Source organism: Leptidea sinapis, chromosome 43, assembly GCF_905404315.1.
Source record: "Leptidea sinapis chromosome 43, ilLepSina1.1, whole genome shotgun sequence".
NCBI lineage: Eukaryota > Metazoa > Arthropoda > Insecta > Lepidoptera > Pieridae > Leptidea > Leptidea sinapis.
In genome coordinates, this window is record NC_066307.1 from 6,501,335 (window position 1) to 7,057,781 (window position 556,447).

General features: G+C 35.8%; 9 protein-coding genes and 1 long non-coding RNA gene across 14 annotated transcripts; 4 read left to right on the forward strand and 6 right to left on the reverse strand.

The window, feature by feature from the left end:
* Positions 1 to 21,646: 21,646 nt before the first annotated feature.
* LOC126977032 (uncharacterized) lies at positions 21,647 to 23,128 on the reverse strand. The gene is made up of 2 exons (XR_007732075.1): positions 22,677 to 23,128; positions 21,647 to 21,930 (listed from the first exon to the last, which is right to left on the reverse strand). It is a non-coding gene; the product is annotated as an uncharacterized LOC126977032 (long non-coding RNA).
* Positions 23,129 to 48,622: 25,494 nt separating this feature from the next.
* LOC126976998 (SH3 and multiple ankyrin repeat domains protein 2) lies at positions 48,623 to 330,474 on the forward strand. 3 transcript variants are annotated; one of them, XM_050825630.1, is made up of 25 exons: positions 48,623 to 48,741; positions 111,545 to 111,580; positions 156,087 to 156,243; positions 168,842 to 168,859; positions 269,754 to 269,879; positions 290,719 to 290,899; positions 300,651 to 300,970; positions 301,390 to 301,584; positions 302,112 to 302,178; positions 303,441 to 303,692; positions 304,191 to 304,367; positions 306,600 to 306,721; positions 307,346 to 307,446; positions 308,824 to 309,028; positions 309,483 to 309,579; positions 310,450 to 310,557; positions 311,904 to 311,996; positions 313,214 to 313,309; positions 314,563 to 314,692; positions 315,794 to 315,926; positions 316,725 to 316,881; positions 318,135 to 318,277; positions 319,546 to 319,656; positions 324,271 to 324,395; positions 327,547 to 330,474. In XM_050825630.1, the coding sequence occupies exons 3-25, from the start codon at positions 156,100 to 156,102 to the stop codon at positions 328,112 to 328,114; spliced, it is 3,669 nt and encodes a 1,222-aa protein (XP_050681587.1). In that variant the 5' UTR covers positions 48,623 to 48,741; positions 111,545 to 111,580; positions 156,087 to 156,099; the 3' UTR covers positions 328,115 to 330,474. The 3 variants fall into 3 exon arrangements, with proteins under 3 accessions (XP_050681587.1, XP_050681588.1, XP_050681589.1); XM_050825631.1 differs by lacking the exon at positions 304,191 to 304,367; XM_050825632.1 differs by lacking the exon at positions 303,441 to 303,692.
* On the reverse strand, positions 330,464 to 348,493 carry LOC126977005 (WD repeat-containing protein 19). The gene is made up of 9 exons (XM_050825645.1): positions 348,437 to 348,493; positions 343,719 to 344,603; positions 343,008 to 343,116; positions 341,133 to 341,282; positions 339,518 to 339,611; positions 335,898 to 336,007; positions 333,761 to 333,928; positions 332,868 to 332,944; positions 330,464 to 331,946 (listed from the first exon to the last, which is right to left on the reverse strand). The coding sequence occupies exons 2-9, from the start codon at positions 344,489 to 344,491 to the stop codon at positions 331,835 to 331,837; spliced, it is 1,593 nt and encodes a 530-aa protein (XP_050681602.1). The 5' UTR covers positions 344,492 to 344,603; positions 348,437 to 348,493; the 3' UTR covers positions 330,464 to 331,834.
* A 31,131-nt stretch (positions 348,494 to 379,624) lies between these two features.
* Positions 379,625 to 393,024, forward strand: LOC126976975 (membrane-associated progesterone receptor component 1). Its single transcript, XM_050825610.1, has 3 exons — positions 379,625 to 380,131; positions 381,485 to 381,634; positions 389,535 to 393,024. The coding sequence occupies exons 1-3, from the start codon at positions 379,810 to 379,812 to the stop codon at positions 389,648 to 389,650; spliced, it is 588 nt and encodes a 195-aa protein (XP_050681567.1). The 5' UTR covers positions 379,625 to 379,809; the 3' UTR covers positions 389,651 to 393,024.
* A 9,168-nt stretch (positions 393,025 to 402,192) lies between these two features.
* LOC126977146 (histone acetyltransferase p300-like) lies at positions 402,193 to 433,969 on the reverse strand (the record flags this gene model as incomplete). Its single annotated transcript, XM_050825848.1, has 21 exons — positions 402,193 to 402,824; positions 406,491 to 406,658; positions 410,629 to 410,847; positions 413,267 to 413,530; positions 413,778 to 414,566; positions 415,354 to 415,587; positions 416,579 to 417,052; positions 417,217 to 417,360; positions 417,616 to 417,934; positions 418,201 to 418,311; positions 422,269 to 422,426; positions 422,790 to 423,221; positions 423,971 to 424,354; positions 425,219 to 425,440; positions 425,667 to 425,916; positions 426,828 to 426,946; positions 427,628 to 427,905; positions 429,184 to 429,333; positions 429,698 to 429,836; positions 431,881 to 432,108; positions 433,892 to 433,969. Coding segments are annotated over 21 exons (5,523 nt in total), but the record flags the coding sequence as incomplete, so codon positions are not given.
* Positions 433,970 to 447,951: 13,982 nt separating this feature from the next.
* On the reverse strand, positions 447,952 to 450,459 carry LOC126976960 (probable arginine--tRNA ligase, mitochondrial). Its single transcript, XM_050825575.1, has 3 exons — positions 450,317 to 450,459; positions 449,143 to 450,238; positions 447,952 to 448,966 (listed from the first exon to the last, which is right to left on the reverse strand). Exons 1-3 carry the CDS (start codon positions 450,350 to 450,352, stop codon positions 448,467 to 448,469), a joined length of 1,632 nt encoding a protein of 543 aa, XP_050681532.1. The 5' UTR covers positions 450,353 to 450,459; the 3' UTR covers positions 447,952 to 448,466.
* Positions 450,460 to 452,026: 1,567 nt separating this feature from the next.
* Positions 452,027 to 459,221, forward strand: LOC126976966 (GDP-fucose transporter 1). Its single transcript, XM_050825598.1, has 5 exons — positions 452,027 to 452,309; positions 452,556 to 452,757; positions 454,380 to 454,605; positions 454,956 to 455,248; positions 456,900 to 459,221. The coding sequence occupies exons 1-5, from the start codon at positions 452,227 to 452,229 to the stop codon at positions 457,116 to 457,118; spliced, it is 1,023 nt and encodes a 340-aa protein (XP_050681555.1). The 5' UTR covers positions 452,027 to 452,226; the 3' UTR covers positions 457,119 to 459,221.
* LOC126976972 (iduronate 2-sulfatase) lies at positions 458,727 to 461,963 on the reverse strand. Its single transcript, XM_050825606.1, has 4 exons — positions 461,891 to 461,963; positions 461,346 to 461,399; positions 460,763 to 461,038; positions 458,727 to 459,623 (listed from the first exon to the last, which is right to left on the reverse strand). Exons 3-4 carry the CDS (start codon positions 461,034 to 461,036, stop codon positions 459,052 to 459,054), a joined length of 846 nt encoding a protein of 281 aa, XP_050681563.1. The 5' UTR covers positions 461,037 to 461,038; positions 461,346 to 461,399; positions 461,891 to 461,963; the 3' UTR covers positions 458,727 to 459,051.
* Positions 461,964 to 466,637: 4,674 nt separating this feature from the next.
* On the forward strand, positions 466,638 to 502,251 carry LOC126976952 (breast carcinoma-amplified sequence 3 homolog). 2 transcript variants are annotated; one of them, XM_050825556.1, is made up of 14 exons: positions 466,638 to 466,910; positions 470,697 to 470,874; positions 471,720 to 472,020; positions 475,155 to 475,413; positions 476,898 to 477,082; positions 477,751 to 477,999; positions 479,762 to 479,956; positions 481,758 to 481,896; positions 482,586 to 482,762; positions 484,165 to 484,316; positions 485,887 to 486,017; positions 486,658 to 486,815; positions 488,088 to 488,213; positions 496,583 to 502,251. In XM_050825556.1, the coding sequence occupies exons 2-14, from the start codon at positions 470,708 to 470,710 to the stop codon at positions 496,732 to 496,734; spliced, it is 2,391 nt and encodes a 796-aa protein (XP_050681513.1). In that variant the 5' UTR covers positions 466,638 to 466,910; positions 470,697 to 470,707; the 3' UTR covers positions 496,735 to 502,251. The 2 variants fall into 2 exon arrangements, with proteins under 2 accessions (XP_050681513.1, XP_050681512.1); XM_050825555.1 differs by lacking the exon at positions 496,583 to 502,251 and adding an exon at positions 489,078 to 495,175.
* A 4,705-nt stretch (positions 502,252 to 506,956) lies between these two features.
* Positions 506,957 to 529,795, reverse strand: LOC126976964 (TNF receptor-associated factor 6-A-like). 2 transcript variants are annotated; one of them, XM_050825593.1, is made up of 7 exons: positions 529,462 to 529,787; positions 529,114 to 529,265; positions 528,480 to 528,601; positions 527,202 to 527,395; positions 526,052 to 526,212; positions 516,383 to 516,637; positions 506,957 to 515,138 (listed from the first exon to the last, which is right to left on the reverse strand). In XM_050825593.1, the coding sequence occupies exons 1-7, from the start codon at positions 529,498 to 529,500 to the stop codon at positions 514,811 to 514,813; spliced, it is 1,251 nt and encodes a 416-aa protein (XP_050681550.1). In that variant the 5' UTR covers positions 529,501 to 529,787; the 3' UTR covers positions 506,957 to 514,810. The 2 variants fall into 2 exon arrangements, with proteins under 2 accessions (XP_050681550.1, XP_050681551.1); XM_050825594.1 differs by lacking the exons at positions 506,957 to 515,138; positions 516,383 to 516,637 and adding an exon at positions 517,319 to 521,652 and having other exon boundaries at positions 529,462 to 529,795.
* Between the last annotated feature and the right edge of the window lie 26,652 nt (positions 529,796 to 556,447).

Below are 556,447 nucleotides of genomic sequence, written 5' to 3' on the forward strand. Positions count from 1 at the left end.
ATTTCAATTATTAAAAATTATTATTAAAAATATTTAAAAATTAATTTTTCCACAAGTTATACATGGGCTGCACTAAAAGTATCGGGAATGGAATGTTTCCACTGTTCCTATCATATTAAAATCTTTTTAATTGAAAACTCCTTGGTTATCAAAATCGAATACCATTTTTTATTTAAAAAAAGATTCTCGGTCTTGTCACAAGGTCTTGTCAAATTTGTTTAGTCGTTGAGAAAATGGAATTGACTCGAGAAAATTCTAAAGCGATGATTTATTATGACTTTCGAAGTGGTTTAACACAATAATAGTGTGTTGACCGGATGATTTCTGCATTTTGTGATGAAGCCCCATCCAAAACCACAATTTATCGCTGGTTTGCTGAATTTCAACGTGGACGTGTCAAGCTCAGTGATGATCTCCGCCAAGGTCGTCCAAAAACTGCAGTCACCAAAGAAAACGTTGATGCTGTGCGTAAGCTGATTGAGGAAGATCGACATGTGACATACCGCGAAATTCAGGCAACTTTAGACATTGGCATGAATCAAATACAAATAATCTTGCATGAACAATTAGGTGTAAAAAAGTTGTTTTCCCGATGGATACCGCATTTGCTCTGTGGAGAGCAAAAAGCTGCTCGCGTTACTTGGTGCGTCAGAACTCTCGAAAGATTCCACGCAGGATCCTCAAATGCTGTATACAACATCGTATCAGGTGACGAATCCTGGATATACGCGTACGAACCCGAAACAAAAAACCAGTCACGATTTTGGGTGTTCGAAAATGTGTTAAAGCCAACAAAAAGCCTCCAAAAAGCAATAAAATAATTTTGTCATAATCTAGAAATTTTACACCTTAGAGAAAGATAAGTTATCCTTCCTCCATGTACCTAACTGTTGTTTCAAATTGAAATATTTTTATTCAAAATAGGATTCAAAATCACTTATTGAACGTCAAGAGCATTCAAAAAAGACTGACTCAGACCTGAGAAGAATGGGCGCAAGAAACTCGGCGGGCTTTTTTATATACAAATATGGATTACAATGTGATATCGTACAATAAACATGTTGTGTAAGCCTGAGGGTGTTCGCTTCATTCCCAGTCTGTGGTGTCATTTAGAAAATCGTTTATGGTATAGTAACCTTTCCCACACAAACGTTTTTTAACAATTCTTTTAAATTTCGTAACACATTTGCTTTTTACATTTTCTGGGATCATATTGTAGAAGCATATACATCGCCCACCGAGTCGTAGGCATAACAACTTTGTTTGTTCCTCGTGTTAACATTAATAATGTCACAGTTTCTAGAAAATTCCGAATGTGCTTATGAACATACAGAACGTTATCAAAAATGTATTGAGAATGTTTATTTCTTTAAATTTTTATCTCTTAATAATTCTTTACTGTATTTTCTATACTGTCCCCTACCCGTTATGCAGTATCTAGCAGACAGGACAGACTCTAAACTTACCATAAACCGGAGTATTATCTAGTTAGATTATTGTAATTTATAACTTAATCAATTATGTATCGCAGGAAAGCGATAATCTTTCGCTACGTAATGCGATGTATCGTGTATCGTTAGTGCTGATGGTCGCTTCAAATACTTGAGTGTCAAGTTACCAACTCGCAGCGGCCTTGGCTAGACTTGCACTGTTTTATGCACTTTGTAATGCAACTTAATAACATACATACATATATTATTATGTAATAGAAGTCTGATCAAAGAAACCGGTGTGCATGTTCACTACTATAACTATTGAATATAATAATGATGTATTCAAATTCAAATACTTTTCTTTACAATAGGATTTTAAATCACTTATTAAACGTCAATTTTGAATATATTCCGGGATGATGTAATAAAAGCTTAAACAGCGAAAGACTTACCGCGTAGGCATGACAAGTTTATGTTTGTTCCTGGTGTTAACATTATGGTATCGTTTCTATAAAATACGCTTATATGCCTTTGTACATACATAACATTATCAAGAATATAATTAGAGGCAACGATTACAAACTTCTTTTCTTTTAAGCTTGCTTTCAATGATTCTTTGGACCTAAGATCGGGTACGACTCACCTGGTGTTAAGTGATCACCGCCGCCCACATCCTCTTACAACATCAGGGGAATCGCAGGATCGTTGCAGGCTTTTAAGGTAGATGTACCATGTTGTATTGTCCCGGAAACACTGCACAAGGAAGCTCATTCAAAGCTTTCTTGGGAGACTCCTTTGCACAGGATGCCGGCTAGATTATGGGTACCACAACGACGCCTATTTCTGCCGTGAAGCAGTTATGTGTAAGCATTTTGGGTTTCGGTGTGAAGAGCGCCGTATCTAATGAAATTACTGGGCAAATGACACTTAACATCTTATGTCTCAAAGTGACGAGCACAATTATTGTAGTGCCGCTCAGAGTTGGGAGTTAGGTTTTTCAAGAATCCTGAGCAGCACTGCATTGTAATGGATACCGCGTATCAACTACAAACAAACTTCGGAACACTTCCTGTTATAAATGCAGTATAAGACACACAATGAAGAGATATCTGTACGCAACGCCGTGTGAACGGTCACAGAGCACTGTGTCGCCGACAATTCGAGCTGCTCTGCGTTGCACGAGGTCAAATGGATTGAGCTGATACTGGGGTGCGCCAGACCAGAGATAACAGCAATACTCCATGTGTGGCCGGACCTGCGCTTTGTAGAGCGCTAGTATGTGGGCCGGCTTGAGGTATTGACGTGCTGTATTTATGATGCCACGTAACTACATAGCTGTTTGAGGAATGCGTTTCGATGATACTTTAAAAGTAACGAAATAAAATAATAATAATATTCTCTTTATTGAAGTGCTCTTAAAGCACAATATTTTTGGTTTTCCCTTTAGTGTGTACACGAATAAGTACGAGGGATTTCAGACGAGTGAGCTATCTGCATAGAGAATGTCATGTGAGAATTTTACAAATTCAATTCAGTCCCCGCTGCTTGTCTATAGTCATCCTCATCGCAGCGGAAACTGCAAGCGCTCTTAAATTTATGTTAAATTATTATTTATTAAATTAATTATGTAGGTATATGCAATGGGGTGCAGGTCCGCTTAAAATAGAGTCATTAAATTTATTCTTTGTAGAACCTAGAGCCATTGCAGACATTTTGTATGATTACTCCTTGCCAGTTGCAGTACGTACAGTTTGGACAGAACCCTGACACTCTAGTCAGGTTCGGTCTTTCCAGGCTTTATGTAATTTAAGTATCAATTTGCCATTGTGGCGTACTGACTACTTTGTATCCTTGGCGCGAGAGTGAAACTACAGCTAGAACATGTTTAGATATACAAAATGAACAAGATTGGATTGTTTGATTTTCAATTGCTTCTTTATTTGGTTTTAAAAGTAAAGATATATTTTAAAATTAGAGTATTGGTTAGATGTTCTGGTGTGGAACTATCGCATCAGAATCAACTCGCAGTAAAAACTTGTATTACTAATACTAATACTGTACAGCCAACATCAAAACTATTTCCTAAGACGGTGTTTGCAGCTGATAATATTATAACACGGGTGTACTTTGTAAAAATACGGGCAACACGTGAATTCCTTTCGGCGTTGCAAAGAAACTTGGGTGATCACTTACGTAAGCTCCTCTGTCATAAATAATAAGAAAATAATATTATTACTTGTGTAATAATTGTTTTGATATGAACATTCAATACCGATAGAGTTGTCAGAAGGGCGGCACGACGAGAACCCAGCTCGCTACCAACTCACAGGAAACATGACACTTACAGGTGTTAACAACCACATTATTGCACCAATCAATAATTTAATTAGATTTATTTAATAACAAATACTAATTTTAACGCAATTGAAAAAATTTGTTACACGAGGTCATCTGATGGTAGTCTGGCGATCATATGCTCCTTTTCAACTCTTAGATATACAGGCTGTCCCAAAGTTATGGGACATGAAGGGAAAGTACCTTAAATATCGAAGATAGGCTATTTTACTGAAAGAAGACTTTATGTTATTTTTAAAAGTTAGTACTTCTGCATTCAAAGATTTTCTAAAAATTACTTGCCTCGTCAGGGAATCGAACCGACTGAAATGTAAAAAAAAAACACCCCTACTTTTATAATGCCAATCGAAAGAATGGCCATAAACTAATAACTCTTCTTAAGTAACATCGTATTTTAAAAGAAAGTAGTCAATTAAGTGGGTATTTTTTGTAAATTAATTAATTAAATGCTCAAATGCCACAATCACCTTTGGGACATCCTATATATGTAGGCCATGTCATAAATATTATATATATCCTGCAAGTGTTGTTACTAAATATATAACGATCAGGATAACTTATCTGAGCACTCCTCGTGATAAATGAGGTGGAAGATGCGGAGAGATCGTCGAGGATTCGAGCCGCTCTTGTATGCGGTCAAATGGAAGAAGCTGGTGTTGTGGAGCGCCCAGAGGTGAGAAAAGTACAGTAGGATGAAAGTCCTTATGCTTAAGTGTTACAGGTGATACGACATGGGTTCCCTAAAAAAAATCACTGTCCTAAAAACCTATTATCAGGTGTGTGTTTGTTTGTTTCCCTTCTTCTTCAATAAAAATATCGACCAATCCTTATTTTCTCCTGAATAACCACTTACCTATTTGACTGGCAGGTCAAGATAATCTGCCGCATCTGTGGCGGTTTTTCAATTTAAACTTTAATTAAACATGTTCACTGTGAGTTACCGAGCTTAATGTCGTCAGCTGCTCCCTCAAAAAACCTTAAAATTTAATGCATGTAAAAACATTAAAACAATCATGTACATTGAATATACAATATTAATGATGATACTTGTTAAGAATTTATTCGATAAACATACCATTTGGAACCGCTCACCATTTCCAGATTAGTTTGGAAAGGACATACCTTGAGATAGAACTAAGAAGGGTCTGTTGGTCTATCTTGCCATATTACTTATATTAATAGAAGCCTCAAGACGAACCCCATAGTCAAGTTTGGTGACTGACTTAATAAAATTGGCACTCATTTCTGACCACAATACGGAGTTCAGCTAGGGTACCCGTGTTACATCGACTTGGATGTATATGCTGCTAGGAAGGTCATTCAACAGTGTTGCTGTCAACGTGCTAGAAAATTTGTTGAAAACCAGACCAGGTGGTGAGGTGACATGTGGCTTATATTTTTTTATGGAATAGCAGGAAAAAAGAGCGTACGGGTCACCTGGTGTTAAGTGATCACCGCCGCCCACATTCTCTTGCAACACCAGAGGAATCACAAAAGCGAAGCTCATTCCACAGCTTTGTAGTACGAGGAAGAAAACTCCTTGAAAACTGCACTGTGGAGGACCGCCACACATCCAGATGGTGAGGATGATATCCTAACTTGTGGCGTGTCGTGCGAAGGTGGAATTCCGCGGCAGGAATCAGGTTAAACAGCTCTTCGGAACACTCTCCGTGATAAATGCGGTAGAACACACACAATGAAGCGACGTCTGGAGCACTGGGTCCCTGACAATTTGAGCTGCTCATGGTGCGAGGCTGCTTATGGTGCGAGGGTGGATTCCGGCGGCAAGAATCACGCCAAATAGCTGCTCTTCGAGATAATTGTGGCGCGTCGTTATAATAGTATGACATTTGATTTTTTATTATTATTTAATAACTACACAGACATTTGTTTGTAAGTTTAATACTGTAACATTAGGTTTTGTTTAATGTAAGTAGCATTATTGTTATTTGAGAACTGCTGCCGACAAGCTGATTGGGCGAATACGCGAGCGCCGTTACACATTGGCCCAACGTCGCGTTGTAAAGACTTAGTTAGCAGACTAACTTATGAATAAGGGGGTTAGAACTTAAGAATAAGAAATATTAATATGAAATTACTGAATAATTATATAGATTTAAATATATTGATTGTATTTGATGCGAAAACACAATTGATTTTTACTTATTTTTTATTTATTTGTCTAAATGAATTAATAAATAATTTCATAATTAAGTTGAAACAAATATCGTCGGCTTCGGTCACAGACTGCTTGCCACGCTGTCGGACTGCTCTTCACGTTCGGCGAGCGTATTGGGCCACAGCGCTTGGCCAATTTAAAGAGAGGCTATTGCAGTTACCAAACCGCATGCTTCGCTCAACATATTTCAACCTTATTATGCAGTAGTATCACTTTTAGGCTCCTTTGTACAGGATGCCGACTAGATTATGGGTACCACAACGGTGCCTATTTCTGCCGTAAAGCAGTTATGTGTAAGCATTATTGTGTTTCGGTCTGAACGGCGCCGTAGCTAGTGAAATTACTAGGCAAATGAAAAACACCTTATGTCTGAAGGTGACGAGCGCACAGAATTTTTGGGTTATTTAAGAATCCTGAGCGGCGCTGCATTGTAATGGGCAGGACGTACTATCAGCTGTATGTCCTGTTCCATCCCTCTATATGTGTTTTCATCCCTCATTGCCATAAAAAAACACTTTAACTATTATACATTATTTCCCTGTACACCGTCTCTTAAGAAGAAAAAGAATAAAGAGTTACTTGGTTCAAAAACCTCTGCTTCTTTCTTTGCAGGAACCGCAAAATTACTTCATATGAGTCAAACCTTACACATACATATTAATATACTAATGAAGCTGGAGCCAAGAACCTCTCGTCATCCAATCACTTAATATGAAATTACTGAAATATTGATATAAAAGAGTGGCAATGAGTTTCTTGCTAATTCTTCTCATTAGCTCAACCCTTTACAGAGTAGCGGTAGATTCAATAAGAAAAATATGTTTTGACATTCATGTCATTTCCGTGACCTACGTGAATAAAGTTATTTTGATTTGATTGATTTGATTTAATAATGATCCAATGATTTTTATTGCGGAATTTTTGACTCACTAAAATAGTCAAAGATATTTGATCGGTTAAATATAACTTAACAATAAATAAATCAACGTAGCATTGTAGTTCTTCTCGTCTATTCTCGACAGCTCTACAGAGGAATCCTTAAACCTGACGCCTTTTCTTTAACTCCTGTATTAATAAATATACATGACAATAGAACTTCTCAATCTCCCTTTATATCTAATATATACAATTCTCGTGTCATGGTGTTAAAAATTCAACTCCTCCGAAACGGCTTGACGATTCTCATGAAATTTTGAGTGCATATTGGGTAGGTCTGAGAATCGGACAACATCTTTTTCATCCCCCTAAATGTTAAGGGTGGTCCACACGAATTTTTTTTTTAATATTTTTGAATTTTTTTTTGAAATTTGTTTGATTATGAGTCAGCATTACAAAATACATACAACTTTAAATTTTCACCCATCTACGATCAACAGTTACTTTTGTATCGCGATTTTAATATCGGCAATACAACGTTTGCTGGGTCAGCTAATATATATATATGTCTGTAACTAAAGCATCAGGTATAAAGTAAATGATTTCAAAAGGAATAATCCTTCCTAACAACAACTTTTCAATGGCATTCTTATTAATTATTCTGGATGGGACTTTTAGTATAATTAGTAAAATATTGCTTATATCCTGTGCAATATTGTTTATAGTAGTAACGTAAGTAAATGTATCTTCACTCAAAGAGAAAAATTAAACTTGAAATAAAATAATTTTTAAGCATGTGCTTTCCAAGTGCTTTTATTAAATAAATTGTTCTACATTCCGTAGATTTACTATATACGATAGTAAAATAAACTGGTGTTTAATATTTTTTTAAATTACATAGAAAAATCATCATTTATAAAATTCTGCAAGAACAAAACGGTGATTTGAAATATTTAGACAATCATGTAATTTTTGTCTTCTTTGATGAAATTCAGGCTCGAATGATAGTTAGGGAATGGTTTGAGGCTTTCACTCCGCTATAGCTTTGCTTCTACAATGATCAGCTTTCGTCACTAGAACTAGTAGGCTTCTAATGAGGCTATATTATGTATAACAATTTGCTTACACTTCTGCTATTAACAAAATACTTCCTGTGCACGCAAAACTATCAGGTAAAGTGAGGTTTCTGGCCCAATACAATCAGTAAAACTCCTGTCTCCAGATTCCACCATCGCAGAGAAGGATATCAGATTCTGTCGTACCTCCACATTACTGATTTCAAGAAACTTTCTCCCAATGTCGACCCGACTATGGAATAGTTTCCTTTCGCGGTGTTTCCTTGACGATATGATACCGACCTTCAATAAAGCGTGTACTCCTTCTTAAAAGACCGGCAACGTCTCTATGATTGGTGATCTCGTCCTTTGGTGTTGCGCGAGAATGTTGGCGGTGGTGATCCCTTAACATCAGGCGATCCGTACACTCGTTTAAATAATAATAAACCATAAAAAATTGAATAAATTACTGCGTTTCAGACATTACAGATTTTTATACTACGTACAAAAAACATATTCAGATGTTATTTATTTAAGTCGTTTATTTACATAGCTTAAATCGTCTTGTTTCTTACTTATTTACTTACCAGATGCCACAATGTCTTGTCAGACTCACGATTAGGATGTGTCTTATTCTCTCTTGCTACTTGCACTTTAGTGTGCGTGACAACCTACGTATTACAGTCGTGATTTATATGTCACTTTGTGTTAGTGTGCATTGCTCAAAATAGAGTTTTTTAAAGAGAATTTTTTATCTAGACGTATAAATGATTGAAGGTCTTATGCCTCAAGATTGCGGTTTTCAATAAGTACTGTACTTCTCTCTTCCTTGCAGCGGCAAAGCACTTGTAGCTTCTAAAGTTCGCTTCTTTCATAGAATAATATTTGTACAGTTAAATTAGGATGTAATCAGTAATTGATTTCAAACCCCTGACTGCTTAGGATGCAAGATCAGCATTCTGGTAGGCTACCGACGCTTGAGCCATCGCGTCATTCCCTCAAGCTGCGTCGACTCGAGCGCCTGCCAGGTGAGCTATCCATTACATTACATTGTTGCAGGGATCCCTGAACTAATCATTAAATAGTCTACAGTTTAATTTATGCAGCAATTATTAATTATAATTTATTAATTAATTAATGTCTGTGATTGCAGAAGCGATATATTAAGTTGTAATATTGTATGCTTAGATAATTTATACGTCTAGATAGTCTCTTGCTGTTACACAACCGATAAAAACAGGCCAGGAATATTAGTTTAGTGTGCGTGACAAGCTACGTCTTACATTCGCGATTTGTATAACACTTTGTGTTAGTGTGAGTGCATTGCTTAAAATAGAGGTTAACTGTTAACCTCAATTTTTTTTAACGTTTTCACACACAGAGACTATCTAGACGTATAAATGGTCTAAGTCTGTATGCTTAAGTTTGTCGTCTATTAAGTTAGAATTAAGTATTTGTGATGTTTGTGATTATAAGCGAATGAGAATCTTTTCGTGCGAATTAATATTATGTAACTTATAGTGTCAGATATTTTTTAAGTTAAGTGCACGTTATCATCGAAATTGATTATTTTCATTTATACTACTTTATACATTTTAAACTAGTGTTAATACATGGAAAATTTTAATTCAATAATCATGTTTTACTAGAAATGTACAGTGAGAGGCTCCTTTGCACAGGATACCGGCTAGATTATTGGTACCACAACGGCGAGAAACGTGAAAGTACTGGGCAAATGAGACAGCTTGTCTCAAGGTGACGAGCGCAGTTGTAGTGCCGCTCAGAATTTTTGGGGTTTTTCAAGAATCCTGAGCGGCACTGAATTGTAATGGGCAGGGCGTATCAATTACCATCAGCTGAACGTCCTGCTCGCCTCGCCCCTTATTTTCATTAAAAATATTAATAAATGTCAGATAGCAATTGTAATTTAGTGAATTAGAAGAAGAAAGAATTGGAAGAAAGAAGATCGTTCAGGATTGAAATCGCCATTACCTCACAGTCACGTAGTCTATGAGTACAACGTGTGATGTGACGTAGTGGAAGTTTCGGTTTGAACCTCAACCAGCGCCCGACATCACCTACTGGAGACACAAAATCTTCAAGGAATAAGGTGATTGGGTAGGGAAGAACCGGGAATAATTATGATCAAATCTATCACCATCTAATCATAAAATTATTGAGTGAATATGCATTGAAGTGTTCAATTGGAGTTAAAGTTAAGGGCATGACATAAATTATTAAAGTCAAATAGGCGTGGCTTAACCACATGGCTTTTAAACGTAAGGTAGCACGTCCGTAGCATCACACAAAAGCAACCTACTTAGGTGCTATTTAATATTGTATCAGTTGTTATACATAATAATTACATACAAGATTCTTTTAGAAAAATAGGAAATATATCTACAAAATTAAGTTTATCATCAAACAATGCGTAGTTTAGTCGTATAAATTACAATCTTATTTTGGGTGCTGTAATATTTTGAATAATATTTTAAAAGACCTGGAAGAGTACCTCTGCCACTCTGGAATGATGGAGGGATTATACAGGTCTAAGATTATCAACATTACTAATAATATTAATGTAATCAAGTTAGATTGTAATATTCTTATATCATGTTTTGGGGATACACAGAATATGCCTAGAAAACATAGAGAGTATGTTATGTAATGTTTTTGTATTTTTCAAAGCATTAGTCAACATTTACATGAGAACTTGTCTGTTAAAACGATTACAATATGTGATAAGAATAAATTTATGTGTTTTTGTTTCCTTTTGGTTCTAATAAATATTTTTCATATCTGATTTTCATTTATTCTATGACCCGATCAGAATTATTAGAATGATATAATCACATCAGCTGGTAGATGTCTACAGCTGGACAAAGGACTCCCCCAAAGATCTACACGACCATCGGTCCTGCGCTGCCCTCATCCAACGTATTCCGGCGATCTTGACCAGATCGTCACTCCATCTTGTGGAGGGCCTACCAACACTGCGTCTTCCGGTACGTGGTCGCCATTCGAGAACTTTCTGCCTCATCTGTCCGTCCAAAAACATGACAGATAATAGAATTATATAATTCTCATCAAAGATCGTATGGACGAGTTGGATTTGAGAGAGTTTTATTTAACTGGTGGTGGTGGGCTGGTGACCCTAGCTCATAACTTAAATGATAGCCCCAGCAAATTTCACCAAACAGTATTTTAACTGTTGAAAACGGGAGTTTCTCAATTTCATACATTTTCTTGGCTTAAATACAAGCTGTTATAGCTTAAATTTGATACATTGGTTTTGTGTTGTCAATGTCTAACGAGCAACGATCTACGGTTTTGAAGCCCACTGGGGGAAACTTTACTGATTTGAGCAGGAAGCAGACCTAGAGAGTTATTAACGTTCAATCTTAACTATATATACAGTATATATGTAGTTGTGATTGACGTTAGTTGGGTGAGGATAATAACCATTCACCTACCATCAAGTATTACCATTGTCATCTGTATGATGACATAATTTTATAAGATTGGACTTAGGAGCACAAATGAGTGTGCGGCAAGTGATCACCTCCGCCATGTTCAGGGTAACGCCAGAGAATAATGTATACCACTCTGTGAAGTCTCTAGGGCGGTATATTGGATCCGCATATATAGCATCCGCTATACGTCAAATCTAAAAATCAATTAAAATAAAAAAGTGCCCGTACCAAGTCAAAAACAGTACGGTCAACAACATAAAAGTATACTTGATAAACTTTAGATATGAATGATAGATAGATTGAATGTTGTCTCTACAACACCAGACTGGATTCTCTGTTTTGGATTGCGTCACATTTGGATTGCCTTTTACTATTGAAACACAGTGACGTCATTATCTAGACAGACACACCCCTCGACAATGCAAACAGTTTAAATTAAATTATAAATTATTTTCATAACTTAAAATATAAACAAGTGCTGACCTGGCAAACGATTTTTTTTTTGCCATATAAATTAAGTACCCCGCGCCCGCTCATTGTAGGAATCGTCATAACTAATGAAATTTCATTAACTGAATTATTTTTAATTGTGATTATACACGTATTTGTACGTCAAAAAACATAGCTTTCGTTTAAGTAGTTACTAACAAAGATATATACTAAAACATTTTCCGAATCACGTTGCATCTTACGGTATAAGAGTTATTCTGATCGGTTCAGTAGTTTTCGAACGAAAAACCGGCTCGGAAAGTAAACTTCATAGTCTTACAAACCACAGTTTAAATAAATATTAAGTATTATTTATAATTCAAATCTTTTTTTTGTAACCGAATGGACACATAAGACCCACTGGGTCATTCACATTCATCTTAATTTGGAAAGTTTATTTAGTTTTAATATCAGATGGAGGCTTCATAGCACAAGGTACCCGCTATGATGTAAAGCAGTAATGTGTAAGCATTATTGTGCTTCGGTTTGAAGGGCACCGTAGCTAGTGAAATTACTGGGCAAATGAGACTTAACATCATATGTCCCATAGTGACGAACATAGTTGATGCCACTCAAAATTTTGTGGTTTTCAAGAATTCTGACCTGAACTGCATTGTAAAGGTCAGGGCGTGACACTTACCAACAGGTCAAGTCTAAAAATAAAAACCGCATTGAAATCGGTTCAGCAATTTCTCAGATTCAAATGCAAAGATAGACGGACAACAATTCTAAAAAAAATTTTATCTCGATAGCATAATATGTGTGTGGTGTTCGAGTATATAAATATATTAGAGTATAGATTTCTAGAACTCAAAAAGTCTGAGGGGCTCTACAATTGCAATCATCACCTTGAGATGTAAGATGTCGTCTTATTTGCCCAGTAATTTCACTAGTTACGGCGCCCTTCAGACTGAAACACAGTATTAACATTAATAATATTAACAGACAAAACTTAATTAAATATTTATATTATATTACTAGCTGACCCAGCAAACGTTGTATTGCCTATATTAAAATCGCGATACAAAAGTAACTGTTGATCGAAGATGGGTGAATTTCAAGTTGTATGTATTTTCAATGCTGACTCATAATCAAACAAATTTAAAAAAAATGCCAAAAAAATTAAAAAAAAAAATCGTGTGGACCACCCTTAACATTTAGAGGGATGAAAAATAGATGTTGTCCGATTCTCAGACCTACCCAATATGCACTCAAAATTTCATGAGAATCGGTCAAGCTGCTTCGAAAGAGTTCAAAGTTTAACACAATGACACGAGAATTTTATATATTAGATGATGAAGTTATTTCATATTTTAGTTGTTTCATACTTTGGACTTTTCCAGCAACGATACAATAATCGCAAGTATTGTAATATGATATCATCGTAACATAACACCAATTGTGTTTGCAAAACGGATATTGTGAACTAATTTACATTAACACTTGCTGATACAAAAATAACAGCGAAAATTCGAAGAAGTTTTTTTATCGGATCGGGAGGATAAATGAACGAATGCGTCAACTGATAATAAGTGATCACCGGTGCTTATACTCTTCTACAATATCAGAGGAGTCACAGGAGCGTTGCCAGCCTATTTGATATTTGTACAAGCTTATTTGAACGTAAGCCGTCGTATATTGTTGTTAACACTGCGTTAGTAAGTTCATTACATAGTTTTCAAGTGTGGGTTGCGCAAGAGTTCACCAGTGGGAGGTTCCTTTGCACATGATGATGGCTATATTATGGGTACCACAACTATTTCTGCCGTGAAGCAGTAATGTGTAAACATTATTGTGTTTTGGTCTGAAGGGCGATGTTGACGAGCGCAATTGTAGTGCCGCTCAGAATTATTGGATTTTTCAAGAATCCTGAGCGGCACTGCATTAATTATAATGGGCAGAGCGTATCAATCACCATCAGCTGAACGTCCTGCTCGTCTCGTCCCCTAATTTTCATAGAAAAAAGACTCCATTTATAGACTAAAGCATTATTTTATAAGACTTTCAAACATTCAACCAAATTGCTGACATAGAGGGGTGCGTAGCTTGTCTGTTGAGTGGGAGATGTTTCCTTCGGGACCTTCAACATTATCTGCCATCAACTGCTATGTCTCTAAACGAGGGGAAGCTTTTGTTTTACATTCCTACAACACGATGATAATGTAAGAGGACCATAGATTTGTTTTATAGTTTCCGGTTCCGATGCCTAAATCGTAAATATTATATTCACCCTTATTATTTCCATGGCTTGAGATTTTTCGAACAATGAATGAATGAAAATACTTTATTGCACTAAAAATACATAGAGTTACAATTTATATATGTCGTAAGCAAAAATAATAAGATAAAGTATAGTATATAAACATATATATTAAAGTTATACTGTACATTTCCACAAGACAACTTCTTCAAAGTTATTATTTCAACAAAATTCGTAAGGTGTCACAAATGACTGGCCTTGCAATACATGATAGTTGAAATATGATATGAAATGAATTATTTTCAATATAAACAGACGAAAATAATTTAAAGCAAGAATAAATAAAATTAGAATATGCGGATTAGATCGTCATTTGATACATTTTCCGGTGAGGTGAACATACAAGAACCTTTATGGCGACTCGTAATAACCAGCAATTAATATCTCATACACATTAATAATTATTGTAATTTAGCATTCAAAATTGAAAATACACATGAAAATGCACAGAAACCACACCAACCTGTACAGATTGAATTCACTGTTTGTGCCTCGTAAGGATCATTGTATTGATAAATGTTAAGATTTAATATCTATGTTCAAATTCAAATATTTTTATTCAAAATACGATTTAATATCACTTATTGAACGTCAAAAGCTATATAGAAACTTTGAAAAATTCTATATATATACAATGAAAATGGCCTTTGTTTGAGGCTCACTCATGCCTAAACCACTGATCGTATTGACATAAAACTACTACCATTCGATGCAAAATGTATCCTAGATGGTTTATTTTTCGAATTTCAACGTTCCTTCATTAATTTATTTCCTTTTAAAATTCGCCAAGCGAAGCGGGAGGGAACGGCTAGTATATATAGTTACTTGCCATCCTCCTCCGAAACGGCTTGATCGATCTTTATATTTGGTAGGTCCGAGAATCGGTAGAAATATTTTTTTATATCATACTTTTTATTGCAAGAATTCTAAAAGACATGCTGTAGTGGAAGACCTCTCTACACAGGATGTACGCTAGGTGTGAACCACAGCGTTACCCTTTTCTTCCGTCACGCAGTAATGTGCAAGTATTCCTGTCTTTTGGTCTTAACAGCGCCGTAATTAGTGAAATTACCAGGTTTATGAGACTGGCTGATATCTATAGAGCGTTAACTTAACCTTTACTCAAACTAAGTTTATCTTATTATAATTTTTCATTTAGTTTTTCTAGTGAAATGGTAGCTCAAATTATGCTAAGCTTAAAATAAGACAGCTTAATGCAAAGTCAAGTTTGCGTTAGAAAAAACAAGATGGCGGATTTTTGGCGGCAAATTCTATTACTTGGCACGTTCTGAGCCTGAACGGTTCAATGGATTTTAGCTTCAAAGGTAATAAGTCAGCCGTCTAGTTAGTAAATCGTTGTAATCTGCAATGTAATAAAGGTATGTGTTCTCAACTCACAAAGCCTACGTTTTTAAAATATTGTTAATAAGAATACAATGAGATCCTATTATAAAATTTACCTACCTCTATTAGTCGAGTGCCCTTTTGTACTAAACTTCTTAAAGCGCCTAAAAACTATAGTGTAAGGTGTAAACTGATACTTTTTGCATGGATTTAACGCTTACAAGCATCGCCTTAGCAACTTTGAAGCAACTTTCAAAAAAATTGTTAAAAAAAGTTTGTGTGGTAAAGGTTACTAAAACATAAATGACTTTCTTAATGATACCACAGATTGGGAATGGAGTGACCACCCTCAGGCTATTAAATAATAAGTTTAATTGTAAAATATTACTTTGTAAACATATTTTTCGATAAAAAAAAAGCCCGCTGAGTTTGTTGCTCCAGTTCTTCTCAGGTCTGAGGCATTAATTTTGGAATGGGTGGTAGTTTTTGACTTTCAATAAGTGATGTCACATCCTATTTTGAATAAAAATATTTGAATTTGAATTTGGCGATTTTTAAGTTAAATGTAATTCCGTATGACGACTTTCTTTTTTTAGGGTTTTTATTTATTTGAGTTTTTGTGCTGCTTGGAGAGTATTTTACTGTTTGTAACATATCTATATTACTCGTATAATTATATCACTGGTTGGGTCCGTCTTATTTGGGGGTCATGACGCCTCCGTGGTTGCTAGGCAACCTTGTAGCCAATCGATACTCCGCCGCTCGCGCCCTGCTTCCCTTTCACTGCAGGGCTGATAAGTTTGTTTTGACTAGCTTTACTGATTATATAAACATAACATAATTAATTACAGGTACGTATAACACATTTAAAATCTCACGTCATTGGAGTCTTTTTTTTTATGAAAATAAGGGACAAGACGAGCAGGACGTTCAGCTGATGGTAATTGATGCGCCCTGCCCATTACAATTTAATGCCGCTCAAGATTCTTGAAAAACCCCAAAAATTCTGAGCGGCACTACAACTGCGCTCGTCACCTTGAGATATAAGATGTTAAGTCTCATTTGCCCAGTAATTTTACTAGCAACGTCGCCCTTCAGACCGAAACACAGTACCGCTTACACATTACAGCTTCACGGCAGAAATAGGCGCCGTTGTGGTACCCATAATCTAGCCGGCATCCTGTGCAGAGGAGCCTCCCCCTGGTCTTATTTGTTCTAATAATTATAAGCATTATTCAAGGATTTAATAATACTTAGGACTTAGATTAAGGATTGGTCTCCGCTGCGCTCCAACTAGATACCGCAGGCGTAGTCACAACGGCGTGTGCGGCAACTATAACTACGCCCAAAAGCGGGCATACTCGAGCCAGTCTCCAACAATGTGTAACGTTAACGTGCCACATGTTCTGTTAAACTTTGCTAATAATTGAAACTAAAATGCCGGGTGTGTAAAACTTTGTAAAAATAATGCTACAAGAAATAAGAGAGACACTATCATCAGTAAGTATTCTGTATTTTAATAATTTCAATATAAAATCACACAAAGCGTATGTTACAAAATTTTAAGCACAATCATCTAAGAGTTACTGTAATAAAAAAGCTATTGTTATTAGGTAGTGCGGTAATTAGTTAGAGCGCAGCGGAGATCAATCCATAATCTAACACTAAGAACGAAATTTCTAGAATGGTCATAGTAGAGAGCACTCCACAACTTTCTAGAATCTTCTGACGAATGCTGTTCAACAAAAAAACAAAGTATTGTAAGTCAATAGAATAGGTTTGTATATACATCCTTCCTAGATAGAGCCTAGACAACCGATGAAAACAAGCCAGGTTTATTACTTAAGTGTGCGTGACAAGCTACGTCTCACACTCGCGACTTGTATGCCAATTTGTGTAAGTGTGCGTGCATTGCTCAAAATAGAGGTTAACAGTCATCCTCAATTTTTTTCGACGTTTTAACAGCTGTCACAGTCTATCTAGACGTATAAATGATCTAAGTCTACATCATAAGGTTAAACTCTATCAATAAAAATATCAAAATAAAAGATAAAATCTAAAATTAACTTTTGCAATTAAATTGCGCTCTTTTAGTTAAATCACTTTAATACACGAGTAGAAATAACACTTGTCCAATTTTTAATTTAAACTTTACTTTGCCACCAATTTTATCTTTGGTTGAAAAAGATAAAACGTTACTCAAATCAGTAGACTTGTTCTGCAATGTTTGCAAAATAATGCAAAATTTTATTTAAATCATATTACATCATTATGCATTAATGTTTACCTTGACCTTTCATTCTAACTATAGCTTTGATGTAAATTGATTTAACGTTTCCAAGATATGTTTATTTACGAGGGCGCACAACTTTTTAATACTCTACCTTCATTTCTCAAAAAGATTAACCCCCTTATTCATAATGGTCCGCTAACTTTAAACAGCCGCTTAGGAGTGTTTTTTCCTTTTCTGACTTAGGTCAATAGAAGAAGACAGAGAGGGGATTAAGAAATGCTTAAAGTTAGCAGACTTTTATGAATAAGGGAGTAAGTCGTTTAAAACATTTAAATGTGAGTTATCAGGGTACATTATTTCAAAGTTTTTATAAAAAAACTGTCTGAAATAGTTTGATATACGACAGTGACCTGTAAAAGTGAATTATTATAAATTTTGTTAAGAAGAATAAATATTGCATACATAAGAACATACATATGTATGAACTGAAACATGTTAAGAATGGCGAATAAATTTTAACATCATAGTATTATGTTCTTATGTAATTGACAATATTGTGTTTTTATGAGAAAAAATATCTTAAAGTCTTATATAACATAGATTTATAATATTTGTACAATGTTCTCAATATATATATATATATATATATATATATATATAAAAGAGAATTTATGTTTGTATGTTCCCTAATAACTCCTAAACTATTCGACAGATCTCAATGAAATCTTTTGTAATAGATTCGTTGAAGCTCAAGGAAGGTTTGCATATATAGTTTGTCGTGTCACGATTCCACCCACGCACTCACCCACGCATTTACCATATCTCTCGAACCGTTAATTGACAGAACAACGTCTGTCGGGTCAGCTAGTGTAGAATACAAAGACCCATAAATAATATGGAATAATATAGTTTTTAACTCGTCAACATTCAACACCGCGGAACATAATTATGTAGTAATAGTTGTGTTCGGCTCTTAGGAAATTTTTTGAAGTAGGCGTTACTTTGCGAAAATCCATAATTATCCAAATGTTCTGAGTTTTATTTAGTGTTAATTCCGCCAATATTTATCTTTTAAACAATTCGACACGCGTTTCGCCTCTACACGAGGCATTCACAGAACATGTTGATTCGCCAAAATCTCTGGCAAAAAAATCTGGCACGAAACTCTCGAGGAGTTTTTAAATTGTGTCGAATTGTTTAAAAGACAAATTTTGGCGGAATTAACACTAAAGAAAACTCAAAATATTTGGATAATTTCGGCTATTAAGTTTTTTCATCTTCTATTTAATTATACTCTGAAATCCATGTGAGGTATGTAGTAGGCAGTAGTGATGTATTTATGTGATGTATTTTTTCTTTTAATTATTAAATATTGAGTGATTGGCAACCCTAACGAATGTCAGGATTCGATTTAACAATTTGTCACCTTCAAAGAGCCGCAGATTTCGCTAGCTTTACCATCTACACGAACCACAATCCTCTGTTTATCTGTAGATGCATATTACTTTTTTTTAAATATTATAAGTCTATTGTGTTGGTGATATGCCAATAGCACGTGATCTTTGTACCTACTTATATTATATTTGAAAAAAGTCTACCATCTAGTCACCCGTATAACACAAACAAATCCGTACACTAAATAAAACAGAACTTTTACAGATAATTGGATTTTTTTTAAACTTTCAAAACCAAATTAATATTTTTCCCGTAATTATAACATAAATAAAACTCAAATATCTGACTGTTTTAATGGTTGATTTCAGCAGACCAAAACACGATTAGTTTGACCAAGTTCTGTTACATATGATACATAAGGGTAAATGTTATACACTTTTATAATAAAGTTCCAGCCAATCTATATATATAAAAATGAATTGCTGTTCGTTAGTCTCGCTAAAACTCGAGAACGGCTGGACCGATTTGGCTAATTTTGGTCTTGAATTATTTGTGGAAGTCCAGAGAAGGTTTAAAAGGTAAATAAATAAGAAAATGCTGCTAAATTAAATAAAAACAACAAATTTGTTTTTCCTTTGATATGTCCATACATAATTTCTATGAGAGAAAATATTGACGCACGGTTTGACAGTTCTGCTGAAAAACAATTTCATTACGACAGCAGGGTCATATTTTACGAAGTAATTTTTGATGTTATGATATATTATTGACAAATTCATATAAAAACATTATTTTATTTATTATATACAGAACAACGTCTGTCGGGTCAACAAGTGTTATATAAATAAATTTAAATGTTATGTTAAAAAATGGCTCTGTCGTAAATCCTACTACTCTACACCTGAATATCTAAGTGATCCGACAGACTGGAACTATGTAGATTATTTTATAGCAATAGCAATGACAGTAGGTACAATATTGTTTATTTGATTAAAAATAATTCTGGCAGAGGTTCTTGCGCCGTTTCTTTTCTCTCAGAGCGCTCATAGAGAAGCTCGTTCACTTCCAGCGGGAGGCTCCTTTGCACAGGATGCTGGCTAGATTATCGGTACCAGAACGGCGCCTATTTCTGTCGTGAAGCAGTAATGTGTAAGCATTACTGTGTTTCGGACTGAAGGGCGCCGTAGACAGTGAGATTACTGGGCAAATGAGACTTAACATCTTATGTCTCAAGGTGACGAGCGCAGTTGTATAGAATTTTGAGGTTTTTCAAGAATCCTGAGCGAAACTTCATTGTAATGGGCAGGGCGTAGCAATTACCATCAGCTGAACGTCCTGCTCGCCTCGTCCTTTTTTCATAAAAAAAAACTTCCCTAAACAACAGCGATGGCTGGTCCAAGCGTCATGCACGTGAACGTACGCTATTTGGATGATCCTGTCATCGAGAACCCAGCTTTTGTAGTTAAATTTAAGCAATATTTAAATGAATACCACAAACAATCGCATAATTCATGTATTTGTTTAAAGTATGTGTAAATGGATGCATCCACTATACTCACTTTTTTAAGATAGAAATGAGTATCTTGCCTCTTCTTATCATTAAAGCTATTAAAGTATTTATTATTTCCTGTTTACTTCTTCGAAAATGAAAATAATATCTGGTAATTTGTAGCCTTATAACCTTAAAAAATACTTTAGTCTATCTCATAACCATTATCTATAAATAAATTTAAATGTTTTATAAAAAGATGATCGGACAGCCTGGGACTAGATTATGATTATTTTAATGCGATAGAAATGACTGTACAATATTGTATATTATTATTGAAAAGAGCGCAAAAGAAGAATGCTGGGAGAGTTTCTTGCGCCGCTCCTTCTCTCTCAGAGCACCATTTGTTTCCGAAGCGGTAGTAGTATCTAGTATATTAGAAATGACATCAAAAAGAATTCTAAAGGAATCAATTTTGAGAAAATAAATGTCTTTTATGCCTTTTATTATTGTTATTTAGTTATATTGGATTTAAATTTTACTATTCAATAAATAAAGCTAAACGACTCCGAAGTGGTGGTAAATAGTAAAATATACAGGCTGTCCTAAAATTCAAGTCAAGCTAAAACCAGACGATAGGCTTTATGGTAAACATCATCAGAAAAATCAAAAAAGATCCATCCCATGTTCTTTAGAAATTATGGGTATTAAACAAAAAAGCAGATTTTCTCAATTTTTGGTTATTGTGGTTAATGTTTTTATTATTTTGCCAATTTCAAACGTGGCACCATAACCTTCAATAACATATTATAATAAAACATATAAAATAGTAAAATATAATTATAACATTGACATTCGTGTGTGATGATTGAGTTTGTATAAAAAATTGTTGTATGATTTATTTATGAATAGAGGTCCCGGAGATTTCTGACTCTGACGATGAATCTTCGCGTCCGTACCTTCACGAGAACTGGAAAGCGTTGGTAGGAAACATTATATTCAAAATGAACATCGTTATTATCATTATTAATTAAATAGTATATTTTTGTAATAAGCGAAAACATGACGTCATTGTATTTTATTGTAAAAGTATTTCACAAAAATAATCGTACTGAATGTGTTATTTAACGAAACTGTAGGCGCAAGGAACGACATAAAATTTAATACAATAATTATAGTACAGTATCTAAATAAAATGAGTATCATTAAAGTAAAAATAATTTAGTTGGTTGGTATGACCACAATCATTAATTAAAATGTGTTAGAATATAACAATTTGACGAGATGAGAAGATATTGTATATTCTTCAGTTGCAACCTTTCCCTCTTTTTTTCAATTTCGCGAAATACCTGGAAAATCGAAATATATCGTTTTGAACGTGTCCAACCATTACACATATATAAAATAATAACACTACACATATATACATACATAAAATGCGATTATAGAATTGGCAAAATATTATCATAGTCTAATAATATTTAAAAAGTCGTTGATCAATTGCTGTTTTCCTTCTTTGGCTTGAATGATTGAGAGATTTTATGATCCAAAGATACATTTATTGCACCGCAAGGCTATTTAATGTTAAGTCAAGGTTATTAAAATGTCAATAAACATGCAAATTAATGTATTTCTAAAAGGCCGGGGCAACTTTTAATAAGTAAACGGAACAATATTGGCGAACAAGCAATTGGAACGTGGTCCACATCTTCACGCTTGAGACTCACCATTAAATTTAAAAAATAAATCTTAAGATTCTGTGGGTCATTCATTACTTTAATTCCGTCTCCACAGAGTTGCTTCTACGTGATGATTCTTCTTCAAACATACAAACAAACAGACAGAATTTCAAAATTGTTTTCGCAGTTCTGTTACTTATCTCTTTCTTGCTCCAGTAATTATTTTGTAAAATTTTTATTCGATATACTACGATTTTATAAAATGTACCACAATGATTAAATTTTATACTTGCACACTGAAGAATACTGGTATATTGTGATCGTTTATAAGCAAGGCCACGTACACCTGACTACTTTTTATGTGGAATGATTTTAACTGAATGAGGAATGAATAAACTTTAAGCATGTAAACTTACTCAGTGCAGGTAATACACTTCCCCCATGGTGCTCTAGTGTTGTTTGCCGAGCATTTTTGTACGTTTGCTATGAAATCGTCATCATTCTTTTTGTTTGCACTGGTAAAACCACCTTCATCGGGATAGTCATCATCAGAACTTCTTTCTTTCCGATACTTCACAACATCTTCAGCTATATCCGGGCTATCAACAACGTCTCCTAAAACACCACTAAAATGTTCAATTACTTTCGCCATCTTCACATTTTCTTCACCAGCTATCGCGTTTCTTTCACCAGTCTTATTAGTATCTGTTATTCTATTAAGTTTAGTCGGAAGTGAATTAACTTCTACAAATATCACCAGTGCTAAACATACGTGATACGCCGCCATTTTTAATACAGCGAATGGCGTGTTTAATATATATTTACCTAAAAGGAGCCGGTCTTTGCAACACCGGTTTAATTTAATATCTCGGCGAGCCGCACTTCGCATAATGAGACAGGTATTAATAATTATTGTTCTTTAAGCATGTAAGTTTCCAACGTAGTAGTAATTTTATAAATATAATTTTCAATTTGCATTGAAATTTTTTTTACTAGCTACCACTACTTCGGAAAAGGTTGAGCTTTAATGGGAAGAATTTAAAGGAAGAAGAAAGCTTTAATGGCAAGAAGCTCATTGCCACATTAACATCTTCATCGTTTTTAAAAATTGCTAATAAAGTTGATTCTCATGAATCTCAGTTCGTACAGATCCCGGAATATCACACCTCGTCTTCTATTTATTGCCGACCGTAGATTTTTTTGGACCATTTACCATTTTTTTTTCTCTTGTGTGCACATTTATGAAGACAGTCATAAAATACATTTGATCAGGGGACATCAGTAGCTATCTTTAAATGTATTTTAATTTTAATTTTTAATTTTTAATTTAAAGAAATAAACATTTTGACTGTTGCTTCTCAATACATTTTTGATAATGTTTTGTATGTTCATAAGCACATTGAGGAATTTTCTAGAAACTGTGACATTCATAATGTTAACACGAGGAACAAACATAAACTTGTTATGCCTATTACTCGGTTGGGTCGAGTTAGTAAGTCTTTTGTTGGGCGATGTATATGCTTCTACAATATGATCCCAGAAAATGTACAAAACAAATGTGTTACGAAATTTAAAAGAATTGTTAAAAAACGTTTGTGTGGGAAAGGTTATTATAGCATAAACGATTTTCTTAATGACACCACGGACTGGGATTAAAGCGAACACCCTCAGGCTCTTTAATTATTAATGTTTATTGTACGATATTACATTGTTATCCATATTTTATGTAAAAAATAAGCCCGCTGAGTTTCTTGTGCCCATTCTTCTCAGGTCTGAGGCAGTCTCTTTTCAATGGGTGGTAGATTTTGACGTTCAATAAGTGATTATAAATCCTATTTTGAATAAAAATATTTAAATTTGAATTTGAATTTTGAATATAGATAGTATAATTTAAACAGACGACTTCGCACTGGTAAAAATGCATTCTTGCTGCATGGAATACAATATGTTCCCTACGGAGATCCTTCTATCCTGGCGTGTACTCCGATAGATGCTTTTGCGGATTTGCCGGTATTGCTGCCTGAGATCTTCTTGTACACACGTGACACGTGATTTCAACGGGCACAATGCCGAATGGCTGGGATCACGTACCACAGGCTACGCAGGGCGATCTGTGCATAATTTTGCATTGGCGTATGGTCTGTCCCAATTGGTTGAGTTGCTAACGCGGCTCCCGGATGTGGATAGCCACATGCCGTCCTTATTAGATCTTCTGCTGAGTACACATCTCGATGAATACCAGGTCTCTGTCGACGCCCCTCTCGGAACGTATGAACCATTGCTTGGTGGCGACCAGGGCATGGATATTTTTATACCAAGCTGTGTAGCACCGATCGGTGGCAGATCACAGCCCTGGTTCGATGCTTCAGTTAAAGCAGCATCTGGCTGCAAAAAACAGGCGTACTTCGAACTTGGGTTGCGGCGCTGGGCTCAAAGGATCTGAATTGCAAAGTTCTGAAGAGGAAATATAACCGTGCCTCCAGATTTTTTAAGCAGCAAATCGCCCGTGTGAAATTGAAACACGTCGTCAAAATTGGCGAGCAGCTTTCCAGTTACCCGACCTGAACACGCAAGTTCTGATCGTTGTCGAAAGCTGCTCTTGGTAACTTCAACCAGCCGTCCATGCCGCCATTGTACATGAGGAATGACACCCTGGCCCATACGGCAAAAGAGAAAGCCGATCTCCTGTGCACTCTTTTTGCCTCCAACTCGACTCTTGACGACAACGGAAAAACACCGCCGATCCACGCCATCCCGCGGTGTCAGAGCTCCATGCCTGAAGTACAGTTCAGATAGAAAACTGTTCGGCGAGTGTTTAGAACGTGTGCCCCTGAGTTGAGGCAGGTGCTAACGCGTTTATTCCGGCACTCTTATTCAAAAGGCGTAGTCCCTGACTCATGGAAGTCAGCCTCTGTCCATCCGATCCAAAAAAAAGGAGACAGTTTGGATCCGGCTAACTACAGGCCTATTGCTATTACCTCCCTGCTCTCCAAGATCATGGAGAGCATAAATAACCGCCAGCTCTTGGTATACCTTGAGGGTCACCAGTTGATCAATGACTGGCAGTACGGCTTTCGACATGGTCGGTCGACTGGCGATCTTCTGGTATACCTAACACATAGATGGGCGGCGGCTATTGAAAGCAAGGGGGAAGGCCTGGCAGTTAGCCTGGATATAGCGAAGGTCTTTGATCGTGTATGGCACAAGGCGCTCCTCTCAAAACTTCCATCATTTGGGCTTCCCGAGAGCTTATGCAAGTGGACCTCCAGCTTCCTCACTGGGCGCAGCATACAGGTCGTTGTCGACGGTTATTGCTCGAATCCCAAGCCCGTGAACGCTGGAGTGACCCAAGGCTGTGTGCTATCTCCCACGCTGTTTCTTTTGCATATCAATGATATGTTGGACACCTCCAACATACATTGCTATGCAGACGACAGCACTGGTGATGCCGTATACACGGGCCATGCAGGTCTCTCTCGGGAAAACGCCGACCAGTGCCGGGAGAAACTTGTGTCTTCTATCGAGTCCTCTCTCGAGAAGGTCGCGGAATGGGGTAAATTGAACCTTGTCCAATTTAACCCCCAGAAGACTCAAGTTTGCGCATTTATACTAAAAAAACCCCATTTGTCGTATAACCGCTCTTCGATAACACTTCCCTTAAAGCCTCGCCTAGTATCGAATACTGGGTCTCGAAATCTCGAGCGATTGCCAATTCCGTGGCCATCTGGAGGGCAAAGCCAAATTGGCTTCGAAAAAGCTGGGCGTCATCAATAGAGCACGGCAATACTTCAAGCCGGCCCACATTCTAGCGCTCTACAAAGCGCAGGTCCGGCCACACATGTAGTATTGTTGTCATCTCTGGTCTGGCGCACCCCAGTATCAGCTCGATCCATTTGACCGCGTGCAACGCAGAGCAGCTCGAATTGTCGGGGACCCAGTGCTCTGTGAACGGCTGGATCACTTGGCGTTGCGTAGAGACGTCGCTTCATTGTGTGTCTTCTACCGCATTTATCACGGGGAGTGTTCCGAAGAGCTGTTTAACCTGATTCCTGCCGCCGAATTCCACCTTCGCACGACACGCCACAAATTAGGATATCATCCCTACCATCTGGATGTGTGGCGGTCCTCCACAGTGCGGTTTTCAAGGAGCTTTCTTCCACGTACTACAAAGTTGTGGAATGAGCTTCCTTGTGCGGCGTTTCCGGGACGATACGACATGGGTACCTTCAAGGAAAGCGCGTACACCTTCCTTAAGGGCCGGCAACGCTCTTGTGATTCCTCTGGTGTTGCAAGAGGATGTGGGCGGCGGTGATCACTTAACACCAGGTGACCCGTACGCTCGTTTGTCCTGCTATTCCATAAAAAAAACACACTGTACGTTATTTGGGGCAATAAGTTGCAGGTGACTAACGTAACTATCGTTGACTTTTCTGTCCCAATAAACTTATCGACAGTAACTCAAGGTGAGTCCTTACACGCTGTCTGTCAATGGGACGACGTATAGCTTACCAGCGATAGAAGTTAATAAGCTAAGGTCGTCTTTTGGTTAATAGAAAAGAGTGGTAATTAGTTTAAGCCACTTCCTCTCAATAATGATCAACCTTTTCCGAAATGGTGGTAAGTGGTAAAAAGTGTAACTTTTGACATTCTCAAGAGGTATTTCATTGTCCAAAATAAAGAAAGTGATATTGATTTGATCTGATTTGATTGATTTGATATATTTGAAAATTCATGCGGAATTGAGTACGATTCGTATACAGCACCTAGTACCTACTACAATTATTGTAGTTATTGACTTTATTTATTGAAACGCCGCCTAACTCTTCTTAACCTGGAAAGGCCGTTGAACGAAGTGTCTTCCACAGACTGGTGGTGAAAGGGTAAAAAGCTCCCCGAGACCCGCATGAGAGACCAGTCTACTCATTTTATCCTGCCTCGAACTGAGTCTGTTCATTAATTTCTGATAGCGTTTCGCGCCAATTTCCGTCGGCGAGCAGTCGGGAACGGGTACTTACGAAATTATTCCCATTTCCTTCGAGCGGATCTAGCAGCAATCGGGAGTTATTGCTTGTAATTCGCTCGTATATGTGGAAATTGAATTCAAGATTTGTTAATCTAATGTTCAAACATTTTTATTTTACAATTTTATCATAGTAAGAAACTCTCATTCTCAAAGGTGGAGGCCTCCTCTACAGATTTCCAAGTATATCTATTATTTGCAGTTTCCATCCACTGTTCACCGGCCACTTGTATGATAGCATCAGAACACAACTGGTTGATGATCGACCTCTGCTCTTAGTTCTTTCTGGCCCTTGCCAACGTGATACCTTGTGAGTTCATCTATTATCTGTAAGTGACCAGGCCATCGCCACTTATTTTTGAAGTTATACTTCTTTACTTCTAAGACAGTCAAATCAGGTGGTCTCCTGTCATTTAATGACTGGGCAACAGCTGGCATTCATAGGAGCAGACAAAGGCTATATGAACTGTATAGTGAGAGATCATTGTATAATCATGATGCATATTTTCTCGAGTATGTTAAAAAATACTCTAAAATATTTAAAAGTGTTTGTTCTATTGCAAAGTCTATGCATATCAGGCAAATAATTAAAAATGCACCAAATAAAATAAAGATGACTTGGAATATTATTAACTGGGAATCTGGAAGATTGAAAGACCGCAACATTGAATAATCTATCAATAAACAATACAATAATTCAATCTCAGCAGGAAGTTGCTACTGCTTTTGAGATTCCAGTTTCTATCACAAACACTCTTGTCTCCTCCACCAGTGTTGCTGAGTCACTTCTTCTGGAAAATGTTATAGGATGTCAACAAAGTTTCAATTTTAGTTTTGTTAGCCCTGTAGAAATAATTAAAACTTTTAAATCTCTAGACTGCAAAAAAACTGCTGATAATTGCCCCATAGGGCATTTCTGTTAAAATAATAAGTTCAATAATTGATGTCATAGCACCATATCTTGCAATAGTATTTAATAATTGTATTAATCGTGGTGTGTTTCCTGACCTTCTGAAACATTGTAAAATTACACCAATATTTAAGTCGGGATGCTCTTCTGACCCGAACAACTATCGTCCTGTGTCGGTTTTGCCGACCCTTAGTAAAATTTTTGAAAAAATAATTTTAAGCCAAATGCTTACTTACTTTAACTCTCATAAGTTACTTCATTTGAAACAATTTGGCTTTACTAGGGGACGTTCAACAACGGATGCAGGTGTTAAGCTGATCAAGAATATTTTTGATGCCTGGGAGGAATCGCAGAATACACTTGGCATCTTCTGTGATTTATCTAAGGCTTTTGATTGTGTTCAACATTCAACGCTGGTCAGGAAGCTATACCACTATGGCATAAAAGGAACTGCGGTCGATCTTCTGACTTCATATCTAAACAATAGAATTCAGAGGGTTGACGTGAATGGCAAGAGATCTCCTGTGACTCCTCTCAGTATGGGGGTACCACAAGGGTCTATTCTTGGACCGTTCCTCTTCCTTATCTATATAAATGATCTACCTAATCTTATAGAGAAAAAACATAAGGTAGTATTCTTTGCGGACGACACTTCACTGATTTTCAAAGTGAAAAGAAACCAAGCTATGTATGACGAAGTGAACGATATTTTATCTGACATCGTGTACTGGTTTAGCGCTAATAACCTATTGTTAAATAGCAAGAAAACTAAATTCATTAAATTTACCGTACCAAATGTCAAAAATGTAAATGCAAATGTTTTGTTAAATGGAGAGGTGATAGAACCGGTGGAATCTGCTATATTTCTTGGCATAACTCTAGATTCCAAATTATAATGGGGCCCCCATATTGAAGGATTGGCGAACAGACTTCTGCAGCATACGCGGTTAAAAAAATTAGACAATTAACTGACATAGATACGGCGCGACTAGTATACTTTAGTTATTTCCATAGTATTATGTCCTATGGTATATTGCTATGGGGCAACGCTGCCGATATTAATACAATATTTGTGCTGCAGAAGAGGGCTATTCGCTCTATTTATAACCTAGGTCCTAGGGAATCATTGAGAGCAAAATTCAAAGAAATTAACATCTTGACTGTTGCTTCTCAATATATTCTTGATAATGTAATGTATGTTCATAGGCACATAAGTTAATTTGCCAGAAACTGTCATAACCATAATGTTAACACCAGGAACAGACATACACAGTCTTTTGTGGGGCGATGTATATGCTTTCACAACAAGATCCCAGAAAATGTTCAAAACAAAGGTGTTACGTTATTCAAAAGAATTGTTAGAAAACGTTTGTGTGGTAAAGGTTACTATAACATAAATGACTTTCTTAATGATACCACAGATTGGGAATGGAGCGACCGCCCTCAGGCTATTAAATAATAAGTTTAATTGTACAATGTTACTTTGTAAATGTTACTTTAATTGTAAAACATATTTTTGATGAAAAAAAAGCCCGCTGAGTTTGTTGCGCCCATTCTTCTCAGGCCTGAGGCATTCACTTTGGAATGGGTGGTAGTTTTTTTGACTTTCAATAAGTGATTTCACATCCTATTTTGAATAAAAATATTTGAATTTGAATTTGAAAAAAATTAGGCGCGTTATGAAAAAATTATGAGGGTGAAATATTAAGATGCGCGTGCATCACTGTAACACAAAAAAAAAAAACAGTTCGAAGTTGGTTCCTAAAATTTTCTGACGTTTGCGTCATTTGTTATTTTTTTTGTTTCTTCGTCCATTATTAGGTTAGGCAAAGGGTTCAAGCCCATACAGCCGTATTAATTGTTTAATAATTAATTGTCAAAGCCATCTTTGCAAGATTTTTACAAAATTGTTCTATCTACAAACGTAAAATAGCACGAGGAATATGCTTCGTTAGGCCAAAGAAGTATAACTTCTTGCATGCATACATAAGTAGACACACACTTTTTTTACAGTATTACAGAACATCACTAATGTGTATCTTGCTTTTAATAAGATCCAGAAATACAAGAAAATTTATTTATGCTAAGAAAAATAAATTTCATTGTTTTTTTAGTGAACACTTCTTTAGATACGTCGAGCATTATTTTGTGAGTACTGAATGAAATTGAGTCATCACGGTCGGATTTATAACGCTCGTACGGGCATTGACGTGCATTGGTTTTCTAGGAAGGTAGCCTCTGTAGATCTAACTGGTCGTAGTTGCGCTTAGTCCAACAGTACGACATAAGTTGTATGAAATGCTGCTTGCTTCGTATATGCAATCTGTAGACTGCCTGCCGTAGGTAGTAAATTAACACTATATTTATTTAGGTTCATAACGAGGTTGGCACTGCCTAATTGCCTATATGATATGCACACCTGCCCACGGGTTATTTCCTATTCGACGTAACATTAGCTGAGGCCTTTTGTAGATGTAAGAATTCTATCGATAATTCCATCGTGCTACTTACTCGCCCGCGAGTTAAATATTAGTGCGATAAGGACAACTACATCTGCAGCTGTAACCAAAAATCAATTAATAAATAACCTCTAAATAAAAAAAAGTCTTTTGAAAAAACTAAAAAACAGGCTTTGTTTGAAAAGATAATGGTTGAAGTAGTAGATGAAAAAATTAAGTAGTTGTATAAATTAACAAGAATCTTATTTTGCAAATTGAAAAATGAAATAATACTATCAAATTAATTAATCAAATTTTAAATTAAATCAAACTAATAATTGGCAACTGTCCTCGATAAATCTACGAAGTTTGAACGAAATCTGGCCATTTACAGTGGTTTACGGTCGAAAACTCGCCCAAAAAGCAAAACCAGTGGGACAACGGCGCCTATTTCTGCAGTGAAGCAGTAATGTGTAAGCATTATTGTGTTTTCGTCTGAAGGGCGCCGTAGCTAGTGAAATTACTGGGCAAATGAGACTTAACATTATTATGTCTCAAAATGACGAGCAAAATTGTAGTGGCGCTTAGAATTTTTGAGGTTTTCAAGAATCCTGATCGGCACTGCATTGTAATGGGCAGGGTGTATCAATTACCATCAGTTGAACGAGACTGCTGACTGATATATATATAAATATCATAAATATCTATAGACATAGAAACATCTTATTTTGATCAAGTGATAAAAACTGAGGAGAAAACAGAAAATACTATATTGTAAGTCCATGTCTATTACCATAGTTTTATTTCTGAAGCAAGCTTAATATTAGGGCTATCTTTGAATTATTCTTCTTCAAGGTGAGTTTTCATATTATTCAAAAAAAAAGTTGTATGATACACAAATAAAATATGAAAAACAAAATTTTATGAACGTTTTGGGACTCAAACCCACGACCTCCGGCGTTCCGTGCCGGTGCTCTAACCAACTGAGCCAACCATTCGAGTGACGTATCGTTATAAAATCTTATACTTTAACTCTCAGGGTGTTGGCTTCATCTACAGTATCTACTTAACAGTTGATAACCTGCTCAACCCCAATATTTGTATATTAGGAAATTGACTTGAGATGTTACTCTTGTAAATCTAAACAATTTGTTATGATTTTTTTTAAAGTGAGGGACTTCTAGGATTAATACAAAAAAATAAAATTTGTAAAACAAAATTTTATGAACGATGCGGGACTCGAACCCACGACCTCCGACAAAAAATCAAATTTTATTTGTGTATTAATCCTAGATGTGAGGGTTATCACTTTAAAAAAAAACATAACAAGTTGTATGATTTAAAAAATAAGATATTGTATAACTTATTATATTACATAAATGAGCAACAGTTAAGTGAGATTGGGCTCAATTAAGTAGAGTACGATGACAAGAACTTCATAGAATTACAGTCAAAATAATTAAAAAAAGCAATGTCTATAATAGTTATTTATGCAACTGTTGTGTAATAAGGGGTATTAAAACATGAATGTGGATTTATCATATCTCGAATATAATGTTCTTTTGCAGCGTTTAAAATGAATCGCTCATTTTTTGTAAGCAAAACAATAGAAATGGTGGGGATTAGAATAACCTACTTTTTTTACGGCGCGCGACTTCTGGTAGTGTGGAACGCGCGTAAACGAAAACGTTCTTTTTTAGAAAATCATACAGATACCAGACGTCGAGCACTAAGAATGTGACTGTCTGTCGAAACTCTTTGCGCATGAGGGGATCGAAAAAAACATAGGAGTGTTGTTATGAAATTCAGTACAACATTACAACACTCGTTTGGATTCAGAATCTTTAATCTATAAAATCCTCTAGGATTTAAATTTTAAAGCATGGGTGTAGATAAAATATATAAGAAACCTGAAAGAGAGTTCATAAACGTTTATGCACATTTAATTCTTCATAAAAAGCGTATCATGGAACCCTTACTATAGTTGCTAAGAAATGATATAAATTTTCCTCTCATTAAAAAAACGAAATGCTGACCTTAAATAAATGTTCAATTATCTAGTAAAGATACCGGCTCACTTTGTTAAATTTGCTTAACGAGTCGAATTAACTGTCCAGTTAGGTTGAATCTAGAATGTTCTCTGGAAGTTCGCTATTGTTTCATGTAAATTAACCGAGATTCGGTTTGATATTACATTTAGGTTAATTCTGTACTGACTATAGAAGGTACTATTTGAGTTTACTTTCTTATCTTGGTATGCGGATTTCCGCGGGTATGGAAATGATATACAAAATGAATGGCATTAAATCCAATTATTTGCTACACATCCAATTTATTGAGGATGAACACTCTTTGCAATAAATTCGGAAGAAGACAACGAACGACATCTCTACAAAGCGCGAAAGTAAGTGAATTAATACTGCGTGCACCAGACGAGAGATAAGAAAAATATTCCATATGGTGTCAGAGCTGCGATATACAGCTCCCTAAAGAGTTTGGATATTATCCCCACCATCTGGATTCTGGATGCGTTAGTCGGTTTTCAAGGATTTTTTTTCCACGTCCAACCAAGCTAGTGAATGAGCTTCCTTGTGCCGTGTTTCCGGGACGATACGATATCTATCAGATTTATCTTCAAAGAAGTACACCTTTTTAAAAAAGCCGGCAACGCTCTTGTGATTCCTCTGGTGTTTTAAGAGAATGTAAGTGGCGGTGATCACTTAGTATCCATGAGCTAGAATGTGGTCTCCATGCTCTATTGATAATCGTTATTTTCCTCGAGATAATTTTTTTTTTCCTTCAAGATGATCACGTAATTGACAATATTTCAGAGTCTCATCTCATCGGGAGCCATGTCAACATAATTTTTATATAGATGTGAGGTAATCTTATCTTTCTGTTGGTGTTTCACGCCTAACATGGCCCATTTTTCAATTTCATTATAACCAGAATATAAATTTTCTATCATTTGATCTGATAATAAGCACAATTCTACAAATATTTTTGATCTGATAAATAAATTGAAACCATAAGTAAATAATCTATATATATAAAAAATAATTGCTGTTTGTTAGTCTCGCTAAAACTCGAGAACGACTGGACTGATTTGGCTAATTTTGGTCTTGAATTATTTGTGGAAGTACAGAGAAGGTTTAAAAGGTAAATAAATAGAAAAATGCTCGGAATTAAATAAAAACAACAAATTTGTTTTCCTTTGATGCGTACTCCGTCGAATTTATTGACGCAACAGTTTGACAGTTATGCTGTGAAACAAATTCATTACAACAACAGGGTGCATTTTTACGAAGCAATTCTTGATTTTATGAAATATTATTGACAAATACATAAAAAAACATTATTTTATTTATTATATACAGAACAACGTCTGTCGGGTCAGCTAGTAAATAAATAAATATTGACACACTTACTCAAATTATTTTGCTCAAAAACTAGGCATAGCCTGTACTATGGGTATACGACAACGATATATTTAATACAATATACTTACTTAAATACACAAATACATATAAACATCCATGACTCGGAAACAATCATCCATATTCATCAAATAAACGTTTGCTGCTACAGGGATGCCCCGGAACCTCTATAGCTCAGTAGGCAGGGTCACTAACCACTGGGCTATACGAGTCGTCAATAATTGTCTAATCTTTATAATAAAAAAATAAAATGATTTATTGTATATTTTCGTTTTGTCACCTATAAATAAAAAGCAAATAATAAATCTGATAACTAACTAAAAAGAATATAACCACAGTAATATCATTCCTTCCTTTCTCTACTTAAATATTGAATTTCAAAGCGAGGTATATTTGTACGTCGTTCTCTTGTGTATCACTGTCTTCATCTCCTCCTTATCGGTAATCCAGACCGAGTGAATACCATTTGAATAATGATCTTGTGCTCCCGCAACAGAAATAATTCCAGTTATTCTTCAAACTAAATTGGCGCTACCCGATATGGATACGATAGAAGATAAATGACGGTACACATTTGTATTGGTCTTTAGAACCTTTACTTTATATACCTATCTAGTCGTTTCGTAAATATTGTTACACGGAAAAGATCTTTCTTTTCAAGTTATACTTCTTTTGGCGCGTTAGGGAAAAATTACCACAGTGAATTTAGACGATGCCCGCACGTAGACGCCGAATTATGACATCATGACGTTAGTTGGTCAACTAGACCAATTGTATCATATTTGAGACTAAACTAAATTGACGACCCATATAGGCGAATGGTTAGTAACCCTGACTACTTTTAAGTTTTTTATATTTTTGGGTAGGTAACTAATTTATAAAGTAATTTAGATAGTAAGTAAACGAGGAAATTTTCATATGTTAATAATGTTTTTAAGCACTTGTAATTTAATTAAGTAATTAATTGCATGTCGAGATAGCCCGTAAATGGGGTATACGATGTTAAATAATATGAGTAATTAATGTGTAAATATACCATAATGTAATACATTGTATACAACGTAGGCTTCCTATTAAATAAATAAATAAAATACTAGGCTAGAGGTCCCGGGTTCGAATCCCGGTAGGTGCAATCGTTTATATGATGAATATGGATGTTTGTTTTCGAGTCATGGACGTTTATATGTATTTATGTATGTTTAAGTAAGTATATATGTTGGATAATTTGTGTGTGTCAATATAAAAAAAAATTACGCGGTATATTTTCATTGCAAACGTAAAATATTTTTTAAGGATTTTTTTTTGTTATGCCAAAGAAGTACCTACCTAAAAATTCTTGCGATATTTTATTTATAGATAAGTACACACACACTTTGTTTTTCATGAAAAATTTATTACAGTAATTTTGTTAATTAATAAATTAACATAAAAGCATAAAAATATGTATATGCTCTGAATTAAAAATGATCTCCAAAATGGGCTTAATACGATCGTTAAATCGTTGGGGCTAGTTATCAATTAAAATACGCACTTCCTTCCTCAGAAAATACTTTACTGCGAATCGTAACGATTTTTTTAGGCTCCACATTATGATGGTGATTAGAGCTTGCCATAATGTTTAAAACTGACCATTAATTAATCTATCGGGTTGAGAACAGAACAGAGAGAACAGCGTTGATGATGTCGGAAAAGGTAGCTTCCAACAACAGCAACAGGTTCAAGCTTAAGGCGAAGAGTAAGCAGAAAACACGCAAACATGGTATTTTTAGACAAGTTTTGTGGTGAAAGTATAGCATTTCGAGCTATGAACACTACTTAATCCAACAGGATATGTGTAACAACACATATCCTTAAGTCTTATTTGTAGGTTGCTAAGTCTTGCTGTTGGTTATAGTTAACACTGCCGAACCTTTTTGAACTATCACATTTCTTTGAAGTTAAACAAGATTTTTGGCATGGTGTGACGCATTTTTTTGGTACTTCTCTCAGAAAAGTTATTCTTATAGCTTGTTCTTTTTTGTGTAGGTTGATTTATTCAGATTAGTAGTGAATAACGAGGATTGTAAGCATATAAACTGTTTTCCACGCAAGAATTTTGAAAATATTGGCTTTGTTACATAGATGGCGGGCCGGCAACCGTGAACTCATATCGCTCAAGGTCGTTGGCATTTACTGTCGCCTTAAGGCGACCCAGTGCTGAGTTGCTCAATGAACCATTCTTAGATATAGAACATGGTGTTGTTAAGAGGCTTACCAATCTTCCCAGGAATCTTATATTGATACACCTTTGACGGTTTTTGACAGCAATTTTACAAAAATATTACTCAGTACTAGGTAATGACGCCATCAGACCATCAATGTAGTGTGACAGTGCCCACGACCGTAATGTGTTGATTATATTTGTGTCTCCGCTGAGCTCCAACTAGATACCGCACTGCCTAAGAACAATCGCTTTTTTATTACGGCAACTGTTAGATGCTTGTGTGCGTGCCATCTTTCGAATTTCGTAACTATACAAATTATTTAAGTTTTCTTTAGTGTTAATTCCGCCAATATTTGTCTTTAAAACAATTCGACACGTGTTTCGCCTCTACACGAGGCATCCTCAGGACGTGTTGTCTCGCCAAAATCTGGCACGAGACTGAATCAAATGAGCCGGAAGCCGCTCTTTTATACCCTCGTCCCATGAAATGACGCGTTGTGATTGGTCGGCTGTTGTGACGTATTACCCCCGGAAGAGACACGTAACAAAGGTGATGGGACTAAATTTGTTTGTTCATTCAACAATGTAAACATAATGTTATTTTTGTGTTTTATTATTTCTAATTGCTCTAACACATTTAAGCGAAATCCTTTTTCACATGTATGCAAAATATTAAAATTATTATTGTTTCCGAGTGAGTGACCTGTATCAATTAAATGTTTCGCGAAGTTTGATTTTTCGGGATGATTATTCGTAAATGCGGCAATATGTTCCTTTAATCTAATTTCGAAATTTCGACCTGTTTGACCTATATATACCCCGTTACAAGTGTCACAACTTAGTTTATAAACGCCGGATTTTTCTGAATTATTTAATCGATCTTTGCCATTACATATTCGACTGACATTGTGATTCGTTCGGAAGGACACATTAATATTGTTCTTCCTAAATATTTTAGCTATTTTATCCGATATTGGACCAATATATGTCAAACTACCCACATATTTAGTATTCGATTGTGGTGGGACGGGATAAAGTTCTGAATTAATTAAACGTTTTTGTTTATTTTTAATTAATTTGTTCACTAACTGTTTTGTATAGCCGTTGGAAACCGCGATTTGGTATATTGTATTAAGTTCTTTCGCGAAGCTGTCACGGGACAGTGGGACTGACATTAATCTGTGAACATAGCAGCGGAAGGCCGCTAGTTTATGTTGTACGGGTTGGCAAGATGACGCGGGAATAGCAATATCTGTATATGACGGCTTTCTATAGATTTTGAATTCTAATTTATTATTTACTCTTGTTAATGTTAAATCCAAAAAAAAGAGCGGCTTCCGGCTCATTTGATTCAGTCTCGTGCCAGATTTTGGCGAGACAACACGTCCTGAGGATGCCTCGTGTAGAGGCGAAACACGTGTCGAATTGTTTTAAAGACAAATATTGGCGGAATTAACACTAAAGAAAACTTAAATAATTTGTATAGTTATGGATTTCCGCAAAGTAACGCCTTATTCAATGAATTTCGTAACATAAGCTTTGTGTTATTTTACATTGAAATTAATAAAATACAAAATACTTACTGATGATGTGATCCCAGTCTTTCTTATTTCTTGTAGTATTATTTTTACAAAGTTTTACTACGCAACCTGGCATTTAAGTTTCAATTATTAGCAAAGTTTAACAGAACATGTGGCACGTCAACATTGACAACAAGACAGGCTCAAGTACGCCCACTTGGGCGAAGTATTATTATTGTTGGAGCGCAGCGGAGACCAATCCTTAAACTGAACTTTATGCATTACTATCACAGCAATTCACTCTTTATCACTCCATTCCATTTTAATATCCCAAGAATAAATGTAATACCACAGATTAGCGCGAAATAGAGAAAACACATTCAATGTTCGTATACAAAAACATATTATTTTATTTTTATTTTAACAGTATTTACAGATCAAGAACTTTTCGTAAGGATTGTGCGAAATGTGTAATGTATTTTTTGTTGCGTATCACGTTTGTCGATAAGAAGTCTAAATCAAAGCTAAAACTCACAAATAAATACTCTCTTTCCGTGGACAACGATACAATATTGTTTCTATAATATTTTGTTTATACACAAAATATCTAGTTAAAAAGTACATCGCTTGATCCATGGCACATGTTGAATCAAAAGGCACTAAGGCTGTTTCGTATCAGAGTTCTTGTGTTTAGAGAAGTTAATATTTTACGATCTGTAAAGTGGCGAGAGTTTGTTACACAACTATTATAAAATTCTCATAAAGATTCCATGAAAACTCTTCTAGATAATAATCTGAACCGGTCGCTTTTGTTTTGATGTGAAGCACGTCTATAAAAATTGCTTCAATAGTTGGAGGCATTCCAAAAAAGTGATGATAAGAAAAGCGGCGAAAGAGTTTGGTGTGGCAGCTCTATCTACCATCCATATTGAAAGTTAACATAACTTTCGATAGTTAATCAGAACAAAATCGTTTCGTTGATTGAGAATTGTGAATTATTGCATCCGATGGAGAGGTAAGCACCGCCATTTAAAGGTAATTTCACTGCGTCACAATTTTTTTAAGACAACTCAGAGGTATTCTAAGCGGCTGATTATTTGAATTGATGATCGTTTATTTGACTGTTCTAATCGAGGTCTATAGGTAAGGGATAAACACCGGAAAAAAATTTAAACTTTGTCGGCCTATTTTCGACAAATAAGTAAATCGAAATATAGTCGAATATATACATAACGATAATTTCTTGACTGAATATTCATTTACAATATAGTGATAAAAAGTTTCATAGTTCGAAAATAAGAAAATCCGACCATTTTGTGTCGTTATTTTGTGGTTACTACATTTAATCTAGTACATATTTGATCGATAGATCGCACGAACGAAGGCGTCAGTACAACTGCGGCTATTTCAGTCACCTGCGCCCTTGAAGATACCAAGGAAAAACACATAGCAAGGTAACTGCTAAGAAATACTATCCTAGATGAGGCAATGCCATTTCAGGCATAATTTCTGACACAACAGGCGAAGAAATACCAAAAAAATTACCAAACTGTATGGTTGATTATAAAAAAGTATTGACTATTATTCAGCTGCACGATACTTTTGCCATTAGAATTATTGCAGGCGTTATAATTTAGATTGCACATTAAACTTTGAGACAAACTATTTAACATTCCATGAATTCACTATGGAAAAAATACTAGTTATTTGTAGTGTCATGTAAATAATAATAAATCGACGTACCTCATTGAACGCATCTTCTCCAGTTTGGCTCATCTTATAATAAACACAACTATAGCCATAGTGTGTATCCTCAAATAGACTCGATCGTTCGATATTCTCTTACAAAGGCTCTGCTCTTCAATTATTCATGTGTGCCACCTCCGAGTGCCAACGAGATGACGTAAATGAGATAAGGACAAAGAGTAAATAACATAGATATGACACATTAATAATAATTGTTACGACCTAGCCGACTATAACAATATTATTTTTTACCTTATGTTATGAGTACTATCATTTATTATTATATACTTATTGTAATTAATAGTCAAAGCACTTTTGGCTGTAATCGCGACGGCAGCCTTCTAACTATTATGCTAAGTAACAAGCCTTTTTGGGACAAAACACGACAAACACCAGCTTATTATGTTGATATAGATTAAGCCTTACTTTAGTTTATTTTTTCTATTTCTTCTTTGGTTCTTGATATATGTAAGTATTAATTAGATTAGGCATGTATATTATATTCGTAATTATATAGATAAGTTTTCCATATTATTTGTTATAACATTTTGTAAATGTTTACCTATATGTTCCAAATAAAGATATATGTACAGTTTACTTACCTTAACGGATAACATACCAACGGTATACTGGGTAAGTGTTGTTTGTATTGTTCAAATTAAGAATTGGATCAGCGATGATTTTTGTTGCCATATGGGGTAATACACATGTTTTATATGTTTATATAATTAGATAAATAAGAGTTATTAGGTGTTCAATAATTATTATCAACGTAATTATTCTATCAGCTTTCAAATGAAGCGATCAGTTTCATGTTTCTAAATTAATAAGGTTTGATAGATAGATAATTTAAAGAATTTGTAATTTTTTAAAGTGATAATCCTTACTTCTAGGATTAATTACACATTAAATTAAAAAAAAAATATGGCGTTCCGTGCGAGTGCTCTTCCATTAAGCCAACCGTTCGAGTAACGTAAGGGTCATAAATCTTGATATCTCTTGTTCAACTATCAGGTTGTGGCTTCATCTAAAGAATCTACTTTACAGTTTATAAGTATATGCATATTATTCACGGTTGGTTTTCAAATTTAATTTGTTTAGATAGATAATTTATATTTATATATTTTATCTTAAAATATAAGTAGACTTAGTTATAAGTTGTTTTATTTTACATTCCTGTAAAATGTATAGAAATGTTGTATATCCGTTTTGAGCTCATCATTTATTTACTTGTAATTCGTCAAATAAATAAGACTATAAATTAATACAAGCTGAAATCTGATCAAAATAGATTATATAAAAATATGAATTGGGTTCCCTTAAATGAGTTCTTGTAGAACTGTGAGTTCTAAAGACCTACCCCCTTATTCATAATAGTCTGCCAACTTAAAGCATTGCTAATTCTCACTCTGTCTTCTTCTATTGACCTAAGTCAGAATGAGAAAAAACACTCCTAAGCGGCTGTTTAAAGTTAGCGGACCATTATGAATAAGGGGGTTAATGAAACTTGAAAATACGTCATCTTAGTGCGCCAATATATCTTGCCCGTTGTTTAATTATAATAGTAAGTACATTTTTATTTCACATATTTAATTACATTTGATTATTTTGGAGGTAGTAACATGATCCCGTTGCTTTACAAATTTTGGAATTTCTGATCAAAAAGTGCGACAAAGAGTTTTGGCAGCGCTCTCTTGATATTAACCTGACATTGCCTAAGGATTTCTGAAATTGTAAGGTCAGGGTTATATGGCAGATACATTTACTCCTTCCAGCAAAACCTTCTTATTTTTTGCTGAGTGGCTAAAGATGTGTGTGGTGTCGCGTTACTGTGATGATAGACATAACCTTTCTATTGAATAATTCCGTTTTCAACTCGGTGCTTTAATCTAATCAGTTATTGGCGGAATCAATGGTTCTGCCTGACGGTAAAAGCTCACAGCATCACCCTATTGCGAGTTAGCCCATGTTTTGCCACTGTCTGTGAAGCCTGGTAATCACCAGTTATCAATCTCTTCAAAAACCTTAGTCTCGTGCCTGAATTTGTCGAGTCATCATCTCCCGAGGATTCCTCGTGGTGAGGTGCAACACGTATCGAATTGATTGAAGACGAATCTTAGCGTTATTTACACTCAAGAAGGTTCACAACATTTTGATAAGAACAAGGCCCCAAACATCGACCTTTATTATTATTTATTTATGACGTATATGTGACCTGTATAGCCGAGTGGTTAGCGATCCTTTCTACTAAGCTAGAGGTCCCGGGTTCGAATCCCGGTAGGTGCAAGCATTTATATGATGAATATGGATGTTTGTTTCCGAGTCATGGATGTTTAAATGTATTTATGTATGTGTATATGAATTTATGTATGTTTAAGTAAGTACATTGTATTAAATATATCATTGTCTTGTAACCCATAACACAGGCTATGCCTAGTTTGGGGCAAGAAAATTTGTGTAAAAAGTGTGTCAATAAGTAGCAGCAGCAGTAAGTATAACTACATATATAAATTTGGGTGTAATCTCATGAATGAACACGAAATAAATGATTATTATCATTATTAAATTATATAAAAGTCACAAACGTTTCATGGTTGCATTTTTTCTTTTCTGTAATAAAATTTTATAATTTAACGAATTTTTTCGTTAGTTCGCGACGGAAAGAAAAACAAATAAAAAATAGCTGGAAAGAACATTTTACATTATTTTTCTTTATTTTTGAAAAGAAACATTTTTAATGTTATCAAATTGAGCCTGAAACAAATAGGGCGGCCACATACTATATCCGAAAAGACTTTTTCTTCGAGTAGAGTTCTTTACGTAAGATAAACTATATTATGAGGTATATCTGCGTAATATTACTTAAGCTTTGGTCACATAAAGTTGAGGTTAAAATTAAAGATGTTTTCGTGCTATAAAGGAGTACATATATCGCCTACAAATCGTATTGCATTTTTAATTAAGCAAAAAGACAATATAAAAGATACTGCTTGCGAATACTAATCATTAAAGAATCGACTCTCCCGTCTTACTCATACATCTCACTATTAAAACATTCAGTTCAAGACAAAACATCACGAAACGGAATTTTATTGTTAACTGTTGCTTTTAAAAAATGATTTTATTGTGGAAGGGAAAAGGAAATGAAAGTATTTTAAAACTATATAATAAAGTCTTGAATTGGTTTTCAAAGTGTGATTTAATTTTGTTGATAATCTCATTAGAATAGATATCTTCGGCGCTTATCTTTTCTCAGGTCCTCGTTTATGAATTACTCATAAAACTAAGCTCTTCCAATACTTAGATTAACGATTGGTCTCCGCTGCGCTAAAACTAGATACCGCACTACCTGAGAACAATAGCTTTTTTATTACGGCAACTATTAGATGCCTGTGTGCGTGGCATCTTGACACTCAATGGCTACATTGAAATTAATAATATACAAAATACTTATGTGATCCAAGTGTCTTTCTTATTTATTGTAGTATTATTTTTTACAAAGTTTTACTACTCCGGGCATTTTAGTTTCAATTATTAGCAAAGTTTAACAGAACATGTGGCACGTCAACGTCACTCATTGTTCGAGACTGGCTCAAGTACGCACGCACTTTGCGACTACGCCTGCGGTATCTAGTAAGCTTTATTCATTAATTTAGTAAATAGTCTAAGCTTTATTCATTATTTTAGTAAATATTCTCATTTCAAATCTTCTGTTCTAGATTCAAGTAAGTTTTAAGGTTCCATTCTTTGAAATGAGAAAACAGATGCCACATGGATAATTGCGTTGCCGTCTGTCTGCCTGTATGCGATTAGATTTTCCTTAGAACTTGTGGGCATGTGAGATGAATTTAACATTGAATATCAAATCAATTTATTTTAATCATTTAAGATTTTTATGCTTAAGCCTCCTTAGATTATGAAATTTCGCAAACATAAATTTGCAATTAAGGTACTAAGCTAGTTTGTATTTCACATATAAAGAATTGGTTAGTTACATGGGTACTATGCTTAGTTTTAAGTTCAACTTAACTTTTTTAAATGAATATTTCAAGCTTACACCTCACTAGATTATATGGTAGTTATCAAAGGATGAAAAGGTAATCACAAAACGACGCCAACGCGTGCTTGCGTACCTACTTCTAAATTACGCGTGAGCTGTGTGAGTGAGTGCACGATATTGGCAATTATACTCACGCATTTAATCTCCGATCCTAAAGATGAAAAATGTTTAATTGTTCTTCTCAATTTTATGATTTTGTCCTTATCCTGTTTATAAAGACAGCTAATCTCGCTATATATTCAACGGCATTATATGGTGATGCTTTTTTTATGACATTAAGGGGCGAGTTGAGCAGGACGTACAGCTGATGGTAATTAATACGCTCTGCCCATTACAAAACAGTGCCGCTCAGGATTCTTGCAAAACCCAAAAATTTTAGCGGCACTATAATTGCGCTCATCACCTTGAGACGGCGGCTACGGCGCCCTTCAGACCGAATCACAATATAGCTTACACATGACTACTTCACGGCAAAAATAGGCGCCTTTACCCATAACCTAGCCGGCATCCTGTGCAAAGGAGCCTCACACTGGTAAATACTTATATGCAGTACTAATATTGTCTGAAGAATTATACTCAACTCTAAATTATAATATAAGTACCTCATAAATTTCCGTTGGAGCCGTTTGATTCTGTCTACTTACGGCAAATACCTCCACACTTGTGATGTGAATTATTACAAGACCAGTAAAAGTAAAACATGGCGTCCTATTTCTCGTAAAAACAAAAGAGTTAGCCCTCACTAAGTCAGCTAGAAATATTTCAAGTATCATTACGTGTTATTAAGCTATAATGACGCATATAAGGCAGGACAAGTATCAAGTTTGTCTAGAATAATAAGATTTTCTTTTCTTCTTACACCGTATTGAACTGTATGCGAGAAAATGAGACGGAAGATAATATTCATTGGTAATTTGATATGGGTTTCTAGAATCAGATAAAAATCTAGACAAGATATCTTGATCATGGCTTGCGACAAGAATTTGCAAAAGGATTAAATTGAAACGGTCCGCCATTTTCAACCTTATTTCTTCACATATAAAGGCTATTTTTAGGACATTTAAAGTTTATTATTGGACAAACTGCGCAGCTTTACCAATCAGCAGTAGGTAGTGACAATTATCATCATCATCATCAGCTGGAATACGTCCACTACTGCACAAAAGCCTCCCTCAAAGATTTCCACGACGATCGGTCCTGCGCCGCCCTCACCAACGTATTCCGGCGATCTTGACCAGATCGTTCGTCCATCTTATGGGGAGCCTACCACCACTGCGTGTTCCGGTACGTGGTCGCCATTCGAGGACTTTACTGCCCCAACGGCCATCTGTCCGTGGAACTATGTGCCCTGCCCACTGCCACTTCAGTTTCGTAATCATTTGGGCTAGTTCGGTGACAATAATAAAACTTTTTGACAAAAAAAAAACGACTCCAACATGCGGACACCTTTTGCAAGCATTGCACCTTCGCACGACACGCCACAAATAAGGATATAATCCCCATCATTTTGTACGTTAGCGTTCCTCCACAGTGCGGTTTTCAAGAAATTTTCTTCTACTTACAACCAAACTGCGATACGACTAAAAAAAAACGCATACACCTTTCTACTACGGTCGGCAACGCTCCTATGATTCCTCTGGTGTTGCAAGAGAATGTGGGCGGCGGTGATCACTTAACATCAGTTTTCCCGAACTACAGCGCGCCTATTTTGCTTTTGCCTCCTCTTCCATAAAAAATGACAATTTAAATTATTGATAATCTCAATGCACTTACAAATAGATATTTTACTTTAAGGCCATACATTAAGTAGTCATGTTTTGCGACAAGTATTCATTATTTAAAGTGCTCTTGACATCTAGAAAAGGCACTCTTGTTGCGATTTACCTCTCAATTATATTATATATATTTATTTTTCTAGTATAATGAATAGATTTAAAAAAAAATCTTAAAATCATTGTCCTTAACAGATGTTTAAATGAATACAAGTAAAGATACCTATTTACATTTGTTTAAGATTTTTATGTCATTTGAAAGATTGTGGTGTCAAAACCGAAAAAGACAGAATGAAAGCAAGAAATAAATTCACAACAATACATATATATATATATATATATATATATATAAACTTGTTCAACAAAAACGATAAACAAATATATCCCAAGATACTCAAAACGACAATACAATCAAGAAGAATGTTACATATTTCCTTACAATTCGTACTTTCGCAGATATTGGCAACATTTTCTCACAGTCCCACTATTGCAGCATACTATTTGGCACACAGTCAACTTGCATATACCTACAAATATATAGAAGGAGAAAGGTAAGAAAAAATAATTTTCATTGGACGTGAATGTTCTCTATTTGACATGTTTTACCGGCACATTAGTATAGTGTGAAGTGATATTATATTTATTTAGCAAGTGACACTGTCTATATAAAACACTATGAAAAGGATTGTGTGGTTCTATGAAACCATGGTAAAAATGAAACTTTTTTTCTCATTACAGACATTTAACCAAAAATTCTTTTAAAAATATTCCATTAAGGGTATAAAAATCGCTTTATCAATCTTAATTTTATGAATGATAATGGGAAATAGTAAAAGTACACTAAGTCTCCAACTAATATTTTTATTGAACTCTGTGTCTTAGCCTAATACTAATAAACAACATTTACATTAAACACTGACAAAAATAAACAAAATAGCATGAAGCACTGGCACAAATGAGTAATAGTCCATACACTACACGGTCAGCTGCTGCGAACTATATGCGCCGCCCGACCGTCACGCGACATGCAACACACAGACGAAAAAGTTTGAGTCGATGTAATAAAAGTTTCACTTTAATAAGTAAACAAAACAACAGAGTTTTGTAGGTATTCCAAAAGGGTCTTATACTGTGGCCACATTGTCGGGAAGACGCGAAGATTTTGACTGTCGTAACATAGACCAGCATTTCATCATATTATCATTAACATATATATTAAATTTTGGAAGCAATTTTTGTTTTGCTACGGTGAAGAAATATAAATCCTTACGTAGGTATATGTAACATACATTTTTTTTAAATATTTCCCTTATTAAATCATTATTTGGTAACTAAACAATTATTTAACGAAATAATATGATATTCTTAATTTCAACCTCTTAGTCGGAAAGTTACAGTACAAATGTACCGCTATTATTCAGCAGAACTAAGTCTGATTGAACTATTGCGATGAGAGAATATTTCTCATACAGTAAGATACACCTTTAGTGTCATAATCGTCTTTATTATTCCTCATAGATGAGCAATGAACAGATATTATGCAGTTCTATAACAAAAGCAATTGTGTGGTTTTAAGAAACCACGATGCAAGTGAAACTTTGTTTTACAAAATAACATATTATTAATACTAGTCTGAAAGAATAGAAACCGAATGCTTTACTTCTTTATAAAAAATAAATGAAATGTGATAAAAAAAACGCGGTCAAACACGGCCAAACTGACTTAAAAGCAGTAGTTTGAAATTAAAGATACAACTTCACCCCTACTACAATCGGTTGTAATACGAGATGTGTGATACAATTTGAGGAGATATAAGAAAAGTTTCTCTTTAATAACAGTGTGTGTTAAAACGAAATACACCTGTGAGCATAGTTCGAGTGAGTCTCACGACAATACCCGAACGATAGTTATATTACCGAGTGTGACAGTTCAGTCAACGCCAACAATACCAACAAAATAAAATGTCTAGCGCGCCAAAAGAAATTTATTCTTGTATTCTCTATTCAAATGTTAATAAGTCTATGATCATTTCAAATAATCCAACTTGCTTACCATTCAAATTTATTTACGTGCCCATTTTTGCTAGTCGCAAGTTTGTATTTTTTTCTACGGGTAATAAATTTACTTAAATCTAAACTAAAACTTGCAACAAAAAATTTGCCATCATCATCCACATGTTTCTTATATTTTATCAATCGAATTCTATTCTGGTGTAGTTAGTACATACTAGTAATATTTAATAATTTGATTATTTCTATTGAAATTGATTATATTATATTTTTATTAAGTCACTGACTGTAAATTGATCGAAAGGCAGGTGACAAAATATATTGTTAACATCATATTTTACAACATTTCATTGCTTTCGAAGTGTGTAGACTTAGTAGTCAAACGGTAGGGCTTACGCAGGTTCTCAGGATAGCCCGGCTAACTAAACAAAATGTTAAGGCTAACTAAACAAGAAAACTCGTACAAAGCTATAAAATTCTTTGCTCAGTGTTTCCATGACGATACGAAACCTCCGAAGAATGAAATATTTACACAAAAACTCTCTATTTTTCAAAATTGAAAGCTTTTCTGAAGCGCCAACTAGATCGCAAATTTGTCAAAACATTATTATCTACTTTAATTGCAGATTATGTACGGGATAAGGCTAGCTGTTATAAAATCATATTTTATTAAAGAGCGCAGAATATTATAACGGTTGCCCATAATAGTTTATTATTCTTCGATTCCTTCTCTCTCAGAGATTAATTAATTAATTAATAAAAGTTGATTTTCATTTGGACCTTTGACTATTTCAACATGGTTTGAATATAACGTGACAAAGTTAGATTTTCAATGCAGGTGAATCAAATGTTTACTGTCTATGCTTTTCATTTGAAATGAAAGACACTCCGGTCTACGTAAGATAAACATATACTCTCGTTAAGATCGATCAGCTCCCCAAATCAATGAGCACTCAAACCAAATATGGCACAATAAATATTCAATCAGAACGCTTCTTTTGCATTCAACGTTGATTTCAATTATAAGCGACGGAAGCCGGCGAAAATACACAATTCGCACCCTTACGATCCGGCAAAAACTAGCGCCGGTTTGTCCTCTGCGTCATTCGCTCCAACAAACCATTGTGAACTTTATACCAACTAGACAGAGCTTGGTTTTCCGTAGATTGACGCAGTAGGGATGCTGCGACTCAGTATGTATTATAAATTGGTTTAGAGCGGCGCGGGGGAAACGAGTTCGCTCGATACGCCAGTAAAGTTACGACGGCGCGCGGGTTCGTTCGTCCTGTTTTGTAAAAACAAGTACGAAGTGCAGTGATGTGTTTGTAAATGTGTCATATTGCCCGGATTGACATTGGATTTTAGGGTAAGTGTAAGGATAGCATAACTGAGATAGTATACATTGATGCGTGCAAAACCGGCTTTAATAATGCGCGAAATGTCCACCTAGGGAAAACAATAATAAGACAGCGATCCAATCAAATTATTTTCTTTTAGTATTTAGGAATATTTAAAATGTAATAAGTTCATTTGGTACGAAACGTTGTAGGTAGCTATAGTGACTTTTATTTTAACCATGAGTTATGTATTGTGGAGTCATAATTTATGATTTATTACAACATATTAATTGATATACCCAATTAACATTAAACGTAAACTTTATAAAAAAGCTTACTATAAAATAACGGATTACAACAATATTAATAGTTATATTCTTTACTAAATGTAATTTTAAATTAAGCCTTGTTTGCGTGTGTAAAAAGGATAATACAATTATTGCTAATAAGCTAAGAAGACATTTACTATTAAACGAGTCGTCTCGGGCATAAACGGAATAATTATAATATTAAATATTTATTTATGGAAGAGGAGGACAAATGAGCTGGTCTGGTCACCTGTTGGGAAGTGATCACCGCCACCCTTGTGCAGCACAAGAGGTATCATTTGACGACCTGTATAGCCGAGTGGTTAGCGATCCTACCTACTAAGCTAGAGGTCGCGGGTTCGAATTATATGATGAATGTGGATGTTTGTTTCCGAGTCATGGAGGTTTAAATGTAATTATGTATGTTTATATGAATTTATGTATGTTTAAGTAAGTATATTGTATTAAATATATCATTGTCTTGTAACCCATAACACAGGCTATATATGCTTAACTTGGGGCAAGATAATTTGTGTAAAAAGTGTGTCAATATTATCAAAAAAAAAAAAAGACTTTTGTCGGCCTTATAATACTGACGTGTACCTACTAAGGTGTTGTCCACCTTATTTTCAGATTTATTTTATGTTGTCCATAAGATATACGCAGAGAAGATTAATGACTAAAATATTGTTAGAATAATGTGAATACGTATGATATATTTAATTTAAAAAAAAACAGCTACTTAAATGCTATTTGACATCGCTGTAATATTATTCATTTCATTTATAGTTAATATATACCAATTAGAATTTGTTTTGTATATCTAACTAATAGTGGTGCGGAATAAAAGAAAACTTTTTCTAAATAAAAATTATTGGAGGAAAACTAAAACTGGTCTTTTTTCAAAGCATTGTAAACATCATCCAAGACTGATTCACGTCTTTTAATCTTAAATAAAAGGGATGTGTCATCAGCGAATAGAACCATTTCATGATTGTCCTTAACAACATATGGCAAATCATTTATATAGATCAAGAATAGAAATGGACCAAGAATTGAACCCTGTGGGACACCCATTTTTATGGTTGATCCAGGGGCCATCAGAAGTTAAGTCTCATTTGCCCAGTAATTTCACTAGCTACGGCGCCCTTCATACCGAAACACGGTAATGTCTGACACATTACTGCTTCACGGCAGAAGGCTTCTTTCTTCAAGGCGCAGTTTAAAAAAAAAAAAAAAAATTTAAAGTAAAATCTTCTTCGAGAAAAGGAAATAGATTTCAAACAGCTACCTGTAGGAAACGGAAACAGGAACTCTTGTGAAGTTACTCTTGGCATAAAATATTTATGGATGTTTTACTTATAAAAAATTGTGACAAGGCGAAGGAAATACGAGCTTTCGCCATCTGATAAGAAGTGATTACTTGTACCTCCAGGTTCTTCCAACCTGGTTCCTTGGCGGCTCCATTTTAAAACTAGAGGAGGTGCTAAGCTGTTAAATTGTTGTTGGCGGAAAAACAGGCTTTTGTTTCAGGGAAAACTTTCTTCGTTTTTTCGTTTACGTTGTTCTAGGCGATTTGGAACAAATTTACTTTTTCTGGCAAAATTGCATGCAAGCACCTAATACATTATTTATCAATCAATAACAGTTACTTAAATGCTATTTGACATCGCTGTAATATTATTCATTTCATTTATAATTAATATATACCAATTAGAATTTGTTTTGTATATCTAACTAATTGGGTGCGGAATAAAAGGAAACTTTTTCTAAATAAAAATTATTGAAGGAAAACTAAAACTGATCTTTTTTTCAGTGAAAATATTAGAAGGTTTGCAATACCTGCATTGCTTGAAAGTTCAATGAACTTTCCTACCCCGAAATATAGTCAGGGGCATCGAAATTCTGTCTAACTACGTTGTTAGGGATGATATTATTAAGCCAATTAATTAAAGTTGTTGGCATTTAGTAAATAATTTTAATAAAATTGAACATTCAAATCACATTTTAAATAATACACGGAAATATTTTACGAAAACAGATTTTTACTTTATATTAATTTATTATTATTATTATGTCCATTTATGGATACAGCGTCATTTGGATGATTGTTCAAGTGGTCAACGCGTGGAGTCCGGAGAGGTGCGAGTTCAAATCGTCCATAATATATAGATGTACCTAAATTTATATGTTTGATCCTAGATGTGAGAGTGATCACATAAAAATAAATAAGAAATTATAAAAGAACAATTAAAACATTTTAAAGGTATGTGAAACAAGGAGTTACGTTGAAATATCATTTTTTTCTTGCTATTCTACATAATATTCGATGAAAAGCTACTCATGAGTTCACAATTACTACTGGAGAAATCGAGTAGCAAACACAAAAGCAGAAACACATTGAAATCCAATTCTATTTATAATGTAGATTTGAAGTAATAACATTTTAAAACATATTTAAAGTAATTTTTTTATGAAAATAAGGACGAGACAAGCAGGACGTTCAGCTGATGGTAATTGATACGCCCAACCCATTGCCGCTCAGGATTCTTGAAAAACCAGACATCAGATGTTAAGTCTCATTTGCCCAGTAATTTCACTAGCTACGGCAGTAATGTTGACACATTACCGCTTCACGGCAGAAAGGTGCAGTTTAAAAATAATTTAAAATTTAAAGTAATATCTTCCTCGAGAAAAGGAAATAGATTTCAAACAGCTACCTGTGGGAAACAGGAACTCTTGTGAAGTTACTCTTGACATAAAATATTTATGGATGTTTTACTTATAAAAAATTGCGACAAGGCGAAGGAAATACGAGCCTTCACCACCTGATAATAAGTGATTACTGGTTCCTCCATATTCCCCCATCCTGGTTCCTTCGTGGCTCCATTTTAAAACTAGAGGAGGTACTAAACTGTTAAATTGTTGTTGGCGGAAAAATAGACTTTTGTTTCAGGGAAAACTGTCTTCGTTTTTTCGTATACGTTGTTCTAGGCGATTTGGAACAAATTTACTTTTTCTGGCAAAATTGCATGCAAGCACCTAATACATTATTTATCAATGTACAGGTGTACCGAATATATTCCAATATCAATTTACATTTGAGATGAGATCGCACCCCAAGAGGGTTTTATGAAATTCTTATCTTACGTAAAAGATATTCTTGATATTCCAACTAACGTACAAGATATAAGACTGTTATTTTTAAATCTTTTATAGAGAAAACGCTATAACCATATTTTAAAATTTGTAAATTTTGATTTTGGCATTACTAATTACGACAGTAATCACGACCACCATGTCACGAAGCTTGTTATGTACACGTTATGTTTTGTATAAAACAGCCAATGTAAAATACTCATTGATTTTAAAGTATTTATTTATTGGTTTGTGTGCAAATGGTGTAAAATGGTGTTGTGTTACACTTAATATTGATCGCGTGTCATTGAATTTGAGAGCGAAAGATTATCATATTTAGTTTCGAAGTCAGGTTTTAGGTTCTCAGGTCACGTTGCGTGGTGACACCTTACCAGTACCAGGTTTATTTACACTGTATGTCAGCTACACAGTACAACAACGGCCGCGACTCTTTTATCTGCCTGTCAAGGAGTAAACTTAACATCTTATCTGTCAAAGTGACGAGCGCAGTTGTGATGCAGCTTTTTGGAATTAATTAAGAATGCTACGAAATAAACTAAAATACAGTTTTAAAATACATCGAGTAATCACAATTTTTAATGTGTTCTAAGATATTTTAACATTTTTATATACTATATTTTAACTAAGTTTACCAGCATTTACTTTTATATATATGTTATAAAATTGTTTACTTTAGTTTATGATTATGTCTATTAGTACTTTTATACTGATAAATAATTCGTGCGAAATTATTCCCTAACCGTTCCAAAATATGCAAAGATGCACAACGTTAATGTACAAGTTTTAACTTCTGCCGGCACTCCTGGAGTGCAAACCATTTTTTTTTCTCTTCAGAAAGGCCTACGCTAATATGCGAACTTCTTACTGGATGTCAAAAAGACACAGAATCCATTTCAAGTTGTAGTCACTCCGAGGTCACTGACCTCAAACTATCCCGTATGTCTCGCGCCACAACATCTTTCCTTTTTCTTTATTTTCGCAGCGTCCTAGAATTATATTGTTTTCCCTCGGGAGACAGATATTTTACGCTTTATGTTATACATTACGTTTATGGTTCAAGATCATGAAAATCGTAACATACTTACGGAGTAATATTTCTGTAAATACAAATTATCGCGTTTTGTAAAATATTATAATTTTGACTTGTTGCATTTTTAGTAGAGGTTCTCAACAAGGATATTGCCGACGTAGATTTCAGCCTAGATAATCAACTGATGTATCTTTTACAAAAATAGCCGATGGAAAAAAAATAAATATTACGGGGGGCTACTAAACACATCAGTGAAAACTGAATTCAAATCGCTTTAGCTGTTCTAACTATCAGTTGCTTCATGTCATCTGAGATTAACGTGCATCAAACAAAAAGTTTAAAAAAATTTTTAATTCTAGCTAGCTAAGTACTTACGAATAAAATATAAATTGTCTTATTGAAAAATATTTAATGAACAGCACGGCACATTGACAGACTCTTCACTATGTCGTACGTACTGTCACTGAACCGGCGTAGGGACTTTGAAAGGTAGGAAGGAATATCTCTTTCGCCGAGTAGCTGTCAGCTAAGTACGGATTAATTTCGTAAAATCCCGCAAGAGTTTTTTTTATTATGAAATGAACAACGTCTGTCGGGTCAGCTACTTTTATTATACGTATAGATTTACTGCCTTATTCATAATAAAGCGCTTTTCGAATTTATAAAGCAATATTAGTTAAAACGTGTTTTAAGCCGTTAAACGTTCGATAAAATTCCTCAGTCATATTTGTTAGATAAATCTCCCATAACTGAAACGTCTCTATAGTACGCAATGTTGCCATTACGTACAAAAAAAACATGATTTTTAACTAATTTATGAGGAACTGTCAATGGAAACATGACATCTTTTCAAAGTCAATGGTTTGTCAGTTGTCAAAAGTCGATGTCAAAATAATTTCAAACTTCAAAAATCAAAATTTTGAAGTCTGTCGGTTGTCAATCTATGACGGAAGCTATTTATCACATTATTTAACGGACAGCTGATCGATGTCGGCCATGTTTTTAATAGCTGTTTGTTAAATCATTGCTTATAATAGGTTTATAGAAGGGTCCTAGCTACTATAAGTCACGTCAGCTTTATCGAATTGATAATGAGCGTTTTAGCTCTAATATGCGAATATGAATATCATTTTTTAACAAACGTATATTATCGATGTTTTAAATCTCCGCTAAGTCATTATGAATAAGACAGTTAATTTTTAACAGTCTTTTAAATAGCACGATAAGCGAAATGAAGTCACTGAGGCAAGAGATATGGTGCCTATGAGACCATGAAATACCAGAGAAATTAAAAAAATGGCCAGTTTAAGATTTAGTTCACATCGATGTGAAAACGTGTATTTAAACTGAAACTTAAAACTGATTGTCCATTCCTCCTTCGAGACCGGAGGCAAGATATTGAATAGTTTTTATTAACCTTTCTCTGTAAGTAATGCTTAATAAGTGTTTGAGGTAAGTATTGCACAAGTTTAAAGTTTATTTTGAAAACAGAGGAGCAAATCTATTCGACCTTGCTGCGCGAGGTGACGCGAGGGGTGGCTTCGCGCATGCGCGGTCACTTGTTTTGTAACCTGACTCCGGCCACGTTTCCCTGTGATCTGCGAGGTAATACATTACATAAGGGATCCATGTCCTCACTCCTGCTGTTACTATCCGAGCTCCTAGGCAACATGTTTTCTAATAGAAAATGATTCTATGATTAGCGGGCGTATCACAAATTTTGAGGATATGCTTTTTTTAAGACCTCTATTCTAATATCAGTCGAGATAACATTTAGTTCGAAATGAAATGTCAATTTGCAAACAAATAAGCAGGGAGCGTACATTTCATGCCCGTTTCGTCAATATGACGTATTAAAATAAACACACAGGATGTTTCAAAAAACGTAGTGACAGAAAGTTATCAACGTTTGATTCTAACATAATAGTTTCTGAAATATAAAAAATAAGTATTTAATGGGATGGAAACAAGTTGGAAATATAAAACGCAATATCGGTGCAATTCAAAGCACACTATGCATAAAATTTAAATAAAGGTAACATCCATTGATATAAGTAATTCGTACCCATTTTATGTATACATTGTATATTTTGTATATATTTCAGAAACGTTACTACTGTGTGTAGCTTGGCGTCATACGTCTGTCATCGGCACGACATGTACGCTCCCTGCAAATTTGACAAATGGTGCACGTAAGTAAGATATCGAACGATATGATAGTTGGGTCTCACTGTTGTTTGTCTCGGATATTAAGAAAACTATGACGGTTGCCAGAAAACTTTTCAGTACTGCCATTACCGGCTATAATTTATGATAGTCATAATATGCGGCTCCTGAAAGCATCATGAAGGCTTATGATATGTGTATAGTTATAGAAGTATATGTTACTATACATAATTAGGCATTAATGCCCTTCATTATGTACAGTCATATAAACTACTATAGTATAATCTTCTATATTTATATAATGAAAATGGTCTTTGTTTGAGGCTCTTTCACGCCAAAACCACTGACCGTATCGACATCTAACTACCACCATTCGATGCGAAATTTATCCTAAAAATTCCAACTTCCTTTTAAAATTCATAAAGGCAACGGCTAGAATAATATAAAACGACACCTGTACATTCGGCAGGAGCACGCGATAGGATAGAGAAAAATTAGTAAAGTATATTGATGAGTTCAACCGGAACACTGGTTCTATTCCAATATTTTCCTTAGATACAAACTCACCTTTTATTAATCAGTAGTAGGGCTTCATCCGCGTAGAACCTATTGTTAATGCATTTGCCACCATTTCGCTAGTCTGGATAATATAATCAATAATAATTTTCTTCAAGGGTAACTTGTCACGGAAAAAGTGATATCTATATCTATCTATTTTTGGGGCCTGGGAGGAATCACAGAATGTACTTGGTATCTTTTGTGATTTATCTAAGGCTTTTGATTGTGTTCAACATTCAACGCTGGTCAGGAAGCTATGCCACTATGGTATAAGAGGATCTGCACTCGATCTTCTGATCTCATATTTAAATAATAGGATTCAGAGGGTCGAGGTGAATGGCAGGAGATCTCCTGGGACTCCTCTTGGTATGGGGGTACCACAAGGGTCTATTCTTGGACCCTTCCTCTTCCTAATTTATATAAATGATCTACCTAGCCTTGTAGAAAAAAAACACAAGGTGGTATTGTTTGCGGATGACACTTCACTTATATTCAAAGTGAAACGAAGCCAAGTTTTATATGACGAAGTAAACAATGCTCTATCTGACATCGTGTACTGGTTTAGCGCCAATAACTTATTGTTAAATAATCATAAAACCAAATATATTAAATTCACCGCGCCAAATGTCAAAAATGTAGATGCGAATATTTTATTAAATGGAGAGGTGGTAAAACCAGTGGAATCTACTATATTTCTTGGCATTACTCTAGATTCCAAATTGCAGTGGGGCCCCCATATTGAAGGATTGGCGAATAGGCTTAGTTCTGCAGCATATGCGGTTAAGAAAATCAGACGGTTAACTGACATAGATACGGCGAGATTAGTATACTTTAGTTATTTTCATAGTATTATGTCCTATGGTATATTGTTATGGGGCAGTGCGGCCGATATTAATACTAACTTTGTGCTGCACAAGAGGGCTATTCGCGCGATTTATAAGCTAGGTCCTAAAGAATCATTAAGAGAAGAATTTAAAGAATTAAACATTTTGACTGTTGCTTCTCAATACATTTTTGATCATGTTCTGTATGTTCATAAGCACATTGAGGAATTTTCTAGAAACTGTGACATTCATAATGTTAACACGAGGAACAAACATAAACTTGTTATGCCTACTACTCGGTTGGGTCGAGTTAGTAAGTCTTTTGTTGGGCGATGTATATGCTTCTACAATATGATCCCAGAAAATGTACAAAACAAATGTGTTACGAAATTTAAAAGAATTGTTAAAAAACGTTTGTGTGGGAAAGGTTATTATAGCATAAACGATTTTCTTAATGACACCACGGACTGGGATTAAAGCGAACACCCTCAGGCTCTTTAATTATAAATGTTTATTGTACGATATTACATTGTAATCCATATTTTATATATAAAAAAAAGCCCGCTGAGTTTCTTGCGCCCATTCTTCTCAGGTCTGAGGCAGTCCCTTTTAAATGGGTGGTAGATTTTGACGTTCAATAAGTGATTATAAATCCTATTTTGAATAAAAATATTTGAATTTGAATTTGAATATCTAGTTTGGCCATAGATACATAGGCTGCACTAAAAGTATCGGGAATGGAATATTTCCTCTGTTCCTGTCATATTAAAATCTTTTTAATTGAAAACTCCTTGGTTTTAAAAATCGAATACCATTTATTTATTTAAAAAAAGATTCTCGGTCTTGTCACAAGGTCTTGCCAAACTTGTTTAGTCGTTTTGAAAATGGAATTGACTCGAGAAAATTCTAGAGCGATGATTTATTATGACTTTCGAAGTGGTTTAACACAAAAACAGTGTGTTGACCGGATGATTTCTGCATTTGGTGAGGAAGCCCCATCCATAACCACAATTTATCGCTAGTTATCTGAATTTCAACGTGGACTTGTCAAGCTTAGTGATGATCCCCGTCAAGGTCGTCCAAAAACTGCATTCACCAAAGAAAACGTTGATGCTGTGTGTAAGTGTGATTGAGGAAGATCGACATGTGGCATACCGCAAAATTCAGGCAACTTTAGACATTGGCATGAGTCAAATACAAATAATCTGTCATGAACAATTAGGTGTAAAAAAGTTGTTTTCCAGATAGATACCGCATTTGCTCTGTGAAGTGCAAAAAGCGGCTCGCGTTACTTGGTGCGTCAGAACTCTCGAAAGATTCCACGCAGGATCCTCAAATGCTGTATACAACATCGTATCAGGTGACGAATCTTGGATATACGCGTACGAACCCGAAATAAAAAACCAGTCACGAGTTTGGGTGTTCGAAAATGAGTTAAAGCCAACAAAAATTGTTCGTTCACGGAGTGTTGCAAAAAAATGGTGGCCACGTTTGTCTCCAAAAGAGGCCATGTTGCGACTATTCCTCTTGAGGGACAAAGAACGGTTAATGCAGAATGGTATGCTAGGATTTGTTTGCCACAGGTCGTTTCTGAACTCAAAGAGAACTGCAACCGCCGCATCATCTTCCATCACGACAATGCGAGTTCTCACACCGCGCACAGAATAAAAGAGTTTTTAGAGCAAGAAATTATAGAATTATTAGACTATCCGCCGTACAGCCCCGACCTAAGCCCTAATGATTTCTATACTTTCCCTGAAATAAAGAATAAATTGCGTGGTCAGAGATTTTCATCACCTGAAGAAGCTGTGGACGCCTACAAAACGGCCATTTTGGAGACCCCAACTTCCGAATGGAATGGTTGCTTCAATGATTGGTTCCATCGTATGGAAAAATGTGTCAAATTTCGCAGAGAATACTTCGAAAAGCAATAATTACATTATAAATAGTAACCTTCCTCGTAAGTCTTCCTTGATTCCCGAAATTTTCAGTGCTGCCCACAATAACGATATTGTAACAAGTTTAAAACTTATATATATTTTTTTTAATTCACATTCAAATATTTTTATTCAAAATAGGGTATAATATCACTTACTGACAGTCAAAAACTACCACCGACCTGAGAAGAAAGAAAACACAGCGGACTTTTTATTTTTTTTTTTCATCGTAAATGGTTAAAATGTAATATCGTACAATAAAATTTATTATTAAAATAGCCTGAAGACGACTGCACTATTCCCTGTCTGTGCTATCATTATGAAAGTCATTTATGAGTAATCTTTACGACATAAAAGTTTTTTTAACAATTGTTTTGAATTTCGTAAAAGTATATACATCGCCCAAAATAAACTAAACCCGACTTTACCGAGTAGTAGGTAGAACAAGTTTATATTAGCTCCTGGTGTTAACATTATGTTTAACACAGTTTCTAGCAAATTTGCTAATGTGATTATGTACATACATTACTTAGCGCGACTAAATATTTCACTTCAAAAATATAACCCCGGGCGCGGTTTATCGTTGTGTGTGCCAGAGGTCTTTAAATATATAAATTTAACATTTCAAAGAAAAGGATCTGTTAGTCGTGTACCACATCGCGATCTAAATCTCTTAATTCACATCTTGAAGGCATTATTTCGCCATTATCTTCGAAGGTAAGGGTCCGACCGCAGCCTGTTATTTGGGCGGCCCGTCATTACCATAATAAGTTATAGTAACGGCGATCGAAACTAGCTTAAAGTTTCACGGGTAAACTTACACTAAATAATTTATGAGTTCGTTAATGGTCTTTAAATTTATCAGAAGATCCGGGCGAAAAGCAATTGTAATTAATCACTTTAGTAAGTTTAGATTTCATAAAACAATATTATCAAACGATATATTACGTATTAAAGGATAATTTTGGAAGTTATCTAAATAGGTAGAAAGTTCAAAGGTTTTTTTGAGTCACATAATTTTTAAAATTGGTGTCCTTAAATAATTTATACGTTTAGATAGACTATGGCAGCTGTGAAATCGTCGAAAAAAATTGAGGTTGACTGTTAACCTCTATTTTAAGCCCGTTCATCCCACGTCTGAGGCATATTTTTTCGAATGGGTAGTTTTTGACTTACAATAAGTGATATTATGTCCAATTTTGAATAAAATATTTGATTTTGAATTTGATATATATGTAACTGAATATATTTACTCAGAAAATATTATTTTTTAATAATAATAAGGGACGAGACGAGCAGGACGTTCAGTTGTTGGTAATTGATACGCCCTACCCATTATAATGCAGTGCCGCTTAGGATTATTAAAACCCAAAAATTCTGAGCGCTACAACTGCGCTCGTCACCTTGACAATTCAATTTCAATTCAATTCTCTCATGTAAATTCAAACCGCACTGTAATTTTCAGCTCATGAGTTCTGAGAGCGTAGGTCATATGTCGGCGTCTTTAATGTCCTTGATAGGACATTCCATCACGTGACGGGCCACCAGTGATCCACGATCACCCTCGCCGGGATATGCATCTAGCATGCAACTATTGTTCGAAGCATGCATAATGCTGTTATGAGAAACACTACGATGTTGAATATAAATGATTATTGGTACGCTACGTGAATAGAAGATGAGGTAAATATAGCTTTATCTCGTATCACATTTGTAATTCACAATGACAGCAAACTTCCACGTTTCCTTCAGGACTACGCATAAATATCGGACTTTTATCTGCTACTGTGGCTTTGAGGAGGCTGATACAAACTGTATTCCTTAATGCTGCACTTACTACAGTGGTGCTCAAGCTTGAACTGCTGGCGATCTACATCAAAATTGTTAGACTACGATCGAGCGACTCTGAGAGGCTTCAAGTATGTGTGATGAAGGATTGTCGTCTAGGTAGAGTGTCACGATGACATACATATCAGTTTTGCGCACAATAATATGCATTTTTTTTAGTCAAGGTAAGTGTTGGTCTGCTCTAAAATGTCAATGAAAAAACTCATAATTATTCAAAATTGAGAGTTTATTGGTTCTAAGAAAACAAACGCGTTCTGGTGTCTAAAGTTCTGAACTTAAATAAAGAGTGACTTTGGATGTTGAAGCGTGACACTGCATGTCCTGAGCATACTTTCCATAAGATGGTACGTAATTACCGATTTTAGTTACCCAAAACCAAATCTGTAAATAGTTCTATTTCGGATTTTTGTCTTGAGATCGACTCAAAAAGCACTCGCGATCCACAGGTCGATCGACCGTTTGAGCACCCCTGACTTACTACTTACCACGGTTATACTGCTTCAGTTGTACGATATTGGTTAATACTATTGGGCAATTCTACTAATATTTCAAATGTTTTTCTGGCACAAAAGAGTGTATAAGAGCAATATGCAATGTAAGTCTTCTAGAATCATGTAAACCACTATTCAAAAAGTACTTTATGTTAATGCTTACTAGTCTTTATATATTAGAAATTACTATGTTCATTAAAAAACATGGTGAACTTTTTAAGCCAGCAAAGGACTATTCTCTATTAGGATTAAGAGATCCAACTCGCCTTGTGATGCACTACTTTAGAACAGAGCTTCATCAAAATGACGCAAATATTATTAGGGTCTTTTACCATCTTCCAAAAATGTTAGAGATGCCTAAAACTATAAATGCACAAAAAATTTAAATTATTGCTTAAATATAAATGCTTCTATAGTTTAAAACAATTCCTTAGCCAAAAATACTATTATTTAAACGTTGTTTGAGAGTAGTACCTACAAACTTATATTTTTTATGATATTATTGAATTATAGCTATTTGTATTGTGTCAAATATGTGTATCCCGGTTTATTGGCGAATTATGCAGTGCGTCTACCAATACGGTCTTAGCATGCATTCCAGGGTTTTCGCACTGGTATCAACCTCTTCATGCTCATGTTTACGTGGTCACTTTATCTTTAATCTGAACGTGTAAATTACGGGTAGGGCGACCTCTCCCAGAAATTCTACCCATCTGTATATTGATAACCTCATTGCTTAGTCGTTGACCCTGACATATATGCTAGGGGTTGGAATCTCAGTGGGGCATATACACTGGCCCAGTCTCATTCAAAACCCTAGAATAATAAAAAAGATACTAATCGCGCCTAAAGGAATTCTCACTTCAAAAACTGTGCAGTTAATTTTGATCTTTACAAAGACTACATGCCTAGAACTCGGCACGTTGTTTACATGAAGTATCATTCGATGAAACCTTAAATTGACACCCGCATACTTTGGAAATAGGAGACGCGTATACATTGGTAACTGCAGTATTCTATACGCGTTATGACAATACAACGTAGGTGGTCAGTTTAAGAATATGATGGGGCAATTTAAATTCTAAATAAGACGATACATAACTTTTTTTATGGAAAAAGTAGGACAGACGAGCGTACGGGTCACCTGGTGTTAAGTGATCACCGCCGCCTTCAGTGAAACACACCAGAGGAATCACAGTAGCATTGCCGGCCTTTAAGGAAGGTGTACGCGCATTTTTTGAAGGTACCCATGTCGTATCGTCCTGGAAACACCGCACAAGGCAGTTCGTTTCAAAACTTTGTAGTACGTGGAAGAGAGCTCCTTGAAAACCGCACTGTGGAGGACCGCCACACATCTAGATGGTGGGGATGAACTCCTTACTTGTGGCGTGTCGTGTGAAGGTGGTATTAACTAACTGGTTGTTAGAATCCACCAAATTCTAAATAAAATGCCTCATAAATGAGAATAATTGCTTCTTTTGTTATCAAACGAAACTTATTTATTAATATTTTGGAAGGCTCGTGCTTAGATTTAACTACCAAACCAAATTCATTATGGTGTTTTATACCTTTACTATTCGATTCGAATTAAAGTATTTTTTGAAGTAAAAATTTCTCAGCAAACGATGTCGGAATTCGATCGGCTTAAACGAAAATACAAAAATATTGTCGAATGCATAAAAGTTGTCATTTGAATAGTACCCTTATTTGTTCCTATGGTGATAAGTCACATACATTACATCAACCCCCGTTAAGATAACGTACTATGAGGGATTGTATGCACGTGCCATGAAGTTCAAATCACATTCAAGTTGCTGTTGCTTGTGTAGCTGTAGGGCTCACTTGATGGCGATTGCTACCTACTGCCCATTTTTTTTATGAAAATATGGGACGAGACGAGCAGGACGTTCAACTGATGGTAATTGATATGCCCTGCTCATTAAAATGCAGTGCCGCTCAGGATTCTTTAAAAAGCCCAAAAATTCTGAGTGGCACTACAATGTGCGCTCGTCACCTTGAGACATAAGATGTCAAATCTCATTTGCGCAGTAAATTCACTAGCTACGGCACCCTTCAGACCGAAACACAGTTAAGTTTACACATTTCGGCTTCACGGCAGAAATAGCCACCGTTGTTGTACCCATAATCTAGCTGGCATCCTGTGCATGTATACATGTTTAGATTTCATAACACAAATTTCACTATAAATACAAAAACAAAATATAAATCTATTATCTAACCATAAATAATAAAGGAATTAGGTCGCTATTAGCAGGTAAGCCCAAGAAGCTCTCAAACTTAATCTGTGACTGAGTAATTTACATTTACGAATCACCTGTCAAATCTTCAAGGTGTCTGGAGAACTTAAATGAGTTTTCAGGCCAATGCTTCACCTCGATACCAAAGGAAAGAAAAATGTATACGTCACCAAGGACGAATATGTTATTTTTTTAAATTCCCCTTTTCTCTTCAATACGAAGTGGTCTTATGCTTCATCAGAACATAAACAAATTCACTGCAACTAATTGAATACCAGTCGTCGACGCGTGCCTGGTCATATCTCAGACCGGCTCAGCTAAGTGCCGCTCGGAATGCTGGTAGTTCTTTGTTTAATCAGTTGCTTTGAGAAGGCGGTCGTTTTGACGGTTTATTTGGGCTTAACGCTTCTAAAGCATTCACTATTCTATTAAGATGACAAACAGAATTAGTGTGAACCGTTGTTTAAAAACGAGGGCTTCATCAAAATATATATTGATTATTAATAGAGTAGAATAGAAATTAGTATATTTATTTACCATCATCATCATCATTTCAGCCGGAAGACGTTCATAGCTGGACAAAGGCCTCCCCAAAGATCGCCATGATGATCGGTTCTGCGCTGATCTTGACCTGATTGTCGGCCTTACCTTATTTGACAATTACATAAAATATTACAACAACACTTGGTACAGGTCATGAAGAAATTTACATCAGTTTGCAAAAGAGCTTTGACATGGGGTGAGGAACTGATAAGAAGCTCGTCTTTTAAATCATATAATATCTAATAACATAATTACATACATCCATAAAATCACGCCTCTTTCCCGTAGGGGTAGGCAGAGACCACTTCTTTCCACTGGCTACGATCCTTACATACTTCTTTCGCTTCGTCCACTTTCATTATTCCTTTCATACATGCTCTCCGGCTTAGGGTACTCTTGACCTGGCCTGTTTTCAAGATATCCCTTGAAACGTCCGCCTAGGTCTACCCCTTCCAACACTTTCATCCACACTGGCCTTATACACTTTGTTCGTCAATCGTTCTTCATTCATTCTCTCGACATGTCCAAACCATCTCAGCATACCTTTCTCAATTTTTGTCACAACATCTTCTTTCAGACCACAGAATCAGAATAACATAATTACTAAGCTTAAATACTAAACAATATTACGTGGCCTGCACAGAACCAAACAAGAACCATGCATTTAAGTAAGCCTTCCTTGTCGTAGAGTCTTTCATATAATATTTCTTAAATATGTGGTCAGTATACTGTCTGGTATTTTATTCGAAAATTGAATACCAAGACAGAGCCTTAAACCCTAACTAAACTTTTATTAGACGGCAAGTACAGTTTCTTTCTTTTTTAATTTAATCACAATATGTGTGGAAATATTTAAATTATGTAAGAATATAATTTTATTTATTTATAATTAATCGTATTTATTAGTTTACTCAAACATTTCAGTTATTTTATTCTTGTTGTAGCCGTTCTGTGACGAACAACGAAGTCAATTGCGTAGATCTGCAATCAATCATTTTCGTTTATAACATTTAGATTCCCAACATTCGAATGTTATTCAAAAAATATTTTATTATGTTATATGATAGCCTAACAGTAAATGACTATATAATATCTTTTCAGAAGTCGGTACGTATCTACAGTATATTAGATATATCTATATATACCTTTATGAATTCCATCATATTTTATACTTGTATCTACTACGGAATGTGAAATAAAATAATGAAATGTATGAATATGAGTATATTCGCAAAATTTTGTTCATAAATCAATCTTAAGATTTATTGAACATTGAGCGACGTTTCAACGCAATCATATTGGGGACTGTTTACATCAAATCGTTGTCTCTTAACGGCTGTTTTCAATAACCGTTTCACCGTTTAATGACAATATCTTATCTATCCATAGTCATGTCCAATATCCATAGTCGGCTGGACCGATTTTTCAAATTTAAGACGTGTGTACAGGACAACGTCTGTCGGGTCCACTAGTAAATTATATATGTATTTGCAAAAAATTTAGATAAACAAAAACCATGTGGTGTCGTGGGACACCGCATAGGAACGAAGTTCCTTATTATAAAAATATTAATTTTACTGATTTTCTAAAAAAAATGGGCAGTTTTCACTAAATTTCACTGACTAAAATAAAAAAAATGTGTGTATACTTATGTACGCACGCAAGAAGTAATACATCTTTGGCGTAACAAAACAAATTCTTAAAATTATTTATTCCTCGTGCTATTCTACGTTTGTAGATAGAACGATATTGTAAAAATTGTGAAAAAAAAATATTGAATATTAAGGAATACGGCTGTATTAGCTTGAACCCTTTGCCTATCCTAATAATGGACGAAGAAACCAAAAAAATAATTAATATCGCAAACGTCAGAAAAATTCGGAAAACTTTTATGTTTAGATGTCGTTGTGCGCACGCAACGTACCTATAATAGTCAAAGAAGTTTATCTTTCGCTTTTATGTCAATGTAATTTTGCAGGTTATAAACCTATTTAAATATGATTTAAGTATTCGTTTATTGTATTTTGGTTTGATTTGGCCTTGTTACTCTATCTAATACTCTAAATAAATAAAATAAACAATCAATGTAATTTGTCAGAAATGTGTCAAATGTCAATAATTGTTACTTCTCAATTATTTGTATATAAAAAAGTCTCGTTACAACTTCTGGTCTTAATTTTTTCCGTTTAGCCCCCTTTTGCAACGCGCGATAAGGAATTTCGCTCCAAAAGAAACCTAAGTATATAAGCAGATGTGTAAGACCAGACATGTTAATACTAAGTATAGTTACAGTTTTAATTTTATGAGAGTATCACTGGTACTCATACAATCCTATTTAAATTGAATTGTAGTATAAACAAAACAACAACAAAAACATCAGGCATACTAGGGAAAGGAAACTGGGGAGTTGGTAGCCCTTTAGATAAAAAAATTGCCCATTCACGGCCGTTCCCAATATTCCGTCTATCTCCGTTGTGGCATACTTGAGATAAAAATCGTAACTATCGTTGACTTTTCTGTCCCAATAAACTTATCGACGTTATCTCATTTTATCCGTACACGCTGTCAGTCAATGGGACGACGTATAGCTTACCAGCGATAAAAGTTTGTATGGAAATTTCAATTCACGCGTCCCAATATAAGGCGATAAGAATGACTTATCGGGTATATTGGGACAGCTTCAGATTATTTACAGTTAATTACTGATAGTAGAAGGTAGTAATTTATTTCTATCTGTAGATAGTATGTTGGGAACGGCCGTAAGTTATATTCCAATGCTCTCTGTCGATAGGTTATTGAAATATAAGTAAGCGTAAAAGGATAGATTTGTGTATCGCTAGTAAGTTGAACTAAGGAGACATAGGTTATTGAAAACGGCCGTAAGGCACTGAAGCCTGACATAATGCTTACAAAATTATTTTAATTTTATAGGTGAACATATCGATTTAAACTAGTTTGTAATTATAAGAGGTAAGGCGAGGGCAACAAAATAAATATTGTCATTATATTAAAAAAATATGTACTTATTAACACAAATATGTACTTAGTAAAACCACACTCGCACAGAATACAGGCGTGAAGTAACGGCCTAGTGCACTGTGTTTCGCGAAGCTTAGTATCAACCGAAGCCCATTTTATTTGCATAAAGCACAAACAATTAATTACTTCTTTTATACTTTGTAAACAAAACCAAACTAATTACTACATTTGCGATTAGATATAAAGAGTCCCTTAGAATTTAATAAGCCAGTCACATTCGATAGAGCGTGTACAACAATGGGATTCTCGAAAGCAATCGCCGGCAGACAATAGTACCAAGTTCCCGTGGGACACTATTGATCCTGTCGCTAAAGGAATCGGATCTACGTATAATGTAACTCCCACCAATGCGAATTGTAAAAAACAGAATTAATATGGCAAGATTACTCCCACGTTTAAAGTAAAAAGTACAACAAAGGAATTCTTCGCAAGGCTTTTTAATTTACCTTTTTATATTGTAAGAAGGCTGACATCCTTGCCTACTTTTTGTACAATAAGATACCCTATAATTTAGAAGATAGACAATTTAACCATTCCTGTACTGAAAAAACAAACGACTACCGTGACCATGTCTCTAAATAAATTCTGGGATATTTTCTTTTAATATTGACGCAAATATATACCCCTAAAATATAATAGCTAAATCCCCTGAGTCTGTAGAATGAAAAAAAAATGTCCTAGATAACCAAGAGGTTACCATAGTTCTGTTGATATATATAAAAGGACTATAAAAAATTCGAAAATGTAAAAGACCATGTTAATGATTGATAATGAACATGACCAAATTAAAACAAAGTTAAATTCGTTATAATACAAAATTTCGTATATTCGTCTCATTCCACTTTTATAAATATTGTAAAGAAGTTGTGAAAGTGGAGTGCTCTGGTCGGAAGAAAAATTTGCGCACCATATGCCAGTCGCAACCACAGCCAGAGCTTCCCAAAGCCAACGCATCCAAAATACTCACATAGTGTTTGCTCAATACTTAGTTCAGCACAGTATCTGCTCCGAAAAACACCAACGACCTTCAGACGTAGCTCCTCTCGGCACGCCGGTCGGCAGCAGACTAACTCCCGCAGCCAACAACTAACTACCACGTGACACGTATTTGTAGTGTGACAAACGTCATAAAATAGGTGGAGATGAATCACAATGTCAGTACTTACAGAGAGGACATTCGGTAAAACGAACTCACGACAAGAATGTATTATATATATATATGAAGTGATATATATATCACTTCACACTATACTTAACACCTGGTGCAGGTTACGCTCGTTTGTCCTCCTTTTCCATAAAAAAATCATAGATGGAAGTATATCGATTAACTTCACATTGTCGTAAAATTATGTCGGCATGCGTATCGAAAACATTTCACATCTCATTTGACATCACATGCTCTTACCACTGAGCTAGCAGTTCGAGTTTTTTTTAATGAAAATAAGGAACGAGACGAGCAGGACGCTGATGGTAATTGATGCGCCCCGACTCTTGAAAAACCCCAAAAATTCTGAGTGGCACTACAACTACGCTAGTCACCTTGAGAGATAGGATGTTAAGTCTCATTTGCCCAGTAATTACACTAGCTACGGCACCCTTCAGACCGAAACACATGCTTACACATTACTGCTTCACGGCAGAAATAGGCGCCGTTGTGCCAAGTACCACAAGAATTATAATTTCAGAATTGAATTCTCTTTTTCAATACAATTATTGAACATTACAACGTGTGTCTCAATTTGTGCTTGTAATTGTACCGATGGATATCAGAGGCGGATGTGGTCGAGGAGTCCCGGTGACAGTTCCGATTGAAATAGACACCAATAAATACGTCATGACAACTGATCCGACTATTGTCGTATACAATTTTGTTCACAATAATTTTGGTAGCTAAAGCATGAAATTTAACAATTTAGTAATCTAAAATAGTTGTTACCTTTATTAGGAGGACAAACGAGCATAAGTGTCATCTGAATTCTGCTTATAATTTCATACAATACCAGAGATAAATTTCACGAGCTAATCTTTGAGGTTAGGAGTGACAACGTCTAATCATAGCTATAAAACGGAAAAAGGAAAGGAGTATGTTTAGGCTTTGTTTAGATGTGTAAAGGCGACTGATAGAAAAACAAACTTTTATGCTTTTATGTAAAAAAAATATTGCAATTGTCAATCGAGTTACTTTGCTGAAATCTATAATTAACTTTATTCAGCTTTTGGTCGTAGTCGTATAAGTGAACTGAGAGCCTACCATCAACTTTTAATAAGCGATGCGAATCCGATGCAGTTCAGTTTAGGTACCCAAACTGAATCACTAAAATCGCACCATGAAGTGCCTTTACTGAATGGCGTTTGGATCGCTTAAGAAGAATGAACGAAATAAAATTGCGTTTCGAAACCTAAAATGATATGATTTTAGCCGGGTTTTTGCGTACTAAAAATACATTTTAAAATTGCGCAATTGCGTCAAATTATAAACCATTAAGACATTTTTTATACTTATTAAATTATAGCAATATAAATAAATATAGTTCTTTAAATTACAAATTAATGTGTTTTCGTAAAAATAACGAGATAATGAACGCACCTACATTGATGTTTGATTTGACAGGACCACAGAGTACATTTTTTTTATTCGTTCTTGCGAACAGGCTATAGCCCGGGCCCTTACTGCCTCGTCTTTAGTATTTTCATTTTTGGTATTTATTTTCAGTATTTTGTTTTAAAAAAAAGTCCAATAAAGTATTCTCATCTCATCTTTAATCAATAAAATTTTTCTTTTCTATGTTTTCACTATTTTTTAAAAGTTATTAACAACACGATTCACTTTCCTGTCAGGAAGTAGCAACTTTTTTCGAATCGGTCACTTTGACAAATAAGCTATCCAGTTTGGGTTGAAATAACACCTCATGGTACGAATGAATGAACGAACTAAATCAGTTTGCGATTCAGTTGAAATCATTTATGACATTCAATTGACATCATTGCGATTTAATCACTTGATTTGACGTCAATCTAAATTAGATAGCTCTAATCACGTCGTGGTACGAAATAGCAAAGCAGTTCATTTTAGGTTGTCAATTGAATCGCAATAAGAGTTCATGGTACTACAACTTACATAATGTTAGTTTGAAATATAAAAACTCAGTAGAATAACGTGAAAGGGGTTTTTTCCCGGTTTGGAAGCGTTTTCTGTTTGTATGTTCCACAAGAGCAATTTTGAGTTGAAGGCATAATGGTTGAAGAGATAATTACAGTTTTTGCAAAGAAGTTCTAGGGGTACGTATATATAATAATAAAATGTTAAAATTACAAGTACATATTTCATTGTCACATTAAATTAATATCTACACAAAATATACAATAGGTAGACAAAGTCAAACACAAGATTATAAAAATTCACAAATTTAAAAAGTCAGATACCGCATAGAAATTGTATTTATTTAGCCATTCATTTTGTTTTGTCCAGTAACAATTGGGCACTGTACTCTCGAAATTGTTGAGTACGTCTACCGTCCACAAACAATCCAGTTAGGCAGGTCCAATTTCGTGAAAGAGGTCATTTGTTGAATCCAACTCGGATCAAAAAGTCCTCGTCCCAAATACCACAGTGTCTGAAGACGAAGGTTTTTAACCAGTGTGTGTTGCCAGTGATGGTTTACGATACGCAAACGGTGTCGCTAACTATGAGCCTGATGAGAAAGCTCATAGTTGCTCAGAGGGCAATGGAGAGGGCTATACTCGGAGTTTCTCTGCGAGATCGAATCAGAAATGAGGAGATCCGTACGAGAATAAAAGTCACAGACAAAGCCCAAATGATTAGAAAACTGAAGTTGCAGTGGGTAGAGCAGTGGACGTCGTCCGGCTAATGATAATTTGTCAAGGACAGGATATTTAACATTTCTATAGTCTTGGGAAGTTTATTAAATTTTTGAATACACATGGCATGAAAATTTTTGGTAGGTATACAAAGTAATCCTGGGTGTTTTCCTAATGTGAGTGGTGAAAATATATTTATATGGAATGAGAGGTCGACCAAACCGGCATCGTGTGCAAAGAAGTCTCCCACTTGTAAGCAATTACTTCATAAAAAAATTGTACCTAAACCAAATTGAATATCTACAACTGTGCCTTTAAACTGAAACAAACTGAACTAAAGTTAAGAAATCTTTTGAACAACACAAACATAGCGCAAAAAGCTATTTATTCTCCTCATAATGTTTCAATACCAAAAAATAATACAAGAATCAAGAACTGTCTCATCGCTAAAGTAATTTCGCCTTTGAACTGTCAACCTTAAGGCTTATTGTTTGTCGTCGGGATTATCGAAGAGAAATTTTATTATTGCGTTATTGTTGTATGATCTATTTTAGGTCGATGGAGTGAAGTATATCGCGTCGTTCTCCATTATGTCACTTTATTTCTGCCCGAGAGGAGATTAAGTAAATATTTGCAATTAAAATATTGTGCGTTGATCCGTAAACTTAGTATGTAAATTTAAGCTGGCGCGGTGAGTCGCAAAGTTTGACAAAATTAATAATTGATGTGCGCCCGTGGAATATTATATTATTATTTATACAATTAAACTTTATTCATATAAGACTAAACTAAATGCTTTTTAATTAATCATCATTATATTGTATATGTTTTAAATAACTAAATCTGAATGTTCGGAAAAAGTAGAGCTCGTGAGAAGGACATACAAGAAACTGAAATGGCTTTTAAACAATGATCTTGTAAAACCTATATTATTAATATAAGACCTTAATTAAATACCGTCTTTAAACATTGCTTATGCTTTGAACATGGTAAATTGGTAGAAAGTAAAAAATATTTTTTTCTGTATATTATTTCTTGTAAGGTAAGATATATTTGTTTAGTTGGAGTAGAAGTTTTTATTATCTGTATATTTCTGCCATCTTAGAAGGTTATTGACTGCTATGAAGAAATGTTATGCCATAGCGATAGAACCTGGAGACCTGAGGGGCTCAATGTTGTAAAATAATCGCGGAAATCATGGTATACGTTTGGGGCCAGGTCTGGTACGAAGGATGTTTTCACACGGCTCGAGACCGTTATCTTCGTGCGATTCCTTTATTTCTATGGCGGTTCAACATGGTAAGGCAAACTTTGACGCGTTCTACTCAATGGGCAGTATAAACATGGGACACATTTTTCAAGCTTTTGTGTTTTACTGTTTTAAAACAAATAGTCACATGTCAATATTGTTGGTACACTAAGATCGAATCATGCCGCAAATTTCTTGATAGTTTGATACGAATCAGCTTTTACCATCGCATTCATTCATCATTATTTACCCCAGTTGCTCTTCCTCGAGGTTCATTCTTCAAGTCAAAGTGTCCTTTAGCCATATCATCCCCAAACACAACATTGATATCGCGAGCTATTTTTGCTGCATTAGTTTCACCAACCTGTTTTATTAACTCATGTGTTTTCACGCTATAAGTCGTAATCAACCTTGCTTTAACAATAAAAATACAATTGAAAGAAATTTTAAGCATTTTTTAAATCTAGAATGTTCTATCATGTGAAAAAGTTTGAATTTGTAATCTCCAAACAAGATTTTATTAGCAATAATTACAGGTTCAAAGAATCTGCTATATATATTCATAGAGACATAAAGTCGAAACTAAAGGCTTAAAAGGAATTTATACATTTTTTACTTTTGTTAAAAAATTATTGGTTTTTTGCCGGTTTGTCTGTTTGTCTGCGTGTTTGAGCAAGCTAATCTCGCAAGCACTTAAATCAATTTGCATGTCGTTTACTCTGATGCATTGTGTCAAAATTCCCGCAATACCCAGCGTTCATTTCAATGAATTCCTAAAAAAGTAAAGTTTACTGAAATAATACGCACTATTGTACCGACAAACTTTCGAAATACGAATCTTTGTATGTGTATTTGGTAAAGTCATGATTCGTAGTTTACTTTAAATATTTTTGTATTTTTCTTCCTTACCTACTAAACTGCACCGCTTTAAAAAGATTTTTATGAGAATAATAACAAAGACGAAGTAGGGTTCCGTGCAAAAATTAAAACCATTAAATCAAAATCGATGGCCTCAATACAGCTTCCCAAGGAGTAGGTCTCAAAATGAACATGGGCAAGACAAAGATCATGTCTAATGCCCATGTCACACCTACTCCCGTAACAGTTGGGAACTGTACTCTCGAAATTGTTGACGAGTACGTCTATCTTGGACAAATAATCCAGTTGGGCAGGTCCAATTTCGGGAAAGAGGTCGTCGAATCCAACTCGGGTGGGCAGCGTTCGGGAAGCTCCGTAAAATCTTCTCGTCCAAAATACTACAGTCTCTGAAGACGAAGGTTTTTAACCAATGTGTGTTGACAGTGATGACATACGGAACACAGACGTGCAATGGAGGGGGCTATGCTCGGAGTTTCCCTGTGAGATCGAATTAGAAATGAGGAGATCCGTAGGAGAACCAAGGTCGCCGACATAGCCCAAATGATTGCGAAACCGAAGTGGCAGTGGGCAGGGCACATAGCTCGGCGGGCAATGGAGGGGGCTATGCTCGGAGTTTCCCTGTGAGATCGAATTAGAAATGAGGAGATCCGTAGGAGAACCAAGGTCGCCGACATAGCCCAAATGATTGCGAAACCGAAGTGGCAGTGGGCAGGGCACATAGCTCGGCGGACAGATGGCCGTTGGGGCAGTAAGGTCCTCCAACGGCGACCACGTACCGGAAGGCGTAGTGTTGGTAGGCCGACACAAGATGGACCGACGATCTGGTCAAGATTGCCGGAGTAGGATGGATGAGGGCAGCGCAGGACCGATCGTCATGGCTATATTTGGGGGAGGCCTTTGTCCAGCAGTGGACGTCTTCCGGCTGAAATGATGATGAGGATGATGATGAATCAAAATCTAATTCAACTGTCAGTATGCCACGTAAATGGAATCTACGCGGCCATAGTCGAGGGTCCGCGATTATGTCGCTCATATAATGTAATGCTCAAATGAAACACACCAGTTTTATGGCTATATTTTACTAGGAAACTATGGTGGGTATGAATATGGGTTTTTTTATGAAAGTAAGGGACGAGACCAGCAGGACGTTCATCTGATGGTAATTTATAAAACCTACCCATTACAATGCTGTGCCGCTCAGGGTTCTTGAAAAACCCAAAAATTCCACCTTTGCCCAGTAATTTCACTAGCTACGGCGCCCTTCAGACCGAAACACAGCAATGCTTACACATTACTGCTTCATGGCAGAAATAGGCGCCGTTGTGGTACCCATAATCTAGCTGGCTTCCTGTGCAAAGGAGCCTTCCACTGGTCGGTAAGCTACCAAACTAGACACCATACAGACACAAGAGTTATGATGCGTTCCAGTTGGTCGCCCCACCAAATTGGTTGCGCAACCAAACGGACACCAGGTGAGTAACTCCCTATAGAGCTGTATATATTTCTTAGTAGTGGCGACTGGTTGCGCCATCGTAGTGTCCCGTTGAAATATATCCCTTAGGTTGTAAAGGATCTTAATCCAGCGGTTCATAGTCGGAAGGTGGAAATGCTTGTATGGGAAATATTTATATTTCTTTCCGTGTTGTGTGTATAAGTATCTTAAAGCAACCATATAGCTTGGAATTTAGATATATTGTGAGAAATGCGTCTACTATTTAGTTGTCCTTTATTTCTGTGACAATGAAAAGTTTTTATTTAAGTATTGTTTAGTATATTTTTCTGTAAAGATTCTAACTTTGTGCTATCTCATAAATAGATACTAAAATATAGTCATGTGGCTTCTTATAATTAAGTTTAACATAGCAAACAAAACAATCATCTGAAACGTTGTAAAACTACGGTTATAATCGTAAACAAAGTTAAATATTTATTAGCTTAACCCTCACGTGAAGCCGTACTGAAGGTTCGCTTTATTATAGTTTACTTAACATTGATACGAAAGGTTTCATCTGTAACCTAATCAAAACTAATTATAAACAGGTAATTGTATTTTAATTACAAAAACCGTGAATATTGATCTGATGCGGTTCATATACCGAGCCAATGAAGCGTTAATATTGAGGTGCTTTTTGTGGCTAAGGTAGGAAGATGAGTAAGTTGTAAGATTGTCTTTAGGCAAGTCTCTAGTAGAGGGATTGTGTATTATCGCGTGCGTAGGAAAATGTATGTTATATTATTAAAATTGCAAAATCTGTTATGGCTGAAGGTTAAAACTTAGTATCCCGTAGCACGAATTATGAGGTAAAAAATAATGTAGTTGATAGAGCTTTAGTACACGATTATAATGATACCACTCTTATTACAAGATAATGCACCGTTTTCAAGAAAAAAACGAAAAAAATTCTAACCTAATACAGGTAAATCACGTAAATAAACACTAACGACATCGCGGCGGGAGGCTAAAAACTGTCATGAAATGATTTTGGTTTCTTCGTAAAATATTAGGGCAGGCACAGCGTTTAAGCCCATACGGCCATAAATTGTATGAAAAACAGTGAAATGAAATGTAAAATGATGTACCTGAGATTCCGAGGCGCGATAGTCTGCATCTGAGGCCCCCGCTTATCCTCTAGGAACTCCTGGTGCTAAGGTGCGTGTTACTTCCTCTCGGCGTGTGTATGATAAGGGTTTTTGCGTTGAGTTTGATTAGATCGTTGATCACAGATGAAGTCTGATTTTACTTATTTTATTAAGCATAATATATTATGCGTATATTGCGAATTGCGTGTGAACTATGGTACTCGGTGACAATTTTTTTTTAATTTCACTCTTTTTTGGAGACTTTGCCTCGCATCCGCCAGCTTCAAGTTTTCTTTCATCGATTCACATTGGAAGTTTTCTTGTATGTTCTACTTCAAAGTGTTTTTATTTATTTTAAGGTAGGGAAACAAATCACGTTACAAAAATGTACAACACGAGAATTTTGATATTTGATATGGTTAAGATAAATGTAGGTTAATAAATATATACAACAAAAAAATTGATGAAAACTATTATTTTCAGATAAAATATATTAGGTACTATAAATTATTTACAATTTAATATTATTGCTATAAATAACGGTGACAATTTCGGTTATATTATACGGCGCAAGAGACAACTGTCATTAGATTTGCCACTCAGATGACAATGCGTCTGTTGTCTACGGTAGGTCTTTATGATTTTTTTCTTTCTACAGGAAATCGTCTGCACTATAATATGCTATAACCAAATTACAAGAAAAGAGAATCGATAATCGCGGCGCATCCAGAAAAAAATCATAAGTTTATGTTGACGGGGATCGCACTGATAGCATGAAAATTGCAAAAATATTAGAATTTCAAAGAAATTGTAAAAAAATTCGTCAATTATAGTGTGACGTTCATTCAACTGAGAGATGTTATGGTTACTAACTTTGATAGTTCCAGCTCACATATAAATTATTTTTTTTTAAATATGTGTTAAAGAAAAAGATCTATGTACTTAAATATCACTGATATATAGATATATTTTAAACTCACAGCATATATTATGATAATATAATTACAAAATCTCATATATTTCAGACATTTATTAATAAAGATTTCGTTATAGAAAGAGTTACCTTAATCTTACTAGTTATATAACGTTTCGCCCTCCCTTAATTCAGTAGAAAGACAAATCATGCCTTTTTTAAACATGATTTCAAGCCGATTTCATTTACCAACGTAAAATGTATAAATGTTACATTAAGTTTTAAAATATAAACATCGTTTCATAGTTCTAAACTTGGATATCTCCAATATGCTTCTACAACAAGATCCCATATAATGTTCAAAACAAAATATGGAGGTTTTATTGTTACTTAGCATATTTTTATGAAAAAAAAAAGAACCCCGCTGAGTTTCTTGCGCCTGTTCTACTCAGGTGTGAGGCATACTTTTTCGAATGTTTGGTAGTTTTTGACTTTCAGTAAGTGTTTTTATATCAAATTTTTAATAAAAATATTTGAATTTGAATTTGAATATGATCATTAGATAATGTGATCACAGATTAAATTAGAAAACTTCAATATTTTTTTTTACAATTTGGCCGAGGATATTTGGTCAGCTCTAGCACAGGCTTCGGTCTAATTGGGCTGCCAGTTGCAATCACCAGCCTTAAGTTTTAGTCTAATGCTTTGGTCTATAAATTATAGTGTAAATAGTGTACCATTTTTTTAAAGTCTCTAAAAATTAAAAATTAAGAAAAAATAAGATGTCGTAAGCATGGTCAACTTATTTGATCCTAAAACTTCCATTCAGTTAAATCGATATAGTTAGTTCACTTACAGTGGCTTCTCAATCAGTCTGCTCTAGAAGTTCAATCAAGTTAGAATCGTAAATCTTTGACATATTACAGTTGAAGCGAGATGATGCGAGGGAAACGATTTATGAGACTTGTACTTTTTGTAAATTGTACTTTTTATTTGGAGTCTAGTGCATCATTTATAAAATACTTCTTCTTTTTACGATATAGGGAATAGGCGAATGGGAGTCTATATTATTAATATTTATACTAGCTGACCCAGCAATCGTTGTATTGCCGATATTAAAATCGCGATACAAAAGTAACTGTTGATCGTAGATGGGTGAAAATTTGAAGTTGTATGTATTTTTAATGCTGACTCATAATCAAACAAATTTAAAAAAAATGTCAAAAAAAATTAAAAAAAAATCGTGTGGACCACACTTAACATTTAGGGGGATGAAAAATAGATGTTGTACGATTCTCAGACCTACCCAATATGCACTCAAAATTTCATGAGAATCGGTCAAGCCGTTTCGGAGGAGTTTAAAGTTTAACACCATGACACGAGAATTTTATATATTAGATATTTGCTTTAAAACGTCAATGGGGCAATACCACTAATCCATCTTGTTCCGCTAGTGCATTAAAATCGCCTGGAAACAGAACGGTAATCATCTGGTTGAGTATAAAGAACCACTCAAACAGCTCTGTGCTCGTACGCCATCACAACATATTGTAAAACAAAGTCCTCCACCGCGTCTGTCTGTCTGTCTGTTCGCGATAAACTCCTGCATCGTGGAAAAAATGAATAGCGTGATTCTCGAGGAAGGTTTAAGTATATGACTTGTTTTTGTATACATTTTTGCATTCTTCTTCTTCGTCGGATTACTCTTGACAGAGCAGTCGTGGTCACGTCGAACGACGAACGATTCTACGCCAGTTATCCCTGGCTGTTGCTTCTCTGGCACATGTGTTGAGGGGAGTATTGGTTAGGGCTTTGATCTGGTCTGTCCAGCGCATAGGGGAGCGTCCTCTTGACCTACTGCCGTTGACCTATATAACAAATACCTATATAACAAGTCTCTCTATGGCATGCTCTCCACGTCGCGTGATATGTCCGAAGTATCTGAGGATACGGGCTCTGACTATAGATGAAAGCCTTTCTTTCACCTTGAACTCTTCAAGTATCGAGACATTTGTGCGGCGTTGTGTACAAGATACTCGTAGCATTCGTCTCCAACACCACATTTCTAGTGCGTCAATCCTTTGTCTCTCTCGTTCTTTGACTGTCCATGTTTCGGCACCATATAGTAGTATGGGAAACACTAGAGATCTTACTAACTGAACTTTAGTAGCTTTGGTGATATTCCTGTCCCGCCATATCCTCGTCAACTTCTCCATTGCAGATCTGGTAATAGCCATTCGCCTTCTAATTTCGTCTTCCGAGCCACCAGTATTAGCGACCAGTGATCCTAAGTATATGTATGACTGTACAACCTCGCAATTAGCAATCTCGACTATATCTGGTGCAGTGTTTTGACTTCGATCGACAATCAATTTTTGCATACATTAATGATATTTGTTGGAGGTGTCGGAAAAAATAAGCCGTCCGGGAGCTTTCAACGAAAACGCTGTCTAAGCCCTTTGAGATATAACAAAATAATGTATAATGAAATTGTGTATCTTAAATTCTTCGTTCTAAAGATGTCACATGGCTGAGATCTCTTTGTAGTACTATATCCATTTTAGTTCTCAAAAAATTGGCAATTATAAAGCGGTAATGTAAAAATTTATAAAATCATTCCTTTCCGATGGCTTTAGACTACAGTATTTCTGAATACATGTGTACATCATTTTTTTCTATTGACAGAACATCTAGTTTATTATGAAAGGTTCCGCAATCGACACTATCTTATAAGATTTAACTGTACTACTGCATAAATCTGCAGGTAATATAACCCTCTGGCCAGATCTAAGGATACTCGCCGTTAGCTGAATATTTTTGTTTATGGAAAAGGAGGACAGGAGGACACCGCCGCCCTCATTCTCTTGCAACAGCAGAGGAATCACAGGAGCGTTGCCGGCCTTTAAGGAAGATGTACTCGCTATTTTGAAGGTACCCATATCGTATCGGCCCGCAAACACCGCAAGGAAGCTCATTTCACAGCTTTGTAGTACGTGGAAGAAAGCTTCTTAAGAATCACACAGTGGAGGATCGCCACATATCCAGATGGTGGGTATTCTATCCTAATATGTGACGAATAATATATTTAATATCAATATATTTTTTTTATAAAGTGATCACACAACAGTGATCAGCAGAACAAACAAGAGATCTACTTCGTTTTCACATTATATTTTTAATTTCCTACCTAATACTATTATAATAATTGTACGGTTTAGATTTTGAAATTTAAATTGTCAAAACTGTCTTAAACCGTAGTTTTAAATTATGAATGCAAGTGGTTAATTGTAATTGAATTAACTTCTATTCATGTTCTTACTATTTACACAAATTTGCATATAAAGAGCATAATTTGTTAGTTGCCCAAATAAATAAATAAATACTTTCATAAAAATAATATGTTTTTGAAGTAATCATTTTTTTAGGCACGTTGGGCACTGAACTTGCGGGACATTGTAATGTCATGTTATTGTATTAGTAAAATTATTTGTACAATATTATATATTTGTAGATAATAATCAAGTGCAATACCTAAAATTTTAATTACTTAATAAATGCTAAAATATTTTTCTAATAAAAATTCCTTCTCAAATAGTATAGTATTTTCTACTAACCCTAAAATTATATTTATAAGTACTACAATGTTTTTAATTTTAAAGGCAGCCATTTGGCTTTTCCGTGTCGTTTTCCATCACTTTGATGTTTTTAGCGGGTAGCCAACTGTTTTATGATGTACAGATAAACTGATAGACAAACAGACGAATGGACTCAGTTATAATGGACCCAAAACCAGATTGAATGAATGCGTGATGAAATCGCCAGTCTCTCAATTGCTCGAAGGTACAATGAAATTCAATTTCAGATTTAAACATTGAGCGTTTGTGTTGTACTTAATTACACAAACAAGATACAGTTTTTTTAAATAAAATTCATATTATATAAATTAAAATTCAATATATATATAGACTTGCACTTAAGAAATAAAATGCCTTTAATTTATTTACAATCAGAAAAAAATAATTTATGAAGCCAACAGATAGAATAGAAGGCATAAAAGGCATTTATTTTCTCATAATTGATTCCTTTAGAATTCTTTTTGATATCATTTCTAATATACTAGATACTACTACCGCTTCGGAAACAAATGCCGCTCTGAAAGAGAGGAAGCGTCGCAAGAAGCTGTCCTAGCATTCTTTTTTTGCGCTCTTTTTAATAAAATATACAATAAAAAGAATAATTAAAAACTATAGTTACTATAATTTTGTGGACAAATGCTTAATGAATCTTCAAAACCACATTACGTCTATGTTGAGGAATCAAACAATAACACATTATAAATTATTAATTAGTTATAAATTATTAACTGCCATAAAAATATCATCAAAAGCCGCTATTTTGTCACACCAAGCCATCGTTATACTAGATATTTAGCAATAAAGGCGATAATGGCAGGAAATTAATCCGGACAAGATTGGAGGAAAGTGTGACAAAAACATTTTATGAAGTCATGATTTATTGAGATCATTATATCGAAGTATAAGAGAATTCAATGTTCAAGGTTGTTTGGATGGTGGAAAGAAATTGCCTTAAGAAAATTTATTGAAGTAGGCGTTACTTTGCGAAAATCCATACTTATCAGACTCAGTGAGTCTCGTGCCAGAGTTTGGCGAGTCAACATCTCTTGAGGATGCCTCGTGTTGAGGCGAAACACGTGTCTAATTGTTAAAGGACAAATATTGGCGGAATTAACACTAAAGGTAACTTTTTGGTAACACAAATTGATAACACAAAACATTTGGAAAATAGTTTTTACATATACTACTAGCTGTTTCCCGCGGCTTCATCCGTATTTACCAGTGTTACTATATTTGTTGGTGTTTCAATGCTGCCACATGAATATACATATACAAAACAATCATATATTTATTAAAGTAGGCGTTACTTTGCGAAAATCCATAATTATATCCTCAGGACATGTTAACTCGCCAAAATCTGGCACGAGACTCAAGACACTGTGTCTCGGCAAACACGTGTCGAATTGTTTATAAGACAAATATTGGCGGAATTAACACTAAAGAAAACTCAAAACATTTGGATAATCATATATCTGTCATCGCTCGTAAGAAAGTGTTTTCTACGCCTGATCTAGCAAATCTGACTATCAAAATGTCTTTTCATTTTGCAGATTAATATATGGCCCCTGACACAAATAATGTGGCTTTCCATTGGTAACAGAAGTGTCAAAATTGGTTCAGTAAATTCAAATTCAAATAATTTATTTCTCAAAATAGGATAACTGGATCACTTTTTGAAGTCGTAAGAAAATACACAAATAATAGAATAATACATACCTATTATAAATTAAAATATGCAGACCTTAAAATTATTTACATTGCTTTAATCCCATGACCTTTTACCTGTTATATAATCTTTAATTGTATAATAAGATTTTTTTTAAAGTTTCTTTTCTATTTATCAAATATTTTAAACTTTTTTAATTGTTGTTGGCAAATTACTTCAGGGATTTTTTTTATAAAAACGGATACGTTGACCCCTAAATGATTTGTCTATTTTCGTAAGCCTTGTGTGAATCAGAGCGAGATTATGTTTATTTCTAGTGTTATAGTTATGAATGTCACTGTTTTTATAAAAGTAGATCCAGAGATTACCCCTACAACCACACAAGAAACCTGACCTTTATAATTAGTATTAGTACAGATTGAACGACAAAAATTGGGCGACATTATGTACTTAGAATGTTCACTATATTTCGTAGAACTAAATGTATTATGTTAGCAACCAACTTCATAAGCAAGAGGACAATTCAGTTTTTTTTTTGTATATCTGCTAACTCTATCTCTGTGATTTACGGACCGTTAAGAGAGTGAGTTTTTTTAGGGTCGTATCCCACTACAGTTTAGATTACAAGTACTAAAATCAATAAGTATAGTGCTGATTACAATTACCTTGTTGACAAGTGATGACAGGAACTCGGAATGTTCAACCAAGATCCTTCGATATGCGGGGACTTGTTGGTGATAATCTCCAAAACTCCATTTGCAGAGAACTAAGTCGTACCTAACTAACTAACCAGTGGGAGCCTCCTTTGCACAGGATTATGGGTACCACAACGGCGCCTATTTTGCGACGAGCGCAATTGTAGTGCCCCTGAGAATTTTTGGGCTTTTCAAGAATCCTGAGCGGCACTGCAATGTAATCGACAGGGCGTATCAAATACCATCAGCTCAACGTTCTGCTCATTTCATCACGTATTTTCATAAAAAAATATATTTCTGCCATGAATCAGTAATGTGTAAATATTACTGTGTTTCGGTCTGAAGGGCGCCGTAGTTAGTGAAATTACTAGGCAAATAAGGCTTAACATTTTATGTCTCAAGGTGGCGAGCGCAATTGTAGTGCCGTTCAGAATTTTTGGTTTTTCAATAATCCTGAGTGGTTCTGCATTGAAATGGGTAGGGCGTATCAATTACCATCAGTTGAACGTTCTGCTCGTCTCGTCCCGTATTTTTATAAAAAAAAACTATAACCACAAATAACAACTCTGTGTTGTACGTGTTTATAAAAGTCCAGATGGCAACTCTAGATTGGTTTAGAACTTGACACAAATTCTACCTCTGCGGTTGCGGTTTTCATAACTACTCGTAGTTTATTACTTTATGTTTTACTTACGCTCCAGTGAAACAGGCCATAACTTCTAAAGTTTTCTTCGTGCTGCAATGTTTTCTATTTATCCGCTATTTGCGGTTACAGAAAATGTTAAAAGACGCCATAAGTTTTAAACATATATCTTGGATATAAAATCACTTCCGAACGAATATAGAAGTATTTTAGCTGATAATTCGTGGAATACTTACAAAGACAGTCGTAACTGTTGTTATACAAAAGTTTCACAAATTGAGACCTAAAAGTCCAACATGCAGGTTCCACCATTTTCATATTTTCGGTTTTCTTAGATGTCAAAATAAGCATCGAGGCATCCAACCCTCAAATAATACCTAACTTGAATATATCTGCTAAGAGATAGTTTTCCTCTTCAGGGTGATTTTCAAGGAACTTTGTTCCACGCATAAACTATCCCGCATATCAGGATCTACCTTTAGGTATATGTACGCTTTTTAAAGGTCCAATGTCGTATAGTCCTCAAAACACCGCGAAATAAAGATGATTCCATAGTTTGTTGGCGGTGTTTTCAAGAGGATAATCTGTTCTGCTATTCAATTAAAATAATTAGTTCAAATTCCCGTACTTTTATCCTAATCGATTTAATTATTTTGAGGGGAGGCCTTTGTCCAGCATTGATCGTCTTTCAGCTGTTAAGTAATCGTAATATATTCATTCTCTTTTTTTCTATTTCATCATAAACAAACTTTTGTCTGAAAACGTTTGAGATCCTTAGTATACTCCGTTACAAATCTACAGAAACAGACAACCTTCTACATAGTAATGTCTAATGCCGACATCGGGAGCAGGAAGCGAGATTACTGTCGACTGAAGTCCCGTAATGAGACGTTGCAACATTTGATGACAGTATACCAGCAGTGGACCTATTACCATTGGGATCTTATCGTGCTGTATCAATGTTTAGTCAATTAGAACATTGTTACTAACGCATATAATCCTTTTGTTTGATGGGTTCGATTCGGTGGTGTTCGATTTTCATATCATTATCATCATCGCTATGATTTCGTTCTTCATCATATTTACCATCTTCATAGTTATCGATGGTTCTAATGCTACATCATTCAGTCGCTTAAAACGGTTTCAAACGCTTCAAAATATTTTTTACCACGTTCTCCAAATAATTCTACTGGTTTAATTCCTCACAACATCAATTTCCCTTTTTAGACTCTCATAACAGCGACGTTTTGGATTTTCTCTGATTGTTACAACACAGGTTGGCATACGTGGCCAACGCATTGTGGGATTTGCTCTTGTTGCCTTCCGCATTTTGGAGACCTTATTTTTAAGCACAATTCAAACCATGACATTTCCAAATACCTTTAAATTGAAGAGTTTATTTCATAATTTATGGAAATAAAACGACTAAAGAATCTGTTTGACTATGACATTAACCTAATCAAATGAATTTGAAATGGTAAAAGTTAAATTACGGTTAGATGGAGGCTTTGTAAATTGTAATGAGGTACGGTCATGGGATGATTATAATGCTATGTTTTGATGATGCAGAGTTCAAAGAGATGCTTGGCATACTTTATTCAAGTTTCTATACATCGTTTATAGAAATAGAATTCACTGACTATTTTAAAATAATTGTGCTTAAATAATCGCTTCATAAATAAGATACGCATACGATAAGCTTAGAAGATGAAGATGCACTGACAAATGATTACTTTTACATATAGATATAATAATAGTAATATTGACACACTTTTTAAACAAATTATCTTGCCCCAAGTTAAGTATATATAGCCTGTGTTATGGGTTACAAGACAATGATATATTTAATACAATATACTTACTTAAACATACATAAATTCATATAAACATACATAAATACATTTAAACATCCATGACTCGGAAACTAAACATCCATATTCATCATATAAATGCTTGCACCTACCGGGATTCGAACCCGGGACCTCAAGCTTAGTAGGTAGGATCGCTAACCACTCGGCTATACAGGTCGTCTATACAGATATAGAGCAGTTGTAGGGATGGTAGACAGTGATATTGATTTAAAATAATTTTTTTATGAAAATATAGGACGAGACGAGCAGGACATACAGCTGATGGTAATTGATACGCCCTGCCCATTACAATGCAGTGCCGTTCGGGATTATTGAAAAACCCCAAAAATTCTGAGCGGCATTACAACTGCGCTCATCACCTTGAGACATAAGATGTCAAGTCTCATTTTCCCAGTAATTTCAGACCGAGACACAGTAATGCTTACACATTACTGCTTTACGGCAGAAATAGGCACCGTTGTGGTACCCATAATCTGGCCGGCATCCAGTGCAAAGGAGCCTCCCACTGCTAAAATATGAACGTAAAATAAAGATATGGGACGGACAGTCATCATTGCTTGGTCAATCAGTAATTTTAAATGAAAACTTTTGGCGCTATCACTCTCCGCTATTTAACTATTGCTCGGGTAAAATCAGCCCGAACAGTTTTTGCATACATTTTTATTTAATTGTGTAAATATTATTCTGGTAAATTTTGATCTGACTGATCATGCTCCGTTTCAAACCGATTTTACCCTAACAAGTGTAACATAATTCAAATTGGCGCAATGGGCGCAACAAACTCAGCGGGCTTTTTTTTTTCATGGAAAAAATTTGTTTACAATGTAATATTGGCGTTCACTACATTCCCAATCTGTGGTATCATTATGAAAGTACTATATGTTATAGTAACCTTTACCACACAAACGTTTTCTTAACAATTTTTTTGAATAACGTAATACTTTTTTTTGTACATTTTCTGGGATCTTGTTGTAAAAGCATATAAATCGCCCCACACCGAGCGTAACAGTTCAGTTTCATTATAATAAGTTTTCACTTCAAGAATTTGTTTTTGTACATCACGACATGTACGTACTAGTAAACAAGGAATTTTGATTTGATTGTATTAGAGCAGGCCTTTATCCTGAGACAAGTAGATACAACCGTCAGCTGTTAAGGATATAAAACTATAAACATTATTAGGAACAAAAATAGACTTATTTAAAGTTTATGAACCCAACATGAAAGATGCGTACGAACTGAAAACACATTCTGCGAAACCACAGTACAAAAATTACAACAGTTATCAATTGATAAAAAAATACCGCCTCGTTGTTAATACCGTTAACATACTTGATACAATCTTAACTGGTTTGGATGTAATTGTTTATAAGGAATTGGAAAAAGTTCACAATGGGACTATTAAGCAATTAAAATGGTCGTTGACTTCTGTTTGGGAACTTCAAGATGCTACTGCTGGCGCCCACAACCACTTATATAATTAAATCATATTAATTTTACGTTCATATAAAGTTAATTAAGCTTAAAAAAGTCTTGCAAGGACCTATTGGACTATAATTCGTGATTTTCTTGAATATATTTTAAATCAAATCAAAACCACTGTATTCATTAATTAAATTACACTTATGAACGTCAAAAGTTTGTTTTTCTTTTTATATTTACCGCTGCTTAGGAAAAGGTTGAGCTTTATATAGAAGAAGCTTGCCACTCTTTTAAATCAACTTTTACAGCTTCATCCTTTCACAAAAGATTTTTCTATAAGTTTTTACCTAAATATAGACTTTGAGCTAGTTGAGAAACATTTCCTTTATGTTTTCAGGCAGCTTATTATACAATCTAACGCAATGGCCGATAAATGAATTATCGAGTTTACTTAGCCTTAGAAGTGGGCATTAATAGTTAATTTTTGTTTCTAGTATTGTTATTTGTAATATCTTTTGAAATGTATTGCCATTTTTATAAACATATACTAAATAATAATATATTGGTTGGAAACAGTCATAATTTAAAAAAAAATAAATGTAGAATTCTATCAGTTCTTTCAACATAAAAAAATATGTGCTTCACTGTAGCGTGGCTCTTGTCTGGTCGGTAAGCAACCAAAATCCGGAAATTCGATCCCATATTTATCTATATTATAGTACAATACTCGTGACTCTTAGTGACTCTCTTGGTCCCATACCATAAATTGCGCGGACATCTCTTTAACCCACGATTATTTTTTCCGTATATGGAATTTATTCGAAAATAATTGTATAGTAGGTACCAGTTTTTTTTTAATTTAACATAAAAATATGCATGGAAGAGAAAGAATTTATAAACATTTTTTCCGGAAATAAAATACACATTTCGGTTATCTGTTATAATACCATTCAACGCCAAATAACAATTTATTCTTTACACCCGCACTATATTACCATATTCGTATCTCATAGGTACCACATTCTAATGCGTACTTTGTCCTGACAGACAAGTATTATACAGCTAAAAGTACTTAACGAACGTTAGGAATTACTTTCCACTTTAAGAGGGGAAATTAGAGGGCGAAATTGTACTTTCGTATCAAAAAATCGGCAAGACATTTTCTCTTTTAAATGAAACACTTTTAAAAGATTAAAACGCGTGTAATTGTAACGGTTTTACATTAGTTTAATGCGTAAAAGTTACATTTTTATTTTAGTTAACCCGACGTTTCAAGACATTTCCAAATCTCGTTTTCTGGAGGACTGCAAATGAAATGAGTCAAAGATAGTATTTGTCATAGTTGTCATTATAAAGTTTAGCGCCATTTATTGCCTCAGAGGTGGTATTTGCGTTTTAATCCTTTAAAAGTGTTTTATTTAAATGTGTAACATCTCAGTCATCTCATCAGTTTCTCTTAAATCGAGTATTACGGAATTTTTCATCAGTTCTTTGAACATAAAAAATGTGTGCTTCACTATAGCGTGGAAAGTGGATGTAAATACTACGTAATAAGAGGCCGCACTACCTAAGTAAAAATTGAAATTTAGTTAAGTATGAAACGTGCAGTGATTTGACATATTGTAGTAATTAAAGTATGGCAATTGGCGACGAAGTATAATTCGGCTAAGTTTGAAAGCGAATAGTTGCTTATAACGTAGTGGATTTTGGCTATCTCCGTTTCTTACAAGATTATAGCCGTCATTTGTCAATGTATCAATGACTGAACGTCTCATACAATCGATGGAATCGCTTTTTTCTTAGAGAGTTTCGCCTAGCTGGTAGCGTGGCTGGTTATCATCTTACAAAGCAATCAAAATCCCTTTGCATAATTCTCTATATTATAATACAACACTCGTGACTCTTCATGCCATTATCCTAACGAGCGCCCCAACTAAACACTAACTAAACAATAAATAAGTGTTTAGCTGCGGGCTTGCGTGCCGCTGTACTGTCGCCGAGAGCTGACCAATCACACAGCGAGTTCCCGCGTAATTGCGGCGACTGCATCTGAAACGGTTCTGAATGATAGCGCATAATTTTTTATCATTAAAAAACCATTTATTTATATAATCAATCGAATAATAAATACTTAAAATATTAAACAATTCTTTTAAGTTACATATTATAAAAAATGGGTTTCCTGTTTAGTATAATATGCTTATATTATTAATTTCGTTTAACCTTCTTTTGCGATATTGATAAAAGAACTTTTAGTGCGTAAATTTAAAGGTTATGTTTTTTTTTACTTTATTAATTCGTTATAATTTAAAATTCATCTCTTTACATATTATATTGTGATTAAAATCATTTGTAAAACGATGAAAATTTAAATCTTGATTTAAAAGAGTGGCTATGAGTTTCTTGCTACTTCTTCTCATTAGTTCAACCCTTAACGAAGTAGCGGTCGATTCAATAAGAAAAAAAATTTTTTTTTGGACATTCATAAGTGTCATTTCCGTGACCCTACATGAATATAGAAATTTTGATTTGATTTGAAATTCTAGTCGAAATTATTAGGGTTTGGAAGAAGTTTCAAATATTACTGCTTGAGAAGAATAAATTGAGCAGATGAAGTCACATGGATAGCAGTAGTCATTTAAGTACTATAGTAATTTGAATGTATTTTATTCTCTCCTCCATAACTCAAGCGTTACAGCAACTACTTAGAGTACAGGGAACAAGTCATTAAGTACATTCCAGTGTAAGTTTAAAAGCCACATAGGTCCTTACGCGCGAATACTTTCAACTTTGGAGGGTAGTTTGAGTGCAATGCCTACTGAGACGGCGGGGTGCGGTGCGGCGGCATATCCAAACGAACCCGAATAGATTGCCACCTAGCGCGCACATTGGCTGCTTAGTGTGACCATGATTTATGGTGTATAAATTTTGAATTAAAATCATAAAGTTCATTTTGTTTTCCGTTTGTTTAATTTTATTATTTTATTATTGATTTATTAACAGACTCGCAACTTTTTTCCGAAGTACTCACTTATCATATACTAGCTTTAACCCACGACTTCATCTGCGTTGAATAGTTACCATGGGCAATTTTTTTTATCTTTTAGGATACTTTTCAAAAAGTACACATACAAACTGCTCTTTTCGCTGCTGGCAGCGCTCTTCTATGATACAGCGCATATCCCTTGTCATTGTGGAAAGTCTCTTTAATAGAATTCCCTGTGAACTATAATCTCCTATTTCATCCCCATGTAGGTCAAATTTTCAAAAATGCTCGAATTAATGTTTATAAGTTATTTCTTATCAAGTGCCTAAATACAAAGTTTCATGACTTTATATTCGTTAATTACGAATTTCCATACGAACTGCCATGTTCTATTTCAACTCCTCTATTTATTTATTTTGCAATAAAAGGTAGCCTATGTCCTTGTTTAAGCTTTAGTCTATCTCTGTAATAAATTTTATCAAATCGGTGGTTTTGGTGTGAAAGCGTAACAAACAAACTTACATTCACATTTATGATATTAGTAGGGATATATCATCTTGGTCCCTAAGCCTTATGGTAAGCATACAGTTGGGATAAAATTTGCTCCAATGTAGATAGTAAAAATAAAAAAAGATTAAATATAAAAAAATTGATTATATAATAGAATATAATTAAATAAAAATCATTGAAAGAAACAAGACTGGGCCGTTGTAGCTTCTAGTGATTTCTGGTTTGAAGAATCGATGTCAAAGGGTCAAAATGGTTTTATAAGGGCCGTTCCCAATATTAAGTCTGTCTCTTACTTGAGATAAAAATCGTAACTATCGTTGAGTTTTCTGTCCCAATAAACTTATCGACGGTAACTTAACTTATCCGTTGTGTGTTAATGGGACGACGTATAGCTTACCAGCGATAGAAGTTTGTATGGAAATTGCAATTCACGCGTCCCAATATAAGGTGATAAGAATGACTTATCGGGTATATTGGGACAGATTCAGATTATTGACAGCTAATTACTGACAGTAGAAGGTAGTAATTTATCTCTATATGTAGATAGTATATTGGGAACGGCCATAAATGGATAGATAAATATATTCAAGGAATGGTATGTTTTAATTTTTTTGTGTTTGTATTTTAAATATGGAAGTATTTTTAATTTCCGCAATGGTTTCTAACAAACCCACATGAAATGGGTTTAGAAAATACATGTATTGCTTACAAGACATTAAATTCAATTTAAATATTTTTATTCAAAATCACTTATTGAACGTCAAAAACTACCACCCATTCAGAATAGACTGCCTCAGCCTGAGAAGAACGGGCGTAAGAAACTCAGCTGGTTTTTTTTTATAAAAATATGGATTACAATGTAATATCGTACAATAAACATTTATAATGAAAAAGCCTGAGAGTGTTCGCTTCATTCCCAGTCTGTGGTATCATTAAGAAAATCGTTTATGTTGTAGTAACCTTTCCCACAAAAACGTTTTTCTTAAAAAAAATCTTTTAAATTTTGTAACACATTTGTTTTGTACATTTTCTGGGATCAAATTGTAGACGCATATACTTTGCCCAATAAAAGACTTACTAACTCGACTTAACCGAGTAGTAGGCATAACAAGAAAAACTCCAAAATACTTTTTTAACACTTCACTTCTTAATTTATGGACACCGTTATGGGGAGACTCGGGAGCTTAGAGGGGATGTCGGAGTTACTCTATTGTCTGCACGTCATTACTTTGTCAAAGGTCCTTATAAGGGCGCGATGAGTATAACAGCTAAGTACTGGATATGTTATTGTGTGCACAAAATAGGGCTGCGGAAGTTTGACTCAATGTGAAATAATCCTGGGATAACCTTACTTTTAACCGACATAAACTGTTTTTTTATTATTACAATAAGGTACGAGACGAACAGAACGTTTAATTTATGGTAATTGATACGCCCTGCCCATTACAATGCAGTGCTGCTCAAGATTCTTGAAAAACCCAAAAAGTTCTGAGCGGCACTACATTAGGGCTCGTCTCCTTGAGACATAAGATGTTAGGTCTTATTTGCTAGCTACAGCGCCCTTCAGACCGAAACACATTAATTCTTACACATTACTGCTTTACGGCAGAAAAAGGCACCGTTATGGTACCCATAATTTAGCCACTGGTCTCCCACTGGTAAACTGTGTGTTTTGTTTGAAATAAGATTTAATTGCAAAAATATTATATCGAAAACTCTTAGGAGTAACTTACAGACGTCAAAATCTTGCTTTCAAATGTAACTTGTTTACTAAAGTTAAAGTACTCCCTTGTCCTAACCATTGATGCTCAAGAACAGTAGTTTAATTTAAAACATGTGCTTATCAACTTCTTGTTTATTACTTAACTCTCAAAAACATAACGATTGCAATTATTACGAAATACCGCGAAACTTACTACGCAATAAGCGCTTATAAGAAAGAATATTACCTTTAAGTTCCACTGACCCAAACCTTACTGCGGCAGTAGATGTATTTCGTGCAGAAATCAAAGCATGTGGGCGCACGGGATTGATGATTCTAACAACTAATTTGGGGGAGGCCTTTCTCCAGCAGTAAGCGACTTTTGGCTGATATGATGAAGAATCATTGAGAGCAAAATTTAAAGAACTTAACATCTTGACTGTTGCTTCTCAATATATTCTTGATAAGGTAATGTATGTTCATGGGCACATAAGTGAATTTGCTAGAAACTGTCATAACCATAATGTTAACATCAGGAACAGACATAAACTTATAATGCCTACTACTCAGCTAAATCGAGTTAATAAGTATTTTGTGGGGCGATGTATATGATTTTACAACAAGATCCCATTAAATGTTCAAAACAAAAGAATTGATAAGAAACGTTTGTGTGGTAAAGGTTACTATAACATAAATTACTTTCTCAATGATACCACAGATTAGGAATGGAGCGACCGCCTTTAGGCTATTAAATAATAAGTCTAATTGTACAATATTACTTTGTAAACATATTTTTTTGATGATAAAAAAGCCCGCTGAGTTTGTGGCGCTCATTTTTCTCTGATCTGAGACATTCATTTTGGAATGGGTGGTAGTTTTTAACTTTCAACAAGTGACGTCACATCCTATTTTGACTAAAAATTTTTGAATTTGAATTACAAGGTAACCGAAGTTTGTTTGTTTGGTCCCTATACGTTACGTAACCATTGATCAGATTGTAATGAAACATGTACTAGGGGACGGTAACGACGGCTCCTGGGTCAATAAATCAGTAATATCTTCTAATATAATTATTGTTTTTTCCCTATGCGTTCCAAAACCATTGATCAGGTTGATATGAAACTTTGAAAGAGTGTTCTGGGGACACCCCTTTTATTCGTGATGTGGATTGCAACTAATGCCGGGTACAGCTAGTAATCAAATCAAAATCAAATCAAATCAAATCAAAATCAAATTAAAATCAAATTAAAATCAAATTAAAATCAAATTAAAATCAAATCAAATCAAAACAAAATCACTTTATTCATGCAGATCACGGAAATGACACCTGACAAATAAAAATGTTTTTCTTATTGAATCTACCGCTACTTCGTAAAGGGTTGAGCTAATGAGAAGAAGTAGCAAGAAACTCATTGCCACTCTTTTATATCAAGATTAGATTTCAAGATTAGATTTACAAATCATTTCAATAACGATATTATATGTAAAGTGATGCAACAAACATACTCAAACGTCAAATAGTCAATGCCTTACACGAGTAAGAAATACTCGTATGTGTAGGGAATTCTTTGAATTTTCCAGGAAAATAGTTTATTGGCGATGTATGTAAAAGTGTGTCAGTGTAACTTAAGTAGTGAGAGACTGGAATCATTGAGGTGAACGTTAAAGCGTCAACAGTCGACCAGTGACCACAGAGAGCAACACTAATGACTCGCTTCAAGTTGTAAGCTTACAGAGGTCTATTTAGTAATTAGATTTTAAGAAAAAAGAATAATTTGCTAAGAAGATTACACTAGGGTTAAGAATTTTTCAAAGAGCGAGATTATTAGTGCAGAATAAACAAACAACTAACCAGTATTCCAGATACCAAAATCTAAGTGAATTTATTAAAGTAGGCGTTACTTTGCGGAAATCCATAATTATCCAAATGTTTTAAGTTTTTCCGCCAATATTTGTCGCGCCAAAGACTCGGATATCCATAATTATGCAAATGTTTTGAGTTTTCTTTAGTGTTAATTCCGCCAATACTTGTCTTTAAACAATTCGACACGTGTTTCGCCTCCACACGAGGCATCCTCAGGACATGTTGACTCGACATGAGTCTCGGAGTCTCGTGCCAGAGATTTTTGGAAACTCTAAGTGTTTTGTTTTTTGATAGAATTCCAGAATACTTGTGTTAATACGACATGTAAAAATACGACGTCAGAAAATATTATTTATTAATGAAGTGATTAACAGATGAGCGAATTTACAATTAATATTAAGAGAGAATTATATACAGTATGTACAACTATATACCTATGAAAAACATTTTTAAAGGATTAAATCGCGTGTATTTGTAAATGTTCTTACATTCGATTTTGCGTAATAGTTACATTTTTATTATAGTTAACCCGACGTTTCAAGACCTTTCCACATCTCGTTTTCAGGGGGACATCAAATGAAATGAGTAACGCAGAAATCTAATGTAAAAACAATTAGAATTACACGCGTTGTAATCGTTTAAAAGTGTTTTATTTAAATGTGTAACACTCGCGTTAATCAAAGAAAGGTTAGTATTTACCTTGCAGAATTTATAAATAATATAAATCCTTATGTTATTGCTGAAATAAACAATTTACAAGAACCATAATCAATTCATGGTTTTTAAGATATTATTTCAAGCAAACTGAAACTCTCTAGAAACACGAGAACGATAAATATTCTAGACATAATATTATAATCGTTAAATCAAATCAAAATCACTTTATTCATATAGGTCAAGGAAATCACACTTATGAATGTCAAAAAAATATTATTTCTTATTGAATCTACCGCTACTTCGTAAAGGGCTTCGTAAAGTTGAGCTAATGAGAAGACGTAGCAAGAAACTCATTGCCATTCTTTTAAATTCCGATTTACATTTTCATTTTTTTACAGATCATTCCAATTACAATATAATATGTAAACTGATGCAACAAACATACTCAAACGTCAAATAGTCAATGCTTTACACGAGTAAGTCAAAAAAGTAAATGTAAATTAATACAAAACAAAAGTTATTGAGTACAGTAGCTGCATCATCCACACACACCCTAAATAAACAAAGGTATTCTGTGAGCATTTTATAAGAGATTATATATAAAAAAATATAAATTGTAGAATACTTTTTAGGAATCTGAAGCAGAGCCCTCGGCAACATGATCATCCTGCCACCACAAGCAGCGCCCGTTCACGATCATGACGAATAAGCCAGTCATCGCCTCCCTCAACCATTATTAAAAAACCCACCATAAAAAACAGAAACATAGACTTGATTCAATCTTTTTAATAACAACTTATATTAATTAAAAATAACGTCAGCAAAAGGAACAACAATTGAAAAATCTTAAAAATGATTAAAGGCGTAAATTAATTGAAAGTGCGATCCACTAATAGGCTTAAGTTTATTACTTGTAGCACAAAAGAAATTCTTGCAACGCCTCTGTATTATCGGTCAAGAGGTCAGGACAGTTAGCAGCTAAGCTTTATGAGCTAGGAACATTCCCCGCTGTGTAAACTGCCTTATAGTTCATAACAAGCACTTTATTAGGATTTAGGTAAAGGTACACACACACATACGATCATATTTCAAATTTTTAGGTTTCCGGTGAACTTATTCGCTTCCAGTATTGGACGCGTTTTATGTTGTTGAACTGTAAGTTTGTTTGTTTAAAAAAAGTGTAAGATGCTGTGAACTATTTACTAGATATAGTTAATGGTATAATTTAGTCAATTTTAATTTTAACAAAATTTGTGTATTTTTTAAGCTATTGCATAGCTTCTATCGCGGGCCTTGAGCGTGGACACCGAATCCAGAAATTCCGAAACGAAAATAACCTAATACCCCACTTACTAGATGTATATAGATATTTCGCCACTGTACTTACAGTTACCGTGGAACAGCGGTTATCACGTACGCTTTTTGTGGGACGTCTTTTTTTTAATTTCTTTATTTTTTTATAACGTTTATTTTATTTTTATTATTATTTACATTCTCCGAATCCAAAATTGGACGAGGTGGAGCATTTTACACATAGCACTTTACTGGAGAACACTGAAGAACGGTCGAAAATACTTGGTAATAAATCTCCACTTATTTTGACTGGCGATTTCAACATCAACTTCGCTGATAAAAATTCAGAGTGGTTGACTACTTTTCTTTCGAAAATATTGAATTTAAAAATGAATAATGATCCAAAAGAATGCACAACAAAATATGGGACCACCATTGACGCGGTATTTTCCAGATATTTAGAAGATATCAAGTCTGAAACTTATGTTTCTTATTTCAGTTACCATAAACCTATAGTTTGAAACTATAACTAAACTTGATAAATATTCTATTATATTATATTATATAATAAAAATATTTTGAACAATATTAACTTCTCATTTATTTAATAAAATCGCACAGAATACCGGCGTGAAGTAGTGGCCTAGTGCCGCTATGTTTCGCATAGGTTAGTCGAGGACCGGAGGCCATTCACCCGCCCCCAACCCCCCCCCCTATCACCGTAGTAGGTAGGTAGTTTTCAAGGAGCTTTCTTCCTCGTACCACGAAGCTGTGGAATGAGCTTCCTTGTGCGGTGTTTCCGGGACGATATGACATGGGTACCTTCAAGAAAAGCGCGTACACCTTCCTTAAAGGCCGGCAACGCTCTTGTGATTCCTCTGGTGTTGCAGGAGAGTGTGGGCGGCGGTGATCACTTAACACCAGGTGACCCGTACGCTCGTTTGTCCTACTATTCCATAAAAAAAAAAGAACAAAAATTGTTTGTTTATCGGTCACCACTCTCAAAAAGTGTAACTTGAATTAATATCAAAGAAAAAAAACAAAGGAAAAAAATACTGCATAATAAAATAAATAAATAATTATAATTGCATAAGTTGATAAAAAATGCTATGCAATAGCTTTACCGCGGCAGTCTCCGAGTGCCACACGTCTTTTTTAACATTTTTTGTATCTTGCTTTATCTATTTCTCAATCATCAATGCACTTTCAAATATTATATTTACATTTATTAGGGTAGATTGATTCCTCGTATTCCTCCATTTCGATCTTGAAAAGGCATATAATTACATATATTCAGTAAGAAGTGGTTGATTTATTCGAGAAGCGGATGGAAAGACTCATGGGTAATTGTTTCCCCGTAAAGGGCGAGAAAAAATTATAAAAATAGGACTTAATTTGGTTAGGTAGTGTCGGCTATGAAATTAGTTTGTTTAATTAAGAGAAATAATTTGTTTGCTTAATTAAGAAAAATATCGAATGTAATATTTTTTTTTAATAAACTGATGATTTTATAAACAGTCCAGTGTTATTAAGCGCGATATTAAGTTAGATGATCCGCAGAAGTGATGTTGTGTCTTAAATGATTAAAGTTTAAAAAAAAAACTATATAATTTGGAGGGACACTAATTCAGTAAGCTGTACCGAAATTCAAATCTTGGTTTTGGAGAAAAATATACAATAAAAAATTTGCTCAAACGATACTGAAATGTTTTTCACTGCTAGTTTTGCTGATATCCATAGGCGGCCTTTTTATGTAAGAAGAGGCAAACAGGCAAAAGCCTCACGTGATTTGAAGTGGTGAGGCAACCGGCCATGGACATCCGCAATCTCGGGTTTAGAGGTGCGTTTATTTTTACAATTGTTCACAGATTATGTATGTGAAATAAGTCAACTAAAATAAGGTAGTAAACAATTTCTTCAAATTCCTATACTCCCAGCAGTACTATCGTAGCCCCGGACTTATAACCGATAACAGAGATATTTATTTCATCAAAATTTATGAACGATGCGGGACTCGAACCCGCGACCTCTCGGGTTCCCTCCGAGCGCTCTTACCAACTAAGCAACCTTCGAGTGACAAATGGTTCATAAATCTTGGTATGACTTGTTCAACTCACAGGTTGTGGCTTCATCTACAGGATCTACTTTACAGTTGATAGCCTGCTAAACCCCAATAACTACATATTAGGAAATTGACTTGAGATGTCGGTCTTTCAAATCTAAACAATTTGTAATGCTAAAGTGATATCTCTCACTTCTGGGATTAATTACACAAATTCAATTTGTAATCATAGCTTAAAAATAACAATTTTTTTAAGTGTATATTGTGTTATCAAACTGGAACCTCCGTCTAAGGAAGTCTGCTACGTAAATTTGGAGCCGATTTAGGATGTATAAATGATTATATTTTTATCTATAGGTTAATAGTATGTCATAAAGCAACTCTTTAAAATGCTATATAGATTGTGGGGAGATCGTTCATATCAATTTCATAGGAAAAATAAAGATTATATAGGTTAAATAAAGGATCAGAACTATTTAAAATTTGTATAATTTGCTATAAATAAACGTTGCAAACTATATAATTCGTGAACTTCTAAAAAGCATTTTAAAGGCACAAAAGGCATTTATTTTCTCAAAATTGATTCCTTTAGAATTCTTTTTGATGTCATTTCTTATACTACTAGATACTACTAACGCTTCGGAAACAAATGGCGCTCTGAGAGAGAAGAAGCGGCGCAAGAAACTCTCCCAGCATTCTTTTTTTGCGCTCTTTTCAATAAAAATATACAATATTGTACAATCATTTCTATCGCTATAAAATAATCACAATCTAGTCCGAGGCTGTCCGATCATTTAGATATTCAGCAGTGGATTTACGACAGAGCCATTTTTTTTATAAAACATTTAAATTTATTTATAGATAATGCCTGAACAGTGGCTGGGACTTTGTTATAGAAGTGTATACATTTACCCTTAAAGCTATTATGTATCTTATGAAGCCTACTAGAATTAGTTACAAGCAATCCCTTATTTGTAGTGTTATAATAATGAAAATCACTATTAAGAGCAAAAAGGTGACGATTTTTGTGAACGTATATTAAATTTTCATAAATGTACTGACAATTAACAGTCATAATATTATTATTTATGATCGGCACGTCTACTTTAATAATGGATACTGGTAAATTCAATAAAAAGTCTGCATACATTGTTTCAAAAAAAACATTTTGTATTTCTATCGTGTATATTGATACGTTCAAGCTTTTATATAAATACTAGCTGATGCCCACGACTTCGTCCGCGTAGATAAAGGGTTTTTAAAAATAATAAGTAATTTTGGAATTGAAGACTATCTCATGTCCTATTCCAGTTCCGGTTCACGTTTTTGCTCCTGTTCCCAGCATTATATGAAGTTCATTTCGAGGAAGATTGCTATGGCAAACTAAACCTACTATTGAAATAGTTATAGATCATCGACGTGAATTTCAATATTTCTAAAATCCCGCGGGAACCACGGATTTTTCCGGAATAAAATGTAGCCTATGTCCAATCCCAGTCTATCGCTGTACCAAATTTCATCAAAATTGGTTCAGTAGCACCGCGTTAAAAGCGTAACAAACAAACTTACATTCACATTTCTAATATTAGTAGGGATATATTTTTTAATATAAATAACATTTCCTTAATAGCTTTCTACACTTTCAGTATTCTCTGTAAATTTTCCAAGTTTACTTTGCACATTTTCATTTTAGTATTTATGTTGTACAACTCGTTTGACCACAAATAAAATGATAAAACATATTAAAACCAGTTGTACGTCTCAATTATACACTGGATTATTATGTATCACACTGTACTATGTTTTTATATTACATTTACTAAATCATGACTGTACAAGTTTAAAAGTATTTCAAAAACTCACCTCTGTGTAGTGTAATACTTACATAATTATACTTCCACGAAAAACTTCTACACTGAGTAGATGTCTAATGTGTTACGAAATTTAAAAGAATTGTTAAAAAACGTTTGTGTGGGAAAGGTTATTATAGCATAAACGATTTTTTTCTTAATGACACCACGGACTGGGAATAAAGCGAACACCCTCAGGCTCTTTAATTATAAATGTTTATTGTACGATATCACATTGTAATCCATATTTTATATAAAAAAAAGCCCGCTGAGTTTCTTGCGCCCATTCTTCTCAGGTCTGAGACAGTCTCTTTTGAATGGGTGGTAGTAGTTTTTGACGTTCAATAAGTGATTTTAAATTCTTATTTAAAAAAAAAGAATTTGAATTTGATAAAACCTAGAATTCTTCGTGCAGCTAACTAATAGTGTTAAATTATAAACAGCTGTACGTATATATAACATACTTAGTATTTGTTATTTGGTTTGTGCCATATGTAGAGTTCTACATACAAACCAAATAAAATCAAAATCACTTTATTCATGTAGGTCAAGGAGATGACAGTTATGAATGTCAAAAGCTTTCTTTTCTTATTATATTTACCACCACTTCAGAAAAGGTTGATCTTTAATGAATAAAAAAAAAAAAAAAAAACTTTTATTAAATGTTTTGTATTTACCCATGTATATAATATATACAGTATAGTAGAACGTTAATACTTCTTAATTAATTAAATAAAAGTGTTATTATTGGTGTTTTCTAACTGTGTTGTGTTAAATTTTAATATTTAAATATATTGCACTTTGAATTATTTTAAAGTACCCACAACATTTGTTTTGAAAGTGTTACACGTTCTGATATTATAATTATTATATTTAGTAGTTTCTAAAACAAATAATGCCTAACAAGTGTCCTGATTGTGGGAAATTCTTCGCAGTGGCTGACAGTTCTAAGTGCAGTAAGTGTTCTATTCTATATCACCGACAGTGCAACAATATCAGTCCTGATTCGAGAATCAGTAATAAATGGGTATGTAAGTCATGTAAAGGAAGATCAAACAATAAAAGGGTAGACTGTAACCGGTCTCAGGATGGCGAAGATGTCACCATCGATTCTGAACCTAGCGAGACCCCGTGTCTAATTCGAGAAATTCAACTGTTGCGCTCAGAGTTGTCGGGCTTTAGAGTTGAGATGACAAAACTGTCATCATTGGTATCTGAATTTAATACAAGGCTCGATACAATAGAACAACGGGTGTCAAATCTTGAGGACGCCTCAAATTTAATTAAATTCGAAGACGTCCAAGAACAAAATGCTCAGCTGAACAGTTCACTTGATGCGTTACGGAAGCGACTCAATAATAGCGAACAAGAGCGACTACTGAACGACGTAGAAATTACCGGAGTAGAGGAAAGTGGAGGCGAGAATCTCCTCCATGTCGTCATCACCGTAGCGCAGAAGATAGGTCTAGCCATCGACGAGCGTGACATCGTCAACGTGCACCGGCGCGGGGCCCTGCGAGCCGCGCGGGGTGAGGCGACGTCGAGCGGGCCGGCGGGAGGTGAGGGCACGCGCCCGCGAGCTTTAGTGTGTAGGCTCGCTCGCCGACACCTGCGTGACGAGCTGCTGCACGCGGCCCGGGTACGGCGCCACGCTGATACGTCGGGGACCGGCATAGGTCACAAACCGCAAAGGTTCTACGTTAACGAACATTTAACATTCGATAATCGTAACCTGTTCTATAAGTCGCGTGAACTAGGCCGAAAACTAAATTGGCGTTTTATCTGGACTCGTGATGGTCAGATATATGCTAGACGAGACAGTTCGTCTAAAAAATTTATAATTCGATCAGAGTCTGATTTAAAAAAGGTTTTTTGTGTTTAATATTTATTTGTTATTGTCAGTTAGATTTCAGATTTGTTAGTTTTTTTAATATTTATTTTAATTTCTATATGTTTCATTTTAATTTTATATTATATATTTTTTCCATAGGTTTCTTAGGAGTGTTTAATTTTATGAATGATATAGTAGTATCGAATTTATACAAAAGAGTACTGTGCGGCAAATCTAAATATTATTTAAATTTTAAATTTTCAAATGGGGTGATGAGTCACGTTTTGCGTATTAGAAATTTATTATATTATATTCTCAATTTTATTAAGATAAATTACATCAAAAATAAAATGCGGTCTAAAATCAGCTATATTATGCAGTTTAAATGTTATATATCAAACGAGCTTTATTCTTTTATAATATTATATAATTATCTTATAAATTTAAAAGTTTCGTTATTGTATGGTTGCTTTAATGCTATAGTTTTTGATCGTTATTTATTAGTATTTTATCACTTTATTACACATATTCAATATACTACTTTAAATATATTTATATATTATTTAATTATTATATATAATATTATATTTAAAAATTATGCCAAATAGGAAGGACAAATTAAAAATTGGGCTACTTAATCCGGGATCCCTTGGCACAAATCACGACGAGTTTCTCGTAGCAATGGATCGGCACAACGTGGATCTGATATGTATCAATGAGACGTGGCTGCGCGCTGGGCATGAGGGCCTCGCTCCAGCCCCGGCTGGCTACAGACTGCACCACGTGCCGCGCCCTCCCAGCGTGCGCTCGCGCGGGGGTGGTGTTGGCTTCTACGTGAAGAAAGATATTTCGATGCGGATTCTGTCGCACCCTATTGCTCCTACGGTTGAACAAATGTGGCTCAAGGTCGAGGTAAGTGGTAATAAGCTTGTAGTCGGTACAGCATATCGCCCTCCGTGGATGGACCCTGAGACATTTTTTGATGCGTTAACGGAATCTTTGGGATCGTTTGTCTGGTGTGACAATGTCGTTATATTGGGTGATTTCAATATTAATGGGTTGTGTAACAATCATCCGAACTTTAAAAAAATGGAACTTTTTTTAAATTCGTTTAATCTAATACAGCACGTCTCGACACCTACGCATTTCACTGCTCACTCAGAAACACAACTAGATTGTGTGTGTGCTAACAGAACACTTTCTGTCACACGTGTTGTTGTGGATCATATAGAGGCATTAACTTCTCATGCGTATATCACATGTATCTTGGATTTTCCCAAGCATCAAATGAAACCAAAATTTATTACCTACAGACCCTTCAAAAATATTGATAGAATTAGTTTTCAACAATCACTGGACAGCATTACATGGGACAAATTATTATTAATGAATAACGTAAGTGATATAGTTCTCAATTTTACTAGTATTATTATATCTTTGTTTGATTTTTATGCACCTAATACAACACGATTTACTCGAGATACTCAATACCCTTGGATTACGTATAATATAAAATTGATCATGAAAAGGCGGGATGAAGCATTTAAAAGAGCTCGTAAAACTAATAATGTAGCACATGTACAGTTTTATAAGGACTTGAAACGTTATGTTCCTCAAGCACTGCGTCGTGAAAAACAAGTATACTTTAACACATATATAAACTCCAATATTAAAAAACCGAAAATATTGTGGAAGCATATTAAGGACCACATTAGGCTAAAAAATAAAATTTGTAATTTACCTCATCATCTTAATGATCCAAATAAAATCAATTCCCACTTCCTTCAAATTCCAGGCACTGGCCATGTGACATTATCAACTCTGACTTACTATGAATTTCACAGACACAGTAATACAACATTTGAATTTAAAACGATTGATGATATTATAGTACGTAAAGCTCTTTTTGAACTTAAATCGCAAGCGATTGGTATTGACGATATTTCACTTGACATGTTACTACTGACAATGCCTAAAATACTATCCGTACTAACACATATAATAAATGTCTCCTTCCAAACTAACTCATTTCCAAACTTATGGCGTCATGCTATTATCCGTCCTGTGCCAAAAAAAGACAACCCCGATGACTTTAAAGACCTCCGACCCGTTAGTGTTCTTCCTTGTCCTTCTAAAATAATTGAAAAAATTGTCTATAAGCAATTAATAAATTATTTAGAAACCTATAAAATTTTACCAGAACATCAATCCGGGTTCAGAAAGAAAAGAGGTACCATGACTGCACTCTTAGACGTAGTTGACAACATTCTAGCAGCTCAGGATAATGGGTAAAGTAACCATTTTAGTATTGCTTGATTATTCTCGTGCTTTTGACACCTTAAATTTAACTCTATTACTATCAAAATTAGCCTACTATGGACTCAGTGAAAATGCTATACAATGGTTTCATAGTTACCTCAGTCATAGAACTCAGAAAGTTGTAACCACAGAAGAAGATGGTAAAGTTCGCTATTCAGACTGTAGTAACATGAAAAGAGGAGTTCCACAGGGTTCTATATTAGGCCCTCTTTTATTTATTTTGTATAGTGCGGACATATTGCAAAATATAAAGCACTGTAAGTATCAAATGTATGCAGATGACATTCAACTATATTTATCTTTCAATCCTCACGACATAGTTGATGCAATCAATTTAATTAATTCAGATTTAAACGAAATTTACAAATGGTCAGAGAAAAACTCATTAATTCTCAACCCAGCTAAAACAAAATATATGATTTTCGGTACACAGAATGGTTTAAATACAATTGAGCGATACAATCTTGATATAAAAATTAATAATTATAAAATTGAACGTGTGCATGAAGCAAAAAATTTAGGACTGATAATGGATGAAAGTCTGCGATTCGAGAAATATATAAACTTGACAATTTCAAATTGTTTTTATCGTCTTAAAGTCTTATATAAATTAAGACAATACTTAAATTTAGAAACACGCATCCGTCTGTGTGATGCTCTCGTCCTTTCTAAATTTAATTATATGGACACCGTTTATGGCCCACGACTACTTAGTAAAACTAAAAATGCCATACAGCGAGTGCAAAATGCGTGCGCTAGATTTTGCTGGAATATTCCTCCCCGTAGTCACGTTACACCATATCTCAAAGAGGCAAAAGTACTCAAGATGGACGGAAGAAGGCATTTACATCTTGCTGTGTTACTCTTTGGCATAATTGCTTGGAAAACACCAGCATACTTATATCAAAAGCTAGAATGGCTTGGACAGCATAAAGCTTTGAATATGGATACGAGGTCAGCTTTTCGTATATTAGCTATTCCAAGCCACCGAACTGCTGCGTTTCGGGGAAGTTTTAGATATCAAGCCACCAAGTGCTGGAATGATTTGCCACCTCCACTTCAACTTAGTAATACCATTCAAAATTTCAAAATAAAAACTAAAAATTACCTACTTAATGATATTTATAAACCTGTTTAACTGATTGTACCTCTTTTAAATTTAATATTATAATATTAACATTTATACTAACCATAATATATATTAAAACTTATTTATTATGAATAACCTCATTTTTTATGATTTTTCCGTCGTTAGAAGATCTACATGATCTTCTTTTAACGTTAAAAAATTTTTTTTTTTTAATTTATATATATTTTTTTTAAGAGTTAAATTAAAAAATTAGATCTATACTGCATTTATATATTTATATTCATAATTATAATTTAAAAATTACTAGTCGCTGCTACTCCCAGACTCAATAATGTTGGGGCTACTGAAAACCAGTGCTACATTGGCACCACGCTATTGCAGCTTTTTACTGAGTTAGCTCCATTTGGTGACATTCACTGCCGCACAGTACCTTTTTAGTTTTAAGCTATAAATTGTATTATTTAATTTGTTTTATTTGTTAGTTCTAAGAAATTATTACTTATTTTGGTTTGTATCATTTTAATAATTGTGTGGTGGTGGTTTTTGTTATCAATAAATTTTTATTCTATTCTATTCTATTCTATTCTATTCTAATGAAAAGAAGTGGCTAGAAATTGGTTTTCTTTAAAATCTATATTTTTCTTCATCGTTTTACAATTATAATATACTAGCTGCTCCGACAGACGTTGTTCTGTAGATAATTAAAAAAAATACTGTTTTATAGGAATTTGCCAATAATATTTCAAAATATCCAGAATTATTTCGTAAAAATGCTCCATGTTGTTATAATGAGAGTGTTTCACAGCGGACCTGTCAAACCGTGCGTCATTAAATTTTCTCATTGAAAATATGTCCATACAAAACAAATATTGAAATAAACATAGTTATGGGTCCCAAATCGAAATAAAAACTTATCTCCCAAGTTGGACCAAACTGCACTCCATGAAGTAATCCCCATTAAAATCCGTTCATTAGTTTATATATATTAAGATTATGCAAAGTGGTGCGACAAAAATATTCAAACGTCAAGTATTACTCAATGTTTTACAACAGCAAATATTACAGTTACAATTATTATTATTAACTATGATAGAGTAACAAGTTTTTTTAATGAAAAACTGTGACAAGATAAGTTAGAAGTTCTCTTGATGGCAAGGGAAGTATCAAAAATCTTTTTATATGGATGAACATGACAAATAAACGTAAGTTATTACCTGATGGTGATCACACCGCCGCCCTATCTCACATGTAAAACCAAAGGAATCATTAGAGACCTTATAAGGCGTTGAAATAAATCTACACATGAAATGCAAAACCGAAAATATATTGGCGTGTGAGCTTCGAACCGGAGATATAGTGGTGATAGACAACTGTTTTTACTGGTACGGTATCGCGTGACTTTTTTTATTAAATTGCATTATTGAAAACTTATTCTTAGTAAGTTAATTCATATGTAAAGCAGCAATTACTATAATGTAATAAGCCGTTACATGTGAGACGCAGGGTGCCACCTGAGTTCAAGTCAGTGCATGACAACCACAGAACGTGCTCAAGTTGTGAACGGAGGTATTGTTCACAAACAAAGGACGCGGGCCGCACAACACTCTAAACAAAGCTCCATTGAGATGCTGCTCTCCTAGTCTCTTAGGCTTTTGGGTTATTACAAACTTTTGATATGCGGTGATTACGGTGACATTTTAGAGACCCCGCAAACTGCAGACTTTTGATCGGCCGATAGTTTGGTTGGTTTCTTAATCAGTATGAAGATGTATGAGAGTGCGCACGTTATAACGATTCAGTATTGGCCGACAAAAAAGTTTGATGGGCTACACGATTGCCTTCAAACTGAACCGTCAGCAAACTATCGGCCGACTGTTGAATCAGTACAGCGCTCTTATATTGTTTAGTCGGCCAGACTCATCAATAGCCGATTTAAAGCTAATAGCGAATCATCCCTAAAATTGTCGGCCGATAGTTGTCTAGTGTGCGCACTCATCACAGACCCAACTGTTTAGTCGGGCCAGTGTGCGCACTTAACAGCCGAACTCAACCAAACTATCGGCCGATCGAAAGTCTGCAGTTTGCGGGGTCTCTTACGGTCTTGTAATTAAAAAAAAGTACACGTGTCAGAAGCGAAACCTGCATTGCGCATGAACCTCTAAACTGCATATGAGGTCCTAGTACATGTTGCAAGGATGACACATGATTTCAACCGCTTTGAAAGACATTACTATCACCGCTACCATATTTATGTTCTCCTGGTGTCTATGTATAAGTCGTGCGCATCTCTTCTTCAACTATGATCACCTGGTACCAAAACACTGTAAAATGATACTCAATGGTTCTCACCAGCTGAATCCTGAATACATTCGCCTGTTTGTGTCTCTATCGTCTCGATTTTTCATTTCATCGAGTTGCAAATCACTTCAAAAAAGACTGCTTATGAAAAAAGGACGTGAGACTTCATCTAGCCGAGGTTACCAATACGAAATACAAATCCAAGCGAGGCTCCGTTAGTCAATTCGACCCGAATGAGTCTTACATTTATTTACACACGTTACATTTGATCACTCGCTAAAGTTTTTAATGAAGCACTTAAGCATTAAGCATTTACAGTCAATCTATATCGATACTGATACATGGAGAGCCAGACGGCTCTACCACAACTGATCCGATCGAAATAACACTTATACCATCAGATGAATCGTGTTTTGGAGAAGATTTTAGTGTATGTTTGTTGGAGATTACCTATATTTTTTAAAATTCAAATTCGCAATACAAAAAATTCAGTCAATGTTCTTTCATTACATCTGTCAATTCATATTAGGATATCATCGCCACCATCTAGATGGAGCTTTCTTCCACCTACTACAAAGCTGTGGAATGAGCTTCCTTGTACGGTGTTTCCGGGACGATACGACATGGGTACCTTCAAAAAAAGTGCGTACACCTTCCTTAAGGCCCGGCAACGCTCCAGTGATTCCTCCAGTGTTGCAAGAGAAAGTTGGCGGCGGTGATCATTTAACACCGGGTGACCCGTACGCTCGCCTGTCCTCCTTTTCCATAAAAAAATGTAATAAGCGGGCGCGGGGTATGTTATCTATATGGCAAAAAAAACGTTTTCCGGGTTAGCACTTGTGTGCTACCACACAACTCCTGACTCATCTAAAAGACCGGGAACGGTCGCGCGATTCCACTGGTGTTGGAAAACAGTATAGGGAATATTTTATCACTTTTTTTATGAAAATAAGGGACGAGACGAGCAGAACGTTCAGCTGATGATAATTGATACGCCATTCCCATTACAATGCAGTGCCTCTCAGGATTCTTGAAAAACCCAAAAATTCTGAGCGGCACTACAATTGCGCTTGTCACCTTGAGATATATGTATATATGTGAAGATGTGATGTTAAGTCTCATTTTCTCAGTAATTTCACTAGCTATGGCGCCCTTCAGACCGAAACACAGTAATGTTTACACATTACTGCTTCATGGCAAAAATAGCCGCCGTTGTGGTACACTTATAAAACACAATAATAAAGTTGATTTAGTTAAATTTGGTTCCGTTATTCTATAACCAAACTTCTATTGAACACCGACTCATTCAATATTTCCTTACGCTAGATACATACTACATTCGTACGGTAGGCAGTCCCTAAAATGATGATGATCTTATTTAGAGAAGTATTGGTTACAGTTAAACGATATTCAGCAATGTATGGATGTTTGCCTAGTAGGTAGGCATGCCTACCGTTGTGGTGCACATAATCTAGCCCGGGTTCTTTGCAAAGTAGCCAAAAAAAAGTAGTAAACCACTAACCATATTATTCTCCTTTTTCATTAAAATCACATAACAAAAGTATTTTACGTCAATTTGAATTTGGACGCGTTCCTTAGAAGAAGATCAAACAGAGATATTGGTATTGCAGTGATTCTATAGACTATAGCGGTTACTTTTTTAGTTTTTATACATTTTGCTGTATGACTCAACGGAAAAAGACAATTAGATAGAATGGCGATATAAGTATGGAAGTTTTTATAAATATTACATGTCCATTAGAGATAGATGCGTGTTGGACTAGCCACCGGATGTTGGTCACTACCGATACGGGTCACCTTACGGTTGTCGAGTTTTTATACTACAGGTACTCTAGTATCAAGTACTACGCTATTGCGTATTTGCCTAGTATGTTGAATACGACCGAAAACAGCTCTTATTAACATCGAAATAAAATCACCGTGAAGTTTTCTTCTAACTTATTAAATTTTAGCTCGTTATTCAGTGGTATTGAATGAACTTGAACGTGAACGCAGAACATTGATTTATTCATTCCGCTTGCTCAATATAAAAATAAAATACTTAACTTACACACGTGACTTAGGAACCTTGTTTTCATTTTTAATTTTTATTTTTCGATTATATATATGAATATTTATAGATTTTAGTTTTTAAATTGTTAAAATTACTGACTTATAAACGTAGTAAATATTATGAATGCTGTGGTAGCTTAACTGAATTAACTCCTATCCATATTATTATTATATTTTAAGTTTAAGCATGTAAAGAGTGTAAGTAATTTGTTTGTTGCCCAAATCAATATATAAACTTAAACAGTCCCTATTAAAAAATGGAATTTATCGTTATTATCTTAGTAATACGTTTAAGGGTATAATGTCACTTTCATATTAATACTTGTGTAAGTTTTCAAGTAATTCGGACGCCTTTCTGATGAAAGGACGTCTTCTGGAAGACGTCCACTGTCCAGCACCTGTCCTGTTTTACCAGTGGGAGGCTCCTTTGCACAGGATGCCGGTTAGAGTATGGGTACCACAACAGCGTCTATTTCTGCCGTGAAGCAGTTATTTGTAAGCATTACTGTGTTTCGGTCTGAAGGGCGCCGTAGCTAGTGAAATTACTGGGCAAATGAGACTTAACATCTTATGTCTCAAGGTGACGAGCGCAATTGTATATAGTAATTGTCGCTCAGAATTTTTGGGGTTTTTCAAGTATCCTGAGCGGCACTGCATTGTAATGGGCAGGGCGTATCAATTACCATCAGCTGAACGTCCTGCTCGTCTCGTCCCTTATTTTCATAAAACAAAAGCAAGACCTCTTTCAAAGATGAGATAATAGACCCCCACAAGGCGTCTTTATGGTGGTGATTATAACATGAGAGATTAGGTTATATGATAGATTCGTATCAGCTCGATCTTTAAAGAGTCTTAAAGTGTTGGTTGTCATATTAAATTTTTATTACTATCGTAAGAAATATCAAGACAGTCCATGACCTAAACAGTGCCATAAAACAGCCACATTACCCTCTTTTTCATGGCGCAGTCGGGTAAACAGCCGTATTTACCACGAAACTTATCCCCTTATTCTAGTGTTTCCTACTTCAGATGATTGAATTATCTGTTCAACACGTTTGTTTTTTGTACATTTTAGTTCGCCTGGTTTTGCTTTAATTGGGTATTAATTATTTTGTATTCGATACCAAATTAATATAATGCCGTAGTAAAACGTAAAGTATTATAATCGAGAAGAGTATTGTTTATTATAATGTTATGTGTTTCCAAATCATAGGTTGACAACGCTCTTGTGAAGTCTCTAATATTGGACACCCCATATGGCGTCGCATAAGGGACACGCTTTCTCACCAACAACCTACACAAAACCCGATGCACAAATGTCTCAGGCTGTAGACAGTCGAAAGAAGCGATTCCCCCACTATCGCCCAAACTGACACGTCGACTTATTAGCCTAAATAGACATGACAACAACTCAACATTACAATCGGCCTAACGGACAGTCCTAGGTGCAGGGGCTGTACAGCCGAGGATGAAACGGTCACTCATGTATTGCTCGAATGTGCTGGGGTGGTCAACTAACGGGTGAAAACCTTGGTAAAGGCAAGGTCGCTCAAGGTAGTCTGTGAACACCCCACGAGTGTTCTGAACTCCTGGAAGGAGCTGGGCTGGTTGGAATGACTGGCCAACACTGCACGCAAAATTGACCCAACTGAGCAGTCTAATTGCGTAAACTTAGCATTGGCGTCGTGTATTTTAAATTTTAAAAGTTATTCGCTTATTTTTGAATGAGACAGATGTATTAAATAAAGTGGTATTTGTTGGATCATTATCTCTACCTACCACAACATACAATAAAGGCCCACTTTCCCCATTAGGATAATGATTAGGCACTCAAACACAGATGTAATTCAACGGTAAATCATTGCGTACAATTTCTCAGCGTATTCAAGCAGCAGTTATTCTAAGTAGCGATGTATTGTGCGTTTATTGAATAGTATGTGTTTGGCCATTAAATATGAGTGCAATCCGGTGATGTACATCTATAACGACTTTATTAGACAGTTTCTTCAAAAACTTGTGATAATATTGTATATTATTAAATCATTAAAATAATTTAAATATAATGTTGTATATTAAAATTATAAAATGAACAGCCTGCAAACTAAAAAGTGTACTAATAGAAACGAAAATAGAATAAAGATACACTAATGCTATTGCATTTAATGATAAAAATTCTAAAAAAAAATCAATAATTAGAGATTGAGATTAGCACTACCAATTATAATATTATTTTGAGTTACATTACAACAAGGAAACCTGCTATGTATACAGTTACTATCTTGGCGTTATATAACTGAATAAAACCCTTAAATTTAGATTGGTACTCTGTACAGACTGTCATTCCATAACATCGTACAAATTTCATACAATATTTGAAAAAATACTTGGATTAGGCGTTATTTTGCGAAAATCCTTACAATCCCTAACTCTATGCCGTGCGGTCGAGTGGTTGGTGCATTTTGCATGTTGACTAACAAAACTAAGCATAATTAGCACTACAGATTTTATCATAATATTATAATATATAAAATTTTAATAGGAATTTAATTTACCTTAACTACTTTTTTTTTTATCAATTTCATCTGTACTTAGTGTTTACTTTCTTTTTATGAGTTGTTTTATTGTTACTTCTCATCATAAGCGTGTAATCGTATTTTTAGTGGACGTACACAAAGCTCTTATTATTTATTAGCGACGGGCAAACCCGCGCGCACGGTCGCTTGCGCGAGGCAGTATCTAATTCATGCAATATATTTTGTTACAGGTTACCGCTTCCGGGATGCGCTTGCGACGGACAGACGTAAGATTATTTCTTTACAACATCTCATACATGTTTCCTTGGACATAGAACTGGTGTTTTATGTTTAATCTTGTTGATATGTTAGAGATTTTTATTTGGCTTTATAAAATTGACGAAAACAGTGTTGTTCATCTAATGAATAATAATATGTACTTTTTTATTTATACGACTTTAGATTTACATAACTTGACACGTTTTAGTGCCAACTGCACCTCGCTAAATATGTTTCCTGCCTTTTAGACTCATAAAATCCAAGACTTAGAAATTCCGGGTTTCTATCAACTTAACAGATTAGATATAACATCAATGATACGAATGGAATTTATATTTATATCTGGGGCTGGTAGTTAAAGGAAGCGTCCAAAAATGGCGTTCTGCTACTGATGAAGCATCCCTACCACTTCACTTACAATGATTACCATTTATCAAGAACAATTAGCGGTAGTTTTTTTTTACCGGATTACAACACGCTATATACCAGTGGGAGGCTCCTTTGCACAGGACGCTGGCTAGATTATTATTCAATAACGGCTCCTATTTCTGCCATGAAGCAGTAATGTGTAAGCATTACTGTATTTCGGTCTTATGTCTCAAGGTGACGAGTGCAATTGTATATTGTAATTGCCGCTCAGAATTTTTGGGTTTTTGGAGAATTCTGAGCGGCACCGCATTGTAATGGGCAGCGCGTATCAATTACCATCAGCTGAACGTCCTGCTCGTCTTGAGACATAAGATGTTAAGTCTCATTTGCCCAGTAATTTCACTAGCTACGGCGTATTTCAGACCGAAACACAATACTACTTCACGGCAGAAATAGGCGCTTATTGAAGTTAAAGAACATTTTATTTATCAAAGAAGTATTCTGAAATTATATTTAGGATTAATTTTCAAATTAAATTCAAATGTATAAGTTTATTTGAATGCTTGAACATAGATCATGCTTTAATGTAATGCAGGATATTAATTTACATGAATCCACAATTTTTTTTAATATGGTAATTGAAATGAAACCATTACAAACAAAGCCCATCTACTTGGTAGATTTTCGCTCTAAAAAGCTCCGTACAGTAATTTTATCCAAAACATTAAAACCGATTCCAAGTTATAGGGACTCATTAAGTAAGTTAAGTAAAGGTTGACAATCGACATTGAGATGATTATCTCAAAAAATAAGTAATACATACGAAATTAAAATAATAAAATATTTTAATAACCAAGTAAGTATTAAGTAACTTTATTGACTTGGAAACCTCAATACATACTCATAAGTTGTAACATTAAGATAACTATTTTATTATTAAATTATAAGTTACAATTTTAACAGGTTACTTAAAGACCTAAACTTTAACCAATTGTGGCTAACACACATTATTTTAGTATATGTATTTTATCATTTGTATATACTACACAAATAAAATATTTAAGTATTTGTTTGTGTAGTATACAGGATGTCCCAAAGTTATGGGACATGAAGGGAAAGTACCTTAAATATCGTAGATACGGTAATTTACTGAAAGAAGACTTTATGTTATATTTAAAAGTTAGTAGTTCTGCATTCAAAGATTTTCTAAAACTAACTTGCCTCGTCTGGGACTCAAACCGACTTAAATGTAAAAAAAACACCCCTACTTTTATGATGCCAATCAAAAGAATGGCCAAAAACTAATAACTCTTCTTAAGTAACATAATATTTTAAAAGAAAGGAGCAACGTAAAATGCTTGAGTCAAATTTCAAGAATGTTATTTATTGCCGACGACGACGTTCGAAAAGTAGAGATATTATCATGCCATAGATAGCATTGATTATTCGTAAATAAGTACCCACTTCATAATTAAAATACTTTAGAGCATAGTTTTTTTTAGTTTCAAAGCGATACGAGAATGTGGGAGAGTTACAAACAGAATTGTGCCACATTATATCGAGTATTCACCATCTTCACCATAAAATGATGAGAAAATCAAAAGGCAGCGGACTCATTTATTGGCGATTTGCGTAAGACACATTTAGAGCACTTAATTAATTAATATACAAAAAAATACCCACTTAATTGACTACTTTCTCATATCTACATATCATAAAAGTAGGGGTGTCTTTTTTACATTTAAGTCAGTTCGATTCCCAGACGAGGCAAGTAATTTTTTGAAAAATCTTTGAATGCAGAATTACTAACTTTTAAAAATAACATAAAGTCTTCTTTCAGTAAAATCTACGATATTTAAGGTACATACCCTTCATGTCCCATAACTTTGGGACAGCCTGTATACATATGATAAAAGACATAATATACTAAAATATTGTGTGTTAGCCACACAATAATAACTTCACCTCACGAACAACCTAAGAAGAACAACGTAAGTAGAACAACTTAGGCTGAAAAATGTTAATCCTGTTACATACATAGTTGCATATTATGCAACAAAATGTTAATTGAATGTTATACAAAAGAATTTTACGTTAATACGACCGCAGCAAACTTATAAAACAAACATCGCCTCTTACCATCTTGTAAATACCCAGACAAAGGAAAAGTCTAATACAACGTAAGTTAGAGAGAGTGCACAATATTGGTGATACTACTCACACTTAATATAGCCCATGATAAAGTCACCATAGCCTTGTTACATTTGGTAAATGTTGCCTTTTTTGTGTGATATTGCAAGAGTTGTCCTCAATGGACAAATAACTTAATTTAAAGTACTTGAAGAAAAATCTTCATTGTTATATCTTTGTACATTAGTACTAATACATTCCCTAATAGAGGCTTGTATGTCAGTTATTTTACAATTTTGCCCAAAAGAGGCATGTTTATTAAATATCACTACAGAGGAAGTAGTGTGTTGACTAAAGGTTGACTAAGGTTCTATACCTTAATAATAAAAAATAAGATTTGGAGGCCATTCATCTTTAAGCTTAGAGATGTACGTCGGATTATCAATGTAATCTTGGTGAGAATGAACATACTTATAAATTTCATGATATAGTAGCTAATGACATCCAAAAGTTGTTACTATTTTATATAACTAAAACCTTCTGAATTACGCTAACCATTTAACTACTTTGAAGTTGTTTTCAATGGAATGTGTAAAATATTTTCAATTTATTGTCAAGCCTACTTAAATTTTCCTTTAACTTTGTTATAATATTACAAACCCTTATCTCTTTCTCTCTCCTTTAATAAGTAAGTTTAATATTTTCCGAACGGAGGCCTCGTTCAAAAATAGTTTTCTTGCACCAATAACCTTTTTATATATAACTAGCTGACCCAGCAAACGTTGTATTGGCGATATTAAAATCGCGATACAAAAGTAACTGTTGATCGTAGATGGGTGAAAATTTGAAGTTGTATGTATTTTTTTATGCTGACTCATAATCAAACAAATTTAAAAAAAATGTCAAAAAAATTAAAAAAAAATCGTGTGGACCACCCTTAACATTTAGGGGTATGAAAAATAGATGTTGGCCGATTCTCAGACCTACTCAATATGCTCACAAAATTTCATGAGAATCGGTCAAGCCGTTTCGGAGGAGTACGTGAACGAACATTGTGACACGAGAATTTTATATATAAGATTAATAATTATAATGGTTTCTTGTTCACTACGGAGCCTTATAATGAAATGGCAACTAAATAAAAATTTCGAAGCCTTAAAATCATGCAATTATGTAACAGCAAATTCTTTTGAGATATCAAATTTACCAACATTTTCACTTGGTCGTCTAACTGCGACATACTGGTTTATTGATTCATTAAAGATTATTTTCTGCACTATTAAGATACCCTTTTATTTATTATTTGTTTTTTTTTATGGAATAGGAGGACAAACGAGCGTACGGGTCACCTGTTGTTAAGTGATCACCGCCGCCCACAATCTCTTGCAACACCAGAGGAATCACAGGAGCGTTGACGACCTTTAAGGAAGGTGTACGCGCTTTTTTTGAAGGTACCCATGTCGTATCGTCCCAGAAACACCGCACAAGGAAGTTCATTCCACAGCTTTGTAGTACGTGGAAGAAAGCTCCTTGAAAACCGCACTGTGGAGGACCGCCACACATCCAGATGGTGAGGATGATATCCTAACTTGTGGCGTGTCGTGCGAAGGTGGAATTCAGCGGCAGGAATCAGGTTAAACAGCTCTTCGGAATACTCCCCGTGATAAATGCGGTAGACGACACACAATGAAGCGACGTCTCTACGCAACGCCAAGTGATCCAGCCGTTCACAGAGCACTGGGTCCCCGACAATTCGAGCTGCTTTTTGTGTAGCTCGTCCAGTGCAGTGATTTATATACTACATATATACTACAAATATTGGACTTATGCTGACTTTTGGGTGTCCTTGATCTTGAACAGCCCTTTTGTGTTCCTTGAACTCTCAAAATTACAATTACTTTTATACACTGCTGGTTCTTTAGGTGCGAGTGTGTCTTTAGGTCAGCGCATTATTTGTGAAGTTTGTAAAAGGATTACTTATATATATAGTCTGCGTCGCCCAAGACAAATAGTAGTTTTGGTAATTTTTTTTCACTTACAAATACTGGCTATCTTATTTTAGGAGTGACGTTTTCTATAGGTGCGTTAAGTAGTTTTGTGGGTATTAAACGAGATTGGGCCGTTACGCTCGGGCTTTGTAACGATCATTCAGGTAAAATCGGCTTGATCCGAAGAAATTTTATTAAAAAAAGAAACCCACTGAGTTTCTTCTCAAATCTGATTCATATATTTTCGAATAGAATGATTTGAATTCCTATTTTTATCAAAATATGTGAATATAATCTATAAAATACAACTTAACAATAACATCGTTTAGATCTACTTTTAAAGTATGTCTATCTAAATTGGTACCGCATACATCATAATTAGTACAACTGTACTGATGAACTGGCACCATTAGAAAAACTTTACCACAGAATAAGAAGTAACTGACCGTCCCTAGACGATAAAAACAATAAACATAGCACACGACTCAAGACTGTAACTCAATGCGATTAAGAACTGTTTTCGTATATTTGTCTTACTTTGTTGACCTCGCACGGAGGCTTCGATAATTTTCCAATGGTACGATTGCGGTTCGGAGATCGAATGTAACGGGAGTGGAACCATTATAAATAATACACAGTCACTTTTGTTGGTTTATCTGTTGCTTTGTGCCTATGTTAATGAGTCTCGCTGAGGCAAATGGTCCAGTTGTGAGGATTTTAAACAGTTGAACACAATATGACATGTGCTTTTAAAATTCATTGTTATATTATTTTTATTACACAATTAGCTTACTTAGCTAGCGCTTTTAACTTCAACTCATTTGTAGACAAAACAATACAATAACAAAAATAAATGGATCAGGTGGCATTCTGAGCATTTATCACGGGAAGTGTTCCGAAGAGCTATTTAGCCTGATTTCTGCCACCAAATTCCACCTTTGCACGACGCGCCACAAATTAGGATATGATCCCCACCATCTTGATGTGTGGCGGTCCTGTACAGTGCGGTTCTCGAGAAGCTTTCTTCCACTACTACAAAGCTGTGGAATGAGCATCCTTGTGCAGTGTTTCCGGGACGTGGGTACCCTCAAAAAAAAGCTCCTGTGATTCCTCTGGTTTTGCAAGAGAATGTGGAAGGCGGTGATCACTTAACACCAGGTGACCCGTACGCTCGTTTGTCCTCCTTTTCCATAATTTTATTTAACTATTAAATGAAAATCCTTGCGCGATGTTTTCAGGTCGATGCAACATTCAATAAACGCGTAAATATATCTAAAAGACCGGAAACGCTACTGTGGTTATTTGCAAGAGAGATTTGGTGGCGTTACCATCAGATACGCTTCCCTGTTAATATTCCATAAAAAGAGTTGATTCGTTTTGAAAATTATCGACGCTTGATTCAAATATGGAACAGTAATGTTACCGTTTCTACGTTATAAGTTATTCTTTGACTGGTCAATGTATAACAGTATCAAGGGCCGTGTCTTGGCCGCCAGTGATAAGCCCAGATGTATATCCAAGTCGAAGCACGATTAACGGCTGTCCAGATAACACGCAGATTCGATCCTGTACTTTCTGTCTACATTCTGCATAGCCGCGAGGCTGTTGAACGACCTTCTTAAGGTGAGCGGACACACATAGAACTGCTTTTATATTCAACAAGACTGTGGTTAAAAGGATGCGCAGTACTTTTCTTGAGTGTTTTTCTCATGGGTGCTCGTTTTTCAAAATTTAAGGATTTTACGGAAGATTAAATGAAAAAATAATGACGATTGAAAACCACTTACTTCAAACTTATTTGAATAAATATTTTGAGAATTTGCCTAGGTAGGCGATTTGTGTTGAATTTTTCACCACTCATTTGCTTAATTGAACAGAATGTACATTTTTGTAACAATTATTACGTATAATTTATATATTTACAAAATCTTTAGAAAAACAAGAAACCTATATATACTTAGCAGTTTTAATTTTTTGACAGTATCACTGGTACTCATTAATATACAGTCCTATTTAAATTCAAGTTTGTCTTGTTACAATAGCAGATTTTTATGGAATAGGAAGACAAACGAGCATACGCATCACCTGATGTCAAAAGATCCGAGGATCATAGATAAACTAGGGAGTTGCTTGCCCGTTAGATAAAGAAATAGCCCTTTAAGTTTTCATTTTTTTTACTTTGACAAGAAAATAAGTCAGCTCATCAATAATTAGTCAGGTCATCATGACACATGGGTCAACCATCGCTTTTATAGGCCATATTTTAGGGAAGGGAACGACACTACCCATAATGTACAAACAATGATATTTGCAATTTTTTTTAATTCTTAATAAATAAGAAACAGAGTCTACATCATTTACACTTTAATGCTTTAATATGCTCCCACCTTTATAATATTATGTGGTAATGATTACACAGTTAATTTTTGTTATTTTAACGCCAGAGGCTGTTGCATGACCCTCTTAAGATCAATGGACACTTATATTGAAATTAATTATAATGAGTGTTAAATTCATAATTTACAAATATTTTACATTCGATAACTCAAAAATGTTAAATATTTTGATAGTTATATTTATTTTTATAAACTATGGTTAACTGCAGACTCAAACATATTACATAATATATTATTTCTAGCTGACCCAGCAAACGTTGTATTGCCGATATTAAAATCGCGATACAAAAGTACCTGTTGATCGTAGATGGGTGAAAATTTGAAGTTATATGTATTTTTAAGGCTGACTCATAATCCAACAAATTTAAAAAAAAATGTCAAAAAGATTAAAAAAAAAAATTCGTGTGGACCACCCTTAACATTTAGGGGTATGAAAAATAGATGTTGGCCGATTCTCAGACCTACTCAATATGCTCACAAAATTTCATGAGAATCGGTCAAACCGTTTCGGAGGAGTACGGGAACGAACATTGTGACACGAGAATTTTATATATAAGATTATATTCACGAAATATATACACGAGTTATTTAAATGGATATCTTGTCTTTTAGTATAATTTTATTAAAATAAAGTAGGTATTATGTCAGTAGTCAGATGTCAATAAATTGTTAAGATTTGAAAGAGCGACATCTCAGGTCAATTTCCTAACATGCAAATATTGGGGTTGAGCAGGTTATAAACTGTAAAGTAGATCCTGTAGATGAAACCACAGCCTGTGAGTTGAACAAGACATATCAAGATTTATGAACTTTACGTCACTCGAACGGTTGAGGTCACGGGTTCGAGTAACACATCGTTCATAAATTGTTTCAAATTTAATTTGCGTATGCTTTCTTTTGACAGTGCAAATATTTTTTCAGAAGGTCTGTCAGAAGGGAGAATAGTAGAATAATTTTAGTAGATCGTTCAAATTGTTTGTGTTACAACATCTCTTAAATATCTACTCGTTGTCTCATCGAAGGCCCAGCCGCCATTTTTCCTCAACATTTTAAACATGAATAGGCTATTATTAAAAACGTACACTTGTTATGTTTGCTAAGACAATGAAACTTGCGCATGCGTGAACGAATCTAGGAAATACGACATAAAAACTGTTGAAAAGCAACCTTAAACGCTAAACCATAAGGCGTAATGTAAAAGTTCCGAAAGTTTATAATTCTCATGGGTATGTTAATCATTTTATTAAACAAAGTATGAAAGTAGGTGACTTGCATCGATTGCGCCTTTTGTAATGTAGCTGCCAATAGTAACTTTTACTCATTTCATTATGTAACTACATTATTGATTTTAATTAAGTAATTGCGTGTTCATATTTAGACTTTTTTGAGGGTGGCTCCACGTTCTTAATAACATATAATAACTAGCTGACCCAGCAAACGTTGTATTGCCTATATTATAATCGCGATACAAAAGTAACTGTTGATCGTAGATGGGTGAAAATTTAAAGTAGTATGTTTTTTTTATGCTGACTCATAATCAAACAAATTTAAAAAAAAATGTCAAAAAAATAAAAAATAAATAATTGGCGTGGACCACCCTTAACATTTAGGGGGATGAAAAATTAATTTTGTCCCATTCTCAGGCCTACCCAATATGCACTCAAAATTTCATGAGAATCGGTCAAGCCGTTTCGAAGCAGTTTAACCACAAACACCCCGACATGGGAATTTTAAATATTAGAAGAGATTAAGCTGTCATTTTAGTCAATTAAATTTGGAGGCTCCTTTGCACAGAATGCCGGCTAGTTTATAGGTACCACAACGGAGCCTATTTCTGCTGTGAAGCAGTAATGTGTAAGCATTACTGTGTTTCGGTGTGAAGGGTGCCGTAGTTAGTGAAATTACTCAGCAAATGAGACTAACATCTTATGTCTCAAGGTGGCGAGCGCAATTGTATTGCCGCTCAGAATTTTTGTGTTTTTCAAGAATCCTGAGCAATGAGAGCGGCACTACATTGTAGTGCCGCATATTGGGCAGGGCGTATCAATTACCATCAACTGAACGTCCTGCTCGTCTCGTCCATTATTTTCATAAAAAAATTGTAGATCTAGGGAATTAAGGACTTACACACGACATGGACGTTATATTGGATCCCGAGCATTGTTAAGGACTTACCTTAAAGCTCATGCTTATCAGAAATATATATGAATTTTAGACGATTCATTTTATTTTTCTGAGATTATTTATAACATATTCATTAATTTATTTCCCGTGTTTCTGAAAATATTATATTTGCTTTCCTCACGTAATTTTTAAGAGATAAAATTATGTAAGTAGTAGCAGAAAACTGATCCTGAATGAAGCCCCATTTCGTCAATTTTGTGTGAAGAGGTAACGGATAATCGTTTTTACGACATAAAATATCAAAATTTCAAAGCAAAAATTTCCCGCTTATTGGAGATAAAGAAGTAATCTATTTGTGGCAATTTTTAGTTTTGTTAGATTTAGTTTCATTTCATCACAAACTCTAACGAAAAATATCTTATTTTTGTCGGATTCGTAAACGCGTCCTTAAGGTAACTAACGCTGACTAGGACAGGATTTATTCCAGAGATGAATACTCCAGTTTTCACAGTGTGCAATAAAAGAAAGTGCTAAAAAATTTTGTATTTACTAAGTTAAATCATATAAATATCATTTAATTATTGAAGGCATTTACTTTTTTTAATGTTCTCCTTGATCAAAATTATCATAAGCTTTATTAGATCTGTGTTTATATTTTTTTAATAAATAATTAATGAATTTATAGACTGTGGAACCAAATGACTTTCACGACTTTTTATATTTAGTCTATAGAATAACGCAAGAAGCTGTAACTTAAATAAACTGATTTTGTTCGGTGTTTACCTAGACATGAAAGCCGTATCGGTTTTTCCCTCCTAAAAACCGCCTTATAGTAAATTTAATCAAAATTGTTAGAGCCGTTTTCGAGATCTCCAAATATTCAAATATTTATCGTTTAGTAGTATTTAACTGCTGCTACTAGCTATTGCCTGCGACGTCGTCCGTGGTAACGCTATGAACAACAAAAATACTAGGCAATTCGTGCTTGTGAACTTGTTAAGTCGTTTTTGCCCGGACATACATACAGACAAAAATTCTGTAAAGTACTTATTTAGCTTCCGTATTTTGTATTAGTATTCCATATTAGTATTCTTGTGATAATATCAATGTATGTCGTCAAACTATATATAAGTATACTAGCTGTCCCAGCACACGTTGTATTGCCGATATTAAAATCGCGATACAAAAGTAACTGTTGATCGTAGATGGGTGAAAATTTGAAGTTGTACGTATTTTTTAATCTGTATAAAATAAATGTCAAAAAAATTAAAAAAAAAAATCGTGTGGACCACCCTTAACATTTAGGGGGATGAAAAATAGATGTTGTCAGACCTACCCAATGTGCACTCAAAATTTCATGAGAATTGGTCAAGCCATTTCGGAGGAGTTCAAGGTTTAACACCATGACACGAGAATTTTATATATTAGATAAATATAGCACAGAAGGAAATTAATATATATATATAGGGCGTCACACGGCTACACCACATGGAGGGGAAGTATATTAAATATTGTAAGTGTAGTATTTTACTAAGGGAAGACTTTATTTAAATTTAAAAAACAACAAGGTACTTCCCCTACCTGTGGCATAGCCTTGAGACACCCTGTATATAGATTAATTCGCTTCTGTGCTATATAGAGGTATATAGTTTGACGAGCTGGTTACGCGGCAAATTTAAATTAATGTCAGATATCATTCGCTCGCCACAGAGTAGCATTCCATTCATTTTTGAACTCGTTCTACGATTACCATCGTCGATCGCCGTTCGCCAGTCTCGGTTGATAAGCGTCAGTTAGTAGACGTACGTACTGTTGAAAATTCTCGTACTTACCGCGATATTTACCCACAACACTAGTTTCTCGTTAGTGAGTGTTTTCGCGTGTGTGTGACATAAGGTTGATACCTATTCTGTGTGCCAAAATTGGATTTTATCTTTCGTAATTTACCTGTGGTAAGTATTGCAAGATATTAATCAGAGATGATAAAATAATCATTTGTAAATACATTCCGAATAATTGTATTATTTCTTAAATATACCTTTAACGTTTTTACGCTGACCTTCATTTTTTGTTCGATGGTAAAAATAGAGGTTGTTATTGTGCGAAAGAATAGAACTTGTTTATCGATTTGTATGTAGTATGTACTATGTACGAATCAATTAACTTAACATATAACTTATATAGCAGTCGTAACTTTGTAAACTTAATAGATAACCGATTACTGATACTTATATTTATTATCAAAGATAAGTCACAATGAATAAAAAATAATGACCCCTATCCACTAATTATCTAGTACATAAGTACTGTAACAAAATAACCGAACCTTATAGTCTAAACACATGATCGGATTTGGTAAAAAGCTCTAGTCAATTAATCCGCGCAGATTTGAGATTTTTAGCCAGCCTTTTGTGTTAGCAGTTTTTTTAGATGCTGTCTATGACTCCCCCCTAGACGGGATGCCCTAGGCGACTACTTAATTAAAGTGATAAACAGTTATGTTTACACATTACTGTTTCACGGCAGAAATAGGCGCCGTTGTGGTACCCATAATCTAGCCGGCTTCTTGTTCAAAGGAGCCTCCCACTGGTGGTACCTATACTGCTAAGGGAGGCACTGAGAAGCCTACACTACCTTCGTGCATACTTAATGCCTAGTTTGTCGCTGAATATGAATGCTTTTATTTATCAGTATGTTATTAGCTGTTGTCAGAATACTGAATAGAATAAAACGGAGGTCAAACCTACATCAAGAATTATTTTTGTCCACAAACCTACCTGAGTTTATTGAAAGGTGATTTCAATATTCTACTTTTATTGTTATTTGGTTTGAGCTGATGGTCTTCTTACCAATGCTCTAAACAAAAAAAAATTAAACTTACAGATAGAGTCAGAAAAACATGAACATAATATTATGTAAAATAAAAAATGTGGGTGAGTACATAATTTTATATTAAGTACTGCTGACCCAGCAAACGTTGTATTGCCGATATTAAAATCGCGATACAAAAGTAACTGTTGATCGTAGATGGGTGAAAATTGTAGTTGTATGTATTTTTTAATGATGACTCATAATAAAACAAATTTTAAAAAATGAGGCAAAAAAATGTAAAAAAAAAATTGGTGTGGACCACCCTTAACATTTAGGGGGATGAAAAATTGATGTTGTCCGATTCTCAGACCTACCCAATATGCACTCAAAATTTCATGAGAATCGTTTAAGCCGTTTCGAAGGAGTTTAACTACAAACACCGCGACATGAGTATTTTATATATTAGACTAGGGTACCTACTGCCCAAAGTAATGCCATTGCTACAGGCATTTGTGGTCTTAAATTAATTGTATTATGTATTGTAATTATGCTTAATTCATAATAACACTTACCTAAAGTTTTTTTATAAGTTTATCTAGGTAAAGTAATTTTCTTTTAATAATATTTAAATTTTATTTATTACATTACTCATACCTATTTAAATATACGAACTTGATTCGTTTGACTTAATACCGTTTACTAAATATGGGTGCAGTATTATTAAGGCTATTTAGTTTTATCTAGATCTGTGGTTCTCAAAGTGTACCGTCGTGACTTTAAACTTGCTTGAAATTCTTGAGAAGATAATAAAATATTTTTGATTGGGAAAAGTTTGTCTAAATAGATCCTAGTGTATTGTGGGCCCGTTGCATCATCCATGGTGAAACGTATACGTTGAAGTTAATAAGGTCTGAATTGAACCGGTCTATGAAACGTGTCGGCCGCTGAAAGGCAGACTTAAAAAATGTTTAGATACGGGAGACGAAGAACCTTTATTATTGCAGTTCACGATAAAAATTTAATATGGAAATGTCTTAGTTAGTGCCCTTTTTTATGACAATACGGGACGAGACAAGCAAGGCGTTCAGCTGATGGTACACGCCCTGCCCATTACAATGCAATGTCGGTCAGGATTCTTGAAAAGCGCAAAAGATCTGAGCGGCACTTCAATTGCGCTCGGCACCTTGAGACATAAGGTGTTAAGTCTCATTTGCCTAGTAATTTCACTAGCTACGGCGCCCTTCAGTACGAAACACAGTAATCTTTATACATTACTACTTCACGGCAGAAATAGGCGCCGTTCTGGTACATAATACATAATCTAGCCGGCATCCTGTGCAAAGGAGCCTCCCACTGGCATTCTTGTTAAATAAGTAGTAAATATCAATGTGGGATAATCTTCATATTGAAGATGTTCCTTGCCTCGTACCGTTGTAAGTCCTGATTGTACCTTACTTTGACGAGCTAAGCCTGTATATGCGCCGTGAACTGCAAAAGTTTGGGAACCGCTGATCTAGATTATAAACGCAATCACACGCGCCATCACAAACTAACTTGTAAGCAGTTTGTGGCACTGACTACTTTAAAAAGGTGTATCACAAAAAATAAAAATAAACTCCAATTTCGTACACTGACGGTTCCATATGTAGGTTATTTTTTAACGATTTTCACGTGTTTTCCTTGTTAATTAACCTTAAGTTGCACTAGTTCTTTGCACGCTATATTTGTCTACATGTATAGATTTTTATATCTAATTTAAAACATCTTGTAGAATGTTCTTCAATTCTGATCCAAATAAGGTATAGACCTTGTTGATAGCAACAGCGGAGATTTGGTGTAACAAAAATCAAAAAAAATCTGCGGAATTGCATTACTCCTCCTTTTTGAAGTTGATTAAAAATAAAAATTAATTTAAGAAGATTAATCACAAACAAGTTTCGCGGCGTGTAATTACACTTCTTAATTATGTGTAATATTTTATTTATTTTAAGTTTCATATCACGAGTTAATTTTATTAATACCGACTGTTAAAAATATATATATTACACAAAAATTCCATATATAGTATATAATTAAATTCAAGTAATTTATCTTATCAGAATAGCACCTGTACGTAACTTTTTATAACACTGTCACATCCCGTCTATAAATTTAAATTGAAACAATTACCGAGTTGGCGCTGTTAAATTGTATTCAAACACGAGTAGTTATTTAAACAGAGGTATAGTTTCCTGCCTGTACCAACCACGGAACGCGTTTGTATGGCTTACCTACCTGCAGATACGTAGCTACGTAGCTATTCTGTTATATATTTCAGTGAAAAACTGTTTCACTGGCGGTGGTTATGAGCAGATATTTAAAATATGTGTCTGAATGAAATTCAAACGTAACCTCATATTTGAGAAGTTATTCTCCCATCTGTCATAGATGGGAGAATACGTTAAAATTAATAAAATTGAACGGCCTTACAAATAAACTTGGTATAAAGTTATACATGAGACTAAACGAAGAATATGCAAAATGTTGGCTATATCGCTGACTGTCAATACAATGATAATTCTGAAGTTTTCCGAATATCAGTCAGCCTTGCAAATGCAAACGCGGGAAACGTTATATGTCCGAGTAAACCAATCATAAGTAAAATGTCTATTTGTAAACATTTTGCATATTCTTGGTTTATTCTCAGTTACCTATAACCTTATAGTATTTATAGAAGTTTTTGTAATGTCTAAATGTCAATTCAATAACTAAAATGACACATACCAAAAGCTAACTTAGAGCTAAAATTTTGAAATTTTCTCATTAGCCCAATAATTTGAATCTACAGCTGGAGTTGCTGACTCAAAAAACTTAATTATTTCCCATCTCATTTCAGAGATGGTGCCTAAATAAAGAAGGTAAATAAGTTAAACGCAGTAACATTAAAATTTCAAAATATATATTTTTTTCTTCAATAGCTCGTCACATTGACAAAATATTTAATATATGTGGAATTGTGTTCAGTTATTATTAGCTAAATCAACAAGTTGTTTGTGTTATGCTCATTGCTGGAATGTGCCAAAGAGACGGTATATCCAAAAAGAGTATGAGAGACAGTGTACTATATATATGAGTGTTAAATATTTTAAAGTACACATTATATGCAAAAGAGTACAATACTCTATTTTAGATTTCGGTGGGTAACGTACGTTGGTAAGCTACGTATTCTACGTACGGGGTACTAGCCCCATTTGAATCTGGAAACTAATAGTCATAACACCGCAAAAAAGTCGGTTCGTGCCTGCTAGTCTCCAAAATAGTCAGACTTTTTACTGATAAGTATATGGTGACGTAATAATGAATAACTTAGGCTAGTTTTGTAAAGGAAAACCTGCGAAACTGGAAACTGTGGTTAGATTGCTAAAAACAGTATTTGCAGAGCGTTGCCGGCCCCTTAAAAAGTGTACCTACGCGCATATTTTGAAAGTACCCTCGTCGTAACACCGTAAAAGGAAGCTCATTTCACAGTTTGGTAGGACGTGGTAGGAAGTTCCTTCAAAACCGCACTGTGGAGGATCCAGATGGTGGGGATGTTAAGCTAATTTGTGGTGTGTTGTGCGACGTTGGAATTCGGCGGCAGGTATCAGCCGAAACAGCTCTTCGGAACACTCCCTGTGATAAATACGCTAGAAGACACACAATGAAGCGACGTCCCTACGCAACGCCAAGTTAGCTAGCCGTTCACAGAGGACGGGGTCTCTGACAATTCCAGCACCTCTGCGTTGCAAGCGGTCAATTGGTTCGAGCTGATACTGGGGTGCGCCAGACCCGACATGACAGCAATACTCCATATGTGGCCGGACCTGCGCTTTGTAGACCGCTAGAATGTGGGCCGACTTGAAGTATTGCCGTGCTGTATTAATGACGCCCAGCTTCTTCGAAGCCACTTTGGCTTTGCCTTCCAAATGACCGCGAAATTGGCAATCGCTTGAGATTTTGAGACCTGGAATTCCGAAACTAGGCGAGGGTTTAAGGGAAGTGTTGTGGAAGAGCTGTGATACGTCGTTAGTGTTTTTTTAGTGTTAAACACCCAAACTTGATTCTTTTGGGGGTTAAATTGGACAAAATTCATTTTACCACATACCGCAACCCTCTCAAGAGAGGACTCGATAGAATCTCTAGCAATTTCAATTAAAGTACTCTCTTAATGTGTACGTGCTAACTTTATGAATCATAAATATACTTTAACGGTGCTATTTTATGAGAAAACTAAGTCGAAATGAATACTTATATAAATACAGCTGATCTACGCTAGCTGAGATGAAATGAACAGCGGCTGACCTAAATCTCTTTCATCAATCATTTTCCAGCAAGATCAATTGATATTATATAAAAATATTTTAAATAGTATGCTTGAATATGAGAGACACTTTATCTTAACCCTGTTTTAATTAAAAATTCTCGGTTATGTTATTTGTTTATTGAAAAAATACTAAGCATGTCAAATTACTTATTTGAACTATCTACTTCTTCTTTCACTAATATAATTATAGTTATATAGATGGTTACAAAAATTAAAAATATATCAAATATTAGCATTAAAAGACTGAAACTAATCGTGTACACTTCGGGTTCTTAAATAACTTGTAGAGGGGAATGGTTACACTGCTCAAGAATATGACCTTATTTGGCAAAAGTGAATAGTGTAGTGTACTTCAGTCAACCACGGGCGACTTCCAAAAGCTTTCGGCTTTGACTCGAGTTAAAAATCATTCCCGACCACTAGTTGACACCAGTGCCGTCGTTGATGCAAGTCACACAAGCAGAGTAAAAGGTGGGTAAGATTGAGTATCAAACCGATGGTTTCGAAATTTTTAATAAATTATATAAATATCCAATATTTAATAATAATAATAAACCAACGCCACTATAGACACAAAAAATTAAAAAAAATATATCAAGGAGCTCCATACATTTCTGTTTCTACAATGCTATTAAGAATACCACGAACTGTGCGAAGTCGGATAACTCGCTGTTGCTATTTCCCGAGTTGTAGGCAACTAACGATACACAGTTCTTTTGAACTGCGAAACTGCTACTAGTACGCCTAACCACAAGCTCTTCGGAAAACTTTTGAACTTCTTAGAAAATCCATAGCAATATTGGCGTTTAAAGCCACGATACGGTTTCTAAGTCTAGTAGAAGTTTATTTTTTATTGCAATATCTAAATGTAGTTATTTAATGGTTCACCGATAGATTTTCATTAAACATACAATAATAATTGAGCTACAATAATAATTATTAATTACCATGTTAGAATTAAGATCCAATTAGAGGCAAACATAACTTATTTATTAAAGGTCTAATATGTATTGAATCCGTAAAAGTATGAAAACAAAGAAGAAAATTGATAAAGGTGTTGCAATTTTATGTACTATGCATTAGATATGACTGTGAGTTTTGTATTGTACAATATTTTTTATATCTACATTGCTGCGAAATATGCCTGAAATCCGCGGCGACAAGCTATAGAAGCCCAGATTGATTGTGTAGATAAAAGATCTTCTACAAATATAGCCTTGAAGGTCACAAGTACGTTTTGCAAGAGCTTGTGCGAGACAACAGTCGTAGACAATCCAGTAGGTTTCTAGATATTTTGTACAAAAACATTTCGGTCATCAATCCAACGGTAGTCGAACAATATGATAATTTTAAAGTATTATAACTGATATTTATAACTATTGCAAATAAACTTCTTAGATATATCTGATTCATATCAGATATCCAATTATTTTTATGTTTCAATTGGCTTCACAATTTTTGGTCGAATATATCTACGACTTGCTTGAGAATCGTGAAGTATCGGAAATACTAAATGACATATTTGTTTTAAGTAGTATTAAAAACTTATTATTTTATTAAAAATATGGAAAAATAAACAATTTTAATAAACCCTCCTACTTACTTGTTTAAGTAAATAAATAGACCGTGTGAAATTGCCCGAATTTTCAGAGATCCTAGTATTTGATGAAGGATACCTTGCAGTTCCTTTGTGTACCTTCTATCGCATAGGACGAGGTGTGATTCTAATAAATTATTCGACTGATTTCTACAACCGACTTCCAACAATATGCAAACTTATATTAAGTAAAATCCTCACCATTTGGATGTGTAACCCTTAAACTTATTAAGGACTTTGGGATCAGCATCTGGATTTTTCAAAGCAATGGACGGCAGTAATAACGTGATCCCTCCGAAGTCAACGAGAAGCCTTAGATAATTTATACGTCTTGATAGAGTCTCTTGCTGTTAGACAACCGATAAAAACAGGCAAGGAAAAATACTTTAGTGTGCGTGACAAGCTACGTCTTACACTCGAGATTTGTATGACACTTTGTGTTAGTGTGCGTGAATTGCTCAAAATAGAGGTTAGTTCTACTTTTTTTCGATGTCTGTCACAGTCTATAAATAATCTAAGACTATAATTAGGGTACAAATCAGAACGACATTTATTGTGACAGGAGATTGTCAAAGCTTAGGTTTAGTTTAGGGTTTATCGGAACAAAGTGATTGGATATGTATCCGAAGTTTATTATCTTATTTAAATACCATTCTAAATGCATACAATTTAATATCAAGCTTAAAAGTTGCTATTATTCATCTAATGGTAGTTAGAGGAGTTGAATATGCATTACCAATCAGTTGAAAGGTATTTTATATCAAATTCAATATTTAAAAAATATATTTTTGCGAGTGGGTTGTCTTAAAATTAGAAATACCGAGACAACAGAAAATGCTAACGTTAAGTTGATTAATTTTTCTATCATAACTATTGGGTTTGCAAATATAAATAGAAATGTCACTATTAATTGGCACTCATCTATATATTGAACGTTATGTCAAAATTAATTTAATTACAAAAGCGGTGACAGCCCTATGGTTGTTGTGTCTGCGAAATCTGTTTTGAATTCCGGTTGAATTTTTAATTAATTATAGTGTTGTCAGCAATTTTTCTGGGAACTCACGAAAATATATTTTTTGATGCTAGATTTGATATAAAATTATATTTATTCATTAAACGGATGTGAAAAAGTCATTTCTTAAAGGTGCTATAACAGAATTTACGATTGGTAACAACTACTAACATTTATCATAACAAATAAATATTACCGTTATTTTTCTAATCATGCTTAATATCGTTAATGCAAAAATATTTTTTTTATTAATAATAATTATTCATTATGCATAAATTTAATACAAAAAATTAAACTTATTCTATATTATTTCATTGGCTATATTATTTATTATTTTAAATACTAGTTATTTAAAATTAAACTATCATTAACAATTTTAGCTATAACATTTTTTAAAGTTCAATGATTATAGAAATATAACAATAATTGTCTTAATATCGTACTTGTTTGTATTTGGTCAGCCATATTAACCATAAGTTGAGGGTATTTCAAAACGTTTGGTTTGACCGCAAAAACTGTTGACTTGGTTAATTATTCGATAAGTGAAAACATTAAAGTTATGGGATATATTTTTAATTTTTGAATAAAGCTTCAAATCAGATTTATTATTCAGTACATTGTATTATACTTTTTTTTTATAAAAAGCCATTAAAAATAAGACAAATTTTATGAATGCATGCACAATATTCAAATAATTTAAGTAGAAATGGACAGGTCATATGATAAGAGAAAAGACCGAGAAATCGGCAAGACTAATAACTGAATGCCAACCACTAGACAGTAAAATAAATAGAGTTAGACAGCCTATGAGATGGGAAGAGGACTTTAAGAAAATACCGCTATTTTCTTAAAGTCCTCTTCCCATCTATGCAACTATAGAATCGTACAGCAAAAGACAGGACAGAATGGAAATCTTTTGAGGAGGCCTTTGTCGGAAGACAGAACGAGAGTAATGACCGTCTGCTGTTATTTTTTTAGAGGCACTTTTTATTTTATTTCATTAGTACTATGAAAAATTAGTACAGCAATTAAACTCTTTTTTTTATTATAACCTAGGTCCTAAAGAATCATTGAGAGCAATATTCAAAGAAATTAACATCTTGACTGTTGCTTCTCAATATATTCTTGATAATGTAGTGTATGTTCATAGGCACATAAGTCAATTTGCTAAAAACTGTCATAGCCATAATATTAACGTTTAATGTTATAATGCCTACTACTCGGCTAAGTCGAGTTAGTAAGACTTTTGTGGGGCGATGTTTACTTATGTTTTTACAACAAGATCCCAGAAAATTTTGAAAACAAAAGTATTACGTTATTCAAAAGAATTGTTAAAAAACGTTTGTGTGGTAAAGGTTACTATAACATAAATGACTTTATTAATGATACCACAGATTGAGAATCGAGAGACCGCCCTCAGGCTATTAAAAAATAAGTTTAATTGTACAATATTACTTTGTAAACATATATTGTCGATGAAAAAAAAGCCTGCTGAGTTTATTGCGCCCGTTCTTCTCAGGTCTGAGGCATTCATTTTGGAATGGGTGGTAGTTTTTGACTTTCAATAAGTGATGTCAAATCCTATTTTGAATAAAAATATTTGAATTTGAATTTATTTATTATACTTTTATATTATATACACTTGAAGTAACGATATATTATAAATAATATCATTACTTCCAAGTGGTAATGTTTATAAAACATGTGAAGTTTTATCTCGAATCTCGATACGCCTTGCGATTGCAAAATTCGATTCAAGCGTTCAAACAGTCGTATTGTTCGCAGTTGTTATTGGTAATCAACTTCTATTGTACCTTTTAAACGAAATAGATGTTACTCTGTCACAGGTTCTTATGACTAATGATTGTAGGTGGCTTATCGACCAACCAATTGTGGGTTCGATTCCCGCTGTTATTCGTGTTGCTATTCGAACAAATCCCGGGTGGTGTTAATGGTAAATTATTAAATTCCATCGAGCTCACCATCACCAAAGTGTCACAGTCGTTAAATTCAAAATCATTTTTTAATTCAAAATAGGATTTCAAATTACTTATTGAACTTCAAAATCCGCTCACTCGAAAATATTTTTTTTATGAAAAAAAAGGGACGAGACGAACATGACATTGAGCTGATGGTAATAGATACGCCCCGCCCATTACAAAGTAGTGCAGCTCAGGATTATTGAAAAACCTAAAAATTCTGAGCGGCATTACAATTGCACTCGTCACCTTGAGACATAAGATGTTAAGTCTCATTTGCTCAGTAATTTCACTAGTTACGGCGCCCTTCAGACCGAAACACAGTAATGTTTACACATTACTGCTTCACGGCAGAAATAGGCGCCGTTGAGGTACTCATAACCTAACCGGCATCCTGTGCAAAGGATCCTACCACTGGTAAATGTGATGCGAGATTGGAGACAGAATTTAGAAATAATTGATCAACATCAGGTTCCGGTTTTTGTAGAGAATTCGAGAATAAACAAACGCCCACGCTCTCTTGCAGTACCAGAGGAATCACAGGAGCATGGCGTGCATTTTAGGTTACCAGTAGTTAGTAGATAAGTGGTTTTTGAACATGCACGCGGGCGTCGAGCCGAACTGTGTATCATTCAATTATTATCCAGGTGAAAAGTGTGGCATTTCAAATTTAAAAAGGCTTCATTCTTCTGTTTCGAATATTTCTGTCTATAGAAATATAGTAAGTAAGTAGCCTCTTTATATCGTGAAAAAGTCGAATTCTCTTCGCCATTCAAAAGTGCGTTATCTTAGGAATTGTTAGATATATTATTAACAGTGGTTCAACAATATTGCTACAATTTCCTCAATTAAAAATGCCTACAAACCTTGAGAGTTATTCAAATACTATATAATATCAGTGATAATAAAACGATTATCTGCGTATTAAAGTATCAAAATACTTGAGATTCCTACTAGAGAAGTTTTGATAAAAGTGTTTTATGTCGAGGTAATAAATTGCGTCGTGTGGTTTATTGTATGAAACCAATTCAAACAGCTGATAAGACGGGCATAGTGATGGAGTTTTAACATTTTACAATTGTTTTGTTTAGTCTTGTTAACTTACTGCTTATTTCACTTTTGTACTCATGCTATCAATGTTGTAGTCGCAATGCGCTTTGGTAGCAATCTGATCCACATTTTTGTTAAAGAAACAGTGATGAGCTATGATCAAAATTCACAAGTTCATCAGTAAAAATGTAATTATCGTCGGCTGCCACGGGAATTTCAAGATATCGAGTAAAGTCGGTCTTTCTCGGTCTATTGGTTTGTGTTAAATTATTTTTAAATTTATTTCAACACCCTCGCCCGTGTAGGTTAATTTAGCAAAATATTTATTATTATTATTAAAAAAAAATTGTTGTTACATAAGTTTATACTTTGTTATTATATCTACATGGTATATCTATTGTGTCTGGTATATTTTATTTTCCTTTTTTATACATATTTTGATGGATACTTGGATGGAATTATTTGATAGTTATTTTGTCCTCTCAAATCACCGCTTTACGATCAAGTTTAATCATAAGAACATGAATGTTTTAAGGCAACTGGTAAGTATGGCCAATGCAACGTCTGATCTGCAGATCAACCGCGACTTAATTGCAGCGTTGTTAGTTGAGAATTTCGTAGATTCCGCAGGTTTTCAAAGAGAGCATGTAATAGCGATGATCATTTCGCTTCGGGTGATCGGCGAGAATCTTTTCTAATCCATTAAATAACTTAATCACAACGTAATTGCCAACTGACACGTTTAATCGCAGAAAAAGCACATGTAACATAAACTGAGGTACGGCCCCACTTTAAGCGTGTAACTACCGTCGTGTTCACAAGGCATCACTGCATAGCGGTATGTGTAATCAACCCGACTTTACATTGATCGGAAAGTGACCCGCGCCGTGGGAGAGTGACAGACCTACTGTGAGAAGCCGTTCTATTGATTTTTATACTTCTCAATTAAATACTATAAAGTGTTGTTTGTTCTCATCAACCTTATTACCCATAGACACTAATACCTTATTAGCGTACGCTTTCAGATCTTAAATAAATCCAAATATAGTAGCCAGTAGCGATTACTAATGATATGTTGTGATCGTTACCTAACCAATAGGCATTAAGTACCCTGCGCCCGCTCACTTCAGTTGGATGACTAAATTGATTGCATTGCGGATATTTTATGTGTCCATGTATGTATGTTTTAAACTATTTATTCCAAGATGGACGACAAAAGACCAAGCTGAAATGCAAGTTTAAAATTGCATTGCACACTTCTCAGCTAGTATTTCTTTTGTCGTTTATTAGGAATACATTTCCACCATCCAAAACATATTCTATTAATTGTATTAAATATAATAGAATGATATGGGCACCAGTAAGAATCAAACCCCTTTATACCCAAGGCACACGAAAAAGAAAGAAATTACGAAACGCAACATTGTTTTATAAAGATTAACCACTTGTAATAGTTACTAATCGCGAAATTTAAAACCAGTTTCAAGACTTGTGTCCATCATCTCAATGCAACCAAGGGATGCTGTCGATTAATTTACCTTCTTACGTCACATCAGACCTGATAACGAAGGCAATTTTTAGAGTGACAGCCCTTACGGAAGACAAGCTTTGAATAAAGTGTCTACTATATTAAGATGGTTTTCCATTATAGCGAGGCGATACGAGAATTAAAATCTCGCTTCTAATAATTTAAACAAAAAAATTGCAATCGAGTCGCGCGCCGTGTCGATTTCGACGTCTGTTGTGGGCCTATTTTTCGTAAAAATATATTGAATCTATACCTTTTTAGGCCTAAGTGCCTAGTGCGAGGTAGTTAATTGAACACACAAAACGTATTTGTTAAAGTTTCCTGACGATGTTTTCCTTCAATTATCTAATTATCTGTTTCGATACGTGGCGGTCGGGGATTGCACCGAGGCCTCTCGGATGAAAACAACGGAACTCACATATGCCACTGACGGTCCTGCTTATAGCGATAATCCGCGATTGCTGTCAATAAACAAACGAATTGCGAAAACAGCAATTTTGTAATGTACTTATTACTGGGTGCATTCGGAAGTCCTGATCAATTTCATATACCTAAATCTAAAATCACTCTAAACTATCTGGATGTGTGGTGGTCCTAAATAGTGCAGTTTTTAAGTAAATTTACTAACACGCTCGTTCTTCCTCTAATCCCATAAAAAAATGTCTTAAACACCAACTCAATCAAATAACAATCAGCTCACATCTTGTCTAGGACAAGCATTTGTGTTGCTTGAGTGGAGAAACTGATTAGGATTTCGCTAGACAAATTTAATTGACAATATACATCGTTAGAATAAACAAACGCCATAAATAACTTATAAACACATGACAAGTAGAAACATCAAGGCGATGTTTATGATATAAAATAATTTAAGCGGTCACTTCTATCCACTACCGTCATTTGCACATTGATCGAACTTTGTGTCCACCATTAAAAAAAAGTGTTTCTTGAAATATATTTTTCGTTTCGCTTCACTTCGTCTCGCTTCGGCAGTAGAAAAGTTCTTTAAAGCATTGGGCGCTCATAATACAGATAGTAATCATAAGAAATTGCGACTTTGCATTGTCCGAGGACATCTGAGCGATTGAGGTTGTGATAGCAAAATGTACATTTGAACAGTTCTATAAATATTAAATAGGAATAGCTTTGCTGTTTGATTTAATAATTTTGCTTATTCTGTGGCTTTATTAGATTTTAATCGTGTTTCGATACCTTTTAATATCTACTCCTTGTACCATATTAATATACAGGGTGTCCCGTAATCAGTGGACCAACGGGATACCCGTGATAGGGGTGGTCATCATCTCTCGAAAACACCAAATTTTACTGTTCTAGGGCCAGTAGTTCAAAAGATATGATTTTTTAAGCATTATTTTGAAAATTCTACCCTTATCAACACAAAAGTTGAAAAAAAATATTTTTTATTTTTATTTTGCCCTGTTTCTTAACTTAAGGTGGCTGAGGAAACATGTGTCTTCACAATTAAATCCATTTTTGTGAATAAATATTGCCAAATTAAAAATTAAAAACCAAAACATGCGCAAATATCAAATAACTAAATTTGCAACGTGATGTTTGAAGCAAGCTAGTGCAAAAAAAATGTATGACAGCCTTGCGGACCATTATTTAAAAAACATCTGCAGTTCATACTGATTCCAAAAAGGTATAATTAATCATTATTGTGAAACAATAAAAGACAATAATTATTTTAAATCAACATTAGATAGCAATTTCTTGGCGGAATTTACAATAAAACAAAAGTAAATAGTTAGAATTTTTTTATTTATTTCTTATAATAAATGTTCGAAATGTCTTCCTCTTACTCTAAGGCATAGCCGGCATCTTCTTATAAAATTTCTTTTTAAACTTTTTAACGCCCTTTCATTATTTTTGACTTTTTCACTCACCACATTCAGTTTTTGTCTTAGCTGTCTTTCGTTATCGTTAACGGTTTCATATACGGATTCTTTAAAATATCCCCATAAAAAATAATCCAATGGATTAAGATCAGGTGATCGAGCTGGCCATGGGATTGTACCTCCTCGTCCAATCCACCTACTTGGGTAAGACTCGTTTAAATATTCCCTCACTTGTCTGCAATAATGAGCGGGTGCGCCATCATGCTGTAACCACATCCTCTCACATACCTCCTGTGGTACATTTGCTAATAAATTACTTAAGTCATTTCTTAAAAATTGCAAGTACCGAGCACCATTAAGCCTCGGTGGGAGCTCAAATGGACCAATAAGTTTACCATCTAAGATTCCAGCCCACAAATTGACTCCAAACTGGTGCTGGAATCTATCTTCTCGTACAATACGTGGATTCACAACAGCCCATTCATGTAAATTATGAATGTTAAACACTCCAACTCTTTTAAAACACGATTCATCGCTCCATAATATTGAATTGAAAAATAGTGGATCTTGTCGGCATCGGCGAAGCATCTCTGCACAAAAATCTATCCTCCGTTGATAATCAGCAGGTAATAGTGCCTGCACTCGTTGAATATGATAAGGGTATAAACTGTTTCTTTTTAAAATGCGATGTACTGTTGTTTTTGCTATACCAGTACGTCTTGAAATACGACGAACACTCGTAGAAGGTTCTTCTGTCACTTCGGCCAGTATTTGAAGTTCATCGACTCTTCTAGGTCTTCCCACGTTGTTTGCAGCTCCGGGAATTCTGCCTTCTAAATACGCGTTATTTACACGGAGAAAAATTCGATGATCCGGATAGCGGTCGCGATTAGGATAGCGCTCACGATACGTACGGGCTGCTTGCCGAGCGTTTGCATTACACAGACCGTAAATAAAATACATCTCAGCATATTCACGAGGAGTATAGGTATTAGGCATTTTATAAAATCCGGGCAAACAGTATCCAAATCACAAAGACAAACAAGGTCCAATTCAAGCGTCAGTCACCAAAAAAAAGAGTCGTAATGGTAGCGAAGTAAAAAACACGTGTGCAGCTACGAGCTATGAGCAAGTCTCTGATGAAACTAAGAATAATTTGAAAAATTAGGGTGTGGGGATCATAGGCGTCGGCCAATAGGACCCCGTAAACGAAAAAGGTACCTGAGCGAGAAAGAGATAGCATATTGTGTTATCTCTCTCTCGATAACAAAATAATTCTCAGAATAGATAGCGCTTAAATGTTTCTCGCAATTGGAGTCTAAAATTGGTTATTAAGTTATTTTTTTTGTAAAATGTAATATTGTTATACCTTTTTGGAATCAGTATGAACTGCAGATGTTTTTTAAATAATGGTCCGCAAGGCTGTCATACATTTTTTTTGCACTAGCTTGCTTCAAACATCACGTTCCAAATTTAGTTATTTGATATTTGCGCATGTTTTGGTTTTTAATTTTCAATTTGGCAATATTTATTCACAAAAATGGATTTAATTGTGAAGACACATGTTTCCTCAGCCACCTTAAGTTAAGAAACAGGGCAAAATAAAAATAAAAAATATTTTTTTTCAACTTTTGTGTTGATAAGGGTAGAATTTTCAAAATAATGCTTAAAAAATCATATCTTTTGAACTACTGGCCCTAGAACAGAAAAATTTGGTGTTTTCGATAGATGATGACCACCCCTATCACGGGTATCCCGTTGGTCCACTGATTACGGGACACCCTGTATATATATATATATCTTTTGAACGTGTGAAAAATGAATGATGGACGTGGCTTGCCTAACACATTAATTAACACAATTTTATTGAATTTATACTTCTTTTGGCGCGTTATGAAAAATTATCAGAGTGAACTTTTACGATGCGCGCGCACAACGCACCGTCACGAAAAATCGACACCCTGACGTTAGTTGGTCAACTAGAGCATTCTATCATACTTCAGCTACAATAAGCCTCTTTTAACTCAAATGTCTACCTAACTCCAACTAATGGACGAAAATCGCATAAAATTCAATGTGTAAAAATTTAAGTAATGGTTTTTAAAATAAACGCAATTTAACAAAATTATGCGGTATAATAATATCGTTGAATGTAATATATTATTATATCTTTTTTACAATATTGTTCTTTCGACATTAATAAAATAGCACGGATTTTTCATTTTTTACGTTAAAGAAGTATAACTTGCGTGTGTACATAAGTACAGACACACTTTTGTTTTTTCTTTAAATTGATCTTCAAATTGAAACTACTCAGCTGCTTTTATCATGTGATTAGTGTTCTAAGTTCATTTGTTTCCATCGAATATTTGGTGTCTTCTACTAGTTTTCATCCAGGGTTTTGGAAGCATTGGGGGCGTAATTGGTAGAACCGTTGACTATCACCAATTCACCCGGTTCGATCGTCCCCGTCACCTACCTACTTATCTCTTCTCGTTTTTTGGTGTCATAAGTACGTTGATGAGGCATTTTTTTATTTTCTCAAAATTTATTCCTTTAGAATCCTTTTTGATGTCATTTCTAATAACTACTAGATACTACTACCGCTTCGGAAACAAATGGCGCTCTGTGAGAGAAGAAGCGGCGCAAGAAACTCTCCCAGCATTCTTTTTTTGCGCTGTTTTCAATAAAAATATACAATATTGTACAGTCATTTCTATCGCTATAAAATAATCACAGTCTAGTCCCAGGCTGTCCGATCATTTAGATATTCAGCAGTGGAGTAATAGGATTTACGACAGAGCTATTTTTTTATAAGACATTTAAATTTATTTATAGATAATGCCTGAACAGTGGCTGGGACTTTATTATAGAAGTGTATACATTTACCCTTAAAGCTATTATGTATCTTATGATGGATTCAACGCTTTATAAGATTGGTAACGCTCATGTGATTCCTTTGGTATTTCAAGAGAGTATGGTATTCCAATACCATCAAGTGACCCGTATGTACGCTCGTTTGTTCTACTTTGCCATAAACACAGAACAATTTTATAAATCGCTAGTACTTCGCCACACCCTACTCTGAGTAGGGTGTGGCGAAGTACTAGCCCTTTCTTATTATTATCTATTTTCCTAGTTTTATTTATGAAAAGTTTCATTTGTATTAATTAGGTAAATAAATACTTAAACTGACTTACATATGGTATAAATATCTGCAATCTACCTATTCTACATAGACCGACTTTTTTTTGAAAATTAAAATCTTTTGGTGTGATATGCAATCTAGCATTATACTTATTAATTTATCTCCAACAAGTATTTTACGGTTAAGTAAAATCTATCATTATTTAACTAATTGATTTATTGTCGTTATCACTAACAACAGATCCTGTTGTTAGTCAGATCCATACTTGTTATGTCAAGTGTATATGTGTGGGTGAACGGGCTAGGACACCGGCCTCACTCTGCTTAATTACCTCATAAGGTTTCACTGCGAAACGGTCAGCGGATAATGTGACAGTAACGAGAAATAATGAAACTTTTCTACAAGTTAAACTAGAATAGAATGTTAGTATCTCATCAAATAATTTGCAGACCAAATAGTGTCATATCTTCTTGTTATTCTTCTGTAAATTTAGACACAGAACTAGCTAAAATCTGTGTCTATTCTGTAGTTCTGTGACAGGTATGGGCTGAAATCTCTCTGTTACATTTTACAACTTCAAAGTTGATGGATGAGTTAAGCATTTAATTTTAATATGACTACGGTATGGTAAAAACCAGGCCATTTAATTTATGCTTGCCTAGTAATTTAGACCTTGCCATCTTAATAACATTTCGGCTCCTCCTATAATTTAAGCCAGGTTTTCCATCTCTTTTGTCATTTTATATGCCAAATGGTTTTATCACAGGTAACTGAACGCTAAGAACTACGTTCGTTACATGTATATATCTTCCAATACTCCAAAACTGTAAACATTTTCTCAAACATGCTTGCCTAGTACTTTACACCGAGCTACCAGCTACTTTGTGTTTTCAACCTGAAATCTAAACTCCCGGCCTCCAATATTATGTCCTTCACCAATTATCAGTTAAAGTCAAAGTCAAATAAATTTTATTCAATCAGGCTTAAATTAAGCGATTTGAATCGTACCTATAAATATTTCTTTTAAATTACTGAATTTACTATATTATGTTCGCAAATGGCTGGAATATACAAAACAAATTATTGTATTATCTATAGTCGATAGAATATATATAGAGTCGAAAGAAGGAAACAATGAATTGAAAACATTATATCACACATAAGCAAAAGCTTCACGAGTGGTTTTCCGACTCCGGGAAACCGTTCATGACTCTTATTTAATATAATAATAATAATATTAATATGTCATTTATTTCAGGCATTTTAAACCCATTACAGTAAATTGAATAAAATAGAATAAGATGTACTTATAAATAAAATTGTATACATCACAGTACTTAATAATTAAATAACTTAAAACTAAGATTGCCCCAAAGGGGGGTTCGTACAAAAAGTAATGTACTGATAATACTATTTCCGGTTAATGTCACGATGCACCGAAAGCCAGTAATGGAGTATAGGATTCTCTGGGTGCTCAGAGCATACACTGAGAATTTCGTTTTCGGATTCGCGAATGCGAGACCAAAAAGCAGCAAACATGCCCGACGCACTGCAATATTTGGGCAGTCTCATCAGAATACGGAATTAATATGAAAGTTATATGCTGCATACAACATACACTGCCCGGGTTCCTCATCGCAGTTCACTCCCGGAGAACAGCGACCGCCGAAATCAGCGATAAACAGCTGCTGACAATCGCAAACTTACTCCCCTATTGCGGTCGACCGCCATTACGGGGCTTGTTTCGTGCGTTTGAAACGAAGCGTTTAATTGTTGGAATACATGATCGATCAGCTTTCTGCGATATGAAGTCGAAGGACGATAATCGAGACAAGTAGCACCCAAACATTGCGATGTTTTAAATAATAAAAATATTGCACGCCACATAATGTCATTTTCTACAATATTCTAAGGTGCGGAAAAAATACTATAATTAAATGTATAGATAGATATATATAAAATACACAGTCGCATAATAGTGTTTTTTATAAATAATAACTAAACGACAGTGAATTGAATATAATTTCTCATATCAATTGAGAATGTCTACAGTGTTAATTCTGCAAGGGATGTCTCTAACTTCTGATAGTAACACAGTATCCAGCTTTAATTCGTATTAGTTATCAAACCTTAATAATATTATTATAATATAAATTATCTCTCCACCACTATTAATCCCATTAGTAAAACAGACTTCTCGAGTCAGCAAAGGTAATTTTCGTCCAAAATTCATGTTTTTAATCGACTTAAAAAAAGGAGGTGCTTCTGAATTCGTCGGTATGTTATTTTTTATGTTTGTCAGTATTTTCGGCTGAGTGAACCGATTGTGATAAATCTTATTTGAAACTTTGTGGTTCCCCTGTGGTCCCATAGTAATTTGGTCCAGATCTGACAATGGCATCCACGAGAAGACAATAAAAGTCTAAAATTTGCTATAAGTATGTGCGCGACAAATTTACGAATAAATCAATAAAGGCCCACCGATTTCGATGATTCTTTTTTTATTAGAAAGGATATACTTCAAAAGTGGTTGTGATTATGAGATCCATGACAAAGTAACAGAAATTTTCAATTCTTAGGAGCAAATTAACGATACTCGGTCGAATCTTTTTTATGATATCCGGTATATATATACCGTATCGTCTTTATTGTCAAGTAATTATCGTAGTCGAATATGATGATCAATGATACTAATTAAGTTTAACTAGTTTTATTTAAAAAACAACTAATTAAAAAAATGCTGCGGCAATGTGACTTTACGCGGTGAGTTCCATATTTAAAATTTAAAAAGTCGACACAAATTGTCCTAATTTGACAATTAATTTTAAATAGGTACTACTAGGTAATATTATGATATATTATCAATAAATAGTTTAGATAAACATCTAGTTTTATTTTACTCATATTTGAAATGAAAAGTAAAGTGTTTAACACGGGTAAAATAATCAAATTCTACTCGGACTATAGCCGCCCTTGCTGCGCTCGGGCGTCTAAATACCTCGGGAATTGATTCTTTCGACCCTTGGTTAACAATCTACTATTCGTTGATTTCACCCTTATACCTTTCGTCAAGCATAAAGTTGGCAACATTATGAATTTAGTCACGGCTACGCTCATTAAATCTCATTTGTGTTAAATTATTCACGGTGATAATATACATTCACGGCAGTATTCTACGCATTAACTTGCTATCCATTTCCACACTGATGAATTCTTTTAAAGAACTTAAAAATTCATACAAGTGTATTAATTTTCATTGTTGTAAGACTCATTATATATATATCTTACAAAGGCTAAACATACTTGGAAATTTCAGCATTATGTTCAAAAGATGGCATCCATGAAGGTGCTTATAACTAATATAACTTATGAGAGGTTTTTTTTTAAATTTCAAACTGGCTCGCAAATAGAAATCACTTAAATTTTTTTTTAACAAAAACACAACCAACCTCAAAAACACTATTCCAAAACAATAGATATTATATGCACTAAAAAGTATAAAAATAATTGCGTATTTTTATACAATCTAATTATTTAATCTAATTCTAGTTAAGAGTTATTCGTAAATTTATCATCCACTTTAATTTAAGACTTTTATGGGTTTCTCATGGATGCTATTGTCAGTTCTGGACCAAATTACAATGGGACATGGGAAGCACCAGCTTTCAAATAGAAATATAATAATGATAATAAGAATTATCAAAATTGGTTCACCCAGTCGAAAGTTTAGAGGTAACAAACATAAAAAAAATACCGACGTATTGAAAACCTAAAATCGGTTAAAAAGCAGGAAAATATACTGTTGTTCGTTGTTTATTTTATGATTTTGAAAAGTAATTGTATTTGACAAAATGAGTTCAAGTAAAGACTGGGTGTAATGAACTTATTTTAACGCATGTAATTTAAGAAGTTTCATTGATCTTATGGGTACGACCTGATGGTATAGTATATACCATGATGATGATTATTAAAAAGTCTTGATCGTTGCTATGAAGCCAGGTTTAAAAGGCATAAAAGGCATTTATTTTCTCAAAATTGATTCCTTTAGAATTCTTTTTGATGTCATTTCTTATACTAATAATAATATCTAAATATCTCTTATCGTCCAAATGAAAAAATTGGGTTATAAATCCATGATTTTACTTAAATTCTTTAAACTTCATTCATATACGTCTTTTCGCAAAAATAAAAGCTCTCCGGTCAACGACGCCGGACGAAGACGGCCTAGTAGATAGTGCTATGCGGTTGACTGCAGCGGTTAGCCGGTCCGGGTGGCTATATCTATTACGATGTATGAAGCCTTGCTGATCTAAACGGCAGTACAACACTGTTTAGCTACCAGAGCGATCGTATGTGCGCATTCGGCTTCGCAATGACTTAGAGTTTTTTAATATTTTTATTTGACTTCTTTTTTTACTATAGTGATGTATCTGTTTGTTTCCTTAAAAGATAAATAAGTTCTAAACATACTGCAATGTTTCAAACGATCTCCCACTTCTGCAAATAATTAAAAGCTTCTTATTCAAAAGAATTTATTTTGGTCTTCATGTAGCTCCGAAAATAGAATATAAAATTCGCCATTCAATAACCTTGCAGCAACAATAGGGTGTTGATGAAATCTTCTTTCACACATTCGAGCCGTCCGTGTGCGGTTGAATGTAGCGGCTTAGCCGATCCGGTCAACTGCATATCACTAACACCGGCCTAAGATTTCCGACGGTAAAACTTTTTTTGTTTGACAGTAAGGATGGAAACAGTACATGACATCTGTACAATTCAACATAAACCGTCTTCCAATTAATTCTGGCTTTAACACCATTGACAAGCCTTGTAGTTCTTACTAGTTCTAGCTTGCCTGAGGACAAGACACTAGTAAGAGAAAAATTAAAACTATACTTAAGAAATTTTCAATATCAACTCTAACTAAAATTAGATTTTTTCCTATATTGTTATCAATATTTGTTGATTACACTTGTATAAAATCAATATTCATATAAGCAAGTATGTGTTTATCACAAGAGACTTCATCCTGCAGACAAACTGTCCAAACAGTTTTTCGGGCCTATGTTAGCTTAAGATTATTTCTGTAAATGAAATGATTAATGCCATTAAAAACTTAACTAGTAAGAAAAACAAGTCTCGCAAATAAGTTCTTCTACTGTAAAAAGTTGTGAGATCCATGTAATACCAAGTCGGTCAATCAAGTTATTTAGTCACTACTTATACGTGGCCATATCTATATTTAAAATAATTTATGTTTTATATAAATAGATTATCTTTGCCATTGAACGAAAACAGTGCATCTTTTTTTTTGTTAAAAACAATCTATGTTACAAGTATACATATTTTATACTAGCTGACCTGGCAAACATTGTTTTGCCATATAAATTATATATTTAAACCTTCCTTTAGCTTCAACGAGTCTATTACAAAAGATTCATTCATTGAGATCGGTCGAATAGTTTAGGAGTTATTAGGGAACATACAAACATACATTCTCTTTTATATATATAGATAATTAGATTGTTTAGTGCGATGGTCAAGTCAATGTATCTCGGCTAGAGTCGAGTAAGGGAAGTAAGTATGCACGCAAGACGCTATATTTCTTTGGCCTAACGAAGCAAAAATCATTAAAATGAATTATTCCTCGTGCTCGTTTTTAGAAGAAAAATTTTGTAAAAATTTTGCAAAGATGGCTTTGACAATTAATTATTAAATAATGAATACGGCTGTACAGGCTTGAACCCTTTGCCTGTCCTAATAATCGATGAAGAAACCAAAAAAAAAGAAACGAATGAAGTAAACGTCAGAAAATTTTAGGAACCAACATCAGCCTTTTACTTTTGTGTTACAGAAATGCGGGCGCATCTTAAAATTTCCCACATAATTTTTTCATAACGGTCCTATTTCCTATTCTTCTTCTCCATCCCAACAAATGTTAGTTATCATATTTTATTTTATTTTTCTGGTCAGAAAAAAATCTGAAAATATTTAATTTTAATTTCAATGATATCTGACACTTATTTAAGGACGTCAACGATGCGGTTAAAAGCTAGTTGATTAAAAATGTGTGAGTTTAACCACATATTTTTGACGTTTGTTACTGAATCACGCCAAAACGGCTGAATGGATCTCAATAAAGAGATACATAGATTATAAGCTGTATAACACATAGGATATATGTTTTGTGAATGTAATGTCAACGCGGACGAAGTCGCGGGTCACAGCTAGAAGCTTTATAATGCAGGGAAACACGTGAGCGTTCCATTCTGCAGGACATCTTTTCTCAGCTCACGGACAATATCGTCTATAGTCTGTATTGGCATTGTTGATTGTAAAGCATTAACCGGCGTTGTCACCTTGACTGACAGAGGTTCATTAGCAGGTAGAGACGGTACGATGACCCGATCGACGCGTCACGATTCAATTTGTTTGTACTTAGTACGAATCTTAGTTTGCCGCTTTTTTCGTAAGTACAATCGTCACGAAATATGCAATTAAAATTAAAATTTGTTACTTTCAGTCGGATTTGCAAAAATGTCTGGCATATTTCCATTATAGTAAATAATAGAAATTCGTTTTGCCCGTAATATTTACACAAACTAACCCATCACATCAAAATCGCTTTATTCATCACGGTAAAAGAAATCACACTTATGAGTGTCAAAAGATTTTTTTCTGTTTACCAATTACCAATTAAATAAGTGGCTCCTTCGTCGCCAATCTTTTAAATCAACACTTATAGCTTCATGATTTTACAAATAATTTTTATTACCATATATAATGTAAAATGATGCAACAAAAATACTCAAACGTCAAAACTCAATGCCATAATTATACGAGTAAATCAAAAAAAAAATTTAGCAGCGGTAATATCAAAATATAAATATATACAATTTTGTATGCGACTGTCTTAAAACAAAAGTTTCCATTGACGCAATAGTTTTCAAGTGTCTTAGAAAACAAATTATACCTAATAATACCAGGGGAGGTGGTTTCGCTATTTTATTTCTTGTGTTGATATTACAATAATCTTTTGAGGTCGTTAAATTTCTAATTTCGAAAAAGTGATTTAATGAGATATACCTTGGCACGTATAACCTACTATTTCATAATCCTTTTATTGTTGCTAAAATTTTATTTAACTAACCACATTTATGAAATATTTATTTGAGTAGAACATTGGTTCGGTAACCGCTCCAGTGATTCTTCTGGTCTTACGAGAGGTTATGGGCTGCGGTAATCACTTACCATCAGGTGACCCGTATGTAAGCGCGTTCGTCCACCCCATCCTTTAAAAAAAGATCATATTTAAAAGCTTTATCTATTGTTTTTGAATGGCACTGCGATCGGGGCAGAAATTAATATTGGTACTGGTAAGGGGCTCCTGTTTCCGCAATCAGACCACTGAGTTGGGTCCATTTTGCTGTGTTGTGAGTGTTGGCCAGTCATTCCAACCAGCCCAGCTCCTTCCAGAAGTTGAGAACACTCCCGGGGTGTTTGCAGAATTCCTGGAGCGACCTTGTATTTACTAAGGTTTTTGCCCGTTGGTTGGCCACCCTAGCTCAATCCAGAATTAGGTACATGAGTGACCGTTTCATCCTCGGCTAGACACCTAGGATTGCCGTTAGGCTGATTGTAAATAGGTGCTTGTTCAGAGATGTGTTATGGCAACCATGATTCGGATGTCATGTCTATTTAGGCTAATAAGTCGACGTGTCAGTTTGGGTGATAGTGCAGGAATCGCTTCCTTCGATTGTCTACAGCCTGAGACATTTGCGCGAAAATAAATAATTAAAAGTATTTATTAATTTGGAAAATTATTCACAACAATATATATATTTTTCCTATGTCATCACCGACTAGCCTTATATAAAAGACAATTAAAATACGGCCAAACCATAAACTTAACATTTATGGCCTAATTGTTAGCAAACGCGGGTAAAACAACTACGTTTACAATGTCAAGTTTAAGTTTTTAGTACACAATGACATCACACACTTAACATAAAATACGACTTGTATAAGCTGTGGAAACTGACTTCATATATCTACGTGAATTACCTCATATTACGATGACACGCTGCTTATGTTTTTAAACTTTACCAAGCAGGTTTTAAGATGATTATTGAATTTTTATTGGATTATATTCACAAGATAATTAGTGCAATATGTTTTCTTTGTAACTCGGATTATACCACTTAAATATAAAGATCTTTTGTGCCATATTGACATGTTTAAAGCAAGCCCATTGTTCTCTCCATCTTTGGAGATTTTATTTTCTTCTTGTTCAGTTATCGTATTCTTTTACTTAAAATAAAATACTAACCTCTTTAAAGATGAGAAATATATTCTGTAAAAATAAAGATTGAATTAGGATATGTCGTCTTCTTTAAATATACAATCAAAAGAATGAGAGAAGGCTTTTTGAGTGGATCGCGGTAGAACCTTTATTCACTGAGTCATTTGATTTTTGCAAAATATGCATGCAAGTATGCGCCAAGAAAGAATTAAGAAGCTAATTTTAATTGAGATCCAGTGAGATATTTCCGACTTAATTAAATCCGAAAAGTTACTCTCAAATGTTTCTAACAGTACGAATTCTTATATTGAGATTATTTGAGTTTCAACGTTGTATGCGTCTTTTAATACATTTTTTTTTTTCATTTAAAATTACCGATACATTTGAAACAACCATGAGCTTTCTTTGAAACTGGCGATGGAAGTGTCATCCACAAATCGTGAACACTTTCATTCAGACGAAAGTTCATCGAAGCATTCATGGAGTAAATAATTAATTCACTGCATTATTTATATCGACTTTCATTTAATGTTTAATTGGTTAGCTAATAAAAGAGGCTTAAGTCAGCTTCAAAATGAATGTTGTCGGTAAAAAAATTGAATTGAGCAGCGTTTATCTTGTTGATATTGTGATTTTGGGATAGGTTTTTGTCAAATTTTCATGTCAGCAGGATATGTTGCTGAGCCTAAACGCCCGTTAAAAATATAAACTATACTGAGTAAAAGTTCAAAGTCAAAGATCAATTTTTTTGCCAGAAACATTCACAAGTAAAGTTGTTACAAATTTAAGAGTAGGCTCATGTTTCGTTTTGATAGACATGCAAATATTTCAGTAGTTTCGTTTTATGCTGGTGGCTATATAATATTTTTTGATAATGTTTGATTTAGCTTCTGACTGCGATCAGATCTTTCTGTCTGTCATATGAAGACCCCATTTATTAGAAACGTGACTCCGTACTCGTATAGACTCTTGCACAAATCTTGAGTGCTGCCAGAGAATGCAGGAGTCAAAAGTTGGGTTTTCCTTGAAGAAGATGCAGGGAAAATCGCATTTAACGTAAACAGCTTTTACCTACTTTTCACAGGAAGCCGGCTATATTATGGGTACCACAACGGTGTCTATTTCTGCCGTGAAGCAGTAATGTGTAGACGTTACTGTGTTTCGGTCTGAAGGGCGCCGTAGCTAGTGAAATTACTGGGCAAATGAGACTTAACGAGCGCAATTGTAGTGCCGCTCAGAATATTTGGGTTTTTCAAGAATCCTGAGTGGCACTGCATTATAATGAGTAGGGCGTATTAATTACCATCAGCTGAACGACCTGCTTGTCTTGTCCCTTATTTTCATAAAAAAAATCAGCGCTCATTGCCTTTGGACCCCAATATCAAAGGGTGCAACCTACGCCACTAGATGTGCTTCCTCATGGGATTGATGGCAAATTCTTCATTTTTTTTGAGTATTTTCATGACCGAACTTTGATTCAGCAAAGCTCTTCTGCATGATCAACATTTCCGGTATTACATTACCATTTTGTTCTTGAAACAACGGTGTGAACTGTGATTCACACTTCACAGGTATAGTTGTTGTTGATAAGTCACGTACTATTCTTGTAGTATGATTAAGTTGTGTCTCACACGGAGTGGAATTGTTGATGTGATTTTACATCAAAACACTTCAACCTGCTGTATTATTGTAAAGATAATGAACACTTCGAACAGAAGTGTTGATAACAGGTTAAATCGTTCTTAAAGTTGAGACGAGACAACATAAATATGCATCATCATAATCACGGACTAGTAAAAAAATAAGGACTCCGTGTCAACTTACATAACAGTGTAGCACCAAAACAAGCCGATTAACGTGTAAGTACATAGCTCCCACGCACACACTTATATTTCTACAGGCCGATAGCACAGTAGACATATGTACCAGTATGGAAACTCCCTATAAACGTTCGAAATGACAAACTCACACAAACATGCGCATCGACGAGGCCCCTCAGCAGTTTTTGCGGTCAATACGAGTCGAGTGTCACATTGTTATTTGTTTCTGCGATCTTTTGAAAAATGCCAGCGTATTGCGTGGTATACGGCTATTTGAACTCGGCTCTTCGGTTTTTCGTCACGGGTGCCGTTTTCTTGGTTTTCGAGGGTGCTGAAATAGATAGTGCTGTCGAAATATTAAACCAAGGTGGCGGCCGCATGAAATTGACAATTATTTCGTCATGGGTGTCGTTTTTATAGTTTTTGAGGATGTTGAAACTGACAGTGCTGTCAAAATGTAAAACCAAGTTGGAGCTACATGAAATTATCAACTTGCTTATCATGGGTGTTGTTTTTATGATTCTCGAGGGTGTTGAAGCCAAAAATGCTGGACTTAAAAGAAACGAAGACTGAAATAAAATTGTGTGTCCATCGACACTCCCGAAAATCTCAAAAATGATACCCATATTGATTTTTTGAAAATGTCACATCCCTCAATTTGGATCTTGAAATGTGTGTCATATTTGTAATTCCACTCCCGAAAATCTCGACACTCCTGAAATTCTCGACAATGATACCCAACTTGATTTTATTGCCACTCATGAAAACAATAATTGCCCCGTCTAGACATTTTCGTGGGATGACTGCAGGGAAGAGTTTCTTAAGACTGTGGTAGAAGTGAAACTTCAACGGGCAAAGTTTAAAAACACATATTTCAAAGCTTCCCGTCAATATTTCAACGGAAATTAAAAAATATATATATTCCTATAAAACAGTATTCGTTTATCGTCTACAGAACAACGTCTGTCGGATCAGCTACTAATATATATAAAGAAGTGACACGTTGTTTGTCCGCGATGGACTCCTAAACTAATGTACGGATTTTAATGGGGATTACTTCATGGAGTGCAGTTTGGTCCAACTTGAGAGATAGGATACTTTTAATTTCGATTTATTATGTATGGACATATTTTCTATGAGAGAACTTATTGACGCACGGTTTGACAATTCTGCTGTGAAACAATTTCATTATAACAACAAGGAGCATACGTTACGAAATAATTCTTGATGTTTTGAAATATTATTGGCAAATTCCTATAAAACAGTATTTTTTTTTATCTACAGAACAACGTCTGTCGGGTCACCTAGTAATAATATATATAAAGAAGTGACACGTTGTTTGTCCGCGATGGACTCCCAAACTAATGTACGGATTTTAATGGGGATTACTTCATGGAGTGCAGTTTGGTCCAACTTGAGAGATAGGATACTTTTAATTTCAATTTATTATGTATGGACATATTTTCTATGAGAGAACTTATTGACGCACGGTTTGACAATTCTGCTGTGAAACAATTTCATTATAACAACAAGGAGCATACGTGACGAAATAATTCTTGATGTTTTGAAATATTATTGGCAAATTCCTATAAAACAGTATTTTTTTTATCTACAGAACAACGTCTGTCGGGTCAGCTAGTAAAATATATAATACAAATCTAATGTTGAATACATGCCTACATCTTGTCACGAATAAATCATTATAAACTATAGTAAACCGTATAATAAATTGGTTTAATTTCCCAGTATACACTATACAGTGTACGTGTCCAATACACATTAATATTTGAAGGCCAATAAAAAGGCCAACTATATTACCAATTACCGCATACTTCATGAATATTTCCTTTGATTTGGGCCAGTGCTGCCATTTAAGGATACTTGCATTGATACAGTAAAGTTATTACTTATTACAATATGCTTTACTTAAATGTCGTTATAATAAATACAATTGTTTTATTTTGATTGAATAATATTTTTGTGAAACTGTTGGAAAAAATTGCTAGTTAGAATTTTAATTTTGAAGGGACTTAAGCCTGTGTTCATTTTGTTCGTGTGTCTGTAAGTCTGGCGTGTATAATTGTTTTTGCTCTTGACAGCACACTTATCAGCATATTTTTCGTACTGCTCTTCAAAAGTTGCAATGCATCTCTTAACTTCTAGTGCTGTGGTTGTCCATGAGTATTCATTTTCCATAATGTGAACCACTAGACCAATTGCCTCCTCTTGTATAAAAAAGTAATATAATAAAAATAAAATTGATACGTTGAAATCATGACAAAAGCTAATGTAATATGTGTCGTATTTATTTAAAGTTAGGTATTTATGCAAGAGTTTTGACTACTAAAAATATAGTTAGTAAGTACCTCATGGCAAAAATAAAGATTTATAATATACTTACTTGACTTATTTTCTTTAATGCAGAAAACACAGGACCGCATCCAAAAGCTCACCACTTGTGATTGTAGGCCATCTCCTATTCTCCTCCCCAACTGTCAGCTCTCTTTCTACAGTTCAGACAGCTCTTGTCATTTCAGGCTTCCTGCTTTTTTATGTAAATTTATTATAACATCACATATTTTCATTTCAATTGCCATTACCCTACATATTAGCAGTAGTATAATTTGATATTGAGTTGGTTTGAGATTGAGTTGCATAAGTTAATAAGATTCGCAATGTTATTGACTTCTATATAATTTTCAATGTATCCTTAATTAATGAACGATCCAAATTATCAGTCCAATTGTATTCTTAGACAAAATTATGGCGTTGCGTAGAGACGTCGCTTCATTGAGTCTTCTACCCCATTTATCACGGGGAGAGTTCCGAAGAGTTGTTTAACCTGATTCCTGCCGCCAAATTCCACCTTCGCACGACACGCCACAAGTTATGATATCATCCCCACCATCTGCGTGTGTGGCGGTAATCCACAGTGCGGTTTTTAAGGAGCTTTCTTCCTCGTACTACAAAGCTGTGGAATGTGCTTCCTTGTGCGGTGTTGCCAGGACGATACGACATGGGTACCTTCAAAAATGCGTTCCTCATGGGTACGTTCATGGATACGTTAAAAAAAAATCCATAAGGCCGGCAACGCTCTTGTGATTCCTCTGGTGTTGCAAGAGAATGTGGGCGGCGGTGATCACTTAACACGAGGTGACCCGTACGCTCGTTTGTCCTCCTATTCCATAAAAAAAATTATAGAATGCTCACAAATAATATTAACGAAATAAACACCTTGGTCTAAATAAGACATTCCTGATAACAATATCATAACTGCCGTAATAATTAGTACATTTCGTTATCTACGTACAAAATATGCAGCTTATATCGAAACACATTTTCTCACGATAAAGATGTTTATTGTAATATGACCCTAATTGCTTCCTATCATGTATTCGTCGTATAGTCTAATTGAGGTAGCTGTTATTGATTTATATAATGGTTAATAAGAATTCTAAACGGAATAAGGCTTGAAATTTAGTATACAGGTAGTTTCGGGAGCGAGAAATCGATCTAGCTAGGTTTAAATTTTAATAAAATGTAGTTTTATCCGTGTTTTAATGAGAAACTGCTACAATAACATTAGAATACAAAGGTAAATTTCGCCACTATATACAAGGCTATAATAGCTCAGATAGGACAAAACAGAAGACCCCGGTGCGAATCCAGATGTCCTATTTTTTTTTTGTTCAAGTTTTGTACCTTCTTTAAAATCCGAGCAAGGCTCGGTCGTCCAGGAACTATTTTATTAAACTAGTTAAATCCAAAGTTATGTGTACCAAATTTTAGTACTTGGAAAGGAATGTGTGTATATGGCAAGCAAGGAAATATTTACTGTAACATCCAAGATTAATTCATAAAATCAATTTTGAGTATCTGCTGTAAAAAAAGAGGTAGTGAGAGTTATTGTGAAGAAAATGTTAGATTTGTTTGATCATGTTGAGACGATGGGTGAAAGAAGATTGATTGTACAAATTTATAAGCAAATGTCTGGAAAGGTGGACCTACGAACACACTTTCAGGTAGAAAAATATTGAACAGAGTATTAGGCAAGAGTACTAAGACTAAGTATACATTTTTAGAATCCAGGCATTAATGCACGACTGTTGCAAATGTAATGTCCGTAATATTTTGGAGACATACATGATTCTATGTGTATTTTATATTAAAATTGTACCTTATTTATAGAACATAGTCTATCCACATTTGATATTGAACACACCCCGGTACCTGCCATCTGATTACTAATCTCTTCAGTTAATTTTAAATTTTAAGCTTAAATTATCATGTACATATTGATTACGCAAGATGTATCGTTTCATTTTAAGCACAATCTGATAAAAGATAACGGATAGGTGTATCTGAAAGCGTCGGTGTGTTCACGATAACGGCTTAAATTCTTGCTTCCGATAAGAAAGTCCTTTTATGCTAAGTTGTAGGCCTAATTAGGTTGATCTTGTAATAAATATTCAATCATTTAAAAATATAACCTCTCATTTCTTACCAAAACAAAAGCATTTTTTTCATAAAATTCATATATTATTTTGCTACCGAGTGAGAGATAATATCTAATAACAGATCTCAATATAAGTTCTATAAATAGATTTATGATACGATAATACGATCGAATATTACAACGTACAAATATTAATTACGTGGTGACCCATCTAAACCTCACCGTGATCTGGCAATGGTAAATTATGGTTACCCTTTATAAAAAGCTACAAAAGAAAAAAAATGATAGAAATTCTAGGGACACTGGAACCCAAACAAATTACTTGTACCCAAATGTCAAATGACACTCTGCCAAGAAAATGTTCATTACATGGCGATAAAAATATATAATAAGTTACCGGACCATTTAAAAGACATGACATGTAATCAACTTAAGAATAGATAAATAACGTGGCTAATAAAAAATTTTTATTATTCAATAAATGGCTATTTAAATTTAAGGAAAATTTACATCTAAATTTGACATGAATACTGTTTTACTAGAATTATAATTGTATTGCTTAGTTTATAATACTTAATGGTTAGGTTCTATATATAAAACTGAACATATGCATACCTTGTATGTAGAATAAGAGAAACGTAATCTAAATAAAATAAGACCGATTGTAAAACTTACCTTATTCAAATGCAAATAAAGATTTTAATTATTATTATTAATAATAAAAAATGTATACAGTCAGTATTATAAAAAATGATTATTTAAGATATAATTATGTATTTTGTAAAAAGCTGTAATTGTGAAATTATCAAATAGATCCTTCAATTTTGCTTACCTACATAAAGATGTGAAAGAAAGCAGCTTATTTTATTACTAAGAATATTTTTTTACCTTTTTGATATGACTATTTATTAAAAGGCACGCTAAATGTTAGACCAAGATATCATATGAAGGAGCGCTAATGAATCTTTTCCTTTTCCTGACTCATCTAGATTCCGCGAACTTATTCCGGACGCAGCTAGAAACTTGTCTTAAGTATAATAAATATATTTTATACCCTGTTTACGAGTTCGTTGCTGAGAACTGAACTTGGCGTTAATATTTTATTCAAAGTTTGTTATTCCTTCACATTTTACTATTTCATATTATGTGGAATTGTAGCGACTTCTCGACATAACCTATATTTAAAATAGATTTTTCAAAGGCGATAATAATTATTAAAAAAAAACCTTTATACCAATAATCTATAGGACAAAGGCTTTTTAGAGACAGATTTTGACCAATTACTATTACTATATTATATGCATATAAATGTTGGTGTAGAAAACTAATTAATTTACCAAACATTAATAACTACTCCATAAGATGGCTTCCGAAAATAAAATAGCAGTCTGTATCGTAGTCTTTTCAATTTTTTTTTTCGAGCGGAGAAAAATACATTTACGTATTCAGGCCGAATACTTAATAGGCAGGGTCCATTATTGCCGGACTCAGATCAAAATCCACACCGACTAAAAACTTCCCCAATGCCGGTAGCCTTATAGCTTTTCCAATGAATCCTTGTACTCCTTGTAACTAAAAAGTTAAATGATATTTTGTGTAGATGGCGTAACGTAATGGAGGGCGAATGCTCGGAAGGCGAGGGCTGGCTGCTAGTAAGGGTGCACGTCCCGGAGCTCAACGTGCAGAAGAGTCTCCAGTTCAGCCGGGATCAGCTCGTGTGGGATGTCAAGCAGCAGTGCCTCGCCGCCTTGCCAAAGGTCAGTATCGACTTCTTCTTCCTTTTGATTTCTTACACTATTTCTGAATGGGAGTCCATGAAAGTCTTCCGTCACAACTAATGCTATTATATGTCAATAAGTTAAGTAAAGTTAAGCGTTTTTTCATAGGCTTGGTATTAAATTTTACAATAAAATTCCAGATTAATACTAGTAATCACTGAGCACAAATTCAAGAAATATATTATAGCATATTTGACAAAGAAGCTCCTTTCAATTCCTCCTATCAAAGCCCCTTTTGCAAACTGATGTAGATTTATGATCTTTACCAAGTTTTGTTGCAATATGTAATGTTATTGTCACTCCCTATGGTATATAAATATAGTGTCGTTCCAAAGTGATACTATCGGGTAGTAATACCCTTGTTGCCACTTACCTTGTCCACCACAATTATTCTTATCCGGATTATTTGGTTTTGGCGGGCAAGGTGACCGATGTAGGCCAGAATTTGTTCCCAAATTCTTCTTCAAGCGAATTCAATACAGCTTAACATTAAATTTCATTAATGAAATGATTAACATGAATCAATTAATTTATTATTGGCTTTATATAATACTTATATTATAGTAATTATATATACGCTATTCTTATGCTATGAACATATACAGATACATTACTAAAGATCTGCTTAGAGACGAGACCCGAGAAAGAGAAAGAACCCTAACGTGGTTTCAAGTGGTTATTTCCTACTTCACAGGTTTTTGTACTTTTTTAATCTTAATAACTTCTAAATTTGACGAGCCTCTCAAACAATATAAATGAACCGATATAGTACGGGAGGTCTGAAAAAATGGCGACGTAAAATTAGCGAAATTGAAAAAAAAAAGCACCGATATTTGTTACTTTTTTGTTGCTAATTAGTAGCTAAAAAATTAATTTTTTTGCTCTAACCGATCGCAAAAAATCGGCAATCCGAAAACGCCTACTATTTGGTTCGGCACCGTTGTTTTAACTGTTCTAACATAACCTAACCTAACCAATTTTAATGAATTGTAATTGATAGAGCTTTGGTCCACGATTATAGTGCTATCACTCTTACTACAACGTAATACACAGTTTTCATCAAAATCGTTAGTTAAGCTACCGTGGCAAAATCAAATTTTTTTTTTCTTCTTAGCATCTTTCAACAACAAATTAGCAACAAATTGACCCCTATTTGCTTGATTGATCAGTCTACATTCAGTGATTCCCATCTTAACGTAAAGTTAGCGTTATTGCCGATTTTTTGCGATCGTTTAGAGCAAAAAAAATAATTTTTTAGCAACTAATTAGCAACAAAAAAGCAACAAGTTTCGGTTTTTTTTTTCTATTTCGCTAAATTTACGTCGCCAGTTTTTTCGACCTTAGTACGGCACCCCGTACTAAGGTCGAAAAAACTGGCGACGCTCTCTACGCACCCGTAGAGAGTGTCTTTCGCATGGGTTGTAAGTTGCAAAAAATAAACATTAAAAAAAGTTTTCAGGAAGAAAAGTTGTCGGTAAATGTCCTGTTTGTTTCAATCTAAGATATCTTCAAATGCTTACGTTGGAATGATATACTTACTTATTAAGACAAGAATTATCTACATGTAATAATGCCTAAGATTAATAACAAATTTGTTTGTAAAAAAACGACGCAAGGAACGTAATTTTATATTAAAAATTTACTAAACGTAATGGTATCTGAGTCAACCGCGACAGGTTATCGAACTAAAATTCTCTAATACATCATTATTATAAATCTCAAACCTTAATTGCAAATGTAATTAAATTCTTACTACGGAGTAATAAATAGATTTTTTATCATTTCTATTTTAGCAACGAATAACAAAAAACAAATATTTTTCTGTCTTGTTTCATTAAAAAATACGAGGCCAATCATATTAAAAACATAGTTAGTAAATCTGGAAACATATTATATGTAACTTACTACTTTTAAGTCGCCGACAATCTTGAAAAATGTATAGAAGGTACGCGTAAATCTTGTAAGTTGTAATAAATTGCTTCTAGATGCAACTGTAGACATCTGTTAAGCAATATTTCGTAATGGCAACAAGTTCGTATATTTGATTGCGTCCGATCTGATCGGTATGCAATTAACATTGCACCGGGTTATCTGGCGATCGGTCTGTGCTGGCCCGGTTTCAATGAGTTCTTGGTTTGGTTAAATATTTAGAACATTTACTATCTTATGCTTTCTCAATATAACATAATAGAACTTGTTTTAAATTAATTAAAGCAACAAAATTTCATATACTAAACTGAAGTTATATAATAATAATGAATCATTATTTTATTTTAAAATAAGAAGCAATTTTGCATTTCGACTTAAAAGATAGAGTGCGATCTTTACAAGTATGTATAAAGAAATCGGTTCATCAAAAAAGATTGATAAAGTATCTTGATCGTTAATATTTATAAGTACATAAAACAGTTATAAACAATTTTAACTAATAAATAATGTATCTACTTTATTAAATTTAAGTACGTACCCTCGATATTTATTCGTTTCTGCCACCTCATAGGAAGGCTATTTATGCTTTTTCGATAGAACCCTTGGAAACTAGACTCAAAAAATACTGAAGCTGTTTTTTCTTTCCATGGGAAAAAAATGTCTAAATAATAGAAAAAAATATGCCACTGTTTGAAGCTCACTACAATAGACATCTGTTGTTATTGATTGATTGACTGGATCCAAGGTAGCTGTTGTGTAAAATGAATATTTTTGCTACTTCAGTCAGCTTCGCTTTAGGGTATTGTTCAGGTGTTAGACCTGGAGTCAGCCAATGCGATGTTCGTAGGGGATTATCGTATAGAAACTATTTTTCAGCACACTGCAACTGCACTATTTGCCCCGAAACACCTTCAGTTCTGTGCCAGTTTAACATGCTATGGCAAACTTCAACGCGTGATTCTCTTAATCATCCGGCATTTTCAAGCATTTTTACTTTCCCGTTTTAACACAAAAGGGTCAATATTGTGTGTATATTAATCAGCAAACCATCTTCTACTTCTTATTCCTCGGCTTCTCAAATAGAATTTAATTTGCCTAGCTCCGCAAATACAACGAATTGCACGAGAATTTTCAATGTGAATATTTCACTCCTAGAGGCAAGATTTATTCAGCCCTAGGTTTATTTATAATTTTGATCTTTTTTATTTAATAAGCTTGCGAATAAGTTATATTATTATCATAGCTGTGATTAAAATTTACCAAGACATACATACCGTACGCTCATTTGTCCTCCTCTTGACTTATTCCATAAAAAAGACATGGCAAATGTTTAAAGTAAGAGAATAACACAAATATCAGTACAGCATTATTACAATCACCAGTGGGAGGCTCCTTTGCACAGAATGACGTCTAGATAATGGGTACCACAACGACGCCTATTTTTGCCGTGAACCAGTTATTTGTAAGCATTACTGTGTTTCGGTGTGAAGGGCGCCGTAGGTAGTAAAATTTTTTTTGGGTCTTACAAGATTGCTGAGCGCCACTGCGGTAATTGATGCGCCCTGCCCATTACAATAATGGGCAGGGCGTATCAATTACCATCAGGTGAACGTCCGGCTCGTCTCGTCCCTTATTTTCCTTAGTAATCAAATTGGTTATAGTACTAAAAAAAAAAAACAAAAATTATGCACCTTCAACACGATTAAACAAAACTAATAATATATTTTGCTTAGTAAGTTCTGTTTCTACGGAAACCTTAATGGTGGAATTAGCATAATAACATGGCGTTGAGCAAACAAGTCCAAAAAAAAACTTTAATATATCATTGATATGTACACCACTGACAGTAATATATTCACGACCGATAGACCACTTCTCGTAAAAGTAGATTGCGATAAACATATACCGCTTGTGGAAATATAATTCTACGAAAAATATAGCATGTTTTCTCTCAACGACAAGTAAGACAAATTTAATGTAGGGCTTCATATTAAGATGAACCAGCACATTTGCATTTGTATGATTCATTTAAAGTATATGAGCTAGTATTATAGGTACTAACTAATTTCTTATTATCATTATCAATTTCAATATGAATCCCACGACTCCACGAAGTTGCAGTTATACTTTATCCCGTCCTTTGTGTATTATTGAAAGAAAGAAAGTTTTTTTTTTATTTATTTACTACACTACAATGAACACTACAATAAACCTTAAAACTAATTAAATTAATCTACATGATTACACTGATAAGTAAAAAAAAACAAGAATGTATACTAAATATAGTGTCACGTGTGACCAAAGGTCTTCCAGCATCATGCTGGTTTTCAGTGCGAGCCTTAACAAGTGAAGTCACGGATAATGAGTTATTTATCAACTACAGTATATTATAATATATAATACGCAGATGTCCAAAAAAACGACTAACAATATCAGAAAACATAGAAATTATTCGAATGAAGAGGAAACGTTATCTGAAGCCTTTTTTAAGTTTAAAGAATTCAAAAAAAAGCGTCACGTTAAGGCAAAACGATATCGACATGGTAAAGATGAGACAATAATGAGTACGATATAACCGCAGCTTTCACTTAAGGCGAAGAGTAAGCAGAAAACACGCAAACAAGGCATTTTTAGACAAGTTTATTAGTGAAATTACACCATTTGGAGCTATGAACACTATTTTATCATATAACACATACCCTTAAGGCTTATTTGTAGGTTTCTAATGTTTGCTGTTGGTTATAAGTTAACACTCCAGAGCTATTTTGAACTATCTGTCTACTTTTCATTGCAGTTAAACAAGTTTTTTCTCGGCATGACGCATTTGTTTAGTACTATTCTCAGAAAAGGTATTTATGTAGCTTGTACTTTTTTTTGTGTAGGTACATTTATTCAGATTAGTAATCAATAATGAGAATTGTAAGCATATAAACTGTTTGCACCTGTTAAAATATTACGATTTCCACGCAAGAATTTTGAAAATGTTGGCTTTGTTACATAGATCGCGGGCCGGCAGCCGTGAACTCATATCGCTCAAGGTCGCTAGCATTTAGTGTCGCCTTAAAATCGTAACTAAAAAACTCTAAAATCAGGGTTCAGTATGCATCGTTCTCAGCAATTTCCTCCTCCAAATATTAACCAATTATAACGAAACTTTGGAAATAGATTGGGAACGCTATATTCTATGTCGAACTGTTTGTTTTTTCGCTTATTGTTGTCGGCCGATATAATTAAGCCGTTTTAGGCACCTTTTAAAGTACCTACTCTGGCAACTACAAAGACAAACATCAAAAAACGCAAAGCAGAAAGACACAGATAATGTTGATATTGATTGAACAGAGTCAAAAACTTTAGTATTGAAAAATACAAAAATTCCATTTAAGGCGCGGACTGACTAGGATTGTAAGCGCTACAACTAACCCTACAATATTTGTGTTGGTCATGTGGCTAAGCTGCAAATGGGCATTTATTGTTTGAATTAATGAAAAACTGTTCGGGTTAAGTTTTAGAAAAGTACTAATTCCATCTAATTATTTAAAAAAAGAATGTTATAGCTGAAATCTCGGAGATTTTTTACTCCAAAGTTTATTTTTGGAAAGCAACATATATTTTATTCAGTTCAAAATTTTATTTAAGTCCTTCTTTTGTCCTTGAGGGTATGCAGAGAAAATGTTCGGTTTTATCTTTGACGAGTACGGAGTAGCTCATTGGCCATTGCCCACTCAGCCGTAGGCGGGACTACATCGCGCTGACATGACAGCCGTAAATCGCAATAAACGCTCCAATAAAAGTCGAGACACACCGCACGACTAAAACGACAAACATATAATCGTAATAAATTTTAAGCGTCTACAGCTCTAAAGGATTAGGTCAGTAAAATTTAATCATAGGGTTTAACGCTTTAAACAACAAACAATTATGCAGTGTTTATTTAGTATTCAACGGTGCAATATTATACTTCTTACATGTTTGTTTTATTAAAAACCATTTAGGAAAAAAATAATCAAAATAATTATTTAATTCAAGCCAATTTCCATATTTTACTTAATATAAATACTTACAGCAATATCTTCAATTTGATGCCAAGTAAGTTTTTAGTGCAAATAATACTGAAAAATGTTTGCCATATACATTATTTAGTTAAAAAAAAAATCCTATAAAATGCTATATTTTGACTCACAAGTAAAATTTGAAAACAAAATTTTTTGAACGATGCGGGCCTCGAACCCACGACCTCTCGCTCGGTTCGAGTGCTCTGCCATCTGAGCTAACCGTTCGAGTGACGTATCCTCATAAAATCTTGTATGCTTTGATTAACTCTCATGTTGTGTCTTCATCTACAGGATCTACTTTACAGTTGATAACACGCTCAATCCAAATATTTGCATATTAGGAAATTGACTTGAGATGTCGCTCTTATAAGTCTAAATCTCTTTAGTTGTTCAAATTTTATTTGTGTATTAATCCTAGAAGTGAGGGTTATCGCTTTAAAAAAATTACAAATTCTTCAGCTTCGAAGTTTGACCACAACATATAGATTTATGAGTTGCATATGCTTTAGATAAATAAGCATGAAGTATGGAACTAATGCTGTTATTTTGATGAAGATTTTTTGTGTATATTTAACATGCCATTTCATTATATGAGTTCGTTATGATCTATTTATCTCATCATTATGATCACTCATTGAAGACAGATTCTTCAACATATTCGAAAAAATATTCCTCAGACATGAGAAGACCCCTTCTTATTAAGAAAGAACCGTTTTACCAGTGGGAGGCTCTTTTGCACATGATGCCGGCTACATTTTGGGTACCACAACGGCACCTATTTCTGCCGTGAAGCAGTAATGTGTAAACATTACTGTGTTTCGGTCTGAAGGGCGCCGTAGCTAGTGAAATTACTGGGCAAATGAGACTTAATATCTTAACGTCTCAAGGTGACGAGCGCAATTGTATTGCCGCTCAGAATGGTTGGGTTTTTCAAGAATCCTGAGCGGCACTGCATTGTAATGGGCAGGGCGTATCAGTTACCATCAGCTGATCGTCCTGCTCGTCTCATCCCTTATTTTCATCAAAAAAACAATAATTTCAATTTAATAGAGCAATAATTGTTGAGTTTCAAACTCTTTCCTCTCATTTTTTTACTAGGTTGTAATGATAAAGAAGAGTTGCACAATTTTAAAGTGCATATAGCAAACCTACCTCAGTATGACGTATACTGACATGACTTGCGACTTCAGTTAAGAACAACCCCTTCCGCACTTTTCAATCGGAAGATATACACACTGTTCAATTATCAATAATTCGTGCAATGCAATATAAAATAAGTATCAAATTAGTTTGTTCTTGTATTCCTACTATAGACTCAGCAATTGAAAGCAACAATTGCAGGTTTTCATTTCCTGAACCTGTCTACAAAACTCGAGCTCCCGGGTTCAAATCCCGGAAAGTGCAAACATTTATACTATGAATATGGATGTTTGTTTGTGTAAAAGAATGTAAAAAAAATTGTAAATTGCGGTTATTATGTAACTCACAAAGAGTGACTCGGTATTTAATTTGTAAAAATTCACAAATCTGGGGTAGGTAGGTACTATAATAGCACAGACTGTCATGATCAATGAAATCCTACAGTTATTTGACGATGACAAAGATGAAAAGATGCACAAACTATTAATTACGCGACACTGATTCAGGCCGGCTATTCGTAATTACTGTTCCGATTCGACAAATCACTACGAAGTAGGGCTGCTCTGTTATTTGCTACCTTATCAATTAGGGCTGTCCCATGTTCTATATCCACTGTCCAGTTAACTATAGCACTGATGTTCTAAAGAAATTGCGGCAGTGGCGGTATTAATCAATTGTCTTCCTGTAATGTGTGCATAACCATCTAACAATCTTAACTAAAGACATCCTTAACGAAAATAATGTTAACTTTCTGAAGTGACTTCTATAGGCGTTTTTTAAGAGTATAGGAGTATAAATGGACATTGTGAGTACATTTTGTACACCCGTGGACACCAATAGTAACATAGTGTCAGTGATACGGTGCTTGTCATCACCACCGGCGCCCCCCGCCCTGTCCAGCCTCGCACTACGAGCACAAGTCCGCAGTAAGAGACGGGGCGTTATCGCGAAACCACTACACTCACCCTGATGAAGGACCTCCGAATGGTGCAAAAATAGTCGGTACCCACACCGATGAAGTAAATAAATAAATGAGTATAGGAGTGTTTTATGAGACAGCTAAATTAAATTTGTAACCAACAATTATGAACGATGCGGGATTCGAACCCGCGACCTCTCCGGTCAAATTTCTGTTACAAATTTAATATAATTAATCCCAAAAGTGAGGGATACCACTTTGAAAATAACAAATTGTTGAGACTAAGCTGTCATGCTGGCTATGTAACGTGTGTTCTGGAGAAGTCAGTTCGAGTCATCTAATTTGTAAAATGATAAAGTATAACTTTATGAATAGATAGACCAAAAAGAAAATGGGCATGTGTTAAATATATCGTTGTCTTGTAACCCATAACACAGGCTATATATGCTTAATTTGGAGCAAGATAATTTGTGTAAAAAAGTCTGTCAATATTATTATTATTACAGCGCGTTATATGTGCAAGTACCAACTACAAATACTGGGCAAATACTTGAAAGATAATATATGCTAATCAAAATTTAATCTTGACAGCCCTAGATCAGATCTCGGAAAAATAATCGTACGACTGACGGACATACAATACAAACCAGTTCCATACATGCCGTTATATGAAGGTAATTTCTTAAACCCAAGACGGTCACGCCGAACGATTCGTACTTGTATTTACACGATTTACATACTTAACTGTTGTCAGTGATACTTACGATTGCTTGTCAATTACTAATGTACGATTACTATTGTGAGTCGTTTACACGATACTTCGAGATATTGATAATAATATGCACTTCTAAGTTCTGTGATCCCATTTTTAAGAACATTGTTCGCACTTAGGTGACATGACATGGTAATATATCGCAGTTGTAGTGTCGCTCAAAATGTTTGGGTTTTTCAATAATACTCAGCGGCACTGCATTGTAATGAGCAGGGCGTATCAATTACAAAGAGCTGAACGTCATTCTCGTCTCGTCTGTTACTTTTATAAAAAAAATGGAGAAGTCCACAACGGTAAAACATGTATTAAAAAGTTTAATTTCAATTTAAGAAGTTATTTTTCGCTGCGATTGAGAAATAAAAATCCACAAATAGCCTTAAATCTCTAAACATAACGGCGACCTCTAGTTTATTATATGTGTAGGGTCCAGAAAACATTTTTTCCACTTACGGCTAACCTGTGGTATGAACTAACTTAAATGGCGTATACAAGTCGTTATGGCATTAAGCGTGTACATCAAGTTTCAATCCTAGTATTTTAAGTTAAGTTAGTTTTTTTGCCGGGTTTATGAAAAAACACGTGAGTGGTATTCGATGAGTGTGCACATGGTTTTTCGATACGTGTGAAGTTAGACGATACGTCTGCATCTAGTATAGTGTAAAGATAAAATATTTATTTAGCACGTTACACTGTCATTACGTATAGGTATGGGAACAGAGTTATCTGAATCCTTCAGAAGTTTGCATTTTAATAGCTTTTACTTTTTGTGCTGCGGCCATATTGTTGCGTTAAGGCGAAGATTTTGCGTTATCGCGACACGACTGGATAAGCAATAATTTTGAGCGCACACACTTTTTATACTATAACACCTGTGTAAATCCATCTACCTTAACCACAGATATAGATTCAAGTAGATAATGCAAATCCCTCCGTCTGTATGCGTGCCCTTTTTTGTACCTACTGTGATGTCGTTAAAAATGCCAGTGCATCGAGCCTAACGTTTAGCCACTCACCTCATCATTTTTTTTATTTATTTATCATATCACATATACCGATATAAAACTAGGTCAGCTTAGCATCTAAAAAAACCACAAAGGTTAACAACTAATGCTAATAACACTTAATAATACGTCACAACTCACAATTTATGCTATAAATTAAATGAACAACAATGAAAATATTTTTAAAGACATAAAAACGAATAAATATAACTTCTAAATATGACTTAACAATTTGGCTCAATAGCATTTGCTTAACTTTATCATAAATGGGCAAGATATTGCAATGTTTAAATATTTCATTTTCGTTTTGTTTTAATTTTAATTAGTTGACGTTTTCAGTACATCAATAGTCGGTATTGCTTATTACTAAAATCGGCAATGTATTATAAATCATAATAAAAAATAAAATAAAAGCGTCCAAAGAAGTCTATTTGGATCCATGTCTGTGACCTTAACCGAATTGTAATATACCTTCCCTAATAATTGGCGATAATGATAAACACGAGTTTTAAACTGTCTCTTTTTTCTGTAACACACGGCTACGAACTCGACCACTACGTTTATCAGTAAACTAATTCGAACTAACGCTTACCTTGATCGTGCCTGTCCAAACTTTTTAAGTAATAATGTACGCTCACGAATTAAAAAATAAACATTTATTGTGAGAAAAGTGACAAAACGAGCAATTCCTTACCATTACAATTTTTTAAATGCTCAAAATTATGAGCGGCACCGCGATCGCTCTTTGAGAGAAAATTGTTAAGTTTCATTAGCTTAGTTATTTCACTACTAGCTATGGCACCCTTTAAACCGAAACACCATAACGGATAATGACAGAAAAAATTGCCTCTGTGTAATCCACTCAGCATTCTGTGCACGCCTCCAACAAAGGAACACAAGAAATATTTAGACATCGTGTAAACAAACTTAGATCTATTCTATTCTATTCTTCCTACTGTGGCTTCTGTGCAGACTTAGATCATTTATACGTGTAGATAGACTATGACAGTTGTGAAAACATCGAAAAAAATTGAGGTTGACAGTTGACCTCTATTTTGAGAAATACGCACACTATCACAAAGTGTCATGCAAATCGCGAGTATAAGACGTAGCTTGTCACGCACACTAAAGTATTAAACCTGGACTGTTTTCATCGGTTGTCTAGCAGCAAGAGACGTATAAATTATCTAGGCAGTATTGTACTTGAGATTTGCATATCATCATCATTTCAGCCGGAAGACGTCCACTGCTGGATAAAGGCCTTCCCCAAATCATTCCTCCCGATCAGTCCTGCGCTGCCCACATCCAACCTATTAAGATTTGTATATATTGCATCAAAAACCGTAAACAAATTATTATTAATTCAAATATGAAAACAATAAGCTCATCAAAGTTCAGCGAGAGTTTACTTAGATCGGGTCAAGTGATATAGACAAGACTGGCTTCGAAATAAATTATAGTAATTTTTAACTGAGCTGTGTTGTAATAAAGTTGTAACTCTAGTTTTAGAGTCTGTGTGTTGAGATCAGTAACATAGGATATATTCTGAGTTTTCCTTGGTGTTTTTTTTTATGAAAGTAAGGGACGAGGCGATCAGGACGTTCAGTTGATGGTAATTGATACAGTGCAGTACCGCTCAGGATTATTGAAAAACCTAAAAATTCTGAGCGGCACTACAACTGCGCTCGTTACCTTGAGACATAAGATGTCAAGTCTCATTTGCCCGTTAATTTCACTAGCTACGGCGCCCTTCAGACCGAACCACAGAACGCTTACACATTACTGCTTCACGGTAGAAATAGGCGCCGTTGTGGTACCCAAAATGTAGCTGGCATCTGGTGCAAAAGAGCCTCCCAGTGTCTTAGCTAATCTTCCTTCGAAGAAAAATAAACTCGATAAGCGGTAAATTTTTGATGAATGTTCACTTATGAGGAGGCGGTGATCACTTACCATTGGGTGACCTTTAAGCTGTTTTCAGACTACGCTATACAATTGTGATATACATTTATAGAATAGCAAATAAGGACCTAATGCTATACTATATAGCATGGCGTTCACATTAACCAAATATAATCGCAAGTATTTATAGCATATGGCAAGCTCAGTTGACCGCGATCTTTGAAGAGGTACACACGATCGACACAATGGATTTAACACTGGATGGTCTTGAAATCTCATCGAGAGATGATGACAGTGCGGAATTTGGCGCTATATCGTCATTAATTCTAAGAAAGAAGAAAAATGCCAGACCATGGATATCAAATAGGTACACAAATAAAATTTGAGCGTTCCGTGCGAGTGCTCTGCTAACAGAGCTAACCCTTCGAGTGATGTATCGCCATAAAATCTTGTATGCTTTGTTCAACTCTCAGGTTGTGGCTTCATCTACAGGATCTACTTTACAAAGACAAATTTGTCACCAAAAGTTTCAATCAAGTCACCAAAAGTTCAAGTTACAAAAGCATTTTTTATTAACTATGATAGGTAGATTCGTTTCTTGTGAAACTAGAAAACACTCCATCTGGCTTTCCAGATAAATACTTTTATTTAGTATTAATTTTGATAAAGTATTAATATTTAAGTAATCGTATTTTATGTATTCTGTATGTATATAATCATTGATCAAGTAAGAAACTATTAAGTTAATCTTTAAATAAATTAACTACTATAATTGTATTGATAACCTCAATTATCTAATTATGTTTCATATTAACAATATTAATATATATGTATATTGTTTTCGGTGCTGTCCTCGCTACATCAGGTGGCAACTTGGTATCGGGTATGTGTTTAAATCCCATAACCCTGCATGATTATCAACTTACTATGCCGACAGATACATTAGGACTGAAATGCTGTCACCGTTATGGATATGTATAGCCAAACAAAAGCACAACTGAATGTAATGAAACCCATCATAAATGCTTCACAACATCTCCGAAGCAGGTTGTGTGCATCATTTCCATTGCATCCAAGCATGCCTTCAAGAATACTGTCTGCCACTTCCAACCCATAAACATGCTATGACTGGTCTGACATGAGGCGACCTCATCTTGCATGATAATCAGATCCGTTTCAGTAATATTACGTGTCCCTAGTAATTTGTTTAGATGTTTAGTTCTAGGTTGTCGTTTCTAGCAGTATTTTTGGTAAGTGCAGCATTCGAGCATCAAAAGTTATCCCCAGTTCAACAACGCTGTGTGAGGTATGGGCATGGCGCGCTTTGTTCTCGTTTTGATGGAGCATTTAATGAAACCTATTTATTATTTATTAACTATTTGTTTTCAAAAGAATGTTTGGCACTTAACTTTCTAGAAATCTAAAATTACAATAGTCTAAATAAGGTCTAAATCATATATTTAAGTGTGAGAAATATTTTTATTGTGACGTTTGGATAAACACCAGAAGGTTTGGCCAAGTTTAATAATAAATAATAAATCTACATCGTCTACTTAAGTCCTATTTCAATCATTCGATTGCAACCTGTATTAGCAATCTTGGCGTTAATATTTTAATTTAAACATTTGCGGCCTTACAAAAAAAATTCACATAAAGTTATAACTAAGCATAAACCAAGAATATTTAAAATGTTTACAAATAGACATTTTGCTTACGAATGCTTTATTCGGACGTATAACGTTTCCCGCGTTTATTTGCAAGGCAGCTTGTCATTCGGGGAACTTCAGAATTATCATTGTATTGACAGTGCTGTCAACGATATTGTAAACATTTTGCATTTTCTTTGTTTATCATCAGTTTTAACTTAACACCAAGTTTATTTGTAAGGCCGTTGGACATTTCAATAACCGATCTATGGATTGTGTTTCTTGCTTGGGATTTTGTATGAATGTGACAAATGAGCGTATTCTATGCTTTACGGATCGTACTTTAAATTTGACTATTTGAATGCCGACTTAGGACCAAGTGACGGATGACATTAGGTTTCGATTCTAAACAATGTTAATCAAGAGATCGAATCAAGTGAAGATGGTTGTAAGTTTATTGAATCACTTGTGACATTTGCAACACTTGATAGGACCTCGATCATTTACGGCCGTTCCCAATATTCAATCTATCACTTACTTGAGATAAAAATCTTAACTATCGTTGACTTTTCTGTACCAATAAACTTATCGGCGGTAAGTCACCTTCTCCGTGCACGCTCTCTGTCAATGGGACGATGTATAGCTTACCAGCGATATAAAGTTTGTATGGAAATTGCAATTTACGCGTCCCAATTTGAGGTGATAAGAATGACTTATCGGGTATATTGGGACAGCTGCAGATTATTGACAGCTAATTACTGACAGTAGAAGGTAGTAATTTATCTCTATCTGTAGATAGGATATTGGGAACGGCCGTAAGTCATCTTCCTTACTCCCTATATACTTATAAATAAAAAGGAAGGATATCTTTTTAGTAACAAAATACCAGCTTTTGGATTTGTTTAGACTGGAGTTACTAATACCACAAAACATAGTTTTAAAAATTAGCCTGTCAGTGTCTATTCGTTCCGGTTAATATCTACTACGGCCTCTACTAATTTTTATTACATTATTAGAAGATATCTCATATAATACATGTATTTTATTTCACATTATCTTAAAAATGTATTCCAGTTGAAGTTGTCAACAAAATGCACTCAGAATATGTAGATTGACCGCAGAATTTTGAAATCTACGCAAGTAAAGTCGCGAGCGGTTGGTTTAACTGAAAGTTGATTTGCATATATAAACTTATTATAACAAAAAGACACCTCTAGTTTAATAATATCGTATCTAAAGGCTTCTTACTTAATGCGCTGTGAGCTAAATTTGTTACTATAAATGATTGTGACACCAATAAGTTGTAACAGCAGTGAACATAGGCTTTCTAGGAAGCATTAATATAATCATATTTATTTACCACCAAATAATATTAAGCTTACAAATCGTAAGTGGTTCTGATTGCGACATTGTTACGCAAATCGACGGTAGGGTCTTGCGAAATGAGCATGATAGTACTCCTACGTAATATGTGATGATGCATGAGTCCCATATAAAAGCTAATAAGGCACCATCATTTTCTTTATGTGTAACTATATTAATGTTTGCTTTCTTTATTTGCTGTATTACTTAAACACACTTGCTGAGTAATAAACTGTAGCTAGATGTGGGAGGTACCTTTGCACAGGATGCGTGCTACATTATGGGTACCACAACGGTGCCTATTTCTGCCATGAAGCAGTAATGTGTAAGAATTACTATGTTGCGGTCTGAAGGGTGCCGTAGCTAGTGAAAATTACAGGGCAAATGAGAGTTAACATTATGTCTCAAGGTGACGAGCGCAGTTGTAGTGCCGTTCAGAATTTTTGGGTTTTTCAAGAATCCTGAGCCGCACTGCACTGTAATGGGCAGAGCGTATCAATTACCATCAGTTGAACGTCCTGCTCGTCTTGTCCCTTATTGTCAAAAAAAAACATGCTGGGAACACCGCGTAAGGACGCTCATTCTACAGTTTGGTTGTATGTGCCAGAACTTTCCTTGATGTGGATTTCCAGTGTGGATGTACTCCATAATCTTCCAATAATTCAAATGGTGAAGATGATTATAGGTATCAACAGGAAATTGTCCCAGGGAATCAGGGGTTTGGACTCGACACCTTGAGACAATGTTAAGACGCATTTGCCCAGTAATTTCATTAGCTACGGCGCCCAACAGGCCGAAACACAATAATGCATACACGTTACTGCTTCACGGCAGAAATAGGCACCGTTGTGGTACTCACAATCTAGCCGGCATCCTGTGCAAAGGAGCCTCCCACTGGTAAATGATACGACAAGGTTAAATAAAAAGCACGTACATCTACATCAACAGGCCGGCAACGCTTCTGTGATTCTTTTGGTGTTGCAAAAGATGGAGGCACTATTATAATAGGCTATAGTATAAAATTTGACTAGCATCCAACAAAATTTGATTCATTGTGACAAGTTGTATTTGTTAGGTAACTTTATGAACGCTAAGAACTCAGATTGCAGCGATATTGCTTCACGTACAGGTAAGTTTGTAATGCATCGATGTACACAACCTATAAAGCATGAAGCACAATAACCACGTCCCAGTTTCAAGAATAGCCCTCGATCCCGTGCAGTGCGCCCGTTCCCTTTGTGGTACATAAAGGAACGTTTCGCTTACCATATACTGGACTAATATCGTTGTATTGTTCTGTGGAGAAAGTTTATATACTAAAGCACACCACATCATCTATATATAAAAATGAATTGCTGTTCGTTGGTCTCGCTAAAACTCGAGAACAGCTGAACCGATTTGGCTAATTTTGGTCTTGAATTATTTGTGGAAGTCCAGAGAAGGTTTAAAAGGTGAACAAATATGAAAATGTTCGGAATTAAAAAAAAAATCAACAATTGTGTTGATGAACAAACCTTTGATGCGTTCCCCGTCGTTCAGAAATCAAATTGAAAGAATAGTTTAAAATGAATAACTAATTAGAATCTTTGTATCTGTCTAACTTTCTCAGGAGTTAAAAAAACAAACTTAATTTTAGCTACCTATAGTTCATAGATTAACTACAGTTGATGATGATACGCTCATGGCAATACAACGTTTGCTGGGTCAGCTAGTATACAATATAATTTTCTTAATCTTATGTTACAATTAGTAGTTCTCAAGTATAGGACAATTATGGTGAACATAAAAATTACAAAAAATACTCCCTAATTACTTCTGAAAAATAGAATTAATAGTATGGCTACAATAAAAACAAAATAAGTAATGAAAGTATAAATTATAAATTTAACTTGTTAATTGTAAGAATGGAAACGAAAAATAAAGAAAAACTACTTATTTGACTAATGCAGATTGAGTACCAGCTAAGTGATTAACAACACTTTCTTTGAATCTGCCCAGCCCACTACCGAAGTTCTATTAAACATACATTCTATAAAAACAGAAAGCCAAAACGTACAGAACAACATTTGAAAATTTTGTTGCCAACGTTCAGGATAAATAGCTAAATAGTTTATTTTAAATATATTTGCTGGTTATTCTTAAATAGTTTCAATGTAAAAGTAAATACATTTTTAACAATCCTCGCTTAGATCGGAAGACTGCGTCTCGAAATCTCGAGCGATTACCAAATTCCGTGGCCACCTGGAGGGCAAAGCCAAATTGGCTTCGAAGAAGCTGGGCGTCATTAATAGAGCACGGCAATACTTCAAGCTGGCCCACATTCTTGCGCTCTACAAAGCGCAGGTCCAGCCACACATGGAGTATTGCTGTCATCTCTGGTCTGGCGCACCCCAGTATCAGCTCGACCCATTTGAGCGCGTGCAACGTAGAGCAGCCCGAATTGTCGGGACCCAGTGCTCTGTGAACGGCTGGATCACTTGGCGTTGCTTCATTGTGTGTCTTCTACCGCATTTATCACGGGGATTGTTCCGAAGAGCTGTGTAACCTGATTCCTGCCGCTGAATTCTACCTTCGCACGACACGCCACAAGTTAGGATTTCATCTCCACCATCTGGATGTGTGGCGGTCCTTCACAGTGCGGTTGGCTACACCAATCACATTTAGTTAAAAGTCCGCCTTTTTACAGATACATATTATTTCTTTTGTGATATACCTACACGTAAAAGAAAAGCAATTGTTCCTCGTACAATTCGCAAAATAGCTTGATTAAATATAGCTGTAGACAACAGAGCTGAATTTCGATTAAAGCAGCGCCTTCTAACTTGGATTATCTCGGTGTCAAGATTACTGTATAAATTATAACTTAAAGTGTGAACATATTTCGCCAGCGCCGCCCGGTACAAATTGGGACAAACATTCCGCTTACATAACTATCTCGTACCTACTGTTGTGTTTGGAGATATCAAGCTTGAATATGCTTTAGGTTGCTTTCGTATACATTCATTGCTTCATGTGATTACATTAGACAATCGAAATTAAACTTTGATATAATGAAATAAGCCCCAAAGTAGATTGTCTCAGGTGAACGTATTATAAATGAATAATAATTTCACATGGCCGAAATCTATACACAGATAAGTTGTCCCAACTGACTTGGCTGATTCATCAAATCAGGTATGTAGGTTGTCTCTTTTATGCACAGTTATGGAGACAGTGACAAAACAAACTTGATTATTGATTATAGGATTCCGGAACCCCACTGGATGACGGACCGTTGAGTCTTAATTGCTGGGCCTACAAGCTGGTAATTTTGTACAAAGTTCCTTAACCAAAATAAGCACTAAGGGTTTTTGTAAATTTCATCCATGAGGGGATAAAAGAAGTATGGTTTTTGTGCACTACGACATTTTATATGCTTTTTACAACTTCTAGTTACAGAAAAAATTATACGTTATATCATAGTGTTTTTTGAAATTTTCCGCTAAGAGTAGAACTTGTCTTTCATAGTAAGAAAATTGGATAAATGTTCTTATGAATTCGAAAATCGAAAACACATTGGTACCTACGTGAAAAGCAACTAGTTTTTACATTTGCATAATCAAAGCTCTCTTCTTATAAATTAATTAAATATGGATGAGATTTCAGTTTATATCTTCGAACATTAAGCTTTAAAACTAGATCATCTCAGTCGGAAAACATCCACTGCTGGATAAAGGCTCTCCCAAAAAGCGTGTGGTGTGCACCAGAATAGCACGGAGGATGGGCAGTAGCATCTTTCCAAGAGAACACCACCATCAACTGCCATCGCCAATCCGCCTGCCAAGCGTGGCGATTATTACAAAATCCCCCAAATTAAAAAGATGACAGACAATATAAGGCTTCGGCCCCCAATCCCCGGCGCCCCCGGTCATGGTGATTGCGTTAGCAGACACATTAACCTCGAGGCAGGGGGTGCTTAGAATAAAACTGTATATTCAATTATATGTGGTCACAAGCCTTAGCGATTTTAAACCATGATTCCTGATTAAAGTATATATTAAAACCAATGTATCCCTTAGAGAACTTGTTAGTAAAAATATTAATTCAATTTGTCATAACTATACAATTAATGAGTGATACATGATACAGAATGGTTTTGCATCATGTTCAGTTAAGGCTCTCGAGTCGAGCCTCTTCGAACACGATAAATCAAGCAGCGGGGTACAGACAGACTAAACAACAGCCTACTCGATCAAAGACTCTACGATTCAACTTAATTAAATTTGTTATTTTTAAAGTGATATCACCCTCACTTCTGGGATTAATTAAATTGAATTTGTAACCAAAATTTATGAACGATCCGGGATAATAACCCGCGACCTTTCCAACTGAGCCAACCGTTCGAGTGACGTATGGTTCGTAAGCCTTGGTATGTCTTGTTCAACTCTCAGGTTGTGGCTCACTCACTCGAAAGGTAGGCTATGCTGGAAGAGCGCTCTGATGGAACCCGGAGGTGGCGAGTTCGAGTCCTACATCGTTCATAAATTTCCGTCGCAGGCTTTGTCAAGTTCTTCTAATTTGTATACCTTAGCTTTATTATTGGTAATTGAAACCTTTGGACAATTAATTCAATATACAATTCTTGGGACTTTTGAAAGGGGCCGTCCATAAATTACGTCACACGAATTTTATGATTTTTTGACTCCTCCCCCGTCCTATTGTGATGACACAAATTTTCCTTTTTTAAATTCCGAAATAATTGTTATTTTCAATTATATTACTTTTCAATAAAATCAACATTAAATCAAACAAATTAATAAAAATAATAACCACTATAATATAATATTTGTTAGTTTAATAGGTGTATAGTTTAAATATAGAGTTGTATTCCTTAGATAAAAAGTATTATATTTTGAAAAATGTGATGTCACAAAATTTGGGACTCCTCCCCGCCCCTTGTCACACAATGTCGCACTTCGTCAACCCCCCCTAACGCGTGACGTAATTTATGGATGGCCCCAAAGTGTCTCTAAACATTTTACAATGCTTTTTATTATTTATTCTCAGTTTCTCATATATGGCGCAGACTACAGTATCTTCGAATAATACATTTCTTAATAGATATAACATTTCTCTACTGCCGTTATCAGATCAAGATCGTATTAAGAGCAACACAAAAATCGAGGCTAATACATCAAAGCTAAACAATAACTGTCGACAATCGATAGTAGCAGAAGCAGTAATACCAATGTCTTATAGCCCAGAATATAATATGATAAGAAATATTAGTCTCTATAAAGATATAAAGTTTCTGTTCAAATGCCGCGACGCGTGAATAGATAACTTGGATAGACTTAAATTTCATTCATGTGAATGTGCTAGAATGATAGATAGTTACGATAGGAAATTTAATATCTGTCTTGACATGGGTAAGTAGTATAACTGGGATGGAATTCTGTTCTTACTTCTGGGAGGTGCCCTAGCATCCGTTTCGTCCATTCGTCACATACAACGAAAATCCGCTCGAATTTATTTATTTATATAACTTACTTTTTGAAGGATTGGCACGTAACTGAAATTGAATTCTTATATGACTTGTTCATTGTTCCTCCTCCTCGCGTCGGTTTCCTCAGTGCTGAGGGTCGTGATCATCTCGACAGAGTACTTTGTTGCGTATTATTTGCCGCCATCTGCCCTGTCGGAAGCAGAGTGTAAAGCGTCGTGGACAGTGGTTTCAAAGGCAGTGCGAATCTGATCGGTCCATCGCATGGGGCTTCTTCCTCTTGGTCTTCTTCCCTCCACCTTCCCTGTTACCATCAGTCTCTCCAGGTTGTCTCCATTCCTTCTGGCGATGTGGCCGAAGTATTCTAGGACCCTTCGCAAGCAGATGGTAGAGAGCCTAGCCACAACGCCCAGCCGTTTCAGGATTGACACATTAGTTCGGTGTGCTGTCCAAGCTATGCCCAACATCCTTCTCCAGCACCACATTTCGAAGGCTTCGATTCGTTTTCGGTCGGCTTTCTTTAAAGTCCATGTTTCAGCGCCGTCATTAATTAATCAAAATTACGCATGCTAAAAATGAAGAGGATACTGTCAGTCAACAAAACCCATCTCTATGGTATGGTATGGAATAGGGGCTCCTATTTCCGCAATTAAACCACACGTATGCGTGCAGTATTGGCCAGTTACCCCAACCAGCCCAGCTCCATCCAGAAGTTCAGAAAATTCCTGGGGTGTTCGCAGACTTCCTGGAGCGACCTCGTATTTGTAAAGGTTTTTGACCGTTGTTTGGCCACCCCCGCTCATTCCAGGATTACGTGAGTGACCGTTTCGTCCTCGGTTAGACAGCCTCTACACTTAGGACTGTCTGTTACGCCGATTCCCGACTAACCCATCTCTGTCTAGAGCAAATACCACCACCGAGTCACTTAATGGCGATAAATTAAAAATTCTTGGTAAATAAAAATTGCAGAGCAATTGTCTTACTGTATTCATGTTAACAAGACTAAGGTATAGAGTTCATATATAGAACTACTATTATATTATCATAATTCCAAAACTATCAAAATTAAAATTTTTCATAACGACTCCAATCTAACGGATTCAAACATATAACAGAAAACGTACCTGGAATAATAAAATGCTCATCACAAAGATAAAAAAGTTTCAAAAGCATATGAAAAGAAGTAATCTATCAATCTGAGAAATACATCGCTTCTTAGTAATATTCAACTCGACATTGGAGCGACCCTCCAGACGACCCAAGGTAAATGCCACTTAGATAATAAGTTTTGAGATATGGGTAACTTTCCGTTTGATTAATATTTTGTATAGTATCTTGAGAAATTCACAAAAATAACAATATTTGACCAATACTACCCTATATTACGGTAAATTATGCAAATGGCTACACAGGCTTTTACGGGTCATTCACTAGCACAAAGATTATATTACAAAAAGTGATTGACGGAATATTATTTTAGGATCTTAATAAAGATTCTTCAATATAAATAAAACCGCTGAAATTGTAATAAAGATTGGATTAAGTTGTTAGATAACGTTAAAGAAATCTACGACGGCGGATATATTATTATTATAGGAATCCTAGCTGACCCAGCAAACATTGTCTTGCCATATAAAGTAATAAAAAAAATTCAATATTTAAACTTTTTGGCTATAAAAAATAGATGACGACCGATTCTCAGACCTACCAAATATATCGTACATAAAACTTATCGTATTACAATAATCATTATATTCGATTGCCATCTTACAACTCTATTGCGTATCTGTGGATGGAATGGAATAATATTAAAATCGCGATACAAAAATAGGTATTGATCGTAGACGGGTGAAAATTTTAAGTTGTATGTATTTTTAATGCTGATTCATAATAAAATAAAAATAAAGGATTATTTCATGGTTATAGCATGAAAAAGGATTCCGTACCATCTATTTTATCAGCTATTTCACATTTTGCTGCCTTGGTTTTTTTATTATTTGTTATAGCGGCAATACCTTATCTACCTATCCACAAACCAAGCGGCTAAAGTAACAAACATCCTTTCACGTGACCCAGAGCGTAATCTAGGTTGCTTGAAAAAATCTGACGGCACATACACCAAATCCGACCCCGAGACCTGCGAATTACTCCTGCAAACTCACTTCCCTGGATGCTGCATCACCAACAACCAGACGTGGGAGGAAGTGGCGTCGCAGAGCAACACACCGGATCAAACGGATTGGACCACAGCTCACAGGGTGGTAAACAAAGACAAGGTAATGTGGGCAATTAACAGCTTTCTTCCATTTAAATCAGGAGGCCTGGACGGGATCTTCCCAGGACTGCTACAATGGAGCGGTATGGGGCCGCTAGTAGCGCATTTAACTGCAATCTATAGGGCATGCCTGGCCTACAAATACATACCGCTCCAGTGGAGGGAGGTAAAAGTGGTATTTATCCCTAAGCCCGGCAAAAGTGATTACACAAATCCCAAATCGTACAGGCCAATCAGTCTCACATCATTTTTGTTGAAGACTCTAGAGAGACTCTGCGATAGGGATATTAGGGAAAATGCCCTCATACAAAAACCGCTACATGACAACCAACACGCCTATACTCAGGGCAGATCAACCGAATCCGCACTCTATTGCGTAACATTTCTCGCAATGAAAGGATTATCATGTAAACAATCAACCTTAGGTGCTTTTATTGATATCGAAGGCGCCTTCGACAAAACCCCTTTCACTAGCATAGGCCGAGTGCTAGCCGCTCATGATGTAGATCCTACAATTGCCGGGTGGATAGACAGCATGTTGAGGCATAGGGCGATACGATTTACTGTGAACACCAGTACTAGATGTGTGGTGGCAACGGGCTGCCCACAAGGAGGGGTACTCTCGCCGCTACTCTGGAACCTTGTGGTAGATGAGCTCATCACAAGGCTAAACAAAAAGAAACTGTACACGGTGGGCTATGCTGACGACCTCGCCATTCTAATAACAGGACCAGTCGAGAACGTCTTATGTAGCCTCATGAGATCTGCTTTTAAGATTTTGGAAGAATGGTGCGCGCAACACAAACTCACAGCTAATCCGTCAAAGACGGAACTAATACTATTCACTAACAAACGCAGCCTTGGTAATCTAACATTACCAAAGCTGTTCAACACCGAACTAAGCCTTACTAAAGAAGTTAAATACCTGGGGGTTATACTGGATAGTAAGTTGCTTTGGAACAAACACCTTGAAAACAAGCTGGAAAAAGCATGCATCATCTTTTGGCAGTGCAGAAGACTCATAGGCAGAACCTGGGGTCTTGCTCCAAAGATAAGCAGATGGCTCTATACAGCAGTTATCAGACCAATTATCTCCTACGGAGCAATAGCGTGGTGGCCCAGGACAGAGCTTGTGACAGTACAAACCCAGCGTTTCTAGCGGCTGGCCTGCACAGCCATAACAGGATGCATGCGCACCACGCCTTCCTCGGCCCTTGAAACTATTCTAGGGCTAACACCACTCGACATACACTTTCAACAAGAAGCGACAATGGCGACTCTACGTCTAAAGCTGTTGGGTGAAGACGGCCTAACAGATAAGCTCTGGAATAGGGTAACAAAGGATTATCCACTCTGTGAGGCACCATGTGATAAGATAACTAAAACAAATACCTTCCATAAAAACTATCACATACAGCTATATGAGAAAGATGCTGACCAGTCAGGTGTAAACGAACTAAGAATTTACACAGACGGCTCGAAAATGGCTACTGGAACTGGTGCCGGCATATTCTCACAGGAACTAAACATACACATTTCCATACCCTTGGGCACACACAGCTCCATCTTCCAATGTGAGTGCGTAGCCATCAAGGAAGCCGCCAGCGCTATATTAAGAAGAAAGGTACATGGCCACAACATCAGGTTTCTTTCTGACAGTATGGCGGTACTAACAGCGCTGAAGGGTACCACACACAACTCAGCACTAATACACGAATGTCACCAAACCCTGGAGCAAGTTGCCTCTTATAACCAGGTAACTCTGCAATGGATCAAGGGACATAGTGGTTCGTTGGGTAATGATGCAGCGGATGAGCTTGCAAGGCGGGCATCGGCAAATACAGTGTCTGGTCCATTGCCACTTCTGCCACTGCCCTTCAGCCAAATGCGCTCATGGATACGCTCTCTCACCAACGACCTACACAACACCCGATGGATGAATGTCTCAAGCTGTAGACAGTCGAAGGTGGCGATACCTGCACTATCGCCCAAACTGACACGTAGACTTATGAGCCTCAACAGACATGACATCCGTATAATGGTGGGCACCCTAACGGGTCACACATCACTAAACAAACACCTTTTCACAATCGGCGTAACGGACAGTCCTAAGTGCAGAGGTTGTCTGACCGAAGACGAAACGGTCGCTCACGTAATCCTGGAATGTGCGGGGGTGGCTAACCAACGGGCAAAAACCTTAACCAATACAAGGTCGCTCCAAGTAGTCCAACTTGGCTGGTTGGAGTAACCGGCCATTACTGCACGCAAAATGGACCCTTGCTAGTGGTTTAATTGCAACAGGAGCCCTATACCATTACCATTACCAATACCTTATACACACTGTTATAATTTCATCCATATAGGTACAGCCGGCTGACACACGGACCCCAAAAACAAATACAAGCGCTGTCGTATCATCAATAATTATTACGTAATGTACTATTTAAGTAATAAATCAAAATCTTAATGATTAAATATTTTAGAAAACAGAATAGTTAACTCTCGTAAGCACTTAATAAAACTGCATACATAATTTGCATCATAGACATGACGATGAGGTCATCCTGGTATAACTGGTCTTACGAAGGACAATTCATCATGCAAATTAAATAAATAAAATTCACTACGGACATGCATGTTTGACTTAATTTCATAAAACAAGTTTATGTATCATTATACTGCGTTATAATGTAGCTGAATTAATGAGATATTTTATTTACTGACAAATAAACAAAAACTTGTAGAAACTTGAATTGTGTGTTTTTTTTTAAGAAAAAGTGATGACTTGTAGAATTTGAAACCTTATTAAAGTAGTTTTTATAGTACCACTCGGCTAGTTTTATGTAAGTTAAGTCTGAGCAAAGTCTAAGTGCAGAGAATCTCAGATATAAGATATTGAGTCTCATTAGGCCAGTAATTTCTCAAGGCGCGGTACCCTTCAAATCAAAACAATTCAAAAAATCAAAAAGGTACCGCGCGCTGCTGCTGGCAAGATGCCTTGGCATCCTGTTCAAAAAAACCTTCCACTGGTAAAATATTTTAGTGAAATGCTAGTGTTAACTGAATCTTACCGAAAGATAGATGCAAAAAAACCGACTTCGAAAAAGGAAAAGTATAAAATAACTAAAAATTTAATTTAATTTAATTAAGTTGAAATAAATAAATAAATATATAGATAGTCCTCTCCTCTATCCTCAGGAGGGGGCTATGCTCGGAGTTTCCCTGTGAGATCGAATCAGAAATGAGGAGATCCGTAGGAGAACCAAACTCACCGACATAGCCCAAATTATTGCGAAACTGAAGTGGCAGTGGGCAGGGCTTATAGCTCGTCGGATAGATGGCCGTTGGGGCAGTAAGGTCCTCGAATGGCGACCACGTGCCGGAAGGCGTAGTGTTGGTAGGCCCCCCACAAGATAGACCGGCGATCTGGTCAAGATCGCCAGAGTAGGTTGGATGAGGGCAGCGCAGGACCGATCGTCATGGCGATATTTGGGGGAATCCTTTGTCCAGCAGTAGACGTCTTCCGGCTGAAATGATAATGATGATATATAGACACAGTTCAAGCTAAAACAAAGGGTTTGAAATTAGCATAGTCTTACTAATCATATGAGAATTTCATCGCAGAATAGAGACCATAAGCCTTGAACAAGAAAGCAGTGAACATTGCAATAATTGTCCAACTAAACATACCCATAAATCTGAGCGATAAATAGAGTAAAATGTTAGCCTCGTTTGAGTTAATCGCTCCAATACTGAGTAAGACAATGCTTGAGTAAAGAACAGAAACTTCATCATAGACAAAAGGTTCGTTTATTTGTTGAATCTTCAAGACAGTTAAATTAAATTGTCACGATAGCGCAGTGCTCGTATCCAATTTACGCTTCGGGCGTTTTGTAGTTTCATTCCTGCATTATACAGAGATATAATCAATTTAATGCAGAATCATTTATGAGACTGATTGGAAAACGAAAAAGAAATTCTACTACATGTTACATTAGATGTTAGTTACGTTTATGATGCAAAGACATATTATAACTTTGATGCTTTTTCAAAAGAACGATATCGATTTAAAAAAAGTGTAATTTAAAAAAAATCTACTCACTAGATCATGTTCAAACCAATTTTCGGTAGAAGTATACAAGAACATTTTAGAAGTTACAGGGCCCGGGCACACATTTTACCAATAAGGAAGTGTCTCTCGCGCAAACTATTCAGTTAAGAATTTTATTCTAGTCCAAGTCTAAGAATTTCAGTTCTATTAGAAACCTTAATATCATTTTGAAGACCTATGCATAGATGGGTATGATTTGGGGTCACACGTATGGGTTTGATGAAAATTTTTGAGTTTCAGTTCTCCCTCAAATTTATTTTTTCTAGTTTCGTATGAAAATCTCAATGCGGTTCATATAATATATCTACTTACCAAGTTTTAACAGTATAGTTCTTATAGTTTCGGAAAAAAGTGGCTGTGACATACGGACGGACAGACAGACACACATGACGATTCTATAAGGGTTCCGTTTTTTGCCGTTTGGCTACGGAACCCTAAAAAGTCTATAATTATATATTATTTTGACAGTGACTGCGGGAAATAAACACGATCAACCGATTACAAAATCCACACCCAAATTATTGCCCAATAAAACAGTTAATATCTTACTTAAACAGTCTTTCTTCACTTAATACGTTATCACTTACACCTGTGTGTTTATCTAAAACGGAACTTGCGTCCACAGCGGTTCATCTGTGCAAACATAGAACCAGTTTGACGAATTCATCAAATATTGAAACGTTGGTGTTGCCAGTTTAAAGGGACCTATTGAAATATTAACCACTAGCGTATAATGTACTGCCATTTTAATATTTATTAACTATAAATAAGATATAAAGCTATCAAGCTGATATTATTTAGATGTCTCTTATGAAGTTCACGAAATGGGGAATATCTAGAAGCTAAAGCCAAATTAGCTTCGAAGAAACTGGGGATTATTAGTAACTTAAAATCCACAAAGCAACGCTTTATAAGGCGTAGGTCCAGGCACCATATAACCAAACAGTTGGCTAAACTTTTTTTCGCGGTATTTCCACACCGAAACGTGGTTCATAGCACATACCGCTTATAACGTACTTTTTAAAACATCCTTATCACTAATACAATGTGAAAAATCTTTAAATAAACTTTGTACCTTCTTCCAAATTTCTGTTTGAATAGGTCTAAAATTTGAATCGTTGTCAACATACTAGGAAAGGCTGACTGTCTGGGTTGGCTACCAGTGGGAGGCTCCTATGCACAGGATGCAGAGTATGGGTACCACAACGGCGTCTTTTTCTGCCGATTTGTTTTGTGATTTATCTAAGGCCTTTTTGAATGTGTTTAACATTCAACACTGGTTAGGATGCTGTGTTGAATGCAGTCGTGCCGTCACTATGGCAGTAAAGGAACTGTGCTCGATCCTCTGATTTCATATCTAAACAATATAATTCAGAAGGTCGACGTGAATAGCAGGAGATCTCCTGGGACTCCTCTCAGTATGGAGGTACCACAAGGGTCTATTCTTGGACCCTTCCTCTTTCTTATATATATAAATATTCTTCTTAATTTTATAAAAAAATAACATAATGTAGTATTGTTTGCATGCGACACTGCACTGATATTCAAAGTGAATAGAAACCAAGTTATGTATGAGGAAGTAAACGATAGTAATGTGTAAGTATTATTGTGTTTCGGTCTGAAGGGCGCCGTAGCTAGTGAAATTACTGAGCAAATGAGACTAAACATCTTATGTCTCAAGGAGATGAGCGCAATTGTAGTGCTGCTCAGAATTTTTGGGTTTTGCAAGAATCCTGAGTGGCACTGAATTGTAATGGGCAGGGCGTATCATTTACCATCAGCTGAACGTCCTTTTTGTCTCGTCCCTTATTGACATTAAAAACATTAAAAAAAATCTATAAGATGTCTGGTCATCCTAAGCAAATCAATAGCAACATTATTTTAAAATTTTGGTGTCAAATTTTACGAAATGAATGAACTATTGAATAAAGTATTTTAAATTACTCAATATCCATAATTTCAATTTGTTTAATTTCCGCCACAGTACGGTCTGAGCTCGGTTAAGCTTGAATTTTGCAACTACCTGTATTGCAACATTTGCTATCATCGTATTGATCAACAAAATTTTAATACAATTGACAATGTTATTCTGTTTTGACAAATTTTATTATAGTATTGGCTTAGATTAAAGATTAGTCTCCGCTGCGATCCAACTAGATACCGCACTAACTGAGAACAATAGCTTTTTTATTATGGCAACTATTAGATGCTTGTGTGCGTGGCATCTTGACACTTAATTGCATCTTTTCATGTTATTTTACATTGAAGTTAATAAAATACAAAATACTTACTGATGATATGTGATCCCAGTGTCTCTCTTATTTCTTGTAGTATTATTTTTACAAAGTTTTACCACGCAACCCGGCATTTTAGTTTCAAGTATCAGCAAAGTTTAACTGAACATGTGGAACATCAACGTCACACATTGTTCGAGACTGGCATACCAGAGGAATCACAGGAGCGTTGCCGGCCATTTAGAAAAGTGCACGTGCTGTATTGTAGATACCCATGTAGTATTGATCCTTTCCAAAAAAAATTAAATTCCAAATTTCTATATTTGATAGTAAAATATATATACAAAATTACTTATAATCTACTTATTAAAGCAATTTACAATTAAGCCTTATATATGTAGGTATCAAAAAACTTATTTCTTCAACCCTATCTACGTGTTGGGGGATAAAACTTTATTATGCTTAAAAACTAATACTAAGGTTTGTGGGGGAAAATCCAGGAAACTGGAAAAACCTGGCTATTTGCTATCAGGTTGGTCCTTTCCATCATGTATTGTGTAATTAAAAGGATTCCGAATCCGAAGAGTCTGTCTGTCAATGAGCTTTATTTCATAAACCGCAATAGTTAGGCACATACAATTTTGACGGTATTTATTAGATAGACTCAGAATATACTATTGTAAATGTAATATCAATTTATAATACATACTATGTATCTGACAGAACGATCAATGTTTAATATGCAAAATAGAAACGAGCAAATGGCAAGCGTGGCTGACTCTTTACGACTTTTCAACCAAAATTTGTTACAGTAACAATAGATTCGTTTTCCTTTTCTATCTCTCCGTTAGAGACGTTTTTCTCTCTCGCACTCTGTATTTGTCTATACGCTAGAATATTGTAAGTCTATGGCTTTTCATAGTCGCTATAAGTCAAATATTAAAACAAACGAAAAGTTGGAGTTTAGTATAATGTGTAGATGAACATTATCTTTTGTTATTTGGTAGAGTTCTCGTGACAGGCATCGTCATGCTCGCTTAATGCCACTGCTTCTGGCGGCAACGTGGAGCGGGTCGTTTCCTTCCTTAAAATATGGTCGAGGGAGGCGATGGCTGGACCATGCGTCATGCTCGTGAACGGGCGCTGCTTGTGGTGGCTGGATGATCATCTCACCGGGAAATCTGTTTATGTTTTTTTTATTTTTTAAATAAATAAACGGTAAAAAAATAAAAAGGAGGCCTGGACGGGATCTTCCCAGGACTGCTACAATGGAGCGGTATGGGGCCGCTAGTAGCGCATTTAACTGCAATCTATAGGGCATGCCTGGCCTACAAATACATACCGCTCCAGTGGAGGGAGGTAAAAGTGGTATTTATCCCTAAGCCCGGCAAAAGTGATTACACAAATCCCAAATCGTACAGGCCAATCAGTCTCACATCATTTTTGTTGAAGACTCTAGAGAGACTCTGCGATAGGGATATTAGGGAAAATGCCCTCATACAAAAACCGCTACATGACAACCAACACGCCTATACTCAGGGCAGATCAACCGAATCCGCACTCTATTGCGTAACATTTCTCGCAATGAAAGGATTATCATGTAAACAATCAACCTTAGGTGCTTTTATTGATATCGAAGGCGCCTTCGACAAAACCCCTTTCACTAGCATAGGCCGAGCGCTAGCCGCTCATGATGTAGATCCTACAATTGCCGGGTGGATAGACAGCATGTTGAGGCATAGGGCGATACGATTTACTGTGAACACCAGTACTAGATGTGTGGTGGCAACGGGCTGCCCACAAGGAGGGGTACTCTCGCCGCTACTCTGGAACCTTGTGGTAGATGAGCTCATCACAAGGCTAAACAAAAAGAAACTGTACACGGTGGGCTATGCTTACGACCTCGCCATTCTAATAACAGGACCAGTCGAGAACGTCTTATGTAGCCTCATGAGATCTGCTTTTAAGATTTTGGAAGAATGGTGCGCGCAACACAAACTCACAGCTAATCCGTCAAAGACGGAACTAATACTATTCACTAACAAACGCAGCCTTGGTAATCTAACATTACCAAAGCTGTTCAACACCGAACTAAGCCTTACTAAAGAAGTTAAATACCTGGGGGTTATACTGGATAGTAAGTTGCTTTGGAACAAACACCTTGAAAACAAGCTGGAAAAAGCATGCATCATATTTTGGCAGTGCAGAAGACTCATAGGCAGAACCTGGGGTCTTGCTCCAAAGATAAGCAGATGGCTCTATACAGCAGTCATCAGACCAATTATCTCCTACGGAGCAATAGCGTGGTGGCCCAGGACAGAGCTTGTGACAGTACAAACCCAGCGTTTCCAGCGGCTGGCCTGCACAGCCATAACAGGATGCATGCGCACCACGCCTTCCTCGGCCCTTGAAACTATTCTAGGGCTAACACCACTCGACATACACTTTCAACAAGAAGCGACAATGGCGACTCTACGTCTAAAGCTGTTGGGTGAAGACGGCCTAACAGATAAGCTCTGGAATAGGGTAACAAAGGATTATCCACACTAAAACAAATACCTTCCATAAAAACTATCACATACAGCTATATGAGAAAGATGCTGACCAGTCAGGTGTAAACGAACTAAGAATTTACACAGACGGCTCGAAAATGGCTACTGGAACTGGTGCCGGCATATTCTCACAGGAACTAAACATACACATTTCCATACCCTTGGGCACACAAAGCTCCATCTTCCAATGTGAGTGCGTAGCCATCAAGGAAGCCGCCAGCGCTATATTAAGAAGAAAGGTACATGGCCACAACATCAGGTTTCTTTCTGACAGTATGGCGGTACTAACAGCGCTGAAGGGTACCACACACAACTCAGCACTAATACACGAATGTCACCAAACCCTGGAGCAAGTTGCCTCTTATAACCAGGTAACTCTGCAATGGATCAAGGGACATAGTGGTTCGTTGGGTAATGATGCAGCGGATGAGCTTGCAAGGCGGGCATCGGCAAATACAGTGTCTGGTCCATTGCCACTTCTGCCACTGCCCTTCAGCCAAATGCGCTCATGGATACGCTCTCTCACCAACGACCTACACAACACCCGATGGATGAATGTCTCAAGCTGTAGACAGTCGAAGGTGGCGATACCTGCACTATCGCCCAAACTGACACGTAGACTTATGAGCCTCAACAGACATGACATCCGTATAATGGTGGGCACCCTAACGGGTCACACATCACTAAACAAACACCTTTTCACAATCGGCGTAACGGACAGTCCTAAGTGTAGAGGTTGTCTGACCGAAGACGAAACGGTCGCTCACGTAATCCTGGAATGTGCGGGGGTGGCTAACCAACGGGCAAAAACCTTAACCAATACAAGGTCGCTCCAAGTAGTCCAACTGGGCTGGTTGGAGTAACCGGCCATTACTGCACGCAAAATGGACCCTTGCTAGTGGTTTAATTGCAACAGGAGCCCTATACCATTACCATTACCAATACCTTATACACACTGTTATAATTTCATCCATATAGGTACAGCCGGCTGACACACGGACCCCAAAAACAAATACAAGCGCTGTCGTATCATCAATAATTATTACGTAATGTACTATTTAAGTAATAAATCAAAATCTTAATGATTAAATATTTTAGAAAACAGAATAGTTAACTCTCGTAAGCACTTAAAAAAACTGCATACATAATTTGCATCATAGACATGACGATGAGGTCATCCTGGTATAACTGGTCTTACGAAGGACAATTCATCATGCAAATTAAATAAATAAAATTCACTACGGACATGCATGTTTGACTTAATTTCATAAAACAAGTTTATGTATCATTATACTGCGTTATAATGTAGCTGAATTAATGAGATATTTTATTTACTGACAAATAAACAAAAACTTGTAGAAACTTGAATTGTGTGTTTTTTTTTAAGAAAAAGTGATGACTTGTAGAGTTTGAAACCTTATTAAAGTAGTTTTTATAGTACCACTCGGCTAGTTTTATGTAAGTTAAGTCTGAGCAAAGTCTAAGTGCAGAGAATCTCAGATATAAGATATTGAGTCTCATTAGGCCAGTAATTTCTCAAGGCGCGGTACCCTTCAAATCAAAACAATTCAAAAAATCAAAAAGGTACCGCGCGCTGCTGCTGGCAAGATGCCTTGGCATCCTGTTCAAAAAAACCTTCCACTGGTAAAATATTTTGGTGAAATGCTAGTGTTAACTGAATCTTACCGAAAGATAGATGCAAAAAAACCGACTTCGAAAAAGGAAAAGTATAAAATAACTAAAAATTTAATTTAATTTAATTAAGTTGAAATAAATAAATAAATATATAGATAGTCCTCTCCTCTATCCTCAGGAGGGGGCTATGCTCGGAGTTTCCCTGTGAGATCGAATCAGAAATGAGGAGATCCGTAGGAGAACCAAACTCACCGACATAGTCCAAATTAAAAACTGAAACTGAAGTGGCAGTGGGCAGGGCTTATAGCTCGTGGGATAGATGGCCGTTGGGGCAGTAAGGTCCTCGAATGGCGACCACGTGCCGGAAGGCGTAGTGTTGGTAGGCCCCCCACAAGATAGACCGGCGATCTGGTCAAGATCGCCAGAGTAGGTTGGATGAGGGCAGCGCAGGACCGATCGTCATGGCGATATTTGGGGGAATCCTTTGTCCAGCAGTAGACGTCTTCCGGCTGAAATGATAATGATGATATATAGACACAGTTCAAGCTAAAACAAAGGGTTTGAAATTAGCATAGTCTTACTAATCATATGAGAATTTCATCGCAGAATAGAGACCATAAGCCTTGAACATGAAAGCAGTGAACATTGCAATAATTGTCCAACTAAACATACCCATAAATCTGAGCGATAAATAGAGTAAAATGTTAGCCTCGTTTGAGTTAATCGCTCCAATACTGAGTAAGACAATGCTTGAGTAAAGAACAGAAACTTCATCATAGACAAAAGGTTCGTTTATTTGTTGAATCTTCAAGACAGTTAAATTAAATTGTCACGATAGCGCAGTGCTCGCATCCAATTTACGCTTCGGGCGTTTTGTAGTTTCATTCCTGCATTATACAGAGATATAATCAATTTAATGCAGAATCATTTATGAGACTGATTGGAAAACGAAAAAGAAATTCTACTACATGTTACATTAGATGTCAGTTACGTTTATGATGCAAATACATATTATAACTTTGATGCTTTTTCAAAAGAACGATATCGATTTAAAAGTTCTTGTAGTTCGTTGTAACTTTGATCGATGTTTTAATAAAAGTGTAATTTAAAAAAAAACTACTCACTAGATCTCGTTCAAACCAATTTTCGGTAGAAGTATACAAGAACATTTTAGAAGTTACAGGGCCCGGGCACAGATTTTACCAATAAGGAAGTGTCTCTCGCGCAAACTATTCAGTTAAGAATTTAATTCTAGTTCTAAGTCTAAGAATTTCAGTTCTATTAGAAACCTCAATATCATTTTGAAGACCTATGCATAGATGGGTATGGTTTTGGTTCACACATATGAGTTTGATGAAAATTTTTGAGTTTCAGTTCAAAGTTTGGGGTACCCCCAAATTTTTTTTTTCTATTTTCGTGTGAAAATCTCAATGCGGTTCACAGAATATAGCTACTTACCAAGTTTTAACAGTATAGTTCTTATAGTTTCGGAAAAAAGTGGCTGTGACATACGGACGGACAGACAGACACACATGACGATTCTATAAGGGTTAGGTTTTTTTGCCATTTGGCTACGGAACCCTATAAAGTCTATAATTATATATTATTTTGACAGTGACTGCGGGAAATAAACACGATCAACTGATTACAAAATCCACACTCAAATTATTGCCCAATAAAACAGTTAATATCTTACTTAAACAGTCTTTCTTCACTTAATACGTTATCACTTACACCTGTGTGTTTATCTAAAACGGAACTTGCGTCCACAGCGGTTCATCTGTGCAAACATAAAACTAGTTTGACGAATTCATCAAATATTGAAACGTTGGTGTTGCCAGTTTTAAGGGACCTATTGAAATATTAACTACTAGCGTATAATGTACTGGCATTTTAATATTTATTAACTATAAATAAGATATAAAGCTCTCAAGCTGATATTATTTAGATGTCTCTTATGAAGTTCACGAAATGGGGAATATCTAGAAGCTAAAGCCAAATTAGCTTCGAAGAAACTGGGGATTATTAGTAACTTAAAATCCACAAACCAACGCTTTATAAGGCGTAGGTCCAGGCACCATATAACCAAACAGTTGGCTAAACTTTCTTTCCCGGTATTTCCACACCGAAACGTGGTTCATAGCACATACCGCTTATAACGTACTATTTAAAACCTTATCACTAATACAATGTGAAAAATCTTTAAATAAACTTTGTACCTTCTTCCAAATTTCTGTTTGAATAGGTCTAAAATTTGAATCGTTGTCAACATACTAGGAAAGGCTGACTGTCTGGGCTGGCTTCCAGTGGGAGGCTCCTATGCACAGGATGCCGGCTAGAGTATGGGTACCACAACGGCGTCTTTTTCTGCCGTGAAGATTTGTTTTGTGATTTATCTAAGGCCTTTTTGAATGTGTTTAACATTCAACACTGGTTAGGATGCTGTGTTGAATGCAGTCGTGCCGTCACTATGGCAGTAAAGGAACTGTGCTCGATCCTCTGATTTCATATCTAAACAATATAATTCAGAAGGTCGACGTGAATAGCAGATCTCCTAGGACTCCTCTCAGTATGGAGGTACCACAAGGGTCTATTCTTGGACCCTTCCTCTTTCTTATATATATAAATATTCTTCTTAATTTTATAAAAAAAATAACATAATGTAGTATTGTTTGCATGCGACACTGCACTGATATTCAAAGTGAATAGAAACCAAGTTATGTATAAGGAAGTAAACGATAGTAATGTGTAAGTATTATTGTGTTTCGGTCTGAAGGGCGCCGTAGCTAGTGAAATGACTGAGCAAATGAGACTAAACATCTTATGTCTCAAGGAGATGAGCGCAATTGTAGTGCTGCTCAGAATTTTTGGGTTTTGCAAGAATCCTGAGCGGCACTGCATTGTAATGGGCAGGGCGTATCATTTACCATCAGCTGAACGTCCTTTTTGTCTCGTCCCTTATTGACATTAAAAACATTAAAAAAAATCTATAAGATGTCTGGTAATCCTTAGCAAATCAATAGCAACATTATTTTAAAATTTTGGTGTCAAATATTACGAAATAAATGAATTATTCAATAAAGTATTTTAAATTACTCAATATCCATAATTTCAATTTGTTTAATTTCCGCCACAGTACGGTCTGAGCTCGGTTAAGCTTGAATTTTGCAACTACCTGTATTGCAACATTTGCTATCATCGTATTGATCAACAAAATTTTAATACAATTGACAATGTTATTCTGTTTTGACAAATTTTCTTAAAGTATTTGCTTGGATTTAGGATTAGTCTCCGCTGCGATCCAACTAGATACCGCACTACCTAAGAACAATAGCTTTTTAATTACAGCAACTATTAGATGCATGTGTGCGTGGCATCTTGACACTTAATTGCATCTTTTCATGTTATTTTACATTGAAGTTGATAAAATACAAAATACTTACTGATGATATGTGATCCCAGTGTCTCTCTTATTTCTTGTAGTATTATTTTTACAAAGTTTTACCACGCAACCCGGCATTTTAGTTTCAAGTATCAGCAAAGTTTAACTGAACATGTGGAACATCAACGTCACACATTGTTCGAGACTGGCATACCAGAGGAATCACAGGAGCGTTGCCGGCCATTTAGAAAAGTGCACGTGCTGTATTGTAGATACCCATGTCGTATTGATCCTTTCCAAAAAAAATTAAATTCCAAATTTCTATATTTGATAGTAAAATATATATACAAAATTACTTATAATCTACTTATTAAAGCAATTTACAATTAAGCCTTATATATGTAGGTATCAAAAAACTTATTTCTTCAACCCTATCTACGTGTTGGGGGATAAAACTTTATTATGCTTAAAAACTAATACTAAGGTTTGTGGGGGAAAATCCAGGAAACTGGAAAAACCTGGCTATTTGCTATCAGGTTGGTCCTTTCCATCATGTATTGTGTAATTAAAAGGATTCCGAATCCGAAGAGTCTGTCTGTCAATGAGCTTTATTTCATAAACCGCAATAGTTAGGCACATACAATTTTGACGGTATTTATTAGATAGACTCAGAATATACTATTGTAAATGTAATATCAATTTATAATACATACTATGTATCTGACAGAACGATCAATGTTTAATATGCAAAATAGAAACGAGCAAATGGCAAGCGTGGCTGACTCTTTACGACTTTTCAACCAAAATCTGTTACAGTAACAATAGATTCGTTTTCCTTTTCTATCTCTCCGTTAGAGACGTTTTTCTCTCTCGCACTCTGTATTTGTCTATACGCTAGTATATTGTAAGTCTATGGCTAATCATAGTCGCTATAAGTCAAATATTAAAACAAACGAAAAGTTGGAGTTTAGTATAATGTGTAGATGAACATTATCTTTTGTTATTTGGTAGAGTTCTCGTGACAGGCATCGTCATGCTCGCTTAATGCCACTGCTTCTGGCGGCAACGTGGAGCGGGTCGTTTCCTTCCTTAAAATATGGTCGAGGGAGGCGATGGCTGGACCATGCGTCATGCTCGTGAACGGGCGCTGCTTGTGGTGGCTGGATGATCATCTCACCGGGAAATCTGTTTATGTTTTTTTTATTTTTTAAATAAATAAACGGTAAAAAAATAAAAAAATATTACGGTATGTGTGGATTGATTCTGTATTGTACTATAAGTATGTACTTGATTTAGTATATCCTTGAGTTGAGTGTGCCTCTTTTCAAAGGCCTCCTCTAATATTTTCCATTGAACCCTTACCATAGCAATTCGTCTGTAGTTTTACCAACTATGATAGCTTGAATTCATAATTCCACTTATTGTGGGTCAAACTATATTTTAATGTGCGTGTTAAAGTGACGTAACGAAAAACAAAATGTGAATTTAACGTCCTACGTTCAATTACATTAATGGCTAACATAGTTTATCCTGCTTATTCTTTTTATTTAGGTTAAACAATCATTAAAAATCAATTGTCAATTATTTCTTGTTGACGATCTTTCACAATAATCCTGTTCAAATTGATCAAAAAAAGGATTGTGTGGTTTTATGAAACCACGATAAAAGTGAAACTTTTTTTCACATTATAGACATATAATTATTATATATTCCATAAAGGATATAAAAAACGCTTCATCAATCTTAATTTTATACTTGGAAAAGTGGAATGATAATGGGAAATAATAAAAGTAGACTCAGTCTCCAACTAATATTTTTATTGAACTCTGTGTCTTAGCCTTGGTTAAAAATATTGAATAAAAGTTTCACTTTAATAAAGAGCAACATATACATTAAACAATGACAAAAACAAACAAAATAGCGTGGAGCACTGGCAGAAATGAGTAATAGTCTATACACTACACGGTCAGCTGCTGCGAACTATAGGCGCCGCCCGACCGTCACGCGACATGCAACACACAGTCAAGAAAGTTTGAGACGATGTAATAAAAGTTTCACTTTAACAGCTTTCACCAAGTTATCATAATAAATAGATCAATCTACAGTCAATATTTGTTCCCATACAACCCTTTTTAATTGAGCTTACGTTATTACACTTCGGTGCAGATAAATATCTGGGACATATTTAAATTGCTAAGGCCTGATATCTAAAAAGGATAAAGATAACAATAAGTGTTCCAATATTTACTGACCCGAGATCGGTTTTAATGTATATTTGACAGTGGATTTGCTCAATGCCATTAGGATAATACATGAGTTGGTCAAAGTAAATATTATCAAAGTAAAGCAGGCTTAAGGAATATTTTCCAATGTTTATACTAAGTACTTTCTGTATATAAAATTATAGATGTTCCTCTCCCTAACAATCTGGTTACAAAATTTGCTGAACACGGGCTTCTGGTAATTGTATCTCAAAGTAGGATACCTATTATTACTCCTATATCTTATATATTCTGTATAAGTAGTATTGATATATCTGTTGATAATGCGTCATTTATGTTAAATTCCCCACTGTTTTGAAACTCATACATCTTATGGTCCTGGGTTCGAATCCCGGTAGGTGCAAACATTTATATGACGAATATGGGTGTATGTTTCCAAGTCATGGATGTTTATATGTATTTATGTATGTTTAAGTAAGTATATCGTATAAAATAGCATACCGTTGATTTGCAACCCATAAGGTTCGTTGGGTAATGATGCAGCGGATGAGCTTGCAAGGCGGCCATCGGCAAATCTAGTGGTCTATTGCCACTTCTGCCACTGCCCTCCAGCCAAATGCGCTCATGGATACGCTCTCTCACCAACAACCTACACAACACCCGATGGATGAATGTCTCAAGCTGTAGACAGTCGAAAGAAGCGATACCTGCATTGTCGCCCAAGCTGACACGTAGACTTATTAAACAGACATGACATCCGTATAATGGTGGGCACCCTAACGGATCACACATCACTAAACAAACACCTTTTCACAATCGGCGTAACGGACAGTCCTAAGTGCAGAGGCTGTCTGGCCGAAGACGAAACGGTCGCTCATGTAATCCTGGAATGTGCGGGGGTGGCCAACCAACGGGCAAAAACCTTAACCAATACGAGGTCGTAATACCAAGTCGAGGTCGAGGTCTCCAGGAAGTCTGCAAACACCCCAGGAATGTTCTGAACTTCTGGAAGGAGCTGGGCTGGTTGGATAATATTATGATAGAGAAGTAGGTATCGCTTCCCTCTTTTTTTAAAGCTTCATATCATTCTACAGATTTTAGAATATGTTATTATTATTATTAAGCCACTTTCATGCAGCGAAAATGGCATGTCTGTGTTTTTCGACAGCGACATTTGCAATGCCTTTGTTACAAAATTTTTATGTCACGAAAACAATGTAATTTTGGCAACATATTTTTATTTTTACTGGAAAAAGTTTAGTTAACCTAAAAACGTTGAAATTGTTAACACTGCCATTTATACCATTAAGAGAAAACCGGTTAAAAAATAAAAGAACATTTCCTTTCATAATATTTTGAACTCTTTGCCAAATGAAAGGAATTTCAGAGGAAATATTGTGTATTGTTGAAACTGTTTCCTGCACTTTTTATTGTTTTCAAGTAGATATTGTTCATTCCTCACAGCTATCGGCTTTTTGAACTGCGCTCAAATATTCCGCTTATAAAAATGGAGAGTTTGCATTTTAATCTGTTGTGATTTTAAAATACATTGTTGACATCTGGGGAAACTGCTATAAACAGGTCAACAGTTCTACCCATTGTAAATAAACAACGATACCGAAAATTGTAATACTTTGTAAATGGTTTTTAACAGGTCTTCAGCAATGAATTGAATGCTTTCAATTCATGTTGTATCTTTAGACTACCGTAATCGTTAACTGTAATTGAAAAGCAAACAATCAGAATCTAGTAATCTTGTTTTCACCTCTAACCCTCATAATTATGATCAAGGCCCGCGCTATAAATTACAATTTGATGGATTCATGTTGATCACCCTGGTACTGCTGTTGTTACAAATTGATTTTACCTGTTGCAAATCTTTTATAGAAAGAGTTAATGAAATAATGTATTATTCTGATTGCCTATATTTATTTGTAGTTTAGTATTTATGGGCCAACGTTCTATCATTTACGAATTAAAATACCGTGAATTGAAGACAGTTAATTTAAGCTTTATTTTGTTCACAAACTTAATTTAATTAAGGGGTTCACTTGATCAACAGAGTATAAGATTGAAAAATGTTGCGAGTGACTTGGCTATAAATTCAAGTCAAGTTACCTAAGCTTATTTTTTCTTTTCGCTTATTGTTGGCAGATTTGTATACTAGGCCTCTGTGTGCAGCCTGTTTGATTAAGCCATTATAAGCACTTTTAAGGTACTCTAGCACTTAAATAACATAAGTATGAAAAAAATCATATAGAGAGACACAGATTATGATAATATTGATCTAGGGTTTAAAACCTAATAAAAAAAGAATCCAGAACTTTTAATTTACTTTTACAGTTTATATGGAAAAATGGTAATGTTTATTGTTTACCTTAATGTTTCATTCCTCTTTCTGCCTATTCTACATTGAATTCTTCTAATTTTGCAATTATCACAATACAACTATAATTATCACCTCCCCGTTCCCCGACATATTTTCCTCACCTCCTTGTCTTTCGTATGTACAATGTAATTCCATGAATATAAAAACCTGTGTTACAGATGCTTAAGCATATTGATAACCGCAAAGATATCAGATCGTGTGACTTCGAAACGAGCATGGAATCCATTGTGAGTTGAACAATGGGCCAGTTTACTAGGTGTCAACATGTTCAAATATCGCCCATTACTTGCTCACTTTGTTACCTTGTACTTACAAGGAAATTTTGTAAGGACACTTTGTTTATAAATGTGTTAGGAAGTAAAATGGATAAACTATAAACTGCTCTATTAACTAGACTTTTAGTGATATTGCCAATACAAAAAATTGTTTGATTTAAAATGACACGATGAATGCAAAAACACTAAAATCAGCTTTGCTATAATTCTCAAACGTTAGGAATAATATTTCTGTGGAATTCATAAATAAAGATGTACTCTTACCCCAATCTCTTCTTTGAATTATAATAGATGATTTGTTTATATTGTTTTCGTCTTGAAGTAGCTTTGTCTTTAGTAAAAATCTTTTGCATATTTCTAACCTGTTATTTAAATTAAATTCTTCATTCTTTAAATATGTCAGATCTTTACTCTTTTGAATCGCGAAAAAAGTTTGACAATTTAAACGGATGTTTAGCATGGTAATTTAAAAGATCCCTTGCATGCGGAGCCGTAGTCAATTAATCATAAGATTGCCCCTGTCTAGACGTACGCGGAAACTGACACGATAACAGACTGACTCGTAAATATTAAAAGAACTCTAATAGCAAACAACCTCGCACCAACCATCCTTTCCTATAGAGGAATATTACCAATCCTATATCCACTTCACTTCAATGTATTTCTTAACAATTTGATATTTATTGGAGCTTTGAGCATAGTTCTGTCAACAATTTGGTTTTAAACCTCAAATGTGAGATCAATCATCAAAGATGATTCTTCGACAAAACTACTTATTATCCCAATCATGTTACTTTAGTTTCTGAACACGTTATTACCTCAAAGGCATACCTCTTGTAACTCCAAGCACGTGTTCATGCACATCATCTATCACAAAATAATGAAAAATTAAACCTTTTGGGAGGCAATCTCTTTGAGATTTGTCATTAAAGTTAAAATGGTATATTCATTTGGATGGCTATCGTACTGGAACAGCAAAACACCTACAGTACTTTGCAGCCGGAAATGTACATTAAATTAGGTACATGGTAGAAACAAGCAATCGATACGCCCTATATGTAGTTCAAATCTAGACTCATATGGAGTATATTATTAGATCGTTGTGCTTAAAGGTACAATATAAAGAATAGCAAAAAAAAATTTCTCTGTTACTGCTATTGAGATATTGATTATTGTTGCAAAAAAAAGTAGGTACCTATGCGATTCTAGTTATATCAAAGCTTTTCTTGTATCGTGTACTTCCAATACTATTTTCACAAACTTCAAAACGGTTTGCTTGAGCACATATATTGAAAAGTTGAAAACCGATGACATTAGCAATAATTTTATAACTTTATCCAACTGGGATCACCAGGAAATAAGGACTTATAGGCTTAGGATATAAAGGACATAGGAACAAAATGACGTAGTTTCTTGCAAGTACTGGGAGAAGAAGATAGAGGACTCAACAAGCTATGCTCGGAGTTTCTTTGCGCGATAGAATCCATAATGAGGATATTTGCAGTAGAACTTATGTTAGTGACATAGCTCAAAAAATGAGTAAGTTGAAGTAGGCAGGCCACATCGCTCGCAGAACCGACAATCGATGTAGGACGGTAGGACGACTAAGTGCGGATCCACAAGAAGATTGATGACCGGGAACCCTTAGGGTGTAGACTGCCTAAGATCAGTCTTTGTCAATGGAAGTCTTTGGAGGTGATCTATGTTCAGCAGTAGATCAGGTGATTGATCTGCTGGCATCCTCAAGGAATATCAAGAGGTTCATGAAGTTCTCAATTATTTCAGTGAGAAGGCAGGTGGAAACCAGTGGGAGGCTCCTTTGCACAGGAAGCCGGCTAGATCATGGGTACCACAACGGCGCGTATTTCTGCCGTGAAGCAGAAATGTGTAAACATTACTGTGTTTCGGTCTGAAGGGCGTTGTAGCTAGTGAAATTCCTGGGCGAATGAGACTTAACATCTTATGTCTCAAGGTGACAAGCGCAATTGTAGTGCCGCTCAGAAATTTTGGGTTTTTCAAGAATCCTGAGCCGCTCTGCATTGTAATGGGTAGGGCGTATCAATTACCATCGGCTGAACGTCCTGCTCGTTTCGTCCTTTATTTTGACGAAAAAAATGGTTATATCAGTGGGTTTGTAGTACCGTACCTGAGTCGTTGCCTTTTTCAAGTGAGAAGTTAAACTTACTATGGGCACACGTTCTTAGCACGGTCGAAGAAATTCCTTCCAGGCCGCTGTTTTAACAGCTGCAATAGATTATTTTTGCATTAGATTTATCCGATCTGCATAAACAGTGCTATAATTCACCCTAGTATTTTAGATAACATTGTAATATTGACATTCTTTAACAAGTTCATCATGTTTGGAATACTAGACATGCATATTGTATTGATCACCCAATGTTTTACAATATAGGTCTTAGTTATGATTTTGTATTGGCTATAATTCATATCTAAATGCATTTGTGTTCATAACATAATACTGTGAATAACTCAGGTGTTAATATTATGTCATGATTGTCAGTGCAGAAGATGTATGTACCTTCATCTTTCTCATCTATCTTTTTAGAGATAGTTGGGTTGTTCCCAATACTGTAGGCATCAAGAAATGGGTTTGGATCAATTTTTATCTGTTATAAGGGTTACGTTCCTAGCCAGCATTTCAACAATAGAAACATTCTTTGACATTATTATGTTTAACATTTATACAATTATAGGGGAAGAGACTGGACCTCACGGGAATCCTAGTGTGAGGCCAGAATACTTGTAAAATTAAAGTTACTTACTTTGTACCAATTTATACTTTGTAACAGATATTTTGTAATAACTATATAACTAATATGGTACCCCAATAAATTATTATATTCTATTCTATTCCCTAATCTGATTCTGCCAAGTGATCAACGTAAACCCTAAGCATACGTGTCTAGAGCATAGTTTCTCAACCTTATTTTGCTCACCGCCCACTTTGAGAATATGTTTTTTTCTAGAGTATTTTCGTGTATTTTATTGCCTTTTTAGACCATATTTATTATCTACCCACGCCCCATCTGCGACATCTCAATGCCCCCTAATTTTCTCTGGGTCTTCTACTGCCCCTTTCGAAAGTCTCAAACGCCCACAAGGCGGCGTTATCGCACATGTTGAGAACCTATGGTCTAGAGGAATGTATTGCCACTGCTACATTGTGTGCGGGATGCTGGAATTCGGCTGATGATGTCAACCCGAACATGTCTCTGAGCACTCCCCATGGTAAATGCGGTAGAAGAATACCCACTTAACTTCAAATAAAAATGATGAATAATTCACATATAAAATTTACTTCATACATTACTACAGTCATACAGAACTTCAGCGGTCTACCACCACACCGTAACTCAATTTGTTGCATAATAAAATCGTGGAATGACCTATTTGTAGCGGTTCTTCTGAATACCTACAATGGGAACTTCAAGAAAATTGCTTGAGCCTTATAGGCTGGTTATCTTACGGTAAACAAGTTGTACTATTATTATAGAAAACCTTTATATTTTAATATGCTTTAGTAAACCATAGTTAAAACTACTAAAATCAAAAGTCAAGTTTTAAATCTATAAAAATTGCCCAAATATAAGAAAATTATCCAAATGTTTTGAGTTTTCTTTAGTGTTAATGCCTCCAATATTTGTCTTTACAATTTGACACGTGTTTCGCCTCTACACGAGGCATCCTCAGGATATGTTAACTCGCCAAACTTTGGCGCGAGAGACAAATATTGGCGGAATTAACACTAAAGAAAACTCAAAACATTTGGATAAAACATAAGAACCTTCTCATATTACTGATTACTCACTTCTCTACTCCTTAACTCTGCACCAATTGCTAATTTACCAAAATCAAAATTTATTAACGAACGAACGAATTAAAAAGTTATTAACCAAAACTGCATGCAATAAGTGTGATTAATTAGTCCTAAAACTTTATATTATGTACGGCTCTATAATACAAGTACCTTAAAGAGACTAAGTCCAACACAAAATCGTAATAACAACACTCTAATTAGTTGAATACATGTAACAAGACACCATTAAACAAAGGTCTAATGGTATCAACGATGGCAGATAGCATCGTAGACAATCTGCAGAGTCGGGAAGACAAGTCGACGTCGTGATCGGACGTATAAAATAGTGCTTAGGCTGACTAAACGCCCAACGTGCTTTTTCCTGCCTATAATAAAAAAGCACATTCGAGTATTACTGACACACAAATAATTAATTAACAAGAAAAACGTTTTTAATGTTGATCGAATCATCTACTTTGATTTTAATTTCATGGAACTTAATTCCTATTATTATTCCTAATCTCTATCGTATTTGAGAGAAACATAATCGTTCACAGTGTAACATCGACAGAGCTTATCGATAAAGCATCTATCTGAGCATTAACTTAAATTCATAAGTTTTATTTCAAAGAAAGAAACAGCAATTTAATGGCTGAAATTCCATGCATTCCTTCATTATTTAAAACACTTCGTAAATCTTAGAGATATAGATCAGGCTTCTTAAATAAGGATTCACAGCGGACTTGTTATTAAAAGCCTAGTAGTTTAAGAATTTTTAGTAAATATCTAAATGTTATGAGTTCAGTGTTAATTGTTAGTTGTTCAGTGTTGAGTGCTAAGTGTTAATTCCACTTAGATTTGGTAGTCTATATTCGGAATGCATCTAAAGCACAACCGCACGGTTAAGAGTTTAGGGTTATATGCGTCCTCCACCGAAAAATCGATCCACGCTGACCCGAACGATCGGGTTGATCGCTTTAGCCGCTACTCAAAGAATATTCGAGGCAATTCTCGACACCACATCTTCATGTGGCCTTGAAATAAAGGAAACACAAATGCAAATTATAACAGAAGTATAGAAAATCTATTCACCATATAATCACTCTTTGCTTTACAATAAGCGTTCCACGCTGACGTAACTGCTTCGCGTGTCGTCGATCTTAACCTTGGCCCCGAGAATCAATCTTGGACTGCAGACTTAAATAAAAACAGACGGAACGCTCTTAAAAAGTGAAGCCATTTGAAGAAGATTATCCGTGATTCCAATGCAAGGAGTTCTTTATACGACTTTCAATGATCACTTTTAATATTTTCTGTCGTCTCTAAGCGCACTATTGTGGCTTCTTCCGATTTTAATCGCAGTATTTTAGATTTTAGGTGTGATATGTTCGTATAGTCGTTATAAAAAATAATATAATAATAATTCTCCAATACATGATTTTTTTTTCCACTGCAAGTCAATAGCTTATAGCGACTTATGCATTTAGAAGAATGCTGTACTACATTGTGTCAATTTTTGTGAAATGCACCTTTCAAAGCTAGGGGTATCTATTACCTGCTTTTTAAAAACTTTGTAATTTTTTTTTCTAGCATCATTTTAACAGCATAAATTGTTTTTTTATTTTATGTGCTTATCGGTACAGATTACCTACCGCACGCCATTACGAAAACATATGCTGCAATGCATTGTAATTTATTTTATTTGATAATAATCAACTGGAGAACTTTTTAAAACTTTTAATGCTTTTTATATTGATTATTATTGTTGTCCCAAATTTAACGTTAGAATAGAACCTTACTATACCTTAAGATCTTAAGGCTCCGTCTATATTTACTAATGATCAGACTATCGAAGTGGAACGGAAAACAAAAGACTGCCGCGGGACCAACTAATTCCGTTATTAACAGATTAGTTGTGCTTATCTGTGGAACGTCGAGATGATGAGAAACTAATAGCCGGTTCAAAATGACCCGCGTTTTTGATAATGAGTTTCAACATTGCGAAATATCTAAAATTGATTTAGTAAAAAACATATTATTAAAGTTTTTGTGAATGTTTAATAAGGGGATCAAAAACAACCATTTTTCAATTGCAAGAATACGGTTTTGGTGATCAATTACAATATAATGCTCTTTCTTGTCATCGAAAAAAATAACCAAACCACACCAAACTATGTAATGGGTTTCTTTGGGCGCCTCCACGTTCTTAAAGGGCCGGTAATGCAGTAGCATAGTTGTGTAAAAAAGGGTGCATTACAGTAGTAATGTTAGTATCGGTTACGATATTTGTAACGATGACGATACAGTGTAAAATCGTTTGTAGTATGTTGTATAAAATTGTTTGTCCCTTGATATCGTTTAGTAACCATTACCGCTCAGTGTGTAAAGGATCTTTGTTGGCTACTAAAGTAATGGATACCAACGGGACAAATTAGAATACGAGTATAAACAAAGTTTCAGGGCTTCAAAACATTTTTATTTGAATAACTCACAAATTTTGGATTCCCTATTCTAATCGCTTTCGTTTGTATTAGACAATGATTCGTCGGAGGAGTCCGAATCAGCTGTATTTATGAAAATATAACTCAGTAACGGTCCGTTTGCTTACTTTTTAACCGACATAAAAAAGGAGGAGGTTCTCAATTCAATCGATAATTTTTTACATATGTACACCAATTAGGCTGAGATTTATGATCCGATTTACATGATTCATCTTTAGTTTGATGCAGAATATTTGCCACTTGGTCCCATAAAAATTTGACATTCTATATTTGATATTTTTGTTTTCGTGGATGATATAATTATTTTTTCCGTTCCCGTTTCTTGGGATCTATATTGTTTAAGGCGTGCGGCACCTGTCGTAGGCCTGCACAGAGTAACTTAACAAAATTATATTTAATACATGACAATAAAAAGCAACAAATAGTACACTTGATGTAATCTAGAAAAATCCTTCTGTAGTTTACAGAAATGTTTTACAAACATAGATTACAGATAGATTATTGCAGACACTTAAGAGTAAAACTTAAAACTACGTTACAAAAACCGACTTCAAAAACTAAAATGTTTAAAATAGTGATAGTAGTATTTTATTAATATTTACGGTGTCAGGTTTACATAAGAGGTGTATTAAATTAACTCTTTATTAAGTTATTGTATACATTTGAGTTTTTAAAGTCGGTTTTTTTAAACGTAGTTTTTTTTTATCAAGTCTCGTTGGCCGTATTAGGTGATAAAAGTATGAAGTTATTAAAATCATAAATGTTAAATAGAAGAAGAGCATGAAAGGTGCAGTTTAACATGCATGAATGTAAATACTCAACTTAACTCTGTGGGTGAGTTGCACTTACGAACATACGTGCTCAGACTTAATTGAATTCGCTAGCGGCTGTCTTACGACATCGCGTACGAAATTCTGCGGAAAACGTATTTCATTAAGGCGGTGCCCTTCCCGGCAGTTGTCACTTCACGCGGCTGTTTAAAAGCTTTTGCGGCTAAGTAATATATTATTCATATTATATCGTATTATAGTCCTTAATATCTTATCTTTCTGAAATCTAGGGGGATGTAAATGTTTATAACTTTAATTTTCAGAAGTGTCCACTTTGTACCTAAATGAATATCGTGTGTTGAATATTTCTCTCTGAAATCTCAATCTATGATATTTTAATATAGTTTTGTATCGTCAATACTTAGCTATGATAAAAAATCTGTATTTATATTTTGTTAAGTAATATTTTTTATTAAAAATATTTTTGTTTGAAACGGCTTCACTCAAGCTGTACTTAGCGAGTTCAAGCAAGCAGTGCAACATTGGGCGTGACCGCGAACTCATCTCATCTCACTGAAGGACTTCTACACCGATTATACGTGAGTTAAGCCGTTTCAAATATAAAGTTGATAATGTCTCACGAGAGTTTTAATAATTAAACTTTGTTCTTGTAAAAAAAATTGTTCGAAATTTATTGAATTAAACGTTATTTTACAAAAATCCAAAATTATCTAAATGTCATTATTATGTTGGGCTGTCTTCCGTGTGAATTCTGCTAAGATTTGTCTTTAACCACTTCGACACGTGTTTTGCCTGTACACGAGGCATCCGCAGGAGATGTTGATTCGAACTCTTGAGTAAATGTCCCTTTCGTACTTAACGTTTACGTTTTACGTCTTTTTTTATTAGCTTGATCTATTTATGTAGATATTCAGGTCGGCTATGATATGGTATGATAAAGCAACAGGGTATTTTTTTCATGTAGCGGGTTGATAGAATTTCATAAAATTCGTTTTTTGTTGATCTCTACTCGGCGAAAAGAATGGTCCTTCCAGCAAGACTCGGCGGCCGGGTCATAAAGCTCGGTCTACGCAGTCTTAGTTGGAAGCGAACGTTTCGGAATACATCAGAGCTGAAGAGTGGCCGTCGTCTAGTCCCAATCTTAATCCGCTGCATTATGATTTATGGTCAGTTTTAGAGAGTACAGCTTGCCCTAAACGCTATGATAATTTGGAGTCCCTAAAATAATCCAATCTTACGGCAAATCTGCCAATCGTACGGCAGTGAAGAATTTTCCAATAGAAAGAGTGAGTGCTTCTATTGATAACTGGCCTCAACGTTTGAAGGACTGTATGGCAATACAATGGCCAATTAAAACCACTTCGAGTAAGCTTTTTATATTTTAAAATTGTTTTATATTTATGTATTAAACTAACACACTCACAAGTAATATGTTCTTTGTTTCAGTATTTATAGCAAGACTAGGTATATATATTCAAATTCAATTATTTTTATTCAAAATAGAATGTCACATCACTTATTGAAATTCAAAAACTACCACCCATTCCAAAATGAATGCCTCTGACCTGAGAAGAATGTGCGTAACAAACTCAGCAGGCTTTTTTTTCATTGAAAAAATATGTTTACAAAGTAATATTGTACAATTAAACTTATTATTTAATATCCTGAGGGCGGTCGCTCCATTCCCAATCTGTGGTATCATTAAGAAAGTCATTTATGTTATAGAAACCTTTACCACACAAAGGTTATTTAACAATTCTTTTGAATAACGTAAAACTTTTGTTTTGAAAATTTTCTGGGATCTTGTTGTAAAAGCATATACATCGCCCCACAAAATACTTACTAACTCGACACTTACGATTTCTTAGTTCGTCCAGTTATAAAACAGAATAGAGCCGACACTAATTTGCCGACACCATCGATAGCACCAAGCGAACTCACCAACAACATATAAAAGTAATCACACACTTAAACTTTGTAGAGCGATTAACTCTCCCACGATATTTAATTAAATTCAAATTGAAACACGACGGAGTTTCGCATGCTCGCCTCGACTACAAAATATTTCCTAGTTGAAGTTTTTCGTGTGCTACATTAAAATTTATAAGAATATTCTACTGTCTCTAATGGTAAATACTTTATTATGTATGTATGTAATATTAACTACAGAAAATTTTATCCGAGAACTAATAACAAATTAATTTCAACACTTACAATTTTAGAACTGCCGGACATCTTCATAAATTTATGATACTAAGATATCCAGAGCATGTTAAGTTCATCATCCAATCTTAAGTTACCATCTACTTTATAGTCACTTATTACCCAAAAAATAATAATTATGTGGTTTTATGATATTCACATTCAACGATGTGATAAAATACTTTACTTTTGTGAGGCAGTGAAGTTATCGTATGGCGAACACGTACCGGAAGACGCAGTGTTGTTAGGCCTACAAGATAGACCGGCGATATGGTCAAGATCACCGGAATAAACTGGATAAGGGCAGCGCAGGACCGATCGTCGTGGAAATCTTTGGGAGAGGCCTTTGTCCAGTAGATGACGTCTTCCGGCTGATTAAATAAAAATATAAAACAATAAAAAACCTTTATCAGGTGTGGGGTTTGTGCTACTCGGGAGAACCCGAGCCCCTTAGATTACTCAACCAACCTGACGTTGAAGAAATTAATTAATTTATTCAAATTCACCCCTGTTCCGCGGCCGGCGGTAATGCGACATATGATAGAGTCGTTGTGTTTCAGGAGAGGTTGTCTGGTCACTTAACATCAAGTGATCACTTTACGCTCATTTTTCCTCTTTAAAACTCCCCACTCCTCTTCCCTTAAATTTCTTAAGTTTTATTTATTATATCTTCGATTTTCGTGAATAGTATCCGGATACCATTTGAGCGGTGTTAATGAAACTTCACAAAACAAATAGAACATAAAATATTATTCACAAAAACAGTATAACGTTATATTATATTAAAAATATAATATTCATATGAAATTAATTGTGATGCACAAAAAATTTAAAAACAGCATTCTCATAGATGGCATACAGAAAATGGCGATATCGTCAAATGAACATACATAAGCGAGAAATATGAACTATGAAATAAAGTTATATAAGGAGTTGGCAACATTTATCTTACGTAATAATTATATTATGTTGCCCGATTCTAAACATGGTAGCTTTTGAAATGCTGTCATTAATCATTAGTACTGTTGTATTAACTATCATTTGTGAATCTGTTTCGCATTATGAAATATACAATTTAGTTTCTTCAGTTATAAAAAAATGAGGTTTCACGCAACTGCAGTTTACTATTTGTAGACAAATAATCGTAGGTATATTTTATTATACTGAAAGCATGTATTACTGAAAATAATATTTATTGAGGGCTATGCTCGGAGTTTCCCTGCGAGATCGAATCAGAAATGAGGAGATCCGTAGGAGAACCAAAATTACCGACATAGTTCGACGGACAGATGGCCGTTGGGGCAGTAAAGACCTCGAATGGCGACCACGTACCGGAAGACGCAGTGTTGGTAGGCCCCCCACAAGATGGACCGACGATATGGTCAAGATCGCCGGAATAAGCTGGATAAGGGCAGCGCAGGACCGATCGTCCTGGAAATCTTTGGGGGAGGCCTTTGTCCAGCAGTGAACGTCTTCCGGCTGATGATGAATATTTATTTTATATAAGACGAAATATTTCGCCTAAATCATGTAGCATTTATATGTAGTCCATTATATGAATAAAGTACATGTATGTCCATTTATATGAATAAAGTGTAGGTGTGACATCCATCTGGAATTAAATTAGTCTACTCTTAATACCTATACAATATTCACAATGCAAACAATTCTGTCAACCAACTGAGGTACACGGGCTACTGAATGATCATTGGTCAAGTAACGATCAGAGCATGTCGCAAATTTATATAAGATCTATTTTCCCCTCATTTCTCCATCAAATTAACCTTAGTGTCTCTCGTAGTCTTCAGTGTGAGTGTAGGAATAAGGCTTTTTTTTCAATTCCTCATTTGTTTTCAAATTGTTCAACGAAATAAGAAACTTCAGGAAAACAGTATTTTTCAACTGTTATACAAATTACATATAACGCGGTCCTCCACAGTGCGGTTTTCAAGGAACTTTCTTCCACGTACTACAAAGCTGTGGAATGAGCTTCCTTCGTGCGGTGTTTCCGGGACGATACGAAATGGGTACCTTCAAAAAAAGCGCGTACACCTTCCTTAAAGACCGGCAACGCTCTTTTGATTCCCTGGTGTTGCAAGAGAATGTGGGCGGCGGTGGTCACTTCACAGCAGGTGACCCGTACGCTTGGTTGTCCTCCAATTCCATTAAAAAAATCGCGTTTTTAGATAGCAATAGGAAAATATAACTTCATTAACTTGACAATTAATAATTAAACGATCATTATTTTAATTTATAGCTTAATATTATAATTTGTATACTCACTGTTTTCTCACTATTTATTATTCTGTAAGGAAACTCCAGGTTTGTAAATATTTGTAAGCAATAGTTATCAATTTCTTACTTTCTTTTGTATATGACTGTTTTTTCTTAATATAATAAAACTACATGTAAAAAAACGACTTCAAAATGTGAAAAGTATAAAATAACTTAGTAAATTTTAATTTAAATACACCTTTAATACAAATCTTATACCTTTAATAATAATAAAATACTATTATTTGTATGTACTATCTATCGGGGTTTAAGTCGGTGTCTGCCCGCTTGGGTTGTTTGGTTCTTGATGAAGCTATCCCGCTCAAAGTCAGTTACGTGGCGAGTGTAGGTACCTGCTATTACTTGGCACCTATAAGCGTTCATCCTTAATTAGATGTCTATGGGTTATAATGCACCTTATGGCCGATTATAACCCAATAATATGGTCAATGTTGTTCGCTGACTTATGGAGATTCCACCTTCAAAGGTAGTGGTAGTAAAGCCACTTTAAAATACTGTCCATAATAAAGTACTACTTTGTGCTGCAGAAGAGGGCTATTCGCGCGATTTATAACCTAGGTCCTAAAGAATCATTGAGAGAAAGATATAAAGAAATAAACATTTTGACTGTTGCTTCTCAATACATTTTTGATAATGTTCTGTATGTTCATATTGAGGATTTTTTTTAACATTCATAATGTTAACACGAGGAACAAACATAAACTTGTTATGCCTACTACTCGGTTGGGTCGAGTTAGTAAGTCTTTCGTTGGGCGATGTATATGCTTCTACAATATGATCCCAGAAAATGTACAAAACAAATGTGTTTCGAAATTTAAAAGAATTGTTAAAAAACGTTTGTGTGGGAAAGGTTACTATAGCATAAACGATTTTCTTAATGACACTACGGACTGGGAATAAAGCGAACAAACTCAGGCTCTTTAATTATAAATGTTTATTGTACGATTTCACATTGTAATCCATATTTTATATTTAAAAAAAAAAGGCCGCTGAGTTTCTTGCGCCCTTTCTTCTCAGGTCTGAGGCAGTCTCTGTTGAATGGGTGGTAGTTTTTGACGTTCAATAAGTGATTTTAAATCCTATTTTGAATAAAAATATTTGAATTTGAACTGTAAATAATAATCTATCAATGAATTTGTTTAAAGTCACTGGCGCATAGCCAATATTCATATAATAATGCCAGTATATAATTAAGACCTGAAGCTATTGCTGTAAGTTAATAATTGTTATCTCATAATTAAAAGTACGCACCCAGTCATAATTAAAGTATGATACATTTAAATGTATTCTAATTATTCGAGTACAAGTTTCGACAATACTGGTTTCGTAATCTGTGCTCTACTTCACTTTTGTTGTTTCTATGAATTCCGACAAAAGAATATTATAATTTGGCTTAGAACTTTAGCTTCAACAACACAAAGAAATACAAATGATAATAATTTGGTAGGAGGAAAAACCTTATTGGGAACTATTCAGTATTAAATATATTATTATGAGAAAAAGTGAGCAATATTTAAATTCAAATATTTTTATTGAAAATAGGATTCAAAATCACTTATTGAACGTTAAAAACTTCCACCCATTCAAATTAGACTGCCTCAGACCTGAGAAGAACGGGCGCAAGAAACACAGCGGGCTTTTTTTTATAAAATATGGATTACAATGTAATATCGTACAATAAACATTTATAATTAAAGGGCCTGAGGGTGTTCCAGTCTGTGGTATCATTAAGAAAATCGTTTATGCTATAGTAACCTTTCCCACACAAACGTTTTTAACAATTCTTTTAAATTTCGTAACACGTTTCTTTTCTACATTTTCTGGGAACATATTGTAGAAGCATATACATCGCCCAATAAAAGACTTACTAACTCGACTTAACCGTGAAGTAGGTATAACAAGTGTATGTTGTGTTGACAATATGATTTTCACAGTTTCTAGTAAATTCCTCAATGTGGTTATGAGCATATAGATATATAGATAACTAGCTGACCCTAGAGACGTTGTTCTGTACATAATAAATAAAGAACTGATTTTTTATGAATTTGTCAATAATATGTCATAGCATCAAGAATTATTTCGTAAAATATTCTTCTTGTTGTTAAAATGAAATTGTTTCACAGCAGAACTGTCAAACCGTGCGACAATAATTCTCTCATAGAAAATATGTTCATACAAAACAAATATTGGAATTAAAAATAATTATAAGTGTCAAATCGAAATAAAAACTATCCTATCTCTCAAGTTGGACTAAACTGCACTCCATGAAGTAATCCCCATTAAAATTCGTTCATTAGTTTAGGAGTCCATCGCGGACAAACAACGTGTCACGTAATTTATATATATTAAGGTATATAGTCATTATTATTTTGATTCTGTGAAGCCTGACCTCCTTCGGACGTTCTTGTTTTAGTTGATCCGCTTTGCATCACCAGTTATCCATCAATATCTTCAAAAAGGGTTCGGTTTCTTTACGTCTCAATAAATAATCGCAAATGAGTACACGGTTCATTGAGTTTCTTTTAGTAAGCTCGTGTGTGTGACACGCAAATATTGAGTGTTGAGTGTATTAAGTACCGATTTTCAAATGGGTTAATACTGTTTTGTGGTCAATTCCCTGCAGGTCTTCAACTATGACGTAACGACTGATATGCTGACCATCCTTTACTTTACTCCTCAAAATGAATGCCTTTTATCCGTAATACGAAGCTCAAAGTGGGTGCTAGATGCTGGTAACTATTTGAATAATTAATTTGTAATAATAATTCAATTCTTACATACGGTGATATCATGGAGGTTCAATTAAGATGTCTGTACTGTTAATCTTTAAAGAGTTGCTTGTTAGGTGGCAACCACGTGCGTACAAGCCATGAAATGGTGACAAAAAAACAGGCTTTTCTAACTAAATGCGACCATGAAGGCATTTCAATTATGTTTCATGAATAAAATTCACTATCTTACATTGTCAATTGTAAGAAATGGAGCATATGACTCATTTTACAAATGCTACCACGCAATTCGTTGTTTATCAAGCAAATAACCTTCGAATGAAACTCTGACAACAAATTTCTCAAATTTATTTCACGTATTCTTAATTATCCCGCAAATTCATTCAAAATTTAAAGAAGTTTGAAAAATAAACAGATCGGATTGGATTTTTCACATGTGACAGAAGACGCTCGAGGATGTTTTCTTTATATATACTCGTATAATTCTTCTGTTCCAATGAATTTGAGAATGGTTTAGATTGGCAGTCCATATATAATTCTCCTGCCCATTTGTATGTTAGTGAACTCCTAACGGTTGGACCGATTTTTCAAATTTAAGACGTGTATACAAGATAACGTCTGTCGGATCCGCTACTATAATATATTTATTAAAAGTATAAGATCGAGAAAAGTACCTGTTTTTCATTTATTCTATATCTTCATATCAGATATTACTTTCTGACGCAAAAATGGATGTTATTATTTTAAATATGTATTTATCTCAGGCATCATAGTTTCCAAATGAATAAGCCACTTCTGACGCGTTTTTTTCTGAGTTGTAGATGGTTCTTAGCTATTTTATAGCTAAGAACTTAAAAGACTTTGATTGAGAAGAAGAGTGTTTTTATGATGCCATAAATAGTCCGGCTACATTTTCAGTATTGTTCTCATCTCTGGTCTACTGCCCATTGCCCATGCCAACAGCTTGTACCAGTCCAACACTGAACTGCTTGGATTGTTGGGGATCTAGAAGTACTCTGATCCACTCTCTTCTACCGGATGTATCTGAAGATCTATTTTACCTGATCCTGCCCGCGAATTACACCATCGCACCACATGCCATAAACTAAGATATCATTCTCACCATCTAGATGTGTGGCTATCTCCTCAGTGCGGTTTTAAAGTTCTCTTCTCTTCTCTCTCTCCACTCGTGGTTCAAGAGAGTGTGGGCGGCTCTGACCACTTATCGTCAGTTGACCGGCACGCTCGTTTGTCCTCATCTTCCACAAAAAAAATATTTTCTTCTGAACTTTCTTAAAGTTTACTACTATTTATTTATTTATTCAATTAACAGAATTATCTTAATATATATATAATAATAAAGACATGCCCGCAAAATCTCTAAGGTTTATGTGCGAGCGGTAAGTTTGCATTACAATAAATATTTTAATTACTTAAGACTTAATATAACATATAGTAGTAATATTAAAAATATACATCATAGGTATTCCTGCTTATTAGCTTCTAGAATCTAGATAGTATTTTGAAAAAAAAACAAGTATGTATTCATAAAATTTCAGAGAAAATTTCGATTAAATGATTAGTTTTACTGCAAATTCCTTTATTAACTTATATTAAATTAAATAAAATGGAACTCTCTCTAAATGAATATTTTATATATTGTCATGTTTTCTGTTTCAGGTAAGTGGCAGTTTGCACCATTTATACGAAAATAATAAGGTAGCCAGACTGGTTATCATATTACATTTAAAAATATAAATCATATCATATTGTGGATACAAAGGTACTGTAAGCTATAAAGAAATTTGCTTATATCACATAATAACAGACCTATTTAAATTTTTTGAAGTTATACTCGTACTTCTTTAGGCGCGTTATGGAAAAATGATGAGAGTGAAATTTTAAGATACGCGCGCATCACTGTAAGACAAATGGTTGAAGTTGGTTATTAAAATTTTCTAACGTTTGCGACATTTGTTTTTTTTTTTTGGTTTATTATTATTAGGATAGGCAAAGGGTTCAAGCCTGTACAGCCGTATTCGTTATTTAATTGTCAAAGCCATCGTTGCAAGATTTGTACAATATTGTTCTTTCTATTATTAATTTTATAAAAAAAGGTACCAGGTAGGTACGATGCTTACCAAAAGCGTTCGTTTGTTTAATGTTTATCTAAATCTTTAACAGAAACTCGTCAATTAAACCGTATTCCTTAGTAGCGGACATTCATTGTGAGGGAAATGAATTGGCTAATAATCCTGAAGACTTACCGACGGCGGCAAAACTTCTAATAGCTGATAGGTCGATTTATTACTGTCGACATTGCTGCGACAAATGGCGGACTTGTATAATATGTTAATGCGAATCGGTATTGTAAACGTTAAGTATAAGACTTAATGGCCGAATCTTTTTATTGCGTTGATGCTCGTGGTAGACTCAAATTGTTATTGAAGATTCTTTTGTTAAGTGATTACAGACAAAATTAAATCATTATTAATTATGTACATACGGTACGTACCGTACGTACGTATTTTGGTACGTATGTCATCTCTTCCCCAAAACAAATGCGATGAAGCTAATTTAACGTTCAAAATTATTTCAGTTTAATAAATTATGGTAATAGGGTAGTACAGGAGGTCTATTACCAAAATCGAAAGCTGAAGTTTCGGTTCGAAACGAAATAACGACTAATTTCTACTTAAATCTTATCAACAAAATACTTCGGCTCCGAATAGTGCGTACGGATTTCGTTTCGGAACCATATACCAGAACCATCAAAAGTGAAGTTGCAGTTAATAATAATGTCAAACAACGAAAAGTACATGTCTGGTGAAATTGGCAATAAGGTACACGAAAGATAAATGTGTAATCACAAACTTTATATTGATCTTCGGATCCGAAATACTTTCGTAATAGGAAAATGTACGATCCGTCAACCGAAACTTCGTATTTCGATTTTGGTAATAGATATGGCACCAAAAGTGTAGTACCAGTACCAAAAGTGCATACAAAATATGCTGGTAACGCTCGTGTGATTCCTCTGGTATTTCAAGAATGTGGTCGGCGGTGATCACTTAACATTAGGGGACTCATACGGTTGTTGGTTCTTCACTTCCTTAAAGGAAGAAAGAAAATAATAATTAGTAGAAACCAGAAACGAAATGCTAGTGTTCTTAGAGGAACAATCTAAATTCACAGGGTGGCGGGTGTACTGCAGCGTGATAGGGAATTATTATATCAAATGTTAATGTGATGTTAAAATTAATTAACATTATAATTTTAACCACTTTATAATATAGTGTCAAATCAAATCAATCAAATTAAAATCAGTTTATTCACGTAGGCCACGGAAATGACACCAATTAAAAGTAAAAAAAAATCTTATTGAATCTACCGCTACTTCGTAAAGGGTTGAGCTAATGAGAAGAAGTAGCAAGAAACTCATTGCCACTCTTTTATATTAAGATTAGCTGCCCCGACAGGCGATTTAAAATTCTGTAGATTATAAAAATAAAACATACAGTTTTATAGGAATTTGCCAAAAATATTTCAACATATCAAGATTTATTTCGTAAAAAATGCTCCTGTTATAATGAAATTGTTTCACAGCGGAACTGTCAAACCGTGTGTCACTAAATTCTCTCATAGAAAATATGTCCATACAAAACAAATATTGAAAATAAAAATAATTTTGGGTCCCAAATCGAAATAAAAACTATCCTATCTCTCAAGTTGGACCAAACTGCACTCCATGAAGTAATCCCCATTAAAATCCGTTTATTAGTTTAGGAGTCCATTGAGGACAAACATTGTGACACGAGATTTATATATATTAAGATTCACATTTAAGTACATCGATTTACAAATCATTTCAATAATTCAACAATATAATATGTAAAATGATGCAACAGACACACTCAAACGTCAAATAGTCAATGTCTTACACAATGTGTTACTAGTTATCGCCATGATATCGTTATATCCTTGGTGATCACTTTTATTGAAACGTATTCAAATATTCAAGTAAGTTGAACGTATGAAAGATTACTTTGAAGGATTTCAATACTAGACCAGTGCTGTAGCCTTTGAAAATAATAAAAAGTGAAAAAATTATAATATTAAGATTGGAAGAGAACGACTAGGTATATAGGTACTATTTAATAAAAATGATAGGAAAAATAATTTTTCTTTTCCACTTCCCGACCTCAGATCGCCCGTAATTTATTTTTCCTATCATTTTTGTTATATTCTCTTCCTTTTCCAATTGGTTTCATCCTATTATTATTATTTTTTGGTTTCAAAAGTTATGGACCCTGGTCTATGACTTCATGACCCCATTACAGGTTGAAAAATGCTAGCGACTAGGGAATCGCAGAGCCTGTCAGTCAGATAAATAATTTAATTAAGAAAACAAGAATATCCAGAGCTGGCAAGGGAAGCTCTTAAATTAGTATCATTCGTCTTTTCATAGCTGTGTAAACTGACATTATCTTCAATAGTGGACATTAAAACTAAAAAAAGAAAAATAGACTTCAATTAGAAAATGATTTTATTGTTATCATTTCAATAATATCACCACGATTTGAGAATTTTTTGAAAATTAAACAAACTCACCCTCTCACTAACTTGCCCTTTTGATTGTGTCGGTGACCCCCCAAGTAAGGCTTGGCCACCCCCTAGGAGTGACGACCCACAGATTGAAACAATACAGGTATATTAGGCAGAGGCATCCTCAGGACATGTTGACTCGCCAAAATCTGGCACGAGACTGTATTCCAGAATTATCCAAGTGTTTTGAGTTTTCTTTAGTGTTAATTCCGCCAATATTTGTCTTTTAAACAATTCGACACGTGTTCCGCCTCTACACGAGGCATCCTCAGGATATGTTGACTCGCCAAAATCTGGCACGAGACTGTATCCATAACTATCCAAATGTTTTGAATTTTCCTTAGTGTTAATTCCGCCAATATATGTCTTTAAAAAATTCGACGCGTGTTTCGCCTCTACACGAGGCATCCTCAGGACATGTTGACTCGCCAAAATCTGGCACGAGACTGTATTCCAGAATTATCCAAATGTTTTGAGTTTTCTTTAGTGTTAATTCCACCAATATTTGTCTTTAAACAATTCGACACGTGTTTCGCCTCTACACGAGGCATCCTTACCAAAAGCGTTCGTTTGTTTAATGTTTATCTAAATCTTTAACAGAAACTCGTCAATTAAACCGTATTCCTTAGTTGCGGACATTCATTGTGAGGGAAATGAATTGGCCAATAATCCTGAAGACTTACCAACGGCGGCAAAACTTCTAATAGCTGATAGGTCGATTAATTACTGTCGACATTGCTGCGACAAATGGCGGACTTGTATAATATGTTAATACGAATCGGTATTGTAAACGTTAAGTATAAGACTTAATGCCGAATCTTTTAATTGCGTTGATGCTCATGGTAGACTCAAATTGATACTGAAGCTTCTTTTGTTAAGTGATTACAGACAAAATTAAATTATTATTAATTATGTACCTACGGTACGTACCGTATGTATGTATTTTGGTACGTATGTCATCTCTTCCCCAAAACAAATGCGATGAAGCTAATTTAACGTTCAAAATTATTTAAGTTTAATCAATTTTGGTAATAGGGTAGTACAGGAGGTCTATTACCAAAATCGAAAGCTGAAGTTTCGGTCCGAAACGAAATAACGACTAATTTCTACTTAAATCTTATCAACAAAATACTTCGGCTCCGAATAGTGCGGACGGATTTCGTTTCGGAACCATATACGAGAACCATCAAAAGTGAAGTTGCAGTTAATAATAATGTCAAACAACGAAAAGTACATGTCTGGTGAAATTGGCAATAAGGTACACGAAAGATAAATGTATAATCACAAACTTTATATTGATCTTCGGATCCGAAATACTTTCGTAATAGGAAAATGTACGATCCGTCAACCGAAACTTCGTATTTCGATTTTGGTAATAGATATGGCACCAAAAGTGTAGTACCAGTACCAAAAGTGCATACAAAATATGCTGGTAACGCTCGTGTGATTCCTCTGGTATTTCAAGAATGTGGTCGGCGGTGATCACTTAACATTAGGGGACTCATACGGTTGTTGGTTCTTCACTTCCTTAAAGGAAGAAAGAAAATAATAATTAGTAGAAACCAGAAACGAAATGCTAGTGTTCTTAGAGGAACAATCTAAATTCACAGGGTGGCGGGTGTACTGCAGCGTGATAGAGAATTATTATATCGAATGTTAATGTAATGTTAAAATTAATTAACATTATAATTTTAACCACTTTATAATATAGTGTCAAATCAAATCAATCAAATCAAATCAATCAAATCAAAATCAGTTTATTCACGTAGGCCACGGAAATGACACTAACAAATGACAAAAAAAAATCTTATTGAATCTACCGCTACTTCGTAAAGGGTTGAGCTAATGAGAAGAAGTAGCAAGAAACTCATTGCCACTCTTTTATATCAAGATTTACATTTAAGTACATCGATTTACAAATCATTTCAAATTACAATATAATATGTAAAATGATGCAACAGACACACTCAAACGTCAAATAGTCAATGTCTTACACAATGTGTTGCTAGTTATCGCCATGATATCGTTAGATCCTTGGTGATCACTTTTATTGAAACGTATTCAAATATTCAAGTAAGTTGAACGTATGAAAGATTACTTTGAAGGATTTCAATACTAGACCAGTGCTCTAGCCTTTGAAAATAATAAAAAGTGAAAAAATTATAATATTAAGATTGAAAGAGAACGACTAGGTATATAGGTACTATTTAATAAAATTGATAGGAAAAATAATTTTTCTTTTCCACTTCCCGACCTCAGATCGCCCGTAATTTATTTTTCCTTTCATTTTTGTTATATTCTCTTCCTTTTCTAATTGGTTTCATCCTATTATTATTATTTTTTGGTTTCAAAAGTTATGGACCCTGGTCTATGACTTCATGACCCCATTACAGGTTGAAAAATGCTAGCGACTAGGGAATCGCAGAGCCTGTCAGTCAGATAAATAATTTAATTAAGAAAACAAGAATATCCAGAGCTGGCAAGGGAAGCTCTTAAATTAGTATCATTCGTCTTTTCATAGCTGTGTAAACTGACATTATCTTCAATAGTGGACATTAAAACTAATAAAACAAAATAGACTTCAATTAGAAAATGATTTTATTGTTATCATTTCAATAATATCACCACGATTTGAGAATTTTTTGAAAATTAAACAAACTCACCCTCTCACTACCTTGCCCTTTTGAGTGTGTCGGTGACCCCCCAAGTAAGGCTTGGCCATCCCCTAGGAGTGACGACCCACAGATTGAAACAATACAGGTATATTAGGCAGAGGCATCCTCAGGACATGTTGACTCGCCAAAATCTGGCACGAAACTGTATTCCAGAATTATCTAAGTGTTTTGAGTTTTCTTTAGTGTTAATTCCGCCAATATTTGTCTTTTAAACAATTCGACACTTGTTCCGCCTCTACACGAGGCATCCTCAGGATATGTTGACTCGCCAAAATCTGGCACGAGACTGTATTCCATAACTATCCAAATGTTTTGAATTTTCCTTAGTGTTAATTCCGCCAATATATGTCTTTAAACAATTCGACACGTGTTTCGCCTCTACACGAGGCATCCTCAGGACATGTTGACTCGCCAAAATCTGGCACGAGACTGTATTCCAGAATTATCCAAATGTTTTGAGTTTTCTTTAGTGTTAATTCCACCAATATTTGTCTTTAAACAATTAGACACGTGTTTCGCCTCTACACGAGACATGATGACTCGCCAAAATCTGGCACGACACTTTATTCCATAATTATCCAAATGTTTTGAGTTTTCTTTAGTGTTAATTCCGCCTATATTTGTCTTTAAACAATTCGACACGTGTTCCGCCTCTACACGAGGCATCCTCAGGACATGTTGACTCGCCAAAATCTGACACGAGGCTTTGGCGATTCAAACTAACATAAAAGTTAAAACTTTCCTTTTTTTTTTGTTATTTCCACCTCTCATCTTACTGTGTAGTAATCTACAAGTAAAACTTAGTGTTATTTAATATATAACATATAAATATATTATGCAACAGTTATATAATAGTAAATTAAGACACAATTAACCTCCTTACATTAAGTATATCTCAATTCTCAAGCACAATAGCACATGGCCTTGTATTTTAAAATACGTTTCATGTTTAAAAAATTGCGTCAGTAATTTAAATATCGTGTAAATGTTAAATACATTTTAATTGAAGTCTAACATTTCTAGATGTTTCTTAATTAAAACTTCTCATTCAATATCCATTTAAAGTCTTTCCTTTACAGATTACATTTATATCGCTCGGTATTTGTAAGCTTTCATCAAAGCAATTTTCTATACAAACTTGATACCCTTGAAACTTCACTCGCAAATCACTAACATTATTAATCTGATTTTTATTCGTTGTACTTGTGCAGTAATCATCTCTATGTAAAGGTAATAAGGCCCATTGATTTTAATTAAAGATTTAATCGGTACTGATGTATTAATGTTTAGATGGAGCATGCTAGGTGCAAGGCAAAAGCTATATTGCCACATCTACCGCTGTGCCATTCCGAAACAATCGGCGTTAATTTTATTTAAATTTATAAACCTTCATAAGTTTGATATTCGAGTAGGTATGTAAGCTAAATGGGTTACACATCCATTCAAGAGTATAACGATGCGAATCTTACATCCAGTACAAGTTATTACAATATCGCAATAATAGAGTTTAATTTAAAAAAAATGTAAGACGTATATTACTATAGGATGGATAAGAATGCTTAGGGTCACTCCAAGGGGCAAAAGAGTCCCAGCAAAATAAAGGTAGCTGTCATAGCCCGAAGGATTGCCGATAGGAACCTAACTTTCTGGAGTGGCAGTCACGTCATGGAGGGCATATGGCATACTTCCCATAATGGGGATCGATCAATGCTTTTTTGAGGGTTTCTTTGTCCATGAACACTCAATGTACGGAACAGTGTTTCTCGATTTAATACTCATCTTTTAAGACCGAAATAGATTTAAAATTGCTCTGGTGCTCAAAGAGTGCACGATGCTATGCGACCAACATTTACCATCGCATACCCGATACCCGCTTGTATTTCCTCGTATAAAATATCATTAATATGATATTGCCATTAATAATTATATGCCATTAACGTTAACCCTAATGGGTTAACGTTAATGGCAATGTCAAATATTAAACTTAGGGTAGTTATTATGTTTGGTATTGGTAGAACACAGGTACTATAACTAGTATACGCTAGCAATAGGCATGTGCATGATCTACAAATGTTTTGAGTTTTTCTTAAGTGTTAATTCCGCCAAAAGCTATCGCGAGACTCCAGATTTTGGCGAGTCAATCATGTCTTGAGGATGCCTCGTGTAGAGGCGAAACACGTGTCGAATTGTGTAAAAGACAAATATTGGCGAAATTAACAATAAAGAAAAACTCAAAACATTTGGATAATTATGGATTTCCGCAAAGTAACGCCTATTACAATAAATTTTCTTGTCTGTCTATCACTTTTTAGGCTAATATCTAAGGGCGTATATTTTTGCCTTCGTTTACGGTTCAATGTGCTATGTATTTTGGAATAATAAATCCTGATGTGCGTGGGCATTTAAAACGTTGAACACGTGTTTCGATTATATTCTGTGATTACTTTGATTGACCGGTTCGGTCGCTTGTCAAAATAACCTTCCTGTGTATTTTGTTTTGTGTGTGTGAGCAAAAAATTGGACCGATTTGGTCGAATGATATCATGCTACCTATTCTTAAGTATTGCCATGATCTATGCAACTAATTGTCAGTCAGTGCAGTAAGTTTGACGCGAACTGTACGTCTATCTCGTAGATGTATTACACTGATGCTTATTGACGTGAGATTCAAAAGGTACGTTGATTATATTATTGCTAGTGGATACAAGCTCGTCTCGTCTCATCTCCTGTTAGAGTATGCATGCCTGGTAGTTAAAACTAACTGTATGTTTAATAATTAAACCAAAACTTATCGATTTTAAGCTTTTCGTATCAAGACCTTTTCAACTATTAATATAATAAGCAATATGCGTCTATAATTGCTGTAAATCGTAAATCTAAACTCAATTTAAATTCAATTTAATAGGAAGATACAATTTTGCCATGAATAGAGAGAACCTTTTTTATTTATTTATTGAAACACGAACAACAGGTATACATGAAATTTTCTTAAACATTATTAAGTTTATATATTTTTTAGTATATCTTTTGACAAAAGGCGCTCATTTCATAATAGAAATTTTCAATGGGCAAGACAAGATTCATAAATTAAAAAAATTAGATTAGATTTAACTTTTACAAAGATACGATTGATATTAACAATAAAGAGAATAAGATAAATCTTTTTACAATATTAATTATTATGTTATTACTTAACATTGTAATAAGAAGAAGTAAGTACTTTTCGTCTGGGATCCGCATAATTTTCTTTGATGAGATCTTAAATAAAATTATTGAGTTCTATCAGAAACAAATTCTCTGAGCCTTCAAATAGTTTTTTTTTATTTCGAGTATTACGTTGATGTACTTAATATCTTATACAATTTAAAATATCATAATAAAATTTATCTTATTGTATTTTAATACTTACCAAGACTTGATGGTTTTTAGTTGCCCGAGTTTTCGCCTATGTTGCATGTCTCATGATCTAACCAAAAACTCAGTAGCGAGTTGGTAGTTTATTTATTTATTTACAATTAGGTACAATGACAGATAACAGGATAAAACTATCATCTCATAACTAGTACAGGATATTTTATGTGATCCTGAGATTCAATTAAAATTGTACACACCATTCACCAGATATACAATAATAAAGAAATTAATAGTAGTAACACAACAGAAATTACATAATAATGTAACTTAAGTTTAACATTAAATTATTTTACGTAAGCTAGCCAGTTTTATAAAGAGCATTTTTAAATTTGTAAGGAATATCAAAATCAGCACACAATTCATTAAATTCTCTACAAATTCTCATAATCGGTTTGTTATGCGATACATTATTATTTAAGGAATTGATCGAAAATAGGCATGGAATACGCACAGATCATTTTGTCACTTTAAAGTTTATCATACTTAATAGCTGACTATCCATATCACCATTCGCAATGTTACGTAAGACGTACATATGAGATATCCACCTTCGCTTATCAAGACTATGCAAGTTAATTTTTTTGTTAGCACTACTTCTACAAACTCTTAAAACTTAAAAATATTATAAGCAAACTACGAATTCTCTATAACGTATATCTGTCAGACAGACATAATACAGTCAAAGTGAATAGTAGACTATGAAAAGAGCCAAATCAACACGAGCCTCCGAGGCAGAAGCCTGTGAGTTGATAACTTAGTTACAGTTTGCGCAAAAGCTAAAAATCATATTTTTCCGATATCACTCGGGGTATGAGAATGTATGAACCTGAACGCCCGAGTGATTAAACTTACTGTATTTGGTAACAGTTCTACGTAAGTTGGAAACGTATTCACGAGTGAAAGATATGGCTTTTTGTTCAACTTTTGGATTATTTTATCCAGAAATATTGTTGTATTTGTATGTATAAAACATTTTACCAGTGGGAGGCACCTCTGCACAGGATGCCGGCTAGATTATGGGTACCACAACGGCAGCTATTTCTGTCGTAAAGCAGTAATGTATAAGCATTACTATATTTCGGTCAGAAGGTCGCCGTAGCTAGCGAAATAACTGGCCAAATGAGACTTAATATCCTATGTCTCAAGGTGACGAGCGCAGTTGTAGTGCCGCTCAGAAGTTTTGGGTTTTTCAAGAATCTTGAGTGGCACTGCATTGCACATAAAAAAAAAATATTTAAAGAAAGTTCTTTCAAGCACCGGAGCCTCACGTGCCTCTCCCATCACTGATATACAAATATGCAGACATGCTCAAGTTAATTAAAAAACAAGCTGATACAATAATCCCTCAGCGGGTTATGAAGCCTTAGTACTTGAAGCCGGAATGAATATAAGACATAATTCAAATAAACCGGGCCATTCAGATCATGTGCTTAATCTGTGACCTATTACGCAGATTGTATCATCGTTACTTTCACTCTTGTACTGTTTACCGCTCCGGAGTTTATTATACCCTGTTCCGCAGACATTTTGAAATTAAATTGTTTCAGTGTTAACTGTTAGATAAACTGGTAGGTTACTAGATTTAGAACTTGACCTGACGCTCTTTTCAATATATTCACACATTTCAATAAAAATGTGTTTTGAAGTAGTATTTACCTGTTAGTATGTTGGTGAGGTAAATACTTGGAGAGGTTTTTTTACGAGATGAGCAGGACGGTCAGCCGATAGTAATTGTTACGCCCTGCCCATACAATGCAGTGCCCCTCAATATTCTTGAAAAACCCAAAAATTCTGAGTGGCGCTACAATTTCGCTTGTCACCTTGAGACGTAAGTCTCATTTGCCCAGTAAATTCACTAGCTACGGCGCCCTTCAGACCGAAACACAATAATGCTTACACATTACCGCTTTACGGCAAAATTAGGCGCCGTTGTGCACCAATTGGGTACGGAAGCGTAAATCTTACATAAATTAAGGATTTGTCTCCGCTGCGCTCCAACTGATACCGCACTACCTAATAACAATAAAAAGCTTTTTTTATTACGGCAACTATCAGATGCTTGTATGCGTGGCATCTTTCAAATTTTGAAATATACTTCGTGTTATTTTACATTGAAATTAATAAAATACCAAATACTTACTGATGATATGTGGTGCCAGTGTCTTTATTATTTCTTGTAGCATTATTTATACAAAGTATTATAACGCAACCCGGCGTTTTAGTTTCAATTATTAGGAAAATTTAACAGAACATGTGGCACGTTGACGTCAAACATTGTTCGAGACTGGCTCGAGTACGTCCACTTAGGCGTAGTATTAGTTGCCTCAGCGATTACGCCTGCGGTACCTTGTTGGATCGAAGCGGAAATCAATCCTTAATCTACGACCTTCGTATATTTCAAATAAATAATAATTCTTAGTATTTCTTTGACTAATGCATGTATCATACATTTATTTAAAATTAAAAGTTTTTAAAAAGATTAAACTATCTATATAACTGAATATCTTAGAATAAATTTTCTCAAGATTATTTCTATTTATTAATGTTTCGCTAACATTGAAATTGCCATGCTGACGTTTGAGTGTTTACACTTATTTTCTACATAATAATAATATAATATTGACACACTTTTTACACAAATTATCTTGCCCCAAATTAGGCATATATACCATGTTATGTGTTGCAATACAACGATATATTTAATACAATATACATACATAAATACATATAAACATCCATGACTCGGAAACAAACATACATATTCATCATATAAATGCTTGCACCTACCATAATGATTTCTTGTTTCTTGCGCCTGTCCTTCTCAGGTCTGAGGCATACTTTTTCGAATGGGTGGTAGTTTTTGACGTTCAATAAGTGATTTTAAATCCTATTTTGAATAAAAATATTTGAATTTCAATTTCAATGGCGCTTAATCGGAGTTTATAGTTTTTAGTCGGATGTCAACACAATTACAATTAGTATAAACCATTTTTTTTTAAAGTTTAAACCCTCACTTCTGGGACTAATAACATAATATTTTTCAAATTTAATTAGTGTAATCAATCCCAGAAGTGAGTGTTAACACTTAGAAAAAAACAAATTGTTTACATTTGAAAGAGCGACATCTCAAGTCAATTTCGTAATATGCAAATTTTGGCGTTGAGCAGGTTATCAACTGTAAAGTAGATCCCGTAGATGAAGCCATAACCTGAGAGTTGAACAAGACTTATCAATATTTCTAACGTGACGTCATTTGAACGGTTGGCTCAGCTCAGAATTTGTGTACAATTATTATGCTTATATAATAAACGGTAGACTTGAGTTCAATCTACACAAAGATTTTGCAAACACTGAAAGTTGTAAGTACTGCTTTGAAGTACCGCCTATGGCCCTTCCCGTGTTCTATCATAAAATCTAAATGCAAATAAAATCTCTTTTTTCATATCACGTCAAACGTTACTTCGCTCGTTGAGACTTGTGACCCATTTTGCGAGAAATGTTCTAATTACTCGACACGGATACATTTCAGCGACGCCTCAATGAGATTTATGTACGAAAATTTCATATTCATAATCTGTTTAGGTTAAAAAGAAATAAATTAATTTCTGTGTTGATCCGTAATACCGTATACGTATACTACCAGTACGAGGCTCTTTTGCACAGTATACCGGCTAGATTATATACCACAACGGCGCCTATTTCTGCACTAAAGCAGTAATGTGTAAGCATTACCGTGTTTCAGTCTGAAGGGCGCCGTAGCTAGTGAAATTACTGGGTAAATGAGACTTAATATCTTATGCCTTAAAGTGACGAGCGCAATTGTAGTGCATAAAAAAATATAGTAATAATGTAAAAATAGATTAACATCAGAATTATGATCAGTTTTCTAGAAATACTAGTAAATATCACATATTTAAGACGTGCCTGTATTCTAGAAGATTTTCTAAGCTGTAAATAATTGTATTATATCAATAATTTTCTTCCTGTATTCTGATAAATGGACGTAGTGCCTGAAAAACGTTCTAAGCCACAAACATTTCATTTTAAGTAATTCGTGTTTAAAGCTTAATAAATATTAGTGTATTCCATACGTGAGGGTTGAGCTACTAGATCATCATTTAAAGAGTGACAGTAGGGCTGACATTTTTTGTCAGTCCGTTAATATTATGAATCACGAGGTCAGTTTTGTGTTCTTAACTCATTTTCGACATGATTGTGGTTTGAAACGTTTTTCTGGAATTACGTCCAAATAATAATCACAATTCGCAACTTTACTGATTGGAACAGTTATTTTATTTATTTATTAGAATACAAACAAATCATTAAACGCCAGACAAGGATTGGAGCTAGTAGTCCTATCTGAATGTCGGCAAGTGGAAAGGACAGGCTGAACAAAACAACCTTTCTGTGTGGCCTTCGTCGCGTGACCTGCTTATTGTAGAAATCTGGTCCTCGCTTCGAAAACTACACGAATTGCTTCATTATATATTTTATATTTTGATCTACCCTGTGCGTCGTTTCCGGGATTATACGACATCGATAGATCTTTAAAAAAAGCGCGTACATCTTTCTTTAAAAGGCATAGAAGGCATTTATTACTCAAAATTGATTCCTTTACAATTATTTTTGATGTCATTTCTAATGTACTAGATAGTTTTTATTTTTTTTATTTATGAAAATAAGAGACGAGACGAGCAGGACGTTCAGCTGATGGTAATTAATACGCCCGGCACATTACAATGCAGTGCCGCTCAGGATTCTTGAACAACCCCAAAGATTCTGAACGGCACTAAAACTGCGCTCGTTACCTTGATACATAAGATGTTAAGTCTCATTTGCCCAGTAATTTCACTAGATACGGCGCCCTTCGGACCGAAACACAGTAATGCTTAGACATTCACGGCAGAAATAGACGCCGTTGTGGTACCCATAATCCAGCCGGCATCCTGTGCAGAGGACCCTCCAACTGGTACTGCTACCGCTTCGGAAACAAATGGCGCTCTGAGAGAGAAGAAGCGGCGCAAGAAACTCTCCCAGCATTCTTTTTTGCGCTCATTTTAAGGCTGGCAACGCTCCTGACTCGCTCTAGAAAACTGGTTGACACCTGTTGTTGCGGATGTCCATGGACGGTTACCTCACCACTCGCCATCCCGTTTGCCTCCTCTTATATAAATAAAAAAAAATAAATACCTATGATTCCTCTGGTATTTCTGGCAAAAGAATGTAGGCGGCGGTGATCACTTAACATCAAGTGACCCGTACGCTCGTGTGTTCTCCTGTTTGCCTGTTTTGGGAACGAGAGTCAGAAAATAACCCAGATCTAACTATTGAGGAACATTTTTCTTTGCTCAATGGTAACTAAGCGTGGTATTTATACCACAGTATACTCCTAATACTTAGGTATACCTATTCAAAGAATGCAAACAATTCATTCAACTGACAGAGGTGAGCGGGAGTTTGCTGAATGATCATTGGTCAGTAATAAAAACAACGTATTATAATTGGTCAGATAATAACAACATATTATTGTTGTTATGTAGGTATTGATAGTGTCACTTAAGAAATATCGTGAGGAAAGGTTTCACTTCACACTATACTAGATAGACGAGGGGAAGATAAATCGTATCACTAGGCGTGTGCAACGTAAAAATTCACTGATAATTTTTTCCACAAAAATGACAACTGTACCTTCAAAAATTCGATAGTTTTTAAGCATCGAAATTTTCAGATAAAAACAGTGTGTGGACGACTTAAGACAACACGACACTGAAAACTTCATTAAGGCGAAGTTAATAATACGAAACACAAGTATTCTCACCGAGCTAGTCGCCCTTAATTGACGCGACCTGACTTTTCTAGCGTTACATAGCTGAGAATGACGCCTCTGTGTGGCTAAACGAGTTTTCACGTCAATAACAAAAAAATACACATAAATTGAGAATATCCTTAAGGCGAAGAGTAAGCAGAAAACACGCAAACATGGTGTTTTTAGACAAGTTTTGTGGTGAAAGTATAGCACATATCCTTAAGTCTTATTTGTAGGTTGCTAATGCTTGCTGTTGGTTATAGTTAACACTGCCGAGCCCTTTTGAACAACCACTTTTCTTTAAAGTTAAACAAGTTTTTTGGCATGGCGTGACGCATTTTTTTGCTTTTTCTCTCTGGAAAGTTATTCTTATAGCTTGTACTTTTTTGTGTAGGTTCATTTATTTAGATTAGTAGTGAATAACGAGGATTGTAAGCATATAAACTGATTTCCACCCAAGAATTTTGAAAATATTGGCTTTGTTACATAGATGGCGGGCCGGCAGCCGTGAAATCATATCGCTCAAGGTCGCTGGCATTTAGTATCGCCTTAATGTGAAGGCAGTAATAAATAACAGCTGTAATATTGTTTATATTTTTATATACATCGTCGCTTTACTATGCCGGCGCACTTACGAAAGCTTTAGACAGTAGCCAATGAAGTAGCAATATTTTATAGCCATGTTCCCAATAGCTATCACAAATCTGACACAATAAGCATCGATTCGTCATATCGCATGCCGATCGACTATCTCACTAGTTTTCTAGAGCGAACAAATCAATTTAATAATGATTAGTACGGGACGCGTCTTGCTACTACAATTGCGACATAAATAGCGTAATCGAGATGAAGCCTTATGACAAACGAATAGAATTTACTTTTAAATGGGATCGTGAATACTTCTTAGTGGAACTGAAGTTGTTTGAAATAAATTCAAATGGTAAATAGGAATCGATATTCGATACTTAATGTTTCATAGGTTGCAAGAGTCGTCAGTCCTAATTCTAATTATGAATGTTATATACTAGGTATTATATAATAGTTTATTGCTAGCTAATTGCTAAATACTGACACAAAGAAAAATATAAAATTTCTATTGCAAATAACATTTATTACTTTTACAGTGTTAGTTTAATACATAAATCCATTGGTCTCCATTGGCTGCAATACAGCCCTTTAAACGTTGAGGCCAGTTATCAATAGAAGCACACACTCTCTCCATGGGAAAATGCTTCACTGCCAATCGTACGGATTGTTTTAGGGACTTTAAATTATCGTAGCGTTTAGAGCAAGCCGTACTCTCTAAAACTAGCGATAAATCATAATCCAGCGGATTAAGTTCGGGACTAGAAGACGGCCAGTCATCAGCTCTGATGAAGTCCGTAATGTTCGTTTCCAACCAAGACTGTGTAGACCGAGCGTTTAGACCTGGCGCCGAGTGTTGCTGGGAAGGACTATTCTTGGTTATTGAACATTACCTTCTCAAGAATGGTATCTTGATACACTTGTGCCAATGTTTTGATACCTTTTTCATAAAATTATGGCTCAGTCACTCCTTCACAGCTTATACCCCACCAAATCATCACTGAAGTCGAATGGTGCTCACGTTGCACTCTGACGATTAATTGGGAAGCTTCTCTAGAGCTTTGAGCATAAATACGGTCATTTTGTTTGTTAAAATGTTGCTCAATTTTAAAATTGTTCTCGTCCGTAAACAATATTTTTCTGTGACCTCCCTTTGCGTACCGCTTCGCTTTTAACTGTCCCACGGGAACTCCTTAACTTTCCGGGATGAAATACTTTTCATCCTAAGATGTTGACCGGCAATATAAGGTATCAACATGCCAAATTTCATTAAATTATGTGCGTAACTATAGGTTTTTAACTATCCCACGGGACCTTTTTAATTTTCCGGAATAAAAAGTATCTAAGATGTTGACCGGGGATGTAAGGTATCATCATGCAAAATTTCAATAAATCGGTACAATAATTTCGGAGATTAGCCCGTACAAACAGACTGAGAAAAAAAAATTCAAAAAAATCGGCTCTTTATCTCTTGTTCCATTTCTCTTCTTACATCCCCCTGACTTGATTGCCCCCTGTTTTGCACATTTTTTTCCTTTGCACAGAAATATGATCTCTACAGATTTAATATAAGGATATAGTTTTTTAACAATCTCACGGGATCTCTTTAAATATCTGAAATGAAAAGTTGAAAAACGCAATGTAAAGTTACTCCAAGTTTAAAATTACTTCTCCCTGTTATGTAATTCTATTGTAACAATGGTATGATAAAGACTAACGGCCTTACAAATAAACTTTGTATAAAGTTATAACTGAGAATAAACTAAGAATATATCAAATTTTCATTATATTGACAGAGTTGTCATATATAGTTAACATTTTGCATATTCAAGGGTTATTCCAAGGTATAACTATAATAATAAACCAAGGTTATTTGTAAGGCCAAAAATGTTTTAAATTTGGAATATCTTTACTCCACATTTATTAATAACAGAGCTTCTATTGAAGATAATTTGGTCGACTATATGACTACTGGCGTCAACAAAGAGGTCTCATCAATGGGTCTTCTCAACCCGATCTATAGAGGGGCAATTATTTTCTCGTCCTTATTTTGCGTAGCTTCCTGAACATTTTACGTTATTTATTGTCGCCGCTGGGACGTCCCCTCCGCTGGGGGACCGCGATAGGGCGAAATTCTGGGGTGATTAATATGCAACGGGTTCTGTGGCGATACTATAGATTTTAAACATTGGTATGAAACCTATCTGACTTATGATATGAAAATATTAATATTTGTTTCCATTGGTCTAACTTGGCACAATTATGACTGTCCGAGTTTTTGCATTAAACCTGAGTAATACGTAGGTCATACTAAAAGTTTTGCGTAACTTAAAAAAACAACATGTTATAACCAAAATATAATGTTTATTGCTTTTAAAAATACTATCCTTTACATTTTAAACATTTTTTCATGCGATCGAACCATTGTTAAAAGAGGTCGACCACAGATCTGAAGGCATGTTTTCTAAGTGCTGGTTGAACGCTATCACTGCCTCTTCAGAATTGGTAAAAGTGAAACCTTTCATGAAATCTTTGATTTTGGAGAAAATATCAAAATCACAGGGTGCTAGGTCGGGGCTATGTGTAGGATGGGTGTCAATTTGTACTTTTTCGGAAGCTCAGAATGACTTAGTTTTGTGTTGGCCGTGTGTGAAGAAGCGTTGTCATGATGTAGGAGAACGCGGCTTTTAGGTCGTCTTCCGCGAACTTTTTTTAACACCCTGGGTAAACAAATAGTAGAACACCACTCGGCATTAACACTCTTTTGATCTTCAAGTGGAATTGTGCAGATGGGATTCGTGTAAACAGTAGGCACATTATTTTCGTAGATGGCAGTTGAAGGCCGCCCTTCAAGAAATTCGTCATATAAAGAAACCCGACCGCCAAATGATTTCCTGCCAATTGTTTTATTTTAATACTAAGAAGGTTGCAACGTTTCAAAAAATATAACATTCAAAATTCAAATAGTTCCGATTACCTAGAAGTGCAAAACTTTTAGTGTGCCCCAACGCATAACGTGTAACCCTCAAACCTATATTGATTTTTGACTTCCAGTCTACTATACTCTTGGAAGAATTAAAATTAAGATTGAATATTTAACTACTATCGGAAAATTATTTTGAATTTGAATTTTATTTTATTTAAGAAAGAAAACGTAGTTTTTAATTTTTAGTGTACAAACTAACCTTAAGTCACGCATAAGTAAATAAATATAGCCCTCACGAGATCGTTGGATATTATCTCTGAAATTATGTTTTCAGTATTTCTTGTAGTGTAATATATGTTTTTTTTAACTAATGTATTAATCCAAAGCCAGTAGCTATTTACGATATATTTTAATTATAACCTGATCAATATAGTATTTATACTTCGTGACCCGCTCACAAGTTGGTTGGTTGGATTGTATGCATTGCGAATTTGCCCGCTGACAGGCTGACAGACGGACTGCGGAGGTACTACATACGGTTCCCATTGGCTCGGTACGGAACCCTGAGATATACTGGGTGGCCGAGAAGTTGACGTCCAAAGCTAGAATTTGAATTTGGCTCGTTTTATTAGCCAATGTTCTGGGAAGTTTTTAAAATAGTTAGAAGCCATAGGCTCCCCATTTTTTTTTTGATACCTTGAACATTTTCATGAATTTAGCTGGAGCAGTTATCTTGAACTTACGACTCAATTCTAAACTAGTTCCGCATTGTCTAAACTATTCATAGTTTCTTATGTGGTTAATGCAACTGTATTTAATAATTATCAACAGTAAAATTAACTAAAAGTGTTCAAAAAAATTATAAAAAAGTCCTAGACCACAATTAGGTGAAAAAAGCGGATAAAAGGGGAAAATAATTACTATCTCCTAAACTACGAAAAATCGTAGAACATACATAGGGGTGATTTGGATACTCATCACCATGAGGCTTTCAAATTTTAGCTTTGGACGACAACTTCTTGGCCACCCTGTATGCGCAGTACGCAGGTACTATCGCGCATGCGTCGCATGGTAGAAGCGCACCGCTCGCGCATGATGGCCACAAAGCCATCATGAACCCGGAACGCGTTATTGTATTGAACACGCAGATCGCTGTACGTCCGCAGTGTATAGTTAACCCACAGGCTGCAGGTGTTAAAAGACTGACAGTACGCTTTGAAAAGCGCAACTTTAACAGTCTTCGTACACCGTGAAAACCTGCAAGCCAACATGCTGCATCGGACGGACAGCGCTCTGCGCTCGCTTTCAATATCCATATAGCTACAAATTACCTTACCTTAAATTTACCAGTGTGAGGCTCCTATCGGCTATTTCTGCCGTGAAGCAGTAATGTGTAAGCATTACTGTGTTTCGGTCTGAAGGGCGCCGTAGCTAGTGAAATTACTGGGCAAATGATACTTAACATCTTATGTCTCAAGGTGACGAGCGCAATTGTAGTGCCGCTCAGAATTCTTGGGCTTTTCAAGAATCCTGAGCGGCACTGCATTGTAATGGGCAGGGTGTATCAATTGCCATCAGCTGAACGTCCTGCTCGTCTCGTCCCGTATTTTCATAACAAGAATAACATTTGCTTTTAATCCAGTTGATTTGTTGATCAGTGGCCTCTTAATCTCTTGTATGACAGCATAATTAGCGACTTCGCAACAAGATCGAGATGTAATGACGGCTGCACTGACCGCTTCTCGTAAATTATGTATAAGTACTTGGCCGATGCGGTGTCGAAACCAAAAACAACTAGCGAAAGGAATTTAAAGGTTAAAAGTAAGCGATTTTCATTTACGTGTGGAGATTGCGTGCAATGGAAAGTCAATTCTTAGCGTCGTTAATGAAATCGCATAACCTTGGCATGATAGAATTATAGCTCTCCTACACAATTTGTTATGTTTTAAAGTGATAACGCTCGCACGGAACGCGAGTGGTCGCGGGTTCGAGTCCCGCATCGTTCATTAAATTTTGTTTTCAGTTTTAATTGTGTAAGTAATCCCTGAAGTGAGGGCTATCACTGTAAAATATAACAAATTGTTTAGATTTGCAAGAGCGACATCGCAAGTCAATTTCTTAATATGCAAATATTGGGGTTGAGCAGGTTATCAACTGTAAAGTAGATCCTGTAGATGAAGCCACAATTTGAGAGTTGAACAAAGCATGTAAGATTTTATCAACGATGTGTCACTCGAACGGTTGGCTCAGTTGAAAAGAGCGCTCAGACGGAACGCGAGAGGTCGCGGGTTCGAGTCCCGCATCGTTCATGACTTTTTGTTTTAAGTTTTATTCGTGTAACTCTCCTATATGTATTCATTTTTAATGCTAGGAATATTTATAAACTCTTTGCCGTTCATTAATCCTAGAAGTGAGGGTTATCACTTTAAAAACATAACATATTGTTTAGATTTACAAGAGCGACATCTCAAGTCAATTTCCTAATATTGGGGTTGAGCAGGTTATCAACTGTAAAGTAGATCCTGTAGATGAAGCCACAACCTGAGAGTTGAACAAAGCAAACAGAATTTTATAACGAGGCGGTACTCGAACGGTTAGCTCAGTTGGTTAGAGCACCGGCACGGAACGCCGGAGATCGGGGATTCGAATCCCGCATCGATTATAAAATTTTGTTTTTCAAATTTTATCTGTATGTTAATCCTAGAAGTGAGGGTAATCACTTTAAAAACATAACATATTGTTTACTATTAGTTAAATAATATGTAAGCATAATATCGGATATATTAGAAAGAAGAAAAAAAAGAAAGAAAGAACAATGTTTATTTTGAAACGAATAAGTATAAGGTACACACAAATACAAAATATATAAAATAAACTTATGATAGAGACAAAGAATATGAATCAAAAAACTGAAAAATTTAAACTATCATATACGATTCTAAAAATAGTCCCAACTCAGCATGTTTGCTAGTTTGAAAACCAATGCGGTCTTGCGTTGGGCCATTTAGTGACGTCACGATAAATATTATATTATTATGTAAAGAAAATCTTTTATTTTCAGTAGCAAACTAAAATGTGACTTGAAATACAAAATAAGAACTTACAAACTTACATGTTAACTAACTTAAATTAGTGTATCGATATGATTGTGACAATAGTCAAATTTAAGTTTGTGCTTGTGTAGTCAAAGGCCGCAAGTCAAATCTAATATATAAAATTCTTGTTTCGCGGTGTTTGTAGTTAAACTACTCCGAAATGGCTTGACCGATTCTCATGAAATTTTGTGTGCATATTGGGTAGGTCTGAGAATCGAACAATTTTTCATCCCTCTAAATGTTAAAGGTAGTAGTAAATTTTTTACGACATTTTTTTATTTTTATTTATTTAGTTATGATTCAGCATTAAAAATTACATACAACTTCAAATTTTCACACATTTTGACACGCAATAGAGTTGCAATATAGCAATCAAATATAATGATTATTGTAGTACGATAAATTTTATGTATGATGTATTTGGTAGGTCTGAAAATCGGTCGGCATCTATTTTTATATCCTAAATATTTTTTATATTATATGGGCGGAATCGAGAATCTAAAGCAATCTCAAATTCAGTGAAACAAACATAAAGTCATCAAAATCAGTCCAGCCGTTTAGGAGGTAGTTTAATTGTGAATCTAAACCATTTTCGAATCCACCTGAAGACACACACCAATCTCAAATTCACTGGAACACACAAAAATATTATCAAAATCGGTCCAGCCGTTTAGGAGGTAGTTCAATTGTGAATCTAAACCATTCTCGAATCCACCTGAATACACACAGAAAGTTTCATTAGAATCGGTCCAGCCGTCTAGGAGGAGTTCAGTGACATACACACGCACACAAGAATTATATATATTAAGATATATGTATATATATCATTGGCAAATAAATCTTGAGTTAAAGCTATATGCCAATTAAATATTCTGATTAAGGTCAAAGGTCACCCATCTTAAGTCTCAGTCCGCACTTTTTTCAGAGAACTTTTGTCATGAGACAAGTGTCCTTTACGATTTCAACGTAATGAGTAAAGTCGACCTCAAAACTGGTAACCTTTTATATTTAATACAGATACTGATTGAATATTTCTTTCAAGTTCCTGAGATGTGAATTCTTATACTAATTAAAGAATTAAAGTCAGATATACAAAAAATCAGTAAAGTCTTCGAATAGCAACCACGTACCGGAAGACAGTGTTGGCAGGTAGACTTAGAAGCAACGATGATTCGAGCAACCATCAAATGAATAATGTTATTATATTGTACCGGACGACGTAGTGTTGGTAGCCCCCACAAGATACACCGATGATCTGTTCAAGATCGCCGGAATATGATGGATGAGGGCAGCGCAGGACCGATCGTCATGGCGATCTTTGGAGGATGCCTTTGGAAGATACAAAAAATAATTAACATCAATAATTCATTTGTTTCGAACAAACTTCTGCGCTCCTAATAGTGATTTTCATTATTATAACACTAGAAATTAGGGATTGCTTGTCACTAATTCTAGTAGGCGTCATAACATACATAATAGCTTAAAGAGTAAATGTATTACTTTTATAATAAAATCCCAGCCACTGTTTATCTATAATTTAATTTAATGTTTTATAAAAAAAAAAGGCTCTATCGTATATTCTATTACTCTGAATATCTAAGTGATCGGACAGCCTGGGACTACATTATGATTATTTTATAGCAATAGCAATGACAGTACAATATTGTATATTTTTATTAAAAAGAACGCAAAAAAAGAATGCTGGGAAAGTTTCTTGCGCCGCTTCTGCTCCATTTGTTTCCGAAGCAGTAGTGGTATCTAGTATATTAGAAATAGCATCAAAAACAATTCTAAAGGAATCAATTTTGAGAAAATAAATGCTTTTTATGCCTTCAAAGTACTAAGCACAGAAACAAAATCTATTTGCACGTTTTAAAAAAGATCAAGGAGAATAAAACAGGTCTGACTTGATTGAACTTATTTTTCCGGTGAGTTAATGTAATTCTTTTCAACGAAGGTATTTTAAGTGCAACAATACTTTTTGTTATGCTTAATATACTTAATAAGATCCTTGATGACTTCCACCGGATTATAATATAAATAAACCTGATTAAAATATAATTGTTTAGCGCCTTTAACATTTGTAACAAAACAGAAGCCCTGTTGTTAATTAATGTAAATTTATTGTTCGTAAACATTTAACAGATTGCTGTGTTCTTGGAAGTTGTTTTCGAAAGTTCACCGTAAAACTCTACGAAAGTTTTTGCTTTGTAATTATGTGAAATATATATGTATATATTTCAAATGTACTTTAGAATAACTTAATTTAAGGAAAATGAATTAATATACATATTTAAATAAGGATTTGAAATTTCATTAAATTTTGGTAAATTTATACCGCATGGAGTATAACCATGCCAAAATAATATGAAAAGTACACTGCGTGTAACAGTGCCTTAAGTGAAAACGAAAGAGCACACGACAGTGGTAATACCGTTCGCACAATTTCTGCACTTGTATTATCGTGTTCAAATAAGAACGGTGTAGACAGGTGTGAACTGTAGACATAGACGATGTTATATCTTTTTTCTTAGGATGATGGGCGATACGACGCAAATAACTTTTCTAACGATATCATTGACCTGTTTTGCCTCAAAAACGCTGGATTTCATCAAGACGAGAATTACGAAATACAACAAAAACTGGTCTCAATAGTCAATAGTAGATTATAAATTTATCACAGACCATCAAAAAATATTGCAGACCAATTTGTGAGTGTCAAATCAATTGCAGCAATAAACGGTGAGAAAATGAAAAGGCTTTATGTACCGTGGGGAGAATCTCCCCAGCGGAAGGGAACAATCGCTGGTTCCGTGCTCCCATCCGACCGAGCCGGGCCTGATAAGTAATTTGCGACACGTGCCCGCTGTAGACAGCTTTGAGGGTCTCGCACACATTTTAGTTCTTTTAGTCTGTGTAAATAATTGACAAATCGAAATTTTTTGCGCTAAAGGATCAGAAAAATATTTAAAGAGTTATAAATTTGTTTGTGTTTATTTTCCTCATCTTAAGCCATGAAATCTTAATTATATCCCGGAGTGCATAGTTTACTAACTGTCGAATCTTATTTTCAGCTATTTAAGTATTTCCACTAAACAATTCCATATTGTCTTGTATTGGAAAGCTCCATAAGTTTTCTGGTCGAAATCACTGTCGGTGCCAAAAAGTGCTTGTATATTATAAAACTAAAAGCACTTAAAGCCCAAGGCTTATAATATATTTCCTCTGAAAAGGAATCTTACGGAAAATGTCCATTTATCACTAAGTCTTCTGATTGTATCCATACCAAATAAGGTTGTTTGCTTAAATTCGCAATTCTCTAAAGTCGAAAATGAAGGTTATAATCATAAAGAAGGCGATAGGTGTTTCCTGCATTTGTATGTGGATTTACACCAAATATTTTAGACGATGTTGGATCGAAACCCGCGTCACTGTAAGTTACTCCTGCTATGCTTAACTCAATCGGTGTTGTCGCTGAGCCAACTGCCCTATTCCTCTCTCTGGGTGTGACTTCGTCTTCAGGATCCTGATCGACACCTCCTAGGTGTCGATTACCTGCTTAACCTCAATAATTTCATATTAGGAAATTTACCTGAAGTATCACACTTTCAAACCTAAATTATCTCTTATTTTTTCAAGTTTTGTCAAAAACCTTGTTATATTTTAAAATATAACTAAGTATAACGGGACTATACTATGATACTATTTGTTTCGCAAAAATTTGCATATTTTATGTTTTTTAAGGTACGAAATACTATTTTTGAAATAGGCCAAAATAACATATTCTCGTCGGAAATAATTTGAAAAACAGTGTTTTCCAGGCAAAAGTACAGCAGATTATCAATCAATGTTCGTTTTAATTATGCGATGATATACACATAAATTGTGTTTTATCCGCGCAAACAAGAAAATATTCATAATACTACCTTTCGCAAAAGTTATTTCATTTACAAGAGTATATGACCGCATGCTTCTAAGAATAAAGATACTGTAATTTTCCCCAAGAATATTCTCAAATTAACACTCTCCGTAAACCTCCGTTAGTGTTGGTACTTACTGCAAGTTCTCAACGTTCGTCGTTTAAGTTATTTCTGTAACGTTTGCAGAATTCTACTCCGTACAGTATTTTCTTTTTCCATTTTAGTGTAATTTTAACTGTCATACCGTTTATTTTCTTAAGACTGGGTATTTAATGTAATTCATTTACAAGAGAACTAATTTGTGTGAGATCCCTTATTACTTTACATTTCATTAACTGAAATAATACAAAATTTAACGGAATAATATGGAAAGGAATTATAGTTAAGTACATTGTAAATTAAGTTATGCTGTATATGTTTTTTATTACAATTTCAACAAAACAAACAAATATATAAATATATTCGTTAGATGTAGTTGATTTATCCACACTAGTTTGTGGTTTTCTGAACATAATCTTTTCAGTTATATAAGAAAATACTCTACCAATACGCCAAAATATTATTATATTTTATAATATTTTCTAGGCCTTTTTAATATCAATTTGAAGAATAATGTTTTTAAGCTAAATTGCTAGGATATTTTATTTGTATTCTAAATTCAGTCAGCAATTTTATCTTAAGAAAAATCACTTTAAGTTTCTTCCACCCGTGTGAGATAAGGCTTTACGAACAGCTATTAAATATATATTTATTTATTTACTTTATTGAAGACAAAAACAGAAACAAAAGATTAAATATACATTCAAATTATAACTAACTAAATAATTACATTTGTTCCCTTGGAACGTCTCACTGAGAACATAGATGTTAAAGATAAAAGCGACATCTGCTTAGGTGCAAACGTACAATTTACAATAAAAGTTAATCGCAGCAAAGGTAAGTAAAACTCGGTAAAAGTAAGCTATATAATTGTAAAACTAGAATAAAGAAAATAAAAATAAAGAGAGAGAAGATAAAAGGGAGCACATGTCAATGTTATTCAATAAGAGATTATGTAGTGTGCATATTCTGTGAAGTGGCGCACGTTTACCAATATTGATCCTTTTACCTATTTATATGTGATAGAAATATCCAAATTTGGGTAAATATACTTGAAATCCTTAGTTAAGATTATAAATTTAAAACGCAGTCATGTCGTTGCAGTAAAAGCTGCAAGTTACAATTGCTGTACTAGTAGTTACTTTCATTACAATACGAAGTCTAAAGCACAACAGTAAATTATACAAATCCTCCAACATTAAAACAGCAATCGAATTTGATTTACAACTTAATCTAAGTAAGCTGCGCCATTCAAGTTGCATTATTTATTACGATCCGCGAGCATAAATCTATTTGTTGACAGAGCTATTAAAAATAACACTATTATATGTAATGGGAACTTACAAGATTAATGCTAAGAAATGAATGTGTGCATTTGCAACGATTAATGGAACCTACGTGGGAAATTGATTGATGGATCATAAGAAAATTCAAAGCGTGTTACATGGTCGTGCTAACATTCCTACCTTCGCTTTGACTCAGAACACCAAAGCCTCTCTATATTTTTGTATCGTCTTGACATAAACGCCATCAAGCGACTTCCTATTGAATTTATTTGCGTCAAGATTTTACTTTTTCAATTTAACAGGTATTTCTTGATCTATTTCCTGTATAACCTTTTAATTCGCAGATTCAATTAAATTAATCTGATATACTGGTGAGTCAAAAGGATCGTCACGTTTCAAAAGTTCGTTCTGTACAAGTTTATCAACGACATTTCCTTAACAAACAATGGGTTCAATATAATTTGTAACTCTTCTGCTGTATATTAAATTATAGAGAAATTGGATTAATGCTAACGATTTCTAAAAAATTTACAATAACAAGACAAGATTTACGTATACTTTATACGCATGTATTTTTATCTCAAGTCATTTGGAACAAGTCCAATTTACAAAAGGCCTTTCTTCTAAGCAGTTTCGCTTAACTTTTTCTTATTAGTTTTGGAAGCAATAATCGAGTTCGTGCACGGTTCTTTATTACTGTTTCAAAGTTTCATAGGTATATTCTTAGAGATTATGAAGCAATCCTTATTATTGTTAACGATTACGTTAAGGAAAAGATCGAAAACCACTTATTAATTTTAATTCCTAACATATAAGATGAAGCCTAACCTATATTGATAAATTTTAAATTTTTTATTTATTTTAGACACAAATGAAAAATTTTAACCGACTCCAAAAAAAGGAGGAGGTTTTAAATTCGTTGGTATTTTTTTATATATTTTATTACCTCAGAACTATCGACTGGGTGAAGCGATTTTGAATATTCTTTTTTATTTGAAAGCTGTTTCTGGCTTCCCATGGATCTCTGCCATCTGGATCCAGCGTGCGATTTTTAAGGAGCTTTCTTCTACGTCCAACCAAGCTGTGGATTGTGCTTCCTTGTAAGTGTTTTTAAGACGATACGACAAAGGTACCTTTCCTCTGTTGTCACAAGAGAATTTGGGCAGCAGTGATCACTTAACTTCAGGTGATCGTACACTTGTTTATCCTCGTCTTCCATATAAAATATTATGACATGCGTTTAAGAAACCGTTTTAGTTGCAGAAAAAGTAAAAGCAACAGTTAAATATTAAACCATTACGGGCAATCGGTACTCGACAGCTTGCTAATGCCGTTGGTTGCTCGTAAAACTGGGCGCTAATGGAACTTAATTAAATAATTGGATGTTTCCGCGCGAACAGTGGCGATGGGAATATAATAATACTTTTATATGAAACAACATTAAAATAGTTAAGAACTAGCACTTGAGCAAAATTATATTATTTATGGCAAATAGTTCTTATATTGAAATACATATATTGTATTTAGTATGTTGACTTTTTGTCTATATTTTGACATGACCACATCATTTAATGTGTTTTAAATAAGTTGAAGTCTTAGATTAAGGATTGGTCTCCTCTGCGCTCCAACTAGAGACCGCAGGCGTAGTCGCAAAGTGTGGCAACTAATTCCACGCCCAAGTGGGCGTACTCGAGCCAGTCTCAAACAATATTTGACATTGATGTGCCACATGTTCTGTTAAGCTTTGCTAATAATTGAAACTAATATGCCGGGTTGCGTAGTAAAAGTTTGTAAAAAAAAATACTACAAGAAATTAGAAAGACACTGGAATCACATATCATCAGTAAGTATTTTGTATTTTATTAATTTCAATGTAAAATAACTGTTAGCGTATGTTACAAAATTTGAAAGATGCCATTGAGTGTCAAGATGCCACGCACACAAGCATCTAATAGTTGACGTAATAAAAACGTTCTTAGTTTGTGCGGTATCTAGTTGGAGGGCATCGGACACCAATCCTTAATCTAAGGTTAAAAAAGCTTTAAACTATCGAGAAATTCAAAATTCAGATACAGTAGCAATGTCATAATCGAACTTAATATTACATTCTTGAAAATAATTAAAATTTATTGTGTTCGTAAAATAAATAAGACATTTGTGGTTTTAAACTTTGTGAAATTTGTATGATAAGTTTTAGTCCGATGAAATCCTTTGAGTAATCTTGTCAAATTTAGTAATATTTGCATAATAACCCAAAACGTTATGCTCGTTTATAATTCAGCTTTGGTAGATAATGTCCCTAAAATTACCGGTCCCTTGAAAGAGTGGGTGTGTCTGAGGCTACTTGATAAGTCTGGAATCTCTGACATTTCTCAGAATTTATGGAATCTTCAGTATGTATTTTTTAATGAAAATAAGGGACGAGACGAGCAGGACGTTCAGCTGATGGTAATTGATACGCCCTGCCCATTACAATGGAGTGCCGCTCAGGATTCTTGAAAAACCCCAAAAATTCTGAGCGGCACTACAACTGCGCTCGTTACCTTGAGACATAACATTTTAAATTTCATTTGCCCAGTAATTTCACTAGCTACGACGCCATTCAGACCGAAACACAGTAATGCTTATACATTACTGCGTCACGGCAGAAATTTGCGCCGTTGTGGTACCCATAATCTAGCCGGCATCCTATGCAAAGGAGCCTCCCACTGGTATACATTATACATACTGTTTTTTTTTTATGGAATAGGAGGACAAACGAGCGTAACCTGTTAAGTGATCACCGCCGCCCACAATCTCTTGCAACACCAGAGGAATCACAGGAGCGTTGCCGGCCTTTACTGATATACATTTATAGCATTACAGCGGAAATAACACGAAACTCTGAGAGTAAAATGGTATAAAAATTCATTAAAATATGTTTTAGTTCAATAAGTTCCAGACTGATTTAGCTTCGCACGAACGTGTAAGCTGTTTCTACAAGATGAAATTCCTTATCTTTTCTTAAAATAAAGGTTTGAGTCAGCCCTAAACTTGGACTATGCTGATCCAATCATTCCGACCATCAAAAAGTGTTCTTCCTTAGATTACAGCAGACAGCCTAGAACTATATGGATCGAAAATTTATAGCTTCCCCCGTGTAATTGCAAATGCGATTCCTCGAGCAATTGTGTTGTTAGTTCATCCGTTTATACTACACTTTCAATGCTTGCCATGATCTGTTGTGTGCGATAGAATCTTATGCAAAATCTTAGCAATTACTAAAGATGCTAGTTGAGGCTTGGAAGAGCTGCTTACGGCTTATAATCTCTTGGGGTCTCTGACCAAAATCTAAATTTAAATACACGGACGAGTAAAAAAAGAAAGACTCCGCGCCGTGATATTAGCAAGTGAAGCACCGTTATGCTAGTGTGTGTGCAGTTACGGGGGATACTAGTTACACAATTTTTTCTCCCTTAAATAATCATATATGGCTATACTTATACAGTAACGTTTTTACACTTTTTCACAACGCACGACGGTATTTTTAAAATATTTTAGTGAGACGCATACTGATCTGTCACAGACGATGACAATTCTCATAATGGCCGCCTATTGGCCTGTAGTAGTGTAAGTGTGTGCGTGGGGCTATGTATTTACACGTTAATCGGCTTGTTTTGGTACTACACTGTTATGTAATGTGTCACGGAGTCCTTATTTTTTACTAGTCCGTGTTGAAATATTTCTTTTTCAAATATTTTTGATTCATCTGGGCGCCCGTACTCCAAGGGTATCTGTTTTGTGAAATTTATTTAAGTGTATTGCAGTTTATAAATTCACATACCATGTTAGTTACTGCCGAATTTGGGAGTGTGTTTTTTTTATGGAATAGGAGGACAAACGAGCGTACGGGTCACCTGGTGTTAAGTGAACACCAGAGGAATTAGAGGAGCGTTGCCGGCTTTTAAGGAAGGTGTACGCGCATTTTTTTTTGTGTGTATATTATTGCCGCTAAAATCAAAGACCTAAAACAAATATTGAATTCTAAGTTTTCTCTGTTTTTCTCTTACTCTCTTCTTTGTGTAGCAATCAGAATTAAATCAAAACTTTAGCTACGGGAAATTTCCACAATATTCATAGTATTGGTGATTTTGCTTTGTAGCATCTACAGATTGTAACTTTAAACATAAACTGCCTTATTCATAATAAAATAAAACGCTTTTCGAAGGTATAAAGCTATATTAGTTAAAACGTGTTTTAAGCCTATCGAACGTACGATAAAATTCCAAATTTATATTCGTTAGATAAATCTCCCATAACTAGTTCGTCTCTATAGTACGCAATGTTGCCATTTCATACAAAAAAACATGATTTTAACTAATTTAATGAGGAACTGTCAATGGAAAGCGACATCTTTTCAATGTCAATAGTTTGTCAGTTGTCAAAAGTCGATGTCAAAGTAATTTCAAACTTCAAGAATCAAAGTTTTGTAGTCTGTCGGTTGTCAATCTATGACGGATATCCAACAACTTTGAGCAGGAAGCTATTTATCACATTATTAAACGAACAGCTGATCGATTTCGGCCATGTTTTTCTTGCGTTCGAGTGCTTAAAATAGGTTTATAGAAGGGTCCTAGCTACTATAAGTCACGCCAGCTTTATCGAAGAGATAATGAGAGTTTTAGCTCTAATATGCGATTATGAATACTATTTTTTAACAAGCGTATATAAACGATGTTTTAAATCTCCGCTAAGTCATTATGAATAAGACAGTTAAATTCAAAGTAGCCATTAGACTAGAGAGGGGACGCCGTCACCGCTCTTGTTAGGACGGTCGATGCGCGTGCGCCGCTGTCTCCTGTCTTATCAAACCATTTGTATTTCTGTTCACGTTTCTCAGTGACACGATTTGTCGTAAATCTATAAATGTTTTTCTTTATTTATTTCCTATTTGCTTGGTGTATTTTATTGTAACGATCAACTGAAATGCAGTTATATATATAACCGCAGTTATGAATATAGATTATAATATTATCAACTTTTCAGGTATCTATATCATTTCCTCTTAACTTTAAATTAATATAACCTTGCTTCAACTAGCTTTGTTTGGCTTCATTTTCTTCTAATACGACAGCGAAGAAGACAAATTAAATTGATTTTACTCAGCCATATACCCATGTACCATAATTTGGTATTTTTAGCGTAAATCTTATACGTTTCTGAATACAACGGATAGATACTCATATTACCTGAGTACGAAAGTCAGATGAATTGCTATTTATTATATATTTTTTTCTATTTATCTATATTACTATAACATAAATTACTTTCTTAATGATATCACAGATTGCTAATGGAGCGGCCGCTCTCAGAGTATAAAATTATAAATTTGATTGTATCCAAAGTTTATTAAAAAAAAAAAAACAAAGTAGAAAAACCCTTTTCTAGTTTGTTGCGCCCGTTCTTCTCAGGTCTTAGGCAATCATTTCTGAATAGAAGCAGTCTTTGACTTTCAATACGTAATTTCATATACAATTTTGAATAAAAATATTTGAATTTATATTAGAAATCCCCACCATTCGGAGTCTCCTATATCGTGATAGCACAGTCTCATTCGATCTACAAAAATCACCTAAAAAATTTCACTTTAATGGAATCGCAACTGTTTAGCGTTCTTATCTATGTAACAAGCCGAGGTGCGCAATTAGAAGTAATTTACAATCATTTAAACATGAATTAGCCTACTTCTAAAAATTTTGGGACTTAACTAATTACACATACTTATTATGGAAGTAATTACTGACCAGCTACTGTTGAAGAGACATACATACATTTGAAGGGATTTATTGAAACGCATCATAGTATGCTTTACTAAAGTGAAAACTACTACCCACAAAATTAACAGCTCAACGCTTAAAGAACTTTAATTCACAAATTAATTATAATGCCAAACGATAATAGGTTTTTAACCCTTCAAGGTATCCGCGTAAAAGTATTCATAATAGATTTAGCAGGCCTCTTATAAAATCAAATTTAGGACTGAACTCCCGTATTATGTTAAAAAACACCCAGATATATTTAATGACTCTCATGGCTCACTTAAGAATAAAATACTAACATACTTTTAAGTCATACCATAAACCTAGTAACTTAAATTAATTTTCACATTTACTTTTATTTGTACTTAGATATAAAACACTTACTTTGAAATTATTATTACTCAATGCTGTGCATTTCTCTTATAGGTGTGCATATTAGAATTGTAAATAATGTTAAGTTTATATTTGTAAATATATTAATATCTAATCTGTTGAAGTGCCTAATAAAATAAATAAAACCTTCGAATATGAAATCATATAACTCTATTACCACACAAAATTGTAGAAAAGTTCCCATAATAGGGTAAATGTCACTATCATTGTAGAAATTGTCGCCACTTAGAGCACCATTTCCAGATAATATATCTCTTGATACTTTACATCTCTCTTCCATGCACTTTATGGTCGTCATAATATATAGCCACTCCGTTACGATGGAATACAACATAACAAGAAATATAAATTAGATGTTTACTTTGTAAATTGTAGCTTGAGGATATAAAAAAATATTAAATATATTTTTATCGGAATTGATGGTAGGTGACCCCACCCATTATAAATAATGCGCGGCCAATTTAATTTTTAATTTTTCATACTATTTGTTTTAAGTTTTTAGTTTTTATTATTTTAGTTTACTTCAACTGTTATCTTTATAAGTCGTTAGCCACATCCAGTCCTTCTTATTCCGGATAAATATAAAATATGTTGCTTTTACCCTCGTAATCCAAGATATTAAACACGCGTACTTTACTTAACATCACTTATTAGTATTTATAATAAGTTACATGTTTGAAGACGAAATACTATATATTTCTCAGGTTTTTTTTACACTAACAAAGAGATAATATTCGTCACTACATCAGAATAACAATTATATTATGTTGTTCATAAATTGATAAAATACATTATTATATGCAAATACCTTTTTTCCCTTAACCTATTACCGGGACAATACGACATGAGTACCTTCAAAAAAAGTACCCCTTCCTTAAAGGCCGGCAACGCTCTTGTGATTCCTTTGGTGTTGCAAGAGAATGTGGGCGGCGGTGATTACTTAATACCGGGTGACCCGTACGCTCGTTTGTCCTCCTTTTCCATAAAAAAAACCTCCAAACTCCAGACGAAGTTTGACCTCAATTTGCATAAAAATATAGTGTACCCTCCTTGAATATGCTGTCAATACGATTGTTCAAAATCTCTGAACGCAGTCACCGATCTACCGGTTTCTACATAAATAAATATTAATGAGCCAGCTCCTTGCATTTAAACAACTCTAATAATACACTATAACTTTACAAGTATAAATACTGCCATAAATTTATTCAAACTAACAATGCTATTTACTGATTCGGCCATTTTAAGTCACTGTTGCCTCTATTTAGATTTACTTACGATATGAAACGGAAATAAGGCTCTATTTGTCCAAAAGTTGACTCACCAAACCGTGCTTATATTTTGTACTTAAATATAAATGAATGAAGGTTCATAATCATGTTATTATTGTTACTCTTTCGTTTTATGTCAAAACGTGTGAGCGGAGTTATCAAGGCTAACAAGAGAACTGTATAACTTAATAAGGCATCTCATCATCGAGACAAATTAAGTAACAACTCGAATGTAGGTACTTAAAGTCAACTTCATATACCGTTTGTCCATAAACGACATTTCCATTTCCAGTTTTACATTCTACCATTTCTATCAATGGGAGGCTCCTTTGCACAGGAAGCCGGCTAGATTATGGGTACCACAACGGCGCCTATTTCTGCCGTAATGCAGTAATGTGTAAACATTACTGTGTTTCGGTCTGTAGGGCGCCGTAGCTAGTGAAATTACTGGGCAAATGAGACTTAATATCTTATGTCTCAAGGTGGCGAGCACAAGGTTGCCGGCGTGGCTTTTACATAAATTGAAGATTTTTTGCAATGAAAACTCACACTGGTGAATGAATTTCGTATCATGAAATAGCGACAAATTACAGCCGCCCATGTTTCCTTATATTAGCGGAACTATTGATAGTATATATTTGGTTCCATACCAAAAACCTTTCTACGATCACTTCATTATCCATTTATTAAGGCACTTTTAAGTAGGAACGCGAAGTTTTAAGACGTGACGTAAGTGTGTACAAGACAACACACACGTCTTAAATCGGTCCAGCCGTTAGGTGGAGTTCACCACCATACACATGGGCAGGAGAATTATATATGGACTGAATTGAGGGTCTAATCCAATCTTAAATTCACTGGAACATACAAAAAAAGTCATAAAAATCGGTCCAGCCGTTTTGGAGGTACTTCAATTGTAAATCTAAACCATCCTCGAATCCACTTGAACACACACAAAAAAATCATTCAAATCGGTCCAGTCGTTTAGGAGGAGTTCACTGTCAACATACGTACAAAAGAATTATATACCGATACATAGATATATATCCCATATTATGTGTGTGCATGCCGAACGGATCTGCACTTAAGGATTAAAGCGTATCAAACTAACTCACTGACTATCGTAACTTCTTACTAACTTATAATTTCATTCAATTTATGTTAAATATTAAAATTTCCCATCAAAATGTACAATTACCAAAAATCAAAATCCCAAAGTTGTTTGTAATTTCCTTTGAACAAAGAAACAAGTATTTACGTAACTGGCCGGACCACACAAGACAACTTGTTTTGATATTTCATTAACAGGCTAATATTAAAGGCTTAAAGGTGCACCAGCCACCAACACCCAAACCCACACGTATGCATGTGGGATTGATTTTAATTTGACGTTTATATTTATATAATTGCTTGGCCGTTTATGTTTTAAAAGGTGTGCTAAACATGCGTGGATGGAGGATATTGATATGAGCTGTAAATTAGATCTGTACGTCTATAATGTACTATACTGGGCCGTGCCAGTTCGAATATAGTTAACTTAGATCATTTTTATGTCTTAAGAAGCAGTAGCAAATTTAAGTTGAAGACAGTTTCATTTTAATATTTTTTTTTTTAATATTTTACGTTTTACAATTTTTTTTAAACGTTCAAATTGGAGATTACGTTGATCAGTCCCTAACATATATATTAAGGGACTACGCGCACTTATTCAGCTCTTTTCAGCTTTTGTCCATAGAAAACAACAATTTTGTATGGAGACGTGTACGCGTCGATTCAGCTTTCGAATTTTTTTTTTTTTATGAACCTTCATTCATTCCATTCTGCTTTCGCGGCAAACCAGCATAAAATGAGGATAAATGTGTTTTTATTATGCGAATGCTATAGAGAGCGTTCGGCGCTGTTCCGCCGCGTACACTGCTGTTCGCCGTCGAATGCGGCGGAACAGCTCTTTACAGGGATGGTTCGCGACTCCTTGTCGACAAGTTGCGACCTGCATTGTTCCTGCATTGATTTGACGTAATCATTATGCACGCAAAGATTAAAGAGTGCAGACGTGATTTAAAGTTATTATTCTCATTCTTACGACGCCGTACGCGGCTGATAGAAGCAGAGCTGTATAAGTGTGACCAAAATCGTTCAGCGAAACGCGAATGGAGCTGAATAAGTGCGCGTAGTCCCTAAATCTCCCAACTAAGTCATCGCAGAGCATTAGGCCCTCAAAGATGATCATTTCACGACACCAAGTGCCTTAAAAGATGGACTGGGAGTTTCTTATCAGTACCTCTCCCCATATCAAAGCCCCTTTACGAACTCATGTAGCTACATCACGTTTACCAAGTGTTGTGTATTGGCTAGTTACTCTAACCAGGCCAGCTCCTTCCACAAGTTCAGAACATTCCTGGGGTGTTCGGAGACTTCCACCATCGGAGGCCACCCCCACACATTCCAGGATTACGTGAGTGACCGTTTCGTCCTGGGCTAGACAGTCTCTGCACTTAGAACTGTTCGTTACGCCAATTATGAAAAGGTGTTTGTTTAGTGATGTGTGTGATGTGTTAGGGTGCCCACCATTATACGGATGTCATGTCTGTTAAGGCTGATAAGTCTACGTGTCAGTTTGGGCGATAGTGCAGGTATCGCTTGTTTCGACTGTCTACAGCTTGAGACATTCATCCATCGGGTGTTGTGAAGGTTGTTGGTCAAAAATTGTCTGAGTTGTGAACTGTTTTGAGTCAATAGTTAAAATAACTAAATATAACAATGCTGCGACGCGATATTTTCCAATGATCCTTGTAGATCCAAAAGTGTTCTACTATTCTATCGCTTAAACAGATTATTCGACGGGCCACAAACGAACTGATAGTCACTAAACATCCCCATTTACAATCCAAACTTAATAAATATCTAAGACATCATATAACAGCTTAAATAATTTGCTAAGTGCCTAGAAATTAAATAGAAAACTCGGATTCGCGGTCTCGTGACTAACATTATACCTCTAACCCCATTTCTCACAGCTCCCTTGTGATTCCATTCAGGGCTTTTAGAACTCAACTGTTGTTATGAGTGTAATGTGTTTTATAATGTAATAGCTCACCCGCCATGATTCATATATATTTATGTATGGAAGTAGAAAAATAAATAAAATAAAGTATTACATTTGAAATGGTTATAAAAAATAACGGGTTGCACTCCGGGAGTGCCGGAAATGTTAAGTGAAAACTTGAATATTAACGTTGTGAATTTTTGAATATTTTGGAATGTTTAGAAATAATTTCATATACATTACATAAAAAATTTAACACTTTAGAACTATTACAATTATTTTATATATTAAAAAATTTACCTCTCAGAAAAATTAACTTTCTTCCATAATTTCAACGATAGTCTTACGAATTTTAGATCAGGTCACGTGTACTGACGCGAGGTTAACATTTTTTACCCATCCCAAGATAAGTGCTCAACGCCGCTTAAGAAGTTTTCAGTTCAAAAGTTTAAACATGAAGGCGCCAAGACACCCGTATTATTCGGCACTATGGCCAACTATGGGTGCACAAATGTTTCTCTTGGTAGACTCGAGTGAACCTTTCCAAAATGTGGGCCCACCATGTTGGAAAGCTCGCGAACAACCGAGCACTAAATGTGATCGCGTACTTTCGGTGACGTCTAGTGGTTTCACGTACACGGAATTTCTTCGTAATGTTAGATGCAGTTTATTTTATATCTTCATTACTAAAATCATCTTATTGTATTATGATAATATTATAACTAAGATTATGACTGAAGGGAGTACTACAGTTCTTCAGGACTGCACCCAGGGATCCAAGATCAAAAAGATGGTATGATAAGATGGCCGCACCTTGTCTCGAAAGAAAGCATAGGTAGGTTTTGGTAAGCGGGTCCGAGAGACAACTACAAAAATATATCTATTACTTTATCATTAGCACATTCCTGTGTAATACAATTATTTTTATTATTACGCTTAGTGATAATATTAAGCATAAATAAGTATGCGTTACATAGATCCATGATTCCACGTCAGGTGAAGCTGAGCCTTTTCCTTTTGCCTATTGTTTCATCGCGTGGCCTAATTATTCATTTTATATCTGTAATGTTTTGTATGGCAATAAAGAATTTATTTATTTAATTGTCAGCTTATTATTATATACTTATACACACTCCGGATACCATGGATGGCCTTTTGCACAAACATCTGCATCTTAAAGCAGCTTAAGATTGAAAATGCTCACACAGTGTGCTTACAGCGCATATTGTGATAGCTAGGCCATGTTGCACACAGGGGACAAAAGAGTAGACAACTTTGAGAATTTGATGATGAAAAAGAGAGGGTAAAAGAACTTAGTCCTAAACGGTGTTCGAATCAAATTTCCGAAAACCTGAAAATCCCCATAAGCTCCATACTCCACCAGATGACGTAGCGAAACTGGTGGAGACAGCTCGTTGGCCGATTGAATATGAGTCACTATCCTCAGCAGTGAGGGAACTTCTAAGAATAAGATACAGACATATCTGAATCCAAAATGTTATATTCACTTACATCCCGTTATAGTCAGGTAGATGTAAGCACATATCTATTGGCTGTTATTGCCAGTGAGTCTCAAAGCAATACGCCAGTCGTTATGGAAACATAACGTATCCAGTTAAAAGTTTCCGGCCACTCTGGGACCCGGACAAAGTTAATTAGCCGACGTTATTGGCTCGAGTTACAAGCTTTTGCCACTATAACTTCTCTCACCTTGTTAATTAGTTTTTTTTTATTCTTACGACTACGCAATTAAGATTCTATTACTAGCGTTGTTAAGCTATGTCTAATATTACATTATATTTAATAGTTTTACTTGCTTCAAAAGTTGAGCCTTGATCTTTTATCATTTTGCCCTGGGTCCCTCTTATGGCTAAATTACGTTGTAAAAGTGTCGTGCCGACTTCTAACTACTACTTTTTAACATATTATTAATAGAATCTAAAACTATATTAATATAACAATCTCTTTTTAAGTATTGACCTATCATTATCTACAGTTATATCTGCTATAGCACTGCTGTAGAAAACGTTACTGAACCATTGCCAAAATTGCGAATTATGTTCCGTATTTGTAAATGTATGGGAGGATTTTAAAATATTATCTGTTTATTCAGGCCATCTCAAATGCTTCATGAACGTCGCAATTCAAGTGCTAAAATTGAAATGCAATGTGAACCATATTATATTATACCAACAATGTTGATAAATTAGTAATAAAATTAAAGACACATTAAACACCTTGGAGATTTTTATAGCAATAGCGTTTTATTGGAATTGAAATTTTAGTATTTTTATACCAATTGAAAAAAATCACACTTTGCTGAAATTGAGTTATTCGCTGTTTCCTTTGAAATAAACCATCATATATACATCCGCATATTGAAAATAATTGCATCACTAATGGATCTATTCGAGTAAATTTTGTAGCAATATACTTTTAGAGGTTTCTCCACGACTAGCTTTCTGTTCTGTGATGCTGCGTGAGAAGTTATTATTCGTGGCTCTATGTTTATATTGATATCAAGATTTTTTTATATTAGTTGATTGTTTTGATTATAGCTAGTTAATTATTACTTGCTATTTTATATAGCTTTATCATCGAGAATTGTTTTAACCTGACCAAGTTCAAATATTATCCTATTTTCTTATTTATTTATGAAAACAGCTTTGTATATCAGGCACACATTACTCCAAGTCAGTGATGTCACAAAACTTACGATTGAAAGCCTACACGGATCAGCTCAGCTCAGCTTACTAAGATCCTTACACCAAAAAAAAATAAAAAAAATTTTTTTTTCAATTTAAATAATGTTGTCTTACTTAACAATTTGTTATTTTTGAAGTGATACCCTCTTTCTTCCTCATTGTAACTAAAATTTATGAACAATGCGAGACTCGAACCCGCGACCTCTCGGGTTCTACTTATCAGAATATAGTTGAAAATCAGAAAAAATCTAATTCAATCAAATTATTATCAAATAATGTATATTTTTTTAAATATTTGTTGTTTTGTTAATCCCTATCAAACCAATAAATTTTATATTTTATTTTTGTAGACTATGAAGTATTATTTTGCACATGTGCATTTCAAAAACATTTAACAGATTGTCCTTTTGCAAGATACTCCAATAGAACTGATAACCTTCTCTAAGAGTTGGCTCGGTCGGCTCAAAAACTTTAAATAATTATAGAATGTATGCCCACGGATTGTGCGAAAAGTACTTGATTATCAGATTGTACATAAAAAATTGATATAATTTTATCTAAGAAGTATAAAAATATTTGAGTTAAACAATGCTGTTATAAAAAGTAATTAATTAGGGAACTAATTTGTCGAAATTACTATAATTTTTATTACTCCACTTAAAATAAACTGTGTGTCACTAAATCTTTTGTATAAGCCAGTTATTGATATTTTTGCTATCTGTCTTTTAGTTTAAGTCTCCTTGTTGATATTTTTAGATTTGTGCATGAATATTGTAATTTTGTCAAATAAATTCAAATAAAATAAAAATAAAAGATATGTCGTCTGCTGGTCATTATTGAAATTTCATTTGCAGAGTATACAGTTTAAACCGATCCTTATCGGTTAAAAATGCATACTCTGAGTACCGCATTATTCGAACTTTGTACATGAATAACGAATGGTTTCAATTGGCTTTTTATAACATTAAAAAAAAATCTTTTGTTCGTTCATTAGAGATATTCTACGTTTAAATCTGGTTTCTCAAGTCTTTTTCGTAAATAAAGGCAAATAAATGTTGGTTTTAGTAAGTACTATTTTATAATTACCATGCGAAGAACTTGGTTTTCAATAACGGCATTTTATGAAGTTAAAGCTCTTCCACAGCGCTTAGCCGTTGTTACCGACGGCGAAAAATACCAACGTAAATCATCTTTTATCAAAATCTCGGCAACAAAGCTTAACATTAATTATTGTTTGGAATTGTTAATATTTATATACGAAAATTCAATGGATAGTATACAGGTGCGTATATAATAAAGATGTATGAAAGTACACCGAAAGTTCTTTTTGTTTATTTAATCTAATTTTAATGTTAAAAGTAAAAGACAACATGCTATAACATCACTGATTTCATAAAATATCATAATCAGTTGCAAATAGCTTACGAGGCTGTTTTATTTCAATCATTTTTGTTTTTTTTATGTTCAGCAGATAATATATAAGTATTGCATTTATATTCGATAATATTTTAATATAATTTGGGGTGATTATAAATATTAATCATTCTTATCATACCTACTGTAAATCTAAACTTTCAAAGGTTTTTCACATATATTTAGATTGTCTTATCAAAACAAAAACATGTACAAAACGAGACAGGTCCATTTAGAAATGATAGAAGAGTAAAAATAAGTGTCGATCTCATATCTAAGTTGAGGGTAGTTGGATTCTGATTTCGAATCCCTATAATTGCAACCATTCGATATGACGAATTTGAAAATTCATTTCTGAGATATTTATAATTCATGTAGTGTGTATATATTTATGAATAATTACCATGAATTATTGCCATCTATATGCATAGTTTAGGATTAGACAAATTATGTAAGAAGTAGTACAACACTTTACAGAAAAAAATAGAGCAGCATGTAAGCGTTTAATATTAATGACGCCATATCCTTTTATAGTAAATATCGCAACGGAAACCGGTCTGATGTATCTGCTCTGTGTGAGAGGGGCCTTATATCCGTTCAAGTCACGACAACGTATCAGATTTTTGTGCGTAAAACATGATCTACTTTCTCTTGCTTCAATATTTGCGTTTATCGGTGCTATTGTGTGTTAACTTATAATTACTTTAGTAATGGTGAATGGAACGCACTGTGGCGAAGAATTGGAAAAATTTTTTGGTTTTTTCTTATATTTATTAATATTCTAGCTTATTAATTAGTATTTATACGATACGGTACGTCATAGTGTGTAGAGAAGCAATGCTTCCAAATTCCAAACAAAACACGCAGTTTATGACGTGTTTTCATTATACATAGTTATATCAATATTCAGGGTCAAAATAATAGTCTTATTCAATTGGAGCTTTTGTGCTTTGTAAGAATATTTTATACTGCTCGTTCTAATCAATAACTGACCTTCAAGCCTTCGTCACTAGGTAGCTTATAGTGATATTACAAGAAATAGAGACGTATTATGTAAGTATTTGCCTAAAACAACAGTACTTTGGTGGGGAATAAAATATGTACCTACCTACTTTTGTTAAAATGTTACGACTTAGAATACTCACCTTCTCATTAGTAAGCCCTGCGTTGAACTACTTATTTCGCTTAAATAATAATATTCTTATCAATTGAAAAATGGTAAGAGGCCTGATGGCATGACGTTGATTCCTTGGAGTCGTGGAAAGCTGCTGGTGTGGGATGCTACTTTTGTGGACACACTAGCCCCCTCTCATATTGAACATTCATCTAGAGCGGCAGGTGCAGCGGCGGAAACTGCCGAAAGCCTAAAGCGGAGGACATATGCATCACTCGTCGATGGATACATATTTGTTCCCTTTGTGGTGGAGACGATGGGTCCTTGGGGTTCATCGGCACAAAAACTCATAACAGAGTTATCCAGGCGTCTAACCTATCTTTAAGGGCACCTTACCTGTCGACAGCGTTCTTAATGATATTTACTATTTGTAATAAATTAATTTTATTAGATTATTTACGTTTTATTTTATTATTTTTTATATAAACAGTGTTATTAATTATTAAGTCATATGTAAATAAATTTGAAATAAAATATTATACAAGTAACGTTTAACAATAAAAAAAAATGAAAAATTAACCATATATACCAGGTAAATGCCCTGCACTTTTCCCGGGGCGTAAAAGGAATAGGGGAGTCCCAGGCCCATGGGTGTCGTAAGAGGCGACTAAGGGCTTTTTAGAAGTGGGAGAGTCACGCTGCCGTCTTTTGACGTCAGCACCATCGGGCCAGACTCGTCCGGGTTAATTACCACACTCTCACAGAATACCGGCGTGAAGTAGCGGCCTAGTGCCGATATGTTTCGCATAGGTTAGTGTCGAGGACCGGTGGCCAAAACACCGCCGACCATCCCGTGGTGTCAGAGCTCTATGCCTGAAGTACAGTTCAGACAGAAAACTGTTAGGCGAGCTCTATTTTCGTTAGACGTCAGAAAGTCGAGCGGGCCGGATGGGATTTCTCCAATCGTGCTTAGAACGTGTGCCGCGTTTATTCCGGCACTCTTATTCTAAAGGCGTAGTCCCTGACTCATGGAAGTCAGCCCTTGTCCATCCGATCCAAAAAAAGGAGACAGTTCGGATCCGGCAAACTACAGGCCTATTGCTATTACCTCCCTGCTCTCCAAAATCATGGAGAGCATAATTAGCCGTCAGCTCTTGGTATATCTAGAGGGTCACCAGTTGATCAACGACCGACAATACGGGTTTCGCCATGGTCGGTCGGCAGGTGATCTTCTGGTATACCTAACACATAGATGGGCAGCGGCTATTGAAAGCAAGGGGGAAGGCCTGGCAGTTAGCCTGGATATAGCGAAGGCCTTTGATCGTGTATGGCACAAGGTGCTCCTATCCAAACTTCCATCATTTGGGCTTCCCGAGAGCTTGTGCAAGTGGACCTCCAGCTTCCTCACTGGGCGCAGCATACAGGTCGTTGTCGACGGATATTGCTCGAACCCGAAGCCCGTAAATGCTGGAGTGCCCCAAGGCTGTGTGCTGTCTCCCACGCTGTTTCTTCTGCATATCAATGATATGTTTGACACCTCCAACATTCATTGCTATGCAGACGATAGCACTGGTGATGCCGTATACACTGGCCATGCAGGTCTCTCTCGGGAAATCTTCGACCAGTGCCGGGAGAAACTTGTGTCTTCTATCGAGTCCTCTTTTGAGAAGGTCGCGGAATGGGGTAAATTGAACCTTGTCCAATTTAACCCCCAGAAGACTCAAGTTTGCGCGTTTACCACTAAAAAAACCCCATTTGTCGTATCACCGCTCTTCGAGAACACTTCTCTTAAAGCCGCGCCTAGTATCGGAATACTGGGTCTCGAAATCTCGAGCGATTGCCAATTTCGTGGTCATCTGGAAGGCAAAGCCAATTTGGCTTCAAAGAAACTGGGCGTCATTAATAGAGCACGGCAATACTTCAAGCCGGCCCACATACTAGCGCTCTACAAAGCGCAGGTCCGGCCACACATGGAGTATTGCTGTCATCTCTGGTCTGGCGCACCCCAGTATCAGCTCGATCCATTTGACCGCGTGCAACGCAGAGCAGCTCGAATTGTCAGGGACCCAGTGCTCTGTGAACGGCTGGATCACTTGGCGTTGCGTAGAGACGTCGCTTCATTGTGTGTCTTCTACCGCATTTATCACGGGGAGTGTTCCGAAGAGCTGTTTAACCTGATTCCTGCCGCCTAATTCCACCTTCGCACGACACGCCTCAAGTTAGGATATCATCCTCACCATCTGGATGTGTGGCGGTCCTCCACAGTGCGGTTTTCAAGGAGCTTTCTTCCACGTACTACAAAGCTGTGGAATGAGCTTCCTTGTGCGGTGTTTCAGGGACGATACGACATGGGTACGTTCAAAAAAAGCGCGTACACCTTCTTTAAAGGCCGGCAACGCTCCTGTGATTCCTCCGGTGTTGCAAGAGATTGTGGGCGGCGGTGATCACTTAACAACAGGTGACCCGTACGCGCGTTTGTCCTCCTATTCCATAAAAAAAAAAATGTATGGCCCACTGTTATAATCGCATAACCTCAATTAAACATTGTTAAAATTTTCTCGCTTTTGCGCCAAATAATCCGAACTTCATATATACAGCAATAACGTTGGAATCCACTTAAGATCAATTAAAATAAACCCAACGTAAGGATTCCTAGAAAAGTGCAATCAATTTGTAGCATTCCACATAGCTAAGTAATTGAAGTGAGGCGTGTTTACTTTGTTTAGTTACTTGACAGGCTACTGGCACGACGACTCGACGTTCTTAATCCTGTCAACTGACATACATAACTGAGTACCACAGCTTTGCATGCCGTGCTGTGTAAATGTTGATTGTAGACAACTGCTTATCGAAGTGTAATTTAGAACTCACAGTTTTGACATTAAGCCTGTTATGCTGTCAAATCAGTGTGTTGAAATAACTAGGTTCCATTCTACGTATTTTTATATTTAGCATGTAAGTGCTAGATATTATGTTACCTCAGGATGTTTGAATTCCTGAAGCAATTGCTCAATTTTAATTTTAAATTAATACAATGGAATGTTTTATCAGTAATTCGACGAAGTACAAATGAATAAATTCATTGTTATTCGTCCAATGATAAAATTAATCGTTTTATCTTGTTGACCGGTGTAAATAATTAAGCGATACCAGCTTTATTCTTAAATTTTATTAGGTACCATTAGATAATAAATTGATTATAATAATTAACTAGAGCAGGCGAAACATGTGTACAATGTTATATATTTTATGATTGAGATTTCAGTTTTTATTTATGAAAATAAGGTCAGTTGATGGTAATTGATACGTCCTGCCCATTACAATGCAATACCACTCAAGATTCTTGAAAAACCCCAAAAATTCTGAGCGGCACTACAATTGCGCTCGTCACCTTGAGACATAAGATAAGAAATCTTATTTGCCCAATAATTTCACTAGCTATGGCGCCCTTCAGACCGAAACACAATAATGTTTACACATAACTGCTTCATGGAAGAAATAGGCGCTGTTGTGGTACCCATAACCTAGCCGGTATCCTGTGCAAAGGAGCTTCCTACTGGAGTGAGACTTGCCTTATAAACGGACTGATATGTTGAAGTTAATTATTGGTTCCGAAGTTAACTCTTTATTTGCTCAATTTTTCTTTCAATACCATACTTTAGATTGAGAAAATATGTTCTATAAATTTCATGTCATAATTAACATTAATGTTTATCATTTATTTAGAATAATTTAGCTAAATAAATCTAGTTTTACATCGTCTTAATGATTGTATGTTGTTTGTATGTATGTTAAAACTTAAGACTATTGGAACTTGATGAGTATGATATGATAGGTGTGTCCTTCACTGTTAAGTAGGTAACTAAACGAAAGTAAATCAACACGTTAGTAAGTAGGACAGTGTAATGGTCAAATGATTGATGTATTTTGTAACATCTAACGCTTCGAACTATCAGCCAGTGGACAGCGCGGTGACATCGTTAGTTGCTTGGCGCTGTTGCCCATACATATGTCTTAGGCTGGACACTGCATCACAAAGGCTGCAAATCCTCCATTTACATTGTTTTAAGAATTAATCATATTATTTCTCAATTAATTTCCTGTATTCCCTAACTGGAGTAGAGAGCAACCACAGTGCTTCTCCATCGAGATCGGTCCTCAGCATCTCTCTTGATTTCACTGCAGCTCTTTCCGATGTCTTTCGCTTCGTCAATGACAGTCCGCTGCCAGGTTTGCTTTGGATAGACACGTTTGCGTTTTCCTTGAGGGTTCCAGTGTAGGGCTTGTTTGGCGTGTTTGGCCTATCCAGCTCCATTTCCGGCATTTAATGTATGGTTAAGATTCCTATAGATACTATATAGTTTTACGCCAGTAGGTATTTATATTTCAAGGTTATATATATTATATGATTTGTACGTAAATGAGTAAGGCCTTCATTCTCTTATTTTCTTCTCACTCATCATAGTCGGACAATCTTTACGAATCCTACGGACGAAGTAAAAAGTAGCACGTTCTATAAAAGGGGGGAATGTAAAACAACCGCTCCACCATTTCTCTCCCATAATCTACAGTTACCTAAATAGTTTATTTATATTTAATTGTCAAATAATCTATGAACGAACTGAATGAAATTACTTTAAAATTTTTTAAATTAATAACTTGTTAAAATAATAAGTTCTTAATCTCATGACGAGGCAGTTAAGTCATAACTATATGTAAAATAGTAACTTAGCTTTAATTTTAGAATTAAAGTAATTAAAAACTGTTTATTGTTTCAAAACATTTAAACAATCACCACAGCGGAAACCAGAGAGCTTCGAATCATCTCTCGTTCGTAAATTTTATATGAAATTTAAGGCGGCAATTTCTCACATAAAATTATAAAACCTGTTCTCGTTAGTAGAGTGATACCATTTGATAATACGTTTCATAATCTCGAACTTAACGTAATCTAAACCTACTTCTCTACTTATTTTTAAAGAATGCCAACCACGTGCGTCAGGCCTACACACTTTCGTAATGATAATGAACTTCTTCGGAGCAAAAATATTCTCAAGTTCTTAATGACAAAGAATGTGAGAGCCTAGTAAAAGTACTAAGATTTGCTGGTCTTATGAGAAAGCGCACAGAGGCGAGGAGAGGGCTATGCTCGGAATTTCCCTGCGAAATCGCATCAGATTTTATCATCAGATTTAGGAGATTTCTTGGGGCACCAAAGTCACCGAAAAAGCCCAGATGATTACGAAACTGAAGTGGCAGTGGGGAGAGCACATAGCTCGATGGACAGATGGCCGTTAGGGCAGTAATATCTTCAAAGTGCAACCAACTACTGGAAGACCATTGGTGTTGGCAGGCCCCCCACAAGATGGACCGATGATCTGGTCAAGATCGCTAGAATAGGTTGGATAAATGATTGTTGAAGCAGCGAAAAACGCTGCTCAGATACAACAAAACAAAGTTTCTTTTTAATAGGTGTACAGAGAGAAGTCCGCGATGGTATCTTTTGAAGATATATTACTAAAACAATTTTAATTAAAAAAATCTTAATTCGAAAGCTAATTAAACACATAAGTATAATTAAATACATAAGCCCTTTCCATCGAGGATATGCTTATATCGCGCTTCAAAATTTCGGGATAAAATGTATCTTCAGTCCCGTACTTTACCTAGAGTGTGTCGATTTTTTTTTTCACTGGAATTGTTTGGGTAGTTTAGCCGTTAAAGATTAGCACAAATAAATGAAAGAATAACTCACATTCCTAATTGTTCTATGGATTAGAAGGAAAACAGTGCTTCATAGACAGTACATTCGCAGAGCTATCAAATTTCTATTATTCAATTCTATTTGCTGCCCGAACCATGGCGTCCGTGTCGACGCTATATTATATATATACAAGCTGACCCGACCGTTTCTGTTCATAATAAGAAAACTCTTGCGGGTGGAATCCCCTAAACTCCATACCTGAAATCTGTATTTGTTCAAGTCTCCGGTTGTGACGGCCATCTACAGGATCTACTTTACCGTTAATAACCTGCTTAACCCCAATCATTGCATATTCGCAAATTGACTTGAGATATTACTCATTCAAGAATTCAAATTTGTTTGTGCAAATGAAATAAACATATATTTTAATGTAGGTATCGATAATTCTCTTAATTTATAGTATCCTTATTTATGGAATCCTGGTAACCTACTGGCTGTATTACTATACAGGTATTTTATTACCTACCACAGGCACCAACGATCCACAACCAAAACTTTTGTATCCCCTGTATTTTTTAAGCTTTCGTTGTATTGTAATTTTGGTTGTTGGTGAGAAATTAAAGTTATATTATTATTATCCTTGTGTTACAAACTTTCAATTTCACGCAAATCCCTTCGATGTTCAAATTGTATAATCGAATCAAGGTATAAATGTCGACACACAGGGTATTGTATGCAAACAGTGACGCCCACTGCCATCGTGCCACGGTTGCTTCTATGCAAATGTAATACCGGCGCTAATCATTCAGTGAAGTCGATGTCATTAGATCATAAATGATCTCTATTCTCTCCGCGCTGGTTTCTAATGGAAAGTCTCCATTAAAGGTCAGTTGGACGATTCAATATCAATTGCACACATTGTAACTAATGTCAGTAAGTCATTGAAAATAGACTTTTAAACTGAAATAAACAATATACATTTGTAATGCTAAAATCCCCACTGATTGCTTTGCCGGAAAAAGTGGTATCAAACTTAGATGTATGAGATACTAAAACTCCAATTATCTGAGGAAAAAAATTCTCTAAACGTTGCCCAACTACCTCTTACAAACGAGACGAGCAGGACGTTCAGCTGATGTTACTCAAAATATATATAGGCAAATGAGACTAAACACCCTTATGTCTTTAGGTGACGAGCGCAATTATAGTGCCAGTATATATGTATATGATAACTTTTCTCAAGTTATCACTAGGGCGTGCGTCCGACCACATATAGGGGGTACAATAGCTCTAAAGATTTAAGTGCTGATTTCCCCGATAATAGTAATATAGATTTACAAGATGTCGTCAGTACTTCCTATTTCGGCCGTTTTTATTCATATATTAAACGCGCAAAGATTCCATTAGGAATAATCGTTCGATCAGCGTAAATCAAACTATTACGTGAAACAGATGATGGAAAGTTAGGACAAAAACAAACTGAAACACTCAAGTAGAATTTCTATACATCGCTTAGACGTAGATGTACGAGATAGAACAAGGAAATGCCTTTTATGGGCTGCGCTCTTATTCAGCCTTATATGGTGCTGTTAATACTGATATATTCTGTCAACTAGGTGTGTGCCTATATTTTTCTTATCATAAGAATGAACCGAGATAGTATAGCTTGGTTTCTTTTTTCACTTTGAAAATCAGTGAAGTGTTGTCCGCAAACAATACTAACTTATGTTTTCATCATCGATCCAAGATCATTTATATAGATAAGGAAGAGGAACGGTCCAAGAATAGACCCTTGTAGTATACGGAGAGGAGTCCCAGGAGATCTCCTGCGATGTACGTCGACCTTCTGAATTCTATTGTTTAGATATGAAATCAGAAGATCCAGTGCAGTTCCTTTTATGCCATAGTGACAGCTTCCTGATATAATGCCATAGTGACATAATTCCAGCGTATAAGCTACCTTACAATGGTTGTGGCACTAACGTAATATTGAGAAATGGACTATCAATGAATAAAATAAATGTTCAATTGTTTAATACAACATTCGTTTTTCTCGCTCTATTTAGTAGTATCACAGTCTTAGGTGATTCAAAATATGTTTATGTTTCTAAAAGATTACCAGATACTGACTGGGTCTAGCAATAACCGCAGTCACCTAGAATGCAAAGCCGATACAAGATCGATAGAGCGAGTAAATACTTCAAAGCGATCTAAACTCTTGGTATCAAGTAATGTTCTTACTTCTGGTCATTTGTACCCCAGTATTACACATCGTACACCCAGTAATGTAATGGTGATGCTCAGGGTCCACTATATTCCCATAGATCGTCCCAAGAATAAATATGTAAGTATAGTACACAGAATACCCAAAATAATTTTGTTCTCATGCATACCCCATAAAAGAAATAGATATTAGAGCTTAGTGTCAAAATATTACTGGATTTCTGGAGTTCCTCTACAGTGCGGTTTTCAAGGAACTATCTTCCACGTACAATTAAACTTTAATGAAATTGCGGTGTATCCTGGACGATTTATTTATTTTATTAGAAGTACCAACAATAACTCAAGTTAACACTAACAATAATTGTTAATATTAATTTGTGTTGAGTTAATTGGTTCTAAGGATCCGTGTATAATCTTAAAAAGGTCGCAAAGTTCCAGATACTTTCGTCTGTTGTATACAGAAACTATCTTAAAATGATTAAATCTGTCATAGTAACGTGATCGATGAGGCGAGCATCTTTGAATGACAAGAATTTTGAAAGAGTTTTTTGAATTTTTTCCATGCGTTTTATGTGGTATTTTTTACAAAAGGTTTCTATATTATGCTACTGAATTCTAACTAGACGATACGACATCAATACCGGTTCTTTTGAAGGGATATCGGGACAGTAAAAAATGCGCGTACACTTTTCTAAAAGATCGATAACGCTCCTGTGATTCCTCTGGTGTTGCAAAATAATGTGGGCAGCGGTGATCACTTAACATTAGGTACGCTATTTGTTCAACAAAAAAACATCCAGCCTATGATGTCGAATACTAGTATGATAAAAATTTGAATAGCAAAGATTTGAGTTGAATGAATTCTGTGTGGTGAAATCATATCATATTTTAATTAACATAACAATGTACAAAAACCAACGCTGAACATAATATAATAAATTAATTAATGTTCAAGAACAACTGTCTCGAACAGGGTTTCTGAAAGCACAGATAATGGGTGTATTATAAATTAAATATTTTATTGAATAAATATTCACAACAGTTGTGGCATAATTTAAGTCGGGGCAACCATTAATTGACATCGGACAAACAAAGCGTCAAAGTTGTTACTGCTATTTACGGGTACGCCGGAGCTATCATAAATCTCGTATGAAAACTGTAATGGCTAAGGCGTTTTGTCATTGTTGTTTGTTTGACTTGAAATAATTCAATTCTATAAATCCTTACCCTGTAAGTATAAATCTTAATTACACCTACATATATCTATGTCGGGATTTTTGTTTTTTGTTTTTATTATTTTATTGCGATCATTACCTATATGAAAAAATCATATTGCTGCAAGAGTATCGTCAAACCGATTTGTATCATCTTCTATGATAGTTAAGTTAATTTAGATTGTCTACCAAGATTAGTACCCGTATTTTACGCTGCAATTTCAAGTCGCAGTATTTCTACTTTCACGTGCATAAGATATCTAAGACGTTCCCGCCCAGGAGAATTGTTTAGGAGGACCTAAATGTTTTGGACCTTTGAACGTTGTTTCTTATATCTTAAGATTGGCCGCTCTAACTTATGGAGAGAAACCTTATTGAATAGGATCAATTATTATGAAATTATTCAAAGTGAGAGCCACTTCGCGTTTCACAGTTCTGCGAGTCAATATCTCTCGAGGATGCCTCGTGTAGAAGCGAAGCACGAGTCGAATTGTTTGAAGCAGAGTTTTACGTTGCCGATTAACTCGGTCGAGGGTATAGTGGGTGCCGATCCTTCGGTAGACGACAATAAACCCTAACTCTAGGCTTTACGGTTGAACTTTAGTTGCATCCTGCATGTAGACTCACAAAATCTTAGCGGAATTAACACTTAAGATAACTCATAACATTTAGATAATTATGGAGACAATGCGAACGTAGTCGTAGTCGAGGCCAAATATATAGATTTTCCTAATATCCTATACTTCTTAGAAACAGATAAAATTAATTGTATTAAATAAGGATATTTAATATAAGGATGCCGCACGACGAGACGAGCAGGACGTTCAGCTGATGGTAATTGATACGCCCTGCCCATAATAATGCAATGCCACTCAGGATTCTTGAAAAACCCAAAAATTATTATTGCGCTCGTCACCTTGAGACATAAGATGTTAAGTTTCATTCGCCCAGTAATTTCACTAGCTACGGCGCCCTTCAGACCGAAACACAGTAATGTTTGCATATTACTGCTTCACGGCAGAAATAGGCGCCAATGTGGTACCCATACTCAAGCCAGCTTCCTGTGCAAAGGAGCCTCCCACTGGTAGATATCCTGCAGATAACTTCTTGAATACTGCCGTGACGAATGATACGGCCTGCCAATTTTAAGCAGGATAGCCCGTGATGCCCAAGAGCATTTACATGATATTCAGATACAATCCTTGATAGCTCTTGAAAATCATCGCATTTAAAGTCAACTATATTCGACAAAATTCATCAGTCGATCAAGACTACACCGCCTGCGGCAACCTCTGGTGAGGGTATATTTGCGAAACTTCGGACTAAGACGCACCATCCCATTACTGCATGGTTCGTGTTAGGCCCCGGGTACAAATTACGACTTGTACGTCCACTAACGCAGCGAATACAAAAAACAAACTCTTTAATGGTAATTGCCTACCCGCGTAATTACCAGCTACCAATAATGTTCTCCGGCCAACATTAATATAAACTTGTCCAACAATTCTTCATTGTTTATGGTCCCATCAATCCTCCGACTGCATCACGAAGTGCATCAAAATATATTAGCTTTTACATTTCATGTTTTTGCAGTTAACCTTAATTAGGTAATTAACTAATTAGTATAGGTTATTATACATTACTTAATCAAATCAGGCACATATTTAGAGGATACATATAATATGAATTCTGCTCGGCGAAGTATTATGAGAGCTATGGGTTGGAGTGATTTCTATTAAATAACATAATTGGTCAGTCAATACTAGATTCTGCTCGCGATTAATTCTTTGAAACAGAAACTCTTCTCTGTGAATAATTTCATGTTAATCAGTTGAGTAGATAAGGTGTGGAAGCCCAACAAAATACTCATACTTAAATCTTATATATAAAATTCTCATGTCGCGGTGTTTGTAGTTAAACTCCTTCGAAAAGATTTCATGGCTTGACCGATTCTCATGAAATTTTGAGTGCATATTGGGTAGGTCTGAGAATCGGACACCGTCTATTTTTCATCCCCCAAAATGTTAAGGCTGGTCCATGCCCAATTTTTTGTTATAAATTTTTGACATTTTTTTTTTAAATTTGTTTGATTATGAGTCAGCATTAAAAAATACATACAACTTCAAATTTTCAACCATCTACGATCAACAAATACTTTTGTATCGCGATTTTAAAATCAGCAATACAACGTTTGCTGAGTCAGCTAGTCTAAAGGATAATAGTATTTATGATACCAAAGGAAATCGAAAAAATTTAAGTGGTACAAAAAACCGAAAAGAAAATGCTGTAAGTCCATCTTTTGATAGTAGAAAATTAGTTGCAAAAGAGAGTTGAATTTAAAAGATTAGATAATTCTAATCTCTTAACTCTTCCGCGTGACGCTCGAATAATGCCCCAATCAGCAGCAAGGACTGTAATGAAGAAATTACTAATTGTTGAATTATTCTCTTTCAAAAGTTCATCAGGAATCTCATTTTCTAGAGTATTAAAGTCATTTCATCATCATACATAGTTTTTAACTTTCAGCCTTTGGATCCATTAGCGATTACCTCAATCATGAAATGACTGTAATCAACTATATTTATTTAATACGGCTGTACTCACGGTTTGTCGGTGTGAGTACCGAATAGTTTCGGAGAGGTCCTTCATCAGGGTTAGTGGGGTGGGTTCGGTGTGTTGGATTTGTGCTCGTAGTGAGCTGTGTGTGTTGACGACCACGGTATCACTGAAACTATTGTGTCACTATTGGTGTTCACGAGTGCAAAAAATGTACTCACATTGTCCACTTTGTAATCATCTGCACTTTTGGTCTTATCATGCGTTTAACAACACGGGTTTCCAAGTAGGTGGCAGAGCCCAACTCTTATCTCTATTATAATAAGGCCGCCGGTCGATTTCTATGGCTTACAGAAGCTTGTGAGACAGAAAGTTCTTATCGTGGGCCAATACTTTCAGTTTTCACCTTATGGAAGCTATAATAATATAATATAAAGTGAGGTGTTAAATAAAAATAGCCGTGTTAAATAAATGAAGTTACTATATCTCACGAAATTTTCAATAATTTAATGGCCATAATCAATTAACGCATTTATATGGACGTAATAACGAGTGCTTGAATCGATTTAAAACACCGAATAATTATCCAAGTTTGCAGTAATTAATAGGTTTAATTGTTGGGGTATTTGCATATTGTTTGTTCACTCTTTAGTTGATTACGTAACACATTATTCGATATACCTTTGCTGAATTAAGTTAAAACAGAAGAGATGTTTCTTCTGTTCTTTTTACTCTGTTTTTATGTCTTGACATTCCAAACGGGCGCACTTAATAGCAGGAGACTGTCATCGGAAAAAATATTTATATAGCACTAATTAATTTAGTTTTTTCTTTATTTCATCATGATTAGGATTTTCTAGATTTTAACTTTTACAATCGCACAACCCGAAAATTTCTTGAACTAGGGCAAATATACCCAGAAATAGATACCTTTAAAATAGTATTTAACACACGACTTGAAGCAATAACTCGCTATTCTACAGTCCTTAGATATTTCTGGTGTTGCAGGAGATTGTGGGCTTAAACAGACAATAACCTTTGAGGGAGTTCAGATATATAACAACCTGCCCCCAGGAATAAGAAATGCCAAAACATTGACTTCTTTTAAAGCGAGCCTTCAAAGGAATATACTCAATAATTATGAAACGTTTCAATAACATATGTGGGTTGTTTTATGTCTTATCTATTTGCCTAACATTGTATTGCATTTGTACCTACCAAAATCATTGTTTGCAAGTACCTACTTTAATTGTTAAAATATTAATTTCTCGTGTAAGTGACAATAGGTCTTAATGAGAATAATGTTATTTAAACCTAACATCGTCTTTCCAGAAAAATAAATATATTACAGATCGAAAACTTAAGTGAAGAAGTAAATTGTTGCCTAAGACTTTTATGATGTATTTTTTTTATTATGGAAAAGTACAAATGATGACCTATCACATGAGAAGAAGTGATTGTCACCGCCCCTGCTGGCTTGTATCACCAGAAGAATGACAATAGAGCATGATAAACATTAGGTATTTGTTTCATCATCATCAGTCGGACTCCACACTGCATCCACTGCTGCACAAAGGCCTCCCCCAAAGATATCCATGACGATCAGTCCTGCGCTGCCCTCATCCAACGTATCCCGGCGATCTTATCGGGGTATCGACAGATCGTCGGTCCATCTCGGGGGGGGCTTCCAACTTATTACAACCAAACCTGGGGGTGTGAATTTAGTTTTTTTTTTATAAAAGTTAGTAGTCGTTTTCTTCTATTTATTTAGCGTTAGTATTATTACCTATTTCTTTTGTTTTTATTAGTAGGCTAATTTTATAGGAACCCTTGAGTGGGTCTAGGCTTCCTGCAAAGAACTCCAAATATCTCTGTCCTGAGCTATTTGTATCCAGAAAAGTCTAGCTATTCTTTTTATTTCCTCCTCTCTTCTTGACATGGGTCTGCCTCTATACCTTTTTCCATACCAGACCGCGGCATATAAAGAATATTCTGTAGTAGGTACTGAACTGCTTTATTATTGTTTCAGGAACTAAAAGAGAGCTTCAACTATGGACTATTCTGCCCGCCGGTTAACGGAAAGGCTGGAAAGTTTCTTGACGAGGAGAGACGTCTGGGCGACTACCCGTTCAACGGACCGGTCGGCTATCTGGAGGTACGATCTCTTTCGCAATTTCTAGTACTGACGCCACGTGCAAACGGCAATGATTCAATGTCGGATAAGGAAACACAATCGATAATATCTCTGTGAACTAATTTGAAGATAATATGCTTACAGGCGTTAGCCTGTAATTATTATATTACATGTTAATGTATTAATAATATTGATACACAAAATATCTTGCCCGAAACTAGGCATAACCTGTTTGTGCTATGGGTACATGACAACGATATAATTAATACAATATACTTACTTAAACATACATTTACAAATACATATATATATAAACATCCAAGACTCGAATATAAACATCCATTTTCATAATATAAATGTTGGCACCTACCGGAATTCGATCTAAATTATCAACAATGCTGGTTCTGAACCCGTGTACCTCTGGAGAGAGGTACACGGGAATCTGCGATGTTTTTAACCCAAATTTCCAATACCTTTATCATGCTATATGTACATATCTTGCCCTGTACTTTCCCCGGGGCGTAAACAGAATAGGGGAGTCCCAGGCCCATGGGTGTCGTCAGAGGCGACTAAGGGCTTTGTAAAAGTGGGAGAGTCACGCTGCCGTCTTATGACGCTGCACAAACGGGCCAGACTCGTCCGGGTTAATTACCACACTCGAACAGAATACGGGCGTGAAGTAGCCTAGTGCCGCTATGTTTCGCATAGGTTAGTGTCGTGAACCGGAGGCCGCAATTTATTGCCTCATGCCAGGGTATGTGTGTACGCTAGGGAGGATATCTGCTGTCGCCGTCTCTCTGGCTCCGCGTAGATTTAGAGGACCGCGTCCGCATCCATGTGTCTCATAGTCATAGACCGTGTATCTACAGGTCCCATAGTGGTAACAAAGAAACCGATCATTTCATGGGCTGCGTTCAAGCGGCAATTGACGACGTGCTTGCACAGATCCCATCCGCTGAAATCGTAGTCTTTGGTGATTTCAACGGGCACAATGCCGAATGTCTTGGATCACGTATCACAGAATACACAGGGCGATCTGTGCATAATTTTGCATTGGTCTGGTCCAATTGGTTGAGTCGCCAACGCTGCTCCCGGATGTGGATAGCCACATGCCGTCCTTATTAGATCTTCTGCTGACTACACATCCCGATGGTTACCAGGTCTTTGTCAACGCCCCTCTCAGAACGTCCGACCATTGCCTGGTCAGGTGTGTAGTGCCCATCCGACGCCAACGTCGCAGACCACCAGCGACCCGCCGCGTTTGGCACAACAAGTCAGCAGATAGGTATAAGATGCGTTCCTTTTTTGCATCCTACCCTTGGGGCAAGGTTTGTTTCCCTTCGGATGATCCTAGTGCCTGCGCCGTTGCCGATGTGATACTACAGGGCATGGATATTTTTATACCAAGCTCTGTATTACCGATCGGTGGCAGATCACAGCCCTGGTTCGATGCGTCCGGCACAAAGGAACCGTCCGGCACAAAGAACCGAAAAGTTCTTAATAGGAAATATAACCGTGCCTCCAGATTTTTTAAATGGCAAATCGCCCGTGCGAAATCGAAGCACGTCGTCAAAGTCGGCGAGCAGCTTTCCAGTCACCCGACCGGAAAATGCAAGTTCTGGTCGTTGTCGAAAGCTGCTCTTGGTAACTTCAACCAGCCGTCCCTGCCGCCGTTCCACATGAGGAATGACACCCTGGCCCATACGGCAAAAGAGAAAGCTGATCTCCTGTGCGCTCTTTTTGCCTCCAACTCGACTCTTGACGATAACGGAAAAACACCGCCGACCATCCCGCGGTGTCAGAGCCTGAAGTACAGTTCAGACAGATAACTTGTAGGCGAGCTATGTTTTGTAAGACGTCAGGAAGTCGGGCGGGCCGTATGGCATTTCTCCAATCGTGCTTAGAACGTGTGCCCCTGAGTTGACGCTGGTGCTAACGCGTTTATTTCGGCACTCTTATTCAAAAGGCGTAGTCCCTGATTCATGGAAGTCAGCCCTTGTCCATCCGATCCAAAAAAATAGAGACAGTTCGGATCCGGCAAACTACAGGCCTATTGCTATTACCTCTCTGCTCTCCAAAATCATGGAGAGCATAATCAACTGCCAGCTCTTGGTATACCTAGAGGGTCACCACTTGATCAACGATCGACAGTACGGCTTTCGCCATGGTCGGTTGGCTGGTGACTTCTGGTATACCTAACACATAGATGGGCAGCGGCTTTTGAAAGAAAGGGGGAAGGGCAGTTAGCCTGGATATAGCGAAGGCCTTTGATCGTTTATGGCACAAGGCGCTCCTCTCAAAACTTCCATCGTTTGGGCTTCCCGAGAGCTTGTGCAAGTGGACCTCCAGCTACCTCACTGGGCGTAGCATACAGGTCGTTTGCGACGGATATTGCTCGAACCCGAAGCCCGTGAATTCTAGAGTGCTCCAAGGCTGTGTGCTATCTCCCACGCTGTTTCTTCTGCATATGCTATGCAGACGACAGCACTGGTGATGCCGTATACAAGGACCATGCAGGTCTCTCTCGGGAAATCGTCGACCAGTGCCGGGAGAAACTTGTGTCTTCTATCGAGTCCTCTCTTGAGAAGATCGCGGAATGGGGTAAATTGAACCTTGTCCAATTTAACTCCCAGAAGACTCAAGTTTGCGCGTTTACCACAAAAAAAAACCATTTGTCGTATCACCGCTCTTCGACAACAATTCCCTTAAAGCCTCGCCTAGTATCGGAATACAGGGTCTCGAAATCTCGAGCGATTGCCAATTTCGTGGCCACCTGGAGGGCAAATCCAAATTGGCTTCGAAGAAACTGGGCGTCATTAATAGAGCACAGCAATACTTCAAGCCGGCCCACATTGTAGCGCCCTACAAAGCGCAGGTCCGGCCACACGTGGAGTATTGCTGTCATATATGGTCTGGCGCACCCCAGTATCAGTTCGATCCATTTGACCGCGTGAAACGTAGAACAGCTTGAATTCTCGGACACCCAGTGCTCTGTGAACGGCTGGATCACCTGGCGTTGCGTAGAGACGTCGCTTTATTGTGTGTCTTCTACCGCATTTATCACGGGGAGTGTTCCGAAGAGCTGTTTAACCTGATGCAGCATAACCGGCGGCAGGCGCCGAATTCCACCTTCGCACGACACACCCCAAGTTAGGATATCATCCCCACCATCTGGATGTGTGGCGGTCCTCCACAGTGCTGTTTTCAAGTATCTTTCTCCCACGTACAACAAATCTGTGGAATGAACTTCCTTGTGCGGTGTTTCCGGGACGATACGACATGGGTACCTTCAAAAAAACGCGTACACCTTCCATAAAGGCCGGCAACGCTCTTGTGATTCCTCTGGTGTTGCAAGATATTGTGGGCGGCGATGATCACTTAACAACAGGGTGACCCTTACGCACATTTGTCCTCCTATTCCATAAAAAAAAATATATCTTTATACGTTTGTTCAACTCTCAGTTTAAATAAAAAGCAAAGTTCTCGATGACAACTTTGAATGACACAAGGACCAGCCAGTTTATCCCTTTCCGATAATAATATAATATAGTTACAAGCGATTAAGGCTGGGGACCGAGCCAATGGCCTTGAGGAATCGATCGGAGCTAGGTTACCTCTCTCCCACAAGACCGCCATAGTTTTTATTCAGATTTAGATGTATTTTTAATTGATTAAATAATATATATATAATATAATACCATTTTCTTTACAAAACTAAAACAAAACGAGGCCTGTTAAATAGTATTGGTATAAAAAAAAGAAATATTGAAGTACTTTGCGGAAATCCATAGTTATCAAAATGTTTTGAGTTTTCTTAAGTGTTAATGCCGCCAATATTTGTCTTTAAACAATTCTGAATTGTTTAAAGTATTGGTGTACAATTTATAAATGGTTTTAATTGTGAGCTATTTTGGCGATTTCTGGGGATAGCAGCCTTAAACCACCATTTCGACATAATTACTAACTCAATATTTTGGACTACAAGAATATTAACGTCATTTGATTAGTCCCGGTGTTAAGCAAGTTTTATTATTAATTACTTCTGTAAAGCAAGCCGCCTCGATGTCCGATACTGTAGTACAGGCGCCCACGTCGGCCATAAAGTAGTGTCAGTATTTAATATATAGCGTATATCAATCAAGCTGAACTTGTTAGACGACACAGCTTAAATAATACTGGTATTTTATACTGGACTTGCGACATGTTTAATTGTCAACTAGCCTCTTAATGTAACCGTTAGTTGAGTGGTGCCAGTGTCTTGGACTGTCTGCCAGGAGATCAGTGGATTTCTTTCTTGATACACTTTAACACAAATACTCTTGCCCCAAACTAGGCATAGCCTGTACTGTGGGTGAATATAAATATTTACACCTACAAGGGTTCGAACCGAGACCTCTAGCTCAATGGGCAGGGTTACTAACCATGGGCCATTTGGATCGATCCCTGCGAAGAACTGTGCTATATTTTATCGTCTGTGTCTCGGTTCGGTTTTATACAAAATCAATCGATATTATATTCAATATTTGAAGTTTTAAAATTATCGTCCAAAACAGAATTACGGAATTAATTATAATGAAATATATTCTTAATTAATGTAACAATAAATGGTAAGTGAGTAAATTTACTTATTACTAATATAATAAGTAATAAATTTATTGTAACATGATTTGATTATTCTTAAATTTCCATTAAGTGATATTTCAACGTTGTTTCAAACGTAATGATCACGGAGCCACTGAAGGCTAAAGCGAGTAGATTGATGTTACTGACAGGTATTTGTAGATCTACCCTCTTTCTTACTTATCAGTGGGAGAAACCTTCAGTAAGTAAAGTCAAGAAGTAATTTGTGTTTCGATTTAAAGGGCACTCCAGTCAAAGAAATAACTGGGCCAAGGGAAATTACTGTGTTTAAAAAATCGCAATATATGCTCCCGCCCATATGCTCCCGTGCCCGCTGCGCGAGGGGAGCGCCTGTCGCATGCGTCGATTGAAAGACAAATCTTAATTCAAAGGGTTTTTTGTATATCAATGTTCAAAATTCATAATATTATCACTCGACGAGCGGCCACTCTATGATTAGATACAGTTGGCGTGCGGAAAAAAGCGATTCGCTCGATTGTATGGAACGTGCAGTCATTGACAGATTGATTTGAGCAACTGTTCGCTTTTAAACTTATCCGGATTATACTTCCTCGCCAATCGCCATACTGTAATTACTACTATTTCAAACGACTGTCAAATGACTGCACGTTTCATACTAAACTTAATTTCAATTTTTACTTAGGCACTCCCGCCTCTTATTACGTAGTATTTACATCCTCTTTGACACTCTAAAGTGACCACGTGGTAAGTGTAAAACACGCTCGGTGTTCGGAGGACGTGATACAAGTAATATGAAAGACAGTTGGTGCGCGACCATACGAGCTTTGAGTGCCATACCGAGGCCATTCAATTGACAAAATACATTGTTAATGCGAATACCGTGTATACGTGAAAGCTTTTATTTTTGCTATATCTTTTTTTTAATATGCTCGAAATAGGATTAATACTCGTAGCATCAGAAAGTATTTTCGATGTATTTTCATAAATTTTTATTTGAGTCAAACATGGTAAATCAATTTGCGTTATAAATGATAACTTAAAATATATATATATCAATGAAAACAATACATTAACTTATTTAAACTATACTTAAAAATAATCTATATATATAAAAAATTAATTGCTGTTCGTTAGTCTCGCTAAAACTCGAGAACGGCTGGACTGATTTGGCTAATTTTGGTCTTGATTTATTTGTGGAAGTCCAGAGAAGGAATCAGTGTTAAAATGCTCGGAATTAAATAAAAACACCAATTTCATTTTTCCTTTGATACTGTCATCCGTCGTTCAAAAATCAAATTGAAAGAATAGCTTAAAATGAATAACTAATTAGAATTTATATATCTTTCATAATTTCTCAGCAGGTAAAATATAAACTTAATTTTAGCTCAAATTAAATTTTAAAACAAAATATTTATGAACGATAATTCTTATGTTTTGTCATAAGAAAGAAAGATTTTTATAAGAACTACGTGCTTAGTCATGTGTGTACGCGGACGGAGTCGCGGGTATCAGCTAGTACTTATTTAAAATTAACCTCAAATATTTGAGAGCAATTTAACAGTTTTCGACATATGTCGATATCTATATATTCTATATCACTTTAAATACATAACAAATTGTTTAGATTTACAAGAGCGACATATCAAGTCAATTTCCTAATATGCAAATATTGGGGTTGAGCAGGTTATCAACTGTAAGTAGATCCTGTAGATGAAGCCACAAACTGAGAGTTGAACAAAGCATACAAGATTTTATGACGATACGTAACTCGAACGGTTATCTCAGTTGGCAGAGCGCTGGCACGGAACGCCAGAGGTCGTGGGTTCATAAAATTTTGTTTTCAAATTTTATTTGTGTATTAATCCTAGAAGTGAGGGTTATCACTTCAAAGACGTAACAAATTGTTTATTCTATAAGTTTAAAAATAGTGACGTGTTAGTAAAATGCATGGGATTAAGCAGATGAAAGGTATTGGCAATTCAAAAGTTATAAGTGAGTCAAAATATATCCCCTGTCCTGTTATTTAAGATGGGGTGTGTCATATCCTCATAATTACACAGACATTAACATGACATTATAACCTAGGTCCTAAAGAATCATTAAGAGAAAAATTTAAAGAAATAAACATTTTGACTGTTGCTTCTCAATACATTTTTGATAATGTTTTGTATGTTCATAAGCACATTGAGGAATTTTCTAGAAAACTGTGACATTCATAATGTTAACACGAGGAACAAACATAAACTTGTTATGCCTACTACTCGGTTGGGTCGAGTTAGTAAGTCTTTTGTTGGGCGATGTATATGCTTCTACAATATGATCCCAGAAAATGTACAAAACAAATGTGTTACGAAATTTAAAAGAATTGTTAAAAAACGTTTGTGTGGGAAAGGTTATTATAGCATAAACGATTTTCTTAATGACACCACGGACTGGGAATGAAGCGAACACCCTCAGGCTCTTTAATTATAAATGTTTATTGTACGATATTACATTGTAATCCATTTTCATATTTTTTCATTTTTCATATTTTATATTAAAAAAAAAAGCCCGCTGAGTTTCTTGCGCCTATTCTTCTCAGGTCTGAGGCAGTCTCTTTTGAATGGGTGGTAGATTTTGACGTTCAATAAGTGATTTTAAATCCTATTTTGAATAAAAATATTTGAATTTGAAAAATTTGAATTAATAATAATATAAGTAGTAGTAGGGATTCGCCGGTTCTGGCTCACAGTAGTAGGGATTCGCCGGTTCTGGCTCCTCGATTCTGGCTCACTTGCTCGTGATGCCTACTAAAAAAAAAAAAAAAGAAGTTTGGTGTCAAACTGGGGGTTTTGATGTATTTCCGAGCGATTGCGCTGATCCGTTTTTCGATATCTCTTATAGTTTCAAAGTTAGCATTTTAAATTAAACAGATCCATAATCATTAATAATCACTGGTCATTTAGCTAATGATTGGTGAGCGACTCAATGTCTAAATTTCCATGAACGTGATACAGGTAATTTACTAATTACCTCTATCACATTCGTTACTACGATTAAAAAGACAGTTTCTGTATTTATTATTTATTTTTAAAACATGATTTAAATAAAGTATATAATAAAACATCATTGCAGATTGTATCATTTTCAAAATATTTGATGAAATCATTCAAACTCTTCTTATTAAACTTAAAGTATAGATACATTATGCAGTACTCGCCACACACTGCGGTATATTCATTCTGTACTCTTGCAGTATTGTAGTTATACATTCTGCAATTCCTTTGTAAAAACATCAGCTGGAATCCCTGAGGTGGACGACCATATGAATCGAAGTATTGTCCAATACCCTGCTCATCAATGTGTATTGCAACCCAGTGAGTGCCTGGCTTATTATCACTATCTAAATTGCTGACAATATAACAGGGCGTTACAACATATATCGGCAATCGGTTTGCCGCATAAACATTATTTTTAATACTGGGATCGATTTTGTTCAAATAATTCTGTATCTCGATTGTATTCATATTAGTTGAGAACAGGGTCTTGTCAGTTGCGAGGATTGAATAGTTATGTGGATCATAATAACATAAGCACTCAATAAATAAGGCTTTAATGTATCTTATTCATGTATTTAAAACTTATATGGTTACAATAAAACAAAATATCATTACAAGCGATTCAAATATAAATCTATGAACATTTGATGAAATTATATTTTCATCAATTTTATTATAATATAAAAGCTGATTGAAAACGAACTTTGTACCTACATACTTACGTAGTCATTAGTACAATCTGGAAATGTTGACTCCATTAAACTATCAATAATTGAACTTATCATTTAAGTGCCATTATGTTTCACCACAATATTTAAAAACCAGTACTAATCATAAACAAATTTACTTTTACGATATTTTAGTATAAAATGCTAGAACTGTTCAGAAAAATAATCATTGAAGTGGCGTATTCAGTCAAATTATTATATATTTTGTGTGTTGTGTAATTGTTGAGTGATTTGCTGCAATGGAGGTAAGTTTTATCTATTATTCACTTTGAAATTAAAAAGTAATATCATTTGTTATATTAAGATATGTATGTATAATACTATTCTAAAGCAGTCTTATTGTTGTTGTAGAATGCATTCACCCCAACAATGGCAGAAACTACATATAAAACATTTTACTATCCATTATCTGAAGATAGTCAGGATTCATTAAAAGTTCCTCAACTTAAATCCTTGAAGAGGGCCAGCTCAAATGAAAATATAGATGCATTATTCGAAGTGAAAAAAACAAAACAAAAGAAAATATCATCATCAATATCCAGAGCACATGAGAATGGAAGTATTTACATTACAACTAATGCAGATGACGGAAGAAATGCATCACATTTGGTTAAAATAGAAATCTATGATCTCAATAAAATAAAAAACACGCCTGCACAAGAACAATGGAAATACGCTGATTATAGATTAAAATATTATACAATCGACAATAATGAAAGTTATAAGGACATAAAAAAGATTTTATACAATGTTACGAAGAAAATTTTAGAAACAGAAAATTATAAGAAATATAATTTTAACAATAAGTAGGTAGCTATGAAGAAATACATAAATATTAGTTCAGTTTAGTTATTAGTTTATTTATTCTCTTATACAAATAATATTATTATATTCTCATCATTTGGAAAATTAAACATAACGATATGGAACTCTGCTTTGTATGTAATGAGGTTGAAAAAATGATCAAGTGAGTTATTTTCTTTGTAAATTATTTAGTATTATATTATTGATGAAATGTGGCTAATATCATTCACTTATGTTGTAGTCAACCTGTTCTACAAAGTGGAGGAGGTTTTAAGAGAAGAAGTGCAGTATTACAAGGCAGTGAAGACAATGATACAAGTACAAAGAGAGGACGACAAGGGAAACCATCCACATCATCGGGGCTCACCAGTGTGAACGATGAAATGGTGAACTGTTCTTTATGTCAAATCTTAATACGGAAAAGATATTATGCAAATCATCTTAGAAGTAACCTCCATAAGAATAACGTAATGCAATTACATAGTACTTTAAAAAATGTCACAGTACACGAATCGGCTTTTGGTAATAGAATTATCTCATATAAAATTAAGAGTAAATCCAACCAATTACAAACATTCGAAACACCAGAAATGTTTTTGAATTCTATTAAAAATGAAATTATTTCACTATTTGAGGAATCTGTTCGATTGCTTACAATTTTTAAAGTTAATTTTATTCTGCACGCTAATTTTGTTCAAGAAACAAAAAATATTTCTAATGAATTTGAATTTCAAACATGTAGTTATACTATAATGCAGGGTGAGGATTTAAATTTTTTCTTTTCGTCCTTATGTGATATGTTGATGACTAAAATTAGCACATTTGAGAAAAAAGATAGTGGTTGGAGTCTTAAGAAAATAAATGCATTAGACATGAATATAAACAAATTCAATCCATTACGTGGAAAATCATATATTGAATTACCTAAAGAAATCAAATTAAAAAAAAGTGTTATAAATGTACAAAACTCGGATGATTTATGCTTTAAATGGGCTTTGCTTTCTGCATTATATCCAGTTACTAAGAACTCTCAGAGAGTTTCATCTTACAGTAAATATTCAAATAAATTAAATTTTGACGGAGTTACGTTTCCTGTTAAAATGACAGATATACAGAAAGTAGAAAGGTTAAATAATTTAAGTGTAAATGTTTTTGGTCTTGAATACAATTGTAAAAAGAAAGTACATGAATTAGTTGGTCCATTGTATTTAACAAAATCACGGAAAATTGTTCATATTAATTTATTATTTATTTCGCACGGAACAATTAATCATTTTTGCTACATTAAAAACCTATCGCGTTTAGTAAGTGGTCAAATTTCAAACCATGAACATGCAATCTACATCTGTGACGGTTGTCTTTTACACTTCTCAACAAATGATAAGTTATCAGCTCATCAATTGAATGATTGTTGTCATATTAAAGTGGAATTGCCTAATACAGAAAAAACTTTAAAAGATTGGTTTGAACAACCAATTTCAAACAATGTCTTAAAATTTGATAAATTTAATAAGATGTTACAAATACCCTTTGTTATGTACGCGGATTTTGAAGCTTTCCTTAATCCAATTCAGACATGCTTTAACGATCCATCAAAACCTTATACAACTAATGTTCACAAACACGAAGTTTATAGTTTTGGGTACTATATTAAATGTTCATATGATGATAGTTTATCAAAATATGAAACATATAGTGGTCCTCATTGTACTCATGTCTTTATGAATCAGTTGTATAAAGATTTAGAAGTGATTTGCACAAAAAATTATTTTGTCATAAGTCCAAAACCTTTGACTTCCAATGATAATGAAATTATTTCACAATGTAAAGACTGCTTTATATGTCAATCTAATTTAAATGGTGAATGTGCATTATACTTTGACTCGCATACAGGAAATTTTAGAGGAGTTGCACACGAAGTATGTAAGACAAAGTTTAGAATCCCCTATCACATTCCAGTTTTTTTACACAATCTTAGTCAATATGACTCTCATTTTATTGTTCATGCATTAAATTCTATTGAAGGGGAAATTGATATTATTCCACAAACGAAAGAAAAGTACATTTCTTTCACAAAAACGATAAAATTAAATAATCATAAAATTCAATTGAGATTCGTTGATTCGTTTAAATTTTTACCTTGTAGTTTAGACAAACTTGTTCAAAATTTGAAGGAAGAACAATTTCAAACATTAAAATATAATTTTCCAAATAATAATGATTTTTTACGTCTTAGAAAAAAAGGAATTTATCCATATGAATTTATGTCATCACATGATTCCTTAAAACTTTCAGCACTCCCTAGTCGCGATAAATTTTACAATACATTAACCGACACACATATTTCCGATGAAGATTATGAACATGCCAAGGATGTTTGGCAACACTTTCATTGTCAAAATATGTCAGATTATTCTGATTTATATCTTAAAACCGATGTTTTACTTTTAACAGATGTGTTTGAAAATTTCCGAGCCTTATGTTTGCAAACATATGGTCTAGATCCAGCTCATTATTATACAGCACCTGGGTTAAGTTGGGATGCTATGTTAAAATGCACAAAAATTAAATTAGAATTACTTCAAGACTTTGAACAAATAGCTTTTATTAGATCGGGCATTCGAGGAGGTGTATCTCAATGTAGCAATCGTTATGCCAAAGCTAATAACAAATATATGCGAGAATATGATAAAGACACACCAAACTCATTTTTAACTTATCTTGATGCTAATAACCTTTACGGATGGGCCATGTCTCAATTCCTTCCTACAGGAGGTTTTGAGTGGGTAGATGTCACAACTAATTTTGATGTCCCTGATGATTATGAATATGGTTTTATTTTGGAAGTAGATCTAGAATATCCTATTGAACTGCATGATTTACATTCTGACCTACCCTTATGTCCCGAGAATATATGTATTGGTAATACAAAAGACATAAAATTAGTTCCAAACCTTCGTAATAAAATTAAATATGTGATTCACTACAGAAATTTAAAGCAATGTCTGACAATGGGTTTAAAATTACAAAAAATTCATAGAATTTTAAAATTCAAACAATGCGCATGGTTACAATATTATATAGATTTAAATACAAGCATGCGTAAACTAGCCACATCTGATTTCGAAAAAGATTTTTATAAATTAATGAATAACTCAGTGTTTGGAAAAACAATGGAAAATATCGAAAAAAGAGTAAATGTAAAATTATTGAGTCATTGGGAAAATCAGGGTAAAATTCTAGGCGCACAAGATTTAATTGCTAAGCCAGAATTCCATAGTTTATCTATTTTTAATGAAAATTTGGTTGCAGTTCAATTACGAAAGACGAAATTGTTCCATAATAAACCTATTTATTTGGGATTTTGTATATTGGATATTTCTAAAACTCTAATGTACGACTTTCACTATAACTATATGTTTAAAAAGTTTCAAAACAAATTAAAATTATTGTACACAGATACTGATAGTTTAATATATCAAATTTTTACAGATGATTTTTACAGAGATATAAAACCTGATTTACATTTGCGTTTCGATACCTCGGACTATACAGAAAAAAATATATTTGGCTATCCAAAACTCAATAAAAAGAAGTTAGGCTACTTTAAAGATGAAAACAATGGTAACATATTTAATGAATTTGTAGGACTTAGATCTAAAATGTATGCATTAGATGTTGAGGGAAAATTCACAGCTAAAGCTAAGGGGGTTAATAAAAGTGTTACTAAGAATATGAAAATGGAAAATTATAAGACTTGCTTATTTGAAAATAAGAACGAATATTGTTCAATGCTTAGATTTAAGTCAATAAAGCATAATATTTTTACTCAAAGAATAAATAAATCTAGTCTGTCATTTAATGATACCAAACGGTACATTTTACCAAATAATATTGATACCTTAGCTTGGGGTCATCATAAAATAGAATAAATATTATATTAAATTTTAAGAATAAATTATTATAGTTTTAAAAAACCAAATGAGAGATTATTGTATTTAGATGTATAAGTTGCGGAGTAAAACATGATGTACTGTGTATTGTTTCAATTATAGATTTTTCTGTTTAAATAAATGGTGGTTTAATAACAGATTGTTTCATTACTATACTAAACCTTAACACACATAGACGTAGTAGATAATGCATCATTTCAATCATCCATTCACTGCAATAGTTGCTGGTCCAAGTGGATGTGGAAAATCAGTTTTCGTAAATAATTTTATAAAATTTTTGAATGATATCTGTGATGCAAATTTTACCCAAATCACCTGGTGCTTTGATGAAATGCAGCCTTTATATAATCTCAACCACATTAATTATCTTCAAGGTTTACCTGATTTATCTATGTTTGACGGAAAAAATCCTCAACTTGTAATAATTGATGACCTGATGAGGGAATCAGATGGTCGTATTGTTGATATATTCACGAAAGGAAGTCATCATAGAAACTTAAGTGTGTTTTATTTATCTCAAAATTTGTTTCATCAAGGTAAAGGACAAAGAGATATATCACTCAACTCAAGTTATATAATATATTTCAAAAATCCTCGAGATAAAACCCAAATTCGATACTTATCTCGTCAAGTATTCCCTGAAAATCCGAAATATTTGGAAGATTCTTACAGAGATGCTACCAATGAAGCTCATGGTTATTTAATGATTGATTTGAAACAAGAAACAAATGAATTGTGTCGCGTTAAGACAAAGATATTTCCATCCGATGGATATTGCACTGTTTATGTACCCACAAAAGCGTTTAAATATGGTAAGAATCAAGAAATTTCGATCATTTATAAATGATGCATAGACGTTTAAAGACGCATAAAGATTTGTTAATTGCTCTACATAAACTGAAGCCAAAATATCAAAAAGCTTTATTAAAATCATGTAACAAAACAGAAATAAATTACATTTGTGAATGTATTCATAACGTACTGCGGGGTAACGTTGAATTGGCCGAGAAAGAAAAATCTAAATTAAAGAAATATAAAAATATTCTTCGAAAATTGGTAAGAAAAGGTACGAATAAAATTAGAAAAAATATAATTGTACAAAAAGGAGGTTCATTTCTACCGATAATATTGGGTTCTATTCTAAGTGGATTGATTAATTCATTTATTTAAGAAAATGGATAATGCTAAAAAAATGTTACTTATTGAACCATCATTATTGGAGAAGTTAAAACAACACAAAGAAAATGATACGCCAAGATCTCGATTAGATACTGATATGCAAAATATCTTAAGCAGTGACATAGAAGATCGAAAGAAATGTATTTTATATTTGCAAACCCTTCAAAGATATCTAAACTTCGTCAAAGAGGATCGACAACCATACCACATACCACTTATAAATGATAATGATTCATATATTGGTTTTAATCAAGGTCATAATGAAATCGATACTGATTATATAAATCATGATGTGAATAAAATAAATGTAGTTCCTACTCAAACATCAGTGGAGGTTAACAAAAATATTGGGGAAATATACACGAGCTCTGAAATACTGAAACTAATACCGAAAACATATGCTAAAAAAGGTGAACTTTTACTAAATTTGATTTCCTTGAATAAAAATAAAATAAGCTGGGATGAATCTGGTACCGTGATTATAGATAATGAAAAAATACCTGGGAGTAATATTGTGGACTTGGTGAGTGATACCTTGAGAGCTCTTCAGAAAAGTGAACCTATAGGTTGGGAAAAATTCGCAACAACTTTGAAGGAAATAAAAGTACCACTCACTTATATCGGGAACCCAAAGCGAGTTGATTTTATAAACCATTTGCAATTAAAAGAGGTTGAATCTAAATCAGTACCTGACGAAGAATTTTCTACACCAACAAGTAATAAGTACACAGGGAAACTAAAAAAAAGATCGGACTGGGAAAAATGGACCCCATATTAGAAATAAATAAAATTTATTATGATGCATCACATCCTGCTGGCTACAGCACTATTGATAAATTGTCAAAAGCAATGAAGGGTAAAATGGACAGAAATAGTGTCTTAAAGTGGTTACAATCACAAGAAACATATACATTACATAAACCTGTTCAAAGAAAATTTTCTCGTAACAGATATATTTTGTCTAATATTAATGAGTTATGGCAGGCCGATTTAAGTGATATGAGATCTTATTCTGAATATAATGATGGTTTCAAATACATACTTTGTGTTATTGATGTCTTTAGTAAATATGCGTATGTTCGAGCAATGAAAAAGAAAAACTCTGAAACAGTTAAGGAATGCTTTGAAAGTATTTTTGCTGAAGCTAATACTACACCTACACATATACAGTCTGACAAAGGAACTGAATTTGTTTCCAAATATGTACAAAAATATTTTAAATTAAAAAACATAAATTATTATACAACCAATAATCCAGATATTAAAGCAAGTATTGTCGAAAGATTTCAGAGAACTCTTAAAACGAAAATGTGGCGCTATTTTACACACAAAAATACTCATAAATACATTGATGTTTTACAAGATCTAGTGCATTCATATAATCATAGTTTTCATTCTAGTATAAAAATGTGTCCATGTGATGTTAATAATACAAATATAATGAGTGTATGGCAAAATTTATATGATAGAGAAAGTAAGATAAAAACATCAATTAGTATGGTGAATCCAAGAATTCACGTTGGAGATTATGTTAGAATAACAAAACATAAACATATTTTCCAAAAAGGATATGAATCAAATTGGAGTGACGAAATATTCATCGTATCTACCATAATACACCGATCTCCGTTTGTAGTATTTACTTTAAAGGATTTAGAAGGCGAAGAGATAGTTGGTACTTTTTATGAAAAAGAGTTACAAAAAATCATATTCGACCCCACTACTAAATACAAAATAGATAAAATAATACGCTCTCGATATACCGGTAACAGAAAAGAATTGTTGGTGAAGTGGAGAGGTTATCCAAATAAATTTAATAGCTGGATATTAGCTTCTACTTTGAAAAAAATATGAATAAAGATAGTTTTTATTTAACTTTACTAAGCAATAGTTCTATGGATTATTTTCCTGATAATACAACAACATTATTTTCTACGAAACTGCCAAAACCAACAATACTAGAAGGTGAATGGAGGGTTGGAGTAGTAGAATTTCAGTACCCATGCACTATGTTCACCGTTCAAGAACATGAAAACATTATTTATATAACAAAGTTGATGCAAGTACCCAATGAAAGTAAACCGTCATATGTTTATTACAAGACACATATTCCAGCCACAAATTACGATAACATAAATCATATTTTGATAGCACTGAATAACACTCGAGAAAAAATTAAATTTAAGTGCGATGAGGTTTCAAGGATTGTAGTTGCTACGATAACGGATGAATCCATAAAATCTGTAACTCTATCACCTAAATTATGTCTTCAACTAGGGTTCGAACCAAACAGGAATCTCGTTGAAAAAAATTTTGGAAAGTGTCCAGCTAATTTGCATTTGGGTTTACCCTCTCAATTATTTGTTTATTGTGACATAGTGGAGCCTCAAATCGTTGGAGATGTTATGACACCCCTTTTACGAATAATACCATTGGATCCCTCAAAATACATATATGGAGCGTACAAAATGCACGTTTTCTCTCCTCCCCATTACCTACCTGTGATGCGTAGAGAATTTGATACAATTGAAATAGATATAAGAACAAGCACCGGTCAAAAGATACCATTCCAATTTGGAACAGTGTGCATTAAACTCCACTTTCAAAAATTATAATGTACGACAAACGTGATAATATTTCATGTCCATATGAACACTATTATACTCACCAGGCCGGATCGGGTATTGGAGTTATTTATAAAGGAGCACCGTATCAAAGAGGTCATGGAATCGGAAGTTTTCTTGGGGGGCTGTTTAGATCTATTTTACCACTACTGTCTAGTGGTGTTCAAACTATTGGTAAAGAAGCATTAAGTACCGGTGTAGGTATATTATCAGATATGGTTAATGCACGCCCCATGGAAGATTCAATAAAAACTCGTCTAAAAGAAGTCAGCTCAAATTTGAAACGAAAAGCTGATGCTAAAATAGATAATATCAACATGTTTGGATCTGGGTATATAACAAAACGAAAACGTCGTTCTGCGATCATTCCATCATTGACTGCGAAAGCGAAAGCTATTAAGAAATTAAAATTGAATCAAAAACAAATCAAAGATATATTTACTGATTAAATATGTCATTTTTACATAGTCAGTCTTGTGAATGCATTAAGTCCGAATTGGATTTATTTGCATTACCATCAACTCAAACTAGCATTGAAAGTGGACTATGGATTCATTATAAGCCCATTTCATCACTTGCTGATGATGGGCCAATAGAATTTCAAGTACCTGGGGCAGGTGATGACTATGTGGATTTATCCCATACTTTACTCCATATAAAAGCTAAAGTTTTGAATCAAGATTATACAAAACTGACAGTACCGACAGTTGTGGCCCCAGTTAATAATTGGTTACATACACTTTTCAGTCAACTTGATGTATATTTAAATCAAAAACTTGTATCGCCACCGAATAATACATATGCATATCGAGCTTATATTGAAACTCTATTGAATTATGCACCTGCTGCAAAAGAATCTCATCTCACTTGTGGTCTATGGTATGAAGATACAGCTGGAAAAATGGATGCAACTGATGAACAAAATAAAGGATTTATTAAAAGACAAGAATTGGCTAGTGAAAGCAAAGAAATAGAAATGATAGGACATTTACATGGAGATTTATTCAACCAAGAAAAATTTTTGATTAATGGCGTTGACATGTGCGTAAAGTTAGTTCGTTCTAGAGAAAATTTCAATCTCATGGCTTCATCAACTGACCATAAATTTAAAGTGTCTATTACAGATGCAACTCTTATTATTCGAAGAGCACGAATCAACCCAACTGTGCTACTTGCACATCAAAAAGTTTTATCATCTACCACAGCAAAATATCCAATCACGCGAGCAGAAGTCAAAGTTTTAACTATACCATCAGGCATTCAGGGGAAAACCCTTGATAACATATTCCTTGGTCAAATACCCAAAAGGTGTATAGTCGGTTTTGTGAATAATGCATCCTTTAATGGTAGTCTCACAAAAAACCCATTCAATTTCGAAAATTATGATATTAATACATTTTGTTTATACATAGATGGACAACAGATACCTTCAAAAGCCTTACAGCCATCGTTTGACAGTAATATTTTTACTACGGTCTATCATACGTTATTCTCAGGAACAGGTATACATTTCCTAAATGAAGGCAATGGAGTATCAAGAGAGCAATATGCCAAAGGGTTTTGCTTGCTAGCCTTCGACTTAACACCCGATTTATCAGCAAATTCTTCAAGTCATTGGAATCTTATAAAACATGGTAGTGTAAGATTAGAAGTTCGTTTTGAATCAGCTCTTACACAAACAATTAACTGTATTGTTTATGCGGAATTCGATAATGTTATTGAAATTGATAAAAATCGTAATATTTCTGTAGATTACAGCAGTTAGAATATAATAATTAATGTTTGAATCGTTTGTATCCTTGTGTATTTTTTATGTTGATTAAATACTAGATTACCTTATAAATTTATATAATAAAAATATGTATATAAAATGATATTTTGTTTTATTATGGTGAAACATAATGGCACTTAAATGATAAGTTCAATTATTGATAGTTTAATGGAGTCAACATTTCCAGATTGTACTAATGACTACGTAAGTATGTAGGTACAAAGTTCGTTTTCAATCAGCTTTTATATTATAATAAAATTGATGAAAATATAATTTCATCAAATGTTCATAGATTTATATTTGAATCGCTTGTAATGATATTTTGTTTTATTGTAACCATATAAGTTTTAAATACATGAATAAGATACATTAAAGCCTTATTTATTGAGTGCTTATGTTATTATGATCCACATAACTATTCAATCCTCGCAACTGACAAGACCCTGTTCTCAACTAATATGAATACAATCGAGATACAGAATTATTTGAACAAAATCGATCCCAGTATTAAAAATAATGTTTATGCGGCAAACCGATTGCCGATATATGTTGTAACGCCCTGTTATATTGTCAGCAATTTAGATAGTGATAATAAGCCAGGCACTCACTGGGTTGCAATACACATTGATGAGCAGGGTATTGGACAATACTTCGATTCATATGGTCGTCCACCTCAGGGATTCCAGCTGATGTTTTTACAAAGGAATTGCAGAATGTATAACTACAATACTGCAAGAGTACAGAATGAATATACCGCAGTGTGTGGCGAGTACTGCATAATGTATCTATACTTTAAGTTTAATAAGAAGAGTTTGAATGATTTCATCAAATATTTTGAAAATGATACAATCTGCAATGATGTTTTATTATATACTTTATTTAAATCATGTTTTAAAAATAAATAATAAATACAGAAACTGTCTTTTTAATCGTAGTAACGAATGTGATAGAGGTAATTAGTAAATTACCTGTATCACGTTCATGGAAATTTAGACATTGAGTCGCTCACCAATCATTAGCTAAATGACCAGTGATTATTAATGATTATGGATCTGTTTAATTTAAAATGCTAACTTTGAAACTATAAGAGATATCGAAAAACGGATCAGCGCAATCGCTCGGAAATACATCAAAACCCCCAGTTTGACACCAAACTTCTTTTTTTTTTTTTTTAGTAGGCATCACGAGCAAGTGAGCCAGAATCGAGGAGCCAGAACCGGCGAATCCCTACTACTGTGAGCCAGAACCGGCGAATCCCTACTACTAATATATTCACACACTTTTAGACAAATTATCTTGCCACAAACTAGACACAGCCTGTACTATGGGTGCAAAATTATTTAATACGATATATTTACTTAAACATACATAAATACATCTATAACTCAGAAACAAACATCTATATTCATAATATAAGTATATGGACCTACCGGGATTCGAACCCGGGACCTCTAGCTCCGAAGGCAAGATCATTAACAACTGGACTATATGGTCGTATACTTAGTCTGGCCATAAATACTGTTACAATTAACAATAAACAAAATATTACATTTGAATTTGTAATCCGTTATTTTTATACGATTTTTCATTGTGTTTTCTCATTTTGGCGCCAATACTTTGTACAACATTTTGCGATATTGTGGGGTGATAAGTGGGATGATAAAAAGAACCGAATCAGTGCGATTGCATTACACAAAGTAGCTTGAGTTTACGGATGAGAAAATTTTTAACAACTGAGCAACATTTAATAAACAAAGTTTCCAATGTAGACCATATTGAATAAGCTTTTTATATTTTAAATTGTTTTATATTTATGCTTTAAACTAACACACTTTAAAAGTAATAAATGTTATTTTCAATAGGAAATTCTTTTTACCTATTATTGTGCGCAAAGTTCGATTTTGCGCATGGATTTGCGTTGGCAAAGTACCGATCTCCCACACGTGAACACGAGCGTGCGGGAATGTAGCTAGGCGTGCGGGAATGTTTGAAAATAATTATAGTGATCGAACTTTGCGCAACTTAATAGGAAAAATAGTATACGATACTCGTGCGCGCGTAGCTACTTTGCGCACTTGTATCGTAATGTACTATTTCTTTGTTTCAGTATCTATGGCAAGACTAAGTATATACATTACTAATTTGTCATCAATAATTTCAGCTGAAATATAAACGGCGCGTGTACAAGATGCTGAAACTGGACGAGAAGACGCTGAAGGCTCTCCACTCCCGGGCCAACCTGAGGCGGTTCCTGGAACACGTCCAGCACGGACAGATCGACAAGATCACCAAGTCCTGCGCCAAGGGACTTGACCCCAACTTCCACTGTCCTGAAACTGGAGGTAAGCTCATTAACTCTTGGATTTTTGGCGTAACTCATCTGATGTTAGGTGATCCGCACATTAAATTCTATTATTCAATGTATTATACTACATTGTTCTTGTTAGTAAAGCTGGCACCGTGTTTTTTTTTATTTAAGAGAAGCATACAGGCAAAAGACTCACGTGATGGTAAAGTGGTGTGGCAACCACTCACAGACATCGTCAACACCAGGAGCCAAAAGATGCGTTCAGTGCTACGAATAGTAGACACACGTCATTATGTAAGTTATGTAGAGCAGCGGCATGACTACAGTTCGCACTATAAGTTTCTTAAACTTACATCATAGAGTTACTAAAAAACACAGACAGACTCAATAAAGTGTAAGCGAACAATTATGAATGAATAGGTAAGGTACTACTTAGCAAGTATTATTACTTTATAAAAACTTTTTATTCTTAAGTGTTAGGGTTTTAATTAAGGCAACTATTATGAATGAATTGAAGAATCTTATTAACATTTAAAATACACTGGCCTGCAAAAGTAAGTATCACACTTTTCAAATTAAATTTTTTTCTTAACTATAGAAGGTAGAGATTTAAGATTAAAAACGTTTTGTTGCAAATTTTATAGGCTTTATTTCTTAGAAACTAAAATTATACATTAGTAACATTTTTAACTTAAAAAAGATAAAACAATGAAAATAGACATTTTTAGTTTAGTGTAAAAAAATTCAACTAAAATGTATTACATGTTATTTAATTTTTAATAACTGGTATTGCCTCCTCGAGCTCTGATTACAGCTTCGAGCCGGTTTGGCATACTGAACACTAGGTTTCGGAGCCGATGTTGGGGAATATTCTCCCATTCTTCTACCAGGGCCTGCTTTAGTGCCGAGGTGGTGGTCTGCGATTTCTGACTAGCCTCCCAAGCTCATCCCAGGCATGTTCAATCGGGTTGAGATCAGGACTTCTTGATGGCCAAGCCATCACGCTGATACCAACCTCCTGAATATACTCTTGTACGATATGAGCCGTGAGTGGCCGGGCATTATCATGCATCAGCATCGATCCATCACCCATATTTGCTAAATACGGCCCTGCATACTCATTGAGAATCTCTTGAGCATATCTTTGCCCAGTGAGGGTGCCATTTTCTATGGCTACTAGCTCTGTGCGACCTTCTGAAGATATGCCAGCCCATTCATGTACACTGCCTCCACCGTATTGGACTCTTTCTGAGATGCAGGCTTGAAGGTCGCCTGTAAACACTTCGCCTTCCATCAGAAGTATAAAGGGAGAATTGAGACTCATCTGCAAACAAAATTCTTGACCATTCTTCTTCATCCCACTGCATGTGTTCACGGGCGTATCCCAGTCTCGCTACTCGATGCTGTCTCTCGAGTTTTGGGCCACTCGCTGGTCTTCGGGGTTTCAAATTTGCTTCAGCAAGTCTTCTCCGGGTCTGAAGTAGCTGTTGCTGGACTTCAACTGCATTTTGGTGGCGATTTCTTAACACAGTGGAAATAATATAACGATCTTCTCGGGCACTGGTACACCTGGGTCTGCCATTACAAGGTCTCCTCAGATGGTGTCCAGTCTCTTCGTACCTTCGCTTTACCTTCTGGACCGTTCGTACCGTCACACCCACCATTCTTGCAGTGCGACGCATACTGATGCCTAGTTCCAGAAAAGCCATGATCCTAGCACATTCTTCAACTGAAAGAAACAGGGGCGGATCTACTTAAAGGCTTTTGGGGCTGCAGCCCAGGGCCCCGTGGATACAGAGGGCCCCCAACCGGGTCTCTGACCGGTGAACCGGTAACCGGTTTCCCAATATCGTCTATTGTTTGAAAACAATAGACGATATTGTCAATAATAAAAATTATGTAGAATTAAAAAAAATCCGATCATTAGGTTGGCAACACTGCGATCAATCAATCCGTGTGCGCATCTATCAAACGGTACCCGTTCCGTTTGATATGAATTTGAATTCTCCGTCGCTTGTTTTCGGTCGGTGTATTCCGTGTATTGTCTATTAATGGAGACTAGTGCAAGAAATATACGTTTTCTTCTCTGCTTCGACCCGTATGTGGGAACTGTTAAATCGTGAAACAAAACTAAAATTTACGTTAAAAAGTTTAAGCCAGACCAGATGGTCTTGTCACTATGATGCTGTCAGAGCTTTATAAAGTACTTATGAGTGCATTCTCAATAGTTTCGGTGAAAATAACGATAAAAATTAATAATTTATGAAAAGAAACTTGTTGATGTATTCCCAAACTGCCATACCATCTTAAAGAGTTTTTTAACGATGCCGATCACTAGATGTGAAGCGGAGCGCTCTTTCTCCAGGATGTCGTATATAGGAAACAAATACAGGTCAACAATGTCGAACTATCGACTAAATCATTTATCAGTTCTCTCCATAAATTGCGATTTAACAAAGGACTTACAGTGCGATGGCCAAATAAAAGAATTTGCAGCACAAAAATGCAGAAAGGTTGCTTTATAATTTATATAACATAACCATTCATAAACTGTCAATTTATTTTGCTATAAATAATGTTTTAATAAATAAATAAAATATTTTGTTTTCCTATTTTTTTCCTGTACTTAACATATTATATAATATATACCTACATTACTACAGAAAACAGTTTTTTGACAAATGGCAATTGGCTGAGTATTTAGGTAGGGCCCCTAAGCAGTATTAGCCCAGGGCCCCACAAAATCAAGATCCGCCCCTGTGAAAGAGGCATGATAAATAAATGTTATGTGCTTTTTAGCATAAATTTTAAAAACAAGACCCATCGATCTTGAAAAAAATTTAAAACAGAAAGAAAAATGTGAATGGTAAAATTGTAATTCGGAAACGTCCACTTTGAAAAAGGAGTTGTTTTGTTTTTGAAGTTTTTTTCAGCCAATTCTTAAAAGAAGGTTACCGACTATAAAGTTTTTATGTACAAAATTAAATTCTCTTTGGAGTCCTTTTTATTTCGAAAGTATATCTTGTGAACTTAAAACGTTATCCCAATTTTAAAAGTGTGATACTTACTTTTGAAGGCCAGTGTAGATTGTATGTAAAACAATTAAATAGGAGATTTCATTTTTGACACATTTACTAAATATCTTGGGAGCTTGAGACTGGACGCGTAACGAAGGCCGTGGTCGCCCTATACCCTTCGCCACTTACTACGTATAATAACAACATGGCGTTGTCAGCATACGTTATAACGCGAAACCTCGACGTGAAAGATGATCTCAAAAATTGTCCAAAATCATCATGTGAACAAACATTTTAGTAGAATTTTTTTCGAAAAATTAGTAAAATTGTATGTAAACATAATAAAATATATCATTTTAAAAATGACTCATTGGACATGTACTTTGTACATGCTGCAATGATTTTGTGTAAATATTTTGGTTGGGTATATGTTTCCCTTATTCATTCACTTGTCAATTTTATTTTTATAGAGCTAGAAGCACTACTCCCACCTAGAGCCGCGAACGGATGCTCCGTCTATATTATAACTAACTCACTTTGACACCGCGTAAATAGTATTATATTACTCAAGTGTACTTGTGCAATATTTCCCATAATTAAGCGCCTTATCTACGAAAGGGACCGAAAAACAATGTAGTCTAATTAACGGGGGCCTTATAAGGTAATAAACAGAAAGGTTGTATGCAATCACACAATGGTGTGGTCCTTCACCAATTCACGTGCAAATACAAGACACTTGTCAACCACTTATCGTTTATATTTACTGTAACTTTATTAATATTATGTCATAATAAAATATTATTTAAAAAAATTATATTATAAACGACGGTTACGTCTACGTTGGACAAATAATCCAGTTAGGCAGGTTCAATTTCGCGGGCAAGGTCACTCGCCGAATCTAACTCGGATGAGCAGCTCGGGAAGCTCCGTAAAATCTTCTCGTCCCAAATACCAGTGTCTGAAGACGAAGGTTTTTAACTTGTTTGTGTTGCCAGTGATGACATTCGGAACGCAAACGTGATCGCTTACTATGGGCCTAATGCGGAGGCTAAGGTTGATCAGAACGCCATGGAGATCGATTACCTCCGAGTCCGAATCAGAAATGAGGAGACCCGTAGGAGAACTAAAGTCACTGACATATCCCGGATGATTGCTAAAATGAAGTGACAGTGGCACATAGCTCGAAGTATATTTGTTCTATTACCAGATACATTTGTCTTTTGGGACAGTCAAGTCCTCGAATGGCGGTCATATACCGCCCCCACAAGATGGAGTGTTGACCTGGGCAAGACTAATTTCTTTTACTTCATGCCGAGCATGACGCTTGGACTCTTCGTCGTATTTATTGTTCAATATTAATTATTATTTCTATTAAGACCAATATTTTATACAGTTTCTCAAATAACAGTAGTAGAAACATACCTTGAACAAGGCTAGTATTAAAACCGTATTAACAGATTTACTATTTCCATAATGGTATGCTTTGTAGTTTGTGTTCACGTGATTTGCACGGTGACGTTTGGGTTTAAATAGATTAACATCATGATCTTGACGAAGGTTCGTTTAATAACTATGTAACTGTTATTACTACGTCGTATGTTCCCAGACTATGGACATCAATTGCAGATAAATACTGCAGTGGCTCTTTATATGACAAAAAGTGACGTGCAAATGGTTAGTCTGATTGAACTAAAATTCTGAGCGGAATAATTCGTCACTTTAAGATACTAAACCGAAACAGAATAATGCTAAATTGACTGTTAAATGGACCAATAGTGAATTAATGAGTGATAATAATATAAACATAAACAATGTTTGTAGCCAAGCCAGTGATCTTGTGAAATGTGACCTATGCTCTCCTACACGTTATTTTAGAGGTGCAAGAGGCTTAAAAATTCACATCGGTAAAAAGCACAGCTCCGCGTTAGTTTCGGATATACATCATAGCACCTTGCCCTCGACAAATAACGCATATCATGTTACAACAAATTTTTCGGAATTATTAGGAAAATTAAAGAATTCGGTTCCAGTAGTAAAGCGAATTCCAAAAGGGGCTCGCATTACTGTTGCAACTGCACTCTCCAAAGTCATTCGATCTACAGTCAACCAAAATTCAAAAGATAGTTGGGAGCATTTGTTCATGTTCGCATATTCAACTTTACATGCAAAAAAAGATGACCACAGTTCACTCACACAGAAAATAAAATCAAATTGTTCTGACCCAAATATCTTTGGCAATATTTTAAATAGTAACCAAAATTCCAAATTCAACATTTTTCGAAAAGTAGAACAGAAAGTTAATGACGGTGACGTGAAAGGTGCTGCATCTATACTTTTTTCAAATGATATCCTGGCACCCGACTCAAATGAAACACTTTTGGCTTTACAAAGTAAACACCCATCACCAGATGCTAATTGTGTTATTCCGGAACCATCTTTTTCCGATAATCATCTACGGGCTAATGATGGTGATGTACTAAAAGCAATAATGTCCTTTAAGACTGGTTCTGCCGGCGGCCCCGATGGACTGACACCCCAGCATCTGAAAGATCTGGTATGTCCTTCCACAGGGGATGCGGGTAGAGCGTTGCTTGAGGACATTGTTCTCTTAGTAAATCTCATGCTTTCTGGAAAAGTTAATACCGAAATTACCGAAATTTTATATGGTGCGAATATATGTGCTCTTAAGAAAAAAGATGGTGGTATTCGTCCTATAGCCGTGGGCTGCACATTTCGACGCCTTGTTTCTAAAATTTGTTGTAAACATATTTCTCCTTTCCTATCAACTAAATTCATTCCAACTCAGTTGGGTTTCGGCTGCAAAAGTGGTTGCGAAGCTGCAGTCCACGCTGCGCGAACTTTTTTGGAGAGGAACTCTGGTGATGTCTTTTTAAAATTAGATGTGAAAAATGCTTTTAACTCTGTTGATAGGGGAGCTCTGCTGAGAGAAGTTAAAAATTCAATTCCTTCAATATATCATTATATTTGGCAATGTTATAGTAAACCATCCAAATTATTATTCAAAAATCATAATATTTGGTCTTCTGTTGGCTGTCAGCAAGGCGACCCTCTTGGTCCAGCAATATTTAGCCTTGCCATTCATTCCGCCATAACAAAACTAAAATCAAAATTTAATGTTTGGTACTTGGATGATGGTACTTTGGGTGGTGAAGTGGACTCTGTTTTAGATGATTTGAAAGTTGTAATAGAAAGTTTTAGCTCAATCGGCCTTGAGTTAAATTTTTCAAAATGCGAGCTTTTTATCGGCGAAAATTTCCAAATTTCAGACCGGGTTGATATTACCAATAAATTTAATGTTCTGGCCCTCAATATTAAAGTTTTGGATAAGAATTCACTTGACCTTCTTGGAGCTCCATTATTTCCTGTTTCAATTCCAACGATCTTAAACGATCACATTAAAAAATTTAATAATGTTTCGGACAGATTATTAAAAATTAATTCTCATATGGCCTTAACTATTATTCGGTCTTGTTTATTTGTTCCAAAATTTACGTACCTCTTAAGGTCTAGCCCGTTATGGAAATTTCCGAATTTGCTTGATGTGATTGATATTTCACTTAAAAATATTTTAGAAACTGTTTTGAATTGCGCGTTTACAGATCGTGCATGGTCTCAAGCCTCTTTACCGATACGGTTTGGTGGTTTGGGTACTCGCAAAGTTTCGGGCGTTGCCTTACCAGCATTTCTATCTTCAGTTCATAGTGCGCAGCCTTTGGTTACTAGAATTGTAAATCATGTATCAGGTAACTCAGAGATTGTGTATTTGAACGAAGCTAACAATGCTTGGCTAAATATTGCAAACATTCAAAATTTTCCAGACGATTTAAAGTGTCAAAAAGCATGGGACGCACTTCTTTGTAAGTCAGCCTTTGATGATCTATTGATCTCATCTACTGACATAACAGAGCGTGCTCGTCTTTTGGCCGTGACACAAAATGAGTCGGGCTTTTGGTTACAAGCCTTGCCTTCTGCGCCGATTGGAACGCTACTTGACAATATGACATTGTCAATATGCGTATCACTCCGGCTAGGTATAAAACTGAATGAACCACATCAATGTAGATGTGGCGTTCAGGTAGATGCTCTTGGACGCCACGGGTTATCCTGCCTAAAATCGGCAGGTCGTATCAGTCGTCACGCCAGCATTAATGAAGTCATCCGCAGGGCATTTGCCGCTCTTAATATACCAGCTGTTTTAGAGCCAAATGGTATTACCCGCCGCGATGGCAAGCGTCCTGATGGAATGACGCTGGTGGCTTGGGCACGGGGAAGGGCGCTGGTGTGGGACGCTACTTGCGTCGACACTCTGGCTCCTTCTCATGTCCATGTTACGTCAGTTGGTGCTGGGGCTGCTGCTTCGACTGCCGAAGACAGCAAGCGTCGCAAATATGTTGGTCTCAGTGAGTCATACATCTTTGTGCCGTTTGGTGTCGAGACACTTGGCCCGTGGGGCCCAGAGGCGCGGAGAATGTTCAAAATACTATCTTCGCGCCTCAATAAGGCTACTGGAAACCCAAGCGCTGGCAGCTATTTCGGTCAACGGATCAGCCTTGCTATCCAACGGGGTAATGCTGCCAGTATTCTTGGTACGCTTCCACGTAATGATAGTTTTAATTTTATGTAGTCGTAGTATTGTGAATAATGCTTGTATAACTAGTTGACGATAGAAATAGGCGCCGCTGTGTTACTTGGTTACATATTATATACGGTTACATAGAAATATTAGAGAGTACACGAATGTTGCGACCGCTAGATTAGTGTACTTCGGTTATTTTCACAGCATCATAATGTACGGTATTTTAGTGTGGGGTTATGCTGCTGACATTGATATAGTGTTTGCTCTGCAAAAGAGAGCTGTTCGTGCTATATCAGCTTGCTTATAGACAGTATCTCAAAGAAAAATTTAAAGAAATAAATATTATGACTGTTCATTGCCAGTACATTTATGAAAATTTAGTATACTTTCAGAAAAATCGTCACCTTTTTGCTGTTAATAGTGATTTTCATTATTATAACTCTAGAAATAAGGGATTGCTTGTAACTTATTCTTGTAGGCTTCATAAGATACATAATAGATTTAAGGGTGAATGTATACACTTTTATAATAAAGTCCCAGCCACTGTTCAGGCATTATCTATAAATAAATTTAAATGTTTTATTAAAAAAATGCTCTGTCTTAAATCCTACTACTCCACAGCTGAATACCTAAGTGATACGACAGCCTGAGACTAGATTATGATTATTTTATAGCAATAGCAATGATTTTTTATTATCGTATATTTGATTAAAAAGCCGCTTCTTCTCTCTCAGAGCGCGATTTGTTTCCGAAGCGGTAGTAGTGTTTAGTATATTAGAAATGACATCAAAAAGAATTCTCCAAGGAATCAATTTTGTGAAAATAATGCTTTTTATGTCTTTTATACAAAATTATTATTATTCCTTATCGGATTAGTAGTTTTCGCAGTATAACCAAAAAAAACCGGCTCTACATTTATTAGTATAGATAGGGAGCTTAAGATATTTAGTTCGGATATGTTATGTGTGGGTTTCTATCTTGCAAAAAGAACTCGTTCCGTTACAAACTTAAATGATAAATAGCGCGAATAGCCCTTTGGTATAGCACGAAACAAAACGTATCAATATCGGCTGCATTTCCCTACGAAGGTAACCCAAGCGCGATGTGTCTATGTCACTTAATAATTGCCTTATCATTTAAACCGCGCATAATGCAGAACTAAGTCTATTAGCGAATACTTGGGGGGTTAATACTTACTGTGGGGGTTCCATTGTGATTAAGAATCAACAGTAATGCATTATATTATAGTGGGTTTCACTGATTTTAACTCCTCATCGATTACACTACAACAGCGATTGTATTACATTATTAACATCGTCAGACAATATAGTAGGTTTCTTTCAATATGATTTATATGGCATCCGCAAAACAAAAAATATTGTTTAAAACCATAATACTCGTATCAATCAATGAAAATCCTCTTTATAAAATATTATAATAAGATGTTGTTAATATTATTGATAGGTACCGTTCAACAACAATTTTTTTTTATCGTTTAACAAAAAAAATGTGCGGTCAGAAGACTCCGTCAGTTCCCTAGACTTTTTTCTGTAATCTACATCTTATGCTTACGCAAGCGAAGCCGCTAGAAATAATATTGACACACTTTTTACAAAAATTATCTTGCCCCAAATTAAGCATATAATATGACCTGTGTTATGGGTTGCAAGACAACGATATATTTAATACAATATACTTAAACATACATAAATACATTTAAACATCCATGACTCGGACACAAACATCCATATTCATCATATAAATGCTTGCACCTACCGGGATTCGAACCTGGGACCTCTAGCTTAGTAGGTAGTAAAAGCTAGTATGTAAATAAGCACGACCATCGCTTGACACATCGCATATATTTCTTTTACGTGACGATTTCTGTCAGTTCTTTTGTAAGTTGCTTAAAAGACCCCTTAGACGTAATAAAGAAAATGAATAATAATTTTGAGATACTTTTATACGAATTAGCTTACACCAAACTAGGCATAGCCTGTACTATGGATGGAAGACATAACGTATCTACGATTTACATACTTAAACATACATAAAAAACATCCATAACTTGTAAACAAATATTCATCATATTTCTACCTATCGGGATTCGAACCCGGGACCTCTAGCTCAGTAACCACTGGCTAAATATTTTTTATGTTTTTTTTTTTCAGAAACCCCGCTATCGATAGCAGCTGGTTTAAAAAGTCCCGGAAAAGCCCTTATTTCTCTCGTAAATGGTGGAGCACTTTTAGACTACAGAAATAAAGATGGCAGTACATCGATGCATAGAGCCGTTGAGAAAAATTCGCTTGAAGCAGTGAAGACCCTTCTAGAATTAGGCGCTTCACCGAACTATAAAGATGGCAAGGGACTCACGCCTTTATATTTATCAGTTACAAATAAAACCGATCCATTATTGTGTGAAACGCTACTGCATGACCATGCTACTATTGGCGCGACTGATCTGCAAGGATGGCAAGAAGTACATCAAGTAAGTGTACCTACATGACTTCTAAATCACACAAGTTTTCATAATTTCTGAAATTTAGTGAATCTTCTTGATGAACATATATAACTATAGGTACTTACGAAGTCTATCACTTTATTATTGTTATGGTACCTTTAAGAAAAAAGTTATGTTTAAAAATACTATTAATATTATTATACTAGCTGACCCGACAAACGTTGTTTTGCCATATAAAGTATAATTCACGCGATAGTTTTATAAATAATAGCCTATGTGTTATTCTGGTGTGTAAGCTATATTATTGTAAAGTTTCATAAAAATCCATTCAGTAGTTTTTGCGTTAAAGACGTACAAACATACATCCAGACATACAAACTTTCACATTTATAATATTAATAGAATTACTATGACTATTCTATTAAGATAAAATGCAATTCTTCCAGGCGTGTCGTAACGGTCTCGTCCAACACCTGGACCATCTTCTCTTCTACGGAGCTGACATGAACAGTCGAAACGCTTCTGGCAACACGCCCCTGCACGTGTGCGCTGTCAACGCTCAGGACTCATGCGCGAGGCAGCTCCTCTTCAGAGGCTGTGATAAAGAATCCTTGAATTTCGCGAACCAATCGCCTTATCAGGTAACTTATATTCTAATTATTATTATTCTAAACTATAAATTATTCTTAGATAATTTATACGTATAGATAGACAGAGCCTTTTGCTCAGATTTATTACTTTAGTGTGCGTAACAAGCTACGTCTTACACTCGCGATTTGTATGTCATTTTGTACTAGTGTGCGTGCATTGTTAAAAAAAAAAAGTGTACTGTTAACCTCAATTTATTTTTCGACGCTGTCACAGTATATTTACGGCCGTTTCCAATTTTCTATCTCTTACTTGAGACAAAAATCGTAACTATCGTTGACTTTTCTGTCCCAATAGACTTATCGACGGTACCTCACCTTATCCGTACACGCTGTCGGGTATATTGGGACAGCTTAAGATTATTAACAGCTATTACTGACTGAAAATGATTGTATATTGACCCGGTTGGTACCTTCTGACCCTTTCCTCAATAGACTGACATTCAAACCGATAGTATTAGATAATGGGTACTTAGTTACTTCACTAACTTGTACTTTATACTAAACATTATATTTTCCAGGTTGCAGTAATAGCAGGAAACTTAGAATTAGCAGAAGTAATAAAAAATTACAAATCTGACGAAATTGGTGAGTTAAACATTTTTCACTTGCACGGCTGTAACAGACGCTTTTTTAATTATAGACTTTAATATACTATGAGTAAAACTATTTAAATGTATTTATAATTGTGCTTTATAAAGTGTTATTGGATTTAGATATTAATTACTAGGTGTTTAAATCTAATTAATATAAATTAGTGTATAATTTCTTGCATGATATCATCATCTATAACTTTTTCTATTTCTATTCCATTGCTTATCATTATGGTGATGGTTGTAATGTATTATAATGTATATTAATCAGGTAAAGAGATACGCTTTTATAGGACCACGTTTATTTATGTTTAGTTTATGTACGGTACATATCTATTTAATTGAGTTTTGTAATGTGCCGGATTTACATCCGTGTCTGTATAAGTAACTATTGGAGCATCTTGAACGGATACTACGGAAGTAGAAATAAATATAAATATATTTTCATTCTTTAAATCAGATTTTTGCCTCAATTCCATAAAACGAAATACTATTTATATTTTAATAATTTTTATAGTTCTCCTAATACAATAAATTACATTGATGTATAAATTAAAGTAATAAATGCTTGAATTATTATTAGTTAAGTTATGGTAAATTGTAAGGTAAGATGGCAACCGACTGAGTAAAATAGCCGTTTTCGCGGATTTTAAAGTCCGTATTCCAGAAGGTGTTTCAGTACGTAATGCGTGATCAAGTGTATTTTGTTTTAAAATATGAGTGTATTTTCTCCGATTATGCAATTCGTATTTTGTAAACTTAATCATGCGTTACGTGTTTTGTCTGATAATACACCCATCCGATCACGCATTAAAATACACTTGATTACGCATTACGTGTTTTGTCTTAAAATACACTTGATTACGCATTACGCGTTTTGCCTTAAAATACACTTGATTACGCATTACGTATTTTGTATTAAAATACACTTAATTACTAGTTTTGTATGAAAATACTTAACTTAATTAGGCATTTCGTATAGTCATCATATAAATATTTGCACCTACCGGACTTGGAACCCGGAACCCCAGCCTATTATCGAGTTATCGAACGTATAGATACACCTTCTGGAATACAGACCTTAGACTGATAATCTATATCGAACCTTAAATTTCGAATATTATTAACAATCCAGCACATCACTATTCAGTTTATATCAGTTTATTTATGTTACAGCACGTTTATTTTAAAATCGAAATGTATTTTTCATTTGACGCACATTATTATTTTGTTCGGTTGTCAACGAAATAATTTCAGTTCCGTTTCGTGGTCCACCTCGCTATAATCCAAAGAGACGGTCTGCGGCCTGGGGAGGATGGTGGAGTGCGGGAGACAGGTCGTCGCTAGCTTCGTCTACCAGGATCCCAGCAAGTTTGGACGCTATACTGCGACGCCCGCACGGTTCGACCAATTCGCCTTGCAGTCTCGAAAGGCCGTTTTCTTCGGCGTCCTCGAGCATTAGTGACGCCAGTCATCCGAGCCACGAAGACGACGCCAGCATCATCACAGGTAATGTTGGCGGTCATCGCTGCGGCAACCATCACCATGCATTCAACATCACGTCATCGCATGTTCTGTGTTAGATGTTATCACCGTTCGCTTATCTGCGCTTCATTCCTTCTAGGGATGGCCCTTCCTTTAGTTGGCGTTTGAATAATCAAATTTTAATAAATTGTATAAACAATATATAACGAATATGATTTAAATTTTATTAAAGCGATTTATGCCATTTCCAAAATGGACCAAACAATTTATGCGACACTTTTTAAATACACTATTTTTGTTAATTTAAAACACACATACGAGTATACAATATTAAATTTCCATAATTCAGTTAATTATGTGTGGTTATCAATCACTCCTTCGAGTAAACAACACAGAAATCAAAGGTTACGTCTGAGATGATACAGTCAACAATTAATTCTAAATACAATGATTTGGCTACTTTCCAGCGATATGGAAGGAACTGTTTGTGAATTTATCGGTCAGGGCGGGTGATGTTGACAGATAAAAGCTTGGGAGACACTAGTGACATAGTGTCAGAGTCGAGCGGAGTGGGCACGAGCAACTCCGACACGACCACGTGCTCGCTGCAACCGCCCGGCGCTACGCTGGTGTGCCTGTACCCTTACGAGTCCACAGCGCCGGGCCACGTAACCTTACAACAGGGTGAAATTATAGAAGGTGAATATTATGCAGTTCATTACGATGTATTTTGCGCATGAGAAGCAAATAAAAATTTAGGTACAATACGAATTTTTTATCTTTGCTAAAAAATCGGGAGAAATAAGTAAAAGCGAAGTCCTTTATTTAACCATAACATATCAACGGCCGTTTACAATAACCTATTTTTCCTTAGTTTTACTTACGGATACATTGCTGTCACCGATTAATGACAAGATCTTAACTATCCATAGTTATGTCCAATATAGTTATACTGCCGTTTTCAATAACCTATCTTTCCTTAGTTTAACTTACGGATACATTGCTGTCACCGATTAATGACAAGATCTTATCCATCCATAGTTATGTTCACTATAGTTATAGTCCAATGCTATCTGTCGATAGGTTATTGAAAACGGCCGTATAACTAGGAAGCTAAGACAGCGGTAACGCAGACATATCTATAGTTTTTCAGCGATTTTAAATTAAAAGAGGTGGAAGTATTAAAAATTTTATGCAAGCGTGTTATATTATTTATTTTTTTTAATCATGGGCCTTAGCATTACTAGTCGACCTCTATCAAAGGTCTAGTGAAAAAAGCGGTATATAAACGCTGCACTGTTAAATATATAGACATACATAATAATAGATAAGATTTGATATACTGAAATTGGCTATTGATGTAATTTTATCACATGTCTCTAGTAAATTCAATAAAAAAAAACCAATCTATTTATTTAAAACAAAATATTTTAATATTGATACGGTCACTATATGCTGTTGTTAGGTTTGCTAAATACGCAATAAATTAAGACAGAAGGACTTTTAAATACAGACTGTATAAATTTAATTAGTATTACCACGGACTAGTGAAAAAATAAGGACTCCGTGTCACCTTACATAACAGTGTAGCACCAAAACAAGCCGATTAACGTGTAAATACATAGCCCCACGCACACACTTACACTACTACAGGCCGATAAGCGGCCATTATGAGAATTGTCATCGTCTGTGACAGATCAGATTGCGTCTCAATAAAATATTATAAAAATGCTGTCGTGCGTTGTGAAAACCTGTAAAAACGATACTTTATAAGTATTTGTGGCCATATATGATTATTTAAGGGAGAAAAAATTGTGTAACTGGTATCCCCCGTAACCGCACACACACTAGCATAACGTGCTTCACTTGCTAATATCACGGCGCGCAGTCCTTCTTTTTTTACTCGTCCGTGAGCAGATATTACATGGATCCCACAGTTTTTGGATGGCATTATAATTACTTCGGTCTTTAAAATATATAGACGGGCACAAGCTTATTTTGTTTTTTGTATTAAATCCGCTGTGTTATTAATTACCAAAACATTAATCTGTCATAAAGTTTATTAAACCTCATTGAAAACCATTTGAACACGTAACAAAATAACTTAATTACTTATTACATAACACCGTAACTTTATATCAATTTACGTCACTGTGTCATGTGTGCCTTTATTAATAAAAACATTTCATATATTTTTTTATGTTTAAGGTAATAATAATTATACTGCGAATGTAAGAAACAAAAATACTATGCTCTTGATTTATATCATTTGGAATACAGTCCAAAATTTTACCGTGTAATAATAATGATTCCTTCGATCCACTTAAATACTCACGCCGACTTACAAAGTCAGAAGAAAAATAGTCGTAACTTATTAAAATAGTGACCTGGCGGGAATTACTTTTAGCATTAATTTTCAAATTTAATAATATATAATAAATAATAATTAAATTTATAATTAAAATTAGGTAATTTATTCGACTTGAAGACCTTTAAGCGATAAACATAAATTCTCTGAAAACTAACTTCGAAGGCTGACAATGCATCTGTTACCACTTAACTAATAACTTTATAATAATTAAATAGGAGTAGGAGAACCAAAGTCACCGACATACCCCAGTGATTGCGAAACTGAAGTGGCAGTGGGCAGGCCACATAGCTCGACGGACAAATGGCCGGTCAGGCAGTACAGTCCTCGAATGGTACCACGTACCGGAAGACGCAGTGTTGGTAGACTATCTGGTCAAGATCGCCAGAATACGTTGGATGAAGCTAGCGCAGGACCGATCGTCACGGCGATCTTTGGGGGAGGCCTTTGCCCAGCAATAGACGTATTCTGGTTGAAATGATGTTATTAAATGGAAACATTATAGACTTATATAATTCTTGTGAGACTTGCTATTAATATTGTTGTACTTGTGTGGCTTACAGTAACGGGCGCGACGGACGACGGTCTTCTAGAAGGAACTGTGCGAGGTTCTGGGGCAAGCGGACTATTCCCCGCGCGATGCGTTCAGGAAGTACGGCTGAGGCAAAACACGCACTTGCATCAGGTATAATATACTCACAAAACACTTGAAATATTGTCTGTGCAAATAAACTATTGTCTGTTGAAATAGATAAAGCTGACAAAGTTTAGAGTGAAAACTACTAAAGTTAAAAGAATTGGACGCAGATGACTGCTATCAAAAATGCATGCAAGCGAGGCTTCCAAATACAGTTAGTCCCCCACTCATCCATGCCCCTGATTTGATCCAAACAAAACAATAACTTTGCAACCTCTTGTAGAATCTACCACCAGAAATAAAATATGGCCTGAGAAGTACGAGGACATAAGAAACAAAGTGTAACAATTTGTTTTCTTTTTATTATAAGACCGATTTTAAATGTTATAATATAAATTTTAAGTACCTACCAAATAAAACATGTTTGTTGAAAATCAAACTTTGCAGCCTCTTAAAGAATATTAGAATCTACCACCAGAAATGAAACATGGCCTGAGAAATATGGGGCACCAAGAAAATCAGTGGAACATTTTGTTTTCTTTTGAATAACAAATTAGATCATTTTTTCTTCCTCTACAGTCTAGATTATCACTTGTGTTTCTACATATCTGCAGTTGTGACAGAAAGTGGATGAAGTGATTAAATTTGATAGTTTTAAATTAATAATTTCAGGTGCTATCAACGGGAACATTACATCAATCGCGTGTCAGCGGCAGGCGTGAGGCGGGGCTTAGCAAAACATACAGTGCCACCGCTCCCAGAGTTAAAAAGGGGTTCGTAATGACATAAATTTTATCATAAAATCAATTTTTATTCAAAATTGGATATTAAATCACCTATTGAAAGTCGAAAACTACTACCGATTCTGAAATAAATGCCTCAAACCTGAGAACGACGGGCGCAAGAAACTCAGCGCGCTTCGTCTTTGTGTTTTGTTTAATAAAATTTCGAAACAATCAAATTAATAATTTAAATAGCTTTACTCCATTCCCAATCTGTAGTATCATTAACAAAGTCATTTATGGTATTTATTATAACTTAACTACATAAACGAACAATTCTTTTGAATATCGTAATACATTTGTTTTGAACATTTTCTGGGATACGCTCAAATATGAAATAAGGGATACAATAATATTTTAGCAATAAGGCCCCCGAATCATTCTAAAACAAAATGTTCTCGTGTTCACGCCCGAGCTTCTTATTAGCGTATACAATAGACTTTGATAATTACAGCCACGAAATAAGGTGTTAATTTGAATGAATGTAATAATGTTATCTGTATAAGTTAATTTATAGGTATTAGGAGTCTTTTTATATGCCAGGTGACTCGTATTCTCTTTTCTCCTTCTCTTTCATAAAAAAAGCATTGCTGACTGTAATATCATAACCGACCTAATAAGAATGTTATTGTTGTATTTTTTCTCATAATGTTTATATGTAATCGTCAACGATATCGCCAATAAAAGTATACTAATTTGTATATAAACAAACAATTGTTCTATAAACATGAGGTTACTGTGTCAATGTAATACCACAGTTTGTTCAAATGTGCGTCTCAAAGCGAATGCTTAAACAATTATTATCACATACAACAATAATAATTCAACCGACATGTACCATAAAATTTGTTCACAATACTGCGGAAAGGTATGTTTCTTTATACGTACGTTTGAAAGTTGTTTTTTAACAACTTTTTTTTTCACTGTGTTGTTTCGCATAAAGAATGAACTGTTGGTTATTTTTTTCGACGAAAGTGCATCAAATATTCTTAAGTATTTCTGAGGCTGTTGACAATAACTATCTGCAATAACTGTCCTATGGCAATCTATTCGTATTTATTCTATTTTAACCAAGTATTATTTATTGAATTAGGCATAATTTGGAGTAAATCCGTAATTATCCAAATGTGAGTTTTTCTTGAGTGTTAATGATGAATAAAACTTCAGCCTTGATTCAGAATTCGGCGGGTCAGTATCTCCTGAAGATGCCATGTGTAGAGGTGAAACATATGTTCTATTGGTGGATTAACATTAGAATAAACTCATTACATTTGTATATTTTAACTAGATAAATATATAATTTATAAAACTATATAAATGTGCCGCTAAAATATTTTTTCTACTTAATGAAAGGTACTTATATTACAGCTATGGCAATATGGAGACACGCACCGTCGTTTTGCACCGAGCTCGCAGGGGCTTCGGGTTCATACTGCGGGGGGCGAAGGCCTACACACCACTTATGGAGCTCCGGCCCTCAGAACGGTGCCCTGCCCTGCAATATCTGGATAGTGTAGACGCAGGTGGAGTCGCCGATAGGGCTGGCTTGAGGAAGGGTGACTTTTTGGTCGCGGTACGTTCAATAAATATTTTTACAGTTGTTTTTATATTTATATACTTTATAGTATGATTATTTAAATTTTTATTACATACGGCATTTAAAACAGTATGAATAGGTACCGATTACAAAGTACAAGTTCTCTTACTTGGTGTTAAGAAAAAATCAAAAAATTGAAGTAGGTAAATAATAAACATATTAAAATTTTAAACAGAATTTTAATCACCCTTACGAGGGCGCTGCTCGTCAGTGCCTACGCTAGCGCACGCCTTCTAGATTATATACAGGCTGTTCCCAAATGATCACATTGACATCACATGAACATTTATATTATATATGTTGTTTTACTACAGTGAAATAGCTATAGCCTGTATGTTGATTGTATGCATATGATTGTATAGATTTGGAATTTTTATAATAATGATTATTTTCTAAATATTCTGATAACCTATATTAACATGTTGTTCAGATAAACGGTGAGGACGTGTCCGGAGCATCTCACGAGCACGTGGTCGAGCTGATCCGCAACTCTGGCGCACTGGTCTCCATGACTGTGGTCTCTCTAGGTCAGTACCTTCAACAATCTCCAGTCTCCTCTTCTATCTTATTTTATTTTGATTTTTTTTTTTACAACTTTAGAAAACTTACAGCTAGATACATATTAAAAATTAATCTATTATACAGCAGATAGCTATTTACAAGTTTTCACAAATAATAACAATTTATTGTGTATACTCGTTTACCTACATTAAATATAATATTATATAACCTACCTTGCTTTATATAAAAAAAAGTTTTTATTTACTTGACTTCTAAATTGAAATGGTGTCTTGAATAAGTCAAGATCGTATTCACTATTAACTTCATTTTAAAGTTTGCATGCTCTTATAAGAAAACTGTTCTGTCTATAATTTCATTTTGCTGATTGTATTTCAAGTAGGTTGCCCCGCCTTTGGGAGCTGACAGTGGTTCGTAAGCCAATCTGCTCTAGCAGTTCTGCACAGTTAACTCTACCGTTTGCTATATTTAGTATATAAGTAATGTCTGCAACACGTCGTCTTTCTTGGAGAGGCAAAAAATGAAATTTTTGCCAGCGTGACATGTAATTATGGTAATAGTTTTTTGTACGGAATTGTAAGTAACGTATGAATCTTTTCTGTATTGATTCAATGCGGTTAATGTACACATTATAAACTGGATTCCATACTTGAGATGCGTATTCTAGATGGCTACTATTCTTAATAAACTAATTGTATTTAAATGAGAGGTGTCAACATTATTAGAAGCGTAGGTTTTTGGATCAGTAGAAAATTTAAATGATAAAAATGATTTTAAAAATCAAATGCATTACTACTTATTTTTATCGTCATCACCAATGGTTGGTAAAGAATAATTATATTTCAAATATGTTTAATTAATTTGTTCCTAATATCCAGGTAACGTCTCGGATAATACTTGTGCAGTCTCCACGAGTAAATCTCACAAGCACCTCTCCGGCGGAGGTCGACCCTACGCCGCCACATTGCCAAGAAAGGGTGCTGGAGGTCAGACTCTCTTTAACCTTACTTATTTATGCCTTCATATTCATGGGCCGATAATGCATTATTTATTTCGTACCAATTTGCGGGCAAAAACTGGTATGAAAATCCATTTCTAACGAGTTCTTCATAAGTTTTTTTTTGTCAATCAGTCATTTGCAATTTCTATACTACACAAATAAAATTTGAAAAACAAAATTTTATAAACGATGCGGGATTCGAACCCGAGACCTCCGGCGTTCCGTGCCGGTGCTCTTACCAACTGAGCTAACCGTTCGAGTACCGCCTAGTTATAAAATTCTGTTTGCTTTGTTCAACTCTCATGTTTTATTTCTATACGATGTTTATTGCGGGGTCAAAATATTTTTAGATTTCTACTTCTTCATTAAACACGTAGGTACAGTGTAAAATACTAAGTAATAATAATAATAATTAATCTCTATTTATGCATTAATACTTTTTCTCTTAGACAAATAGTGTTATTACAAAGATACCAATCTTATACTTAGAAAACTAAGCAAAAATATAGTATATATATATTACTCGAGTGTATTGAAGTGAAATGAAATTGATTACTTTCGTCGAATACAGTATACATTAAAGATCTCAAATTTATTGTAGTATTCGGCTAATTTAAATTAGCATGCAAAAAGTTTACTTAAAATTTTAAAAAATCCTATTGATACCTTCAACTTCGTCGTTAAACCTTACTTATAACTATAAAATGTTTATTACTTTATTTTTATATCCTTTTGAAAATATTAAAGTATAGTAAGGCCAACGAGAGGAGATAAAGAATGTAAACAATGTTCAGGGGTTCAAAACATTTTAATCGTAAACTTTCAATATTTAAAAGAATTGCTATCTTTCAAAGGTTGTCTATATCTGCTAGATTGTGATTATATAATTAAAACGGATTAATAATAACAAAAAAAAACTTAGTAAATACGGAAACGATAAAATACGTATCACTTCGAACGCAATCCAAACAGGAATGAACTTGTTCACAAATTTGTGGACCAAATGTTGACAACTGTGGTATTGGCTGCTCTCCTGTAGCACCAAACATGCAACAATAGCTGTCGTTGACCAACTGACGCCATTAATGCGTACGACTGATAGGGACAAGGATAATAACCGCTCGATATCGCAATGTCACACAGTACCTAACCGTCCGTTTGTTTACATTTTTTATCTTGTCTCGTTGGCCTTATTATAGATGCATAGTTCTAAGCATTTGCTTTGTTGTTATTTTACATCTGTATGTTGATATTATACATCTGTATGTTGATATTAAAAATCTGTATGTTGTTATTATACATCTGTATGTTAACAATCGTGTGTGTGAGCAGGTCGCAGCCCCGCGCCCGCACCGCCCCGTCGAGACCCGCGCACTACGCTTAGTGTTGGCCGCGCCCGCGCCAAGTCCATGGTAGCCGGACTAGGTAACTTATTTTTTTTTTATGAAAATATGACATGAGACGAGCAGGACGTTCAGCTGATGGTAATTGATACGCCCTGCCATTACAATGCAGTGCCGCTCAGCATTCTTGAAAAACCCAAAAATTCTGAGCAGCGCTACAACTGCGCTCGACACCTTGAGACATAAGATATTACTTAAGTCTTATTTCCCCTGTAATTTCACTAGCTACGGCGCCCTTCAGATCGAAACACAGTAATGTTAAAACCATAATGTAAATACCATGTGGTATCCATAATCTAGCCGGCTTTCTGTGCAAAGGAGCCTCCCACTGGTGAACTTCGCTTACCTCCTTTTTAGGAATAGACAAACTATGACCCACGCCGATCTAAAATAATATAGATATCAATCAGCGTTATAACTAATGTTATTAACATGCTAAATCCCTATTATTTTTTTAAAGATATAATTTGGTGCACTGTGATAGCTCGACCATTATTATTACTAAGAAGCCTTTGTTTCAAAATATTGATGTAAGAAGATAGATTGCCAACGCCAATGACGTTCTTATACATATATACAAATCACGTTGCATAAAAACAGGCCGAAATAATATGGAATATGCCACAAAATAAACCATAATGAGTTTCTATTGTTATATCTATACATTGCCGCATTGACTCCAGTTGCTTAAATTATTCTTGGTCAATATCAGCAGTGTAAAACATTTAATCAGTTCAGGTTACGTTTGTTGAATTTAGAAACCAATTCGGACAATGACATACGACTAAGGTTCTCCTTAGTCGTATGTCATTGTCCGAATAGTATGCTTACTTTGTCTTGAAGCACACTTTAGACTGCGAATATCCTTAAATGTGTATAGAACGTCATTGGATAAAGCACTTATCTGTGAGACGTCAGGCTTCTTCTTCTTCGTCGTATTACTCTTGACAGAGCAGTCGTGGTCACGTCGAACGACGAACGATTCTACGCCTGTTATCCCTGGCTGTTGCTTCTCTGGCACATGTTTTGAGGGGAGTATTGGTTAAGGCTTTGATCTGGTCTGTCCAGCGCATAGGGGAGCGTCCTCTTGACCTACTGCCGTTAACCCTTCCCTGAACAACAAGTCTCTCTATGGCATGCTCTCCACGTCGCGTGATATTTCCGAAGTATCTGAAGATGATGAGGTATCCTCAGAGACGTCAGGCAGAAATACTAAATTGTTGCTTGCAATTTTTTTAGAGAACGGCGGTGAAAAGGAGGAAAGCTGCGAACCGTTAAGTGTGGCGGGCAAGTCGTCGTCCGCAGAGTCCGTACAGTTGCATCCTGGTAGCAATAGTATGTTACTTAGCTTACTTATGTTGTAGCATAATAGTTGTAACAATAAGAATACAATATTGTATATTTTATTAAGAAGAGCGCAAAAAAAAATGCTGGGAGAGTTTCTTGTCTCTCAGAGCGCCATTTGTTTCTGAAGCGGTAGTAGTATCTAGTATATTAGAAATGACATCAAAAAGTAATTCTAAAGGAATTAATTTTGAAAAAATAAATGTAATTTTATTTTATGTAAATAGCAGTGCCATAATATCCTAGTGATGTGACGTCATCGACGTCAGTTCCATAGATAATGAAAAGGGGTGCGGTGCACTTAAGGGTAGATATATATATTGGTTTTATGGTGAAAGTATTTATTTACTTAAGGTACTTAACTTATCTATGATACTTGCTAAATAACTATAATTAATGGTTCTACTGGTGAGTACGCGGATGTCTACTATTAATTGATTAAAATGGTTACTCGGACCAGTCCTATAATGGTTATAGGCAAATGGTTAATGGTAACTTAGACCGGACCGATCAATGGTTACTCGCGTACTGCATCTCTACTATGCATTGGTAATAAATAATAATGGTTAAAAGGGTTACTCGGGCCGGTCCTGTAATGGTTAATGGTAACCCGCGTACTGCCTTACTAAAGGCAATACATGGTTTTATTACAATTAATTTTATCTGCTAAGCAATATTTGTTATATTATAATGCTGTTTGATGGATTTACTTTAAACAGATAATATATCCGGGTAGTAGTTTATTATTCAAAATAAAACAGAGCTAATTCCAAGCGTTGCTGAATCTCCGTTAGAGACATTTTTCTCTCGCTTTGTTCATCTATAGTGTATACCGTCCTATCTATATATAACCGACAGATATTACGAAATTATGAAGGATAGAATGTTAGGCTCAGATAGTCATCATGAGCGGCAAAGATTTTTTTTTAAATGCGCTCTCTACGTAGGTATCTATAATATGTTGTGGACTTTTTTAACATTTTTTATAGCCCATTAACGAATGGCAAAACTATGTAGTCTGCACAAGTGAAAAATAGTAGCAAGCCATAAAAAAGGGTAGTAGTGTAACGTAATTCCTGTCATTTTCTCAAAATAAATTTCTTAAGAATCATTTTTAGGTTTGCGATGTGTTACTACTTAGATCATATTGTTTTGTGGAAAATATGCTGTTTAAAAGCAGGTCTAGTCGTGCCCAGTTTTTTCTATAAAATAAGCGTTAATATAACATGATGTCGCTTTTGCAGACGGTACCCCCTCGTCCGGCACTCCGGTTGCACCGCGTACAGCCAGCATAAGGCAGCGGCCCGTCTCCGGTCGCATCACCGCGGCTGAACTCGAGGAGTTGTTTCAGAGACAAGCCGATGCTGACGCTACGTAAGATGCCTTTTTGTTAAATGTATGTCTGTCAACTCTGTGAAGATTCCCTTCCATGTCTGTGACATTCCGTCAGATCATTAACGAAATAATCGATTTTGTGTTACCTAGGCTGAAATGTATAATGCTCGGTTCACATTAGTCCAGTCCAGTAATACAGGGAGTTAATCCAGTCCAGCACTGGACTGGATCATATCATCCACATTATTCCAGTCATTCAAAAGCTGTAAGATCGGTAACACTATAGTGACAATGCTTTTAAGATTTTATAAATTGTTTTAAAACTGTTCTATTATTACTGTTAGAAGACGTAACTGACGTACTGGAAAAATAACTAAGAAGAAAAAAAAAATTACAAAATAAAACAACCGACTTAAAAAACATCTATTCCAAAGCCATAGATATAATACACTATAAAGGATAATTAATTGCTTATTTGCATACACGTTTACGTACGTTATACCTTGGCTGACACAATGAGCGACCTGAAATGAAAAATAGACCGTCAATCCAGTCAACCAGACTGGATTGATCACGGGAATGGTACATTCCAGTGCAGGTTTTTTTTTTTATGGTATAGGAGGACAAACGAGCGTACGGGTCACCTGGTGTTAAGTGATCACCGCCGCCCACATTCTCTTGCTACACCAGAGGAATCACAAGAGCGTTGCCGGCCTTTAAGGAAGGTGTACGCGCTTTTTTTGAAGGTACCCATGTCGTATCGTCCCGGAAACACCGCACAAGGAAGCTCATTCCACAGCGTTGTAGTACGCGGAAGAAAGCTCCTTGAAAACCGCACTGTGGAGGACCGCCACACATCCAGATGGTGCGGATGATATCTTAACTTGTGGCGAGTCGTGCGAAGGTGGAATTCCGCGGCAGGAATCAGGTTAAACAGCTCTTCGGAACACTCCCCGTGATAAATACGGTAGAAGACACACAATGAAGCGACGTCTCTACGCAACGCCAAGTGATCCAGCCGTTCGCAGGGTTCACATTATTCCAGTAGCATTCCAGCGATGGACTGGATTAATGTGAACCGAGCATAATGATTGGTATCTTTGAACTCAATAGATTAATTTATAAATTGATTTACATCAGCGGAGCGATGATGACGAGGTCTGCGTTCCAAGATGGCGCCGGTTCGGGGGGCGCGTCCCCCACCGCGTCTCCCGCGCGCGCGGGCAAGAAAGCCTACGCCTCTGTTGCTGAGATGAAGCGATCCAGAGGAAAGGTTTGTGTTTCTAGGGCACTATTTTGCTCATTTTTATCAAATTTCATATTCTGTATGTTTTCAGCTGCCATATATAGATGCCATATCATAGAGTTTTATAGACGAAAGTTTTCAGTTCATACCTATTCATTCCCATCTTGACGTTTTCATATACTCATGAAGTCAAGAGATCTACCTCATAGACTCATATTTTACCTCTAAAAAATCATATTCGGCAAACTAAATAAAATGTGGTTCAATTTTTATTATTTTTTATAACTTAATTTCTTTTCTCGTGGACTAAGATGTAAGAAGTTATTTGGCTTTGATTTCCTATTTTCAATACCTTCTACTATAAGGAATATATTGAGGATAAAGAAGTTTGGAGTACGGTACTATAAATATCGCGATTTTCTGCGACCCTGTAGCATCCACTGACGTATTTTTAATTACTTACGTAATTTATTTTTTGACGCTTTTGCGCACTTGTGAACATTTTATGACTATTTATAGATGCTTTTTGTAAGTTTACGTAAATATTTTTTTTTTCATATTTTATTTTCTGCAATTCTTATATGTAAAATACAACTTGTAAAATAGTTAATCCGTATTATGTATATTTAATTCGATGAAAAAAAAAGCCCGCTGAGTTTGTTGCGCCCATTCTTCTCAGGTCTGACATATTCATTTTGGAATGGGTGGTAGATTTCTGACTTTCAATAAGTGATGTCACATCCTATTTTGAATAAAAATATTTGAATTTGAATTTGAAATAAAAAAAATCTCAGTTTTCCGAAAAAAATATAAAAACGTTTTCAGTTGTGGAGCAAATCGTTAAGCAGCAGTGGCAGTGGCAGCGGCAGTGGGAGCGGTAGCGGTAGCTGGTCCCTGCGTCGCGACTTCCACTCCACGCCCGACCTGGCCGCCGAGCTCGCGGCCACGCCACTCCGAGCGACCTCCACCGATCGATTACATGGTACATATTGTAAATTAGTGATTATGTTGGAGTGATATTGTAGATTGTAATAATTTGTGAAATTAATTTATCTTTTTATATTGTTTTGAAAATTTTAGCGTATAGGACTTTAATTAAGTTTTACGTATGGATTTAATTCTTTGTATGTTTATGTATATGACGTGTTCACCTTTAATTAAAGGAACACGATTATTAGACATTGTGTTACAATTTTATGAATTGACATGTGTAGGTATTCTGTGTTAATGGACTTTTAATATATAAATAAATTGGGACTTATGTCTGATACCTCCATTAGCACATGATTCCGGCTAGATTTTCTGTGGTAAAGCAGGATCATTAAATTAATATATCGAACGAAATTAACGAATATCTAAAATTCTCAAAATTATCCGAAGCCAGTAAAATATTTATCTACACCCATGCTTTAAATCCTCTAATAAAGATTCAGAAACAGTTAGCTTATTACCAACATTAAAACACCCAATGTTCTAATAACCATTACATCACCCAAAAGAGTGTTGTAATGTTGTACTGAATTTCATAACAACACTCCTATGTTTTTTTATCCCTTCATGCGGAAAGAGTTTTAACATACAGCCACATTCTTATTGCTCGATGCGTGGCATGGCTGTATAAATTAAAAAAAGAACATTGTCGTTTACGCGCGCTCCACACTCCCAGAACGTCGCGCGCCGTAAAAATGTAGGTTATTCGAATCCTCGCCATTTTTCTTCGATATTTTTGAGCGATTCATTTTAAACGCTGCAAAAAAACATTATATTCGAGTGAATTTTAATTATTGCACTATACAAAATGTAAATTACTACTAAAATAAATAATTGTTTCATTAAATTTAGTTTATTTGTATATAATCAGTAATGAATGATATTAGGTTACTACTAGGACTGGTGTTTTAATGTTAGCAGTAAGCTAACTGTTCCAGAATCTTTTAGAGGATTCATATTCTGGGTGTAGATAAAGTCTTATAAGCAACTGTTGATAATTAGGTATTAAAACACTCATGTGATACTATTATCACAAATAAATCCACATTCGCGTTTTAATACCCCTTATTACACAACAGTTGCATAAATAACTATATTCTAACATCCGTATCCAGATCGGAAGTTTCAAATCCATTACAACTCTGGTAATCACGCGTACGGCGTATGTTATAAGCTACAGAACCCAGTAAAGGTACTAATCTGTTTTGGCTTCGCTAATGTATAAATTATTGTTTGTGTCGTCAGAGGCCGGTCGTGCCCCTCCCCCGCCGACCGCTCCCCCGCCGCCCCCTGGCGTGGTGACGTCATCGTTCCGTCCGGCCGCGCCCGCCAAACTATACGCGGCGCCGCGAGACCTAGCCTCCGTCGCCTACAGACCTAACAACGAGGTAAGTGTGTGGCGAAAATCATGGCACATTTTGGTTTCTTGTGTTTTCACGTGTCAAAGTGTTTTAAGTCAAAATTCCGGTGGAGCACCGAACCACAAAAAATAACGCACGACACGCCGCAAATTAGAATATCATCCCCACCATCTGGATGTGTCCTGGCGGTCCTCCACGGTGCGGTTTTCAAGGAACTTTCTTCCACGTACTATAAAGCTGTGGAATGTACTTCCTTGTGCGGTGTTTTCGGGACGATACGACATATATATATCGTTACCTTAAAAAAAAGCGCGTACACCTTCCTTAAAGGCCGGCAACGCTCCTGTGATTGGTGTTGCAAGAGAATGTGGGCGACGGTGATCACTTAACACCAGGTGTCCCGTACGCTCGTTTATCCTCCCCTTTTCCATAAAAAAATTATTCAAGAGCTTAATAAGACATTTTTAGTCGTTAATTAAATTTGTGTACACTATAACCAACTCGCAAAGCTGCTTATTTGACGGTCTTATTGCTCACGGCGGCAACCCAAAGTATTTTATCAATATCTGCCACCTCTACATAAAATAACACGCATTCGATTGTCCACCTAGTGAGTCGAAACCAAGTGAATCGATTGTATTATCTAGTATTCTAGTGAGTCTCTTTCGTCGGAGAGCCATAAAAAGAAGATAACTTTATATCATAAATTAAAGGTATCGCACGTCTCACATTCAGCTGAATCTCTTGGGGCCGCGCGCAGCTTAGTTTTTCATTATCCTTTGACTTACCACGATGGAGGCCCGTATGGATCCCGTCAGTAACTAAATTGTGTCCTATTTATGGATTAGGTATCTTACATATTTAAAAGACCTATTCTTGAAGATACATATAATTATATTCTCGTGTAATTTCGTCTAAATGACGAATGAATACACGTGAGTTTTTAGGTGGCGAAAATGAGACATAGGTATCTCAATTCTGGAAAAACACGCTTTTGCGAGATTTTACAAGTGGAGGTTGGTGTGAAATTTCGTAAGAGTACTGCAACAGAAATCACAATAATATAAATCAAATTAAAATCATTTTATTCATATAGATCAAGGAAATGACACTTATGAATGTCAAAAATTTTCTTTTTATATTCACCGTCACTTCGAAAGGGTTGAGCTTTAATAATAAGAAGTGGCAAGAAACTCATTGCCACTCTTTTAAATCAACATTTACAGGTTCTTGTAAAAGTTGTTTTCTTAATTTATTTGTTCTCCTTAATTCACTACTATGTGTTATATTGACAGCGAGCCACAGCCAGTACAGGTGCGGTGCGAGCGTGGTCACGCGCCATGTCGGTGGACGACACGACGCACCAATACGCGCAGCCCCGCGCGCTGCACAACATACAGAGACAGGTGATGACAAAACATAGTAAAATCTTGCCTATTTTTGAGAAATTGCCAATATTTTTTCAATGACCAAATAAAGTTGCAAAAGGTAGATCATCCTGGGATAGCAGCTATGGGTCAAATTCAAATTCAAATATTTTTATTCAAAATAGGATGTGAAATCACTTATTGAAAGTCAAAAAACTACCACCCATTCCAAAATGAATGCCTCAGGCCTGAGAAGAATGGGCGCAACAAACTCAGCGGGCTTTTTTTTTTCATCAAAAATATGTTTTACAATTAAAGTACCATTTACAAAGTAACATTGTACAATTAAACTTATTATGTAATAGCCTGAGGGCGGTCGCTCCATTCCCAATCTGTGGTATCATTAAGAAAGTCATTTATGTTGTAGTAACCTTTACCACACAAACGTTTTTTAACAATTCTTTTGAATATCATCAGTTTATGTCTGTTCCTGTTGTTAACATTATGGTTATGACAGTTTCTGGCAAATTCACTTATGTGCCTATGAACATACATTGCATTATCAAGAATATATTGAGAAGCAAGATGTTCATTACTTTGAATTTTGCTCTCAATGATTCTCTAGGACCTAGGTTATAAATAGCGCGAATAGCCCTCTTCTGCAGCACAAATATTGTATTAATATCGGCAGCGTTGCCCCATAGCAATATACCATAGGACATAATACTATGGAAATAACTAAAGTATACTAGTCGCGCCGTATCTATGTCAGTTAATTGTCTAATCTTTTTAACCGCGTATGCTGCAGAACTAAGTCTGTTCGCCAATCCTTCAATATGTAATCCCATTGTAATTTGGAATCTAAAGTTATGCCAAGAAATATAGCAGATTCCCCCGGTTCTATCACCTCTCCGTTTAACAAAACATTTGCATTTACATTTTTGACATTTGGTACGGTAAATTTAATGTATTTAGTTTTCTTGCTATTTAACAATAGGTTATTAGCGCTAAACCAGTACACGATGTCAGATAAAATATCGTTTACTTCATGATACATAGCTTGGTTTCTTTTCACTTTGAAAATCAGTGAAGTGTCGTCCGCAAACAATACTACCTTATGTTTTTTCTCTATAAGATTAGAAAGATCATTTATATAGATAAGAAAGAGGAACGGTCCAAGAATAGACCCTTGTGGTACCCCCATACTGAGAGGAGTCCCAGGAGATCTCCTGCCATTCACGTTGACCCTCTGAATTCTATTGAAATTAAAATATGAAGTCAGAAGATCGAGCGCAGTTCCTTTTATGCCATTGTGGTATAGCTTCCTGACCAGCGTTGAATGTTGAACACAATCAAAAGCCTTAGATAAATCACAGAAGATGCCAAGTGCATTCTGCGATTCCTCCCAGGCATCAAAAATATTCTTGATCAGCTCAACACCTGCATCAGTTGTTGAACGTCCCCTAGTAAAGCCCAATTGTTTCAAATGAAGTAACTTATGAGAGTTAAAGTAAGTAAGCATTTGGCTTAAAATAATTTTTTCAAAAATTTTACTAAGGGTTGGCAAAACCGACCAGGACGATAGTTGTTCGGGCCAGAAGAGCAAAACAAGGTCAACCAACTCTACAAACATAAACAAAATATTACTGGCTCACAAAAGATGCATAAGAGCTGTGGCTGGTATAGGGCCCTTCGATAGCAGCTGACCACTATTTTTAAATTTAAACATACTGACTGTTACCGGAATTTATGTAGTAGAGGCTAGTTTATTTGTTAAGAAAAAATTAAATTTATTCACTCGGCTGAGCGTCTGTTCTTTGTTTCCATCGCGTGATCCTACTAGACTTCGAGGACCCCACATTAGAACCGCCTTGTACCAAAAAAAGCTGTCGTGCTGTGTGTAAAAATATTAAATAAATTTCCAAAAGAAATAAAAGAGGAGACAGTATTAAATAGATTTAAATTATTATCTCTATTAAAGAAATATTGTTTTTACTCAATAAACAAATATTATCAAACGAAGTGGTAAGTGTTACCAATACTATATTTACCAATAATATTATATTTTTTGTGATTATTTTTACTACATTACCTCTTAGCATTTCATTAATTATTGTAATTGTGTATTGTAGGGTCATTTAGGTATAGCTTTACGGTGGTCAAATTAAATGTAGCCGTAATTATTTATTGTTAGGTTTATAATATTGTGAAGCGAAACCATAAAAATATTTGCATGTCTGTCAAGACGAAACATTGCTCTTGAATTTGTAACAACTTTACTTGTGAATGTTTCTGGCAAATAAAGAACTTTGACCTTGACTGGACAAACACGAGCTATGACTCGAAACCGGTTGTCGATTCTCCGAGCTTGCAACGTGTACAGCGAACAAACTACCGATTACCTGATGCCTTGCGTGATAAATGAGCTGCCCTTAATTGAGCGGAAAATTTTTACAAGTCCAAACATTACTTACATATTAAAGGATTACCTATTAAAAAATCTACAGCAGTTACTATGACAATATTAATGTACCTACTAAGTTATTATTCTTTTTAAGATTAACAATATTTTGATTGTTGTTAAGTTAGGTAATAGGTTAAGTTGTGATATATGCTTAACTAATTATTAGGAATAATTATAACCTATGTGTTTTTTTAGATGCTAAGTGGAGGTTTTGTATATACTGGAATTGTAATATGATAAATAATTTTAATTATTTAACTCCACCCAAATAAATATATTTCGTACTTGATTTCGCGACCTATCCACCATGTGACAAAGTTTATGTAGCTCCGAGTTTCTAACATCGCTGAATTCTTGTTATTTCGGTGCAATCTTCGCCTCAAGCCTTGTACTATAAACACTACTAAGCTATTAGTATTACTATTAAGCTATTAGTGTTTTCTGTATACAGTATACGATGAAATGATTGGCAAACTCAGCGTGATGCATCGTCGGATGTTGTGGCTTAGCTCTCACAATAGCTGTATTTCTGAAGTATTTTTACCTTAAGTTGTACATACGAGCTTGAATAAAACCATGACGCGAGCTAAGAGTTGCACAAGTCCACACGTCTTGGGCGAAAAACGAAACAACCATTGAGCCTACATAGTTTAGGTAATAAATAGGTAGCTATCATGAATGGTGATTTCATAATAAAAATGTTATTATTTATTAGTAAGACATAAAAAGATATAAGAATATGATAATACACATATATCTAAGAGATATTATTGTACTTGAATATCAAGCTATCATTTGATGCAAGATTTCAACTTAGGTTGAATATATGACGCAGTGCTCGATTGGGCTCTAGAAAATAACCAAATGATCGAAGTACCTAGGTAACACTGAAAATGTTTAGAAAATGAAAAACGGCCAAAGGTCAACAGTCCATTTTGTTGAGTGCGCTGAAGCATTGTCGTGTTGAAGGAGGATCCTGCTTCGAGAGCGCTGCTGTCGAATTTTTTCCAAGACAACAGGCAAACAGCGATTAACATACCAGTCTGCAGTAACTGTCGTGAAATGACCTGTCCGACCAAAGAATGGGGCAATCATCTTTTTTCCTTGACTTCTTCCTTTCTTTACCTTAGTTGGCCGATCCTCGAAAGGGAAATATCCACTGAAATGATTGGTTTCGGGTTTGTAGCAATATATCCAGCTTTCATCACCTGTGACGATGTCAAATACAGCATTTGAGTCACCGCCGTTGAACTTATCTAACATTTGGCGACACCAGTCCATGCGAAGGTGTTTCTGGTCGTCGGTTAAAGTATGGGGAATCCACCTGGTACAAAGCTTCCTGACGCCTAAATGTTCGCGTAATATTTTTTGAACTTGACTCATACCAATGCCTAGGCTGGCCCGTATCTGCTGATAGGTCACTGTCTTATCTTCCTCTATCATGCGTCGCACAGCACTGCTGCTATCTTCAGTAGTCGCTGTTAAAAGACGTCCCTCACGCGGATCATCATTAAGATTGCTACATCCACGCTTAAACTCGTTAAATCAATTGTAAATAGTGGCACGAGATGGGGCTTCATTAATAATGCGCAGCCTATCATAGCTTTGTTGTTGAATAAGCCCACAACGAAAGTCATAATAAATTATTGACCGAAAATTTTATCGCGTTACGTTCATTTTCACGTCTAACAAGAGTCTTAGATTTGCCGTCAATTCACAAAAACAAATGAAAAATGAATGCAATATACTACAATAGGTTACCAAAGAGTTCTAAAATTGAAATTCAAAAAAAGTTTTCATTAGCAATGCTTCTATCTGGCCAGTTCTAAAAACTTTCAGTGTCACCTACGTATAAACCAGACCAAATAGGTACAACATCAACTGATGAATTGAATCACAATGAATAATTAATTAATATTAATAAAATACTTTTGATTAAAATAATCCGTTGGTATTAAAATGTGTGTACATATACTGACTTTAACATTTTACAATATTTCGTAAAATTAATAATTAATAGTTATAGTAATAGCGTGGATGCGGATGAATGATTGAACAAACAGTAAAATGTCGAAAAAACGTCGCAACTATTGCTATGGTAATTTTAGGAAACAGTTTGTTACGGTTTAATCATCATCACACGCCTTTTAATTTGTGATTTGACTAATTCAAAATTAACGTTACTTCAGAATTCGATGCCCGCGCCGCCCATACCGGAGCCGGACTACAGCATGTCGGAATCCGACGAGGATGAACACAAGATGAAGACGGAACCCGCGGCCGTGGCTGAGACTAGCGCAAACAGCAACACCAGGTACACACCTTCCATTGCAAATACTTTTATTATTGTCAAATGCTCCAAGTATTTGGTGGGACCACCCACCATATACTTGGAGCATTTGACTTACCAAAGTGGACTAAGAAAATAAGGCCTCTTGTCCACTTCCACACAGTGTGGAAATTTAATATAGGAACGGAGCTGTACTTTCGGACAATAAAATGACATAGAATCTAAAATTACTCCACTCAGCTTCAGGAAACATGGATTTTATGGATGGATGGAGCGGTGAAACGGATACAGGATTAATCGTTAATATCTACAAGTGTGAGTTTTTAATTCCACGCTCTGAATGTGAAACATATAATATAAGCAGGGGAAAAGCGTCCCTTGCCTTTGGGTTAAGCCCAGCATTGATCAATAGACAAAAATCCATTGAAGGGAAGTAGAATTACGACAGTCGTGACACTGTTGCTCATTACTGCCTCGCACCGTATCGCTTCCTCATTCCGCGTCAATGGACAGGCAGCTTAAATGCTTATTATTCCACTGGTACAGTCTGCGATGAAGGTTTAGCATAAGTAGCCAGAGAGTTCGTTCTTATAACTTTGTTAACAAACTTGTACAGAGCAATTTGTTTTCAATCATTAATCATCATCGACTTTTTGCTGGCGTTTATTCATCGTTGTTCTTTGTATATGAACAAAGAATACATAAACCAATATAAACAAGCCATAGCTTGTTTAGATACTTATCAACTTGAAGACTCAATATAAGACATATTAAATACCATTTTTAAGTTACAGAATGTAAAATTGAGCACGCCCTTCCGTCCAATTTTTTTAAAATCCCACCCAATTATAAACATTTATTGTGTTGCTTGCAGTGTTTGCGTAATAAGAAATATTTCTTTACAGGATATCGCTTTACGCTAGCACAAAAGACGGAATAGCGCAAATATATCTTTAAACAATACCGATTACTTTCAAAAGGTATAACTCAATATATAAGCTTTTGGGGAACGCTTAGTCATACTCATGTTATGTTCCTCGAATCATGACACATTAATTAAAAAGCAATGTGTTGTTTTTATTTTCTTCTATCCTTCCTACTGTGTGATTTTTCTTTCTTGTCGTCTATCTATCCTATCTTATGTTTGGCTGTTTTTACAACTGATAATATTGAAACATGTATATACGTAATTTAAAGTTTCGTAGCGTAGATCTTATCGCATCGCTTTAAGGCTCATATTCGAAGATATTAAAGTTAAGTTTATATCTCAATGAATCCTATATGTAATTGCAACGTTGCTTGGTACAGTCAGCGTCAAAAGAAAGTACCCATTGTATTAAAAAAAAAATCGACAAACTTTAACTTCAGTTGACATATTAATATCAACATTGACTATAAACAACAAACACAGAGACGGAGCTCTGTACCATTACTCTGGTTTTAGAAGCTAGGGTTATAATGCAATCCATATTCAATTGATATATTTTTTAAATATTTAACCTTCATGGACGCGATCACAATCTTAAAGTACCTGTAATTTCTAATTACTATTGAATGTGGGAATTTTACTATGGAAACGATGGGTGTTGCCATATTTTTGAATACATTGGGTAACGCTATTTTTTTGACGCTGACTGTACATCTAAATTTAATACTAACAAATGTTATGCAACTTTATTCAAAAAAATTTTTAAGGTTTATAATATTTACATACTTATAAATTATTAATCTCCTGAATTGTAATAATTATTTATAACCGTTTTTTGTAGTTGATTTTTATAATTTTTGTTCTTGTAACTGTGTTAAAACGTCGTATGATAAGCGCGTGTATTGATCATGACACTCTCAGTTCCCTTATCGCATAATAGCACTGCGAATGTAATGACCAATATAAATATATATATATAGCTTCATAATATTATACACAGCAGTAAAGTTGTAGTGTTACGGTTTTGAGGGATGCTAGGTGCTATTTTTACAAGAAAAAATGAGACGAACAATATGTTCACTTTATCGTAAGTGATACGCCCATTAGTCCAATTACAATAGTAGGTAGGTATTGTGCCGCTCAGCATTCTCGATTGAAATCAAAATTCTGAGCGACATTGCAGTTGTGTACGACATAGAAGATGTTAAGTCTCATTAGCCTTGTAATTTCACAAGCTACGGTGCATATCTACGCAAAGAAGCCCCCCACGAAATGTTATTACAGACAGAGTTATTTCAACATAAGTCTCATAGTGACGAGCATAAAGCGATGTGATCGGGCTTGTATATGATTGGGTTAGTACGCATTTAAAGCGCTTTTCAATTGTAAAAACAACCATCTGATTCTAAGGTTGAATCTTTCAAATGGGCGTGTATGTCCAAATCCTAGACTATGAACCAATGAGACAGTAAAACACTGTGAGATTTTTGATCAATCAATTATTTCTTTTAAGGATAATTTGGCCATCCACGTCATATTAAAGTTTACTCAAGCATCGTTAAAACGTGAAGCAATTTCAAAGTGAAAACTTCAGGCGCGCCGAGTTTTTATGGGAATTTGAGATTTATGACGCCCGGCTATTTACCAGGCAAACATAAAAGGAAAGAGATAGTAGGATGTATGGTGGTGATAGTAACTGTTTGAAAATAGCAACAGAAATCACCTGTAATCCTAATGACTTGTACCAGGACATAATATTAAGTTCAGTTTTATATATGCCAAGCATTTTAGAAAGTCGTTATGTAATACAGAAGTTTGAATAATTGTTAACTGTTAAACCTCACAACATAATATTTGAATTCTACAATATAATTGTATATTGATATTTTATTAATAAATGAAATATATTGTAAATTGTACTGCTTAGTAAAATCCTGTATTTCATAATTTTTATTTAAGTAACTTGCCTCATTGAATATTCATTTTTGTCGTGTAAGCCTACTTCTTGAGTTTACTTCAAATACAGTGTGCCTGTGATTGTTCTTGAATGTGTTTTTTTTTTAAATAAAACTGGGCGTTGCAATCCAAAAACCTCTCAATAATAGAGATAACCAGTGCACAAAACTGGATAGTTTGTGCTATGCATACTTACATTATTCATCTCATCACTGTGTCGTCATATAGCTAATGTTGCTACTTTTAACCTCGCCAATGGACAGATAACTTAATTAATTATAAAATTTGCAGCGGCAGCAGCACTGGATCTAGTTCCATGCAGCATTCTTTCTCCGTCGACGAAATACAAAAGATCCGAACTCGTCTAAAATCGTCGAAATCTTGCGGCGACGAGTTGGGCACAGAACGCGACGACGGCGATAATTCTTCGTCGGGAGTGTCTTCCGACCAGGAGGCGCAGGCGCGGCCTCGGCGAGACAAGGTCTCGTTCTGCAGTTCGGTGACGGTGAAATCGTCGAATGACGTCATCAGTACAGAGCCCGTGCACAGCTCGTCGGAGAGTCTGGCGCCGATGCAGAGGCACAACTCGCTGACGAGGAAGCGGGCGACGGCGGTGTTGCTGCGGGGCACCATCGGGGGCAGCGGGCGGGGGAAGTCGGCCGCCGAACGGTTAGGAGTGGACGTGGACAAGGCGCCGGGGCGGCGGGGCCGCGCGGCCGTGTCGCTGGCGGAGCTGCCGCCCCCGCCCGAGGAGCCCCCGGGCGCCGCAGAGACCACGCCGCTCATAGCGCCCCCGCCGCAGTTCAGCGACCGCGTCCGCGTGGTCGCCGCACTGCCCAAGCTGGCCCACCTACAGTAGCCGCCAACGCGGGCTCTACTGGTGCCAAATTATAGCGTCATCTACCTATCTGTACAAACTCCAATCCAACTCTACATTGCACTCCAGAAATGATGTTATCACGCTCTGAATATTCAGCTTAATTACATTTTGCCGGACACATAAATCAGACAGTTTATCGGTTCATGTTTTAAAATAATCAGATGATATAATTATTGTTTAGATAAGAGCGCAAAAAATATTACTTTTAACTATAACCAAACATTTTAACATCATTATGTAAGTTTAATTATTCCTCTATAAAAATGTTATTTATAAGGTAGCGTACTGCCGATATTTCGACATGGTATCAAGCGAAATGTTCGCGTGGTCGAAATATCGCACATCGACAAAACTTTCATCTTTAGGATGTTGAGGGTTCCAATTCGTAGTTGTAGCCGTATTATAACGCGGCTGTACAGATAGGCAAGTGACCGGTAAGCGTTCGCTATTCACAAGCGACTTTTCCACTTTTCATAATGTGCACTAATTAATCTATGTATACTGTGAGCCACTTTATATGTGTCGTTCTTATGATCTAGTTTATATTCGGCAGGTCGCTTAGAGACGCGACACAGAAATCTTTTTTGTATTAAACGACTAAATGAAACCAAAGATTTATAGTATTTATTGTTGAGAAGTTAACATCGATATAGTCGAGTAATTTTTATACATTCCTTTGTATCTAGTGTTAGTGAAATTTTTCATAAATCATAGATTGGACTTTATTTATCGTCTGCTGTAAGGGCGGCCTCTATTTATAATTTCTAAAACATATTATTCTATATTTATAATTTCTTCAACAGAGTGCCATTACATCAAATGTTTCATATTATATTAATGAGAGAGTGGAACCAACGAATGCTGTACAAAATATCCGGCCATCATAAATTCAGATTACCGACCACAAATATAATCACAGAAATATATAAAAGATTTTATTGATAAATTCGTCCGAGCGATTCGTTGCGTCCACACTTTCGACTCGCTTGTTCAAAACGGATGTTGTGCTATAAGGATGCGATCTGTGTGCAACATATTATATTTCATTTGTGACTTTACCACTGCAATGAAACCGAATCAAATAGCAAATTCAAGGAATTTTTCCGTGTTTTGAGTTTCGGTTCGCTTTCGCTGCAGTTTCGCTAAAGCTGTTGAAATGTTACATCCGTTCCATTATACGAATACAAGAAGATATTTGATTTTATTTCGCAAATTTGCCGCGAATGCTGTTGTGCCTCCACAAGATATTTATAAAAAATCATAGAAACTAATTGTTATTGTTAGATCAATTTTCGTGATGAAAATTCTTTTAAACAATCATTTTCAAAAATATTTCGTAACCTTAGTTAAATAATTCATTTTATAAAATTAAAGGCAACATTCCAAATAAATTTATTTTTAATGTAACAACTAGCGGAATTGCTGAATAATCGACATTATGCTGAGTACAGACAGGTCGAACAACATGATTATAATACAACATGAGGGATTCGAATCTACGATGTTTTTATGTCGATGTCACCCTGTCTGTACTTGGATTTATTTAGGGTAGCCATGCACGAGTCGTCAAATAGCGGGCTCTAGCGCCCATAATGTTAGCACAATATTGTTTTATTTGTGTATTATTGAGTTATATACTTCTTGTCATTAGTTTAAGTTGTATAAATGTATTGTCTAATTAATGCATAGTTAGAGATATCGGTAATTATTATAGGGCAATACTTGATTTTAGGGAGATATGCGTTCGAAATTTGAGTTTTCATATTTATGGTTAAAAGATACCTTAATAGGCCTAAGGATAGCAAATCACGACAAATTGTTCTTCCATCTTATTGGAGACACAGCCTTTTGTCTGAAATGAATACGAAAGACGTCAACATTAAAGGCCACAAAATGGTCAAAAATATCAGCTCCTTGATTAAGGTGGGTCTAAGAACTAAAGCCACATACATATTTCCACTACAAATTTATTTATTTATATTATGGGGGCTGACAGCCACAATATAGATGTAAATGTTAATAAGGGCCATTTATGAGCCTCCACATGTAGAAAATGATAATTCTACTTCTCATTATTGTACTATTTTAATTTAAATACTTTCAGTTACACAGGTATTGAATATGGCAACTCTTTCTAAAATCACATAGAAAACATGATATTATTTGAAGTACACTGAATAATGAACGTATTCATTTCGGCCAATAGGAGCGTCTCTTGCACCGAGTCAATGGTGGTTTGTATTATACTTACGAATTGTTTTCGTTTCATTTGAATCTCAATAACGGACATGTAACTAACTTGGTATACTTTCAAATGAAAATTAAATGTTTCATCACTAGTTTTTGTTTTTATTTTTCACAACTACCCTCCACTTTACAAATATTAAAGATAAATATAAAAATAACGTAGTATATGAAATGCAGCCTTATGCAGGTTTAAGAAAATAAATATTAACTCTTGTAAGTACATAAATATTAAAGTATATAATATACTATAGAGTAAATTAATTGTATTTTTATTGGAATGCTTACAATTGAAAGTATTGTATTTTATTAAACTTATTTTATTAACCTTAAGTAAAATATCATATTGGACTCCACTTAACAAATCTTATTAAACAGAATTATTATTTTGTTTAATAAGATGTAATGCCAACAATGTTGTGGAATCTCATCAACATATATATCCAAGATATTAATTTCAGTGATGCACTGAATTTGTTCTACCAAGAATATTTTTGCTATTTTACATAATTTAAACGCAAAAACAACCAGTACTTAACTTCTGCGAACATATTCATTCATCATACCGCGTTAAAGTAGAAATGCAAATGTTTAAAACTTCTTATAAACTAACAATTAATAAGCTTAAATATACGGACGGACATCATCACAGTTCAATTTGTTAAATATCAAACAAAAATAAAATTTTACACAACTACAAATTTCCCACAGAATTCTAGTACTTACCACGGACTAGTAAAAAAAGAAGGACACCGCGCCGTGATATTAGCAAGTGAAGCACCTTTATGTTAGTGTGTGTGCGGGTACGGGGTATACCAGATACACAATATTTTCTTCCTTAAATAATCATATATCCACAAATACTTTTATAGTATTATTTTTACACTTTTTCACAACGCACGACGGCATTTTCTAAAATATTTTATTGCGACGCAAACTGATCTGTCACAGACGATGGCAAATCTCATAATGGCGGCCGAACGGCTTGTATTAGTGTAAGTGTATGCGTGGGGCTATGTATTTACACGTTTACCGGCTTGTTTTGTTGCCTCACTGTTATGTAAGGTGACACGGAGTCCTTCTTATTTTACTCGTCCGTGGTACTTACACACATATTGGAAATTAGGCTGAAACTAGGAAGCGCCAGACCAGAGATGACAGTAATACTCCATGTGTGGCCGGGACCTGCGCTTTGTAGCTCTAGCTTGTTTGTCGTGCTCGAAATGCACGAGGCAAAATTGTTATCGTGGACGGGCTTTTATGATCGTTTGAATAATTTATTATTTATTCAATAGATAGGAAATTGTTCAAAATTTCAATTCCATACAGCATAGAAATGCAAGTTTTATGAGAATAATAATCTAATAGATACACTGCCCCGTCTCTACAGTCAACTGTCACGATTATCAACATCAATTTGACAGACAATAATGACACTTTTTTGCTGTAAAGCTGCTAATCACCGGTGTGGAGATCCATGTATGGAGTGACGTCATCAATCTTGACCAATCGCCGATAGTCTACGCTCTCACCACACATCGGACACTTGCCCTCTTCCCGCAGAACTCTGAAAATTACCACTAAAAATGAACATTTTTTTTACTATTAAACAATAGCACTAAAAATTACTATTTGTACACAAACATAGTTTAGAAAGCCAAGCACGATGAAAACGGCATCATTCATACCAGTGGGAGGCTCCTTTGCACATGATGCCGGCTAGGTTATGGGTACCACAACGGCGCCTATTTCTGCCGTAAAGCAGTAATGTGTAAGCATTTCTGTGTTTCGGTCTGAAGGGCGCCATAGTTTTGGGTTTTTTAAGAATCCTGAGCGGCACTGTATTGCAATGTGTAGGGCGTATCAATTACCATCAGCTGAAAATCCGGCTCGTCTCGTCCCTTATTTTCATTAAAAAGAATTCAGTGCTATGATTACAATTAAAAGGTGACCCGGCCCAACAACTGAAGTTCCTGTAAAAGGTTGCTGACAAAAATATGTTTCAAGCTTCGTAGGTTCTTTACAATTTAATGCTAGGTACTACTTACAAATACGAAAATAAAAAAAATATATTTAGTAGATTTTGTCGTTCTTCACCAGTATATGACTCACGGACCTACATTTTAAAATATACCCTTAATTATAAACATTAGTCAAAGAAGTTCTACACATGTAGACAAATCACGTTGTACAAAAACAAAGCAGAAATATCTAACATGCCACAAACTACACCTTAATAAGCTTCGACTGCTATATACATTTCCGCATTTACTGCATTTGTTAAATATAACCTTTGTTAATAAGCAGCAATGTATGAATTTATAACGCAATCGGGAGAGTGAGAGTTGACACACGACTAAGAAGAAAATTGTGCTTACATTGTCTTCAAGCACACTTTTACCGTTGCACCGTTCCGCTATCAGACTACCAATGATATATATATATATACAGACATTCTATTTAGAATGTCATTGATATTAGTACTTACTCGACAAGCTCCGTCATAATGGCGGGGAAGTCACACTCGGGGCATGCGGTGAGGTCTTCCTTCACGATATGCAAGCCCTGGCCAATATATAATAATTATTAAATTTTTACATACATTTGTATTTATTTATTGAAATCTTATTTTACTTTCCGCTCAAATATTTATCATATACTTGAGCGATTGAAAATAACATTTCGCAATCAATCAAGTAAGGGTACAGTGACACACGCATTTGACTCATTCAATAATTCAGCGATAGAGTCATATTGGTATGAAATATATTAGTTACAGCTGGAACATTTAATAAATTATTTGTAGAATATAATTTTGTGGAATATATCACGTGAAATCAAAATAATCGAAACATGACCGTCCTTGAGCGAATCTTGCTAATTTAACACGAGCACCGCACAATTACATCTCAGCGAGGATGCTATGCCGACGGAGCCCGTGCGATTCAGTTCTCATCATCATCAGCCGGAAGCTGTCCACTGCTAGTAAAACGCCTCCCCCAAAGATCTCGACGACGATCGGTCCTGGGTATGACCTATTCCGGCGATCTTGGTTTTGCCATAATCGCCACGCTTGGCAGACGATTTGGTAATCACAGTTGATGGTGGTGCACTTTCGGAAGGATGCTGCATATTCTTTGTATTCCTTAGTCGCAAAAAAAGAATGCTGTGTGAAAGAGTATCTTGCGCCCCTTCCTCTCTCTCAGAGCGCCATTTGTTTCCGAAGCGGTGGTAGTGTTAAAAATGGCATCAAAAAGATTTCTAAAGGAATAAATTTTGTGAAAATTCATTTTATGCCTTTTTTTTTACCCACGGTAGGAGATGGAGTGGTGATATTCTGGTGGGACACCATACATGCAAGTAGCAGTGTACAACAGTTACCGTAGCGATACAGAAAGGCAGCTCCGTCTCACAGTGTGTGCACCGCAGCTCGTGGGCGGCCAGCTGTGCGCCGCACGCCGCGCACGGCGTACTCGGCTCGGGGGCGGGGGCGCCGCGCGGCGTGTGACGGACTACTGACTCAATCTTCTTGGTGTATTTACTGTCTATCTGTAAATATGTTGTGGGAAATTATTAGCGTGCTAGCCATCGAAATATTTATTCATATATCTATTTAAATTTGTATGTACTACCAATTATAGGACACCTCATTCAATAACAATAACAAGTGACTAAAATATACTAAAGTATCATAAAGATAAACTCAACAAATAAAATATATAACAGTTGAGATAAAAAAAAAACAACTCTTTTTGTGGTATAATAAATAGTTAAAGACTAAATATTTTGCCAAAGCGTCGCTACATTTTTTCACATTAAGTGAGAGTCTGTCATAACCATGTCCAGTGACATACGTGCTGTTGGAGCGTCCTGTCCAAGTTTCGTTCGAGCATTATTGGTTTTAAAGAAAGGACATGGAATGCGAGAAGATTTCCATCCATCATATTTCATAAATTATGAATCTACTCAACAGTTCATTGTCATCTATTTTTTCATTGAGATATTTTAATATACCGACCGACTGTAGGTACATGAAACAGTATCAAATAAATACGTAAAACATAAAAAGCGCTAGTAAAACTCGTACTTGAATGATTTTTTTATAAAACACGTTTTAATCATTCTGTAACAGTCAACATATGGGTTTTAATTATTCACACCTGAAAGTACATTACATACTTAGTCATAATTCAAATTCAAATATTTTTATAATAGTATTTAAAATCACTTGTTTAACGTCAAAAACTACCACCCATTCAAAAAAAACTGCCTCAGACCTGAGAAGAATGGGCGCAAGAAACTCAGCGGGCTTTTTTTTTATATAAAATATGGATTACATTGTGATATCATACAATAAACATTTATAATTAAAGACCCTGAGGGTGTTCGCTTTATACGTTTTTTTTTTTAAGTCATAAATACTGAAACAAAGAAAAAAATATTCTAATATAAATAGCATTTATAACTTTTATAGTCTGTTAGTTAAATACATAAATATAAAATAATTTATAATATAAAAAGCTTATTTCAAGTGGTTTTCATTGGCTGCAATACAGTCCATTAAACGTTGAGGTAAGTTATTGAGCCTTTGTGTAATGCAATCGCAGCGATTCGGTTCTCTTTATCACCTCACTCCATTTTAATATCGCAAAATATTATACAATGTATTAGAGCCTAAATGAGAAAACTCAATGAACAATCATATTGAAATGACAGATTTCAAATTTAAACGTAATTTTATTTTTAATTGTAACAGTATTTATGGCCAGACTAAGAATAGTAACAGCACTAAACGAAACGATAAAAACCAGCGACGAGCTAAGTTCATCAACTGCCGCTTACTATCCGTCAAGCACAATCATTAACATCCTTTAAAAATCAACTAAAAAAACATTATCTGTCCTCTATTTCATAGAATCTATCTGTATGTATTATATCCACCAACATAATTCAACAATTCTGAAATGTTAATTATTGTTCCTACTTTTTACTTATTTTACTTTAAACATCTGTTTTACGTTTAGATTTACAAGAGCGAAACATTTTAGATTTACAAGAGCGACATCTCAAGTCAATTTCCTAATATGCAAATATTGGGGTTGAGCAGGTTATCAACTGTAAAGTAGATCCTGTAGATGAAGCCACAACCGGAGAGTTGAACAAAGCAAACAGAATTTTATAACGTAATGTTTTTCAAATTTAAATTGTGTTATTTTACTTTATTATAAATTTATCTATATTTTAGTATACTATATTATATTATGTGTGTCTATATTTTTGACACTTTTCTTACCCTTTTAATGTACTGCCTTTCTCTTTTATTGTATTACAAATGGTTGCCTGGAAGAGATCACTATATAGTGATAAGGCCGCCATTTGCACCATATCATGTAATTATGTATGTTAGTAGTTAAGTTATATTTTGTTAATGTGGTGTCAAAAAAGTGTAATAAATAAAATAAGTTACGGCTCTGACGCATTTTTTTTGACACAAATTTTGACGAAGTATCTAAGGTACCTGGGACCTGTACTCCGGCTGCATGAGCACCCTGGCCCAGTGGTATGCTTGGTGCTTCAGACCGGCGCGCCCACACTCTATCACCGTCGATGTCAGGATCGACACTTGATCTGAAAGGCGAAAATGTTTATTATTACAACTGTACTGAAGTACAACAATTATAATTAATTTATACTTTAAAGTGCTATTTATACAAGTATTTCAAGACCGAGAACATTGTTTCTACATTTTAATTTATTATGTTTTCATTGTATCAATAATTAGACTTGGTATATCCAGAAAATTTAAAAGTATCTTTGCAATATGTTATTTTTTTAAAGTGATAACTCTGGGATTAATTACACAAATTAAATTTGTGAATAAAATTTATGAACACTGAGCCAACCGTTTAAGTGACGTATCTAATATATAATAATACAGGGTTATTAGACCAATGGACTCTGTTGCTGCTAAGGATCAATCTTTGCAATAAAATGTATTACTAAAAATGAAAGGAAATACAATTTTTTTTTGTTGTTGTTGCTTTTACACGGAAGAAAACTCACGTCCTATTCAAACTAATGTCAATAGAGAGACGTATATTTCCTTTCATTTTTAGTATAACATATCATTGCAAAGATTGATCCTTATCAACAACAGAGTCTATTGGTTCAATAATACAGGATGTATTTTTTTTTTGAAAAATCATTCGGGTCGATTTCCGTCCCTTTGGACGAATTACGACGAATCTAGAATTTAAAAAAAACTAAATATGCAGTTATAGGTTATAGGTTATAGGTTATAGGTTATAGGTCTAATTCTCATAGTTTTTAACTTGGCCTTCGCCGCCCTTCTCAAATAACCACCTGTATAATAAAAGACATAAAAGGCATTTATTTTCTCAAAATTGATTCCTTTAGAAATCTTTTTGATGTCATTTCTTATACTACTAGATACTACTACCGCTTCGGAAACAAATGGCGCTCTGAGAGAGAAGAAGCGGCGCAAGAAACTCTCCCAGTATTCTTTTTTTTTGCGCTCTTTTCAATAAAAATATACAATATTGTACAGTCGCTATAAACTAATCACAATCTAGTCCCAGGCTGTCCGATCATTTAGATATTCAGCAGTGGAGTAATAGGATTTACGACAAAGCCATTTTTTTTATAAAACATTTAAATTTATTTATAGATAATGCCTGAACAGTGGCTGGGACTTTATTGTAGAAGTGTATACATTTACCCTTAAAGGAAATAGTTACAAGCAATCCCTTATTTCTAGTGTTATAATAATGAAAATCACTATTAAGAGCAAAAAGGTGACGATTTTTGTGAACATATATTAAATTTTCATAAATGTACTGACAATAAACAGTCATAATATTTATTTCTTTAAATTTTTCTTTGAGAGACTGTCTATAACCAAGCTGATATATAGCACGAACAGCTCTCTTTTGCAGTGCAAACACTATATCAATGTCAGCAGCATGACCCCATAGTAATATACCGTACGTCATGATGCTGTGAAAATAACTAAAGTACACTAATCTAGCGGTCGCAACATTCGTGTACTCTCTAATCTTTCTAACTGCATATGCCGCAGAGCTGAGTCTATCTGCTAGATGGGTAATATATGGAACCCACTGAAGCTTTTTATCTAACGTGATTCCCAAGAAGACCGTAGTGTCCACAAGTTCCAATCTCTGGTCATTTATAAGTACGTTGGTTTGTACCTCCGCTGTGTTTGGTGTAACGTAACCGAACACACTAACGAACCGTAAACACTTTGTTTTTTTACTGTTTAAGTGCAGATTATTCGTCTCAAACCAACGCACTATCTTTGAGAGTGCATTGCTTACCTCGTCATCAATATCCGCACGTCGCTTCACTTTAAAAATAAGTGAAGTATCATCAGCAAACAATACAATCTCATGGCTATCATCTACCACAAACGGTAGATCGTTAATATATATAAGAAACAAGAAAGGACCGAGAATAGAACCCTGTGGAACACCTATTCCCACAGGTTTACCCGAAGACCGTTTGCCATTTACATCGACTATCTGAACTCTTTCGCTTAAATATGATTTTAACAGATAGTTTTAGGAGTAAAGTTTCATGGTGGACGCAGTCAAATGCTTTTGACAAATCACAAAAAATGCCCAATGCATCCTGTGACTCTTCCCAGGCGTCAAAGATGTGCTCAATGAGTCTACTACCCGCATTAATTGTTGATAAGCCCCTAGTGAAACCAAACTGATTTTTGTTCATTAATTTACAAAAATGCATTTGTAGTTGTTGAAGCAAAAGTTTTTCAAAAATTTTGCAGGTTCAAAAGAACTGCCCGATTTAAACAAAGGTATAACTTTGCTGTATTTCATGAGGTCAGGGAACACACCCTCATCTATGCATTCATTAAATATTATTGCTAATTCAGGTGCTATAATGTCAAGTATGTATTTAACAATATTAGTCGAATGGCCCGACGAATTTTGTATTTTTTAGGTTAATTAATTTGAAGATTTTTATTATATCGCTACCTGTAACATACTTAAATTTCAAGTCAGTAGAAGATACTGGTACGTGTAATTTAAGCATATCATTATGCTGCTTTTTGCGAAGAGTTAAGGTATTTGGTCGTGACAATCGGGATTTCGGAGAAGTATTTATCAAATTCATTTGCAATTTCTATTTCCGAATTTATAACGCGATTATTAATATTTAAACAGATAGAGGTGTTACGGCAATTCGATCTACCAGTTTCATTGTTAATTACACTCCAAGTCGCTTTTACTTTATTATTACTGTTTTTAATTTTATCTGCAATGAAACGTGTTTTCGCTTCATGACAAACTATTTTAAAGAGCTTGGAGTATTTTTTTACATATATTTTAAATTCTTCACTATTATTGTAATGTTTCTCATAATAAAGGTCATATAAGCGTTTACGACTTTTGTGGATACCCATTGTTGCCCAATCATTAAAACTATGTTTGTTGTTTACTGTCACCGTTACTGGAGTAAAAATCCTGTCAAATTCCTCACAGAAGGAATTGAAGACTAAGTTGTAGTGAAAATAAGCAGTTTCGCCACAGTGTAAAAATGGTATTGTATTTACCAAATTATTTCTAAACCTCTCAAGACGGCTACCCGTAACTGGTATAATCGTCACCTTTTTTGGTCTGACATTGTCCAATCTTGTATTTACTTTTATAAGTTGCCCACTATGGTCGGACTGAAGATTATTAATTATGAGTTTACTAGTAATAGTAACATCTGTAAAAATATTATCTAAACAGGTTGCTGTTGTAGAAGTGATTCTAGTAGGTTCCCAAAATACATTGAACAAATTAAAACTTTGAAATAAATTTTTAAGGCTAGTACAATTGGCCGAAGGTTCAAGCAAGTTTATATTAAAATCTCCACACACTATAATTGACTTGCTAGTTTTGCTAAATTTTGATAGTACCTCCTCCATTCTATGTTGGAATTGTTCATATGATGCAGTGGGGGGGCGGTATACACTTACAATAATAAATTGCTCTAGTTCTATACAAGCTATAAATATATATAAAATTAAAATTAAATAATTTAATTAAAATTAAGTTTTATAATAATAAGTAGAAACTATTGTTATCTCACGTTGTTGTGTGGGGAAGAACGAGACGTCGCTAGCGGTGCGTAACAGCAGGCGGGCGGCGAGATCGTGGCGTCCATTGCGTACGTGGGTGCGGACCTATCGTATGCCAATCATATTAATATTTAAAAAAAGGGAGTTAAGAATGAACGATAAACATATTAGCTTATTTATTGTTTATTTCATCGTAGATGAAGTATAAAGCCGTGCTATTTAGGTAGCTTTCTGTTTAATAAGAAAAATAAAGTGCTAAAATTACATACAGTTTACTATAAAAAAATTAAAAACTTCTATTTGAACGGCTAAAACACTTGGACTAAAATGAAATTGAAAACTTACTTTGTATTATAATTTAAAAATTTCTACAACACACACACACACACACTATCGTGCACGCCATGCTTATTAGGTACTTTCTTTATCTAATTAAGTTTTCTTTATAATATATTTATTTTTGTATCCTTTCCATCATTGTAAGCATGTGCTTCGGAGGCCCGGGGACTTGAAGCAAAAATATTCATTACCTATTTCAAGCACTTTACAATACAAACCATATTTAAATATCGATATTAATAAATTGTGTATCGTGTGATTGTGAGAGAAAATAATTTGAAAAGCAGTAAGATTGTATCAATTGGGAGAAGATTATAAAATGTTTTATAATAATGTAATTATAATGTTAAAAAAATTATAAACATCATAGTGTTATATAATATATTTTATTAGTTTACCTTTAGTTTAATGTATTTTAGTCTTTAAATTTATATGTATGTCGTGGTCGCTATCCATGCTGCGAAACACACCCACTGAAAATCAGTGTCGAGCCTCAGACGGCTCGACGTATACTGTGTGGGCCTCCGATTGGCAACACTAAAGTGATCGCACTGCTTGTCAGTGTTATGTTTCTCATATTATTTTTTAAATTCCACTGGATCGGTATTAATTATTCATTATTATTGTTACATATTATAAACAATTTGTTATGTTTTTAAAGTAAAGTAAAAGTATAGTAAAGTGTTTTTAAACCCTGACTTCTAGAATTAATACACAAATTAAATTTGAAAACAAAAGTAGATCCAAACAAAGCATACAAGATTTTATGACGATACGTCACTCGAACGGTTAGCTCAGTTGGCAGAGTACTGGCACGGAACGCCAGAGGTCGTGGGTTCGAGTCCCGCTTCGTTCATAAAATTATGTTTTCAAAATTTATTTGTGTTTCACATTTTATTGAAATTACTTATTTTGTTAAAGGTTCTGTTATAAATTTCGACCTAATATGTTCTGCGGTATAATTATGTTACTAATAAAGTTTATTATTATTATTATTATTATTATAGAAGGGACCTTCACCCAGGGGCGTGCATTGGTTTTCTAGCAAGGTAGGCACTGTAGATCTAACTAGTCGTAGTAGAGCTTGGAAATTGCTTACCGTAGGTATTCAGGTAAAATTTATGAGTGGGGGAGTTCAATAGAATAACGGAAACAAGTTAAACTAAATTAACATTAACACTATATTTATTTAGGTTCATAACGAGGGAGGCACTGCCTAATTGCCTATATGATATGCACGCCCCTTCACCCCTAGGTGAAGTATGTAGTATTATAAAGGTCTGTCACCAGTATATACGCGTGCAACACCGCCACAGTGCGGCGCAAGTCCCGCGGTACGGGCAGAGAGCGCGCACGTAGCGCCGCACACAGTCCGCGAGCCACGTCCCGCGCCGCTCGGTAACGCCCACCACTCATCTCCGAAACTGATATTATTACCTACAAGGATGATTTTTTTTTAAATTAAAAGTATTTATCAATAATTATTATTGTTACTGTAAATATACCACCACCCTCAATGGATACATGTATCTTACCATGCCTCACATACGCAAGCCTAACATGGGTGCACACATAGAACATTAAACATCGATTTGACAACAATAAGACGACCAGTGGTAACATACCTATGCATGTGAGAACTAGACAACAACTCCAGATAGAAACGAGGTCTATCTGACAGAAACCTTTAACTTAATCTTTACCAGGTATCTTTATGCAAAGCATAGGATGCCGGCTAGATTATGGGTAGCACACAACGGCGCCTATTTCTGCCGTGAAGCAGTAATGTGTAAACATTACTGTGTTTCGGTCTGAAGGGCGTCGTAGCCAGTGAAATTATCATATGTCTCAAGATGACGAGTGCAATTGTGGTGCCGCTCAGAATTTTTGGGTTTTTCGAGAATCCTTCGGCACTGCATTATAATGGGCATGGCGTATCAATTACCATCAGCTGAACATCCTGCTCGTCTCGTTCCTTATTTTCATTAAAAAAAGTGCTGCGGAAGTTATACTGTGGTAATGTGAATGACTTATATCGTGTGTCTGCTTAGCAATTTTACTTACCCACTTAATTTTGCGGTATCTAGTAGTATATATCTTTATATATATATATTTTTTTTTTTAAGCTATTGCATAGCTATAACGAAAATAACCTAACACCCCACTTACAAGATGTATAGATATTTCGCCACGGTCATTACAGTTGCCGTGGTACAGTGGTTATCACGTATGCTTTTTGTGCAGAAGGTCCGAGCCTGGGGTACATCTTGATTTTTTTTTATTTTTTTATCACGTTTTTTTAATTTTTATTATTATGACAAGCATTTTTATTAAGTTTCACCTGTCCCGTTGTCTGTCTGTAATCAAATCTTGCAAGTTAAATTTTACTCACTTCCCGTTTGCTTTTTTTTAAATTAATTTTATCAAAAAAAAATACTGCATAAATAAATAATTATAATTGCATAAGTTGATAAAGAATGCTATGTAATAGCTTTACCGCGGCAGTCCCCGAGTGCCACACGTCTTTTAATTTTTATTTATTGTTATTAAGTTAGTATTAAAATGCTTTCTCAGGTGTGATTCGTTCTCTCTACATTTTGGTCCTTTTATTTTCTGCTATATACATTTTAAGAACTTTCTTTTATTGATAGAATTTATTTAAAAAATTGTTTGTTTATCTACGTATTACCATCAGAAACACAATTTTCACTAACTAATTACATAATTATTATTCTAAATAAATGTATTTCTAAGTGTTATTGCACTTACAGGCAACAAACACATGCAAATATTAGATACTCATAAATTGTAAATTTTCATTTTGTTACATAAGAACTAATACTAACAATTTTAAACGGAGTTAGAAATGTGCTACGACTTAAAACGAAACTAATCGATAAAACTTTTTTTTATGGAAATAAGGGACGAGACGAGCAGGACGCTCAGGTGATGGTAATTGATATGCCCTGCCCATTACAATGCAGTGGCGCTCAAGATTATTGAAAAACTCAAAAATTCAGAGCGGCATTAGAATTGCGTTCGTCACCGTGAGGCATAAGACGTCAAGTCTCATTTGCCCAGTAATTATTAATAATGAATATTGTCGAACTATCGAAAAAACTTATAGATATTAGGATATTTGTAAAAAGGTATCAATGTTACCGCAGTTTTAGCTGCCTCGGTGAACTGTTTCTTGGCCATATACAGTCTGAACAGGTGACGTGGATCGCGCGGGTTGCCATCTGTCTCACCCAGGAGGAACTCGATCAACCTAACAAACCAGATTAACTATTATGGTGTTGTACACTATTGAGAGTATTTAACGTATTGTTTACCACGACGCGGACGCTAGGATATATTAAATTCTTCGTTATTCGACATATTTTCAAACATCTTTCCCACGGGTGTTTGGTTGGCTGCCAATAACATTAACAGCTCGCTTTAATGTCAAGCTTGTAGCGGCGACGTCTGATTTCGCCATTCCCTTCCCTAAAATATGATCAAAGGAAGCGATGGCTAGCCATGCGTCATGCTCGTGAACGGGCGTTACATGTGGTGGCAGGATGATCCTGTTACCAGACACTTTTTTTTCTTGTTTTTTTTTTCAATCGCTAGTAAAATGCTCACATAATACCTTTATTTATTTACGGTATGTGTGGATTGATGCATCAAAGATGGATCAATTTATTGACATATAGCTTCTACCCCCTTTTTACTTTTTTTCTGCATCAAAAAAATAAAATCATCCATTTTTAAGGAAGGCAAAGCCGTTTTGATTCCTTTAAGTAATTTTTCCTCGCTTCAAGATAATGTGAGTGGCAGTAATCATTTACTGTCGAGTGCTACCTACTCACCCATAATTCTATAACTAACCTCCTGGACAACTTCTCATCATCACTAGCAGCAGCCGTGTCAATTGCAATGGTAATCGCTTCGTTTTCTTCCTCCTCGGTGCCTCCAGACTTTAACAAATGCGACATCGCCTTGTTATAATCTCCTGAATGAAAATAAAACTTGCCAGCATATAAATGGTTTTTCTCCCCCTCGAAATGCAACGCCAAACTTTTAAAATCCTCTGGTCTGACTTGGGATGTCTGTATCAATATGTCTCCGTACAAATCCAGTTTGCCATTCTTTCTCGCTAATTGGAAGGCTTCGTCGAAGCAAAGTGACATTACTAGGAACTTGATAGCCGATGTAGGATCGTCACTGTTTTGAAAGTAATTAGCGACCATTTTTGCACCCTGGACAGACTTAGACTCCTGAACTAGTTGTACCGCCTCATCTATATCATCCAGTTTCTCCAAGTTGATACGCACCGCCGATTCATAGTCTTGTGCCTTTAGGTAAGATTTGAGCGCGTCTTGGTATCTTCCTTCTGCCTCTTTAGCTTTAGCATACTGAAGATGTACGCTGGGTGAGTTAATCTTCGGTATGAGAGCTTCCACTTTTAGCCACGACTTCAATTTAATGTATAGAGATGCTGCTTTGTCGGTGTTGCCAGCGTGGTCATAGAGAGCTGCTGCATGGCTGTACTGTTTCTCTTCTTCGAGCAGCTGTGCACAATCTCTGAGCAGGTCAATGTTGGCGGAGTACTTCATGGCGAGGGTAACGCCCCTCATGACGTCACCACACCGGATGGACATCCGCGCGATTCCTGCCTCGCATTTAGCGTTGTGCTCTTTTACTTTGATATCATCAACGTTTTCTGTTATGATGCTTTTCTCGTACGTTGCAAGTGCTTCGTGGTAGTCGGCTCTGTAATGCGAAAATAACATTATAATAAACTCCACATCAAGAAATCGAAACAGTAATGCAAGTACTATTCCATAATTTACAAAAAAAAGTACAAATATGATTAACCAAAAATACGACTTTTGGCGATATATTTATAAATTTCAATTTATATGTTTTGTATTACCGTGGAACAAATAATAATAATATTGACACACTCTTTCACAAATTATGTTGCCCCAAACTAGGCATAGCCTGTACTATGGGTGTAAGACAACGATATATCTACTTAAACATACATAAATACAAATAAACATCCATGACTCGGAAACAAACATTCATATTCATCATAATATGTATATTTGTAAAAAATTAATGAAATGTTTTACAATGTTTATACAGTGAGAATTTTTACATTGAATCACATTTTTTGCACAATACATCGTTTTTTAACTAAGCTCGGGGCTGAGTTAAGCTTGATTGTTAAGTAAACTCTGTGACATACTACCTAAGATTTTTTTTCCTAAGATATTATCCACATACAACGATCAATGGCAAACGAAATATCCCACTTCTCTTTCACTTGTTGTAGTGTCACACAAACTCTTTCTCTTTCGCCCTATTGGGCTATAGCTATTTTTGCCGAATTCAGTATATGTGGACCCAGCCTTACAAGTATGTATACCGCCCACGGACGTCGCCCAAGTCATGACGTTATTGGATTCAGGACATAGTCAGCATGTTATAGCTGCACGATTACATCTTAGTCTTTCTGTTGTCAATAGATTTAATAAACGCCATGCTATCATGCTATTTTATCGATAAGATAGAATGGCATGTTTACTCGCCGCCTAGAATCTGGTAGATATAGAGGCACGTCTAGGCAATGACTGGTATATTGTATCAGTTCCTCTAAGAAATCGTCGCTTTAACTGTATTCAACTTATTAGCAGTTTCGTGAGGTTCATGGATTGACTGTGCTTATAATAAATTCGTACCTTTAGTAAATTAGTGCAGTATTGTGTTAATTTTAGAACAAGTTTATTTGATTAAGAATTATTATTATAAGTTACAAGCTTAGATAATTTATACGTCTAAATAGTCTCTTGCTTGTTTAATACTTTAGTTTGCGTGACAAACTATGTCGTAACGCGACTTGTATGACATTTTGTGTTAGTGTGCGTGCATTGCTTAAAATAGAGATTAACTCTAAAGCTTTCGCTGTATTGTAATTTTGGTTGTTGGTGAGAAAATAATGTTATTATTATTATTAAGGTCACAAGTATGCATAATATATAGTCGACGTCCGGAGGCCATAATGCCAGGGTATGGGTGGACGTTAGGGAAGATATCTGCTGTCGCCATCTCGGCAATTTTGAGGGTAGAGACCTTTCAACTCTGTGGCTCCGCGTAAATTTAGAGGACCGCGTCCGCATCTATGCGTGTGTCTACAGGTCCCATAGAGGTAACGCAGAAACGGATCATCTCATGGGCTGCGTTCAAGCGGCAATTGACATGCTTGCACAGATCCCCAGTATCCAAATCATAGACTTGGGTGACTTCAAGGGGCACAATGCCGAATGGCTTGGGTCACGTACCACAGACTACGCAGGGCAATCTGTGCAAAATTTTGCATTGGCATATGGTCTGTCCCAATTGGTTGAATCGCCAACGCGACTCCCGGATTTGGATAGCCTGATAGTTACCAAGTCTTTGTCGACACCCCGATCGGAACGTCCGACCATTGCCTGGTCAGGAGTATAGTGCCTATCCAACGCCCACGTCGTAGACCATCAGCGACCCGCCGCGTTTGGCACTACAAGTCAGCAGATTGGGATAGGATGCGTTACCCAAGGGTAGGATGCAAAAAAGGAACGGGGAAGGGCAAGGCTTGTTTCCCTTCGCATGATCCCAGTGCCTGCGCCGTTGCAGTAGCCGATGTGATACTGGAGGGCCTGGATATTTTTATACCTAGCTCTGTAGTATCGATCGGTGGCAGATCACAGCCCTGGTTCGATGCGTCAGTTTTGCTTGCGTTGCGGCGCTGGGCTCAAAAGACCCGAAAAGCAAAGTTCTAAAGAGGAAATATAACCGTGCCTCCAGATTCTTTAAGCGTCAAATCGCCCGTGCGAAATCGAAGCACGTTGTCAAAATCGGCGAGCAGCTTTCCAGTTACACGACTGGAACACGTAAGTTCAGATCGTTGTCGAAAGCTGCTCTTGGTAACTTCTACCAGCCGTCCATGCCGCCGTTGCACACGAGGAATGACACCCCGGCCCATACGGCAAAAGAGAAAGCTGATTTACTGTGCGCTCTTTTCGCCTCCAACTCGACTCTTGACGACAACGGAAAAACACCGCCGACCACCCCGCGATGTCAGAGCTCTATACGTGAAGTACAGTTCAGACAGAAAACTGTTCAGCGTGCTCTGTTTTCGTTGGACGTCAAAAAGTCGAGCGGGCTGGATGGCTTTTCTCCAATCGTGCCTAGAACGTGTGCCCCTGAGTTAACGCCGGTGCTAACGCTTTTATTCTGGCACTCTTATTCAATGGGCGTAGTCCCTGACTCATGGAAGTCAGCCCATGTCCATCCGATCCAAAAAAAGGAGATAATTCGGATCCTGTAAGCTACAGGCCTATTGCTATTACCTCCCTGCTCTCCAAAATCATGGAGAGCATAATTAACCGCCAGGTCCTAGTATACCTAGAAGGTCACCAGTTGATCAATGACCGGCAGTACGGCTTTCGCCATGGCCAGTCAACAGGCGATCTTCTGGTATACCTAACACATAGACGGGCGGCGGATTTTGAAAGCAAGGGGCCGCCCCCTGGCTTTCAAATGCCGCCGCCAGGCAGTTTGCCTGGATATAGCGAATGCCTTTTTGATCGTATATGGCACAAGGCGCTCTTAGCAAAATTCCATCATGTGGGCTTCCCGAGTGCTTATGCAAGTGGACCTCCAGTTTCCATGGTCCTCAGGTTGTCGACGGTTATTGCTCCAACCCGAAGCCCGTGAACGCTGGAGTGCCCCAAGGCTGTGTGCTATCTCCCACGCTGTTTCTTCTGCATATCAACGTACATTGCTATGCAGACGAAAGCACAGGTGATGCCGTATACACGGGCCATGCAGGTCTCTCTCGGGAAATCGCCGACCAGTGCCGGGAGAAACTTCTGTCTTCTATCGAGCCCACTCTTGAGAAGATCGCGGAATGGGGTCAATTGAACCTTGTCCATTACCGCCTCGCCATTAAGGTCACAAGTATGTTATATAGTCACGTGAGCTCCAGATGCGCAGCGTGCAGCGCCACGTAGGGCGCGGCCGTAAGGTGGGCGTGTCGCGCCAGGTCCGCACAGCGCGCCCATTGGCCGCGCGCCGCCTGCAGCTCCAGCGCGTACTGCGGCTGAGACCCGCTCTCCAGCCAGCGGGCCGCCGCCTCGCCATTAAGGTCACAAGTATGTTATATAGTCACGTGAGCTCCACATGCGCGGCGTGCAGCGCCACGTAGGGCGCGGCCGTGAGGTGGGCGTGTCGCGCCAGGTCCGCACAGCGCGCCCATTGGCCGCGCGCCGCCTGCAGCTCCAGCGCGTACTGCGGCTGAGACCCGCTCTCCAGCCAGCGGGCCGCCGCCTCGCCATTAAGGTCACAAGTATGTTATATAGTCACGTGAGCTACAGATGCGCGGCGTGCAGCGCCACGTAGGGCGCGGCCGTGAGGTGGGCGTGTCGCGCCAGGTCCACACAGCGCGCCCATTGGCCGCGCGCCGCCTGCAGCTCCAGCGCGTACTGCGGCTGAGACCCGCTCTCCAGCCAGCGGGCCGCCGCCTCGCCATTAAGGGCACAAGTATGTTATATAGTCACGTGAGCTCCAGATGCGCGGCGTGCAGCGCCACGTAGGGCGCGGCCGTGAGGTGGGCGTGTCGCGCCAGGTCCGCACAGCGCGCCCATTGGCCACGCGCCGCCTGCAGCTCCAGCGCGTACTGCGGCTGAGACCCGCTCTCCAGCCAGCGGGCCGCCGCCTCGCCATTAAGGTCACAAGTATGTTATATAGTCACGTGAGCTCCAGATGCGCGGCGTGCAGCGCCACGTAGGGCGCGGCCGTGAGGTGGGCGTGTCGCGCCAGGTCCGCACAGCGCGCCCATTGGCCGCGCGCCGCCTGCAGCTCCAGCGCGTACTGCGGCTGAGACCCGCTCTCCAGCCAGCGGGCCGCCGCCTCGCCATTAAGGTCACAAGTATGTTATATAGTCACGTGAGCTCCAGATGCGCGGCGTGCTGCGCCACGTAGGGCGCGGCCGTGAGGTGGGCGTGTCGCGCCAGGTCCGCACAGCGCGCCCATTGGCCGCGCGCCGCCTGCAGCTCCAGCGCGTACTGCGGCTGAGACCCGCTCTCCAGCCAGCGGGCCGCCGCCTCGCCCCGCCCCACGCACGCACACAGCAGTCCGCTGCGATACGACACACGAGTTACGTATGCGTACACGATTACACGAGCGACAAATTAACATAATAAGAATAAGGAAAATTAATTCCATGCCACATACTTAAAATTTTATATTCTAAATACTTAATAATATTACAAAATTAAAAGTAATCCAAAGTATATTTGGATTTATGTTAACTCAAAAAACCACAAAAACTACGATATAAAGATATTTCATCAGATGATGGATACACAATTTGTAATCTTTTTAATAACTAAATATTTCAACACTGTTATTATAAATTCAAGTACTCCCGATTTTCATATTAATTATAGCTTTTCAAATGCGCCTTTAGATGTGGGTAGTATTAACATTAATGAAAAAATTGAAGGATAAGAATTAAAAACTATTAACACCAAAAAGGTGATGGAATTGATGGTGTTCATCCTCTATTTTTACTAAAATGAGCAAAACACCTAACATATCCTGTAACATTTATTTTTAAACAGTCAATTGAAGGAGGAATATTCCCAAATCATTGGAAAAAATCGCTTATAACAATACCCAAAAATGACATAAGGGGTCATATACTCAATATAGACCTATTTCAAAATTATGTGTATTAGGTATTTTTTTGGAACAAATTGTTACAGATCAACCTACCAACATGTTTTCTTGCGCGATAGATCTGTAGACACAAATTTAATTACTTTTACCGACTTTGTACTTGATGCAATGGATAATAAATTACAAGTGGACGTCATGTATTCCAACTTTTCTAAGGCATTCGATAAAATTAACCATAATATGCTTTTGGAGAAGCTTTAGGCTGCCGGAGTGCATGGCGACATATTCATTGACATTGACATTGGGTCAAGTCTTAGATAAGTAATCGATCTCAAGCAGTTTCCACCAAGGGTTACATATCAGACTTTCTATCAGTACCTTCTGGGGTCCCACAGGGATCCCACTTAGGACCATTATTGTTTACCCAATACATTAACGACATTACTAGCTACATTAGTCACTGCAACGTTCTCCTTTATGCAGATTATGCAAAATTTTATAAAATAATTAATAACAAGTCAGATTGTATATCACTTCAACGTGATATCACAGCAATAGTTAGGTACTACTCCCTTACCCACTAAATTTAAACAAAAATAAGTGTTTTATAATCAGTTTCACACGAAAAAGAAACCCAATTAAATTTGAATACAATCTCATGAGTCATAATATGTCTAAAGTGAGCCAAATTCGTGATTAAGGTATTATATTAGATCACAAACTTTCATTCAAAGCTCACTTTGATTACATAATACAAAAATCATTGAAACAATTGGGCTTCCTATTACGTTGGTGTTAGCCATTTAAAAAGAGCATCACCTACAAAATTCTATATTTTAGTTTAGTTCGTTGGTTCCTAGACTTCGGTTCTGTGGTCTGGAATCCTCATTATGCATGTAACATCAATCGTATTGAGAGAATTCAAAAAATGTTTTTAATGTCTCTCGAGTACAGAACCGGCTCTGGTATTGTATCTTATGCTGATTTACTTAAGAAACATAAAATGTTACCCCTTCACCTTAGGCGTGTTCGACTTAATGTTTATTTATAAAATTATTAACTTTGTAATTGATTCCCCTAACCTTGTGGAAAAAATAAAACTCAGAATCCCGATTAAATGTGTTCGTAGAACTAATAATTTGTTCGCTGTCAAAAGAATTAAATCTAATTTTGCTTCAAATGCTTTCTTTCACCGCTGTTTGAAACTATGCAATAATCAAATGTCTCACTTAGATCCCCTTACAACGAATATAAGAACCTTTAAAAAATCATTAATTAACGATTTGTTTACAAAATGCAATTAATGTTTGTTTTTTTTTCCTCTTAATTATTTTCTTTTTATATTTGCGTTGTGTTATTGTTAATTTCCTAACTCTTCCCGAATATTTACATTATTGTTAACTTCATTATAATTTGTGGGCACTAGGTCCTATTAAGATATAGAATAAGATTTTTTTTGTACATGTCTGTTTGCTGCCAAAAAAAATTAAAAAATATTCCTAATCCTAACTCAAGTAAACATGGTGTGTGGCAAAACAAAAGGTCGATGCTCAGCTTGTGCTGTAAACCAGTACTGACTACAGCGATGACTTATTTTTTCACAACTTAGGCTATATTATTTCATTTTTATTAGGGAATCCAATTTTTTTTTTTTGAAAATGTAATATAGTACAACTGTCACAGTCTATCTAGCCGTAATGATGTAAACAAAACACAATACTTCAAGGCCGTTAATTAAGATTTAAATACTGCGATATTTAATATTAATATAAATTGTTGTAATAATGATTTAGCAAGATGTTAGGTTTTTAAACTCTATTGTTTTATTGACACTTAGAAGGCATTTATTTTCTCAAAATTGATTCCTATAGAATTCTTTTTAATGTCATTTCTAATATACTATATACTACTACCACTTCGGAAACAACTGGCGCTCTGAGAGAGAAGAAGCGGCGCAAGAAACTCTCCCAGCATTCTTTTTTTGCGCTTTTTTAATAAGAATATACAATATTGTATTGTCATTGCTATTGCTATAAAATAATCATAATCTAGTCCCAGGCTGTCCGTCGTACTTAATTCTCATGGCTTTTAAATTCATTAAATATATAATATTTTACAAATAATTATTTTAAATCATAACCAACCATAAAATAGGCAGTTCTTCAATATTGGCTGCATCTTCAAGTGCCCAGACCATGGCAACGTCATTCAGCTTTGTGTATACTCTGATTGCTGAAAAAAATAAAATATTTATTGATAAACTTCACATTAATCTATATACACTATATTTATACATACGATAATATCAAATAATTCGTTATCTGGTCAATTAACAAATTGCAGAAGATTGCAACATTTTTCAGATATATACTAGCTGCCCGGCAAACTTTGTATCACCATATAAATTAGTAGGAAAATTTGTGTACGAGTGGATCATCGCACATCACGTTGCGCCCTGTCAGCGGTTGCGCTGGCGCGTGCCGTTTTTCCACATTTTCCCCCAGTTCACGTTCGAGCATCAATCGGTTCGCGTGTGCTCAAAACCATTTACCATTATAACCATTTAGACTAAGTTCAATAAACTAATTGTTCTTAAGTCTAGTTTAATTTATGAACCAAACATAAATTAATCTGTACGGAAACCAGAACACCGTACAATTTGCAATAAAAATTTTTGGGGTATAAAAAAAAGATTTCGACCTTCTCTCAGACCTACTAAAAATACAGATGTAATATTTCATAAAAATCGATCAAGCCGTTACGGAGGACTATGTCAATTAACATTATTATATACAACTATATATAATGGTATAATATCACTGTAGTAATCATTTTTGAAGTTTAATAAGTAATTCCATATCATATTTTGAAAATAAAACATTAGAATTTAAATTTAAATCTAAATAACATAAGAATATCTTTATTTATTTTTTCATTTTCATTTTCAGATTTTAAAAACTGCAAGGCGCTAGGTTTGTTACATCTGATAGGTACTAACACAAAGTCAGGGCGAGTGACAATCTTTTATATTTTCTCAAAGTAATCACTGGCTTGTTATTAACTCACCAAACTCAACATTCAGATCGGCTATAGCAGCTTCTCCAACCTTCCTCCACACTTCCGGCTCATCAACAGCGTCACAGAACAGCCAAGCCTCCGCGAACCGTCTCAGTAGCAACAGTTTGTCAATGTGCTTCTTCTGGTTGAGCACACGACGGTCGGTGTCTGGATCGGCCAGACCACTCGTGTTGTGAGATTCGAGAGGCAATTTGATAACACTGGAAATTATGGTACAGTAAAAACTTATAGTAAATTTGCACCATTCAAATTGCACGATTCGCCACAAGTTTGGTTGCATGCCATTCTTCTGTGCATACATTAGGTAATTGTTAAAATAAAATACAATTTAATGTTTTATTTTTCAAATACCCATATAACTGGTTTATCTGGGAACTTCTCGCAATTCGCAACTTAACATTTTCTTTATTAATGATTATTTACTTCGGTTAAAAGTCTTGAGACACCTGTATCTACAATTCTGTCAGTTTAGATAGAATTTCGAAATTATTAAAAAAAGAAATTGCATGAGTTAGGACACTGAGTAAAAAAAGAAGGACCCCGCGCCGTGATTTTAGCAAGTGAAGCACCGTTATGTTAGTGTGTGTGCGGTTACGGGGACTAGTTACACAATTTTTTCTCCCTTATATAATCATATATGGCCACAAATACTTATATGGTATCGTTTTTACACTTTTTCACAACGCACGACGGCATTTTTTAAATATTTTATTGAGACGCAAACTGATCTGTCACAGACGATGACAATTCTCATAATGGCCGCCTATCGGCCTGTAGTAGTGTAAGTGTGTACGTGGGGCTATGTATTTACACGTTAATCGGCTTGTTTTGGTGCTACACTGTTATGTAAGATGAAACGGAGTCCTTATTTTTTTACTAGTCTGTGGAGGTAGGTATATACTATATAATAATAATAATAAAACCAATTTATTTCCAATCTACTATTAAATTATTAAACATTCATTACAATTATTACATTCTTACAGTTATATTACAGTTACATCTATGATTACATCTATTATAATAAATATTACTTATTGTTGCCCTTATTTGCATAGATAAGAAAAAAAATATATAATTTTTATTTGTATAATTGACTGTTGTTATGTACTGTCTTCATCATTATTGATTGGAACCCCTTCTTGGGTATAGGCCTCCTCCAGCTTGTTCCATGCCTCTTTGTCCGTTGCTCTCTTTTTCCATAAGTACCCTGCTGTCGCTTGAATGTCTTCTATCCACCTTTTCCTAGGACGTCTTATTCTCATTTTTTCTATTGGCCCTTCCCACAAAGTTGCCTCTGAGGTCCATCTATTGTCTCTTCATCTTGCTATATGTCCAGCCCACTTCCACTTCTGGTTCAGAGCGTAATGTAAGGCATCTACAACCTTTGTTTTTCGTCGTATCCCTTCACTTTTTACTTTATGTATTTTTTTTTTATTTTTAGTACGCTCCTTTCCATTGCTTTCTGGCATGAGACAAGTTAATTTAAATTTTTGTATTATACGTCCACGTTTGGCATCCATTAGGATTTCCTTCATGGACCAGAACTTTTTCCAGCTCATGTTAATACGGCGCTCGAACTCTTGTTCTTCGTTTTTGTCTTCGAATGATAATTGCTTACCTAAGTATATGTAGTTTTTGACATATTAAGCGGCTTTCCGTTCAAGTTGATTATGTTTATGTGGCTGTTTGTCAATACTTTGGTTTTAGTTTCATTCATTTTAAGACCTACTTCTTCGCTTTTTGTGTTCAAAGTATTTAACATTTTTTCCAAGCCCTTACTTGTTTCTGCAAATAAAACAAGATCATCCGCGAATCTTGAGGTGAGTAAGTCGATTTCGTTAGATGTTGATCCCTTCCCGTTGCCAGTTGAGATTATCAAAGATGTGTTGCATTACCATTATGAATAACTGGGGTGATAGGGGGTCTCCTTGTCGCACTTCTCTGCAATATCGGTATATCTGGGCCTCGTGTCTCTAGTTTGACTTGGCTTACGCTTCCCTTATAGATAGATGCTCTTTAGCACTCGTATATACTTTTCGTCCATGTAATATTTATACAGAGCTTCCCAAACAGAGTCGTGGGAAATCGTGTCAAATGCTTTGGCGTAATCGACAATAGCGATATATAGTGGACTGTTGAACTCTTTGTATTTCTCTAACACTTGTTGCATTGCTTGTATGTGGTCCGTTGTTGAAAATCCGGACCGAAATCCCGCTTGTTCTATCGGCTGAAGCTTATCGATTGCCGGACTTAATCGGCTTTGTAAGATGGACGTGAACAGTTTATACACATATGATAAAAGGCTTATAGGGCGATAGTTAGCTATATCTCGGGTATCTCCCTTAATAATAAAGCAAATAATATGTAATAGTACAAGTACAGAAGATTCACTCCGCAAAATCAAAGAATATGAACTCTTGCGGTCATACAATAAGGTGCAATTCAGATCACACAGCACTATTAACCTACACTTTTGTTTACCTAGAAATTGCCTCTCTTTCTATTGCGCGACTCTTACCTCTTCTGACGACGTTAGAGTCTTCGAATTTACCTAAAACAGTAGTTTCCTACCTAGGAAGATATTATCTAGGTAGATTTATAGGTCACTTTATAAAAATAGCTCAGTTTTTTCTATTAAATAAATAGGTATGTAATCGTAATTTTAAATCAGTATTCTTTCGTTTCGTTAAACCTACATTAGTTAAAGATAGTAATGTGTGTGTTGGAAAACAATGACAGGAAAAATGAACTATGTTTAACAGCTCATTTTTTCCTCAAACTACTAGAAATCTCCTCTTAGGTATAAAATTAGCAATAACAATTAACTTTTTGCGGTCGGCTCTTGATCTAATTACGAAAAAGGAAACACAGCCATTGAACCTACTTAGTATAGGTATTAGGTAGGTAGTACTTTCATAATAATAATGATCACTTTAAACTAGCTTGTTTCAGCGTCTTTAGGAAGTTTAATAAATGCTTGGATCACTATCACCTTTAATATGATTTATTATGTATATGATAATTTTCTATGTTTCTTCATTTTTCAAATACCAGTCGGATCTGTGAGGTAGGTGACAAAAAAGCTCGTGCGTGCGTCACTGGTCGGTCGTGGGTCCCTACTTGATGGCCTACTCTGCAGAAGTCGCCGCACGTACCTACGATTTTGATACCTACACGGGAAGTGAGACAAGCCTGGATAAAGTACAATGAACCTGATGCTAACCCGTATAACATTGCCGATCAAATGCACTATGTCAGATTTCGTCCGGGGCACCATGCCTATTTCTACAGCAAAATAGCGGTACATGCAATTTTAATAAAAGAGTGACGTTGGCAGCGCCATTTTGTAGTCATACGGCTTTACATCATCTCGTTATGTCACATAGTTTACGTTTTGTTACAAATAACTTATGTGTAAGTTTCGTTTGTGTAAACAAGTTCTCCTTCAGTTTTTTCAACAATCTTCTTATTCCGATTTGATGCATCTAGTCTGTCCCTCCAACCTCTAGTAGGTCATCAATGCACTGTTTGGTTGGTTCTCCAGCTATTTTTTGCCTAATATTTGCGTCATAGAAACTTATCGTGGGTTGGTCAGGTTGCTTTGGGCTCAGGTTAAGTTGGGTAGGGTTGGGTAAACATTGACAGCTGACATTTGTCCTTTAACGATTTTTTTTTATGAAAATAAGGGCCGATACGAGCAGGATGTTCAGCTGAAGGTAAATGATACGCCTTGCCCATTACAATGCAGTGCTGCTCAGGATTTTTGAAAAACTCAAAAATTCTAAGCGGCACTACAATTGTGCTCGTCACCTTGAGACGAAAGATATTAAGTCTCATTTGGCCAGTAATTTCACTAGCTACGGCGCCCTTCAGACCAAAACACACAGTAATGTTTACACATTAATACTTCATAAGAAATAGGCAAATATTGGCAATCGCACTGATAGAAGTTTGTAGAAACTTCACGAATTCAACTCAATTAAGTATTTATTATATTTGTCACTGAAATATCGTGGGCATGTCACTCACGTTCCGCCACTTGCGTAGCAGTACACGTCGCCAGAGAACAGTAGCAGCGGTATATGGTCAGGTAGCAGCGGGGTGCTGGCCACCAGGTCCACGTGGGCGCCGCTGAGCGAGCTGGGCGAGTAGTGGTACGTCAGCACAGAGTCGTCGGTACACATCGCGAACACGTTGCGCTCCGACAGGCAGATGTCCCACACCACGCTTCGCACGCTGACAACAAAATACCCTTTTACAAATCAAAATAAATAACGAATAGAATTTTATTTTAAATATGTTTTGAAAAGGGCTTTCCAAGTCGCAATCATTAAATATACAAGCGGCACGCAATGATGATGGCTATTTGAAGCTTTGACAAATAAGATCTTTTTTTTATGACATTGAGGGACGAGACGAGCAGGATGTTCAGCTCACGGCCCTACAATTACGCTCATCATCTTGAGACATAAGAATGTTAAGTCGCCTTTCAGACCGAAACACAATAATGCTTACACTTTACTGCTTCATGGCAGAAAAAGGCGCCGTTGTGGTACCCATAATCTAGTAAAGAAGCTTCCCACTGGTAAATGCGCTTACTAAAACTGAAAAACTACATTGAAAGGAACTAAGTACTGTTCTTTATGGAAGGATGGGTTTTTTACAGTAAATTGCCATTATGCCATTTTATGTCTCGTCGGTATATATAATATACATTGCTCCCCGCTGAAGTCCCAGGGCCCACCCCGTTGAAGTCAATAGGCAGTGACGTCACTCACTTCACTTGCTCGGTGACGTCACAGAGCTCGCCCGCAGCCGGCCAGTACACCACGGGTCTACGCCGCTCGTCCACTATCAGCGCCCGTGCCCCGCTGATGTCCACATGCAGTGACGTCACACCACACGTGTGCTTGTACCGCATACACGTTCGCCACTCCTCCAAACCGAAATACTCTATATGACCTTGCTAAAAAATAACATTATTATAACTTTATGATTATCTCAGTAGATCCCAGACATTTTTTCATGCAACGAGTACTAATATAACTATACTGCATTCAAGACTCTTATCTTATAACTATTCATACAATACTATGACTACATAAAATTAAAACTATCATTACGTGGAAGCGTACCAAGAATACTGGCAGCATTTCCGCGTTGGATAGCTGGGCTGATCTGTTGACCGAAATAGTTGCCAGCGCTTGGGTTTCTAGTAGCCTTATTGAGGCGCGAAGATAGTATTTTGAACATTCTCCGCGCCTCTGAGCCCCACGGGCCAAGTGTCTCGACACCAAACGGCACAAAGATGTATGACTCACTGAGACGCTTGCCGTCTTCGGCAACGAGCCAGAGTGTCGACGCAAGTCGCGTCCCACACCAGCGCCCTTCCCCATGCCCAAGCCACCAGCGTCATTCCATCAGGACGCTTGCCATCGCGGCGGGTAATACCATTTGGCTCTTAAACAGCTGGTATAATAAGAGCGGCAAATGCCCTGCAGATGACTTCATTAATGATGGCGTGACGACTGATACGGCCTGCCGATTTTAGGCAGGATAACCAGAGGTTCATCTGTTGATAGGCGATTACAAAGCGGCACCGCAATTGCGCTCGTCGTCTTGAAATATAAGATATTAACTCTCGATAGCCCAGTAATTTTACTAGCTACGCGCTCTTTAAACCGAAACTTAAATAGTGCTTGCACAATACTACTTCCCAGCAGATAAAGACGCCGCTTTAGTGTGCATCTCGCCAAACATCATATGCTAGAAAGCCTCCCAAGATGTGAACGACCCTAAGGTACCAAAATGAACCTTGTCCAATTTTACCCGCAGAAAGTTTTCGCGTTTTGCACTAAAAACCTCATTTGTCGTATCACCGCTCTTCGACAACACTTAACACTTAGAACAACTTACATCAGTAACAAATATAAAGAAATCGCTGGTTAGATGAATATCTTGTATCTTGGCATCTTGCATATGCGCCTCGGGAAATAACATGGCGTCCTTTTCTGGCTCTGACGTATCTGGTTCAATCTGTAATAAAGTGTTCAAAATGGGCGATTTTAGTTAATCAACTGCTCAATCGCTTGCAATTTGAAACGTCTGTACCGACTTTGAAAAAAATTAGAGCGACAATAATCGGTTTCGAAAGATTCAACTTCTATCGCTTCAACTCAGTTATTGAATATCAACTGCCATTCAGTACGACTGAACTTGTAAATTTCAATAAATTTAGTTTTGTTCCACCGCATCAACATAAGCCAGGTCTTTCATAAAGTGTGACATTATAGGCTGCTTTTCAAAACTAAAAACATTACTGCTTCCTCATTTCTTCTTTCTGATGTTAAGATCATAACTTCATATGAGACACTTTCAAATAAAAATCAATAATGAGACAACTGAAATTTTCTTAGGGGTACCACAAGGTAGGATATTATGTCCCGCTTTGTATCTGCTATTTACTGATACAATTGTGGGGTACTGTTAGTCATAGCAAAATCGAGATATTTGAAAGCTTTCAGACAAGACATTGAGAGCCATTTTAGTAATAAGGTAATACACTGAGCAAAAATTTATACAAGAGGTTCCAAGTCTATCAAAGAAGAGATTGCTCAGCATTTTAAACATTATAAGAGCACAACATTACTAGAGTAGAATATCAATTTAAATAGAAATCAAATGGCCTTAACACTAAAGAGTACACAGCCAACTGAAGTTGAACGACATTCCATCGCTATCTGAGATTTGAATTAAGAATAAAGAAATTGATAAAAAAATCTTCACATATTTGTGTGGCTTATTGCGAGAACATATATCGCCATGTTTCCGAATAAAAAAGAAAAAAAACATTAATTACTACCACTTGGTCACTAATCACATAAGCGTAATCGATTGACTTTTTTTAAAAATACACTAGCAAATAACATAAATAACAAACTGAAATACAACAATTCAACTTTACTGTCTCTTAATCGCAGATGATAATGAGATGAGATGCGAGCACATGCAAGGACATAGTCTAGCAGTTCTGAAATATGTGCCTAGTTCGACCACTAATTAAGGCTACAATTGCGATCTAAATGAAATTCATAATAACTGATAGAAAAACCAATATGCATATAGTTACCGTATGCAGCATAGCTTTCGACTGGTAGAGCACTGCGGCGTAGTTCCCAGCCACTCTGAGCACTTCGACGGGAGCGGGGTACTGGCGGCGTAGAAAATTGCCACCGGCCAGCGGGTGGAACCAGGCCTGTGCCCCAGTGGAGCTGCACACGTGCGCCGCGCCCAGTGCTATCGAAGTGGGCTCGCTGGTCAGCGCGAAAGTAGCCAACGCACTTGGCTCGGCTGCGACACATGCCTTATATAATGAATTGCAAGAATTTTCGTAATTAATATATTTTTTCGAGTTGTGAAAATAAACATTTTATTGGCTGCCTTGAACCAAAAAGCGCGCTATGACTGAGCACAGGCCAATAGCGTACGCGATATGGATACCCGTCTGCACTATAAAAAGGAAAGTGACCAAACCAGAACCGTGCGATAAGGAATTTCGCTGCAAAACTTACAAAGATTCTTTACAGGGGTACACGGTACCTGACCAACGTACAGTAGCTTCTTACTTACATTTAGCAACAGCTTCATCCCCGACGGCTATGCACTGGTAAATAGTAACTTCGGCGAGGTTTGTAAGTGTGATCACCCTGGTCCCATACACGGCGTACAGTGGAGTCAGGGTTGTCACATATACGTTTAGGTACGCACGGCCTGCGGTCGCTAACAGTCGCCCGTCTGAACTCCACGCGCATCGCTCGGAACCTCCAGCCGGCGTGACAGAGCCAGATACTTCACCGTTGTTCCATAATGATATCAGTTTAAGTCTGCAAGTTGAGAAATTAAATGATAATCAAGCATTTTTAACCGACTTCAAGAAAGGAGGCGGTTCTCAATTCGTGGCTATTTTTTTATGTCTTTTTTCAGTATGTTTTTTTATGCTTATGTATACCTCAGAACTTTGTACTGGGTCAACCGATTCCAAAAATAACAATAATCGTAACTAGAATTAGATTAATTAATTGATAGTAGATTGTCTAAGAATACTTAATTATCTTTATACTTTTTAGTGCATATTATATCTATTGTTTTTGAAGTCAGTTGTTTTTTTTTGTATTTTTTTTTTCTAAAATATACCTGATCGAAATTAAAAAATACTCGTGAATTCTCCAAGAATAATTGTACTGTAACTGTAATTTCTATCTTATCTAGTTGGAAATATTTGTGTATTGCTTTGAAGGGTAGGTTGAAATAATAGGACAGTACAAAATATTGTAATGGATAAAGTCAGTATGTTTGCAATCTAATTAACTCAGGAAGATACAATTAGGTAAGCAGTATTTCACAATAATACAACAAATTAACTTGCAGCACGTCAGCAGTACAGTTCCAATAAAATGCAAAAAAGATCTAACCATTTAACATCTTACGGCGGCATCTTAAAGCGGAAAGCATGTTATGACTTCGATGTGAGAATTTTCCATAAGTTTAATGTAAAATTTCAGTCCCAGCTTGAGTTGATAGAATTGATCAAAGGCCTGGTGGCCTATACATTTGGCAAATTCTAACATAAAAAAAATCTTCACTAAATACATAAACTTACTGTCCATCACCACAAGAAGCCGCCTGCCCACCAAATACGGCCACATCAGTCAGTGCATCCTTATGATTCTTCACTTGGAACAACTCCTCCCCCACCTCCTTGATATGCGTCGATATGGCTATGATGAAGCCAGCGCTGAACCCGATCAGGATGTAGCCGTCTCCGTACCACTTGTAAGATACTATGGAGCCGTACCGCTGCTGAAACGCCAGCTCGATGGGATTCTCAGGGTTGAGCAGATTGTATAGGTACAGTGTGCGTTTGCCGACAATCAAGCTTATCTAAAATTTACAAAATAATAGGATTTACTGTAAATATGCGCGCCAGACATGAGATGACAACACTACTCCATATGTGGCTGGACCTGCACTTTGTAGAACACTATAATGTGAGCCGGCTTGAAGAATAATAGCCGTCCTCTATTTATGACACCCAGCTTTATCGAAGTCAATTTGTCTTTGCTTTGCAAATGACCGCGGGATTGGCAATCGCTCGAGATTTCGAGACCCAGTATTCCGATACTAAGCGAGGCTGTAAGGGAAGTGTTGTCGATGAGCAGTGGTGACGCGCAAACTTGAGCCTTCTGTGGGGTAAATAGGTACAATGAGACCTCCTCTTTTTGTTTGTGACAGAAAAATGTCTGGCTGTCCACATAGTTTGCGTAAGAAAAAGGGTGGTCAAAGCAGTAAGGGAAAGAATTCGAAGAAATCCTGTCCGAAAGCAAAAGATTTTATCTCGGGAGATGAAGATAGCACCTAGAACCATTCCCCTTTTTTTTATAAGATGACTTAGGACTTGCAGCCTATAAGAGACGTACTGGACATTTCTTAACTGATAATTTAAAAAAGAATAGGGTGGTAAAATCGAAACAACTACTGCAGCGGTACACAAAGGGAGGTCACAGAAAAATTTTGTTTACGGTTGAGAGTTTTTATACAATTGAGCCACATTTTAACAAACAAAATGATCGTATTTACGTTCAAAGCTCTGAGGTCTATGGTTTGGTACGGTATTAGCTATGAAGGAGTGACTGAGCCATACTTTTGTAAAAAAGGTATGATAACATCGGCACAAGTGTATCAAGATACCATTCTTAAGTAGGTAGAAGTGAAGCCCCTTAGCAACACCATGTTCAATAACCAAGAATGGTCCTTCCAGCAAGACTCGGCGCCAGATGGGGTCATAAAGCTCGGTATTCACAGTCATGGTTGGAAACGAATGTTTCGGACTTCATCAGAGCTGAAGAATTGCATTTAGCTCCATACCTAATTTGTGTAATGCAATCACAGAGATTCGGTACTATTTATCACCCCACCCCCATTTTAATATCGCAAAATATTGTTCAATGTATTGGCGCCAAAATGAGAAAACTCAATGAACAATGATATAAAAATGACAGATTCCAAATTCAAATGTTATACAGTACAATGTTATAGTGATTTTGAATCCTATTTTAAATAAAAATATTTGAATTTGAATATATTTTGTTTATTTTTAATTGTATCACTATTTATGGCCAGACTAAGTATAGACAAATCCTCAATCATTCTAGAGAGAATATGCAGTTATTGAGATAGAGAGAGCTCTATCCCAATATATCGTGTGTAATAAAATAATTTAGACATACTGTATTTTCTCCTGCTATTCTCTCATCAGTTTTCATTTCAGAGAACTGCAGATCATTAGGCACATCTCTCAGGGTGATGACCCGGAGTGTGTCACCATCCGAATTATTTATTGACAAACTCTTATCATCAGACGCGAGCACCAATATACTGTCCCTGTTCCATGCAGCACATGTTATTTTCTTTGTATGTTTACCGATGATTGGAATACGCCTAAAAATTAAGTTAAATGTTTAAAATACTTAATAATAATTACAATATTATCATAACACAGAACTACAATTTATCATAATAGAGATGATGGATGATACCAGCAGCCGTCAAATTGCGAAATTCCACCCATATCATGTCGCATTATGCAACCGCGCATGTAGTGAAAAACTTTTTACCTCTAAAAAAATTGCCAAACCGATACGATTTTATGAGGGAGAAGAGTCTTCAAGACTCCTCTATGTAAATGGGCTTGGCTCTATCGCTTCCCATTACGTGGGGCTAATACGAGTTTGCCTCCTCTAAAAAACTGCCGAATGAATTCTTATTGTTGATGTTTTATTATTTAAAAACAATTAAGTGTTATTTTTTTTTATGGAATAGGAGGGCAAACGAGCGTACGGGTCACCTGGTGTTAAGTGATCACCGCCGCCCACATTCTCTTGCAACACCAGAGGAATCACAAGAGCGTTGCCGGCCTTTAAGGAAGCTGTACGCGCTTTTTTTGAAGGTACCCATGTCGTATTGTCCCGGAAACACCGCACAAGGAAGCTCATTCCATAGCTTTGTAGTACGAGGGAGATGGCTCCTTGAAAACCGCACTGTGGAGGACCGCCACACATCCAGATTGTGGGGATGAAATCCTAACTTGTGGCGTGTCGTGCGAAGGTGGAATTCGGCGGCAGGAATCAGGTTAAACAGCTCTTCGGAACACTCCCCGTGATAAATGCGGTAGAAGACACACAATGATGCGACGTCTCTACGCAACGCCAAGAGATCCAGCCGTTCACAGAGCACTGAGTCCCCGACAATTCGAGCTGCTCTACGTTGCACGCGGTCAAATGGATCGAGCAGATACTGGGGTGCGCCAGACCAGAGATGACAGCAATACTCCATGTGTGGCCGGACCTGCGCTTTGTAGAGCGCTAGAATGTGGGCCGGCTTGAAGTATTGCCGTGCTCTATTGATGACGCCCAGCTTCTTCGAAGCCAATTTGGCTTTGCCCTCCAGATGGCCACGGAATTGGCAATCGCTCGAGATTTCGAGACCCAGTATTCCGATACTAGGCGCGGCTTTAAGAGAAGTGTTCACGAAGAGCGGTGATACGACAAATGGGGTTTTTTTAGTGGTAAACGCGCAAACTTGAGTCTTCTGGGGTTAAATTGGACAAGGTTCAATTTACCCCATTCCGCGACCTTCTCGAGAGAGGACTCGATAGAAGACACAAGTTTCTCCCGGCACTGGTCGACGATTTCCCGAGAGAGACCTGCATGGCCCGTGTATACGGCATCACCAGTGCTGTCGTCCGCATAGCAATGTATGTTGGAGGTGTCCAACATATCATTGATATGCAGAAGAAACAGCGTAGGAGATAGCACACAGCCTTGGGGCACTCCAGCATTCACGGGCTTCGGGATCGAGCAATATCCGTCGACAACGACCTGTATGCTACGCCCAGTGAGGAAGCTGGAGGTCCACTTGCACAAGCTCTCGGGAAGCCCAAATGATGGAAGTTTTGAGAGAAGCGCCTTGTGCCGTACACGATCAAAGGCCTTTGCTATATCCAGGTTATTTAATACTAAAGTGTTTATATTTCGCTTTATTTTGCCCAAAATATATAGACGATGCGTGACCGAAGCATCGAACCCGCGCCCGAAGAGATTTTTCGGTCCACCGAATGCTAGTGCAAAAAAGGAGAGCTTTCCCTGGCCTTCATTAGCCATAGCTGTCTATGTTTGGACGGTACCTCACCCAAAATCATAACTTACAGATTGTTTCAATAATTCATAAATCCAATATTTACAATAGCCACTTAAATAAATACAAGGGTTTTGTTCAGTCAGTTCCCAATTTTAATCTGAAGACAAAGGAATTTGCAAGAAGGTTTGTTGTGACCCCATACTTGACAGCATAAATCTACACTCACTTCTGAAAGTGCTTCGCTTGCCTTAAGGTGTCCAAGTTTAGTCACTTCAAATGATTTGTTTGCCACTGATTGCGGCATTTTTGAACACCTAATAAACATTAACTTTTGAATCTCTATTTATTATGAATTTTCATACTTAGTGGTGTGATGGTTGTATAGCGCCATATTTCCTTTTTGCGTCCCAACTGCTAATAGAGGCTCACCATACGCCCAGGCCAGGCATGATGGTGACTCTCGAAGGCCAGTTTCAATATTAATTTTCCTGTTAGCATGACATTCCCACAACAGCACTGAATTGCTATTTGGTGTTATAACTGCTAGATAGTCCCCATCATTGTCCCATTCCATTTCTGCACAAAGGCTGCAAATAACATTGATTAAAAATATGAGGTACCAACCATACTAGGGTATGGTTGGTAACACATACCTACCTAAAAATGTACAAAACTTTCACAAATTATTCATCTGTTATTATATCTTATCTGGTGTTCCAAGAGAGTATTGTCTCTTTTATGAGTATTAATACAACTGAAAGTTATCTGTGTTGTTGTGTATCCTATTTAATAAATAATATATAAATTTATTTTAAATCAATGATACTTTCAGGTAAAACAATTTCATTTTTGTTAACTTTTCCTTAATATTATTTTGAAAAATATTGTAACATTAAACATATAATTTTTCATCTCACCTGAGTTATATTTTAACCATAGATTAGAAAATATAGGTACTTTTGAGATATATTTTGGTATTTCACACAATATGGACTACAACCCGCTCAGATTCTTGGATTTTACATGGCCCCAGTTACTTTTTGGGCAATCTTTAATGTGTCAATAATAAAGAGATTTTATACTTGCTACTTTTTTTTGTTACATTTACAAGTTAATGCGAAGCTATACCTACTCACACCTAATTCCTGACTATCTTATTTACAAATACTGAAGCTGAGAGATGTTGTCCTCACTGTTGTAGATCTTATAAATCTGTGAAATGCAAGTATAAGAAAAAATCAGCAAAGCTGCTTAACCACAGGGATGTGATTTTGCAAAAGAGTGTCATCATTATTTACTATCTATCTATCGGTACACAGATTCATCCTCCTATTTCAGTAACACATTTACATTACACAAATCATACGATTCTTCTATTTATAAAATAGACAAAAATACAAAAGATGGTGAAGTCTACAGAAAATTGTTTACTGTTTATCAATATACTAGTTCAGCAATCACCATCAGCTTGAATTGTTAAATTTTTCATCTCATATGTCCTCTACATTTCATTCCTAACCAAATTGTCATAGATCCTCTCCATGTGTAAGTCCATAGCCAGGTTTTTACTGTAAAACAGCTTAAGGGGAAAACTTGATAGACACATCTCATTTCATTTCTTAATCCCATATATTGTTATCTGTAAAAGTCTATTCGCTATTATTTACTCACCCAGGCAACTTCATTCTCTCCAAGAGGTTTCCTGTTCTGTCATGAATTGCAACTGTTGCATCGGTTCCTGTCGTAGCGAGAAGGGATTGCGACTCCCCTTTCTGCCACGTAAAATAAAGCTCTCCAAGACCATGAGGCTGTTCTATTGTATATAATAACTAGAAGTATAAAAATAGCACAGGTATTTATCATTTTTCTTATGATTCTCATTCATTTATTAAAAATATTGGAATGGAATACCTTCGGAGAAGTCATTTTTAATTGTCGTTCGGGTCTAACGGAAAACAATTATTTTTCATTATTGGATGTTTGTTGTTGTTTATATTTGCCCTTCGGTACCGTTGCTAGGCAACTGTGAACTGTGATGAGTGTGAAGCATCTATGAAGTGTGAACTAGAACGTAGTGATTATATTATCTTTGGTGTGAACTGTTTCCAGTATGAATGATTACTTGTAGCTGCAGGAACCTTACCTACAAGCAAAGAGAATTTAAGCACTACGTCGTATGCAGTTTGCACTCTTAGATTGTACTAATATTCTTTGTTATATACTCTGTGGTGAACAGCCATGAAGTTAATTTGCGTATTTGCCATGTAATCTAAGCTGTTATAGTTTAATAATATACTCGGAGGTACGTAGGTACGTATTATTATTTTATCATGCCATGATGCCATTTGCCAGTCCTTAGTTCCTACTGTTTTTCAATTCTCGCTTAGAAAATTTAAAATCTTCAAAAAAGTGTTTGGTCTTACACCGTTTTTCAAAAATAGAGTTTTCATCAGATACTGACGTTTGAAGGTCCTAGAAAGTAAGAGTGTGTGTGTAAACCTCTTATAACTTTTGAACGATTTGACCTTGAAAGGGCTTGATCAAACTTTTTTTTTCATACGTGGTTTTTTCTGGAATAATTTTTAAACGGATTTTCCAAACGATTCCTAAAATAAAATAAATCGGCTGTGGAAAAAGTGTTTTTTCGAAATTTCAAGTACGATCAATTTAAAAGATTCAACATACAAAGATTCTTTATGACGCTCATAAAAATGTCGTTGAATGCTGCCCGTCTGAAAATCGGTTTATTCCTTCAAAACTTATTTCCGATTGAAATATTTAATGTATGAAATAGAGTTTCATTTAACTTTTATCAGACTTTACGGACATAGAAGATGCCCTATAGATGTGAAACATCAAACAAGGGTAAACCTGATCGTTGGGGTGGCGATACAGGCCGTGGCGACGCTTCGGCACGCTATATTATTGTTACCGCAATCTATAGTAGTACGTAGTACTTTCTCTTGTGGTAACTTCGAATTTCAAAAGTTCTGTTTAATTAATGGTTATACTAATAATTATTATACTTTCATTTGTTGAGTAACCTTCATTATTAATATTTGTCCTTATTATAATACAAATTTCAAAAGTTCTGTTTATTGTGGTAAAACAGAACTTACATAATTATTTTAACAATTATATATGTATTATTTATATCATTTTCTGGAGAAAATTCGTAAAATAGTATTTTTAGTATCATGCCATATTTAGTTCCTATCATAATCTATAATATCACATATTATAATATAATATAATATATAAAATATTGTAATACAAGCTCTAGCTAGTTTTTACAAATAGTACTAGATGACGCTTCAAAACAAAATAAGCTGACTAGTGTATTATAATATTATGAATTTAAATGAATTGCTGTTCGTTAGTCTCGCTTAAACTCGAGGTTGGCTGGACCGATTTGGCTAATTTTGGTTTAAAATTTCGATGTTTCACATCTACTAGGCGTCCCGTGACGGCTCACATTTTTTTAAATTTATTTTTTCGGATTTTAATTAAAAACGAAAAAGGCCGCGTTAATTAGTAGTTGACAAGTTGCTATCGTCTACCGAATTGGCTAAAACTTGTTTCCTTTTTCGATAAGTCCATGTATGTCTCTCAGTCAGTCTATTCCTTAAGACGTTATATGAATAGAATACTTTTATACTTTACTAATTTTCCTACGCTTAACTTTTGCTCCATCTTGACATGGTGCAGCTGGCCTTATTCATTCAGACAGTGTCTTATCGTCTTCAGTTGAAATATTATAAATCCTGATTGTATTAAACGTATTAAACATACTCCAAATAGAAAATTTTACAATTTTTGTCTTATGAGCTCATTAGGAAGAATATAATTCGATTTAAAGGACCACGCTCAACGCTATACTACGTGAATCAGAAAGGGTATAACATCCTTTCAATGGTACGTTATTTGAGTCATATGCAATGGTATAAATATTATTTTTCAATTTCTTTTCTTAGACAACCCTAACTTTAAAAGAGACCGCCATTTTTAGGCGGAGTCGTATTTATTTTGGTAAATATCTATTGAAATTGGGTTTATGATTAAGGAGTATGCACCCTACATGAAACCACTCAAGAGCACATGGTTTGTGTTTATATATTACTTTCTTTCTGTTATTGCAAAACTAATACACAAAATAAGAAATTACATAACATTATACAGTTTTACATCTGTATTTTTGAAGGGTAAGGCAGAGGTGTATTTGTTCCACATAACAGGGGTCGAGCTTCCACATTTCTAAACTCCGGGCAGCTAGTGAGAAAACATCCTGGCCCGGGAATGGTATACTACCTACCTATTATAAATACGAGAGGATGGTTAAAGATTTCATACAAATACAAATTTGGAATTATTCAAAGTCAGTTGAAGAAAATTTCAATTAATCCTACATTGAAGTGCTTCGGTAATAACTTTTCAAAAATGTGAACTCATTTCATTTACAACACAACAAAAATCTTGAATTAAAAATGATGCAGTGTGCCTTCACTAGCGGTTTCCTTTGATTCACAAAAACCGCCGACACCATTTTTAATACGAATAATTGCGTGATTGTGACAGGAAGTGGATTAGATGTCTTTTTCAGATTGTCCAATCGCAGAGCAGTAGATATCGTGATTCAAAGCACAATTCAAAGAGTATTAACGCAGACAGGTCTATTAAATGCATAACATGATATATTTAAATAAATACAAAATGTAAAAACACAGTTACAATTACATGCGTTTTAGTCAGTAGTTTCATAATAAGATTAGAATTACCCATCTTTATTGGGTAATACATAACTACAGTAAATACAAATTTGGAATGATTTTCAATGTCAGCTAAAGAAAATGTACACACAAAATAACTTCGTCTTCATGGCAAAATGCTTCGTCTTAATTTGCCTCACGGCTGCAGTTAGTAGTAGTAGTAGTTATTTTACTATTATCTGATATTATGTCACAACTACGTTATTTATCTATTTTTTGCGCTATCGTACAAAAAATGACAATTTATATTACATAAAATATTTAACATTTCAGAACTATTACAATTCAACAAATCAACTTTCATCCGTAACTTCAACGACTGTCTTACGAATTTTCGATCAGCCCGCGTGTCTCGATGCGAGCTTAACATTTTATCCATTTATCCCAAGAAAACTGCTCATCGTCGCAAAAAAGTTTTCACTTGAAAATTTTTGTTGTTCTATGTTCTATTTTTATTATAGGTGTGTGTTCTATTCTTTCTATAATATATTGTTGCGTAGCAACCCTTCGAAGTATATGACGAGAGTTGTCAAACTTCAAGACATTGTTAATTTCAACAGCTCTGTCAGCAATACTCGTAGCTCAGCGGAAAAGTGTAGACAAATGTGTAGACGCTTTAGACCCGGGTTCGATACACCTACCAGTGTATGGATTTTTTTGGGTTTTGTAAAGTTAAAGGAAATTTCTAGTAAGTTCAGCATCAAATCGAACAGAAAAAAAGGGATGGAAAGTGTGTAAGCAGGATAAAAATAGTTAAAAGAATTTTCTAGTACAATTTAAATTTAAAGATGGAATGGGAGAATCATTTTGAAAATAGAACGGATCCGGGGGTATATAAGCCGTACTAAGCGTGGCCTACGGCAGTTCTAGTTCTGACTCGAAAGTGTAAAGAAGAAGAAGAAGAAAAGAAGAAGTAGTGAAAAGTGGAAGTGTTCTAAGAAGAAGAAGACAGAAGAGAAGTAGTGTTCGTTGCAGTGTGACGCGTTGAAGGTACCGCCGCCCACAAGAGGAACAGCAAGTGGAAGTTCAGAAAAAGTGAACGCAAATAAAGACTCGTTCCTATAAGCGGAGTATTATTTCCAATCCCTGACCCACTCCTGTGTCAATTGGTGTCAGAAGTGGGATTGGAAAGATGCCATTAGTGCCCAGGAACGAGAAGGGAGTGACCACGCGGGAGGGAGCAGCTGCAGCGGCAGAGGACGAGTTAGAAACATCCGGCTCTGGACTCAGTGCGACCGTGTCAGCACCGCAGGCTCCTGCCGTAGACATCAGCGCGCTCATGCAGCAGATGGCCGCCATGATGCAAGAGCAAGCGCGCCGACAGGAGGAGCAGCTGCGGGCCTTGCAAGAGGAATAAGCGCGCCGACAGGAGGAGCAAGCGCGCCGACAGGAGGAGCAAGCGCGCCGACAGGAGGAGCAGCTGCGGGGCTTGCAAGAGGAACAAGCGCACCGACAGGAGGAGCAAGCGCGCCGACAGGAGGAGCAGCTGCGAGGCCTGCATGAAGGCCTCTCCAAAGACATTTTATCCGTTGTGCAGAAAAACTCCACCCGTATTGACGCTGTGGAAAAAGATATCGCCCGGATTGACAGTGTGGAAAAGAAGATGGACAAAGTTGAAGAACTTTCAACGGAAGATGGGAGAGATGGAAGTTACCATTAATCAGCTCAGTGGGAGGGTCGTGTGTCCTTCAGCCAACACAGGAGTTTCCTGCGGAACCACATCGAGCAGAAATTTAAAAGTACCTCCCTACGACGGCAAGTCTTCCTGGGCTGCCTTTAAGCTACAATTGGAGACGGTCAGAAGAGCCTGCGGTTGGAGTGACCAAGAAGCGCACTCTGCCCTCAGACTAGCGCTCCGTGACGAAGCACTCTCCGTATTGGAAGCACTCGGCGCTGGGAAGGAGGAAGTGACCTACACAGACCTTATTGACGCGTTGGAGGCACGCTATGGTGATAAACACCTCGAACATGTGTATCGGGCGCAACTTAAGGACCGCAGTCAAAGGGCCAGCGAAACTCTACAGCAGTGGTCCGTGGAAGCCGAGAAACTAGTGCGTAAAGCATATCTGTCTAAGTGAAGAAATGTTGCTCCAAGTTTTCATCGATGGAATACGGGACGCCGAAGTTAGAGCAGCCGTACGATTGAGTCATCATACCAGCTTGAAGAAAGCGGTGGCGCATGCGTTGGAAGTGGAAGCGGTTCGCCACGATTCTCGGGCGTTGAGACTCCGCAGTATTGTACCAGCAGATTCCAGCCGAAGGCAAGCATATAACCCAGTATGCTATGGTTGTGGGGAGCGAGGACACATTAGAAACACTTGCCCTAGGCGTGAGAGCATAACGCAAGGTAGGAAGGATGCGGCGGTCTCAACATCACCGCTGGAGCAGCAGGAATAGGCCAGGGCAGTGGGGTGGCATCTTCGTTAAGCAGACATGTGACGGAAACACTTTAGTTATAGAAGGAATGATAAATGGAAAATCTTGCCGTTTCACTTTGGATACGGGAGCCTCACGTACAGTCGTTAGCCAAAGAAGACTAGAGAGCATCGGAAGACGACATATGCGAGAAAATGTAAACTTAACACTCACAACAGCTACCGGCCAGCGCATACCAGTACAGGGAGAGAATATCGTGGCCATGAAAATCAGGGATACGTTGTACTGGCAAAAAGTGGTAATCGCGGATATCACAGATGACTGCATCATTGGGTTGGATTTTCTTCGAAATCATCAGTGTACCATTGACATGAAACATGGTGTATTGAAGCATGGAAGTGAATAAATTCCAATAAAAGGCGGAACTGTTGGGAAAGTGTTGTGCTTAAGAGACACTACTTTAAATCCGAGATCGCAGACCCTAGTCCCGGTAGTCCTGCCAAGAGATGACAGAGGAAGACCTTATAAATGCGCTATAATAGAAAGAGAGACATCGGACACGACATGGATCCCAGCCAGAACTGTTGCGGGTAACTCCCAGATTGCGATGGTTCCCGTGTTTAATCCTCATGAGGACAAGCAAATCATTATGAAGGGAACAGTGATCGGAGCTTGTGAGGAGATAGCTTGGTTAAGAAAGTGTGAAGAAGGGAGGAAGACCGAAGCTGCAAACCAGGATGTGAACATACAGAAACTTCTGGATGGCTGTAAGGACAATCTTACCAAGCTACAGTTAATAAAAGCGAGAAATTTCCTGCTACGTTACTCCGGGATTTTCTCAAAGAACGACGGGGACATCGGAAGAACTGGTTTGGTGAAACACAAGATCGACACAGGAGACACTGTTCCGATACGGCAAAGACCAAGACGTATTCCGTTTGCACGCGAACAAGAAGTGGAAGACATGATTCGGGATATGAAAGAAAATGGTGTGATAGAACCGTCGTCGAGTCCATGGTGTTCTCCAGTGGTTCTGGTGAAGAAGAAGGATGGATCAACTAGATTTTGTGTGGACTATCGGCGTCTGAATGATGTTACTAAGAAGGACAGTTATCCATTGCCAAGAATCGATGACACCTTAGATTCACTTTGTGGCATGACGTGGTTCTATACTCTGGATTTGAAAAGTGGCTACTGGCAAGTTGATCTGGACCCTAAAGACAAGGAGAAGACGGCTTTTTCAACCGGAAAAGGATTATGGCAGTTCAAAACAATGCCCTTCGGATTATGCAACGACCCAGCTACTTTCGAAAGGTTGATGGAGTATGTGCTGGCAGGTATGTTGGGAGAAACCTGCCTTGTCTACTTGGATGACATAATCATTATGGGACGAAGTTTTGAAGGTCATCTCAAGAAGCTCGAAAAAGTCTTCGCAAAACTGCAGGGTGCAAACTTGAAGTTGAGTCCAAAGAAATGTTCCTTCTTTCAACGTCAGATGAATTACTTGGGGCACGTTATCTCGGAGCAAGGCGTTGCGACGGATCCTGCCAAGATAAGTGCTGTCAAGGACTGGCCGACGCCGACAGAAAAGACACATGTGAGAGCATTCCTTGGACTATGCTCTTATTATCGACGCTTTGTGAAAGGGTTTTCCGATGTTGCTAAGCCCTTACATCGACTGACGGAGGAGAAAAGAGCCTTTTCCTGGGATGAAGACTGCGAACAAGCTTTCTTAGAGTTGAAGAAACGACTATGTGAATCACCTATCCTCGGATATCCTGACACGGAGGGAAGATTCATAGTAGATACTGATGCTAGCAATTCTGGAATTGGTGGAGTGTTATCTCAGAAGAGGGGAGATCAAGAAGTTGTAATTGCATACTTTAGCAAATCTTTATCGAAGCCGGAGAGAAACTACTGTGTAACTCGTAGGGAGTTACTTGCCGTGGTGAAGACATTACAACATTTTAAAAAGTACTTGTTGGGTCGCAAATTCCTCGTAAGGACTGATCATGCCGCCTTGAAGTGGTTACTAGAATTCAAGAATCCGGAAGGACAAGTGGCCAGATGGATTGAGCAACTTCAAGAGTTTGACTTTGAAATCGAACATCGAGGAGGAAAAACTCATGGAAACGCAGATGCTTTATCTAGAAGACCTTGTCCGACGGAATGCAAACATTGCATTCGTCAGGAGGGGAAAGAAAATCCAATAATCCGACTGATCAGAACAGATTCGATCGATGGGAACTGGAGCAACGATGCAATGAGGAGAGCTCAGGAAAATGATAAGGATCTTCAACCACTTTTACATCGGCTAGCAAGTGGATCACTTAAACCAAAATGGTCTGAAGTGGCTAGACACAGTACGGCTACCAAGAGTCTCTGGGCACAATGGAATAGTTTGGTGATGCATGACGGGTTGCTCTGCCGTAAATGGGAAACCCCGCAAGGAAAGGATTGCCATCTGCAACTGGTCGTTCCCAGGGAGAAGGTGAACGAGATCCTGAGAGCTTATCACGATGGTTCTTCAGGTGGACATTTGGGAATAAGAAGAACTCTCATAAAAATTAAAGAACGATTTTACTGGTTGCATTGCCGTGATGATGTGGAAGACTGGTGCCGTAAATGCAAGAGTTGTGCAGCTGTCAAAGGACCTCAAACCCGGAGCAGAGGAGCTATGAAGTTGTATAATGTTGGGGCTCCGTGGGAGAGAGTAGCTCTGGATATAGCCGGACCGTTTTCAGTCACCAAAGCTGGAAGCCGTTACATAATGGTGGTGATGGATTATTTCACGAAGTGGCCGGAAGCATTTGCTCTACCGAATCAAGAAGCAGTTACCGTTGCGACGAAGCTGGTGAATGAAGTTTTCTGCAGATTCGGTGTGCCTTTGGAGTTGCACAGTGACCAAGGGCGGAACTTCGAGTCGCAAGTATTTCAAGAAGTTTGCAAGATCTTGGGAATCCATAAGACCAGAACTACGCCATATCATCCACAGTCGGACGGGATGGTGGAAAGGTTTAACCAAACATTGGAGCGACATCTGGCAAAAGTAGTGGACAGTCATCAGGATAACTGGGATGAGTACATTCCACTGTTTCTTATGTCGTATAGAAGCGCAATACACGAGACAACAACGGTGACTCCTGCGTACGCCAATTTTGGAAGGGAATTGAAATTGCCAGCTGATTTACTCTCAGGCTGTCCACCGGATACTCCGAAAAGTATAACAGAATATGTGGATGAGTTACGGAAAAAGATGGTTGACATCTACGAGGAAATTAGAACAACTGGGCTTAAGGCAAGTGAACGGATAAAGACCCGCTACGATCGAAGAGCTAATATTCCTAGTTTTGAAGAGGGAACCCTGATTTGGTTACACAATCCTGTAAGGCGAAAGGGGAAGTCTCCGAAGCTCCAACCAAGCTGGGAGGGACCATATAAAGTAATCACAAGGATAAATGATGTGACTCTCAGGATCCAGCGTACCCCTCGAAGTCCCCCGAAAATCGTAAATGTCGATCGGGTGGCTAAGTACTACGGAAGCAACGATGATCGGGACGATCATGTCTTGGGAGGGGGCAGTGTTGCGTAGCAACCCTTCGAAGTATATGACGAGAGTTGTCAAACTTCAAGACATTGTTAATTTCAACAGCTCCGTCAGCAATACTCGTAGCTCAGCGGAAAAGTGTTTACTTTAGACGCTGTATACCCGGGTTCGATACACCTACCAGTGTATGGATTTTTTTGGGTTTTGTAAAGTTAAAGGAAATTTCTAGTAAGTTCAGGATCAAATCGAACAGAAAAAAAGGGATGGAAAGTGTGTAAGCGGGATAAAAATAGCTAAAAGAATTTTCTAGTACAATTTAAATTTAAAGATGGAATGGGAGAATCATTTTGAAAATAGAACGGATCCGGGGGTATATAAGCCGTACTAAGCGTGGCCTACGGCAGTTCTAGTTCTGACTCGAAAGTGTTAAGAAGAAGAAGAAGAAAAGAAGAAGTAGTGAAAAGTGGAAGTGTTCTAAGAAGAAGAAGACAGAAGAGAAGTAGTGTTCGGTGCAGTGTGACGCGTTGAAGGTACCGCCGCCCACAAGAGGAAGAGCAAGTGGAAGTTCAGAAAAAGTGAACGCAAATAAAGACTCGTTCCTATAAGCGGAGTATTATTTCCAATTCCTGACCCACTCCCGTGTCAATATGTATGTATAAAAGAGAAAATAATTGCTATTTTCTTACAAGTGACCACCAACTGAATGTCTCGATGTAATATCAACGCCGGAGGGATCTCAAATCCAAGAGATATGACAACAGGAAACATTTTAGCGATAAACGTACAAACTCGTGTCTTCTTCGGGTTAATCTGGACGAAATTTTGCATGGCATAGGCTCGATTTCAGACACATTCCGGTTATCATCGGCACTATCCAGGGTGATGTTGGCACGGCCGGTGTAAGAATTTCGTATCCTGTGTTGTCATATTCATAATAATTAATGCCGCTGATTTGCAGCGTATAATAGAATATCCGGACGACCGAGCCTTACTCGGATTTTTAAGAATGTACAAAACTTGAACAAAAGAACAACTAATAGGACATCTGGATTCGAACTGGAATCTTCTGCTTTCCGGATCACTCAATGTTCCATCTAAGCTATTATAGTCTTGTATATTCTAATATTATTGTAGCTTTTTCTCATTAAAACACGGATAAAACTACTTTTTTTTTAATTGAAACCAGCTGGGTTTGATTGTCCGAAAAAATAGACCAACTCATTCAACAGATAGGTACTCTCTTAAACCTATTGACGTCCGTTGTCTCTAAACTACATTCGTAATCCCCTTACGTATAGCAACGTTAAACATCAATGGGCTGTCATCGAACATACTTGAACTTGAAGAAGTAATTAAAAATAATAATCTTGACATAGTTCTTATCTCCGAGTCACATTCCCCAAAAAATAGTCTCTACCGAATGAAGGATTTCAACATCTACTTTACGCCTCATCCTGACATAGGCAAAGCTCATGGGGGCACCGCAATAGTGATAAGATGAAACCTTAAACATACCGTGCTGGAGGCATATTCTACCCAACATATTCAGGCTACTACCATAAGACTTGATGACCGAGCAGGTCCGATTACATTGTCCGCCGTTTACTGCCCACCTAAGCATAAAATAACCTATCAAATGTTTGAAGACTACTTTTCTCACCTTGGAACCAAATTCATATCAGGAGGGAACTGGAACGCTAAGCATACATATTGGGGTTCTCGCATGACTCTTCCTAGAGGCCGAGCGCTTAAAAGCTGCTTGGATAGTCTCCACCTCACTCCAATATCCTCGGGAGAACCGACGAGCTGGCCAACAGATAATAACGAGACTCCAGATTTGTTGGACTTCTTTGTAACCAAGGGGATCAGCCATCTATACTCCACTGTAGAATCAAGCCTTGACGGTTCATCTGATCATACGCCGGTAATCCTCACCTTAAGTACTTCAGTCATTCATGGTCTTTAGTCATCATTATCTAATAGAAAAGTTGACTGGCATGGCTTTCGTAATTTCTTGGACGAATATATCCAGTTAAATGTTCCTATGAAAACTCCGGAGGATCAATATCCTCCATTTGTGAGGTACAAGCAGGCATTGTATTGACAATGCCTGCTTGTACCTCACAAACCTGATCCAAGTATCGGCGTGGAAAAACTCACCAGTCTCCACTTGCCTTCCAAAGATGTCACTACAATCAGCAGATATTAAAGAAAGCCTTAGAGAGAAACGAAGACTACGAAGAATCTGGCATCAATCTCGCCATCCTGCAGATAAAACCGCCTTCAACCGAGCAGCAAAACAGCTAAAGAAGCTATTGCAAGAACAGGCAAATTCTTCATTCCGAAATACTCTCGAAAGATTGTCACCTCAGGGAAAGGGCGAAACGTCGCTTTGGAAAGCTGCTAAATCCTTTGCAAAGCCGCAAGAACATCACGCTCCCCTCAAACAATCAAACTCATGGGCTCGAACGGACGCTGAGAAAGCAGAAGTATTTGCCAATTATCTTGAAAATGTATTCAAGGTGAATGATGGTGGCAATTAATCTGAGATTGATAAAGTACTTGGACAAGATCTCCAGCTATGCCTGCCTCTCCGACCCACATCTCCAAAGGAAATCGCGTATGAGATTAGACGACTGAATTCCAACAAGGCATCTGGATTTGATTTAATTACCTCCGCAGTTCTTAAAAATCTTCCCAGAAAATGCATAACATTTCTTGCTTCACTCTTTATTGCTACCATGAGAACTTCATATTTTCCCATAATCTGGAAAGTATCGGAAATTATTATAATTCACAAAGCTGGAAAACCTCCTCATGAAGCTTCATCACTCCGACCAATAAGTTTAACTCCAGTGATATCAAAATTATGGGAAAAAATATTTTTAGTCCGCTTGAATGAACTCATGGTAAACTGCAACATCATTCCAAAGCACCAGTTCGGGTTTCGAAAACAGCACTCGACAATTGAGCAGATGCATCGGGTTCATCACGAGATCAGACGCTGCTTTGAAATGAAACTTTTCTGCTCTGCGGCAATTTTAGACGTTCACCAAGCATTTGACAGAGTCTGGCACAAAGGGCTATTATGAAAAGTTAAAGACAAACTCCCACACTCTCTCTACCTCATCATAAAGTCCTACCTCGAAGACAGGCTTTTCCAAGTGAAACAGAGAGATGTTAGAACTACGCTACGAAATATTGAAGCCGGCGTTCCACAGGGTTCAGTACTTGGTCCCGTAATGTATAACATATTTACTTCAGACTTACCGGTATCTGAAGATGTCACCGTAGCAACATATGCTGACGATGTAGCCTACCTTGCAAGAGATGAAGACCCAGCACAGGCTAGTAATAAGCTCCAACACCTTTTAGACGAGACCCATGCATGGATGAATAAATGGCGCATTCGGGCAAGTGCTCAAAAATCGAACCACATCACCTTCTCGTTAAGAAGGGGAAATTGCCCTCCTGTCAAACTTGGCTCTGATGTTCTACCAGATTCTGAGAAAGTGAAATACCTAGGCTTTCGAAGAACTTAGACAGAAGATTCACTTGGATTTCTCACATAAAGAAGAAACGGGATGAAATTAATCATAGGTTCCGAAACCTTCACTGGCTCATGGGTAGAAACTCTGTCCTGTCAATAAGCTTCTAATCTACAATGCTGTATTGAAGCCCATCTGGACCATCATGCTCATCCAACGTGTGCAAAACAACATCCTGCGTACACAAGTGCCCCATGGTTTTCCAGAAATGACGAGATCCATCAATATCTTAGCGTTCCCAGTGTTCAGTCGGAAATTGATAAATTCAAAAGGAAATACGCTGATCGCCTCTCGGTTCACCCAAATACCCTGGCTAATGATCTCCTAATCCGTCCCAGAGCGATGAAAAGGCTGAAAAGGAAGGATGTGTTATAGGAAGGCAGATGAGACACTGGTCTCTTCGTCTAAACTTCATACTCACCCAACTCATCCGCTTATGGTCTTGTGACTGATCGCAGATCCGATTTAGATAAAAAAAAATTACCGATTGTGTCAACTGTCAAATGTCAACTAGAACAATGACAACTGACGTGAGTCGTCAAAATAGTAGGTATTTATTAGGTACAGTTTCTAAAGTTTAAAACTTCAATTCAATCTACAAATTAATATTTATTTAATGATTTCGTTAAGCACCTGTACTGAAATTACAAGCTTCTTGCTATTCGATTAATTGATGTGCAAAATAAGTTACTTCAATTTCTCTTAAATATTTTAGAGTATTTTACTATTGATTCATTATGGCCTCATCTCCTGAATTGGAAACAAAACCAACAGAGGACACTGAAATACCCGACGCATCTTCATTTCTAACTGAAATATTTAATCCGATGAATGTTGTTTTGTCTTTTATAGTATGTGTGTTAATATATAAAATATATAGGAACAAGTTAAGCAAAGCATCGGTAGATCCTCCAATTCCAGAATTACCCAAGATACGTAAGGATATGACTGCCGCTGAACTTCGGCAATACGATGGTAACCAACCTGATGGCAGAGTACTAGTTGCTGTAAACGGTTGGATTTTCGACGTGACGAAGGGACGCCGCTTCTATGGCCCCGGTGAGTGCATCAGTGTTATAAATAGTTTGGAATGTAATAAACTATGACTCAGTGTTTGTGTGCTTGTATGCATTTTGAATTCATTAACATCCTATTAGTTTTGGGACAATCGTTTTTGTTCTTTATAATTATGTACCTTATGTCTTAAGGCAGACAATTCAATTCGGAACTGCATCATTTGTATATCTATTTACCTTCTGTATAAATATATAACAGTACTTTAGCTTATTAGAATTAATTGGCTATAAAGGGCAAATGTCATTTTAATATTTTTTTTTGACATCTTTGTTAAATTGTTATATTGCAAGTGATCAGCTTCACTCCTTGTCTATTGCAACACCATAGAAAAGAGATACACCAAGAAAAATGTCTAAACTCATCTGGCCCTCAACTTTTGTTTGATTTTCCTGAAAAGAGAGCTGGAAAGGTGATGTTTACCAACCATCCGGTAACTCTCATGCTCATTATGTTCTCCTATTCTGTAAACAAATATCAATTCATATTAAAATCATATATGTCACCAAAATGGTAGAAATGTGTATTTTCCATGATTTCATTAAGCATTTAAATGTTAATGATTTGCCATCAGCCACTAGGCTATAATCAGATTTGTTATAGTGCAGGTAGCATTTTTGAAGAAAAGAAGGGCCAAAACCCTGTATTCAAAGATTAAGGCAGCACATCCCTTTTCAGTCTTTTTAATTGAAGGTCCAGACTGGTTTTAATATAGAGCTGTAAAGGAGCAGTTTACTGTCTAGTGACCATGCTGACAGATTTGCCAGGAGTCAAAAGAGACTCCTAACTTAGAGGTTAACTTCATCTGGTTTCTTGTTGTTATGATCTTTCCAAATGAGCCTGATCCAGGTGAAAACCAAGGTATCTAACACAAGTGGTTTGAAGAAGGTTTTTCAGTACCAAGTTACACAGTACATATTCCTTTTTGCATCATTTAAATCATATGGCTGGACTTTGAATCGATTGACTTGATTTTCCACTTTTACAAGCACATTTTGCTGGCCTTTTGAATCAGGTCTATATTATGAGAGATTAAGGTGGCTGAATGCCAGAAAGTGATGTGATGTGGAGGGTCTGTAGCTACTACGTAAGTCGGTACTGACTAGGAGCCGATCTAATTCTTAGCCAACAGATTTGTTTGAAGTGTTTAAGCAAAAAGCAGTCATATATCGTGAACTATAATGTCAAATATCTCTCATAATGGACTTAAGTAGTCAGAAGTATTTACTGACATTTTTTGTAAACCAGAAGTGACATCTATCAAGTCTTTTTAAAGCTAAAAAAAATGCTAAAATAGTTATTAAAGGTCAGGTGTAATTTTTATATTTTGTCTGCTAGGTAGTCCATATGCAGCATTTGGTGGTACTGATGCATCTCGTGGCCTGGCTACATTTTCTGTCACTTCTTCAGACAAAGAGTATGATGACCTTAGTGATCTTAACTCTGTGGAGATGGATTCAGTCAAGGAATGGGAGGCACAATTCAGAGGTAACTTAATACATAATATTATATCATAAAATCATAATCTATACTATCTATACTTCTATACTAATATTATAAAGAGGAAAGATTTGATTGTTTGTTTGTTTGTATTGAATAGGCTCCGCAACTACTGAACCGATTTGAATAATTCTTTCACTGTTGGGAAGCTACATTATCCCCGGTTGATATAGGGTACATTACATTTTCAAAAAAATTAGGGATCCCTACTAAAAGTCCAATAATATAACCCAAGATGTAAAAATATGTACGCGAAGGATGTCGCGGGGTATCAGCTAGTTACCTATAAAATTGGAATTACTAATTTATTGATTTAACTGAATTCCTGTAAACCGGCTTTTATTTAAATATAACTGAACATTAAATTTTTAATCTTTTGGCAGGATTAATAAATTAATTCAAATCAAAACTCATTTAGGTCAGAAACTGACACTTATCAATTTTGAAGGTACATACATTTTACTACCGACACCACTTTTATAAGGACTACAAACTGCGATCCATTACATACTTATAAGTTGGAAGCTCAAACTTCTAGGACAAATAGGATTTTTCAATTATGTTTCCTTCAATGTTTTGACACCTGTAAGGATGTATTATATCAGATATTTTTATAATTTTAATAATAATGATATATATTTCAAGAAGTAGTAACTTGAATTATATAATATAATAAAAAATCAGCATAAAAAATCATTCGACACAAATATATTGTCAGATAGCTTTACCTTAATTTAATATGAATAAAAAATTCATGTTATTAGTATATTGATATCTGTGCTCAGTAAATATTTATACCTGCTTTTGGTAATGCTGCACATAATAATTATTAGTTTATAAAGGTCAGAGGAAAGGACAAGATAAGCAGTATAAATATTTATACTTTGGTTTTCTGTGTAATACAAATATTTACTCTATTTATACAAGTAAATGAGGACCGGTATTTGGTTTTATATGTATTTGTGGTTAGCGATCCTACCTACTAACCTAGAGGTCCCGGGTTCGAATCCCGGTAGGTGCAAGCATTTATATGATGAATATGGATATTTGTTTATATGTATGTTTAAGTAAGTATATTGTATTAAATATATCGCTGTCTCGCAACCCATAACACAGACTATATATGCCTAATTTGGGGCAAGATAATTTGTGTAAAAAGTGTGTCAATATTAAAAAAAAAATAGTCTTGTCAACACATGTACTTTTTTTAAATTTCAATAATCTTATTTATTTTTTGAGACATAAAACCAAACCCTTTTTAGTAAACTGCTTATAACTTTAACAATTTTTTACTATTACCGTGCGCAAAGTTCGATTTTGCGTATGCATTTGAGTTCGCCAAGTACCACTTTCCCACACGTTGAAAAGAGCGGGCGGGAATGTGGTGGGCGTGCGGGAATGCTTGAAAATAATTATAGTGGTCGAACTTTGCACAACTTAATAGGAAAAATAGTATACGATACTCGTGCGCACGTGGGTTAAACTACTTTGCGCACTTGTATCGTAATGTACTTTTTTTTGCGGAACATGATTTTGTTTTTTTTTTTTAATTCTAGACAATCCAATGACAAGCATATATTTTCTTACATTTTATACATTTACTTGTGGACCCGACAGACGTTGTCCTGTACACACGTCTTAAATTTGAAAAATCGGTCCAGCCGTTGGGAGTAGTTCACTAACATACAAATGAGCAGGAGAATTATATTATATGGACGAAATTGAGAATCTAAACCAATCTCAAATTCACTGGAACACACAAAAAAAGTCATCAAAATCGGTCCAGCCGTTTAGGAGTTAGGTCAATTATGAATCTAAACCATTCTCGAATCCACCTGAAGACACACAGAAAGTTTCATTAATATCGGTCCAGCCGTTTAGGAGGAGTTCAGTTACAACAGGCGCACAAAAGAAATACATATATTAAGATTTACAATTCATATTTTTTCTTTTGAATCTAAACCATTCTCGAATCCACCTGAAGACACACAGAAAGTTTCATTAAAATCGGTCCAGCCGTTTAGGAGGAGTTCAGTTACAACAGGCGCACAAAAGAAATACATATATTAAGATTTACAATTCATATTTTTTCGAAGCAGCTGGAAAAAGTTGAACAAAAATGTACTTGTTGACTAAACTTAGAAGTGTTTTTATTTATTTATCTACACCCATGCTTTAAATCTTCTATTAAAGATTCTGAAACAGTTAGCTTATTACCAACATTAAAACACCCAATGTCGTAATAACCATTACATCATCCAAACGAGTGCTGTAATGTTGTACTGAATTTCATAACAACACTCCTTGGTTTTTTTTCGATCCCTTCATGCACAAAGAGTTCCAACAAACAGCCACATTTTTATTGCTCGATGCGTGATATCTGTATGAATTTCAAAAAAAGAACATTTTCGTTAACGCGCGTTCCACACTACCAGAACGTGGCGGGCAGTAAAAAAAAGTAGGTTATTCGAAATCCCGCCATTTTTCTTGAAAAAAAGAGCGATTCAAGTTTTGACAGCACACCGCTGGATATTTTAAATGCTGTAAGGGACATAATATTCAAGCGAATTTTAATATTTGCACTATACAAAATGTAAATAACTACTAAAATAAATAGTTCTTTCATTAATACTTAGTTTATTTGTATATAATCAGTAATGGATGATATTAGGTTACTACTAGGCCTCGCTGTGTTAATATTAGCAGTAAGCTAACTGTTTCAGAATCTTTTAGAGCATTCATATTCTAGGTGTAGATAAAGTATTGTATGCAACTGTTGATAATTAGGTATTAAAACACTCATGTGATACTATTATCACACGAGTGTTTTAATACCCCTCATTACACAACAGTTGCATAAATAACTATTATTGTCATATTTCTTTTTTCTCTTTACTTTTGTCTCAATTTCTGAGAAGACGCTATAAAACTAATTATCTTTTTATTTTTTTAATTCATATAGGAAGACCAACAGCGTACAATAATTTTAAATAAAAGTGTAATAGTAACAAAAAGCCCATTAAAGGTCCTTACGGATAGCAAATTACTACTTAAAAATAGTTACGAACAATTAAGTTAATACTGTCAACGATAGTGGACTTAAGTTTATACTGTCAACGATAGATAGTGGAGATATAAGTACCTATGCTCTAACAAATTTGTCAAAGAATTCGTTACTGGACATCTGCCTGACCGATGCTACGCTTGTGCAGAATAGATCTAAGCTTCATCGCTTAATTCAATTTTATTAAAGTTACTGCTCTCTCGCCAAGAGTAGGAATTTTGTTTGGATATTTGGATTTAACTGATGGTGTTTGTATAACAGGATTGAAACGCAAAAGACTAACAGGGGTATTGAATTTTATCGAACTTAATAGCTCGGGACAGTCAATTAAATTAGAAGTAATTTTCAAAAGGAAAGATATATCTGCTATTTGTCTTCTCATCGAAAGAGGGAGTACATTTATATAAAAACGAATAATGAAACAATAACGAATGAGAAATAGTAAGTGGAAGAGAAGAAAAATCTTTATCTGCTTTTAAATAAAAGTGTTTGAAAATAGCACAGATACTAATACATTGAAAAAGTTGTAACATTCAAAAAAAATGTTCATACATATGTCACATAAAGTCTGATATGTAGGTACTTCAGCTTATGGGAGTTGCTGGTAACGTCTAGAATCTAGATGATTTTAACTGTAATTGATTAATAAAGAATGCTTTTAGCTAAGAGATTTCCGGAACCTTACGAGATTATAGTACCTAATTAGAAATACATCGCGCGTTTGATGTAGTAGATGCCTATCCACGTTTCAATAACATGCAATAAATTCATATTGATCTTAGAAAAATATTATAAAAGTTTAAAACACACAGTGAAACAGGGTAATATTGAGAACAAAGTTTGACAGTAGAACACATCCAAAAATGCTCGAATTAAGATACAGACTCACTGACTGACCTTCAAAACAATATTAAATTGCATAAAACCTTGTTATACTTCTGGTTGTTTGGGCGGTTACATGTATTATACAAAGATTATGTTTGAATAAAATTGCATCTGATTATTACCAATTTGCTCCAACAACTACTGCGAAGCCATTAACCAAAACTCTCTTAACCACTTGCTATTTGTACAAGAATGGCACTTATTATAATAGTTGTCGTCTGCATATTTTACTTTGCATATTGTCTGTATGTCCACTTTGATATCGTTCTTGGCTTCCTCATCATAAGCATTCTCACCCATATCGATTCGTGATGGTTTATACGAAACCAAAATGCTAAACAAGGTCGATTCAACATTGTCATAACCTGCAGTCTCCCCCACAACTCGGAATTCCTTGTTACCGTACCTTCGTTGTAAATGGTGATCACTTAACATCAGGTGACCCATAGGGTTGTTTGTCCTCTTGCATAAAAACAAAACAAACAAACAACATCACTGTTCGTGGGAAGTGCAGCACAAATAACGCGGAATATATCTCCGCGCGACCATATTATTTTATACTGTCGCGATGAGGCTGACGACAGTTTGCAAACGGAATCTTTGATAAAAGATTTTGGAAGTGTGTGGCCAGGCCCAGACCTACTAGGCATCTGCAATACTGAGCAGCCACTTGACCACCAGCGTACTAGACAGCCACAATATTGAGCATCCAATGGACCACCAGCGTACTAGACAGCCACAATATTGAGCATCCAATGGACCACCAGCGTACTAGGCAGCCACAATATTGAGCATCCAATGGACTACCAGCGTACTAGACAGCCACAATATTGAGCATCCAATGGACCACCAGCGTACTAGACAGCCACAATATTGAGCATCCAATGGACCACCAGCGTACTAGACAGCCACAATATTGAGCATCCAATGGACCACCAGCGTACTAGACAGCCACAATATTGAGCATCCAATGGACCACCAGCGTACTAGACAGCATCAGTATTGAGTATCCAGTTTAGCAATTAATTGACCGCCAGTTGTTCAGTCAACTGATTTAAGTTTGGAATACAAATTACCTAGGTAGACCAAGCTATACTATATATATAATATACTTAAAAATCTCTATGTTTATGTTTTATGATGCTCTCATCAAATACAAACGTTCGACCCATATTTTCCTTGATTGGTGTAAAATCTTCCTCCTATATTATGTGTATGTGTTCAGTCGTTTAATTATACCTAAGTCAGTAAACAATCATAAATGACGATTACTTATTTTGACCCTTGAACCCATTTTACATTTGTTTATACCTATATAATAGTATATTATGCATCTAGGGAGAAAAGTTGGTCATTCTCCCCCGCGCACATTAACAAACGCCCGTGGCAATGTCCTACTTATCTCACGTGGTGCGTATACGATTTTTTTCCCACCTGGACGAAAAGCTCGCGTTTAGTCCCTGGTACGAGGGTCAAAAGTCGTCTTGCCGTGAGAGAATCGGCCACTTTTGTCCCTCATACGTGGACTAAAAGACACCTTTTCATCGAGGTGGAAAAAAATATTATGTTTTATAAGGTAATAATGAACAGGTGATGTTTTAATCTTTGACATACATGAGTGGAATTATTTGATTAATGGGCACTGCAGAAATTATTTGATGATAACGCATCAAAGAACACATCGATTTTCGCCCGTCAACGTTAAGCATTGGTAGAAATGTACGCCATATCCATAACCAGCTTACCCATAATTCTGTCCAATAAATTCTTAGAAAATCTAATACGACCAATGGCAACCAATAAATTCTTAGAAAATCTAATACGAGATGATACCTATGGTACACTAATGGTACTTTTACTGTTGTACAAAATACTTTCCGTTCCTCTATAAGCATTTTGGCATGCGATTGGACCATTGACTCAAGTAGTGAGCCCACTTTAAGAGCCACTTATACTTTTTTCGTCTGCATCCACGACTTTGTCAGGATTTAAGAAATGAATTCCTCTGAGGAATAAATAAAAGTTGTTTTGAAAAATAAATAAAAGTCGCAAAGCTGCCAGGTTAGGATGATAATTTACTAATTTTACACCTTCCGTCCGATTTGATTGTCATTCTGATGGAGAGAGCTGTCTTGGTAGATAACGGCCAGGACCCTTGGAAGATGTAAGCATCTTGGTAGATAGCGGACAGGACCCTTGGAAGATGTAAGCATCTTGGTAGATAGCGGACAGGACCCTTGGAAGATGTAAGCATCTTGGTAGATAGCGGACAGGACCCTTGGAAGATGTAAGCATCTTGGTAGATAGCGGACAGGACCCTTGGAAGATGTAAGCATCTTGGTAGATAGCGGACAGGACCCTTGGAAGATGTAAGCATCTTGGTAGATAGCGGACAGGACCCTTGGAAGATGTAAGCATCTTGGTAGATAGCGGACAGGACCCTTGGAAGATGCAAGCATCTTGGTAGATAGCGGACAGGACCCTTGGAAGATGTAAGCATCTTGGTAGATAGCGGACAGGACCCTTGGAAGATGCAAGCATCTTGGTAGATAGCGGACAGGACCCTTGGAAGATGTAAGCATCTTGGTAGATAGCGGACAGGACCCTTGGAAGATGTAAGCATCTTGGTAGATAGCGGACAGGACCCTTGGAAGATGTAAGCATCTTGGTAGATAGCGGACAGGACCCTTGGAAGATGTAAGCATCTTGGTAGATAGCGGACAGGACCCTTGGAAGATGCAAGCATCTTGGTAGATAGCGGACAGGACCCTTGGAAGATGTAAGCATCTTGGTAGATAGCGGACAGGACCCTTGGAAGATGTAAGCATCTTGGTAGATAGCGGACAGGACCCTTGGAAGATGTAAGCATCTTGGTAGATAGCGGACAGGACCCTTGGAAGATGTAAGCATCTTGGTAGATAGCGGACAGGACCCTTGGAAGATGTAAGCATCTTGGTAGATAGCGGACAGGACCCTTGGAAGATGCAAGCATCTTGGTAGATAGCGGACAGGACCCTTGGAAGATGTAAGCATCTTGGTAGATAGCGGACAGGACCCTTGGAAGATGCAAGCATCTTGGGAGCCTGTCGATTTTCCAAGACAAAAAGTAATAGTGACGTTTTATAACATACTCTGTCGAAGACTAGTTAGAACTTATAGTGCTGGTAAAGCAAGAATTCGCGACACGAAATCCTATAAGGAATAAAAGAAAATAATAGCGAGAAATGAAGATTCCCATTAGGACTCTTCCGCGTATCATCAAAGAAGAACTGAAACTTGGTGCTTATTGTCGACGCACAGGACGTGCCCTAAATTAATTCCTACACTTAAAGTCGATGTAAATGCTTCCTGTGCCGATAGGTAGTGATTTCGAGTATAAATATTTGTTATGACTGTAAAGGACGAGACGGGCAGGACGTTCAGTTGATGGTAATTGATACGTCCTGCCCATTATTATGCAGTGCCGCAGGATTCTTGAAAAACCTGAAAATTCTGACTACACTTGCGCTCGGCACCTTGAGACATAAGATGTTAAGTCTCATTTTCCCAGTAAATTCACTAGCTACTTCAGACCGAAACACAATATTGCTTAATAACATTACTGCTTCACGGCAGAAATAGGCGCCGTTGTGGTACCCATAATCTAGCCGGCATCCTGTGCAAAGGAGCCTCCCACTGGTAAACTAACCTACGCCTCTATTTATGTAAGTTAGTATTTTTCTCGAATGTTTTCGCTATTATTTGGCACCTGTGCAAAACCCTATTCCCTAGTCTTGAAATGGGTGAAAATCATGTTCAAATATTCCGCTGCATACAAAAATATGTAGTTACTTAGATATATAAATGCTAGGTTATAGCAATATAAAGAAAAAAAGTTTTAGGATCAATATTTAACTCGAATACATTGCTCACAATAAACGTATGATTTTTAAATTCCAGAGAAATATGACTTAGTTGGTAGACTGCTGAGACCAGGTGAAGAACCCACCCACTACTCAGAAGAAGAAGCCGAGGAAGCACCAGTTAATAATCCTGAGGAGAAAAAGGATCAGTAGCCGAGGATTTCTGAAATCATTCACACGTGGTCCATCAAAAACTCTGGACTTGATCTACTTTTGCAGACTTTCGTTGCCTTTCTATTTTTCTAAAGAATTTTGTAAAAAAAAACATACAAATGAGGGTAGGTAGAAATTGAATGAAATTTATTGATGATACTCTTACTCTGGGCTTACACAAGTTTTATACAAAACTATATAACGAGATAGTAACAACATGCAACTTCTACTTGTGTTAGGATTGCTTTCTGTATTGTTTAGATCAAAATTTTGCGTGAAAGTAATGTAAAATATAACGCTCATGCTTAGTGTGCAAACTTACAGTGTAGTACGGTGTAATTGAGGGGCTAATCTAAACTTTGGTTTCCGATATTTAACAGTGCTATTGGATGTTGAGGCCTTGAGTACAAAAATTACATTTATTGTTCTATATAACTGATGAAAAAGAAGTTATAGGTTAGCTGCTAGACTATTAAGTGTTGCATATATAAACTGAACAATAGCTACCAAGAGACATCATGTTATTTTATGAACGCTGAGACCTCAGTATCCCCCTTTCGCCTGTCATTTCTAAAACAATACTTTTCTACTCTATTGCCCGCTGCTTTTTAACGCATCACGGAGGTTATGAAATTTGTATTTACGATTAATATGGAAAGACTGAGTGATGGCTTATGTAGCTGTATGGTATTATAATACTTATTATCATCTTAGATAATTTATACGTCTAGATAGAGTCTCTTGCTGTTAGACAACCGATAAAAGCAGACCGGGAATATTAGTTTACTGTGCGGGACAAACTACGTCTTAATTACACTCGCGATTTGTATGACACTTTGTGTTAGTGTGCGTGAATTGCTCAAAATGGATGTTAGATCTAAACTCAATTTTTTGCGAAGTTTTCACAGATATCATAGTTTATCTGGACGTATAAATGATCTAACAACATCACATTCCCAACACTGTCATATTTCATGAATATTTCGTCTTTAAGAAACCTTCACACTAAATTCTTTGACATGTTTTCGCTTCAACTTAAAAATGCCCAATTTGATAGGCGCTTCTATCTAGAGTTGCCGTTTAATAAAATATATATAAAAATAGGTATGTAATATATTTATGTATTTGTTAGCAATACGTGTTTCTAAAATATACATTTAAACAACCTTCATATTTCAATGTAGGTTTTTATAAATATAAATAGTTTATTGTTGAGATAAATGTTCAATATTTATATAATATAATTTTAACAGGCAAGAATGTCTCTTTTAAAAACAGTAGGTGATAAACAACCACAACCCTGGCAATTATAGTAGTAAATCTTACTGGTGTGTATTTTAGTGTTATCATCGTGTTCATGAAAAAGAATCATTTTATCAGTTCAGTAAGAATCTAACCAAATTGATAAATACGATTGAATCGATTTCAAATTCAAATATTTTTAAACAAATTGTTATGTTTTTAATGTGATAAACCCTCACTCCTAGGATTAATACACAAATAAAATACGCCAGAGGACGTGGGTTCGAGTCCCGCCGTTCACAAAATTTTGTTTTTTAAATTTTATTTGTGTCAAATGTTTTTATTCAAAATTTGTTTTGAATACATCAATTAAAAGTCAGAGATTCCTCAGACCTGAGGAAAACGCGCCCAAGAAACACAGGAGGTTATTAAATATCCATAAAGTCTGGTTTAAACCCAGATTAATTATTCACTTGGAGATAATTTTGGCGCTAATTTTATGATCTTTCCGACTTTAATGAAATATTGTCGATCGTTCTCTTTGTTTTATTATACTATGCATTTATGTAGTTTTATTTATTAATTGTAATTCACCTTTATTTATAATCATTTTATCATTTGACCTACCTTACGGCTCGAGGTTCGGTACTTAAACTTGTTGTATTAAATTTTAAGTATTGAAAATTTTAAGTATGCATAATATTAATGATTTGTTAAGATGTCAATTAAGTTATTATACTTTGTGCTTTTAATCGTGATTTAATTCTTATTAAGGACAATGACCATCAATTTATGGTATACCATACCATATATTACCATATTGGATCGAATTCAAACATTGTTTTTAGAGAGTATATGTAGGTTTTCTTATTATATTATTATCTCCTACAGAAATTCTTTTTGTATAGAAAACTCGAGTTTTTATTTATTACAGGCAAGTAGTCATTTTGGTCTGACACCCCACTTCTCGTCATAATATATTCACAAAATACAAACAAGTTCGAATTCTAAATTTTCCGCCTTATTACAAAGAACGGTGTAAACCAGAACTAAATATACCAGCTTTATTACAGTCCTAAAATTGGTGCAAGGTTTATCGTGTGATTATTATAAAATGTAGATCTAGCTGGGACCAATAAGTACCAGAGGTAGTCTAAAGTTCAAATAAAATTCACAGATAAAAAGTAAAATAGCCATTAGCAAAAATTGAATGAGTGAACGACAGCTCACTATTCAGTTCACTTATTTAGGCAAATATTATTAAATAATCACAAGTCTAAAAATATAGACTCGCGTATTCGATAATCAAATTCAAATATTTTTATTCAAAATAGGATGTGACATCACTCATTGAAAGTCAAAAAACTACCACCCATTCCAAAATGAATGCCTCAGACCTGAGAAGAATGGGCGCGACAAACTCAGCGGGCTTTTTTTTTCATCGAATAAATATGTTTACAAAGTAATATTGTACAATTAAACTTATTATTTAATAGCCTTAGGGCGGTCACTCCATTCCCAATCTGTGGAATCATTAAGTAATTTATGTTATAGTAACCTTTACCACACAAACGTTTTTTAACAATTCTTTTGAATAACGTAATACTTTTGTTTTGAACATTTTCTGGGATCTTGTTATAAAAGCATATACATCGCCCCACAAAAGACTTACTAACTCGACTTAGCCGAGTAGTAGGCATCATAAATTTATGTCTGTTCATCCAAAGTCAAAAGTAAAAAAATGTCAGAAATGTAAAATGAAAAAGAAACAACATATTGGAATGACGATCAGTTGTGTGAACGTCATGTAAATAAATAAAAACGATATTCATACTTTTATATATTTTTTTAAATTGCATGTTCAGAAATTTAGTCTATGACATGTAATATTTTAAATTAATTAAAAAAAATGAAAACAATTAGTATACAATTTTGATTTTGAAGCAAGACTTTTGGTACTTTTGGTCATTGTCCTTTATGCAGATTACATATAAATTTTATATCGTTGTTGCTTATATTTTTTTTCACAGCCATTTATAGCCTATAGACTATAAGGTGCAAATTGCTAATACTCTGATATGTTTGTATAGCGGCCTATATAAAATCTATATTATATTATTATATAAATTTTATTGACTGTTTTATTCATTATGTAATATCATTCATTTATTATTAATAATGTGTTAACAACACTTAATATGTGCTTAATGTTTTCTTACACATAAAACCCAACATTATTTTCTTGTCAAGTCATAAGTGATATAAAAATAAAACTGTTGTGTTTATATTGTTTGAGTCATTTCCGATTGTTACTAAGGCGATTATCGTTATGTAGCATAGAGACGAAACCGTATTTATTTCCTTAAATTATCTTGAGGTAAATCCCAGTATTGTATGTAATTTTTTGTCTATAATAAAAAAATTATAATAAATCATTTAGTTAAGTAAAACCTTTATGGTATTATTATATATTCAAAGAAATCTAGCCAAAAGGAGTCCGTTTTATAACAAATTTTTATATCACCTACTAAATATTCAACAAGCAAACATCTAAGAATAATGATACAAGGACAATTTAATATTCGAACTAAAATTGGGCAGAGTAACGCCCTAACTCGTCAACGGTTGCAGCGATGTTAAAAAGGCACAAAAGTCGTGTCGACGACAGGGAGACAGCGGCTTTTATAGACATCCTTACACTCTAGTCCTGTCACTTTCTACAGTATTAACTTTTGAGGTAATAATTAACTAAATTATTAAGAGGCAAGTTTAGTTCATTATCTGTCCATTTCAACGCTAGTAGTCGACAAGAAAAAATATGGTGTGAGATAAGTTCCGACGCAGTAGGGGAATGTTTTATGTTGTTTGGGTTTGAGGTCAATTTTTTTTTATGAAATTAAGAGACGAGACGAGCAGGACCTTGCGTTGATGGTAAATGATACGCCCTGTCCATTACAATGCCGCTGAGGATTCTTGAAAAACACAAAAATTTAGAGCGGCAATACAATAGCGCTCGTCACCTCGAGACAAGATGTTAAGTCTCATTTGCCCAGTAATTTCACTAGCTACGCCGCCCTTCAGACCGAAACTGTCATGCTTACACATTATTGCTTCACGGCAGAAATAAGCGCCGTTGTGGTACCCATAATGTAGCCAGTAGCCTGTGAAAAGGAGCCTCCCACTGGTAAATCTAACCTGTGGAACAAACATTACTAATTCATAAATGTTCACTTGAATGAAATGAATAAACCACATTCAGCCATCTCAGTTAAGCAATCTCGTTGTTTTTCAGCCACTTTAATAAATGTCGGTATTACGGAACGGGCTGCGACGTATCCCCATGATATTGTTAGGATTGCGCATATGAGATCGCATCGCGTCATTGGAAAGCTTTCATAAAATGTCATGCTTAGATCATTTATGTGTCTAGATAGACATATAAATGATCTAAGTGACAGCTGTGAAAACGTCGAAAAAATTGAGGTCAACTGCTAACCTCTAATTTATCCCCGCTCTCTCAGTATCTGACATGTGTCTTTAACACAACGCCATCAATCGCTACCTAATAAATTGTGTTGAAAAAATGACGATTTGTGAAATCAAAGTGTGTAGAAACTATAAAGGCCGTTTAAACACAACGATCACAGTCACAAACATCGGTAAGTAATATGTATTTATTACATTAAAATAACCTATTAAAATATAAAATTTTAATTGTAGTTTTGAATATTTATTTTCTTTTATTTCATAGTTGTCTTTTTTTTTAATTTATTTAGTGGCACGGATAGTATTTTGTGTAAGGGTGGAGTTGCTAGTTTATAAACTCAAGATTCCCTAACCAAAGATAATTAATATGAGATTGGTAAGTAAAGAGTATTTAATCACATTTTTGTGTAAATTTTAATTAAATTGATTTTAGTAATATAATACGGTATGGTTGTGATTTTTGTGCTATTTAACAAAGCTGATTTAAAGATCGCGCTCACTTATATTTATAGCACATTTGATTTGAATTGGTATAATTTTTTACACCCAAGATGGCCGCCACGCCGAATTATGATTTCAACAATATGGATATCGTATCCGATTTTCTCGAGGGTGCAGACATGGAACTTGGGATCATTTTTGAAATCCAAGATGCCACCGCGAAAATTTATTTTTGGGGCTATACGTATGGATAGTCGTTATAATGATAATTCTCATGCCAAACAAGTAAAAGGCATCCTTCGGAAATTGATGTGCCACATGGATCTAAAATCGTTGAAATTAGGAAACTGTCTATGTCACTACAAAACGTCAGTATTTAGATGTGTTCTTCTTCACTGCATACTATTAATGCATCTTCACGGACTGATGATGCAAATGAGAATGAAATTGACAGTTATACATGGGGCACACTAAAAGTTTTGCACTTCTAGCTAATCGGAACTATTTGAATTTCTAATGTTATATTTTTTGAAACCTTCTTAGTAATAAAAAAAAAACAATTAGCGTGAAATCATTTGTCAATTGTTTTCACACATCAAAGTTCTACGTACGCAACGAAAATGGAATTAAATCGTAAAGATTTTAGAGAGATGATTTTTTATGATTTTAAAAGTTCTGTCTCTTCGCAAGACTATGCCGCTCGTCTTCAAAATGCTTTTGAGAGAGAAACACCTTGCTTGAGCATCGTGAGGCGATGATTTTGCTGAAATTGAAAGAGGTCGGGTTTCTTTACATGACGAATTTCGTGAAAGGCGGCCTTCAACTGCCGTCAACGGAAATAATGAGGCTACTGTTAACATTGTTGATATTGTCACAGGAGACGAAACGTGGATTTATTGTAAAAAAAAAACGAAAAACAACAGCAACCTTGTGAATAGGTGTTTGAAAATGTCAACAGGCCAACAAAAGTGAGGCAGGCGAGAAACTTTGGTATAAAAATGATCACATTTTTTTCCCATCTGCACAATTCCAAGAAGAATCTTTTGAAGATCAAAAGAGTATTAATGCCTTGTGGAATCCTACCATTTGTTTACCCAGGGTGTTAAAAAAAGTTCGCGAAAGACGTACAAAAAGCCGCGTTTTCCTACATCATGGCAACACTTCTTCACACACGGCTAACCAAACTAAGTCATTTTTAGCTTACGAAAACGTACAACTCTTCACCCATCCTGCTCATAGCCCCGACCTAGCAACTTGTGATTTCTGTATGTTCCCCAAAATAAAAGATTTGATGAGAGGTTTCACTTTAACCAATTCCGAAGAGGCCGTGATAGCGTTCAATCAGCAATTAGAATGTTCAAGAATTTCATGCGATTCTGTAATCTGTAAGATAAGATCTGTATCTGAAGGCAACATGCTTTTATGCCAAAAAAAAATTAAAATGTAAAGGAGAGTATTTTAAAAAGCAATAAACATGATATTTTGGTTATAACGTGTTTTTTAAGTTACTTTTAGTGTGACCTACGTATTATAGATAACTTAGAAGAAAATGGAGGCATAATATCACGTTTACTAGATCATAACCAAATTGTGAATATAGCAAATAGTTGGATATATAGCTGGTTTAGTGGTGAGATCCCTATTTCACCATTTAAAATGCATGGGTTGTATCGACTTGTTATCTGTGTAATGAATAGTAAGTTTGAATTAGGGCTTCCAATCCCGCAATACCGAGATCTCGGCATTGCGGGATCCCGCGCCATTTTCCAATCCCGTGAGATGCGGGATTACGGGCGCGGGAATTGCGGGACTAAAAAAAAGCGTGCATACGATGCATAATAGGATAATCTGCGTCAAATATTATTCTTAATAACTCAAGTTATGAACTTTATTAATACATCCAATGAATCTTTCATTCACGTACAAACCCTTAAACTCCACAAGTGTGGAAGCAGAAAGGGTATTTTCTGCTGCAGGCTATATTGCGTCTAAAATTAGTTTCAGTTAAGATTAAAAGCTGACAAACTTAATAATTAAGTAACAATTTATCAGTTTAAAATGTGTTATTTTTGATTGATTTTTTAATTTTGCTTCGTGTATTTTTTGAAAACGATTTATTTTGTTTTGATATGCTTTTTATGCAGAATTTGTTATTGTTTTTTTTGTGAAAAAAACAGTATAATATGATTGATCTCATTTTAATAGTAATATGTACGTAAATAAATGTGGAGTTGATAAATTCAATCTTTTACAATGTGCATATTTTCAATATGCGGGATCCCGCAAATACCGAGATCCCGCGGGATTGTAAATTCGTGGTCCCGCTAATGCCGAGATTCAATACAGGCCGCGGGATTGGAAGCCCTAGTTTGAGTACAACAAATTAGTAAGCTCATGAGTTAGAGGTGGATTAATTTATGTCTCAAGCGACGTAACTATATGAGATTTGTAAAGCTTCAGAATTTGTGCTCCGTCAATTCTTGAAACAGGATTCGGCGATGACAAAAACCTCTCACATTAAAATACAGACCAGCATAATGAAACTATTCATTGGTCGGCCATATTTTCAAGGACAATCGGATCACATTTGTGGAGCTCTTCATCAAAACAATTTATTTCGTCTGTTAACGGAACAATATATTATCTCCAATCTCCAATCCGCTGTTTTCACATATAAAAATTGGACAGTATAAAGGGAGACATCATATCAAAGATAAAAAATGTTTAAAAAACAAATTCAGAGAAAGGGAAGGATTTTAAATACATTTACAGGAAGGTGATAAGTATATTACAAGTGTACTATATAAGAGATTAAATCTATATTAAACTATTATTAGCTTATAACAATATATATTTTACGTTAATAATACACATTATAAAATTAAAATAGTGAGAATACCTCTGTTCAGTCTCACATTGCATGTTTTAGCTCAACTTAATTTAAAAAAAAATTGCTGTAGATATTTGTCTAAAAATTTACGCGCGTTTTCTTCACATATTCTACTTATCAAATGAGTCGATCTGATACGAATTACAATTTTCTATTTCACACTCGACTTACACTTTATTGGTCTGAATCATGTTACACATAATATTAGATCACTGACCTCTAGGACTGCCCCACGGCTATCATATAATTGATAACAGTTTCGACCGATGTGAGCGTACATACTTGGAACTAATACTTAAAGTGTATTGTTTTGATTTTATTTCATAAGTTAATAAAATTGTCGAATCAAACCCTTACTTGTTTGCAGTGTATGTTGATTGATGAAATGAATTTTATCCATTTGCATGAATCGTGATCACATAGTTTCCCATTGGTAGATAGTTGCAGCACAATACGCCATACAGCAAATCGGCATACAATATTATATTTAATTATGAAAATTAAATTAATATATCAATGTCTAATTTACGTTTATAATACACATTGTAAAATTATAATTCAATAGTACTTATCGCAAAAAAAAACACAAAAGGATAATTAACCCCGCCCGGTTTCGCTGTAAAAGCCTTTAGGGCTATCAGCACATAGAAGGTTTTTAGTCGGTAACTAGGTGGTTTTTACCCGAGCCCGACAAATGGGCCCCGCTTCGGGGTCTTCAATACGTAAATGTATTTTCACCTCTCCAGCACAAAAAGGGCGCTATTGCTACGTGAAAACGAGCCTGAGGCAAAGTGATTTAAATGTCGGACCTCACGTGACCATATATCTGGGAATTACTCCGCGTTAAAAAATAAATAAACAATGCGATCCGGTGCGTTGTGAAACTCATTTTAGCCTAGCGCATTATATCATTGTCACAAAAATTTATTTCTCTTACGATATAACCTATAACACTTTTCTCGCTAGTCGAGGTGCAAAGTTGTATGTTTCACACGAGAGCAAATGTTTTTGTCTCGTGCCTTTAAATCACTCACTATCTCAGTAGTCTATATTAGAATCACTCGCCGCGCTCGTGATTCAATTCTAGACTACTTTGCCAATTCGTGATTTAAAGTCAGCACTCGCAGCAAAAAATAACTTTCCGCACTTGTTGAACAAATAACAATTTCCTCCTCTTGAAAAAAAAAAGCATACATTCTATAAATGTAATTTTAAATGACGACGAATCAGATTTTTAAATGATCATTACCAACCGAGCTGTTGAAATCAAGTTTTGAGTTATGGTTTAAGACGCAATCGGTTCGTGAAATACATAATCTATCGAGCTCTCAATTTTTTTAGGTTTTCTATAAGATTTCTCAAAGTTATCAAAATGAAAATATATATATAAATACAATAATATATATAATAATAATATTAAAAATATACATATATTAATAAATATGTAGCTATTTATCTAGTTAAAAACACATTTTTTTTAATTAATAAATTAATTAGATTGTATTTAAAATACGCAATTATTTTATAGTTAACAATAAGACCAATAGTACAAAATAATTAACAATAGATATGCACTAAAACAGTGCATATCTATTGTTTTGGAATAGGAAGTCCGTTCTTTTTTGTTATTTTTATTATTTTATTTTTAGTGAATCTGAAGCACACTAAGTAATAATTTGTCTAATTATATGTAGATCAAATCGATGTTAAATTTATGCTACACCATAAATGCATGAAAAATCGACATAGAGATTGCATTTTGCGTCTTTACGCAGAGACGCTAGAGGGCGGTAAAATTGAAAATACACTGGCCTGCATAAATACGAAAATATCAATATCATAGGTAATTTTAAAATCATTTAAAAAAAACTTTGCGTCCTTAGGTTATAGAGCTACAATAGGAAAACTAATTAACGTATTCTGAAGCTTAGAAGAATTCTCATAAGAAAGCGGACTCTGTAGACGGTGGAACTTTATGGGTTGGTATACTTTACTTTGAACCAGACATTCTTTATGTCATCTCTTATGACTATGTGAAGTCAGAAATGGATTTGCATTATATATTTTTTTTTGCAGTCAGATGCTGCTTTAACTGACGCATCGAACCAGGGCTGTGATCTGCCACCGATCGGTACTACAGAGCTTGGTATAAAATATCCATGCCCTGCAGTATCACATCGGCTACTGCAACAGCGCAGGAACTAGGATCATCCGAAGTGAAACAAACCTTGCCCCAATCTGCTGACTTGTAGTGCCAAACGTGGCGCCGCCAATATTTGTTTCACAGATCCACAGAACTTAAATTAGGTTATAATAATACTATTTTGTAGGACTTACATCTAATAACGGATTTACAATATTTATAAATAATAATATAATTATATTATCATTTTGCCATGAAGACGAAGTTATTTTGTATGTGCATTTTCTTTAACTGTCATTAAAATCATTCCAAATTTGTATTTAGTGTAGTTATGTATTACCTAATAAAGATAGTTAATTCTAATCTTATTATGAAACTATGTTATGTTAGTATTTTCTTTGATTTACGCGAGTGTTACACATTTAAATAAAACACTTTAATAGTTATTTATGCAACTGTTGTGTTATACGGGGTATTAAAACACGAATGTGGATTTATGGAATGATAAATTAATAATAGTATCACATGAGTGTTTAAATACCTAATTATCAAAAGTTGCATACAAGACTTAATCTACACCCAGAATAAGAACCCTCTAAAAGATTCTGAAACAGTTAGCTTACTGTTAGTAACATTAAAACACCAGTCCTAGTAGTAACCTAATATCATTTCTGATTATATACAAATAAACTAAGTATTAATGAAACAATTATTTATTTTAGTATCTAGTACTTTACATTTTGTATGGTGCAATAATTAAAATTCACTCGAATATAATGTTCTTTTGCAGCGTTTAAAGTTTTTCATTTTTTGTAAACAAAACAATAAAAATGACGGGGATTCGAATAACCTACTTTTTGTTTACGGCGCGCGACTTCTAGTAGTGTGGAACGCGCGTACGTAAGCTAACTGTTTCAGAATCTTTAATAGAAGATTTAAAGCATGCGTGTAGATAAAGTATTAAAACGCGTGTAATTTTTACTGTGTTTTTACAATTTGTATTTATTTTAATATGTTAGGTTGAAAAGATCGGCCTGTCTGCGTTAATACTCTTTGAATTACGATATTTACTGCTCTGTGATTGGTAAATATGAGAAAGACATTATCCAATCACAATCATAAACAAATTCTGTCAGCATTCATAAAAGGAAACCGCTTCTAAAGGCTACAACACTGCACCAATTTTAATTCAAGATTTTTTTTTATGTTGGAAATGAGCTCACATTTTTGATAAGTTATTACCTAAGTACTTCAATGTAGGAGTATTTAAAGTTTTCTTCAACTGACATTGAAATTATTTCTAAATTTGTATTTGTAGATTATGTGTACCACAACGGCACCTTTTTCTACCGTGAAGCAGAAATGTATAAGTATTATTGTGGTTTCGTCTGAATGGCGCTGTAGCTGGTGTAATTACTGGGCAAACGAGACTTTACATCTTAAATCAAAAATGTTTTATCCAATAAAGATAATTCTAATAGGCTCCTATTAAAAAAAAAGACGTTTGGCACTCGGGGACTGCCGCGGTAAAGCTATTGCATAACATTTTTTATCAACTTATGCGACTAAAATTATTTATTTATTTTATTTATGCTGTATTTTTTTTATAAAATTAATTAAAAAAAAAGCAAACGGGAAGTGAGTAAAATTTTACTTGCAAGATTTGATTACAGTTAGACAACGGGACAGGTGAAACTAAATAAAAACGCTTGTCATAATAATAAAAATAAAAAAATAAACGTGATAAAAAAAAAAGAAATCAAGACGTACCCCAGGTTTGAGCCTGGGACCTTCTGCACAAAAAGCATACGTGTAACCGCTGTTCCACGGCAACTGTAATGACTGTGGCGAAATATCTATATAGATCTAGGAAGTAAGTGTTAGGTTATTTTCGTTACGGAATTTCTGGATACGGTCTCCACGCTCAAGACCCGCGATAGAAGCTATGCAATAGCTTAAAATGTTCTTCATGGATAAATTTATTCAGTTATGGATATCTTTGATCATCCTCGTATTAGTAATAGGTAGGTAGGTATTCCATTCTCAGGCCGGGCGTTTTACTCGGCCTGGGTATGGTCCCGAACCTACACGCGAAACACGAACCATTTCAATATTTTGATCACAAAACCTACCGCTGTCGGAGTAAGCACAACTACGTCGTTTGATATTCGTGCATAGTTTGCTGGAAAATCCATGCATGCCCCTGATAGCATTCAAACGTTGTGTGTAAAGTTGATACCAACCACACTGGGCCTAAAAAATCTTGAGCACAGTGTATTTTTTGATGATCTAACCAAACGCCTGAAGATGTAAAGGATAAGAAAAGAAAACAAACAACCATTTATAATGATCACATAATTATATTATAAAATGATTTAATTACAATAAAACAGAATAAGTATCATAATATACCTACACTACGAACAACTTACAATTACGTAGAAGCGGACAGGGTGTACTCGTTTCATATTTACATTTGTACATCGAGCGCTCGATCGCAATACTGACGCGTCACGTCCTCGGTAATAAATAGTAGGGGGAGGGGCGAGGCGCGCGGCTCGCTTACGTTATATGGTACAGGAGGGGCGCGCGCGCCGCGGCTATGTACACTACAACTGTTCCACGAACTTGGTGAGCTGGTCCTGCGGCGTGAGCGGCGGCAGCTGGTCGTCGGGCGCGTGCGGCGCGGGCGGCGCGGGCGACTGCCGCAGCAGCAGCAGCTCGGACGGCGTGGGCGGCCGCGGCGACGGCACGGCGGGCGGCGAGCGCGGCAGCGAGCCGGCGCCCGGGAAGTAGCGCGCGGGCAGGCGGCCGGCGCCCGCGTACGCGCCGCGCATGCCCATCATGCCGCCGCCCGCGCCCGCGCCGCTCGCCTTGAACCAGCTGCCGCCCGCCATGCCCACGGCGCCCACGCCGCCCACGCCGCCCAGGCCCACGTTGGACACGCCTCCCACGTTTGTCACTCCGCCCACCTGAAACGACCCGAGATTGTGAACCACTTTACCATTTTAGTCGAGCAGCGACTAATTTAGTTACTAAACCTGGGCGGACCACAAAAAAAAATTGTCAGGCTAATCACTTTTATACTATTGATTCAGGAGTATAGACCTCCCCACGCCCCACAGCTCACTTGTCGATTGACTAAGCGAGCGTGAACCTGTCGTTTTAGTTGAGTCTTCAATCAATCTTATTTCGCTGGATATTTAAGAATGTTCAACTTGCAGAATGACGCTCGTGTACTGTCATCATCATCATCAGCCGGAAGACGTCCACTTCTGGACAAAAGCCTTTCCAAAAGATTTCCACGACGATCGATCCGGCGCTGCCCTCATCCAACTTATTCGGATCTTGACCAGATCGTCGGTCCATCTTGTGAGGGGCCTACCAACACTGCGTCTTAGGGTACGTGGTCGCCATTCGAGGACTTTACAGCCCCAACAGCCATCTGTCCGTCGAACTATGTGCCCCGCCCACTACCACTTCAGTCTCGAGATTTGGACTATGTCGGTAACTTTGTTTCCTTAACGGATCTCCTCATTTCTGATTCAATCTCACAGGGAAACTCCGAGCATAGCCCTCTCCATTACCCTCTGAGCGACCATGAGCTTTCTCATAAGGACCATACTTAGCGACCACGTCTGCGTACCGCAAATCAACACTGGTTGAAAACCTTCGTCTTCAGACACTGGTATTTAGGACGAGAAGATTTTACAAAGCTACCCGAACGCTACCCATCCACTGAGTTGGATTCGACGAGAGACCTATTAAACCGACCTATTAGACCTAAGTAAACATTCTCGTCGACAATTTCGAGAGTATAATTCCCAATTTTTATAAGATTAGGTGCGACATAAACATTTAATATGATCTCCATCGTCTTGGAAAGCTGTATTAAGGCCATCGAACATATGGCTTAAGTCTTCCATGGTCACTGCTATGATTACGATATCGTCTGCGAATCTAAGGTGAGTGATGTATTCGCCGTTAATAATGCCCAGTCTGTTCTAATCCAGAAGCTTAAAGACATCTTCCAACGCAGCAGTGAACAGCTTGGACGATATGACATCGCCTTGACTAACTCCCCGCTGCAGTCGGATAGGCTTCGAGATCTGATCTTGGAGACGGACTGACATGGTGGCGTTTCTATACAAACACTTCTACGCTTCGATATATCAATAATCAATGTGGCACCTCTGGAGAGACTGAAGCACCGCCCAGGTCTCTATCGAATCAAAGGCTTTCTCATAGTCTACGAACGCCGTGTATAACCTGCCGCAACGTATGTATGTGGTGTGTGGTGCTAAAGTCTTTTCGGAATCCGGCTTGTTCGAGAGGCTGGAAATCGTCAAGCCTGCGCACGAGACGATTCGTGACAGCCCTAGGAAACAACTTATATACATGGCTCAGAAGTGATATGGGCCTATTAGTTCTTCAATAGCATTTTATCGCCCTTTTTTAAGAAAAGCACCACTATACTTCTGTGCTATGCTTGCGTTTTGCCCTCGAGGATGACGGAAGTGAATAGTTTCTGGAGGGTCTTAAGTACAGGGGTACCACGAGCTCTCAGAAACTCCGCTGTAATTCCATCATTACCCGGCGCGCTGACGTCTGGGATATCTTCGGTATCGTCTCGGTTTAATTTGGCTCTTGGGTCTTCAGCGTTGTTGGTAACAGGTGCCCGTGCGGTCGTGTATAACTGTCTGCAGAACTTCTCGACTTCCCTCAAAAGTTCGGTTTTAAACGAAACGACCCTGCCGTCACTGGTCTTCAGCTTCGTCAGTTGGCTCTGTCCAATAGACAATTCCAGTGCGAATACTTTCGAGCCTTTGTTACTATCTATGGCCGTCTTCACACAATCTGTATTGTGGCGGCGTATATAGCGAGTCAATGACTTGAGGATCTGTCTATTTAGCTACCTATACTGGGAAGCATCGTCCAGGGACTGAATGGTCATCTGGCGTCTTACATCCATCAATTTGAGGGTATAGTCTGAGATTTTTTCGGTTCTTTTTGAACGGCTGGCTTTGAGTTTGTACAGCTGCCACGAACCTGTTATTATACTCGTCCACGTCAACGCAGTCATCGAGGCATTCGAAGCGGTTTTGCAATTCGAGTTGAAAGTTTTCGGGGTTTTGGATCTGGATGGGTGCGGGTCGGAGCGTAGACTTCACCAGTCGAGACCGCTCCAGTTTTGGATTTTTAATGTGCCTCTTACTATGCGGTGATCACTCCCAGTTTTCACTGAGTTGATCACAGAGACATCATTGAATATATTATGTCTTTTGGTAGACGTAATGAAGTCGATCTCATTTTTGGTGGCACCATCGGGCTGATCCAAGTCCATTTGCGATGTTTTGGCTTCATAAAGGAGTTCATCATATAGTTCCTCCTTCTCCATAAAGTCAGCCAGCATCTGGCCTCGGCCGTACCGATTTCCATAACCAAATTGCCCCACTCTCAACTCATCGCCGCTACGTTTGCCCAGTTTTGCGTTGAAAGTCTCCCATGACAACGTTGAAGTGGTTGGGAGTGTGAATGGCAGTTGAGATGTCCTCATACATGGTCTCCACCTCCTCGTCTGAGTTTGTCGAAGTCGGAGCGTAAACCTGTATGACCTTCAACGAATACCGTTCAGTCATTCTGAGCGTACCTAACGCTACCCTAGTCGACACGCTCCCCACCTCAGTTACGTTGTTGACGAGAGACTTGTGAACTATACACGAGTGTAATTAACTTATTTTGGGTTAGTTTTTCGCAATAGCGGGTACTTTAGCTACTTAGGCTTTTCAACTAAAGGACAAAGCCAAGAGAATAGTTTTGGTAACGCTTTGTATGGTAACTAGTAAGAACACATTGGTTAAATTGTTACAATAATAAAAAAAAATGGTAACTAAATTTTTCACGTCTTGCGGTAAGCAAAATGCATATCTCGAAAATAACCATGTTTGTAATATTGTTATCTGTAATACCTTAAGGCTCAACACAATCACAGATGAGTCAAGTCCTGTGCGACAAGTTAGCACCAATTCAACTTATTGAAACTTGTTACACAATGTGTGTATAGTTGTCGCAGATCGCAGAAGCAAAAATCGTATATAAAACGGGACCGCCAATCGGGCCCGGGTCCAATGTCGAACAATATGCCAAATAATTAACACATTGCTCAGGACTCTACTGATCGAATTCAGTGGTATTTGATTATGGGAAATGAAATGGATTTACATGTCGCAGGTATATTGTCAATGCCGTGATATTATAATTTCACTAGTGATATTATAATTTAACGGTAGATTGTCAATCGACTTCATTTCTTACAATTCGGAGTCAAATCACCATCACTTGACGATGTTTTCATATATGGGCAACATGAAAATATTTAAAATTGTGTTGAATTAACAAAATTCTTTGCAATGGCGGTTTTATTCTTTTATTTTGTTTTATTTACGGTGGGCAATTTGATATTAGACGCCAGGCCATCTAAAAACAGTTTAATTTTAGCGCTCTGAGAGAGAAGAAGCGGCAAGGCGCAAGAAACTCAAAAACAAGAGACATGCACACAACTTGATTTTATTTCGTTATTGGTGCTGGGTGCGACATAATTGCTTGTAATGCGACAAAAGTTTATGGTTGCTGTGTACCTGAGTCTGTTGCGGCATCATATGCTGCATCTGCTGCAACCTCTGCTGCTGAGGCTGCATCATATGCTGCATCTGCTGGCCCTGCTGCACGCCGCCCATCCCCACGTGAGCACCACTCACACCCCCCACGCTCACCGAGCCCACAGCGCCGCCCGCTTGCTGTTGGGTCTGTAACAATTGGAACAGCTCCATTACACATAATAATTTATATAAATTTGCCCACTGCTTTGCCCTGTTCGTAGATTGGAGATATACCATCAAATCAATTCGTTACCTGCGAACGTTGTTAGTTGTATTAGACAAACAACTATTTATTTGAAAATGGTATTGAGCACACACAACATTAGAATTAGACGGCACGGATCTCAAGCGGTCAGAAACTGAATGAACATTCCTGTCCACTGATCCCGCAGATCGCGACAGATACTGTTTGTATAGTCGGTTTACCATCTGCGGCATATGTTGAATGAATTATCTCATAGAATTGAGTTACACTGCCTAGCAGGGATAGGTACTTAACTTTCTAATAACATCCCTTTTAGGCTCCCCAAGGTATACGCGCATTTTAGCAATGGATATTTTAGCAACAGCACTAAGCTAGATACATATCAAAGAATTCAGAAACAATAGCATTACATATTAATTGTGAACCTGACATTCTTATGAGAAAATCTATTGTGTTCTCTTGTTCTCACCAACGTGAGCCAAATATTCTTCTAATGTTATAGTGATAAAGAGAACCGAATTCTTGCTAAAGCAATAGCAGTACACAAACTAGGTGTGGAGTCACATACAATTTTTGAAACACTATCCGCTAGATATTATGTGGAATGTTTGTGGCTATTGATAGGTACAATGAAACATCTGTTTGTCACTGAAAGTTATTAATATTAAGAACAAGAGTATTCATAATAAACATGAGTCAAAGCCGTCGAGTAAAGAATTCATAGAGAGAATTATCATTATTTACCGTTAATTAAATAACGAATAGGAGGGTATAATCAATGCAAGTTCTTAAGCTGCAGCACTTATAAATTTTTTAGTAACTAACTAGAAACTATTATAATACAAACATTTATATGCTCAAATCCTCATAGAAACTTGTTAATTAGTCAGCCGTGTACAACGTAGCGAGTTTCGAAATTCAACGGTAGTTAGGTAGGGTTTTATCTATCAATGAGCGACTGAGCTATATTAATATGAAGAAGATATGTTAAGACATCGGCACAGGTATAAAAACGTATAATTCCGTGGTTAAGCCTCTTAATAACTCCATGTCCCATAATCGAGAGACGTCTTTTCAGTTAGTATCAGCACCGGGTTAACTTTATTCCCACAAGCATGGTTGGGAAGAAAGTGGGAAGCGATCTTTTAACCTCTTCTTCCATGAAATAAACAGCATGAACAATGGCGCTCTATATTCCCTATCTGTGTTATCATTACGGATGTCATTTATGTTATAGTAATCTTTACCACATAAATCTTTTAAACAATTATTTTAGATTTTTTAACACACTTGTAAAAGCATATAATATTTCGCCAAGCAAAAGACTTACAAATGGACTTAACCGAGCGGTACACACAATAAGTTTATGTTTGTTCCTGGTTAACAACACATAATTATAGTTTCTAGAAAATTCGCTAATGTCACTGTATACATGCATTATGCTGTCATGAATTTATTAAAAAGCAACAATTACAATTTTTGGTTATAAATAGAACAAAAAAAACATCAACTTTTCTTTCTAACAATATTTAAGGCACAACCAGGTATATTGTGATTTGCCAGCACACTCAGGCTCCTACAGAAAACCCCAGTGTTTTCGAACACAAGCACTGATGTGCATATCATAATATATGCCTTAAGGCATAGCCTACCTCGTTATGAAAGTATTAAAGAAATAAATACAGTGAATAAAATATTAAATAATAAAGTTGATTAACTTTAATTTGGTTCTGTTATTCTATAACCAAACTTCTATTGAACACAAACTCATTAAATTTTTCATTACGCTAGATACTAAATTAGTAGTACGGTAACTAGTACGGTAAGGAGTCCCGATATTTCATACATCTTATTTAGAAAAGTATTGGTCACAGTTATGACATTCAACATCGTATGGCTATAGGGGTAAGCTAGCTTACTAACGAATTGTGGCGAGATAAACCGATTACTTCCGACTCCTGACTCCACATCTGTCTCACTCACTCCATACAGCACTACATACCAAACATACTAGCATATATCACTACATACCAAACAGCCATAAACTTCATATTAGGAGTTCTTTTAATAGACCAATACCAAATATAGGTTTACAAGTAATGTTCAAGCATTATTGAGTTATTTGTGTTGGTGAAAAATTACCGTTCGACCGCCCATAACTAATCTTATTGTAATCAATACAAGTTATAGCTCGAAAAACCCGCCAAAAGAAGTGGTAAGTGAATTTATATATTTATTTATTTAGATTAAAACGGTTACAACACCAATTACAATAATCAAGATATTATATATCAGGTATAATATCAAGAAAAGCTAAAGGATAGTATTAAAATTATAATATAACTATGAAGCCGACAGTGCTGTGCTATTTTGAGGCCTAAAGTTTAAAAAGTTATATAATTTGATGATTTGAACATTGTCTATATACAAAGGTGATATGAACTCCGTGATTTGAGTTTTAAGAAGCTACAAACGTTTAAAAAAATATTACTTTATTAAGAGTTTGCAATAAAATTATTATAGGTATTAAATCCAATATCTTAAATACATGAAATTTTAGGTTCGACACAAAGTGATTGCAGTATGGGTCTTTACCGCTAGATGGCGGTAAATATGAAAATATGTGTTATCATAGTTTTTATAGAATTTTAATAAAAAATATTTTTTATTAATAAAAGCACGCATGCTAAGTCTATTGCAATAAAATAGGAAAGTAGTTTAAAGTATTCTGAAGCTAATAAAAATGCGGACTCGATACGTCAATTTCTTCAAGAGTTTTCGTAAATACAAAAGGAGCAATATAAAATGACTTTGTAGTCAATATAAAAAGCATTAATTAAAGTGATTTTTGATACACGGCTACTCATATTATCGTGTACCTAAGTGCGTTATGGTTATGATAGAGGCATTTTAAAATCACAAAATCGACATGTCGAGAGCACAACGTTAACCACTACGCGTTATGGGCTGGTGTGCAATAACTAAATTCTAACCATTATATTATTAGGTAGGTAGGTACTTGTACCTCGAATGACACAAACTAAAATATTAGGCTGACCATATGGTACGGACACTATATGCGAAACACAAACAACTTCAGTATGTAGATCTCAAAACCTAGTTCTGTCAACCTTGCTAAAAAACCAATACACGCCCATGAACAGAAGTGAGTCCTACTTTGTTCCAATTATTGTGTTTGATCAGGTTCTCCTGATCCTGTAAATTGTCCTTGTAAATTTAATACCGTCCAGTAGATTTTCTTGCGTAACTAACCAGAAAATTTAATTTTCCAGGTGTTTTTCAAAAATATTTCTTACCGTTTTAATTGAGTGGTCGATTTTTTATTTTTCTTACCTACATTTTGTCGTTTGAAAATAACTCCGGACGTACACATATCGTATTACAACAAACAAATGAGCTCTAAAATGTATAACAAAATAAACAAAAGCAAAAAACAAAAAAATAACATCTACCCGCTGACCAAGAAGAAATGTTAAGTGAAACTTAACTACCGGTTAAAATCACTACATTATGAAAATACAGAGAAACTTGTGGAACTATAAAATACAGATCAATCCCTCACACACCTAACAGAACCACACACAGCACACATGCAACTAACTTCACAATCACACACACCCATTCAACCAACACTTAACACATTAATATATACATTCCACAACTATTTTATTTTTTGTAATCAATTAATAACTAACTAAGTTTACTATTTAGATCTTTGATTCCTTTTTGTATCCGGAGAAGGGTGTTATTAGTTTGTGCTATTGCATCTATCATCATTTTTACTTGTTTGTAGTTGTTTTGTCAAGCTATTCCAAATATTTATTATTATTATTTAACAGTTATAAATATAAATAAAGCAATAGAATAGTGGTAAGATGTATATGTATTGACCTGTGCACGCTGTTTGATGAAGGCCGCCATCAGCGAGGGGTTGGACTTGAGAATCTGCAGGATCTCCTGCTGCTGGTTCTGACTGTTGGGCGAGCGCAGTGTGGCCATGAGCTGCTGCAGCGCTTTCTGCTGCATGGCGGGCTGGCTGGCGGCGCCTACGCCCACGCCTGCTACGCCTCCGACGCCCACCCCCGCGTTTTGTACACCCGTCGCTGCGCGCTGGAATACAATCAAATCAAATCAAAATCACTTTATTCATGTGGTTCAAGGAAATGACACTTAATTTTTTTTTTATTCTTTTTGAATTTACCGCTACTTCGTAAAGGGTTGAGCTTATGAGAATGAGAGAGAAAAAGTAGCAAGAAACTCATTACCACTCTTTTAAATCCAGATTTACATTTTCGTTGTTTTACAAATCATTTCAATTACAATATAAAATTATGTAAAGTGATGCAACAAACTACTCTACTCAAACGTCAAATAGTCAATGCCTTACACGAGTAAGTCAAAATAGTAAATGTAAATGAATACAATACAAACCGTAAATAAATAGTTATTCTGTGAGCATTTTATAAGGGATCATGATTAATAAGATGTGGCAAAATGTATATGGTCCGGTGTGCATATCAATTCAATCCAAAAGTATATAATCTGTCAACTCAGCGACGACATCTACCATGAGTTTAGTGATCCTACCCGCTAGCGATTGCGTATATAATTTGTAAGGAAGATTATACAGCGCCTCTGGCGGTCACTTAGAGAACTTATTTCGGTAGTATGAGTCATTAAGTATAAAACCTATTGAAATCTTATTGATAGCAAATAACGTTTTATTTTTAAAAACAATCAGCAAGCAAAAGTGAACCTGTTTTTATTTTATTACGTTCACAAAACGGGATACACTCTTAATATTGTATAAAATAGAAAAATACGTTAACATGTTGGGGCGAGTGCCTCCTTCTGGAAGTGAACACAGCATGCTTGTGATGTGTTCTAGATTTTATATAAAACTGAAAACAATAACTTACTAAGCTAGTAAACACAATTCAACCCCACAGTACCCAAGCCAATAATCCGCTTTTTCTAGCAGAACTCTTCTGAACCTAGGGACTGACGGATTGAATATGTCTACCTTCTGACAGACTTCATTATACAGAGAACAAATGCGATATAAACTAGAATGTTGACCATTATTTGTCCGTGTTGTGGGTATACTGAAAGTTTTCCTATTAATAATACGGCTGCAATGCCGTGGGACAGGCAAGTTAATTTTACTTTATAATAGAGGACTGTCCATGATGTGGCCATGAATCAGTTTGTGTAAAAAGACAAGGTCTGAAACTTTCCTACGCTGTACAAAGGACGTCATGCCAAAATGCACAAGTCTAGATTCGTAGCAGTCTAACCGACGACAAAGATTACTTGAATATGAGAGATGATATAAAAATTTCGACTGCACCTGTTCTAAACTCTTAATATGAACTTTGAAAGAAGGGTTCCACACCGGACTGCAATACTCTAAAAGACTGCGCACGTAGCTGTACAAACTTCTGTTAGTGGACACGCATTTATGAAGTAAGTAAGTAGTGAAGGATTTCGTTTTCGAGAAAGATTAAGTAAAAACATTTTGAGGAATTTAAAACCATCCTATTACTAACACACCAATCGCAGATCGTATCAAGATCACTTTGTAATAGGATCGTATCTTCTGTAGATTTAATTTCACGATAAATTTTTAAGTCGTCTGCAAACATTTGAAATTTGGATTTTAATTTAGTCGCTAGATCGTTCACAAAGACCAAGAAAACAAGGGGCCCTAAATGGAATGGACCCCTGATAGCACGGCTCTTGGAATTGACTTAAAGCCACGGATCTTTACAATCTGGGAACGATTCTGCAAATAGGATTCGCACCACCGCAGTAGAGCGCCATATATTCCTGCGTGACCAAGTTTTTCTATGAGCAGTACGTGGTCAACCACATCGAAGGTTTTTGATAAATCAGTGTCATCAACAACCGAAACTAAATAAGCAACAACTGTTATTTGTCTGAACAAAACAAATTCAAAATGACTATAGTGATTTAAATTGATCATGACATCGGACGTTTCTTTTATTTCCATCTATATACCTCTGATAAGCTCTAAGAAACAACTGTTCCAATGATGTGATTTTGAAGGTTTCCCCCAATTCATATTATGTAAGTCTGTGTCTATTGATGTCTCGTCATTTTTTTGTATTTTAAAATTTGCAGCAAAGTAAATATCTCAAATTTATCTAATTACTGATCATTTTAAACATGTAACATTTACGTAAGGTTATGTAACACGTGGTAGATGGACATTTTCCTTCCATCGCAGGAGTAGATATCAGTGTGAATTGCTTTTAACGCTCTTTTACAGAACTCGATCATCTATCAGCAAATTGCTGGAATTTCGATCATTACTCTTAAATACAAGAAAGGGTTGTTGGAAATCGCATACAATCTACAACATGCCTCGTCCCACTGATCAAGTAGCAAGTGTTTTTGTCTGCAATGATAAGAATATTATTCTCCTCAAAATAAATCTTGAGCTACTTAACTGGTAAATTGACCGAAGGGCTCTCTTTTGTAATAGATGTTTGGTGGTCTGTGTTACCTGCATGGTCTGCTGCTGGTGCGGGTGCGGATGCGGGTGCGGCGCGTGGTGCGGCGGCAGCTGCGGGTGCGGCGCGTGCTGCGGGTGCGGGTGCGGCGCGTGCTGCGGGTGCGGGTGCGGCGGGCGCGCCAGGTGCGGCGCGTGGTGCAGCGGCGGCGGCGTGCGGTACCGCGCCGCCCACTCCGCGCGCGCGCCGCCGGGCGGGCCCATGGCGCCCTGCTTGCCGTACGACGGAGCCTGCTGCCGCGCCGCCTCCTCCTGGACCTGGCGATCACAACAAACTTGTCACAACTGCATATACAAGTAGCGAACAAAACAAAAAGTCCAATCCTTCATAAAATAGATTGAATGTTTCGATTACAGATAATGTTATCAATATAATATATTATAATCCTAAAGACAAATAATACATTAATTTGATTCGACCAATTTCTTTTGAATGATGTCCTTCCTATTTGACCTTATGTTTTGTTGACTGTGTTAATTGATAGCGTCAGTACTGGGTACGTACCTGCTGCAGTGCCTTCGCCACGTTGTGCGGGAGGGTGTGCGGCTGCGGCTTGGCGGGCGGCGGCGAGGCGAGCGCGGCGGGCGGCGGGGAGTGCGCCGTCGTCGCGCCGCGCGTGTTCATGGCCGCCATTCGTCGCCGCAGCAATTGCTGTTGCTGAACTCTCTGCTGCACCTGCTGCTGTTTTAGCTTCTGCTTGATACTGCTGCAGAACGGCACCGAGCACTTGCTCTCTTGGCAGTGTTTCGCGTGGTAGCAGCACAATGCTATAAGCTGCTTGCAGATCGGACAGTCGCCCTTCGTCTTTCGCTTGCAGATCTTTGTGTGAGTAACCACGCGCTTCATCTTCTGGCACGAAGGGAGTCGGCAGTTCGCGTCGCGACATTGACACGCGTGAACCAGCGACTGGATGCACCTTTGGATAGAGAGTTTTCGAGCCTCCTGGGGGTTGATCTGTTTCATGTCTCCGGGGGAGGAGCCCACGTCGATGTCGAGGCCTAGCTTCTCCATCTTGTGGGGGTGACCCTCCTTCTCGTAGCAGGGCACGCAGAGATCGAAGTCGTCACAAACTGTACAGTGGTAGCGCGTCTCGACGTGCGACTTGCAGGTGTTGCAGGTGTACACGAACTTGTCCTGGCCTTGGTTGTGCAGCTCGTACAGCATACACAGCGTGGAGAACCGAGCGCGCCGCTGCGATGAGAACTCATAGTGCCGGTCGCGCGCCATCGTGAGGAACGCGTCGCGACCGTCCATTAGATCACAGTTCACGTGGGGGTCCGGGTCTTGAATGGGCTGCACAAGACAATAAATTCAATTTCAATATAGTCACACTTTGCTATGATACATTATGTAGACATGATTTTTATTAATATTCAATAAAATTTTATAGTAAAACAGTATATTTCTCTTCAAGTAACTATATTTGGAGCAGCTAAGAAAAATAATTTAAAATGTTCAATCTTAACAACTTGGAACTGATTGTTATTTAAAATTTTAGCCGAATTGATATTTTGTAAAGAGACCGTGTACCGCTAAAATAGGATGAAATCGTGGAACTGGTGGTAAGTGCCCTAAATGCAAAATCAGTGCAACCACTCAGTTATGGTAGCCACAAAATGAAAAAATTTGGTTATTAATGATTATTTTCTTTGTGATGTTAGGTGTATTTAAGGCGACATTGTCGACCTCAATGCTGCCTATGATTTCAACAGTACTTAGTTGATACAGTATGGCATAGAGGTGACGGAATTAAAATGCTACTGTTCTTAGTATGAAATATTAGTAGGCACGTTAATCCTTTGACCATGGACATGCAGCACCTCTGAGTTGTTGATGATGAGTTCTCAAGATCATAGGTCCCGATTAAACAACGCGGAAATCAAATCAAAGCAATACTATTAAGGACCACTGAAGTACTATTGCCAAGGAAGAAAGCAATGTTGTAGAATACAATTAGTTTGATATGTCCCAAATAAACTATATCGCCAGAGTCCCATCCTATATCTGAAACTCTCAGTTTTACAGGTTTTTCACCAGAATTAGTGAAAAATGGGGTGAAATAAGGGTTAATTGTACTCACAGCTAAACTGGCAGCCGACTGCGCGGAATGTAGCCTGATAACGAAGAACACTTCTTTGTGTTTCTCCATTGTAGCGAATATCTTTGCACTGAGATCACTTCCTTGCTGCTGGTCACTTTGTTTCTTGCTATTCTTCCGCTGAGCAGCCTTTGACTTGTTCGATTTCTTTGCTTTCTTCTGACCTTTCTTCTTTCCATCCGGTCCTTGTTCACTCTCTTCAGAAGACTGGAATATCTAAAAACATGTTAAAACACATTCTGAAGAGAACTCTCGTCTCATTTGAATGTTACTAGGAATGAATGTGTGTTTGTGAACGAGAGCTCTGTACGAAAAAATATTTTATTGGTTGATAAATTATTATTAAATTTTGAATTGTCTTACAATATAAGATAGAACGAGGATCAGTAAAGTTATAAAGGAAATGCATTACAATTATTAATTAATTTTAATGACATAAGAATGAAGAATCTTTTTGAATTACACAAATCGGACAATTACTTACGAAGATATAAAGGAATAAAACATGTGTCGCTCCTGTCGCTAAAAGTATACGTCCGCGGATGCGTATGACGTTACTGTGACGGAACCAACTACAGTAGTCACTTTCATATACTATTCGACGGAGCGGTGACGCGGTCGGTTACTACATTTGGAAATTTACTAATATAAAGTGGTATTAGGTAAAGTAGAAGCTGGTTTTGTGCAAGCTCAATTAGATATGCTTTTGGAAGTACACTTATCTTCGTGTGGCTATTTATCTTGGTTTCTTTCGTGGTATTTGATTACCTAGGTCATTTCATAGGTTGTAATCATTCTAAGTTTCACCATTTCTAAAATCCTTGGTTGAAAACCACAAAGTGCGTCTTATTTATCTACCTACGTACGTACTTATTAGTAATTTTAGGTCATAGGTGTTAGTGGTAGGTAGGTGTAATAAATAATAAATGTAAAGTATTATGTGTTTATTCAAATAAATGTAATAGAACAAAAGTTTTATCACTGTATTTTAAGGATTTTCTAGCTCTATAAATCTGCATTCTCAACTAAAAACGTTACGGATCCTCATTTAAAAAAAAATATAAAAATTGATAAAGGAATTGAAGCTGATATAAAAAAGGCTTGAGATTGAAGACCATAATATAGTGGTGCAAATCAGTAAAAGCATTTGATAGACTGAGGGATGGGCGTTAAGTATGAATTTTAAATATAGAGAACTAATACCGACCACTGCCTCGGCGGCTTCAGCCTGCTTCCTTTTCTCTTCTTCCTCTTGATCCAATTCCTTGATAGACTCTTCTAGAACATTGGGCCAAAAGTCACCTTCAAAGTACGGCAATTCCGCCGCTGACGAGATATTGTCCTCCATCGCTTGCTTCAATATATCTTTATAATCTAATATAATTCTCTCTATTATACCTTTATCTAACATCTTTTTATACCATTCTTGCAACCGTTTCGGCTTAGGTATCCTTTGTTCGGGCGGATGGCAGTGGAAAATGTAGTCATCGCCCTCTGAGGGAGGGCAAGCCCAAATATGTGCCATTGTATAACCTAGCTGCTTCGCATAATCCAAATAACCTAATAAAATTTCATGATAAACCGCAGTTCGGTACTGCTTTGGTTCAAAAAAATGTACAGAATCTAAATATGCTATATATACACGTCTCGTGTTGGGACTTGGGCTCTCGCTTCCGTATTCCTGGAAAGTGATAGACACTTATTAAATATGGCTAGATAATAATTATAATATATTATAGATAATATTATTATGTGTTAAGTGTATTAAGTCTTAGAAAATAAGAGAGACTTCTCACTTACATAAAATAATGGAATTATTATTTTTATTGAAAGTGTTCAACTCACCTGAACATGCATACCAAAGAAGCACACATCAGTTCCATCAACTTCCTCAAATGCAAACAATGCCTTCGCTCTGTAGGGAAACTCCGACGATAGCTCTCCCGAATCTACAAAGCGTGACTTCATGCCAGGCTTGACTTCCACTAACTGAAACGTTCAAACATATTTATTAAGAATACCTAAGAATTATTAAAAACAGTCGGTACTCGAATAAATACATCATCGTAACAGACACAGCCCATAAAATATCATAAAAATGATCACTTGTTGATGGTAGAAAGTGGCCCTGTGGAAGGCCATAAGGAACTACTGGCATGATAAAGTGATATGTCGACCCTCAATATGTTGGATAATACAGAAAATAAAACAAGTATGTATATAGATACTGAAAATATTTCATACCTTTTCAGAGGATGCAACCACCCTGATATGTACTTCTCCCGCCCCAGCCTCTTTCTTCTTAAGATAATTATTCACTCTAGTCTCAATAAATGTCCCTAATTTGGACATGGGCAGTTTTTTAGCACAGAATTTGTTATCTTTCCGCTTGGCTCCTTTCTTCTTTAGACAGTTTTCGCAACAGAATCCTAGAGGCCAGATCTGGTCATGATGCAAGACACATATCTGATGTTGCTTCCTCCCACAGTCCATGCACTCAACAAATGGCTCTTGCTCTAGGTGGTCATTTTTCATTTCCTTGAATTGATCCTTCTTGATTGCTCTGAAATATTTTAATAATTATATCAAGATTCCATACTGCTGTATTTATGAAACACAAACATATAAAAAAGATCTATATTCTGTTTTTACAATAATAATTAAAAGTATTAATAAGTATAACGAAAAAAAGTCAGGAGGGTATCAAAAGGTTTTAACTACCTATATTACTAATTTAATACTCAAATTATCAAAATACAACTTTTAATCTACTCAAAACAGCATATAATTGAAAATTGATTATAGAGAGAATACAAACGTTAAACTTACGTCTGGGACTGAAGCGGATCGTCGCCCAGCGTGACGGTGTCGCCCTGGATGTCGTTGAAGCATTTCTGGCAGAACGTGTATCTATCGGACACAACGCCGTACGCTTTTAAACTGTTTTCACAATCGGTGGCGGGACGTGATGTGAAGCGTGACGGAGGCGTGACAAGGGCGTGCGAAACAAATTAGTAAGCGATCAGAACATACACAAGATTAGTAGAACATGTACATAGAGGAGATGTATAGTGTGTTAAATTAGAAATTACATATAACATTACTATCATAACACCTCCACTGAAAAATTTACAACAGAAATTATTAATGATTTTGGCTTTAGTCCATATCCGGCTCGAAGGACCAGCATACAAAAAACAACATAGTACTTGTTTCACGTTAGATTAATGACTAATCGCACTATATGACGTGTTACTTGATGGTGCATTTCGTGCTTACCACTTCTAATTTGCATTAAAGTAAAGTTTCACTGGAGGTGTTGTTTGTAAAAGTTATTAGTATTGACATGTTTATAAAATAGCATTCTCCAAAACGGTCATTACATAATAGGTCGGGGAAAGTGTTTTCGCACATAATATAAGCTTGAAATAAAATCTCTCTGGCTGGTTTAGATGCATTAAAAAGGTTTAAAATAGAAACAAATTAATTCTCGTGCATTGGATGTGGTTCTGTAGGCACATAAATTTAAGTGGCTTGGTTATACAGAAATACAAATGGTCTAGTTGACCAGCTAACGTCAGGGTGTCGAATTGGTCGTGACGGTGTGCGCGCGCATCGTAAAAAATCACTCTGATAATTTTTTACCAACGCGCCAAAAGAAGTGTTGAAAAAGCTAGTTACAAAAAGAAACTCAAGATATTTGGGTGCCACACGAGCTCATTGAATGGAACTTAATGTATGTGTACTAATTTGCGATTATTTATTGACACATAATGAAACCGAAGCATTTTTGAAAAGATTGATGACTAGTGACGAAAAGTGGATGACGTACGAAAAGAACGTCCGAAGAAGGTCAAAGGTCACCCAGGCCTGCCCACAGACTGTGGCAAAACTCAGGTTATTAACAACAAGGTGCTACTATGTGTATGGTGGGATTGGTAGGGTATTCGTCATTATGAGCTTTTTTACCACCGGGCGGAAGCAGATCTGATCTTCTGATACCTACTGCCAACAACTGATGAAATTAAAGCAAGAAGTCGAGAGAAAGCGGCCCGAATTGATAGAAGTGGTGTGGCCTTCATCACGAAGGCGAGACCACACTTATATTTGCCTCTCCGGAAAAATTAAAAGTTTTGGCTGGGCGCTGTTGAAGCATCCGCCATATAGCCTTGACGTTGCACCTTCAGATTTCCACAAAACAAAAAGTCAAGAGAGGACTGCGAAAACTACTTGTCGCTTTTTTTTTATCAGAAGTCCCAAAATTTCTACAGCAACGAGATCAAGTGATCAAAAGCATGGAACAAAATGATACATAGTTATACATACTATAATTAAATGAAATTATACCTTGGAAAATAAAGTTTCGAGTTTTCATTTAATATAAAATGCGAATAAACTTTTCCCCGGGCTATTATAACCGTATAAATATAATAGAACTATGGTATGTGTTTGCCATATGTTTATTTTATGGCTTAAATGTAAGAAGGTGATTTTATATAAATAATAGTTCAAACACACAAGATAGAAAAAAGCTGCATGGGAGAAATGAAAACATAGATTGCCAGATATTTTAGCTTAAATAACATGAAAAGAAATAGATTAATGAGAATGTTGAAATGGACACAGGTAATGAAAACATCAAATGTGAATAATTAACATTAAAAATATTCTTTAATTATGACAAAAATATGCATTGGTTATACTAGCACATAGACAGGCGCACTCATATAGTATTGTACATTCTAGTGTGTTTATGAGTGTTTGTTCTAGTGTCTGATTTCCTTGAAGTGAAAGTTAAAATATGCTATAAAATGTGAGCAGATAATATTCGAGTGTAGGTTTATTAACTAAGCTTCGTTCATCATAATATAACTTCTATACCAATAACATTAAAGTTGCACTGCAGCTGGAGGTGCCTATTATTTAAAGATATAGAGACAATCTGGATCTAAAGTAATGTTTTAATTTGCTAAGGAACCCCCTCAACTGTCCTATTTGTGTTGGATTTACTCTTGACTAAAACATGCTAAGATAATTGAGGATTAGTTTATTTATAGTTCGCACAGCAAATGCTATTAAATTGAACACAGGATCTAAAATTAAAAAATGTAATAACATTCTTAAATTTATCCACGTTAATAAAACTCGTTCATTAGACACTGGGTCGCATGACAAGACATGGCGCACGAATGATTCCGTCTCGAGTTACAAATTGCCCACCAGCCGTTATGCTATATTGTCTCATACTTTAACTGTATATTTTAACACACTCAAAATTTTACTAACAATATCTGTAAATTCAATAAAATTTCTTAAACTTTTATGGACCGTTACGTAATTCCATTCAAATTAAATTGGTAAAGCCACAATTCCGCTAAAAAAAACCAAGGTGTAGAAAGCAAATAAATAAAAATGCTACAAGAAATATACAAAAATACCACTGCAACAGTCCAACTTGAACAACAAGTCGAAGAATTTAGTGTTCAGAGAGGTATCAGGAAAGGCGATCCACTTTCTCCAAAACTATTTACGGCAGTGTTAGAAGATATATTCAGAAATTTAGATGGGGTAGATTTTGAAATTAATATTAACGGATCAACCTTGAACCACTTTAGACATGCTGATGAAAATGTGATATTTGCTGAGAGACCAGACACACTACGAACTATGATACAACAAATAGACTAAGAAAGTAGGAACGCTGGTCTATTTAAGAACCCAACAAAGACTAAGTCTTTAAGAGGAAATATTAAAATAGGAAAAGACATTATTGAATATGTAGATGAATATTTATTTAGGACAAATAATATCAATAAAAGACCACACAACAACAAAATTAAGGGAAAGGAAAAAGGTGAGCGATGTATTAGAAAAAATAAGAAAACTCAAATGGAATTGGATTGGACATATAATGAGGTCGAACAAAGGACGTATTAGACTAAAAATGGGAAAAGACAAGGGGACGTCAAATTAAAAGATGGAAGGACGATTTACCAACAGGATGTAGAAGGACAACCTAACAACATAACTAGTATATTTTTAATTTTAAACACGCCGTGTCCGCCTTGGATTATTGGTAAACAACTACCGAAAAAGTTAAAAGGTAAATACCTAATAGCTTATGATGATTTTTATAAATGGTGAACAATGATAGCCTCAAAGACGGCGACATACTCAGAGAAAAATTTAAATACTTATTACTTTATTTTGGCGTATAATTTGTGTATTATTACTACTACTAGCCACTCCGTTAATATTTTCAGTATCTATATCATGAAATAGTTCATACAATGTATGTCAAATATGCCAATAGACTACAGGAATATTATCTGTCATTGAGTTATGTATCAAAATTTATTTAGCCCTTTTCGAATTTAAACTTTTACGTTTCACTCGGGGCTTTAAAAAGTTTATGCGGTATACGCAGAGAGAACGAGTTAACTGTGTTTGTTTGAGAGGATAAACTTGAGTACTGCTTTAAAAAAATTGTAATATTAAGTGCGGCAATATGACATATAATTTATTCTTAATGTTATAAAAATGTCAATACCGTGTACATATTACTTAGGATAGCTGTATTTACAGTGATAGAGATGAATCAAAATTATTTATAAATGTGCATTACCGACACTCGTACCGGTATAATTGCGTAAATAATGCCACTTCACATTTTTATAGTACAATTTATTATTTATTTATAAGACTTTAAAAAATTCAATAGGTATATAAAACACTGTCCTATAGAATGGTACTAACAAATAATTGTATGGTGTAATAAGTGTTTTAAAAGTAGCTATTATAGAGCCTGTTTGTGTATTTTTTATGTTTAGTGACAATATAGTCGTGTTTATAAAACGTGTTGTAAATTAGTAGGCGGCCCATGCTTCCAAAGCTTACCTGTTCTGGTAGCTGAAGTATTTGGCGTCCCGTGGGATGGTGCATAGCTGCTTGCCATAGCAGCAAAGCACCTGCGGGTTGAAGGTGTACTTGCGGCCACAGCAGTAGCCTAGTGCCTGCATCACCGGGTCGATCTCCACCTCAAACACCTCCGACATCTGCCCAATTCATCAACATCAAATTATTGCCACACAATTAGATTATAACAATTTCAAACTTAAACAAAAAATGTATGAGTACATAATAAAAGAATCTCATATGCTTTTAAAGACAGTAGACGTGTAACATTATTTTGGGCAGAAATAGTAATTTGTTGTAGTAGCAGTACTTAAATACACAAACACTGCACAGTTCGTTATTTTTACTTCACAAATTTGTAAAAAGGTGATATTTCACCATTATTGACAACGAAGCAGAAACAAGTTATTTCCCAAGCATACTTGCAATGTGTCAGTTACATCTTTTAGCAACTGTCCCACAAAAATCCAAACAAAAAAATATGTAATAAAAGCTACACTCACCTTAGTGCAATATCTATACACTCGCGAGTTCTTCCTGTTGTAAAGCCACGCGTTCTCGAACATTAGCCACACATCATCCACATATTCCCATGGATCTTTATATTCTCCAGTATCCAGCTTCACTTTGATAGTTGATAAGTCTATCGGCCTTGTAACTATGTCAAAATAATCTGGTATACCCAGAGCTTGAGCGTCAACAGGCTGTCTGAAGGGTAATGATTCTGGTTCCAGTCGAAATAGTTTCTCAAGTGTGGGCAGTAAGGCTTGGCGGAGGTCTTCCTGTTTGAATATGAAGGCTTTCTTAGGCCCACGGTCGGGTTCGCCCGTTGACACTGTTTCGACTCTTTCTTCTTTCACTTCCTGTTTAATTTCTTGTTTAATCTCTTGCTTTATCTCCTGCTTCACAAATAGGTCGGGCCTATCTGTTGTTTCCTATTGAAATCATTAACAAAAATTAGATTAGTCTCTTATAAAACTTTATTTTGGTAGGTATCAAACACAAAAACAAATAGGTATTTCTTTATGTATGAAGATCACTATATTTTAATTTTTTATAGAATTTATAAATAGCAAACTCTTTAAGTGAGCCACACACATTTTAGGCGAACATAAATATCTTGAATCAAATTTAAAAAAAATATAAGTTTAATCCAGGACCACCCCAAATAGAGGCGTCTAATTCTCACGTCGTTTCTTTGGGAAGCAAAGTTTAGGTTTATACTATCTAGTTCTGAACTCAGGTGAATCTCTACTACATAATAGATATCTATAATCATGCTACAGACACTGAGTGATGCTCATAATTTTATGATTGGTATCTCATTTGGTAACCGACATACTTAATAAAATAGATCAGCAGAAGTGGAGATGGACTGGCCACATATTGAGAGATACCCGGGAGAAATGGAGCAATATTGGTATCCAAGACATTGCACACGGACCCAGAGGAGACCTCAAACAAGATGGGAGGATGAACTCAAACTCACAGCGGGCCCGAACTGGAGAAGAGTGACCCACAACAGACTCCAATGGAAAGAGCTAGAGGAGGCCGTTGCCAAGCCGCATACTGAGTTAAGAGACATACTCTAACTCAGAATAAAAAGGGCTTAATAGAATAGAATCCATTGCCATTTGTCTCACCCTAATGCACACTCGACATCAAATCCATTGATATAACTTACGCATTTGTCGACCTCGTCGCGCGGCCCCTTGCCCCCGCAGTCCTCGTCGATCTCCTCCTTGATCTTGATCTCCTCCGGCTCCCGCTTGATCTCGGGCTCGGGCTCGGGCGCGGCGGGCGGCGGCGCGGAGGCGGGCGCGGGGCTGGCGTGCGGCGTGGGCGGCGCGGGGGCGGAGGCCGAGGCGGGCGCCGGTGACGTCATGTCGCGGAAGGCCGAGCTCATGAAGGGGCTGGCCAGCCGCTTGGCGTCGGGCGCCGGCGACAGCCCGTTGGTGGCCAGCGGGTACTGCGGCGCGGGCGACGGGATCACCTGCGCGAACGGCGACATGCCCGGGTTGCCCGCGCTGCCCACGCTCACCACGCCTCCGTTAGGCGTGTGCGGCATCTGCGTGAACAGTACAATGTTTGTAAAGAAAATACATTCCTATCTTTTTAATTACCTTGAATGTGAATTTTACCGCGCCGCCTAAAGGACTGTCAATGCATTTAGGAATGTGTTGTCAATGTCAGTGACTTGTGTCTAATCTGTGTTTTAAAGTTTTATCACATTTTACAAGATTATATGAAAAGATTGGAATTGAAAGTTGAAACTATCAATATTAATTAATAAGGAGTTGGCATTTTTAAAGAATAAACTTTAATGTTGTTTCTTTTATTATTTCAGGTTTTTTTTAATATGGTGATGTTATAAATTAAGTGTGTTAAAAACTATAAAGTATAATAAATCTTTGATTATTTCAGAGCAACACATTATCGTTTTATTAATTGGCAGATCCTAAAAACTATCATTATATGTTTTTAATTGCGGTTTTAAGTAAAAAGAAGACACATACTCAAAGCTTGGTAGTCTAATCTAACGTGATTCTGGCAAATCTGTGGTATATCTTCCACAGAAGCCACAGTAGGAAGAATAGAATAGAATAGAATAATAAAATAAGAGGAAAAATTATGATGTGCGTCAATATAAACATAAAACTAAGTAACTGGCAGTAACCTTTTTAAATATTAAGTTTCTCTTTTTTGCGATTATTTAATTTTAATATAAGCTCAATACGCCTGAAACACAGGTTTACCTAGTTCAGGCACAGTGTTAACTAGCTTTTAAATAAGACTTCTATTATTATTTTTTTTTGTAATTTTATAATCTCTTAATAAATAAATTGAATTGAATTGAGTAAACATTTCCAAAGCACATTTCATATCTTTAATAACGCAATACAAAAGTAACAGACCAAAAATAACAAACTACCTGATTTGGACTAGGTCCCGGTGGTCCCACTAAGTTGGGCTGATAGGTCATTCTGTTGGGCTGCATCGGCATGTTGATACCCGGCGAGGGGATCCTCATGGCGGGGAGGCCGGCCTGCGAGGGCAGCGTGGGTCGGCCGCCACCAACTGACCCCAGGCCCACGCCCACAACCGGCGCGTTTGGACGTACTGCCATCATGCCACCTGACATTACGCTCGTCTGCTGAAATGTATCATTTTAATAAGTAATCAACAGTCAATCTTGCGATATGTAGTCTATACTGTCGAAATCTGAAATCAGATGAGCGTGTTTTAGCTGCATTTACAACTCATGGTAATATTTAAAACAGGAATTTAACAAAGCCATATATCCCATACAATTACAGTTTAATAATCAAGAACACAATATTCTATTGAAAATAGATGGCAACAGTTAAGTAATACATTACCTGCTGTTGTAGCTGGTTCTGCTGCTGGGCTTGTTGTGCCTGCAGCTGCTGCTCTTTCCTCTTCTGTCGCTTTTCCTCCAGCTCTTTCTGTATCTTATATATCTTCTCCGCCAACAGGTGATAGTATTCCGAGCGTGTACTCGCCATTTCGTACATGTCTCCTTCCACTTTCCGCGCGTAAGCGACTAGGTTATGCATTCGTTTGTCTTGCATCGCTGTCGGGTCAGGTGTCGGGAATATGGCTTGAACCCTAAATTTTAATAAAATTGTCATACGTTAACATCATTAGATGAACCACCAATCAAAATAGTCAGGTTAACAGTTATTTACAAAGGGATATACATTACGTTGGGAAAATACTTCCTTGAATACAATATGAAAAGTCAAGACTGTTTTGAAATGTTTATTTTCATTTAATTACCCTTGTGTTCCATAACTTTTCGTCATTTTGTAGGTAATGACATGATCACATTGCTGTAGAAATTTTGGGACTGTTGATCAAAATCGCGATAAGTTGTTTTGGCAGGCTATAACCAAAGAGATTTTATTACAAGTGAATACATACTAGACTTTTTCCCCGACCTATCAAATTATATAGAAAGTATATTTGGCAATTTAAAGAGAATGCCCCCAACAAAATTAACAAATTTAACGGATTTTTTAGCATACTAAAAAATTCCATCATATAACAATTCCAGAATCTTCAATATTTTTTTCTTGAGTATAATGATAAAATTTTAAATTAACATCAGGTTATCGAACAAGGGTGAAGCATCAGCAGAAATACTTTAACGAACGAAAAATAGGGTATAATAAGTAATCGGAATAAGACACTATGGAGCAAATATATTATTTTTAATAGTTATAATATGCTCCCTACTTTTAGTGCGGAAAATATACCGATGAGAAATTGCCATCCGGAGGGGCTTTTCATGTAACGAAACTAGGACCTTAGTCCTCCGAGAGGCACCGGTTCTAATCCTTCAATAAACCGTGTTTATTTTTATTCTTAAGGCAAGGGAAATATTGTGAGTAAACCTACACCTACCTGCTTCAGGCTCAAACGAGCTTAAACCGTTTTCACGTAAAATACGCACACAGTAGACATCGAGTTATAGGAAATAATACACAGCCCGTGATTACTGTACAATATATACTTACAGTTTATGAACAAGATGGTTTCTGAGATCGGGTGTTATAGACTGGTGCCACTCCTTTGTTCCAGACACGGGGTTAGCTGTCACTTGGCCCCCTCCTAGTTGCACGCCTCCGGTGTTTAACTGTGATGCAAACAATCAGTCTTAGCAATTTCTTGTAATTTATTGCACTACATTACAAAAATGCACTCATCATTCATCATACGACTGAAGACCGCACAGGTTATATAAAAACAGACAGCCAAAAGGCATCTTTTTGGATCATGTAATTGAAAATGAAATTTTGGAACAATATATTGTGCTGCAGAGGATATCTAGAAAAAATATTAATTACATTTTTAAAAGGATTAAAACGCGTGTAACTTTGTCCGGACTTAAAAATCAAGGTGCATTGCGAAAATTACCAGCCTGTCTAGTCATAGGCGACCATACAGACTTCAAAGCACGCGAAATGTGAAGAAATATTAACAATATTATAATTAAGTAGTACAAGCAGTATTTTATTTCCAAGTATAATCTTATCTGAATAGGTCAGTTTTTTTATGGAAAAGGAGGACAAACGAGTGTGCGGGTCACTTGGTGTTAGTGATCACCGCCGCCCACATTCTCTTGCAACACCAAAGGAATCACAGGAACTTTAAGGAAGGTGTACGCGCATTTTTGAAGGTACCCATGTCGAATTGTCCCGGAAATACCGCACAAGGAAGTTCATTCCACAGCTTTGTGGTTCGTGGAAGAAAGCTACTTGTAAACCGCACTCTGGAGTTAAACTAGATTGGACACTGGAGACTCTAGATCACTTACCTGCTGCTGCTCGGGTTGGTGGAACTGCTGCTGCACGGGCTGGTGCTGAAGGCCATCGCCGAGCTGTCGTTGCGCATTCAGTCTCGCGAGCGGCGCGCGCGCGAAACTCACGCCGCTCATGTTCCCACTCGGGCTAAGACCGAGCGCTTCGAACGCACTTTTCATCGTCGGCACGTTGCCACCCATGTTGCTGCTCATGTTGCTGACGCCAACGTTCACGTTGCTAACGTTGCCCACGGTACCGGCACCTGTCGCGTTTGGTAACACTCCTGGCCCACCTATAACACAGTAGACAGATGTATCATCAGTATGGCAACTACCTACAAACGTTCGAAATGACACACTCACACAAACATGCGCATCGACGAGGCCCATAAGCGGTTTTCGCGGTGTTGCAGTAGCAAGTGTCAAGACGAGTGTCACGTTGTTATATTTTGTTACCGCGATCTTTTTAAAAAGGCTGTTTGAATTCGGCTCCATCAAACCGGAGCTATCGTTTTTTTAAATTAAAAAGCAGTATAATATATCTGATTTATTGTTATATTATTATTATAATTAGTTATTCGTGAACATAATTCAAAATGTGAAACTAAGATGGCGGCTGCAATATTTATTATCAGGGTTTTTTTGGTGTGGTTTATTGGTTTTCGAGGATGTTTTTAATATTTATTTGTTTTGGACAAAAAACCTACCTACATGTGTTTTATCATTTCGTGAGTATTGAAGCCAATACCAGCTAGTGCTTTCAAAATGATAATTCAAGATGGCTGCTGCAAAAAATTATCAACTTTTTCATCATGGATGTTGTTTTCATGATTCTCGAGGGTGTTGAAGCCGAAAATGCTGGACTTTTAAAATAAAATTGGGTTGGGTCCGAGTTGTAAGAAATGAACACAAGATTGAACTTTTTGTTTATTCAAACTAACACCTTTTCTGATGACAATGATTAAGAGAATATTTTGTTATCTTATTCAGAGGTTCGTAATGGCTTCGTTTCAAAGTCACATCCGACATCTTGGATCTCGAAATGTCATATTTGTAATTGAAACTCGAAAACCGAAAATCTCCCGTATTATTTATTGTAAAAGTCATATCCGCCAAGAGTTTCGTAAGACTGTGGTAGAAGTGAAACATCAACGAACCAAGCTCAAACACAATTATTTCAAAGTTTTCCGTCAATATTTCAAATAAAACATTTCCAAGAAAAACATTCCATAACATTTTGTTTAAAAATATTTAATGTACGTCATCATGTAGACTATATTACTCTCGTGATGGAATTGATGACTAACGAGATATGTTGCCAGCCTTTGAAGTCGTAACACTTTAATAATTTTAAGTAGTATTTTCACGAATAGCATCGCTATATCAAACGACGCTCAGTCATGTGGTCATTCGGTAGAGAAGGCCAAATTGGCCTTAGAAAAAGCTTGGTGGAATCAGTAAAGCGAGACAGTGCTTCACTTCAACCCACCGCCTACAATTATAAAAAGCGCAAATTCAATCCACACTCAATGCACCCGCACAAGGTCAGAAAAAATTGCAAATAGGGTTACCTTGCAAAGGGTTGACTGGCGGAAGCGTGTTGGGCTGCGAGTTAACATTGACTGTAACGCCCCCCACGCCCACGTCGGCGCCCACGTTGCCGATGCCCACGCCACTCACGCCTCCGCCCACTCGCGTCGCAGCGTGTGACACGGCAGCCGCTACAAACATTGTGGTTTATAACAAAATACACGGAAAATGATAGACCTAATTTTTCCTCAATATGTTTTACAGTGTGTTGGTGACCAGTGTAGAATAATAAAACATTGTCATATATTAGGCCAATCCACAGGTAAAGAGCGACAACGAAAGATATTTAACAAGTGGCAAAGAAAACCAGAAAGTAGTGTATTCATTAAAACCATACCATAAAATTTAAGGATTGAATGAAGATTGATAACAATAAACAAGAACAATAATTTTAGGTGATACATGCAACTTAATTTAAAACAAGATGCTTAGCTATCCCGTTAATATCCTATTTTTAGGAACTCCTTATTCAATACATTATTATTACTCACTCACCATTCATAGCATTTGATCTACTCCTGTCCGCCTGCTTCAGTGGCAAACATACAGGACAATCATTCTTATTGCAATGTTTCCAGTGATTTATAATTTGTCTAGATGATGAACAGTGTGGTACTGCACAGTTCTTTCCCGCCTGAAAAAGAAACCTTGAATAACTCTTTATGACCCTTAAGGGTAGTAAATGTTTAACAACACCTTGTTTTAAAAAATATATATATTTATTTTTTTATTTTATTTATTTATTCAGAAACAGACAGTCTTACAAATGATTTACTAAATAAAATTACAGATACTAGACCTAGAGTTTCCTTAATTAACAGGTTCAATAGCGAACAGTCTATTATAATTATACAAACATATAAAAAAACTTTAAAAGATCATACAAATCCTATGAGGATTTAAATAAAATTATTTTAATTTGTTTTTTAAATTTTGAAAAATTGGAACAGGAAGCTATATCTACACTATAATCATGGTGTAAATTATTATTGTAAAATTTACTCGCACGACTAACAAAACTATTTTCTACATAACAACTTGAACAAGAATTTACATAAAATAATTCTTTTGAATGACATGTGCGTTTTTGAGGGCGAGGTATTTTTATGTTTATACATTGCAACAACGAGGGACAATCCATAATATTATCAATTATTTTGTACAAAATAACAGTATCAATAAAATGACGTCGTTTTTCAAGATCTTCAATTCTATGTCTGTTTGCCGATATGTCATAATCAGTGTATATATTACCGGTTTTATAATCTAAGCTCTTCGTAAATTTCTTTTGGATCCTTTCAATTCGATCAACATGAATTTTGAAAAACGGGTTCCAAACAGAGGATGCAAATTCTAAATTACTTCTTACAAAACTATTAAACAAAATTTTATGAGTTTGTGTGTTTTTAAAAGGCTTTCCTATTCTCAATATAAATCCTAATTTTTTGTACGCTTTTTTAAGAATGTTATCAATGTGTGGTACAAAGGTAAGCTTTGAATCAAGGATAACCCAGATCTCGCACTTCAGTAACTCATTTTAATGGCTTACCAGAAATAGTATAAGCGAATATGATCGGGTTTATCTTGCGTGTATAAGTGATCACATGACACGATATCAGGGTTCAAGAATAGACTATTACTCTTGCAATATCCCTCGAAAGAAGTGAGATCTGCTTGTAATGAGTAGCAATCGTGCACACTCCGCACAACTTTAAAGATCTTTGTGTCGTCTGCGTATATTAGCACATTACATCCATTCACAATACTAGAAATGTCATTAACATAAAGTATAAAAAGTAACGGGCCTAAATGAGAACCCTGCGGTATACCCGAGCTAATATTTCTGTAGTTAGAAGTATAGCCAGCGAGAGAAACAGCCTGACTCCTATTATCTATGTATGATTTTATCCAGCGCAGAAGATCACCATGTACTCCAAGACGCCAGAGCTTTAAAATTAAAGTTTTATGGCAAATCTTGCCAAAAGCTTTGGCAAAATCGCTGTACACTGCGTCCACCTGACAACCTTCATTCATTGCATTAAGTATAATTTCGGTGAATGTAAGCAAGCTAGATTTCACACTACGTCCTGTGTAAAAACCATGTCGACATGGAGATATTATTCTGCGTACAGAAGCGGAGAGTTGCGCAGTAACAATCTTCTCCAACAACTTACCAAAATGGCACAGCTTGGAGATAGGTCTGTACTTACAAATGTCATCACTAACTGTTCCTTTTGGTATAGGTGTGATCCAGGCACGTTTCCACAACGAAGGGAATACACCTTCTTGGATAGAACTCTGATAAAGTAACGTTATTGGCAAAGCAAGACCTGAATGAAGCACATGAACGAATGAAAATAGGATGAATATCATCCGGCCCTGCACCCTTATTCACGTCAATAGATTTTAAATATTTAAATATATATACAAATATAATCTTTGCAAACTGTGGCAAAGTGACTGCTTAACCCTTTACCCCAAAACCAAACTAGACTGGCAAGCTGATGATATTATGCCAAGTGCAGAAAGAACAAAATGAAAATTGCCACGAATATACACAAATTGAACTTTTAATTGTTTAAGCAGTGAAGGGAATGAATTTCTTTCAGTTAGAGGTCTTCAGATAGGTAGTATGGTGGAGGAGTAAAAAAAAAGTCAAATAGTGAAAATCTTTATACCTGACAAGACATCATGTGGTTCAACACCCCCTTCATAGTCTTGCAGTGTGGCAGAGTACATGTCCAGGTTTCACCATTAGACTGAGACTCCCTTCTTTGACACTTGTGCGCGTGCAGCAGCAAGACCAACTGTTGTTGGATTAGTTTTCTCTTCTCTGGGTCTGCGATTGAGCCCGTATTGGGTTGCGTCGGTGCCGCCACCGATTGCGTCGCTGCTTGAGGCTGTGACTGACAACATGTATTCGGTCATTGTGTGTCAATGTATTATTACAATAAATATTATCACATTCAGCGCCATCTGCAGGAAGTTACAATAAAGCATATTAGAGTCCATTGTAGTAACTACTTAACCGTAATCATTTAAGAATTATTTTTTACGAATAAGGTTAGATAGCTCTACCCGTGTGTTCATTTAATGTCGCCATTACAGCGCCACGCTGTATAATAAAGCGTAAGTGGTTGGTTACGCTTTATTGCTTTGTTACTTATTCTATTTGTTCTGTGTTTTGTCTCCCGTCTTGGCTGCAGAGTACCAGCTCCTTCGCACAGAAGGTAGGTTATGGCCGCCACAATGGTGCCTATTTCTGCCGTAAAGCAGTAATGTGTAAACATTACTGTGTATCGATCTGAAGAGCGTCGTAGCCAGTGAAATTACTGGGAAAATGAGACTCGGAATTTTTGAGTTTTTCAAGAATCGTGAGCGGCACTGCACTGTATCAATTACTATCAGCTGAGCGTCCTGCTCGTCTCGTCCCTCACTTCATTAACTCATGACACTCACCTGTCCGCCGGCGGGCGCGGGCGGCACGGCGGGCGCGGCGCCGCCCCCGTCGTGCGGCGGGCCGCTGGCCGGGCGCGGGTGGTAGGTGGCCGCCGCCTCACTTCATCAACTCATGACACTCACCTGTCCGCCGGCGGGCGCGGGCGGCACGGCGGGCGCGGCGCCGCCCCCGTCGTGCGGCGGGCCGCTGGCCGGGCGCGGGTGGTAGGTGGCCGCCGCCTCACTTCATCAACTCATGACACTCACCTGTCCGCCGGCGGGCGCGGGCGGCACGGCGGGCGCGGCGCCGCCCCCGTCGTGCGGCGGGCCGCTGGCCGGGCGCGGGTGGTAGGTGGCCGCCGCCTCACTTCATCAACTCATGACACTCACCTGTCCGCCGGCGGGCGCGGGCGGCACGGCGGGCGCGGCGCCGCCCCCGTCGTGCGGCGGGCCGCTGGCCGGGCGCGGGTGGTAGGTGGCCGCCGCCTCACTTCATCAACTCATGACACTCACCTGTCCGCCGGCGGGCGCGGGCGGCACGGCGGGCGCGGCGCCGCCCCCGTCGTGCGGCGGGCCGCTGGCCGGGCGCGGGTGGTAGGTGGCCGCCGCCTCACTTCATCAACTCATGACACTCACCTGTCCGCCGGCGGGCGCGGGCGGCACGGCGGGCGCGGCGCCGCCCCCGTCGTGCGGCGGGCCGCTGGCCGGGCGCGGGTGGTAGGTGGCCGCCGCCTCACTTCATCAACTCATGACACTCACCTGTCCGCCGGCGGGCGCGGGCGGCACGGCGGGCGCGGCGCCGCCCCCGTCGTGCGGCGGGCCGCTGGCCGGGCGCGGGTGGTAGGTGGCCGCCGCCTCACTTCATCAACTCATGACACTCACCTGTCCGCCGGCGGGCGCGGGCGGCACGGCGGGCGCGGCGCCGCCCCCGTCGTGCGGCGGGCCGCTAGCCGGGCGCGGGTGGTAGGTGGCCGCCGCCTCACTTCATCAACTCATGACACTCACCTGTCCGCCGGCGGGCGCGGGCGGCACGGCGGGCGCGGCGCCGCCCCCGTCGTGCGGCGGGCCGCTAGCCGGGCGCGGGTGGTAGGTGGCCGCCGCCTCACTTCATCAACTCATGACACTCACCTGTCCGCCGGCGGGCGCGGGCGGCACGGCGGGCGCGGCGCCGCCCCCGTCGTGCGGCGGGCCGCTAGCCGGGCGCGGGTGGTAGGTGGCCGCCGCCTCACTTCATCAACTCATGACACTCACCTGTCCACCGGCGGGCGCGCCGGGCGTCTGCGGCGAGGGCGCGGGCGGCACGGCGGGCGCGGCGCCGCCCCCGTCGTGTGGCGCCCCGAAGCGCGCGGCGGGCCGCTGGCCGGGCGCGGGTGGTAGGTGGCCGCCGCCTCACTTCATCAACTCATGACACTCACCTGTCCGCCGGCGGGCGCGGGCGGCACGGCGGGCGCGGCGCCGCCCCCGTCGTGCGGCGGGCCGCTGGCCGGGCGCGGGTGGTAGGTGGCCGCCGCCTCACTTCATCAACTCATGACACTCACCTGTCCGCCGGCGGGCGCGGGCGGCACGGCGGGCGCGGCGCCGCCCCCGTCGTGCGGCGGGCCGCTGGCCGGGCGCGGGTGGTAGGTGGCCGCCGCCTCACTTCATCAACTCATGACACTCACCTGTCCGCCGGCGGGCGCGGGCGGCACGGCGGGCGCGGCGCCGCCCCCGTCGTGCGGCGGGCCGCTAGCCGGGCGCGGGTGGTAGGTGGCCGCCGCCTCACTTCATCAACTCATGACACTCACCTGTCCACCGGCGGGCGCGCCGGGCGTCTGCGGCGAGGGCGCGGGCGGCACGGCGGGCGCGGCGCCGCCCCCGTCGTGTGGCGCCCCGAAGCGCGCGGCGGGCCGCTGGCCGGGCGCGGGTGGTAGGTGGCCGCCGCCTCACTTCATCAACTCATGACACTCACCTGTCCGCCGGCGGGCGCGGGCGGCACGGCGGGCGCGGCGCCGCCCCCGTCGTGCGGCGGGCCGCTGGCCGGGCGCGGGTGGTAGGTGGCCGCCGCCTCACTTCATCAACTCATGACACTCACCTGTCCGCCGGCGGGCGCGGGCGGCACGGCGGGCGCGGCGCCGCCCCCGTCGTGCGGCGGGCCGCTGGCCGGGCGCGGGTGGTAGGTGGCCGCCGCCTCACTTCATCAACTCATGACACTCACCTGTCCGCCGGCGGGCGCGGGCGGCACGGCGGGCGCGGCGCCGCCCCCGTCGTGCGGCGGGCCGCTAGCCGGGCGCGGGTGGTAGGTGGCCGCCGCCTCACTTCATCAACTCATGACACTCACCTGTCCACCGGCGGGCGCGCCGGGCGTCTGCGGCGAGGGCGCGGGCGGCACGGCGGGCGCGGCGCCGCCCCCGTCGTGTGGCGCCCCGAAGCGCGCGGCGGGCCGCTGGCCGGGCGCGGGTGGTAGGTGGCCGCCGCCTCACTTCATCAACTCATGACACTCACCTGTCCGCCGGCGGGCGCGGGCGGCACGGCGGGCGCGGCGCCGCCCCCGTCGTGCGGCGGGCCGCTGGCCGGGCGCGGGTGGTAGGTGGCCGCCGCCTCACTTCATCAACTCATGACACTCACCTGTCCGCCGGCGGGCGCGGGCGGCACGGCGGGCGCGGCGCCGCCCCCGTCGTGCGGCGGGCCGCTGGCCGGGCGCGGGTGGTAGGTGGCCGCCGCCTCACTTCATCAACTCATGACACTCACCTGTCCGCCGGCGGGCGCGCCGGGCGTCTGCGGCGAGGGCGCGGGCGGCACGGCGGGCGCGGCGCCACCCCCGTCGTGTGGCGCCCCGAAGCGCGCGGCGGGCCGCTGGCCGGGCGCGGGTGGTAGGTGGCCGCCGCCTCACTTCATCAACTCATGACACTCACCTGTCCGCCGGCGGGCGCGGGCGGCACGGCGGGCGCGGCGCCGCCCCCGTCGTGCGGCGGGCCGCTGGCCGGGCGCGGGTGGTAGGTGGCCGCCGCCTCACTTCATCAACCCATGACACTCACCTGTCCGCCGGCGGGCGCGCCGGGCGTCTGCGGCGAGGGCGCGGGCGGCACGGCGGGCGCGGCGCCACCCCCGTCGTGTGGCGCCCCGAAGCGCGCGGCGGGCCGCTGGCCGGGCGCAGGTGCTCCGGCCGCGCCCTGTCCGTAGGCGGGGTGGTAGGGCGCCAGCGGGTGTCCGCCGCCACCTCGCGCGTGTCCATGCACGAGCCCCGTCCGCATGTTGGGAGCTTGCATGCCCACGCCGACGCCCACTCCGACGCCGACCCTGTTGCCCAGTGGTCCATTCTGCATTGCCTGCACCAATTTTATTAGAAAATTAAAATTTAATTAAATACGTACATTATTTATATATTCTTGACACTTTTCTATTTTGTATGGTTAAAAGTCAATTAATGGTATTTGGTATTAAAAATTTGTACTTTATGCAACAGTTGTATATAATGAGGCTCAAAAAGCACGAGTGACGTGAGTTGCGCAATAGATGACGCGTCGAATGACGAACTTTATTAGACCTAACGTGTCGCATACAATATTTTTTCTACGAGTAGCTCATTTAAAAAAAAAACAAACAAATATCACAAGTTCTCGAGTTGCCGCTTAAAAGGGCGGGAATGTATTATATACATACATATCTCTTGTGAGTGGTTTCATTATTCAAGGAATGACAAAGGTACACCAAAACAGCCAACGCGTAAAAATTGAATATTACAAAATATACCTAGCAAGCATCTTGGCAATTTATATTAACAAGTTTTTTTCAAAGTTCACATTAAAATGTTTAGCATAATGATTTGCCTTTGCTCAAACCCCAACAGCATGGATTTCTACCTGGTAGATCAACTACATCGAATCTTGTGGATTTTGTTAGTGACATTACTCAAGCTTTCAAAGATGGTCATGAATTGCATGCTATTTACACTGATTTATCAAAAGCCTTCGATGTGGTTGACCACGTACTGCTCATAAAAAAACTTGGTCACGCAGGAATATGTGACTCTCTACTGCGGTGGTGCGAATCCTATTTGCAGAACCGTTCCCAAATTGTAAAGATCCGTGGCTTTAAGTCAATTTCAAGAGCCGTGCCATCAGGGGTTCCACAGGGCTCCCATTTAGGGCCCCTTTTTTTCTTGGTCTTTGTGAACGATCTAGCGACTAAATTAAAATCCAAATTTCAAATGTTTGCAGACGACTTAAAAAATTATCGTGAAATTAAATCTACAGAAATTACGATCATATTACAAAGTGATCTTGATACGATCTGCGATTGGTGTGTTAGTAATAGGATGGTTTTAAATTCCTCAAAATGTTTTTACTTAAACTTTTCTCGAAAACGAAATTGTTCACTACTTACTTACTTCATAAATGCGTGTCCACTAACAGAAGTTTGTACAATGCGAGATTTTGGCGTCATGGTTGACACAAAATTAGATTTTAGAGAGCACATAGACTACATTTCTAAAAAGGCATCTCGTCTTTCAGGTTTTGTGATTAGACAAAGTAAATTTTTCAACGACCCTAATGTGTCGAAGATACTTTTTAACAGCTACATGCGTAGTCTTTTAGAGTATTGCAGTCCGGTGTGGAACCCTTCTTACAAAGTTCATATTAAGAGGTTAGAGCAGGTGCAGTCGAAATTCTTATATCATCTCTCATATTCAAGTAATCTTTGTCGTTGATTAGACTGCTACGAATCTAGACTTGTGCATTTTGGCATGACGTCTCTTGTACAGCGTAGGAAAGTGTCAGACCTTGTCTTTTTACACAAACAGATTCATGGCCACATAGACAGTCCACTTTTACTGAGTAAAATTACCTTGGCTGTCCCACGGCACTGCAGCCGTATTATTGATAGGAAAACCGTTCAGTCTACCTTTAACACACACAAATTATGGTTAACATTCTAGTTTATATCGCATTTGTTCTCTATATAATGAAGTCTGTCAGAAGAATATTCAATCCGTCAGTCCCTAGGTTCAGAAGACTTCTGCTAGAAAAAGCGGATTATTGGCTTGGGTTCTGTGGGGTTGAATTGTGTTCAGTAGCTTAAGTTATTGTTTTCAGTTTTATATAAAATCTAGAACACATTTAAAAGCATGCTGTGTTCACTTCCAGAAGGAGGCACTCGCCCCAACATGTTAACATATTTTTCTGTTTTATACAACATTAAGAGTGTGTCCCGTTTAGTGAACCTAATAAAAAAATATATATATATTTAAATATGAATATATAATGTATATAACATCGTATGTACTACATATTATTACCTAATATTTCTACATACCTACCATACCCAACTTAGATTTAGTTGTGCCCTATACTTTCCCCGAGCCGTAAAAAGATAGGGGAGTCCCAGACCCATGGGTGTCGTAAGAGGCGACTATGGGCTTTTTAGAAGTGGGAGAGTCACACTGCCGTCTTTTGACGTTAGCACAAATCGTCCGGGTTAATTACCACACTCACACAGAATACCTGCATGAAGTAGCGGCCTACTGCCGCTATGTTTCTCATAGGTTAGTATCGAGGAAGGGTGGCTTTTTTAGGCCACAGAGTATGACTTTTTCATAGACTCAAAGAATTAAGTATATTATATTAATATAATACTGATTGGGGCTGTCTAAATGATAAAAGTAGAGTAGTAGAAAAATAATGTTAAAATTCAGTTTCAAATAATAACATTTGAAAAATATTTAAATTGTGTTAACACACATTTACATGTATGTACAAGAAGAGTTTAAAAATAATTATTAGATCAAAATTTTTAATTTATTTTACTTTTAAAATTTTATTCTATAAAAATAATGATTGGGTCTTGCTTTATCCCATATTATGTTTAAAATAAAAACTTTACTTGCCTGTGCATGTGGATGATGTTGTCCTGGATGATGATTGTTAGGATTCACCATTAGGGTTGGCAGTTGTTGTTTGTTTACATTATTGATGATGCCACCACCGAGCATGCCAGCTCCACCCATACTGCTGTTGGTAACGACCATGTTACCAACATTTGCAACATTCATACCACCTGCCAAACGATTATCAAAATATACTCAATTATCATAAATTATAAAATCGGAAAATTATATTATCTTTTACTAGAGATTAGCCCCCTTATTCATAATAGTCTGCTAAATTAAAGCATTGCTAATTCTCACTCTGTCTTCTTCTATTGACCTAAGTCAGAATGAGAAAAAACACTCCTAAGCGGCTGTTTAAAGTTTGCGGATCATTATGAATAAGGGGGTAAGAAACTTTATAGTGATAACATTTTTTAAACTGCATTTAAAATATTGAACCAATATAAAATATGTTTAAAAATATTCTCATTCCCAACTTTAAAATAGACTTTTCACCATTTTATAATACTGTTATAAAAACGTTATTAAAAATGTTAATGCCTATGCATTAACATTTTTCACCAATTTCAGTTTGTAATTTATAAGTTGTTAAGATAATGTTATAAAATACTTTTTAATAATGAAGGCTTACCTTGTATAGAACTCATGGGCATGGTGGAATGCAGTTGATTAGGATGACTTGTATTTGGTATAAGTTGTGGATGCATCCCTCCCATAAGATCCTTAGAGACTGACACATTGGGAGGAGATTGTAGATTGGGACTCTTACTACCTAAACTATTCAAAGTTAACGGGTTGTTGTGGCCAACCAAGCCACCCTTGTTGCCCTGTGAAAAGACCAGCAAACGAAAACCATTATTAGTATAATTTGTTTTCAATTATTAAAATATGAATGTGAAACCAATTAATTATACACGGGATCATGAGTAAAATGGTGTACTTATGTGAAAAATGTATTGCCCTTGGTGCAATAAATTTTCAGATGTGTTAGTTATTGCTTTCACAGCATTGATTGAACATTATTTTGATAAAAAATTATGTGGATCTTAGGCATTTTAAATAAAATGAATATAATATACAATAATATGTAAAGATCTTGGCTTGTCACCATGGCAGAACTTGGCTAAATGTTTGTATTCAAAAATAGAAAGAATTTGAAAGTTAAGTATTGCTGTTGACTAAGACTCCCATGTCAAAAGAGCCTCTGTCAACACATTATATTGTAATTAATCGGATAATATTAATTTTGAACTCAGTATTTTACAATATCTGGCAATGATATTCTATATACATATTGGACATATCATTCGCAGTCTGATAGAGTAACAAAAAAAGTGAAGACAATGTAAGCACTCTTTTCTCCTTATTCATGTGTCAACTGTCACTGTTCAAATCAAATCTGAACTTAATAAATACTTTACATTGCTGCTTATTGACCAAGGATATATTAAACAACAGGTGTAAATGCAGCAATGTATAGATAGAGCAATTGAAGCTTATTATAGTGTCATTTGTGACATGTTCCATATTTTCAGCTTTGTTTTTAAACAATTTGATTTGTCTTTATTTATAAAAAGTCATTGCTAAAAGGCCATATAACAGATCTTTGAAGCAATTAGTGATTTTTTTATTATATTGTGATACTTAACAAAAGCTGAGAAGTTCTACACGTGTACCCAGTGTCTTTCAGTTCCACCAGGATGTATAGTTTTCATAGTAGCTCAATACAAAGCTATTGTTATATAAATTGATACATTTTCAAGTTTTTCAATGACATATCTGAAAATTTATTGAAGTAGGTGTTACTTTGCAGAAATCCATAATTATACAAATGATTTATCTCGTGTCAGATTTGGCGAGACAACACATCCTGAGGATGCCTCGTGTAGAGTCGAAACTCATGTTGAATTGTTTAAAAACAAATATTGGCGGAATTAACACTAAAGAAAACTTAAATCATTTGTATAGTGACATATCTGTTCAGATGATAAATCTATATTACACCTACACTTTTTTCATAGTCTAGTCTGGGTCAAACTAATTAATAATGGTATTTTAGTCATTACAAAATTTCACATCAACTATTAAAAATGTCAATATTACGGTTATAATCTTAGATAAGTTATACATCTAAATAGTCTCTTGGTGTTAGACAACTGATAAAAACAGGTCAGGAATATTTGTTATTATTGTATAGTTATGTTAAGCTATGTCTTAGACTCGCAATTTGTATGAAACTTTGTGTTTGTTGTGTAAATTGCTCAAAATAGAGGTTAGCTCTAAACCCAATATTTTTTCGATGTTTTCACAACTGTCACAGTCTATCTAGATGTATTAATGATCTAAGGTTATAATTTGTCAATAAAACATATTAATATCAGTCTTAACTCACTTGTTGTAAAAGATGGTTGTTTATTTGTCTCTGCATAGCAGCAGTTGGATCATCTCCATTAAGCTGCTGCTGCCCCATTTGCCCCCCTGGACCAGGGCCTTGCGCAGGGGGTTTTGGACCTGTCACTCCAGGTTGTTCCCCCCAAGACCCACCCATCAATTCATCAGGGAGGTCTTTTTCGAGATCAAACATATCAAGGTTCGAAAACCCATCTGCAAAGTCAGATCATATTGAATTCATTATGTATACAGAAATTACACTTTTACTTATTGAAACAGATACATATGTATATAGCTAATATATTGGGCTTTATTTTGTTATGCAGTCAGATCTAGGAATAGACACAAAAATTATTGCATGTGACACCAGATTTAAGTCATTATTATGTTTTCTTTGGCTAATGAAACATTTATTTTAAAGGTTAACTAAATCAACTGTTAATATTTTATTCAATATTTAGTTAATTTGCCAGTTAAGACATAAGTGAAAATATTTTCATTATAAAAACTTATTAAATTTTTATTTTCATTATAAAAAATTATTAAAGCATAGTGCTGAAAGGTATTGTATCTTGGAAAATTGTGTAATTTAACAACTATAGGAATTATTATTGGTGTTACCTAATTTATTCATCATTATTGGTGTTACTTGTCCAATTGGTGATACCTTATTTCCAATAACTAACAATTCTGAAAAGGGTTCTAGAGTAAAACAACATGAGTTCTTACTGTATAAAATGAAAGTATTCTAGACTTATGAAGCAATATTGGAAATAACAACCAAACTGTATTCACTTATCGACTTGTTTCTTTTTTAATTTCCCATACTTATCTCAAACTTACATTAGTTACTAAGATATATATATCAATGGTGATCAATGGTACTTTTTGTAACATATTGAAACCTGCAAAATATTGTACATAATATGCTTATGAATATTATCTGACAAGGTTTTTAGCTGTGATCTCTTGCCATTTCTCTTGTTATTTACCAAATAGCTATCTGTTTCATCCCTAACTTAATAAAAACTGATATGTGGGATGTCAAGCAAGCAACAGGTGCATTTGTTTTTGCTCATATCTTAATATATATAAATCCAGTGTCCTGATCTTTATTTCCAGTGAACTCCTAATTTAATGAATGGAGGAGAGAATAACAAATGTCTGTCAGGTCAGCTAGTGCTTAAAATAAATACATAAGAAGTCAAAACCATTCATTATGACAAGACATAGTTAAAAATAACAAATTGCCTTTTATAAATATTTTTTCGACAAAAAGTTACTAGACAAGCAAGATGTTCACCTGATGGTTATTAATACACCATGCCCTTAACAATGCATTGCCACCCAATATTCTTGCTTGAAACCAAAATCACTACAGTGGCATCGCAATTGTGCTTACCCTTTAAAACATAAGATGTTAGGTCTCATTAGCCCAGTAATTCCACTAGGAATGGCACTCAAAATAATTGTACATTGCTATTTCACTACAGAAAAAGATGCTGCTGTGGTACCCATAGCCAACATCCTGTAGAAATAGGCCTCCCTATGTTATAAATTGTAATCTTGTAACCCTGACTGAATTATATACAAATTAGAGAAGTAATGTTTCTAACAACATTGCATATTACTTAATATGAGAGCCCACAATATTGTGTGACCAAATGAATTTAGCATTTTGGGTATTTGTAATAATTCAAATTAGGATACAACAACCACTGCTTGTAAATTAAACAGAGATCAAATTGCAGGAGCAAGAAACATTATTACTAGGTTTAATATAATAATACAGAATGTAAGGTTTTACTCACACAGCCATTTTAGCAATTATTTTTGTACAGGAAGGAATCCAAATAGTTGCTTGAGTTAAGTGTTCTTAAATTGAAAGTGTTTTGTTTTTTTGTTAATCCTATTTACAAATCCTTACTGTTCTTATCACTATATTTTAAACTAGATATAAGTGGTCTGTAAGATGACCTAGTACTGACTTTGTACTGTACAGTACTAGTTTATATAAAGATTGTATAAAATGTTTTGTCACTGTGATAGGCTTATTAATTAATATCTCATGCGCAATGGGTGATGCAGTGTCAAAAAACAGAGCCCAATAACTTACTAATTTTTCAAAAAAGCATTCATATAAAATACATAAACACTCAGTTTAACAGATGACTTTTGAGATTTTTTTTGTCAATATAAATTTATTTATAATACTAAAAAGGCAGATATGAAAATAATAATCTTAATTGAATCATATAAGATTTCATAATATAACATTTTATACTTTTTACTTATTTATAGCCAACTGTTAAATCAAAGTTCTGGTATACCTATAAATTAAATAAATACTTAAAAATTAGATTCACATTAATAGTTTGAAGTTTTGTACTCATAAATAAGTAAAAAAATTCAATGATAAATATATTTTACATACTATAATTAGGTTACAATTACAAGTATTTTTTCAAAATAACATTCATTTATAATAACTTGATTTATAAATTATTCTTACTTTTTAAGTTAATATCAAAATATGATAAAAACAAACTTTAAGTTAATAATGATTTCTTTGTTTTATTTTTATATATACTATCTACAAGAAACACTGTCTCATTATTATTGTAGTATGATTATTATAAAATTCTATTTTACTATATTGCTTAGCTTTTATTTACCAAATAATTCCACAATATAAATAGTATAAAAATAAATATTGGTTGTTTAATTTATATTTATATAAAATATGAACTTTAACCTTTTATAATTTAAATTCATAGTAATTATAATTTCAACATAAATACAAATTCAAGACCAAAATATGTACACAACATTTTCATAAAACATTCGTGACAATGTTGTTGTATTTTTTTATATTTCCTATTTATCTAAAGTGCTTACAACTCATTTGGATTTCTGTACATTGACAGAATAACATAATGGTTTTAATAACATGTCATAGATATTGTATGATTATCATGTGTTGATAAATACATTTTTTTCAAAAATGGTAAATGAAACAAACTACTTTGTAACATAGAATTTAATAATTTAGTCATAAACTCAAAGTGAATCAAAATTTTTAGGCATTTACTCAAGAAACTACAAATACGACGCAAAACTTGCGAGGCGCTTACAAGAACGACGGCAAAATGTCAAAATTTCGTACATTACAATAGTGACAGGAGGACACTGTAAACTCCGAAAAAAACTTGTAAAATAATAAAAAGAACTCACCTGCTGTATCCGATGGACCCTGAAAAGGATCCCGGATCATTTTGGCCCGCTTATTAGGCGGCTCATCCACATGATGATCGGCCATGGCTCTGTTTACTAAACGTAAGCCGTAATGAATATTACGGCCCGCCGATTCAAATAACACTTATATGTCTTTTATTTTGAAAAAATAGCATTTTAGAGCGATTTATCACCATTCACTTCATAATTCACCCACATCCCGATCGTTCGATGTCTTTCGTACCATTGAAGGCACATATTAAAATTTCTCACTCAAGTATTCGCCATTACAAAGCTGTGAATCGAAGATTTACACAGACCCTCTCACCATCTTCCGACAGAACTAGCACAATAAATGAAAACAATATCACCAGATTTTTACTACTTTATTTGACTTAAATTAGTGATCTAACTACAGAATTTTACTTAACACTTGAAATATAGGTAATGGTAAAGTTTATGATAAAATGATGTAAGAAAAAACAGAAAATTTACACGACAAATTCCGAAATACTTCTTAGTCTCTCCAGCGCAAAATGGCGGCTGTTGATGAAAACTTTTTCTATGCTTGTCAGAAAATGTCGGCCTATAAAGAGACAAAGCGTTGTTATTGGTCGGATTGTACCACGTGACTAACGGAAGTGCAAGTTCGGCACAGGATCGGTCGGATTCTACTGACGTCATTGCATTGAAACGAACAAAGACGAAGTAGTCTTAAAATATATTTTGAAATACTTGACATTTACTTAATAACTAATATTTTTACGATTTTATAAACACACTTGGAGATTTAAACACTATTCAACTCCATCTCCAACAGCTGCTAAGCTTTGGCTATAATAAAATAATAGATAAATAAAATATAAAAGGCTTTTATTTCTTACACAATATTATCTTAAAACAAGAAAAAAACAATTTTTGTTGCTCATAGTGGTATTTAAATTAAAAATTATCATTTATGGGTTAAATTCTTATAAAATGTATCCAAATGATTTGAGTTTTCTTTAGTGTTAATTTCGCCAATATTTGTCTTTAAACAATTAAAAAAAATATTGGCGGAATTAACACTAAAGAAAACTCAAATCATTTGGATAATTATGGATTTCCGCAAAGTAACGCGTATTCAATAAAATTTCTTATAATATGTTTAAGATTTTATTTCCAATTAATTTTAAACTGTTAAATGTTTATTTTGTATGAACCCCTTCTTTCCCCCCTATAAATTATCTCTGTCTTGAGCTTCTTTCATCCGGTGTCGTCCGGCTACTTTAGCTATTTCGTCCTCCCATCTCATTTGGGGTATCCGTCTGGATCGTTTGCCTTTTTGTCCATTTTATGAAGTCACCAATGCTGCCCATCTTTGGTCTTGTAGGCGTGATATGTGGCCTGACAACTAAAATGGAAGTGCATTTTAGTTTTTGAGTATAATGCAGAGCGTCAGTAGCCTTTGTTAAGTTTCTTATTATTGAATGTCGATTTTTTTTAATTTTCTTTAGTTTGAGCATACCACGCTCTATACCTCTTTGGCAGGTAGTATGCAACTACGCATTTCTATGTATTATTTTAATTAAAAAATTTAGATACATTACATATACATTAGGTTGTACAGCTTGGCTATACTCTCGGTGAAGTCTGATGGACTCACTGACCAACGATGGGTGTGGTCATCCAGTATAATGGGGGTTGTGCGGCGGGTTAACACCCCTCCCATGTAAAAACTTACCATTACGAAAGCGAACATGGCAAGAAACGATCCGATCCCAATAACGATGACCCAAGGCAGATTTTCACGGACATAGTCGGTGCTTGCCCGCTTGGGTTATTTGGTTCTAGACGAAGCTATCCCGCTCAAAGTCACGCGTGGCGAGTGTAGGTACCTGCTATTACATTCAGCTTGACTTCAAACCTATCCATAGGTAGCAATACTAATAATAGTATTTTATTAATATTAAATATATAAGATTTGCATAAGATGTGTATTAAATTAAATGTCAATTATGCTATTTAAAATTTTGTGTTTTTGAAGTTAGTGAAGAAGTAACAGGTTGAAGTTGGTTCCTAAAATTTTCTGACGTTTGAGTTATTCGTTTTTTTTTTTGGTTTCTTTGTCCAAGGACAGGCAAAGGGTTCAAGCCCATACAGCCGTATTCATTATAAAGCCATCTTTGCAAGATTTTTACAAAATTGTTCTTTCTAAAAACGTACAATAACACGTGGAATAAATCATTTCAATGATATTTGCTTCGTTAGGCCAAAGAAGTATAAATTCTTGCGTGCATACGTAGACACACACTTTTTTAAATTAAGTAGGATTTTGACAGTTCACTGTAGGGATGGGAGTAGTGTATGTTTTAACGTTGAATTATTATTTTCATAGAACTTGCAATCGATAGTTGCATGTTTATGATGTATATGTAATTTTGAACAATTTCACATAATACAATATTTTTTTTGGTCCGTAAAAAAGAAAAAAAAAATGTGAAAGGGCGCGGTGCAATAAAACGATATATAACTAAGTATTTTTAAATATTTTACTAATTAAACAAATTCATTATTATTATCATCATCGCTACCTACTATTGGAATGTCGATTATTAATTAATCTAATTCGCAAATTCTGTCAAAATGGTTATTTCGTTCCTAGTCTTATAATTTGTATTTTTTGTGTTTTACGACTTTACCTACTCAAAGCATCTGGAGTAACATTATCACTAGCATTTTTCAACAAAGTAAGCATTGTCTGAGCCGTAAATTGTGGAGATTTGCCTATTATGTTCTGTTTGGCTGCATAACTCGTACTCCGGTCCCGACTAATGGGAGCAGCCCATGGGTCTATCCGATCAAAAAAAAGTTTTGGATAACTACAGGCTTATTGCTATTACCTCCCTGCTCTCCAAAATCATGGATGCAACTAACCACCATCTCTTGCTATACCTTGACGGTCACCAGTTGATCAACGGCCGACAGTACGGCATTCGCCATCGTCAGCGCTTCTCTCAAATTTTCCATCAATTGCGCTACCCCAAAGTTTATGCAAGTGAATCACCAGCTTCCGCTCTGGGGAAAGCATGCAGGTCGTTGTCGATGGTTATTACACAAACCCAAAGCTCGTGAACGCAGGCGTTCATCAAGTCTGTGTGCTACGTCCTACACTGTTTCTTCTGCATATCAATGAAATGTTTGACGCCTCCAGCATACTGGTTTGATTTTGATTGATTGATTTGATTGCTATGGAGACGATAGTACTGGTGATACGGTATACACTGGCCATACAGTGGGAATGTCGTTGACCAGCCGGAAGACACTTGTGTCTTCTATTGAATCCTCTCTTGACCATTTTAACCCCAACAGTATCCAGTTTGTGCGTTTACCAGTAAAATATTTTTTCGTGTCACAGCTTTTCGACAACACCTCCCTTAAAGCCTCGCCTAGTATGAGAATACTGAATGTGGGTCTTGAAATCTCGAGCGATTGCCAATTCCGCGGTCATCTGGATTTCAAAGCTAAATTGGCTTCAAAGAAGCTGGGCATCATAAAAGGAAAAATAATGGCTATACTACAAGTTGACCCACATCGTTGCGTTTTACAAAGCGCAGGTGCGGCCACTGCTGCGGCGAAACGTCACAAACTTGGATATCATTCCTACCATCTAGATGTGTGGCGGTCCTCCACAGTGCGGTTTTCAAGCTTTCTTCCACATACCACAAAACTGTGGAAGGAGCTTCCTTGCGAGGTGTTTCTAGGATGGTATGACATGGGTAACATGAAAAAAAGAGCGTATATTTTTTTATGAAAGGTGGTAAATAAAATGATTCAGAAGTAACACTTTTTTAACTAATAGCTTATATTTCTTTGAAATGAGAGCTTCATACAAGTATGAAGTGCAAATTATTTAACACCTGCATAATTCCTGGTCTTAAGTAGATAAATCAGTCAAAATTAGGATTCACAAAACATGGCTAACTTGGAATCCGTCAGCACACAATGGAAATAAATATATTGAAGGTAAATTTGATGTAAATAATATAAGTAATGGTAAACGTAAAAATGAGAAATATTTGACATTCATTGCTATAATTTTTTTGACCTACATGAATGAAGTGATTTTGATTTGATTTAAGTGTCATCAGAATAAAGTTGGAATGAGACATCAGACAAGTGGCGGGAGAATAATAATAATAATAATTTGGAATAGAGCCACAGACGAAATACTGGAATGGAAGTGGTTGGAGGGGTCTTTTGCCGACTGGCAATTAACTATACAAAAAATATAATAATAATATTGTTAAATATAAAAATAATATTGTTTATCTTAGTAAAAGGCTATTATTATTATTACATTTCATACAGAGGTTTTATTCCTAAAATATTAAGAGAAGTTTTCAGAACTTGTCTAGCACAGTAAAATACAAGAAGCCTTTGTGAGGCAACATCATTACTTTCACCCTTCACTATGATTTTATTAAACATTTTATTTACATATCTTGATAATCTGAATAAATAATTTACTAAAATACATGCTTCATTCTCTTCATAAGCCTTTTTAAGTATATCATCAAATCTAGCCAGTTCGGCAATAACATCACCAATAATTTCTTCAGGTAAACATTCAGGGTTACAAAAGTCAGGCACAGGCACTTCCGAATTATTCTCCAAACTTTTGAGTCTGCAATGAAGGTATTGAAGCTTCACTCCACTGTCCCCTTCACTTTGCAAAGCTTTATCCCAACTGAACTCATAATCTTTTTGTCTCCTTTGCTTCAAATCATTGATAATAACAGCAGTGCTTCCGAGAATATCACAGGTTTCATCATTCATTGCTGATGTCCGAGTGTCTGAAAATTTCAGAAGACTACTAAATATTTATTTCACAATACCAATTATCATTCTGAGGATTTTCACACAAAAAGTCCAGATTTATAAGAATGTTAGAAATTATAATTGGAGTTTTTGCCAGTATTTCTGCAACTACAGACAAATATGATTATAAATACTATTATAATATACTTACTCTTAGATTGTAGCTGCTGATCATACATCTTGGTTTTTGCTTCATCCAATATATCATTAAGAAAGACAACATTACCACGTCTTGTACTCATGCCCCTAATTCTTCCAAATTTTACATGTTCACAAGCAGTAGCACATTTTTTGTTCAATCTTTTCATAATATCAAATAAAGAAACAAAATGATCTGCCTGGGCATTGTCTACAACATAAAGCATTTTGTCAAATTTGTGGGTTTCATACCTATTGAGTAATGCAGCTATATCTCTAGTTAAATATAATGAAGAATCATCACTTTTAACCAGTGTAACTTTCCTATTATTAACATAAGCAATCTTTTTTCCTGATTCATGGGTTGTTACGATATTTGCATCTTCTAACTCTTTGATTATATGCCTGATCGCTTGACTATTATAGTCAGATTCCCATTCAAATAGATCAAACTTTATTCGTAATCGTAAATACAATTTCTCTAATTCTTTAACTGTTATTTCTTTAATTTGTTTCCAATTTTGCAAATCCATTTTACCAGATTCTATTTCAGCAAAGTATTTAACAGCATCAATTTGTATATTTTTATCCTTCTCTGCTAATTTATTTGCCTCAACATAAATATTGTATAAAGTTTGTAGTGGATTATTTTTCAAAGTATTAACATCTATGTTTTTTAATTTTAAACCATATTGTAGGAGACCAAATTGAGTCCCCCAGTCACCTAAATAATTAATTTTTGTTACTTGATTTCTAAAATGTGTATTGATATTAGCAATGAAATTGCCAATTACTGTTGATCTCATATGACCCATATGAAATGGTTTAGCTATATTTGGGGAACTGAAATCAATAACAACTTTCTTAGGATTTGAAGTTATATCATATTCATTTTGTTTTATGCTATCAAGGACATTCTTAATTACAAGGTTACGATCAATTCTAAATGTTAATGCTTCTTCCGAATTTACATCAGATTTGAGTATATTTAATGATTCTGGTCTTGAGTTCATTTTAACAATATAAACATTTTGTGCATGTTGGTATGATACATGAGTGCTCTTGATACTTTTTATAGGGTATTCTTTCGTTAATGCTTGATTGACCGCCTGAAATACAAGTAGAATATTATTATATAATATGAGATATTTATTAACATTTTATAAATTAGATAACACCACTCAGACCTGATCTAATAGCATAGCTTTAAGTTTTGCGCTCATGTTTCAATACACAATGGAAATTCATTACAATATTACAAATCAATTACAAACAATATGAAAATGTACACAACAATAAATAAATTATTGAATGACCATTGTCTAAATGTCTACTACCAAAGAGAATTTAACCCCAAGTTCACTACAACAAGACTATTAACTTACTACTACAACATTTACAAATTTTGTATTGTGTACTTTTTTTTTGTCCTCTATGTTGTGTACTACAAAGACCAAACATTCATAAAAAAAATAAAAGTACTCTGTGGAACGTGTGGACCAAACAGACATTAGACTGAGAACTGAGAATAATATACTCTCGGACTCGGAGCTATTGCTGAAGTAGAATATAAATCTCGGACTAGGAACAATAGGTAATCAAGCCTAGAGAGCGCGCGTAAAAGAGCATTTTTCAATTTTATCTTTCTAAAAGGTTCGCTAGATGGCGTTGCTCTGACGACACATATGAATTGATTCAAAGCATTAAACGTCAAACATAGTTTTAAGAAGAGAAATATTCTGTCACTTACTCTGCCTTGACTGTTGTTTTATTTGATTCCGATTTCCGCTTTGCTTGTTTTGTTTGTCTAATTTGATTCTAGTTACCTACCTACATAATACTAGTATCTTCTGGTGTCCGTATAAAAGTAAGCCATCAAAAACATAACTTGTAATAAAAACCAAGTCTCGCAACTCACTTCTGCCCTAAGAGGTTGTGAGATCCATGTTACACAAAGCCGGTCAATTTATTTAGTCGCTACCTAAGGGTTTTTTCGTCGTTATTCCGTAATGAAATAACCCAACAACATTATATTTTATTTGTTTTCTAATGAGACACATTGTGTCTCCCAAGGAATATATATTTCAAAAAATTAGATTGTTTAGTGCTATGGCCAAGTCAAACTCATTCCTGCCGCCGAATTCCACCTTCACACAAGTCGGAAATAACGATCATGAAAGGACTATCACCGCTACCATATTTATGTTCTCCTTGCGTCTATGTTGTAATTCGTCATGTACATAGCGTTAGAATATATAGAGGTAAATTCGCGTCATACATACGACAATCTATTCTTCAATCATCAGGCGATCATACGCCTGGTATCAAAACACTGTATAATGCTTCTTATCTCATTTTCTCCCAGCTTAAATTTTATGAATTTATGTGTCTGTCTCATTCTCTCGCCGGCTGAATCCTATACATTTACCTGTTTGTGTCTCTATCGTCTCGCTTTTTCATTTCATCGAGTTTCAAATTACAACGATTTAAATGAAGTTTCATTTCAATAATTTCATATAAAACACGATTGTCTATCAAGTTGTCAAAAATAACGCAATCAACACACTGACATATAGACACGTTAATCTCCGTTATCGTTTGAATACCATTATAAATTTTAGTAATTGTGCAACATCTTTATCCATTTTACATGTACATTAGATGGACCTTGATAAGTTCTAGATTCAAGTATATGTAGTATACCAAATAGTTACCAACAATACACATGATTTATTTCTTAATTTTACCACATCCATTAGCTCGATATATCAGAGAAGATATTTGAGTTACGTGACAGATAGCCTAATAGTCTAGATACCAGGCCATAAACTCCAAAAAAAAGAAATACGTGACAGATGACAAAACTACAATTGACTAAATTTTAAAATGAAACACTGAAGGCCTGAAATCATTCCGACTGATTACTGAATTTCTGAAGTTTCATAATTCTGATTTTGTGATGGATGGAGCCCACAGACAGAACTCATAGAGCCTTGTTAAGCCTTAAGTGTTTAAAATTTGATTTAAACACAATATTTAATCAAAATCTAATTTGGGATCATCACCGGGTGGTGTATTTATTATTTACTTTTGTGACATGCGAAATAATAAAAGAATGGAACAACACGGAGATCTTTATTCGAGATACCTTAAAATATTTATCGTTGTTGCGTGCTATTGGTAAGATAAAAAAATATTGCCACGTAAATAATTTTTTAAAACATATTAATAGATTAGTTAGTTAAATACGCTTGAACTTCCGAGGTTCAGAACTGAGAAGCCGATACACACTGGTTTTTATTATGCTTGTATAATGTAAAACCATAAAATACAACTTGAAACGCAAACCACAAATATTACACGTAAATAGTACGTACCTACCACCTTTTTTTAGACTTGAGTAATATTATATTATTTTGTTTTTAGGGTAGTCTCAATCGCGACAGTATTTGTCAATAAAAGTCTATTGAGTGGTAAAGAAGTAGCTCTAGATGCTCCACTATTCATAACATGGTTCCAGTGTATAGTTTCATTCTCTATTTGCTTCACTCTAAGCAGGACAGGGGGTATACCAGGAGTCTTCCAGTTTCCGAAAGGCTCGCCATGGAGTTTTGATGTGATTAAGAAGGTGTTTTATTTAATTACTTTATCAATTTGGAATAGAAATAAAATAATTTTTTGAGTTATCTGATCAACACATTGACTCCCACCCTCTAGTGATGAAGAGGAAGTTCTCTTATCTATAGAAAGTGTCAAAGTTCTAAAATACAACCAACTGGCAAATGGTACAGGCTTAGATTATGGATTGGTCTCTGCTGTGTTCCAACTAGATACTGCACTACCCAAGAACAATTGTGTTTATATTACGGCAACTATTCGATGCTTGTGTTTGTGGCATCTTGATGTTCATTTTATTTTGCATTCGAATTAACACAATATGTAATACTTACCTATGATATGTGATCCTAGTGCCTTTCTTATCACTTAGCAAAGTTTAACAGAACATTTGGCACATCAATATCACACCTTATTCGAGACTGGCTCAGTTGGCCGCTTGGGTGTAGTATTAGTTGCCACTCTCCGACTACGCCTGTGGTATCTTGTTGGAGCGCAGCAGCAACCAATCCTTTATCTAAGGGTACAGGATACCCTTTCTTATAGATTGCTTGTAATGCTACAAACAGTCTTTGACATAAGTTAGTGAGTTTGGGTAGTGCAATATCATAGTGCTCTAAAACTGTATACACTATAAATGTTCTTAGGTACACATCATGTTGCTACAATGGTAACGTTAAATGAACCCAGGTTGAACTATTTAACTGTAATCGTAAAAAGAAATCTGAAAATTAAATTAAATAATTGGATTTTTCTATGGCACATGGGACAAGAAAGCAGGAAATAGGTGTCAGTGCCTATGTTAGTGTGTGGCTACTAGACTATTAACATGTTAACAATATGTTATGTTTCTAAAGTGATAACCCTCACTTCTTGGATTAATACACAAATAAAATTTGAAAAATTTTATGAATGATACAGGATTCGAACCCACAACCTCCGGCGTTCCGTGCCGGTGCTCTAACCAACTGAGCTAACCGTTCTAGTACCGCCTCGTTATAAAATTCTGTTTGCTTTGTTCAAATCTCAGGTTGTGGGTGGGATGAAGCCACAATTGTTTTTCAAATTTTATTTGTGTATTTACATGTTGTGGCAGTATGTGATAGTATGGAAAAATTTATTTATTCAGGTAAATTATGTATTTTTATTCTTGAATTTGTTTATGGTTGGGTAGCTCTACCTATGTGTTCATTTAATGTTGCGATTGTGGCTAAATGCTGTATATAATCCTTTTTAAATATCATCAGAAATACAGTTCTCATCAATCTTTCTTTCTTCATAGAGAACTATATTTTTCCAGATAAAACATTATCTGTGAATATTATAATAAATAAATAATCATCTCATTTCCTTAATAAAATAAATAGTCTTATTTATTTATTTTTTTATTTTATTTATTTATTTAATTCATATAAGCAATTTACTTCACTAATACTATCTATACTACTTCCCTACTTTATTAATTGATAAAAGAAAATTTTAGTGATATTTTTGTAACAGAGTATTTGTAATATTTTCCACAAATGCATTTGATTAATTTATGTCCCAACATATTCTTAGAATTAAAACTATATTATAATTGTGGTTATTGCTAATAATTACAGCTTGTTTAACACTACAACCATTTTTTTTCAGGTAATACCACTCTCAATAATGTTCACACTAATGATAGCAACCAATAATTTATGCTTGAAATATGTTGGCGTATCATTCTATTATATTGGCAGATCATTGACAACTGTATTCAATGTAATGTTCAGTTGGTTGCTACTCAGACAAAAGACCTCTTTTAGATGTATAATGTGCTGTGCCTTTATTGTATTTGGGTTCTACATTGGGGTCGATCAAGAAGAATTATTGGGCAAGTATTAACATAATGTATTTATTATTGCTTAATTATAAACAGTAGACATGTGTCGTTCATTAAATTTTTGAGAAAATGGCTCATTACATGTGACCTGTTCTATCAATTGATTGGTTCAGAACCGTTGCCACTTACCTACGTATGTAATTGCTAAGTACCTACTGACTGAGTAGCAGCTGACAAACTATGCATACCATATTAAATATTTGTATGTATCGAATAATTGTAATTATTACTATAATAACCATTGTTGTTAACTAATAAGTATTATTGTTTATATAATTAAATTATGTTAAAGGTTTTTTTATAAAATGTTTGTTTTTTGTTAAAATTTTTTTTCTTTTCAGGGTCGTTTTCACTAATTGGAACAGTATACGGTGTGGTTGGATCCCTTATGCTTTCCCTATATTCAATATTTACAAAATCTGTGCTACCTAGTGTCAATCAAGAAGTTTGGTTACTGTCATATTACAACAATGCATATTCAATATTCTTGTTCCTACCATTAATGGCATTGAATGGAGAGTTTCATGTTTTGTGGGAATACACAAACTACAATAGCACCTTATTTTGGATGCAAATGTTTATTGGCGGCCTGTGTGGATTTGCAATAGGATATGTTACATCACTGCAAATTAAAGTAAGTTAAAAATTTAAAAAAAGTTTTCAAGTTCAACTGGTAAATATAATTTACACAAGCTCAGCTAAACTACACTGGTTGACTTGGCATATATTCGATTATGCCCTGCCCATTACCGTGCAGTGCTGTTCAGGATTGTCAATTGAAACCTAAATTATCAGCGGAATTGCAATTTAGCTCATAAGACATAAAATGTTAAGGCTAAGCGTATGCTGAGACTTTGATAATGCAGGGGCATGCAGCGCAGGGTAGAGCAGCTTTATAATATATGTACAGATTAAGAGCTGCGTACGCTGTGGCGCAGACACGTAATAGCGCCGGCACATATTTCTGCTCGATTCGTGCATGTGTTTTACCGCTACTTCTTAGAACGGATCATTTAATTGAATTAGTGTGTTGTGAACCTTGTTTGTATTATACTAATCATACAGACTATTTAAGAAATACATTAAAAGAGTTAATACTAGACATCGCAAACGTGTCTTGCTGTGTCGTAGCATACGCTTGTGACCTATGTTTGCCTCGCCTGCCCTGCCCTGCGAAATTTGTACTGTACTGATCTGGGTTTCCTGCATTTGAGCATTTGCTTAGCCTAACTCTCATTAGCCGAGTAATGTCACCAGCTATGGCGCCTTACGAATACAAATATTTTTATTCAAAATCGAATTTTCAATTACTTATTGAACATCAAAAACTAAAAAAAACTTGAGAATGGGCGCTAGAAACTCAGCGAAGTGTTTTAAACAAAAAAAAGTCCTTTTCCTTCCATTTATTATATATAAGTAACCACAAATAGTGGGATAAACTTAGGAATTTGTCATGATAGACAGTAGGAGTTTAGTTTATTAGTTGATGACATAGCCAAGACCATGACTTACCATTTTAGCAGGACCTTGTTCTAAGAATAATTGCCACCAGCACTATGTTCTTCATAGGGGGTCATGTGGCCTTTTATGTGTGTGCAAAGTTTCATTTAAATTGGGTTAACAAGTCTCAAGTTTTTGTTGAAAATACATACACACAAACATTCTCTTTTATATTATAAAATATATAGATTGTAAATGATATAACAAGTGTAAAATATATAACTTGATTGATAATTTATTGGATGTAATTGCCCAACATTTATTACATAGAATTCTAATGTCATGGTTCTGGTTGTTGTGTTACAATCTTGTCATGATAGGAAATTCGATTTTTAATCTAGAAATAAAACACTCATTTTGGAGTCAGTACTATGCTGGTAAACTAATATAAATGTTAATGATAGAAAATAGAGATGAAACCGATAGTGATTTGGGCGGATACCGGATATTAGGCAACCTACAAGGGCAGAGCGCCGGATATTCGGGCCCTTATCGCGTTCTTCGACATCTGCTAAGCGAATCAAAGCAGAGGAAACTAGATCTAACATCACATGTGAAGTTCGTGACACTTTTTGGGGCTGTTTCAATGAAGTGGCATAGGGTAATATTACAGGGCTATTTTCAGTTTACTATCCAGAACCCATCTCAATACCGAATCAGTTATGCCACCAGATAGTGCATTCAAGACCAGTTACCGTATATTCATTTCACCTTTAATAGAAAAGCTAATTTTAATTCTACAATAATTGTAATTGATTGATAAAACTTTCTATACCAATTTGCAGGTAACTTCCCCACTGACACATAACATATCGGGCACAGCTAAAGCATGCGCACAAACTGTGATAGCGACACAATGGTATAATGAAGCAAAGAACTCCTTGTGGTGGTCTTCTAATATTATTGTGCTAGCAAGTACCGCAATGTATGCACGGTTTAAACAGATTGAAATGGAAGTTAGTTCAAGAAAGATTGTACCCGAAGATGAAAAGAATTTAGTTTAGTAAGCAGGTATAGCTTACAATTATAATAGAGGCTGTCTAATTGATGTCAATTAAGTCTAAATATATCAATGCACCATTATTGCTAATATGTAGAGACCGGATTATATGCTACAAAAAATGCCCAAAATATGCATACAAATATGCAAGTAAAATAGCAAAAATATGCACGAAAATCCATTAAAAGGGCCAAAATATGCATTCAATTAAACGGAAAAAAATAAAAAGTCAATTTTTTTTTTTTTTTTATTTTATCAAGGTTTATACTGACAATCGTATTTGTTAAAAAAAAACTATTACAAGATATACCTACTTAGGTAACAATGAAATTTAATTTACCTCTAAAAATATGTACTACTAATAAGTACTTTTCTAAATGTTCTGTAGACAAATTGTGTCTACGATCGCTTAGTAAATTTTTATAAGCGGAAAAGGAGCTACTTCTTCATCTACTGAGGTTACTGGGCAGAATTTAAATTAGGGTGGAATGTCTAGGCTTCCTATGAAAAGCATCGAATGATGAGCGAGATCGAGCGAAAATATGCATAATCATTTACTATTAAAAGGTACTAAATATGCATAAGCATATGCAATTTGCATATGCATATAATGGGGTCTCTACTAATATGTATGTTATTTTATTGTTTTGTTACTTAGTTTAGTTTAAAGTTAGTCTGTAACATATTATGTATGTTTCATTAGTTATTATTATGAAAGTTATTTTTTTTATAATATTGTGAGGATAGGGTATTCTATCTCACACACTAGATATTTATTTAATTAGTCATGTAAATATAAAATAATTTTATATTCTAAGAGCAACTTAGTTTTAAAATTGTTTTTGAGAAATGTTTTTCAAATTCTTTAGACAATTGTGAATCTTTCAGTTGAAAGACATATTGCAAAACATGAGCTAAGCTTGTATATCTCTGTTATGTATATTTTAGCATGATGTATTTCAGTCTACCAGAGATTATGTGAATAATTTATTAACTGATTTCAAGGTAGTTTGTACATAATATAATATCCATACATATTTAGTAATTCCAAGTACCAATATTCCAAGAACCCACTCGATTCTGCAGGTACATGTTTTTTTTTTACTAAACTAATTTAAATGAGAGTTTAGAGAGTAAGCAATGTATAAGCCATAGGTTGCTCATAAAAATTTGGCTGCAAGTACCTGTAATTAATTTTAGTAACATTAATTTTCTGATGTAAAATGCACCCATATGTTTTTTCAATAAATTGTATGTCATTTTAAAGGAAATTATGTCAAAAATTGAAAAACATGGTTGCCAGCTCTCTCAGGTATAAACAGATACATTTTTGTTAATAAATTGTAGTCATCTATTTTTTTTTTAATTTTAATACATCATTTGAAGTTTTCTATTCATTAATCAATAAACATTGTTTAAAAGTTAAACAATGCGCATAAAGTAAAAACAAAAACAATAGGTACAATACACATACACATACTCTTTGATGTTTAAGGAAAATAATATGTGATGTCCAAGGTGAATCAACTATCAATAAGTGAAGTTACTAGCTACATAATAAGTTTTATAACATTTGTATGTATTTATTGTATATGTGATGCTACTGCTACAATTTTTTTTTACAATATAATTTTGTATAATTTTATTAACTTTTATTTTATTTTTTCTTCTGACATGTCTAAATGTGACTTTTAATTTTGTAAATTTTACTGGTGAAGGTGTTATACCAGATTGTAGTAACTTTTTTTCCATTGTGCATATTATACTGTTTGTTTCCTTAAATAAATAAAAAAATTATTGCGAGTGTAAGACATAGTTTCTCACGCACACTACAGTATTAAACCTGGTGTGTTTTTATCTGTTGTCTAACAACAAGAGACTATCTAAAGTATCTAAGGTACACATGCAGACGAAATGGGGGACATAATCTTGTAATACTATAAGTTAACCTGAGTCCTAAGCATTTTTGAAAGTTTTTTTCTTGTGTGTAAATATGTTTTGCAGTCAAAAATATTATAAGATTCGTCAGGGTCCATTTCGTGATCGTATAACTCTATGCCATGTATTGTATTCCAATCTTTTGTAAATAAACTGCTGTTGAAACTTATCCATTCTGTGTATCGGTATTTTTTTGTTCGAATGCTGTACCCCATTATTTTTATTTCTCTAAGACGTGGCTTGTCTGAATTATGTTCTGGGTAGACACTGGGGCGTGGGTACTGGCTAATCGCAAATGCTTTCTCTATCTTTCCCTGCGATCCTTTCATTAAGGATACTAGACTTTTCCCTTCGAAACATAGAAGTGCTTTATCATTAGATCCCTTACAGTTTGGTATGTCTTTATTTAAGTTAACGAGATCCAGTATAGTTGGAAATATATCAATAAGTTCAACTGGGGTGTCTACCACTCTTGGCGCAGTTTCAGGAATGTTAAAAATTAACGGTACTTTCAAGGCAACATCAAAGTTACTGTATTTCGCCCACATACCGTTTTCACCAAGTGACCAACCTGGAAGTTAAAAAAAATATTTAATAGTTACCTGCTAGAAAAAGCGAATAGATATCAATGTGTTCGTGGGGCGTACTTAAAGTTTCCAAAATGAGAAAGAAACAGAGTTCTATGAATGGCCAGAAATTAATATATTGTTTCTTAAAACATTTCTGTTATTCTTGAAGCACGTTTTCATTTTATTAACTAATTTTGAAAACTTGGATCATCTGTGGTGACCTCGTAAATATAATATTTTTTCTATCTCGTCTGTTGATGAAAATCGTTGAAAAAAGGAGGAATTTAGGAATAAGTAAAGCGACTTATTGCTAATTTTTTGGGAACAATAAACTCACAAGTTTCCAAGTCAGGACTGTAGGTAGGAGAAGTCTGAGGAAGGTAACGTTTTTCACATTCAATCATTAATTTCTCTTTACGGCCGTGTGATAAATGGAATTGATAAAGATGATACAGCGTTTACTGTTATTTTAACGTCAATAAATTCCGGCTAAGAGAGTCTTCGACGCCACAAAAGCGACGTTTTCACTGAGAAAACAGCTTTTTTACGTCGAAATGTTTGTATTAGATTTATTGTATTTGACTCATGCCTAAACTTAAATCAGGGTAAGTCACATGCCTTGTATGTTTAGATCATACAGCGCACCCTATCCAATGTTTTTTTTTGTTGTCAGACTGACGGGACCATCACCATCACGAAAATCATCACTATGATTGACAATAGGCTGCATGGGTTTGACTCCATTACCTGTTTGCGTTTGAAATCTGCAAACCAGCTAAGAATTTAATGCTTTATCACTTAAAGACGTGCAAAGCTTTGCTTAGCTTTCAGATTTTAAATCAAATCAAAATCACATTATTCATGTCTGTCAAGGATATACATTTATGATATATACACTCCGGGAAACGTTGAGCTTTGATGAGAAGAAGTGGCAAGAATCTCATTGCCACTCTTTTAAATGAACAATTACAGCTTCGTCGTTTAACAAATAAATTACAATGCATTTAAGTAAATTGTAAAGTGATGCAACAAAACCAACTAACAAGTGAGTCTCAGTCTCGTCCGCTCATGAATGACTCAATAAAATTTCAGCTATTAAAACAATTACTATTGTAGTATAAACTATTTGAGATATACGCACCGTGATCGCTGGTGATAACAATAACAGTGTTCGTTTTATCCACATACTTCAGTAGTTGTCCGATTAAAGCATCTACGTATAATGAGGCAGCATAGTAGCTTTGCCTGATCTTCAACGTCCATTCTGGGGGCATCGTGCCAAAAGGGAAGGAAATGTTAAGCCGCTTCATATCGTCTCTTCTACGTATGTCTGTCCAAGGATGCCAGGCTACGATTGGTACTGATTCGGGAAAAGTGGGAAATGTCGGTGGTTTCACACTCGCCATTGGTACCATTGCTGTAAATTTGTTTCTCAAAAATTATATAATCTATGTTTTAAGTTTCTAGATATGTATATATTCACACGTAATTTTATGGTAAACTGAATGGAGTCAACCTTAGGTATTAGAGGGGATATAAATTTTAAATGCTCATAAGCATTTAAAGCTAAATTTGTATGTACAAATTATATAATTTAAATAAACTTTTATTATTAATTAAAACACGCGAACCATTAACTGCAAGCCTAACCTGTTTCTCAACCTCGGATTATTTTTGTCCTAGCGTATATCTAGCCTAATTATGAAATAAAACGGGTTACCAACCTAGATATTTTCTTAGAAATTTCAGTGGAATGTGTGGTTTATGAACTCCCACAGCTAGAAAAAAGGGCCGACTCTTATTTTTTGACTTTAAAAATCTGACAGATTCATTTACTATTTCTATATCTGGTAATGAGCTGCCCGGTTGATCCTTCAATCTAACCGGACATATTAAATTAGCCTGCAACTCTTTTGTAATGGGGTCTCTGCAAACAGCTGCATCTTTGTATATTTCTGTTGGGGCATGATATGGTTTCTGTGACCAGCTATATGGGTAGTCATCTGTAAAGTTGGAGCTCTGACCAGGGTGAAAGACTTTGCCGTATGATCGTGTTTCATATCCTTGTTCTTTAAAGAATTGGGGCAATGTGGTGAAATTCGCAATCTCATCACGCCAATAGCTATAGAAATCATATAGCCGCAAGGAGTCAGGGCGTCGACCTGTCAAAATCGAATTTCTACTAGGTGCACACAATGCTTGCTAAAATGGAAAAAAAAATTAAAGATGCAAACCGGTCAAAAAATATCACCAATATACTACCGTCTACCTGCGCAAAAGCGTTTTTGAAACTTATTCCTTTTCCCGCATATTTTTGAATGTTTGGCATATCGACTTCCGAGTGAAGAAAAAAGCGCAAATCGTCCAATACAATAAAAACAACATTCAATGGCCTGCTATTCGTTTGTCGTATTAATATGAACGTTATAGAAACACAGAGAGTTATAAAATAATTCTTTATTGATGTCATTTCATCACAAAAAAGGACAGTACTAAAAGAGAAAGTTATAGCTTATCTCTACTATTAAATTGGTAACTAGACAGAAAATTCAAAATAGACCATTGTTAATGTTTTCCACAGATTCCAATTCCAGTCCACTTATGGATAGAGATTAGAGAATATCACTTGACACTGACAGCTGGTGGCTCGGTGGGTGTACCATTGTATTCGGGTCAATGACTATTGTATGTTTGTACCAGGGAACGCATATAAAACATGGAAGCATTTCTGACCCTTTAAAGTTGCGCAACTAAAACTATACCGTGAGTGGGCACGGCTTACAAACTGTACCCGCACGCGGAACAGTTCGGTTAGGTGAGTGAGTACGATCGAATCCTGGTCGGACGGGATTTTAAAACATAAAATACATTTATGTGTTATAAAGTTGTGCAGAAATTAAACGGATCGTGGTCCCAAGGGGAATTGAATCACTTGTCAGGTGTAAGTAGACCAATTACTTAAAAATAGCATAAAATGTATTTTATTTGAGGGACGGCGTTATGCATACTGTATGTAGAAGCGCATTTTACAATTTTTTGACACAGAACTAAAATATTATATATTTAGTTATTAACAGATTGGGTTTTAATTTTGCCTTTTGGTAGGATGGTATTCCGCCGTGTTTTTTTGTTTTTCAGTAATGTTCACTTTTTTCGACTCTGTCTACCTCTATCTATATTAAAAAATGTGTAAGTGCCTTATTAAGTCTTATTTCTAATTTAGATCCCTATAAGATAGGAGTCGTTAAGATTATGGATAAAAGCTGTTCAATTAGAGACATAGAAATGATTACTAATGATACACCTATTAGACATCTCAAATGTGATCACTCCAATTTAAAAATGAAGATTTCTATTTATACAATAAGAAATTCACGATGCTTTCTAAAAGCGCTGTACCGATTTGTATCAGAAGTATTTATTTCGCTCGATGGCAATACGGTTTTATTCAACATATACTTAATTCCAAAAAAAAAAAACACCACACGTACTACATTGCAAGAAGTAACTGCTTGATATAGTCATCTCGCCCAAAACTAAATTTACTTACAATTTTTCACGGAGTTTAAATTATAATATGCTTGTAATAAAGTGCGTCATTTAAACATTTCTAATATTAAATTATATTCAGTGTAACTAAATTTCGATAAACCATATCGATTTTGTTTGTAAGTTTTGTGTGAATTCATTTATTATTTAAGAATAAAAAAAATAATCCTCAAAAATTATTAAATGAAACCAGTGCCAGCCATATTCTCCTGTTGCACCAGAAGAATCACAGAAGCGTTGCCGGCCTTTTAGAAAAGTATACGCATTTTTTTTAATGTATACACTAATCTATCTAATATGTATAGTTCAAAAATCCATTTCTTACTGATACATACATAACGCATACATCGTCCACATACCTGACCAACATTGACAATATGTCAAGCGCGCGAGCCTGTTACCTTTGGTTACCGTAATCATGTTTTAGAGACTGAGCGTTAGTAGGTAGAATAAAACAACTGCTTGAGTAATATGAGGAATATATAATATTTAAATTCCGGTACACGATTTATTTATTCAAAATCCTTAAAGCTAATTAGCCAATTACAATTGTTATTATAAAAATTATTTACAAAATTAGATGTTACACACCAATTACAAAGCTTACATTTTGACCAATAGTTAAATGTTTAATTTAATTAGGATTAAGGATAATACAATGTGCTCTATATCGGTCTAATGCTGTCGTAGTAAAACATGTCTTGCTTGCTGGCCAGCTGCCGACTTCCATAACAGCGTGTATCGAGCATCATAGACCAAGTATAGTAACTGGACATCGGTTTGGCGTGGCCAACATGAGACATATAATATCCTATAGTATACATTGGCACATACTATAAGACAAGTGTCCTTTCACTATCACTTTTACATCGTAAAACACAACATTGCACAATATTTCCTTCGATTCTACTTAAAATTGTCTCTGATGTTGAATAAATAGTGGATATTTCACACGTTTCACAACAATAGTAGCATGTTTTTATAGACGCAAATAAAAGTTAACAAAATATCTGTGCAGCGCTGTCAAGCTTGTTGTTGTTGAAAAAACCTGCACGCATGGCGAAACAAGAAATCTAATCACTCTATCTCATTTCTTTACTTAAGACTCCCATAAGTTTTCCTTTTTCTCGTGTGAGTGAGACGGAAGCTATCAATTAGTCTAGTTACTATACCAATGTCGAGCATCGACGTGATAGAATGGCGTGCCTCATTCATTAAAGCTGAAGGGATAGAAGAGACGCTCTTTTAATTTAGTAGCGTATGCGGAGCCATTCTGTGAGTTTGTGTAATGCGGAGCATACGACTGGTCACGTCGAGTATAACTGCGGTCTTCGAGAGAACGTGACGATGCTTATACTTCGATGAGATGACAGCTGGTGATCTGCATGATTCTGTCTTGATGTACACCATTATTTAACTGTTAATAATTTAATAATAAAAATAATAATTTATTTAAGTGCCGATATAAAATATGTTCTTTTTCGAACGAATCTGTCTGCAAACGCTATTACGGCTAATTTGCACGATTTATATTTCTGTGATCTCTAATTATTCTACGAAGGTATGTCGTTAAAGATTAGGTATTAGAAATTTATATTAACTGATGTTATTTGTTGTAGGTACAGCTACAAAGTCATGGCGAGAACCAATCACGTAAATGACGTTGGGTGAATGATAAAATAAGTGATAAAGCACATTCTAATATCGACCTAGATATAACACTCTTTATTTTATGCAGCGATAGTTTAATATATTGTGACTTAATTGTGTGAATTTTTGGCACTAATAATCAACAGTAGATAGTATAATAATACTGCTTCCATGTTGTACACTGTCTCTAAATTATGTACTTTATAGTTTACACCTTAGATTAAATATTATTATGGTGTGTAGTGTGTAGTATAATTGTTTTGTTGCGAGATTTTTATATCATATGTAGATAGTAATAAAAACGTTGCTGTTTACGAGCATGACGCATGAACCAACCATCGCCTCTCTCGACCATATTTTAGGGAAGGGTACGACCCGCCCCAAGTCGCCGCCACAAGCAGTGGCATTAAGCGAGCATGACGATGCCTGTCACGAGAACTCTACCAAATAACAAAAGATAATGTTCATCCACGTATATCAATACTCACTAAAATGCCTTTAAGCTCCCAGACTACTCATTTTTTTCCAACACCTCCAACAAATTTCGTTAATGTATACAAAAACTTACTTGCCCCGCCCACTCACGGTATAAATTATAAATAAAAGCATTCCTCCCGCGCTATCCAGTAGTGAAATCAGCATGAAAATCAGTGAAGTAGTTTATGAGTTTATCGCGAAACGACAGACAAACAGACGCGGCAAAGGACTTTGTTTTATAATATGTGGTGATAGAGGCTCTTGCTGTTTGACAACCGATAAAAACAGGCCACAAATATTAGTTTAGTGTTCGTGAAAAGGTACGTCTTACACCCGCGATATGTCATATGTATGACACTTTGTGTTAGTGTGCGTGAATTGCCTTGTTTATTAACACGGCTTTACTCACGTTTTATCGGTGTGGATACCTACTAGATTCGGGTATTTATTAGGTTAGTTAGGTTAGGTTAGATTATATTAGGATCAATAGGGTGAATGTTTTGGCTCGCAATAAAAACTTTGTGTCTCGCAAGCTGCTGGAAGCCATAGAAAATGACCGTCGATCTAATTTTAATAGAGACAAGGGTTGGGCTCTGCCTCCTATTTGGAAATCAGTGTTAGAAAACGCATCTCGCAATGAGACCCATAATGCCGATGATCACGTAGTGGGCATTGTGAGTACACTTTGTACACCCGTGGACACCAATAGTGACAAAGTGTCAGTGATACCGTGCTCGTCATCATCACCACCGGCGCACCCCACCGTCAGCCGCGCACTACGAGCCCAAGTCCGAAGAGATGGGACGTTATCGCGAACCCACTACACTCACCCTGATGAGGAACCTCCGAATGGTCCAAAACCAGTTGGTATCCACACCGATAAAACGTGAGTAAAGTATATTAATTAATAACTAATAATGTCTCATGAAAGTTTTAATAATTTCAGTGCGTGAATTGTTCAAAATAGCGGTTAGTTCCAAAGACCAAGTATAGTAACATACTTGGTCTATGGTTAGTTCTATAGCCTAGAAAAAAAAAATATCTTTTTCGACGTTTTTATTTATTTATTTATTTAATTAAATTGCGTTACATGCGACATAGATACTAAATAAAATTGTAGTACTAAATAATTGTCACATGCACCTCGTAATAAGGCATAGAAATTTACACCTGTCATAGTCTATCTAGACGTTAAATGATCTAAGTTTTGTGACTTAAATATTTTCTACCATTGTCCGTGATTGCTGGACCGGCTGACGATGACAAGTCTACGTTGACATCTATAGCTTTAGTTCACAATTGTCATATTTTGACAATCAGTTCCAAATTCTAATCAATGTTGTAATACTTCCAAACTCATAGGTTTATCGATTGTTTTTAAATTCAGACGTTCAAAACATACCACCAAATTAGTGATAATGTTTTTGTTATAATAATTTTTTTAATTTTTTTATTGGCATGTCTAAATTGGTGTAACCATAAGTGCGTGTGTGTTTTTATTTGTTTTTATTGTATTGCTCTGACGTCATTATTTTATCGACATCGCTAACGACGCAATTACGTTCTTTTATTTTAAAAATGGATTTAGAATGAAAGTATTAGTTATTAAAAAGGTAAGTAAAAGTAGTTTCGAAATGATTTCAGTAGATAGTAAGACTGTAGTTATATATTGCAGTGTGAGTGAGTTTTACTATGTACAATCGATTTCTTTGTCCTTGCGCTCAACCAATAATGCACAACGAAATCAGTAACAGATTTTTATTCAGCGCTCCCTTATTATACTTTACTATTTTCCTCACTTACATATATTTTTTATCGTACCTTTTATATGTTTTAAGTATCATATAAAAATAACTTATCTTTATTATGTAATCATATCAGCTGATATACCAGATGGAAGATGTCAAAATTATAATAATAATATGTAAATTAACTACGAGCTATGTTTACTCTATAAAAAACAATAGTGCATTTTTATCGCTATGTTCATTGACATAAGGCCTAAATTTTTTATGATTATGTATGATGTAAATAATAGTTGTGAAATAATTATTAACATATTAATTAAATATTTTGAAGTATTAAAATTTACTCAAGTAATTAAATAAATAGCAGAAAGTAATGTATGATGAAAATAATATACAAATGTTTATATAGTATATTTTCCACAATTCAATGTCTATTGTGCTCCTATTTTGTGTGGAAATACCCCTGACTTCAAGCCTTTGGTATCATATGGGGCTGGGGGCTCCTGCATTTAGAACCCTTAATTGGTTGGTCATTTTGAGTGCAGCTACTCCAACCACACCAGTTCCTTCTAGAAGTTTAGAACATTCCTGAAACTTTCTCAGACTAGAGCCATCACATTTTTTTAAATATTTTGGTTGGTGGTTGGTAACTTCTGTACATTCCATAAATTGTAGTTATATTGTCAACCAGATATCCTGTGCACTTTGAGTTGGTAGTTATTCTGATTGTGAAAAGGTGATTATTTTGAGGTGTGTGTGTGTAAACTTAAACTTAAACCATAATTTTTTAGTTATAATAATATTGACACACCTTTTACACATATTATCTTGCCCCAAGTTAAGCATATATAGCCTGTGTTATGGGTTACAAGACAATGATATATTTAATACAATATACTTACTTAAACATACATAAATTCATATAAACATACATAAATACATTTAAACATCCATGACTCGGAAACAAACATCCATATTCATCATATAAATGCTTGCACCTACCGGTATTCAAACCCGGGACCTCTATCTTTGTAGGTAGGATCGCTAACCACTCGGCTATACAGGTCGTCAAAATAGTAGAGTCAGAGGCAACATATTCCAGAGATTGAGGATGTTTATTGTAGATATCATCAGTTTTTGAGGATTTTAAAATAACTTTTCAACATGAGAAGGAAAATTAAAGAAACTGAGACCACATCTACAATTTGGATGAATCCGGACTTTTCTGGAAGAGTCTTCTATATAAGCATTTAGTCTAGTATTGTGGCATCTGACAAACCTTTAAAATCTGTGACAAAAGGACTAACAATAAAAGATACAATTTTGTTGCTGGTGTAAACTTGGTCTGAGACTTCCTAGCAAAACATTGTTTATTCTTTAAGAAAGCTATACTTTCCTCAGTGCTAGATAGAACGAAAGTGTTTATGTTACACATGTAATCCTAGAATTGATCACCTTACAACCATTAACATTTCAAACTCTTATTTAAAGTAAGTGGCTTTTGGAAGAAGAGCAATGTATATGAAAACCTGATAGTTGCTGAAGTCATTGAAAATGTATGAGAAGAGGCAGTATCTTAAGACAAGGATTATAAAGACAATGGAGCAGCCAGCTGTGTCAATGAAATATTCAGAGGCTCTGCAAGCATTTTAATTTAACATTTTTCTGTTGGATGGACACAGACAAAAATCAGTGCTATGAGTTTTCCTTCTACATCTGATGCAGGATGATGCTTTTGAATATCAGAAAAATATGCCAAGAACAAGCCAGGTGCTGAAGTCCATCTAAAATTTCATCCCAATTAGAGTAACTCAAGTTCAGGTTAACCATATGACCTCTTTGTTAGATTTTCTGGCATATTGAACCTAGGTGCTGTTGTTGGAATGATATAAACTAATTTTAAAATTACTGGTGTAAAAGCCTTGTATGTTCTATCCAGGTCTTAATGCCTTATACATCAGCCATGCAAGGCTCTCTACGAAAGTTTCAACAACTGCTTGTATCTTCTATTTAGGCCTCTTAACAGACACAATGTGGGTTAAATTCAATCTTCTCATTAAGTGCAACCAACCACAAACCACCATTCCTTTATTATCACTACTCTTCAACCCTCATTGAAGATTGTGTAGCTTAGAAATTCTGGGTCTCGAAATTTCGAGAAATGGACAGAATTTAGGTCATTTGGAAGACAACTTTAAATAGAATTATATAATACATCAAACAGACTTACCGAGCTGAGCACTCTATATAGCCGGACATATACTTAGTCTGGCCATATATACTGTTACAATTAAAAATAAACAAATTATTACATTTGAATTTTGAATCTGTCATTTTTATATGATAGTTCATTGGGTTTTCTCATTTTGGCGCCAATACAGTGTACAATATTTTGCGATATTAAAATGAAGTGGGGTGATAAGGAGAACCAAATTGATATAATTGCATTACACATAGCTAGGTATGGAGCCAAATGTAATTTTTAAAACTCTCCATACACTTGGTATAAGTAAAATGTTTGTGTTCCGTGGTATTAATAATTACAATGAGACCTGTTTGTGACAGAAAAACATCTGTCTGTACGAAAAAGGTGGTCAAAGCAGTAAGGGAAAGAATTCGAAGAAATCCTGTCTGAAAGCAAAAGATTTTATCTCGGGAGATGAAGGTAGCACCTTGGACCATGTCGCGTATTTAATTTTCTTAACTGATAATTTAAAAATAATAGGGTGAGTGGAGGATGTTCAATAACCAAGAATGGTCCTTTCAGCAAGACTCGGTGCCGGGATATAAAGCTCGGTCTACGCAGTGGTTGAACGTGTTAGAAACGGACGTTTCGAACTTCGTCAGAGCTGAAGACTTGCCGTCTAGTTCCGATCTTAATCCGCTGGCTTATGATTTGTTGTCAGTTTGAGAGAGTACTTCTAAACACCACGATAATTTGGAGTCCCTAAAACAATCCATACGATTGGCAGTGAAGAATTTTCCCATGGAACGAGTGCGTGTTTCTATTGATAACTGGCCTCAACGTTAAAATGACTGTATTGCTGTCAATGAAGACCACTTTGAATAAGCTTTTTTTTATGTATTAAACTAACACACTGTAAAAGTAATAAATGTTATTTGCAATAGAAATTTTCTTTTTCTTCGTTTCAGTATTTATGGCAAGACTCCCACTCTGTTCTGTTTACTCTTGTCACTGTCTAGAACCTAGACGTCACTTTTACCTAATTTTTATATTATACCGCTGCTACGGAATTACAGCATCTCACCACAAGCCATAAACTCAATTATAGGATATATTGTGCGCTTGTCAAGGGACTTCTAAATACAACCAAACTGTGGAATTAAATTCCTTGTGAGCAAATTACCTGTAGGTGGATAGGTATGACATGAATGTATATAAATAAAGAGTTTTAATGTTAATCAGATGCATTAAACTAAGATAAGTCGTAGGTACATAATCATATTATATTGTTGTAATAAAAATTAAATACTTCAAGGTCGAAACCCGTATCAAAAACAACAATCACATTATGCACGCTTGATTCACACAGAAAAATAATAAACGGTGCTTTTTATCTTTGTAAGAAACAGCACGATTCTTCGCTGAGGATCATTTAATATATTACATAAATATTTTTAAATTTACAGATAAACCAAAAATGTCAGCGGAGTCACCGCGGCATCTCCGTTCTGGCGGGCCACTCACCGTGCCAGCGCAGCCACCGAGCGATCGCAGCATCATAGACGCAGTCTCTGGCTTCATCAATGATGTTACCCTGTCATCATCATCCAATGTCGATCCAAAGGATGTGATTCAGTGGGCTCGGTAGGTATTTCCTACTCGTTTATTGTCAGGCCAAACTAATGTGTTCAGAATTGTTAGAAAACGTTTGTGTGTTAAAGGTTATTATAACATTAATAATTATGGACGGTATATTTATCCTGATATCCATGTAAGAAGAATAAATAAGAAAAAATAGAGTTCAATCTACAATCCGTTTATGTTAAAATATATGTTTTTTAAACTAGCACTAATCAAAGCTATATAAATGGAAAAATATTTAATGCTAAGTAGTTAATAAACATTCCGATCATTGTAATTCCGACGACCAGAAATGGTGTTGTAGCAGACAATAGTATTACGATATGTAAATTATAAAATATATTAATATCTGTCCCTGAGTTCTGTATGTGCAAACGTTGTATTGCCAATTGACTAATAAGAAAAATCAATAATGAAAATTTTTGGGGTATAAAAAATAGATGTAACCAATTCTCAGACCTACTAAATATATCGTACTACAATTATTGTATTCTTTTGCCATCTTGCAACCCTGTTGTTGGTCTGTGGATGGACCAGAATAATATAAAAATAGCGATACAAAAATAGATGTTTATCGTAGACAGGTGAAAATTTGAAGTTGTAGGTATGCAGTTTTTAAAATTCTGAATCATAATAAAATAAAAATATTTTTTTTTGTCAAAAAGATGAAAAAAATATTTAGGGGTGGGTCACTTAGGGGTATGTAAAATAGATGTTGGCCGATTCTCAGACCTACCCGTAAGGCACACAAAATTTCATACAAATCGGTTTCGCCGAGGAGTTTGGTAAGAAACAACGGGACACGAGAATTTTATATACCATATTATAAACATTTTTTTAATTTCTAGGTTTGAAACAGCTGACATAAACGAGCCAACACCTGAAGGCGATGACAATGACGTACCCCCTCTGTTGCTGATTTTGGGTTATGGTTCTGGAGTCCAGGTGTGGCTTATCCCACCTCATGGTGAGGCTCAGGAGGTGTTGTCATGGCGACAAGGCACAGTCAGGGTGCTGCGAATACTGCCCACTCCTCAGTACAATGACTGTTTTGCTTCAAAGAGACCACTCATAGCCCTGTGTGATTCAGCCAGCCCGGGACCTGCTTTCTGTTCACTTAGTTTTCTGTCAATACGGGGAGGAGAACAGGTACGATATTTATGTTGGAATTAGATTTTTGTTTTATGGTTGTAAATATCCAGGATGATTTAACTATTACCATCCAAATTTTTTCTCTGCATTACATACATACAGGTATTTTTTTTAATCTACACCCTTGCTTTAAAAGATTCTACTAACAGTTAGCTTATTGCCAACATTAAAACACCCATTGTCCTAATAACCATTACATCATCCAAACAAGTGTTGTAATGAAATTCAGTACAACATTATATCATCCGTTTTCATAATAACACTCCTTTGGATGATTATGGTTTCTAAGACTGATTAATCAATGTTCCCGAGAAAATTATAGTGTAGGTAGTGGTTACCCTATTTTTATAAAAAAGTATTTGCGTGTGCACCTGCGCGGGGAGGACTCCCGATGGCAAATTGTCAAAGGCACCCACTCACCGCAAAATTTGTCAGATATGATTATTATTTCATCAATGAAATGAGAAAGTGTTGTGGAGGGCCTTACTTAGTATTTTCTGACTTTTTGTGGGTAGTTCAAATGCAAATATTTTTATTCAAAATATGATATAAAATCACTTAAAGTAACTACCACCCATTCCAAAAGAATGTCTCAGACCTGAGAAGAACGGGCGCAACAAAATCAGATAAAGAGCTGTATCCATATGCCAATACTTAGTCGTCAGAAATTCTCTACTGAAATAAAAAATACAATAACTGTAGTTACTTATTACTATCTGGAACGAATATATAATTTTGTGTTGACATAACATAAGGTATACAAATATAATACGAGGGCTGCACTAAAAGTATCGGGAATTAAGGAAGTGACACAACATTACTATTTAAAAATGTGTTTATTGCTTTTCGAAGTATTCTCCGCGAAATTTGACACATTTTTCCATACGATGGATCCAATCATTGAAGCAACCATTCCATTCCGAAGTTGGGGTCTCCAAAATGGCCGTTTTGTAAGGGTCCACAGCTTCTGTTCAGTTCAGTTCTGTGCGCGGTGTGGGAACTCGCATTGTCGTGATGGAGGATGTTGCGGCGGTTGCAGTTCTCTTAACGGAGTTCAGAAACGACCTGTGGCAAACAAGTGATAGCATATCATTCTGCATTAACCGTTCTTTGTCCCTCAAGAGGAATAGTCGCAACATGGCCGGTTTTGGAGACAAACGTGGCCACAATTTTTTTTGCAACACTCCGTGAACGAACAATTTTTGTTGGCTTTAACTCATTTGCGAACACCCAAACTCGTGACTGGTTTTTTGTTTCGGGTTCGTACGCGTATATCCAGGATTCGTCACCTGATACGATATTGTATACAGTATTTGAGGATCCTGCGTGGAATGTTTCGAGAGTTCTGACGCACCAAGTAACGCGAGCCGCTTTTTGCTCTTCACAGAGCAAACCAGCGATAAATTGTGGTTTTGGATGGGGCTTCATCACCAAATGCAGAAATAATCCGGTCAACACACTGTTTTTGTGTTAAACCACTTCGAAAGTCATAATCAATCATCGCTCTAGAATTTTCTCGAGTCAATTCCATTTTCTCAACGACTAAACAAGTTTGAAAAGATCTTGTGACAAGACCGAGAATCTTTTTTTAAATAAAAAAATGGTATTCGATTTTTAAAACCAAGGAGTTTTCAAAAATTTAAAAGTTTTAAAAAAAATTTTAATATGACAGGAACAGTGGAAATATTCTATTCCCGATACTTTAGTGCAGCCCTCGTATATGTAATATAGATATGAACTACGACAATGACTTTAAGCGAACTGCAAAAAGATGTTGAAGTTTATTATGACTAATTTTTTACATTTTACTTACCTGCCTATTATATAATATAATATGCATGTTTTTATACCTCTTTCTTTGTAATTTTTTATTTTATACTTTTAATTGCCTAATATGGCAATTTGAAAGAAAATCAAGTCTACACGTAAATATTTGCATAAAATATATTATTATATTACAAGTAGTGATATTAGTAGTAGTAGTATTTGTGACGAGGGACAATAAATAGAAAGAATATTTATATATAGAAATAACCCAAAATTGGCTTGGACATTTGGGAGGTGCCGACCATCTTGCTTTATCAGCAGATCTGTTCAACGGTACTATTTTCATTTCCTTTAAATCTGTTTAGTTATAGTCCGCTTCATTATCTATAATTCGTCTTGTCTTATCAATCATCGTGAAATTTTTAAAATAAAAAAGTGCCTTGGCACTTTCCTTTAGCACAAATGTGCTACTTCACCAAATGATGTTTTCTGAATGAAATAGCTATTTGTATTTGCTTATAAATTTTGAAAATTCATCCAAGGTTTTCATCATCAATAAATTATGCTTTCCAAAACCAAATGCGTACATACATATACGTAGTAAGTCTTAAAAAAATATAATTTTTCAAAAAATCCAAGATTTGATGAACGGGAGTGTTACACATTTAAATAAAACACTTTTTAAAGGATTAAAACGCATGTAATTGTAAATGTCTTTTTACATTAGATTTCGCTTAAAAGTACATTTTTATTATTATTTCATACCCTGAAAACGTGATCTGGAAAGGTATCGAAACGTCGGGTTGAATAATATAAAAGTTAATTAACTTTTACGTAAAATCTAATGTAAAAACACAGTTACAATTACAACACGCGTTTTAATCCTTTAAAAAGTGTATTATATAAATAATTTTTGAAATCAGTTCAGTTGTCTTCAAGTAATTGAAAAATATTTATAAAATAACGCCGATTTGAGACTCTATTCCCTTCTTTTTAAGTCGATTAAAATATAACTTAAATTTTAAAGAAGGTTGTCCATTTATTGTTAACACTTAAATCATTAAAAACACCTTATAAACTGTGGGTCAGCATAAGCTTGACAGTAAAAATATGTCTGATCAAATGTAGTGGTTCAAATTGACACTATAAGAATTACTTTTATAAGCATAGATTATCATTTGTGCAAATTTTCATTGATACCTAAGTTAAGTTACATAAGTTTTAAGGACATTCAGAGTGACATTCAATTTAAAAATACAGACAGAGCCTGCATATTAAAATTGCTTACTATCATAATACTAACTATTGATTTAAAACATTCTTGAATCCTATGGCGAAATCCTAAAATCTTTTGTAATTCACAGGTGAAAAGCATAAAATTCAAGAACCCAATTTTGGATGTGCTAGCCAACAAGCGTTCAGTGGTGGTGTCGTTCTCGGAGCGATTCGCAGTGTTTGACGCGGCCACATTAGAGGACAGGCTTGCTGTTACGACATGTTACCCATGTCCGTGTCCCTTGGGCGGAGCTTCACCCATCAACCCGCTTGCTCTGGGAGACAGGTGGCTTGCGTATGCCGACAAGAAGTTGAATCCATCCAAACGCAGCAGTGGAGGTTGTGAAAGTGAGTGTGTAGTTTCTGAAGTGGAAACTTCTGTATCGTTGTGATTTGATAGTCAATGAAACGAAAAAGCGACACTAAAAAGAGATAGACACATAAACTCATAAGATTTACTGTGGGAGAAAATGATATAGGAAGCATTATACAGTGTTTTACTAGACGATCATAGCTGAAGAAGAGATTGTCTTATATGTGACGCGAGTATACCTCAATATTATATTCTGACGTCATGCGCATGACAACATAGACACCAGGAGAACGTAAATATGGTAGTGGTGATAGTAATGTCTATTATTGCGGTTGAAATCATGTGTCATCCTAGCAACATGTACCAGGACTTCATATGCAGTTTAGAGGTTCATGCACATTTGTACTTTGTACGCACACATCTTTTCTAAGGAATTGGGCAACAAATGAGAATACGGATGACCTTATTGTATGTGATCACCGCCGTCTATACTTTCTTACAATACCGGACGAATTAATAGAATTACGTTAGAATTAGCGACGTTGGAATCATGTTAAACAGCTCTTCGGAATACTTCCCCGTGATAAAATAAAAGACAGACAAACGATGCGATGTCTCCCTTGTAGTTAACTGGTTTGTATTTTCGTCTTCGCCTTGATTGAATGTTACACTGGTTGTGCGTGATTATGTAAGGACTTAAAGAAAAAAATTACTAATATTTGTCACAATTGTCGGACATAAACCGTAATGCGCGATTAAATTACTTAATTTCGGCTGTGTGTGGTTGTGAAAAACATACGGTAATTTAATATCATTGATGTGACATGTGTTATTACAGGAGAATACCACATGGGTATCGGAAATGATCCTTACTGTCCAAGAGGTGGATGTCGTAGAATATAGTGATTAGGTATACAGCGGTTCATGCTTATTGTTACATAAAGAGTACATAAAGAATCGAATGAACGTTACATATACTCCATTGATAACCCCCGCCCATTTCGTTATAAATGGTGCTCCTCCAATCAAGTTTAAGTATTTTATTTTATTTTATTTATGGAATAGGAGGACAAACGAGCGTACGGGTCACCTGGTGTTAAGTGATCACCGCCGCCCATAATCTCTTGCAACACCAGAATAATAACAGGAGCGTTGCCGGCCTTTAAGGAATGAGTACTTACGCGCTTTTTTGAAGGAACCCATGTCGTATTTATTGAGTACTGGGAACATTCACAAACTCAGGCCGGAACGTACAGTCTGCACTGTTTACAAACAAACAAATCAAAACCAATTTTTTAAATCGTTTTTTTCGATGATTCTCGCATAAACATAAAAGTACCTCAGGATTCTTGAAAAACAAAAATTTCGAGCGACACCGCGATTGCGCTCGTCACCTTGAGACATAAGATGTCAAGTCTCACTTGCCCAGTAATTTCACTAGCTACGGCGCACTTCGGACAAATCCTGTGCAAAGGTGCAAATGGGTGTGCTAATGAGGTTATGTTTTTCTGCTTTTCAGGTGAGGGTGTTACCAGCTATACTGCGACGGTATTGCATGCCGCCAAGTCGCTGAGCAAGGGTCTGCGTGGGCTCGGCGAGAGCGTGGCGCATAGCTTGGCCGGTGGCCGCACCTCGTCTCAGTCTCCGTCACCACCGCACTCCGACCTGCAGCAGCCCGGGGTCGTCACCGTGCTGGACATAGAGGTGGGTTGCCGACTCTTCTGGAACACGAAATAATCCAGTTAATTTCAACTTGATAACGACGCCTACGTTAGATAAACAGACCGTTTTACTCAAATCATTATTTAAATAAAATACTTTGAAATGTGTAACACTCTCGTTAATCAAAGAAAATACTATGTGCAACAGTACGAACAGGAAAATGCTAACCGAATCAAAAGATTGAGAGTACAACGAAACAAAGGTATCTCGTTTCCTAGCATCTATAAACTTTCTAAAAAGATGCCGAGACACTAACATGATCCTAGTTTCAGTACGAATCGCGCCAAGATTTGAAATAGCTGGAAGTGACGGTATTCTAAAAACAGCAAGTCATTAATTGTTATTTAAATTTGTTACAATTACACGCGATTTAATCCTTTTAAAGTGTTTTATTTAAATATGTAACACTTGAGTTCATCGAAGAAAATACTCAAATCATTATTGTTGATCGTAACACTTACGATAATAATAACGGAGTCTCTCAATGTTTCGTTTTGAAAAAATGCATTTCAGTACAACATTCGAGTATTAGTAAGATCAATAAATATTTTTCCTTTGCATCCACAAATTCCCCAATGGGACAGGCGATGCCTGTTGGAAAAAGTAGGGAATTTAGATTCAATTTTGTGAGAAACCATTTGTACTTGTAGAGTAACGAGGATGAAGACAGCCAAGATTGCGAAGAGCCGTGCGACCCGATTGTGGCGCACTTCATAGCGCACTCGGAGGCCGTGACCGCCCTGAAGTTCGACCCGAGCGGCATGTTGCTGGTGACGGCTGACAGACGCGGCCACGACTTCCACGTGTTCCGCATCAACCCGCACCCCTGCGGCCCCAACCTGGCTTCAGTGCACCATCTCTACATCTTGCACAGAGGCGACACTACGGCTAAAGTGCAGGTAATAATGCTAATAATAATGCCATAAAATTAACAACTTTATGCTGATATTTCAACCAAGAATATATTAAGTTAAGGGTAATTATATTTATTCTATATAATTATATTTGAGTGTCATAATATATTATTTTATAATTCGGCATCTTTAAATCTGCTAAAAACCATTTATTTTGCAATCGGTCAATCTGTATTATCTTATTGTATCACCGCATGGGGAGGGGCGGCTACTTCACACATGATACTCTTAGAAAGAGCACAGAGAGCTGTCCTTAAAGTGATTTTTAAAAAACCTATTAGATACCCAACTTCTTTCTGTCCGAGGTATATTTATCTTGCGTGTTATGACAAGCATGCATAAGGAGGTCTTGAATTTGCCTAATTATAAAAACCTACTAGATAGCCGTTCGTACAAGATTCCAACACCAATAATAAATACAACATTTGCAAGTAGATTTAGCCCATTCTTACATACATATATATACAACAAGGTAAATTTAAAATGTTCTATTAAAAATTGCTCGGTCCATCAGGTCAAATTTAAAATACAGAGATGGTTACACACACTCACTTATGCAGACATGGAAGCTATTCTTAAAGTGAAAGCTTAGCATTCATATAATGTTAATACTTTGTAACATGATTAATCAGATACTCACACTCACTCACACCCACCCTCACACACACACACACACACACATACACACACACACATACACACACACCCAGAGACACACACGTGTACACACACACATATACAGAGTGCACTTTTTGACCTTTCGGTTCTTGTTAACCTTAGGATGTAAATTGGTTGCCTACAGGACAGGCTACGCCTAGTGTAGGGACCAAATATAATGTAATATTATGTGATAAAGTGTTTGTATATAATAAATAAATAAATAAAAAAAAATACTTCTCTAAAGTTGTGTTATTTGGATTGTTTTTGACAAGGTGATAACATGCTATATGAATGATTGTGGATTTATATAATAATTAGAGGTTGTGATTCAACCTTAATAATTCAAAGTTTAAAAACCTATATTATTATGTAACGTTGGTTATTAATTTTAAAATAGTATACGTAAAGCAAAGTGATTTTTTACTCATCCATAGCAGAGATATATATAGACTATATTTGTAAACAATTAAACGTTGTTTACATAATTTTGACATCTGCCGTTTATCTGATATCCTGACTTTTGTTTGATATTGTTAAAGGAACGTAAACAATCATCGAATAATTTAATTTATTAATTTATAGTACATGTCATAATGCTATTCGTTCTAACTTTCTGTATTCTTCCGTTTGCTTAATGAACTTATAATGCCTACTACTCGGCTAAATAGAGTTAGTAAATCTTTTGTGGGTACACGTTATTCAAAAGAATTATTAAAAAACGATTGTGTGGTAAACATTACAATAACACAAATGACTTTCTTAATGATACCACAGATTGGGAATGGAGCGACCGCCCTCAGGCTATTAAATAATAAGTTTAATTGCACAATATTACTTTGTATACAAATTCTTTCGATGAACAAAAAAGCCCGCAGAATTTCTTGCGCCCGTTCATCTCAAGTCTGAGGCATTCGTTTTGGAATGGGTGGTAGTTTTTGACTTTCAACAAGTGATGTCACATCTTTTGCACTAGAAGCATAAAAAGGGATCTAAAGTTTTGGCATAATGTATTAAAATATAGGTAAATGATTTCGCTTTGACGTTTGATCGTTGTTAGTGGTTTTAATGTTACTATATTTATTAATAGGACATAGCGATATCTGGTGACTCCCGGTGGACGGCGATATCGACCCTGCGCGGCACAACGCACGTGTTCGCCATCAGCCCGTACGGCGGCGCGTGCGGCGTGCGTACTCACACACTTCCGCGTGTCGTGAACCGTCTGTCGCGCTTCCATCGCTCGGCCGGCCTGCCGATACACTCCGCCACTGCGCACACGCCGGTCAGTAAATCACTACTATAACGACACGACAAAACGATATCGGCCGATTCAAGATGGACGGCCGGCGATATCGACGCTACTATAATATTATTTTTTTTTAATGAAAATATGGGACGAGACGAGCAGGACGTTCAGCTGATGGTAAAATGCAGTGCCGCTAAGTGGTACTACAACTGCGCTCGTCTGCTTGAGACATAAGATGTTAAGTCTCATTTGCCCAGTAATTTCACTAGCTACGGCGCCCTTCAGGCCGAAAAACAGTAATGTGTATACATTACTGCTGCACGGCAGAAATAGGCGCCGTTGTGGTACCCGTAATCTAGCCGGCATGCTGTGCAAAGGTGCCTCTCACTGGTAAAAACAGGGTAGGTATACAGGGTGTCCCACGGCTATGCAACATGGAGGTCAAGTACCTTAAGTATCGTTGATGTAACGTTTTACTGATAGAAGACTTTATTCTAATTTAAATAAAAAACAATTTAGATTGCGTTCATAGATTTTTAAATAATTGTCTGATTCAACCCACTACAGGAGAAAAAAAATTACCCTGTAGCTTTATTGTAGCTATAGAAAGGCTTAATTATAGTGATTATTTTTAGCTATATAACATAGCATCAAAAATAAAAGGAAGAGTATGAATTTTAACATTTAATGTAAATTTTTGTTCAGAAAAATGAAAAGCTGACAATGCCGCAAAGATATTTTTTTGTTTAGTTTAGTTTAGCTGTTATTTTATTCAACATAGAAACATTACTTGTAAGTCAAATTGTTATGGAGGTAACATATAAAAATTCTGTTACTTTTTAAATTAGTTGTGGATTACCACGGAGTTTACTTTTATATATTTTGTCGAAGATTATAAGTGATTTGGAATTTTTTATTGATTAAGGCGTAATTTGCGAAAATCCATAATTATCCAAATTTTTTGAGCTACTTTGAGTGTAAATTTCGCTAATATTTGTCTTCAATCAATTTAACACGTGTTTCGCCTCTACACATCGTCCTCGGGAGAGTTTGACTCCCCAAATTCTAGCACGAGACTCGAAAGTTGAGTTCGAAATCCTATTTTGAATAAAAGTATTTGTATTTTAAATAATTTGATATGTTTTTAAAGTAATAACCTTTACTTCTAGGATTATTACACAAAAAAGAATAGAAAAACAAAATTTTATGAATGATGCGGAATTCGAACCTACGACCTCTGGCGTTCCGTGCCAGTGATCTAACCCAACTGAGCTAACCGTTCTAGTGACGTATAGTAGTAAAATCTTGTATTCTTTGTTCAACTCTCAGGTTGTGGCTTCATTGGTTATGGTTAATCATCATCTTCTTTGGTTAGAGCACTGGCAGGGAACGTCAGAGGTCGGCGGTTCGAGTCCCACATTGTTCATAAAATGTTGTTTTTCAAATTTTATTATGTGTGTATTTATGTGTATCACGGACTAATAAAAAAATAAGGACTCCGTTTTACCTTACATAACAGTGTAGCACCAAAACAAGCCGATTAACGTGTAAATACATAGCCCCACGCACACACTTACATTACTACAGGCCGATAGGCGGTCATTATGAGAATTGTCATCGTCTGTGACAGATCAGTTTCCGTCTCAAATAAAATATTTTAAATATGCCAACGTGCGTTGTGAAAAATGGTAAAAACAATAACATAAAAGTATTTGTGGATAAATATGATTATTTAAGGGAGAAAAGATTGTGTAACTGATATCCCCTGTAATCGCATCACGGCGCGGAGTCCTTGTTTTGTTACTCGTCCGTGTGGTGTACTGTGTCCTGTCGCCAGCTGGCGGACGGCTGGCTGCCGGGCGCGTGGTTCCCCAACCCGCGGCTGCCGCCCTACCCGCTGCCCGTCACGTGTGCCGCGCTGGCGCAGCTGCGCCCGTCACACAACCTGACGCACACCATCACCAGGACCAGCGCGGGTACCGTCTGTCACTGTCACTGTCACTGCTGTATGAGTAGGATTACAATGCAATGCCGCTTACGACTCTTGAAAAACCCAGAAGTTCTGAGCGGCGCTACAATTGAGCTCGTCACCCTGAGACATAAGATGTTGAGTCTCATTTGCCCAGTAATTTCACTAGCTACGGCGCCCTTCAGACTGAAACACAATAATGCTGACACATTGCTGCTTCACGGCATCTTGTGCAAAGGAATATTTTCAAAATTCTTGCGTGGAAAACAGATTATATGCTTACAATCCTCGTTATTCACTACTAATCTGAATAAATAAACCTACACAAAAAGTACAAGCTATAACAATAGCTTTTCTGAGAGAAGTACCAAAAAAATGCGTCACGCCTTGCCAAAAAACTTGTTTAACTTCAATGAAAAGTGGTAGTTCAAAAAGGCTCGGCAGTGTTAACTATAACCAACAGCAAGCATTAGCAACCTACAAATAATACTTAAGGATATGTGTAAAAGGATTAAGTAGTGTTCATAGCTTGCAATACTATATTTTCACCACTAAACTTGTCTAAAAACATCATGTTTGCATGTTTTCTGCTTACTCTTCGCCTTAATTGCGATTTGATCCGCAGGCGAACATCACTCGCGTTTTTTTTACCCTCTTTATACAACTATTGCCTAAAATAGTGTTAATTGACGGCAGGTCGTCAGCGTCTGTCGTCGCTATCAGAAGACAACAACGCGGCACCTCTACTCGGACGCGCGTGGTTCGGTCCCGCTCAGAGTTCTACCAGCGGCAAGGGATGCGCCGTGCCGCTGTATTTGATGTCCGCCACTGGCTCGCTGCTTCATCTACTGCTGCACCCCACGCATAGCAGATGTTAGTATTTATTATTTTTATATTTGGCTAATGAGGTAACAGCTTCGCCTGGATGCGTGTAACCCCATTCAAGATGTGTCAGGTATGTAACTTTAAAATATGAACCAGTATTAAGGACCGATGACAAAAGAATATATTCACTGATTTAATCATATTCAGGTTCATCAATATCATATAAAATATTGAATTTATATTAATTATAGATCAAACAACAGAAAAAGTTTATTCATGACGATAGTACAATAAAACATAAAACAAAATTGAGAAATATTATTTTCTATTCGTCACAAAGTAGTTCTATTCGTCCCAACTCAGCATATTTGCTGGTTTCAAAACCAGCGCTGGTCTTCCGTTGGGCCATTTGGTGACGTCGCCTTAAAGATAATTATTATATAGTAGTTAATGCCAAGACTGAGTAAACAAGTTGAGTTGTCAATTTCTGAAGTTTCTAAGTTGACAACTCTGTTAAATGTCAATCTGAATTCGAAACATTAGAGTAATAATATGTGATCACAGATTAGTTTACAATTTACATTATTTATTCATTATTGTTAGTTTTTGAGTGAAACAAAAAGAATATACATAAAAATATTAACGAATTAAAAGTGACCAGCTATATATAACTAAAAACGACTAAAGTACGGTACCTACTCATAATTGCACTACTTAAATATGGGTTAATGTTAATGGACTGAGACGTAAAATAAAATCGCTTTGAAAAGTAGAAATAACTTTTAAAATATGGAGATTTCGTTATATAGTGACAAAGCCCACTGTTATATTAAAATAAAATAAAAACCTTAGTGGAGTTCATATCGCTATAGAAGTCTCCATAAATATTTTTAAACTTTTTAAAGCGAGTTTTTACTCAATTTAACTATATATTTTCAATTATGGTTGGTGTTTTGTTTTACTTTTATCATCCTTTTCAATGGATAGAAAGAAGATGAAACTAAAATTTATTTTCCTTAATCTATATATATATATATAAAATAATTGCTGTTCGTTAGTCTCGCTAAAACTCGAGAACGACTGGACCGATTTGGCTAATTTTGGTCTTGAATTATTTGTGGAAAGTTTAAAAGGTGAATAAATAGGAAATTGCTTGGAATTAAATAAAAATTTGTTTTACCTTTTATATGTCCCCCGTCGTTCAGAAATCAAACATATTTTCTATGAGAGAATTTATTGACGGACGGTTTGGGAGTTCTACTGACGACCTAAGTATATTGTATTAAATATATCATTGTCTTGTAACCCATAACACAGGCTAAATATGCTTAACTTGTGGCAAGATAATTTGTGTAAAAAGTGTGTCAATATTATTATTATTATATTATTATATACAGAACAACGTCTGTCGGATCATCTAGTTCATTATATATTTTTAATTTGTATGTAGCGGTACCGAAAGAGAAGATCTGCGACGAGTCTCCAATAGAGGTGGGAGTGGAAGCAGTGTCCCAGTGGTGCCTCCAGCGCACCGCAGCCAGCAGTGAGCTGCTCGCACCTCTCCCTCCCTCCAGCCCGCTGCTGCAGCCGCTCTCCTGCCGGGTAACGTATAACACGACCCGCAAAGCTCCTAACAGTTTTGAATAAAAACGTAACGCCTATGAAGGAATCTGCCCACTACAATATCTAATGCAAAAAAATATTATGTATGACTATGCCTTAACGTCTGTTGAATCGGGTGGGAAATGAAACCACAAGTGATTTAACCAAAAGTTTAATCTAGACCGTGCTATTGGTAACTTTGAACATTCATTTTTTCACTGAAAGTGACGCAATCTGTATGCCGATATAGGAACGGAGTTTTAAAAACGATATTTTATTTATTGCAAATGGTTTCTGCTTGAGAACAGCTACTGCTTACTTGTGCTTTTCGTATTTTGAAATACAAAAACTCCTTGTTACGTGGATTAACCCACAGAGTACTTTTAGTTATACTTGATTAAGTGTTATTTAAAATGAAATGTATTATACAACAAAATAGTTAATAGAAAAAAAATATGCAATAAAGTATTTATATAAATACGCACACATTCATGTAGACTGTAAAACAGAGTACACACATAAGAAAAGTTGCACTATCCGGCGTCAAGATGGCGCTAACGGTTACGATAATTTAAAGTGCCGAGTTGCCTACCTTTGTCAGTATATTACATACCAAAGATCTATATTTATGTCTACCTACATATAAATTGTCTTGCTACCTACACTACAGTGTAGAAGACATAAAACTAACTTATTTCAGTCAATCATGTATTAGATCGTCAGGATATTTCATCGGGTCGTTAGTCTTCCATGTGTGCTTCGTTTCTCATCACAATATTTTGTTTCCAAACCAATAATGTTGACCACAGTCTTTTGAGAGCACTATGATCTCCAACCACACGAGATTTTATTTAGATGCCTCTTTTTAAGATTGTTTTTGAACCGCGCATAAGCACCAGATGGTTTGACATATGTCATTGATATGTATCAATAAACAAAATTCAATTCGATCTTTAAGGTCGAAGCTCCCTTGTTTGAGTCGAATCGAAATACAGCCTAGAACTTTCGATTCGATTCATTTCAATAACTTTGTGTCTATAAACTCTGAGCGAACGGGAAATGTAACAGTGTTACAAACTATGTTTATATATACATTGTAATCCGCCCTGCACAGACTACTTTATAACTTGCTGACTTATTTTTTATATTTTGTTCGGCGATATTTTTTGCTACATATTTTTTTTATGACAATAAATAACGAGACGAGCAGGACGTGAACGTCCTGCTGATGGTAATTGATACGCTCTGCCCATTACAATTCAGTGCCGCTCAGGATTCTCGAAAAACACAAAAACTCTGAGCAGCAACTTGAGACATAAGATGTTAAGTCTCATTTGCCCAGTAATTTCACTAGCTACGGCGTCCTTCAGACCGAAACACAATAATGTTTACACATCTCTGCTTCACGGCAGAAATAGGCGCCGTTGTGGTATCCATAATCTAGCCGGTATCCTGTGCAAAGGAGCCACTGGTAAAATCTTATTCAATATAAATATAATATTAATTCTCTTTTATACTTACTTACCTACAAACTCGGTAACTATTAATTAGAAATGTTATATATTTTCAGAGATGTGCGGATATGTATATGAGCGAAGAGGAGCGGTGGCTGTCCCAGGTGGAGATCGTGACCCACGCGGGGCCCCACCGGCGACTGTGGATGGGGCCACAGTTTGTCTTCAAGACATATAATTGTACAGGGTGTGTTTTATAAAGATAATAAGAAGCCCATAAAAGTGCTGCGACATATTATGTCAGGATAATATAGAGATTTAGAATCACTGAAAGCCAGCTCTTAACGTCATGTAGCAAACACCTCATCCTAGTAGAGTCACCAACTCTAATATTGATAAATAAAATTTGAAAACAAAAGTTTTATGAACGACTCGAACCCACGACCTCTGGCGTTCCGTGCCAGTGCTCTGCCAACTCAGCTAATGTTTGAGTGACGTATCGTCATAAATTCTTGCATGCTTTGTTCAACTCTCAGGTTGTGGCTTCATCTACAGGATCTACTTTACAGTTGATAACCTGCTCAACCCCAATATTTGCATATTAGGAAATTGACTTGAGATGTCGCTCTTGTAAATCTAAACATTTTGTTATGTTTTTAAATCGATAACCCTCACTTCTAGGATTAATACACAAATAAAATGTCTGGTATTCCACAACCGCGTTTCGCAATTTTTGCCTCACACAGCCATTTTACGAAATAATCTTCCGAATACTGTATTCCAGAACTGCGGCTTACTCATGTAATAGAAAGAAAAGATTCTTTCTATCACGTGAGCCACTTTCCCATTTCCCCCTCTTAAAGTGACACTAAAATATCCCGTTCCAGGTCGAACTCGTCACTTTCTGAAGCAGAGACGGTGGAGGTGGAGACGACGGCGGTGGCCGCTGGTGGAGGAGGTGGCTCCCGCACCGCCACCTCCAAGCCAGTCAACATGCCCGGCGTGCGGCCAATCGTGCCCGTGCTCATCGATTCAGGATCTGCCAGTGAGCATATTTTTTTTATATATAATCCCTCATAAAATGCTGACTACCTTTGTTTATTTAGGGTGTGTGTGGATGATGCAGCTACTGTACTCAATAACTTTTGTTTTGTATTAATTTTCATTTACTTTTTTGACTTACTCGTGTAAGTGTATGAGTATATTTATTGCATCACTTTGCATATATTGTAATTGATATGATTTGTAAAACGATGAAAATGTAAATCTTGATTTAAAAGAGTGGCAATGAGTTTCTTGGTACTTCTTCTCATTAGCTCAACCCTTTACGAAGTCGCGGTAGATTCAATAAGAATTTTTTTTTTGACATTCATAAGTGTCATTTCTATGACCTATAAAATGATTTTGATTTGATTTGATTATACATATTTTATATAGTTTTGACACAAAGCCAATTTCAATAATATTAACTAAATTAAATTTGCAGACAAAATTGTTATGTATTAAACGATTTGTGTGGATTCGAAAGAGCGACATATCAAGTCAATTTCCTAATATGCAATTAAGACTGCCGATGGAGCCACAAGCTGAGAGACATGCCAAGATTTACGAACCATACGTCACTCGAACGGTTGGCTCAGTTGGTAGAGCGCTCGAACGGATACCGAGAAGTCCGGGTTCGAGTACCACATCGTTCGTAAATTTTGGTTACAAATTTAATTTGATTATGTCCAGAAGTGAAAGATAACAAAGTGTTAGAAATAACAATTTGTTTAATATTAACGACAACGTATGTGTTTTTACGTTTGCGATCTGTGCTATTTAATAAACACGCTATAAGTGCGTAAGGACTGTCCGTAACGCCGATTGTGAAAAGGTGCTTGTTTAGTGATGTGTGACCTGTTACGGTGCCCACCATGATTCGGATGTCATATCTGTTTAGGTTAATAATTCGACGTGTCAGCTTGGGCGATAGTGCAGGAATCGCTTCTGTCGACTGTCTACAGCCTGTGACGTTTGTCCATCGGGTGTTGTGTAGGTTGTTGGTGAGAAAGAGAGAGTAGCCATGAACACATTTGGCTGAAGGGCAGCGGCAGGAGTGGCATTATACCAGCCATTGTACCCCGCCTTGATTGCCTGACAAATAAGCATTCAGTACTCCCGCTCACCCCAGTTTGTTGACTGGATTGTTTGCATTGTGAATAGGTATTAGTAGTCTACTGGGTTATTGTGTCGATGGCTGAATCCCACTTGCTTATCCTATACAACTTCCGCTCAATGCGCCTAAATAAGTTTTCATTTCAATAATAATATGCAGGTTCCCTGGAACACTCACCGTCAGACAGTTTGCGCCGCAAGTCGCTGCTGTCGGAGGGCCGTGCGACGTCAGTTTGCGACGTGCAGCTGCGGGAGGACCTTGCTGAGGCCATGAAGGAGGATCATGGTATGTTGCGCTTTGTGCGGCTCCTAATGACAAGCTATGGTGCCGGTTCACCTATAATTACTAAGTTCGGTTCACTCGATTTGAGGGAAGTGAAGTGGGAGTCCTTTCGTTTTCGTGAGGGGCTTCATTCACTTTTGTACTTTGTATGTGTTCAAAACCTGTGACGAACCGTTCGCTGCTAGATGATGGCGAGGTTCGTCTTACAATCCGACTGACAAATTATTTACTTACTATTAATTTTTATGGCGGTCTTAGGCCGAGGTTTGTGTCATCTCAGACCTTCCTGGGTATGCTGTAAAAGCCAATAGGGCTAACAGTACTTGACAATTTTAGTCATAAATAAATATTTTGGGACGGTGTCAACTGTTTAGCGTTTAATAAGTTTAATTTTTTTTTATTATGTGAGTAGTTACGGCTATATAAATGCTTTTAAATGTACGTGCGAATATCACGTACGTCCACGTAAAGGATGTTTAGTTTATTACTTCCCGGTCGTTTATTTCGGTTCACATCGTGTCATCTTTGTTTCATTATCGTTAAAATCATTACTGCACTATTTTTAACAACCATTCGATACTAAATGGTGAGAGCTAACAAACAGAAGCGATCAAGTGGAGGGGTTACCGAAGAGGCTACATTGATATAACTATGACGAGAGAATGTGTCGTCGATATAATAAAATAAGTGACGAACATCTTTCAACCGATTGAAAACCCGATACCCGAAGCCAAAGGCATCCGTAACTCCCTCTCTTGTTTAATTATTAACGCTCACGCTATTATCTATTAATATCCACGCTCATATCGATCATCGGCATGGTAGATATGAGCGTGCGCTAACATGGTTGCCTTCGGTTTCGTGTAGGGCTGGCGTGGGAGGAGCGATTGGAGGTGCGAGATGTGCGTCGCAGCCCTGGCATAGTGCGTGCGGTCGACCCCATCGGCACAGTGGTCGCGCCGCCAGTCACCGAAGAGCCGCAACATTACGACCCTGATGCGTACACGCGCTCCAACGACGATGAAGCTAAATTTCGCCCGGTGGTTCGCGCCCCCGCTGCTCCTCTTCCCCCAGATATCCTCATCCGTCCTCTTCCTGTCACCACAACAATACCCGTTCAAAACATCTCACCTTTGGAGATGTCTCCGGATGATGAGCCCCTTCCGCTTAAGACAGATGTCGTCATCCCTGCAGAATTAACTAGGGTACGCTCGTGGTTGCCCAATATGGAAACTGAAATCGCTGAACCTAAAATGTTTGGAGTATCAGTTAGTGAGGAACGTCAAAGAGAAGTAGCCAATGTAGTTTGTTTAGATAGAAAAAATTTAGAGAATAAGATGACAAATAAAGATCTCGAATGTACGAAAGTTAGACAGAATTTTAGTGTGAAAGAGAAGAGTGAAAGGACTTTAACGCAAGTTGAGGTAAAGAGCGATAACGTAAACATATCACTGCCAAAATGTAATCGGACGTCGGATGACATTCAGCCGATGCCTCAAACTAGGGTTAAGAAAAATCCCACCAATAAAAATTGCAATGATAAACTCGAAATATGTGATAATATTAAAGATAAGAAATCGACAGAAAGTGATTTGAAAAAATCTGAAGGTACACACTTGCTTAGAGAAGACCCAGTAAATTTGACTAAAGTTGATGATATTTGTCGGAAAAATACTTCAAAATCTAGTCAAAAATCTTCACCTAAAACTCTAGAAACAAGCGAATCTCCTTTAGATAAAGACAGTATTGATAATACAAACTTATCACTAAATCAAGAAGTAACTTTTAAAAATATTAACAAAAAACTCAATAACGATATCAGAACCGAAGAACAGGCATGGGACATGCTTCTGTCTGAACCACCTGCACTTAAACCAGTAGTTGTAACAAAAAATGAGCCGATTCTGTTTGCTACGCTTGACAAAGTTGAGGATGTCAAACCGAAATCACGAAAGAACAGAAAAATTAAAAAGAATCAAGATGAACTTCAATCAAAGGAAGATGATGACAGTTTTATTGAAATACACGCAATCGAAGAAAAGTCTCAGCCATCAAGCGGAGAATTAGTGTCCATTTCGACAACGTTTGAAAAATTTGATCAAACTACATCTTTTTCGTCTAAAATAAAAAGTCTTCAGTCTTCAAAACGCTGTACACCAGATCGTACTTCCGACGATAGTTCATCGAATACACTTGAAACACAGTATATCGATAGAGAAGACCCAAAGTCTTCTTCTCCGCGACTTATTGATGTTAAACTATTTCAAGATAAAACAAAGACCTCGTCCGTGGTAGATCCTTTTATTGAAACTTTTGATACTACGCTTACTGTAAAAGAAAAACATACTGGATGTAAGAGTAAATCCCCTTCACCTAATTTTGAAAGACGAAAATCCACAGATAGATTACAAGACAAAGAGGTTTTTGTTATTAATTCAACTGAAGAAGATTATCCTGAAATACAGATAACAAAAGCAAACAAGTTTCGTAAAAAGTCTCCACAAATCGTTGACAAAAGAAACAAAGATGATAGTAATTCAATTTCAGCCAAATCATGGAGTTCTATAGCTGCTTCCAATACAAAGAAATCTGTTGAACATGTAGATGAAATGTCAGTGATCGATGACGTTACTCCTGACGATGAACAGAAAAACGATGTTACAAGCGGCTCTCGCGTTTCACTACAAGAAAAATTATTTGAACTCTGCAAACGGACTGATATAATGGTGGCTGAATGCGATGCTCCCTCAGAACTTAATTTTGTGGAAGAACATCACTCTGCACCGGACGAGCTACCGCCACTTGAACCTTTAGATTTCGCCCTAGATGACTTTAAACTCGAGGTGATGAAGGACAGCCTCATCGACGTCAACGAAACCAAATTAAACAGTCCCATATGCAAAATTAATATTGACGAAATCTTATCATCAATGAATTCGAAGAAGTCCAGTGAAACGGCTTGCTTTAGTTTAATCGATGTCCACAATACCCCAGCAAGGAAAGAAAAGGGATTTAGCGTGGTCGAGACGGAGAAAATTACATCGGAAGATATAAGAATTGATGATGAAATGAAAGACAAATGTTCTGATGTAATGGATAAGTCTTCGGACGATGATGGTACGTCGCCAGTAGTGTCTACAGATAGTGATAAAGATGAAAGAAAGAATATGGGTGCTTCTAGCGTTCCATTGCCATCACCAAAGCAAACTAAACCTAAAAAATCACGAAGGAAAAGAAAGTAATTATAATCATTGTGTTCTGTTCAAATTTTGAGCCTTTCTAGTAACATATAAGTGAAGTGTACCTTTTACTTAATTTAGGTAACCTTAATCCCATCCTTTAAAAATAAAAAAAAAACAGCTTCAATATGTAGTTAAATCATAATAATTACCTTTTAGTCGTAGTAGTAAGAAATTATATCGATTATAAATATAAAATAAAAAATATAAAAAACAGAAAAGCCTAAAAACACAAGTTAGTTTCTTCTTTTCCTAATCTAATATTAATTACTTTTTTTGAAACGAACTAAACAAGAAAAAGCAGAGAAATAAGTTATACACTGTAATGGTGATACAACTGGAAAATTAATGAAAATTATTTAAATAAATAATAATTACCTAATCTTATTTATGTAAAAAATAAAACTATTGTAAAAAGTAAAACCAAAAAATTTTTTTAATACATTTTATTTTTATTACATCAAAATGTTTTCTCATTCTTGTTTACGTATTATTAATAATTATGTAGTGGTATAATTTTTAAATGAACTTAGATGTATAAAAAACAATTAATGCACACCTTTTTTGGAAAGCCAACAAGAATTCTTGGTTCAGTGTATGCCAATTCTTGTGTCTATTGGCTCGCAAATAATCGCTGTCAACAGCTGTAATCTTGCCGGTACCGACCGCATATAAATTAACAACAATAAATCAGGAAGGTATTTATGGTTGCGATTTATGCAGCATTACATTATTATTCTTTTAATCTTTTTCCAATAATATTTCAGATTCAAATTATTCATCGTATTGCAATAAATTTAAAAGAAATGTTAATCATATTTTAATTTCGTTACGAGCTTCATGCTTATACTATACTGCTTAAATAAACGTTTGCTTGGTACGATTGAAGTTAGAGTGCAGCCTTCTCACTGTCTATCTGTAGTAATGTTTTAGAAAAAATATTTATCACACTATAATTTATTCATATGATAGGTTCCAGGTTACGATGCAAGAATGCAACTCTGTGTGTAAGGTTGTCTTACCGATGTCTAGTTATCAATATTTGTTAAGATAACAATAATTCATCTAAGATAGTTTGGATAATCGTAGTCAGGGCCAGTACGAATAAGGTATAAATTGGTTGCTTATGTTTAATTCGTCCGTTTTTATTCATATATATATTGTGTTACACATATATTTATTTCGGCAAATTATGACGATTTATGTATTTTTAATTGCTCATCTTACAACTTGTGTAGTGCATAAAACGAAGCCAACGTTATGTGTCTTTCAATACTTTCAGGCTTTTATAGGATTATGAAAAAAGTGGCTGTTTTTTTCTGTATGAACAACATAGCAAAATTACATTATTTGTTATTTTTACACAAAAAAAAGAAGTTCTCTATCTACGCAACATTGAAAACTGTGTATACATTATATTATATTTTTTTTCTATTTAGTTTATATTGTAATCAATGTTATTTATTGATATCACCGTATTCATTTCGGGGCATACACTGTACATTATGTATTTATTGTAATCATGGAATTATTTTATCATTCTGTTTTGATGATTATTACATATTTTGTTTTTATTTATGTGCTGTTATTGATATCATGCAATAATACCTCAGTATTATAGTATTTTGTTGATGCATAATATGACATAGTCGTTGGTATTAAATACCTTAGTTTATTTAAGTAACATTTATGATCAATTTAGACAAAATTATAGTAGCAATGATTTAAATCTAGCGCCGGCAATACCTCCTTTACACAAATGTAGCTGTTATGACACTTGAGCAATAAAATTGTTTATTTCAGACGTACTTACGATGATAGTTTAATATTGTTTTAGTAATTTTTGATAAAATTTACTCGATTTGTTAATTTTGTAACAAAAATGAAATCTTGTGTTATTGAAAAGACGCCGCGTGCACCTTAACTTGAAACTCGTGTGGGATGGCGTTCCCATCTTAATGCACCTACCTTCACCGTATAAAGCCTGTATTTAAATGCTTACAATTTAGTAACAATATTTCCGTTAGTGTTGTTTAACATAGCTCCGGCTTTTAAAATTAGTTGATAAAATTAGCTTCGTAACGACGGACGCTTGTATGAATTTCCATGAGATACTAATATTAAGGGAAGTAATTAATATATATAACATCAATGAATATATAATATAACATCATTACTACCAACCTATTACCGATTTCTTCAAGCAATCTTATTTTTTTTATGCACACTGTACATGAATACTACTTTGATATTACTGAAATCCCAGGTTGCTGTGTACGAGTTTTACGTATACGGTTGAATTATAACTAGCATATATTTTTATTTCAGGATAGTACGTATTGAAATTGTTAGTTACGGAGTTTCAAATGTGTTGGCTGTTTTTAATTTAAAAGTGCTGTTTTCTGTACCTGCGGTGTAACGTAATTTTTTTACTTATTTATTTTTGTTAGTGTAACAACACATATTAGTTCAAATTTTGATGCTTTTTGAGCAATATATTATTTACCATGCTATAGAGGAGACCCGTAATTGATAAAGTCTTTCTATGTAGGTTGTTAAGAAATTTCGTTAGTTATTAAGGCGTACCAGAGATTATATACTTCTTTATCACTCTGAATGTAGTCATCATCGGCACATTTAAAAAAAATCGTAACAGATAAACGGTACAAAAAATTGCGTCTGTATATCTGTCGAGAAGCAGAGAGGACATAAAATATTCCTTCTTTCCTCCCGCGTGCGAGCGAGACGAAAAGACAATTGTACGCAAGCAACAGGGTCAGATATTAATAGGTCAATGTACGATATTGTCGATGCTCTGCGACCGAATATTAGATTTTAGGCTGCTATTTTCCCTTTAACATGCACTAAATATGTAAAGATGTTGCCAAAAGCACAGGCACAATTATAACATTTAAATATGTACTGTATGAACGTAAACCTCAATAACATTGTTAATCGTGTAAGCTAGGTAAAATAGAATTGATGTATTATGTTTAAAGAAGGTTGATTCTCGTTAAAAAACCAAAGGTTTATATTATTCACTTATACACATTAGAACGAACACACTGAATATTATTGTCTATTAGATCGAACGCTTATGAGAGTTTTTCCGAGAATTAACCGTTTTGGAATTAGTCAGAGTGGACATGACATAATAATACCAGAAATAAAAAAAAGGAACGAAAAATAATTTCAAATCAGAGTATACAGTAATTCTTTTTATCTCCTTTTCCGAATTTGAGCGCCTCAAGTGGACCTATACCATATTATTAGTCGAGTAGTATGACAGTTTCTGGCAAATTCACTTATGTGCCTATGTACATACATTATCAAGAATATAATATAAGAATAACATAAAAATAGTTGCAACTCTGTCTGCTTGCTTAAGATATAAGATTTAATTTGTTTGCCCTTTGCAAAATATAACGTCACCAACTGTGACAAGGACGGGGGAGGGGTCAAAAAAAATATGAAATTCGTGTGAGGTAATTTATGGATTACTAATAATAATATTAATTATTAAGCCCTATTAAAAATAATAATAATGGAAAATTCTTGTGAAATATGTCATGCCCATTCTGTGCACAATAGAAACCAGCAGCTATTATTAAATGTTGATGTGTGTCGAAAAATTGGCGCGTGTATAGTGTTATTAATAAATATTTGGCTATTATTGAGAGAGTGTGTTAAAATTTTGAAATTCAATAAATGAAAAATCAAAAACGACTTAAGTGGTTTTATTTGGACGTGTACACCTGCCTAAAAGTAAAGTTACTTATTTCCACTGGTGTTTCAACGGAGTGGGCGGCAGTGATCACTTCCCATCATCTTTTACCAGTATTTATACTTTTTTGCAGCAAGATTTGCTGGGTTTGCAAGAAACTGGTTTGTGTCAAGAATCTGTACTTACACTAGAGCGGTTCCTTACACTGCCCTATTATATCTACTATATTGCTAATATAGATATTATATCTATATTAGCATTATAAGAATACCTTCATCTGCCAAGAAAGACCAGTCCACGATTTGTCATGTATGTGGAATGGTGGTTGTCATAATAATTTTTCATGTTCTTCGGAATGTTTTAGGAGATTCTTTTTTTTGACGTGTCATGTTGCATGTGTTATGTAAAAATGTTTAAAAATTTGTTCAAAAATGACGAAAATTTAAGTTGGTATATTGCATACAACCCTTTTCGCAGGTACTTTTGAAGTAGTAGTATAAATATTCAAGTCAATTCAGTCAACATATCTGTTCACACTTGGTCTGTCGATTGAGACTTCAGAGTTCAGTTTTGGACGAACTGCCCAACTATCTAACGGGCGAGCGCGCGAGCGAATTATCTGACCCATTACGAAACAATCTACCACCATTGTAGATTAGTTTTTTGACGAACGTGATTTATAAACATGTTAGGTTATTTATGACGTATAGGCCAATCGTGACATTCTGCCCTATAGCAAGGCCAACGAGACAAGATAAAAAATGTAATCAAAGTTGCAGAGGTTCAAAACATTTATTTGAATAAATTATATACAATTGATCAATTCAATATACTAATCGCTGTCGTCTATATCATGTTGTCAATATTGCTATAAATAAAAATAGTTTAAAAAATCTATAAACACGCTTTGGTTACAAAGATAATGGTTGAAATTTAAAAAGAACACCAATTTGTTGACGATAGATGATTTTTTTTTATGAATAAACAGTAACAAAAAATAAACAATAATAAATCTTATTTTGCAAATTGAGCTATAGGATAATTTTATCAAATTAATGTATTGTCATGGGTCCTCGATAAATCTACGAAGTTTGTACGAAATTTGGACGTTTAAAGTGGGTCAAAATCGCGCCCTAATGAGTCGGTTACAAACAAACATACATACAGGTGAAGCTAATAAAAACCGTCTAAAATTATCCTTCTATTGTATAGTGATCCAGACACATTTTGTCTTTTGCGTGGTGAACTGATATTTTTCAATCTTGTCTAGAGCTCCCAGGCTGTGCTCAGTTTGCTCAGTTTACAGTAACTGTCCTTTTGTTTACATTCTTTATCTCCTCTCGTTGGCCCTAGAATAGATGAATAATATGTTTTCCGTTACACCTGGACGTTTGTATGCCATGTTCCAGCGATATCAAGTCGTTTTGAAGCAGAACAAGAGGAGCTAAGTTCGAGCAGCTTCAGCTCCACATCGCGCGCGTCGCTCGACCCGTCCTCGTCACCGACGGCCAGCTGCGACAACCTGATGCATTTCCCTGGCGACTCCAGCACCTCGCTCTGAGGTTTGTGCTGCGCGCGCTGGATATAGACCACCACCTCGTTTGTGTGCTGTTACTGCTCGCGCCGATAACTAATAAGGGGTTAAATTGGCTTCGTCTGAAATTACTATATTCACAAATCGTTTTGATTTCAAAATAAAGAATTGGCAGCTGTAGAAACTGCCGTTAGAAGTGAAATAAGTTTTCACTTTTATTATTAAAATTTCATAATGTTTAAAAACAAATTAATTATAAATTTCAATTAACTTACTGAACAACTTCTTGAAAAACATTGAACTGTTTACTGAATCCATTCAATTTCACTTATTAAATATACACAGCACTAATGTTCCACAATACGTCAGCCGTATAGCTACAGATACACTGATATAAGCATTTAGGTGACGCGAACTCGTGAGATTTCACCCATCCAAAAGGTGTCTTACTATATATATATATATATTTTAAATTATTTATTATTATTATTAGACGTGGCAAAAGAAGTTTTCACTAATAAGTCGACATTTTTGAACCCATTATTTATCCGCACGAATAGTACCGCTTTCATGATTGTCTTATTTTTTTTATAATCATATTACATTATCTATTCGTATTTTGTGTATTGCGATGTGTTGGATTTTTTTGGGAAATCATACGTCACTTCACTGGTTGCACTGATCTATCTAAGACATTACATACTTTTTCATTAATTACATTACAAATTTCATCTCCTAATTATAATAATCTTCAATCATTATGGTCGTCAAGAAGTTATTCAGTATTGCTTATGTAACTATAAGTCATTCCTGTCTATTGTTTTTTAATCTGTGTTAATAGATAATAGAGGTGCGTGCTAGACTTTAATAATAATTAATTTATAATATGATTAGTAACAGTACTGATATTAATAAAAGTTGTAAAGAGACTGTTAGCTCAACAGAAATCGGCCTGTTTTTCTTAATTACAACGTTATAATCTGTTCTGATCTAAGTATATCTTTATAATATCTAGTCTTATATCCTACGTACGTCTAGATAGACTGTGACAGCTGTGAAAACGTTGAAAAAAATTGAGTAGAATGCACGCACACTAACACAAAGTGACATACAAATTGCGAATGTAAGACGCATAGGTTGTCACGCACGCCGACGAAAGATTCTCTATCTATCTGTACAAATTATCTATGATTATATCTTTATAGTATTTTAACTATAGATATTGTTCGATAGTATGGAAATCGGGGCTCAAACACGGTAATGGTAAGGTTACAATATTATTTTGTAAGACATTTTTTTATATTAAGTAGTATTAATATAATTACTTATTTTGTTTTAGTTTATGTTAATTCATGATTAAAGTGGTCTGTATCTTCTGTGCGTATGATACAAATAAGTAGTACCTATGTTTATGGATAATTAGGTATATTTAATTATATTGACATAAAATTAATTTTACTTTTAAGCAGTAGGTATGTCTAAATATGTGTCAAAAATTAACAATAACAAGAAAAAAAAGGAGGACTCCGCGCCGTGATATTAGCGAGTGAAGCACCTCTATCCTAGTGCGGTTACGGAGTATACCAGTTACACAATTTTTTCTCTCTTAAATAATCATATATCCACGAATACTTTTATATTATTGTTTTTACACTTTTTTACAACGCACTACGGCATTTTTAAAATATTTTATTGCGACGCGAACGGATCTGTCACAGACGATGGCAAATCTCATAATGGCGGCCGATCGGGTTGTATTAGTGTAAGTGTATGCGTGGGGCTATGTATTTACAACGTTTACCGGCTTGTATTGGTGCCTCACTGTATTGTAAGATGGCACGGAGTCCTTATTTTTTTACTCGTCCGAGCCTATTATGATCGCTTGTATCTAGTCGTTGTTCGTTCAGATAGGATTTCAGTCCCTTCGTTTTAAATCACTTATAACTAAAAAGAAGCTCTATTGTCTTAGGTTAACCTTGCTAAAATTTTATAAGTGGGCAGAAATTACTAATAATAATATTCAAATAATTTTAAAATTTGCGTTGGCCGAAGAAAGCCCACCGTCGCGTGTATTTTATTGACCTTGATATTACAAACCGCTCTCTTTAAAAAAATGTTAGATTTTGGTTGTTTTGGATTTCTGTCAGCGTCAGTGTATTCAAGGTTAAAGTTAATTAAAACAAATAATTTATAAGTGATAGTAATGTCGTATTAAATAAGTTATAAATATTAAATGTGTACGTTATTATCAAATTATAAATGTGTTAAACGGAAACTGATAAAGACGAGATAGAATTTGTCAGAATGATACGCTCTTACCGTTCTCGTTTCTTTTATTTCAAAATGGCCGCCATCGCAGTCATCAATATTTGATTGAAATTGAATTATTTTGTAAATTAGTATTAGATGTATTGTTATAACTAAACATTAAATTTTGTATTGTCTTAGGCATTATTATACAAAGTGTAATTATGTATTTTTATACGAATCGCGATCCCTATGTAAGTTTGTATATATTACAAATATAATAATATATAAATGTTAAGGAAAGAAATCGAGACGATCTTATTGTAAGCTACTATTATACTTCGTAAAAACGCACTTACCTACTGTTTGACATAAGATTCAAAATTAGCTTTTTAGTAATTAATGAGGTAGAATATGTAATTCCAAAATTATGTTTATTGTAGACACTAAGTTTATATGACAATTTTATATGTGTGCTTTTGTGAAGGATTTTATATTATTATTATTTTTTATTACTTACAATAAACAATTGCATTATTATTAAGTTAATAAAACTTCATGCAATTGTCTATGCTTATAGTCAAATCATGAAAACTTTAGTGATATTATTAACTATATCTATTTAAATTGCCTTGAATCATGATTAGTCGGTGTTGGTACCGACTAGTTTCATACCAATCGGAGGCGAGTGTTGAGAGTTCGCGGTCGCGTCCTGTCTAGCACTGCAAATTTGCGATCAAAGGAGGAGACAAGCCAATATAAATAAATATAGTGAAATATAAATACACGATCCTTTGATATCGTATTTTTTTTATATAGAACGAACGACGGTTAGAGAGAAGTGACGCATTTGCTCGCTTACGTCCGCCGTTATTCTTCATATGTTGACAAGGCCTAAAGAGTGATGTATGAAGCTTTTGCATCTGTGTTGTCTAAAGTTTGATGTTGATTTCTTGAGATGTAATATTGCTAGTTTATCGTATATTGAGTTTTCCGATTCGAAATTATGGAAACTGTTTCGGTGTGTCTAAAGCAAAAGTTTTCTATGTGTTTGTGTACTACCGCAACATAATTGAGTTTTGTCATGTAAGTTATATTAATACTACACAGGATTTAGTGGGCTGTATGTTTTGTAAAGATTGATCTCTTGAAAGTAATGCCTACTATATGCCTAAAGCAAAACAAGGCAGCGTCATTCCAAATTGTTCATGATAATGTAAATATTACCTACAGTTGTCATTTGGCGTCAAAATTATATCATACCTTCCGTTATGCATACATACCTTCAGCAGCAGGCATGCACAAAACAATTTTAAATGTGTATTTAAGGTAGAATAAATTCATTGCAGACATATTTTGTCGCCCTAGGTACATTGGTCTAAAATCTAGATTTTCATATAAACTATCTTCTAACAGAATTCGCTAGTATAGCTATTTTGCCACAAAAAGTTATGCGTTTTATGTTGGTTAGTTGAACCTTCGATCAATTATGTACTAGATTCAGCTTTCAGTTTTTTTTGATGATATTGCTTTAGGATAAGAATTGTGCTATGGCTCGGGAATACTAAATTATCGTTATGTCATTATAGTTATTTATGCCATTGTGTTATGATTCCAAAATCATAAAAAAAACAAGTTTGTATTGAGAAAATTACGAAATGAGGGTAGAAAAATAAAAGGAAAAAAGATCGTGTTTAAAGCCGTTATCTAGTCTCTATATAAATAGTACATATTTGATCGAAGAGTTTAACAGTTAAAAGAAGCATTTTACTGTGTCTGTGATATGTGTTTTTAGCGTGAGGAATCTTTTGGTGTGTCTAACATTCCAGACAAGTTTGAGAGATTTTAAAAGTGCCATGAATGACGTTGAGTTAACAGATGTTAGCTAAGAAACACGTGCTGATGATATCACAGCGCAGATTTAATAACAACATTATACGTGTTTTTTAGGCCTTGTCCACATACAACGAACAACGGCAAACAAACGATCTTCATTCTCTTGCACTCGCTGCACCGCCATACTCTTTCCCTCATTAATTATTCTCCCCAAATTCGTTTTATGTGGACCGGGCCTTATTCGAGCGTAATGAGTGCGTCTTTACGTGTCTACGAATCCCCGCCCTATTAAGCGCAGACGGAGGACACGTTGGACCGGTTTATCAACAATAATTCTAATAAAGTAATGTATTTTTATGTACTAACTTAGAAATATTGTTTATTACCATATATTAGAATTTCTAACATAACCGACAGTGGTCTGCAGTGGTGGGTGCCAAGTGGATTGTATTCCCAAGAGTAGTTATAAGTTTTGACATTTATTATTGAATGTATCGCTAATATTAAGGTCCTATCAGACACAAAGCGGACTTGCGTTTGTTGTGATGCATTTGCTACATTACACACTCCACAATATAAAACGTGAACACAGAAGCAATTTCTGTTTGATAGGGCTCTAAGACTTTGAAATATAAATTATTGAATTCAAGATTGTGTAACGTTTGAATTTATGCAAGGTTTATTAATTAAATTAGAATTAAATTAAAAAAGTGTATGGATAAATACTAATAATATTATTATATTATCCGTGTCAAGTGCCAGTCTTCCTTGTGACTTAAATTTGATAATTTGGAGATGGTTCTTCGTAGTTTAACTACCAAACACACTCTTTAAAACTAAATAATTAAAATTTAATGAAATGTTATTATCTTTTATTATTTTATTGTACAAAATTATATATTTTTTGGCACTGTCCTTGTTGCTCGCATAATAACTATGTTAATGTATAGTTGTGTTTGAAGTCCAGGAAAACTTCACAATTTTTATTCCAAATTCTGTTATGCCTCTGTATCATAGACAACAATGCTTGAATACAATTTTACGGGGACTGAAAAAGTATTTACCTCATACAAATGTACCAGCTTTGTTGGTTCCTCAGCACAGGTATCATAAGAAATTCAAAACCCGCCAACGTATCTATTGACCCCTGGTGTTGCTAATGTCTATGGACGGTCCCCTAACCACTCCCTATCACGTGAGTTTTTTTTTTTATATTAATAAAAGCAATATCAAACTTTATTATCACATTTATTATACCAGTAACAAAGGATACACTTATAATTAGTTAGTTTTAATAATAATTCTATTCGTATTGAATTGTGATGGATGCATGTGATAGGAAAATGTGTCATTTGATGTTTATTCATAAGTTAATATTGTAGAAGTGATATTCCTATATTTTAATAATTTGTAATACATAGATCTTTAAATGTAGCTTTAATATTATATTATTTCGTATTATTAATGTGTTTCATTAAAAGACATTTCTATTTCGATTATTTATTACATAATTTGTGCATTTGAATACAATAGGTACATATTTTAGAATACAAGTTCAAATACATAGAGCACCATTTTACTTATTGCTATACATGTTTCGTATGTCAAGAATTTAGTGATTAAATGTTTATGTTGCATTGACACATAGTTAAAGAACATTTATTTAACACTCGAGTACTGAAACAAACGCCGTGTGCGATGGGCTGTGGTTTTTATTTATATATTAATTTATTTAAAAACTTTGATAACAATCTTTTATAAAAAATCACTCGCATCGAGTCGCTTGTATATAATTAACGGATACCATGGTGTGTATGGTAAATAAATATTTATATTTTTTTATATCATATTGATAATATCTTATTAGCATGAGTTGTTCGAACACACTAAAAATCTAAACACTGAAATGTATACTAGATAAACATATTTCATTCTAAACCAGTTCATTTAATATTTAAAAAAAGAAGTTGATATGTAAAACATCTTATATCTAAGACTAAATATATGAATAACAAAAATATATATAAATACTTGGAATGCAATTATTTTATAACAAAGATTCTTATGGAGATTACAATAACAAGTAATAGTAATTTACACAATATTAATTCTTACAACAATAAAAACAATTACATTATATTGGACGGCACAAACATCACAGAAAAGATATAAGTAATGAGTATAAATTCATTTATAAAGTACATATAAATATGTACAGCTGCATGGAATTTAGTATTTACTTAACAATTGTTTAATAATTGTCCGTCTTGGTAATTAATATATATTCCTATTATATTATGTAACATCGTACATAAATGTATTTACAAAAGGATTACAATATATTTTATATAAACTTACAAAATTTTGTATATTTGTTTTGCGTATCTCGGAATAGGCTTTTGGATGATATTTACAGGGTATTTAAAACGTCACAATTTTTTATTCGAGTCTTCATACACAGCGTCATACGACAAACATTCAGTGATTTACGGGTTTCGCACATTTATAAAGTATAACAAATTTCACAAAAAAGATCATCTAATAATACTTAATTTTAATACTCTTTTTAAACGAGACAATTCTGCGGAACAATCTACAACTTTTAAACGAGTTATAAATTATATTTAAGATTCATATTCTTATTAAGATAAGGTCCATGATAGTCAGGAATCTGTCTCAGTTGTAAATGAGCCTTATCCCACGAACGTAATTAGTACTAATACTCATAAATGCCTGAGATTTGAATTAAGGCTAAATGTAGTCTTAATTCAAAAAAATCCTGACCACAGAAATCTAAATAAGAAGGTAATAGAAATATGTAATATAAATTAATTAATATCTTACGAGGCGAAGCCAATTTCGTCTCCGTGGTCAATTTCTTGCGCCACGGTATCCCCTTTTCTAAACAACGCCATCTAGTTTTAGTACGTCAAATCTATAGCTATGCCAGTTGCTAAGTGCAAAAGATTAGCGGTAACACGGCGTACCTAGCTCCTGGATAACGATATTAAAAAGAAGTAAAATCTGTTCAGGGTAAGTTTTTAATTGTAATACTCTGAGTAGGTATTTGGCAGCAGTCACCAATCACCAAGCGGGGTAAATGCTACATATAAGTAAGTATACTTTGGCAACACCGTAGGCAATGCTGCAAATTCCCGAGGCAGGAAAAATCTTACGGTGAACGGTGTGAAGGTGAAGTATGCACTACATAAGAAAAACTTTCATATAAACCTAAATCCTATAAGTTGAAAAGATATTAAAAAAGCTGCTGATATAATATAGATATATTCAAGATAATTTAGTCCTTTTTGATTGATAAATAATTTTGCTTTACTTCTTTCAGTTTTTGCAAGTTCAAAGAATGAGACATAACCACAAGTAACATATTTAACTTACTTCTTGTATGTGAAACGTTTTGCTTTTAGTCAAACAGAACATGCTCTGTACCACAACAAGCTTCGACTTGTAGGAATAAAACTTAGTAAATATCGCAACAAGAAAAAAACAAACAAAAAAATGAAACAGCTTCAAAATATTGCAACAAATCCTCAGTTTTTGCAATCACTGGAACAAATTTCTAGATAAATACATTTTTTTTTTTTTTTTATTATGGAATAGGAGGACAAACGAGCGGGTCACCTGTTGTTAAGTGATCACCGCCGCCCATACTCTCTTGCAACACCAGAGGAATCACAGGAGTGTTGCCGGCCTTTAAGGAAGGTGTACGCGCTTTTTATGAAGGTACCCATGTCGTATCGTCCCGGAAACACCGCACAAGGAAGTTCATTCCACAGCTTTGTAGTACGTGGAAGAAAGCTCCTTGTAAACCGCACTGTGGAGGACCGCCACACATCCAGATGGTGAGGATGATATTCTAACTTGTGGCGTGTCGTGCGAAGGTGGAATTCGGCGGCAGGAATAGGTAAAACAGCTCTTCGGAACACTCCCCGTGATAAATGCGGTAGAAGACACACAATGAAGCGACGTCTCTACGCAACGCCAAGTGATCCAGCCGTTCACAGAGTACTGGGTCCCCGACAATTCGCGTTGCACGCGGTCAAATGGATCGAGCTGATACTGGGGTGCGCCAGACCAGAGATGACAGCAATACTCCATGTGTGGCCGGACCTGCGCTTTGTACAGCGCCAGAATGTGGGCCGGCTTGAAGTATTGCCGTGCTCTATTAATGACGCCCAGTTTCTTTGAAGCCAATTTGGCTTTGCCCTCCAGATGGCCACGGAATTGGCAATCGCTCGAGATTTCGAGACCCACTATTACGATACTAGGCGAGGCTTTTAGGGAAGTGTTGTCGAAGAGCGGTGATGCGACAAATGGGGTTTTTTTAGTGGTAAACGCGCAAACTTGAGTCTTCTGGGGGTTAAATTGGACAAGGTTCAATTTACCCCATACCGCGACTTTCTCAAGAGAGGACTCGATAGAAGACACAAGTTTCTCCCGGCACTGGTCGACGATTTCCCGAGAGAGACGTGCATGGCCCGTGTAAACGGCATCACCAGTGCTGTCATCTGCATAGCAATGAATGTTGGAGGTGTCCAACATATCATTGATATGCAGAAGAAACAGCGTAGGAGATAGCACACAGCCTTGGGGCACTCCAGCATTCACGGGCTTCGGGTTCGAGCAATGTCCGTCGACAACGACCTGTATGCTGCGCCCAGTGAAGAAGCTGGAGGTCCACTTGCACAAGCTCTCGGGAAGCCCAAATGATGGAAGTTTAGAGAGGAGCGCCTTATGCCATACACGATCAAAGGCCTTCGCTATATCCAGGCTAGTTAGCCTGGATAGCTAGTTAGCTGGCAGTTGCCAGGCCTTCCCCCTTGCTTTCAATAGCCGCAGCCCATCTATGTGTTAGGTATACCAGAAGATCACCTGCCGACCGACCATGGCGAAACCCGTATTGTCGGTCGTTGATCAACTGGTGACCCTCTAGGTATACCAAGAGCTGACGGCTAATTATGCTCTCCATGATTTTGGAGAGCAGGGAGGTAATAGCAATAGGCCTGTAGTTTGCCGGATCCGAACTGTCTCCTTTTTTTTGGATCGGATGGACAAGGGCTGACTTTCATGAGTCAGGGACTACGCCTTTGGAATAAGAGTGCCGGAATAAACGCCTTAGCACCGGCGTCAACTCAGGGGCACACGTTCTAAGCACGATTGGAGAAATGCCATCCGGCCCGCTCGACTTCCTGACGTCCAACGAAAACAGAGCTCGCCTAACAGTTTTCTGTCTGAACTGTACTTCAGGCATAGAGCTCTGACACCGCGGGTTGGTCGGCGGTGTTTTTCCGTTGTCGTCAAGAGTCGAGTTGGAGGCGAAAAGAGCGCACAGGAGATCGGCTTTCTCTTTTGCCGTATGGGCCAGGGTGTCATTCCTCATGTGCAATGGCGGCATGGACGGCTGGCTGAAGTTACCAAGAGCAGCTTTCGACAACGACCAGAACTTGCGTGTTCCGGTCGGGTAACTGGAAAGCTGCTCGCCGATTTTGACGACGTGTTTTGACTTTGCACGGGCGATTTGCCGCCTTAAAAAATCTGGAAGCACGGTTGTATTTCCTCTTTAGAACTATGCAGTTCGGATCCTTTGTGCCCAGCGCCGCAACCCAAGTTCGATACGCCTGTTTTTTGCAGTCAGATGCTGCTTTAACTGACGCATCGAACCAGGGCTGTGATCTGCCACCGATCGGTACTACAGAGCTTGGTATAAAAATATCCATGCCCTATAGTATCACATCGGCTACTGCAACGGCGCAGGCACTAGGATCATCCGAAGGGAAACAAACCCTGCTCCAAGGGTAGGATGCCAAAAAGGAACGCATCCTATCCCAAGCTGCTGACTTGTAGTGCCAAACGCGGCGGGTCGCTGGTGGTCTGCGACGTGGGCGTCGTATAGGCACTACACTCCTGACCAGGCAATGGTCGGACGTTCCGAGAGGGGCGTCGACAATGACCTGGTAACCAAAAACACAAAAAGAAATCAAATCGTTTCTAGGGTTAATCGGATATTACAGAAAAATAATTCAAGACTTTGCAAAGCTTACAAAACCTTTAACAAAATGTCTGAAAAAGGGTAGTAAAATAGAATTAACTAAAGAATTTATTCAGGCATTCGAAAAAAGTAAGGAAGTACTTATAAACGCACCAATATCCTGACTTTGAAAAACCGTTCATCCTAACTACTGATGCATTAGATGTAGCCATAGGCGCCGTCTTATCTCAGGGTCAAATTGGTCAAGATAAACCAGAAGCGTACGCTTCACGTACGCTATCAGACACAGAACAATACTCCACAATAGAAAAAGAACTGCTAAGTATAGTATGGGCTATAAAATACTTTCGCCCATACCTATATGGTAAACGTTTTACTATATATACAGATCACCGTCCACTCACATGGATTATAATAATAATAATATATCTATTTATTTTCTCCTCACAAAGATCTTAAAGCTAAAACAGTACAGTAGTGTTACATTTTTTTTTATTATTATGTTATTATTATGTCCATCAAAGATCCGAATTCTAAACTTACACGTTGGCGTTTAAGATTAGCAGAATACAATTTCGATGTGTAGTACAAAAAAGGTAAGGCTAATACAAACGCGGACGCCTTATCAAGGATTCAAATAATCCATCATAATAATAACGTCACCCAAAACAATACAGATAACCCTGAACCAAGTACTTCTTATATAGACCCGGATTTAGCAAATATTGATATACGTACCTTATTACATATGCCAATCACACCCAATACAGTACAACAAGAACAAGAAATTGAAACTGCTACAGAACCCATTTCACAAACTCAACAAGTAATAGATACCATTAAAGATAAAATACCCGAAATCGATGACGCGATTGACAGACAATTAAAACAATTTCACATAAGAAAAATACCTGGAAATCTTTACAAAATAGACGATAGATCCAAAGGAAAAATAATAATAAAAGACGTTTGGATTCCTATTAACAACACCAGGGAACAGATAATAGAATTTTGAAAGAAAATACTATTCCAGACAGAGTCTTCCATTGTTATTTTCACCACGAGGAATTCTTCCCAATTTTCTGTGAAGTATACAAAAACATCTTTAGCAATCGCGGCCCGAAATGAATTAGATGTATGAATACAGTCACACTAATAGATAGTGTCTCAGAACAAACAGATTTAATACGAAAATACCATGAAAAAACTATACATAGAGGCATTCAAGAAACATATAAACATATCCATAGAAACTACCACTGGCCAAAAATGTTAGTTTCAATACAAAAATTCATAAATAACTGTGAAAAATGTCTGAAAAGTAAATATGAACGTAACCCCCTCAAATTACCACTTTCCCTTACGGACACTCCACATAAACCATTGGAACACATATTTATGGACCTTTATAGCAGTGGAGGTACAACATTTTTGACTATAATTGACAATTTCACAAAATACGCCCAAGCAATACCTCTCATCGCTTCCACTAGCATACACATAGCCGAAGCCCTCTTAAACTTATTTTCAATAATAGGAGTACCTAAGAAAATCACTACCGACTCCGATTCAAAATTCGATAACGAAGTAATAATGTCTGTACTATGCACAACATACACATATATTTCCTACAATCCAAATTCAAACTCCATTAGAAAGACTCCATTCTACATTAGCGGAAATGATAAGAATACAGAGAATAACGGACAAAGACGAACCTATTAATACTATGAAGTACACTATTATAGCATATAACAATACGATACATTCAGCAACCGGATTTACACCTTTCGAACTATTATACGGACATACAGACAGTAGAAATTAGAACTACACTGCCCTAAAGAATTTTATCAAGAATACGTCCTAAAACATAAAAAAATAATGGAAAGTACACAAAAACTAATAAATAAAAAACTTTCAAGCGAAAAACAACAAGTCATCGAAAAAGCAAATAAAAATACCGAAACAACACAGTTTAAAGTAGGCGATAAAGTATACAAGCAAGTAGCAAAAACAGCAAGAAGTAACAAACTCGACCCAAGGTATTTAGGCCCATATACAATTGTTCGTATACACCCGGAACAAATAGCAGAAATACGAGGGCTGCACTAGGAGTATTGGGAATGGAATATTTCCATTGTTCCTGTCATATTAAAATCTTTTTAATTGAAAACTCCTTGGTTTTACAAATCGAATACCATTTATTTATTTAAAAAAAAATTCTCGGTCTTGTCACAAGGTCTTTTCAAACTTGTTTAGTCGTTGAGAAAATGGAATTGACTCGAGAAAATTCTAGAGCGATGATTTATTATGACTTTCGAAGTGGTTTAACACAAAAACAGTTTGTTGACCGGATGATTTCTGCATTTGGTGATGAAGCCCCATCCAAAACCACAATTTATCGCTGGTTTGCGGAAGATCGACATGTGACATACTAAGAAATTCAGGCAACTTTAGGCATTGGCATGAGTCAAATATAAATAATCTTGCATGAACAATTAGGTGTAAAAAAGTTGTTTTCTCGATGGATACCGCATTTGCTCTGTGAAGAGCAAAAAGCGGCTCGCGTTACTTGGTGCGTCAGAACTCTCGAAAGGTTCCACGCAGGATCCTCAAATGCTGTATACAACATCGTACCAGGTGACGAATCCTGGATATATGCGTACGAACCCGAAACAAAAAACCAGTCACGAGTTTGGGTGTTCGAAAATGAGTTAAGGCCAACAAAAATTGTTTGTTCAGGGAATGTTGCAAAAAAAATGGTGGCCACGATTGTCTCCAAAACCGGCCATGCTGCGACTATTCATCTTGAGGGACAAAGAACGGTTAATGCGGACTGGTATGCTAGCATTTGTTTGCCACAGTTCGTTTCTGAACTCCGTAAAGAGAACTGCATCATCCTCCATCACGACAACGCGAGTTCCGACACAGCGCACAGAACAAAAGAGTTTTTAGAGCCAGAAAACATACAATTATTAGAACATCCACCATACAGCCCCGACCTATGCCCTAATGATTTCTATACTTTCCCTAAAATTAAGAACAAAATTGCGTGGTCAGAGATTTTCATCACCTGAAGAAGCTGTGGACGCCTACAAAACGACCATTTTTGGAGACGCCAACTTCCGAATGGAATGGTTGCTTCAATGATTGGTTCCATCGTATGGAAAAATGTGTCAAATTTCGCGGAGAATACTTCGAAAAGCAATAAATACATTTTTAAATAGTAATGTTGTCTCACTTCCTTGATTCCCGAAATTTTCAGTGCCGCCCTCGTAGTAGGGAAGCATGTAAACGCAAAAACCAAAGCATGTAAACGCAAAAACCATTAGAGTACATTTTCATTTATTAAGGCGACCTGAAAATATTTCAGGTACGCATTCACCCTTGTCGCAGTGCTGCGATTCGCCGCAACAGCAGCGGTCATACAGCCAATAGATAATCATAATGGAATACTTATGCTGACAGAAGCAAAAGCACAATATCAAATAGATACCTATCATCTAGCCGTAGTACATAACACTTCTAAACTAAGAGACGTATATTTAGAGATTTGTAGTAACTTCTCTACAATGAGGTTAAAGCAAAATAGTTCTATAAGCACGGTGGCAATAAGTAAACAAATTCAATACCTTATTGACACCATAGAAAGTAGATTACTGTATTTAGGATTAGAAAACATAGGATTTAGGTCTAATTATAGAAATAAAAGAGGACTCATAGACAGTTTAGGATCAATTGTAAAAGTTATCACAGGAAATCTGGATCAAAATGACGCTATTAAATTCGACAACGAAATTAAAGCAATTCAAGCAACAACTCAATAGTAAAACTAATCAGAAAAAGACAATAAGCGGTATGCAAGAAGTCATGAAAGAATATGAAAAAAATCTAATAAGTATTAAAAAGAACCAAGACCAAATTTACATAGCTATAAACAGATATTCAAAAGAAAACACTGAATTTGAAACAGATTATTTAACGATGAGCATCTTTAATGATATAGAAACATCGCTTCAACAGCTACACGATAGAATAGAAACTTTAGAAAACGCACTAACATTTTCACATCTTAAAAAAAATGCACCCTAGTATAATCGACCCAGCATACTTAATAGACGAACTCAGTCACATACAAAACGAAATTAATGGTTATCTGGCTTTTCCCCCAAACTTACAGAGTATTCACTTGTGGGAAAAAGCAATGGAAGTGAAAGTTTATAGCACCAACGAAACACTCACCTTTATACTCGATATACCACTTTTTGCGAAACAACCCTATAACCTTCTACACCTATATTCCATCACCAATGATAATAATACTATCCTAATACCTAAAAATCCTTTCCTTGTCTTGGGAAATAATGAGTTCGCCTACCCCCACGAGCCATGCATTGAGATAGCCGAAGATAACGTCATCTGCAGACATCTGGAATGGCAAACACTGCTGCACTCAAACGAATGCATAGCTCAGCTCATTCAACATCAGGAACCTCACAACTGCACTTACGCAACAGTTAACTACGAAAACAACATAATCCAACAAATTAAAGACAATAGTTGGAGAGTCGTAATGAAACAAGAAGAGGTCATTAAAACAACCTGCAACACAGAGGTACAATATAAACGTAACAAAGGAGTTTTTCTAATCACTACAGATAATAATTGCAAAATACAAATACTGGACAAAACACTCATGACTCACGAACGATACGTAAACATCATAGAGACAATTCCATTATCTCGCGCACATCAGCCACAAAAAATATCACCATTCAAAATTAACCTGGACAATGTGAAACACGCAATACGCCAAACAGAAGACATCAAAATACCAGACGTCTTCGTCTGGTTCTACGTCGTACGTACGTCGTGATCTCCAACACACCCAGCTGGTCTTCAATTCTCCTCTACATAATACTAACTTTAACAGCGGCATTATACAAATTCTGGTGGAAACCTAAATCGGCGCAACTCTCCCCTAAACATCCTGAAGCTGAAGCACTACAGCATCCTGAAGCTGAAGTCATCCAATTTCAGTCACAACCTTCGGTGCGCCTCCATCTTAAGGGGGGAGGAGTTATGTCATAGTAACCATGTCATAAACAATAGCCTACATTGTTAATTAGGTATTATAGATATCGAGCACACAGTCCCTGTGAACTCAATAACAATAGAAGCTTAGTAATAGAATACTAACCTCTGTATTAACTATAATTAGGCAATTTAGATAAGGTGGTAACCGCAATATAAATAAGCAATGTATTAATAATAAAGACAGTCTTAATCAGTCCCCGAAGCGGTAAACATGCTTGAGTTTTCTTTTTAAAAAGCTTCCGGCCTTCGTCCACAACCTAACTCGAGTTCTGACGGATTCGTCAGAAGAAACAAACGCCTGGCATCCAGTGTTTACACTGGCAACGAAGAACGCGTCAGAACATGCACGACATCGTCAGAACCACTCGAGCGTTACGTACTCGTCAGAACAAATTTTCGTCAGAACTCGTATCCATAGTAACCCTAGCCTAAGAGCAAATTTTAGTAACCAAGACTGGATGGAGCTAGTGAGCATCTGACGCCAAATACACAATGGCTTACGAATATATCTTATGATAAGAAAGATCAGACTATTACAACAAAGCCGAAAAAATAAAAGTTCCGATTGAATGTAGGAAAAAATAGATGTGTTTTGTGTACCTGAATTGACAACTACTCTATTAGCAGTGAGTCAATAAATTAACAAAGGTAATAAAGTTGTATTTACTACAAACACCTGTGAAATTTATAATAAAAATGGTACACTGGATGCTTGCGCAATATTTCAAAATTGAGTATAGGTATAAGTTACAGCTTCAAGAAAACATGTCGGCATCAGTTATCATATCTGGTGAAATCGGGAATCGCAGGCTTGGCCATGTAAATAGTAAGGCTGAGATCTATAGAGCGGACTTAGACTTTGCTCAGACTATACTTATTAAAACTTTGCTGATCGTGATAAAACGCGAACTAGACTTTTACATTAGGCTGTCTTAGCGTAAGCCCAGTATATTCAGCTATTAAAATATGACTATAAAATGACAGGCGCCCTTCCGGCCATTACAGCCCCTAATCCAACATATTTCGGCGATCTTGACCAGATCATCGGTCCATCTTGTGGGGGTCGTACCAACACTGCGTCTTCCGGTACGTGGTCGCTAATCGAGGACTTTACTGCCTAAACGGCCATCTGTCCGTGGAACTATGTGCCCTACCTACTGCCACTTCAGTTTCGCAATCATTTAGTCTATGTCAGTGACTTTGATGCTGGTACGGATCTCCTGATTTCTGATTTAATCTCGTAGGGACATCGCTGCGAGCATTGCCCTCTGAGCTTTCTCATCAGGCCCACTACGACCACGTCTCCATACTGTAAGTACACTGGCAACACGCAATGGTTGAAAACCTTCGTCTTCAGACACTGTGGTATTTTCGACGAGAACATTTCACGGAGCTTCCCGAACGCTGACGATCCGAGTTGGATTCGACGAGTGACCTCTCGCGAAATTGGACCTGCCTAACTGGATTTTTTGTCCGAGGTAGACGTACTCGTCAACAATTTCGAGAGTACAGTTCCCAATTGTTATGGGAATAGATGCGACATGGGCATTTGACATGATATTCGTCTTGTCGATGTTCAATTTGAGACCTACTCCTGCGGAGCTGTATTGAGGCCATTGAGCATAATTACTTAAGTCCTCCATGGTCTCTGCCATGATTATCATGCTAATATGGTCTGCGAATCGAAGTGTGATGTATTCGCCCTTGATATTGATGCCCAGTCCGTTCCAGTCCAGAAGCTTAAAGACATCTTCCAACGTTAGTGAGTAAATAGGTGTATGGTACACTATAGTACAGAAACAATATCTCAGCAAACCAGTGAACTTTTTAAAGAGAAACTGTTTCTATAATTGAAAATATAGTGTACGACAATGTCAGGAGTGTCATCCACATACAAAAAACGAAAAATATCCGACTAAAATCGATTGTTTCAAGAAGAATGAGATGCAGAATAAAAGTTGTGACTAATACAAGCAGTTCAGCTACTTGTTTGATATGTCGTGAAGGTAATATGTTAAAAAAATATAATGTTGCTCGTCATTTAACCACAAGGCATTCCGTTGAATGCCATTGCACTTTTCCTTAAGAGGTCATCCATAAGAAATGAAAAATCGGCTGTTTTTGTTAGCAAAATGTTATATCGGTGGCATTATCGCAAGATGCAGAGTTAACTAAATCATCGTATGAAGTTCATAATATTCGTGGTAAAAATATTAAACCGTTACCGACGCAGAAATTGTAAAATAATGTATCGTAAATGCTGCAGATGTACTGTTAAAAAATTCAGCAACAAAAAATAAAACAGAAATAAAAAAACAGCTCTCTGATTGTACATCTGTGAGACGTATTGAAGACATCGCCAAACATATTTATGATAACGTAATTCACCAGTTAAAGAAGTGCAAGTAGTTAAGCTTAGCTTTTGACTCCAATACCGTTATTTCGACAACAACGCAATGGTTTGTGTAAGATATTGCAATGAACAAAATTTATTATACAAAGATTTTTGGAAATTCCTTCCAATGAAAGGCCAAACCAGAGGTACAGATCGTCTCGATATTATTTGAAGTTTTCTAGAACATAATGTGATAGAAATTAATTAAAATAAATTAAAAAATAAACTGTGTGGTCACAGCATTAACTCGTCATTGGCTGCTTCCTATTGCAAGATTTGTGATCCTAATATATACATTACAGTGTTGTGTACGCTTGCGGTACAAATGACATTAATAGAATAAATTAAGATCTCAGAGTAAAAATGACCACCACATAACAACTACTTACTGGCTGGTGATGTAAGCAATATTTTTAACGTGGCTTTGTGACTTCTAGAACCTTCTTATTTAGAAATCAAAAACAATGTTCGATGGTGTAGAAATCGGTTATCTTGAGAAAAAAAAATCACTCCGCATGTCATACACAGCGAATACTTACCTTGACAATGAGCACATCATCTTTGACAAATCCATTTCTGATCACATCACTCACAAGGGCATACTCTGTGTAACCAAAGCCTCTCAGGCAGATCTCGGCGGTGGGCTTCCTGAAGGCGATGAGACTGGAGTTAGACATCATGGTGTCGCGCTGGGTGAGCTCCGGGTTGTATTGGTTGATCATGGAGAAGGCGATGCGACCGTTGAACGGCCAGTCCAGGCAGTCGTCGTATTCGGTCTTCATGAGGTGGACGTGCAGCGCGAAACATTGAGGGTTCTGCGGGGAGATATTGAGGCGGACGCAGAATCTGGCAATTAAAGATTTTTTCTTAGAAAAGCGTCGGAAGTAGTAAAACTGAGAAAAGTAGCATATCTGGGACATCTTAGTAACAACAGACTAGTTTAAACCAAACATAGGAACTACGTGGACTAACTAACTTATTTGAACCTGTACATGTATATTAAATAATAATCAAAAGTTAAAATATAATTTTTTAATAATAAAAAAAGTGGATCTAATGGTTTCAGATGAAGTTACTTCAGATTTTGATACTATTATATTGAGGCACGGCGTAAATAAATAAGCTACGAACTATCAAAATTAAACAAAAGAATACTCAAATAGATTGTTTGTACACATGTGACATCATATCGGTAACGGGACTCCATTTTGCTTGGCAACCGTTTAAACAAGTTAAATTGTTCGTATATTTTTAAAATATTAATATTATACTTTCAATAAATTGAAATAAAATATTTTATTTGAAGGGTCCTATCATAAACACCACTAAATAATATGTGGTGAATTTCAGAAACATGTCATATAATATGTCGAACCCATAGAGACAATATTTTTATATAAGTTATTACATAATATAGATTCTCTATATCTATTAAGTAAAATAGGATTACACTGCAGAAGGCCTACATCCCGATGTAGAGATGTATTAGATGTTGCCTATGCGAGAACAGTACATGGAAAGAACGGGTTTACAATTCGGGCATGTAGCTGTTATAATAGAGCATACAGTCATATTGACATATTTCATGAAAAGTTAAATGTTTTCAGATCATTGGTTTGTGATAATTTAAATAATTACTGATTTTTTTTAAACCCCATTCTTATATTTTTTTTCCGAATACTTAATTCATTTGTAACTCATTCATTATAGTATTGTAGAATAGGCGTGTATAGTATTGTGTAACTTATATACCTTCTAATTAGTTGTTAATTTGTATTACTTTTGTTTTGTGGTTTTTATCTTACCGTTGCTTACCTTTTAACTAAAAGTGTCGTATAAATTGTTGGAAACTTCACTGGTGATAGTGTAAGTTTTAAGATTTGTTAATATTTAAGTATCATTATACTGTTTTTGTTTCCTATACATGAATAAATAAATAAATAACCTATTTTGTTTTGGTTACACAATTAACACTAAATAACTGTCGCGAGGTGGTTATATTCCTTTATAACGAAATACGTATATACATTCATATTGTTAGAGGGTTCACGCAGCATTTTTATAACCCAAATAATTTGTAGTATATTTACCTATAGCCATTGGGTGACGTGTAAAAACCAGGGCTGTACAACATTTTATAATGATCCTTCAACATGGCATCCAGCCTCGCTTGGAAGTTGTCGATCTTCCAGATGTAGTTACCCATACAGTAACGTAACAACATGTCGTTGTTTTGTTTCATCTTGGCGACCGCAAACGCTGAAAGTTGCTTTGATATATTGGCTATCACAATGTCTTGTTCTCTGTTCCTTTGTTCAAGTACCACAACTCTCTCATAGAGGGCTCTGTAAAAGGCATTTTACAAATAAAAAAAAAAGTGTGTGTGTACTTATGTATGCACGCAAGAAATTTAATTAGCCTAACGAAGAAAAAATCATTAAAATGATTTATTCCTCGAGCTATTATACGTTTTTAGAAAGAACAATTTTGTTAAAATCTTGCAAAGATGGCTTTGACAATTAATTATTAAATAATGAATACGGCTGTATGGGCTTGAACCCTTTGCCTCTCCTAATAATGAAAAAAAAAAACGAATGACGCAAACGTCAGAAAATTTTAATTACTTTTAGAAACTTCAACCTGTTACGTTTGTGTTACAGTAATTCACGCGCATCTTAAAATTTCACTCTCATAATTTTTTTCATAACGCGCCTAGAGATAAGTATAACTTCAATAATAATTAGCAGAAGTTTTAGCTTGTAAGCAGTGCTGGCTATAACTCATTGGCGCAATAGGGGTAACCGTTGACTGTCACCAGGACGATCCTCACCCGCCACATACCAATATGCATTTGGATTTCGAATTTATATGTACGTTTATCCGACGCACTATAATGTCAGCGACGCTCTTGTGAGAGCACAGGCCGCGGTGACCACATATCATTGGTTAACGGATAATCGGAAAGACAGTATGGTGGATAGCAAAATGCTGAATCATACTGTGTTAATAGTATTAAATTAGTTCACATATATAAAATAAAAAAATATTCCCATACTAAGTTACGTAATTAAGTGAAACTAAATTTTAAAATTAAAACAAACTTATAATTATTGTTAGTAAACTGAACTTAACTTAAGCCTAATATTATAAGAACTTAAAAAGAGAATAGTTTTATGTTAGTAATTTTTTTTTCTATTTCTTAATAATTAATGTTTAATTAGTAATATGGGCCCCTCTTTGGGTGAAGGCCTTCTCCATTTTTTCTCCACATCATACGGTCTTTGCCCAATATTAGCCAGTCTTTTCCAGCGTATTCAATCACATCATCAGCCCACCTCTTACACGGTCTTCCAACTTTTCTAATACCCACTGGCCCTTTCCATTTCGTTGTCTCTGTATTATCGTCTGTTGTATCGTCCATCTGTTGTCTGTGAGTCGTGATATATGACCGGCCCATTGCCATTTTAATTTCAATGCGTGGGTCAGTGCATCTTTTATTTTTGTTCTTTGTCTAATTAGAACATTTCTTATCTTTTGAATTTTTCTTATTTTCAATATGCTTCTTTCTATTGCTCTCTGTGTCGTTCTAATTTTTTGTTTTACTTTATTCGTAAAAGTCCATGTTTGACATCCATATAGAAGAGAAGGTAATAAGCATGTGTCAACTACAGTTTTCTTCAGCGTTAGATTGAAATCTCCCTTTAGAATTTCTTTCGAAGACCAAAGTTTTTTCCAGGTTAGATTCCTTCTTCTTTCGACTTCTTCTTCGTTGGAATTTTTATCAAATGATATTTGTTTGCCTAGATATATATATTTTTCAACGTATTCAATTTCATTGCCACTAGTGGTGATGAGTATTTGAAAACTGTTGGTCATCACTTTGGTTTTATTGAAATTAATTTTTAATCACTTTTAAACTTTCTTTGTCTTGTGAATTGATCATATTTTCTAGGTCTGTTTGGAGTTTCTGCTAGTACTACGATGTCATCAGCGAACCTTAGATGACTCAAAAAACAGCCATTAACTATTATGCCTTTGTTTATCTAAACAATAGAATTCAGAGGGTCGACGTGAATGGCAGGAGATCTCCTGGGACTCCTCTCAGTATGGGTGTACCACAAGGGTCTATTCTTGGACCGTTCCTCTTCCTTATCTATATAAATGATCTTCCTAATCTTATAGAGAAAAAAACATAAGGTAGTATTGTTTGCGGACGACACTTCGCTGATTTTCAAAGTGAAAAGAAACCAAGCTATGTATGACGAAGTGAACGATATTTTATCTGACATCATGTACTGGTTTATCGCTAATAACCTATTGTTAAATAGCAAGAAGACTAAATACATTAAATTTACCGTACCAAATGTCAAAAATGTAAATGCAAATGTTTTGTTAAACGGAGAGGTGATAGAACCGGTGGAATCTGCTATTATTCTTGGCATAACTCTAGATTCCAAATTACAATGGGGCCCCCATATTGAAGGATTGGCGAACAGACTTAGTTCTGCAGCATACGCGGTTAAAAAGATTAGACAATTAACTGACATAGATACGGCGCGACTAGTATACTTTAGTTATTTCCATAGTATTATGTCCTATGGTATATTGCTATGAGGCAACGCTGCCGATATTAATACAATATTTGTGCCGCAGAAGAGGTCTATTCGCGCTATTTATAACCTATAACCGGTCCTAGAGAATCATTGAGAGCAAAATTCAAAGAAATTAACATCTTGACTGTTGCTTCTCAATATTTTCTTTATAATGTAATGTATGTTCATAGGCACATAAGTGAATTTGCCAGAAATTGTCATAACCATAATGTTGACACCAGAAACAGATATAAACTGATGATGCCTACTACTCGGCTAAGTCGAGTTACTAAGCCTTTTGTGGGGCGATGTATATGCTTTTACAACAAGATCCCAGAAAATGTTCAAAACAAAAGTATTACGTTATTCAAAAGAATTTTTAAAAAACGTTTGTGTGGTAAATGTTACTATAACATAAATGACTTTTTTTAATGATACCACAGATTGGGAATGGAGTAAATCGTAACCGCCCTCAGGCTATTAAATAATAAGTTTAATTGTACAATATTACTTTGTAAACATATTTATTCGATGAAAAAAAAATCCCCGCTAAGTTTGTTGCGCCCATTCTTCTCAGGTCTGAGGCATTCATTTAGGAATGGGTGGTAGTTTTTTTGACTTTCAATAAGTGATGTCACATCCTATTTTGAATAAAAATATTTGAATTTACCCAGTCAATTTGTCGAAATATGTAATCCAGTACCAAAATGAAGATTTTTGGGGACAGAGGGTCTCCTTGTTTTACTCCGCGTTCGATTTTGATTGACAATCCTCTTGTTTCCAATTTAACATTACTGGTACTATTAGAGTAGATGTGTTTTATTATGTTCTGATATTTTTGAGGTACATTAAGGGATTTAAGTACTTTCCTATGTCTAATGTACTCTTTATATTTTTCGAAAACTTGTTCTAAGGTATGAATATGATCCATTGTACTGAAACCTGAGCGAAAGCCAGCTTGTTCTACAGGTTGTTCGTTATCAATTTGTTGTGTTATCCTTTTTAAGATTATTGAGAAAAATAATTTATATATGTTTGCCAGTAAATTAATAGGCCTGTAGTTCTCTATATTGTTAGGATCGCCTTTTATATATAATAATATGATATCTGATGCGTTCCATTGTTTCGGTACTACTTCTGTCTCAATTATCATATTAAATAGCTTTGTCAGATGAGGAACAAGAATGGGAGCATAAATTTTGAGTATCTCATTACTTATGTTGAACGGGTCTGGGCTTTTATTTGTTTTTAGGTTTTTAATATTGTCATATACTTCTGTTTCTTGTATTATAATATTATCATTTGTCTGTGTACATTTATTATTTGTATGTTTTGTTATTTCAGACCTCAGTTCCTCTTCCTCTGTTTTACGATATAATTCTTTATAAAAATTTGATGTTTGATCCATTATATCTTTTCTAGTATTTGCTATGGTTCTTTTATTTTCAATTTTGGGGATCCATGTTTTATGAATACAAAATTCTTTGAACGTTCTTTAAAGTCACGCTTCTGTGCTTTTCTAAATTTTTTGTGATAATATTTTTCCTATGAGTACTGTAATCTTTTTTATTGATTTTTTAGTTTCTTTGTAAATTTTCCTCAATTCTTCTTTAAGTTCTTTATTCGTATTTTTGTATTTATCAATTCTGTTCTTTTTTTTATTTGATAATCTGTTTTTTCACTAAATATTCTGTTCCGGTTTTTCTTTATCTACACTTTTTGTGGTGTAGGTCTCTGTAATATAGCTTCTACTAGAAAATTGTAATAGGTTTGTGCATTAATTTTTTTTCCCATACTCCTTGTTTCTTTTCCATGTAACTTTTACAGTGTTCTAAGTAATTATTTGTTTCTTCTTCTGTTTTAGGGATGGGAAGCTTTGTTCTGTATGACCTTCTACTCTTCTTGATACAACTTAATATAAAAGTAAGTCGTAACAGTCTATGATCCGACGGAAAATTTAATTTTCTTAAGATCTCAAAGTTTGTGACAGATTTTGGTGAATTCGTCAGGGCTAAATCGATTTCATTTTTGACTTTTTGATCTGGCGACGTCCATTTATTTTTTTGTTTTTTATTAAAAAACGTATTAGTTATTGACAGTTAGTGTTCAAGAGCATATTCTATTAATCTTTCTCCTCTTTCGTTTCTTTGTCCAATACCATATTTTCCCATGACCATACTTTCTCTTGTTTTAGGTTGACCTATTTTTGCATTGAAGTCTCCTATAACCTTGCTGTCGGCTAAATCATGCGCTTTTTGAAGGTCATCGTAGAATTTATCAATTTCTGTATCACTTGCTTTTTCTGTAGGTGCGTATACGTGTATGATTGAAATTTTTATTTCGTAAAAAGACATTTGTAGCAGTGCTACTCTTTCTGATATTCCTGTGAAATTTGATATATTTTGTTTAAATCTTTCTTTACCAAGAATCCTACTCCATGCTTGCCTTTAGTTTTTCCCCTGTAACAAAATATATATTCCTGATATTCTTCTATACTGCAGCCTAGTCTTCTTACTTCAGCAAGTATTATTATGTCACAATTAATAGATTGTAGTGCGTTAGTTAATTCTAAAAGTCTTTCTACCGAGGACAATGATCTCAAGTTGTATGTATAAATTTTTAATAATTCTTTTTCTTTGGATGGAGGGTTTTGGTCTAAATCCTCACGATGACCAGTCGGATTGAGGATTGGTTTCTTATTTTCCTTATAATTATTGTGTTTTTGCTTGTTTTTTCTTTGCGGTTTATTGTGGTTCACATATAATAACCTATAATTAAATAGTAAAAAACCAATTGTAATAACATTAATTCAACTAGAAAATAAAAAAAGTTGATGAGCGTGTGTGGTAAGGCGAATGGTTTCTCGTTTGCCGTTGTCTTTTGTATACGAACAAAGCACAATATGCTGAACTTCTACTTTCGAACCGACTTTCTAATTTCAGTTATTACTAAATCATAAATCGAGGCAGTTAGGACAACATCGGCCTTACCCTTTTTTGTTTTATAACTATATTTAAAAAGTGTGTGTGTACTTATGCATGCACGCAAGAAGTTATACTTCTTTGGCCTAACGAAGCAAAAATCATTAAAATGATTTATTCTATGTTTTTAGAAAAACAATTTTGAACAAATCTTGCAATCTTTGACAATTAATTATTAAATAATTAATACGGCTGTATGGGCTTGAACCCTTTGCCTGTCCTAAGGACGAAGAAACAAAAAAAAACGAATGACGCAAACGTCAGAAAATTTTAGGAACCAATATCAACCTGTTACTTTTGTGTTACAGTGATGCGCGCGCATTTAAAATTTCACTCTCATAATTATTTCTGATCGACTGGCAACGGCTGGAAAAGGATCTCGAGTCTATCAAGTCCGACGACCTTGACCTTATACCGGACGTCATCGACTCGGTCGACACGGCTCACAGTGCTATCTCTCATGTGACGTCACATATACAGAATAGGATCAAGGCCTGCTCCAGGCAGGTTCCGACGATGCAACCGCATCGCCTAAACCTGCCTCCAGAGGTCAGGAACTTACTCACACAGAAGCACAGAGCCACTAGACTTTACGACAGGTATCCGTCGGTCGAGAATAGGCGCCACCTCCGCTACCTACAGCGGGTGGTACGGGAACGTATCGCGGAACTCCGCGGCGAACGTTGGGACCGCTTGCTCGGCAACCTTAAGCCATCACATGTGGCTTTCTGGAAGCTGCCTCGCGCGTTCAAACAGGAGCCACCCACTGTCATGCCTCCTTTGGACAGACCGGGACTGCAGCCGGCGCTCGATGACGATGAGAAGGCTGAATGCCTCGCCGATAGTCTCGAGAGTCAGTGCTCTCCAAATGCAGCAGCCGACCCGACACACGTTGACGAAGTTGATCGTGAAGTTGAACGTCGCTCCGCTCTGAGCCCTTCAGGCGATGTAATAAAACCCACCTCTTACGAAGAGGTGAAGCTAATCATTAAGGAGCTTCACTCCAAGAAGGCCCCGGGGCCCGACACTATAAACAATAGGGTTCTTAAAATCCTACCCTCGACTCTTATTACTTTATTGGTTACCATTTTTAATATTCTATTGTCTAATAGCGCGTTCCCCGAACAATGGAAAGATTCCATTGTTATCGGTATCCCAAAACCCAATAAACCTAATCCGAGTAGCTATAGGCCTATTAGCTTAATTAACTCGATCGGGAAACTTTACGAAAGATTAATTCTCGCGCGTCTTAATCATTACATCGCGGAGCTCAACCTGATACCCGACATACAGTACATACGGATTCAGAACCGCTCACTCGTGTCCCCAGCAGGCTCACCGACTCACCGAGTACATTCTCGTACGGCGTCAACTTCACGCTACCACGGCAGCCGTGTTTTTCGATGTCGCGAAGGCATTCGACAAGGTATGGCACAACGGCTTAGTATTCAAGCTGTATCAACTGGGAGTGCCAGACAGGCTCGTGCGCATCATACGAGCCTACCTTACTGATCGCTCCTTCCGATATCGAGTAGAGGGCACCCTATCCTCACCCAGACCCATCAGGTCTGGCGTGCCACAGGGTTCAGTCCTCTCTCCCACTCTTTTCTAGCTCTTCACGAGCGACATTCCCAAGTTTCCGAATGTCCAGCTCGCTCAGTACGCTGACGATACGGCACTCTACTTTGGCTCCGCTCTATTGAACCGCTCAACCTTGAGCAGGAACATTAAAGTGCTTCAAGCCGCCGTCGATGAACTAGGCAACTGGTTCAGAAAATGGCGGATTGAAGTGAACCCCACCAAGAGTGCAGCGGTACTCTTCGGTAACGCGAATAGCATCCGCGCTAAAAAACGACCGACCGACGTCATTAAATTGTATGAAACACCCATACCGTGGGTGAAGGATTACAAATACTTAGGAGTCACGTTCAACAGCAATATGAACTTCAAGAAACATATTGATACGGTATGCAATAGAGCCCGATTTGTCCTCAGTCGCCTTTATCCACTTGTGTGTGGGCGAAGCAAACTTCCGCTCAAACACAAAGTGACGCTGTACAAAACCATCGTACGGCCCATACTGTCATACGCAAGCGTCGTTTTCGCGCACACCCGACCGAGCTACTTACGTCGTTTGCAAGTTCAAAATAAATTCACGCGCATGGCAACCGGAGCCCCGTGGTTCATCCGAAACGTTGACCTTCACCGCGACCTAGAGCTTCCGACGATAGCTCAACACTTTAAAGAGATCTCGCGACGCTTCTTTGACAAGGCGCCTAACCATCCCAACATCTTGGTTAGGAAGGCATGCGGGTACACCCCCCTTCACCATAGTCTCAACCCAATAAGACGTCCCAGACACGTAACGGTAGACCCGGATGACGACATCACCATCGCGAACGCGACACCCACACAAACACCGACACAGACACGCACACACCGCCTTCGCAGGCGTAGGCGCGGTCAACCACCGCAAACCACTGGCACTCGTCACTCTGACGATGGCCAGCGGCCCGCACCCTAGATACACCACACATTGTTTTGATACCCGACGAGACGTTAGTCCTCGTCCTGTAATCGTTTCACTACACTCACTAACACACGGACTGACTGACGGACTGACATACACCACTTACACAACCACAAACACACTCCACAAACAGACACAAACACAAACATACATGCACACTAACATTTACACAACTTACACACATACAAACATACATACATACAATCATAAACACATACATACACACTTACATACATTTCACTAAACATCACCACACTCGCCGGCGAGTGTATTCTTCTCATCTTTTCATCTTCATTTTCATTTTCATTCTCTCTCCTTCCCACAAGCACACAGCCGGTCTGAGGTTCGAGTCTCCTTAGGAGACGCCCCGCGACTGTTGTTGCATAGTCTTTGCGGCCTCCACGGCCCACGTCCTACTTCGCTGTGAAAGGCAGGGCTGCTAACAGCACAGAGGAGGTTTTAGTCGGTATGGGGCGTCCGCTTACGCGGACACTCGAGTCCGACATATTACGCCCCGTTCCGGGGCGTAAATACGTGACAGTATTTCCTCCTCTCAAAAAAAAAAAAAAAATCATAATTATTTCATAACGCGCCTAAAGAAGTACAACTTCAATAAATAAGATAGTGTGTCAACTAGGCCACTCGGTTCCGTACCGGTACTCGTATTGAGGCGTGTCACCTAGGTACACGAAATCAGTTGCGTTTAGTGTTATCATGTCGCATCACTATTTTGCTACTATTTTTTTTATAATATTAGTACATTTTTAGTTTATATATGCATACTATTTGTACTGGCTATTTCTATATATTATTTTAGTCATTGCATCTTATTTACAACAAGACGTCGAGACAGCATTGTAGGTACATAGCAACAATTGAATCTCTATTAGTATTCATATTACACATAGTTGTAAAAGCAAAGTAAAGTTTTACTTTAATATTTAAAAATAAAGACTGATAATTTTGGTTAATTGATGTGATACCTACTAGGTTTTTAAGTCATTCAAAACAATTTCAACAATTCAGCTCATATTCATAATTTATAAGATAATAATATGACTTATGTTTGTTTCCGAATCATGGATGTTTATATGTATTTATGTATGTTTAAGTATGTACAATTGTTGTCTTGAGGGCCGGATTTAAACATAATGCCGCCCCTGGGCACCGAAAAAAAAATCCGCCCCAATAATTTTACTTAAACTTATACTTTATATATTTTATTTTTCAAAACTAAAATACCTTATTTGTTGCAGAAACTTTATCAAAACAAATACTAATTAATTTTTTTGTAATTCCAGAAAATAAAAATATCGATTATTATTTTAAATCTCCAAGGGAGTAAATTAATTAAATCGTTTTTATTTTTACTAAACGTGCCTAAATTATAATTTTCAAATAATGGATAAATTGAATTTCTTGAATTATCAATTAAACCATTAATTAATTATATTGAGCAACATTGATAAGACTAAAAAAAAATATTTCACTTTCAAAATTTTGCCGCCCTGGGCACTCGCCCCAACTGCCCCTAGTGTAAATCCACCGCTAGTTGTCTTGCACCCATAGTGCAGGAAATGCTTAGTTTGGGGCAAGATAATTTGTATTAAAGTGTGTCAATATTATTATTATTATATAGATATATTTATATGTAACCTTATGAGTGCACTTGTGTTGTTCAGAGCGGGAGTAGTTGTCTGGTTGTCATTCTTATCAGGAGCCTCCCAGAGACTCATCGCCTCCTGCTCCTTGGCATCAAGGCTAGCACTCGATATATCATTGTCTATTTTGATCTCCGAATATGCGTTCATCAGCAACTGAAAAATATTTAAAGTAATTTAATGTTAAAATCAAATCAAATAACCCTAGTGCTATGACAGTATTTATTGCCTCTTCGTTAGGAAATGGAATAATACTTATTCATTTTAACCCTCTAACCCCCAACTTGCAAATTAAGTACAAAAAATAAACGACATTTGACGTCGCCACACTATGGAAAACTCCATCAACTGGAAAGTCAAATTGACTTCAAAGAAATTGTATGACTCCTAATTTCTTCAAAGACCGAAACAATACTTGAAGTCTACAGTCTAGAACTTTATGAGGTACAGACCCAGCCACTTTTTTACAGTATTGTTCTCATCTCTGGACCTATGCACCCCAATATGACCTTGAACCACCTGACCATCTGGCACATAGAGCTGTTCGGAATATTTGAATTTAGTACTCAGTACTGGACAAGATCAAATTTTCCTTGTGTTGCAATCACGACGCTTTATTGTGTATCTTAAGCCGCACACCTATCCAAAGTTTTTTGTAGATTGAAAAGGTCAAGATTGCTTCGACCAAATTCAGTCATCTGGATGTTTGGTGTTGCTACAGTGCTGTTCCTAAGGAATTTTCTTCATTGTACAACTAATCTGTGGAATTTACTTGGAGGTTCTCAATTCGTCGGGATTCAGTTTTTTTTAGGTTTGTTACTTCAAAACTTTCGACTGGGTGAACCGATTTCGATGATTCTTTTTTTAATTTGAAAGCTGGTGCTTCCCATGTGGTCCCGTTGGTCCAGATCTGACAATGGCATCCATAAGAAAACCATAAAAGTCTTAAAATTGCTATGTACTTCAAATTCATTCAAAATCAAAAAATTTTTTGTTTTTTTAAATTTAATATTAATAATACGCATTTATTTTTATACTTTTTAGTGCTATTGTTTTGGAATAGTCTATTTGAAGTCGGTTGTTTTTTTGTAAAAAAAAAAAAAAATCTGCTACAAGATGTGTCTATAACGAAACAAAATACTCACACTCATGTGACTTAATATATCATTATGTAAATGATTGTTCAGATCCTCTTGGTTGTCAAAAGTTTCCTTACAACCAACAGCCTTGAAAGAACAAGGTATTGTGATGTCTGGTTGGTGTGAGGCCTCAGGTTGATTGTACTCACAAGTTGATATATGAGAATCAAGGTCGAGAGGTGTCACTTTGACAGAACATCCTGCAGAAGTATTCAATAAATTAATATAGGAGTATAAATTGAAGAAAAAAAAAGGCTAATAAATATAAGTCTAATTAGACTAAGGGTTAAGTACTATTAAAATAATAAAAAGAGAGACTTCGAAGTAAATAATATACTGAATATTAATATAGGGACTAAGTTTCCATTCCTGTTTTTTAATAAACATGTGCACAGTGGACCCTCCCCTTATAGTTAATAATCAGCTTCACCTATATGTGAGTTTGTAGCCTTTTCAGATAGGTGTACTCTTTTTTTAAGGTCACCTATGTCCAGCCATATCATCCTGGAAATACTGGATGTTTGTTGTATAGTTTGCTTGTGTGTGGAAAGACTTCATCATATCAGATTGTGATGATGTTATTTAAGTTTTGGGTGTGTTATATTTGGTGGAAGAAATCAGCCAAATGTTTTGAGTTTTCTTTAGTGTTAATTCCGCCAATATTTGTCTTTAAACAATTCAACACATGTTTCGCCTCTACACGAGGCATCCTCAGGACATATTGACTCGCCAAAATCTGGCATGAGTCTGAACTGACAGTCTTATTTATTAATTGGCGGAATTAACACTAAGGAAAACTCAAAACATTTGGAGAATTATGGATTTCCGCAAATAACACCTACTTCAATAAATTTTGGAAGAAATCAGGTCAAACATACACTTGTTGGAACACTCTCTGATAAATATGGAAGATGACACACAATGAAGTGATTTCTGTATGCAGTACCAATTTATTGAACCAATTTCAATGTAATTAATAAGAAAACTTTGTTTATACCACAGACTTAGAATATAATAGCATATCGAAAAACAGATCTGACAGTGTGGTGGTTTAATGTTCAAAATACTAAGGAACTATTGACAAGTGTGGCTGACTGTTTACAACATGTCGATGAAAATCAGTTTCCACCGTTCTAGCTAGCTAAATCACCACTAGAGATGTTCTCTGTAACATACTTTGTCTATACACAAGTATATTGTCAGTTTATTACGATTTATACTACTTATAATAGTTCATATTAGCACACAATATCTTTATACATATATAATATCATCAGAAAATACCTTTAGCGGCAAATGGACAGGACATCCTTTGCTCCTGTATCTCTCTTTTGGTATAATTATCAGGAAATATGTCTACTTTCATACTAAGATTTATATTGTCTATGGGACAATGACCACTGTTCCTGAAAAAATTGTTTCAACTGACATATATAACAAACTCATCTCTTGTGTAAACAAAATACTAGTACTATAAGTGCTAACTCCTCACAGGACAACTTTCCCCTATGTGCTTTGCCACAATCCAGTTATTAAACAATTTATGCTCCCATGGTTTGGAAATAATTAAGTATGTCATGGTGAAATTTGATAACCATATATTATTGTATTAGAAAAAAAAAACAGTAGTTAAGTTAAACAGATACAGTTGCAGTTTCTGTAAATGTTTCTGCGGAAAATCTGAAATACACTATATTTACATGCAGTTTAACTATGGTTTTCATTGTGTGTATTGTATAAATAGTAGATATTTCAAATATTTCTTTATTATTAAATCAATACTTTCTCTCTGGTAGTCTATAAGTCAACTGTGAGATGATGTGTTTAATGTGTCTATATCACTTCTAGTACCTTTTTATTTAGATTTCTCACATCACATCATGAAAAATATTGTATCATAGTATGTGTGTTCACTTACTGTAACCATGATGTTATACATTTTTTACAGAATTTATGTCCACAAGTGGTTATAACTGGATCTCTTAACCAATTGAGACACACAGGGCATTCATATCTTGATTCTGGTTGATTACTTAGCACAGTTTCATTTAAAGCTGATATTCCCATAGGCTAAAAAATAAAAAATAATATTAAACACCACTTTTTAAAAAGATATTATAGTATGTAATGAATATGGCAGGTATATTTAGTGGGCCAGTTTTTAGGAAAGTAAATAAAAGATTTTGAATCATTTCAAATTATGTCACTTTCAAACACTAGCTGTTTACAAAAAATATGTGGATTATAGTAATAAATGGCTACTTACCGCTATGCCTTCCAAAGCGTTTTTTATTTTATGATCCATTATACAATACGTTGATATATTGTAGGAGTGCTCAAGGTGTGCTACATCCAGATTACTGACGACTGTGTCAGAAAAGTTTATATATGTTTAGTGCTGACTGGTGAGTAATTAACTACAAAATCACACGGCTACACATTAACTAAGCAGTTCTTTAAAGAAATTAGTAAACTACATTATCGTTTTGCAACACTGTGGTTAACACTAAAGTTTTAATCTTTTGTTTTCAGTTTTGAGATTTGTCGTCTCGACTCTCGATTCTCATTCACATTTGCAAAGTGAAAAATATAAATATCGTGATAAGAATACTTAGCTTTTACTCAGCGTAATATTAAGTTACTCTATAACTCTTTTTTTAATTTATTTAGTGGCACGGGATGCAAGTTCATAGGCACTCTATAACTCAGCGATTCAGTGTTGCCAGATACGAAAGTTGAAAATGCGGTAGCGGTACTTTAAAAATGCGGATTTAAAAAAAAAAAAAAAAAAAAAGCGGAACTTCTTGTTTACACATTATATATTATAGGCACATTATCGATTGTTCTTTCTCCATAAGCTTTATTTTTTTATATGTTTCTTCATACCAGGACAAGAGATTTTATAAATTAAAGGGAATATGTCAGTGATCATAAAAAAATGTGAGTGTTTAAAAGGAATTTTATTCTTATTCCTTATTCGATGGTAAACACATCCTCAGCATTGTCTCCCGACTCTTCGACCTCTACTTTTGGAATGTTGTAAATCTGTTTGACAGTCATCTTTGCCAACATGTTTGGAGAAGCTTTGAAATTTTTAGAACAGCCTTCATGTTTTCTTACAGCCTGGTCTGCCAAATGTACTCCATTGACTGTTGGTGTAATTAGACGATTTCGCTTGTCAGTTTTTATATTATTTATTTTTGAGAAATTCCTCTCATAATCTGCAATTGAATTAGGAACTGACAGAGCTGTGAGCGCGAAGTTAGGAAGATTTGTGATCAGCCGTTCACCAATTTCGTCTTTCACCATTCCTTCCATAAGTCACCATTTTTTTCGTGTACTACTATTACAACAGTCTTTTCAGATTGGATGTATTCATTCAACCGAGTAAATTTTCAACTAGTTCAAAGGTGAACATGACATGGAACTAACTAGTCTCAAAAAAAGCGGAACCGCGTCAGTTAAAAGCGGAAGGTGGACCATTATCAAGAAAGGCGGTGTAAAAAGCGGAAAAGCGGTACATCTGGCAACGCCGCAGCGATTTGACATTTGTTCATTTGTAGTTTGTACGATGATGATATTTGAGCATGTTTTGTCATATTTCAGTTGTCAATTAGCAAGTTTCAAGTTAGTTTTATTAAGCATTGGTAACAAGACCATCAGCCGCATCAGCTCAAACTAAAATACAAGTCATCCTGTATGCTTCCGTTGCCATATGGCGGCAGCATACAGGAGGTTAATTGGCAAATAGCTGGATTTCTCACCTGACAGAAGTAATTAAATTATAATTAAAATTAAGTATTAGATTAATACATGTCGGCATTTTGTCTGATGAAACAAAGACTGTAAAGGGAAGTTTGCCCCTAAAACATTAGGGAACACCGCATTCAAATCGATTCAGCCTGTTTAAAATTACGATGCATAAATAAACAGACTAACATTCCAATAACTAATATCTTTGATTTGGTTACATTAGTACTGCCAGTATAATTAGCTTTTTTGAGGGTGATATTGTTACAAAGCATCTGAATACGTGTTTATTTTTAACTAGCTGTGAATGGAAAATAAGCGTACTATCACGGATTAACCTCCTTTCACAAAATGAAAGATAAATATCGAATCATAAAGTTTGCTGATGTATGATACATCACTCATATTTAAAATAAACCGTTGTTTTATAAGTTTTGACACTGTAAATAATGATTTAATTAAAGTTTTATTCGTTTGATAAATCGCTAATAAATTTTTCCTTAATGTAAAAAAATCGAAGTGTATTAAATTCACACTACCTAATTAATATGTTAAGACAGTGATGTTTTGGCTATCAATATTCGATTTGGGCATTTGCATGATTTGTCTTCCTTTTCAATCCACTCCACTTTCGCTTTATGTGATTTGAAGTTAGATTTTTTTTAATTTCTCAAAAAATATGTATTACCTTTTAATACTTAATGGTAGCGTTATGATCGGAAATCCAATCTCTACCAGCTTTAATATCACTTACTTCTCAACTTCACTATATTTTGCCAGTGGGGAGGCTCCTTTGCACAGGATGCCGGATAGATTGTGGGTACAACAACGGCCCCTATTTCTGCCGTGAAGCAGTAATTTGTAAGCATTACTGTTTTTGGCCTGAAGGGCGCCATAGCTAGTGAAATTACTGGGCAAATGAGACTTGACATCTTATGTCTCAAGGTGACGAGCGCAGTTGTAATGCCGTTCAGAATTTTTGGGTATTTCAAGAATCCTGGCACTGCATTGTAATGGGCAGGGCGTATCAATAACCACCAGCTGAAAGACCTGCTCGTCTCGACCCTTATTTTTATAAAAAAATCCAACCCAAATCTTTTATTGAATTAGGTATTATTTTTAAAAAATCCATAATTATTTGAATGTTATAAAGAACAATCTCTGAAGAAAATTCGTGCATAGTTCAGGATTACAAGAGTGACCGTTTCATCCTCGACCAGACATGCTCCGCATTTAGGGCTGTCCGTTCCACCGATTGTCAAAAGTGCGTGAGCTGTCAGAGTGCCCACCACTGTACGGATATCATGTCTGTTTTACCTGATGAAAAGAAAACAACTGACAGGAGAAGAAATAGAGTTAGTGTTTGATTTACGTATCATATTTCCAATTCAAATATTTTTATTAAAACAGAATATGAAATTACTTATTGAAAGTCAAAAAGTACTGGATGAGATTCCATTTTCTTTTTATAATGAATACCTGAATTACCCGAGCATATTTTATTAATCTGTGCTGAGTAGTAACTTGGTATTAAACCAAATACTTTATAGAACTTGCTCAAACAATTATTAAAATTTTCGTGATACATAAATACATAGAGAGGCAGACTTCACGCGTCCATGAACTCATCTCACGCACACGGAAAGGAAGGATGGAACCTCTTCCATAAAAGATCCTTGAACGAAAAAAAAGAAAAAGAAAAGTCCTTCATTCGATGTCATTCGACGAACTTAGCGAGGCTACTACTTCATATGAGTTTTCTGTGCGAGTATGGTACTAATCCTGTTGATCTTGCCCATTTGTGCTAACTTCTTAAGAATTCAGTGTCACTGTCCCACATCGAAAAGACCTTAATCGCGTCTTATAGCCTAAACACATGATCGAACTTGTTCTGGCCGAAACATCGGACGCAGTCTGATATCGGATCATATGCTATGGTATGTCGCATTGGGCATCGCACAACATATTCTGACTACGATGCCGGACCGTCCGATGGTCCGGCCGTACCAAATCCGACCATGTTTAGGCTATTAGGATATTGATTAGGACATCCATTGGCCGGGGACGTACCTATTTTTTTAACGCTCCGGGACAGGGAACAGGTCAGCTTCTTGAATATAAATATGTTATTAATGAAAAACGAAATATTTTCTTAATTTGTTAATAACAATTTTTTATATGTGCTAATACATCCTCAAGATACATTTTGCTAGATGTTATTCCGAATTACAACAACTAACTCGCTTTTACACTTGTTGACTAGCCCAATAAACATTGCGTTACTCGCAAAAAAGGCAATTCAAAAAGAAATTTGCTGTTCGAAAACCTGGCCACGGTTTTTGCCAAGAAAAAGTTTTATCTTTGGGTGTGAAAAGAGAATCTTAAGTATTGCTATAAACATAAACATAGCATTTACGTAAATTAAAATTATATTACAATGTCACAACATTGATTACATCACGGTTTCACTACATTCCTTGAATATTAATATTTATATAACATGCTGGTTTTTGCGGCAAGACATTCTACGATGTAGGTTAATACTCAGATACATTGATTGCAACTATATTTTCTATGATATTTTTCTCACTTCTGTGACGAGACGAGAAGGTCTTTTACCCTATCGAATTCAGATATGATCTGAACAATGCAAATCCACACGATAAAAATCCAAAAGTCATAGCGGTACTATGACTGCGATTGTCATCTTGCAACTCAAGTCTTGGTATAGTAAGTATAATTATACTTACTATACCAAGACTTGAGTATATATACTTGGTATAGTTAGTAATGCCGTAATAAAAGGCCGGCGCGGAGGTAGGTAAGGTAGAGGCAGCCTAGCGAAACTCTAAGAAAAAAGCTATTCACTCGATTGTATGAAGCGTGCTGTCAATGATAGATTGACAGATGTCGTCTATGATCTTGTAAAAACGGAGATAGCCGAAATCCACTACGTTTTAACCTCTTGCAACTGCAACTGTTCGCTTTTAAAATTAGTCGGATTATACTTCGTCGCCAACCGCCCAAAGTAATTTCTACTATTTCAAACTAAATTTCTTAATCTAAAATTATTTTCTAATTTACTTAGGCAGTCCCGTCTCTTATTACGTAGTAGGTATTTACATCCGCTTTGGTGATAGGGTTGTTCTTGACAGATGAACCCTTTACCCTATAATGACTGACTCACTCTGACACTGAAATAGGATGTACCTAAATAATCCGTAAAAAGAGGTGACACACATAAATGTTGTGAAATTTATATAATAGACTCAATACGCAAACATCAAATTTAGCCAATTATAAAATTACTTTCATATTCTTTAATCTCCTACCAAGCGAGTCCCATACTCGGCTCTACTATAAGAGACCCCGCAAACTGCAGACTTTTGATCGGCCGATAGTTTGGTTGGTTTCTTAATCAGTATGAAGATGTATGAGAGTGCGCACATTATAACGATTCGGTACTGGCCGACAAAAAAGTTTGATGGGCTACACGATTCCCTTCATACTGAACCGTCAGCAAACTATCGGCCGACTGTTAAATCAGTACAGCGCTCTAGGCCCGCACACCACCGATTGTTTAGTCGGCCAGACTCATCAATAGCCGATTTCAAACTAATAGCGAATCATCCCTAAAACTGTCGGCCGATAGTTGTCTAGTGTGCGCACTCATCACAGACCCAACTGCTTAGTCGGGCCAGTGTGCGCACTTAACAGCCGAACTCAACCAAACTATCGGCCGATCGAAAGTCTGCAGTTTGCGGGGTCTCTAAGTTGACATAATGTAACTACGTAATGTAACTATACATAGCTATTTAATCTAATATATAAAATTCTCGTGTAGCGGTGTTTGTTACCAAACCGATGTGTATAAAATTTTGTGTGCACATCACATCGGGTAGGCCTGAGAATCGGCCAACATCTATTTTTCATACCTAATTTTTTTAAATGCATTTTTTTTTATATGGCAATACAACGTTTGCTGTGTCAGCTAGTATATATTATGCGTATTTACTATTTAAGAAAGGTGTGCTTACCTAAAAGTTAAGTAGGCACGTTGGAATCTCTTGTGTTATTTCAGGTCATTTAATTTAAAATTCCCAACTTATAAGATCCACGGATTTAGAATAACAATTATGTTATATGTTTCGTGTTGAATCGATAAGTACGTATTATAGGTAGATACGTAGGTAAGTATCCATTTCTGGTATTTGAACGTTAGGTTATAGGTGGGTCGACAGGTTAATTTATATCTATGTAATGATTTTAAATCTTTGCAGTAAATGTTTGTGCGTCAAAGAAAAGTCAGTTTTTTTAATACAATCGAAGATTCGGTGACCTGCATCTCCCCAAATCGGCAGTGCCCAAGGGCAGTAGATTTTTCAGATACAGCAAAACCGAGTGTGCCGTACGGCACCATACTCCCTCACCAAGTTCTGACCATTATTTTGTTTATAAAATTGTTTATTTTGCATGGTCTTACAGCTTGTTTCAATAGCTTTCTGATACAATCATTGTAATCAACCTAATTATATGCAATTTCAATAGATTTTGGCAATCTATTAATAAAATAATACGCATTGACAGAACGTTGCGCGAGTGCCAAAATCACGCCGTTCTGAAGCATACCGCGCGATCAGAGTTTCCCAGAACGGAAAGGTTGTCACCACCGCTCACTCTCTTGCCAGTTGAATCACAAGAACGTTGCCTGCCTTTTCGGAAGATGTACGCAGTGCGTGTACATATATCAAGATATATTATACAGGATGTCCCAAAGTTATGGGACATGAAGGGAAAGTACCTTAAATATCGAAGATGGGCTATTTTACTGAAAGAAGACTTTATGTTATTTTTAAAAGTTAGTAATTCTGCATTCAAAGATTTTCTAAAAATTACTTGCCTCGTCTGGGAATCGAACCGACTTAATATCCTGTATAGTCTCCTAATTATTATATACCTAGTCTTACCATTGTGACAAGGAAAATATCTCCTTTTTCTACTGCATAAATATATCTCTTACTAGTGTACATTAGCTTTAACATTTAGATATGCAAATTCTCCGTTGACCTCAATACATTGCTACGTTGAGACCTGAAATTCACATTTTTAACAAAAAACTTCATTGGTTATTATGGATAGTTTTAGTGAGTTTAACAAGCTTCTATAGAGCTTTGGGCCCAGAGGCGCGGAGAATGTACAAAGTACTATCTTCGCACCTCAATAGGGCTACTGGAAACCCAAGCGCTGGCAGCTATTTCATCACAATTTAATCATAGTAATGTAAATATAATTATAAGATTTGTGGTATAAGAAATATAAATATAATTATAAGATTTGAGCATTAATTCGGTAATCGTGCTGGTTAAATTGTTGCTCGATATCAAATTCTCGTCGGTTAATGTAAAAACTTCAGTGTCCTCTCTTTACGTACCTACTGTTAAAAAAGGTTTTATAAGCTTGGAACGTATAAGAAATGAACATGCCTTTTTAAACTCGCGACACATCCCGAGATAAAATCTTTTACTTTCAGGGAAGGATTTCTTCCATCTATTCTTTGTGTAATACTATTACAGCAAATTGGTTTACTTTTATATCACAAGAATATTAACCACGAATTGGCGCGGCAATGAGATAACAATTAATATTCATATAATATGAATTTTTGATACACTTTATTATGAATACATAGGGTCGGACATAATATCTTATAAAGCTCGAACATGTGTCTAGCTAAAGAAACCATAATAGGGTATTTATTGCCTAAAGAATGGACAATGGAATACATATGTAACAATAGGATGCGATTGAAGTTAAATCTGAGTTTATATGTGTCAGTAGTAAGTAAGACCACCTGGCATAAAAGGCATTTATTTTCTCAAAATTGAATCCTTTAGAATTCTTTTTGATGTCACTTCTAACACTACCACCGCTTCGGAAACAAATGGCGCTCTGAGAGAGTCGAAGCGGCGCAAGAAACTCTCCCAGCATTCTTTTTTGCGCTCTTATTAATAAAATATACAATATTGTACTGTCATTGTTATTGCTATAAAATAATCATAATCTAGTCCCAGGCCGATCAATTAGATATTCAGCTGTGGAGTATTAGGTTTTACGATAGATCCATTTTTTAATAAAACATTTAAATTTACTTATAGATAATGCCTGAACAGTGATTGGGATTAAATTGCTCACTGGAATGTTATGACTTATGCCTCATTACGACAGTAAACTGAGTTTCTATGAAAAAAATATTAAAGGATGGTACTAGTGAATATATTTAAATTTATTTTTTAATTTTGAGTCCCCACATTCATAAACGGAAAGTACTAAAAAATCCTACCAACGAACCTAAACACTATAAATTATTATTAGAAATAGGTACAGTAATCGGCGGCAAACCCTATATTTCTAAATATATTCAAAACGGAAACAGGAATGTTGAATATATTAGTGACAAGATCTCGAAATCTTGATAAAACTTGTTCCATGGATTCCTTATCTGTAGTTCGATAGTAAAATAGACCTTTCTAAGCCATGTTTAATATAATGACGGGTCGAAATTGCGTAGTATTCATGGCAGGTATCGTTATAGAGGATACGAATACATAGCGAGTATGTATTTTATTTAAGGTTTTCTGAATTTCAAAAGCTAAACATTTTACGATTTACCAAATTCTTTTTTCAAATTATTTTTAATTAATCATTCTCGAAAAAGACTCTAGACTTACATGGGGAAGTTATAAGAAGAAAAAAGAAGAAAATTAATTTCAATTCAAACCACAAGAGTTTCATCAAGTAATCCACACACACTGTGCCGAAAAGTATTATGGGAACATTACATCGACATTATGCTATAATATAAGTATTAATGTATTGTAAGAGTTATTGAAATTACAAAAATTACAGGAAACATTGTAAAGATAGTATTTAACATGGATGGCCAATGGATGGCTATAATAATTGAATAATTGATTTTTTGCATGTTCGGCTCATCTCCGAAACACCGAAATTTTTCTAAATAGAAAAAGTTGTTATTTTGTTAATACAACACACAAATAAATGTTATCTAATTATTTAAATGTATAGAAAAAGAAATATGCAGTCACTTTGCATAGCCCTGAATAAAGGAAAACCATATAGTTATTTACTATTTTGAAATAGAATGGGTGCATCTGGGGCACGTTGTGACTTTTTTGGTAACTTCTAAATTATTCTCGCTAATGACTGACGAGGCGAAGGACTAGTTGCTTATACATGGTGATTCATTATACGCTTTATATTAGCTTCACCTGTATTTTTGTATGTATGTTTGTAACCAACTTCTTTGGGCGCGATTTTGACCCACTTTAAACGGCTAGATTTCGTTCAAACTTTGTAGATTTATCGAGGACCGATGACATTACACTAATTTGATAAAATTATTCAATTTTTCAATTTCCAAAATATGATTTTGGTTAATTTATATAATTTTCATCTATAGTCGATAAGGCAGGAATTGATGTTAAAGTACTTAATAGTTTTAAAAATACGCTTTTATAGAAAAATCTATCTCTAATTTTTTGAAAATTTAATATAGCCTATAACACCCGGGGATAATGTAGCTTCCCAACAGTGAAAGAATTATTCAAATCGGTTCAGTAGTTGCGGAGCCTATTCAATGCAAACAAACAAACAATCAAATCTTTCCTCTTTATAATGAAATATAATATTAGTATAGATATAGATACATACATACACTAACGCCTTGTTCCCGTCGGGGTAGGCAGAGACAATAGAATAATACCACTTGCTTCTATCCTTACAAACCTCATGCGCTTCCTCTACATTCATTTCGCTTTTCATTTTGATTCATTTTATCCTTCTAAAAATCCTCTAATACATAAATAAATCTCATATTTATTCGCACATACAAATAAATTAAATTATTTATTCAGTTTGTATTTGCGTACAACAGACTGTAAAAAATTACATTGAAATATTCTAGTCTATTCTGCCTCTATGCGTAACTCTCGTACTCGTAACAACAAAAAAAAAAACAAGCATAGCGCACTAAAGAGGTTCCAATAAGTAGTCTATGGTTTTTGTGGCTACAGGGTGATCAACCTCGTTTAACGGTATAGCATGGATTGGCTTGCATCACCTGTGTAATATAATAAGTGTTTACAACGGTTACTGACTTTTCAACGCTTTAGTTGAACTATATTGGGAACAGTCTGTGGCTATTTTGTAACGGTCTTAATAACTACTCAATGGCTATCTACTGAGCATTGTTATTATATTTTGTAGGTCATGTATTTTTAGAGTTTGCTGTTAAGTTAATAGACTCTCTGTAGTTTATAAATGCTCTGTATCGTCTCAATTTAGGCATTACAGAACGGTCTATTTAAAAAAAATAACGGGTTGTACTCCGGGAGTGCCGGCAGAACTGAAAACTTGAACATTAACGTTGTGCATTTTTGAATATTTTGGAATGGTTACTAAATAATTTCGCATTTATTGCGCTATCGTACACAAAAATGACAATTTATATTATAAAAAAAAATTGACACTTCAAAACTATTGCAATTATTATACCAACCAAACCAACTTTCACCCATATTTTCAACGACTGTCTAAAAGAATTTTTGATCAGATCACGTGTCCTGACGCGAGTTTAAGATTTTATATCTATACCAAAAAAGTGCTCAATGCCGCTAAAGAAGTTTTCACTTTAATACAAATCTATGATCAATATAATATAGCCTACACATATTGGGCTACATTAGGTTGGAGGAGGCCTTTGCCGATCCACAAAAAATAAAAAAATACAAATACTAGAATAATTTATTTTGTGTTTGATGTTTTATGTTTGTTTTAGAGTATTGTTAATTAAGCTCTGAATAAAGGCCATATTATTATTATTATTATATTGGGCCACTTTAGTTATGCCTGGGTCTGGCAATGTCGGTGAAATGGCACTACGCACATGGACCAAAAACTACGTCCATGTTATCTCGCTCCTTTCTATTCAGTTAAGCGAACCAGAAATACCACCGTTACCGGCTTTTATCTACTTGGAGAGCCTGCCTAAGGAAGTTCATCAGTTTGGTTATACGATGTAGAAATTCATCTACAACACCTCACATCCAGATGAGAGGATGATATGGGCGCTTGTGTCACCACAAGACTTAAGGCGAAGAGTTAGCAGAAAACACGCAAAATGATGTTTTTAGACAAGTTTTGTGGTGAGAGTATAGCATTTGGAGCTATGAACACTATTTAATCCTGTTAGACATATCCTTAAGTCTTATTTGTAGGTTGCTTATGCTTGCTGTTGGTTATAGTTAATACTGTCGAGCCTTTTTGAACTACTATAACTTGAAAATATTGGCTTTGTTACATAGATGGCTGGGCCGGCAACCGTGAACTCATATTGCTCAAGGTCGCTGGCATTTAGTGTAGCCTTAAGATGGGATGTCTCACTGCCAGTACACCAACATACATCATTACATTAACATTAACCAGTAACAATAATTGTTAGGTATTGTAGCGTGGATCTTTGTAGAATAAAATATCATTATTCAATATTTACTTTATTTAATTCATTTCCTCAATATCATTTTATATTTTAATACATTTTATTATATTTTTTTTTTGAAAATAAGGACGAGTCGAGTAGGACGTTCAGCTGATGGTCATTGATACGCCCTGCCTATTACAATGCAGTGCCGCTCAGGATTCTTGAAAAACCCCAAGTCCTGAGCGGCAGTACAACTGCGCTCGTCACTTTGAGACATAAGATATTAAGTCTGATTTGCCCAGTAATTTCACTAGCTACGGCGCCTTTCAGACCGACACAGTAATGCTTACACATTACTGTTTCACAGCAGAAATAGGAGCCTCCCACTGGTATATATTTTGAGCAGAAGGCAGACCGTTCTTACTTTACATCATGATCTAATCTATTATATTCTATTCAATCGTCTTCTTCTTGGCGTCACACCAATCTATTTAAATTATATTTTTAATCCTTACGGTCACACGCAAACAATGAGTTTTTATGTGCGGATAAGAACTCCTTGTTACAATATTTAAACACTTTTGAATATCAATAATACACAATGCCCGCCATCGCTGTAAAAGCCTTTTTATGGTTTTTAGTCGGTAGTGGGTTTTTACACCCGAGCCCGACATATGGGCCCCGTTTCGGGCTCTTCAATACGTAAAATATGTATTTTTCTCTTCTTCAAAAAAAAAACAAACAAGTAATTTCCGTATGCATACCTAACCAATGTAATTGTGTTTTAGAAATGGTTTATTGCTTTCGATTGAATATCATAGATTAGTAATTAACAATCACAGCATAAACTTTTAGCGTTATAATTATTAAATATAAAAGAATAATAATTTTCAGTTATTCAATCGAATTGTGGATGTCTTATGACTCAACCAGGTACTTCGTAGTCATCCAAATTCTTGAACTTTACCGCAGCATTTATAAAAGCTAACCAAAGAATCAGGTAAGGACCACATGTTTGATGTTGTAAGAAATAAAGAAACCAGTTAGTGCAATACAAACATGCAGCAAGACCACTAACCAGTAAGATATTTGTTTAACTTGTGAGAAAAGGATCGGCCTAAGCGAGCCTTAGTCAAATATGGCTACAATAATATAAAAGAACTCCCACTAAGCCCATATATGCCTTATAACTAATATATTTTAAACGATAAGGTAATTCAAAATAAAATTTATTTTTCGGAAACGGCTCCAACGATTTTCATAAAATTTAGTATATAGTGATATAGATTTCAGGGGTGATAAATCGATCTAGCTAGGTTTCAATTAAAATAAATCTAGTTTAATCCGTGTTTTAATGAGAAACAATAACATTAGAATACAAAGGTAAATTTCGCCAGTATATACAAGACTATAATAGCTCATATGGGACATTGGGTGATCCGGAAAGCAGAAGAACCCGGTTCGAATCTAGATGTCCTATTAGTTTTTTGTTTAAGTTTTATACATTCTTAAAAATCCGAGCAAGGCTCGGTCGTCCGGATATTAATTATTATGTGCAGCAATCGCTCTGTCACTCGAAATGGTATATTTTTTTCGTAACTCACAAGTGAAAGACATCAATTTGCTATCGAATTATTGAATCAAACAATTATTACATAAAATATTTATTTATTATTTGAGCAACACGTTCGGTTTAACGTTCCATTGTAATTTCTTTTTCTTATTCGCAACAAAACTATTCAAAAAAACGGATTAAAAAATAGTACATCGCTAAAAATAAAACGCAAATGAACCTTTAGTTGTTATATAGTTACAAATTGATCTAACAGTATTCAGTATCTAATTTGATTCGGATGCAAACTAGCAAAATTATAATAATTTTATTTATTTAATTAATTATAAGGAACATCAAAATTATGTAATATTTAACAATCAATCAGTTTTACTTTATAAAGGAACAAACACACATGACTATAAGAGATGTACACATCACTTAGTTTGATTAATTAATAAAATTTAAATCGAAAAACATAAGAATAACTTAATGACAATAATGGTTTTGAGATCAACTTAAGTAATTTAAATTTTTATTAAGGTACAAATTACCAGATTATATTTTCATTTTAAAAAGAAGTAACAAAGAAATAACATAAATGCATCTTAAAGATTAGACGACCTTTAATTAGGAATTGAATGGTGACAAGACCTTTTATTTATTTATTTAATTAATCTTGTTTTTATATATTTTATATATGTCTATATGTTATTTAGTGCTACATACGTTATACTGTTTGCATATTCTAACAATTAATATCGTCTGTAACATTTAAAAGTTCACTTAAATAAATAAAATCTTGAGGGAAACTCTAAACGAGAGTCATTTTAAGTGATTAAGTTACAAAACAATGTTGCAAGAGGTAGCAGTATCTAATGGAACGGAGGCTTAATTCAAAAGCTTAAATAAGGCTTTAGTAGACATTCGGTCGCGTTGCTTTACGCACACCTCACGTGCTTCGCGGAAATATTATCGTTATATTAAAACATCGTAAGTTATTTCGTGCATCGCGTGTGTATTATCACAAGTGCAATTGTTTATATCAAAGTTTATAAAATAAATAATTTTTTAAAAAAAATATTATAATAACATGGCTGTCCATCTCTACTAAGTTTCTTAAATCTTGTGTCAGGATATGGTGAGGGGGTCTGTTCTCTGTGTACCATAGTTTTCCTATAAACGAAGAAAAAAAAGACTTGACTTAATGGTCTTAGTTACCAGGTCATAAAATACCAAAAAAAAAAATGTAATTAAGAAAAAAAAAACATAGATTACGCACAACTTGTTAGGCTCTTTTAATCGCTCAATTAATATATATATAATTATTTCACTTGTAATATTATTAAAATGAACGAAATGAATTTTGAGAAACACTTTAATTTTTAGTGAAGTATAATTTTTTTTAAACAAATATCAAAACAAAATATATTTATTACATTTATATTTTAAAAATAACAAATATTTCAGACTTGAAAATTCTATTTTAATTATTTATTAATATTTAAAATAACCGCCATACACATAAAATATGTTTTATTTAAATTATTAAAGTGTTCTTTCACCTTTCTTTATAGTGTTTTTTTTTGGGATCATGCCTTGCTAACAATTTCCAAATAATTCAAAAGTTCGATCGCTCGCTTGTTGCTTGTGATTCACCTTAAAGTGTTATATCATTATATAACTTCACAAAGACCATCATAAGGGCTATTTTAAACCGTGAAATATTGTCAAGTGAGACTTGACAATATTTCACGGTTTAACTTAAGTTTTAAGTGTACTTTTATTTGACATAAGGCATCATTAGACGAATCTTTTATCATAAAATTACATGTGCATAAATATATGCATACCTATGTACAAAATTACATATCAAAATTTAAAAATATTTTTGTTAAAATTAATTAGTTAGTTTTTCCCTGTTCTTGTAATGAATAATAACAAAAGAATTTCAAACTGTGCGTCAAAAATTTATCACATAAGTAGAATTATTCAATAGAAATAAAATTTGAAATTAATAATATATTTTGGGTAAAAAATCGAAATAAAAACTATCCTGTCTCCACACAGTATATATATTTTTTTAATGTTTAAGTCGCTAAAGTAATTTAGGAGTTTAAATTTGTCTAACTCCTGAATTAATTGTTTACGTGACCTGAATTTTTTATTTATAAAGATTAGATATAAGATAACCAAAGTTAGTATCTATTTTGATTGAAATTTACGCAAATACGGTAATGCTAAATTGTATACATATTACAATAAGGTACGAGACGAGCAGGACGTTCAGTTGATGGTAATTGATACACCCTGCCCATTACAATGTCGTGCCGCACAGGATTCTTGGAAAATCTAAAAGCTCTGAACAACAGTACATTTGCGCTCGTCACCTTGAGAGATAAGATGTTAAGTCGAAATAAAAACTATCCTATATCTCAAATAATGTAATCCCCATTAAAATCCGTTCATTAGTTTAGGAGTTCACTGGGAACAAACATCAGAACACTGGACTTACAATTTTAAGATTAAATTGTAACAAGATAAAAATTGAAAATTGAATTTTTTTTTAAAGAAATTTTTTACGTTTGTATGTCCGGGAACAACGCAATAACTGCCGAGTAGATTTAATTAAAGAGGTCGGGACTACATATAGGCTACATATTATCCCGCTAGATGCAGACATGCAAACATAGTATGTTTGTTGCTTTAAAGCAGGGGTGCTCAAACGGTCGATCGGGATCGACTGGTCGATCGCGAGTGCTTTTTGAGTCGATCTCGACAAAAAAATCCGGTATAATAAACTAAAATCGGTAATTACGTACCATCTTATGAAAAGTATGCGCAGGACATGCAGCGTCATGCAGATTCAACATCCTAAGTCGCTCTTTAGTTAAGCTTAGAACTTTAAAACGCGTTTGTTTTGTAAGAACCAATAAACTCGCAATTTTGAATAATAATTATGAGTTTTTTCATTGACATTTAAGAGCAGACCTACCTTGACTAAAAATGCATATTTTGCGCAAAACTAATATCTATGCCATCGTGACACTCTACCTAGACGACAATCCTTCATCACACGTACTTGAAGCCTCTCAGAGCCGATCGATCGTAGTCTAACAATTTTGAGGTAGATCGCCAGCAGTTCAAGCTTGAGCACCTCTACTTTATAGTGACCACGTGGACGACTTCGTAGGCTGCAATAGTATTAAATAATACATTAACATAAATAATAATGTACGTATTAAATAATACATTACTCAGGCTCTTTAATTATAAATGTTTATATATATAATGTGTGGACGATAATATACTGTAATCCATATTTAAAAAAAAAAAGCCCGCTGAGTTTCTTGCGCCCGTTCTTTTTAGGTCTGTGGCAGTCTATTTTGATTGGGTGGTAGTTTTTTATGTTTCATAAGTGATTTTGAATTCGATATTTAATAAAAATATTTGAATTTGAATATTAAATTATCGATATTGCAAGTTGATGTCAAACTAAATGATACTATAATACTATCATGCTTCATCGTGGTTTTCGTCTTTTCTATATAAGTAGTAGGAGTACTTATTCTTCTCTTATTTTTAGTGAAAATATGAATATTTATTAAAATATCAAAACAAAAAAAAATCAGTAGTTTATTTTAAATTTATTTAGTGGCACGGGATGCAAGTCCTTTGGCCAATCAGTAGATTATACAATAATGTTGCCAAAATATAACGTTACACAGATAGTTACAAAAACAATAATTGCGTGACCTCTATTTCCGCTTCGTCTTTCAACTTGGACTCGAAACACGTAATCTAACAGTATCTGGGTTAATAATTGTGCAGTTACAACATTTCGGTTCTTTAGAAGATCACTTCTAACGGTAAATACGGCAACGCTATAAGCGTACAAATTACACTCGTGTTTTTTTTTACAATTACATTTAGGTATGTGTGTGTAATATTAAGTTAATCAGGACACGAAACAAGCTGAATATCTAGTCTATATATAAAAATAACCGCGTCATACTCATCGCAAATCATTGCGAATATTTACATGACTTATAATAACTCAAAATGGCTAGTGACATACGGGCGTTTTCAATAACCTACCTATCCTTAGTTTAACTTACTATGATATTGATATTTTTCAATTTAGATCATATAGGTATACCAATTTATTTAATACCAATCTATACACATAAATAAAATTGGAGTGTCTATTTGAAATATTGAAATAACCGTTTTTTACTTTATGTATATGAATATATATACGGTACACCAAAACTTTTCTGAACGTGCACTTCGCCGGTCTGCCACTGTTCCTCTTGTCGGTGGCAGTACCATTAACGCTTCACACCGCACCGAATACTAAGTCTCTTCTATCTTCTTCTTCCTATATCACTTTTTACTCTTCACTACTTCTTCTTTTCTTCTTCTTCTTCTTCTTCTTAACACTTTCGTATCAGAACTAGAACTGTCGTAGGCCACGCTTAGTACGGCTTATATACCCCCGGATATGTTCTATTCTCAAAATGATATTCCCATTCCATCTTTAAATTTGTACTAGAAATTTCTTTTAACTATTTTTATCCTGCTTACACATTTTCCATCCTCTTTACTCTGTTCGATTTGATCTTGAACTTACTAGAAAATTCCATTAATTTTACAAAACCCAAAAAATTCCATACACTGGTAGGTGCAAAAACTTTTTGTACGTGCGGTAAAATCCTTAAAAAATATATTCTAGAGGTCATTACGAATCCAATTTGAACACTGCGATACGGAAACACTATCGTTACGACTACACAGTTACAGACTCTGGTACCGAGTATTTATCTTTATAACATATATAAATCCAGTGTCCTGATGTTTATTTCCAGTGAACTCTTAAACTAATGAACGGATTTTAATCGGGTTTACTTCACGGAGTGTAGTTTAGTCCAACTTGAGAGATAGGAAAGTTTTTGTTTCGATTTGGAACCAATGATTATTTTAATTTCCATTATTTGTTTTGAATTTCGCACGGTTTGACAGTTCTCCTGTGAAACAATTTCATTATAACAAAAGGGAGCATATTTTACAAAATAATTCTCGATGTTATGAAATATTATTGACAAATTAAAAAAAAACAGTATTTTATTTATTATGTTCAGAACAACGAATGTAGGGTCAGCTAGTTATTTATATATTATATATTACATTATACATTAGTTATGCATATTTTTAGGAGCATTATATGATTTTTGCCGTTTTTCAACTCGTTGACAGGCGAATGCTCCCAGTGAGGGAGAACATTAGTATCTCTTCTTTCATTAACACGAGAAGATAGATATCTCACATTAAAATGTGTGATACTTCTCTTTTCGCATATAAAGTATTTTGATAAAACAAAATATTTATAAAAAACAAGAATAATTTAGATATATCTGATAACGCTGACTAGCTCATAAAAAATCTTACTTAAGTGGAGCAATCGTATTGTTATGTAAGACAAACTAGTTTTATACAAAATTTGTAATTCAAACACTACTGTTGTAAACTTAATTGTCCAATTAATAAACTGTTACAAGGAAGCACACGAGTCACAAACCGGAACAGAAATTACAATCCATTTGTTTGTGAATTATTAATTTGACGTATTGCGGAAATGATAACCAGATGAACATTGAAACGTGCAGAGAACTAGAAACTATTAAAAGTGGAGCAATACATAAACCTGTAGCGAGGAACCAAAAGACTTTTGGCAATTGACCAGTATCATCACCATTTTAGACATAATTGTTTTTTTATAAGTTATACAGATCCTGTTAAAAGTATTTCTCAATGAAAGCTCAGAAAAGGCAACAATTATGAACTGTTATTTGAGGATAATTATGATAGTATGATCTTTGAAATCCTGATTTGAAATCGTCACAATGGGGATATGGGTGTGGTTGGCAGCACTGTTGTGCGGAAGTCAAGCGGCAGTGTTGCCACCTCCGTGGGCTGACGTGAGGAAAAATCCCTGCGCCTCCCATCCAAGGGGATGGCTGATGCTGTACTGGCCTTCAGACGGGAAATGTTACACCATTTATAAGGTAAATAAAAGTTCCGTTGTAAATCTTTTTACTCAACTGCACATAACCAGGTGAGAAAGCCTAAACCTAGTTCATTACCGTCTTTGGTAATTACTAATGTTTTGTGCTTGAAGTGTGCAAGAAAGCATTGGTACTAGAAGATTTTCTTGCACCGTTTCTTCTCTGTCAGAGCGCAATTCGTTTCCAAAGCAGTGACAGTGATTTAATCGAAATCATAAAAAAATCTTCTTTAAGATTCCACTATCAATTTTGCAAAACTAATGATTATATTTATTGATAAACTCGGTTAAGACAATCAGCATTTAATAATACTCATTTATTTAAAAAGGCTTTTGAATTAAATCCTAATTTCACCCGATTGTCAAATAAGTAGATCATACTTTATGGTCAATGTCCCATAATTGCACCTGAACAGTAGCTATGCAATATGTATAAAATTATACACTCATCCACCGTTAGAATTAAAAAAAAAGAGAAACAGTTGACCTAAAGGCCATCCGTGCAGCTTCCCGCTAAGCGCTTAATATTCATTTGAATTGATAATCGTCATTTATATTAATTTGTGAACAGTTTAATTACGCTGACAAAAAAAGTTTATTAAAAAGTTGTTTTAATTAAAATATTTATTTAAATTTTACAAATAAAAACCTTTTTGGAAAAATAAATCTTAAAAAAAAAATATTGGATGTATATTGTAGGAAATCGTTTCTAGGAAATTTTTAACTTCCCGCTAAGAAATTTGAAAAATTTCATAAGTCCGGGGTCCTAGGAAGCTTCCCTAACTACTCTCGCGAGGATGTCACTATGTCTGTATGTATGTATGTCTGTATGTGCGTGTGTGTGTGTGTGTTTATTTTTCTGAGGGGAAAAATACTATTACGTATCGTGGGGACAGGATGCCAGGGACCCCGTATGTCCGACTCGGTCTGGTGACCTATACCGACTAAAAAACCGCCTCTTTCTTCTGTTCCCTCGTTGTTCCTGGCGGGATTGACGTCAAGCATTTCTTCACGGGGAGGGCTGGTATGTCGGCATATTGTTCCTTCTCGTTTGGTCGTATAAGTACCGCATTCGGTCGGACCTTAGCTGTTTTCTTATTTTTTCTGGGTTTCTTCTTTATTACATGCCAATTTGTTTCAGATGGCGTCATTTTAACCTGTTCTTCTATGTATGTGCGTGTGTGTTTGTGTGTGTGTGTGTGAGTGTATGTATGTGTAAGTATGTAAACCTACTATAACTTTTGAAGGGTTAGATCGATTTCATCGCGGTTAGCGTCATTCGAAAGGGCTTTTGAATAAATTTTGACCAATTTGGACAGAATATAAATTTCAGATCAAGAATGTGTACTACAGTAGGTATACACTCAGTTAGCCTTAATGCTTATCGTATATGTATAAGTAGGATCTTTAGTGGCGCCACATTTGCCTTTCCTATGTATTGAGTTAATGCAAAAACAAAAGTGAGAAGTTGTCGTTCATGACAATAATTCTCGACCACTCGTCATTAATATTGAGCCCTCAACCCTTCTAATCTCTCCCCGACCTTATAAAAGGCATTTATTTTCTCAAAATTGATTCCTTTAGAATTCTTTTTGATGTCATTTCTAATATACTAGATACTACCGCTTCGGAAACAAATGGCGGTCTGAGAGAGAAGAAGCGGCGCAAGAAACTCTCCCAGCATTCTTTTCAATAAAAATATACAAATATTGTAGTCATTTCTATCGCTATAAAATAATCACAGTCTAGTCCCAGACTGTCCGATCACTTAGAAATTCGGCTGTGGAGTAATAGGATTTACGACAGAGCCATTTTTTTTAATACATCCCCGACCTTGTTGGATGCAATTACTAACTGTGACAGTAATCACAACCATCATGTTCACGAAGCATCCTTACACAAACAATTAGTTCAAGCTCTAAAGGTTGATACATCAAATATACGATAAGTTATTTTTATGCAATTAATTCTTTTCATGAAATTATTTATATTATTTAAACACCACTCATATATTGGATGCAGCACCTTACAAACTAATTTGTTTTGTATATGACAGCCATTGTAAAATACTCTATTTGATTGAAAAGAGTGGCCGTTGAGTTTCTTATATGTTCTTCTCACGAGATCAACTTTTTACGAACTTATGGTAAATTCAGTAATTTAAAAGAAATATTTATAGTGACGATTTAGAAGCGCTTAGTTTAAGCCTATTTGAAGCTATTGCAACGTCCGATTAATGACAGCTGGCAGGTAGCGAAACGTCCGATGACGCGATTAAGATTATCCGACGGCGAGCGCGAGATTCATCATTATTAAAAGCGATATAATTACATTACGACTCCACCTATGGCTATATAAAAAATACATTCACGTAGTTAAAAGTATAGAAAATCAACGTGTAAAATCATAAATTATGTTTTTGAACCCAAGTTATATATAAATAAAAGGTTAAAGCTCGAGATTATAGGTAGAAATGTGATAACATTTTCATTATATTAAGTTTTTATGTAAAATATTAGCGCACACATTAATAAAACTTGATTATTATTGAAATAGACTATATAACCTATTTTTTGATATTAATATGTCATTACTTCGACTTACGGGATTGTTGCATTAAACTAAAATAAAGCACCCATTCTTAGTATATACCTACAATTTATCTGCGGAATGCACAAGTAAAACGTGAAATACTTGGTGGTCTCAATACATCCAGATTGTTGAATATTATAAACATTATATTTATGATATTTTGTCACTATTACAAGTAATGATTTACTGTTAATTAATTGGATTACAATAAAAATTTGATATTTAAACCAAATCGATAAAGTAGTATCGATCACACTGTTATAACTTGTCGATTTAATGTCGTAAGAAGAATTTTATATGTAATTTGTAGATAAAATCGGAAACTAGATATCATGAGGATTAATTTCATATATAAAACAAATATAATACGTAATTAAAATATTACACTTACATGATACACAAAACAATAACAAAACACTTGACACTACAAAAATAAACAAATGACAATTCCCCCCGCAAAGCGATTTTCAATAAATTATTTCTTTTAATTTTTGCTCGGATACTTGATATCTAAAGATTAGCCTATTACAATTACTTACCATAGAGTCTTAAAAATCGTATTTGACAAGCTAAGTCACTCATACTACAGATTATAACACAAAATAAATACGCAAGTCGACTGGGCCACTCTGGTTTCCTGGACGTTTGACTGTCTAAAGAAAAAAGCCGCTCTAGTTGCCCGGACGTTTCAGTAGATAGTTTTGACTTTGAAATGTAGGCCCAGTTGATATTTCACTTAATTAATTTGTGCCGTTAATCATATGTAACAAAACAGTTTTAATTCAAAAGTACAATTGGACGTAATTCCAGAAAAACGTTCCAAACCAGAATCATGTCGAAATTGAGTTAAGAACACAAAACTGGTCACGTGATTCATGTATAGTGTTAGCTCTGCAAAAGAGAGCTGTTCATGCTATTATATATATGCTTGGTTATAGACAGTCTCTCAAAGAAAAATTTAAAGAAATAAATATTATGACTGTTCATTATCAGTACATTTATGAAAATTTAATATGCGTTCACAAAAACTGTCACCTTTTTGCTCTTAATAGTGATTTTCATTATTAAAAATAAGGGATTTCTTGTAACTAATTCTAGTAGGCTTCATAAGATACATAATAGCTTTAAGGGTAAATGTATACACTTCTATAATAAAGTCCCGCCCACTGTTCAGGCATTATCTCTAAATAAATTTAAATGTTTTATAAAAAAATGGCTCTGTCGTAAATCCTATTACTCCATAGCTGAATATCTAAATGATCGGACTGCCTGGGACTAGATTATGATTATTTTATAGTGATAATGACTGTACAATATTGTATATTTTTATTGAAAAGAGCGCAAAAAAAGAATGCTGGGAGAATATCTTGCGCCGCTATTTCTCTCACAGAGCGCCATTTGTTTCCGAAGCGGTAGTAGTGCCTAAGTATATTAGAAATGTCATCAAAAAGAATTCTAAAGGAATCAATTTTGAGAAAATAAATGCCTTCTATGCCTTCATATTAACGGACTGACAAAAAATAGTTGCCCTACTGTCACTCTTTAAATGACATCATGGCTTAGTAGCCCAACCCACATGTATGGATTACACTAACATTAATTATTAAACTTTAAACAAAATGAATTCCTTAAAATGTTGTTTGTCGTTTGGAACGTTTTTCAGGATCCACGTCCAATTAATAATAACGAATTCGATCATTTGATGACGATCGAGATAATAACTAGTATAACCAGTTTGAGTTCCATACTTACTTGTAAAAGACCGTGACCGAATGAAACGGTTATGACATCCCGCTGACCCACTGCACTTTCACACACAATTCACATTCATTTTCGTCAAAATTCTGACACACGATGCGCTTTGTTGTGTAGTGTGTACATTTACTTAGAACTTCTTTATGTTTTAACGCATTATGATGAATAAAGAAAAAGTTTATTGCTGATCACTTTATATGTGTGTGCTAAATGAGACCGAGTCGCCACGCTTGTTTATGTAACGCTTGTTCGGCTAAGTCGGCTCCTGTCGAGTCTGTCTGAAATGACACGCTCGGAACCTCGCATTTATGAAGTTTTCACCTTTGTCGTGCTGTTGTGTATTTAATACACGCCGTTTTCTGAACTTTTTAACACTGAACTGTTTTAATTATAATCAAGTAGAGTAGGTTTGTTTCTTCTTCTGTCCCAAAATATTTTTAATCTTGAAATATTAAAAAACCAGTGGGAGTCTCCTTTGCACAGGAAGCCGGCTAGATTATGGGTACCACAACGGCGCCTATTTCTGCCGTGAAGCAGTAATGTGCAAGCATTATTGTCTTTCGGTTTGAAGGGCGCCGTAGCTAGTGAAATTACTGGGCAAATGAAACTTAACATGTTATATTGTCTCAAGGTGACCAGCGCAATTGTGGTGCCGCTCAGAGTTTTTGGGTTTTTGAAGAATCCTGAGGCACAGCATTATAATGGGCAGGGCGTATCAATTACCATCACTTGAAAGTCCTACTCGTCTCGTCTAAGAGAGTCATAAAACATATTAAAATTACCATAACTTGCCACTAGGTGGCGTGTGAACGCAAAAAACATATTACGATGTAAGAATGAGTGAAGCGTACCCGGGTTTAAGTAATAGTTCATGATTAAACTTATGAATTACGTGAACAGCCTTTCAAATGACTTTTATCTAGTTATATTTCAAATACTCGATCGAGATAGTTATTTTTGTTTTGGCTGTGTTAATAATTGCTCGCTTTATTGAATTGTTATAGATAAATATAATTTCCGCATCTTATGTCAGCGCTCTCAATGGCTTAGTGTTAATAGTTCGAAATTTTTAAGCTTGTGATATGAGTATACTAATTAATTTGAATGTATTTATAATTTTAAACTATTATGCAATAGTTTTTGTAGGTAGTGTCGAGATAATTCCTGCTTATGACTTAGAAATAAAAAGATATTGCTTAAACTTTACGACACAAAAAAAGATCTTTTTCATTTTTCAAAAGATTGTTCTCATAATATGGAAATTACAGCAAAATGACCATAAGTCTACTGATTCTTCTGTTGCTATGGGAGAGTGAGGGTAGTGCTGATCATTTAATATCTAGTGACCTGTTCACCAGTTTGTACTTATCGTCCATAAAAAAACCTTAATACCACTAGGCCAAGGGCAATACTTCAAAAAATCCAAGTAGGTAATAACCACCTCTATCACCACTATTCTGTTATTGATTAACTCTTTAGGAACCAAGACATCAGCAGGACAAATGCTTCCCCCAAATACCTCCACGACCATCGGTCCTCCACTGCCCACATCCAACCTATTCTTGTAGAGATCCTTCTGTCCATCTTGTGGGGGGCCTACCAACTCTACGTCTTTGGTTACGTGGTCGCCATTGATCGAGAACTTTACTGCCCCACCGGACAGTATAACCGTAGTCAGGTTCACATGGTTCTGAGTATGTAAAAGAGCAGCAACAATGTGATCTTAGCTGTATAATACCACAAACGTTTTAAGACGAAGCATACTGTGATAGGTAGGTAGGAAGCGGCTCCAATTTCGCGAAAGAGAAGGAGTCGGCTCAAAATGAACATGGACAAGACGAAGATCATGTCAAATGTCCATGTCGCAATTACTCCGGTAACAATTGGGAACTGTACGTCTGCCTTGCACAAATAATCTAGTTAGGCAGGTCAAATTTCGCGAAAGAGGTCACTTGTTGAATACAACTCAGATAGGCAGGGTTCGGGAAGCTCCGTAAAATCTTTTCGTCCCAAATACCACAGTGTTTGGAGGCGAAGGTTTTCAACCAGTGTCTGTTTCCAGTAATGACTTACGATACGCAGACGTGGTCGCTAACTATGGGCCTGATGAGAAGGCTCATGGTCCCTCAGAGGGTAATGGAGAGGGCTATGCTCGGAGTTTTCCTGCAAGATCGAATCAGAAATGAGGAGATCCGTAGGAGAAACAAAGTCGCCGACATAGACCAAAAGTTTACGAAACTCAAGTGGCAGTGGGCAGGGCACATAGTTCGACGGACAGATGGCTGTTGGAGCAGTAAAGTCCTTGAATAGAGACCACGTACTGGAAGATGAAGTGTTGGTAGGCCCCCCACAAGATGAACCGATGATCTGGTCAAGATAGTCGGAATACGTTAGATGAGGACCGATAGAGCGGGTAGAGCAGGACCGATCATCGTGGAGATCTTTGGGGGAGGCCGTTGTCTTGCTGTGGATGTCTATCGGATGATATGATGATACCGTGACATAACCTCGATATACTGCCCTCGTTACCTTGAGACATCAAGCTACAATGCCTGCCTAAGACAACTAACCAGAACATATTAGTACCCCTTTTGGTATCCACAATATTTCAAATTACAATTAATGTAAAAAATGGTTCTGCATTTAATTTATTTTCAAATTGAAAGTGATTGCCAATACACGCAAGGGCCGAGCCAGGACAAACATTTGCATAGCATTGTATTTTGTCCCAGAGAAAGCTACAGCGACTTATTTCCGTGTGATGTAACTTGCTAATGGTAAGATCAAACCAATAAGTGACCACGGATAAACCACCATTAGCGGCGATTGTAGAACTATACATATACATTGATATTTTAAACTGATTACTACAATTTTCTCATATTTTTATGACGCCAAATGGCAGTTGCTCAACGCAATAGGAATAATTAGTATTCAATAGAATTATAAATTCCGATTCCTCCATAGTGCTGTAACCAGATAAAATAGCACAGAAAACGGGAATCCTGTGCAAAGAAGTTTCCCACTGGTAAAATCTGAGTTTTGCCTGTTTTCATTAAATACAGCATATGTATTCAAACAAAAGAAATCCTCTTACTATATTTACAATACTATGACTACATAAAATTAAAACTATTATTACGTGGAAGCGTACCAAGAATACTGGCAACATTTCCGCGCTGTACAGCTAGTCTGATCCGTTGACCGAAATAGCTGCCAGCGCTTGGGTTTCCATTAGCTTTATTGATTCGCAAGATAGTACTTTGTACATTCTCCGCGCCTCTGGGCCCCACGGGCCAAGTGTCTCGACACCAAACGGCACAAAGGTGTATGACTCACTGAGACCGACATATTTGCGCCGCTTGCTGTCATCGGCAGTCGAAGCAGCAGCCCCATTAAACTGAATTGTATGTTGCCTTTACACAATTGGGTCCTTTTTATATAACATCGGACATCACATATAGAAATCCAGTAACATGGAATTCACTGTGGGCCGGGCCGCACATCAAACAAACACTTGTGACAGTGTAACATGAGACGCGATATACAATATGGCGTCACATTTTACACCATAGACTTCAGAATCTATTGTAACTGTAACCGACTTGTAATTTTGACTGACAAGTTCTAAGTAGTCAGTCACACTTGAAATCAGCCCCTTAGTATTCTGAATCTTAACTGCTAGCTAACGTACACATTAACTAATGAAAATAGGTCACGCATTATCGTGCTGTCTGATCGTTTGTACGCCAGTACAATAATAATAATAATATGGACACACTTTTACTCAAATTATCTTGCCCCAAACTAGGCACAGCCTGTACTATGGCAACGAGACAACGATATTTTTAATAAGAAAATTGCGTGCGTACAAAGTAGGTATGTCAGAAGTGAAACCTGCATTGTGCATGAACCTCTAAACTTCATATGAAGTCCTAGTACATGATGCTAGAATTACACATGATTTCAATTTTCAACCGTTATGAAAGACATTACTATCACCCCTACCATATTTATATTCTCCTGATGTCTTTGTAGTA

Excerpts from the sequence above, each read along its gene's own strand:
- LOC126976998 (XM_050825630.1), top strand. The coding sequence starts at position 156,100 with ATGGAGGGCGAATGCTCGGAAGGCGAGGGCTGGCTGCTAGTAAGGGTG. Across the intron at positions 314,693-315,793 it reads CAAGCCGATGCTGACGCTAC|CGGAGCGATGATGACGAGGT; the intron begins GTAAGATGCCTT and ends GATTTACATCAG. Across the intron at positions 319,657-324,270 it reads TGCACAACATACAGAGACAG|AATTCGATGCCCGCGCCGCC; the intron begins GTGATGACAAAA and ends ACGTTACTTCAG.
- LOC126977005 (XM_050825645.1), bottom strand. The coding sequence starts at position 344,491 with ATGTCCATCCGGTGTGGTGACGTCATGAGGGGCGTTACCCTCGCCATG. Across the intron at positions 336,008-339,517 it reads GTTCTTCCCCACACAACAAC|ATCAAGTGTCGATCCTGACA; the intron begins GTGAGATAACAA and ends TTCGCCTTTCAG. Across the intron at positions 333,929-335,897 it reads AGCCGGAGTACAGGTCCCAG|ATAGACAGTAAATACACCAA; the intron begins GTACCTTAGATA and ends ACATATTTACAG.
- LOC126976975 (XM_050825610.1), top strand. The coding sequence starts at position 379,810 with ATGGCCTCATCTCCTGAATTGGAAACAAAACCAACAGAGGACACTGAA. Across the intron at positions 380,132-381,484 it reads ACGCCGCTTCTATGGCCCCG|GTAGTCCATATGCAGCATTT; the intron begins GTGAGTGCATCA and ends TTTGTCTGCTAG. Across the intron at positions 381,635-389,534 it reads ATGGGAGGCACAATTCAGAG|AGAAATATGACTTAGTTGGT; the intron begins GTAACTTAATAC and ends TTTAAATTCCAG.
- LOC126976960 (XM_050825575.1), bottom strand. The coding sequence starts at position 450,352 with ATGAGCGCAAAACTTAAAGCTATGCTATTAGATCAG. Across the intron at positions 450,239-450,316 it reads AAGCTATGCTATTAGATCAG|GCGGTCAATCAAGCATTAAC; the intron begins GTCTGAGTGGTG and ends CTTGTATTTCAG. Across the intron at positions 448,967-449,142 it reads TCAGCAGCTACAATCTAAGA|ACACTCGGACATCAGCAATG; the intron begins GTAAGTATATTA and ends TGAAATTTTCAG.
- LOC126976966 (XM_050825598.1), top strand. The coding sequence starts at position 452,227 with ATGCGAAATAATAAAAGAATGGAACAACACGGAGATCTTTATTCGAGA. Across the intron at positions 452,310-452,555 it reads ATCGTTGTTGCGTGCTATTG|GGTAGTCTCAATCGCGACAG; the intron begins GTAAGATAAAAA and ends TTTTGTTTTTAG. Across the intron at positions 452,758-454,379 it reads GTTTTGATGTGATTAAGAAG|GTAATACCACTCTCAATAAT; the intron begins GTGTTTTATTTA and ends ATTTTTTTTCAG.
- LOC126976972 (XM_050825606.1), bottom strand. The coding sequence starts at position 461,036 with ATGGTACCAATGGCGAGTGTGAAACCACCGACATTTCCCACTTTTCCC. Across the intron at positions 459,624-460,762 it reads TGTTATCACCAGCGATCACG|GTTGGTCACTTGGTGAAAAC; the intron begins GTGCGTATATCT and ends TTTAACTTCCAG.
- LOC126976952 (XM_050825555.1), top strand. The coding sequence starts at position 470,708 with ATGTCAGCGGAGTCACCGCGGCATCTCCGTTCTGGCGGGCCACTCACC. Across the intron at positions 479,957-481,757 it reads CCGCCACTGCGCACACGCCG|CTGGCGGACGGCTGGCTGCC; the intron begins GTCAGTAAATCA and ends TCCTGTCGCCAG. Across the intron at positions 486,018-486,657 it reads AAGACATATAATTGTACAGG|GTCGAACTCGTCACTTTCTG; the intron begins GTGTGTTTTATA and ends ATCCCGTTCCAG.
- LOC126976964 (XM_050825593.1), bottom strand. The coding sequence starts at position 529,500 with ATGGATCATAAAATAAAAAACGCTTTGGAAGGCATAGCG. Across the intron at positions 527,396-528,479 it reads CTGTCCATTTGCCGCTAAAG|GATGTTCTGTCAAAGTGACA; the intron begins GTATTTTCTGAT and ends ATACTTCTGCAG. Across the intron at positions 516,638-526,051 it reads AACACAAGTGCACTCATAAG|AGCCCTCTATGAGAGAGTTG; the intron begins GTTACATATAAA and ends TGCCTTTTACAG.